Source organism: Acinonyx jubatus, chromosome X (assembly GCF_027475565.1).
Source record: "Acinonyx jubatus isolate Ajub_Pintada_27869175 chromosome X, VMU_Ajub_asm_v1.0, whole genome shotgun sequence".
NCBI classification, from domain to species: Eukaryota; Metazoa; Chordata; class Mammalia; order Carnivora; family Felidae; genus Acinonyx; species Acinonyx jubatus.
The window spans coordinates 13098867-13550958 of record NC_069389.1 but is presented as its reverse complement, the minus strand read 5'-3'; the positions used below and the strand labels follow the sequence as shown (position 1 = coordinate 13550958).

The 452092-nt window shown below is 41.8% G+C and overlaps 1 protein-coding gene, 1 non-coding gene and 2 pseudogenes across 14 annotated transcripts; 3 read left to right on the top strand and 1 right to left on the bottom strand.

Moving 5' to 3' along the window:
* Positions 1-27893: 27893 nt before the first annotated feature.
* REPS2 (RALBP1 associated Eps domain containing 2) lies at positions 27894-381217 on the bottom strand. Of its 13 annotated transcripts, XR_008290030.1 has the most exons (20): positions 380822-381217; positions 324923-325046; positions 313703-313851; positions 311150-311276; positions 304978-305075; positions 283728-283866; positions 276898-276961; positions 273907-274049; positions 268514-268608; positions 261933-262002; positions 260512-260565; positions 255393-255438; positions 251457-251593; positions 226380-226441; positions 224581-224673; positions 201714-201797; positions 200352-200497; positions 189953-190058; positions 31684-31854; positions 27894-29404 (listed from the first exon to the last, which is right to left on the bottom strand). XR_008290030.1 is itself a non-coding variant. In XM_053202117.1 (19 exons), exons 1-19 carry the CDS (start codon positions 381059-381061, stop codon positions 31810-31812), a joined length of 2022 nt encoding a protein of 673 aa, XP_053058092.1. In that variant the 5' UTR covers positions 381062-381217; the 3' UTR covers positions 30725-31809. The 13 variants fall into 13 exon arrangements, 12 of the variants coding, with proteins under 12 accessions (XP_053058092.1, XP_053058093.1, XP_026910517.1 ...); XM_053202117.1 differs by lacking the exon at positions 27894-29404 and having other exon boundaries at positions 30725-31854; XM_053202118.1 differs by lacking the exons at positions 27894-29404; positions 31684-31854 and adding an exon at positions 162080-163178.
* LOC113597736 (poly(rC)-binding protein 2-like) lies at positions 35002-36104 on the top strand (annotated as a pseudogene).
* TRNAK-CUU (transfer RNA lysine (anticodon CUU)) lies at positions 245319-245391 on the top strand. The gene has a single exon. It is a non-coding gene; the product is annotated as a tRNA-Lys (tRNA).
* Positions 302259-302587, top strand: LOC128311565 (ATP synthase subunit f, mitochondrial-like; annotated as a pseudogene).
* Positions 381218-452092: the final 70875 nt, after the last annotated feature.

Genomic DNA, 452092 nt, shown 5'->3' with positions numbered 1-452092 from the left:
CGCGTTCTGCTAGGTGGCCAAGCCACACACGCCTCCCTAAACAAACGGAGGCATAAAGAACAATGAGGGGTTTTAAAGGCATCCAGTTAGCAAGCCTGTGGCAAGTCTGCCCTGCCTCTCACTCCCCCTCACCCTGCGCTGCCCTATTAATAGCTTCGGGGGGCCAAGGGAGTGGGCCCAGATGAGCCCTGATGTAGGCAGTGAGTGGTGTGGGGCTGATACTTCTAAGGGGAGCTTCTGGACATTGTTGAGTTCCTGTCCCGGACCCCAGGGCCCCTGCCCACCACCAGAGGAGACTGAAGAAGAGGGGAGGAGGAGTCCTCCTCCAGGCCCAGGAGCGGGGAGGATTCCAGGGGGCAGTTAAGTTCAAGAACAAGCTAGGGATGTTGGTGTCTGCCCCAAAGTGGTCAGCATAGACCGAAGTCAAGATTTCAAAATGAATTCAAAGCACAGTTCAACCATGCGAAAAGGAGAACTCTCTTTGTAATCTCCTGGGCTCCTGGTCATGTCCTGGCAAAGCCATTTGGTTCAAAATTAAAAGCTTTGATTTTGGCTTTTGAGCTCCTTCCCTCTCAGTCCGCTGTAAGGTACGAATAAAATCGCCTCTAGAAAGGTGATTGTTATACATCAGTAACGCCACCTAAATAGACACTAGGTGTTAGCTTTGCAAGCACAGCTTTAAGGGGCACACCTGGGTGGCCCAGTCAATTAAGCCTCGGACTTCAGCTCAGGTCATGGTTTCCAGGTTCCTGAGTTTGAGCCCCGCATGGGGCTCTGCTGACAGCAGGAAGCCTGCTTTGGATGTCTGTCCCCCGTCTCTCTCTGCCCTCCTCTGCTTTCTCTTTCTCTCTCTCTCTCAAAAATAAACATTTTTTTTTTAAAAAAAGCACAGCTTTAAGACAACCCCCTGGCCTCACTGTACCCCTTCCCTATGTGGCTTACCACCCCCCAGCCGCCCCCACACACAGTCTTCAGTTTGGTTCCTAATGTATAGAACTGAAATACTGAAATCAATAAAAGCGTAGCAACCACATGTAATCATGATGAGATGTATGAATATTCTTTTTTATGTGTATTTATTTAGAGAGAGAGTGCCCACACAAGCGGGGGAGGGGCAGAGAGAGAGAGAGAGACAGAGACAGAGAGAGAGAATCGCAAGCAGGCTCCACGCTGTCAGTGCACAGCCCAACCCAGCGTTCAGTCTCATGAATCATGACATCATGACCTGAGCTGGAATCAACAGTCAGATGCTTAACCAACTGAGCCACCCAGGTGCCACCTATGAATGTACTTAATGCTGATGAGTTTTCCACAGGAGCTGTGCCTTTCTTATTCAAATCCCCAATTGCACCATTTTACTCTGACCTTTCCCACAAAAACCCTGATGAAATCAGGGCTGGTATTGGCAGCCAGACTGGTATCGGCATAAGACTATTTATGTGTGCGTTCACCTCTCTTGATCATGCGCCCCCCCCCCCCCATGCGTACATCTTACCACCATGAGCTTATAGCCAAAATGGAACGGAAAGGCAGCATTTGAAAATGACCCCATGGCCTGTTCCCCGGCAGTCACACTCATGCGGCTCAAAGGCCAGGACGATTTCCCCACAGACGCTAATGTTCAGCCAGCATAGACCTAGCACCATGGTAAAATGAATGAAATCCCCCGTCCACGTCACGATGCCCCACAGTTCTGCCCCTGCCCGCTGCAGCCCGGTAGGAACCAGGGCCAATAGTCAGGTTCCTCTAGAGCCTCGCAAGCAACAAAGCAGATTCCTGAGAGGTTCTTCACCAAAAATGTCTGTTCTGTTTCAAATATCCCAGCCCTGATGCTGCACCATCATTATTTATACTTGAAAAATATTTCTTTTGTCCAGGAAATTCCAGGAGATACATGAGCTTGTTAGCATAATCATGTAATTATAGTGACTGGAGTCTCCCTTCTTCCACCCAATTGCACCTATTCCGCACCTAATCATTTTAATTCACTCCTAAAAGCCCTGCCACTAAGTAAAAAGCTGTTAAATAAAAAGCGTTTTCATTAATTTTATTGGGAAAAATTACGAGCATTCCATCCCAACCTGTTACCCAAACCACTTCACAGATAGAAAAATGTGTCAGGTTTACATAAGGAAAAAGCAACAACTTGAAAGTAAATGAACACGGTTTGTCCTTAAAATGTAATGTTCAAATTTCTTACCATGGAGGTGCGCTGTACTTGCCGAAGGACGAAGAGCGGACTCACGAGTGGGCAGCTAATGGCTGGAGGAGGAGGGAAAGGTTGCCATTTGCACCGTATGACTCCCCAGTAGTTCCCCGGGAAACTATTGGGGAGTCATGTGGTTCACATTCAAGCAGAAACCTTTTTGGAGCTCATGGCTATCCTATACTGGAACTGCACCCACAAATAAAGTTATGGCACAGAAAAACAACTGTAAGGCAAGATAAAAGCGAAAGATGAGAGAGGCACGAAACATGTGGGAAGGAGGCATCCGCAGAGTCAACAGAAGGGCTGCGGAAGACTTTGCTGGCTCCTCTCTTGCCTGCGCCAGGAGGCCACCATTCCACGATCCCCAGGAGGTCCTCCCAAGTTTTATGTTAGCTTCTGATCTCTGACACTGACCAACTCCGTGACTCCTCTGGCTTTCCTGGTTCCCGGGAGGAAGCCAGCAGCCCGTGGGGTCAGCCCCCTTGTCCGAAGGAGCACGCATTCTCCCAGAGCTATGGTTCACAGCAGAAACACTGTGTCCAAAGCCTTCAGGGCTTCGTTTTTGAAACCCAAAAGCCCAAGTTCTTCTGGTTCAAGAACCTTAAATTTGGCTTTGTGTACCTATGTCCCCAGGAAACGCCAGGGGGAGGAATTCATTAATATATAAAAATATGAAGCCATAAGCACAGGGACATTAATATTGACAACTATCGTGTGTATCGTTTTTAGAGGGGAGACCGCATGGCCCTACTGAAGGTTGTCCTTTGTTTCAGTTTGTGCTTTTCTTCCTCAGGAATCCTCATTTAGTCCATCAGGTATGAAGGGCAAGGGTTTCTGTCTGTATTTTACTGACAGGGAAACATGGGCAGGAAAAAAAATGATGCTATTAAGTGGTGTTTCCAAAATGCCAAAGACTATGAATCCAAAGACTGTTGGAACCAGCTTTTTTATCTTCCCTGCAAAGAACTGTTGATTATTCACATTGTTTCCAATGGGAGAAATGTTGAGTTCTTTCTTATCTTCAAGACCCGTAGCCTCACATTTTACAACTGAATATAATTTTAAACATGCCAAATCTGGATCTAGTCAGAACTCCAAATACATCAAAATAACGACAGAGTTAAAGCAGATGGTGATAGCAAACAAGAAAGTTTCATTCACTGATTCTTTCTTCTGGTTATGCAACAAACATTTACTGGAAGCTCTATTTACTGAGTGCAAACATCTATTGGGTGCTCAGACCTCTGTTGGCTGTCAGGGATATAAAAGGAAAGAAGACATAAACATCGCTCTCAAGGGGTGGAGTAAATAGACTTGTAAACAAATAATGGTAGTACAAGGCCAGCAAGCTATAAGAATTAAGGGCAAGTCAGAATCCCAGAGCGATTAACACCGTCTGGGGGGCACACAGGGATTCTAAAAGCAACGCTAGCTTCAGTGCAGGTTCTTACAGCTTAGGGAAGGAAAAACTAAAGCTGAGACCAAGCGTGAGCACACGGTTGAAAGGAAAACAGTGGCCAGAATTAAGAACCCCTCCAGCCAGCTGCAAGAGGAGATGTGCTTTTGACTAGAATCATCAAACGGCCCTTCCAACAAGTCTTTTTTAAAAATCCTAGAAACCAGTTGGTAGGAGAAAGAATGTGGAAATTGTGTTGTTTCTTTAAAGCTGATTTGTAATTTTTCACTCTTTGGCAGGGCTGAGTTTACAAAGAGGAAGTCGATTTTTAATATATTTACTGTAAAGGAAAGTCTTCAGTTGGGTAAAATGAAGCACGTCTCTAGAGCACGTGGCGCTAATAAAGCCAAACAGCCACTCCCCAAGGGCTCATAAGCTCCCCCCACCAGCACCTCCCCTTTTGTCGAACTGTTCAGAATTGGCTTTCCAAGCTCCCTTCTGCGAGGACGAGGACGAAAACACCCAGTGCTGGCCTTGACCCAGAGGAAGTGCTTTTGACTGTGGTGGTCCTGAAATAAATCAGCTCTTTTTGAGAGGAACTTGAGGGAGTGCCATCTACAGTTCGCATTATCAGTCTGGGACTGAGTCCTTGTGAACAGCAGTGGAGGCAAACTGCAAACTTTATCAAGATTGTAGTGCTCATTAAGGAAGTGAAATTGAGCCAGATTTGAAGGAAAGCGCTGTAGTAATTACAGAGTTATGAAGATTTAAAAGCTATGCGCCTGGGCACGCAGAGCACAACGTGTTTCCTTTGGGTTCAGAGACACCGCAATTACAGGGCTTAAGGGGAGCAAAGCACCGAAATAGAACTCCCCATTAGTTTGATGAATCACTGATGTAAGTGCAGGCACCGGAAGCGGCTGTGGCTCAGCCTGATTTCTGTCCCTTCCTCAGCTCCCCTTTTTCCCCTCTACTTCCTTTAACCAGACGAGGGGTTCGGGGAAGAACACAAACCTTGGATGAATGCTAAGAAATTGGGTACAAGGAAGTTAACACTTTCTGAAGCTCGAGGTGCCTGGGTGGCTCAGTCGGTTGAGCATCGGACTCTGGATTTGGGCTCGGGTCAGGATCTTGCAGTTCGTGAGATTGAGCCTCGCGTCCATCCGTGGGTCTTGGTCTCTGCACTGACAGCAGGAGCCTGCTTGGGATACTCTCTTGCCCTCTCTGCCCCTCCCCCACTCTCTCTCAAAATAAATAAACATTAAAAAAAAAAAACTTCCTGAGGTCCCAATAGTTCATTTTTGCTTTTGTTTCCCTTGCCTCCACAGACATGTCAAGTAAAAAGTTGCTGTGGCCAAGGTCAAAGAGATTGCTGCCTGTTTTCTCCCGTAGGATTTTGATGGTTTCCTGTGTCGCATTTAGGTCTTTCATCCTTCTGCACAGCAAAGGAAACAATCAACAAAACTAAAAGGCAACCGACAGAATAGGAGAAGGTATTTGCAAATAACATATTGTATAAAGGGTAGGTATCCAAAATCTATAAAGAACTTACTGAAATCAACACCCAAAAAACAAATAATCCAGTGAAGAAATGGGCAAAAGACATGAACAGACACTTTTCCAAAGAAGCCATCCAGATGGCAAACACACACATGGAAAAATGCTCAACATCACTCATCATCAGGGAAATACAAATCAAAAAAACCACAATGAGATACCACCTCACAACAGTCAGGATGGCTAACATTAACAACTTAAGAAACAACAGATGTTGGTGAGGATGCAGAGAAAGGGGAACCCTTTTGCACCATTGGTGGGAATGCAAACTGATGCAGACACTCTGGAAAACAGTATGGAGGTTCCTCAAAAAATTAAAAATAGAACGACCCTACGACCCAGCAATTGCACTACTAGGAATTTATCCAAAGGATACAAAAATTCGAAGGGGCACATGCATCCCAATGTTTATAGCAGTGCTGTCAACAATAGCCAAATTATGGAAAGAGCCCAAATGTCCATCAACTGATGAATGGATAAAGAAGATGTGGTACACACACACAATGGAATACTACTCGGCGATGAAAAAGAATGAAACTTTGCCATTTGCAACAACATGGAAGGAAATGGAGGATATTACGTTAAGTGAAATAAGTCAGTCAGAGAAAGACAGATATAATATGATTTCACTCATGTGGAACATGAGAAACACAACAGATGAACACAGGGGAAGGGAAGGAAAAATAAGATCAAAACAGAGAGGGAGGCAAACCATAAGAGACTCTTAAATACAGAGAACAAACTGAGGGTTGCTGGAGGAGAAGTGGGTGGGGGGATGGGCTAAATGGGTGAAGGGCTTTAAGGAGGGCACTTGTCGGGATGAGCACTGGGTGTCATATGTAAGAGATGAATCACTGGGTTCTACTCCTAAAGCCAAGACTATACTGTATGTTAAGTAAGTTGAATATAAAAAAATAAAAGTAAAAAAAAAATTTCTGAAGCTTAATGATTTCCCTACGTTGATGTGGGCTTTGCCAAGAGTTGTATAATAGTGTGTTCTTTCTTCTTCCTGGGCTGTTAAATGGTAATAGTACAATGACATGTTAGTAAATCTAATAAGAAAACCAGAGAATAAAGTATTTTACGTGGGTGTAGAACAAGTTAGCAACCCCACAGGAAGCTCACTGAGATAATAATATATGATATTGCATAAGACACACTAGATCAAACAAACAAAAAATAATAATATCTAGCTAATTAGCAAGAGTGGGTGAAAGCCTGGTTCTTTGTAAGGAACGGTTAGACTCTTCTGATCAACCTAGCAAATTTACTTGCAGAAATGCTGTCTTGCCCTGGAAAATGCTGCCGGTGGTGTGAGGTAAGTATTTCAGGGTCAGGTTATTTGACTCTGTGCCTCCACATCAATACGATGAAAAAGTACAGCCCATTTTTTTATGAATGGGGAACACAAAGGCACGAAGAGGTCAACACGCTAATCCAAACCCAGCATGACCACTCAGAGAAACAACTCTAAATGAAAATCCAGAGCTCATGGCTCGAAGGCACTTTACTGGACAGGCCAGCCTTTAAATTGTGCACCGAGGGGACACTTGGTGGGAAAGGTGATTTTGTCAGCGGGAGATTTTTAAATAAAATACGTTACCAAAATTTACTTGGTGACCCTTCTCATATCTGCGCATGAACTACAGGCCTCCTGGGATCAAACGTGAGACAACCGACCAGCCATGCCTCTTAAATTATTTTTTTTCGGAGGTGTTTTCTTTCTCCGCCTCAACTGTAAAGATCCAGGAATAACAGCCCAGTGCACAAAGTAGACATTTTTATTTCTCATCCTGTCTCGACGGCCTCATAATGGTTCAATAAGAGTCTGGAAATAATGAAAGCTTCTCCATGGAGAAACACAAGACTCACCGTAAGGAACGATGGCACTAGGAGTCTCCTACGGTAACAGCAACACGAGCAGAAACATTCCAGGAGTCTGAGTTTTCTACTTAAGAGAAAAGAATTTTAAAAGTGACCGTCCCACACACTCACTAGTGTACAGATCAAATATCAAGCTACTAAGACGAAAATAAACCCTTGTCCAAGAATTCTTTCAACAGAAAGTGGTAGGGGCGTCTGGGTAGCTCAGTTGGTTAAGCGCCGGACTCTTGGTTTGGGCTCAGGTGGTGGACCTGAGTCCCATCTCCACGGCGGGCTCTGCACTCACAGCGCTCATAGGGCGGAACCTGCTTGGGAATCTCTCTCTCCCTCTCCCTCTCTCTCTCTTTGCCCCTTCCCAGATCACACGCTGTCTCTCTCTCTCAAAATAAATAAATAAACTTTAAAAGAAAAAAAGTGGTAAGCAAGTGCCTGGATTACAGGCTCATTTGTATTTATTTTGAAACATGTTTCAAGGATTTCCTACTGACTTTGGGGAGAACTTCACCCCCAGTTGCTAGGAAAGTCATAATAAAAGGCTGGGGAAAGCGAAAAGGGGGGGGAGAAAAGATTGGAGTTTTTCAAATTATTTTCCATTTTTATTTTATTTTGCCTTTATTTGCCCTTGAGAGAGGGCATTCATTTTTAACCACCCGTGGGGCTTGTGCAGTTTTGCTACAGTGGCAGCAACTGTCATTTGCTTCCCCACTACCCCTTTCTTCTTTGCTAACAGAATTGCAACTTCGTTTCAGATGGCATTGACACCAGCCAATCTGCTCACCATCCTAGATTCCCTCCCATTCAGGCTTGGCCCGATGACGCAGTTCTGGATAAAGGCATCTATGTGGACATCTGCTAGAGATTTCTAGGAATGTGGGGTTTTTTCCCCCCCAATACAGGTGCTGGCCTTCCTGATTCTTCTTCCTCCCTCTCCTTCCGCCCTGGAGAATGGACTCGGGGCTGAGATAGAAGGGCTGTCCTGTGACTGTCACATACACGAGAATGAAAGCCTCATGCATAGGGGTAATGCTTTGGGGGTAATGCCCTTGGGGTACAAATGATAGCTCAGAGTGCTGCCCAGACCCGGACTCCCTCCCCTTCCAAATTTCTTATACTGTGAGAAAAATAACTCCCTATTTGGGTCAGCTAGTACATACATGTGGTCGGAGGCTCTTCTGACTTACAGGGGTGCCAATTCCTTACAAAGCAATGCTCCAAAATTCAGAATCCCAGGTTCTGGATCCTCCTCATTCATTCATTCCATAGAGCTTATTCAACAAAAACCTACTATGTGCCTATGACTGTTCTAGGAACCAAGGAACCATCTGTGAATTAAACAGGACAAAGCAAAGACCTGCCCTCATGGGGCTTCCTTTGCAGTTAAACATTATTAAGTGATCATAATTCCATAACAGACAGTGTATATATTCATGAGATGGTTCTAGTGGGTCTACATACTTCAAATAAGACGAAGAAATGACATCTGTAGTAGATGATGTCGATTCCCTTCCAGATGCTTCACCTGGCTGGGCCGCTGAGCCCTGCCCTGCTGGGAATGCTGACTGCTCTGGATTTCACTGGAGCCACCTGGGAGCTGAAGTCCCCCCAGAAGCACAGCCCATAGCCAGTGACTCAGTGGAACAGTGTGGAACGCACTCTGTGCTCATATTCACACTCCAGAACTCCCCAGGGGATCAGGCCGAGAGGCTGCCTTCTCCTGAATCCACATGTTTGCTTAGCTCCTTCCCTGGCCCACCCTTCTTCCCCCACACTTCACAGGCTCCTCCTGAGAGCTCCCCCTCACCAACTCATCTGCGGCGAACACGCCCCACCTTACGTTCTGCTAATGGGAACCTGACCCAAGGCACTGTCTGCCTCAGTTTTTTCCAATTAGTAAAGAACATAAATTTTGCATTTCCCCCCTTTGAACTAACCATCCGAACACTTCCTCGTTTGAATTAAAGTCCGTAGAAATTAGAGGCGCTGCTCATAACTCAACACTGTTCGTCACGCAACGAAGTATAGCTAGTCACCATGTTGGTTCCATAAAAGCAAAAAAAAAAAGAGGAACGATCATCTCCTTTAGATCAGTATTCAACTGATCCAAATAGTACGCACACATCAGAATATTAGTGGTACCTGAAAAAGTAATGCAAAAGTGAAAGTATCATGATGATTATCTCCATTCTGCATTTGCATTTTGGGGGGGAAATAGAGTATCCGTAGTGTGAATAGTTATACTCCTACCTAACAGCACCAAAACTTTCCTCCTATAGCATGTCTTACTCCATGCTATGGACAGGGGAGCTTAAACAACAGACATTCATTGCGTACAGTTCTGGAGGCTGGGAGTCTGAGACCAGGGCGCCGGCATGGTGGGGTTCTGGTGAAAGCCCTCTGGCTGATAGGCTGCCTTCTTGCATAGGGTGGAGAGAGGAAGAGGCCTTCCTCTGCTTGGAAAGACACTAATCCCATCCTGGGGTCTCACCCTCATGACCTCATCTGGCCCTAATCACCTCCCAAAGGCCCCACCTCCAAATACCACTGCAGGTTATTTTTTAAAACCCCAAGATATGTCACATACAAAAAGCACAAAATGAAAGAATTATTAACACCGTGTCATGAAAATAGTTTTTGTTTCTTTTGACGCCTGAACATAAATATACATTCAGTCTGTGACCACATACAATACCTGAATTTAAAATCAATTTGTTGACATACTCTAATTTTTCTCACATAAGCAATTTAAAGTCAACAAAATGCATCATTTGTTAAGTACAAAAATATCAAAATGTGTCTTTACAGATTGTGAATAGTAGTAAAATTGGATTAAAATGAGTTTTTTAGTATAACTTTAATTACTTGTGAATCCAAAATTAAACAGTATTTGCTTAAAATCAGGTTCTTTTTTATCATTCACTATATAAAAAATGATCAAATGATCTTTTTAACATTTTATGGGATTGAAAAGATGGCATGCCACTTTCAAAGGGATTCAAGTGTCCATAAAATAGAAATGCCGAGATAGTTGATTTCTGGAGTCACATATGATCTGAATGACTATGATTCTCATGTCGCTAGCTAGACCGGGAGCTCTGGCACATTGGGGAGCTTTATCTATCTTTCGTTATATTGGTAGGTAGCTGGATAACAGTCCCTACATTTTTTTTAAGTTTATTTATTTTTGAGAGAGAGAGCACGAGTGGGGGAGGTGCAGAGAGAAAGGGGGACAGAGGAACCGAAGCAGGCTCTGCGCTGACAGCAGAGAGCCTGATGAGGGACTCAAACCCATGAACTGTGAGATCCTGACCTGAGCTGAAGTTGGAAGGTCAACCAACTGAGCCCCCCAGGTGCCCCCAGCCCTTACAGATTTAAAAGCAAGACATTGCCCCACTCTGCCCCACTCTTTCATTGCCCAGCTCTAAGGCGACTTCTTCACTGGTATCCCGCAGCCCACGGGGACTCCCTGTGCCCCAGAACCTGTCTTGTTATAGTTTCGTGTTTCTAAACAAGAAGTACTGGGCTTAATCGAGGGAAAAATGTATGCTAGGATGTGAAATGAACCAGATAATACAAGTGTCTGGACTCTAGAAACCCTGAACTGAGTTTATAGGTCCTCCACTCCTAGAGATCTTTTAGAACGTCTCCAAACTCAGCATCTTGGTGTTAAATATTCAAATACCTAGAGGGAAGGAACTGAACTAAATGATCCTTTCAATTCTAAGCTTCCATGTTTCCAACCACTGGTATTCAACATAAATCCAAGCTGAGCTCTTGCATGCCAATTTGTTGTTTTCAATTTTAAAACACGTGAAATGCATATTGTAGACTATGTCCACACCACAAGTGCAAAGCAGTGCATACGATGAAGATAACAAAGGAGAACTGTGTGACCTGGAAGATAAGAAAAGATGCTCAGACTGAGTTTCCACCTGGAGCAAGTCGTCAGCTCTACAATAACTGCTTTGGTTTTTCCCACCAAAACCAGACGATCCCATCTCATTAAATCCATGAAATCCGTGTGACCTTTCTTCCTTCTCAGTCTTGCTCTCCCATATATGCCAAACTGAGTGGCTAAAACCTAGAACTAACTGACAGGTCTGCCCATGCATGCATCTTCATAGCTCGCAAAATCCCCTGGGCCAATTCCTTGTACACAGAAGGATCAACCATGTAAAAATAGTATTTTACTTAGACATGATATTGAGTTATAACATGTAACTACTTTTTTATATTCTTTTTTAAAACGTAAATCCAAGTTAGTTAACATATAGTGTAATAATGATTTCAGGAATAGAATGTAGTGATGCATCACTTACATATAACCCCCAGGGCTCATCCCAACAAGTGTCCTCCATAATGCCCCTCACCCCTTTAGCCCATCCCCCCACGCAAACCCTGCCAGTGACCCTCAGTTTGTTCTCTGTATTTAAGAGTCTCTTATGGTTTGTCTCCCTCTCTGTTTTTATATTATTTTTGCTTCCCTTCCTTTATGTTCATCTGTTTTGTATCTTAAATTCCACATATGAGTGAAATCAGATGATATTTGTCTTTCTCCGATTTATTTCACTTAGCCTAATACACTCTAGTTCCATCCATGTTGTTGCAAATGACAATATTTCATTCTTTCTCATCGCCGAGTAATAATCCACTGTATGTGTGTGTGTGTGTGTGTGTGTGCGCACACACACACACACACACACACACACACACATCTTCTTTATTCATTCATCAGTCAATGGACATTTGGGCTCTTTCCGTACTCTGGCTGTTGTTGAGAGTGCTGCTATAAACATTAGGGTGCATGTGCCCCTTTGAATCAGTGCTCCTGTATCCTTTGGATAAATACCTAGTAGTGCAATTGCAACACCTAACTACTTTATAAGAGCCCTTTATATATCAATGTTGGCATCTACTTCTTTTGTATGTTACAAATAGAAAAAAGAAAATCCAGTTCTGTGCTATTGAATTGTGGCTTACTTTGCTGTTTCCTCAGAGTATAAGAAATCCTGTGGGAATTTAAGAAGTTGTCACTGTAAAGCCATTCGACTTGCATGAAGCTGGCCCTCCGTGGTCAGGACAGCACCAAAGCGGGGAGCCTGGGGCCCAGAGTTGGGATCCCTGAGCACGGCACTCTCGCCCAGTGATTTCCCTAGGCATTTTCCCACTTCTCTTTTAAGTCATAATTCCCAGCTTCACATGTGGCAGTTCTGAAAACAAGCCTCAACCAAAGGGCTTAGCAATTCTGGGATGAAATGAACCACCAAGCACTGCTGCATCCAGCATGATGTTTTTCTGGGGGAAAAATTACTCCTATGGCCTTTTCTCCAACGCTGTCGAAAATGGTTTCCTTGGCAAACACTCCAGAGGCTTGTCCATTTTAAATGACACAAACAAAGAATCCTCCCCAAGTCCCTGGAGTTACACTCTTCTGCAGCTCCTCGGTAACTAGTCTCAGATACGTTCCCAGTACATATTTTCTTCCATGCCTCCACCCACCTCACAAAACCATTTCTCTGCCTTCAGGGTTCACTTCTGGTGATGAACACATGCCGGTTCTTCCCACGGTACAGTCCCCGCCCAACACAGTGATGTGCCCCTTCTCTCACAAACTACCACTATTTCTGGACGTGTGAATTGAATGTTCAATTTGCTCAGTAAGGCTTCTGATTTTTCTCAAAGCTTTTCCATTAGATGTAGTATGAGAAGTATTGGATTACTTTGGTCCTACCTCATGATTTAATATGGTTCCCAACCTTGGGTGCATGCTGGAGTCACCTGGAAAGCTTTTAAAAATATTGATACTCTGATCCCCACCACCAACCCCCACCAAAAAGTTCCAATTTAATTGGTTTAGGGTACAGCTTGGGCATCAGGATTTTTTAAAAACTTCTCGGGGGTTCCTAACACACAGCCAAGGTTAAGAATCAACTGGAGCAAGGAGGCTTGATTTAAATGCTGACACTAAGTAGCTATACGGCCTTGAGCAAAAAAACCATTTATCCGACGGGTACTCCCTGAGAGCTTGCTGTATGCAAGACAGCACTAGGAGCCTAACCTCTCTAGCATCCAAGATAAGCAAATTGGACTCAACAATTTGCTCACTCCTTCGGCAAATAAGTATTGCGTGCCTATTACCTGCCAGGCACTGTGTGAGGCACAAGTCATGTGGCAGTCAACGAGATGGAGAAAATCCTGCCCTCCCAGAGCTGATAGTTCAGTTGCAGGAGGCACAACCATATATACAAATAGTAAAAAGGTGAAGAACAATGTCAGGTAAAGGACGGCACGGATGATGAGAGGGACCGGCAGCCAATGTGGAGGAAGCGGTGGGGATGGTGGATAAGGGGGCAACGTACAGAAGTGGATGGATTCCAGAAAAAGTCAGGGAGATAACATCTCAAAGACTTGACAGTGGATGTGATATGGGGTGGGGGGAGAGAGAGAAGGAAGAAGGCCCATTCCTAGATTGCAGGACTGATGAGCCATTCGCTGGGGCAAAAAAAACGTGTGAAAAGAATGTCAGCCAACCCAGGGAGGTGTGAGGCTCTAGAAGTCAGGTATATGACACAGGGGCAATGGACTCACCCCCTCCCCAGACAGAGACCAGAGCAGAGGAGGAAGGAATCTTAGCTAAGAAATGCAATGGCTCTCCCGGGCGGTTACTTCAACACCTGAACTGGGTCTTTGGGTAGCTAAAGGAGAGGCCACTAAAGAGCCTGTTGCCATAGGCCCAAAGCAGACCAACTCGAAAGGGAAAGCTGAGCGGGAGAACCAATTGTGATTGTAAATCATTCGAGGTACCAAGTCCACAGTGAAGGAGGGACCTTGCAAACCGTGGAGGCACTTAGGGAAATAGTTCTCCTCCTTCTGGGTGGAGACTATGCTTCTTTGAGAATTCATACCTGTCCTTGGGAGATCTAGTAAGTGTGGTGTGTGTGTGTGTGCGCGCGCACGCGCGCGCGTGTGCACATGTGTGCAGGGAAGAGAGAGAGAGAGAGAGAGAGAGACTGAGAAAGATCCACAGCTACGATTGGAAAATCTGACAACCTCGGCGGGCAGATCTCGAGAGACAGTGGACAGGACACGACCCATGGGAGACCGCAGAGGTACTTGTCCGCTCATGCGCACTCGGGGAAACGTCCTGCTGGGGGCAAACGGATGTATCCTGGAGTGAGAACAGCTCTAGCGGATGAACACTTTAAAAAGGGAGAGGCAGAGGTGGAAGAAGGGGGAGATTCCACAGAGCGGAGAAGACTTGAGGGCAGGGGACAAGGTCAGGAACTGGAGTGTGCTTCTAAGAGTCCCCACATACCCACCCCCCAGCACCGTGAACACTTAAACTCCTCAGGGGTCCTGAGGTTCCACACTCCTCTCTTCACTTGTGGTTTTCCCCCCTTTCATGCTCCTCAAACTTTAGCGCAGACCCACATAACAGTCTGGCTGTGTTAGGGAGGAAAGTGAGAGCAGGGACTCCCAGTTACCCTTGAAAGCTCCCTGAGGTCTTTCCAGAGGAGACAGGAACCTACAGAGGGGAAGGCCCCCTCTCAAGTTCCCCACCTCCACCCACAATGAAGTTTGTAACACCCCCTGGCGGAGGCGGGAGTAACACACGCCTCAGAGAAGCAGAGTGGTGCAGGTGGACAAGTTGAGAACAGACTGGGGTTCGATACCCGAATACCATGGGGAAGCAACCCTTAAGAGCGAGATGGAAACTTCCATTTGATTCACAGAGGCAAAACACCAGGCGCGGTGCCTGGTTCAGAGTTGGCACTCAGTAATTGGCAGCCATTACCATGATTATGATGATTATGATTATTGAGATTCAGTTTCTATAGATATCCCGTGGCCTTAAAGGATCTGAGAATGGTTCACAGAGTAAGAAGCCCCATAGGCTCCCAACAAGTAGACTGTAACGTGACGGGGCTGGAGGGCGTAGTCAATAGTCCAGCTCCAGGTCAACCCTTAGCCTTCCTTCCCAGCAAGGGTACGTTGGCCAGCTGATACTCATGTGCAGTATGTTTAGACCAGAAGACTGAGGGTTTCCGGGGGGGCTGTGCTTCTTGCTTCAAAAAAGTTCATCCCTCTCTCACCGTAGCTCCTTTCGTGCTGCTTCCCAAAGGGCCACCAGTTGTTTTGAAAGGCCCATGATGAGGAGGCCAAAAGACCATGCAGGAGGTGAGAAAAAAATCAGAGCAAAGTAGGCTTAAGGGGTGGGGTGGGAGTGGAGAAGACAGAAAGACAGGGCCAGTCAGGGTCCCAACAGGAAACAGATGGCACATTCAAATGAGGATGATTCCAAGAGGGTTCTTTTAAAAAGGGACTGATTACACGATGGCAGCGTGTGAGAAAATGCAGGCACTGGGGGCAGCCGCCCCTAGGTCTGCCTACGGGGATGAGGGGAGAGAGAGGTTATTGGAAAAAGAGAGTCATGCAGGCTTCCTTGAAAGAAGCCAGGGGACAGTCATCCCAGAGAGGGAACTGAGCAGAATAAACACCTGGAACTCACTGTCCTCCAATCCTCTGATCTACTTCCAGAACTCTGCACACTTTAGACCCAACTGGAAGCCTGTAGATAAGGGAACCCTGTTGACATAATCCACAGAGATCAAGCACCCAGGCCACAGAGCAGGCTGGAGAACAGTGGAGAAGGGCAAATAGAAGATACCAGGCACAGCAGGGGCGCCTGGGTGACTCAGTCGGTAGAGCGTCTGACTTCGGCTCAGGTCATGATCTCAGCTCGTGAGTTCGAGCCCCGCGTTGGGCTCTTTGCTGACAGCTCAGAGCCTGGAGCCTGCTTCGGATTCTGTGTCTCCCTCTCTCTCTGCCCCTAACCCACTCGCATTCTGTCTCTGTCTCTCTCAAAAAAATAAATAAATAAACATTAAAAAAATAAACAAGAAGATACCAGGCACAGAAGAGGAGAGACAGCTCAGGATCAGAAGTGGTGTTTTTGTTTTTGTTTGTTTTCCAGAACGTCAGACCACAGACCCATCGGCAGCAGGATAGGCTGAGTGTCATTATCCCAGAAATGATGATGGGTTTATATTCACCCACCTAACTAAAGACAAGGCTCCATTTGGAAACAGTCACGTCCAGGAGGAGGAGTAGGAAGAGAAAATCTCAGCAAAGAGATCGCTTTCCCTGTGGCTGCTAACAGGACGACAGGGCACTAGAAAAGGCATCATGAGTGGACAGGTGCCAGGGGTAGGAGTGTCTGGGGAGAGCAGAGGGGCTCATAAAGGAAACCACAGATTTGGCAGAGAATAGCACGCAGAGAAGAGAGAGTAGCAAGTGACTATACAAAGTGTAGTTGGGGGTCCTTAACAAAGAGCTTTGGCCCAGAAAGCTGGGGCGAGGTTGGGTGCAGGGAATGGCACCCAGTTGAGATATCACATGGCTCACAGTCCAAGATTCTATTTCCTTCTCTCTTTCGTCCTCCTGGAAGTCCTACAGATTTTTCCCTAACACCATGTGCGTGTGTGTGCGTGTGTGTGTTTTCACTTGTCACTAAATGATCAGCATTCAATGAAATGCTTCTATTTTGGGGGCATTACCATCTCTAAAACAAGACACAGAAAAGCGGAGGGAGGCGGCTAGGGGCTGCATTTAATCTTCTCTAATATCTCAGTGGGAAGGAAACTGGGGAATGAAAACATAGTCATTTAGAAAATGGTTGATGAGTCACTGATTGGCACCGGGTGGAGAAAAGGAGAAGTCATTATACATTCAGAGTGTGCCTGGTCTTTAAAAATAGGCTCCTTACTCTGCCGGAGGGGGCGTCTGGGCTTTAGAGACAGAGAGGGTGGCCGAGGGCAAGGGCCGGGCTGGGACAGAAACTGCCCAGGGCAGGCAGGGCCCTCCTGCCAGCTGCGCCTCAGCCCTTGCAAAGCCTCCAGCTTCAAGACGCAGAGAGACGGCGTAACACCTCCTTGTTCCTCCTGTACCTCTCTCTTGCGGCCTTCATGATACTTGTGGGGAAACTTCAGCTTCAGGGGAACCAGGCCAAATAGAAGAGACAGCACTTTTTGTGACCATAATTTTGCCAACAGACCCAACACTCCATCACCCGCAGAGCTCCTTTCCCAGGCCCGGGATGACCCAGCTCTCTCTTGCTCTCCCTGCTTTTGACCACTTCGTTGTTTATTAGTTGTTCTGCATTTTAGTTTGCTGGGAGTGGGGGGATTCGAATCTGTCAAATTAGAACATGGTGAAATGTTTGCTGGAGGAGGGAAATTAAAGTCTTGGGTAAGCAGAGGTTTGGAGATGGCCTGGGAATTTTCTTTTTGCATGTGTTATAGGAAAACAAAACAAAACAAAATAAAAACGCTGCCTGCTAAGGGCTTTGCCTTTGCCTGATAGTTCTTGGGCCTTGACGTGCAGAACTGGGCCCCTGGTGAGGCGCTGGGCCAAAAAGAGCTTGACTGCTTTACAGCGAGAAGGGCAGAGACAAAAAATAGATCTAGAAGGTAAAGGATGGCAAAGGCCAGGTCAGGCTGAGTTGGAGAGAAAGCCTAGGGACTTCCTGAGAGCCAGCGGAAAAAAGAAGGGCAAGTGTTGGACTGCGAGGACACGGGGTTTGTGGGAAAGGGCGTGCTGAGAGGAACTTGGTTGTGTGTTATGAATGGCTTTGCTTCTTTACATTTTGTTGATTCTACAGGAAAAATCTGAATAGCTGCTCAATTATTTTGGGTTGCTGGAGTGGTGTTTCTTCTGAACGCAGCACTGGGCCAAGACGGACCACGGGGTGGCCCAGACTTATGCGGGTTCTGAGCACAGAGGACATCTCACCCGTGCGTGTGCACGTGCCCCCCCACCCCCACGTACAACTTTTAAACTGTTCGCACAACGTTCTCACATTGTGTTTTGCCTTGCCACTTGCTTCGTGAGTTGTCCTTGCTCACCCTGGGATCAATTTACCTACCCCTAAGTAGGGACAAAAGAGAAACGTCTGATGCTGGATCTAGTTTCAGAAAAGTAGGCAGATCTGCGAGACCCAAATTTATCTCAGCTTGGAATTCTAGCCTGAACATGCAACTTTGAGTATACTGAATCTTCCCACTTTCAGCCTCCATGTTCTTCAAGAAACTACCGAGGTGGCTGGAGGTAAAAGAGAGACTCGGGGGCCTGCGGACTGTTGAGGAGTGTTCCCATTTTGCTGAGAGCCTGTAATTAGTTAACTATCATACAACGTTGTTTTAAACATCATTGTACGCACAACATACACTTTCACCCTTACGTATTCAGTCTTTATCAGAATAAATAACTTGCACTGTAACTTTACGTGCTCGTTTTATAGTCCACCAACATGCTGAGAAGGACTTTAAGGCACGCTTTTTGTCCAACCAAGATGCAACTCTTCTAGAAAAGAAAAAAAAGTAAAGCAGTATACTTAAAGAATCATACATCATAGTCCAGCAGGATTCATTCCAGGGTTGTAAGGTCTCAGTAGATGGCTGAGAGGCAACTGATAACACATAATGCCCATTCCCGATAAGAATTCGTAGTTACCTAAGAATATAAGGACCCTTCCTTAACAAGATAAAGAATATCTCTCATTAGCCAACAGTCAGCACCATGCTTAATACTACCAAACAAACAACAATAGAGCTTGCAGCATTTCCACTGAAGTAAAGAAGAAACGAGAATTCCTGATCTCACCGCCCTTGTTCCATTCTTGTTCAACACTGCCCTGTAGGCTCCAGTCACTATGATAAGATGTTAAATAGCAGTCAGTCGAAACACTTATCAACACTCCCGGATGATTTACTCGTTTGCTTGGAGAAACCAAAAGAATCTAATGAAAAACCAATGGGCCAAATAATCAAATTCATTAAGGTGGGCCAGTTAGAAAACAAACACACAAAACCCATTTATATCCTTTTCTACAAATTAGCAATCGGGTTAGAAAACATAGTGGGGGAAGATGGCATTTTTAATAGTAACGTGTTTTTTGTTTCAGTAGGGATGGGAGTGTTTCACTGCGTGTTCACCTGTGACTCCCAGCAACAGAGATGGCCACTTTATTCATGAAGTGCTGAACTGAGACCAAGCTTCTGGTATATTCTAGAGAAAACTCTAGCCCTTCCAACTCATGGTTTCGTGGATATCACTGCTTAGGATGAGACTTAAGAAGTCTCTTTCTTAAAGTAAATAAATGTATTTCAGGTAAGAAAGCGGGGGCGGGGTACTTGAAGGGGGGAAATGGGAAGCTGCTCACAGAGGCTGAGCACTGGGTCGGCTCCATTTGCCTGACCCCACCCCACCCAGCCACTCTCTCTGCTCTCCCTCCCCAGACGGGGGTGGGGGCTGGTCTTCCTGGCTCACCTGGGGCGGGGGGGGGGGGGGGCTTGCAGCTGGCTGGGCGCAGCCAATGAGGAGCCCCAGCAGGAATTGGGGGGTGGGAGGAGCAATGAGGAGCCCCAGCAGGAGTTGGGGGGTGGGAGGCGAGTGAGGCTGGGGTACTTGCTGGTGTCCTGCTTCCTCTCCTGCACAGCTTCCTCTAAATAGCTCCCCCGTTCTGCCCATGCTCCCTTCTCTTGCCCCCTTTCAGGCCTGGCATGCTAACAGCCCCCCACAATTGCTGACCTTGGGGCCTGCACCACACCTCAGCTGGCTTCCTTGAACTTTGCCCACACTTTTGTGGCAGATCCCTGTACTAAACTTCCCTTAAAATGATCCTGACCAATCCGGTGATATGTGGGAGACTCAAGCCCGGGAAGCCCCCCCCGCCCTGTGCTATTAAGGCATCACAACAACCTTTTCCGAGGAGTGTCATCATCCCCGTGTGACACGGGAGAAAAGCGCGGCTGACGGGGTCAGGGCAGCTCAGCCCGCGTCACCCACTGTCAAACACGTGCGGTGGGCCACCACCGGGGGCCCGCCGCCAGGACACTTCGCCTCGCAGCCTCTGAAGCCGTGTCCCACCTTGCCGGCCCGTCACCTCTGTGCAGTTTCCCCAAGTGCAATACAACAGTAACTCTGGACCGCTGTGATCTAACTGCTCTGGGTTCTCTGCGTCAGTCCCCATGCTCCAGAAGGAGTGGTTGGCTATGCAGACCTGCATCTAAAATCTCTGTCGATCTTCGGGCTGCCACAGAACGGACACTGCTGTTGCCAGCTGTGTCCCGGTTGAGGTGACAAAAATAAAGCATAATTGGCCCACACCCACCGAAGAATGGCAGACTCCTGAGGCGGTTCCAGCCCTTCCCAACCCAACACAAGGTCTCGTGAGATTTCAGCCAACTAACAAGGATTCACGTGGTTCCCCAGCCTTTCGCAGAGTTTCAAGGATTCATAAACGACACTAAACTTTATAAAATCGTTTTTCTGGGGGAGGATGAGGACTTACACTTTACTCTTTTTAAAAATTTTTTTTAATATGAAATTTCTTGTCAAATTGGTTTCCATACAACACCCAGGGCTCATCCCAACAGGTGCCCTCCTCAATGCCCATCACCCACCCTCCCCTCCCTCCCACCCCCCATCAACCCTCAGTTTGTTCTCAGTTTTTAAGAGTCTCTTATGTTTTGGCTCCCTCCCTCTCTAACCTTTTTTTTTTTCCTTCCCCTCCCCCATGGTCTTCTGTTAAGTTTCTCAGGATCCACATAAGAGTGAAAACATATGGTATCTGTCTTTCTCTGTATGACTTATTTCACTTAGCATCACACTCTCCAGTTCCATCCATGTTGCTACAAAGGGCCATATTTCATTCTCTCTCATTGCCACGTAATATTCCATTGTGTATATAAACCACAATTTCTTTATCCATTCATCAGTTGATGGACATTTAGCTCTTTCCATAATTTGGCTATTGTTGAGAGTGCTGCTATAAACATTGGGGTACAAGTGCCCCTATGCATCAGCACTCCTCATTTTACTCTTTAGGTAGATGGAAGAGATAAAACATTTTAGAAACTGGGGCTCCTGTGTGGCTCAGTCGGTTGAGCGTCTGACTTCGGCTCATGTCATGATCTCACGGTTCATGGGTTCAAGCCCCGCATCAGGCTCTGTGCTGACAGCTCGGAGCCTGGAGCCTGCTTCAGATTCTGTGTCTCCCTCTCTCTCTGCCCCTCCCTCATGCGTACGCTGTCTCTCTCTCCCTCAAGAATAAATAAACATTAAAAAATGAAAAAAAAATTTTAAATACTTTGATGCAGCTCATGTAACTTTTTCCTGAGGAAAATCCAAGCGGTCTTACTCTTCATTTACTGTTTCCTTTTTTGCTTTCTTTGTGAGAGGACATCTTTTTTTTTTTATAGATTCCAATATTTAATTGTTTTTTAAATAAAAATGATCTTTTCAGTATTTAATAACAGTGAAATAAATTCAAATCCTCAGATGGTCCTTGGAAGGAAGTGTGGCCTTCTGGGTAAGAGCTTAAACTTGGGCATCAGCAGCCCTAAGACGGACTCCCCAGCTGTGTTACCTTAGGCAAGTTTCTTAACCTCTCTGTGTCTCAGGTTCCTCAGGTGTAGAATGAGACTAACGGTATTTGCTTCATAGGGTTACTGGGGGAAGTATATAATCCAGTTCATGTAAAACTTTAAACACGGTGCTTAACACACAGTCAACACTCAATAATTGACAATTACTATTAGTACCGTGTTGAAGCTTCTCTGATAGGCACTGAGGAGGGTCAAAGAGGAAAGAATCTCTACATACGAATGGATTATAATTTTATAGAGAAAAGTGAGCATCAGCAACTATACTGCAAGGCAGGGCTAATGGATGGTCTAATAGAAACATGGAGTGTGACGGCAGTACAGAGGGGGAGAGATTACTTCCAGCTTGGCATTCGAGGGACGGATGCATGACCAAGTGCCATCTGCACTGACCCTAAAGATGGCTGGGCCTGTGAACGTTGCATTAAAGGGAAGGGAAGGCTAGGCAGAGGGAACAATGGGGACAAAGGCCCATGGGAGAGGGGACCAATGTCATGCTCAGGGGACACTGAATGCTGGCGCTCAACTGCAGCATCATACGCATTAAGGATGGGGGGAGCCCGAGACACTGGGGCTGTGGACAGAGACCGGATGGACAGGAGGAGACAGGGGAAGACAGGGGGCACGTGAGCATGTAGGAAACTAAAGCCCAGAAGGGAAGGAGAGCTCTGGGCGTCCTACTCCCGACCTTCTGTTCGTTGGGCCAGGAGAACTCTGCATTCAGTTTGTCCATTTAGGAATGGGGGCACCGGACCAGATAATCGCCAAGATCCTTTCCATAGGAACCACTGTGAGATACACCCTTTATGATTGGGGAACTCACCAGCTAGCCAAACTCACGAGGGTTTGTTTTCACGTTCCTATTTTCCTTCCTCCGCTCTTTCTTACCTTCTGGCTCTTTTTTCTGTTTGACTGATCTTCCAGATAGCTCAACACATGTCAGCCTGTCAACATATGGCATACTTTGCAAACAGACAAACAGTGGCACATATGCAACCATATATTCCTGGCATGCAAATGCCCCAGCTTGGCTCCGTCAGCCTCAGCAGAAAGCATTTGGTAAGTCTCTCTCAAAAATTCCAGAATGCCGAGCCGTCCGTGGATCCTCTGACAAGTGGTTAAAATATGTTGTTCCATGTCTTCTTTGGTGCAAAAGCCAGAACACTCTCCCCGCCCTCTCAGTCCAGAGGCATTTAACACCAAAGGCTCTGTCCTCCTTCTCAACTATTTGGGGATGTTCTGACCAGAGGTCAAACTGCCCATTAAAGTTCTTTTGTTTTTCCATTTGGCGGTGATTCATGATCTCTCTGCACCAGTGGATGAGCCCTACTAGGGGACGGATGGGCTGTACTCTAAGACTCTTGGGTCTTTTTGTCCACTTAAAAAGAAAACTAAGATTGTGTGGCAGACTCTGTGAATGCCCCACCCCCACCCTTCAACACTCAGCACTTTGCCGGGCACGCAGGGCTCAACACCTGAACCTGCAGTGCTCTGAGGGCTCTCTCTGCTCACGCACACCGCAGGCCCATGGTGCTCCCGCACTTCCTCTCCCCCCACATCCCCCAACCGATGACAGATGAGAAATGACGGATAAACCCTCTCCCCCTGCAGTGGGATCATTCTGAAGCAGTAGATCGCAGAGTTGCCTCTGAGAAACTGGCTTGATGGTGTATTTTCCTCGCTTTTGCTCTCCCTCCCCCTCCCGCACCCCCACCTGTGTTTCCTGGAATTACCACATAATCAAAGTGCTCGCATTTGAATCTCTGTGTCAGGGCCTTCTTCCGAGGGTACCCAAATTAAGACAGTCTGTAGTTCTTGTTTGGAAAAAAGGTGATCAACGACAACACAGGATCTCCTCAACCTTGGACTTTTGACTGTGGCCCACAAGGCAATCTGCAGTTTAAAAATGCTCTTGAATCGGGGTGCCTGGGTGGCTCAGTCGGTTAAGTGTCTGACTTGGGCTCAGGTCATTATCTCACGGTTCGTGGGTTCGAGCCCTGCGTCAGGCTCTGTGCTGACAGCTCAGAGCCTGGAGCCTGTTTCAGATTCTGTGTCTCTCTCTCTCTCTGCCCCTCCCCTGTTCACGCTCTGTCTCTGTCTCAAACATAAATAAACATTTAAAAAATTATTTAAAATGCTCCTGAATGCCAATGACAGCAGCAGCTGATACCAAGCTTTTGGAAGTATATGCCCAAAGTCTAACTGGTCACGTGATCTGGTCAGAATTTGTCCCAGCAGCTAAGTGGAATCGTCCTGCCCTGACCATGTGAAAATAAGGGTGAAAGAGAAAGTGAGAAAGTTCCATTCTGACACTTTTGGGGCTCCTGTGTGGCTTCTTGCCTCCTCCCCCTTAAGATCATATTTTGTTCCTTTTCCCTGTAAAGATTAAAATGTACACAAGCAATAAGGCAGAGGAAGACAGCAGTGGAAGAAGAAAGTGAACACGACCGGCCGGTTGTTCTAATACTCGTTGGACGTTCAATGTGTACTAAACCTGAGTTAACATTTAACCGCTAAAAACTCAGGAGTCAAAAGTCATTTAACAAAGATAACTCCAGACAGAAGGTTTAAAAGTATCTCAATACTATCGCCCTTCAACAAGCTACTGCAAATTTTTCAGGGGAATCCCAGTGGCAAAATTTGATCTGTTCTAAGCTGAATATGGAGAGGAAGAAAACAAGAGTTTGAGATGAGAGAGAGGCCCATTACATCTCAACCCCTGATCCACTCAGTAAGCCCCAGGCCAGGGCTGTCCAACAGAACTTTCTGTGATGATGGAATGTTCTAGAGCTATGCTGTCCAATATGGTAGCCACTAGCCACATGTAGCTATTGAGTAGTCAGAATGTGGGTACTGCATTCAATTTGTATTATGGCTATTTAAAGAATTCATTTCTTGGGGCACCTGGGTGGCTCGGTCAGTTGAGCGTCTGACTTCGGCTCAGGTCATGATCTCACGGCCTGTGAGTTTGAGCCCCACGTCGGGCTCTGTGCTGACAGCTAGGAGCCTGGAGCCTGCTTCGGATTCTGTGTCTCCTTCTCTCTCTGCCCCTCCCCAGCTCGAACTCTGTCTCTGTCTCTCTCAAAAATAAATGGATATTTTTTTTAAATTAAAAAAAAGAATTTAAGAATTCATCTATTGCATTATTATATATATTGTACAATATGGTTATAACTTGTATTATAATTATAATAATGGCTACTCCAGTTCCAGCTGTTTCCCACCATCCCCTTCTCTTTCCTCTCCTCAGTGAAGCCTTGGCTTGAGCTCATTTTTCTGTCTTTGACCCAAATGGTCAAAACCAATTGGTTTTCTGTTCTTGCCCTCCAGACCTGCTCATTGTCCACCCTCTCCCAGACTTCGGGAACTACTGAGGGGGTTGCCCTCATGAGGGAAGTATAACAGAGTCGTCCACCTCCATGTAAACTCCTCTTTAACCCCTTTCTCCTGACTCAACCTGGGAGGCAGGGACACCAAGGAAAATATTTTAAATCGCCAACATAGTACCTCCTTCCCTTCCCTTCCCTTCCCTTAGAAACAAATGTCTATTTATTTCTTTTGAGAGATAGGCAGAGAGAGAATCCCAAGCAGGCTTCAGGCTGCCAGCACAGAGCCCCAACGCAGGGCTCAAACTCATGAACCGTGAGATCATGACCTGAGCCAAAATCAAGAATCAGACACTTAACCGACTGAGCCGCCCAGGTGCCCCAGTACTTCCTTCCCTTCATACCTAGGCTTGCTCTGAATTTGTGGAGAGACCCTTACAAATTACGCCTTGTGGAACAGTGAGGCAGATGCTGTCTGATGTCTGCACATATCCCCTTAGAGCCCTTCACCACCATCACACACACCTGTCACTGCCCCACCACACCCAGATGGCACCTGTATCTCTTCGTTAGAGGACAATCCACAGGCTGCCAGAACCCAGTCTGTCCATGCAAGGAGATCCAGAAGTGCCTAGAACTCTCTGCTGCAGTGAGCCTTGATCGACTGATTATCATGGGGATGGGGGTGTCTATAAATACTCCAGCTCCCTTGTGCCCTCATGAGGACCTACACTATCCCCAGAGCAGGACTGAGACTAAGCCGTCCTCTTGGAGACTTGGTTTGACGCATCATCCTGCTTGCTTCTTCCACCTCCACTTGCATTTCCGTATTGGTTTTTATGAACCCTCATCTCAAAGTCTTTTTGAAATAAGAAAAACAGCCCCCAAAATTCACGAAAGCTTTTTTTTTTTTTGTAATCTCATTTTTTTAAAAAAAAGCTTGCTTGGGGGATGGGTTAGATAGGTGATGGGGATTAGGGAGGGCACCTTTTGTGATGAGCACCAGGTGTTGTATGTAAGTGTTGAATCACTAAATTGTACACCTGAAACTAATATTACCAGTAGGTAGAAATGTTTTCCAATCAAACACTAAAAGAAATTTTTGAGATTAGCAGAAGAGATCAGTGTTATCTGACGAAAACTCGTGAAAGTGTCATCTGTCCAACAGATATGTTTGTAAAGGTCCTCAATCCAGACACTTCAATCAGTAGCTCAGCATCAGGATCTCAAAATATAAAAGGAAAGAGAAGGACGCTTTTAGATTCAACAAATATTTGTTACGGGTGTATAAAACAATTCACCAAAGGGCTATTTTATGACCTAGTTTCTTTATTAACTAGTAACGTATGGAACATGGAACGTCTTGTTTTCAGTCCCCAGCAGCTGCCCAAACCTGAATGTATCGTATCCAACAGATCACAGCCATCCGGGAGTTCTATTAATAGCAAGATAATTTTCAAATCCACTGTACCGAGTAGTGTTTTGTTTTTCGGTTAGGCATATAATACATTCCATATCACGTCTGGTGAGTTGTGTTTTGAGGTTGCATTTTTAAAAATAAATCAGGCTTGTTTTAAATTAGGGAAACAATAAATCCATCATTGTTTGGTATTTTGGCTTGGGATATTGTGGTACCATGGCTAATATCTAGGTTTGTGGAGCCTAAATTAAAACACACTCGTCTCTTTTATGTTCTTGTACTGTGTTTCTTGGTGTTTATCAGGAATCACAGAAGTGTAAGAAAGAAAATAGCTCTCTGGCAAGGAAGCAAGTTGCAATGATTCCATAAAGCTTATTATCTAATATGGATTCTGGACTATTTGGGGGGCATCTCAAATGAGGAGGAGGACCTTCAGAGAGTATGAAAACATTTCCCCCCAGTTCTCTCTCTCCCCCCGCGTCTCTCTCCCCACCCCCTGTGTGTGTGTGTGTGTGTGTGTGTGTGTGGTTTAAAAGTCTTTTCCAGGGGCGCCTGGGTGGCTCAGTCGGTTGAGCGTCCGACTTCGGCTCAGGTCATGATCTCATAGTCTGTGAGTTCGAGTCCCACATCGGGCTCTGTGCTGATGGCTCAGAGCCTGGAGCCTGCTTTGGATTCTGTGTCTCCCTCTCTCTCTGCCCCTCCCCTGCTCATGCTCTGTCTCTCTCTGTCTCAAAAATAAATAAAAACAGTAAGAAAAAAAATTAAAAAAAATAAGTCTTTTCCTACCACAGGGTCATAAACCTACTGTGGTGGTTAATTTTCTTTGTTAACTCAGCTAGGCTGTTGTGCTCAGTTGTCTGACCAAACATCAGTCTAGACGTTGCTGTGAAGGTTTTTTTATAGGTGTGATTAGCATTTACATCAGTAGACTTTGCTAAAGCAGATTACCATCCATAGTGTATGTGGACCTCATCCAATTAGTTGGAGGCCTTAAGAGAAAAGATTGAGGTCCCCAGAAGAGGAAAGAATTTTGCTACCAGACTGCCTTCAGACTCAAGGTATCAACTTCTTGCTAGAATTTCCAGCCTGTCAGCCTGCCCTTGAGATTGAGGACTTTCTAGCCCCTGCAGTCAGATGAGGAAATTCCTTAAAATCAATCTCTCTCTCTCTCTGTCTCTCTCTCTCTCTTCCCATGTGTATGTGTGTGTATGTGTACGTGTATATATATTGGTTTGTTTCTTTAGAGAACTCTAATACAGAAATCAGATATTCTCCTACGTGGTCTTCTAAAAGTTAAGTTTGAGATTTCACAACTTTTTAACGCAGCTGGAACTGATTTTGTAGATATCTTCTTAATTTATTATTTCTTCAGTCAATTTCATGTGCTTTGAGAAGAAGAGATACATGTGCATACTGACTGGTCCTCCTGGACTGTAAGTTTGTGTATCGCTTTAAAAGCATCAACATCTAGCTCTCACTGTAGAAATTCTGATTCAATAGGTCTGAGTTGGGGTCTAAACACATATATTTTCTTAACACAGGCCATTCTGAAGGTCTATATAGAAGAAAATAAAGATGAATATTTTTATATCCTTTAGATAGGGAACATCTGAGAATGCTATTAGAGACAAAGCCCATCAAGAAAAATGCTTGAGCCATTTGACCATATCAAGTATTTTTAACTGTATAAAATTACCAGTTATAAGTATAAAATTATCAGTTATAAAACGGACAAATTCTAAGGCTCTAATGTATAACATCATGACTACGGTTGATAACACTGCATTGTATAATTAAAATTGGCTGAGAGTAGAGCTTAAGTGTTTTCACCAAAAAAAAAAAAAAAAGGAAATATGTGGGGTGACGAATGTGTTAATTGATTCGATCAGCTGAATCCTTTCACAATGTACACGTGTATCAAGTCGTCATGGGGTACACTTAAAATAGATGACACTTATTTGCCAGTTCAACCTCAATCAGACTGGAAGAAATTCATACAGGAAAGTGCATCCATAAGATTTGTGAACACCTGGACAGCAAGCAATGCCGTAAAGAAAGTTAAAAGTAGAAAGACAGAGAAAAATGTACAACATGTATGAAAATAATTAATATCCAGGGGCGCCTGGGTGGCTCAGTCAGTTAAGTGTCTGACTCGTGACTTTGGCTCAGGTCATGATCTCACGGTTCATGGGTTCGAGCCCCGGCTCGGGCTCCATGCTGACAGTGGGGAACCTGCTTGCGATTCTCTGTCTCCCTCTCTCTCTGCCTCTCCCCTGCTCGCATGCTATCTCTCAAATAAACAAACAAAAATAAACCCCAGTTAATATCCATATGTAAAAAGCTCTTGTAAGTACTGCAGTAGTAAGAGAATCGGCCAGAATGATTAAGAAGCTAAGTCACAGGATCTAGCTGTCTGGATTTGATTCTTGGCCGCATCACTTACAAACAAGATCCTGGTGGGCACACTACTGAATCTCCGCCTCCATTTTCACACTTCTAAAACAGGTAGAATAATGAGTTTATATGGCCATGGTGGATATTAAAATAGGTAATGCCTATTAAGGGATTAGAAAAGGGACACGCTGTAAGGCATCAGTAAATATTAGCTTTCTTTTTTGTTGTTGTTTATTTATTTCGAGAAAGACAGAGGGAGCGCGAGCGAGGGAGGGGCAGAGAGAGGGAGAGAGAGAATCCCAAGCAGCCCGATAAGGGGCTCTATCCTACCACCTTGAGATCATTACCTGACCTGAAATCAAGAGTCAGATGCCTAACCAACTGAGGCACCCAGGCACCCCAAATATTAGCTTTCTAATGAGAAGAAGAATCCCTGCCCCCCAAAATGGGCAGAGGACATAAACAGGCAATTCAGTAAAAGCAACAATAACAACCCAATACAAGCGGCGTTGGACCATAAAACAGTGCCCGCACTTACGGTTAGTAAAACACAAAAACAAGATGGTATTATTTTCGTTGTTATCATGGATCAGATTTGCAAAGACTGAAAAGAAAGACAGCACCTTCGGGTGGAGAGGGTGATGGAAAACAGATTCCACACGTTTCTCCGTGGCAGACATTTAGTATGCTTGTACTGGTCAATAAGATATCCCAGCACCACCAACTCTGAGTACTACTCACTCCCAGCTGCTTGGCCTTCTGTCCTGTAACCTGGACCTCTCAATCCAACAATTAAAGGGTTACTTTGTGGACTCTGCTCTATACTGAGGTCAGTATCCATTCTTTTTTTTTAAAAAAAAAATTATTTCTTTATTTTTGAGAGAGGAAGAGAGAGCCCACAAGCATGGGAGGAGCAGAGAGGGAGAGGATCCTAAGCAGGCTCTAAGCTGTCAGCACGGGGCCCAATGTGGGGTTTAAATTCACAAACTGTGAGATCAGGACCTGAGCTGAAACCAACAGTTGGATGCTTAACTGACTGAGCCACCCAGGTGCCCCAGTTAGTATCCAATCTATTGCTGAGTATTTTGAATATCATCTCTGGAGAGAATCTTTCTGGAGGGTATTCTCCCAATATGTCAGAAGTTGAAATCTATATGCCAAGGAAGTAATGAGAAAATTATATAAAAGTCTACATATTCAGAAGTTTATTGCAAAATTGGAAACACCCTAAAAGTCCTACAAGACACTTTATTTAAATTTGTCATGGTAAACCCATACACTGTAATATTATGTACATCTTAAAATGAGGACATTAAAATGCCCCAGTATAGAGGCGCCTGGGTGGCTCAGTCAGTTAAGCGTCGGACTTCAGCTCAGGTCATGATCTCGCAGTTTATGAGTTTGAGCCCAGCGTCATTCGAGCCCCACTTCGGGCTCTGTGCTGCCAGCTCGGAGCCTGGAGAGTGCTTCAGATTCCATGTCCCTCTCTCTCTGCCCCACCCTCTCTCTCTCTCTCTCTCTCTCTCTCAAAAATAAACAAACATTAAAAATATTTTTAAATAAAAAAAGAGAAGTCACGTGTATCAACCTCCAATGGCCCCTCACCATTTTCAAGATAACCTCTCATCTTAGCCCAGAGATTCCTCAGCATCTGATCTGTGCCTGCCTCCCTAGCTTTTTGCCCTACCTCCCTCCTGCAGTGCCCTGCACTGTAGCCTATCGAACGTGGGTCTTTTCTCCTCCCTATAATGCTGCTTCCTGCCTCCATGCCCTCACTGATTTCGGCTCAGGCCATGACCTCACGGTTTGTGGAATCGAGCCCCGCACTGGGCTCTGTACGGACAGCACGGAGCCTACTTGGGATTCTCTCTCTCCCTCTCTCTTTCTGCCCCTCCCCTGCTTGTGCTCTCTCTCTCTCTTAAAATAAATAAACTTTAAAATAAAATAAAATGCCCCAGAATGTAATTAATGGGAAAAAACACAAGGTGAAAACACCCTGTTTGCTATCATCACTTTAAAAAATATATAGAAATCATTAAGAGATATGATCACTTTTGTTTGGCCGTGTATTTTTCATGTAAAAAGGGGCTACGTATATGTATACATGCATACACATGTATATTTTATGTATACATAATTTTTAACAGTATTTATTTGCAACGAATTACAAAAAAACAGCACAAATTATTGCTATCTCCGTATGCTTGTACCTTTGTATTGTGACCTTGGCTCTCCTCAGATCAAACAGCGAAATCTATCCTTGACCCCTTACATCTGTGCTTAGCCATGTCACTGGTTTGGCCAGTGGGGCTTTGGCAGGTGTGTGATTTCAGCAGACGCATGGAAACTGCTTGCGCTTCGGTGCTTTGTCTCTTGGTGCTATGCTGGGAACCCTGAGACCACCGTGTGAACAGGTGACCAACCTGTTCTCTGGCAAGTGAACAGCCTGCTGGGAAGTTCATGTGGAGGAAAACTGAGGTGTCCTGGTCAACATCTGCCAGCTGCCAGCTGTGAAGGAGGCCATGGTCGGCCGCCCGACCCAGCCAAGCCTCCAGGACACAGCAGATACACTGAACCCAAGCTGCCAGACCCAGCGTTATGAAGTAATGATTATTGCTTCGAGCTGCTAAATTCTGGATCGTTCGGTGTATTGTCTCAGGACAGTAGAATGTGGATACTTCAAAGTTTAAAAGCAATTTTGTATAACTCTTCATTTTTTAAACTTTTACAAAGAATATGCATTACTTTTAAAACCAGAAAAACATTGTTTTTTACTTAAAAAAATGTTTAAAAACCTGAAAATCTCTACTGGATTTAAGCTGTTTAGCACACAAGAATCCACTTGCAAAGAATACTATTATCATTTCCTTTTTCCAGCTGAAGAAATCAAGGCCGAGAAAGGTTTAACAACTTGTCCAAGGTCACACAGCTAGTAAAATGGCAGCTCTGGGGTTGATCCCAAGCAGTCTGCTTCCTGAGTCTGTGCCTTTAATTGGCCTAAGACAGAGACAATACTATATGTAAATGTAAAAGGTCATTTCTCAAGGATTTGGTACCTGAAAGTTATAGCTGTGAGATATCCAGGATGCTCCCTGGTCTCTCTTGGGTTCCGTAACTTCATATGACTTCATCAAGCAATAAAACTTCGGGGTGGATATGGTAGAGAAGATGTGCTAGGACTCCTACTGCTCCATTTTGCTGCTCGTTATCAGCTCCCTTACGGAGATCTGTTGGGGAGGTGGAGGGTGTTAAACTTTAAGAGGGTGGCTGTAAAGGTCAAATGATATGATTCTTGTCAAGAAATTGGCAAGATCTGCTACTCTCTATCGTCATCATCACATCATCATGTCAACTTCTAAACAAAAAGCTTAGAAGAAAAACTATGACCTGATCAAATTCCAAACAATCTGTAGACTTCAGCATCCTCCAAAGCAAAAAGTAGGACATCTTAACCATGGATGACAAAACTGAGAGCCTAAAATTCTTAGTGACAATCCTTTCTTCTGGTGTTGATAGTATAAAATCAATCCTTAAGTGGTCAAATGGAATCAAGATTGGTATTCCCATCTGGAGTCACCTGATGATCCTTGCCATCTGCTGAGAGAAATTGCCTCCAAATACTGTTAGGACTTGAAGATAGGAGTCCCTTGGCACCTCAACATGGCCGTAGCCATAGACTGTCAGTGCCTGAAAACAACAGAAAGCAGGCCTGGGACTGTTCTGCCTTTTCATTACTGCCTCCCACAGCCATTATTACCCAACATCACAGGCTTTTGCTCTTCCAAAAGACAGAGTTAATCCGTCCAGTTTTAGATAATAATTCGAAGCCTGCAACAGTTACATTGTAAACAAGACAGAGTCGTGTTGAAAAAAAAACAGGGAACAGATTTTGTTAAATAAAAACAAATGGAATTAAAAGAAAGGTCACCGTTTTTGTATTTCTGTAACAAATGCAATCTAACAATAATCCATATCTGCTGGAATCCCTGGGGGTTTTTTTTAGGTTATAATTAAATTTCTCCTTGAATAATCATCTTGCACACTTTCCCTAGAGGAAACTGTTTACATTTCATCATATCTTTGAAAATGTAATGGATCTCTATTTTAATCAGCCTTTCCTATTTGGATCATTCCTTGAAAATGATCCAAACTCATGAACAGGTTTGTTTTCAAAAATACAACTCAGCAGTGATTTTGACTGATATCGGGGTGCCAGAAGTCAGCGTGGTTTTAGAGATAGTTTCGATAATGAACGGCCATGATGACAGAAGTGCTTTTGGCAGATTGATGCAGTAATGGCTCCTGATTTGTCCAATGTCTCTATATCCATACCCTCGTGTAGTCTCCTTCTACACTGACTCTAGATTTGGCCATGTGATGTGTTTGACCAGTAGGATAATCACGAATGTGCTACAAGCAAAGATCTGAAAAGCACTTGCGCGTTGGGGCTGTCCCTTTTTTGCTATTCTTAGGACTCTCATTAGAGCTGCCACGTGAAGAAGCCCCTCCAGGACTGCCTGATGGACGATGAGAGAAATCCATGGCTGGAACTCAAATGGCTGCCTCAGTTAACCACCAGCTCATATCCCAGCTGATCCAGCAGTGGCCCGCAGACACGAGTGACACCAGTTAAGGCCAGCAGAAGACTCCTCCATCTGAGCCCAGCCCAAATTTCCAGACCACAGAATCCTGATCGTCGTTTTATTTAAGCCACTATCGGGGATGGTGATACAATGAAAGCTGACGGACCTAGTGTCCCAGTGAGAGCGGAGTTACAGCACCAGCATTAGGGCAGATGTGGGATCCCATGAGGATGATTTTGCTTATAAACAGCCGATTGACATAAACATAAAACAAGTAAGCAAGTACGGGTTGTCCCATCCACCCACAGAAAATTATCAATGTAATGACTAAGAAAACTGGAAGACACATGGCAGAAAGTACGGGTATGGGTAAAAGCTGACCCCTCACTATTCAGTATTTGGGATCAATGGACCAAACACCTGAAATTATAAAGATCTTAATAATATTGAGGGGCTCCAGTTCAGCACAGCTTAAAACTTCATTTGCTTGCTACTTTGCATCTTATGCTTTCCATAAACCTCCTGAAGTCCTTGGTTGGACCAAGTCAACAGGTGCATAAAACTGGGACTTGCTGTATGTCTTTCTCCATCTACTTTTCCTAAGTATATACTCTGTAAAATGTCCACTAAGAAAAGGGTTCCACGGTCACGTACACCACTGCATTGATTCCTCTTGGAATGTCACAGTGTATCCTGGCATATTAAAGACCTGTTCATCCTTATTTATCTCAGGGCTGCAATGTATTTGGCCATGGAATCCTTTTTGTGAGTAACATACTAAAATCTCATCAACCAATGTTTCTCAGAGCATACTTGGAGAAAGCTTTTTCTTCAACCTTCTTAAAACTAAGTACAACACATGGAAAAGGACATGAAGTGCAAACATGTAGCATAATGAATTATTTGTAGACTAAACACTCCTGTAACTACCACCCAGGTCAAGAAATAGAATATCGCCAACCTCTCCGTTAGACTGCTGTGTACTCCTGGCCCATTACAAATTCCTCTCTCTGTTTCCATGACTTTTTCCTACTGACTTTATGGTAATGACTTCCTTGCAGTGTTCTACTGTTTTGCCACCTAAGTGTGCACACCTAAACTATACACTTGTTTACTCTGTTTTTGAAAGCTAAATAAATGGAATTATACAGTATGCATTGGAGGGGCATAGGGTATAAGTGTCTTCAACTTCAACACATAATGTTTACCTCTTTCCCAAATCAAGGGCACCAACTGATACTCCTACCAGCAGCGTATGAGAGTTCCAGTTGTTCCACATCCTAAATTATACTTGCTAATGTCAGAGGTTTTCATTTTTGCCAATCTATTTGATGCATATTGGTGATTTTAATTTGCATTTCTTTGATTGGTAATAAGGTTGAGCACATTTTATGTTTACCGGTCATTTGGATATCTTCTTTTGTGCAGCCCATGTCCAAGCCTTTTGCTCTTTTCTCTACTGGGTTTCTATTTCCTTCTTAATTTATAGGAGTTCTTTACTCTAGATAAAAGTCCTTTGTTGGATATAGAAGTTAGGAGTTGCTAATATCTTCTCTTGCTCTATGGTTTGCTTTTTCTCTTTCTTAATGGGGTCTTTTGTTGAACAAAATTTCTTCATTCAAATGTAATCAAATGTATCACTTGTTTTCCTTTCATGCTTAGGGTTTGGTTGTCTCCTTCCTTGGAGTCTTTTCTTTAGTCACTGGCCCTGGGGAAAGCCCCAAACTGAAGGCCCAATGAGAAAAAGGGGAGTGAGTGGGAAGGGGAAGGGCAGAAAGTGGCGGGGGGGGGGGGGGGGAACACTACGACCTGGCAGGAAGGTGACAGGGGCCCTGCAGGTGGTGAGAGGCTATGATTGAAAGTGGATTCAATGTCACATTCACCATCCGGCTCTTCATGCATGTAAAAGAAGTTGGCAGTATTTTCAGAAAGAAAGGAGAATCAGTCAGGATTTGTGGGGAGCATGGTGCATATGTCAACATCTCAGAAGAGAATCGTGCTGATAATGACCAGTTTGGCTGGACCCTCTAAAGCTACCTTTAAATCCTTACCTATGATGATTGACAAACTGAAAGAGGACATCAGCACAATAGCACAGCTGCTCACACAACAGTGTGTGGTCACCCTGATGCGGGTCACTCTGAACCTGATGGTCCCTGCTACCAGTGTGGCTCTCTCATCAGGAAAGGCAGTTTCAGGGTCAAGGAAATACAACGAGGGAGTGCAGAGACTCGGGTCTGGCGACAGGCGATATGCTTCCCAACTCAGCTATTACAGCTGCTGGCATTTGGCAATCCATCACTGAGTGTGTCAAACAGACCTGTCTGCTCACAATGGAGCCACCCCAACCCTGAAGGTCATCCAACTCTCTGGCCATCCTTGCAGGTGATCGGGAAGGGCAAAACACAGGCAGCAATCGTGTGAGCTTTTCTCACATGTGCCCATCCACGTGCCTCAACCCCGATCTGAGGGGACTCCCTCTAGAGGCCTATACTCTTCAAAGGACAGCACGCCATCCCACAGCCACACTGACCACACTGCCCCTGTTGGCAAAGCACCAGACTCGTTTTCCCATGATGCATGGCAACCGTGGATTCAGTGACATTGAGTCCACTCTCCAGAGGTGAAAGGCTATCCGGCAGGTTTGGATGCATCTACTAAGACTACCCATGAACTCCCCATTCCAAGCATTTTAATTGACTGCATAATGGGGTGTCGGGGCGCTAAAATCAGTAAGTATACCAGATGTCTTGGGTGTAGATCAAAATTGCAAGCCCAGAAAAAGGATCTACCCACGGGCAGGCTACCCCACTGAGTCTGCTGCCAGCATTAGCCTGCTTCAGGATCTAACTGCCAGGCGCACCTCAGAGCTGGGTAGCATGGGAAGCAGTTAAAACAATGCAGATTCGCCTGTTCTCTTTCTTGGCTGTTCACCCCGCTTGATCCATCTGGGTAGTTTCTGAACAGTCAGCAATTTAGGTTTTTAAACAGTCTGTACATTTTCAGTTTCTCTGCACTTTACCATAAACTTGTGATTTTTAAATTATTTTAATTCCTTTCTCCATTCAGCTGTTAGAGCTTAGTTCCATATTTAGTTTTATAAGCTTCTCTGTGTTTTGTTTTATTTGGGGTTTTTTGGTCATGAATGGTTTTTTTGTTTGTTTGTTTGTTTGTTTGTTTGCCATAGTAGAGCACAAGAGTAGAATGTTAATATAATTCCGTCTAATCTATAATGTCAGAATTAAAAAAAAATAGTTAAAAAGTGGACTGGAAAAAAAATTAGCCAGATAAGATTTTCCTCATATTTATCTTTACCATTGTTTCGTAATCACACAGAGCTAGGAACCCTGATACATTCTTGCTCTGGGTGTCTGTCTGTTTTATTCTCCCATGACAAAAGCTATGAGGACAAGAACATTCCATTCTACTGGTAGAGGCTGTGAACAATCGACTGCAGGTCAAAGAACTGACATTTACTGGTCTGCTACTATATGCCAGGCACTGTGTTGTTCTGTTGATATAGTTAATTTTCTCAACAATTGTGGAGGGTGATACTTTTATCCCTCTTTTGTAAGTGGGGAAACTGAGGCTCACTGAAGCAAAATAAAATGAGCAAGGTCCCACAAGGCAATCAGCCAGTCCATGGCCAAGGTGGGATCTGAACTTAAGATTGAATGTAACCCCGAAGTTCAAGGCTTTCTCACTGCAACATGATGCCATCTGGTCAGAGCAGGGCACTTGGCAAAGTTGCTCTGTGAAAGGGAATTACAAAGTGTTGCCTTCCCTTCAGGATCATCGGTAGGAAAAAAAATCTTTCTATTCACTTTCTGTCTTCGTGTGGGTTACCCTAGAAGCAGAACCTAAGAGAGGGAATTTTGAGTACTAGTCATTCATTTCTTTGGGTGGCGATTGGAGGAAACAGCAGTGGGGGAAGTGAGACGGGAAAGGAAGGCAGCCAATAAAGGAGACCTTATCGAACAGAACACTGGGGGTCACCGGAGTGCGGTTCTGCTGGGGAACCCCCGGAGCCCATTGTTACCCCATACCCCAGAGTTACCCCAGCTCAGGGGTGCTCTAATAGAGGGGAGAAGCAGCTGGGTATTTATCCACCAAGTCACATCCATCATTAGATGAGGACAGCTGTGAAGGGATTAGCCCTCCAGGACTTCGGGCTTGCCCTGAGGGTGGGCCCCGGATGCTCCTCGGGCTAGAAAGATTCCCAGTGGCACTGGCAGAGCTTTGCAGGTGTTTGCAGTTAAGAGCCTTTAGCATAGAGGTGGATACCAAGGGGACGTGGCAGAAAACCAATACTGTCTGCTACACCCTCTACAAATAAAAGCCAACAAAAAACCCCAGAAATCAACATGAGCTCTGGTAAAAGAGAAGGCTATAGAAAAGCTTAAAATCCCTCCGGAGAGCTATGCAATGTAATATTCCTGAGACGTTCGCCCTGGCACCTCCAAATCTAATTTGCCACAGTAAGGAAGTGACACCCCCACGCTACAGTTTAATAATTTAGCTATTATTCGAGAGCGATCCTATTAACAGTCCATTCATTTTCTCCACAGCAGTTCAGTCCTTGAAATTCACCCACTGTGTCTCGTGACTATTAGCGATACTTTGGGTAGTATTATTTATGAGCGTGTACAAAAAAAGATTTGACAGAGATTTCAACGTGCAACCTGATAGGAAGACCAGATTTCCAAGTGTGACTAGGAATGGCCTGGGCTGGGTTTCGTCTCAGACCTCTGAGAGCTGGACTTTTCTCTCCAGCTTTCCCAGTCACCATGGGGGGGGGGGGGAGGGTGGATAGTGGTGGTGGTATTTAGAGGTTTTAAATACCCGCTAAATAAAGGGGCTTTCTCATGCAAATTAACCCACTTCCTCCCTTTCAGAGACTAGCACTTTCCACAGCTTTAAAAATAGAAGAAAATGTAATCAAAGGAGGAGGGTCGCCTCCTGAAGGAAGCAACAACCAAAGTTACCTCCTAGTATAGAAGGCCGTGATGCTGGCCGCACGCAGCAAGGGCAAACATTCAAAAGAAAAACACGACAAAATCGAAATAATTTTCCGTTTCTGGCTCAGGTCCTCAATCCACAAGTAGTTTTACACTAAGAAGAGAAGTAAAATAAGGCTAAGTAGTTATCAAAGCAGTCACTGCTTTGCAGGATGTTGATGGTGGGGGAGGCCGTGGAAGGGGGCAGGGGCCGTACGGGGAATCTCTACTTTGGATTCAAGTTTGCAGTGAACCCAAAAGTGCTCTGAAAATCAAGTCTCAAATTAGATATATACATTTTATAATGCTTTCTATTTTTTAAACCTTTGCCTAAAAGTTGTTACGAGGAGATAGGGCAAATATAAGACCTTCATATTCCAGACAAGAAAAGTACAGCTTTGAGTAGTTCAAGTTCAACTAACAAGTGGAAGAGCCTTCTGATTTTACGTTCAGGTTGCACAGAACACAGGTCAGTCTCTTGTGGCATGAAGTCCTAGGGAAGCTGAGGAAGAAAGTGAAGAGAAATTTTCCTGTTTGGCACATTTTGTCCCTGATAGAAATAGGAGTGGACTTTACATAATTCTGGCCAACAAAGTGTGTCTCAGAATGAGGCCGTGTGTGTGTGTGTGTGTGTGTGTGTGTGTGTGTCTAACTTCTCCCAGAATTCATGCGTGTTGAGCTGGTTGTACCTTGAGAGGCCCTCCTTCTATTCCACCCCCACCCCTCCTACAAACCTGCCTTCACTGGCTTCCCAGGGGCACAGGGGTCTACAAGCACGCCCCATGCAGAGTGGGACCAAGGCTCAAGGGTGGAGTCCAGCACTGTCAGTGTGCCAACTTCAGAACCTCTCTGGTAACCCTTTCCCTCTGCCTGAGAAATCCCCTTTCCCACCTTTACCCCTGCCTGACGAATCTTCCTCTTTAGAGCCTCAATCTAAAGATTACTTCTCCCAGAAATGCTTTCTCTGACCCTCAGTATAAATGAGGTTTCTCCCATTATTCTTTTCCCTAGGTCTTGTTTTTTCTTCAGAGAGCTCATCGAAACGTGTGAATGTTTAGACATTTGCCAACCTGTTTCATCACCAGAGTTCCTCTCCGTAGACCATAAGGTTCATGAGAACTGAAACATCATTTACCACCAATAACGCAGTATTCAGCACAGGCCCCGACATGGAGATGTGTAGAATGAGTGAATGCATGAATGAGTGAATTAGATGAATAAAATGAATGACACTAGTTACCCCTTCTTACCTCACAGAGCAGCCTTCTCTGCCTCCGACCAGACTATGAATATCAAGATACCAAAGGTATAGGAAAGGATTAGGGGATCAGGGAAGGTTTTACAGATGGTTCTAAGGACTTGGGCTTATATTCTGAGTAATATGGGAAGCCACTGAAGGCTTTGACACGTCTTTTATATACAGTCTTCTACTTCACCTAGCACTCCCTCCCATCCCTAATGACTCCTAGAAGGCACTCAAGAAATTTGTTGAATGGATATATGAGTGCATGAATGGATGAATGAATGAATGAATGAAAATATTATCCCTATCCCTAAAGAACTTAACGAGCATTGTGATAAGATACAATTCATATTTATGGAATTATCGGAGAAGTCCAGGAATGGGAGGGGGTATAGGACACATGCCAGACTTCAATCAAATATTTCATGAAAGAAAAAGCAACATTTTACGAAAGAAACTTGATCATCACTTTTATATATTTTGAATTGGTTCGTTGTCTGCCTAGTCTCCACTATTTCAATTATAAACAGCTTCAGAGCAGTGCCCAAGTGATTCAGATCCCTGGGGGCCTAGTACAGAGCCCAAGGGCATGAAGTGTGCCAAAAATACTCTTCCGGTTCTCATGATGCTTCAGCGGGGTGGATTAATTTGTAATGCAGTGCATTTCACACACCAGCCCTCCAGCTAGACCCTGGGTAATCCCTCTTGGGGAGCTACCAAATGTGGTTCTCGTCATCTTGTGCAGCCAGGAGACAGCTCTGAAGATTATGGTCTTTCTCTTGGTTGTCCTAACCCTCCAGTCCTCCTTGGTGATGGGGGTGGGAGCAAAGGTTGTTGGTCAGGAAAGATTGGCTTTTCTGTTTAAAAACCAGGGGTGGTGCTCTGGGGTTGTGGGAGAAGCAATGAACTTGTTTCTAGATTCAGCTCACTATCTATGTGTCTATAGACCCCTCATTTCATCTTTCTGTGCCTCATTGTTTCTCATTCATAAAATTAGAGGGCATAGGGTAGATAAGAGAATTCCTAAGATCCTTTCCTGTTCTTCTAGGACTCTAATTCCTGGTGTGACATGAGAAAATGATTCCTTAAATGGCCACAAGCCATCTTCTAGCTTCCAGAACATTCCATATATTTGCTGTATCTCTGGACCATTCCCAGAGAGTTCAGATTTTGCTCATCCAAGAGGCTCTCTTATTTCCGAAATGCCAGACCCTGATCAGTTTAGTAACTGAAGCTTATTTTTATTTTTTGGCATTGGATTTCTGACATCTGGAACAACTTCCTGTCAGATCCCAGAAGGTTCCCTCCCAGAGTATCTTCAACAGCAGCAAACAATTTACACCCACCCAGGACCCATCATGCCTAAGATGTCTTAGGGCATCTTATTGCAATTAGGAGAAAATGAAACCAGGAGCTCAGTCTGATGAAAACTGAGGTTGGAAACTAGCACTAAAATAGAAATCATTAACGCACGTGAAACATAGCTCAGAGTGCCAATTCATGGGAGGGAGTGTGTTTGGGAGGGCAAGGAGAGAGTGCCAGTAGTCACGTCTGCAGTCCTGTGGAATCGGACAGACTCGAGAACAACATTAAGCATCTACTTGTTGGTTAATGTGCCAGAGATTCTGATGAGCTGATAAAGCAGGAGAAGTTATTGAAAGGCTCCTGGGACAGTGCCCTTAAACATCGTTACCATATTGAGCTAGGAGCTGACTATTTTAGGTTGCATTTACCCAGATGCAGACTCTGAGAAAAGGAGAGAAGCGTAGCAGTTTACTTAGGAGGTGATTCCAGAAAGCATTGTAGGGGAATGGGGAAGTGAGATAGGGAAGGGAAGGAAGCCGATAAAGGGGGTATTACTGAGCAGGGTACCACTGTGGGTGCTGAGGCTCGATCCTGCTGGGGACCTCTGGGAAACTGGGTAGAACTTGGCCTAGAGTATGCCACCTGATGGGCACGGAAACTGAGGTGTTTACCTTCTGACTCTCATCTGTGACTGGCAGAGGGTTGTTCCTGGAGGCACTGTTGGCCTCCCCTCCTGCAGGTTGATCGAGACCCCCTAGAAGAGCTGAGATGCCTTCAGTGCTAGAATAGTAAGCGCTGAGAGGATGTGAGTGCCACGCTGATTGTGCCTGCTACGCTAACCTTGCCTGTGGTTCACATCGCTGGGTAGTCAATTCACAATGCATCAGGTGTGGAGGGGGGATATCACAGCGCCTTTGAGAATGAGTGCACCTTACCAATTTTTGGCTTAGCCTCCTCATTTTCCAGATAAGAAAACCAAGGTTTAGAATAGCACTGTCTAAAAATATATAAGGCAAACCACATAAGTAATTTTTAAAATTTTAGTAGCACAATAGAAAAGTAAAATGAAACAGGTGAAACTGATTTTAATAGCATATTTTGTTTAATCCAATATATTCAAACTATTGTATTTTTTCTTCTTTGTTCAAACTATTGTATTTTTAATGTGGAATCAACATAAAATTATCACTGTGATATTTTGCATTTTTTTGTCCCATGGCTTTGAAATTTTTACTTATAGTATATACCACTCTGGCTACATTTTAAGTGCTCAGTACTTGTGGCTAGTGTCTACCATATTGGACAGCACAAATTCAGAGCATTTCTATCACTACAGAAAGTTCTAGTGGACGGTGCTGGTTTAATTAGTTTGTGTCATTTGCCCCAAGTTAGACAGCTTGTGGGTAGGAGAGGTAGTTGACAAGAAGCCAGAAGAGATTGCTAGGCTCTCTGGGTAGGCTGGAATTCTGAGTTTTAAATCTTCCAAAAACTAGGAGGAGGAAAGGAGTTTTTCACGAGGCCACAAGCTATTTAGTTCCAAGATTAACTTGGCTGGTTGCTCAACCTCCTAGATAAAGAAGACCCTGCTCAGGCAGCCCTTCTGAGGGAAAGGGCCAGGTCTCTCTTGTTCATTACTTCATCCCCAGACCAGGACTTAGCCCCTAGGAGGTCCTCAAGACAGCTCTGTTCAATGTTGATTAGAAGCATCCTTTGGGGGGCAGCACCTGGGTGGCTCAGCCAGTTAAACAACTGACTCTTGATTTTGGCTCAGGTCATGATCTCATAGTCGTGAGATGGAGCCCTGTGTTGTGCTCTACGCTGGGCATGGAGTCTGCTTAAGGTTCTCTCTCTCCCCTCTGCTCCTTCTCTGCTTGAGCATGTGCTCTCTTTCCGCCCCCCCCCCTTCTCTCCCCAAAAAGGCATTCTTTGGGTGGCTGTCATAGAGTTATCAGCACGTGACGGCTGAGGACCAGCTGTGAGGTAACCATGAGCACCATTACCATTTTGGAAGTTACCTGGGTGAAGAAGTCATGAGCAAACAAGTAAAGGGGAAGTTGGACCAAGGAACCTAAAAGAGAATCAGGTATCTTCCCACTTACCAATCCTCATTTGACATGCCATTCTACAAAGAGAAACAGAGGCACAGAGTAGTGGAGAAAATTTTCCAGCAAGACCACTGTAAGTGCCTGGAGTGAACTGCTTTGACATTGGGCCCAACACACACATTTAACAAGAGGCTATTTGACCAGGGTTTTATTCCCACAATAAATCTTATCATTTTCTGCTTCTTAGACTGCCTGTCTTCTCTTCTCTGCATTACACTAACAGCTCCCTTTCCTAGCAGCAGTGGTAATAAATGGTGTGCTCACAATGTAGAAGTTAGGGTTTCAAGGTGAAGCCTTTGGAAGTGAGTCCTTTGTAATTTCATTTATGGCCATGCCATATTTTATGGCGCAACTCACTAACTCTGTGGGTGGCTTTGTGTGTGTTCCAGAGAAAGCGAGAGTGTGAAGCATCCCCACCCTCCAATCCTCACACACCCCTCCCAGTGGAATTTGGAAGTTAAAGCACTTCCCAGGTTTTTAAAGGGAGATTTTAACCTCTCCTGGTATTCTTACAGAGATGCTTGCTATCCAGCCAGCCATGACAAGAAATGTTGGAGATGTGGCTGCTTCGGGAAGCTTTTTCTAATCCCTTCAGCCCACCATGAGGCCCTTTCCCTAGCAATCCTACAGCACTAATTATCAAGCCAGACCTCTGCCTTCTGTCCACAATTAGACAGCCATTTCTCTCAAGAGTGGCAACAAGGGAAGAGAGGTTACTTTTCTGTCTCCCTCCCTTCTCCACACAAGCAACCCAAACTCACTGGAGTACTGGTAATTGGTTGATTTACTAATGAATGATTGGTAACCTCTCTCTTTAGTGTACAAAAGAAATTCGATTAGTATGGGCTTTTTAGGAGGCAAACAATGCAACATGATTGGTCCATATCCTCCAAGAAGAGGCCAAGAATCCTGCAACCAAGGAGGAAGAAACTCAATATATATGTTTGGGGTCTAGATCAGTTTCAAGTTCTCTCTAAAGCCAAAGCATAGCCTGACTTTGCACATAGACTCTCCCATCTCTCTCTCTCTCTCTCTCTCTCTCTCTCTCTCTCTCACACACACACACACACACACACACACACACACACACTGAAAAATCCTTCGGGACTTCTTGAGGATACAGTCAATATATTCTTTATCTGGTACATAGTGGATGCTCAATAAATATTTGTTAAATTAAATCAGTGAAGGTGTCACCATAATTTTGCTTATCTTGGGGAGGCTACATGATAAAGTGAGAGAAGCATGGGCAACAGACCTGAGTTTAAACCGTGCCTCCACTTCAAGCTATCTGAATGGCCTTGGGCAAATGCCTTAAAGTCTCAGAGTCTTAATTTCCTCATCTGTAAAATGGAAATAATAATATCCACCTCCTAGAGTTGTTTTGACAATTATATGAGATGTTCTCAATCAAACTTCCAGGTATGTGATAGGCATATGGGAAACATCAGCTATTTTCCCCTCTGTGTTTAATGTTCTTGCTTACTGGGCCAACTCCCGGGCACCCTCTAAGGCTTGCCCTGTACATAACAGACCAAGAAGACTTGATCGTTCCTCCTGCCCTGCTTTCCTTGTATCTCTTCAGGCAGCTATGACTGCACGTCTTGCCCCATATTGCAATTATTTGGGACATTGCTCTCTATCCTTGAGGTCAAGGCCAACCTTCCACCATTTTGTATCCTCACTGCTTAGCCTACTGCCTGGCATGTAGGAGGCACTCAGTAAAAACTTTCTTTTGTGTAGGAAAAGAGATTATGAAGGATACATAGCAAAATGTAACTGTGGTTATCAATGGTTGGTGAAATTACGGGTGGTTTTCTTCTTTTGGAGGGGCCCATCTATATTTTTAAAATGTTTTTCCCCTACAATAGTCATGTTTTATTTGAGTAACAAAATGATTCAGTAAAAATAAATGTATGCTCAATGAGAATATGGATAAATGGATGGATGGATGGATGGATGGATGGATGGATGGATAGGCAGATGGAAGGATAGATGTATTCAATAAATTTAGATAGCTTCCATTCCTCTAGATTCTTACTATCTGGGTTGAGGCTGAGTTTGCTGCAGAGTGAGTAAAGGTATTTCCAGTCCCCATGAGCCTACTCCCTATTTCCTGACAAATGGCTTTGAAGTTCTACTCCTGTTCAAACTCACATTTGCTGAATGCCCACTTCAGGAAGGAAAACTTACCCCAACTTCCACCTCAGTCTATGCCAGGACTCAGCAAACTTTATATAAAAATCCAGGTAATAAATATGTTAGCCTTCAGAGGCCATACAGTATCTGTTCACAGTTTCTCAATTCTACTCTTATAGCATGAAACCAGTCATCGATAATACATAAGTGAATGAACATGGCTGTGTTCTAATCAATCCTTATTCACAAAAATGTGGCAGTCCAAGGGCCATACAGTTTGCCGATCTCTGGCCTACCACTTTGCCAATGTTGTTCCCCTTCCCTGAAGACCCCTTTTCCTTGCCTGCCTATTAGATTCTATTCATCCTTTATCTTTCAAGAAGAACATTACTGCTTATCATCTCTGTGTTAGCATGCTGTTATTCCACTGTAGTTACATGTATAGTAGTAGATGCTAGAACCATTTGCTGAGAAGCTTTCTACTTTCGGGGAGATTTTTGAAAGGGGTATGTGCTGGAATTATGCTCAAAAAGAACTGGAATGGGAGACTGTAAATAATAAATATTCATCATAATAGTACACCGGGCGTGACCCTTATAATGATGTGCTCAGCCTAGTGATACCCACCTTAGAAGAAAAAGACATACCAAAAAAACAAAAACCAAAAACCAAAGTTAGGCAGCTCTAAAATGACCCAATGGCCAGCAACAGAGGAGCCGGGTACTGTTACTCAGTGTCTCATTCCTTAAGAAGTGTTTTTACTCTATTTCTAAAATCTAAAAGAAAAATAATGGAAATTTCTGTTGGGGAGTTTAAGATCCAAGTACAAAGGAGCTTTTCAGTGTCTCTGGACAAGCTGGGGATGATAAATCTAATGCCGCCACTGGAGATGTTGAAATTTCCCTTCTAAATTAGCCACCATATAGCAGTCTGCGCGGAACTCTGGCTTCAGCTTCCGGCGCTCATTTTTCTCTGCTCTCCTGAATGCTGAGCCTGTGCTCTTGGCCACGATGGGCTAAGGTTTATGCTTAGGATCACGTGGCAGCCCCAGCAGCTCCCTGCAAATGGGACTGAGTAGTCCATAAATGGTCCTTGTTTGGTGGCAAAATGCTTGGCTCCCTCTCCCTAAAAAGGAAATTATAAAGAAAACGTACAGAACAGTCGCCATGCCACCGATAACACAATTTCCTGGCTTTCAGACCACTTGCTGACAGAGCAGACCCTCGGAGAGCAGAGATGCAAAGCCTGTTGATTCACACTCGGGGCTTTTCTGACACTTGACGAGCCGGTACTTGCTGCAGCGGCAGGAGCTCTGTGAGCACAGGCACCATCTGGCCCCAGAGCCCCTGGAACTAAATGAAGGGAATACAGCTTTGACCTGGGGCTTTGAAACACGCCTCCTATGGCTTCCTTTGGAATTCTAGACTTAACGACTTCTCCTTTCCTTCCCCTCAAGCCATTCCAACCATACCCTATCTTTCTAAACAGAGCTGGTGTAGTCAGCCATTGACTCGGTCCCTCATTTACTCATTCATTCGGGAAGCCCACATCTATGGAGCATTTCACAAATGCCAATACTTCAAGACGCAGCACTGTAGAAGTCAGACACGGTCCCTATCCTCCCAGAAATTACAGTCAATTAAACAAGACAGACATTAAACATTTTCAATTAATTGTGAGGAAGGTTATGTGGGGGACGGTACAGTGCTATGGGTAAGATGACCATGGAATTTGCCATCCAAACCCGGATGCTTTTGAGAGTAAAAGAAGGTACTATTAATAACTATTCCCAAACAGCAGGTTAAGCTAGGATTGTCCCAGGCCAGCTGGGTCATGTGGTTCCTCTAGCTTTGGTGATGGAGCAAGGGACCTCAGATTTAGGTTTACTTCCCCCCTCTCCCTTTTTTGCTCTGTTCTACTTTCCCCTGCTCTCCTCCCACTATTGCCCCTTTATAAGGTAACAGGACTAGGTGGCATGAGTGACAGAGCCCATCAACCACAGTGCTCTCAATCTAGCACTTAGCAGTGTTGCCGGGCATTGATCTGTCATCATTTCCTCCTACTCCAGGTTACCTTGATAAGAGCCTTCACCGAACAGAAGCTCTAAATCTTGACTCCTGCCTTTGATTCCAGCCCCCTTCCCATAGTTCAAGAATGTAGCCAGGCCTCTGATTGTTATTTCGCAAAAATCACAGGGCTGACCTGTGATTGCATATTCTTTAGCAATATTAGGAGTAGGCTGGCTTTGTTTTTCTGGAAGCTCCTTCTACAGGGATGATGAGCTTCCCAAAGCCCAAAGCTCAGTGGTACAGTGGTCACCCTGAGGACATCTTACCAACAACCTATCATCTTGTTCCTCCCCTAATCTGAGCTATTGAAGAGTTGTCTTTTCATTATCAAGGACGGACCAACAAAACTGTATCATTAATGATAGGCTTGGGGCGTGTGGCAGATGCTAGTGTAGCTCTGTCGCACAGCCCCTAGGACCACTTCTGAGTTCACCTACAGCCACAGTGGATACTTCCCAGCAGGCTGGTAGCTTCTCACCACAAATACAAACCCTCTGCCTAAGCCCCTCCTTGAGCTTGTTCAACTCATACAAGGCAATCCTTAACCAAAGAGGGACAGGAGACAATGAATGGGTGGGTGATCAGGTTCTAAGATGGTTCCAATGATCCTTGCTTCCTGGTATTCATGCTCTTGTATAGTCCTCTCCCACAGTGAATATGGCTGATGTTTGTAACTAATACAGTATAGTGGAAATGATAGGACATGACTTTGCAGGCTATATCATAAAAGGCATTGTTGCTTCCATCCTGCTCTCCTTTGGATCACTTGCTCTGTGGGAAGCCAGCTGCCATGGTGTGAGGACACTCAAGTAGCCTTATGGAGAGTGCCATTTGGGGAGGAACTGAGGTCTCTTGCCAACAGCCAGCACTGAGTTGTCAGCCAAGTGATGGAGTCATCTTAGAAGTGAAACCTCCAGCCCCAGTTAAGTCCTTAGATGACTGCAGCCTAGCCAATATCTTCACTGCAACCTTAGGAGACACCCCAAGCTGACCACCCAGCTAAGCCAACCTCAAATTCCTAATCCTTCAAACTGTGAGAGATAATAAATGTTAATCATCGCTCTAAATGGGTAAGTTTAGGGTAACTTGTTACACAGTGTTAGATAACTAATATGGTGGATAAATGCACCAGCTTCCTCAGAAACATATTCTGCATGGTTCCTCTAAGCAATCCCCAGTGGGATTGAGCCCCAGTTGTCCACAGGGGTAATCTTCTCACTGTGTGCTTTTTCTTTTCTTTTGTATTTCCCCTTCTGTATCTCATTCTCACCACTCCCTCACTTCTGCTTCTTGTGATCATCTCCCAAGTCCTTGCCTTGGCATCTGCTTGGCATCTGAGGGAACACAGGCCAAATAGGGCATCTTGTTCAGATGCATGGATCAACTTTTCAAAGGAAGACTAGCTTTTGTAAACATTTTTATGTCTTTAGAAAACTCCAATCCTAAGTCTTTATCAAAAATAGCTTTACCATATATTGTATGATTCCACTGATATGAAATGTCCAGGATAGGCAAATCTATAGAGACAGAATGTAGATTAGTGGATACCTTGGACTGAGGGTGGGAGTGGGTACTGACTGCAAATGGACATGAGGGACCTTTTGGCCGTGATAGAAATTTCCTGAAATTGGATCATAATGATAGCTGCATAATTCTATAAACTTACTGAAAATCATTGAATTATTCACTTTAAGCAGGTAACATTTATAGTATATAAATCATGCTTCAATAAAGCTGTTTTTTAGAAAAGAAAACTGATGTTCATAGCTATGATGCATAGAAATGAGAGAAAAAGAAAGAAGTAAGACAGAGGAAAATGTGAAGGAAAGGATCCCTACCAACAGTCACATTCGATCCCTAAAAACTAGATTTGCTACAGTCTCTTCCAAAATAAAACCAACATATTTGATACAGAACACATAATAATTAGGCCAACTATGCTTACTCAAATATGGAAAACTAATATTAAAGACAGAATTTCCTGCAAGCTTTGTCTAACCAAAGAAGACTCCCCCAGAAATGCTACTTCTGTAGTTTTAGGAACCAATACCCATGTCTGATATATAAGGACCACTCCTAGGGAACTTGTCTTGGGACGGCCATCAGCAACAACCAACCCTTGTGGGATGTGAGGTATGGTGTGGGAGGTTGTGAGCTTCTGGCATCTCAACACCATGAAAAAAAGGAGGAAAGCACCAATGGTTATCCGTTTCCTTACAGTGAGAACTTAGGTGCACACACATGTCTTCCTTCATCCTTGCTGGGGCTGCCAAAGAGAAGCAATATTCCCAGGAAAAGAAGTGGTATGACCCATTCTAGGTACCTCCTTCCCTCAGATTGGTCAGGTTTCTACCTGGCCAACATCCAAGTTCAGGAGTCTGGCACAGGAGAGGGATGAGAGGGAAAGGAAGAATGATCACTGACTCGTCTACATGTTTATTTATAGAGTTTCGAGTTTCTACACAGCATCCAAGAAAAGGCCTTCCCTGGATTATACTGATTTCAGAGTATGCTGGGAACATCTATAATTGATATGGGGGACACACATACAGGCACACACAGGCACTAACACACATATGCATACACACACACACACACACACACACACACACACACATGCATACCAGCTACTTGATTGCATCAGTCAACTTTTGCTATATAACAAACCATCCCAAAGCTTAGTGGCTCAAAACAAACATCATTTATTTAGATCACGATTCTGAGGTTTGTACAGGTAGTTGTTTTGGTCTGAGCTCAGAATTCTAATGTGCCTACAGCCAGTGAGCTATGTAGAGGCTGGGTGTCAGGATGGCCACACTCAGGTGTCTATTATTAGCAAGCTATTGGCTGGTGCAATGGGCACAACTACATGTCTCTCTTCATCCAGCAGGCAATCATGGGTCTCAGGGTCCCAGGACCCGCAAAAGAACGAGCCCCAGTACACAAGCATGTTTCAAGTCTCCGTTTGCTTCATGTTTGCTAATGTTCCATTGGACAAAGCAGGTTACATGGCTAGACTAGACTCTAGGGGTGAAGAAACAGATTCCACCTCTTGATGGGAAGATCTGCGATGCCACAGGCAGGGGAAGTATCTAGGACCATCATTCATATAATCTACCACACCTGTTCGTTTTGTTTTTAAAAATTCTCTTCTCATTTGAGATCTGCACGTTGTCATTCTTCTCACTTGCTGGAGAATGTGTTTTGTTCAACAGCTGTTCTAGCAGCTAGAAAATATAATTTATTTTGAGATGAACTATTTTGCTCTGAGATTAATTAAACTCTAGCTCTTTCTCTCGAACAGAAAATTCTCTGTTGCTCTAATCAGCTATTGGCTGCCATGTAGATACCCTCAGAGTCTGGTTACAAGCTAAATATAGGATGCCATTCTAGGGAACCTGTTGACAGTGTGGATTTGGCTCACAAGTCACGGTGGGCCTGAAGTAAAGGAAAATGGCAGTGTCAAAGTCATGAAGAAGGAGTGGGGAGAGGGAGTAAGAAAGTGAGAGGAGAGAAAAACGCTCAGTTAATAAAACTGGCCTTGGTGTCACTGTGGAGGAACACCCAAGCACATATCACTCAATACCTCAGGAGGAATTTGTAGCCTGCAGACCTAGGTGTATCTTTTTAAGGGTGATTCAAGGGCATGTGGGGTAAAGTTTGACTAATCACAGTGGAGGGAAAATGCTCTGTGTTCAATTACATACTGTCATAGCCAGTCAACACTGTTCGGGTCTGTGAAGGATGAGGGGAAAGAAAAGATTGTTGGGTAATGGAGGTAGGTGGAGAGGGGTACATCTGGATTGGAAGGACTTTCCAGGAAAAGAGATTTGAGACTTCAGTTTCAGCTCCCCACTGTGAGATAAACATGCAGGGGCAAGAACAGAGCCCTTCAGCCCACTTCCCTCCTGCTTTAATCAGCTCCTGAAACAAACACAATCAGCTCTAGCTTAACTTGGAATCAGGAAAGGGATCAAAAACTAGTAAATAACCCTCCTGCCCAAAGCCCATCAGACCATGGTACAAGCATGCACACACACAGGGTAGATGCAGGATAGGCCAGAGTAGGAAAAACTCTCATTGAGGCCTGAAGAATATTGCTCTTCCCTCAAAGTAAGTAGCCCCGTGGGTGGGTGGGGGGGGGGGGTGTGTGTCTGAGGGCTTGCTCTTGGGGACAAACCCTGCCAGCTGCACATTAAAATCCACTTTCCCCTTCTTACTGGTCACACAGCTTGAGTGTATTTCCCAGACTCCCTTGTAACGAGGCTCGGTCATGTGATTGAATTTTGGCCTGTAGGATGTAAGAGGAAGTGACGTAAGCCACTTCCATAACCAGGATTTAAGATAGTAGACCTGTCTCCTCCATGTTATCCTTCTCCTCACCACCTGGAGCCCATCACAATCTAGTTACAACCATACAGATAACAACCATACCTAGGGGATGGTGCAGCTATGCAATAAAAACAACCTGGGTTTCTGATGGACTGTGGAGCAGAGCTGCCTCAGGAATCTGAACCCTGTACCTTTGAATCATTACCTGAAAGACAAAGAAACTTCTTGGTTCTGTAGGCTACTGTGTGTGAGTCTCTTTGTTACAGCAATTTAGCCTTTTACCCTAATACTTGCATTCATTCAACCTAAATGTTGTAGGTCCCCTTTGGAGATTCTCCTGTGTCTTGAGGTCACCATGAGGCCAGCCTTAAACACAAATAAATTTTAAAAAATCAAAATATATATCCAACTCTAAAAAGGCTGTAGAATGATGGATGCTTTTCCTGAAATTTTCTTTGGGAGAAGGTACAGAGGAGGTGTTGATATTGCACATGCCTCAGTAAAACTGCTTCAGAATGTCTTTTTTCTCCCCAAAGTTTATTCCCTATGGCAATTATCATCCTTCATGTGTATGTTTCTCATTCTTTGTCTTGCTCTTATGCTCTACATACACACACACACACACACACACACACACACGCATGCATTCCTCCTCTTGGGCCCCTCTCCCACTTCTGCTCTTTGCTCTGCCTCTGTAGCCTCCTCCTTCTTCTAGTCTTGTCTCTCTTGGTTCCCCACTTTGTAGCCGTAACAGCCATCCAGTTCATAAAAAACAAAAGATAATCCTTATCATCCTTATTAGGAGCCAGGAAGATCAGTGAAATAGTAACTATTCTAACTCTAATTGAGCATCTACTATGAGCTCACAAGACAGACACAGAATCATCTGGAAGGAATCCTAAAGAGCAACCAATGAGAAAAACCAAAGCTCAGAAAATCACTTGCCTGGAAATTATTAGTGGAAGAACTAAGACTACACTCCTGTCTCTTAGCCACTCATGCTCAACTTCTAGTCCCATGCTCTTTCCTGATGCTACCCTCACTCCTTGCTCTGAAACTTAGAGGAAAGTATCTTTGGCACCTCCACAGAATGCTTGCTGGAACTTCTGTACACTAGACCCACCAGAGGGGGAGAAAGGCAGGCCAGTCAGAAGGCTGGGGAACCTGAGCCCTTCATAGAGGCAACCAGAGCAAAAGCTTCACACCTACTCTGGTGATCTACCAATTTCACTCCTACGTATTTACTCAAGAGAAATGAAAATACATGCACATAAGAGTACCTGTGCATAAATGCTCGTGGAAGCTAGATTCATAATAGATAAAAACAGGAAATAACGCAAATATCCAACATGGTGAGAACTGATGAATAAATTATGGTATAGTCATACCATGAAATGTGACCCAGCAATAAAAAAAGGAATGAACTGCTGATATACACAACAACATGGATAATCTGAAAAGCATTATATTGAGTGAAAGAATAAGACATAAAAGAGTACATACTGAGTAACTTTATTTTTGTGAAGTTCTAGAACAAGTTTGACTAATATACGATGATAGAAATAGCAATGATTGTGTCTGGTGGGGGGATGGTGACTGACTGCAAAGGGGCACAAGGGAACATTCTGGGGTGATTGAAATGCTCTATATCTCGATTTATAAGGTCAGGGTTGGGTGCATACATTTGCCAAGCTCATTGAATAGTACGTTGAAGAACTGTGTATTTAATTATATATAAATTATACCACACACACACACACACACACACACACACACACAGTATTGGGAGGAAAAAGACTATCACAAGAAAAATGTATCCATTAAACTTGCAGCTTTTGTTTCTTGCCACATAATGTTACAAAGCAAATCTCTCCTCAGTACCATTATCTCTTGGCTCCATCTATTCTTCACTTTCGTTGCATCCTTGATAATCATATCAAAAGCTCTCCCTATATCCATCAAAACCATCATGCCAAATGTGTGGGATGCAAACATACAGCCTCAGCCTGGGGCCAAGCCTAAATGACCACCCTAGGCTCCTCCTTGGGTTCTGTACCTTCCGGTCAGGCTGTGAATGAAAAACACAAGGGCAGGGAGGTGACAGAAGCTCTTTACCACATTTTAGAGCTCAATCTCACTGGGGAACTCTGGGAGATAGTATGGAACAATCCCACCCAAGTGATGAGGAAGCTGGGGAATTTACACACCAACTCCTGTCAGTCACTGGTTGAAGGTGTTAATATGCCAGAACATCTGGTCTACTCTGTGCACAGGCAGGCTGGGATCTGGCAGCTAGAGAAAGCCCTCAGGCAAAGAAATGTGTAAGTTGGCAGCTGGAAGTCAGAAAGATATGTATAGAAGTGGTTACGCCTGAAGGGTTAAGGGTGGTGCATTACAACTGTCTGCTACAAGACCTAAACATACAGGACCAAGTATTGTTCCCTGATTGGGTCTGGTGTCTTAATTCAGGCCCCCTGTACTGGCTAGCTTTTGCTGTATAACAAACTACCCCGAACCATAGTGGCTAAAAAAAAAAAAATATTTTATTTAGCCCACAGTTCTGTGGGTTGACCAGATAATTCTTCTGATTTGGGTCAGCTCAGCTGATCTCTGCTCAGCTCTCTCATATGACTGTAGACATGAGTTAAATGAATGGTTGTTTTAAGCCACTAAATTTTGGGATGGTTACATGGTAAAAGCTAACTCATATGCAGGGTAAAGGAGTGAAGTTAGATTAGGTTATCAGTTAAAGCCTCACTGAGAAGGGGACATTTAATCTGAGACTTAAAAGATGTCAGGAAGATGATGATACTAAGAGCAGGGTAGGGCATTCAAGGCACAGAGAACAGCAAATGCAAAGGTCATGACAGGAAAGAGCTTGGTGTTTTGAGGGAACTGAAAGAAGATGAAGAAATGAGCTAGGACTTAAGATGGGAGAGAGAGAGAGAGAAAGAGAGAGAGAGAGAGAGAAGGGGAGAGAGGAGGGGGAGGGGAGAAGAGGGATGGAGGAAGATTGAAGGGCACAGGGAAAAATCTATGCATCCTCTGACTCATAAGAGGAAAGGAGCCATAAGAATACATTCTTTATTAGTTACCTTCATTAATAGAATCTTACTCAAAAATATATTCTGAATATGCAGCATTTTTATTATGTATATTATTCATAGAGAATATGCTAATACAAATTATTCATATTCTTTATACAGTCTTCTCCTGATTTTCACTCTCCCCTTTCTCTTCTCCCCAGGTTCAGCTACAGGAAGAGAAAGCTGTGGCAGAGGCAAATGGAACAGTCCTTAACATGAAGACAAAATGAAAACCCATTGTCTAAACAAAGAGTTCACAAAAGCAAGACAGTGGTGTGAGTTGGCCATTCAGCAAATTGGACATTTGGCAAACTGGATTCCTGAAAATTGGCTTCCAGCTTTGCAACCCTGAAAACCTCCAGCTCTTCCCTCTTTGTGCTTTAGTCTTCTCAGAAAATAGACTGGATGAAGCCTAAGTCCCTTCCAGCTCTAGTGTAATGAGGTTTTATGGGACCCATGAGTTCCATGGGGTTGTGTGTGGGTGTGCATATGAGTAAGTAGAAATTAATTAATCTCAGATGCCTGACAAGTATCAAATAGAAAGGGAGTGAGGGACCTTTGAGGTTGAAGAAGGAAAGAGAAGGGGGCGGGGGAGGCATTCACTAGGTCGTCTTGAATTGCACCAGATTTTAGTTCAACAATAAACTAGTCCTCTAATTTCAAAGTCTAATGCTTGGGCACGAATGTGTTATAACAGGAGAATGGATGTGGAAATAGACCAGAATTGAAAGCCTTGTCTCAACAATCAATTAAATTCACCAGGCAAATTCCCAAATAAGCCTTGTTTAGTTTTGTTTTCTTCAATGAAGGAAGGAGACTATACCATATCTGGCATGGAAGCAGACTTCCAACCAAAAAAAAGGGGGCAAATGTGGAAGGAAAATTAAAAAATACATCATGTTTCATGTACTGATAAGGAGACCAAGGACATAGACCTTGATACTGCTATTAACTGTGTAACATGGAGAAAATCACATCATCCTTCTGTGCCACAGTTTCCTCTTAGGAAGACATGACTAGATCACAGATGATAAAAAAACTTAGCATGTATGATACCATCATCTCTGTCCTGGCCAGCAAGAGATATCAATAATCAGTCATAGCAATCTTTCCAATAATATCTAGAGATGTTCCCAGAATCCACTCAACACAGTGCTTCCAAGAACCACTAACACATTAACAGCATTGGCTCTCAAAGTTAAACCTATCTACTTTTCTGAACTAGTCCACTGGTTCCCAACCTGTGGGCTACAGACTCCTGGGAGGCTGTGAGGTTACTGAAAAGTGTCTGTTAAGGCATATGTTTACCAAGCCAAATCTATAGTTTTAGTAAAGTGCTATCTTATCAGTATATTCATTCCCAAAAGAGACTGGGACTATCTGGCCATGGGCATTTCAAACTCTTCTTCTGCTCTGGCATTTTCTATTCTGAGGCTGATTTTCTTTCTATCTTATACCCACTTCCCCTCTATTTCCTTCCCCCTACCTGAGGTTTTCTAACACTAACATGAACTCTGGTAAGGAAGGAATTTTCCAATCCTCTCAGATAAGAGAAAGAACCAGGCAGCAGAGGTCAGCAGATGAGTCACAATAATCATCATTGCTTTCTCCTTGAGATGGGCTGTGACCAACTTGAGGGTCATCTGCCCAAACTGGTTCTGGACTTCACCCTTTTATTTCAGGTCATAAGGCCAGGGTCTTCCTTTCCATATCATTTCCCAGACTTTCCTAAATGTTTAATATCATCTCAGACTCAAGTTTCGTTTCTCCTTGAGTATTTTAGGGTAGAAAGCTAAGACCCAAGGCAGTATGGAGTACAAGCTTGGGCTTGTACTCCATACTGCCTTGTAACTCACTTGTGCTTGTAACTCACTCACTTACTAGTTAAATGGCCTTTAGTAGTTTTCTTCATCTATTTAAGTCTCAGTTCCCTCATCTGTAAAGTGAGATAGTTGTGGTGATTAAATAAGACAATGTACACAAATTGCCTAGCAAAGAGCCTGCCACATAGGTGTTCAATAAATGATAATAATGATGATAATAGATAAGTTTATTGGATGCTTACTATAATGTCAGGTACTCTATTAAGCATGTTACAGACAACCCATTTAACCAAACATATTTCCTTTTTGTTATAGGTTGCAAAAATGGCCATGATTCTTTGCAGCTTCTATATCTCCACTCTTTGATTCTGGGTATAGGCCAATATAATGTAACAGAAAACACATTATGTGAGTCCTGAGATTGGGCCTCAATAGACTCTGCAGGCTTCTCCTCTTGCTCTACTGGAGGGTGAGAGACAAATGGAGCAAAGACATGCTTTCCCAGCTAAAGCCACCCTAGACCAACCAGTCCCCAGCCAACACAGCAGCTGGCCATATTTGCATGAGTGAGCCCAGTCAGGTGATCAGCTGAGCCTTAGATCAGCACAACTGCCTAGCTGATCCTATCCCAAGTTGCGGCCCCACAGAACTGTGAACTAAATACAGTATTGTTGTTTTAAACCACTATGTTTTGTGATGGCGTGTAATGCAGCAATAAGTGATACACTTTTCTTCTTGAGTATACACCTAGAGACTATATTTCCCATACCCCCTTGCTCCTAGATTGGCCACGTGACTAGTTCTTCCCAATTAAGTGTGAGTGAAAAGTGGCGTGCATCACTTTCACGACAAAGTGGTTTAGGAGCTAGTATACCTTTGTACTGTTTCCTCCTCTGTTGACTGGATGCAGGGGTTCTAGCAGAGGGCTTCAAGGTGTTAGGAGATGTTAAGCCAGAATATGGAAAGAACCTGGGTCCCTGAATCACCACCACATGGAGGACAGCCACACACCAAAGAAGAACATCCATTTGGACTCCATGATCAAGTGATAAACTTCAATTGTGTTAAACCACTGAAGTATGAAGGTGTCTCTGTGGTAGTTAGCAGTAGCTTAACTAGCACACAGGGATTATATAATTAAATTATTCCCATTTTCCAATGAATAAACTGAGGTAAAAAGAAATTAAGGTAGTAAGGGTTGGAATATGAACCCAGGCTGTCTGATTCATAGCAACTCCACATCTTATCTCCCCAAGGTAGTTGTAATAGTCATTATTGTTAATATTCCTGGAGGTTTTAATCTATCTGAATGATGAGTTACTTTGCAGAGACACAACAGTGCAAGCCTTTGCCATTTCTTGCCCTTCTCTCATTCCCCAAACTGCATAGGCTTTGAGGTTGGTGTGGAGGGAAGAATTTATATCATTGTTTCCATCTCTTCAGACTCTGGCTGCCCAGCCTGTCTGTCACAGAGAATGGCCTGAAGGGTTTGCACCTCTAGGACTTCTCACTAATGAGGAAGCTGCCTTCCTCTAGAGCTTTCTGCAGAGCTCTGGGTCCACCACAGGCTGCACACTCTTCTGCAATTCAGCCTTCTCCCTTGGTTCCCCATGCGTCTCACCTTGTTTATACCATAGCCTCTCCTTAGTATCACAAGGGTCAGTGAAGTGGAGGGGACAAAGAAATGTCTGTTCCTTGCACGTTCATTCAACAACTACTGAACACCTATTATGTGCCATGTACTGTGCTGGGCACCAGGAATACGATGATGGGGAAAACTGACAGAATCCCTGCCATCACCAAGCTTCTATCTGAGGGAAAAAGGAAAAGGAGTAGTTAGCATGTTGACAGAGGTGTGAATCTGCTTAGATGTAAATGAATATCCCTAACAGAAGAGTGATGGTGTATATGGTGATTATTTTGCCAACATCTAGGGTGGCAGTTCTTCAATTTAGCTTGTATGAGAATCATCCAGAGAGCTTAAAAAGCACACTACAGCCAAAGTATGGAAAGAGCCCAAATGTCCATCGATGGATGAATAAAGAACATGTGGTATACATATATACAATGGAGTATTACTCAGCAATCAAAAAGAATGAAATCTTGCCATTTGCAACTACATGGATGGAACTGGAGGGTATTATGCTAAGTGAAATGAGTCAGTCAGAGAAAGACAAAAATTATATGACTTCACTCATATGAGGACTTTAAGAGACAAAACAGATTAACATAAGGGAAAGGAAACAAAAATAATATAAAAACAAGGAGGGGGACAAAACAGAAGAGACTCACAAATATGGAGAACAAACAGGGTTACTGGAGGGGTTGTGGGAGGGGGGGATGGGTAAGGGGCTAAATGGGTAAGGGGCACTAAGGAATCTACTCCTGAGATCATTGTTGCACTATATGCTAACTGACTTGGATATAAATTTTTTAAAAATAAAAGAAAAAAAATAAAAATAATAATTTTTTTAAAAACACACTATAGGTCCTTGTCCTCAGAGGTTTTGATCTGGAAGATCAGGAGTATGGATTCAGGAATCTGCATTTAATTTTTTTTAATGTTTATTTTTGAGAGAGAGACAGAGTATAAGCAGGGGGGGGGCAGAGAGAGAGAGAGAGAGAGAGAGAGAGAGAGAGAGAGAGAGAGAGACAGAATCTGAAGCAGGCTCCAGGCTTTCAGCTCTCAGCATAGAGCCCAACTCAGGGCTCAAACTCACAAACCAGGAGATTATGACCTGAGCTGAAGTTGGACACTCAACCAACTGAGCTGCCCCAGGAATCTGCATTTTTAACAAACCCACTGGGAGATTCTAATTCAGATGGTATTTAAAAAAAATTTTTTTTAATGTTTATTTATTTATTTTTGAGAGAGAGATAGTGAGCAGGGGAACAGCAGAGCGAGACGGAGACAGAGAATCCCAAGCAGGCTCCACGCTATCAGCATGGAGCCTGATACAGGGCTTGAACTCACGAACCTGGAGATCATGACCTAAGCTGAAATCAAGAGTCAGATGCTTAATCAACTGAGCTACTCAGGCACCCCCAGATGGTCCTTTGAAAAACTCTACTCAATGGTAAGGTGTGGCATTCCCATAGAACTTCATATATGTGGTACCAGAACTCAGGGGCAGATCTAGGCAAGGCCTCTGAAGCCAAAGGCTGGGGGCACTGGGGAGCAACATGATGGTGCATCGAACCACTAGCAAGTCAGCACCACAGAATGCCCAGAAGAACAGGGAACAAAGAATCCAATTAAATCCATTGAGTCCCCATGAAAAGACAGAGAGAAAGGGCAACTGTCATCACTAAAGTGACAAATAACATGCTGAATGTGAGTACTTTGCCTGAATTAAGTTAGCAGAAGGCTTTCAGGGAAGCAGCTTGTGGGAACATATTAAAATAGCACAAGAGACTGAAGCACTTTATGGGAAACTCAGATTTTTCTTACCTTAAATCAAATATTCATTGAAAGGAAGAATTCATACCCAAAACAAGCAGCACTGAATTGTTTCAAGAAGAGGCGCCAGTTACAGCTGTGTCCCTAGCCAAGGCCCTGCTAGGTAAGCAGATCAACTGTCTTCTAGTAAGAGATTCGGTTCCTGAGGACACAACAAGGACACGTGGGTAGAAATTACAGGAAGGCACAGTTCAGCTTGCTGTGAGGAAGAACTTTTGAATAAGTTAAAAACGGAATAGGCTGCCTTTTGAAGCTGTAAACTGTTATTTGAAGAATTCAAGCCAAGCCTAGATGTACTGCTGTGTATTTACCAAGCTCTCTTTGTATCTAGTGATACAAAGACCAAGATTAAGACACAGTCCTTGGCCGCCATGAACTCATACTCTAGTGGGGGAGGCAGACAAATAAGCCCACAATTGTACCATGCATGGTACAATGACAGCATGACTCTAGGATACCTGAGTACTGCAAAAGCCTAAGGGAGGAGGTGGTGGCTCAGATGGAAAGGTCGGGGAAGGCCTCCTAGAGGACGTGACATGAGATTTGAATACTAAGCCACTCAAAGAAGAAAGAATGGCATTCCGGGCAGATGGAACAGCATATGTGAGGGCATGGAGGCAGGAAGCAGCATTATAGGGAGGAGAAAAGACCGACGTTCGATAGGCTACAGTGCAGGGTACTGCAGGAGGCGGTAGGGCAAAAAGCGAGGGAGGCAGGCACAGATCAGATGCTGAGGAATCTCTGGGCTAAGATGAGAGGTTATCTTGAAAATGGTGAGGGGCCATTGGAAGTTGATACACATGACTTCTCTTTTTTTATTTAAAAATATTTTTAATGTTTATTTATTTTTGAGAGGGAGAGAGAGAGAGTGGAGGTGAGGCAGAGAGAGAGGGAGACATGGAATCTGAAGCAGGCTCCAGGCTCTGAGCTGTCAATACAGAGCCCGAAGCGGGGCTTGAATGACACTGGGCTTCAACTCATAAACTGCAAGATCACGACCTGAGCTAAAGTCCAACACTTAAGCGACTGAGCCATCCAGGAGCCCTGACGCACATGACTTCTAAAGCCCTTTTCAATCAAAAATTCTTTGAGTCTAGACAACTATTTGTTTCTTCTAAGGTTACTTTATAAATTGGTAACGTATATAAAAGCGATGCAGTTTTAGTCACAAACATTTATAGGATCTTGGTATGTGAATGATGTGGTATTTTAAGTCAGCAGAGAAAGAAGACACTGTTAATAAATAGTGTTGGGACAACTGGCTAGCCATAAGGCAAAGGATCAATTTAGATATATACATCCATCCGTCATGCACAAGCATAAACTACAAATGGATCAGTGATCTAAATGTAAAAGAAAAAAAGATGAAACCATAGAGTGCTAGGAGAAAACATAAGCACATTCCTCTATAATGTGGGTGTGGAGAGGCTTTTTAACGATGCTTTAAAATCCAGAGGCAATAAAAGAAAAGTTTGACAAACGACTACTTAAAAATAAACTTTGCATAATCAAAAACACTACGAACAAAGTCAAAAGACAACTGATAAATGGAGAGAACAATTCTCAAATATACCACAGAAAACACATTAATATTCCTAATATATAAATAACTCTTAAAAATGGAAGGACAAGGGCTTGGGGGGAAAGGTAGAATAAAGAGTTATTGCTTTATGGTTACAGACTTTCTATTTGGGGTGATGGAAAAGTCCTGGAAATAGTGGTGATGGTCATACAACACTGTGGATGTACTTAATGCCACTGACGTATACACTTAAAAACTGATAAAACATCAAGTGTTATATATTTATATTTATATTTATATTTATATTTATATTTATATTTATATTTATATTTATATTTGTATTTCAAGCATCCAACTTCTGCTCAGGTCATGATCTTGCGGTCCGTGGGTTTAAGCCCCGCGTTGGGCTCTGTGCTGACAGCGACAGCTCAGAGCCTGGAGCTTGCTTCGGATTCTGTGTCTCCTTCTCTCTCTGCTCCTCCCCCAATCACTCTCTGTCTCTCTCAAAAACAAACATTTAAAAAAATTGTTTAAATGGACCTTAAACATAAGAAATATCATTCATAATTAGAGAAATACAAAAATAAAGCAACATTAAGATATCATCTCTCACCTACCTGACTGGTAAAACTGTAAAAGTATGACAACAAAGTGCGTTGGCAAGGCTGTGAGGAAACAGGCAGTCTCATGCATTCTTGGTGGGAATGTAAACTAGTACAACCCTTCTGGAGGGAAGTTTAACAATATGTACAGAATGATATATGCAAGTTATCTTTTGACCCACCATTATCTGTTCTAGGAAATGTATACAACACAATTATACATATGCACAAGATTATTTATTGTGGCAACACTTATAATTGTAAAATACCAGAAACAAACTAAATGCTGACAATGGAAGAGTGATGGAATAAATAAATGAAGCATCAACACAATGGAGTAGTATATGCAACTGTAAAGAACCAATGAGGAGGATATCTATGAACTGATAGGGAGTGAGTTTGAAGACATCACGCCAAGTGGAAAAAAAACAGTGCAAAAGATGACCCATATTATGCTCCCCTTCATGTGAGAAAGAAGGGAATATAAGAAAATATACATGTATCTGCTCAGTTGTACAAAAGGAATATAGAAAGGATAAACTAGAAACTGAGGAGAGTGGGTAACTATAGGAGATGAGTGGGAATGGAGTGGAAATAATGGGGGAATGAGAACAGGGTAGTAGAGACGAGTGGGAAGTGACATTTTCATAAGTATACATGTTTGTCTACTTCTGGATTTTGGAACTGTGTGAATGCTTCGATTACCCTAAAAAAAATTACTGATTCAAACCAGGATATGAAGAGAGCTCAGGATAATAAATAATTGATAACAAATGAGTCTAACTGTATTACAAGTGGACAGTATAACCACACTGAAGGGAAAATAACTAACCTAATTTGTTGAACAAGAGTTTGTACACCGAAAGGTTAGAGATATAAAGAACTGTATATTGTTCTCTAGTTAGTAAATTGTTTTTCACAGGAGTTTAGTTTAGCAATTCTGAAACTACTTTATGTGTGTACTAGGACTGAGCAAATACATAAATTTATCATGGATAATGAGAACCAGGATTCTCACTGTTGGGGAATGGGATTGCAAATAAGGAAAAGAGGAAGGCTAATATGAACCCTGTAGTGTTGGACTGTAGGAAGTATCAATATGAATTTATGGTTTTTATTTTTTATTTTTAAATTTTTATTTAAATTCTAGTTAGTTAGCATATAGTTTAGTATTGCTTTCAGGAGTAGAATTCAGTGATTCATCACTTACATACAACACCCAGTGCTCATCACAAGTGCCCTCCTTAATGCCCGTCACCCATCTAGCCCATCCCCCACCCACCAAATTCATGGTTTTTAAACATATGTGCACACAGAGAGGTACAGATATAAATACAGGTGTGTGCTATCATTTGTGAGCATACATGTATATATTCCCTAGCTCTGTTCACTGAGAGGACCAGGAGCAATGCCACTCTGGTAGCAATAAGCATACCCAGCACCCACATCTTGATTTCTAGCTACTTTCCTCCAATAAAAGGAACCAGGGCTCCTTAGAGAAATGGTGACTTCCAGTTCAGGACTGGTAAAAGAAAATATAAGATAAGACTGGCACATCCTGTGGAGACAGAAAGGAAGCAATCAAAAAATGATGGGGCATGTTGAAAGGACACAGAACCAACACAAAGGAGCCCCCCATGGTCAAATCTGGGGCAATTTTAACAATACAATAATGATAGTAATGGATTATAACCCACAGGAAAAAAATGTCTGTATAGACATACCACTTCGCAGAAAGCGTTTTTTTACAAATTGAAAGTTTGCGGCAACCCTGTGTCAAGCAAGTCTATTGACGCCATTTTTCCAATAGCATTTGCTCACTTCACATCCGTGTCACATTTTGGTAATTCACACAATATTTCAAAGTTTTTCATTATTATTGTGTTTGTTATGGTGATCTACAATCGGTGATTACAACTCACCGAAAGCTCAGATGATGGTTAGTGTGTCTTAGCAATAGAGTATTTTTTAATTAAGGTATGTATGTACATTGTTTTTTTAGACATAATGCTATTGCATATTTACGAGACTAAGTATAGTGTACACATAACTTTTCTATGTACTGGGAAAGCCAAAAATTCATTTGACTTGCTGTGCTGTGATAACCGCTTTATCGCAGTGCTCTGGAAACAAACCGGCAATATCTCTGATGTCAAAGAAATGATGGAAATTGAAAAACAACGTTTAGCAAAAACCATGGTGATAGTTATTGGAAGCAAGAACCATTGATGGATGCTTTTATGGACTGAATTATGTAGCCCCCCACCACCAAATTCATATGTTAAAGCCTTCCCCCCACATGACTGTATTTGGATGTGTTGGGAAACTAAGTAAAGGTCTGCAGCATAAGATGGCCGACGAGACTAAAACTCTAGTTCCTAGCTTAGAGACCCCTCTTCTGGGTTCTTCTTCCCGCCCTGCTTGCCCTGTGCACCAAATTACTACTAATGAGGAATGCGGAAGTAAGACTATAAATTGCCTCCCATGCTTGCGCTCGGGGCTCAGATCTTTGGAGAAACGGTCTCCTCTGAGCCTGCCGGTGTTAAATAAATCTCCAATCCACCAAGATCGCCGAGTGCCGCTTGGTTTTCCCGCCAGCGTTCCAGCCTGGTTCAGTTAACAGATGAGGCCTTTGAGGAAGTACCACTGCACAAAACTTGGAGTATCACACATTAGGTAAGCTGACAGCCTTCTGTGTGTCCCACTCTCCCCGTTCAGTGCTTCTATAATCCTGTTGAGCAGTGGTTGATTTCTGATACCTCTGTCTTTCCACCAGACCATGGGCCCCTCAAAGGTAGGAATGTCTTGTTCATCTGTGTATCCCCAATTCCAGGACCACAGTAAACACTCAAGGTTTTTTTTTGTTTTTTTGTTTTTTTTGTTTTTTAACTGGATAGAATTGGCACTAAAAAGGAGTAAATTAGCATGTCATCTGTTGCCGGCTCCCATCTAGAGAAAGTTCTTTGGCTTTGTTTCTAGTTCAATGTAGTGGATGCCATGTTGTGCCTCCTCAGTCCTACCTTCAGAATAAAGTAGTCCTCCCCCCCGGCCTACTGGCAGCCAAGTGCTCTCCACTTGATGGGAAAGAGCTACCTCAGCAAAGGTGTGCCCCTTTACTGGGGGCACCCATGTCTAATGACTGTTCGGTGCAGAGGCCCGCGTCCTAACCCCAGACAATCTGCCAGGCAATCCCAGCTCCAGAGCTCCCCACAGGATCAACGGAGGCCTTTGTTGGGACCACACTGTAGCTCAAATTATGCCCTGCTTAATCTTGCTACTCCCTCCTCTTTCACAGGTGTTGATCCTAAGAGCACCCCTAATAAATTCTGCAAACGACTCTTTCAGTCTGCTTCCCAGGGGCATGGCGGCCAGCACTCTCTAACCTAGGGTGTATGTGTGCCGTTCTCACGCCGGAGCTTTAATACAGTGAATGCCTGTTGGAGCCCAGATTGACTTCCAAGCTGAATTTTCACAGAAGAGGCCTGGAGGCTTAGGAGACAGGACCACCGTCTCACTCACAAGACACCACTCTGTTCCCCTGCCCCCCTCCCCTTCCTTCCTACTCCTCTACAAATGCCTATACATCCCTACTCAGAGATCCTGTTACGATGCAAACAGACAAAAATTCGCTCTTTGGGCCCAAAGTAACTGTAAACTGAACACCGTTTAGTTGAAACTGAATCCCTTTATAGGAAGTGTCTGCTTCCAATATCTTTTAACAACTGAGCACATCCCAAGTTCAGATCCCAGCCTCCCTGCCGAGAAGCTGTCCTGCCTCCCATGGCAAAACCCTCAGCTCAGCAGAGGCACCCCTGGCACAGACCAGCTGCTCTCCCAGCTTCGTGTACAGAGTTGCCACAGCTCGGCTTTTCCCCACCTGGAACCCCTCGCAGCTGGGGCTGGCTTTTGGATTCCTATGAAGGCAATGGCTCCCACTGTCCTTCAGCAGAGCTCAGCCTGGAGCTTTCCCAGACTCGACGAGTCCCAAGCCAACCAGAGATGAGACTCATTTAGAGGAATAAGAAAATGATGGGAACAATCAAACACAGATTGACCTGACTGGTTTTGAGCTGACAGCGAGTCACATAAGTCCCTTCATTTCTGCCCTGGAGCTAGCTGCCATCTTGTTGCATCAGATGCCCACAGCAGATGCTGAACCTCAGTCACACAATTATCTGGACATTGCTGTGCAAATGTCTCTTTATTGGCAATAGAGGCCTTTTCATCTATTTTCCCTCTGCCTGTGAAACATTCTGTCATGCCCACAAAAAAGAAAGGCATCTCAGGAGGCTCTAACATTCCTCTTTCAACCATCCCCCTACCCAGCAATACAGTTTTTTCTTTGTATTTGATAGAATCAAAATCAGATGCGCTGCCATCAGGATATGATAAACTGTACTCTTGGTGTTTCATCATAATAGTAGGTTTGGGACTAAAGCCAAACAGTGGCAATCTCTTCCCTTCAGAGAAAAATTGCTTTCAAGAGTTAAATAAAATTCTCCTTCACACCATCCTCAACAGATCCTTCTGTTGGTACCCATAGTACAATATTTTATGAGAAAGACCTTTTTTGCAAAGTCTCTTGAATATTTCCGTATTTCAAATCAATACCTTTGATGCCTCTGACAAACATAAATAAATAAAGCTGAGGCTTTAGCAAATCATTTCAGAGTCACAGGCCAGATAAAATGAAGGTGAAATCAGGCTTTAAAGAGGAACGTTTAAAAAAAAAAAAAAGTAGAGGTCGAAGAAAGACTACACTGCCTTGCTCTGTAAGCAGAGAGAATTGATCTGAAGTGGAGATTTGATGGACTTTAATCTTACCCCTGGTATTTGGGGGCCTTCCAGCACCCACACATTTTTGTCAGGCAGTGTTTACAAAGAACTAGAGAAGCAGCAACATTTCAGAAAAAGATTTTGTTTCAGGACGGAAAAGAGTAATCATGAAGTCACGTGGTCTATTATTATGCAACAAGGAGTAATGGACTTGTAAGTAAGTGGTGAAACAAATGACTTAGGAAACAACCTTTTTTCCCTCCAAGAGGATAAGAGGAAAAAGCGCTAGAGGCAATTTCAGCGCTATTCAGGAGGTGAAATTCTTGAGGTTTGATCATTTCTGCAGACGGGGTAGCACTTCTAAAGTTGTAGTAAATATTGATTGTATCATTTCTATAGATTTTCTCTGGGGCTCTTAAGAGAATTAATTTTCCCAGACTGAGGTTTTTCCATTGCAGCTAGGAGAAAATGACCATTTCTTCTGCTTCCCATACTGCGATTAGTTTATTGAGAGCTGTGTGCAATCAGTATTACTGTCAATCATCATCATCAAATGGAGATAATGGTGATAGTGATGGTGATGACGGGGAGGAGAGTGATGAGGAGAACAGTAGCAGACATGGCATGATAATGGAGGTGGTGATGGTGGTCATGCTGTTGGTAGTGCTGGGTGGTACATGACAGAGGAAGTGATGGTGCCAGTGGTGATCATGGTGATGTGGCAGAGGTGATGATGCTGTAAGAGTGATGGTGACAGTGATGAGGTGGTAGAGATTGTGGTGATGCTGATGCTAATGGTGACGGGGTATAGGTGGTGACAGCAATGGGAGTATGATGGCAGTGGTGACAATGGCGGTGGTGGTGATGGTGACAGAGATTATGATGGTAACAGTGCTGATGATACTTGTAGTCATAATGATACGGTCAATATAGTGATAAAGCCACTATATCTGCAACAGTGTTGCAGAGATTATGTCCCTATTGAGAGGCTGCAGGGGCCCCTGGGTGGCTTCATCAGTTAAGTATCCAACTCCTGATCTTGGCTCAAGTCTTGATCTCAGGGTCATAAGAGTAAGCCCTACGTTGGGCTCCACGCTGGGAGTGAGTCCGACTAGAAAAAAAGAAAGAAAGAAAGAGAGAGAGACTGTAAAATTCTACTACAATTCATTTCTTTTTTACCAGAATTTATTTTTTTAAACAATTTTTTTAACGTTTATTCATTTTTGAGAGAGAGGGACAGAATGTGAGTGGGGGAGGGGCAGAGAGAGAGGGAGACACAGAACCCAAAGCAGGCTCCAGGCTCTGAGTTTCGAGCTGTCAGCACAGAGCCCGATGCAGGGCATGAACCTACAAACTGCAAGATCACGACTTGAGCCCAAGTCAGACACTTAACCGACTGAGCCACCTAGGCGCCCCAACTACAATTCATTTCTGAACTTCCTTAAATGAGTCTACACAACAGTAGGGGAACTTATTTATTCTGTCATTCAAAAAGTATTTACTCAGCATCCACTATGTTCTAGGCACTGTTCAAGGTACTGATGATATAGCAGTCAATGAAACACACAAAACTCTGTACTCTAAAAGAGCAGCCATTTTAGCCAATGAGACAAAGTAGACAAGTAAAATATGTCATTATGTAGGGTGATGATAAGCCCTAAACACAAAAGGCATAGGAGATGAAACAGGGAGTGTAAGCAGGGGTGGGGTGTGGGTGTGTGTATGTGATAGTTTGGGCGACTATTCAGCAAATACCCTTTCTTCCCCCTCCCCTCACCCACTGTGAGCAGAGTATACTTCACTAATTCGTTAAGGTTGAGTTTGGTCACGTGATTTCCTTTGACCGAAAGAATGTTCGTGCAGTGTGATGCAAGCAGAGATCTCAAATTGCTTATGTTGTTTGGGCTCGGCTCTTGTGCCCTGATGACAGATCATGAGAAAAGCGTGCCCTGGGTGGCCACTGACCCTTCACCCTGGGCCTCAACACAAGCACACATAGAGCAGACCTGAACTCAGCCTGCAGCCTAAAGCAAAGCTGCCAAGTCAAGCCCGTCCTAGAGCAATCCGGTCTCAGCCAAACCCGTGAGTATGGAAGCAAATGCTTGTTGCAAGCCACTGAGTTTGCGCATGGTTCATTATGCAGCCTAATAATGGCAATAGCCAACTAACACAGAGTAGGTACAATTTTCCCTCATTGGGAAGACGGCATCTGAGAGAAGAGCTGAAGGAGGTGAAGCAACAGGTCACAATGCAGGTAACTCATGACAAATCATTCCAGGCAGAGGGAACAGCAAGTATAAAAGCTCTGAGGCAGAACAGAAATGGCCTGTTCAAGCAAGGAGGCCAATACGTCTGCAACAGAGAAAGAGATGGGAAGAATAATAGAAGATGAAGTTATTGAAGTAATTGGAGTGTGGGGCTGTACTAGGAATACTAGGAAGCCATCAGAGGGTTTTGAGCAAAAAGAGTGACACAATTTAACTTGTGGTTTGAGAAGATCAATGTGGTTTCAGTGTGGGTGAACAGTAAGCTGTAGGGGATAAGAGCAAAAGCAAGGAAGGCAACTGCTAAAGCACCAGAGAGAGATGATGGGGGTTGGGGGGGGTGACTTCCTGTCTCAGACCATCTCCATGGGATGGCCCAGACTCCTTATCATCCCATCCCAGTAGCTACGGAAACTGAGGCCACTGGGGGTTGGCGTCAGTGTTCGTTACCAGTAAAAGAGCCAACATGAAAGCTCCCACTCATACGTCTCCAAACAGTTGCCCAGCACAGCAAGCGTCGCCACTCCATCCCTCTATTGTCTGGGGGGTTCTCAGCGATTCAGGAAAGGAGGATCTTTTCAGAACAGCTCAGGCAGACACAAATGCAGCCTGACAGTCCAGCCACAGTCTCTTGTGTGTGTGGGTCCTCCACTTTGTCTCAGTTGGCAACACAGCTTTTATTCCAAGTCTCAGACGAAGAGCTTGCTTGCATCCTGGGGGCCCGGGCCGCTCTTAATTTTTCATGGTGGCACCTAACAGGTTAGAGTGCCTATGTCCTAAAGCCCTTGCTCTCTTAGGCCCTGTTGGAAATGACTTTGCCTGGCTCAGGCGCTCTAATAATTTGCCGCCTCCCCCATGGTACCACATTGTCCTTAACCAACTGCTTCTCTGTTTGGCCTGGACCTCTGTGGAGTAATCAAAAAGAGAGACTTAGTCCAGCATTTTTCCAACTCTGAGGGGGACATTACTCTTTTCTTCAAGTTTATCTGATTATATGGGAAGGTAGCTAAAGGTATGTGTGTGTGCAGCTGTGTGTATATAAGTGTGCTAGGAGGGGATACTGCTCAGAAAATTTATTTAAATGTTGTATTTGATTACTTTTATCTGAATATTATTAGTTTTTTAAACTTTTGTCCCCTGCCTTTTTTCCCCTGGCTCAAGTTCAACCAGGCACAGACTACGTTTTAGAAGAGAAAATAATTTTTTTTTCCAAATCAAAAGATAGTCTAAGATAAATGTATCTATCTGTAAGAATAGTAAAAAAGATTAGCAAATTAAACCAAACTGGCCCCAGTCCTCTCTTATTTTGTCAAGTGACCTCTAAGTAAAAAGGGAGAAGTTGGTGAAAAATTATGAGTTGTCAAAATACTTTGTTTCCTTTTAGCAAATCATCAGGTTTAGAGAAATACTCTGTCCTGACCTTCTGTGGCCATGTATGTGGGTCCATTTGGTTGGACTTGGTGTTGCCCTCCCTCAGAACTTTTGGCTGCAGGTTACCATGACCACAAACTCCACCCCAGTGAAGGAAGAGGGAGGAGGTTTTCAACAAGGAAACAATGCCAGGCAGAAGTGTTCTTTAGCTTTTGGGAAGGAAAGCTAACTCCATCTAGAATCTAAGCAGATGCTTGGTGTAAGGGTCACAAGATCACCATCCAGCATCACAGCTGGAAGAGGCCTGGAGGGGAGACTCTGGGAGCCCACCCCATTTTAGTTAGCCATCCCATTTTACAGATGAGGAAACTGAGTCTCAGTGTTGGAGGTTGCCAGATCTGATCCACAGTACTGTTTTGGAAGGGGGACGTGGACTTCCTAATGCAGTTCAGTTGCAAACATAAATGGCTGATCAGAAATGTAGAAAAACTGCTCACTGAGAAATTAAACTACCGTAAAAGGCTGCTATGGGGTGTCAAACTGGTCTTGTGTTCACAGTGTGTGAGGATTGGATTAAATATTGAAGCAGGGCCACTGCTCTAGTTGGATTCCCTTCAAGGACTGTATTTGAGGATGAACCAAAAGTGTAAAGCTGGCTGAAGAGGAAACCGCAGTCGGGTGGTGCCTATCAGCTGATGGCAGTCTGCATGCACTAATAATTCCTCCCTGACTCATAGCTCTCCCAGCCTGACTTCCAGGCTAGGCTGTGGACTTCCTACCTTTATGCTTTCTTACCTTCCCTCCAGCTGTATTTGTCTAGCTAGGTGGCCTTCAATTAACTGCTGTCATTGTAACTGACCCTGAGAGTTTCATGTATTCTCTCATTCTAATCACTTAGCAAAATGAGTCTCAGGGAGAGACAAGTTCAGTGATTTGCCCAAGGTTACGTTATCTTGGAAGTAACAGAATCAGGTCTCTGGGACAACGAGTCCACTGCTTTCTCCACCAACCAGACCCTGCCCCCGTCAGCAAAATGTTACACATTGCTAATTGGATGGCACAACTTAACACTAGAACTGGTTAACAAGTAGAAATACCACAAAAATGCACAGGTGAGGGCAGTCTGTAAGACAAGTGAGGGAAATAATTTGCAAAAGCTAGGAGAGAGATCAAGCCATCAACTAAAGGAAAAAATGAAAAACGACTTGATTTTCTGGAAAGGCAGTCAACAAAAGGAGACCACTGAGTGGGGCCCCCATCTCAGCTTCTGTTAGATCATGAATCTACGATGGTAAAGCAGAGTCAAATACTGGAACAAGTACAGAATTTGGTAAAGGAATGACTTCACTTATAAAAGGCAAGACAAAACAAAATGCATGAATTTGAAATGGGACTCTTCTATGAAAAACATTAAACCCAACGTCATATGAATCTGAGCAAGAGAAAAAAACTCTGATTAGCTAAGCAAACGGCGGAGTTAACTAGTAAGCTATCAAGGGCTTAACACAATCAGTAAGAATCTGGAGGAGAAGGCTTGGGACAACCAGTAGGACCCAAGGGTGCCACTAAAGTGGCAGAAACCACAGCCAAAGCCCAATTGCTGGGCACAGCACTCTCCTCAAGTTTCTGCTACTGCTGCTATATAGCGGATTCTGAACTTGCCCTTCGTCTTTGTGCCCCTTGTTTAAGATTGAGTCTCCCAAGAGCAAGAGTGTAATCGACTATCTAACCCTTGGCTATTCCAGGCGCAGAAAGAAGGGGAAACTGGACCCTTTTGCGTTCCATAGTGGGAACATCAGCAGGAGGCTGCAATGGCTGTTGCCCTTCTACTAAGAGCATGCACAATGGGGACGTATTAATTAAGGCAACATTAATTGTGGTAACAACCCCAAGGTTTAATGGCTTAACACAATCGAAGTGTATTCCTCGGGCATGTAACTGACCAACACAGATATTCTCAGTTGACAGTCAGCCTTCCACAGGAATGTTCACAATTCAGGCTCCTTCCTTATTGTGACTCCACCCTCCTCTTGGACCTTGGAGTCCTTCCCATTCAGCTGGAGTATGGACAAAGAAAATAAAGGTACAACCACTGCTTAAGCTTCCTGACCCAGGCATGATGTACATCACAACTGCTCCTGTTTCACTGGCAAGAACCAGCCTTGTAGCCTCAACTACATGTAAGGAACCATGGGAAATGTAGTTCCTGGTGGGGAGATGCTTCCAATCAATGATTCTACACTCTGCAAGAGACAGTCCACATTTTCTATGAACGAAACATTGTTTTGGGTATGGGAGACCTCCTACATAGAGAGATGGGGACCAACAGGGTTAAGTGGGTAAGATATGTGATAGCCAAAAGTCAACATAAGTCTGTTACAAAATGTGTTTCCAGATACTTGTAAGGAAACCTCCATTTTAATTTTAATGAAGTTGGCTGCACCTTCTTCACCAGAGTTTATAACTTTCAAGGCCAAATATTACCCCGAGAGGCCCACTTGCTGCCTGGTCTAGAATTTCCCTCTGGCGTCCCTGATGACAAGACAGCATTCAACCTGTATTCCCAAACTCCTTACGGGTAGTGTATCAACTAGGATGTTTTAAGCTAGACATAATAAAAACCCCAACTCAAGGTGAAATCCAGAGGTAAAGGAGCCATCAGCAGTTCAATGGATAGCTTCTTTCCATCTCTTTGCTCTGTAATCTTCAGTGGTGATCTCACCTTATGGCTGGTTCTCATGGCCACAAGACGAGTGCCATTGAGCATGTAGACTAATGAGTCCTGATGCATGTCCAGCAGGAGAGAGGGAAAATCTCTTCCCCAACCATATAACACAAGAGCTTCCTTTAACTCTGATTGGACCAGCTCAGGGTATGTACCAACCTCTGGACCACCAAGAGCTACTAAGAGAATGCCATGTGCTAAATGGCTTGGACTAACGAAGATCCATCCCAGGGGCTGGGGCTGGGGTCCCTCTCCCATAATCACATGGAGATAATACTTCAACAAAATTGGGGTTCTGTAATCAAAAGCAGGGGAGGAGAGGAAGAAGAATTGATATGAGTGGTCAATGAATAGCCTCCACTAAAGATGGAGAAAAGTCTTTAACCTGATAAGAAAGGCCCTTCCACTTTGATGCAGTGCTAATTATTAAAAAGTTCTTTATATTGAGCGCAAACCCTGCTCCTAGCTTTGCTGTCCAGAACTCCACAGCAGAAGTCTAAAATTTCCCTTTCAAAACTTTCAAGATAGATATTATATATTCTTACTCCATGCGAAAATTTTATTTAGGCTGAACCCCCTTGCTTTTATCCTCCTCAATATATCATTTCCCACCTCCTCATCACTCCTGTCTTTCATTTATATACAGGGTAATGTCCAGGAAAGAACAGCAATACTGTACCTTCCTTTGTTCTTCCTATAATCCCTCTATTATTGTAGCCAATGACTAAATATTTAATTAAGGTAATGAAAGCTTTTATAACAGATAAACCCAAATATAATATTGCCTTTGCATAATAAAGGTTTATTTCTCACTCACACATAGTCCCAATTGACAGGTGGCTCTCCTCCAGGCAGTGGTGACCCATGCCTCTTCCATCTAGCAGTTCTGCTATATTCAACACACAGCTTCCAAAGTCACCCTTTCTGCCTCTGTCTATCAAGCTAGAAGGGGAGAGAATATGAAAGATCATGTGTGGGCCAAGCTGGAAATGGCATCTCACATTCCGTTGGCTAGGACTCAGTCACATGGCCACACCTACCAAGGGAAGCTAGAAAGTGTAGTCCAACTATTTTCTGCCACAGATATTTAGCCATTGAGAGCCTGCCTCCCACTGATGGTTCTTGCTGAGCTTGCTGTTGCCCAAACACCACCAGATTTTATCTTAATGAGTTACTGCTAAGATAGTCTCATTGTCCTATAATCATAGACTTCATCTTTTGAACGTAGGGGTAGGGCTCCTCATTGTTCCCACTCACCATCCATCTGGGCCTCTCATTCTGCTTGCTATTTCTAACACTCTCCTCATTTTTAGGAAGTTATCTTTGGGTACTTTACAACTAAAACCTACCTGGAGAAGAACAATTTTTAACTGAGTGCCATCAAGTTTGTATAAGTCAAGCAATGGTGCTGACTTGTTTCAAGGATATCAAGGGCCCCAGGGAGTTACTAATTAATACCTCCAGTGAAAATCACATGTTAACACTGTCACTTGCGATATCCTTTTTGCCACTGTGGGGTTCTTGTGGGTTTTTTTTCCCCCTGAATTTTCAAGTAGATTTCCAGATCCTCTGTTGGTTCATTCTTCTGTGACTTAAGTGCCACGTGAAAAAGAGGATAAATTGTATGGCTGGCTCTGCTCTGCAATGCTGGGAATTTTGAAAATGAACTTGAAGTCTATGTTGCTTTCATTGTTTTTTGAGGCTTTGTGGGCCACAGCATTTGCTCTGTGTATCTATTTCCAACCCATAATGCAAGACATGTAATTAGTGGTGCCTCCGCCTCTCCTTGCAAGCTCAATCAGGCAGAGCCCATCCAAATGTATTCCATAGACTCCCCTTCCACAGCAAACCAAGGCAGATGTTTCTTGCTCCAAAACACCATTTTCAAACAACTCTCCAGCCAAAAAATTTGTCATTGGGATGTCACTAAATGGTATTTGCTCTGAAGCACCTCACATTAATTCATAGGGTTATTAAATACTGGACATGGGGTTGTGTGTGGCTAGAATTCTGTTACAATAAAACTTCAAAGGAGTGGGTACCACATAGGTTAAAAAAAATATATATCTTAAAAGACCCTTTCTGAAAAGCCAGTATGTGATTCAACTTCATGATGATACAGTTTGTTTTAGACCTGGAAGAAAGCCATAGATTCATTCATTCATTTATTCACTGGTTCATTCATTCATTCATTCATTTATTCATTCAAAGATTACTAAGAATCTACTGTGTGCCAGGCACTAGAGCATGTGATAGAGATAGAGATGAATCCCTGGCCAGAGAAGCTTCCAGACCAGTAGGGAAGACAGACATATATCAGCAATATGATATTATAATAGATTTATAGAAAATTCAGTGGAAAGATAATAGACTGGAATGAGGCCACACAGATCATCAAATGCAGTCTTTTCTGGGCCTTTTAGAATCAGTATGCCCCAATATCCCTCTTTATATAAAAACAAAAATCTCTAGGCCCATCCCTCAGGAAACTACAATATCACCTCTCACTCTCAGGAGATGGGAATCTTTTAGGAACATGGAGTTGTCTTCTGTGGATCTTGGCCATCCTGGATTTCTTCCTACTTTCCTTTTTTGTAGTTTTATTTTTTAAAGACTCAATATTTTCTAAATATTAAAATTCTGTTAGGGGTTCTTGGGTGGCTCAGTCAGTTGAACATCCAACTCTTGATTTTGGCTCAGGTCATGAGCCCAGGGTTATGGGATTGCACCCCAGGTCAAGCTCTGCACTGAGCATGGAACCTGCTTAAGATTCTCTCTGTCTGTCTGTCTGTCTGTCTCTCTCTCTCTCTCTCCTTCTGCCTCTCTCCCCTGCTCGCTCTGCCTCTCTAAAATTAAAAAAAAAAAATCGTATTTTAAAAACTCCTCCCTTCTCTCCTCCCCCCATCCACCACCTCAGTTAGCTCATCTAATCCAAGCCCCACACCCTCCCTCATTTTGAAGATGAAGACGAGGTCCATAGAGGGGAAGACCAAAGCTTGGGGACCCTGGTGCCTCCAGTGTTGCTTGGGGTTGATGATGATGTGGGATGATGAAAGAAACAGCAGGACTGGTTTAAAAAACAGTATAGTCTTTGCTTCTCAAAATGTGATTTGTGGACCAGGAGCATCAACATCATCTAGGAACTTGTTAAAAATGCAGAATCTCAGGCACCACCCAAGACCTATGCAGGATCAGAATCTGCATATTAACAAGACTCCCAGGTAATGTGTACATACACTAAAGTCTGATCCTAATATGCAGGATCAGAATCTGCATATTAACAAGACTCCCAGGTAATGTGTACATACACTAAAGTCTGAGAAGCACTGCTGTAGCAGTCTTTGCTGATGCCCCCATGCCGTCTACCCACCTGAGTTCATCTCGTCTACCCACCTGAGTTCATCAACAGATATGGTAGACAGTTTCTAACATGCCAATAGCTTCTTACTTCAAATGCCTGCGCTTTAACTCCTTGTAAGCATGGTGGAGTTAATGTCCCAGGGTAAACCCTTGACCAATGAAAGATTGAAGCCAGTGGATAAATGCCCTATTCTCCCCATCTTTTAACCAGGGAGTTAATTCATCCTTAGCTGGTATGGTTTGCCTAATGATACAAATATCTCATCAAAAAGAATACCAAATAATTCTGAAAGATTTTGTCCCAAAGCTGACTAGAGGATCATGCTGACTCTTATCAAGATCTACTTTGCTCGGGTGATTGTTTGGTTTTTCCCTGGCTCCTCGCCATTCTTCCACCTCCTAGTCATCTCCCATGACTTAGGATTACCCCAGGCATGGGAAAATAGCACCCAGTAATTTCTTGCAAACAGACTCCACCTTCTTCTCTCATACAGGTTCCCCATGTTGCTTTGGGAATTCATCCGATAATCTCTACCTTTCAAAGCCTTGAATCAGACACCAATCTGACTGAGGCTGGAATTTCAGGGACTGCTTTCTTTATTTGGACTGGGTTTTAATCATAGGCTTGCCCTTCTCATGTCACACCGACCTTAGTCCCTCGGGGTCTCTAACTTACTTATTTTACTTACTCTTAGAGGCACGCCTTCCATGGATGATGAATGTTGATTTTCTGCCACCTAGTGGAGGAATTGGAATGGCAGGGATGGAGCCTAAAGTCTGAAAAGAAGGGATCAGTAATTTAACACCCTCCATGTTCTTATTGAACGTTTATTATGTACAGATCACTCTATACATACGAGCTCATTTATTTAAAAAATTTTTTAATTAAGTAGGCTCCATGCCCAACATAGGGCTCGAACTCACAACCCTGAGATCAAGAGTCGCATGCTCCACTGACTGAGCCAGCCAGGTGCTCCACATTAATTTTTTTATATTTACAATTATATTTTTGTAGTTTCAAGTGTTTATTTAAATTTGAGTTCGTTGACATATAGTGTGATATTAGTTTCAGCAGTGGAGTTTAGTGATTCATCACTTACATACAACACCCAGTGCCACAGGAGCTCATTTAATCTTCATAACGACCCTATGATGAAGATGTGATCCTAATTTCACAGCCTTAAGAAAACTAAGCAACTTGGCAATAGTGACACAGGGAAAGCACAAACCAAATAAATGACCTCATTAATGAATGGGTTACAGCTCTGGGCAATTGAGGCTCAACTGTGCTGGGGATCCTTTGATAAATTATGTGGAACATGCCTCAGAATCATCCCACTAGAAGATGGAGAGGTTGCAGTATTTATATTGACTCCTATTCCTCATTGGTTGGGGCTTCCCCCAGAGATGTCAACTCACCCCCAATACAATGTGGGAGAGAGTACTCCACAGGAAAGAAATGGAGATTCAGGCCCTTGAGGTGGGAAGCTGCTAGCATGCTGGAAACTTAGAAAGTGGTAGAATAAGATTCTAGTTCAGGCATGTCTGACTCTAAAACCTGTCTCTTTTAGATACTCTAAAACCATCTCCTAACCTGTCCATCATACTGTCTCAATAGCTCAGCCATGTATGAAGTATATCACATGTCAAGTTCTTGCCTGGAAAGTTCTTCCATGTAGTCAGAGCTCTAGGCAATAATGGTCAGTCAGACCTTGAGTTCTCATTATCAGTTCTGGTTTAGGCTGTAACATGAAGCCAGTGTCCATGTTTTCTATGGATCCCCTGACTCACTGTGGATGATTATGATCTTTGATCTTCTTCATTTCACCATGCTCACAGGCAGGTATGTTGCATCAGCTTCTCAGGCTTTAGCCTGGAAAGGGCTGATGATTACAAATCCTTTTATTTATGTATTTGTTTTTTATTATTTTTTATTTTTTAAAATTTACATCCAAATTAGTTAGCATATAGTGCAACAATGATTTCAGGAGTGCTTTTAAAGCAACCAGCTGCCACCTAGGGCAGGCTGTGGACATGTGGTGCAGCAGCCCCACAGTCTTTGGCTTTACCTAGGCCCTCCAGTGTTTGCACTAGCATCATGTTCAAAATTACTAAGATACAAATTGTTACTAGGGAAAGAACATGGGCTTTCACCAGACAGACCCAGATTCCAATCTGAGCTGTGCTATTTAACAGCTGAAAAAACTTGAGAAGATCACTTGACCTGCCTAAGTCTGTTACCTCATCTATCAATTGTGGCTCATAATACCTACAACCCTGAGGGTTGTTGTAGTGATTGGACAAGATAATGTGTATAAATCAGACCATGGTACTAGGCTTTGGGTGCAACTAGTTTACTTGGGAGGTGCAGACAAGACTGGTAGGGAAGTAGGAGAAGTGAAGCAGGAAAGGGAGGACAGCCAATAAAGGGTGCATTGTTAAGCTGGCTGTCATAGTCGGCAACTGGAACCTCATCCTGCAGGAAAAGTCTGGGAAAGTGTAAAGCCCTCAGCTCAGAATTATCCCAAGCAAAGGCTGAGGGAACTGGGATATTTATATAGCAACTCCTGAGAGTCATTAGTTGAGGGTTACTCCAGGAGGGTGTTAATTCCCCTATCTTTCCACAGTCATGGGGGCAGGAGGGGGCAGGAGTGAGTGCTTGGGCATGTACATGCAGACACTGGCAGTTGAAAATAGGCCAGAGCATCCTGAAAGGACCGTGGACCTTAAGCAGGGCATCACAGCATCTGCTCTAAGTAGCCAGCCCATGCTAGGCACAGAGGATCTGCTCCATATGTGGGCCCACTCTCTTGCCCCTTCACCATCACCACTCCCCTTCAAAGTCTCTCTTCTGCCATTTTGCTGAATACAACATGTGAGACACTTGCCATTCTCCTCCTCTCTAACATGTTCTTATTTAATCGTTATGCTTCATGCTAAATCTCTTTTCTGCATTGCATTCACCCTTCCTCCCAGCCTATATTACTACCGTCTTCTACAAACTGTCTCTTGCTCAATCCCCTCATGTTTGAGCCATTATTCTTGGTTTCCCCTTTCTGGCAACCATCACCTTCTTTCCCAAATGTTCTGTAGACAATCTTTGTGATATCTCAGAAGTCCTTTCTTCTATGACTTATGTTAGCAAAAGCATTTACTTCTCTCTTGCTCCATAAAAGGAGCAAAGTTACCCTTTCAAAATGAGTATTAAGGGAAAGAGCACTGCAGAAGGCATTGTGTATTGCCCAGCCAAAGGCCATTTGATTCTCATCTTCTTCTTCTTACTAAGAATACACCGATTTTTTTCTTTTTATCATTCAAGAAGAAGCCATGTCTTTCAGAGGAGGCCAAAACCAAAGAAGACATTTTTTTGGTCTAAGCCAATCAGGGCACTAGCCTTACCCTTGTAAGTGACCAGTTCAGACATTGTCAGGTTAGGTGCTGGCCAATGAGACCTAGGGAATGCCTGATACAGGTCTCTGGGAAGGTTGGACTTGCTCATACAAAGGGATCTTTCTTGCTCCTGCTTCAGGCTATTGTCCCCTGTATGTAACACCCAAAATTGCCACAATCCTCTTAGAACCACGAGGGAAATACAAGAGAGTATTATAGAAGTGAAAGAGAGCCACCATGTCATTGAACCACTGGCTCCACCAACACTAGAGCAAACCTATTTCATTGTTTAAGCCCATTTTAGTTGGGTCATATGTTACTTGAATCCAAAAGCATCCTGAAATGATATGATAAAGTCTTTAGACTTTACAACTTGGTTTTTAGAAAATCATTATAAGAGAATGATTTTAACACAGAGATGATCTGTTCACAAATGTTCTTAATGGTCCATATATTTTTGCTGGACTTGGCCACATTTTCTAACATAGTGCCATTATGTATGTAATGTCTATAAGAACCAACCTGAACAGACAGAGTAGCACATCTAAATGAGTCTATCTGGCCTTTAATTAATGCAACTCTTGAAAAGTCAGGTGGAAATTGATTTTTTCCTACAATAAAGAGCAAGCTAACTAAATTGAATAATGTTTTGGGAAGCATTCTGGATAAACCCAAGGTAGTGGTAACTTGCAAATCACTTTAAACAATATTTCCTTTGAATAAACAAGTCCATGGCAAATCCTTTTGGGTTCAGAGGGGTTATTTTATAAAAGTATATATTCTCCCTGTGATGAAAGGCTCCTTAACTTGGGGTTTGACTTCAGGAAATATGTGAATCCCATGAAATCATAAGCAATATTCTGTGTCTATGTGTAAATGTGAATTTCTCTGAGGAGAAGATTTAAAGCTTCCATTGGCTTCTGAAAGGAGTTTGTAACTACCCTCCTACCTCCAAAAAAAGGAGTTAAGAGCCACTGCTAATGTAGGTGTTTTCAAAGTCTGGATTTTCTTAAAGAAGCATATGCTTATATTTGAAGGCAACCTGACAAAGGGCTAACATAATATTTTGAGGAACCAGTGTTCATATCTAGTTTGTGAATTCTCAGATGTCACACCAGATGTCCTTATTTTTGTGAGGGCCCTTAAGCCCTTTGGGGAAAAATATGCGAAGAGAACTTTGGATATAGTTGCCATGCTCTACACTCTAAGAAGATATGGTGATTGCTATAGTAATGACGTCTGATTTTTTTGACACATCTCTGAATCCAGCTCTTGGGTAGTCACCTCCCATCCTGACTCTAAGGGATGGCCATGTGACTTTCCTTGGCCCAAGGAACAATAGTGATTGTGACAGAAGCAAAGACTTGAAAAATATTCAAAATTGGGGATTTCTACCTTTTACTATTACTGGAGTCCCTGCCACCACTTCCATATGAAGAAGCCTGGGCTAACCTGATGAATCATGACAAACATATGATCGAGTTGCCCACCTCATCCCAGCCTATAGATAGTCAATCCTCAGAAGCAGAACCATGGATATGGGTGGCAGCTGACTGCAGGCCCATAAGTGAGTCCTACTGAGAGAGCAGTAGAACCATCTAGCTGAGCCCAGCCCAAACTACCAACCCTGTAAGATAAGTAAATAGCTGATTGTTTTAAGCCACTAAGTTTGGAGATGTTTTGTTAAGCAGCAAAAGCTAACTGATACAGGAGGGAAGGGAATACCCGTTCTTCCCAAGCAGCAGCATCGGTTGTAGAGCTGCAGACCACAGGCAGGTCTCTGAGGCAGTGGTTAGTAGGCCAGTCTGAGCAGGATGAGGGGCCAGTGAGCAGAGAGGAATCAGGATCCCTACACGGGGTCTTCACTCACTCTGGCCTAGCTGGAATTATCTGGGCCCTAGAAAGAAGAGACCTACTGGGATCCTTCCTTCAACCACCATATCTCCCACCAAAGGAGGGCCTGTAAGTTGGAAGTTAGTAAAAAGTGTTTAAGGGTTATTCAGGCCCTTGTTTTTTTCCCAGACTTGGCATGACCTGACAAAATGAGAGTTATAGGAGATAAAGGAGGAGATAAGAACATCAGGAATTGAGTGTCAGAGAAGGAAAAAGGGAATAAAAAATGAATGAAAGAGAAAAATATAAGAAAAACAAAGAGAAAGTAGAGATGTCAACTATCCCCCAGACCTGATTATTAAGAGCCAGAAGGAAAATCATTATATCATCATTATTTTTAGGTGTTTGTGTGTCCAACAAGCCATTTAATCTTCCTAATTATCATGGGAAACTGAGGCTCGTATAGGTTATGTGAGTTGCTCTACGATTACAGTGACCCTAAGTGCCAGAACTGGGACTTGAGCCAGTACTCGCCCCACTAAGAAAAGAAGTCTTGATGTGGAAATAATAATAGACAACACTTTTGGGTGCGTACTGTGTCCACACACTATTCTAAGTACTTTACCTGGTTAACTAGTTTGACACACTCAGAACAGCTAGGCACCATGATGATCATCATCCCCATTTCACAGAAAAAGAGGCTAAGCAACTTGCCCAAGATTACTTAGCTAGAAAGTGGTGATGCAAGGAACCCACATAGTTGGGCTCCAGACCCCGCACTTGTAGCAACTACACTGTAATACCTATCAGAATGCTTCCAGATTCCAACCCCATTGCTGCTGCTGACACTCTCAGGGCTCCCAAGTAGAACAGGGATGGGCTCAAGGTACCCAGACAGGCCTCAGATGAGGACTGATCACAGTGTAGGGATCTATGAAGGCAGAAAACTTCACAAGGAGCTCAAATGAAACCTCCTGCACTTTAGATAGAAGCAAGAAGTCCAGGGACAAGGCCTGGCTGCCTTATGCTCTTCCCAGAGCCAAGCACACCTCTGGGGTACAAACGAGTGGAGCATGGAATCTAAAGCACAGCTGAGTGCACTGAACTGCATAGGAAAGAGCCAGGAATGGCTTCTTCTCATTTTGAAGTCTGGGCCTTTGGAAGCTCGAAAGAGACTCTGCTGGGAGCTTTTTGAAGAAATAATAAGGGCTTGCATGGGGGAAAATAAGGGCATAGAGACAATATTGGAAAGACAGGCAGAGGGGAAGAGAGCCATAAAAGAGGAGGTGCTCGCCAGGGGTGTTTCTATATTACTGACTGCATAGCTCGTAAACTTATTTTAAGTCCATTGGGATCCACAGGTGTATCCCAGGTGTACCCAACATGAGTCTGGTTCAGAACTTGATTCCCTAGAAGTCTCTTGCTATTTAGATCTTAGACAATAATCCCAGAAGAAGAAAGGGTGGGAGATTTTTGAAAGTAAAGTTTCATTCAAGAATCTGTTTAGTTTTTGAAGTTCCTCTAAAAGAAAATCAATCGCCTAGGACTCCCAATCTCCACTAGCATTACTCTTTTCTGACTTCTTCTTGGTCACTAATACATCTAAGGCACTGCAGGGCAAGACACATCAGCAGTAAGTTTATCATGGAGACTTGTTTTTAAAAATAAAAATAAAAGAAGAAAGAAAAGGCTTTGGTGATGATGGCAATGCTCATTTTTGTGGTATGGATCCAACTGGAATGAGATCATGGCTTCGGCAACCTGGGAAATCTTTCTCTTTTTCTGCTGGAAATCTCTGGATCTCTGGACTTCAGGGAGTTTCAGCATCAAACCATCTGCCCCCATTCCAAACATAACAGAAGAAAAGGAATGTGAAGTCCTTGATTTCTCTCCTCTGTGGTTTGAAGTGTTTCTAGGGAGAGTGTTAACACTCTTGAGAACCCTAAGGTGTGTATTTAAATTTCTGAGATGGAAGTTAAAGGTAAGGAATGAACACAAGGTTTCCAAAGGGAGAATTCCAGAAGAAGTAACCATGGAAACCGTTCCAAGGTCTTCAGAGTAGTGTCACATTGAGCCGAGAGACAGCAAGCCCCATTAGTGGGAAACGAAACCCTAAAGCAGAGAAGCTGAGCAAAGGAGTGAAATGAATTGAAAATGAATGAAGCAATTTTTAATAACCAGGTGAATCAGACTCAGTAAGCAGTGAAAATCAAGGTAGCAGAAATCATCTGCTTCTTTAAAAGAAAGATGAAAACAGAGGTATGCTTTTAGAGCACTTCTTCCTGTGGGCTGTATTCCAATCGTATGCATAACCCTAGGCTTTTCAAGCGTACTGGTGCCAGATTTCAAGACTTTATTCATTCTCATACATTTATTCATCAGTTCACTCTTTCATTCAACAGCTGTTATAAGATATCTGATGCCACATTTATTCACCCATTCATGCAATATTTATTGGGTACCTACTATGTGCCAGATACTCTACTAGGTACTAAGGATATTATAGTAAACAAGACAGATATATTACCTGTCTTTACAGAGCTTACCATCTAGCTTACACTGTGCTCAGCAATATGAAGGATTCAGAGAAGCAGAAAAACTGAGTTTGCTAACCTCAAGGAACCCACAATTTCCTTAGGAGAAAAAAAATACAAGCATAGTAAGAATTAAATATTTATACAAGAGCTAGATCAGAATTCCAGGCAAGAATACAAGCAATGTCACAGGCAATATATTTCCATTTTCCCGTTTCATCACTGCCCAAGTTCATTCCTAACCTTGCCTCCAGTTATTTAATACATTGTGAAGTTCCTTTATGAGAGGAATCCTTAAAGAGATGAATATCTTTTTTTTAATGCTTCAAGTTTTTATTTAAATTCTAGTTAGTTAACATATAGTGTAATATTGATTTCGGGAGTAGAATTTAGTGATTCATCACTTACATATAACACTCAGTTCTCATCACAGAAGCCCTCCTTAATATTGATCACCCATTTAGCCTATCCCCTGCCCACCTCCCCTCCAGCAGTCCTCGGTTTGTTCTCCATTGTTAAGAGTCTCTTATGGTTTGCCTCTCTCTCTCTCTCTCTCTCTCTCTCTCTCATTTTTTCCTTCCTCTATGTTCATCTGTTTTGTTTCTTAAATTCTGCATATGAGTGAAATCATATGGTATTTGTCTTTTTCTGACTGACTTATTTTGCTTAGCATAATACACTCTAGCTCCATCCATGTCGTGGCAAATGGTAAGATATCATTCTTTTTCATGGCTGAGCAATATTCCATTGTATATGTATACACCACATCTTCTTTATCAATTCATTAGTCGACAGACACTTGGGCTCTTTTCATAGTTTGGCTATTGTTGATAATGCTGCTACAAATATCAGGGTGCATGTGCCCCTTCAAATCAGTATTTTTGTATCCTTTGAGTAAATACCTAGTAGAGAAATTGCTGGGTCATAGTTATATTTTTAACTTTTTGAGGAACCTCCATACTATTTTCTACAGTGGCTGCACCAGTTTTCATTCCCACCAACAGTGTAAGAGGGTTCCCCTTTCTCCACATCCTTACCAACATCTGTTGTTTCCTTTGTTGTTAATTTTAGCCATCTGACAGGTGTGAGGTAGTATCTCATCATAGTTTTGATTTGTATTTTGGTGATGATGAGTGATGCTGAGCATCTTTTCATGTAGATGTCTTCTTTGGAAAAATGCCTATTCATGTCTTCTGCCCATTTCTTAACTGGATTATTTGTTTTTTGGGTATTGAGTTCGGTAACTTCTTTACAGATTTTGGATACTAACCCTTCATCAGATATGTCATTTGCAAATATCTTCTCCCATTCTGTAGGCTGCCTTTTAGTTTTGTTCAATGTTACCTTCATGTTACAAACATTTTTATCTCAATGAAGTCCCAATAGTTCATGTTTGCTTGCCTCCAGAGATGCATCTAATAAGAAGTTGCTACAGCTTATGTCAGAGTGTGCTGCCTGTGTTCTCTTACAGGATTTTAATGGTTTCCTATGTCATATTTACGTCTTTCATTCATTTTGAATTTATTTTTGTGTATGGTGTAAGAAAGTGGTCTGGTTTCATTCTTCTGCATGTTGCTGTCCAGATTTCCCAACACCATTTGTTGAAGAGACTGTCTTTCTTCCATTGAATATTCTTGCCTCCTTTGTCATAGATTAGTTGACCATGTAGTTGTGGGTCCATTTCTGTGTTTCCTATTCTGTTCTATTGATCTATGTGTCTGTTTTTGTGCCAGTACCATACTGTCTTGATGACCACAACTTTGTAATATAGCTTGAGGTCCAGAATTGTGATGTCTCCAGCTTTTCTTTTTTTTTTTTTTTTTCAAGATTTCTTTGGCTATTTGGGGTCTTTTGTGGCTCCATACAAATTTTAGAACTGTTTGTTCTAGATCTGTGAAAGATGTTGGTGGTATTTTGGTAGGGATTGCATTAAATGTGTAGATTACTTTGGGTAGTATAGACATTTTAACAATATTTGTTCTTCCAATCCATGAGCACAGAATGTTTTTCCATTTATTTGTATCCTCTTCAATTTCTTTAATAAGTATTTTATAGTTTTCAGAGTACAGATCTTTTGCCTCTTTGGTTAGGTTTATTCCTAGGTATCTTATGGTTTTTGGTGCAATTGTAAATGAGATCGATTCCTTGATTTCTCTTTCTGCTGCTTCATTATTGGGGTACAGAAATGAAACAGATTTTTGTATGCTGATTTTATATCCTGTGACTTTACTGAATTTGTGTATCAGTTCTAGCAATTTTTTGGTGGAGTCTTTCAGGTTTTCTACATAGAATATCATGTCATCTGTGAATAGTGAGAGTTTGATTCTTTGCTGATTTGGATGCCTCTTATTTCTTTTTGTTGTCTGATTGCTGAGCCTAGGGCTTCCATTACCATGTTAAATAACAATGGTGAGAGTGGACATACCTGTTTTGTTCCTGACCATTCAAGAAAAACTCTTAGTTCTTCCCCACTGAGGATGACTTTAGCTGTGGGTCTTTTGTATATGGCCTTTATGATGTTGAGGTATGTTCCCTTTATCCCTACTTTTTTGAGGCTTTTTATCAAGAATCAATGCTGTACTTTGTCAAATGCTTTTTCTGCATCTATTGAGAGGATCATATGGCTCTTATCCTTTATTTTATTAATGTGGTATATCACATTGATTGATTGGAGAATATTGAACCACTCTTGCAGCCCAGGAATAAATCCCACTTGATCATAGTGAATAATTTTTTTAATGTACTGTTGGATTTGTTTTACTAGTATCTTGTTGAGAGTTTTTGCATCCATCTTCATCAGGGATACTGTCCTGTAGTTCTCCTTTTTAGTGGAGTCTTTGTCTGCTTTTGGAATCAAGGTAATGCTGGCCTCATGGAATGAGTTTGGAAGTTTTCCTTCCATTTATATTTTTTGGAACAGTTTGAGAAAAATGGGCATTAGCTCTTCTTTAAATGTTTGGTAGAATTCCCCTTGGGAAGCCATCTGGCCCTGGACTTTTGTTTGTTGGGAGATTTTTTATTATTGATTTAATTTCTTTGCTGGTTATCTGTTCAAATGTTCTATTTCTTTCTGTTTCAGTTTTGGTAGTTTATATGTTTCCAGAAATTTATCCATTTCTTCCAGATTGTCCAATTTGGTAGCATATAATTTTTCATAATATTCTCTTATAATTGTTTATATTTCTGTGGTGTTCATTTCAATCTCTTCTCTCTCACTTATGATTTTATTTATTTGGGTCCTGTTTCTTTTCTTTTTGATAAGTCTGGCTAGGGGTTTATCAATTTTATTAATTCTTTCAAAGAACCAGCTTCTAGTTTCATTGATCTGTTCTGCTGGGTTTTTTTGTTTATTTCTACATCATTTATTTCTGCTCTAATCTTTAATATTTCTCTTCTTCTGCTAGCTTTAGGCTTCATTTGCTGTTTTTTTTCTAGCTCCTTTAGGTATAAGGTTAGGTTGTGTATTTGAAATTTTTCTTGCTTCTTCAGGTAAGCCTGTATTGCTATATACTTCCAAAGAGGTGAATATCTTGAAGTAAGTCCACCCAATGTCTGTCTACATTTCATTTATCCCTTAATCTATATCTCCAAAGACAATTTGATATAGAGGTGACCTTACCAATTCACCTGATAGAGTTGTAGGGTGAGAAGAAATAGATTTTGAGTATAGCTACTTTGAAGGCACCATAAATGGCTGGTCTGCTTTGAAACATGGCTCTGAACCAGCTCTCAGCCTTTAGGGACAACTGAAGGAGGCTTCCCTCTACCTTTGGGGTTGGGCCAGTACCCGACAACTCTGCAGAATTCAGAACAAAACCTTATATTCCTGCCTTCTAGAAGATGAGAAAAACATGTGAGTCTTATGAGAAGAAAAAAAAAAAAAAGAATATCAGTATCAACCTTGACCACAGATCTTGCACTGGTGACCACGTGAAAATGGGGCAGAGTCAGTGCAGGTGGAAGGGAGCCCTGTCCTCCTTCCTCTCATCTGGCACCTGGCATGGTCCCCTCCCCTTTTTGAATGACACAAGATGACTCATTCCAGTTGGGAAGACCACTGTGCTTATTCCAAGAAAGTGATCACTGTGTTGCAGAAGACAAACTTTCTTGAATCTTTGGCTATATAATTATCAAGATGAACTGTTGGGGAAAGTTATGTGATAGGTGAGGGAGATTATTTGGGGAAAGAATATTCCCATGGATGTGTTTCTATTTTGTCACTACTTTAGTTATAACTGGTAGAGAAAGAGAACTTAGTGAACAAAACAAAACTATGTTCCTGGCCTATCGTGGGTCCAAGGATGGCTAAACTTGAGGAAAATCGGAGTGGGTGGTGGTGGGTTCCAAAAGCCTATGGCAAGGCTGGTTGATGGACTGTTTTCAGGCAAAACTGTGGCAGTCTTGATGAAGAAAGAATGCAGACTCTGATTCATTTCTATTTCCTTAAATTTCTCAATGAATCAAAATCATTTTCACTTCATTGAGTTTTGATGGTAATTGGGTGATGAGCTACTCATTTGTCAGAATTTTCTAATTAGAACAGAAAAAAAAAGAGTTTTCAACATTTTCTGTCTTGTTTGCCTTCCTCTAAGGCAGAGGTGATAAATTTATGTAGTTGGCTATCCTCATCATGGTTTTTGTTTTTATTTTATTTGGTAGAGCCAGGGCAGGGAATGGAACTCAAGTTCTGACCCAGGCTCACAACTTTATACTTGGCCTGATTCTTACCACTCCAAAACTTAACAGCTTAAAACAACAATAACTTATTAGCTTATGATTCTGTGGGTGAGCAGTTTGGCCTGGGATTATCTGGACAGTTCTTCTAGTGGTCTGACCTGGACTTATGCATACAGCTGCAGTTAGATAGAGGACTGACAAGAGCCTATTCAGTCTACGGTGGCCTCACTTCGATGTCTGATGGTTGGGGCTGGCTGTTGGTTGGGACAATGTGTGTAATTGGGCCACACATCTTCAGCAGGCCAGCTGAAGTTTATTCACATAATAGGGTTCTCAGGGTTCCAGGAACAGCAAGAGAGGATAAGTCCAGTGCAGAAGCATGTCTTAGATCACTGTTTCCATCATGATTTCTAATACCCCACTGGTTAAAGCAAGTCACATGGTCAAACCCAGATTCAAGGGATGGAGAAGTAGATTCCATATCATGATGGGAATTCTTACAAAGTCACATTGTAAAAGGGAGTGCATGCTAAGAGGACAGGAGTTATTGTGGCCACTTTTGTAAATAGTCTACCATACCCCTGTTGCCATTTGAGATAGCAGCCCATGCAAAGAGTCTATTGCATCTGGCGGGCAGCATTACAGGCTTGGTTGAACTCCATGTTTCATGTTTTTCCTGTGGTAAAATGAAATGGCTTTGAGGAAGCAAAGGAAAAGATGTGAAGTTTAAAGTTGCCAAAGGGTATTGTTTCAATTACATTACCATATCTCTACAAGAACAAAATCACACACATATGTATATTTGATATATGTGTATATACACACACAAATTATGTATATACATATATATACTATGTTCTTTTGGTAACTATGCATGCTAGTACAGAGTCTGAGCATCTTTTTTTTTTGTAAAAGCAATGTTGATTACGTTTAGTCAAATAAATAAATAGTCCCAATCTTGACTTACTCATTTGATAGAAATAGAAAATTTTCATACCAATTTGTAAACGGATCTATATAATCTCTTACAAAATACACACACACAATCATTGTATTTTCAAGCTAAACAATAAGTATTTTGAAGTGATAAGATTTTCTTTCACTTTCTTAGTTTTATGACAATTGTTGATCCACTCCTGTCATTTTGTATAAGGAGCATATTCTGGAGATTACAAAAATAGTGATGTGGGTAGGAGAGGTATTGTATAATTTATCCAGGTAGGAAAACTATATATGGTATATATATTTAAAACATATTTAACCTAGAAGGACATAATAAGGTAATGGTTGAATATATATTTCAACTGCTTAATCAATTTTATCATGGCAAGCAAACAAAGGAATTATAAAGACCCTATATCAATGAGGGTTTGGTATGGAAATCAGAAACTAGGTATTCAAAGAAGAAAAGGATGTAATTCTGAAAATTAGATGCTTAAAAAACCATTGGAGGGGTTTGGGAATGAAGGTCAGGAAAAGCTGCCCCTAGCTTTTAAGAAATGAAGAACTGAAGGGAAGGAAAAATAAGATAAACACAGAGAAGAAGACAAACCATAAAAGACTCACAAATACAGAGAACAAACTGAGGGTTGCTGGAGGGGAGCAGGATTAGGGGGATGGGCCAGATGGGTGATGGGTATTAAGGAGGGCACTTGTTGGAATGAGCACTGGGTGTTACATGTAAGTGATAAATCACTGGGTTCTACTCCTGAAACCAATACTACACTATATGTTAACTTTCTTGAATTTAAATAAATACATTTTAAATTTTTAAAAATTTAAAAAAAAAGAAGTGAGGAACTTGCTAGAACTGTAGGAAGCTGCCATTAATTGTCTCAGCTGCCTGCCTCACTGAATGGGGTACTGTACAAGTGAATGCCTCAAAGCTGCTGAAAAACCTCACATCTACTGTCTGGCAAAGCCCACACACCTTCCTGCTGCTGTCTTAATGGCCTCTGCTTCTCTTCTACTTTTCAAATCTTGCAAAGAAGCCTCTTATCAGGACTCTATCCTGGAAGCTGGCTGGCAAGAGATTCTAGGAGATGTAGCTTCTAGGCTTCTAACCCCTCAGTAGAGGGGAGATCATAAAAAGAAATGGGGATGATCCTTGTCAAAATTAAACCATTCAGCATAGACCCCCAACTCCATTTAACCTTATGGCATCTACTATTCTTAAGACTGTGGCCCCATGTCATACAAATATGTTTTAACAAAATGCCACCAATCTATACATACTAGTTTTGTGATCTCTTTTCCTAACTTGAATTTACTGACATATCCATACAACTGTCAAACTATAAACTGTTGATTTTGTGGCAATAATACATTTCTTTTGTTTAATATATTTAAGTACCCTTAAACTCTTGTATAAGCAGATTTGTAATATTTTTTCTTCTGTTATTAAAAAATAGCTACTTTACACAAAAGCTATTTTTTCCTTTTTGCATTCATTTCTTAAGTGTTATTCACCAAATGAATTAATGAGTCAAAATGTATAATCAGTTCCTCAAAAAATATTGCCTTGTTAAACTAATGTAGAATAGTAAATTGTACTAACAAACATTATGCAGCGTAATCTTATACCATATGGCATTAATCAATCTGTTACTAGCTTTTGTTTTCTTCTGGGTATATAAGGGATTAAAAAGTACAGATTCACACTAAGACATCTGGCTTCAAAACAATTTAAATCACAAAGAAACATATATATTTTTGCTTTCTCGCTATTCTTCCCTGACTTTTACAACCCCACTCTCGGAATTTCTGGCTAATCCCTTGAAAAAAGTCCACCTGCCAAACTTTTGATTGCTCCTATCTTTCCATAATTTATCCAGTGTAACCCCATGTTGAACTTTCTATCACAGAATGCGGAGGGTCTCTGGACAGTAGGCCACTTCTCAGGGGTCCTAAGAGGCCCTGGGTGTCATCCCTCACTCAAAAATGGTGTTTTGTCTGAATGTGGGCAAGCCCTCCCTGCTCCAGGACTTCTCAGGGGAGTGATTAGGTCACGACCACATCTCAGCTTCTACATGGAGCTCTCTCTCTTTCAACCCTTGACATCTTCAACCACTCTGCTTGACTGCCCTCCCCTAGCTCCTCAGAAGGTCAAGGCTGTAGCCATGATTCAAAGCTATACTCGAAGGCCACCTCCTCTAAGAGGCCTCTGATTTCCCCAATAAAAGAGATCTCACTAAAGAACTGCCATGCCACATTTCTACTAGTTTTTACATAACTTTAATTTTTTTCTCATGTGTGAAGTGATCTGTGCTCATTGCAGAAAAGTTGAGAAATATGGAAAAGATTAAAGAAAAATATCACTCAATCCCACAACACAGAGAGATAATCATTGTTAACATTTTCCTGTGTTATCCTGTTAGCCTTTCTGATGAGTTTTTAAAAGAAACATAATCGAGAACATACCATGGATCCAGTCTTTTTTTTTAACATTTTATCATGAGCATATTTCCATGTTGTTAATTTTTTGATGTCTCATTTCAACAGGAACATAAATTTCATTGTGCAGATGTACTATAATTAACTAATTCTCAGTTGTTTAATATCTGGGTTGTTTCCAATTTTATGCTATTATACATAATGCTACAATAAACATCCCTAATAATAAATCTTTGTCTACATGTTTGACTATTTCTTTCAGATAGGTTTCTAGAAGTGGGAGTATTGTAGTGAATTTAACAATGCTTTTATTTCAGAATTAGACAAAATTAAGGATCCTCTCCCAAGAACAATGCAATCAAACACATAACCACACTTTTGCATACACTTTAAGGAAATTTACCTGAAGCTCATGTGTGGATTTCCTAGGGGGCCAGGGATCCCTAGGTTAAATATATTTGAATGATTAGTTCACAGACATGAAAAAATTTAAGGATACTGCTAAATATTCCTAATTATTCTACAGAAACAACTTCTGTCCTACTTTTATGGTATAGATACCACTTTATACCTTTTGCCATTGTTATTTATGTCTCATCACTTCTACTAGACCATAAGCTCTTTGAGGGAAGGGTCATGTCTGGTTTGTCTGTGAATTTTCTGCAGGGCCAAGAAGAGCGCATAACTCACAATAGATGCTCGGTAAAGGCTCATTGAATCAACAACTCAATTTCAAAGTCAGCAAGTCCAAGGAAAAGAAAGTTCCAAGTTTGATCATCTGGAAAGTGATTTGGAGTATGCTTCATACTCATGATGAATGCCATCAGGAGATGGTCACTGGGGGCTTCACCAAGCCTGATAAGCAGAATGTACATGCCATTTTGAGTAGCTAGAGGGACAATGCCACAGACAGATCTTCAGATTTCAAGACAAGTGTCAAATGCTCCTTTTTCTGTGGACAGTGGTTATTGTCTGTCTCGGAGATACTGAGGACTCTGCACAAGCAACTGGCCATCAGTTGCTTGCCAGTGAAGTATTTTTAAGAACACAATGACCTATTAACTCTTTGATTAAAATTATATATAAGTCATATTACCAACCTCAGTTACCTCTTTGCATAATGCACATTTTCTAGGGAACTCAAAAGGGAATAGATATCTTGTGGCAGACACGCTTAGTGGCCTATCCAATAGCCACCCCCTTCTCTAGGAGAAGATACTCACTCTAATTTAGTTTGGGTTGGCAATGTGCCCAGGCTTAGAGGGTGAGTATGATAAATGAGAAACCAGTTGAGACAGTTCCATTCCCCCTTTCCAGGTACAGACTTAACTCACATGATGATTGCTCAGTTAATGACTTTTTGTCATAATGGCTCTTGAAAAGTTGTACCACTTTTTGAACAATGACTCCTTTTTCCCCCAATACATTGACTTTTTCACCACCAAAACATCCTAAACAAATATACTATGAGAGGCGATATGACATCATTTCAGTTTCAGGCTAAGTCACACTCACCAATTTTACTCATCATACATTTACTTGTCGGAGCACATCATATGGAACACATTTGAATTGACCATCATGTTGAATGAGCCCAAAATGTTCTGCTTTGCACATGGACACCAAGTGTAGATGAAGAGGTATCATCTACATCTCTGTAGCCTTTGTGTGTGTGCAATTTTACACGTTTCAAAACACTCTTATGTTTATCTTTTATTTTGTACTAAAGTTTACTTTCTAAGCTATAACTTTATATTTAAATGCAGTTAGAGTACAAAATAACCTTGAACCCCCTTCCCAAAGTTGGAAAGCTGATGAAACAAGTGGTGTAGACAAAAAAATTTACCTTCCAAAGAATGACTCCCTGACCCTCTCTGCCACCATTCTTATTGAGTCTACTTTTTCTATGTTACATTTTGTGTACAAACTATATTTATTTACTTGCAAATTGTTCTTAATTTCCTGTGAAACTTTTTTTCATTTTTTACTTGATATATTTTCTTATCTGGGAAAATTATTTGGGTATCTGGAATTGGGATAGAACATATTGCAAATTCTCCCATTAAAATTAGTGGAATTTTAAAAAAATCAACAGCTTTCCATTTTAGTGGCAGGGCTTTCAAGAATGAATTAAAGTCGTTCAGTGGGGTACTGGGGTACTCACTTCTCAACCCACCTTGTAGCTAGGTATAGAAATGAGAGTAATTCCGGCCAAAGAGAGGTAAAGTCTCCTAGGAAAGATTCTTCTCCCCATTACAAGAACACTTTTCTCCATTCCTTGTCTTCCTACCCTGAATTTTAAGGTATTTTAAAGAGTGGCTCAGACAGGGCAATGGCAGCCTTCAATTTGAGGGAGAAAACAGAGAATCACACAATACCAACCCAGTACCTGACCTGGTAGAGTTGAAGAAACAATCCTAGAACCATTCACTGAAGACATTTGTGTGTAAAGCTGACTTTACTAAAAGTCTGAGTTTATACTGCAACAAGGCCAAACAACCTAAAATTGACTATCAGACATTTTCATCTTTATAAAATATTTAGGGTACCCCTCCATGTTCTTTAGCCTTGCTGCTTGTCTTCTAAAACACCTTGCTTACCTGGTTTGGGGATTATCATCTCAAGGTCTCCCTGAAAATCCTATTCCCTCAATGTTATGCAAAGTCTTTTAGCACTCTACACCTGTACTCAGGTGGGCAGCCGCTGCTGCACATCGTTATTGTAGATTTTGTTACAAAATGGGCCAAATACTCCACTGACAGAGGTTTTGAACTATCTATCCTTGCCTCCTCCCTCACTCCATAGTCCCTCTCATGAAGAGAGCAGAGACTTAGTTCTTCATTGCTGTGAAATACGCTACCACTTTAGAAGGCAGAGGTGGACACAATCGGTTTGGGACTTAAATGATAATTTTTTTTCAGTTTCAAAATATTAGGGCTGGGAAAGGCACCATGCCTGGGTATTTAAAAAGAGCATAGAATTGGAACTTGGAAGACCAACATTTCAATCTAACTGAGCTCTACTATTTATAAGCATCTCGGGGTCTCAATGGCCTTAAACGCAAAAACATGGGGGAAGGACACATTAAAGAATATCTGAGGTCCCATCCTCCATTAGCAGTTTCTAGATGAGGAATCTGGGGCCTCAGAAGCCAGGTGACATAATAATTGAACTTACCATGTGTGATCAGGCGCCTTTTAATTTTTACTTCTGAGGCTTGATTTATCAAGGTTAATTGTATATTTGATATTTGTTCAGATGTTCTACTTCCTCCAACTGCAGGCAGAAGAAGGAAATGAAAGGTTATGAAATAAAACTGAGTGAACAGATAAAGTTACACATGTGGGAAAAGTATGTACAGAGCTGTTCATTGTGGCTTTGTTTGTAATAGCAAGAGAGTGGAAACAACATAAATGTCTATCACTAGAAGATTGTTCTTACCAAATTATGCCATATTCCTAATATAGAATACTAGGCAACATTAAAAAGAATGAGACAGATATTCATGTACTGATATGAAAGGTGCTCCAAGATAGATAGACAGACATACAGACATCTATGTCTTTGCCTATGTATATTGCATATACACACACAAACACACAGCACATATGACAGCAAGCAAGCAGGGGGAGTGTTATGGTGATCAATAATGTGTATACTATGCTGCCATTAATTTAAAAGATTCATATATTTTCTTGGCTATAGAGTGTTTCTGAAAGGATATACAAAAAAATGGGATGGAAAATAAGAATCTGGGGGATAAAGATAGGAAGAAAACTTATACTTTATTGTCCTTTTTTGCATCTTTCAAACTTTGTATTATGTGTATGCAGCATTGTCTGTTAAAATATGTTAAATCAATTTTTTAAAGATTAAAAAATCATTTAAAGAGAACTACAGAGTTAAGTGAGATGTGGGCATTATTGGTGGGTTTCAATTGTCCACACTTCCCCTACCCTAAACTGGTAATAGTCCTCTATGTCCTACTTGGGCCTAGAGAAGATTCTGTGACCTAAAGCTGTGATGATGAGTGAAATACTGCTTTGGAATCCTGCCTGAGTCTCACCCTTGCTGCGGATGCTCATCAGACCTTGGGTGCTGACTTTTTTTAGCTCATTAGGGAAGAGCCTGTGTTCCCTCCTTGGGACCAGCAGCCATTATTGCACAATTGCTCCAGGACATCTCTGACTCTTCCTGGCTTAAGTGAGAAGTAGCCTTGGATTTATGGTAGCAAGGGCATGGGTACTGGAGTCAGACAGACTTTGGCTGGATCACCAGATCTACCTCATAATAGTCAAATGTTAACTTATGTTCCCTAAGCCTCTAGTTCCTTGTCTACATGACAAGGTGATGGCTACTTCTTCACAAGGTTGCTGTGAGACATTAATGACATTAGCAACATGCATGGTTGGGGCCAAATAAACATTCATTCCTCTTCTCCCTACCTGTTCACTTGCTTCACTGTCACCCATTCATCATTACTCCTCTGTTTTCAGAGTAGTATCCAAGTTGGTGTTTCCTGAACAGGTTTTCTAGAACAGTGGTTTTCCACCAGAAGCATCTGTGCCTCTAGGGGACATTTGGCAGTGTCTGGAGACATTTTGTTGTCACAATGGGAGGAGGGCTGCCACTGGCATCTGTGAGTTAAGACCAGAAATGCTGCTCAACATCCTTCAAGGCACAGGACAACAAGAATTATCTAGTCCAAGATGCCAATAGTACTGAAGTGGAGAAACCCTGTTTTAAAGGTTTTTATAAAGCTCAAAGGCAGCATATTTGTATAAATTGGCAGGATACTGCATTTGAGAAAATAATTTGATTTCAGAGTAGCCCATAAATAAATTCAACCAGTAAAATTTCAGCAGTTTCCACCATTGTTTGTGTTCGAGAACATGTGTCTACCTTTAAGCAAAGGGGAATGGAAACTGGAGGGAAATAATTACTACACCTTTTACTCTAGGAACTTGAGAAACTTGCCTATGCCCTTTAAGACTAAAAACTACAGTAGCTTTGTATATTGCTATATAGCAAACAACCCAAAATGTAGTAACCTATGACAACAACCAGTAAATAGTTTATATTCTGCTGGAAAGTTTTCTGATTTACACGAGACTCTGTTGATCTTACTTAGCTCAGAGCAGAAAAACCACTCAAATGGGCCTAGTCCAAATTGCTTACCTGCAGAATCATTGTAGGTTCCTGTTTTGGAATCTGCTAAGTTTTAGATTTGTTTGTTATGCAGTTGAAGCTAACTGATACAATGAGTTTTGGGGCTTTTAAGTCAGTTTGGGGCTTTTGGCTATAGTGCTGCTATAAACATTCTTGTATACAACTTGCACATATGTGCATCAGCTCCATTGAGTGTAGGAGTGAAAATGGTAAATACATAAACATTATTATTTTTTTTAAAGGGGTGCCTGGGTGGCTCAGTCAGTTAATCATCCGACTTTGGTTCAGGTCATGATCTTGCAGTTCAAGAGTTTGAGCCCCATGTCGGGCTCTGTGCTGGCAGCTCGGAGCCTGGAGACTGCTTGGGATTCTGAGACTTCCTCTCTCTTTGCCCCTCCCCCGCTCATGCTCTGTCTCTCTGTCTCTCAAAAATAAATAAACGTTAAAAATTTTTTTTAAAAAAACAGGAGTGAAAATGCTGGTATATTTCCTTCACTCTTAAAGTACCAAATTATTCATGCACGTGTGCGCACACACGCACACCCACACACACAGAGCTTCATTTTCTTTTCATAACATTTCTTTGTTGCCTTCTGCTGCAGCAACTGCCATGAGCCCATTTTTTCAAAAAGAAAAGGCAATTGGCAGGAAGGTAGTTCACGATGATTTTCCAAGCCAGGCTGGGAGCTCAAACTCCTGGTGCCCTACCTCCATCTCTCCCAAAGTGAAAATACCTTCTTTAATTAAAAAAAATACTTTTCATTTTGTCCACCCAAAGAACTGTTCCTAAACATTTTGCACACAAGAAGAAAATTACCAAGGGCACACAATAGGAAAATAATCTCTCAGGTATGTGAGAACATAAGAGCTACTGTGGTTTACAAAAAGCACACTTCAATGAATAGGACAGTTTTGTTTGCTTATGAATCAGGACCTTGAGGCAATACATGGGTAAGAACTGGTAATTACTGTGGACAAGATGAATATATGTTAGGAAGAAATGCATGGGTTGCTCATGTAACCAATCAACAGATATTTATTGAGTGCCAACTGTGTATAGAGGGCTGCACTTCTTGTAATTCCTTTGGACCTTGAGGAAGAAAAGAGGAGGGCCATGAGCTCAGTCTGGTGTTATAGATACCCAAAATTCAGAAACTGGTCACACCCAGTTCAGGTTTCTGTGATTTCACCTTGGTTAAGTTATTTTCTTCTAGTGTAACTCTGTTTCTTCATCTCAAGAACAGAAATATATATATATATATATATATATATATATATATATATATATATGAGCTTAGGCAGTCCTACACTTTTGAGGAATTTACTGGATAATGTCATTAAATTCAATTGACATTTTCCATTCTCCTCTGACTTGACTTCATAAAAGATTTAATCATTGTGAGCCACTCACTATTTATTAAAATCTTCACTTCTCTTGGCTTCATGAAACAAAACCTTGCTGTTCTTCTTCCTACTTTTCTTAGTTTTCTATCTCTGGAGTAGGTTTATTCTCTTCTACCAAGCTATTAGATTGTGGAGATCCTCAATACCTGGCCCTTGACCATTTCCCCTTCACAATCTTCCTAAAACAAGCTTATCTAAACCTGTACCTCAGACATTTACATAATAATGGATCATGAACTTCTTCTCTATCCTAGAGCTTCCCTCTGAGCTCCAGACCTCTACCTCCTCATGGATGTCTCAAGGGCACCCCAAACCAAGCAATCCAAACCAAATTCATAAGTGTCCAAAACAAACCTAGTTCTTGTTTATTATATATTCCCTATCTTGATGAATTACACCATCACCATCCAGGGGATGCAGAACTGAAGCCAATTAGTTATTCTTAGCATCCTTCACTCCTCCTTCTGCTGAAGCCTCATGACCAAGTATTACCAAGTTCTGTTGAGTTTCCTCCTATATACCTCTCCCATCCTTCCACTTCTCTCCATTTGCAGCTAGTACAAACTGTTATCATTGTTCACCTCAGTTACTAGCCCCTCCAGTCCATTCTCCATACTATGCAGCAGAATTATCTTTTCAGTGTCAGGGTGCCTGGTGGCTCAGTCGTTAAGCATCTGACTTTGGCTGAGGTCATGATCTCACAGTTCATGAGTTCGAGTCCCAGATTGAGTGAGCTTGAGCCCTGCTTCGGGTGAGCACGAGCTCCACTTCAGGTAAAACATGAGCCCTGGGTAAGCCCTGCTTCTCTCTCTCTCTTTCTCTCTCTCTCCCCACCCCTCATGGGAGTCTCTCTCTCTCTCTTCCCCCTCCCCTGCCCCTTACTCACTTGTGCTCTCTCTCTCTGTGTCAAAAAAATTTATCTTTTTAGTATAAATATGAGCCTGTCAACTTCTCTGCTGAAATCCTATCAATGTTTTCCCATGGCTTCAGGGCTCAAGGCAAAATTATTTCACATGGCCTAAAAGGTCCTATATAGTCCCTGTCTATCTCTCCAGTCTCCTCATGGCCCACCCTCTCTGTAGCTTCTAGGCTCCAGCCACACTGACTTGATTTCAGTACCTTTTATTTGAAATGCTCTGTCCAATCCCAGCGCTTTTGCACATGTTGTTCCTCTCACCTAGAATACTCCTGTGGTAGACAGGGTATCAATCCTCCAAAGATGTTCATGTCCTATCTCCAGAATCCATGAATATGTTACCTTATATGGCAAAAGGGACCTTGTAGATGTAATTAAGCTAAGTATTTTCAGATGGGGAGAACATTCTGGATTATTGGGGTGAGCTCAATGTAATCACAAGTGGCCTTATAAAAGAAAGAGGTAGGCGGAAAAGTCAGAATCAGAGAAGGGGATACAATGATGACAATAGAGGTCATAGAGGAGAGAGATTGGAAGATACTATGCTGTTGGCTTTGGAGATGAAGGAAGGGGCCAAAGGCCAAGGAACGTAATGTAGGTAGCCTCTAGAAGGTGGAAAAGACAAGAAAATGGACTTTCCCCTAAAGCCTCCAGAAGGAATGCAGTCTAGCTGAAAGCTTATTTTTAGAACTTCTGACCTCCAAAGCCATAGATAATAGATTTGTGTTGTCTTAAGCCACTAAGTTTGTGGTAATGTGTTCTAGCATCCATAGGAAATTGATATTCCTCTCCTCTTCATCTAATTGATTCCTACTTTCCATCAGATCTTAGCTCCTCAGGGAAACCTCAACATTCTGACTAAATCAGATCTACCTAATGTAGGCCCTTCTAGATTGAGTACATCTTCTTTTCAGCTTTTCTTGCACTTGTGAGACTACTGATTACTCCTGCTAAAGGCTCCATGAGGGTAGGTACCGTGTCAATTTTTGCCCATCTAGTTTATCTAGCACCTAGCACAGTGCCTGGCATATAATACCCTTAATAAATGTTTGTTCAAAGAAATATAATAAAGCTCTAAGATAGTCGTCATAAAATGAGCTTCCCAGAAATGAACAGAAGTGACAGTACTGGATATTAGGAACAGGTATCAAAATCTTTCAGAACCAGTTTACAACAAACTCTCCCTGGGAAAGCTTTCAAGTATACCTTTATTTATTATGAAAATGGAGGTATTCTTATTGAAACTGTGGCTATCACACCATCCTTCAGACAAAATTTTGGCACAAGTTAACATAAATAATCACACTGTAAGGTCCTTTACAATTTACAAATGAATATCACATATATATTTTACTTAATCCTCAAAGCTATCCTATGAGGTAGATTCAACTGAATGTCTTACATAGTTTTATACAAGAAAACTGATGATGCTCATAGAAATTAAGTGACTTGCCCAACAAACCGCAACACCCAAGAAACAAAGGTAGGTCTCAAGCCCAGCCCTTTTGCCTCTAAATGATTCCCATTGCATTATGCCCTACACTATGTCCCAGCGGATTTAGCAGGTTTCTTCATTCCAGTGTTGAGCACACTATTGGGGGTTACTGTTCATCTCTGTTAAGTAGCTCTTAACTAAACTGGCTAAAGCCATTCTGCATTAAGGGTATTGTGGGTAATTTTGTAATGCCCCAAATCTACTTTTCATAGAATCAAAACAACTGCTTGGACTTGGTGCCTTGGAAGAACAGAGATTATGAAGGAGATGAAGGAATTCAACTGTATGGTTATGAGAATTTGTGGCTGAGGAGGAGAGAGACAAAATTGCTAGAAGAAGGAAAGTCAAAGTACAGACAGTAGAACGTTGGAAAGGTTATTGACATGATATGGAAACCCCCAAGAATCAAGATGAGAGCAATATTAGAGTGAAATTTTAGAGGAGAGAGAGAAAATGACACAGGGTTGGCTGATGACTGTAACCAGGAAGAGTGGTGGGTGGTAGAGTCAGAAGACTTGACATTCAAATATGGGTATAGGGTGGTATGAGTGAGGAACAAGAGAGAATGATGTGGGAAACTAGAACTAAATAGCAAGGAGGGGCGCTTAGGTGGCTCAGTCAGTTGGGTGCCTGACTTCGGCTCAGGACAGGATCTCACCATCCATGAGTTCGAGCCCTGCATCGGGCTTTGTGCTGACAGCTCAGAGCCTGGAGCCTGTTTCAGATTCTGTGTCTCCCTCTCTCTCTGCCCCTGCCCTGCTCACGCTCTGTCTCTTTCTCTCTCAAAAGTAAATAAACATTAAAAAAAAACTTTATATATATAAAAAAGAAAGAAATAGCAAGGAAAAGTACCTATCCCACCTTCCAGGTTAGGGATATGAGGAATACGGGAGAGAATATAGTCACCATCTGAGAAGGTGGCAGGAAAAGCTGTGTCCTCAAGGGAAAGTCAGGTTCCATATAGAGCAAGAAGGTAAAAGAAATATTCAGAGAAGAGATTTACAATAGATGGAATTTTGTTGATGACCGAACAAGAAGTCCAGAGGACGCAGTAGAAAAGTTTAAGGAATTGGGAAAAGATAGACCAAAATGTCAGGAAGGGGTGTGTGTAAGCTTGTCTCCAAGGATTCCCCAACTCCTGCCTTCCGTGCATGCTCATCAAGATGTAGAGAGCCTATTTATCCTCCCCCTGAATCAGTGCTGCCCCTTGACCAAGAGTACTTTCTTTGGACTACTTACTCCCTTCTGGGACTCAGTTACCATTCTGTGAGAAGTCCAAGCCATATGGAGAGGATACACGGAAGGCAACCAAAGAACTCTGGTCAACTGTCCACTGGAATTTTCTTCCAAAAGCCTGCATTAACTGCCAGCCATATCAGCAAGCCATGTTGGATATTCTAGTCCGGTCAAGCCCCTTGATAACTGCTGCCCCAGCTGACATCATGAGCAAAAGAACAATCCAGGTTAGTCTGTTCAACCCATTGAATCATGTGAAATAATAAAATGGTTGGTGTTTTAAGCTATTAAGTTTTTGAGTGGTTTGGTTACAGCAGATGACTGAGACAGGAATCCAGAGACTAGGGTAAGTAAGTGAGGGATGGCCAAGGAACTTTGAGTTTCTTTTATGACTGACATCATCAGGGATAAAGGCTTAATGAGTTAAACTTCTTTTTTCCACATTGTAAAAATGGAATTGCCTCCAGAAGTGTGCCTTCTCCCTACAGTCTCTGCAGTGAGTCATTACAATAATGACTTCTTTTCTGCTTTCGGACACAATCTCTGCCACTGAGACATGTATGTATGCAAGATCCAGAGCTCCAAACAGATCTGAAGAGGAAATCTCCAGATGAATTATGGTTTCAGGCTGAATCTTAAAATTTGTTTCTACTTAGGAGGTACCTTCATCTAAAACCATCACCCAGACCCCTGGGAATTAGGACTCTGCCTCTGAAGGGACAGTGGGTGGTTTTCAGGTTAATTGAAAGAAGCTTGAAGATGCAAATGAACTGAGTAACCATGACAACAAAGAAGGGAAGAAAACAAAACAAGCCAATTATGTCTATGCAAATTCCTTCCTGAAGCATCAAGGTGAGAGGGAACATGGCTGTCAGCAATAATTCCTAATGGCTGATGGCCAATGCAGAATGAGTTAGGACTGGAGACACCTGTGGGGCAGCTGTGGTAGGGGAGGAACAGAAGTCACTGCTATATGCTCAGGTTACAATGGTGACATGTTTGTGGGTAGTGTGTGTATGTGCGTGTGTATGTGTTTTAGTGTTTACTAAGTACCTATACGCCAATGACTTTCAGATAAGGTACATTATATTTTACTTAATTATCTTAATTAATTATTATTCAGGCATTCCTAGACTTTTGCTCTAAAAGCATATAAGCCCTTAGGTCATCAAAGGCCAACTGGCATAGGGTACAGCAGTCCTTCTCCAACTGTAATATGCAGATGAATCACCTGGGCATCTTGTTAAAATGCAGATTCTGAGTCAGTAGATCTGGGGTCCGCCCAGGATTCTGCATTTCTAACAAGCTACTCCAAGAACCACACCTCAAGAAGTGAAGGAGGAAGGTTAAGAGTGTGGGTTCTGCATCCAGACCAGCTAGCTTCAAATCCTAGCTCTGTATATTAGCTATGTGACCTCTGACCAGCTACCTGGCCTTTCAGTACCTCTTTTCTTGTAACATGGGGATGATAAAGATAGCAAAGAATAGTGTCTACCACTAGAGGTTCTTGGGTGACCTAAACGAGTTTATGCATTTGAAATGTTTAAGCAGTGACTGGAATATAGTAAACACTCAATAAATATTAACTATTGTAATCCTCTTATGTCTTACCCACTAATTGAACATTTCCTATATACTGGGAACAATGTACTGTATGCTTTACCTTGACCATAGATATTAATTCTCACACCCTGTGAGGAAATTGGTCCCAGTAGACAAAGAAAAACAAAAGTTTAGTGAGGTCATGGAGCTAGTGGAAGCAGAATCTGAAGCCCGGCTGTCTTATTTCAGAACCCACAACATCTATGCTGTGAGTGTCATGAGGGAAGAAACTATATTCATGACTATACCTCAGGGAGCTAGTACAAAACCAGTATGCACTAGGTGCTCAAAAATATTTGATGAATGAAGAACCTAATAGACATTTTGCCCTGAATTTAGAGACAACTGAACTAAAGAATTTTAAAACATGTCCAGTTACACCATAAATGGGAGAGTTGTCATTGAAACTCAGACCCCTTATATATAAAGGCAATGGACTATTCTCATCACAGAAATACTTTTGACTTTATCTACTGGGAGACACAAAAGTGGGCAAAGTAGACAAGCCAAACGGTGAGCAAGCACTTAAAAACTATCCAAATCAACCAGGACTGCTTCACTTGTTTTGAGTATAAGTAATCAATGGAAAGCTAAAATTAATGCATTTCTTCATATGAAACTGCCAGAGTTTCTTCCCTCTGTTGGAGCCTATAAAGGGTATAAAAATCATTAACCCAGGCTTCCTTGCTCTTTCAGTGAATGGGTTAAGGGAAGCTCCCTTAATGGTATTATATAATTTTTAGAGGGTACCTGAGTTTGGGTTCTCCTGAGAGTTCGGTGCAAGTAGTTCACTTGGGAGATTTGGGGAACATGAATAGGAGAGTGGAAAAGTGATTCGGAGAAGGGAAGGCATCCAGTACGGAGTACATTATCAAGCCATCTATCTGCAATAGATAATTGGAAATTAATCCCATAAGGCAGCTCTGGGGAATGGTGTAAAACACAGGTCTCAGATTTACTCCATAGGAGGGGAAAGGGAGCTGAGGCACTCATACCCCTACAGCCAAGAGACATCAGTTGAAGGCTGTTCTCAGGGGTGTTAATTCCTTGGCACTACAAGCCTGCCACATATGGGAGCATAGCGGCCCCACTGTCCAAGAAACAACCATCAGGCACAGAGATGTAGATGCTGCCATTTGGAAGTCAGTGGGAACACTCTGAAATGGTAGAGTTCAAGAGATATGTACAGGAAACCAACAGAGTCTGCTAAAGAGGAGCTCCTTTTGCTCCTTCCCACTACAGCAGCTCATAAAGAGGGGAATTACATAGGGAAAAAGTTACCAACCCCAACTGGGGTTGTTGGGGAAAGGTAGGTCCTACACATTATAGGCTAGACACCGCATAGTCATTTCCAAAAAGGGGGGTGCAGGAGACAATGGATCACATCGATCGGGTAGAGTGCTGATAAGCAGCCCATGTCTGTGCCTTTTAAACTCTGAATTCATTTAAATGGATTCTTGAATTTGGTTGTGGTAAAGGGAAAAAGAGGATCAGTGCTTGGGGGTTGGAGGATGGAAGAGAAAACTCAGAGGCGGCGTCCTGTGTATGTTATTAGATTTGTTCTTAATCCCAGAAGGAAAGAATACATATATTTTCTGAAATATCAGTGTTTTCCAGAATCAGTGAGGTCATGGAAACCGTAATCTTTGCCATGTGCTCTCACAGCCACAGTTATGCTAATTAAACCAGGGGGCTCTGGTGAACATGGTGAAATCAGACTTGAGCCTATGGGCTAGAGGGGGATGGGAAAGCATGTGGCGCCTTCAGCAGTTGCTTTTGAGTTCAGGGCTTAAGTATGAGGCCAAGTGACCCCTGACCTTCCTTTTATTTTCCTGGCACCTGAGCCTTGGAAGCTGCTCATACTCCAAAGTGTGGAGTAGCAGTCAGCAAGACATACCATCGCTATTAATCTGATCTGTCATCACCAATGCCAGGGGGGAAATAATTTCAGGATGTTTTTTAATGTTTATTTATTGAGGGGGGAGGAGAAAGAGAGACTGCATACGTGAGCAGGGGAGGGGCAGAGAGAAAAGGAGAGAGAGAACCCCAAGCAGGTTCTGCACTGACAGCACAGAGCCTGATGTGAGATCGTGACCTGAGCCAAGATCAAGAGTCGGGTGCTTAACCAATTGAACCACTCAGGCGCCCCTCTAGGATAGTTTTAAAAGTGGATTTGGGGTTTAGGGGGCTTCAGATGTTGTTGCTTATTTTATTCAGTTTCTTCAATAAAGGGGCTCTGATGTTACTGTGGAATTCCAGTAATGTGGATGGCAAAAAGCCACAACAGGTATTCACTAGCATTTGGAGCTCTACTTCTAAAGGTGGAGTTAGAATGTCAAATATGCTTTCAAATCGTCAAAGACATTTAAAAGAGCCTAGGGAAGGTAGATTTGTTCTGTGTGTCTGTGCAAGTCTGTCTCTTTCTTTCCGTCCCCTCTCCTTCCTGCCATTCCTTGTTCTCCATATAGAAAATGTCTTTAAACCATAGAATGAGTCTATGTATATTTGCATAACAGCATTCCTCTATATAAAAATAAATCCTGAATAGATTGCTCCATTGTATATATGTGTTGGTATACATGTCACATACACAGATTGATTTTTCCAAGAACAAATGTCTTAATGTTTCTTTTCCTTGAGAAAAATGACCAACTGCCAGATTCTCAAATTCCATGTGGAACTTTGCAATAACAGAGAAAATATATGTAAAAAGCCGCAAAGAAATGAGATATATTAAGGAGTCAGATTTTTGTTTCAAATAGCCCTGAATCTCCAAAGACTTCACCAGTCAAGTAGAAGGCTATTTTTGGAATGATTTTGTCCTGTGCAGCAGGTGATTAAGTAAACAAGGCTCATTCTTTCCCTGAAGCATAGTGGCTATAGCCACAGGATTGCTACAGAACTGTGGAAAAACACAGCTTTCAAAACAGACTGCCCTGAGTTCAAATCCAAACCTTCCTACTAAGTTGGGAAAGTTTCTAAACCTCTAGGAATCTGTTTCCTTATCTAGAAGATGGGGCTCTTCACACATACATCGCAGGGTTATGGTGAAGATTAGCTATATTGTATGTGAAAGCACTTGGCACAAAGTACGTGTCAGGAACTGCAAAAGGTCTAAGATTTTACCATCCTTACTAACTAACAAGCTAGCCTGTCACAGTTTTATGGATGCTGGCAGAAGACACAAGACTCCTGGCAGAGATGAAGGGCAGTTTCTTACAGCAGTAATAGTAGCCAGATTATCAGCATTTTTTGCATCAATTTCCCAAGCCGCAATTCTCACAGGAGGATGTGAAGAGGGCCATGTGAGACCTGCATAAGCAAGTGGGTTTTATTATAGGAGAAGAACCGTGGCAGGTTGGATGGGGAGTGGTGGATCAAGGGGATGGAGGGGAGAGTGGGCCCTGAGACACACAAAAGAATACTCTTTTTGGAAGAGGCTGGAAAATGGGAAGAATGTGGAATAAGACCCTGGTAAAATGACAGGGTGAAGAAGAAATGGGGTCAAGGGTGTCCAATGGCTTCTAATCTTCTACTGAGAAAGGGAACGGATCTGTGAAGCAGATGATATTTTCTAAAAATGGCCTTAATGATATTTCCAGTTCCATATGCTTTTCCAGATCCTTCCTGCTCTCCCATCGAGGGGTGGAGTCTATTTTCCCTCCCCTTGAACCTGGGTGGGCCTTTGTAACTGCCTCAACGAACAGAATGCAGAAGTGATGTGTGACTTCCAAGACCAGATTAGAAAAGGCGATATATCTTCCACCTGGCTCTTTCTTGGAATGCTCTTCCTTGAAACTGAGCCACCGTACTGTGAGGAAGCCCAGGCTACACAGAGAGGTCATGTACGGGACTTTTGGCCAACAATCCCAGCTACGGTCCCAGGCATGTTTAGTGGACAAGGCTGCAGATGATTCTAGGCCCCAGCTGTCAAGTCACCATCAGCCTCTGAGGCCCCACTGTTTCCGCTGTGCCCTGTCCAAACTCCTGAACCACAGAATCCATGAGCATAATAAGTGGTCGTTTTATGTCACTAAGTTTTGGGGTGATTTGTTATGCATCAAGGGACGACCACTACAATCAGGCTGGGGAGTGGGAAAGCCTTCTGAAATAGACACTCTAAGAAGATACTCTCTAAAGACGACATCTTTCAGAGAGAAATGAAAGGCTTTTGGTGGAGAGGAGCCTACCTGAGGAACGTGAATTACAGCTTTGTGGAGGCAACAGGCTCAGTGTGTCAACATCCTTGAGCCAAGCAGGAGATGAATGTGTCAGGCAAGCAGAGCAAAAGAAGGCCCCACCTCCTCAGCATCTCCAACTCATTATTCCAGCTTTTGCCACAACTCCTTTGTCCATTCTTCTTTGGATAAGTTATACTTTTTAAAAAGTATACCAGGGTGCATATTTACAACTTACACACTGGGATGTACAGAAATACAACTTTCTTTCCTTCTTGCTCTTGAGCTCCTGTCTTCATTGAGGATACTAATTATATACATCTCAGTTTCTTCTGGCTTTAATTGCTTCTTTCAGAAAGTTACACAGTTTTTCAGAGTTCTGCCTCCCTATGGACGACTATTCCTCCTCTTTTTTCCCCAATATGGTGACTAGGTACATTTTTGTGGTTGAGGTAAGATGGCCTCATCCTCCTGCTGTTCTCTGGGGGTGGCTTGACCCACCGGGCTGCTTGGTATCCTGCCCTGGTGTCTACTGAGGAGTGGCTGGTCTTTTGGTCATTGTGGCCCTTGCCATCACCTCCATTTCAAGGTCCCCAAATTCAGCAAGTTTCCCTCAGGCTTTCTCGAGTGCATCTGCCCTCTCAGTGCTTCCATGCCCAAGTCAGGGGCCCAGGAACTCTTACAAGACTATGAGGCTGCTCTTCCTTCACTTCTCCCTTATCGAGGAGGATGAAACACAATGCTACCATGGGTTTCCCTGAGATGTTCATACTAATTCAGGATGTTCCTGATGAGGTGGCCCCTTACCCTGGTGTTTTCAGATTCTTCCAAGCCAATGTGGATGTTTCTACCAGACCTTACTCCTGCCCCCATGCCCTATTTGGAGAGTGGGAAGGATGGGGAGATAAGGTGACATTTGCTTCTTCTTTTCTGTGACCATCTTGCCCTCCTAGAACTGGGAGAGCATTCCCTCTCCTGTGAGGGAGCATCCCTCACCTGCACTGTGTCCTCATCCTTCCCTCTCTATGGCATTTCCATGGTCAACCTTCCGAGCTTTGGTTTCTGTCTTATAAAAGCCCAATTTTGGGAATCCGGAGAAAAATCCTTTTCTTTCCCTTGTTAGTCGGGCTTTGAAGACTAGTGTCCCAGTAAGGGTTTTTAAAAATCCAGTTGCAATTTAAAGCTAAGCAATGATTAATTTGTCCTGTGCTGTATCTACCTCCTCCCAGGACAGCAGGCCTAAATCTTATGGCATAATCTTAATGAAAAAAGAACAGCAAGTAGTTCTTTTTTCTTTTTTTTAGTAAAAACTACCTGCAAAAGAGGAAAAACATATTTGGACAATATTTTAAAACATTATCCTAATATCTAAGTTGAAAAACAGTCATCAGAAGTTGTGGCTTCCATTTTTAATTGTATCTACTCTAAGAAAATAAAAATTGGTTTGCCAATAATTAAAATATCAAGTTACTTTTATTGCATTTTGCATAAATCTGAATTCAAGCTAATTATCATTATGCCGTGGGGGATTTTGAAGCTAGGGAGAGAAATTTTTAAATATTAACTCAAATACACAATATACAACATTATAAAAATGTTTTCCCAGGATAGTATAAGCAAGATCATAAATTTAGAATTAGAAGACGAAATTCTCATCATCAATCATCATCTGATGGATCTAGAACACCCACCAAAAGTCACATTTGTGTTAATGATAATTTGATTTCCCAACATGTACTTGCCCTTACAATTTTAGGCTGATTTTTTTAAAACTTGGAACACATATTTGGGAAAAGACGAGCTTTGTGTGTAGGTGAGATTAGACTGGGCAGGAAGTTCTGTTGCTCTATTTGAACAGAGCCAGAAAAGGTCTCATCCCTAACTATCTTCCTCAACCAGGTGCCAAGGTGCTGAACAATTTACCATGACCGAGTTATTGTTCTAGCTTACGAATTACCCCAAGCAGTGATTCCCTTTTAAAGTCCTTTCGTTAGCTTCACCAAATATTTAATAACTATATACAAGTCACTATACAATGGCTCAAAGATGACTTGGGTGGTGGGGTGGGCAGAGTTGAAGGAGAAACAGTAAATTAATTAACTAATCAAGTCAGCAACACATTGGTGTGACTTGGTTTTTCCTTTCTTTGGGAAGTAGGCTTAATGAGAGCCTTGGGTATATGAAGAGAGACCAGAAAGAAGAGAAATAGAAGATGGAAGTTGGGGGAGGGTAGAGAAGCTGCTAGAAACTATCATATTTCCTTGATTTCAGTTGTAATTTCTCCCCCTCCACGCACACACACACTCACACACATTGGAATATTTCTCAAGTCAGGACCTATTCTGCAATCTATAAATAGATTTAATGAGGCAGTGTCTTTCTTTTTTTTCCCTAAGTTATTAAATTGAGCTTATTATTAAATAGTGCTTCTTGTAATCCAATGTAATATTTACAGATGGGTAGTATTTTTAATTGAAATTTGTACTGAGATCATCGTAGATTTACATGAAGTTGTAAGATATAATACAGAGATATCCTGTCAACTCTTTATCAAGTTTCCCCCCATGGTAACATTTTACAGAACTATAATACTACATATCACAACCAGGACATTTATATTGATACAATCCACAGAATTTAATTAGATTTCTCCAGTTTTGTGTGTGTGTGTGTGTGTGTGTGTGTGTGTGTGTGTGTAGTTCTAAGAAATTTTATCTCATGTGTAGGTTTGTGTATCCACCAACACAGTCAAGATACTGAACAGTTTCATTACCACAAAACTCCTTTATGATGCCCTGTTATAACCACACCCACGTTTCTCTCACCTCTCCATGCCATCCCTAACCCCTAGCAACCACTAATTTGTTCGCTATTTCTAAAATGTTGTCATTTCAAAAATGTTATATAACTGGAATCATAATGATGTAGTCTTTTAGAATATTTTTTCTCTCAGCACAGCACTCTGCAGACTCATCTAAGTTCTGTATGTAGCAGTAGTTCCTTCCTTTCCATTGCTGAGTAGTTTTCCATGGTCTGTATGCACCATGGTTTGTCTCACCATTCACCTGTTCAAGGACAGAGCTGTTGCCAGTTTTTGGCTATTAGATCAATAATATTTTACTGCACACCAACTGTATATGTTAGGCGCTTTTGTATCTATTGTCCCAACTAATCTTTACCCAAAAAGTCCTGTGAGCTAAGTATTAGTATCTGTGTTTTAATTGAGGTTCCATGATGCCAATTAACATGCCACGGTCACACAATTCTTAAGTGGCACAGTCCACATTCATGCTGAGATCGTCAACTCCCAAGCCCATAAGTGCCATTTGCTAGTTAATTTAATGGGTTTTCCCTTGGGCTAGCACAGGTATGGGGACTAGGTTGGCCAAAACAGGTCTAGAGAGCACTTAGGGCTCTTTACACACATGCCCAGGTTTTTCCATTATTTTCCCACCATAACTCAGGACTGGCCTGAGGAACTGGGCAGTAAGATTTGTCTTTTAGAGGTACCTGTGCTTAGAGGATGGTCAAATGAAAAGGTGAAGGTGAGATTTGGTTTCTCCCCCTCTTGATAAACATTCAATTGTTTCTTCGGCTCTTTTCCCACTTTCTCTTCCAATTGACAAACCTATCAAGGGAGTGGTAGTTAAACTGACACATTGTCATTCTGAAAACAAATGACTATAAATACCATGCCAAATCATATAGTTCCAGAAAAAGGTTCAGAGCAGCCCATCTTCCCAGGGGAGGGACACATTCTTCCTGTCATGACTCAAGCACAATCTCCTGAAGGAATGACTATGCCTGTCAATATTGAGCCAGCTCTCTGAGGGGACAGCCTTCAAGAAAATAGGCACATAGATGCTATCCCCCTTCTGGGCTTCAATGCTAGGACAATTCCTAAGCCCCCTCTCCTAATGAAAGTGTTTCTCCTACCAGCCCCTCACCTATAGGTGCCAGTTTACCTCCACACCCCTGAACCAATCAAAAACTCTAAACCTGTGGCAACAGTTTCAATCAGAAATTGTAGCAACAGTAAGGGAGCACATGTACATTTCAAAGAGAAATTGAAACCACAGTGAGATACCACCACACACCCACCACAATGGCTAACACTAAAAACATTGACAATACCAAGTGCTGACAAGGTGCTGAGCAACAAGGGCTCTCATACATGGCTGATAGGAACACAAAATGGTATAACCACTTTGGGAAACTGTTTGGCAATGTCTACTAAAGCTAAAATATGCACCTCCTATCACTCAGCAATCCATTCCTAGGCGTAAACTCAAGAAAATGAATGATTGTGTCCACCAAAAGACATGTACGAAAATGTTCATAGCAGATTTATTCATGATAGTCCCAAACTGTGAAAACCCAAATGTTTGTCAATGAATAATTGTTGAATATTCAATAGAATGCTAATCAGCAAAAAATGACAGATGTGTGTATGTATATATATGTATATATATATATATGTGTATGTGTGTGTATATGTGTATACACACACACACACACACACATACATGAATGAACCTTACAGAAGCTGAACTCAAGAGTACAGACTGAGTGATACTATTTATATGAAGTTCAAGAATGGGCAAAATTAAGCTATGGTGATAGAAGTCAGGATAGTGGTTACCTCTGGAGGGAATGCGAGATGGTTACTGACTGAAAAGGGGGATGAGGAACCACCTAGGGTGCGGGAAATGGTCTATGTCTTGATCTCGCTTGTGGTTACTTGAGTATATACATAGGTAGACATACATGGAGCAAAACAATGAAGATTTATACACTTTATGCCCTTTACTATATAAATGTTATACCAAAAATATAAAAGTTAAATACAAGGTAGAGTTGCTCCCCCATGGACTTCATGGAACACTGGACCAGGCCCCTCTTCTTTCCTGTCCTCCTCCTCCTCCTCATTTATGGATCTGTGGACACCAGGATGTATGACAGAGCCGGTTGACTGCTCCACCCAATGGATTATTTGGGGAGCCAAACTGATACAATAGTAGGCATAATTAGTGGGAAACCAGATTCTCATCTGACTGGCACTGCAGTCTGAGGCAGGCTTGGCGCTTCATGCTAAAATGCCTCCAGAGAGTTTCCCTGTCTCCTGTTAACAAAAGGGTGACTCAGGCTGGGGCAGAGATGAAGGAATTATATGAGCATGGATGATTTCCACTCCCTTGGAAACCTGACTTCGGGAGACAGAAACACACACACATACACACACACACGCACGCACGCACATCTGACAGGCACTGATTGCCGAGGGATTTAAATACTCAAAATGAGAGAGACTTAAGAAAAATTAGTAGGGTGTGCCAAACTTGACTTCTAATTTGTACCTAGTAAAATTCCCTCTTTGTGGTATACATTTGTATAACCTAAAAGAAATGCATACAGTTGTGCAACCACCGACTACTATTAAGACACAGAATAGTTCAATCACACCAAAACTTTCCCGTGACATGCTCCTTGGTAATCAACCCCCTCGTCCTACTCACCCCTGGTAACTGCCGATTTGTGCTGCATCCCTATAGTTCCTATAGTTTTACCCTTCCCATAATGTCACGTAAGTGGAATCACACCGTATGTAGTCCATTGGGTCTAACTTCTTTCACTTAGCAGGATGCCTTTGAGAACCTTCCATGTTGTTGCATGTATCAGTCATTCATTCCATTTTCTTGCTGAGTAGAATTCCACAGGATGGATGTAGCACTTTGTTTAAACCATTCACCAGTTGAAGGGCATTTGGGTTATTCCTAGTTTCTGACAACTACGAATAAATCTGATAAGCACATTCATGTATAGGTTTTTGTGTGAACATATGTGTTCATTTCTCGGGCAAAAACCTATAAGTGGGATTGCTAGTAAGTGCAGGTTTAACTTTATAAGACACCGACAAATTGTTTTCCAAAGTGCTTGTATGATTTTGCTTTTCCATTAGCAATGTATGAGTTCCAAATGAGAGGCACCTCAGTTCCGACTGAGGGTGGCTCAGTCAGTTAAGTATCCAACTCCTGATTTCAGTTCAGGTCATGATCTCACAGTTCATGGGATCGAGCCCCACATCTGCACTGTCAGCGCAGAACCTGCTTGAGAGTCTCTCTCTCTCCCTCTCTTTCTGCCCCTACCCTGCTTGCACACATGCTCTCTGGCTTGCTCTATCAAAATAAATAAATAAACAAACATTTTTAAAGAAAGAGTTCCAATTGTTCCACATCCTTGCCAACATTTGGTATTTTTCCTCCTAAAAAGTTTTAGCCATTGTAATAAATGTGAAGAAGTATCACATTGTTTTAACTTGCATTTCCCTAATCAAGGTGAACACTTTGCCATCCACATGTCTTCTTTGGTGATATACCTGTTCAAGTCTTTTGCCCATTTTTTAAAGGGGATGTTTGCTTTCCCATTGCTGAATTTAGACGGTTCTTCATACATTCTGGATACAAGTACTTTGTCAGAAACGTGACCTGCAAATATCTTCTCTAGAGATCTCTGGCTTGTCTTTTCATTCTCAAGAGTGTCCTTCTAGGAGCAGAGGTTTTTATTGTGGTAAAGTCTAATTTACTGATTTTTTTCTTTTATGGATCATACTTTTCATGTCGTATCTAAGAACTCTTTGGGTCACAAAGATTCCTCCTATGTTTTCCTAGCTTTATAATTTTATTTTTATGTTATATATGTTGCATATATATTATGTTATTATATATACTTATATATATGTTATTTATGTGTGATATATATATGTATATATATATCATATATATATATATATATATCATATATATATATGATCCATCTTGAGTTATTTTTTATATAAGTTGTGCAGTTGAGCAGAGGTTCATCTTTTTGCATATGGATGTCCAATTGTTCTAGTACCATTTATAGAAAAGACTATTCTTTCTTGGTTGAATGGCCTTTGCAACTTTGATGAAAATCAATATTTGAGTGGGTTAATTTCTGGGCTCTATTTTGTTCCATCTGTCTATGTTTCTGTCCTTTCACCAATACTACACTGTCTTGATTAACGTGGCTTTATAGTAAATCTTGAAATCACAGTGCGAGTCCACTGAATTTGTTCTTTTTCAAAATTATTTTGTTTATTCCAATGCATTTGTTTTTCTATGTAAATTTTAGTATCAGCTTATCAATATCTGTCCCCAAAAATCATGCTGGGATTTTTAGTAGGATTGTATTGAGTCTATAGATGAACTTCATGAGAATTCACATCTAAACAATATTGAGTTTTCCAATCCATGAACATGATATTCCTTATTTATTTAGATCTTCTTTGATTTGTTTCTTAAGTGTGTTGTAGTTTTCAGCATACAGATCCTGCACTTAATTTGTTATACTTACACCTAAATGTTTCTCTTTTTTGGGTGCTGATGTAAACGGTACTGTTTTTAAATTTTGAATTCCAAATGTTTATTGTTAATATGTAGAAATACAATAAATTATTGTATATCTGTCTTGTATCCTGTGACCTTGCTAAACTTACTTATGAGTTCTAGAACCTATTTTTGTAGATTCTTTGTGATTTTCTACATAGACAATGATGTCTTCTGTAAATAGAAAGTTTATTTCTTCCTTTCCAATCTGGAAGGCTTTTACCTATGTATTTTAAGGTCAATCCTATCCCTGGTTAAAATTTTCCCTTAAAAAGCCAAACCCTAAAGCTCTTAAGATGTTATCCATCTCTCATATTGCACACTGATAACTAAAACAGGACCAACTAAACTACAACAGTCAGGATACGTTAGGTTTTGCTGTAGTAACAAATAACCCTAATATCTTATCAACAAATATCTCTTACAACACAGTTATAAAATCTTGCTCATAGTTTATGCCCATTATTGGTTGACAGAAGGACTCTGCCCTTTGTGGCCTACCAGAAACCCAGGCAGATAGACCAGGCACTGTCTTAAATGTTGCCTGTGACTGTGCCAGAACAAAGAAGAATTCAGACAATTTTTCACAGCAGATTCATTGGTCGGCCCAGCAGTGACTCACATACATTATGCTCACAATCGTTGTACAGAACAAGTCACATATCACTGCTCCACCAGGAGGGGGCTAAGAAATGCAATTCTACCATATGCTTGGAAGTGGAGGGCCAGAAATATTTGGTGAAGAGCACTGATGACTGTTAAGGCACACACACACACACACGCACACACACACAAGGAAGATAAGACATAAAAATCATTCAAATGTGAGGCACCTGGGTGGCTCAGTTGGTTAAGTGTCCAACTCTTGGTTTCAGCTCAGGTCATGATCTCACGGTTCGTGGGTTCAAGCCCCAAGTCAGGCTATTTATTGATAGTGTGGGGCCTGCTTGGGATTCTCTCTCTCCCTCTCTCTCTCTGCCCCTCTCCCCAGCTTGCACTCTCTCATTCTCTCTCTCTCAAAGTAGATAAATAAACCTAAAAAAAATCATTCAAATGCAAGCTAGAAAGTGGTATGTGCCTTTAAAGAGGCATAGGAAAGGTGCAATTGGAGTTAAGAGAAGGTTTCTCTTGTATGAGTTCAGGGGAGGCTCCTGGCAACAGGAGATGTTGTAGATTTGAAACCAATCTTTGAACGATGTTAGAAATTGGAAGTTCAATACATTTATATTTCACAACATAATGTAGTAGTTAAGAGCAGGGGTTGGGGAGCCAGATTGCCTGGGTTCAAGTCAGATCTGCCTAATACTAGCTGTGTGACCTTGGGCAAGCCACTTAACTTCTCTGTGTCTAAGTTTCCTTATCTATAAAGTGAGGCTACTAATAGTACCTGCTTCATCAAGTGTTGAGAGGATTAAATGAGTTAATATTCATAAAACTATAGAAATAATGCCTGGCACATACGTGTTATAAATGGTAAGTGCACACATGCCCCCCCCCAACATCCCTGTCTTCAACCAATTTTAAATCCTTGAAATTTAAATTTTTATTTTTTATTTTTTTTTAGAGAGAGAGTGTGCGTGCAAATGGGGGAGGAGAAAAGGGGGGAAGAAAGAGAGAGAGAGAGAGAGAGAGAGAGAGAGAGAGAGAGAGAGAGAGAGAATCTTAAGCAGGCTCCACAGTCAGCACAGAGCCCAATGCGGGGCTTGATCCCATGACCCTGGGATCATGACCTGAGCCAAAATCGAGAGTGGGATGCTAAACTGACTAGAGCCACCCAGGTGCCCCAAGTTCTTGTGATTTTTCAATGCCAAGACTGGATAAGAAAAGAAAAGAAATTGGAAAATTCGTTTTCTGCAGTGAAATTTACCCTGATCCCAGCGAGCAAGTGCTGCATACCGACAAAGCCATCCAGCCACCGTGTGTGTGACCTTGAAGCACTGAGCGGGGCTCCTCTTTTCACTTTACAACCAGAAACTCACATCAGATGTCTTAGCTACAGGTCAGCAGTTTTCCTTCCCTGTCAAAAGCCCTACTAGGTGAGCCTTTCTTATATTTTCCCCTCTGACTTTGAAGACTTAAACTCTGTTTAGGAAAGTCTTTTCAGCAAGCTATGTCAAAATAAACCTCCACTCATCACCTGCCTGGGGATGTGCTACGAGGACTAAGCACAACACAGGACAGATAGACATGCCACAAAAAGGGGTTTGCTCAGAGACACTCTTCCAGGAAAAGGATAGAACCAGCACTCAAGAGACCACATCTGTTTGAAGATGAGCAAATAAAGAACTGTTCCTACTGTAAATGGGAAAATAATCAATCTCTTGAGGAGAGTGAGAATGAAAACGTCCATTGGTTTAGCTTGTTTGAATGAATAAAGCTCTTTCAAGTATTTCCCCACGTTTGGTTCTCACAACCCATCTACAGGGAGGGCAGAGGGGGTGTTTAGTCCTCTCACTCCGCAGATGAGAAAACGGAAGCTCAGAAAGGTGCAGTGACTTGCCAGTGATGTTGCAGCTGGTAAGTAATGGAGAAGAAACTTGAACTCAGAGCTCCTTGTCACAGTCACCTTGAAGTCTGTTTGCAAAACCTGTTTGCAAAAAGGTGGGAGGCATCCTGCTAGTGGGGTGCAAATGATGTAATTTTATATACAATAAATTTATGAGCAAAATGTAAAACAGAACAAACTAGTAATTTGCAGCATCCCTTTTCAAGAAATTTGATTTTCTTCAAAGATTAGTCCATTTAAAGAAAATCTTAAGTCATGAGCAATGCAGATGGCATGTGGACGTGGCAAAAATTGTGAAGACGACGTGCAAAGGACTGAAGGCTGGAACGTCTGCTGTAAGAACACTGACTTGGGCATGGCCAGGCTCTGTCACTAATGGGCTATGTGACCTTGTACTAGCCATGACCTCCCTGAGCTTTAGTCCTATCCTATGCACAATGAGAGGGTTAGTTGCAGTCATTCCTGGAGCCTCTCCAGCTGGAATCTTCTAAGATAGAAGCTGGTGTTATGTCCAAGATGTGTATAGGGCTGGGTTTCTTTGGCCCTCTTCTTTAGTCAGCTTTCATTTGCCTCAAATAAAGCTGACAGGAGGCTGCAGGATCCAGACCACATTCCTCTGTGTCAGCTGCTCCAGATCTTTTCTCAGGAGCTTTTAAGGAGGGCCCCTTCAGCAGCCTGGATTCTCCTTGGCTATGTGCCCTGGGCCCCATAGCCTGCTTAAGAGGAGAGACCTTGACAAAGGAAGCAGGAAGGAAGTGGTTTCCACAGAGCCATCCTCCAACAGTGAAGGAGGGCAAGGGAAGACTTGTAAGCGTTCCAGCAGGGTGGGGATCTAGGGCAGCTGGAGGAATGGAATTTGTAACAGGCCCAACCTGAATGGCATCAGGGTCAGTGGCAAGGGTCTTTGGAAAGAGCCAGGATTCCCATTGAACGTGCCTTGAAGGTACTTGCGGGTGGGTGGCAGTTCTCCTACCATTGAACCAGATCAGCACCCAAAGCAAGAAAGTACAGGAGGGTCACCATCAGCTCATGAAATTATGAGGAAACCCATGGCCACCCGACCTGCTTTGTGACCTTGGGCAAGAACTTAATCTCCCTGTGCCTCAGTTTCCCTATCTGTGAAACAGACATAATAACAAGGACTATTTCCTAAGGTTATGATGGGGATTAAGTAAAATAATATATGTGAAGCGTGGTATGTGGTAAAAATAAACGTTCACATTCATGTTTACTATTAATAATCTTATACTGGGCCAGAATAGTGTTCTAGCTTGGAATTAGACAAACATGAATAGAAATCCTGGCTTGCCCATGAAGTAGTCCTATGACTTTGGGCTTTCGTTTTCACTGATAAAATGGTGATACTAATAGCACTCACCACAAGAGAAGGTTATTGTAAAGATTCAACTGCAGGATAGCAAAAAGCATTTAGTAGAATGCCTGCACACATCTGAATTGTTCGCTAAATTATACTCATGACAGGCACAGAGCTGCGCCCCCCCTCCCCCCGCCGAGTCCTCCCCTGAGGAAAACCTCATGGCCCCAGCTGTGGGGAACTGCTGCCAGCTGACAGGGCCACTGTCAGCGCCTTCAGGGCCTGTGTGTCCCTGGTAAGTTCTCTGAAGGCAGGAGTCCACTTCTCTGACGTCCCCAAAATATTCAGCACAGCACTGCAAATATGGTAGGTCAGCTCTAAATACTTACTGATGGGCCAATATGATGACTTCCTTCTGAAACACAGAATATATCTCAATGGAGTCCACTTGGAAACATCTCAGGTGACAGCGAGGAAACTCTGCATTGCCCAAGCCGAGTCCACGGCAAAGATGAGGCTGCCCTTGCCAGCATCCCTCGCCCACTTACCACGGGTCTTTTTCTTTAAGATGGGATACAGAGCCTGGCTTTGGGGGGATCCAATTTAGTTCTTGTCAAAAGCCCTCCACTCTCTCCCCAGGCCTGGCTGGGAGGGAGGCCACTAGCTTCATGCTGACCTCGTTCCCAGTCAGCACTGCCTGTGAAAATGCGGTCTTGGCAGATGTGCCCTTTCGAGAAGATTTTTATCTTACAGAACTTGACAGATTTTCAGCCTCACTCTTTAATTTGAAGTTTCTCATGTTACCCCCTCCCCTCCCGTCGTTCCAGCTCGGGTAATTTTTCTCTAAAGCGACAGTTTCTCAGTTGGTGGTTACATTCCAGAGTGGGTTAATATGAAAGGCAGAATTGCCACATCTTGAATAACTTAATATGGGATTGACCAGAATGTAGCAAGTCCTGGGCTTTTGAGCAGTAGTTTCCAAAAACCAGTCCATGGAGCAGGGCCAAGGTCCCACTCCCACCCAGCTACAAGCCAATGGGCATGTGTTGCAATACAATAAAGGCCACCATACTTTGCAGCTCCTCTCATCAAGAGGTGGAGTCTATTTCCACACCCCTTGAATCTGGGCTAGCATTGTGACTTGCTTGTTTGGCCGGTGGAATGCAACAGAAGTAACAGTGTGTCGATTCCTAGTTTAGACTGCGAGAGGCCTTGACACTTTTGCTCTGAAGCTCTTGGAAAGCCACAACTGCCATGTGAACAAGCCTGGGCTAAGCTTCTAGAGGAGAGAACATGAGGAGACAGGCCCCAGTGCCCCAGCCTTCCCAAGAAAAGCCATAATGAACCAGCCAGTCCCGCTGAGCCATCAGCCGGTAGCAGATACATGAGCAGGCCCAGCTCAAATCAGCCAAGCCTGGCCCAAGCACAAGAATGGCCCAGCTGAGCTTAGACCATATTGGCATCGTACAAAATCATGAGTAATTAAATAAGGGATGATTTACGTCGCTGAGCTTCAGGGTAGTCTCTTCTATAATAAAATGGATATAGGGGGAAACTAATACAGGGGGAGACAGAAAGTAAAGAAAAAAGCAAATAACAGACCACGATAATACAAATCATGACATGTACAATAAAGGAAACAAACACGGTGAGGCAATGGAGGACTTTGGGTGACAAATGTGGAAAAGATAGTCAAGGGAAGACCTCTCTAAAGAGGTGACCTTTTTGCTGAGACTCAAATGAGGGGAAAGAACCTGCTGAGTGAAGACCTGAAGCACAGGAAATTGCAATTCAAAGCCTCCAAGGTGTGTTTTCAAGAAACGTAAGGAAAACCAGCATGGCTGGAGCCTGGTGAGAGAGGGAGAATGTGGCCAGAGGTAGTCAGAGAAGTGGGCCAAGTTCCTCAAGAAACCACTGGAGGGGTTTAAAAAGAAGAGTTACAACATCTGATTTCCCTCTTTTAAAGGTCACCCTGGCTGCAGTGTGGAGGACAGATAGTAAGGTGCCAAGACTGAAAGCAGGAAGCATGCGTGGTCAGGGGGCTGCTGCAAAACCCAGGTGAGAGAAGACGCTGGCTTAACCTAGGGAGGTATCGGTAGTGGTCATGACAAGGGGTCATATTCTGGAACTATTTTGGAGGGAAAGCTTCCTGACGGCACATAAACTGGCTTAAAACCAAAGTTTGTTATTTGACCCATATGTCTAATAAAGTTTAGGTCATATTGCTTTGCTTTTCATATGCTTATTCCAAAATTTTTATTGAGGAGTTTTTAATAAGTGTATAATTTACTCATATTTTATACCAGCTTTTATTGCTAATTATTAATAGGTACAGAAGGTTTTCCTCATACTTAAAAAGGTGGATAAAACATAAATCCAACATCTGGTCATACACAGAATAGAGTATTTGGTTCCTAACTCATATACTCCTAATTTTGTGAAAAGGATTAAAATTTTTCTATTCAGAAATCATTTTGAACATTTTTAATCAGAATCCCCTCTTGTAGTCCCCCAGGATGTCAACATTTGCTTATAAACCATTTACTGAAAATATTTTTCTTAGAATATTTTTCTTATAAGTTAATTTGGAAACATTTGTTTGCTTAACAATTACTGAGAAATAGTGCAGTTTGGTGATTAAAATCATGTACTCTGGAGCCAGTATGCCAGGTTCAAATTCCAACTCTGCCATTTATTACTTGTGTGATCTTTGGCTTGTTTTTTTAAAAATGAGGTGGTAATAGTACTTCCCATACGGTGATGTTTTGATGATTAAATTACTTAATACATGGAAAGTGCTTAGAAGAGACCCTGGTACGTAGTAGGTGCTCAGCGTTAATATTTAACATTAAATGCCTTTAGGAGTCTAGTCACTGGACTACATATCTTTGTTAGTGTGACTATTTGAAAGGTGCAGAATAACATTTCACTTAAAAGTTAACAAAAACATCTTTCAGATGTTCACTAATGCTGCATTTCCTTCCTAATTTTCTATCTCCATCAGTTCTGACTACATGTTGTCCTCTAATGGCTGGTCCTCATGCTCACTATACCCTTGGCCAGCACCAGCCTTATCAACTGTGGATTATGTATGTAAGAAAAAATACGTCAACAGCACACTACATGGTGACTACACCAGACACTGTTGTGGGAAGTTGCCTGCTGCTCCAAAAGAAGTGATGGTCAAGCTGTTCATGAGTTTGCAGTTAGAGGGGGATGGGGGTTGAGGTCATCTTATAGGCTAATTCAGTCAAATGCCTAGTGCCTGGGCTGGGAAGGCTCAAATAGCTGGGGGCTGAACAGCTGGGGCTCTCAGGCATCTCTGTCTCTGCATGGTCTCTCTCTGTGGCATCTGTAACATGGCAGCCACAGGGTAACAAGACTTCTTACACAGTGGCTCAGGATTCCAACAGTGCCCGTGAGGGGAGGGGTGGGGAGGGGGGGTAAGAGAGAGAGAGAGAGAGAAAGAGAGAGCAAGAGCCAGGCAGAAGCTGTACTTCCTCTTATGACCTAGCCTTGGAAGTCACACATTAGTCACAACTAATATTGTAGTCTGTGAGTCGAGGCTGTCAAAAAGGGATGAATGCCCACTGATGTCCAAGGGGGAAGCAAAATAGACTCCACCTCTTGACGGGGGGTGGGCGTGGGGTGGCAAGGTTCTGGAAGAGCATGTGGGACTGGAATTATTATAGTCATTTTTGGAAATATGCTCTGCCACAGATGGAAAGAGCATCAGTCAAAGCATGACTTGTGCTGGCCAAAGAGATGATACCCACAAGGAACAAAAAGCCATAGGTCCACCTGAGATGGCTAAATGTGTAGCTTTACCTGAATGGCCCTACCTGTATCAGGTTAAGAGAGAGAGCAACGATGGGGATCAGGGGAAGGGGAAGAAGGAAACTCATGTTTCTTGAGCACCAATGATACCCTGAATCTTTTACACATTGGCAACTGTCAATCAACAACCATTCAGCTCATGATTCTGTGGGATGGCAATCTGAATTGCATTCACCTGGCCAGTTCGTTTTTTTGAGTTTTTTTTGTTTTTGTTTTTTTTGCTCTATGCTTGCTTGTGCATCATCATCAGCCAGCTGCTAGGTCAGCTGGAGGCTGGTCGACAGTCAGCTGAAGCACCTTTGCTCTTCCCATTATGGTCCCTCATCCTCTAGCAGACTAGCCCAGGCTTGTCCACACAGTGGAAAGTCCTACAGCAGCCAGCCCCATTACGCAGGCACTTTTGAAGTCTCTTCCATGTCACAATTGCTGTTGTCCCATTGATCCAATCAAGTCACATGGCCAGACAAGATCCACAAACACTGCAAGAGTGTAGACACAGGGAAGGGGGACATTTGTGGCCATTTTTACACCTTACCACAGCATGAGATGTAAAATTTTGTTCACCAACTTCTCCACAACAATTTCTCACAGAAAAGAGTCATAGTGACAGAAGTCTCTATTGGAGATTCCTTATGCTTCACCCTAGGCAAGCAAGGAAGGACCAGGAGCAAACAGTCTTTAGGACTTCTAGTCACACTAGAACAGTCCCATGTGGTCCATGAGCCAGGACCACATCCAGCCTGGAAGGAAGGCAGCACACTTTGAGACAAGGAAGAATTGAATGGGAGAAGAGCAAGGAAGGAGAAAGCCCCTTCCAGAAGATGTCAGTCTAGCACCGTTGCTCCCATTCATCATTTACCACCTATCCCTGAAGAGAGTTCTCATTCAACCTCAATATATACGTATTGTCATCAGCAAAAAAAAGTAAAAGCAACTAAGTTCTGCTTTTTGTTCTATATTTGTCTTCTTTTTACTTTTTTGTTTTGACAGTCTAGAGCGGGGGACTGGAAGAACTGGGCCAGGAAAGCTACCTACCACATAATGGACAAGGTTACATAGTCAGACAAAGCCCCCAAGGTAAGTGTGTTATTGTGTAACATAAGGCCATGAGTGCATTTTAGAATATTAAATTATTTTTAAAAATTGTCCTTGGGTCTTTGGCCTTCTTTATTTCTTCCACTTAGATGCCTCACTTATTTACCCAGAACATAAACTATGGCCTTCCTCTGTGGCTACAACTCTTTGGCAGGGGTGGAGGGGCCTTAGTGTTTAACTAAACCACAAATAATTTGTCTCCAAAGAATAATCCCATCCCTACCTTCCATGCTCCTACCCTACCCCCACCCTACCCACACAGCTTGGTGGTTAACCCCTTAATGAAGTTCCAAAATGTCTGTTCCTCCTTCATTCAGGAGGACCAGGCCTGTAGAACTAAGACCAGACCCTGACAGTAGACACATTCATGGCCAAGCTCTCAGGCAACTTCTCCTGAGTCTTCAGAGTCATATGAGCTATAGGTAGGACACTACTTGATCCCAGGTGCTCTTACTTGTTTCCCAATTCACAGGCCTGGCGGCACAGGAATAATGCCTCCCCCAAAGGTGTTATATTCATTTTCTAGGGCTGTGAAGAAAAATTTGTTCCAGCTTCTGATGGTTTTCCAGCAATCTTTGGTGTTCCTTGACTTATAGATGCATCACCCCGATCTCTGCCTTCATGTTCGCATGGAACTCTCCATGTGTGTGTGCATGTCGCTGTGTCCAAATATCCCCTTTTGATAAGGACATAGTCATATCAGATTACTGCCCACCATAATGACCTCATCTTAATTTGATCATCCGTGAAGACCCTATTTCCAAATAAGGTCAAATTCACAGGCACTGGGGGTTAAGACTTCAAAACCTTTTGGGGAGTTACAATTCAACCCATAACAGATGTCTACACAGTAATCCCTGGAACCTGTCAATATCTTGCCTTACATGGCAAAAGGGACTTTGCAGATGTGATTAAGGTTACTCAAGGGACTTTGAGATAGATTATCCTGGATTATCCAAGTGAGCCCAATGTAATCACAAGTCCTTAAAAGTGGAAAAGCTTTTCCCACTATAGAGGGATATGTGAGGATAAAAGAGTGCTCAGAGAGATTCAACACTGAGGATGACATTAGGGGGCCACAAGCCAAGGAATGTGGTGGCCTCCAGAAGCTGAAAAAGGCAAGGAAGTGGATTATTTCCTAGAGCTTTCAGAAAAGAATGCAGCCCTGGGGCGCCTGGGTGGCTCAATCGGTTAAGTGCCAACTCTTCGTTTCAGTTCAGGACATGATCTCACGGTTCATGAGTTCGAGCCCTGGGTCAGGCTCTGTGCTGACGGTACGGAGCCGGCTTGGGATTATATCTCTCTCCCTTTCTCTCTGCCCTCCCATGCTTGCTTTCTCTCTCTCTCTCTTTCTCTCTGTCAAAATAAACTTTACAAATATTTAAAAACTAAGAAAAGAATGCAGCCCTGCTAACACCTTGATTTCAGGGAAAGGAGACTCATGTCAGACTTCTGGCCTATAAAACTATAAGATACTAAAATTGTACTATTTAAGCCCCCAAGTTTGTGGTAACTTTTCAAGCAGGGACAGAAAAGAAATAAGCTGAGATTAAGCCTAACCAGATCTTACATCCTGTTCCCTGGAAGCAGAGCCTGAGACAGGGATTTTGTGCAAGTGATTTACTGGGGGAGCAGGATAGGGCAGGAGGAGAAAGCTAAGCAAGGATGGGATCTTTACTGGAGACTAGCTTCCACTTGATCCTGTGGGAGGCTCTGAAGTATAAATAGCACAACATTAATCAAATTTCTGCAAGGCTTTTATACCTCCATGCTAGTCAGTGATTGATCAAGAACTATAGGGGTTAGGGTGAGGTGGAAGTGAGCAGGGGAGGAGCAGAGCTTGCAGAGACAGGAACAGCTATGAGTCATCAGCCCATACTCACACTGGCTGGGAAATGGAGACCCTACACATAACCTAGGGCAGAGCCATCTAAATCTAATCTTAGGACCTTCAGGAGCCTCATGCATATTCCACAAGGACAATATTGGTTCACAATTTTAGGGTGCATTTTCCCTCTGCCTCCTGAAGGACATGACTTTGCCATGGTCAGTCCAAGGCATCTATTTGCTGGAAGATGGAGTGGGGCAGTGGGGGAGGAGATGGAGATTTTGCTGCAGAGGGCGTGAAGACAGAAAGACCAAAGTAATATTTGGCTTTTAAGATTCAAAACTGAAATATGCAGCAGGCAAGGGCCTTATAAGCCAAGAGATTGTCTTCAGGAAGGATTTTCCAGAATCCTTTGTTCTCTTCTTATAGCCAATTAGCAAATGGAAGACTCTGGTTTTTACTGTAGTGAAAGCAGAGAGATCTTTGTCTGCCATGAAGGCATAACTGGAGTCAGGAAAAAGGAAATATGACAAAGGGGAATAAAAGAAGCCCACCCCTTTTCCAGGCAAAGAACTTGTGAAAAGTACGAGTGTGAGGTAAGGAAGCGGTCACAGGGGTGTGTCCTGAGCTCCCATTTCTGGAATGTGCAGTAGCCACACTGAGAGATAAGAGGGCCTCGGACAAACCTGAAACAGTCACCTTACAGTCAACTGCATGGCACAGTGGGATCAACTACGGGTGTCCCTGATCTTTGCAAGCTGCCTTCGGTCCCTGTAGGGTGTAACACCTAGGTTAAGAGCCAGAGGTCCCACCACAAGACCGCTGTAGCAGGACAATTTCACCCTGCAGTGGGCTGCACAGAGGCCTCAACAAGTACCCAGGGGTCTGCAGTCAGCAGGAGCCTAGGGGAGGCCTGGTCATCCTGGGAGGCCCTAGGCCTTGCCCACACCAAAAGAATAGTCAGATCCCAAGTTGCACTGGCAAGAAGACATCAGCCTGGGGTCCAGAAGAGGCTAAGGAGCTTGCCTTAAGTCCCTCTCCTCATGGAGTAGGGAAAGTGCTTTCTCACCAAATGAGTGTCTGAATGTCTCCTGATAGGCCCATTTATAGCATCACAGATGACTACACTGAAGCCAAATTGGCATTTCATTTAATTTTATCCCACTAACAACCAGGTAGGGCCTCAGTAGACTCATTAAAGATCAAATAAAAATAATCTGGAGGAACGGGGACACCTTGGCTCAGTTGGTTAAGCATCTCTTGATTTTGGCTCAGATCATGATCTCACGGTTCATGAGATCGAGCCCCGTGTTGGGCTCTGCACTGACAGTGTGGAGCCTGCTTGGGATCTCTCTCTCTCTCTCTCTCTCTCTCTCTCTCTCTCTCTCTGCCCCTCTCCCACCAAAATAAATAAACATTTTTTAAATAAAAATTTTTTATACACCCCATGTGCAGGTGAGTTTAATTCTGCCATGTGTACAATGAAGAGGCTTAGCCAAATGATTAACTTTAGAATTATGATTTTAGATCTGATACAGCAGGAGGTCACCAGAGCCGAGGACAGTCTGAGACAGCCCCAAAGGAGAAGAGGACTGCCCTCCTTCTCCACCACAGGGAGGCAGCCCCCAGGGAAAACAAGCCCTCATGCCCGGTCCCTGCCCCAGCTGTGGGACTTGGCTCAGAGTGCCGAGCTAAAGGCCCTCACTTCCATGCTGCACCCTCATACCTGGGTCTGCCAGTACTCTCTGCTCCTCTCCCACCCTGACACATCAGGGGCTTTGGACTTTCCAGGGCTCATTAGTGCCTCTGTCATCAGAGAGAGGGCATAGGAGAGGAAACTGGCCTCTTCTGGCAATGCTCAAGAAAGGCTTGGTGGAGAGAAGGGGAAGAATCCTGCTAGGTTACCATGAGGTTTGGAGATGCCTGGTGAGTTCTACTGGCCCACTCAGAGCCACACTGAACTCAGCATTCTCAGAACATGCTAGCTCTTTCTGCATGACCATGGCTTCACTTGTTTTTGCTTTCATGTCAGCTCTTTTTCTTCAAGCACATGGTTTCTCCTTCAAGCCCCACTCCAGTGGAACCTCCTCAAGGAAGAAATTCCTGCTGACTCCAGGAAGATATGGCACCCTCCGCTGGGCTACATCATGTCCTTGCTGCCAATACAGAAGGAATGCAGTAACTTTGGAGTGCTTGTGCCTTACCTGTTCGACTAAACTTCCCAAACTTGGGTGCAGCCTCAGTCTCAACCCTGCATCCCCAGGGCCTGGCACAATGAAGACACTGAACATTCCCACAAGACTTTTGTCCCTTTTTCAGTCATGGTTCTAGCTTCATGCCCTTGATCTCTTCCTCTGGTAACTCTTCAGATATCTCATGTGATTCACTCATTCAGCAAATATTTACTAAATACCTACCATATGCCCCGACATTGAGTTGAACACTAGAGCTTGGACAAATATAAGACATGGGCTCTGACCTCAAGGAGCTCAGCCTATTGATTAAGACAGACAGGTGAACAAATCATTGTAAAATAATGTGGTTCCAGCAACAACATTGCACGCAAGGCATTACAGGAGTGCTAAGAAGGGACACTGCAAGGCTTAGGTCCAAGAGGCTAATGGTAGGTCCAAGAGGCCAATGGTTCTGCACATGGGTTGGGTGGAGAGGAGTGCCACAGAGAGGGTTGCCAGCTTAGACACCGTCCATGTGAATGACACATGCGCACACACGCGCACACAGATTCCCACCCCCAGGGCGCCAGCTAAGCTTAAAACAGACTGTGACATGTCAGATCTGAAATCCCAGTCCTTTTCCCAGTGAAAAAAAATGGGAATTAAGTTACAGTTTTCTTTGAAAGTTCTTCTAATGGCCCGGCTCCACATTCCAAGCCATGGTCCTCCTCTGCATTCAGCTTATGTAGTGGTGGCCACTGCCCTATACAGAGAGGAGATTTGGAAGCCCCACACCTAAAACACAGCATCTCCTCTACCCAGGCTATCCCTTGGAGTTATGGGGTCCAAGCCAAACTCACTTTGAGCTCTTGAGATAAAGTTGATATTAAGGGCTCTTCCAAAATGAAAGAGAAGACTCCGACTGGGTGCAAAGTCGGGGACCGTCAATAATCCATTCAGACCCCTTCATAACCATTCCCCATTGTGACATGTGGTGTCTGGTGGGCTTTCCTGCCCAACCACCAGCACTTGCATCTCTGTTGGTGGCCTGCCCTAGGCTGTTGGAGCCCGCTGTGTTGTTGGGCATGGACCATGAGTTGGCCCAGGGACAGCACATTGGTGACATACCGATAGGGAAAGGGTGTGAACACCCTCCTGTCCTTTGTGCAGACACAAATCCCAGAGCACCACTGCAGGGCTGAGCTAGTCACCTTCTGCGGGCTTTGCTGAGCCTCTTTCCCTCCCCAGCCCACTTTCCACTCCCATCCTGGTCTTTAATACAGCACTGTCCCATGAAGCCTCAGGCAATATGCTTCCAGGGAAGGCAGCCTCATGATGGGGGGTGGGGGGTGGAGGGGATGGGTTGTGCTCCCCCACTGGCTTGACTTAGGTGAGCCTTAGGATCTTTGTTCACCACCTGGTGACAGGCACCTGGGCCCCTTCTCTAGGCTACAAGCCACAGTGTGACAAGACCTGTCTCACCTCAGTAAGTGCCCTGTTTCTCCATAATCTGGGCAAGGCACTGGGAGCCCACCAAACCTTCTGGACCAAGGACTTCTCTGATAAAATGTTAAGAGGTCTCCTACAAGCCATTGAAAGTAGCTTCCTACGTAAACTTTGCTTGGTTTAGCCCAAGCTAACACTTCTGCAAAGTGTCATGAAGAAGGCACACAGGTTTGAGTCCTAACCACTCATCCGGGGTTATAATGGGGAAGACTATGGGAGCACTTTCACCTGGAAAGGGAAGAAAACAAAAGAATTCTCACTTGACATTGACTGAGTTTTCCTTGCCAGTTTGTTCTGAAGGAAATTCTGTTCTAACCGTCCTTGACCACAAAAGATCATGAAAATACTAAGGGAACATTTTTAGGCTTAATGTAGCGCCTCTAAATCATGTATCTTGGCAGCACAGATCCTGCTGACTCGGGATGTCAGAATTGGCAGGTGTGAAAAATCCCTACCGTCCATCACTGTAAAACTCATCTTCTCCCTGGGGTCTGAAGCTAGCAGAGCTGAGGAAAAAGAAAACACATCAAGCAGGAGACACTGCAGGAAAAACAGCCAGGGCTTTCAGATTCAGAGACAGCGACATTCATCATCATTAGCCAAATGAAGAGTTAAGCCAAAGGCCGGCAACCCCTTCATTACTGGCTCCCCCCTCTGAAGGGCTGGCAGAAGGTGGGCCAGATAGTTTTTGAGAGGCCCATGGTTTGTGGCACTTGGGCGTGAGGTGGCCTCATCAAGACCTTCAACAAAGGCATGGCCAGATACGGCTCTGATCTAGGTGCTCTGGACAGAAATTTGATAAAAGGTACATGTCAATCAGAGGACAGTTGACATGAAGGACAAGATGAGGTTCTGGAGACGGCATGGGTAGGATCAAGCGGGAGAGGCTTCAGGAATGAAGAGACTTCAGGGGCGTCTATAGCTGTGGTGAGGACTGCTATATATTCACTAAAATGCATTTCCTGTCTTCACTGGCACACAGCTAGATACATTTCTCAGCCTCCCTTGCATTAGCCATTGGCATGTGATGCAGTTCTGGCTAATGGAATGCGGACAGAAATGTGGTGTACTTGCCCTCACTTGAGCCATAGAACCTCCTACAGGATACCCCCCACTCCCTTCCCCTACCTGCCTTCCAGAAGCAGAGGATGTAATGGATGACACTGAAGCCCTAGAGGAGAACAGAGGCACAGTTGGAAGGAATCTGGGCCCCTACATGACTGCATAAAGCAAAAGCCCCAGTCCCACATGGTCAGCCAGACTTTGTGTGTGGAAGAAGTAAATGTGTATTGTGTGAAGCCCCTGAGATTTAGGGCTTCATCTGTTATAGCAGCTAATATTACCTAAATTCATTCAGCAGGGAAGCTGAACCATGACAAAAGCAACCTTCAGTGTTTCACAACTGAGCCAAGAATGGACACTGCAGACAATAATCCTAATGAGAAACAAACCAACAAAAAACTAGTTACCTGGATCAAAGCTTTCCTTTCCCAGTTTGAGAAGCAGTGTACAAAGAACAGGTGCTATGCAGGCTGACAGGCCAAGAAGTGAATTCTAGCTTTGTCCCTGGCTAGTCATGGGATCTCACAAGGAAGCTTCTCCTCTAAGGCTCAATTGCCTCACCTTTAAAACAGAGATAGCCGGGGCACCTGGGTGGCTCAGTCAGGTAAGTGTCCGACTTCAGCTCAGGTCATGATCTTGCAGTTCTTGAGTTTGAGCCCCACGTCGGGCTCTGTGTTGACAGCTCAGAGCCTGGAGCCTGCTTCAGATTCTGTATCTCCCTCTCTCTTTGCCCCTCCCCCATTCACACTCTGTCTCTCTCTCAAAAATAAACATTAAAAATTAAAAAAAGAAAATAGAGATAGCCATGTCCAATTTCTGTGGTCGTCATAATGTTCAGACTCAATGAGATTACCTATCTAGTGTCCACACAATGCCTGATGCATAGCAGGCCCACATTAAATATGAGTTTTCCATTTTCTTCCTTGTCTTCCTCCAGAAACTTCTCCACACTGCCATTTTTCCCCCATAATCACTGGATAGTGTCCGACCTCAGAAAAATGGCAGACACATATACGTCTCACAATTTATCAGGTGCAGGAGAAAGACAGGAGCTGGTGCTGGCCTTCTCTGTCACACTGGGGCAACTTGACCAAGGCTTTCATTCCAGTGATTGATCATGTTCATTTTGAGCTACATTTGGCTGCTCAGAAAAATTCGTCCCCAGCCCTCACAGTGAGCTGGAAGGCTGGCCTGGCCCCAAAGATACCTCAGCAAATCTGCTACCCAGCTCCAGTGGCGGGCAGCCAGGCGTCTGGTCCCTCAGCCTCAGTCGTGCAGCTGTGACTGACAGGCAGCGGGGAGCTGAAGCTCTGATGTGAAGATCTGCTTTGGCTTCTAGAAAAATAGCAACAGCAGCAGCAGGCTCCACTGGAAAGCAGCCCCTGCCAGCACGGCTGATGCTGACACCCCACCGCCCAGGGACCCACACCGGAGGGTAAAACAGCAGGTAATTGATGGCTTCCCAAACTAACTTAGCAGACTGAGTTGACTCTGGAGTTTAAGACAGAGGTTTGATTCCAGCCAGACCCTAGTGGGCCATTTCCTGACAGCTCAGAGCAGAAAGCAAGAACTGAATGTTGCTTCCTCAGCTATATACAGAAATAATCCCTTGCAAGTGTGGGAGGCTCTAGCAGTGGGCCTCAGATCTGGCTGCGCACAGGAATCACTTGGCAGCTTAAAAATTCCTGATGCCGAGGCCATGACCCAGGCCAACGCCATCAGAATTTCTGGGGCTGGGACCCAGGCATCTGGGGGTTTGAAAGCTTCCCCCAGGTGATTCCACCATGCAGTCAAGGGTGAGAATCCCCGGGCTACAGATTCCAAGCACTCACCCTGACATTAGCTGCCGTGATGTAGGACTGTTGGCTGCATTGGAGAGAGAAGTTCCCCCAAGTCCTACGTTTGATAAGTGAAGGAGCTAGGATGTGGCCCCAGCCTTTTGGTATTTAATTCAGTAATCTCTCCTTAACCCTTCTGGCCTCATCTTCCTCTTCTGTAAAATGAGAATCCCATTAACCTACCTCACAGGTTGTTGTAAGGATGAAACAACTCAATTTTATTGTTTAATTTATCTTGCTTAATATCTACACATGGCCTTCCAGTGTGCCCAGCACCCTTCAAGCACTTTACCAATAGTAACTCAGCTTAGTTCACTAAAATAGCCTCCTGTACGCTCCTACGCCACTGGGGGGAATTGCTCTGGGGAGTGATTTAACAACATGAGCAATTGCCTTTAAAACGTGTGAACTTTTTGACCCAGCAAAATCTTAAAAGTCATGAAAGGAAATAATTAAGGGTGCATGAAAAAATTTAACCACAAGGGTGATCACTGCAGTTTTTATAATGACAAAAAATGGAAACACTAATTTTCAAATATAAGGGATTCATTAAATAAATCAGCAAAAAGCTGAACCAGCATGGCTCGGTTTTAAATGGTGTGTGGCACACCCTTCCATGTTATCTGACTCTAATTCCATGGGAGCTATTTTACAATTTTGCAAACTGTATAACTGACAGCAATGTAGTTTCTCTTCTCTTGCTTAGGTACGTGCAAATCCTATCCTGCCCTGTCCTGTAGAAGTTCAAGGGACTGCCCTCCCCCACTGCGGAAGAGACTAGTTTTGCCTCCATTTGTACATTCATTTCAACATTCTTGATCTATAAATGTGTCCATTCTTTGGATTTTCTTTTGAACTGGTTATATATACCATCTGCTTGGTTTCCTCATTTTTACTGAGTTAAATAAAATCTTTAACAAGTGTAAAATGAAATGGAATAAATAAATGGTATGTGGCAAACATCCTAGGGTGGTCCGCACCTGGCATAATCCCCTCCCCTTGAGTGTGGGCAGGACCCACAACTTGCTTCTAACCAATGGAATATGGCAAAGGTGATGAGATGTCATGGTTACATTATAATGTAGATATAAATAGGTATAGACAGGTATCAGCATAGATACAATACTTATCTTGCTAGTGCACACTAGAAAGACTCACTTGCTGGCTTTGAACAGCTGCCATATTGAAAACTGCCTATGGAGAGAGCCACATGGCAGGGGATTGCTGGTGGCCTCTAAAACCCAAGGGCAGCCTCTAGCCAACAACAAGGAAGAAGCTGAGCCCTTAGACACACAGCTTCAAGAGAATGAATTTAACCAATGACCTAAATGAGCTCAAATGTGGACCCTTCCCTAGTCAAGCCTCCGGTTGAGAAAGCGGCCTGGCCTACATCATGTTTGTAGCCTCATGAGACCTTGAGCAAAGGCTCTAGCTAAGCCAGGCCTGGACTCTTGATGAGTGGAAACTGTGAGAAAATAAATGGTGTTGTTTTAAGTTACTGGATATGTGGTAATTTGTTACACTGAAATAGAAACTAATAGAGGTATTGTGGAAGAATATTCTTTTACATGAAAGAAATCAACAAAATATTATTCAATTACAAGCTCAGAATATAAAGCAATATGATCCAACACCCCCCCTCACACACACACACACAATCTAGAAAGTTAATAATATAGAACTTGAGATGATTTGTATTTCTTCTTTTTGATTCTCTGTACCTTCCAAAATTAGTTGCATTTTTAGTATAATATTAGAAAATGTTGAAATAAAAATACTGAATAAAATATTCAAGTATTAACAGTGGTTCTGTAAGGGTGGCGAAATTATGGTTGAATTTTATATTCCAGAATTCAGAAAATTATTTTAATTTTTCTACTTTGAAGAGCTGACACTGACTGGTGTAATTAAACAGAATAAATAAATAACTCCCAATTATTCTTTCAATTACAGAAGAAAAATCCCACCTTCATTGCTCCCAGACTTAAGTAGGAGGGAAAAACCATCCATGTATGGTCTGTCAGCCACACAGAGATACAGGATAACACAGAGTTAATAGCACAGACTCTAGTGTCATATGACCTGGATTCTGAGTCTGCCTACCTGATTGTATTTTCTGGGCAAATTATTTAGTCTCATCTAAAAATGGAATAATAACTACTACCCCAGAGGGTAAGGATATCATGGGGATTCAATAAGATAGTTTATATAATTTATTTTTAAATGACCCTGGTATATGATAGGTGCTCAATAAATGTTGGTTAGTGTTATCATCATCATCATCATCATCATCATCATCATCATCATCATCCAACTTCCTATTGCAGGAGTGGCCATTATTTCAGGCCCAATGTTGTTCTTAGGCTCATTAAAAGAAGTGCTAAAGAGGGGTGCCTGGTTGGCTCAGTCAGTTGAGTGTCTGACTTTGGCTCAGGTCATGATCTCATGGTTTGTGGGTTCAAGCCCCGTGTTGGGCTCTGTGCTGTCAGCATGGAACCTACAGCCTGCTTTGGATTCTGTGTCTGTCTGTCCACCTCCCTCTCTCTTTCTCTCAAAAATAAACATTAAAAATTAAAAAAAAACAAGTACAAAAGAAAAACATAAGAATTATAATTATGGCATATTAATTCAGATATTTAAATGAATATCACATGCCTTGAAAGACCTAAAGTGGATGCTGTGGGATGCTGAAGACACAATTTGCCCACTTCAATGCTAGAAAGAGGTTCTTCAGTATAATTAGCACTATGTTTCCGCTGGGGTGACATGAGGTGGTTGGAACTGGCCCTTTAAGAATCTGAGTCAAGCTGGTTTGAGGTTTATTACGTGCTATAATAAACTGGTTCGTTATGGTATGAGGTGAGCCAGGTCTAGGTCAAAACTCTCTCAACATTCCAGGGGCCTCTGGGCACTGGGTGGGAGGTGGAAGCACTCCAAGGCCACCGTGAAGCACAGCTGAAGAGTTACAGCTGCCCTTGGGATGGTGTCAAAATCTGGGCTTGGTAGGGGCAGGCCAGGCCAAGGAGACTTGACAAACAGGCTGGAGCAGGAGAGAGGCCAACATCAGGGGACCTGTAGGCTGGGTGTCTGATGATGTGGCCACAGGCAGTAGGCAAATGGCCAGCCAGACAGGCAGATGGAGTCAGGGATGTTCTACAAACTTTTCATTGCCTGGGACAGACCTGGCCTTGGGAGTCTGGCAGAGAGTATTTGGTGGAGGCTAGGCCAAGCCACCGATGGCACAAGGGAGCCAAGCTACTGGTAGAAGTGCTACAGCTATAAGATGTTAAGGATGGCTTGTTGTCCTAAGAAGCAATTCTAAGGAATGTCTCTCTTAGAAGCATGCGGCTCCAAAACACTTCCAGACACAGGCATGGAATTGCTCCATGATGAGCAGGGTAAAAAATGAAATCCATCTAAATCTTCCCCAAGAAAACTCCTAAAGGAAACTCACATTTCCTCAGGAGGACCTGTCTCCAGGTCCTCACAAACACCAAGCAGCAAAATAATGGTATCCATTTTGTTTAGATTAGGAGCTCATCAGTGCAAGGTGAGGAAGGAGCAATGTATCCCCAGACTCAGAGAAGGGACAGTGGCTCTCTGGTGGGTCAGGCTTTACTATGAATATGATTATGATTATGGTCCCTTAAAAGAACCTTCAGACGTATTTATTTTTAAGTAACTGGTGTTTTAAGATTCCAATCCCAAAATGTCAAGACCAGTTTCCTAATTCACAACTAAACAGGTGGAAAGCAATTTAGACTTAAATATTAGACTGTCTACAATTTAACTAGTTTCCCCCCCTGGAAGGAAGATGTCTAGCTTGAAGGGACTGTCTACTTTGGTGCTTTCCTTTTTGCTTTCATGGCCAAGGCCATATCCATACCATTGTCTCCTGAGAGCCAGAAAACTGCAGGAGCAGATTTACCCTGCAATTGGATGCTAAAGCCAGCATACCCAAATCACTACTTTGAGGGGTACAATACCCCACTCAAAAGCCTATGAAGGTTGCTTACGTTTAGTCAGCGTGGGTAATATCAGATGCTGTAACAAACAACCTGAAAATCTCAATGACTTAACATGATAAATGTTTCTTTCTTGCTCATGCAAAATCTACTCCGCTGAATGGTTCTTCCCTAAAGGGAGAGTCAGGAATCTAGTTGGTATCAATCATGAGGTTCTACCTTCCTGTGTGTTCAAGGCTGAGCTGGTATCATCCAGCTACCCAGTGGGGCACAGGGAGAGCATGGGGATCATATACTTACTACCTAGCTATCTCAGCCTAGAGGTTACACAAACCCCTACCACTCACATCCCATTGGAGAGAACGAGTCATGTGCAAGGAGAGCTGGGAAAACATAGTCTGTGGCTGGGCAGGCAGCTCCCAGCAACAGTTCTAAACTACAGAATGGGAAACCCAAATATTTGGTGGTCAGCCAACCATCTATTCCAACAGAATCTCCTCACCCACTGAATTACTTCCAGACTTGTTAGTATGGTATTCGAAACCTATCCCAACTTAGCCCCCCCAATTCAAGTCATGAAGGACATCTTCTAACCAACCAGGATGACTCAGTTTCCCCCCAGATATATCAATTAGCTTTGGTTGCATAGCAACCCATTCCAAAAGTTAGCAGCTTAAAACAATAACCATTTACTTCACTCATAATTCTTCAGACTGGCAATTTGGGCTGAGCCCAACTGACAGATTCTTCTCTTCCAGCTCTGCTCACTCACGTGTCTGTGGTGAGCTGGTGAATTGGCTAGCGGCTTTGAGTCTAGAGGGTACTTCAGCTAGGACAGGTTGCCTTTTCTTCACGTGGTCTCTCATCCTCCACTAGGGCTACTCCTGGCTTGTAAACCTAGCAGTGGCAGGCTTATGAGAATGAGAGCACAATTGGCAGAGCCACTTGAGGCCCAAGTTCAGAACTCACTCACTTCTGCAACATTTTAATAGACAAAGCCAGTCACAAGGCCAGTTCAGATTGAAGGGGTAGAGAATAGATTCCACCTCCTTGATAGGAGGAGGCTTAAAACTACTACACCAGGTATGTCCTGTGCTCTCCATGCCCTCCTCACAGTGTGCCATCTACCTAAAACTTCTCCCTTCTCCTTGTCTTTGTCTGTGAACAACTCCAGTTCAAATGCATCCTATTCCACAATGGCTTCTGCCTTAGTTTAGGTTCTCCCCAAAACAGAGCCTGAGACAAGGACTTAGGTACAGGTATTGAGTGAAAAATTAAAAAGAGTAAAGCAGAGGGGCACCTGGGTGGCTCAGTCAGTTAAGCATCCAACTCTTGATTTTGGCTCAAGTCATGATCTCATGGTTCATGGGATTGAGGCCCATGTCAGTCTCTGTGCTGAAAGCACGGAGCTTACTTGGGATTCTCTCTCTCTCTTCCTCTCTCTCTGCCCCTCCCCTGCTTGTTCTCACTCTCTCTAAATAAATAAACTTTAAAAAGTAGTAAAGCAGAGATAGAGGAAAAGGCCAAAATAGAGGTGCTTTACTAAGATCACTGCTGTGGGCAATAAGAGATTAATTCCACAGGGATCCCCAAGAAGCTATGGGATGAGTCTCAGAAGTGACCATTCTTCAAAGAAGAACAGCTGGGAGCCTTTCTCCACCAGCTCCCATTTTTTATTGGTTGAAGTTTACTCCAAAGGACAATATCTTCCCCACACTTTCAGGCTGCTCTTGCATATGGACCAAGACAGCTCTCACCGCATCAGAGGAAAGCCCTGAGGTAGAAAGATCCATGTGCAGGTTTGAAGTGGGATGCTGTCAGCATGACCCTGAGCTCCTCTGGAATTCTCCTCTACAGCTGTGTCTGAAATCAGAGACCAGGGAATGTTTTCTGAGGTGCCAAAAATGTTAGATATAATTTCCCTGATGTCTTGTTGGAGAGGCATTCTCCCTCCTCAGGGATCTTGTGCTCTGAAGTTTCCATCAATCCTACAGCACTTATTACACATTGTTTTTAACTGCAGACATTTATATATATGTGCATAATCTCCCCTGCTGGGCTACAAGCTACTGGAGGACAGCAGCCACATCAGATAGAACTTTTTAGACCCCTAAGGAGGGATGGGGAAATGGGGGAAATAGGTGATGAGGATTGAGGAGGGCCCTTATGATGAGCATGGGTGCTGTATGTAAGTGCTGAATCACTACACTGTATACCTGAAACTAATGTTACACTGTATGTTAACTGGAATTTCAATAAAAACTCTTTTTAGAAAAGTAAATACGTCTAGGGGTGGCCTGGGTGGCTCAGTCAGTTGGGCATCGACTCTTGATTTTGGCTTAGGTCATGATCTCATGATTTGTGGGATTTAGCCCGGCTCCACTGTGAGCTTGGAACCTGCTTGGGATTCTTTCTCTCTCCCTCTTCTTCTGCTCCTTCCCCACTCATTCTCTGTAAACAAACAAACAAATAAATAAGCAAAGATTTAAGAAGTAAGTATGTCTAAGGCCATGCCAGGGAGTAATCTGGGGGGCACAATGGCTATGCCAGGAAGACCAATGGAGATGTTGTATTAGTGTGGCTGCCATAATGGAGACCTAGCTGAAGAAGGAGATAATGCAATAAGAAGCAGGTGTCACATTCACCAAATGGGTTAATATTTTTATAATATATTACTGATCACAAATATGATACATGTGCATTATAAAAGAGTTAGAAGATGCAAAAAAGAACAAAGAATAGAGTTCATAATCCTACCACCCAAATGTAACTACTGGAAACACTCTGGCATAGTTCCTTCTTTCCTTCTTCATACACATTTATGTTACACGGTTGAAGTCATACTGGATATTGATTCCTAGTTTATTTAGCATAAGAGCTAGAAGAGACAGAGAAAATTGAGACCAACTTCTTCACTATATAAACAAGAAATGGAAAGCCCAAAGAAATCAAGGGATATATGAAGCCCCCAGAGCTGAGACCAGAATGGAGGTCTCCCAATCCCAATCCAGTGATATTTCCATGATATTATGCTGCCTCTATTTACCTCTTCTTCCTTCCTATATAATTATCAATACACACAAGAAACATGTTTGTGGCTTAAGATTTTCCAAATCAGTATGTGCACTTAAAACTGTATGTCTCTGTATGTATACCCTGCTGTGGAAAGAGGTAATGTTGACCAACAGAGCCACCCTGAGAGTTAAAGGAGATAACATACATGAGAAAGCACCCAGCATGCAGCAGGGACTCCGTAAGTGCGACTGGGGTGTCCATGTGGCTGGGGCATGCAGAGAGAGGCAGAGCAGAAATCTCAGCTCTGTTTTTTCCACATGGCCCCAAGAATAAGCTCACAAGGTTCTGTTGCCCATGCTGGAATATAAAATAAACTTCTCAGCCAGGAAGGTGGTTCTGCCAGGTCTCCTCTGTGTCTGGGTGGATTCGTTTTTCTATAAACTTTATGGTCCTCTGCAAAGAATGACGACAAGGGCTGCAGATGTTGCAGGCTCCTGCGAGCAGATGTTCATGACTGTAAAATCTCAGGGAAATTATACCTCAGCCTTTTAAGTCAATGAGCTAAAACCCAACATAACATTCTGGGCTCATTTATTCTTTTCTCCCCTTACAGCAGGCTGTGGATTAGTAGCAACAAAACAAATGCATTTCCTGGGCAGTAGCCCATGGTCACTGGAGTCACAGATAAGCTCAAACCTCTCTGTGTCTTAGCCACTATGATTATCTTTCTTCTGGGCTTAACTGACAACACAAAACCTCTGGTATCAGAGGAGAAATATATTCAGGGACTCTGTGGGTGGCAAAGAAAGCAACACCTCCCCCACCCACCCCCACCTCTGGAAGCGACTTCCAACCCCTCCATTGCCACCAGCACCCATGCCAGGGTGAGAGAATTGGGGTGTCAGAACAGAGCTTTGGAATTATTTAACCTTCTTCCTGTGCTGGAACCCAGTGCAATATCACAAACAATTATGTACAATAATCAGGAAGGCTTGAAGGAGTTTTTGTAAACAGAGCATTAGAAGAAGTCACAGTTTGTTTGCTTGCTTTCTGTCTTTCAGTAAATGCAAGAGCATTTCTTTTGTTCGCGTATACCTCAGTATCTAAACACACTTTTGTGGGGAGGGATCAGGTTTCTTCTGTGAAGCTATGCATCATTTTTCTTCAAGAATAAGGACAGGGCATAACATTCTCACCACTATGAGCAAACAAGCACACACGCTGTTGTTCTCTTTCTTCCTCTCCACCAGTGTCTCCTCCCTTCTTACCACCCCCTCCTCCCAATCGTGGAAGTCAATGAGTGATGAATAACAATCTCCCGAGCATGATGTTTCAAGATTAGGCCAGAGCATTGCAAGAAGCAGACTCCAAGCAACTTTCAAAAGCAGAGTCTGTTCAAAAACATACTCTGCTCTTCCCTCAGACAACTAAACAGGGTACAGACTGGCTCACAACCAGAATCTCTGCAGATAGGAATATGGAGAGAGTGACGTGCCTTGAAACAGAATTGTGGGGCGAATCACATGAAAGTATCAGACTCACTTTAAATGCCCAAGAGGAGAACAAGATTCCCAGGTGCTGAGAACAATTTCTAACAAGCAAACAAATAGGCACTTCATTGCTGAGCCTATCCCAAGCAACACAGCCAGGGTCCAATCTGGTTCGGTTGGTGGCAGTGGGCAAAAGTCCAGGTTCCCTTAGTTTATCCAAACTGGTTTGTCCATTTCTTGCTTTAATGTACAGAGTTTGTTTTTAAAAGTCATTGCCAACAGCTTTTCTCACAGTCTAACTGACTCATCAAATATGTATCTGGTGAAGTAAACTAGGGCTGTTTATTAAGTTTGGTGGTCAGAAGTTGTAGATGTCCCCATCTGATAATTTCTACTTTCTCTATGAAAATGATTACAAGTTTATTTCCTATAAATTCGGTACAGGGGTTGTGTGAGGGAGTGAGCGAGTGAGCGAGTGGGTGTCTGTGTTGGTAGAGGGTGGTATGGAAGAAAATGGAGGAAAATGAAAATGGGAGGAACAGAGCTATGGACACAGAGAATGATCATATAACAGTGTTGACGCCTCAGATAACTTGGACAATCTAACTTTGTATGTACCATTGTATGATGGTTTTTCCCATAAGCCTACGTATAGACTGACCTAGTCTGAGGATTAGAGTGACCCAGAGGTAGGGTTTTGTCAGGTAAGTGCAACTAAAGGCTAAGGAAGGCCGTGGAATTAAGGATATTTTCAAGAATGCAAAGAGTACCTGGAGGGAAGATGAGAGAGAATAATACCTGGAGCTCACGTGAGGCAAGATATATAGTAGCTGTTCCCACAAACCAGCATGGAAAGCCTTGTAATTCACGGGGCATCAGGTGGAGTACTCAGAAGCATTTTGCCTCAATCACGGGAAATAATGAGCCCAAACGAAATGCTGCCTTGGTCCTGCCTAGTAAGTCTCAGAAGCAAGACCCAAAAGAATCAAACTGCTTCTAAGTAATTGAACCACATCACAGGAAAATGAAAACTATTTACAGACATGCAAAAATATCCAACACCCAACAAGGTAAAATTCACAATGTGTGGAATCCAATTTAAAAAATACCAAGAAAGCAAAGAAGCAGGAAAATCAATCAATTGAAACTGACCTAGAATGGCAGAAATGATTGAATTAGTAGGCAAAGTCACTAAAATAGTTATTATAACTATTCCATATGTTCTAGAAGCTTAGAGGAAAGAGCACAAGTTAACTAGAGACAGAAATGATAAAAATATGGTAAATTATAGTTCTTTAAAGCATGTGTAAAGGCTGAAAGCACAATACAGAACACCATATGATGGAGTTCTCAATATCTGTTGACATAAGACAACTATAGCATGAAGGGGGGAGGGTAAAGATATCTATATGGCAGTAAGGTTGTTACATTTTCATCGAAGTAGGAAAATGTTGATTCTAACTAGACTGTGAAAAGTTAAGGATGCATTTTGCAATTCCTAAAGCAACTACTAAAAGATAATCAACTGTTTAAAACACACAACAGAACTGGCCCAAAAGGGAATCCTACTTTTTGTGCAATAAAAAAGTTAATAAACCATCAGAAAACCGCCACCTCCACAATTACTGCTCTAGGACAGGGGGTCAACAAACTATGGCCCATTGGCCAAATTCTTCTAAATAAAGTTTTACTGGAAAGCAGCCATGTTCATTGATTTATGTATCACCTATGCCTGTTTTCATGCCACAATGGCAAAGCTGAGTACTTGCAACACAGACCACAGGGCACGCAAAGCCAAAAATATGTACTATCTGGCCTTTTACATCAAAAGTTTGTTGAGTCCATCTCAAGTACTATACGGCCTCAGCCTACGCCATACCAAAAAAATGAAAGCCCTATGATTTGCCCCTCAACACATATTAAGTTAGAGCTTCATGCAGGGACCACTGTAACTGCTGCTAGAGAAACAGAACTCTAACTGCATACGCCATGAGAAGCATCACATCCACCTCATTTCTACTTCGCAAGTCTCTCAGGAAGGTATCTTCAGGGCAAAACCTGGGACACATACAGAATCCAAGCTGTCAGAGAAATTAGCAAATGAATTTAGCTTTCCAGTCCCCAGCATGAAGTAAGGCATGCTATAGAGTGTTGGAATGGAACTCAGTGGGCCAATTTGTACTATCTGCCAAGCCATCCACCTTAACGGTCATTCCAAACAAGAAATCCATGATCGAGCCAACAGGATGGCGACCAGGAAGAGGTATGAGGAGAACAGAAGGCACTTTATTTTATTATTTAATTTTTGAGATTTAATTCACATACCATAAAATTCACCATTTTAAAATACTTGATTTAGTGGTTTTTAGTACGTTCAAAAAGTTGTGCAACCACCACTACTAATTCCAGAACATTCACCACCCCCAAAGAGCCCACACCCATTAGCAGTCACTCCCTATTCACCCCCTCCTCCCAGCCTCTGGCAACAGTTAGTCTGCTTTCTGTCTCTATGCATTTGCCTACTGAGTACTTTTCACATAAATAGACTCATGTGGCATTTTGTGCTTGACTTCTTTTACTTAGCACAATGTTGCAAGGTTCATCCATGTTGTAGCATGTGTCAATGCTTCATTCCTTTCTTGGATATGTGTGGATACACCATATTTTATTTATCCATAAATCAGCTGCTGGATAGCTGGGGTAGTTCCACTTTTTGGTTTCATAAATAATGCTGTTATGAATATTGGTGTGGACATGTATTTTCAATTCCCTTGGGTAAATGGGTAGGGGTAGAATTGCTAGGTCACATAGTAACTCAATGTTTAACTTTTCCAGGAACTGCCAAATTGTTTTCTAAAGCAGCTGCACCATTTTACAATCTTAACAGCATTGTAGGAGAGTCCCAATTTCTCCACATCATTGCCAAAACTTGTTATCTTCTGTTTTTTTAAATATTATCATCCTAATGTATATGAAGTGGTATGTTATGGTTACGACTTGCATTTCCCTAATGACTAATGGATGGTGTCAAGCATTTTTTCACGTGCTTGTTGACCATTGGTGTATCTTCTTTAAAGAAAAATCTATTCAAAGACTTCACCAATTTGAAAAATTCGGTTATTTGATTTTTATTGTTGAGTTGTAAGAGTTCTTTACATATTCTGGATACTAGTCAGTTATCAGATTTTTGATTTTTGAATATTTTGTCCAATTCTCTGACTTGTCTTTTCATTTTCTTGATAGCATCCTTTGAAGTACCAACATTTTTAGTTTGAGGAAGTCCAATTTATCTATTTTTTCTTTCACCATTTGTGTTTTTGCTGTCATAGTTAAAAAAAAACCATTGCTTGATTCAAGGATATGAAGATCTATGTGTATGCTTTCTTCTAAGATTTTTATATTTTTAGCTTTTGCATTTATGTCTTTGGTCCATTTTTAAGTTAAATTTTGCTTATGATGTGAGGTAGTGGTCCAACTTCATTTTTTTGCATATGGATATCTAGTTCCAGCACCACTTACTGGAAAGACTATTCATGCCTTATCAAATTGTCTTGGTATCCTTGTAGAAAATCAATGGGCCATAAATGTAAGGCTTTGTTTCTGGAATCTCAGTTCTAGTCCACTGATTTATATGTCTATTCTCATGCCTGTACCACGTTGTCTTGATTACTATTGCTTTGTGGGAAGTTTGAAATTGAAAAGTGTGAATCTTCCAATTTTGTTTTTCTTTTCCAACATTGTTTCAGCTCCATTCTGGGTATTTTGAGTTTCCATCTGAATTTTAGGAAAAGCTTATGAACTTATGCAAAAAAAGGCAGAATTTTTATACGGGTTGCATTGAATCTGTAGAGCAATATGAGGAGTATTGTCACTTGAACAGTATTAAGTCTTTCAACCCATAAACATGAGATACCTTTCCATTTATTTAGGTCTTCTTTAATTTCTTCCAATGATATTTTGTAGTTTTCAGGGTGTAGGTCTTATACATCTTTGGTTCAGTTAATGCTAAGCATTTTATGCTTTATGTTTCTTTTCTAAATGGAATTGTTTTTTTATTTAAAACAATTTTTTAATGTTTCTTCATTTTTGGGAGAGAGAGAGGCAGAGCACAAAAAGGGGAGGGGCAGAGAGAGGAGACACAGAATCTGAAGCAGGCTCCAGGCTCTGAGCTATCAGCGCAGAGCCCAATGCAGGGCTTGAACCCATAAGCTGTGAGATCATGACCTGAGCTGAAGTCAGATGCTCAACCAACTGAGCCACCCAGGTGCCCCAAATGGAATTGTTTTATAATTTCATTTTCAAAGTGTTCATTTCTAGTGTATAGAAATACAATTGATTTTTTAATATTGATCTCATGTTTTGCAACCTTACTGAACTTGTTGGTTAGCTCTATTTTTCTCTCCCTCCCTCCCCCTTCCTTCTCCGCACTGTGTGTGTGTGTGTGCGTGTGCGTGTGCGTGTGTGTGAGAGAGAGAGAGTTTATTGTTTAGGATTATCTATACACAATATCATGTCATCTGCAAATAGAGCTCATTTTTACTTTTTCCTTTTCAATCTGGATACATTTTATTTTGTTTACTTGCCTGACTGCCCTGGCTAGAACATCCAGTTAAATGTTTAAATGAAGACATCCTTGTCTTATTCCTGTTCTTGGGGAGAAAGCTTTCAGTCCTAAGTATGATATTAGCTGTGGGGTTTTCATAGATGCCCTTTACTAAGTTAAGGAAGTTCCCTTCTGTTCCTAGCTTGTTGAATGTTTTTATCATGAAAAGATGCTGGATTTTGTCAGACGCTTTTTCTTTGTCTATTGAGGTGATCACGGGGTTTTTGTCCTTTATTAATATGATGTATTACATTGATTTTCACACATTGAAACAATCTTGTATACATTAAATAAACATCACTTGGGGATAGTTATAATCCTGTTTATATGTGGATTTGGTTTGCCAGTGTTTTGGTGAGGATTTACGCATCTATAATCATAATGGATATCGGTCTGTAGTTTTCTTTCGCTGTAACGTCTTTGTCTGGTTTTGGTATCAGGGTAATGCTGGCCACATGGAATGAGTTGAGAAGTATTCCCTCCTCGCTATTTTTTGGAAGAATTTCTGATGGCTTGGTGTTAATTCTTCCTTAAACATTCGGTAGAATTCACCAGTGAGGTCACCTGGTCCTGAGATTTACTTTGTGAAAAGTTTTTTGATTACTGATTCAATCAATGTCTTTACTGATATTCAGATTTTCTGTTTCTACTTGAGTCAGATTCAGTACTTGTGTCTTTCTGTGAATTTGTCCTTATCTAGGTTACCTGATTTGTTGACATAAAATTGTTCATATTATTCCCTTTTAATCACTGCCATTTCTATAAAGTCAGTAGTAGCGTCCTCATGTACATTAATCACCTTATTGAGTCTTCTCCTTTTTCTTGTTCAGTCTAGTTGTAGGTTAGTCAATTTTGTTGCTCTTTTCAAAGACCCAGCTATTGGTTCCACTCATACTTCTCGGTTGTTTCTATGTTCTATTTCATTAATTCCATTCTAATCTTTGTCATTTCCTTGTTGCTGCTTGCTTTGGGTTTCTGCTTGCTTTTTCTGGTTTCTTAAGGTAGAAAATTATTGATTTGAGATATTTCTTCTTTGAAATTATTAGCATAACCACTCTAACTCTTTTGGTTACATTTGCATGGTATCTCTATCCTTTTACTTTCAAGCTATTTGTGTATTTGAATCTAAGATGTCTCTTGTAGACAGCACATTGTGGATTTTTTAAATATCTATTATCCCAATCTCTGCCCTTTGTCTGACACATTTATATTTAATAATATAGGATCTACACCTCCAATTTTGCTATTTATTTTCTATCTGAATTGCCACTTTTATTTCTATATTCCTCCATTACTGCCTTCCTTTGTGTTAAATAGATATATTTAACGTACTATTTTAATTCCTTTATTATATTTTTGAGTTATTTTCTTAGTGATTACCCTGGGAATTATAATTAAAATGTTAATTTATAACAAACTGGCTTGGATTAATACCAACTTAACTTCAACAGTATATAAAAACTTTGCTCCTATATAGCTTCCTGGATTGCCATAAGCTTTTGGCTAATTTCCAGAGTTCTGAAAAAATTGATTCTGACCATTTTTGCTAGTATTCTTACAGTTTTTACATAGGAAAGGATTTTTGGAGGTCCTTGCTCCAATGTCCCCAGTGACATACACCCAGGCAGCTCACTTTTAAAGAGTGCCTACAACCTTAGGAAGGAGTGAGATAGAGTAGCTAAAGGTATAAAAGTAAAGATGGCTGTTGTAGGTATATAGCTGTGGAAGACTGCATTTTGTTTCCAATATCCACCCCTCTCACTATCCATGCACTCAGTCTGCCCTGTGACTTTGCAGCACTTCCATCTAGAGGTTTGGTATATTTCTCCAATCCACTGATGATGTTGCTTAGCTATATAGCTTTCTTTGGCCAAGTGGAATGTGGACAAAAATGAGGGTGCCAGTTCTGAGCTTAGATCACAAAGAAGTCGATGTTTCCACTCAGTCTTTTTGTGCCTCTGCCATCACCATGAGAACATGTGCAGCTAGTTTGCTGGTCCAAGAAACAAAAGAGACATAGGAAGCCAACCTGGACTCAACCTAGAGCTTGGAGCCAAGTTCAGCCAAGCTTGGTCTATATCATCCAAATGTCAGCCAATCCACAGGTGTGTGAACAAGAACAAATGATTTAAGCCAGTGAATTTGAAGCTACTCTATTATATATCCCTGTTGTGGCAAAAGCTAGCTGATACATGTTGTTTTGATCAGACCCCTGTAGGACCTGGACCTCAAACATATCTACTAGTTTTTTGTGCCAGTACCACTTTCCTTCTCTCCCTCTTAACAAGTGGAAGAGTTTGCTCTACCTTCTCTGGGCTAAGGAGCTACTTTAGATTTGTGTCAGTTATGAAATGAATATCTGGTATGAAAGTCAACAACTACATTAGATCATGCACACTCAAAACAGCCTCTATCTTTTAGGGAAACAGCCAGCAGATCAGACAACAGAAACTCAAGGTCAAAAATTACCAGGTCTTTTTTTCAAAAGAGAAATGATCAATTCTTCCCTCTCAGAGGGGAACAGTTTGCAGTATGGAAAGCAGTAATGGAAACTCCAGTTTTCATTCCAAGGATTGTCCTCCAGAAAACTAGTCATTTTCTTCAGAGCAGTTTAAGATCACATGCTCTGACTAGATTACATCATTTGTGGGGGAAAAAATGTCTCTGCCTCAGTATCTTTCTGGTGAAAATTTGTTCAACTGCCTATAGCCTCTAGGCCCTGAAAAATGGTAGAGTATGAGGAAGATATATGGGGAAATGGGTGTAAAGGTACTTGGTAAACTTTACAGGTGTTTTTTAAAGTGTTGGCAATTTTTCTGTTGGCTACTCTATCTTGCTCAATTAAATTTTTAGTCTTTAATAGGTAAACTCTAGCTTACTGATAATGTTAATCATGGATGATCATTTCTTAATCATTAGAATAATGTTAAAGAATGAAGTAAGTGGGGGCACCTGGGTGGCTCAGTCAGTTAAGCATCTGACATCAGCTCAGGTCATGATCTTACAGCTTGTGAGTTCGGGCCCATGTCGGGCTCTGTGCTGACAACTCAGAGCCTGCAGCCTGCTTTGGATTCTGTGTCTCCCTCTCTCTCTGCCCCTCCCCTCAAAAATAAATAAACATTAAAAAAAGAATGAAGTATAGAAGAATCATAGGAAAGAGTGCATTCTGTGAGTTGGTAACTTAATGTGCACGTATGAACATTCATACATTAGCATTAATCCCAGCAGTTCACTGATGCCTCTGCCCTCAATCTTAAGACATGTTTTATTTATGTAACTCCCTTAAAGAGGGGCTTATGTACATCAAGGAGGCATTGGAGTTTTTTAAGGAAAGAGAAACACATTTCCTTGAGAACGAAAGAGTGAACCAAGTACAACTGTTTGCTTGGGGACTGGCAATCTATGGCAGATTTACAACTTACATGAGCCTATGACAGCCACTGTTGTTTGCCTATCCCAACTCCCATCATAGTCTTCTTTTTAGTAACAGAATCTCAATTTTATTTACTATAACCATGGTCTTGCTTAAAGCTTACATTTCTACAGCCTCTCTTGCAATCAGATATATCCAAATGACTAAGTATTGGCCAATGAAATGTAAAAGGATATATGCATGGCTAATAGGAAGTCTCTTTAAAAGAACAGCATTTCCCTTAATTACTTCTTTATTGTTCCTACTGCCTGAATATGAATGTGATGACTGGAGATCCAAGCCACCATATTGGACCATAAGGTGACCTAAAAAAAGGAAGCCACATGCTAAGAATTATAAAACAGCATGATCTTCACCAGGATTCCTGTGACAACATGAAGCCACTATGCTAGCCCTAGCCTATTACTTCCTGGCCTATTACCTTCTTTTACCTGAGAGGAAAATAAAATTCATTTCCTTAAAGCCAGGTTTATTGTATAATATAAACTTCACCCTTTTCACGTGCACAGTTCGATGAGTTTTGACAAATTTATACAGTCATGTAACCACCATCACATTCAAGATGTGGAACACTTCCATCCCACCTGAAAAAGTTCCCTCATGTTCCTTTGCATTTAATCCCTTCCCCCATCTCTAGCCGTGAGTGATCACTGATTTGATTTCTGTCCAAATAATTTACCTTATCCAGAATGTCACATAATTGGAATCATACAATATGTAGCCTCTTGTGTTTGGCTTTTATCACTTAACATAATGCTTTTGAGATTCACCCATGTCATTGCACATGTCAGTAGTTCATGCCTTTTTGTGGCTCAGTTTTTACAATTTGTTTATTCTTCATTTACCACCTGATGGGTATTTGGAGTGTCTCCAGTGTTGGTAATTATAAATAAAGCTACACTATTTGTGTACAAGTCCTTGTATGGACATAGTTCATTTCTCCTGAGTAGTATTGATGGGTGGTATGATAAGTTTAGTATTATGATTCTGCTAAATCCATTTTTACCCAGAAGCAATGTATAGGAGTTCCAACTGTTCTGCATTCTTGTCAGCACTTGATGATGTCAGAAATTTTCATTTTACGCATTCTAATCGGTGTGCAATGGTATCTCATTGCAGTTTTAATTTGCATTTCTCTAGTGATTAATAATGTTGAGCATCTTTTCATGTGTTTATATGTCATCTGTATCTCTTTGTGAAGTTTATGTTAAAATCTTTTGCCCATGTTTTAGTTAATTGTCTTCTTAGTTTTGAGTTGTATTTAAGATAGAAGTCCTTCATGAGATATGGGCTTTGTAAACATTTTCTCCTAAAGTGCAGTTTGCCATTTTCTCAACAGTGTCTTTAAAAAAACAGAAGTGTTTGATTTTGATGAAGTTCAATTTAGCATATTTTTCTTCTATGATTTGTGCATTTTGTGTCCTATTTAAGAATACACTGCCTACCCCCAAGGATTTTTTCTTATGTTTCCTTCTAGAATTTTTATAGTTGTAATGCTTAAATGTGAATTCGTGATATATTTCAAATTTATTTTTTATGTGTTACAAGGTAAAGGTTAAAGTTCACTTTTATGCATACGGTTATCCAGTTGTTCTAGCAACATTTATTGAAAGACTATCCTCCTTCCACATTGAATTACCACGGCACTATTGTTAAAAATTAATTGACCATATATACACACAATGGACTATTTCTGGACACTATATTTTGTTCTGCTGATGAGGTCTATCTTTATGCCAATGCCATGCTGTCTTGATTACTGTAGCTTTACAGTAAGTCTTCTTCTAAGCGGATAATGAGAGTCCTCAAACTTTGACCTTTTTGTTTTCCAAACTGTCTTGGCTATTTTGGTTTCCTTAATTTTCCACGTAAATTTTAGAGTCAGCCTGTCAGTTTCTACAAATAAGAATTACAGGATTTTGACTAGGATTGCTTTGAGAAGCACAGTAATTTGAGAAGCATTGACAACCTAAGAATTTTGATCCTTCTGATTCATGAACATGGTATATAAAGAGAAAAATAAAACTTGATCTCACTTAAGACACTGTTACTTAGAGTTTGTTGTTGCATTCAGCCAAGCTTAATATTAATCAATAAAGAGACATTCACAACTTGTTATGTTGTACATCAGACACTCAAAAGAAACAGAGGTACTAACAAAGAAAAAAGGAGGGTCACCTGGGTGGCTCAGTCGGTTAAGCATCCGACTTCAGCTCAGGTCATGATCTCGTGGTCTCTGAGTTTGGGCCACACGTCAGGCTCTATGCTGACAGCTCAGAGCCTGGAGCCTGCTTCAGATTCTGTGTCTCCCTCTCTCTCTGCCCATCCCCTGCTTGTGCTCTCTCTCAAAAATAAACAAACACTAAAAAAAAGAAAAAAGAAAAAAGAAGTCAAAAGGACACTGGAGTCAACCTGAAAGAGGTTCAAATTGCCAAAAATGAGTCAATTTGAACAACAAAATAAATACTGATTGTACTGGATCATAGCCCAAAGAATAAAATAAATATCCATGAGTTCAAACTGATATAAATCACTGAATGGGGAAGAAACAAATATTCCTTATACAAGAATTTCAATTAATGTGTAGAATGAGAAAAATAGAAGATCACCCTTAGAATACCACAGCAATAATTACTACAGGTAAGAGTCACTGATGTGTACGAACATGTCAAATTCTTTAAATTTTACACTTTTTATACGTGCAGTTTGTTATATGTCAATTGTACCTCAATAATACTACAAAATTAACTGATCCCATTCACAATTGCACCAAGAATCATAAAATACCTAGGAATAAACCTAACCAAAAATGTAAAAGATATGTATGCTGAAAACTATAGAAAGCTTATGAAGGAAATTGAAGAAGATATAAAGAAATGGAAAAACATTCCGTGCTCATGGCTTGGAAGAATAAATATTGTTAAAATGTCAATACTACCCAAAGCAATCTACACATTCAATGCAATCCCAATCAAAATTGCACCAGCATTCTTCTCAAGGCTAGAACAAGCAATCCTAAACTTTGTATGGAACCACAAAAGATCCTGAATAGCCAAAGTAATACTGAAGAAGAAAACCAAAGCGGGAGGCATCACAATCCCAGACTTTAGCCTCTACTACAAAGCTGTAATCATCAAGACAGTATGGTACTGGCACAAAAACAGAAACATAGACCAATGGAATAGAATAGAGAACCCAGAATGGGACCCACAAATGTATGGCCAACTAATCTTTGACAAAGCAGGAAAGAATATCCAATGGAAAAAAGACAGTCTCTTTAACAAATGGTGCTGGGAGAACTGGACAGCAACATGCAGAAGAATGAAACTAGACCACTTTCTTACCCCATACACAAAAATAAACTCAAATGGATGAAGGACCTGAATGTGAGACAAGAAACCATCAAAACCCTACAGGAGAAAGCAGGAAAAAACCTCTCTGACCTCAGCCGCAGCAATTTCTTACTCGACACATCTCCATAGGCAAGGGAATTAAAAGCAAAAATGAACTATTGGGACCTCATCAAGATTAAAAGCTTCTGCACTGCAAAGGAAACAATCAACAAAACTAAAAGGCAACCAACGGAATGGGAAAAGATATTTGCAAATGACATATCGGATAAAGGGCTAGTATCCAAAATCTATACAGAACTCACCAAACTCCACACCCAAAAAACAAACAATCCAGTGAAGAAATGGGCAGAAGACATGAATAGACACTTCTCTAAAGAAGACATCCAGATGGCCAACAGACACATGAAAAGATGCTCAATGTCACTCCTCATTAGGGAAATACAAATCAAAACCACACTAAGATACCACCTCACACCGGTCAGAGTGGCTAAAATGAACAAATCAGGAGACTTTAGATGCTGGCAGGGATGTGGAGAAATGGGAACCCTCTTGCACTGTTGGTGGGGATGCAAACTGGTGCAGCCGCTCTGGAAAACAGTGTGGAGGTTCCTCCAAAAATTAAAAATAGATGACCCAGCAATAGCACTGCTAGCAATTTACCCAAGGGATACAGGAGTACTGATGCATAGGGGCACTTGTATCCCAATGTTTATAGCAGCACTTTCAACAATAGCCAAATTATGGAAAGAGCCTAAACGTCCATCAACTGATGAATGGATAAAGAAGATGTGGTTTATATACACAATGGAATACTACTTGACAATGAGAAAGAATGAAATGTGGCCTTTTGTAGCAATATGGATGGAACTGGAGAGTGTTATGCTAAGTGAAGTAAGTCAGGCAGAGAAAGACAGATACCATATATTTTCACTCATATGTGGATCCTGAGAAATTTAACAGAAGACCAGGGGGGGAGGGGAAGGAGGCAAACCATAAGAGACTCTTAAATACTGAGAACAAACTGAGTGTTGATGGGGGGTGGGGGAGAGGGGAAAGTGGGTGATGGGCATTGAGGAGGGAACCTGTTGGGATGAGCACTGGGTATTGTATGGAAACCAATTTGACAATAAATTATATTAAAAAATAAAATAAAATAAATAAAATAGTTAATTGTATTAAAAATAGAACTACCCTATGACCCAGCAATTGCACTATTAGATATTTATCCAAGGGATACAGGTATGCTGTTTCAAAGGGGCACATGCACTCCAATGTTTATAGCAGCACTATAGACAATAGCTAAAGTAGGGAAAGAGCCCAAATGTCCATCAATGGATGAATGAATAAAGAAGATGTGGTATACACACACACACACACACACACACACACACACACACACACACAATGGAGTATTACTCAGCAATCAAAAAGAATGAAATATTGCCATTCACAACTATGTGGATGGAACTAGAGGGTATTATGCTAAGCGAAATTAGCCAGTCAGAGGAAGACAAGTATCATATGACTTTACTCATATGAGGAATTTAAGATACAAAAGGGAGGGGAATCAAAAATAATATAAAAACAGGAAGGGGGACAAAACATAAAAGACTCTTAATATAGAGAACAAATAGAGGGTTACTGGAGGGGTTATAGGAGAGGGGATGGGCTAAATGGGTAAGGGGCATTAAGGAATCTACTCCTGAAATCACTGTTGCAGTAAATGCTAACTTGTATGTAAATTAAAAAATAAATTATTAATAAAAAAATAAGATGTGGTTTATATACACAATGGAATACTACGTGGCAATGAGAAAGAATGAAATCTGGCCTTTTGTAGCAACATGGATGGAACTGGAGAGTGTTATGCTAAGTGAAATAAGTCAGGCAGAGAAAGACAGATACCATATGTTTCACTCTTATGTGGATCCTGAGAAACTTAACAGAAGACCTCCCTCTGCCCCTTTCCCCCTGCTCTTTCTCTCAAATAAAACTACTTGCTATTGAACTTTTATCTCAGGATTGGCTTCTGGGGGAACCCAAACTAAGACAAATATGTAGTGGGCACCTTTAGTGAATACATGAGCATCTCTAAGAAAAATTACTAGGAAACATACTCCCCTTGAACAGAAAAACTACCGAGAATTTCAGGAACTTAAAACTTTTTTTTTCAGCCTATGAATATGCTTTAGAATTACTGTCTATAGGGGCGCCTGGGTGGCGCAGTCGGTTAAGCGTCCGACTTCAGCCAGGTCATGATCTCGCGGTCCGTGAGTTCGAGCCCCGCGTCAGGCTCTGGGCTGATGGCTCAGAGGCTGGAGCCTGTTTCCGATTCTGTGTCTCCCTCTCTCTCTGCCCCTCCCCCATTCATGCTCTGTCTCTCTCTGTCCCAAAAATAAATAAACGTTGAAAAAAAAAAGAATTACTGTCTATAAAACCAGTGCAATTAAAAATAAGCAATAATGTATGCAGCTGACTTAGAGTTGATATGCTTCTCACCATTTGTAATGAATAACTCACACAATCTTGACCATCACCTAGTTTATTCCCAGGCTAACAGTATATATTTGTCTATTTGTCAACTGTTCAGCAACTCTTCACTACTGGGGTTTTTGTTTTTTCTATCCCTTAGATGTTTGTCTTCATAAGATATCTCAGAAGGAAAGAGGAAGGCAAGCTCGTGACACAACGATTCAGCTTTATAAAGCAATTGTTTATCCTAATGAGAGGGGGTGATGATCTCAAGGCTTGAACACAATGGGTTAACAATGCACAATTGGAAATAGCAGCAGCTGACATAGTTACTTATCATCTCTGAGGAGAGAGTATTGGTAATTGTGATGAATTGCAAAAACTGCCCCAACTCTTTACTTTTCTATGTATCTGCACTCACTCTGCCATGTAACTTTGCAGTGCTGTGCTATGCCTACAGGTTCATCTATGTGGCTTACTTTTAGACAACAGGATATAGGAGAATATGACACAAGTAGAGATTTGAAAAGAGCTTCCATGGTTGGACTGGTTCACTCTTGCTTTCTGTCATCACCATGAGAACATGCTCAGGATGGCCTGCTGGTGGATGAGAGACATGTGGATCAGAGCCGAGTTGCCTCACTCATTTCAACCAAGGCCATCTTGGACCGGCTGAAAGTCAGCTAATTGCCAGAACTGTGAAGAACCCAGGTAAGACCAGATATACTGCCCAGTTGAGCTATCACCAACCCACAGACACATTAGTTAAGTTTATACATATTTTGAGCCACTGAGTTTTGCAGTGGCTTGTTACATAGCATTTTGATGGAGATAAACAATACATGTTTGACACATTACAAGCCACATTCTTTCCATCCTTTTGCTCACCATCCTTAGCATTTGGGTTTGTCCTCAGGCTTCTCTCTTCCTGATCACAAGGTGGCTGAAGCAATTCCAACCTTCACATTAATACAAGTTGACACATTACAAAACCACAACATCTTGGCACTCATTGGAACAAGGGAAAACTTAGATAGAAATCAAGAGCGATTGAGGAGTATAACTTTTCTTGGGGCAATAGGGTCCAAAATCACATAAAAATGGATAAATTCACCAAGTCATCAGAATACTCATGAATATCTAGGTAAGTGATGGATTCTAAAACACCTATATCAGAGACTGCAAACTGGTGACCCACCATCCATATCCAGTCTGGAGATGTGTTCCTATGGAATGGTGAAAGCACAATTTCTTGTCTTCTTTTCAGTTGGAAAGAATAAGTGAGTCCTATATATTAGAAAGCTTACCTCTACTTGCTTCTTCTTTCTCTTCTACCAATTGGATGTAGAATCTAAAAGTAAATCCTAGGGTCAGGAAAACATGACTCTGTATTAGGGTTTAGTCAGAGAAACAGAACCACTAGGAATTATGTAGAATAATAATTTGTCACAGGGATTTGACCTTAAGCAATTACGGGAACAGGTAAAACATCTTCAGCCTGGTTGTTTCTTCTGCATTTGGTCGAGAGCCTGTAGTGAGGTAGGCATGAACAGGGCAACCAGAACCTGCGAGGAACAAGCTGTATTTGCTTGGGCCTTTCCGCATCTCCAAGCTTCCAGTCTTGCTGCTCTAGGTGACCTGCAGAAGAAGTTGGTGCTCTTGCCATGAAGCCACACTGACACCTGGACTAGGATTTGGAGAAGATAAAGGAAGAGATCTTATAATAACTGAAACTGAAAACCTGGCTGCTGCCGCAGAAAAAAGGTGCACCAGCAGATCCATGAAAATGTGCACAAGATGTAACACAGCCGAACCTACACTGACCTCCTGAGAGCAAACATGGCTACTGCTTCACTTCCGCCTTCCAACTATCCTGCAAATTTCTCCTGGGCTAACTCTAACTAGAAACATACAGGGAGGGGAACTCTAGGATCTGTAGTACCTGCTTAGCCAAGTTGGCACATGACAAAGCCACAACATCTTGGCACTTATTTGAACAAGTGAAAACTTAAATGGAAATCAAAAAGCCAGTTATCATATCCTAAGTTTTAAATTTCCGGATAAAAACTAGAGAGAGAAGAGCCATGCGGTTCATGCTGTGTGTCTCAGTTAGGAAGCTTCTTACTCTGAGTAAGACTGGTTTAAATGCAGGCAGATTTCCTGCCTTATATAATAAGTTAAAAGGTAGTGTGGTTTAAGAAAAGGTTAACTAATGGCTCCATGACACCATCGAAGATCCACATTCTTTCCATCTTTTGGCTCACCATCCTCAGCAGGTTGGGTTTGTCCTCAGGCTTCTCTCTTCCTGGTCACAAGGTGGCTGAAGCAATTCCAACCATCACATTCCCACATGCTAGCGTCCAAAAGTGTCTATTTTTGATGTGTGGGGTAACTTTTTCCATTAGTCTCCCTAGCAGAACTCTCTTCACATCCCATTGGCCAGAATTGGTTATATGTCTACCCTAAACCAATTAATGGCAGGGGAAAAAGGATTACAAAAATTTATCTTCCTAGGCTATGATTATGTCCATACAACTTTTTCTCTTAGTTATTTGCTTATGACATATGCTCCAAGGTACAATTATGAGGTCAAAAGGCATAATAATACTCATTTTTTAATGTTTATTTTTGAGAGAGAGAGACAGAGACAGAGAGAGGGAGGGAAGAGGAGGTGGGGCAGAGAGATGGGACCAAGGATCTGAAGCAGGCTCTGTGCTGACAGCAGAGAGCCCAATGCCAAGCTCGAACTCATGAACCGTGAGATCATGACCTCAAATGTTAGTTTCCTGTTGCTACCATAAGACATAATCACACATGTAGTGGTTTGAAACAACTTAACTCTATTACCTTACACTTCAGTATGTCAGAAGTCTGGGTACAGCATGGTTCAATTGAGTTCTCTGCTTAGAGTTTCTCTAAAATAAAATCAAGGTGTAGGTAGAGCTGTATTCCTTTCTGGAGGCTCTGGGGATGTATCTGTTTCCACATACAGTCAAGTTGTTGGCATCATTCAGTTATTTGTGACAGTAACACTGAGGTCCTTGTTTCCTTGTTGGTTGTCGTCTAGAAGCCTCTCTTTATGGCCGGCTGCAAGTCCTTCTCATGCTTCACATCTCTGTCTTCCTCTTCTCCTTTTAAGGATTTATGTGATCACATTGGGCCTATTAGATAATCCAGAATAATCTCCCTCTTTTAGAGTCAACTGATTAGCAACCATACATCTGCAAAACCCTCTTTGCCACTCTAACACAACATGACCACACGTGTAACACCAGAACACCAGAGGGTGAAAATGGTAGGGTGCCAAATTCTTAGCACCAAATTCTTAGCACAATCCACCCTCTGGTGGCCCCCATGGTCCCCATCCATTGCACATGGCCTCCAAGTTCAGTTTTCTACTAAGTCTCTTTATGGTATTTAAGCTTTCTCTAAGGTAATTAGGATTTCTCTAGAAATTGCCCTTAATCTTTCTGAGCCCTGACCAACAGTCTTTAATACCCATATTTCTACTAACAGTCTATTCAAGACAATCTAGGTTCTTTTCTATCATGCTGCCATGTCCTAGGAAAGTTACTTCACTTCTCAGGGTTACAAACTTCTTCATTTGCACAAATAATTCTAGTTTCACACTTGGGGAGAATACGCCACAGAATGATCTTAATCATCTAAGTGGCTTTGGATTTTAGCCATCAGCAGGCTCCACAAGAAGGTCATCAAACTGTCTGGTGTTCCCATTTCAGCCAGCTCAAGGAAGGAGGGGGCATTAGGTCAAGTTGTTTGCCTGTCTTGAAATCAGCTGGTGGTCTCTGAGACAGGGACACCTGTGTCTCCTGCTTACCAATGCTGGACACAATGCCAAGGCCTGACACCAACCAACCATCAATTTTTAGATTAACAAACACATGCCTAGCACTTAGCTTACTAGGCACTGTTCTAAGTTCTTTATATGAACATGCAAACACTATTATTGGTAAGTTAGGGATGAGGAAGTGAGGCAGAGAGAAGCAAGTAACTTGCTGAAGACCACATAGCTGTTAAAGGATGGAGTCAGCATCTGAACACAGGCAGGCAAATTCCAGATCTCATACTTTTATGCTATACTGCTGGAGTGCCGTCCTCCAGGCTGCCTCTTCTTTCTCATCCCAACAGTGGGGTTAGAAGATGTGACAAGAGGAAATTCTGCCCCTACCCCCACCCCACTGTCTCTACCAGACCATCAGGGAATTAAGAAATAGAGGTGCTTGGGTAAAGAAGAAAAGGAAGTGACCAAAACCAGAGTTAGGGAAGGAGATAGAAAGTAAGGAAGTTGGACATTAATGAGCTCACAATGTTACAGGTTTAAGCCTACGTCTCCATTTCTTGTGCCTCATGGCAGCTTGAAGCTGACTTCCAGAAGTGCTGAGCAATTCCAGTCAGAGAGCAGACTGAACACACAATGGGAGTCAATTTTAAAACTTGATTAAATTATACTTTAAGCTATTTTAATTACTGGGTCTGCCAGAGGGAGAAAAGTGCTATTTAAAACCTAAAATCACAATAAGCAGCCATGCTGCCATCCAAGAGAAAAATCTCTATTATTCAGAAATCTATGTCTACATTGTTTCTTCCCCTCACAGAGGCTGGCAAGAAAAAAATGAGAAAATAGAGAAATGTTAAAGCTTCTATCATTCTTCTGTGCTGTGAAAGGTGAGGTTGCAAACTGGCAGTGTGTAGGCCCAAGCTGGCTCACAGACATGTTTTGTTTGGCCTGCATAATGTTAGCCCGCACAGTGGGGTTTTCCCCCTCAGTGTTTTAAATTGAAAATAGTTGCCAACATATTAAAAAATAGGCAAGAACCCTTTGACAGATGTATTGCAAGTAAGTTCTACTGTGCTGCAGTCTGCCAAAACTCTCTTAGTTGTGAATTTTGATAAACAGAAGTTCCTAATTTTAATGAAATCCAACTTATCAATCTTTTCCTTTGTGGTTCTCTGTATGCACCATTTACAAAAAAATCTTTATGAAATTCATGAAGATATTATCCTATGCTTTATTCTAGAAGACTTCTTGTTTTACCTTTCACATTTAGATCTACGACCCATACTGAATTAATGTTTGTGCATGGTAGGGATCCAGGTTCATTTTTTTCCATGTGGATATCTAACTGCTCTAGCACCATTTATTGAAAAGACCATCTTTTTCCCCCACCAAATGATGGCAACATATTTATTGTAAATCAAGGGATTATATATGTGTGGATGTGTTTCTGGGATCCCTATTCTGTACTGTGGACCGTTTCTCCAACATTTGCAAGAATACCACACTCTTAATTACTGCGGCTTTATAGCAAGTCTTGAAATCTAGTAGTGTAAGCCCTCCAACTCTGTTCTTCTTCAAGATTATCTTGACTATTCATTGGGGCGAACACTTAACATTGGTGCATGTACATTACGCCTCAATGAAAAAGTAATGCAAAACAGACCTTCTGAGGGGTGAGGGAGAGGAGACACTGGGCTTCTCAAGCAATCAGTAATCTAGCAACACAGGAGCCTGACAATAATCTACACGTGCCCTTGTAGATGGAGTAAGGTCCAATTGGTCACAGTCCCTGCCTACTGGTCCCTACCACTGAGACGGATGGGCCAGCACACTTCTCATCTTCCTCCCAACTCACTTCACTAATTTACACTGCTGCCCGGAACCTGGAGGGATTTAACTTAACGGATTTAACTTTACATCAACAGAGCCTGTTGATGTAGATCTGACCGTTTGAAGGGGTGTCCCTGGCAGTGATGGGGTGAAGGCTACATTGCTCTCAATAATTGAGGAGAAAATGAAGGAAGCCTGAGGGGCTCCTCCATGGTCACTACTTTGAGGGCCAGAGCAGTCTTTGTGGTGGGACTCGTGCTATGCATTGTAGGATGGTTAGCAGCATCCCTGTCTTCTCACCAGATGCCCTCCCAAGTTGTGACAACCAAAAGTGTTTCTAGACATGGCCGGATGTTCCCTGGGGTCAGAGGCAGAATTGCACCCAGTTGAGACCTACGGGATCAGACTTCGAGTAGAAACAGGAAGGGGAGAAAAGAGATCTGTAGTGGGGGTCTGGGCAAGTTAGAACAGAAATACTGGCAGGACCCCCACAGCTCCCACCTTCCCTCCACTAGCAGAAGCAGAACACATCTACAGAGACAGAGAGGGGAACACTAAGAGAGGGGACCGTGCAGCACAGGGCTGTGAACAGGTCAGCCACATCACAAACCGCAAGGGGCATCTTTCACATAGAACACAATGTGAACAATGTCCCCTGGAAGTGCGAGCTGTGGAGGCCCTGGACATAAACTACACTCTATACATTCTGCCCCTTTCCCACTCCACCCCACCTTCCAAACACATACACACAAATGCCTCGTGTAAGTGGTATCTTGCAGGGAAATAATGGCCCATCTATCAAACTAATTCCTAGGAAATGTATCAGGGCCAGAAGTGACTAGGACAAAAGCATCAGTTCCTCTACCATTACCTCTGCATCTCAAAATCTCCAGAAAGACTGAGATGCAGGTTCTTGCCACACATGGGTTGAGGTTCAGGCCAATTTAATTTACATTTCAAAGGTCCTACATCACAATTCTCTGTATCTGTATTTAATTTGCTTCACTTTCCTTTGTTCCATTCCCCAAGCATTATCTTTCTTCCCCTTGGCTTTCCTTCAGCCTTGTAGCTTTGAGTAAGTCTAATCCAGGGTGGAGGCGTGCACTCTGTTCCATGTGTATCTCGGGCAGGAGTGGTCTGCCCCAGGTCCAAGAAAATGGGGTGCATTCTCTACAGAAAGTTTAAAGAAAACAATAATAAAATAGACTACAAGTCAGTCTTTTATTTTCACCAATGTGCCAGTGATTCTAATATTTAGACACTGGTTAAAGATAAAAAATATTCTGTTGGTCAACGTTCAAAACAATTACTGTGGTTAGTATTGTTTTATACACACACACACACACACGATTGAAAGACAAATGCAATGAGAAGATCACTTAGATACCTTCCAACACCAATGTCTGCACTTCCCAAACACCTATTTGAAAACCGATATGGCAGTACTCTTTGAAGTTGGAGTTTGCCGCAGAGATGCTATACTTCGGTGTATTTCTCCCCCAGACTCAGGGATTTTCAGAATTATTAAACAAATTCAAATGAGAACTCATGTCCAAAGGAATCGGTATTTTGGCTTCATTTCCAAATTCTCCATTTCTGCATTTTGATGTGCCTTCTTGCCAAAACAAGAAAGAAAAAAAAGAAAAGAAAAAGAAAAAAAAAGAGCCTGTACCTCTCGGTCATCTCAGAGGCTGTTATCTCCCCCAAAAAGAAAGAACTGAGGATGGAAAAAGTCTTGTGTCATGCAAAGAACTCCTGCCTAGCAGGGTTTAGTCCCCAGAGTTCTGGGCTTTGGCCCTTTATCCAAACACGTGCCAGAAGACGTGTAACACATCAAACTAACAGGTTTGGTTCATGTCAGAAACACTAGTTTACAATCTTCCAGTGAAGCATTTCCTTTCTAGGGGGTAGAAAAAACTGGAAGAACACAAATCACTCCTTAAGTATTAGTGAAGTGACTTCATGCCTTTGTGCTTAAATCTTGAAAGAGGCTGCAATTTCAGGATGCTTTATGCCTTCTCATGATGTGCAAGGCCTTCCCATCCAGCCCTGTGGCCAACTCTTGCCACTTCCTCCTCCCCTCCGTGCTCCACGGGCTCCTCCATCCAGAGGAGAATCTTCGGCAGTTCCCAGAAGACACCATATTCTTACCCAGCCTTGCCTTAACGTACACAGGTCTGCTCCCTCTGCCTGGAACACCCTCTTTTTCTTAGTTAATGCCCATCCCTCTTTTAAGACTCTTCTGTGAAGCCCTCTCCTGGCTCCCCACAGTCTGAATTAGATGCCCCCTCCCACCAACATACTGCGGGTTCTCAGAGCAACCTGGCCTTGTGTCTTCTCGTGCATCATGTGCTCACCACAACTTTTTCCTTCTGAGCGGACAGTTAGACCACATTTCCCAGTCTCCATTGCAGCTAACTGTTGTCATCTGAGCTCTGGGAAATGAAGTATGAAGAGAAGTGATGCATACCATTTCTGTGAAGAGAAATTGTATCCTCTCTACAGTGTCTTTTTTTTCTCCACACACTGGCTAAAAGGAGAAAACTCTTTAGCCCTATAGGAAGACCAAAGTGCATGTGAAAGGAGTCTGGGTCCCTGCATAACCACAGAGAAAAGGATGCAACTAAAAACATCCACTCTGCACTGTAAGGGGAGAAATACACTTCCACTGTGTCAAGCCACTCAACTCCTGGGGTTGTTATAGCAGTCAGCCTACCCTCGTACTTCTTAGTAACTGTCCCACACTGCACTACAATTCCTTTGTCAGTGTCTATGAGCTCCTTGAGGGAAGGGATCCTGTACTGTTGGTCTCACTTCCAGCTCCCAACATAGTCCTTGATACCCAGCAAGTATCCGTGGGGAGAAGGTCAGGAGAGGGAACAAACTCATGACTGGATGCTGTAGCACAGAAGAAAGTCTGCCCTGGGAACATTTTGATCCTTTGCTGTCAATTAACTGAGACCGGGATGAATCCACGTTGTCTCTCTGCACCACTTTCTTCAGCTGTAAAATGAAGTTAGCTATACCAGGAGTTCAATTTTAGTGAGCATCAGTATCACATGGAGGGCTTGTTAACACAAACACTGCCAGGCTCACACCCAGAGTCCCTGATTCAATTGTTCTCCAGTGTAAGTTCCCTAAAGATGAGGATATCGCCAGTCCGGGGACCACATTTTGGGAACCACTTGCCTAGATGATCTCAGATGTCTTTTATCTCTAAAGTGAGGGACACAGTGACTTTCACCAGTGCTTGGAAAAGGCCAGGGTCAGGTGACCTCCAGTGTCCAAGCTTACGAGCCAAATCATGGATGATTTTTTTGCAGAGTGTTTTTGGTATTTAGAACTCATAGATTAGAAATATCCCATGTGTAGCCCACCATTTGCATTCACAAAGCAGAATAAAACTCCCAGCTGATAGGACAATGGTAGACTCCTAAAATTATTCAAATTTTATTTCATTTCATTATTTTGAGAGACAGTGCACGTGCACACAAACAGGGGAGGGGCAGAGAGAGAGGGGGAGAGAGAGAATCTCCAGAAGGCACCATGCTGTCAGCACAGAGCCCAGCTTGGGGCTTGATCTCTCAATCCAGGAAATCATGACCTGAGCTTTAATCGAGTCAGGCACTTAACCAACCGAGCCACCCAGGTGCCCCAAATGATTCAAATCCTGAAGGTAAGAAACTGCAACTGGGATCAGCCAGATTACTGGGTCGGGCTTTCAAGCCCACTCTCCTTGACCTCTCCCCCACTTCACCCCTACTCTAGCTAAGGATAGGATGCTGGGAACATTTTCGAACAAAAAGAATACTGACAGGATGAAGCAAATAACCTGGACCCCACATTAAGCCAAGTTTTCAATGCAGGAGATCTTTAAAATGCACTGTGAGTTAGGCAAGATAGCCCATGATCACCCAGTGTTCACCGTGTCCAGATATTTAAGGACCTAGCTCAGATCACCAGGAGGTAAAAATAATCAAATCTCAGACTTGATTGGGAAGACCTCCAACTCTTTTCCCACAGCACTTCCATTAAATGCACAAAACCAAATGCAGGCCACAATACATCGACACCAAGACTCCATAAAAACACTTAGTTATCGTACATTTATTTTTAACATAGCACCCCAGTTTCACATCATGTACATTTTCCAAAGTTGGAGATTTTTAACCTACTATGTTCTTCACAGACTTTCCAACAAGTGTGAAAAAGAGGCAGTAAGGTTAGTTTGAGTCTAGAAGTCACAATCCAAATATAGGTTACCCTATATTTATTTATGCTTAAGACCAATATACTTTATGTTCCCAAGGCCTAGCAAATGAACAAAACTCTGGCTAAGTAAATTGCTAACACAACTTGTTAGCACATTATCATGAGGAGACAGAAGGCATCAAATATATATATACTCTGCTGTTACTCATTTTACTGTTCAATGTACCTGCAGTGACAAAATACACACTCTTACTCTCGAGGTTAAAATAGACCATCAGCTCATTCTCTCTCCCGGCCCACTGTCATGAAGACTAACACGGCTCTTCCTGTCTCTGGCTTTCTGGAACATATCTGTGCTGAAGACAAACAGAATGGCAGAATGCCGAAGAAAAGGGAACGCCCAGTTCCCAAGATGGGTACAGTTGAAGCCCTCACACAAGCTGCCTTAAAACAAAATGAAAACAACACAACTCGGCTGATCCAGTCACCATGCGATGGGGCTCTTGCATCAGCTGCACCATTCCGAGGGCAGAGCTCCAGAGCTCTGGGAAGGCCCTTTAGGGTCCAGTCCTGTCAGGCAACAGAGTACTGGAGTAGGCCGGAACTGGCCCCTGAATTTCCCTAGTGTCAAACTTGCCCTCGAATTCCAATTCAAGCCCTCTTAAAAGTCCCCGTTCTCTGGTCTCCAGAGTCATGAGCCCATTTTCTCCAGCTTCCCACAGCCGTGAACTTAGCTTAGAGCAAGACAGGAAAACTCACAAAACACAAAAACACTTTCCCATTATTAAGAACAGAGTAGGTTTCTGTAAGTAGAACAAGTCCTCTCAACCGAAACCCCGCGATGCCTTTTAGAAAAGTTTCTTTCGTCATCATGTATGTCGGCAAATGCAGAAAATAACTATATAAGCCTAACAGGAGCCATGTGCCTGGGATGTCTTGCTCGCAGTAACACACTGGCTGTTCCAGGGAGCACTTGTAAGGCAATCTCTGAAGGCCGATCTTGGAGGAGGGCAGCAGCCCCCGGACTGACTATGCGCGGCTTTTGAAGTCCGGTCCCCCATGTCTGTTCTTTTGCTCTTGGAGGGGTCGCAAAACTAGATGCATTTCTCATTGCAAACAAGCAAAGCAGGGTGGCTCATAGAGCAAGACTCACATGCACACTGCCGCCCATGGCCGAGCCGCTGGTACTGGCGAGCAGTAGCCCTTAGCCTGTGCCTAAAGACAAGATGCCGCCTCGGAATTCCAAAAACCCAAATCCCCACCCCTTACTAGGGAACATGAACCACATCAAGTCATGATGCAAAAAAAGAACATAATAAAACACCCATAGCTAACGTGTAAATTCAAAAGATCCTTGGAAATCGAAGTTTTAAAAGAGTACACTTAAAAGGGAGTAAGCCGGTTGGAAAGGGAAACCAAAGTCACCTCTGCTTTACTTAACGAGAGGAGAAAAAGACCTTTCAACTGATACTACATTCTGTTCACCTTCATAATGTTCAAACCACAACCTACTAAGCCCTACTTGTCAATAATATGGGAAGATCTGGTCGCTCTGATATTTGAAATTCTTTTTTTTCATACTTTTAAAATCACATTCCTTTGGTGATGTCTAGTCAGGAGGTGTGACTGAAGTTTGTTTTGAACAAATGTTTTTAGCTGTTAGGTGTTATACTGTAACTGAGACCTTTCCAACTACTGCTTAGGAGAAGACTTTTGTAAATGCCTGTCTTAATTGCAAGAAAAACATCCGTTCCAGGTTATTTTCTTATTGATCTTCTGAGTGCACATCTCTTATTACCATGGTTGTGAGATCGTTTAAGAAACAAATTATCATTTATAAACAGACTATAGAATCAAGTCACATATGAAGAGTGCTTTATGATAGTTCAGACATTGGTAGGAAATCAGAGGACAATTCGTGTTTTTTACTACTCCCCCTAAAATATGCTGAAATCGAACATTTGCAACCCACATAACTGAAGATACAGCGAAGAAAACTGTAACTTACTACATATTGAATTCATTTCAATCGCAGTAGTCTATTTTAAAAACAAACTCCCATAAGGAATACAGGAATGGAATCCATTCAAAGCAACAGCTGTCAAAAGTTCTGCCAAGAAACTCAGAGTAATTTATTGCATCATGAAAGGTGAGGTGTTCAGAAGAACAAATAGTTCAATCATACTCTTTCCCTTCAAATTTCATTTTTTGCTTCAATCTAAGGGGAATATCTAGATCTAAAACTCACTGAAACGTGTTTTCATACTTTAAAACTTACTAAGTAAATAAAATTCAACATGGTAAATAGAAGAAACCCTTCTAATCTATTTTTAGTATTGCTAGAGGCTGGAGGACTTGACTTAGAATCCCTAAGATCAGCTGGCATCCCAGCTCTGCCACTAGTTACCTCCTTCTATGGATTCTCAGGCTAGAAAGTGTGGCTTCCCCAAGAGCAAACTGCAGGAGACGGGTCCAAGTCCTCTCCGCTCGGACATCCCATTCTCCAATGAGAGTAAAATGGGCTTCCAGCCAAGATGTCTCCTCTCCCGATCAGGCCCGAAGCCCCTCTCTAATATTTATAAAGCGGTTAGATCTGTCCAACTAAAGCGAATGCAAGTATCTGCCTTGATCACAACATGCACTTCCATTCCAGATATCCACCTTCTGCTTTGGCTTCATATCTAATGGACAGGGAGGAGGCAAAAGCAGTAGGCCACATGCAAGGCACATGAGGGTACCTGGAAGCCTGCTGTCAATTCCTGCTGCGCTTCCCGCTTTGGGGCACCAGGACCCTATGGAGGAGGACCACTCAACAAGCAGCTTATTAAACCTCCACGGAAGGGGGTCAACACCGACCTTCTGTCCATTGAATTCTGCCCAACGAGCAGGTCCATTTTGGGAGTGGTTTTATAGAAGAGGGCTAACGGTGACTTCACCAACTCAGCCTTCCTACAAGTCACATTAAGGGCTCACAGGAACATTAACAGGAGTTATAGTCCTACATTAAAAGTGCACATCCTAAGAAAACAGAGGAACAGAAGATGAGCACTAGTCGGGTAATCATAATAGTGTGTACTTGTTTTCTCTTTTAAAATCCACTTCTGAGCAACTAATAAACTGTGGTCACTGTTAAGTGCAGTCAAGAAAGCTGGGCACAGACATTACTGATGTGGGCTTTAACGCGGCGCTCATCTTAAAATACGGGTGACGCTATGTGACTCATGGGGCTTTAACTGTCCAACGCGAGTTTGTTCCTTTAATGAAAACCAAGCCAAGTAAACAAAACCCGAACATCCTAATTTGTCTCACTGCGGCATGGACTGATTGGGGAAAAACATCTCAATATTTCTTAAATGTAGAATAGTGACTAACATTCTTTCATTTGTGTGCCTGCTCAATGGCTATGCGGCGCTACCTCGAGTGAGTGTGTATGTCCTGGAAGATTATGAGATGAAGTGCCAATGTCAGTCTTTCCTGGGTGGAACATAACAAACGGTAATCATGCTGTCAAATGTGTGCAACGAGGACACTTGATAAAATTCCTTACAGCCCCCAGGTCTCAGAACATGGGAAAGGAGGTTATCTAAAAAATTTGCACCGCCCATTTATAATCTTAGGAAGGGTTTTAAATGACTCCAAACCCCTCCCCGAGGGGCAGAAAAGGCAACCAAAAGGGAAGGAAAGGGAGAACAGAGAAACAGTTCAACTTTTTGATTTTCAAAATCAAATCGATTCCAAATCATCCTTTAATACACACAGAATAGAACCACCAACTTATTTTTCTTCGGGAAAACATCATCTGTTTGAGCCTTTCTCTTCTGTTATTAAGCTATTGATAAAGCTGGCAAGTAAAATAAGGAAGCATTAAATAAACACCCACTTATTCTAAGAGCCGTCAACCTACTGAAACCGGAGGCTTGATCCCACATACCGCAAACCCATCCTAAAGCACTTCAGAAAGGACCGTAGGCACACCCCACCCGTCTACTCTAAGAATGGGTAAATTAGTAAAATGCACAAGAGACGGTATTTCTTATAATCAGTCTCTCAAAGTGATGTTAAAGCAGGCATGCCCTGACCCCTGTGAGGGTCGATCGATTCCCACTTTGAACTTGAGCTTTCAGGGGGAGCAGGTGATCAAAGTTTCTACAGCATGCTGGCTTCTGCAATTTGAGCTCATGGTTTTACATCACACACGCTGGAGTCAGCTGGGCTCCGCTGGGCTGTACATAAACCAATCACTTCCCCAGGGTGCACTTCACACAGAACGAACAGTTGTACCCCCAGAGTGAAGATGGGGTTTCTTTCATTATTTCTTTGTACTCAATACAATCACAATTCAGGTTAAAATAACAGGGACAGAAATAACTCCCAGAGTTGTTGGAGTGCTAGTAACAACCAGTTCCCCTTATTCCCCAGGTTGAATACCTGGGTTCAAGCAACAAATATTTATCAGTCCAAACAATCTCTTCAGCCTTTTGCATCGGACAGGCGGTTTCCAAATACATGCATTTACAGGTATGTTATCCCATGCAGGATAAAAGTAGAGATCTGGCAACTATTTGTTCAATTTAAGCGGGTGAGGCAGTTAAAAAAGCAGATTGCTCTTGCACAAAAATTTACATGAAAGGACTGAGTTCTGTGAGCTGATGGCCTGGCTGGGCCAAGTTAAATAGATCACTGACAAAACTTCCACTTTACAGAGGTGCAAAGACCCAATAAATCTCTGCCATCCAACGGAAAACAATAGTTATGTATTATTTATAGCTAGATATAATGTCAAAATGGCACTAAGAAGCAGTTTTGGCATATGGTGGCAGAGGGCACAGCGCCAGTCTAAATCTGATGCTCTTGTTTTAGTTTTTGTTTTTATTATCATCATGCCAAAGACTATCCAGTTGGAATCCCAATTATTCAGGAAACCAACCTACTGTATTTGATATACATACAAAAATAAAACAAGCATCCTGAAGGTACTAGGTTATGAGGTTTTATACAAATCATAAATTCTTTAAATAAATAATGCTCTAACTTGTTTTCATTTGCTAGAAGATTGGTTTTTGGTAAGGAGAAACATCTAACAACTTGAGGAAGTATTTAAGAATGTGAGATAAATTCCACTGATAATTACAATTTCAAGTGTGGTAACTGGTTGTATTTTTTCCACCAGAGTAAAAGGTACAAGTGAACTACAAGAGAAAAGGAAATATGGATTATATTCTGCCGCTCACAGCTTTTCACACAGTCTTGGACATCTATGACAAGTAGTTGGGTTGAAACATTCAAAGGAAAGATCTTGGCAGAAAAAGTCGCCCACTGTTACTTGAATCTTGGGGATTACAACACAGTGACTGGACGAAGTTGTTCCAATTGGTTTTCCAATGCAATCCGTTCTTGATGAACCTCCTGATTTGTACAAAACAGAGAGAAGAAAACAAAAAGCAAAGGGGTCATTTCCTGGGTTCATCCCTACTTCATCAGATATTAAACAGAAACTCATAAGTGGACCCCAAAACACTGAAGTCCCACATGACTCAAGGACAAGTAGACTGTAAGGCATCATATTTAAAGCTGGTGATCAGACCAAGGCGGCTTCACAATTTGTCATCTCTCAACTCCCTTCTGAAGATGAGGAAGTGAAATTGACTGACACCACCCCCGCCTTAATCTCACCAGCAGTTTTAATAGGATTAATGACTGGCAGAAGATGATGTTAAAAATCAACAGACAGACTGGGAGAGAGCAGAAAAGCAAAAGCAGACTGCTACTACTGAGAGGGAAGCCAGCAGGACTCAATTTCTAGCTTCAATCTCTCGTTCCTAATCCAGCACCACACTCCACAGGTCTGACGGATGAGCAAATGCACTGACTATCTGCCAAAATCTCATCTTGGCTCCTGCACAAAATACAACTTAAGGTGTGACTGCATGGCTAATGGCAGGGAGAAAGAAAGAGAGGATCATCCATCTGCTATTTGGGAATTCAAACTTTCAGCCCTAAAACAGATTTATTGGCAGGAAGAGAGGGGGACGCGTAAAGGCATTCTTAAGTACAATCAGTCGAGATGGGAAAGACCTCTGTATAAAGGCTCAATTCTGAGATGCCCCAGAAGAACCAACATATTAACAGTCCAAACAGAACTCAACAAGCGTTTGTTCACCCTCCCCTCCTACCCAGCCATCCAACAGTTCTTTGAGTATCTATCTACTATGGGTCAGATTCTGCTCTAGGTAGGATAGTACCAGCAAAGAACAAGACAGATCAGACCAATGCCCTCACAGGGCTTGCACTCAAATGGCTAGAGAAAGACAATAAAGAACAAGATACCTTCAAAAGGAAAGAAATAAGATGACGTAATAGAGGAATCTGGAAGAAAGGTGGAGTGGGTGGTCAGGAAAGGCTTCACAGAGGTGACGCTATCTGACCAGAGACTTGAATGAACTGAGGGGTGAGCCATATGAAGACATGGGGGAAGGATCCTTAGGGAGACAAAATGGCAACTATAAAGGCCCCAAAGTGGGGCGGGACAAGCTTGCTGTGTTTGGTAACAGAAGGGCCTGTGTGACCAGAGGAGAGGGAGCAAGGAAGGCACTGGCAGGAGCTGTAGTCTGAGAGCTAGGCAGAGACCTTGTGGACAGAGTAAAGAGCGTGGACATCATTCACAGTACAGGGGGATAGCACTGTGGGTTTTGAACCAGGGAATGCATGTGGCTTAACTTAGAATTCAAAATATTCACTCCGGCTACTGTGTAGATAGTGGATTGGACAGCAGGGCAAAAGCACAGGCAGGGAGTAGTTGCAAGGTTACTGCATGGACCGAGGTGAGAAATGAAATGGCTTTGATCAGGGTAGCAGCCATAAAGATGGGGAAAACTGGATGAATTCTGGATACATTTTGAATTTAGAACTGATAGGACTTGCTGATAATGTAGGAAAGAAGGAAGGGGATTTGGGATTGAGCAAGTGGGTAGCTAGTAGTGGTATTAATTGAGAACAAGATTAGATGAGAAATCAGCATTTCAAAGGGAAGGTTGGGAAGGAAGCGTCTGACATGTGTACTGGATGTATTAAGAGAGAATGGTGAGTAAGCAGTTGTGATAGTACGTCCAGGGACCAGAGGTAAGAGAAGGAGAGCTGGAGACATAAATTTAGGATCACCAGCCTATGGATAATCTTCAAAGCCTTGAGACTGTATAATACCATCTAGCAAAAGAATACAGACAGGTTGAAGGTAAAGATGCAACTGAACACACATACCACACTCATTCCCTACTGGAACCCCACCAAGACAATAAAAAGAAGTTTTTGAAGTCACAGACGCACAAGAACAAGTGATACAAATAAAATTTGTAAGCTGGAAGGCCAACAGATGACTTAGCAAATCCAAGAAAAATAAATGTGGTCATTCCACGGCTGCATGGTGGGGTCCTTCCATAAGGTGACCCAAACACCCCTCTGTTCAAGGGATTCTGCATCTGTAAACTGAGTCAGTCCAGAATGGACTGAGAGGCTGGGACTAAAGCTCCATTTTGATGGTTCTTCAGATTTCTGTTCACTAGGACTGGTACGTTTCCACTCCTACAAATCAAGAACAGAAAACTGAAATGCAAGCTAAGCATAGGCACAAAACAAGAAGCAACCTGATTTTACAAAGAAGAATCCCTGAAAGACTCAAACTGGCAGCACCAGATTCCTGCGTAGGTGCAAGTGACCGCCTATGTAAGTGCTGGTTCCAAGTCTGCTTCGCAAACAGTTAGCTCCCTACAGCATTCCAGCTACCAGGCCACAACCTTAAGATTTATTTCTTGCAAAGGGACAACATAAGCCCTCTTGACTAGCAGTACAAAGACCCAGTTGAGGACAAGATACTGGACTGGAACTAGGGAGAATAAATGAATGAATATCCAGGATACAGAGACCCAGAGCCCTCTCTCTCCAATGAACCAAGTCTTTCCCTCCATGTAAGAGACCAAAAAAAGTCTCTTCTCTGGAAACTCCAATCAGATTAAACAGAAAGAGCCAATGATACTGCCTTAGGAGGCTCCCCAACTATGCAGCCCAACTAGACTGAAGACTGAAGCTCAAAGTTGACAAGCCTCACAACATGCTATGTGTTTCCAGTGAGCATTTTCATCCTCCTCCTAAATATAAGCAAAGGACCATCAGATACTGAAGGAAAGCATCTAATGAGAAATAGCTAATAAAACAGAAAAGCAAGTATTCAGGAAGAAGAAAACTACTACCATTAATAGAAGATATTACAATAATGAAATGAAAATAGGATACCTTTATTTTTTTTTTTTTACATTTATTTTTGAGAGACAGAGTGAAAGCAGAGGAGGGGCAGAGAGAGAGGGAGACACAGAACCCAAAGCAGGCTCCAGGCTCTGAGCTGTTGGCACAGAGCCCGGTGCAGGGCTTGAACCCACGAACCCCACGACCTGTGAGATCATAACCAGAGTAAAGTCGGACGCTTAACCAAGTGAGCCACCCAGGTGCCCCAAGAATAGGATACCTTTAAAGAGACAATCAGAGTACAAAAACTGAACTCTTGTTATTAAACAACAGACTGAATATTTAAAATTAAGTAAGTTTCCAGAAATGGACAAAGAGACAAAAATAAAGAACAGAAAGAAAACAGATGAGAAAATATGAGAAAATTAGAGGACCAAGCTAAGAGTTCCAATGTCTGAAAAATACCAGCAAGCGAGAAGAGAGAAAACGGACAGGGGAGTGGGATGAAAACACATGGAGGAAATGTGCAACAATAACAAAAACCAAGAAAACTCCCAGAACTGAAGAATATGGGTTTCCAGATCAAAAGGGCTTACCGAGTACAGAGAACAAGTAGACAAAAATCATCTACACTTTCAAAGCAAACTAAGAGGAGAGAAAAACAGCAAATAAAACACAAAACAAAAACAAGGTCACATACAAAGATTCATAAAACAGAGTGAAGTCTGACATTTTAAAAAATTATTTTTTATTACATGGTAAAAGTGACTTTTTTAGTGTACAGTTCTATAAATTTCAACACATGTATGTATTAGTGTAACTACCACCACAAACAGGGTACGTTACAGTTGCAACCAGAAAGCTCCCTGGTACTACTCCCTTATCGATAAACCCTCACCTTCATGCACAACCCCTGGCAACTACCAGTCTGTTTCCCAGAACCTATGGTTTTGTCTTTTCAAGAATGTCAAATACAAGGGAACAAGCAGTGTATAACCTTGACACTGGCTTGTCTCACTCAGCATAATGTCTGAGCTTCACCCAACTTGTGGTGTGTGTCACTACTTTTTAATGCTGAGTACTACTTCGTTGTATGAATGTACCACACTTGATGCATTCATCCTTTGAAGTACATCTGGGCTGTTTCCAGGTTTGGGCCATCACATAAAACTGTTACGAACATTCGTGTACAGATTTTTGAGTGAACACAAGTTTTCAGTTCATTAAGGTGGATACCCAAGAGTAGAACTGTTGGGTCACATGGTCAGTGTATATATAACTTCATAAGAAACCTCCAAGGGTGCCTGGGTGGCTCAGTCGGTTAAGCATCTAACTTGGCTTGAGTCATGATCTCGCGGTTCATGGTTCGTGAGCTCGAGCCCTATATCAGGCTCTGCACTGACAGCTCAGAGTCTGGAGCTTGCTTTGAATTCTGTGTCTCCCTCTCTCTCTGCCCCTCCCCCACTTGTTCACTCACTCTCAAAAATAAAAAAAACATAAAAAAAAAAAAAAGAAAAAGAAACTTCCAAATGATTTTTCAGAGTAGGGTACCATTTTGCATTCCCACCAGTGCATGAGAGTCCCAGTTGCCAGCACTTGGTATTGTCATGATTTTCTGTTTTAGCGATTCTAATATGTGTGTAGTGGTATGTGATCATGGTTTCAATTAGCGTTTCCCTACAGCTAATGACACTGAGTATCTTCTCATACGTTTATCTGCTATCCTTATATCCTCTTTGGTGAAGAGTCTGTTCAAGTCCTTTGCCCATTTTTAAGTTGAGTTTTTGTAGTTTTGAGAGCTGTTATTGAGTTTGGAGTTCTTTTGATAATCTGGATACAACTCCTTTGTCAAGCATGTGGGTTGCAAATATTTTATCCCAGTCTGTAGCTTGTCTCTTAACTCTCCTGACAGTCTTTAAGGCAGAGCACAAGTTTTTAATTTTGATGAAGTACAATTTATTAATATTTTTCTGTTCTAGATTATGTTTTTGGCATCATTTCTAATACCAGGTCATGAAGATTTTTCCCTATGTTTTCTTCCAAAAAATTTTATGTCTTTATGTTTTATGTTTCCATCCATAACCTACTTCATGTTCATCTTTGTAGAAGAACTGAAGTTTCGATCAAGGTTCGTTTTTTTCCCCAAAGGGAAAGGACCCATTGTTAGAAGACAACTGTTGAAAAGACTATCCCCTTTCTTAATGAATTGATTTTGCACCTTTGTCAAAGATTGAATGGCTATATTCATGTAGTCTACTTTATGACCCTCTAACCTGCTCCACTGATCTATGCATCAATCCCTCCACCAAGGCCATACTGTCTTGATTACCAAAGCCTGATACTAAAGTGATTCCCGGGGCATATGTGTGGCTCAGTCAGTTAAACATCCAACTTCAGCTCAGGTCATGATCTCATGGTTTGTGGGATCGAGCTCTATGTTGGGCTCTGCATTGACAGCAGAGAGCCCGCTTCAGATCCTCTGTCTCCCTCTCTCTCCCAAAAATACAAAACATTAACAACAAGTGATTCGTCCAACTTTGCTCTTCTTTTCCAAATTTGTTTCAGCTATTCCAGTTTCTTGCTCCTTACATACAAAGTATAGGATTAGCTGATCTACACCTACAAAAAGTCCTGCTGACATTTTGATTGGCATTGTAGTGAATCTATAGATCACTTAGGAGGAAAGTGACAGCACTACTCTGTTAAGTCTTCCAATCCACAAAAAGCAAATGTGTCTCTCCATTTATTTAGGTCTTGGCACTTTATAGTTTTCAGTATTCAGATCCTATGTGTTTTTGATGAATTTGTACCTAAGTATTTCCTTTAGAGGAGGGGGGGGGCAAGGTATTGTGAATGGTAGGGTTTTTCACATTTCTGTTGCCAATTATTTATTGCTTAAGAATATGATTGGTTTGTGTATGCTGACCTCGCATTCTGTAACCTTAAGAAACTCAATGAGACAATGAAAATTTAAAAACCAATTCAGTTTGCAATAGTGTCACAAAATATTGGGAATAAATTTCACAAAACACATGTAATACCTGTACACTCAGAACTGCTAAGAAAAGTTTACAAGACGTAAATAATTAGAAAGATGTACTCTACCAGCAGATTGGCAGACTCAACACTGGATTTTGATCCTCCTTAAACTGATCTATATATTCAAACAAGTCTAATCATAATCCTAGCAGGCTATTTTGTAGCAAATGACATGCTGATTCTAAAACTTATATGAAACAAAGGGTCCAGAATATCCACAGGAATCTTGAAAAAGAAGAACAGGCTAAAAAAATACATGCTACCTGATTTTCTTACTCTAAAGCAACAGTGATCAAGATTGTGTGGTACTAGTATAAGAATCAACAAATAGATTAATGCAACAGAATAAGAACCTAGAAATAAATCTGTATTTATATGGTTATTAGACTTTTAACAAGGGAACCAAAGTAATCCACGGAGGAAAAGAAAAGCTTTTCAACAAATGGTGCTAGATTAGATACTGACATGGGGAAAAATAAGCCTTGACCCTAATCACAAACTATACACAAAACGTAATTCAAGGTATATAATAGACATTGGTGCAACCGCTAGGGAAAACACTATGAAAGTTTATCAAAAAATGCCAAAACTACCAGGAGTGACATCAGCATCATGGCTGTAAAGACATGTCCCCCTTGCAACAACAATTTGGCACTCATTTATGGCAAAGTGTCTTTGTGGGAACTGTGGGACCCAGCACCGTACACTAAGAGATCCAGGAGGAGTCTCACCCAGCCACGCATTGGGTAATAGGCACACATGTTTGTCTGCTTGGTCCCAGCTCTGGACCCTGAGCTGGCCCATGAGCCAGCTCTAACCCCTCTTAGCCACAGTCTGGGAGTCTCTGGAAAACTGTTTTAGACAATCACCCACAGATGACAGAGCCTTTGTAGAAGTCTAATTTTCCAGCAGGTAAGTTCTAGAACAATGTTGGAGGAAAAAAAGAGTTTGGATGCACTGGAAAGAAGGAACTGTTAGATTTTACTCACATCACCCTCCTCCATAAGGCAGCACAGTTTGGGGCCAAGAGAGATCTTCTCAGCCCATGATTTCTCCCTTGGGGGAAATAGGTGTGTGAGTACACACCCAGTTTCCCCAGCTATGTGGAACACTGCCAAAGAGGCTCAATTCTCTCTTGCCCCATTCAGAGTACTGAATTGTGAACAACATGACTGGGAGATGGAAAGTAGCTGGGAGAATGGCAGATAGGACCCTCAAAAGGCACTAAAGGAAACACGGATCCTACAAAATGTGTTGTGGGACTCCATCAAGAAGCCCACCCATGAGTCTCTGGGGATCCTCCAACTGCCCATATGGTACTTCCCAGCACACCTCTAGCCTTACTGACACACATACCCCTATCCTATAGCCAGACCCCTGTTCACACTCCCTAGGCAGCAAACTCTGGCAGGTGGCTAGCGAGCACATACAGAAAGGCTGTGCTGGCCCAAATCTGTGGGTCAGGGAGAGACCACAAAATTGAGCTTTAGCGCCACCTTTGAGAAAACAAAAGAGAGGCTGCTAGCACTTGACCTGGTGTTTTGTAGGATCAGGAGGAGACGGCATACAAGCTTAATAATTCTGCCACAAGAGGGAGCAAGAAATGTCAGGCAGATACATCCATAAAGGTCTAAGAAAGCCTCAGAATCCCTAGCAGGACTGATGAAACATAATTCTTTCCTGAAGGCAGTTCATAAAGACTGGAAGAAGGGACTGCTACTTCAAATATGAATACAGCAATGCAAAATTTCAAGGAACATGAAAAATCGAGGAAACCTGACACCACCAAAATATTGCAGCAATTTCCAGGAACCAATCCCAAAGACATGGAGATGTGTGGTTTACCTGATAAAGAATTTAAAATAGCTGTTTTAAGAAAACTCAGTGAGCTACAAGGAAACACAAAAAGACAAAATCAGGAAAACTACATTATACAAACAAAAGGAGAAGTTTAACAAAGAGAAATCATAAAAAAAGAACCAAACAGGAATTCTGGAGCTGAAGAATGAATGAAATGAAAATTGCAATAGAGAGTAAAAACATCAGAATGGATCAAACAGAAAAAAGACTCTATGAGACTGAAGACAGAAACTTTAAAATTGTACAGTCAGAAGAGGAAAAAAAAAAGAATCAACAAGAGTGAAGAAAGCAAACATTATAGGGTACCATCAAAAGAAATAACTTATGATTTGCTAGACTTCCAGAAGTTGAAAAGAGATGGGGACAGAAAGCTTACTTAAATAAATAAAGGCTGAGAACTTCCCCAAACTGGGGAGAGATATGGATCCAAGTTCACAAAGCTCATAGATCACCAGACTCAAAGAGATCCTCTTCAAGACTCATTATGATAAAACTATCAAATATCAAAGAAAGACCATCTTAAAAGCAGCAAAAAATAAGAAGTCTGTAACTTACAAGTGAACCCACAAAAGGCTATCTCAGCAAGCACCTTACAGACAGGCCAGGCCAGAGTGGGATGAAAAGGTGCTGAAAGGAAAAAACTGCCAACCAAGAATACTCTATTTGGCAAAGTAATCCTTCAGAAATGAAGAAGAATTCAACACTTTCCCAGAAAAACAAAAGCTAAATGTGTTCATCAACACTAGACCAGTGTTGCCAAGAAAGGTAGAAAGGAGTCCTTCAAGCTGAAACGAAAGAATGCTAATCAGCAACATGAAAACATAAAAAAATTAAACATACTGGTAAAGATAAGAATAAAACTGGTAAGATTCAGAATATTCTAATGCTGTAATATGAAGGGGTTAACCACTTAACTCTATTACAAGGTAAAAGGACAAAAGAATTAAAAATATCTGTAGCTACTTACAAATCAATGTGATACATCATACATTAACAAGAGGAAGGATAAAAACCATATGATTTTCTCAATAGATGCAAAAAACAGATTTGACAAAGGACAACATCCATTCTTGATAAAAACTCCCAACAAAGTGGGTTTAGAGGGAACATACCTCAAAATAATAAAGGCGATATATGAAAAACCCACAGCTAACATCATACACAATGGTGACAAACTGAAAGCATTACCTCTAAGATCAGGAACAAGACAAGGATGTCTTACTCTAGCCACTTTTATTCAACATAGTACTGGAAGTCTTAGCTGCATCACTCAGACAAAAAGAAATAAAAGGCATCCAAAGTGGTAAAAATGAAGCAAAACCGCCACTATTTGCAGATAAGTATACTATACATAGAAGACCCTAAAGACAACACCAAAAAAATGTTAGAATAAATGAATTCAGCAAAGTTTCAGAATACAAAATTGATATACAGAAATCTCTTGCATTTCTAAATATTAACAATGAGGTAGCAGAAAGAAAAATTAAGAAAACAACCCCACTGACATTTGCATAAGAATAAAATACCTAGGAATGAAATTAGCCGAAGAGGTGAAAAACCTATACTCTGAAAACTATAAGACACTGATGAAAGAAATTGAAGATGACAAAAATAAATGGAGGGATATTCCATGCTCATGGATTGGGTGAACAAATATTGCTAAAATGTCCAAACTACCCAAAGCAATCTACAGATTCAATGCAATCTCTATCAAAATACCAACAGCATTAAAAAAAAATTTTTTTAACGTTTATTTATTTTTGAGAGAGAGAGACAGCGTGAGCAGGGGAGGGGCAAAGAAAGAGGAAGACATAGAATTTGAAGCAAGTTCCAGGCTTTGAGCTGTCAGTACACAGCCTGATGCGGGGTTCAAATTCACAAACAGCAAGATTATGACCTGAGCTGAAGCTGGACACTTAACTGACTAAGCCACCCAGGCGCCCCCCAACAGCATTTTTCAAAGAACTAAAACAAATAATCCAAAATTCACATGGAATCACAGAAGATCTTGAATAACAAAAGCAAACTTGAGAAAGAAGAACAAAGCCGGGGGTATCACAATCCCAGATTTCAAGATACACTACAAAACTGTAGTAATCAAAACAGTATGGTACAGGCACAAAAGCAGACACCTAGATCAATGACCAGAATAGAGAGCCCCAAAATAAACGCATGCTTATACAGTCAATTAATTTATGACAAAGGAGGCAAGAATATCCAATGGGAAAACGTCTCTTCAATAAATGGTGTTGGGAAAACGGGACAGCAACATGCCAAAGAATGAAACTGGACCACTTTCTTACACTATACACAAAAATAAATAAAAAATGTACTAAGATCTCAATGTGGGACCTGAAACCATAAAATTCCTCAAAGAAAACATAGGCAGTAATCTCTTAGATATTAGCCTTAGCAACATTTATGGATATATCTCTGCAGACAAGGGAAACAAAAGCAAAAATAAACTATTAGGACTATATCAAAATAAAAAGCTTTTGCACAGCAAAGAAAACCATCAACAAGACAAAAAGGCAACCTACTGAGTAAGAGAGGATCTTTGCAAATGATTTATCTGATGAGGGGTTAATATTCAAAATATATAAAGAACTTATACAACTCAATGCCAAACAAAACAAAATCCAATCCAATTAAAAAAATGGACAGAGGACCTAAATAGACTTTTTTTTTTAAAAAAAGACATACAAATGACCATCAGACACATTAAAAGATGTTCAACACCACTAATCATCTGAGAAAGGCAAATCAAAACCACAATGAGATATCACCTTACACCTGTCAGAATGACTACAATCAAAAAGAAAAAACAAGTGTTGCCAAAGACGTGAAGAAAAAGGAACACTCACGCACTGTTAGTGAGAATGTAAACTGGTGCAGCCACTATGCAAAACAATATGAAGGTTCCTCAAAAAATGTAAAATTGTAAGTCAGAGAGAGACAAATACAGTTATGATTTTACTCTTATGTGGAATTTAAGAAATAAAATACATGAATATAGGGGAAGGGAAGAAAAATAAAGTAAGACAAAAACAGAAAGGCAAACCATAAGAGACTCTTAAATATAGAGAACTGAAGGTTGCTAGAGGGGAAATGGGTGGAGGGATGGGCTAAATGGGTAATGGGCCTTAAGGAAGGCACTTGTTAGGATGAGCACTGGGGGCTGTATGTAAGTGATGAAGCACTGGGTTCTACTCCTGAAACCAATATGACACTGTATGTTAACTAACTTGAATTTAAAATGAATGAATTAGGGGTGCCTGGGTGGCTCAGTCGGTTGAGCGACCAACTTCAGCTCAGGTCATGACCTCATGGTTTTTGAGTTCGAGCCCCGCGTCAGGTTCTGTGCTGACAGCTCGGAGTCTGGAGCCTGCTTCGGATTCTGTGTCTCCTCTCTCTGCCCCTCCCCCGCTTGTGCTCTGTCTCTATCTCAGAAATAAATAAACATTAATTAATTAAAATGAATAAGAAATAGAACTACCATACAATCCAGTAATTCCAATATTCAATATTTACCCAAAGTAAATAAAAAACACTAATTTGAAAAGTTATATATGCACCCCTAAGTTTACTGCAGCATTATTTACAATAGCCAAGATATAGAAGCAACTCAAGTGTCCATTGACAGATGAATGGATAAAGATGTAAGATACACACACACACACACACACACACACACACACACACACACACACACACACAGAGGAATATTACACAGTCATAAAAAATGAATGAAGTCCTGCCATTTGCAACATGGATGGACCTAGAGGGTATAATGCTAAGTGAAATAAGTCAGATAGAGAATGACAAATACCATATGATACTACTTATATGTGAAATCTAAAAAATAAAACAAATGAACAAACGAAAAAACAGATCCTTAAATACACAGAATAAACTGGTGGTTGCCAGAGAGGAGGTGAGTAGAAGGATGGGCAAAATAGGTGAAATGGGTTAAGAGGTACAAAATTCCAGTTATAAAATAAATAAGTCATGGAGATGAAAAGTACAGCATAAGCAATACAGTCAATAATACTACAATAGCACTGTATGGGGCCAGATGGTGACTACACTTGTGGTGGTGAGTGCTGAGTAATATATAGAATTGTAAAATCACTATGCTATACACCTGAAACTAATATAACATTGTATGTCAGTTATACTTCAACAATAAAAAAAATAAAAAGCAGGGCACCTGGGTGGCTCAGTCAGTTGGGCGACCGACTTTGGCTCAGGTCATGATCTCGCAGTCTGTGAGTTTGAGCCCCGCGTCGGGCTCTGTGCTGACAGCTCAGAGCCTGGAGCCTGTTTCAGATTCTGTGTCTCCGTCTCTCTCTGACCCTCCCCCATTCATGCTTTCTCTCTGTCTCAAAAGTAAATAAACATTAAAAAAAAATAAAAAAATAAAAAAAATAAAAAGCAAATCAGTATCTTATGGGGAAGCAGAGTGCCAAAGGTGCTGGAGACTTGGTGTTACTCCTCCTCTGCTCTGTCCTGTGGTAACTAACTGACCGGGGGCCAGTCACACAGATTTCAAGGGCCTTTCTATGCCCATCTGTCAAAGGAGGGTGTCCAGGCTCCCTTAAAGCTCTGAAATTCTGATTTAGAATGCTAAAAATCAGGACCTAAGACATTAATAGCCACAACTTTAGAGAGACTAGCATCCAGTTAATACTTTAAGAAAATAAAGTGAGATAGTAACTTTTAACAGGAACCACAGGAAGAGTATCTCTATAATTAAGGCAATAAAAAAACTTTTTTTACAAAAAAGCTACAGCTACAATAATTTGCTAATGGATACACAATATAAAAAGAAGTTGTGACATCAAAAATGCAAATGGGGAGAGTAAAAGGGTGGAGTCTTTATATGCAAAGTTAAGTTGTTATCAGCATAAAACAGACTGTTATAGCTGTGAGACGTTTTATATAAGCCTCACAGTCATTGCAAAGCGAAAACTTATAGTAAATTCACAAAGATAAATAGAAGACAATCCAAGCATACCAATGGAGAAAAATCATCAATTCACAAAAGAAGGCAGTAAGTGAGGAAAAAGGAACTAGGAAACAGCCAGAAAAAAAATAAGATGGCATTAGTAAGTCCTTACCTATCAATAATTACTTTTAATGTAAATGAATTAAATCCTCCAATCAAAAGGTATAAAGTGGCTAAAAAACAAACCCAACTATATGTTATCTACAAGAGACTCACTTCAGCTTTATGGTCACACACAAGGCTCAAAGTGAAGGGATGAGAAAGGGTAATTCATGCAAATGAAAAACCCAGAGAGCAGGGTGGCTATACTTAAATCAGACAAAGCAGACTTTAAACCAAAAACCATAACAAGAGGCAAAGAAGGTCATTATTTAATGTTTAGGGGTTAATTCATCAAGAAAATATAACAATCGTAAATACATATGTACCCAACATCAGAGCACCTAAATATATTAAGCAAATAACAGATCTGAAGGGAGAAATCGATGCATATATCATCCAGACAGAAAATCAATAAGGAAATGTTGAACTTGAGCTATACTTTAGACCAAATGGACCTAACAGACATATAAAGAACATTCTATCCAGCAGCAGCAGCAACAGAATACATATTCTTTTCAAGTGCCACTCTCCAGGATAGATCATGATAGGTCACAAAACAAGTCCTAGAAAACTTAAAAAGATTGAAATCATACCAAGTATTGTTTCTGATCACAATGTTATGAAACTAGAAATCAATTAACAGGAAGAAAGCTGGAAAATTCATAAATATGTGGAAATTAACACTCCTGAATAACCAACAGGTCAAAGAAGAAATCAAAAGTTATCCTGAAACAAATGAAAATGGAAATACAACATACCAAAAGAAATGACCAACAGATACATAAAAAGATGCCCAACATCAGCAATCACCAAGGAAATGTAAATCAAAACCACAATAGGAGATCCCCTCACACCTGTCAAAATGACTATTATCAAAAAGGTAAGAGAGGGGCGCCTGGGTGGCTCAGTCAGTTAAGCGGCCGACGTCAGCTCAGGTCACGATCTCGCGGTCCGTGAGTTCGAGCCCCGCGTCAGGCTCTGGGCTGATGGCTCAGAGCCTGGAGCCTCTTCCGATTCTGTGTCTCCCTCTCTCTCTGCCCCTCCCCCATTCATGCTCTGTCTCTCTCTGTCTCAAAAATAAATAAAACGTAAAAAAAAATTTTTTTAAAAAAGGTAAGAGATAAGTTTTGGCAAAAATGTGGAGAAAAGGGAATCCTTGTGCACTGTTGGTAGGACTGTAAATTGGCCACCATGGAATAAACAGTATGGAGGTTCCTCAATATTAAAAGAACCATCATCTGATCCAGCAATCCCACTTCTGGGTATCCAAATGAAAAAAAAAATCAGGATTTCTAAGGGGTATCTGCATGTTCACCACAGCATTATTTACAATAGGCAAGATATGGGAACATTAGGGTCTGTCTACAAATGAATGGATAAAGATGCAGTACATACATACAGTGGAGTCTTACTCAGCCATAAGAAAGAAGGAAACCCTACCCTTTGTGACAGAGATGGACCCTGTGGGCACTACACCAGGGGAAATAAGTCAGACAGAGAAAGGTAAATATTGTATGATATCACCTGTGTGTGGAATGTAAAAGCCAAATTCATAGAAACAGAAAATAGAATGGCAGTTGCCAGGGACTTGGGGGAAATGGAGAGATGTTGATCAAGGGTGCAAACTTCCAATTGTAAGATGAGTAAGTTCTAGGGATCTAATGTACACATGATGACTACAATTAACATACTGTATTACATACCTGAAAGTTGCCAAGAGAGTAAATCTTAAATGTTCTCACCACAGAAAAGAACTAATAATTATGTGAGGTGATAAAGGCATTAATTAAGGATACCATGATAATCATATTTCAATATGTCAATGTATCAAATCAACATGTTGTATACCTTAAAACTACACAGTGGTATATGTCAATTATACCTCAATAAAGCTGAAAAAAAACAGAACTACCATATGATCCAGCTTCTGGGTATATATCCAAAGGAGTTAAAATCAGTACCTTGAAGACACATCTGTACTCTCATGCTCACGGTAGCATTATTCACAGTAGCCAAGACATGGAAGGAACCTAAATGTCTACCAATGGACAAATGGATAAAGAAAATGTATATATGTACAATGGAATATTACTGAGCCTTAAAAAAGAAAGAAATTCAGCCGTTTGCAACAACATAGATAAACCCGCAGGACATTATGGTAAGGGAAATAAGCCAGACACAGAAGGGCAAATGCTAACTGACACCATTCATATGAGCAATCTATAATAGTCAGACTCCGAAAAGGAGAGTGCAGAATGGTGGTGGTCAGGGACTGGGGGAAATGCAGAGACACTATTCAAAGGGTACAAAGTTTCAGTCATACAGGATGAGTAAAGCCTAGAGATCTATACAGCATAGTGCCTACAATTAATTATACTGTAGTGTATAATTAAAAATTTGCTAAGAGGGTAGATCTTACGTTAAACATTCTTATCATATACACAAAATAATAAGAGAGAAAGAGAGAGAGAGGAGGGAACTTGTAGAGGTGATGGATAGTTTTATGGCATAAATTGTAGTGATGGGTCCATGGATATATAATTATCTCCAAACTGTATGTATCATGTTGCATACACTAAATATTCACAGCTTTTGGTGTGTCAATCATACCTCAGTAGTTTAAATAATTATCTTAAGACCTAAAAGTAAAAACTAAAACAATAAAGCCTTTAAGAGAAAACATAAGAGACTAGATTCATTGTTTAGATGTAGGCAGTTTCCTTATATAGGAAAAAAATAACCAAAAAAATGATAAATGCGACTTCATGGAAATTAAAAACTTCTGTTCATGAAAAAATACAGTTAAGAAAATGAATAAGCAAAACAAAGACTGCAAGAAAACATTTATAAAACAGGTATCTGACAAAGGACTAGTAGTAACCAAGATAATATAAAAAGCATCTGCCTAGGGGCGCCTGGGTGGCGCCTGGGTGCCTGGGCGCCTGGTTGAGTGTCCAACTGTGGCTCAGGTCATAATCTCGCAGTTTGTGAGTTCGAGGCCTGCAGTGGGCTCTGCGCTGATGGCGCAGAGCCTGCTTCGGATCATCTGTCTCCCTCTCTCTCTGCCCCTCCCCCTCTTCTTCTCTCCCTCTCTCTCTCTCTCAAAAATAAACATTAAAAAAAATCTACCTACAACTCCACAAAAACAATTTTTAAAATGGGCAAATACAGTACAACCTTGGGTTGCAAGCAACTTGTTCTGCGAGTGTTCCTCAAAACGAGCAAACATTTCTAATAAATTTTAACTTGATAAATGAGCGATGTCTTGCAATACAACTAGTATGTGACGTCCAATGTCACATGATCAGAACTGAGCCAATGGTTCTTCTCTCTCTCTCTGGCTAGCTTGGTGTGGATTGTGGATGATCATCTCCCATGCTTGGATGCTCAGATGTTCTGTCTTAGGACACAGTGTTCGGCAGAAATCAATGATTTTTCAGAACGCTGGAAGGAGCCCACAACTGGCACTAGTGTATTTTTTGTCGCTTCAAAGCACCCATGGCCAGTCCTTTGCTTTTCCAGACAAGAGTAAGCTTAGGAATGCTCTGCTTCATTCTAGGTCAGGCTGCCTGCAGATACAGACCCTTTCCTCTGCTGCCTTCCTGTCAATTACATTAACTACAGTCTATGACAAGAGTTGATTAATACTGTACTGTAGTCAACATCTGTTAGTAATAGTAAAAGTCATCCTACTCAATAACCCTCCTCTCTCTGGTCTCCCTCACACCAGCCATGAAGGTTTTCAAAGGTAAGTGAAGGTTAACTTCTTTATTTTTCTTTATATTTTGTATTTTATTTATTATTTTGTATTATATTACAGTATTGCCATCATTTTTATATGAATACTTTTGTGTTGTGGAATAAATCATCTGAGTTTTCATTATTTCTTATGGGGAAATGTGCTCTGATATATAAGTGCTTTGGATCACAAGCATGTTTCCAGAACGAATTATGCTCACAAACCAAGGTTTTACTGTATTTTGAAAAGACACTTTATAAAATAAAATACATGAAAGGTAAATATAATTGCAATAAAAAAAGTGCTCGGCAAAATTATGCATCAAGGAGACACAAAATAAAAACTACATAACCACAGGATCAACTAAAATTAAAAGAACAACACTGGGGCACCTGGGTGGCTCAGTTTGTTGAGAGTCCAACTCTGGATTTGAGCTCAGGTCATGATCCCAGGGTTGTGGGATCAAGCCCCGCATTGGGCTCAGCACTGAGTATTGAGCCTACTTAAGATTCTCTCCCTCTCCCTCTGCCCCCTCCCCCACTCGTGCTCGCTCGCTCTCTAAAAAGAAAAAGACCGCCACCAAATGTCAGCAAGGATGTGGAACAACAGGAACTCTCATGCTCTACATGGGACGAGTACAAAATACTTAAACCACTGTGGGAAAAGCTCTATTAGTTTCTAATAAAACTAATCACATACACGTACCACATTTACCTACTAATCCAAATCTTGGGGATTTCCTCGAGAGAAATGAGAATATATTTCCACACAAAGACTCACTCCAGAGTGTCGTTTTCTTCAAAATAGCCAAAAACTGGAAACAGCTCAGGTGTCCATTAACAGGATAACTCATTAATAACTGATAACCAAATTGTGACACCATCACTGAATGGAATACTATCCATCAGTAAAAAGGAACGGACAAGCAATATAAATCAATCTCAAAAATGTAATACTAAGTGAAATAAGCTTTACACAAAAGTACACATTGGAGGACACCATTTATATAAAGTTACAGAATAAGCAACACTATGGCATCACAAAGTAAGAACTGTGTGAGTGGCAGGAATTGACTGGGAAGGAGCATGAGGCAGCCCCCTGGGGTAATGATAATGTTCTAAATCTCGATAGGGGTTTGGGTTCCTTAAGTAAATGCATTTGTAAAAAACTGAGCAAATACACATTTAAGATTCCTGCATTCATTTCATGGAAAACTTACATCATCAGAAAAACCTGTAAAAATACTGAATTCTAGTTAACGATATGCATGTTGCAAGCTAGGGGATGCAAACAGATGTCTGCAATATACTTAAAAATACGTTAAAAACAGGGGCATCTGGGTGGCTCAGTCAGTTAGGTGTCCGGCTCTTGATCGGCTCAGGTCATGATCTCATGGTTTGTGAGACTGAGCCCCACGTGGGGCTATGCAGAACCTCTCTCCCTCCCTCCTTCTCTGCCCCTCCCCTCCTCGTGCTCGCTCTCTCTCAAAATAAATAAACATTTAAAAAATGTTAGACATAAGATAGACTGAGGGACAGAGGCATAGATACATGATAAAACAAGTATACTAAAATGTTAAAAAGAGGTGGCTATGAAAGTATTTACCATAGGATTCTTCCAACTTTCCTGTAAGCTTGAAAATGTTCATAATAAAATACTGGGGCAAAGGGAAGAATAATACAACAGAAATCAAAGAAGGAAGAAATAGCAGAGAATGCTAAGGAAGAAACACCAAGAAGGAAAGGAATAGAAGGAACATGAGAAAAGTATTAAACCCCAAAACCAGTGAGAAAAGCAATGCCAGAGAAGGCAATAGTCCATTGTGTAGAATTCTTCTGAAAATTCAAGTAGTACTGAAACAGCCCATTGGATTTGGTCATAGGAGGGGTGTGAATGGAGGAGAGTGAAGCCACACTGAAGCGGAGAGAGAGAAAGCTGTTGGTGAGGAAGGAGAGTAAGAAGAAACCTAGCTGGGAAGGAGACCAGGGAGCTGGGGCTGCAGCTGGAGAAGGATGCGAGAAGACCAAGGACAATACTGGTGCGTGTGGATGTGGATGGCAACGACGCAGTAGAGAATCAGGGAACGTAGGAGGTAGAACCGTGTCCCCCAAAACGATATGCTTCAGTCCTAACCCCCAGCACCTGTAAATGTGACCTTATAGGACCTTTGTGGATGTGATTTAATTAAAATGAGGTTATGCTAAATTAGAGAAGGCCCTAATTCAAGGACTGGTGTCCCTATAAGAAGAGGACACAGTAAGAGGAGGAATTTGGACACAGATCCAGAGACAACGCCATGTGGCAGTGGAAACAGATATTGGAGTGATACATCTAGAAGCCAAGGAATGCCCAGGATTGCCAGCAACTACCAGAAGCTGGGAAGCAAGAAGGATTCTCCCCTAGAGCCTGCAGATAGAGCATGGCCCTGCTGACACCTGGACTTCAGACTTCGAGCCTCCAGAGTTGTGAGAAGCGATTTCTGTGACTTTAAGCCACCGAGTTTGTAGTACTTCGTTACGACGGTGCTGGGAAACTAACACAGGAGAGATGAAGGGAAAAGAGCAAGCGGTGATAAGGACAGGGATCACCTTGAGAAGGTGCCATGGAACCACTTCCAAAGTGCTCAGGGGAGGGGTTGGGCCTTTGATAGTTATCAGGGCCACCCTCTTCGGCCTAAAGAAGTATAGAATCATTCAGGGGGGATCTAAACGATCAAGGGTTTATCCAGAAGCTTTGGACAGAGAAGAATGCTTCAGACAGCCTTTGTAATAGATTTTCTGTCCGTTTGATGAACACACGATATGCAGCCTGCACATTCAAGTGACTAGTCTTCCTCTAAACATACGAGAATCAACCCATGAAACTTAAGTGCAGCGATTCTCTGCCTTCCAAAAGAAGTTTGAGAACAAAGATGAAAGTCTTACCAACAGGAACAGAAGCCAGTGCGCGGCCAAGGGGCGAAACAAAACCACCACACAGAAAGCTTGGTGATCCACATTCGGGAAGCCCCTTACCTTGAGCTGCTGCTGGAGTTCACTGTTCAACCGGGCCAGCACCGCGTTTGCCTCTTTATTTTTGCGGATAGCAGTTTGAATAGCCTTCTTCTGTTTGGAAGACTGTCTATAAAAAAGCACAAACAGTTCAGTGAACTAGAACCCAGAGGTCCAGACCCTTGTGGGTCCAAACACTCGGATTCATGGGAAGTGCTAAACGAACAAGGGACCAATGTCACAGGGCTCCAAAAATAAAATCATACATTCACAGACAGGCAGCAGGCAGGTGCATACCAAATGAAACAAATTTGTCAGGATCAATTATTTACACCTGAAGTAATTCCCATTTTATAACTTGAAGAAAAGCCGTGAATTGGACCTTTTCAAACCTTGCATTCCATTTATTCCCAGACAATTTAATAAGTATTTCTTCCTGACAAACCACATTAACTAGAATGCCCTTTTTGTGTAAGCATTAATGGCATTTAAAAGACCTGCAGGTGGCCCCTGTGGACAAGTCTGAAGGAAATGAATAGAAGAACATTCTCTTTAGCAAAAATCCTACATTAACTTAGCCAGCCTGTATAACTCTCCTTCATTTCTTCATTGTTAGGCATAAACGCTTGAGTGTATGTGAGTATGCTCACATGTGTGCGTTCACCAGCACACATCTGTGGCACGGAGGAAAACAGAAATGTTTTAATACCAGTATCCCCAAATTAAGTCAATAGTAAATTCACAGAGCAGGTATAACTAGGGTGACCACATGTTCCACTTTGCCCATTACAGTCTCTGCTTACACTGCTTGCCTGGCCCTAATTATTCTCAGAACCCTCTTTCTCTTTCAAAGCTGTCTACAGTTGGGATGATAAATCAATGTGACTGCATAACCTATAGCCCTATATCCCACTGCAAAAAACACTGAATTCTCAGAGGAAAAAAAAAACCCAGACATATTTGTAATCAGTGAGAGGTGGGTTCTAGGTGAGAGCAACTCAGCCAGAGTCGCTGGCTGTGGAGACAGCGACCACTGTGGAGATCTGATTAATATTCGCTGAGAATGTACACTATGGTACCCACTCTGCTACCATCTGCAGAAGGCATACTCCCTTCCCCAACAAGTTTAAAGATGAATTTTTTTCCATCCATAAATAGGCATGGAAGAGGCTTTAAATTCTACGTTTAGAAAGATAAGGATTGACCTTCCGGTTTCAGGACAACATAGAGTAGACACACTTCTCTCTACCCACCAAGTACAGTTAAAATCCTGGACATGATATATAAAACAAACATAAGATTACTTGAAAAAGGGGCACCTGGGTGGCTCAGTCAGTTAACCGTCTGACTCTTGATTTTGGCTCAGGTCATGATCTCACAGTTGTGAGATTGAACCCCACGTTGGGCTCTGCACTGACCACGCAGAGCCTACTTGGGATTCTCTCTCTCTCCCTCTCCCTCTGCCCCTCCTTCTCTCTCCCTCTCTTTCTACTCCTCCCTCTCCCCTCCCCCTCTCCTCCCCCTCTCCCTCAAAATAAATAAACTTAAAAAAAAAAAAAAAGGTTACTCCAAAAAGTGAAGAAGGCAAACCAGCTAGGGAACTTGGTACCCAGGGAAATACATAGCAGTGAATTCCCTGAGTTTTCTTTTTTGCTTCATATATTCCAGACTAGATAGTGCAGAAGTCAGAAATCCATAAATGCCAATAAGGGCAGACATAAAAAAGCACCTTCCACCAAGCCCAAACGCTGCTCTCTCTAGTGAAATGACTTGGAAGGGGGCAGCCTAGCAAGACATAAATTAGGCAAAGTATCTCTCCTGGACATAGATGCAAAATCTTTTAATAAAATATTAACAAATTGAATTTATCAATATATTTAAATACTATACGCCATGACCAAGAGAGTTTTATTCCAGAGATGCAAGACTGATTTAATATTCAAAAGTCAATCAGTATAATCCACCATCCTGACAGTTGAAAGAAAAAACTCACATAATTGTATCAACCGATATAGAAAAAGCACCGGTTAAAACTCAATACCCATTTCATGATAAAAACTCTCAGAAAACTGTGAATAGAGGCCAAACTGCTCAACTTGATGAAGAATTTCTACAAAAAAAAGCCACAGCTAACATCATACATAATGAAAAACTGAATGCTTTCCCCCTAAGATGAAGAACAAAGCAAGGATTTCTACTCTCATTATTATTTTCAACACAGTGCTAGAAGTCCTAGCTAGCACAATAATTCAAGAAAAAGAAATAAAAGGCACACATATTGGAAAGAATGAAACTGTCACTATCTGCCGATGACATGATGACCTATATAGAAAATTCCACGGAATCTATAAAAAAAAATTCTCAGAACTATTATTTCAGCAAGAATAGAAGTGAGTTTGGAGGACAGAAGATTAACATACAAAAATCAATAAGAGTTTTGATACAGTAACAATGAATACTTGGGGGAAAATACAGTATCACTTACAAAGATTCAAACAGAAATTCTTAGATATATCAAAACAGATACAAGATTTACATACTGACTTTATTCCACTGGATATTCTTTCCTGCTTTATCAAAGTCTAGTTGGCCATATGTTTGTGGGTCCATTTCTGGGTTCTCTATTCTGTTCCATTGATCCGAGTGTCAGTTTTTGTGCCATTACCATACTGTCTTGATGTTTACAGCTTTGGAATACAGCTTGAAGTCCGGGATTGTGATGTCTCCTGCTTTGGTTTTCTTTTTCAAGATTGCTTTGGCTAGTCTGGGTCTTTTCTGGTTCCATACAGATTTTAGGATTGTTTGTTCTAGCTCTGTGAAGAATGCTGGTGTTATTTTGATAAGTATTGCATTGAATATGTAGATTGCTTTGGGTAGTAGTAACATTTTAACAATATTTGTTCTTCCTATCCAGGAGCATGGATCTTGCCATTCGCAACTACGTGGATGGAACTAGAGGGTATTATTGCTAAGCAAAATTGGTCACAGAAAGACAAATATCATAGGACTTCACTCATATGAGGACTTCAAGATACAAAACAGATGAACATAAGGGAAGGGAAGCAAAAATCATATAAAAACAGGGAGGGGGACAAAACCTAAGAGACTCTTATGTCCAACCAAACATGGAGAACAAACAGAGGGTTATTGGAGGGGTTGTGGGAGGGGGGATGGGCTAAAATGGGTAAGGGGCATTAAGAAATATACTCCTGAAATCATTATGGGTCTATTTGCTAACTTGGATGTAAATTAGATAAATAAATAAAATGGTAAAAAAAAAAAAGATTTACATGCTGAAAACTATGCAACACTAATGAAAAATTAGAATCAAAATAAATAGAGAAATATTTATCATGTTCATGGATTGGATGACTCAACATAGTAAAGATACCAACTCTCCCCGGGTTGATACAAAGGTTAACATAATTCCTACTGAAATCTCAGCAAGATTTTTGTAGATCAATACAAAATTACTCTAAAACTTACATGGAAGGTCAGAGGAATCAGAATAGCTAAAACAATTCTAAAAGATCCTAATAAAGTGGGAGAAATAGACATTTTATTATAGAGCTATAGTAATCAAGTAAATAAGTAATGAAGACAGGAATCAGTACTGTGTGGTATTGGCAAGAGGAAAAGACACATAGATCAGCCAAACAGAACAGAGAACCCAGAAACAGATTCACATTGGTACAACTTAGTTTTGACAGATGTGCAAATGTAAGTCAATGGAGCAAGAATAGTCTTTTCAACCGAGAGGGCTGAAGCAGATCAACATCCACAAGCCAAAAAAAAAAAGGGAAAAGAACCCTGACCTAATGGATCCAGCAAGTTAAATGTAAAGTGTAAAATTACAAAACTTTTAGAAGAAAAGACACGAGAAAATCTTTAGGACCTAGGGCTTGGTGAAGAGTTTTAGATGCGACAAAAAAAGCACGATCCATACAAGAAAAAAAAATCAATAAGCTGGACTTCTTCGAAATTTTAAGAGCTTTCACACTACAAAAGACTGTTAAAGAGGATGAAATGACAAGCTACAGACTGAGAGAAAATATATTCAAAACACGTATCTGACCATTTATATGTATTTAAAACACATAAGGAACTCTCAAATCTCAACAACAAAAAACAATTCAATTAGAAAACGGGCAAAGGACTTCAAGAGACGTTACCAAAGAGGATATATGATGGCAAATACACACATGAAAAGATGCTCGACATCACTAGCCATTAGGGAAATGCAAATTAAGACCACAATAGGATAGAACTACACACCTATTTGAACAGCTAAAGTAAAAAAAATAGTGACAATACCAAATGCTGGTGAGGATGTGGACACACTGCACCTGCTATACATTGCCGGTGGAAATGTAAAATGGTAGAGCCATTTTGGAAAACGGCATGGCAGGTTCTTTAAAAACTAAACATATACTCAACACACAACCCAGCAGTCACATTCTTGGACATTTATACCAGAGAAATCAAAAGTTATGTACACATGAGAACCTGTACACAAGATGCTCATAGTAGCTTTATTTACAATTCTGAACAACTAGACACAACCAAAACGTCTCTCGACAGGCAAATGGCTCAACAGACTGTAGTACATCCATACCACAGAATACAGCTTAGCAGTGTGGACTGAGATACATAACTTGGATGTCAAGGGACTGTGCCAAGTGAAAAAAAGCCAAACTCACAAGGTCACATGCTGTGCGATTCTATTTATATAATATTCTCAAAATGATAAAACTATAGATAGGGGAAACAGATCAATCGTTGCCAGGGGTAAGGAATGGTGAGGAGGACGGGGTAGGTCTGACTTCTGTACCTTGATTACAGTGGTGGTTACAAGATTCTACACATGGGATTAAATGACACAGAACTACACATACACTATCCCAATGCCAGTTTCCTGGTTTTGATATTGTACTACAGTTTGGTAAAATGTTATCCATTAGGAGAAACTAGGCAAAAGAACACAGGACTGGGGCACCTGGATGGCTCAGTCGGTTAAGCATCTGAGCTTGGCTCAGGTCATGATCTCGTGGTTTGAGAGTTTGAGCCCCGCATCGGGCTTGCTGCTGTCAGCACAGAGCCTACTTCGGATCCTCTGTCCCTCTCTCTCTGCCCCTCACCTACTTGCATGTGCGTTCACTCTGTCTCGCTCTCTCAAAAATAAAACATTAAAAAAAAAAGATACACGGGACTGCTCTGTACAGTTTTTGTAATTTCTTGTGAATCTGTAATTATTTCAAAATAAAAAGTTTAAAAAAAGATGTTGATCAGAACTTGATGTCCCTCTTTAAACTACCACATTATGTGTGCTCAGTTCCTAACAGTTTCCTCCTTCTTTGGGAACTGTCTCCATCTCCTCCCACCTCCTCCACTGGGATGGGCCCCTGGCAGGCAGTCATATTTGTCTTAAGAAAACCTTCACCTCTATTTTGACCCTTGAGTGGATGCTGGCCCATGCTGAGCTGACCAAATTCTCCCTCCAAAGGATCTGGGTTATGGCTAATAGTTCAGTTCAGCCTGGGCCCAGCACAGAGAGAAAGTAATCTCTGGAGTTGTAGGTGCTTGAGGAGTCTTCACAGATAAAAATGTCAAAAACACCCTAAGAAAATTGAGAGGAATGAGAAGGCACCCCAAAGGGTTTGCAATCTTCTCTTCCAACCCACTCCTAATCCCGCCGCGGATTTCTATGAGTCACCCCTATATTCTTATAATAAAGAGAATGGTTTTGCTACCTCAAGTTGCTTTTTATCATTTGCTACAAAGGAGGCCTAAATAACACCAAGATAGGATCAAGCCCAGAATACCTATGAAGAGGTCAGCAAAGCATTTAACTTGCCTCATCCTCTTAAGAGTTGCTTCTGCAGTTTGTCTCTTCAGGTTCTTGTAATATTTTCACTCACTGTTCCAGGCCAGGCTCTACCTGGCCTGGTTTCCACGGAGGAAAATGAAGGAGTAACAGTTAAGCAGACATTTACTTTGTCTGGTTCTACTGTGTGTCATGCTATCTATCAATTAAGAACTGCAGCACTGTGAGGCACCGTCCACTCAAGGTTTTGCGGCCGACTATCCTCCAAAACCTATTCCTGTGCCCTCTTGTTTGCAGTAGCCAGCCTATCATCTGCAGTTGAATGAGGTACACGCCATCCAACCAAAAAACTCTATTTCCCTGTCTCTACTGCAGGTAGGTAAGGCTATATGTCTAACTCTGGGCCAAAGGGATCAGAGAGAAGTGATGTGTGCCACTTCTGAGTCATGTCCTTAAAAGTAATCTGTTTTCTCTCCATTTTTCCTTTCTCCTCTCTGGGGCCCAGAATATGAACATGCTGGTGAGCCATCTGCAACCACAGGGATAAAGGGAACCCCCATGGGGATCTAGAACAAGAACACAGGAAGGCACCTGGGTTCCTGGGCATAGCTACTCTATGCTTCGACTACTCACCATCTCAGATTTTTACACAGGAAAGAAGGCAATTTCTACGTTAGCTGAGTGGCTGTTACCTGGGTTTCAATCAAACAGCTGAATAAATATTTGAAAGAATATAAACTAGGGTCTCTTGATGAGAAAAATCTTCTTAGCCTCCAACCTGAGCCCTGATTTCTCCCAAGGAATTATGAGTACAGCTTCTAAGAAATGAAGTTGTATTGCCTTTTCTCTACTTGGAAATGGTAGATTTCATTAGGGATGCCACTCATCAGCCCCACAGACATTCCTGTGCTGCCAAATATGAAGCAGGAAGAAAAACAGAATCCCAGCCACATTGAGAGCGTCATGCAGGCAAGCAGACACTGCCACACTGGCTGCTGGGTATGCCCTGGGGTGGTCCAGGACGCTGTGGCCGCTGGCACAGTTTCAGTCATAGTACTGTTACACAACATCCTCTCTCTCCAAACTGTTCAAACAATTCTATTTTCCCAAAGTTCATCTTTACTAGATAGGCGAGATGTGAGGCAAAACCAAGTAAACCAAAGTATTTCTTTAAAAAACCCATTTTTGTCCTTAGGAGCAGCTCATTAATGATGACACAATACAAGAGGTGTTTACTAGTTATAACCTGGACTCAGCAGCTTGCGTGGAGACAATATTTTATTTTTCTTTTGCCCTAAATGGAGTAGACGATGATATCTGAAGAAGAATTTGTTTCTTACAATAGGTCAGTGCTGATGCTGATTTCCCAAAGAGCTGATGTCCACTTTCCAACTAGTCTTTTTTTTTTTTTTTTTAGCCTTTCTTAACCAGGGTTCTGTTAGGTAATTAAGAAAATGATTTGTGACTCTTTTCTCATTTTTCCCCAAACAATACATAGTAAAGACCACTCCAGATGCATGAGAGAGATTAATTTCCTACAGACAAGAGATGTCTAAGCACATGAGAATTTAATTCTTTCCCCAAAAAACCATGGGTAAATAAGAACTATACATCATGTTTCTGGCTGTCTCTCTCTCCAGGGCTTAAAAAATTATGAATGCTGGGGTGCTTGGGTGGCTCAGTCGGTTAAGTGTCAGACTCTTGGTTTCGGCTCAGGTCATGATCTTGTGGTTCATGAGTTCATTGGCTGTGTGCATTGTGAGTGCGTTGGGCTCTGCGTGGACAGTGTGGAACCTGCTTGGGACTCTGCTCCTCCTCTGCTCGCTGTCTCTCAAAATAAATAAATTAAAACAATTTTTTTAATAAAAATAAAATAAATTATGAATGCTAAGTTGCTTCTTATCACTCCAAAATAAACTGGTCTAGGAACTAAAACAAGCTGTATGAAATTCATCCCTGCCATTTACAGCACTATTTGTGTTGCTGGTGGCCAGGAGACTCTCTCAGCCTGACACCACATGGTCATCTAACTAGTGAGAGAGTATCACAATGAGGGACAGTCACTAAACAGGTAGATAAAAGAAAAAAGGATCTCCTTTCAACAAATGGTACGGGAACAACAGGATATCCACATGCAAAAGAATGAAGCTGGGGCCCTTCCTCACACTATACACAAACATGAACTCAAAATTAACCATGGATTTCGATGTAAGAGCTAAAACTATAAAATCTGTAGAAGCAAACACAGGAAAAAATCTTTATGAACTTGGGTTAGGCAATGCCTCCTAGCTATGACACTAAAAGCACAAGTAACAAAAGAAAGAAAAATAGATAAACTGGATGTCATCAATATTACAAACTTCTGCACTGCAAAGGACACCTTGAAGAAAGTGAAAAGACAACCTACAGAATGGGAAAGAATATTTGCAAGTCATACATCTGACAAGGGACTTGTATCCAGAATAGGCCAAGAACCCATTACTCAGAATAAAAAAAAAAATCTGAGCAAAAAAGGGCAAAGGATCTGAGTAGACATTTCACTGAAGAAGATACACAAATGGCCAATAAATATATGAAAAGATGTTCAACCTCATTAGGCAAGAGGGAAATGCAAATCAAAAGCACAATAAGATACCCCTTCACACCCACTACGATGGCTGTAAAAATTAAAAAAAAAAAAAAAAAGAAACAGATAACAACAAGTGTTGGAAGAAACTGGAGAAACTGGAACTCTCGTTTGTTACCCGCCAAACTGTAAAATGCTGCAGTCACAGTGGAAAACAGTTTGGCAGGTCCTCAAAATACTAAATATAGAGCTGCCATATGACCCAGAAATTCCACTCCTAAGTACATACTGCAGACAAATGAAAACGTAAGACCACACAAAAAACTTGTACACAAAGAGTGTACCAGTGATGTTCTTTCTAGCTTCAAAGTGGCAACAACCCACATGTCCATCAAGTGAGAAACGGATAAATACAACGGGGTCTATCCATATAACGGAACATTACTGAGCAATAAAAAAAGAAGTACCCATTTGTGCCACAACACAGACAAACCTTGGACACGCAATGGTAACTGGGAAAAAAGCCAGCCACAAAAGACCACATGTTGCATGATTCCATTTACATGACATGGCCAGAACAGGCAAATTTATAACAAAAAAAAAAAAAAAAAAAGAAAGTAGATTAGTGGTTGCCTGGGACGCAGGATGGGGAATGGAAAGTGACTGCTAACAGGAATGGAATTTCTTTGGGGGGCAATGAAAATGTTCTAAAATTAGATTGCGGCAACAGCTGCACAACTCTGTGGATATACTGAACACCACCGAACTGTACATGGAAAAGGGTGAATTGTATGCTATGTGAATTATACCTCAATAAAGCTGTTTAAAAAAACAGACGAAGGAAAGAAAATGAAAAAGATCTCTGCGTGAGCCCCACCAGCCACTGTCTGTGCGCTCTGGTAGATGTAGCGGCCACCCCTGACCGGCGGTAATGTGAAACAGAGACTAAAGTGGAAAGCTGGGGGAGCACTCGGAAGCGAGTTTAGCCATCTCTGTCCCTGACGGGGATCCGTCCCCTAGGCCTGAGGGTGACAGGAAGATGGTCGAGACTGTCAGCGGCCAGTAAGGACAAAATACACTTCCTTTATGCACTGACACCGTTAGGAAATGATCCATTTGGAAAAACAGACACAGACACCATCCTGTGAAGAATAGTGCCACACAAATTCAGAACGGGGTTTGGGCTCCAAAGGCAAGTTGCACCTCCAGAGTCTATTGCTTCTCCTTCCACAACAGTGGAAATGGGAGAAGCCCAAAGCAGCCCCTGGGATCTGCGAGGCCTCGAGAGCAGTGTCAGGGCACATCTTGGGCACTGACATTAGTGCCCAGTCGAGCTCACTTGCAAAGTCATGCACAGCAGCAGGTTTCTGCCCTCAACACCTCGCTCGATTTCACTAGAGGGAAACTGAGGCAAGTGACAGCCTTCCTTAAAGCCAAAGCCTTCTGGAGAAAAATGGTTTGTCCAAGAGCACTGTTCTCTCGGCTCCCGGCCATGTCCACAGGTGTGCCCCCCTCCCTCCAATGTCTGTTACAGCCAGTCATATGGGCATTTTGGATGCTCCACATGCAACCATTCTGTGCCGAGACGAGTGAAAACAGGCAATTTTCATGGGGACTGAGAAGAAATCACAAGCCATATCTACTGAAAGCTGGGTCTAAGGGTCATGAAGCTAACCATTCGCCCTGGGGCAACAGACGACAGGTCAAGAGGGAAGACTGGCATCTCTATCACTGTCTTCCTCCTCGGAAAACGTGGGCCCCCATAAGAAGAGGGGTGGGAAGGAGACAAAGAGGAGGGAAGGAAGGAATCAAACCAAAATGCTACAGCTTTGTACTCGCTCGCCCCTTGGGGTGGTGGTCTCTTTCTAGGGGACTGGCAGGCTGTAATAGTACCACAGAGATGACTAAGATAAAATACAACCATAAAATCACACTCTTCTATGGCCATGAATATAAATGTAAACATATTTACATTTACACATGCGTGAAGATTTAAAAGGTAGTCTCCAACCTCACTGATCTGATGGACTTACTTTTGGACTGCCGCGTGGGGTTTCACAGTCGCTGCCGATGCTGGCCCACCAACAGCGGTAGAAGTGTCTTGGTTTTCTGTAGCTGGGTTTTCAGGTCGGAATTTCCTTCGGATGGGCTTTGATGGAGGCTGAGAATACGGTATGTCCTGCGGATTAAATACAAAACAATAAAACCCAAAAGTTAAAAACCGAAATGCTCCCCCATTATGCCAAAGCCCCATGTTCCTCTAGGTCAGGCGTGTGCTCTGTTCCAACTCCACACCCGAGGATAAAAGGCAAATTCATGGCTTGGCAAGAACTGGAGGGACACAGGCATCAGGTTCCACCCTCCCTCTCTTCCTTTTCTGAACGCTGTGTGCATCTCACACCACGAGGCCTTTTCTAACTGAAGCCAAAGCTCACTCTTGCCTCACTTTGGGGCTTGTGGGAATATGTTAGACGTTTTGAAGTTTGTGATGGTCTCAGTCATCTGCTCCTCATTCTTCCATTCCCAATTCCTACATGAAGTCAAGCTCAAGGGCCACAATGTCGTCTTCTAAATTTTTTAATGTTTATTCATTTTTTTGAGAGACAGAGACAGAGCACAAGTGGGGGAGGGGCAGAGAGCTAGAGGGAGACACAGAATCCGAAGCAGGATCCAGGCTCTCAGCACAGAGCCCAACACAGGGCTCGAACCAGCGAACCGTGAGATCATGACCTGAGCTGAAGTCAATGCTTAACCGACTCAGCCACCCAGGTGCCCCAGCAAGAGCCACAATGTCTTCTGGGAGGAGACAGCCAGCCTGCTTCCTGGGAGGCCCCTCCTCACCCATGCTCCTGAGCCCAAGGCCAGTGTTCTGACCAGAGAAGGGTCTGAGAAAAATGGGACCAGTAAGAAGAGGATGAGGTGAACAGAGAACACAACGAGTGAGTGGTGCCTACTGAGCAAAATGACCTGGGACTCAGAGACATGAAGGAAGGGGATGAGGCTAAAGTGAAGACACCAGGACTCAAAAGGGCACCATGGCACACAAAGAGCAGACTGCCCTCCCTCAGAGGCACTCCCAGAGGCTCAGCAGCACGCAGGGTTCTGCTAAAGGCACCTGGCCCTCCCCACCATACCGCCTGAACTTGCCAAAAGCAAGGCCGCCATATTTAACTGGGGTGTTGAAGAGGGAAGTGCAAACTGTCAGTGGCATCAAGGTCAGGCCCAAGAATCATCAGCACCCTAATCTTCACAAAGAACCCACATTCTAGGAAACCCGAATCATTAACATTCACCTCAGGACACAAAAACCATGAAAGTGATTTGCAAACAAAGACAAGAAGCCCAGGGGAGGGGCTCATAATGCCATGACAGTAGCACCTTCCCCTTGGCCTTACCTTCTTTGCTGGACTGCTCTCTGCAGCTTGGGAGGGGGCTCTGTTCAGCTGGGGGTGTATTTCAGCCTCAGGCGCTTGCTCAGACTGTAGCAAAATATCACACAGAAGATAAAAATGCAGAAACGTAACTACCTAAATATATAATGAAGAAAACTTAGAAAAAGTCGCTAAGTGGAAGTTGATTTAGACCAACTTACAGCCAAGCATGGTCAGGTGTTCAGATCCTTGAGAAAAAGTTCCCTACACCCTGTCATTCCCTCCCATGCTCCCTTCCAGCATTGTTCAATCTTAAGAAAAGAAGTCACGGTTATGTCTGTAACTGGACATACATATTGCAAAACACTAATGCCTTATAAGTGCAAACAAAAAAACATTAGGATTATCAGAAAAAAAGGCACTGGGAAAGGAGTCAAAATTTTAACCCAAGTACTAACAAAAACAATAACCATAATAATAATAAAAAAACACTTTAAAAATATTTTTTAAATATATTAAATTCCTAAGAAAAACAGATAGGACTCTTTACCTTTAAAAAGGTAGGGATGGGAGAGCATGATGAAAGGAGTCAACAGAAGGGTTGAGGCCACGGAGTGGTATGGAATCAATGAATAAATGCACCAAGATTGGCAAGTAATGCTCCCAAAGCCCGTCAAGGCACAGCAGGTACCAGAGAGCCAAGCAGCAGAGCACAGGAAGACGAGGCACCACTGCTGCGCCCCCATCTCCAGGAGGCTTGCTACATTCAGCTGCTCTTAGTCGGCAATGCAAAGTGTTAACGTGCTGAGAAAAACCCTCCATGTAAATGAACTAACGGGACTTCGTGATGGTGACAACAGTCCTCTACCCACAAATTAAAATGCATTACAGGAACACACGCTGCAGCACAACCATCAGCCTTAGTGTGTCCAGTCTGTCCCTAACCCGGCCTTCTGCAACCTCTTGCATGGCTTCTTCCTTCCTCTGCGTCCACCGAAACAGACAAGGGCACCAATGCTTCCCCATTTATCAGATTCTTCCTGCCTCTTCCAGTTTTGTCACAGGCCTTCTGCCCAACACAGCACCCTTGACTGTCTTTTTAAAACTCCCATCCCTGGCATCTGAAGAACCGCAAAGTCCTACGGATCATCATTATCTTTCTTTCCTGTTTTGATTCCTCTCATCCCTCAGCTGTAGGATTTCTCAAGGCTCCGTCTTTGGTTCTCCCACCCTATACCTCCCACTGCCATTCATTCTTTCCCAGAGTAATCCCATCCGCTCCCACATTTGCACGGCCCTAGCCAGAAACCTCGGTTCCCAACCACCTCTGCACCTCTTTCAAACCCACTATGCAGGCTTTTGGTGCCTGATTTCTCGTTCCAAGTTTTGCTTATAGCCTTCTCCTTTCCATCAAGGATAACTGTATTGTTGTTGTCGATAGATATCTGAAACACCAAACACTGTGTCACACGGTTCTCCGGGTGTTCCGCAGGGATGAAAGCATTTCCTCATCACAGCCCTAGGAAGCAGTCATTCCCCCCATCTTATTACTGAAGAAACTGATGATCAAGAAGTTGAGGAACTCACCCAAGATCACACAAACAGCCGAGTCTGAACCCAGGCCTCAGGTTCCGACGCCGGGCATGTGACGACTATGCAATACGGCCTCAGGTACTCTCGGGCCTGACTGGTAAGTCATTCAAGAAATATGTATTGAACAGCTACTGCAGGCAAGTCTTGTGCTAGAGCTGGTATTCAAGATAAATGATACCCAGACCTTTCTTACAAGGAGCTTGAAGTCTAATGGAAAAGGCACAGAAACGACTGGGCAAGCATGCTTCAGTGGAATTCCAGACTATGGTGAGGAAGTATGGGGGCTCCGGGCACACCCAGGCCTTGCGGGTCAACAAAGACTTGGGTGAGACCTGAGTCTCAGGGTGCTGCCAGCTACTGGGGCAGTGCACGGGGATGGTAAGAAAAGAGGCTCCGGAACCCAGAACACCAGCTTAGCATGCCACAAGAACACCAGAGGCCTGTCCCCAAGACAGGAACTGTGAGAGAAGCAGGTGTAAGGCAAGCTCATTTTTAGCCATACCGGGTTTAAAACACCCAGGCAACATCTGAGCGAAGCTATCCGGGAGCCATTCCTTGTCGGGAGCATGGGGATTCCAAGCGTTCACCCGCCTTCCTTGGGTTCTGACAAATAATGTCCTACTTCAACATCCGCGGGCCCGATGTCAGCTTCATTAAGGGGTGAGTGAGGGCCCAATAACCTCCCAAATGCAGGGCTTCCCGTGACCTGTGCAGAAGAACACAACTTGGACCTGAGGTCCCTTCTTGCCCTCCACCCGCAGATCTATTGCTTGGAACGTGAATGTCCTGGCCTCAAGCGTACGCACACAAGCCCCTGCAGGAGCGCAGGTACGCATTGGTACGTCCTTCCAGGGAAAAGGAGCCAGAGACCAGTCTCCTCACCTTTCAACTGCTCAGGTCCCCTCCATTATCAGGCAAAGGAGTGCTCGCCCTAATGCTCCCTTTCCTGGGGAGATGAGCAGTCTCCCTCTTGTAGTAACATTGAGGGAAATGATAAATCGAACCCTCTTTTCAACAAAAATAAGGATTCTGAGCACAGCAAAAGGAGTAGAATGTCACTGTCACTGCCTCCACACTCTCTTAAACATCTCTAAAAACAGGAATGTTGTGGGAGTTGGGAAGGATGAAAGAACAGTTTTAAGCGTCTGACAATTTTTTCCATTCACGGGTTTACCTTCTGAAATTGTATACAAAGACTAGGTCTTCTAGCTCTACCACAGGGAACAAACCACTCCAGGGCGTCACGTCGGGCACAATCTAACCACCAATCTCCTTGGGAGGAACACCAAGAGGGCCCGTCACCACTCCATGACTGATTCTAAATGGGTCCATCTATTGAACATTCAGGGGAGTGAAATCTTGTGAGGAGCCTGGAACACGGGGATCAAGAAAGTCCTGGAAAGGCAGAGGTTCGCCAGAGCCAGAAATTATCCCAGGAAAAGAGACGAGGAAAGAAAACAAGCTTTGTGATAAAAACAAACAAACAAAAACAAAGATGGGATTTAGAGGTACAAAAGCCCCTCTTCACAATAAACAATTTCACTTGCATTCAAGAAACTAGGGTAAGGCTTAGCAGCTGGAAAGCAGAACAAACCTGGAAGATTTCGTTGCTATTTCTTCAGACATTTCTAAGGTAACAACTTGGAGAGAATGATAACCCATGAAAACAGGGGGACCTCAGCAGCTCCCCTTTTCCTGCACATATTGAAGAAAGTAGGGAACAACTCTATCAATATGGAAAATAGGCCCTTGTCTGAAAGTTTTGAAGGTCTGAACTGAAATCCAATGCCTGAATCTTGTAAAAGAGACAAGTATTTGGATTACAATTACTAGTACAAATGGCAGTCCTTCCCTCACGGTTCACTGTGTAACACGTACCCAGCCAGGATGTGGCAAGGCAGGAAAATGTACTTTTAGCCAAGAGCTCACTGAAACTCAAGCTTAGGTTCCTTTTAAAAATATATATCTCATATTTTAATTTTGATACTGCCCTATCCACAAATGAGACATATATTTTCATTCTCATCTTGCAATGAAAAGCCTGTTTAAGTCACGTGCACTTGGAAGGTACTGCCACTCAGGACACGGAGATCTGTTCTGGGGCTTTGCCCATTCCTACGGCTGATAGGACAATATAGACCCTGCTCAGCTGGCCCACCAGAAATGGACACAGGGCCAGGAAGGCTAAGCATTGTCCACCAGAAGTAGCGTTTGTTTAGCTATTTAATTACACAGATATTTATTTTGTATACATCATGTATCACTTTCCAAATAACACTCATGTTCTACTTCTAGGGAACTAGACCTGAGACACCAGGCAAACTGCTCCCAGAATAGGAGAGTTAAAGCCTTCTGATGTGCTCCTCCTTGGTTTCTCTCTCAGATCACTTGTTCTGGAAAAAGTCAGCCGCCATGTTGTGAGAACACTCAAGCAGTCTTAACAAGGGGCCCATGTAGCAAGGAATTAAGGCCTCCCACCGACAGCCATGTGGGAGAGCCATCTTTGAGATAGATCTTCCAGCCCCAGTCGAGCCTTCAGTTAACTGCAGTCCTGCCTGACATCTTGACTGCAGCCTAATGAGACCCCATAAGCCAGAACCACCAGATTAGTTTCTCCTTAATCTCTAACCCACAGAAACTATGAGACAATAAATGTCACCTGTTTTAGGCTCCAAAAACACCCATTCTCGTAAGTCTGAAATATGGAGTCTAGTAGGGCGGAATAAGGGTGAACAGTAGAGAAGAAGGAGAGCACTACAGCTGGAGAACAACAGTGCAGTGGATCACACGTGGTCTTAGAGATCACTGTCCCAGATGGTCTAGTAGCTACTCAGCACCATTCCCCCACTTGCGTCGTCTTCCCTATGTTGCAGGGGTAGAAGCCTGGGAACAATATTTATAAAATCCCCTTTCAATAATGCTCCTTGTTGACTCTGAGAGTCACTCACGTTAAACCAAGACGGTGAAAGAAAAGAAGCTGTATTACTGCTCCTCTGGCAGTGGTGGAAAGAAAAGCATGGGGCTCAGCCGCAGGAAGATCTTGTAGTGGCCTCAGGCATTTCCCCACAAACCGTTACTTAGATGCTGCGGGCAGCCTGAGCATCTCCAGCTGTTTCCTTTAGTTCCTGCAAAGTCTTAAGGTTCAGAAAATTCTGGCCAACCTGACTGGTGGCCTTCCCTCATCTTTGCTCCTCTAGCAATCTAATTCTTTAAGTATCTAATTCCTTGAATGAAATCTCTTCCAGGGTGACATACCTAGAATGGTTTCTGTTTTCCCCACCAGATCTTGGCTGATACATCCATGTTGAGGATTTGGAGCTTATCCAGAGAGCCATAGGTGGAAGGGGGCATGGAAAGATTTTAAGTAGGGAAGTGATGAGACTAGATTTGCATTTTAGAAAGATTACTCTGAATCCAGTGAGTAAAATGGATTAAAAGGAACCCATCTTGGGGCAATTCACTTAAAAGCCCAAAAATGAAAACAAGACAAGAGATGACGGTCACTTAAAGCAATCTGGTGGGAGTGGGGATAGGCAGATTTGAGAGCTATTTAGCTTGAGACTGAATACATCCTTGGTGACTGATGGAATGTGATAAGTCAAAGAACAATGACACATGGGAGCCAGATTTTGGTCTTCAACAGTGGATAACGGTTGAGAGAAAATAGTTTAAAGCGAGGAAAAGATAGATGGCAGCATAAAAGCTGAATAAAATTAAGCAGATTCATCACAAGCAGTGCTAGAACAACCCACCTATATCTTAAGGCAGTATCTCTCAAATAGGGGTTCCAGGGAACACCAGTTCTATCAGTTGCCTGGACGGGGATAGGAAAAGTTTTTCTGTAAGGAGCAAGGTAATAAATATTTTCAGTTGTACAGGCCATTTGGTCTCTGTGTCTCCAATGCAAAAGCAGCTAAAGACACCACAATGAACGGGTGGGACCGTGTTCCAATAAACTTTACAAAAACACGTGGGTGGGATACATTTAGCCTGTGGGCCAGTCTGTCAGCCCCTGGCAGAGAGGAAAAAGAATCTACAAAAAAGTTTAGGGAACACTGCACAGTCTCTCTCCCTCCTAGAAATTCACAGAGCACACTGCACATCACACACACTCTGAGATCCCATGAGGTGAAGGAAGCCACTGCCTTGGCTTACTTAACCCAGCAGTTCCCAAACTTATTGGGCTTCGACTTCTTATTCTCATGTAACTCCTATTAACATCCAGCGGAACTAACGTTCTGTGGAACACACCTTGGGAAACAATGACCTACAGGTTGGGTTTTAGAGAACAAAGGAAAACTATTCCATTTGACCTCAAGGCCAAAAGCCACATTCCACACCTAATCCTTTGAGAGGGGCATTCTGCCCCGCCGTGGTGTGGTGGTCGTCTTCGTTGTGGTCAGCAGGTCTAGCTCTGGGGCATTTCTGCGAGGCTCCCTTCCCCAGGAGTGGAGAGGCAGGGTGAGGATGGGGTTGCTGCCTGGCAAGAAAGGCCCACCTTCATTTCTCCCTTCCTCCCGCCTTCCTTGCAACAGCAGCTCTGGCTGCTGCCAACTCCTCTGTAGCAATTAATTTACTGGGCTTCCTTTAAAAGCTCCTGGACACAAACACAACAAAACCACTCCTTATAAGAGCTAAAGCAGATGAACACAACACTGATAAATTACCGGTTTGTTTAAAGTAGCTTAAAACAACATGTCCCAGATTCCTGTCTGGACCGGGCAGGCTAGCATTGCGAAGGTCCTACAGCTCCCATCTGAGTCCACGTGCTGACTCCACCTCCTACCTGGGCCGCTGCAAAAACTGTGCTGGGTCTTTTTCTAGCCTTCAGTTTTTTCTCAGTCCAGTGTACCCCACACACACTGAGGAACTAATTTTGTGAAACACCTTCTCTCATCAAAACACTTTCCTAAAAGCCTTTCAATTGGTCTGTAAGGCCTATGGCATAGCACCACAGGCCTTAGGGACACTCGGCCAGTTAAAAGACCCTCCATCATCCGGCTCCAATTTACCTCTGCATCATAACTGCATTAGTTTGCCCATATGGAACCAGCTCCAGGCACGTAAGTATTACCTGAATCTTCAAACACACCAGAAATTTCTTCCCAACTCAATTCTGTTTGTTCTAGACCTTCTATGCCCAGTGGTTCCCAAATGTAGCTGCACAGGAGAATTACTGGGGAATTTTTATAAATTACAGACTTTTAGATACTACTCCAGACTTCCCTGATTAGAATCTCCTAGGGGTGGAGCACTAGAAATTTCTATTTTAACAAGCTCCCTGGGTAATTTTTATGTAGCCAGCCCAGACCAACTGGGGACCATCGATGGCCCAAACTCTTCATATAAGTCTCCAAGGTCCTAGTGTGAAAAAGGCCACAGGTGCTGCCCCAAAAACGAACTAGGCTAAAGTGTTTTCTTGTCCATTTACCATGAAGGAAATAGGGCTGTCTGCCATATGATTTCATAAATAAATAATGAAAGGTGGGCAAAATCTTCAGCAATAAGATTTTTACTTACTGCAAATTTGCAGAGTGCCTGGCTGGCTCACTTTGTGGAACATGCAACTCTTGATCTCAGGGTTGTGAGTTTGAACCCCACGTTGGGTGTAGAGATAACTTTAAAAGAATAAAATCATAAATAAATGTCAAATTTGCAACAAAACAAAATCGGGGGAAGGGGGAGAAAGGGAATTAGAGAAAGGTGATCAAGAGGCACAAACTTCCAGGTCTAAGAGAAGTAAGAGGGATGTGTTGCACAGCATGGTGACCACAGCTAATGCTGCTGTACGATGTATAGGAAGTTATTAAGAGAGTAAATCCTGAGAGTTCTCATTATAAGGAGAAAACTTCTTCCTTTCTTTTCTTTGTTTTTATTTTATCTATATGAGAAGATGGATGTTAGCTGAACCTATTGTGGTAATCTTTCACAATATATGTTTATCAAACCATCACGCTGTACATCTTAAGCTTAACAGTGATATTACTTCTCAATAAAACTGAGAAAACAAATCAAATCTTTTTAAAAAGTAGTCTAATTGCAGAACTTGTCGCTAAGGTGGGGGTAATTGGTGAAGTTATTTTATAAGCTTTGTAATATTCATGCTACTGACAGATTAGAAAAAGAAACTCAAATTTCATTTATTCCCCAAGAATCCAGGCAGTTTCCAAGACTGGGAATCACAAAGGCAGCAGCTAAGTTCTAGGCAGATAAGCAGACGATTGTGCCATGGCCTCTAGGGAATCCCCAGCATCCCACTGGTATTCATTCGGTGCCTACCTTTCACCGGACCTCCATCTCTGCTAGGTAAGGGCACATTAGAAAAGCCACGTGGTCACACCCAGAAATAGAAGATGCAGAACCAGTGGCCAGGAGCACACTGGCCACAGCAAACCCCGTCATTCCACAATCAGTTTCAGAGAGAGGGTCCAAAAAACTGAATTTCTCTGCAAGAATGATTACTAAAATCCACGACCCCAGCCACCTATGAGAGACAGAAATGGGGCTGATGCATACGCATGTGGAAGGCAGGATCTGTGCTTTGCTTCACTATCCTTCTCCCAATGCCTAAGCAGAGTGGCAGCACACAGCAGGTCCTCGGATCAATGTGTGGAATGAGCTAGTAATGAACTCAACACTGTTTTGTGTTCCACTGGACAAGTCAAGAATTCATCCTACAGTAACTGGAGCCATGGAGCACATCGGTTACAGGGCAGAGGCTTTGGAATCGATCCAGGGTTTGCACTTGCTGGGTATATAACCCCCCGGGCACGTACTTAACCTCTCTGAGCCACAGTTTCTTCATCTGCACTAGGGGATAATCCACCTAACTCCTAGCATTTGTAAGATTAAGCAAAATAGCTGTCTAGAGTGCTAAGCACAGTAACATAATAACTGCTCAGTAATGGCAGCTACTATCATAATTAAGAGTAAATATACAATTGGTTTCCCACTCAAAGATTCCGCAACCTGCAAATAGCAGCCAATTCAACATAAAGGACTCTTACTCTCTTGCCAAAAGATGAAAACTTATACTGAGAAAGTGCTGACTCCGGTTTAGATTATACACAGATCCCATAGAGCAGGCTACCCACAATCCAAATTTGTGCCACTGGATGTTGCTGCTACCAATAGTGAAGGGAAGACGCTTTTAAAAATAAAAGCCTTTACAGGTTTCATGGCTGCTTCAGCACAGACATCTCGGGCAGCTTACACTGAACATCTCTGGTGGCCCCTAGAGCTGGCCAACCCAACACCAGGGACACACCCAGGTGAACACTGACAGAGGAGCTCAGGGACAACTGCTCTAGAAGTGGATAATCAGTAACTAGAATGGGCAACCAGTCCCTGGATACAGCAGTCACACAGCACAGTCTCTTGGGAATTTTTGGAGTCCACTGGATTACAGACAACGCCATAAAACACACTTATTGTTAGAACTAAAGGACCATGGGTGCTTTATTTTGGTCTAAAAGACAAATACCTTGACTACGCCTGGGGTTTTGGTCTTCTATTTCCAATTTCTAGTAATAGAACAGAAATCTGAGTCAAGTCTGAGCCTCACTCCCTATTCATCACACTCCTAAAGCCATATATGACAATGCGATCTGCAGAGTTGACAACACAGACCACATAAGTAAGGTGATCTACACGACAGGGTTGTCTTGAGATTCATGTTTCCCAATGACTAAGGGTGAAAAAAGATGCCATATGCATACCTCTTGCCATACTAAACAGACGCTTACTTAAACGGGCAGCACCACCATCACAATTCAAAGGCGTCTAGATAGTAGGCCTTTAGAAATTCCTTTTGCTGGTTCCCCAGCCCTGACATAATAGGTCCGGGAAACAATACAAAAAGCATATAAAAATTTCAAAGTGCCTCAAAGCCCTAGCCTCACTTGATATTTTACCACACTTAAAATTTTGAATACCACTCCCAGTTCCACTGTTCTGTATTAGTAATCGAGTGTGTGAACCACTTCTCTTCTAACTAGTGATAGCTCATAGTTAGATTGTGATTAATGTCCTCTTTTGGGTTGACATAGCTCTTCCTGCATGAGCTATGTCCATCAGAAGAAGGTGGCTTTTAAAAATTTCAATTAGAAACAGTTGGCGGGAGAGGGAACTATAAAAATTATGTAAGAGTTAGGAGCCAGTCATAAAATAAACTCAGTATTGATGAGAATGTAGGAACTGGAACAGGCACACTGTTGATAGAGCATAAATCAGTACAAACACTTTATAAAACTGTTCAGCAGTACCCACGAAGGCTGAACATAGGCCTAACCTATGACCCAGCAATTCTACTGTAGGCATACATCCAAGAGAAATGAAAACATACATCCACTCAAAAACTTGTACGTGAATGTGCACAGGAGCATTATTCATAAGTGCCAAAATCTGAACACTACCCAAATGTCCATCAACAGTAGAAAATAGTGATACCTTTGCACACATAATGGAATACTATACAGCAGTGATCTAAAATTACACACAACAATATGAATGAATCACACATCTTTTAAGCCCAAAGAAGACTGACACAAGAGTATATACTGCATGGTTCCACTTATATAAGGTAAAAAATAGGTAAAACTGATCTATGCTGTTAGAAGTCAGAATAGCGGTAACCCTACAAAGGAATAGTAACTGGAAAAATAGCCTAAGATAGGCTTTCTGGGGTCCTAGTAATATTTTGTTTCTTGATTTGAATGCTGATTATACACATGTGTTCAGCTTGTGAAAATTCATTCAGTTGCACACTCAATGGGCACTTTTCAATATGCATGTTATACTTCAATAAAAAAGTTAAAAAATAAATCCAGTAGAGCCAATTTCCTATAATGTCCTTAAAGTGCCACCTAGTGGCACAAGTTAAATGTAAACAAGAGGGAAGCGTCATCTCTAGTGACTTCAAAAATATTGTCCCATTCCTAACAGCACATTTTACGACTGGGCTGAAACAGTGCCCTAGACTAAAAACAAACAAACAAACAAACAAACAAACAAACAAACAGCTCTTGTCTGGCGCAGAGAATCCCTAATACAAGGATTCAGCAGCAAGTGACGCTGTCGACTACGCAGCACGCCGGTACCAGCGAGCTGATGACACACGTCACCTCCCAACCCCACCTGTGATCAGTCACAGTGGGAGTATTTACAACACAGACTGTGGAGTAGAGATTTTTCTTTTTTTCAGAGAGAAGGCTTACCAACACATCAGGAGGTGATACCTACAGAACTTGCTGAACAGAACAGGGTATTCAGGAAGAGATGGGGAAAAAAAGAAACTCTTTCCCCTGTTTCTCCTGGACAGGCTCTTTCCTTCCCTCTTTCTCACCTTAAAGGCACACCCTTACTCTGGTTTCTTCTAGTGAGGCCTGAGAAACATAAAGTTATGAAAGCCTACCCATAGCAAGTCTTTGAAGCTGCCAGATGAATAAAGAATATTTTCTCCAGGTTTTGCTAGTAAACTCTGAAAGATGGAGCATCTTGGTCGATAAAGGTCCTCATGGCAAAGCTGCAAACTATAAATATAGGCATCATGACCCTTGAGTTAGGAGATAGTGGGTTAAAAGGCTTATGAGGACCTGTCTTTGCATCGATTCTTCTCCTTCATGTTTCCATGATTTACAGAAAAAGGCAATGATCTAGATTTGGCCTACAGGGTATAGTCTGCTAGCCCCTGACCTAGGCAGAGGGCCAGCCCATGAAAGGTCACAGAAGTGGGCAAGAATGCCATTCTACTATAAGTGGTTTTGTAAGCCAGTTTAGCACTCATTCTGTGCTAAGGACTGGCCACTAACTTCTGGTTACCCTGAGCCTGTTTCTCCGTTTGCCAACTAGAACCTGCTTCTGTTTTGCTGGGCCTGGAGTGATAATAATCGTAACGGCTACTTGTCAACGAGACCTGACTATATGCCAGGCACCACTCTGAGTGCTTCACGGATACGACCTCATTTAATCATTTTAACAACCCTATGAAAGCAGACACTACCACTGTCTCCACTTTACACATGATGAAACTGAGACAGAGAGACTCAATAACTTGCCCAAAGATACACAGCCAGTAAGACACAGAGATAAGATTTGAACCCGAGCCCATGTTCTTAACTACTCTGTCTACTGGCTCCCTGGGCCTGACTCCTAGTTGTCTTCTGCTGTCCTTTCCCATTAACACCATAGCACATCTGGACACCCTTCCATCCTGCCCCACTTCCACACCCTCTCCTTCCCTGACACACAGCACAGAGGAATGCTTCTTGGTTTTTGTCACTGTGTGGTAAGGAGGACAGAGAAAAGAAATAAGGATTCCATTGTTTAGGAACCTAGAAACCAACCATAACTGACCCCCAGGGGAAAACTGGGCTAGCTTGTTAGTTCAAGGAAATATGGCACTCAGCTATCGCTTGACAATACAGCATGAGAAAATGGATTTAAATGGATACATATACCCACCAGGAGAGACCATAAAACGGATGGTGTTAGGCATGACTGCCTTCAAAAGGTGAGGAAAGATGAAGGAGTTACAGGATAAGAAGCCTATCGCAATTTTTGTGTCGTCATAGTACTCGGCAAAGCATGGGCCTACTGTAAGCATATTCCATCAACACCTGACGAACTGACTAGATGAACTCATGGCATCTCCAGAGGAATGATGCCAGCAAAGAAAGCTTTACACAACAATACCATGAGCACAATACAGTAAAAGGGGGGGGGGGGCTAAGAAAGGACACAAGCTCCTAGAGGTGTGGTAAAGCTAATTCGGTAAGAGGGTTCATAATATAAAGTGTATCCCTGATAAAGATAACTGTCAACTCAATTGTTAAGAAGAGACAGGTTAAGGGGCGCCTGACTGGTTCAGTTGGAAAAGCGTGCAACTCTTGGTCTGGGGTTGTGAGTTCTAGCCCCATGTTGGGTGCAGAGATTACTAAAAGAAAGAAAGAAACTTTAAACAACAACAAAAAAAGAAAAGATAGGTTAAGAAAATAATTCTGAGATACGGTTGGATAGTATAGCACAGTAGGAGGAACTGGTACACTGAGGCAAGACAGCCAGGGTTAGAATCACCGCATTAATTCCTACTTGCTGTGCATACCTTGAGGAAATCCTCAAGTTCTGCACACCTCGGTTTACTTATCTGCAAAACGAGAACAGCAACAGACCCCATCACACATGGCTGTTATGAAGATTAAGTGAGTGAATATTTGTCGAACACTTAAAAGAGCATCTGACATATAGCCACTATATATAATTATTCATTATGCAGAAGTTCTGCCTTTTTGTTTCCTTTTAAAAAGCAGAATAAGCTACACTTGGCCTTTTGCTACCCCAAAAATAGCCCACTGACCAAAGTGTGAAGGCTATTTTGGCCAAGATAAATGTAAGTCTGCACTAATAAAGGCACTTCAGCATTTTCACTGAGTGTATGGAAATACTTCATGTTTAGAAAATTATTCGAGGGTGCCTGGATGGCTCAGGTGGTTAAGCATCCAACATCGGCTCAGGTCATGATCTCACGGTTTGTGGGTTCCAGCCCCGCATCGGCTCTGTGCTGACAGCTCAGAGCCTGGAGCCTGCTTCGGATTCTGTGTCTCCCTCTCTCTCTGCCCCTCCCCCGCTTGTGCTTTGTCTCTGTCTCAAAAATAAAATAAAATCATTTTGTAAAAAACTTAAAAAAAAGAAAATTATTCGTGGGCATGGAGAGTGGAGACTCTCACTAACTTTTGCTTAGCAAATCTATAGTTAATTTTTGTGATGTGCAATGAGTGATTTTTCTCTCTCTCTAAACATTTATCATTAAATTTCTAGTACGTCCTCAGAAACCCTTCCCAGCTCCACTCTTCACAATAGCTACCTAGCTCTGTCACTCACTAGCTGTGAGGCTCCAAGGAACTCGCTTTCACTTTCTGAATCTCAACTTCTTATGCTGTAAAATTATATGCAAGGACAGATGTGAGTGCATGAGCATAAAAAGTGTTAAAATTAAAAAAGACTTAGGGGCGCCTGGGTGGCTCAGTCGGTTGAGCATCCGACTTCAGGTCAGGTCATGATCTCACAGTTTGTGAGTTCAAGCCCCGTGCCAGGCTCTCAGAGCCTGAAGCCTGCTTCAGATTCTGTGTCTCCCTCTCTCTCTGCTCCTCCCCCGCTCATGCTCTTTCTCTGTCTCTAAAAAAAATAAATAAATGTTTTAAAAAAAAAAGACTCAGACACACTCAGAAGCAAGGTCAAGATCCCTGTGGGGCCAAATCACAAAGCAGTTGGCCAGGCTGAGGGTTCGGAAGCAGGTAGAGGCAACTGAGAGCTCACAGGTATTTAAATGTCCTCTATGAGGCAAAGGACTGGCGCCAAGTTCATTTCCTGAAGCCAGAGGCTAAGGTGGCGCTTTGCTACCTGTAAAGCTGCAAAACCAGGATGAAGTCTGCGAAGGTGCTCCGTACTGCCTACTTAGGAAAGGGAGCGGAAGCACATATAGCATCGCAGCCTGGTCTCAGGCTAAGCCACCGCCTGGTGCCATCTGCACCATCTCTGACATCTGCACCAGACGCAAGTGCTGAACATCGAGTATAAGAACTGGCCTTACACTGGAGGCCCACGAGTGCAGGACCACGGGGTGTGGTTGGCCAATGAACTGCTGGACGGAGAGGAGCTCCAAGAACTGAGAATGAAATTTAAATTTAAACTCCAATTCAAAATAAGACTGCTAAACAAATTTCCAAAAGCATGAAGAAAAAACTCAATAGTAAGAAGAAGAGCCGAAAGAGAGAGAGAGAGAGAGAGAGAGAGAGAGAGAGAGAGAGAGAGGAAGGAGGAAAGGGAGGGGATGAATTTGCCTCTTGACAAAAAAGAAAACAAATCAAGTAGAAAATAACTTCAAAATAATTATGCTTAAATCCTCTCCCAGTTAAAAGTAGAAAATGCATCCTTAAAAAAAACAGACAAGTATGGAACAGAAATTGGGAGAAGTGAAACAAGAACAGATTGATATAAACAAGAATGGACTATAAAACTTGGAATCATACACAGTTACACAAAAGAATGATTAATTTGGAAGATGAAGGTTTCATCCAGGGCCTAGAGGGATCATGACATAAAAAGATAAAAGAGCCATTACTAGAAATAAAAGGTGTATTGACAGACAAAGAAACCTAGCTAACCGGACTTCAAGAAGAAAACAGAGTAAGCATAGAATCATAACCTGCAGAGATATGACTAAGAATATTCCAAATTTGAATACATGGCTTTCCAGATGGAAAATGCACACAAAGAGTCACCTGGAATAAATAAATTTAAATCTATGCTTAGACACATCACAGTGAAATTAACACAGAACATTGAAAATAAAGTTTTAAAAGCCATCCTAGAGAAAAAACAGTCAATCCAAAGGAAACAATAGATTAACAGAATTCTCAGCAGCAACAATAAACACCAAAAAAGGAGGAGGTAATACATTCAAAACACTGAAGGAAAATGAACTTCAACCTGGAATTCTGCACAATGCAAAATTATCATTTAAGAGAAAGGGCAATTAGAGTATACTCTCCAGAGAACATGGATTAAAAAAAACTAGAAGGTGGGGGGAAAAAAGAAAAAGAAAAAAACTACTACAAGCTAGATTTCAGCAAACAGTTTATTTGAAGCTCACAACTATATGATTATGCAGTATTACATGTCTTAAAAGTTCTGACAGCATGGTGTGTAAAAGTAGCTTCCAAGAGTCATTTGATTCTGATAAAGCTTTGAGTGACTTCTTCAAATTCTAGTTGTCCTTTAAGAGTGTTTTTCCCTTTTTCCTAAACCTCAATTGAAAGAGAAACTCTTTAAAAGAAAACCTACATAATTTTCCCACCAAAAACAGCTATCTAAACTATTACCAATTACTTAGCAGTTTACCTCCACATGCTTAGCAGTAAACACTTGACATTTTAAGTTTATTTATTTTGAGACAGCAAGCGAACGCGAATACATGTGAGCGGGGGTGGGGGCAGAGAGAGAGAGAGAGAGAGAGAGAGAGAGAGAGCGCGCGCGCGCGCGAGCGAGCAAGCGAGAGAGAATCCCAAGCAGGCTCTGCACTGCCAGCACAGAGGCTCGAACTCACGAACCATGACATCATGCATGACCTGAGCCAAAATCAAGGGTCAGACGCTCAACTGACTGAACCACCCAGGCACCCCAATACCTGACAGTTTAGAGTGAAATGTCTGGAGACCTTCACAGACACCCTAATTCACACATTTACCACTCATGTAGAGTCTCTCCCAAAAGAGAGAATGTATTTCTATAAACAAGTTATCATAAGGTGAGATAGGTAAATTATAAATGAATTACTTAAGTGACCCCTTTAGACCCTCAATAAGAGTAGAGATTCACTGAGGAGTTAAAAACCTCAAAAGCCCACTGGGAAGAGAACACGGACCAGTAACGCTGAGAAAAGAATTCAAAATCCAACCATGGCAAAAGTGATCCAGAGGTGTTCCAGCTTACCCTGAGAAGGCAGAACACCTTATTATCAAAGGTCCACTAAATATTTTTATGTGGTACAGTCAGGAAACATTTCTGTATTCAGCTGCTGTCCCTCTTACCCAGTATTTTCCGTGTAATCACTTTAATAGATGTATAATATCCTATTAAGCAGATATATAACCCTTAACCAGAGGCGTCTTCTTGAACATTTATGTTGTCTGTATTGGTTTTTATTTTTATTAATACTAAAATAAATGTTATCATAGAACTTTTCCTTTCTTTTGAACTAGTTAACAGGATAAATGCTGATGGCATTTGTTGATAGCTGGCAAAACGATGCATGCTCTTTTAAACAGGGGGATTTATCCTTAATCTTTCCTCCACTATCACAATGTGAGTACTTCATTGTTATTTCTCTTCTCCTTGAACTTATCACTATGGCAGTTTCCTTTGCCTTTCTAATTTCTCATTCAATGCCAACTGTTTTGATAATAGCTTTCAAATTCCCTTTAATAAATCCCTATTAAGAGGACCTGCAGAACTCTCGAGGTTCCATCAACAGAGGCTGGTTTAAACCACAACTGTGTCTTCATGTTACACCATCCTGGAGCTCTGGCTGGCAATTTGAGTAATCTATAAACCAATCCTACAACTAGGGAACATACAGCAAAATGTACTGTGCCAAAGTTAATACAGGGGAAAAAAACACCTTACGCAAAACAGAGTCATTCTATGGGAATATTCAACCTTGAAAAATTCAAAACAACACTACCTACAGCGAGAGATAAATTTATGAGAATCTGATTTTAATTTCAAAGAAAGCCTTTTATTTTTAACTAGAGGCCACAAAAAACCAATTTCGAGTTTCAATGATGTTGCTATTGTTTTCCTTTCTCTATTTCATTCATCTCAACTCTCCTCTTCATCATTTCCTTCCTTCTGCCATCTTTGGGTTTAGCTTGCTCTCCTTTTTCTCATTTCTTGTAAAGTTACCTTATTGATTTTCGATCCCTCTTTTTAATGTAAGTGGTTATAGCTATAAATCTCCTCCAGGGTACTATTAGTACTATTATTCCTGCATCTCAGGTTTTGGCAGGTTTTCCTTTTCATTCATCTCAAGGTGTTTTCTAATTTCACTTACAATTTCTTCTTTAACCCACTGGTTTTTTAAGAGCATGTTGCCTAATTTCTACATGTTAGTGAATCTTCCAGTGTTACTTCTGTTACTGAGTTCTAGTTTCATTCCACCATGGTCACTTACTATGATTTCACTCTCCTTAAAATTATTGAGACTTGTTTTGTGGCCTAACATATGGTCTATCCTGGAGAATGTTCCATGTGCACTTGAGGAAAATGTGTACTGTGCTGTTGTTGGGTGGAGCGTTCTATAGATAGATGTCTGTTAGGTCTAGTTGACTTACAGCATTATTCAAATCTTCTATTTCCTTTTTTAAATTTTTTTTTAACATTTATTTTTTGAGAGAGACAGACAGACAAAGCATGAGCAGGGGAGGGTCAGAGAGCGAGGGAGACACAGAATCTGAAGCAGGCTCCAGGCTCTGAGCTGTCAGCACAGAGCCTGACACGGGGATTGAACCCGCCAACTGTGACATCATGACCTGAGCCGAAGTCAGACGCTTAACCGACTGTGCCACGCAGGTGCTCCTCAAGTCCTCTATTTCCGTACTGGTCTTCCATCTAGTTGTTCTATCCATTATTAGAAGTGAGATTGTACAGAACTATGTGTAACTCCCTTTAATTCTGTTGGGTTTTGCTTTGTATATTTGAGGGGCTCTGTCATTAGGTGTGTATATTCTTCTAAATTTTTTGCCATCTTAATGGAGTGACCCTTTTTTATCAATACGTAATGTCCTTCTAGGTCTCATAACAGTTTTTTATCTTTAAGTCTATTTAGTCTGAAGTGACTACAGCCACCCGGGCTCTCTTTTGGTTACTATTTGCATGAAGTATCTTTTTCCATTCTTCCATTTTCAACCTATGTGTATCACTGGATCTAAATGAAGTCTCTGGTAGACAGCATATAGATGAATTATTTTTTAAATCCATCTCCTTCTGCCTTTTATTTGGAGATTTTTATCCATTTAAAGTAATTACTAATAAGGAAAGATTTACTTTTGCCATTTGCTGTTTGTTTTCTATGTCTTACACCTGTTTGGTCCTTCAGTTCCTCCATCACTTCCCTTTTTATGATTAACTGATTTTTTTTCTAGTATACCATTTTTATTACCTTCTCACTTTCATACTTTTTTATATGTTTTAGGTTTTTTTTCCTAAGGATTAATGTCTTAACTTTATAACAATCAAGTTTGAATTAATAGCAACTTAGTGTCAAAAGTATACTAACACTCTACTCCTTTATAGCCCTGCTGCCCCTTATATTATTATTGTCACAAATTATATCTTTATATATGTGGGCCCATTGACATAGATCTGTAATTATTTTTTTAAGCACTTTTCTTTTAACTCCTAAGGAAAAAAGACAAGCTACAAATCAACACTACTGGGTTTTCTATTCACCAATGTAGCTACCTTCACCATTCTTCATTTCTTTTTATGGCTTCGAGGTACTGTCTAGTGTCCTTTCATTTCAGCCTGGAGGACTCTTCAGTATTCATTATAGGGCAGGTCTACTAGTCACAAACTCCTCGAGTTTTTGCCTATCTGGGAATGTCTGTCTATAATGACATTGTCTGGGGAGTGGGGGTTATAAAGTGCTTCCCCAGGCCACCTGATGCCATCAGATCAGGGTTAGGAGACCCCTTTGGTCTCTGCTGAAACCACGTTTGCCAGCTAGAAAAGTATCAACCCAGGCTGTCTGCCGAGGGACAAGAGACCAAACCCCGAGATCGGTCTCTGATGACACCAGAGGGAGGGGCACCCATGGTGTCTGGCTGGGGTAGGGCAGGTATTGTCAAAAAGGTTTCTATCTAGCTTGGCTACCCCTTTCCCAGTCCTTTGACTAGACAGTAGACTTTTCTCAAGGCTTTGTTTTCTTTTGGTCTACACTTGTTGGCAATTCCAGGCTAAAGGCTTCTCTAGTACCCAGTGCAGGACACATGGGAGATTTTTTTCTTTAACTCAGGCAACTCACACCACCATGCCATTCCTCAAGTCCTAAGGCCCTCAACCAGTCCACTTTCCTGTTTACATCTTTCAAAGTCCTCTGTTTATTACGTCCAGGGCCTTCCATTGTATTCAGCAGTGTGGGCAAGCAGGGAGAAATTAGTCTAAACTATCTTGTCCTCAATTGCGTTTTATGATGTTTCGACTATATTTGCAACAAAATTTTTCTTGGACAAAGGAATACAACCAGAATCTAAGACCTTAAGAATGAGAAGGATCTATCTACTTTAATCTTCACATTTTACAGAAGAGGCAATGGTAGGTCTGTGAGACGAATGTGCTTACTCCCACAAGGCTACCGAGCTACAGAGTAGTCAGGCAAAGAATAAGACCACAGACATATTCATGCAGTGTTCTACAGCTTTCACTATGTCCTTCCATCATCACAGATGAAGAGAAATCCTGGGCCTAGATCTTTTCTTAATTACAGAAATACTCATTAACATACTCTGATTTTCACCTCATCTGCAGCGTGCACCCTAAGACAGAACAGAGTAACACTCTGAAAGAAAGTGAAAGTGGCATCTTAGGTGATAGGCTTGTAAATTCAGAATAATTACTAAGTTTCTAATACATGAATACATAGAAAAATACCTCTTGACATATACTAAACTTCTATATTGATGAGTAAAAATGATGGTGCTGTAATCTTTGAAAGCTCACAAATATGCTTTATCTAAATAGCCAATATATTAAGGTGATTCGATGACTAACGTACATTGTATGAGATCATGTGCATGTATTATAGCAAAAGATCTTGTGATATTTGATGCATGCCCACTGAGTTTTAACTTGATAAAGAAAAAAGCCATGAGGGGTGCCTGGGTGGCTCAGTCAGTTAAGTGTCCAACTCTTGGTTTCGGTTCAGGTCATGATCTCATGGTTTGTGAGTTTGATTCCCGCATCCAGCTCCGCGCTGACAGTGCAGAGCCTGGTTGGGATATTCTTATCTCTCTCTCTCTCTCTCTCTCTCTCTCTCTCTCTCTCTCTCTCTCTCTCTCCCCCTCTCTCTTTGCCCCTCCCCTGCTCATTCTCATTTTGCTCTCTCTCTCTCTTTCTCTCTATCTCAAAATAAATAAACTTCAAAGAAAAAAAGAACTCAGGGAATACCAGCAACAAATCCCCTAGATTCTCAACTTCTTCCTTGAACATTCCTTCTCTTGCCTTAATTCGGTGTTTCTCAATCCTGGCTGCACTTCAGAACCATGTGGGGAGCTTCTTAAAACTCCCAATGCCTGAGCCTCCTCCCTGGGGGTGGGACCCAGACATCAGTAGGTTTAAAGCTCACCCAGATGATTTCACTGTGCATAAGGGTGAGTACCCCTGGACTGACACCCTATGTTCTCCCTTCAGGGACTGCTCCCCCAAGAGAACTCTCTTGTCAGGGGGCCCTTCTTCTCCCCCAGCTCTGGTACCACCGGGACTCAAGTGGGCAGGCCGCTGGTCCTCATTCCCACCTCTAAACACTAAATCTCTCTCCCCCAAAATCTAGCTTTCTACATTTCAGACAGTTCCTCAAACAAATGGGGATCTCTTGCATGCGTGTTTCCTTGCAATTGCTTTTTCTCTACAGTAATAGTCTGCATCCTTCGGCCATCAGAAATGCAAAGTTCTCATTTAAAACTCACTTCACTGGTCATCTCAGCCCTTCCACGAAGCCCTCTCAGTCTAAGCTTAAGAGTATTGATCAAATGCTTCCTCCACAGTGCATCCATTCTGCAGTGCTATTTTAGCATTCATTACATAGCCAACGAGAAGCACCTGCCGTTGTAAGAAATTCGTAGTATAAATAGGAAAATTGTGAGCACGTTAGTCTACAAAGAGCCCCAATTCATCAAATGTGGTGCTAATATAAAACTGGAAAGATTACCCCATGTACCAAAAAACCTCTTTTCTTTAGAAAGATTACTGCCATAAGAAATGTAGCATGGCATCAATACTATGAAACAGATTTAATTATTGGAGTACCAATCAGGCCCTTAGCAGAGAAGCAACCTACAGGACAAGCCACACCGCAGATGGCATTTTATTCAGTTTCTATGCAAAGCATGAGGTACCAAGTTTAACTCTCATTTTAACGCTGCTCCATATGAAACAGTTCACTCTAATTGCTGTTTAGTCATTTATGTTATGAATCAGTCTTTTAAAAAATTAATAAATAAATGTGTCACCTCCTCTGAGCAGAGCCAAAATACCATGCCCTGTCTCTAGCCCGTCCCCAGGAAAACACAGAACACAAACCATTTGATTCTTTATATAGTCACATGGTCCCTCTTGATCTTACCTATAGTACGAAAAATAAAAAGATCTGTTTCTTTGAATTTATTCCTTTTCTTAACTCCAGAGCCCCATTTGTATAACTTAATCCACATGTTCATATCATAATGGTGCTTAGTAGAAATAGGAGCCAGCGAAACTGCATTTTATGCTAAAAACCTATACCTTCTCCCTCTCACTTGACAAAAGATACACTTTTAGTGTATGTAGAAATGATCTATATATACCTTTGTGGGCACAGTTGCAAACATACAAGCGCTTTTCTCTTACATACTTAAAACCTCAAAGGGCATCACTGGCCACGAAGTTTTTTTAACAGTGTTCCTTTTTAGGGAACAGAATGTTTTCATGTTTATTATAATCTAGTCTTGCCCATTTATCAAGTTAAATAATATGAAATTTTTAAATCAAAACCTTTCTATCTTACAAAATCTCTTCTCAGAGCTACCAATAAATAAAAGATTTAAAATATAACCAAGCTTCCTTGTTTTCTCCCCTAGGTACTACAGTTTAAGCCTCATAAAAATGAGTCTGTAGTTAAGTACTGTATATATATTTTTTCCCAAAGTCAAGCCAATTGTCCATATATAACAAGGAACACTCAAAAAATGTGTTTAACAGAGCAAAAGACGAATTCGGAGCGCTTAAGATTTGCTGTGATAAAGCTTGCTGCGAAGTGGTAAAAATGACCTCATGAGAGAGCAAAGCCAAGAAGGAACAGAAAAGCAAATAAGAAAACACAACAAAGTGAAAACATGACAATCTGAAACCCGAAGCTAATGTGTAGTCAACTTTATTTTGCATTTTCAATTCCTCTAGGGAAAACTATTCACCTAAGTATAAAAATTTAACTTCAATCACATAATATAGAGAGGAGGTGACAGATTAAAGAGGTTTGGAAATGTTCTTACCACTACTCTAAGGCTGGTGTATAATGTTTCCTAACAACCAAGCCCTCAGGATATTGATAAGTATTTTATAAATAAAGAGGTGAATGGTCACAATCACTAGGAAATCGCAAGCTTTACCAAATTTGACCAGGTTTCTTTACTGTAGAATTTCAAACCCTTCAATGAGCCCATTCACACCGCGAACCTCCCTAAGCGGGTACCGAGGCCACAGCCTGCAAATCTGTCTTACCACAGAGCCCTATGAACGTCTCCCAGAAGACTACTTTATCACAAGCAGTTCAGGAAAGACTAGAATATACAGGTGCCCCATCCAAGTGGTTAGGGGACTCTCTCCCAGGGCCATTAGGAATTTGACACTGCACAAAGACTAAATACTATCATGTGTTCAGTACCCAGGATTTCCTCTGTTGAATGTGTGTGTCCCACTTACAGAGGAGGACAGGGGGAGAGCAGGGGGAGGTCAGTAGCGAAGGGATTTTCTGCCTGCATTTCTTACACACCTGTTTCTGCAGTCTGAAATCTCCATAGTTAGGCAGCTGAGTTGGAGGCCTGCGCTGAGCACTGCGCTTACTGTTTACCCTGAGATGGGAAATCTGGTAGACAAAGAAGCAGTCTCGTTCATTAACAGTGACTTGAGAATTCCCAGCCCCCCATCAGATCCTCAGTCACTAAGCCCCAAGGCAGGCAGGAAGCCCACTCAAGCAGGTCAGACGAGGTCCGCTGATAGCAGCAACACATTTCACAACCGGGAAATAACTGCTGTCACATGTGCGGTAGAAGATAAGGAGGTTGGTCACAAAAGCCCTTTCAGACAGGTCTTCCACGCATTCATCCAGGCGGCTCCCAAGCCCCAGTTTGAAACCAGCAGCTGGTGGGTAACCGCCTCCAGAATGCCCACTCTTCTGTTTTGACAAAGTCCCGGTTTGCTATTGGTGCCAATCAGGAGCTTGATCTCATCTATGTCCTCCACAGGAAGACGGGGTGAAGGCCTTACCTGCCAATGCAACAGATCACCGTCTTACTGTATACATACACATCGGCTTCAAGGATGGGGAGGACAGGGATGTTTAGGAGATGGACTCTGACCGGGATGCTGACTCTACCTATTCACTAGCTATGTCACCTTAGCTGACTTGCTTGACCCCTGTATGTTTCAATTTCCTCATCTATATAAAAATAAAGCATATTAGCACCTACTTCATAGGAGTTTTGTGAAGATTAAATAATGTGCTGAAAGCACTTAGCACAATAGGTGCTCGATAAACAGAACTAATAATTTAAATGAGCAGAAATTATAAGCAGGGAAAAGCTCGGAATGGAACTAAAGCTTGCTATTAGATATAAATGAGTATTTGTTGGCTGATTAATCAACAGGTCTTAGAGCCAATCCTGGAGCGTTGGAAAGGGGGTTCTCATTCGTTTCTATGTGAGTCAGGAAGAACGGGGCTTTTTATTACCCTTCAGACTGAGGCAGGAAAGCAGGACCTCACTGTATTTGCACCTCAAGGTTGAGTGGATGCTAAAGATGATCTAATTCTCTAAAAGAAGGACAAGCAAATGTTAAAAGTGGCTTCAGAGACTCAGCGAATCCTAAGATGTGGCATACGGAAAGATATGCTCTGGGCAGCATTTTCTGCCGAAAGTTAGAGAGGGCCTTTAAAGGCACAAAGTTTCTTCAGCAGCAGTTAACAAAAGGAAGGACCCGTAGTGCCCTTTACCGCATTCCGCAGATTTGCTGCTTCCTTCTCATTTCCAATTCTACGAGCAGTGTTGATGAATAAGGCCATAGCAGCACATAAAAATAAGGCAGAATGAATTCACAGGCAAAACAGATTTTGGTGACACACTCTCCCAACTCCTGATGTTTCAGCTTATTATTCCAAAGGAAGATACCAACCTAACGAAAGCACTGTAGGCTCAAACCACAGCTCTAACACCATGGTGATGGCCATTTATTTTTAGTTTATGCAGAATTCACAAAGCTCCTAAAACATGATGAAAATATACACACCCAGACTGTACATACTATACAGAAACACCATGTCCCCCACCCCCAAAGCCAAAGGTGAACCAATACACATTTGTTTGGTTGCCTATTGAGGGAACTTCCACTTTTCTACATGAGGTTGAGGGACTGGCTAGGTAAGAAGAAATTCAACCGCTCTCTCCTTTGTCCAGATGTCATCTTGGGAATGTGACCAGCCAGTTCTGTGGCTATCAACCCTTGCAAAGGAAGCACAGTGATAGGACCACTTCCCTAGTACCGAACAGTTCACAGAAATCAACTTCTGTCTCCTACCTGTGATGGACAAGGTCTTGGAGGGAGCGCAGGCGGCGGAGGTAACAATCCTGACTTAGTAGCTGAAAAGAAAAACACATACTGTTAAGAATTCCCAAACACAAAACAAATACCCCTCCACTTCTTAACCAGGAATAGCAATTGCAGTTAACATGTTTAAGTTATTAAAATCCATCTGAAGGCTTAATTTAAAAAAAAAGCACATGCTATTTCTAATCCCTTTTTCATCTGGATCCTACCTTCTCCAAATCCAATTATTTATATAGGCTGTTGTGATTAAGACCATATAAAACAGTAAGGAAAAGACACCTTTTGATCAAAGCACTGGAACCCATCACGGGAAAGGCGGTCAATCCCTCATTATTCTGATGTTAATTATTTAGTTTCAAATCATCTAGGCCCTTAGGTTTCTCTAACATGTCTCCCTCTCTCCCGGCCATTACACTGCTCATTAGCTCAGCAAGGAGGCTACAGAAACGAAGGGAGCCAGAGTTTCCGTGACGCAGCTCTACTGCCCTGTAAGCAAGTAGGTCTGACAGCAGCAGGGGACGCTGGAAGAGACGGACTAAAATGATGTTTACAGACCGTTCAAAGATCTCAATTGCCTTTTCTCTCCCTGATCCTTATTAGCAGAAATAAGAAAATCTGTTTCTAAAATAATCTGGCCCCATTTGAAGGATGAAGGGAAGTTTCAGTCTAATTTTTTTTTTATTTTGTGAGATCTAGAGAAAATTTGAGTTAAGCCAAGAATGTCTGAATTATAACTTAACAATGAAAATAAACATCTGCTAGTGAATTATAAATCAAGTCCAAAATCACACACAAGAAATAACTTTATTATCACACACTGGCAAGTTAAACCATATTCTTTACAAACTCCTTTAAAAAGCACACTGTGCTCTATATAACCGTACACAGCTTATTGGCAATTCTATAATATGTGTGCTAATATTTGGACAATTTTCTGTGGCTTAAAAATAAATCATAGCAATGTGCCAAGAACATAAAAGTTTTTGTAAATCACTTTTGATCTGACCTAGCTAGACCAGACATGCCCAAAGATGGAGTTTGGGGCTTTCCACAAAGGTAACTTAAGAGTAATTTCACAGAGATTTGCATTCTGAGCCAGGGCAGAGATATGGTACAACCATGTGGGTCCATCAATGACCTCTCTCAATCTGTCTCTCATTAAAATTTATGAAACACATCAGCGGGTCACAACTCCAGTGGTGGTAAGACCTTGGACAGTCTTCAATAACAAAGCGTGTAGCAGCAGAAAAACAAAAGCCTTAGGAATTATCCATCTCAGGGTCCCAACTCTAAAGGTCCTCAGGATTGGGCCTTTAAATTACCGATTTCTTTTAAAACAAAACTTGAAAAATCTACACGTGCTTTTAAAGGAAAAGCCTTGCACCAGAACAAACTGTGTGTTAAAAATCACCCTTTATTAACAAAAGAGGCCTAAGAATTGATAAGCCGCTTAATTAAACTTCTGCTTCCAGCCAAGAGGGAGTAACAAAGACCAGATTTATCCTCCCATTTGAAACAGCCAAAAACAAACACGTTTTTTATATGAAACAACAGTTTTCAACACTAGAACAAAACACAGAAAACGACAGTTTTCAAGACACTAGGAAACCAAGCAACAAAAGACAGTGATCCCTGAGAGGCAGGAAACCAAGCAGGTGAGTTGTGGGTCTCACTGTTCCCGCTTAGTGTACTCGGATACAGGACCTACACATCATATTCGGGTCTGATGCATTTCATTTGTGCTATTTTTTAATTAAAAAAACAAATGCCCTATCTTTATAAAAGATGGTATGAGGGTGTTTCTGCATATACTTTTGGATAAAATCGTATCACCTACAAACATGAACAGTAATTCAGTTGCCTCTTTTCAGTACCTTTACCTATTTTGTGTTTTTTATCTTACCTGGCAAGAACATCTACTATAAAGTTGACTTGTAATGATCATATGGGCATTCTTACCTTCTTTGATCTCAAAGGTAAGGCTGTCACTATTTCACCATTAGTATGGTACTTTCCGTAGGTTTCTTGTAGAAATGCTATAACCAATTATGAAAATTCCCACCTGTTGAGATTTTTTTATAATTTGTTGATGATTTTTAACCAAAGTTGTATCTCCATCCACTGAGATGATGGTATGATTTTTCCCCCGATAATTAGTTAATATGATAAATTACATTATACATGTTTAAATGTGAAAGCACCCTTGCCAGCCTACAATAATCCCAACTTGGTCAGGTTTTTAGATCTGCTAGATTTAGTTGGCTAATATTGTGCTTAGGATTTTTGCCAACCATATTCATAAATGAGACTGTGATCAGTAAGTCTCCTTTCTCATGTAGTTGTCTGTCAGGCCTGATTCAGCCAGAAAATGTTCCCCATGTGTGCTCGGGAACAGGCTGTGTAAGATCGAAGATTGTTTTTGTTGCTAATGTTGAATGGCAGGTACAACTTGCCAGCAGAACTATCTGGGCCTGAAGTTTTGTTTGAAACAAGATTTTTAATGATTTCATTTCTTTAATTGTTACAGGATTATTCAGAATTTCTAATTCTTAAGTCAGTTTTGAGAAATTTTATTTTTCTAGACATTTATTGTCTAAAGGCTCATATTTATTGCTATAAAGGAACTCCTATGCCCTCCTCTACTCATCTTAATCTCCGTGCACCTAACTTTTGTTTTTGATTCCTCATACTATTTGTATCATCACTCTACTTTCCCTTCACCGAGCTCACTTGACATTTGACCATTTTATTACTCTTTAAAAAAAAAAAAAAAAACTTGGGGCACCTGGGTGGCTCAGTCGGTTAAGCGTCTGACTTTGGCTCAGGTCATGATCTCGCAGTTTGTGAGTTCGAGCCCCGCGTGGGGCTCTGTGCTGACAGCTCAGAGCCTGGAGCCTGCTTCAGATTCTGTGTCTCCCTCTCCCTCTGCCCCTCCCCTGCTCACGCTCTGTCTCTCAATAGTAAATAAACGTTAAAAAAAAAAAAAAAAAAAACTTTCCTGAGCCTCTGTATTGCCTGCCTCCTTTGTTTCATTAATGTCTGTTCATCTTGCATTTTCTTTCTTTAGGCTTATCCTATTGTTCTTTTTCTAGCGTAAAAACAGTTGCCAAGCTCAATTTCCAGTGTTTCTTCTTTTCTAACATAAGCATTTAGCGTTACAAATTTTCTTCCAAGAATCACAGGTTTTTGATATGTTCTCAGTTTTACAACTTTCCTAATTTCCATTACAATCTCTTTTATGATAGTACCTTCCGTTTGAAATTCATCCTTTAGAATTTCTTTCATTGAGCGTCTGTTAGTAGCAAGCTTACTCCGTTTGTGGGACTGAAAGTCTTTATTTCACCCTCATTCTTAAGAGATTATTTCCCTGGGTCTAGATTCTAGATGGACAGCTACTTTCTCGCAGCACATTAAAAATAACATTTCGCGGTCTTCTGGCCTCCATTGCTGCTGCCGAGGAGTCAGGTGTCCATAGAATCGTTTTTTGCTAAGTAGTCAGTCTTCTCTGTTTGCGGTGCTCTGCAGTACTGAACCTGACGCTGAGTCTGCCTAGTTCTTCATCTTCTTTCTCTTTCAACACCTACTGAGCTTCACTGGAATTTCTAAACCATGTGGCATCCCGTTCATTCTGGGAAACTCTGAGTGATTCTTCAAATACTGTCTTTCTGCCAGTTTCTCTACCTCTCCTTCTGGAGCTCTTTGTCTAAACTGTGCTGTGTTCTGGATAATTTTCTAATATCTACTGTTCCATTGACCAATTCCCTCTTCAGCTGCGCTTAATGTCCTGTTAATCCTGTCTTTAGGTTTATTTCAATGACTGTTTCATTTCTAGTTCTATTTGATCTTTTTTCAAAGGCCTTTTTTTCATTTTTATAATTTCTTGGCTATGTACTCATTTTCTCCATTTCCTTTTTTCCCCAAATTATTAAACATATTTATGTAACAGTGTGTGTCTGATAATCCCACAATCTGAGGCCCTTGTATTTACTACTATTTTGCTGCTCCTGCTATCTATCTCTCCTACTGGTCTATTTCCTAGAGTGCTTGGCAACCTTTGACTCTAAATGCATATCCCTTGAAACTTTACCTGAAGAAATACTTCGGGCTCTGTGTGGAAAGTGGGTTCCTTCTCTACTATGTCTGCCAGAACCAGAAACTTGAAGACACTTACCAACTTGGGATCACTTTAAACTATAATCTTGGCCTGATACTGTGTAAGATTCCTAGTTTCTTTACTATCCTGAAATTTATTAAATGCCCCATAGTAAGACTTTTGAGTATAGATAGTAGCTTGAATATGTGCAACTAATCTCACTCTTACCTCATTAACAGTGAAAAGAACTGTTTAAACTTTCTTGTTTAAATTTGAAACTAGGAAAAGAGATGAGTGGCTGATGCCTAAATCAGCAGTAGAGAAAGCAGAGACTAATCAGTTTGTACCACACAAGCCCCTCAGTTCTCAAGAATCAGTGACATCAAACTCCTCGGGAAGTAGGGGTAAAATGAAGAAAGCAATAAAAAATAAACAAAATTAACTAACAGTGAATCCTACTTCCTACCCTTTAGAAAGGCATACCTTCACAATACCCTTGAAGATCAGGTTCCAGCTATACCTCATGCAGCTTTTGGCTTCAGCATCCCTGCTCCTGTGGTCCCCTCTACCTGTAGTATCCATGCCCTACCCCTACTTCACCTTAATAGCTCAGAATATACTAAGTATCCAACAAATATCTATTTGAACTAATCTAAGAACTACAGGACCATGATCCATCAGAGCAGTTAGACCCTAAGATATTTCTCCCACATTCTGCATATTTGCAGCATGTTTTCCACTCCAGCAAAAGGCTAGAAATATTTTTCTTCTCCAGGGAGGACACCTGGCCGAGATGAAGGCATGAGGCCATACTGAAAACAGGGGGATCTAATAAATATATGAATTCTGGATGCTGAGACTTCCAACCCAATTCCTCTCTGCTCTCAAACTTCTGTATCCAGAGACTGAAAGAAGTGCTCCAGAGAACTAGACCAGCCAAGAAGGAAGATCTAGATACCAACATTCAGAGATCTCCAACAAGTCATATCATTCTACCATGAAACCCAAAGGTGGCAAGTCCTATCCATTTACCCGTATAGTCCAATGAGCTTTTTTACCACCTTTATTTTGTCTTTAAGTTTATTTATTTTGAGAGAGAGGGAGAAAGAGAGAATCCCAAGCAGGCTCCACACTGGCAGTGCAGAGCCCGATGTGGGGTTCGATCCCACAAATTGTGAGATTGTGACCTGGGCCAAAACCAAGTGTCAGACACTTAACCAACTGAGCCACCCAGACACCCCTACCCCTTTTCTTAAATAGAAACAGATGATGAAGTATTATCAGATAGCTGCAGAAAATTTCTAATCTAAGAGCAGTAAGAATAGAAAAAGTTAATCTAAAGAGACAGAGTAGATCTATATTAGGAGAAAAAATATAATGTATATTAGTATCATCATAACAATCATTCAGTTTATTCCAGAAATATTTAAACATTTACTGTGTGTCAGGCATTGTTCGGAGTGCTGGGAAAACATCAGTGGGAAAAAAAAAAACAGGAAAAAAGGCCTACCCTCATGAATCTTTATTCTACTGAGAAGACAGATAATGGGGTGGAAGTAAGGAATGAAATTTCTAAGAGTCATTAGGGAAATCCTCAGTAAAAGGCAAGAGAGATTATTTGCAAAGACGAAATACTCAGATGCTATTGAAAAAAAAAAACCAGTCAAATAATTAAAAAGAGCACCTGGAAATTAAAAACGTGAGAGGAGAAATGGAAAGCTTAATAGAAAGGTTCAAAGATAATATAAGGATATCTTAAAGAAAGTAGGATAACATCCAAATAAAAGTTCCACAAAAAGAGAGTAAATAGCTGGCACAAAAAGAGACACTCAGATCAATGGAACAGAATAGAGAACCCAGAAATGGACCCACAAACGTATGGCCAACTAATCTTTGACAAAGCAAGAAAGAATATCCAATGGAATAAAGACAGTCTCTTCAGCAAGTCGTGCTGGGAAAACTGGAGAGCGACACGCAGAAGAATGAACCTGGACCACTTTCTTACACCATATACAAAAATAAACTCAAAATGGATGAAAGACCTAAAGGTAAGACAGGAAGCCATCAAAATTCTCAAGGAGAAAGCAGGCAAAATCCTCTTTGATCTTGGCCGCAGCAACTTCTTACTCAAGACGTCTCTGGAGGCAAGGGAAACAAAAGCAAAAATGAACTACTGGGACCGCATCAAAATGAAAAGCTTCTGCACAGTGAAGGAAACCATCAGCAAAACTAAAAGGCAACTGACAGAATGGGACAAGATATTTGCAAATGACATCTCAGATAAAGGGTTAGTATCCAAAATCTACAAAGAACTTATCAAACTCAACACCCAAAAAACAAACAATCCAGTGAAGAAATGGGCCAAAGACATGAATAGACACTTCTCCAAAGAAGACATCCAGATGGCCAACCAACACAGGAAAAAAGGCTCAACATCACTCATCATCAGGGAAATACAAATCAAAACCACATTGATACCACCTTACACCTGTCAGAATGGCTAACATTAACAACTCAGGCAACAACAGATGTTGGCAAGGATGAGGAGAAGAGAATCTCTTTTGCATTGCTGGTGGGAATGCAAACTGGTGTAGCCACTCTGGAGAACAGTATGGAGGTTCCTCAAAAAATTAAAAATAGAACTACCCTACGACCCAGGAATTGCACTACTAGGTATTTGTCCAAGGGATACAGGTGTGCTGTTTCAAAGGGACACATGCACCCCCATGTTTATAGCAGCACTATCCACAATAGCCAAAGTATGGAAAGAGCTCAAATGTCCATCGATGGATGAACAGATAAAGAAGTTGTGGTATGTATGTATACATATACATATATATATATATATATATATATATATATATATATATGTATACACACATACATATATATACACAATGGAGTATTACTTGGCAATCAAAAGGAATGAAACCTTGCCATTTGCAACTATGTGGATGGAACTAGAGGGCATTATGCGAAACAAAATTAGTCAAAGACAAGTATCATATGACTTCACTCATATGAGAACTTTAAGACACAGAACAGATGAACATAAGGGAAGGGAAGCAAAAATAATATAAAAACAGGGAGGGGGACAAAACATAAGAGACAGATATGGAGAATAAACAGAGGGTTACTGGGGGGGTTGTGGGAGGGGGGATGGGCTAAACGGGTAAGGGGCATTAAGGAATCTACTCCTGAAATCATTGTTGCACCATATGCTAACTAATTTGGATGTAAATTTAAAAAATAAAATTAAAAGAGAGAGAGAGAGAGAGTAAATAGCAGGAAAAAAAATCACCTAGTCCAAGAAAACTTCCCAGAAATGAAGAATACGAGTTTCTAAATTAAAAGAGCCCAGAGTGCCCAGGACAACGGAAGAAAACAGACCCAGGGCAAAGCACATCGATATGAAATTTCAAAATAAAAGATTCTACAAGTTTCCTGCAGGGGGTGGAAGAGGAGGGGAGGCCGCATCCAAAGGATCAAGAGTCCAAAAGGTTTTAGACTTTTAAGATACCACTGGAAGCTAGAATTCATTGGAACAATGCCATGAAAATTCTGAAGAAAACTGATTTCCAACTGATGGCTTTCCCCAAAAGAGCAGCCTGCATGATGGTTCAAGTAAAGGTATTTTTAGACATTCAGGGTCTCATATTGAGCTCCATGCACCCTTTCCAAGAAACTACTCAAGGATGTGTTCTACCAAAGCAAGAGAGTAAACCAAGAAAGAGCAAAAGATGAGAACAGGATAAAAGAGATCCAACATGGGAGAAAGAAGAAAATCCTTGGATGACACAGATGGGGGATGCCATGATGAAAACTAAGTATGAGGCACAGAAGACAATCACTCTACATTTCTTCAAACAGATGAAACTAATACCTGTGTCAGAATTTCATAAAAGGAACTTTAGAAAATTGAGAGAGTCTGCAGTTGATTCAGGGCCAAGTACATTGAAAAGAAACAAGTTGATTATTCACTCCAAAGCCAACAAAAATCTGTCCAAGTAAGAAAAGTCAGTAATTTACTATATGGCTTACATAGTCATAATACTACCCTAAATACTACTGATCTAACCAAAATTCTAATATAACTGTACTGGGAGGGTGAAAGAGGAGAAAGATGCTAGAAAGGGAAGGCAGTAGATGATGACTAAAACTGAAAAGTCAACAAGAGGTTATACAAATATGTTATTTTGCAGTGTGAATACCAAAAGAATATAAAAAAAACTCTGTAGCAGAGTATATTCTCTCAAGTCTTGAGGTTCATCAATAGCCTTGGAAGTACTTCCCAGACTTCAGTGTGTCCCCTCAATTCAGCACGGAGCCCTGGGCCTTCCCTTCCACCATATCAGGATACCAGCTGAGATTATTCACTTTTCCAGCTTTTTCCCTCTCTTTCCAGAAGTCATGTCCACTGACCCTCGGTCAAGAGAAGGTGAAACTAAGAGCACCCACTCACTTTACTTCACTCCAGATTTGGAGTATCAATAAGAAATCTCAAGATTTGCCTACTTGCACACACAACTTCTAGAAGGAAGCAGGCAGAGTCAAGAGTGCGCCCAAAGCCTCGGGTTTCCCCTTAGCTGCCACTCTTTCAAAAAAAAAAAAAAAAAAAAAAAAAAGGCATGAGCTCCTGCATCTTTGCCTATTTGGTTCCTGCTGAAAAATCTCTTCTTCGTGTTTATGACCGTGTTCATTTCCTTTAACAATAAGTGATATTAATCTAGGTTCATTCTACCAATTTTAAATCCAGTTCATCTTTTTATCTCCCACAGCACATAAACACACTGCCTTGTGCATATTAAGTATTCACATGGTGCATGAATAACTGAAATTGAGTTTAGTAAAATAATCTCCTCTGATAATAGTTTCAGTCCATTCATGACCTTAAATTGGATTCAAGTATTTTATCCAGCATGCCCTAATCAATTTTAAAGAGAGAAAATGTATACCTTCATGCAAAGTGAAACTGAAAAAATACTTTGGCTGAGTAATCTAGCATACACATGCAAAAGATGACAACGTACCTGTTAAGAGTAACACCTGCTTGCCCGGAAGGGAAGAGAAGGAAAGAAGAGGGGAGGAGAACACTTTTGATGCATACATTAAAAGCTACCATCCTCGTGAAGCAACTGCAGGTTTATTCCTAAATTCTCACAGTTAACAGGTCGAACACCAGGTATCAGCAAGGCTCTGTCAAATCAAAAATTTTTTATAAGTTGGGGGGTGCCTGGGTGGCTCCGTCGGTTAAGCGTCCAACTCTTGATTTGGACTCTGGTCATGATCTCGCAGTCGTGGGATTGAGACCCACACCAGGCTCTGCACTGGGCATGGAGCCTGCTTAAGATTTTCTCTCTCCTTCTCCCTCTGCCCCTCTCCAGCTTGTGTGTGCTCTCTCCATCTCCCCCCAAAAAATAATTTTTGCATGTGTAATCAGAAAAAAAAAATGATACCCAAATCCTGAAAACAAGATTTAAAAGTTCATAAAAGAAACTGCTATTTAATCCTAAACTCAAAAAACACAGTAATCATTTCTGGTGTTCATTAATTTATTGAAAGATGTGCATTTTCTAACACTGATCTGCTGAATCTCAGGTTTCTAGTGTCTTCATCCCAAACTCTAACCTCTAAAATTCATCCTTTTATTATGCTAAGAAATTTCCAGACAGGGGCACCTGGGTGGCTCAGGTGGTTAAGTGTCTGACTTTGGCTCAGGTCACAATCTTGCGGTTCGTGAGTTCAAGACCCACTTGGCACTCTGCGCTGATGGCTCAGAGCCTGGAGCCTGCTTCGGATTCTGTGTCTCCCTCTCTCTCTGCCCTCCCCTGCTCACGCTCTGTGTCTCTCTCTTAAAAAGAAAAAAAGAAAAAGAAATTTCCAGACAAAATATTATTCATATATGTTACTATCTATATACTAATTTCCTTCAGATTTTTACAAAGCCCCAAATCAATGACTTAATGAAAATGTGTTCCAAATTACTAAGTGGAAATAAAGCAGATGTGGCGTTGGATAGCTGCAAGGGACAGAAAGTCAATTCTTCAGGGGAGTGAAACTTGGAATAACTTCAGCTGTGAAAAGGCCTCCCATCCCCCCAAACTAGGAATATTTTATGAAGAAAATAAAAGCATTCAAATGCCAAAGGAAAAGAAAACACTTAAAGGATGGAAAATGTTGAAAGGAGTCTACCAGTGGGACCAACACTTTTAAGTATCAATCAAGTAGAGTTAGCCATAAGCAAAGCTTCAAGGATTTCATCAGGAAGGACCATTCCTCTTCTTGGAATCCATTAAAATGGCTATTTCTTTGTAATAGACAATGTACTTCCTTTCCTTTCTAATCATAAAAGCATGTGTGAGTCTATGCCTATCTCCTAATCACCCAGTTACACACAGTGATGGGTTCGTAGGTCACACACACCTATGAGTATGACCAAATATTTGCCAGGAGTACTCTTCCAACAAAATAGCTGCCTCGATCCACTGACAAGGCCCCATTTCCCCCTAAACACACAAGCTTATTAAATTCTCTATTCAACACAATTATCTTTCACCAATTCAAAGACAGGAATTTACACATGACTTGGAACTGTTCAACAGGGAAAATATTAATGACTGAGTTGGTTAAAAAGTAATGAGGTCAAATTCAATTCTTCCACTTTGCGGATGAGAAAATTAAGGACAGAGAAGTAAAAGGACATCATGAAGGCTACTATGATGCAGTAATCAGTATCACATTTTGAACCCATAGGATAGGTAATGGTAAAGAGCACAAAGGTCACTGGGATAGGGGATAAACAGCTGGACAAATGTTACTGTATATCCAGGGAATAAGCACGTCAGAAAGTTGTAAAGAAAAGTACCGCAACTTCAAGGAACTAAAAGGATGCTTCTGAATATGCAATATACCACAAACTCAGATAAATGTTAGACACGATCTAAAAATGTGTCACTGTAGCAAATATTTAGCCTCCTGAGTCATGTGATTACCTCTACACAAGACTACATATGACTCCCTTGCTTTAAAAAATATTCAGGGGCACCTGGGTGGGTGAGTCGGTTGAGTGTCTGACTCAGGATTTCAGCTCGGGTCATAACGCACGGTTAGTGGGATCGATCCCCACACTGGGCTCTGGGCTGAGCTTGGAGCCTGCTTGAGATGCTCTCTCCCTCTCCTTTTGCCCCTCCCCCACTTTCACATGCACGCACATGCTCTAAAATAAAAAATATTCAGTGGAATACTGTCATAAGGACATACAGATCAATAAAGAGAATGCAGAGCCCACAAACAAACCCTTATATTTACAGTCAAATGATTTTAAACAAAGGAGCCAAGGCAATAGGGAGAGATTTTCAGCAAATAGTGCTGGATATCTGCGTACGAACAAATGAACTTCTACCCTTACCTCATATTACATACAAAAATTAAATCAAAATGAATCAGAGATAGAAGCGCTAACACTGTAACATTTTTAGGAAGGATGAGTAGAAATGCTTCAAGACCTGGGGTGAGGCAAAGATTCCTTAGATATAGGACACCAAAAGCATAATCTAAACAGGACAAAATTGATAAACTGTACTTTACTGAAATGTACAACATTTTTGCTTCAAAATATACCATTAAGAAAATGCAAAGACAAGTCACAAAATGAGAAAATGTATTTGCAAATCACGTATCTAATAAATGGCTTGTATGCAGAATATACAAAGAACTCCAGAATACAGAATTCAACAAGAAGAAGACAAACACCCAATTTAAAAATGGATAAATGATTTTAGCAGACATTTCACCAAAGAAGATATAGGAATCATTAGTAAGCACATGGAAAGATGCTCAACATCATTAGTCATCAGGGAAAAAGAAATCAAGAAATCAAAACCACAAAATGAAATACCACTTCCCATCTACTGAGATAGCTATAATTTTAAAAAATAGTAAGGTATTGGTAAAAATGTGAAGAAACAATAACTCTCATACACCGGCTGGTGGAAATGTAAAATGGTATGGCCACTTTAAAAAATAGTTTAGCAGTTTCTTAAATTCACCATACACCAAGTAATTCCACTTGTAGGTACTATGCCAAGAGAAATGAAAACATATGTTCCCACAAAGACTTGCATGCAAGTGTTCATGGCAGCCTTATTCATAAAAGGTAAAAAGTATAAACTCAAATGTCCATCAAACTGAAGAATGGATAGACAAAATGTGGTATATCCATACAACGGAAAACTGTTCCACAATAAAAAAAATGAAATACTGATACATGCTACAACTTCGATGAACCTCAAAAACATCATACAAAATACAGAAAGCTAGACACAAAAGACCCCATAGTGTTATGATTTTATTTATATGAAATGTCCAGAAAAGGCAAGTCTATGGAAACTGGAGGTAGATTACTGGTTATCTGGGGCTGGGCATGGGTATTGACTGTAAACATGCATGACGAATATTACTGGGGTGCTGAAAAGATTCTAAAACTGGAGTATAGTAACATCACAATTTGATAAATTTACTGGAAATCATGGAGCTGTACACTGTAAAACAGATGAACTTTATGGTCTGAAAATTACATCTCAATAGTTCTTTTAAAGCTAAGGGTGGGGGAAAAAAAGTATAATTAATCATATGGGAGAGAGAACATAAACAAAATGGGCCATAGTTGACCACTGTTGAGGCCAGGGATTCAGTACACTATTCCTTTCCTTTTTAAAAAATTTTTTTAACGTTTTATTTATTTTTGAGACAGAGAGAGACAGAGCATGAACGGGGGAGGGGCAGAGAGAGAGGGAGACACAGAATCGGAAGCAGGCTCCAGGCTCTGAGCCATCAGCCTAGAGCCCGACACAGGGCTCGAACTCACAGACCACGAGATCGTGACCTGAGCTGAAGTCAGGCACTTAACCGACTGAGCCACCCAGGCTCCCCTTCCTTTCTTTTTTTATATATATTTAAAGTTGTTAGGATGCCTGGGTGGTTCTGTTGGTTAAGGTCAGACTCTTGCTTTCAGCTTAGGTCATGATCTGAGAAATCATGTGATATTGGGCCCCATGTTGGATTCTGTGCTGAGAGTGCAGAGCCTGCTTGGGATTCTCTCTCTCCCTCTCTGCCCTTCACCCCCACCCCCACCACCACACACATGCTCTCTCTCTCAAATAAATTTTAAAAAATAAAGTTGTTGATACTATATATGAGATATAAGATCTCCAAGTATTTATGAAGGCAAAACTTTTCTTTCCTGTCTAGCTAAAGAACCTCAGGAAATTGGCCGAACACTGTAAATCACATAAAAGAAAACACAGGAAAATACTATTAGTTTCTTGGCATATAGTGGGCACCATATCTATTCTTCAATGTATCTCTTAACTTTAGGTGTATTATTACCTATAGAAAAATAATAAGGTGTGCTACCCAAATTAAATTAATATAGACTGCTTTCTCTGACACCAAATCTGCTACAACAAAGACCTGAACAGAGAGAATTCTGATGAAGAACAAAGCAATTACATTTCTGGATCTCAGCATCACTGCCTATAGTATGTGAGAGTTGGCCAAGATAACATTTAAGTTCTCTTTGAGCATTGACACTTTCTGATTCCAGAATTTGCTTGCCAGTTTTTTCCAGTAACTCCTTCTTACACCATGGGATATGTGATACAGGTTAACTAGGTCCCAGATGAAAACACAGGCAGAGTTACGCAACAAAAACGCATGAGAATTAACTAAGCGGTAAAGTTCAAGTTTCATTTCTTGTACTACATTTACATAAATGCATTTCTCCTAATCATGTTACTATGAAACTCCTTAGGTTGGTTCAAAACACTAGCTGTGCGTGTGTATGTTTGTGTTGGAAGGAAGGCAGGCAACCTAGGAAAAGACTCTATTACCTTGGTACAGTCTCTTTTCCACCAAGAATTTTTTAAAAATATGACATTTAAGTCTGAAACATTTCAAAATGAGTTTGTGATGACAACTATTCCATACCAAAGTTTCTCAATCACTCCACCTTTTGCAACCTGGATTAATCCTACCACTGCAATGAACTGTTTTAAGACTTCCTAAAAACACAGTTGGCGAACTCCTCCCCTAGTTTCTATTCTTTCTGGTCAGTCAGCAAATGTTAGACTTCCGTTCTCCACTTATTCCTAAAATACCCTCCCCCCCAAGCATTCCCAGCCAAGGTGCTTGACCCTTACTGAATTCATGTATTGTCATGGCTTTAGGTCCAGCTGTTAAGACAAAGGAATTTGGTGTTTACATAGAAAGACATGAAAAGTTTTGAGCAGGGAGGTGACAAGAGAGTTGAGCATAAGAAAATTAACCCTTGGGGCGCCTGGGTGGCTCAGTCAGTTAAAAGCATCCAGCTCTCTGTTTCGGCTCAGGTCATGATCTTGCAGTTTCATGAGTTTGAGCCCCGCGTTGGGCTCTGCGTTGACAGCTCTGAGCCTGGAGCCTGCTTCAGATTCTATGTCTCCCTCTCTCTGCCCCTCCCCTACTCGTGCTCTGTCTCTCTCAAAACTGAATAAATTTTAAAAATAAAATAAAATAAAAAAACTGCCCAGACTCAATGCCCTTCTCACATACAACTCTAATAGTGATTGGCAGAATGTAGGGCCATCTCCATATTCTTCTTAGAATTCTCCAGAGTACCTAGTACACAGTAAGTGTTCAGTGAACATTGGTTAAATGAGAAGACATTTTTGCTGGTCACCCTTACTGCAATCTATTTCAGCTTTCATATAACTCTTGAAACCAAAATGCATATAAGGAATTTAGTGATACACTGAGAACTGTGTTGGTTTATGGTATTCTTCAGTTCAAAAGTTTCGTAACAGTCATAAGCAAAAGGTCTATCAACAGGTACATGGGTAAATACGGCCCAAATCAATAAAGGTAAAAGAAATAGAGTATCACCATTTTGCAACTACCAAAGAAATAATGGATCTCAACAGTAGTTTGCTGGAAACAGCTCATACCAGCTTCTGAGAGCCAACTCAGTACACCTGTTCCAACCCCACATTTAGTGACACATCAGCAAGAATGAAATTGGCTGTGGCAGGAGTGTTTATACCATAAAAATTGGCAGACAGCCAGTTAAACATTGACCAACGCACCACTGGATAAAGGCAATGAAGCTCAATACCTGATAAAACGATTATATGAAAGGCTGTGGGGGATCTCGATGATAATGGATGAACCAGGCTAAAACTTCATGAACCCACTGATAAACCAAACATCACAAAAACCTAGGCATTAGACATCAGAGGCCTCCTACTGTGATGCAGTAGAAAATACACAGCATCACCAGTAATGATTCTTGCCAAAACTAGAATGTGATTCTAATCAAGCCTGGATCCACCTACCAGTTTGTAAGAAATACAAAAGACAGAAGGACAACAAGCCAAATATAGAATGTGGAATGTCTACAGGGTAGATGATTTTCTTACAGATGAATAAATACCAACTGGCGGTGGGGGGGGAGGAACAGATTGTAGGAAGCTCCTATCGATTAAAAGAGACTTAATAGTCAAAACAAACACAGTGTGCATTGTAGCCCTTGTTTGAATACTAATTTACAAGTCACTACAAAAACACATACTTGAGACAATTCAGAAAATCTGAACATTGGCTAGATATTAGATATTAAGGGGTTATTCTTAATTTTGTTACATGATAAAGATTTAGTGATTTTTTTTTGAAAAAGGCCTTATCCATTAGAGATACATATAATGTATATATGAAAGTATACAATATCTGGCACTTGATCTGGGGATGGGGATTTTCTACTTTTACATAAATTTGAAGTTTTCCTTAATACAGTTTTTAACAGAGTAACCAGTATACAGAATATATACAAAAGAATGACAAAATTACCAGTACTGACAGGGATATATCTCCAAGAAATAATGACTTGCCTAAAAGCGTTGGGGAAACATGTACAATGTGATACCAATTATTTTAATGACAAAAAACATTAAATTGATATTATGAGTGGACTAGAAAATGTCAGAGGGATAGCGGGCTTGGTGGAGATGAGGTTAAGGAACAGATCTGTCTGCACTGTACACAGAACAAAAAATTTGTCTATTACTCAAATGAGTTTTATTAACATTTTAACGTATATTTATTTTTGAGAGACAGACGGCAGGCAGGGGAGGGGCAGAGAGCGAGGAAGACACAAAATCTGAAGCAGGCTCCAGGCTCTGAACTGTCAGCCCAGAGCCCGATGCGGAGCTTGAACCCACAGACCACGAAATCATGACCTGAGCCGAAGCCGGACACTTAACTGACTGAGCCACACAGGCGCCTCAATAAGCATTTTAAAAATAAAGGTCATACCTTTATCTGCATCCTCCAGGTATTCTAGTCCTGTTCTTTCCCACAGTCCCTTGTTCAAGCACTCAGCCAGCCAGGGAAAGCTGTAAAACCAGAGGGTCGATAGAAAAGAGAATGCATCCTGCCTAATTGCAGCACTAGCTGCCCCCTCACCTTGGCAAGCCTTTGTAAACCCTCTACAGGCACAAATCACAGCACTATGCTAGTAGAGAAACTTTCACATAACTATTGGAAAAGAAAAAAAAACCTATACATAGCGGAAGGAATAGGAAACAGGAAAAAGAAGGACCAAGTGACACTATACTGCAGCCAACACCTTTTACCTATCAACTACTGAGAAGTGCAAAAGGAAACCTTAATGCTGTCACTACAAATTCTTTCTTTTTAAGTTTACTTATTTGGGGGGGGGGGGCAAGAGAAAGACAGGGAGAGAATCCCAAGCAGGCTCCATGCCACCAGCACAGAGCCCAATGGAGGGCTCGAACTCATGAACCATGAGAGCTCGAACTCACGAACCAGGAGATCATGACCTGAACCAAAATCAAGAGTTGGATGCTTAACCAAATGAGCCACCCAGGTGCCCCTGTCACTACAAACTCTGAGTGTTACTTCTAATTTTTTTTAATGTTTTATTTATTTTTGAAAGAAGAGAGAGAGAGAGAGAGAGAGAGAGAGAGAGAGAGTGTCCCACCAGTGGAGGAGGGGGAGAGGCAGAGAGAGAGGAAGCAACAGAATACAAAGCAGGCTCCAGGCTCTGCACTGTCAGCACAGAGCCTGACGCGGGGCTCGAACCCATGGACCATGAGATAATGACCTGAGCCAAAGTCAGATGCTTCACTGACTGAGCCAGTCAGAGAAAAAGTATACAATTGTATGCAAGCAGCCAGTTAATGATTCTTTAAATGTTTTCCAAACACTAAAAGGGATTTCCTCCATGATTTGTGGTAGCTGCAGGATTGCTTAAGCAGTTAAAAGTCCAATAATGAGTATGCTGCCAAACTCATCATCTAAGTCAAGGATGTGTCCAGACAACTAAGAGACCAGTTAACAAGGTTACAAGATAGATCAATATATAAAAACCCATTATATTTTGGGGTACGTAAGTGGCTCGGTCAGTTAAGCATCCGACTTAGGCTCAGGTCATGATCTCACGGTTTGTAAGTTCAAGCCCCACATTGAGCTCCACACTGGGCTTCACGCTGACAGTATGGAGTCTGCTTGGGATTCTCACTCTCTCCTGTTCTCTCCCTGCCCCTTCACCACCTGCACATGCTCTCTCTCTCTCAAAATAAATAAACTTAAAAAAATTATATTTCTATACACCAGCAATGAAGACTGAAAAAATGAAATTAAGAAAACAATTCCCTTTAAACTAACATCAAAATAAACAAAATACTTAACAATAAATTTTTTAAGTGTGAAACTTATATGTGAAAACTACAAAATACTGTTGAAAGAAATTAAAGACTTACATAAATGGAAATATATCCTGTGCTCATGAACTGTAAGACTTAATACTGTTAAGATGGAAAACATCATGTTGTAGACCATAAATGTGTACAATTTTTGTCAATTACTCTCATTATAAAGTTGGGGGAAAATATTGTTGAGACAGCAATACTAACCAAACTGATCTACAGAGTCAATGCAATCCCTACCAGATGCCCAGCTGCCTTTAATATAAATTGACAACCTGATCATAAATTTCATATGGAAATGCAAGGAACCCAGAATAACCAAAGCAATCTTGAAAAAGAATAAAGCAGGCAGATTCACATGTCCCAATTGCAAAACTTACTACAATTCTGCAACAATCAAGACAGTATGGTGCTAGCTTAATGGAATAGAATTGAGAATCCAGAAATAAACCTTTATGGTCATGGTCAGTTGATTTTTCAACAAGGGTGCCAGGAAAATTAAACAGGTAATTAATAGTTTTCTCAACAAATGGTACTGGAACAACTGGGTAGCCACATGCAAAAAAACAAAAAACAAAAAACAAAAAACAAAATTTGAACCCCTGCCTCACACCACATACAAAAAATCAACTCAAAATTGATCAGAGACCTAAATGTAAAAGTGAAAAATATCAAACTCTTAGAAGAAATGAGTATTTGTGACCTTGAATTGAGCAATGATTTCTAAGATATGATACCAAAAGCACAAATGACAAAAGAAAAAATAAACTGGACTTCATCAAAATTAAAAGTTTCTGCACTTCAAAGGATACCATCAAAAGGTTGAAAGGACAACCCACAAACTGAGAAAATATTTGTAAATCATATATCTGAAAAGGGACTTGTATCCAGAATATATAAAGAACCCTTACAAACTCAACAATAAGAAGACAAACAGCCCAATTTAAAAATGCGCAAAGATTTGGAAGAGACATTTCCCTAAAACTGGCGCAAATATGGCCAACAAGCACACGAAACGATGTTCATCATTAGTCATTAGAAAAATGCAAATAAAGGGGTGCCTGGCTGGCTCAGTCGGTAGAGCATCTGACTCTTGATCTTGTGATCATGGGTTCAAGCCCCATGTTGGGTATAGAGACTACTTTAAAATAATAATAGTAAAAAAAAATGGAAATCAAAACCATGATAAGATAAAACTTCATGATGGCTAAAATAAAAACGACAGGCAATAACAAGAGCTTCAAGAATAAACTGCGGTCCTCACAGATTGCTAGTGAGATGGTAAACTGGTGCAACTACTTCGGTAGTTCCTTGAGATGTCCAACTTACAGTTACCGTACAACCCAGAAAGTTCACTCCCATGGATATCCATGAACTGATAAATGAATAAAATGTGCCATATTCATAGAATATAATATTATTCATCCATAAAAGGAATGAAGTTCTCCTACATGCTACAACATGGATGAACCTCGCAACCATTATATTCAATGAAAGAAGCCAGTTACAAAAGACCATATATTGTGTGATGCCACTAATATGGAATGTCCAGAACAGGCAAATTCATACAAACGGAAAGTATGTTACAGGATGCCAAAAGCTGGGGGAAGAGGAAAGGGGAATGAAAAGGGGCTGCTAGTGAGCATGGGCTTTCTTTTTAGAGTGAGGAAAATGTTCTAAAACTGGATAATGCTGGTGGTTGCACAACAGTGTAAATCTACTACAAGCCACTGAATTGTATACTTTAAAAAGGGAGAATCTGAGGGGTGCCTGGGTGGCTCAGTCGGTTAAGCACTGGACTTTGGCTCAGGTCATGATCTCACTGTTCGTGAATTTGAGCCCTGCGTCGGGCTCTGTGCTGACAGCCCAGAGCCTGTAGCCTGCTTTGGATTCTGTGTCTTCCTCTTTCTCTGCCCCTCCCCTGCTCGCGCGCTGTCTCTGCCTCTCTCTCAAAATAAAAAATATTAAAAAAAAAACTTTTTTAAAAAGGCGAATTTTATAGTGTGTGGATTTTATCTCAATAAAGCTTTGATTAAAAAAAATTGTCCAGACTGCCAAACTGAACCATTAAGCTGGATGTGTACTGCAGACCCAAAAGTTTGGGGGTGGGGCAGGAATCCCATAATCCTACTAGATTTTAAAAGAGAACCAAGTAGCACTCACATGAATGATACAATAAGGAAATCTATAAGGTCAAAGCCGTCTGTGTGAGCAAATTCATCCTTTGGAGAACTTGAACGGTTAAGTTGGTAAGACATATTGTATCTCTTCTTCCCAAGGTGTTTACCTATTTCTCAAGTTGCAGAAAAATGCATTTGTTTGTAGGAAACCCCAGACAGACTCTTCTCAGATTGCCAACTAAAAACTACACCCCCATTCCAAGGTAAGAGAGAGCCGTTATCACACTTTGCCCATCCGTAGATCTCACAATGGAGGCTAGAGGAAGTCCTCTAAAACTATTCCTCACTATTGGAAAGGCACTCAAAAGGAATCTGAAGAACCTATCAGAACCTTAAAGAATGTCCTAAAATGCTTCTGTTATTTCAGGTGCATTCTAGGAAGTGGCAACAGATTGGTCATAAAAATACCCTGGATAGAGAATAGTAGGCAAGTTTGAGACAGGTAAACTCAGCCAGGAAGGACATTTCTGGTGCTCTCAGGTACCATCTGGTCATTGCGACTACGGAGTGAAAAGTAAAATTTTTAAAATATCGGGGTGCCTAGGTGGCTCAGTTAGTTGAGTGTCCAACTTCAGCTCAGATCATGATCTTACGGTTCAGTTCATGAGTTTAAGCCCTGCATCGGGGCTTGTTGCTGTCAGTGCAGAGCCTGCTTTGGATCCTCTATCCCCCTCTCTCTGTGTGCCTCCTCCACTCATAACGCTCTCTCAAAAATAAATAAAACATTAAAAATAATAATATCTATATATGAGGCAAAATTTAAAAGATACAAGTGCAGAGGGGCACGTAGGTGGCTCAGTCAGTTAAGCATCCAACTCTTGATCTTGGCTCAGGTCACGATCTCACAGTTCTTTTTTTTTTTTTTTTTAATCTTTTTTTTCAACGTTTATTTATTTTTGGGACAGAGAGAGACAGAGCATGAACGGGGGAGGGGCAGAGAGAGAGGGAGACACAGAATCGGAAACAGGCTCCAGCCTCTGAGCCATCAGCCCAGACTCTGACGCGGGGCTCGAACTCACGGACCGCGAGATCGTGACCTGGCTGAAGTCGGACGCTTAACTGACTGAGCCACCCAGGCGCCCCACGATCTCACAGTTCTTGAGTTCAAGCCCCACATCAGGCTCTGTGCTGATATCGTGAAGCCTGGTTGGGATTCTGTCTCTCCTTCCTTCTGCCCCTCCCCCACTTCTTCTCGCTTGCGCGCGCGCGCTCTCTCTCTCTCTCTCTCTCTCTCTCTCTCTCACTTAAAAACCAAGATACGGGGCGCCTGGGTGGCGCAGTCGGTTAAGCGTCCGACTTCAGCCAGGTCACGATCTCGCGGTCCGTGAGTTCGAGCTCCGCGTCGGGCTCTGGGCTGATGGCTCAGAGCCTGGAGCCTGTTTCCGATTCTGTGTCTCCCTCTCTCTCTGCCCCTCCCCCGTTCATGCTCTGTCTCTCTCTGTCCCCCAAAAAATAAATAAACGTTGAAAAAAAAATTAAAAAAAAAAAAACAACCAAGATACAAGTGGGTATTCAATGAAAAGTGAGTTTCTCTCTCACTTCTGTTCTCAGTCATCCTATTCTCTTCCCCAGAGGCAACCACTGTTACCACTTTTCTAAGTATCCTTCCGGAAACTGTCTACACATTTAAAAAGAACATACATATTCTGCACTGTGCCTTCTTCACTTAGATAGGTCTCCACTTAGTACACACACCTTATTCTTTTTAACTGCTTCGTAAGTATTCATAATATGGATGTACTATAACTTCCTAGCCCCGGAATGGATTTTTATTATCAGGATGTCTAAAGCAGAGAGAAAACATTAGCAACCCATGGGTAGTATCTACCCATGGATGTGTTTTGTTCAGCCATCACAATGGTTTGAACACGTGGATCTCAATGTATTTGACCATACGGGATGTGGTGGAAAGAGCTGTCCACCAACATCCACTCTCCTCTTTTATAGTAAGAGGGACGTCAACGGGAAATGGCTACCCTACCAGGAGCTACACTGCCCAGCTGCCTGCAGCCAGCTATCTCCACGGGACTAGCTTTCCCCAGTTAAAAGTTGAGTGGAAGTGATGAAGGTTTCTGGTCTGCAGCTTTAAAGGGATGGCTATGTTTCCTCCACACAGTCCCTGCCCCTCCTGCCAGGCTGACTGACGCCCAATGACTGGAAGAGGGCCTCTCCGTGGCCTGAAGGGGGTTCACCAGCACCGTCCTCTGGTTGCAAGCTTTAGGCATGGCTTTGGAGCAGGTCACTGTTGAGAGTGGAATGAGGGTAGTGGAACAAAAGATAACCCTGTTATGAAAAATATTTGCTTTATGAAAACAACTGTTTCGATGAGGAACAGGAGGTTAGGTTCTAAAAAGTACTACCTTCGCAGTGTGGTTTTTCTTACAGGAATTTCAGTAATAAAATGTTTTGTGGCTATAAGCATAGAACTATAAAATCTAAACATCACTGAACAAGCCCCAGGTTTGACTACATCTAGGTTTTGTACACTTGCATCACCACAGAGACTTTCTTACACGTTTTTATTTTCTCTCAAACACAGCAGCTGTTCAAGCCTTGAGAGGATGGCTCCGCAACCTGGATCAGCTATTACAAAGGTGATCTGATCTCTCTTTTACACACGGCATTCGTGTCATACCAACGCCTGCCTATGAAAGCATACACCTTTAGGTCTAATACCAGCACCTACCTATCTAGAGCCCTGGGAGAATCTAGACTCCTGTGAATATAAATTGAGACTGTTTTACAGGTATCAAAGTAAAGCCAATTGCCCCTGACTGCCAAGTGGCCTCCTTCATTTTTATAGATTTACATTCTATACCAGCCCTTTGCGGGGCACCTGGCTGGCTCAGTCGGTAGAGCATGCGACTCTTGATCTCCAGGTTGTGAGTGCGAACCCGATGTTGGGTGTAGAGATTACTTTAAAAAAATAAAATATTCAAATCAGCCCTTTGTTAATCTTCCCCATATCATGTTACCTATCTGCATAAATGTGAAGGCATTAATGCCACCCTCTTCTAAGCTCTTCCCTTAAATCCCACCCAAATCCGACACCGAGTCGGTGGGCTCTCCTCCCTTTGGTAGCTACAGTCTTTTATTCTATATCCTTCTCCTCCCTTTATATAAACATCAGCCCTCCTATGTAACAACCACCTCATCACTTTCTTCACTTCCCTCTTTCATTCCTGCTTCTTGGCATCATCTCTCCATCCTGTTTCTTCTCCACACAGTCAGTCCACCATAGGCCACTCTGACTCAGCAATCTAGCCTCACTTCCCCTGTTTTTCACAATCCTGTGTTTCTACCACAGCAGGCAACTGGGGCTCGGTCCCTCTGTGAGCCCACCAAGGAACTATCCCACGGGAGATCAAGGGAGTCAGGGGACTTTATCCTCAGACTCCCTTTCCTCAATGATCTTCTGTGCAAATGAGTGCGTATGGATCAAACATGCTGCTATTAGGGTCATGTTTATCATCTCACCAAAACCCTACAACTCCGCGGACAGTTGGCCCTATTTTACAGATTAAAAATCTGAAATGCAGAAAGATTAAGCCACTTGCTGAAAATTAAACAGTTAATAAGCAGCTGAGCTGGACTCCAAATCCAGCCTCGTCTCTTCCATTCTATGATGCAATGTCGGAAGAGCCACAGCACATCCATTCCCCAGCACGGTCGGCACTCGTGGGCTTGCACAGCCAGAGAGATGCTTGCACGCTTCCAGCCTCTCCTCCCAAGGAAAACGTATTAAGATAGCTGCCCAGATTGTTTTAATCTTCTTGCATGCATAGGAAAACCTTCTAGGTCATAATCCACCAGCCATGTGAAATTTTTATAGCATCATCATCCGTGGCTACTCCCACCTCAAATACCAGTTACTATGAAATTATGCCAGAATTTGGATCAAAGTATGGGGGAAAATGCAAGGCAAATTTTTATCTGATGAACTCATGGCAGAGAATCAAATTTCATAGAGAGTTCCAGACTCTAGTATATTAAAAAACAATCTGTAACTTTACTGTGAGGAGACTACTTTATTAGAACAACTAAAACATGCTGAGCTCTGCTGGGACACAGGGGTCATGCTAATGTGTGAGCCAAAGAGAGTCTTTTCTTGCTTTAGTAGAAAATATAATAATCTGCAAATCACTAGCATCTGAGGCTGGCTTGATTTAAAATGCACACAGATATAGAAAAAGTTCCAGGAAATCACTGTATTTATAGCTTGCCTACATTAGTCAGCGGAACGGCCCTCGCTGCTCCCAAAATAACACTTGGGAAGGCGCTGCATCCTAGCACCTTCACTAAAGCCAAGGCATGGTTCTCATCTGCTGCTCTGTAAGTTCCCTAGGAGGACCTCTCCCCCTTCCCAGGGAGCCAGGCAAGCAGACAGGGCCCTCCAACCTCCCTCACCACCCGCCCAGCTGTACAGTGGCTGCCTCAAGGAAGTCCCAGCCCCAGAAGGCCCCCAGCAGGCTACCTAGAGGAGCCCTGGCCTTAATCCCCTCCACCAACCAGCTAGCCATCAGTCAGATTTAGAAAGCAGAGCCCCCTTAGCATTAAACCCTCCAGGACACAGGATCTTCACCACACGGGTAAGACACAGGAGAAGATTCTGGCCGGGTGTTGATCACCAAGATCTTTCACAAAAGAACCGCGTAAGCGTTGGGGAAGTAACAGACAGTAATCCCATATATAAATTACCACAATGCAGCAGAGAACAAGACCCCAGCCATGCACACTCAGTGGGCTATGTGGGGTTAAAGTATTTTAATCCTCTTGGTACAGAATTTCTTAATTCCTGGTCCATAGCAAGTGTGGGCAAGGCTGCAGACACATGGGAGATCTATCTGCCTAGAACTGCTTTCCCTCCCAGGAATACCATAGCAACTCGAAGACCTTCCCAGGATGGGAAACGGCCAGGTCTGCTCGTCCCGTGAACTCACAAAGGCCTCTGTGGCAGACACACATCCACGGACTCCCACAGGAAAAGGAAAGACAGGGGTGCAGAGGGGCACTTCACCTGGCACACTGGGCTGGAAGACTTTATTCAGATCCAAGGAGGAGGCTCTGGAGTGGGTTTTCTGTGGCCGCGGTGGCGGGGTGGGAGGGTCCTCGCCCCTTTTCATGGCCTCTTCTATGGAGGTGCTAGAGTAAGATCTGCAGCAAAATAAGGAGAGGTCGGAAGGGAGACAGCAAAGCTTTAGTCTCTGAAGTAGGGTTGGAATGGAAACACCCACTACAAAGGACTGACCAGTTCCCATCTCGAAGCAACAATGAATTCTACTGTCCCTTGGGTGCCAGTATCTGCAGTAACTGCCCACACCCAACCCGTGAATCAGAAACTTTTTAACCTCTTTGTTCATATTATATCTTAGACCTAAATTTACCCAAAGAAAAGCTAAATTCAAACCAGTTTCTACTGGTACTGTTAATAAGAATAACATGTAAACCTTCTGCTTAGGTACTTCCATATTGTAACAGAAGGGCTTCATGGGTTAACAGACTGCAGAAGTTTCCTCCTGTTTACATGCAAACGTGATGACAGGCACATATGGAAGTGGGACAGATAACCTGAGAGTAAGTATCCGATGCTCAGGGGAATATGCCACAAGTGAAATTCAGGAAAGGAAAACACACATCAGTCAGATGGAGGGGTCGAGGCTGTCTCAGCATGAGAAAGACCAGTTTGGGGGTCAAATTTTCAAAGCAAAAGCATCCTCTTAACCTTCTCCCTCCCTCGGTAACAAGTCAGTAGCTAACTAACTAGGCAACTTCTGAGACTGTAACTCCAATAATGACATTTAAAGAAATAGGAAATAAATAACTTCCAAAGGTCACATAGCTAGAAAGTTACATAGGTTCGATTCAAACTCCAATCTCTTTCTAAATTCCATTTTTAAAATATTCTGATACTGCCTATGAGCCAGGAAAGAAATCTTTTGGTAGTAGCGGCTAAACTACTTAGAGACGTAATTATTTTCTAAATTAATTCAACTCAGTCTATTGCTTAGAAATAGCTTTGTGGATGAGTTCCCAATATGATTTTCTAAAAAGCGGATGTGTATATCCGTTCTGCTCAGCTTCTCGGCTAAGTTCATGTCAAAGAAGAAAATGACCTTTGAGTCAGAGATAGGTTCTAGGGACAAATTAACCTCAGGAAACTGCTATCAGTATTTAGCTATTAGAGAGGCATTTATAAAATCAGAATCTATCTATTACTATTAAGCAATTTCAATTCTTGGTAAAGCTGGTTTGGGCATAACAAGATTTTACCTTCCTGAATCATTCCCTCAAGGGTTTCCTTGTGGTGGCTGAAGAGTTTTGTTTGTCAAGCAAGATTGCAATCTTTAATAAAGCCACCATAATGGCATGTGACGTGCTCTGGGGTGGTCCCTGTAAAATAAGTGGCATGACAGGCAAGGCAAAGGCATGTAGGAACCAGCACGAAGAACGCTCTAGTACTTTCAACCAGAGTCAGAGGAAATTGATAAGAAAGAACATTTTCAAATGGGAACACTTGATTTGAAAAGGAAATGGGAGACTCCTGCTAGAAATTAAAAGAACTTTCAAGCATTTGACTTCGGCTCAGGTCATGATCTCACAGTTCTTGAGTTCAAGCCCCACATCAGGCTCTGTGCAGACAGCTTAGAGCCTGGAGCCTGCTTCGGTTTTTGTGTCTCCCTCTCTCTCTGCCCCACCCCTGCTCATACTCTGTGTCTCTCAAAAAATGTTAAAAAAAAATAAAAAGATTTAGGGGCGCCTGGATGGCTCAGTCGATTGGGCGACTGACTTCACTCAGGTCGTTATCTCACAGATTGTGAGTTCGAGCCCCATGTCGGGCTCTGTGCTAACAGCTCAGAGCCTGGAGTCTGCATCATATTCTGTGTCTCCCTCTCTCTCTGCCCCTCTTCCGCTCACGTTCTGTCTTTCTCCTTCAAAAATAAACATTAAAAAAAAATTAAAGAAAAATAAAGAACTTTCTACGCCAGACAGAGCTTTAGTGACATTTTTCAGTCAAGAAAGAAAAAATAATATGTGTGCGTGTGTACACTAACACATATATATAGTTAGGCACACCATCCCGTCCCACATACCTCATTCCATTTTATTCCCATATGTAACCTGTATACTTGTATTTCCATATGGAAAGTTAACTGAGTATCAAATAAGTGATACTGGAAAACTAGGACCACAACCAATTTCAATATAAATGTGCAGGGAATCAACACAATAATGAATATAAGTAATGTCAGAATGGGGATCTTCCCTCTTCCCCTCACATTTCTACAAAGTTTTATTATTCTAAAAAGGAAAATAAAAATAATTTGACTCTCTCGGTCTCAGTAAAGACCCAGTGGGTTGTAGTGAAAATAAAAAGGTCCAAATTAGACCAGGAGACCAATCCTTAAAAGAACATACAAAATTTGGCCATAGAGGGGTGCCTGGGTGGCTCAGTCGGTTGAGCATCCGACTTCGGCTCAGGTCATGATCTCGCAGTTGGTGGGTTCAATCCCAGTGTCGGGCTCTGTGCTGACAGCTCAGAGCCTGGAGCCTGCTTCGGATTCTGTGTCTCCCTCTCTCTCTGCCCTCCCCCACTCACTCTGTCTCTCTCTCTCTCTCTCTCAAAAATAGATAAACATTAAAAAATAAAATAAAATAAAATAAATAAAATTTGGCAGAGATATTAATAATAGAATATGTGACTATGAAGTTTTGTACTTTCACTCGCTTTGAGAAAAAGAGGAAGTCAACAGAAGAAAAATGTGAGGCTCAAATTACAGTTAATATAGCACACCTAAGCAGCTTCCTGCAAGTCAAAGGTTTTTCCTACTATGAGGTCAGATAAATGTTACTATTCCTCCATCCTAAAGTCAGTACAGACTAATTTGCAAAAGAGCCATTCATCCTTAAAAAAAAAAAAAAACAACAACAACGAAGGATGAGTAAACGTGGCAGCCATAGAGAAAAACGGTGACTGTATCTTTTCTTCTGGCCAAAATAATTCCTGTATCTATTGTTTCAAAAAACATGACTATAGGTATCTGTACCTTCTATAAACAAGAAAACAAATCCCCAATATAGAAAATCCAGATATACAAGTTAGACTAAGGGGTAACTCTCAGATTTACACAAAGACGAGATTTCCTTAAATGTCGGTATTTCAAGCATATAAAGTATCAGATTTAATTTCACTTTTTCAGGGACGTGTCTAAGTAGCCAAAGGAAGAAAAAAGTCACTAAGAGCCAAAGCAAACATTGGAAGCCACAAACGTACTGTCCTATCTTCCACTGTATTCCTACCACTGAAAAGTGCTCCCAATACCATCTCCCCTCTCTGATGTTCTATTCATGTTCATGTATTTCTCCTCCATCTGCCATTCTGATGTCCAATGCCAACCACAACTCTGCCTTCCTGGCTCTCCCTCTTCTACCAATCTAAAAACTGTGACTCCAAAAAGAGGCTCTAAGATAGGATAAAACAGACCATAAGCACCGCTTACCCAAAGCTTCAAGCCTCATTTTAAAATGACTGTGAGCATTTGTTTTTCCTACTCTAGATTTTATCCCTCAGGTGTCTGTTTGGTGTCGACCTTGTCACGACAGTAAATTTCAGGGCTAGTCACCTCCTAACCACTTTTCCTTCTCTGCAAAGCCACTGCCCTCTATTCCTTATCATCCTGCAACAAGGGGGCCACGGCACACAAGCCACTTCTTGTCAGCCGACCAGCCAGCAGCAGCCACCACCTTCTACCACTAAGAGACACAGAAATTAAGAGTCTCCCAGCAGCACTGCAAGCTCCGATCAGGCCCCTCGTGACAAAGGAACCCACCCATTGTCTAAGCTGCCAATCTAAAGGAAAAGGAGATCGTGGGTTGGGCTTTGGGTTGTGGGACTTTATTTCTAGTCAAAGAAAGGGTACGAAGGGCATTAAAGCAGAAATTAAACAAACACTACCTGGATCTTGGTCTTGCTTTGAGGCTGTTGGAATCCTTAGAAGTGGCTGAAACAAAGACCGGTTGTTGTTTACTTGGCTTTCATTTCTGCGGTTGAACAGGTTTATAAGCAATACCCGGGCTAGTAGAGAACATATATCTCAACAGGTAAATATGAGGTGCAGGCATCCCTGTGGAGAACTTAACCGCCTCCACATCTTCATTATTTTCTCATTTCATTTCTAAAGCTAAAGGCACAGTTCAAAGGAAAGAAAATCCAACATTTTTCTTCCTTCTGTCAGAGCACTAAGGAGCTACTCTCAAATCTACGCTGATGAATAAATTCCAATCTAAAAAGACAACCCTCTCATGGGGTTATCTACTTATATGAGGGGTTCTGACGTGTGGTTTCCTTGGTCTATCATGATAGCTTAGTAACTGATTTTGAACCAGGCTCCCCTGAAGGCTAGGAAGAACTCTATCAGGTTACATATTTTAAGAATTTCTTAAGATACACTACCAGAGTAGCATGACCACAAGAACTCAAAGCTCCCACAAGCTAAGTTGAAATGAGCAACACAGCTTTTCCTACAAGAAAATATTCTTGTGTCCTATGTCCCTGTGACCAAATCACACAGACGATAGTATGGAATGAAATCATTAAGATATTTTACCAACCATATGAGACTTTTCCTTATCAAATTTAAATCATTAACAACTTGCTCACTATCAACACCCATGGACCCTAACTCTCCCATCACAAGTTGTTGGGAATAATTAGAAACATTTACAAAAACATTGATCCTTTTTTATATTTTCAGTACCCTACGGAAGACAACTTTAGAAACCACCAGTTATGCTAAGGTTTTGCAAACACTGCAAATCTTTCATCATAAAATCTCATAAAAATTCATAGAAAAAGTGCTACTAACTAGGAACAAGGAGAATATCATTTGTGTATTGTTTGCAGAAGTTCTTCCAGAGAGAAAATGTCTCAATGCATCATCCCACCTTTTTTTACATTGCTCTAAAGATAAAAACCCTCCTTGGTATGAAGGAGCCTAGATTTATGATGGTCGTTAAAATCTATGAGTTAGATAAGCAGGAGAGAAAGAGGAGTTAAAAATGTTAACAAGGCACAAAGCAAAGAAGCAATATGTATTCCCTTAGATATGGTCAGCTGTAGAAAAGACACATTTCTCTCTAAACAAGCATTGTGGCTTGTTGTAGCGAGAACACAGTCATGTTTCAACTTCAACCCATCAAAATGCTCTCGGAGCTCTGGAAAGCACTGGACGCCCGAGGAGTATGAGCCCTGTCTTGCCCATTATCACGCACCCCCACCCACAGGTACGTGGAAAACTACCTCTTCCCACCCCACAAACTCCAGGCAGCGGAGGAAAGCGGCCCAAGGGGAGCTGCTCCTGCAGCCAAGCAGGCCGCCTTGGGGCTGAGTGGACAGTGCGAGCAGACTCACCACAAATCCGGGGGCCGTCCTCCGGGCAGGCTGCCCACAGCTGGCTCTGACCCCTCTTCTCCCTCAGGCTACACTACTTTCCAGAAATAGTGTGGGCCCGGGGACACCTGGGCAGCTCAGTCGCTTAAGCATCTGACTCCTGATTTAACCCTAGGTCATGATCAAGCCCTGCTGTCAGTGCAGAGCCTGCTCGGGATTCTCTCTCTCCCTCTCTCTCTCTTCCCCTCGTCTGCTAGCTCTCTCTCTCAAAAATAAACAAATAAACATTAAAAAAAGAGAAATATGTGGGTTGGGAAAGTCTTAGTCATTTTAAAATAAAAGTCTGGTTCCCCAAACCAGACTGTAGTGACCGTTAAATTCCTTTGTCAAGTGCCATTATCTCTTTCTCCTAGGTAAGAACGGGTGTGGAAGAGTGAACCCTGCTGGTGAGAGATAGACACACAGACAGATGGGGTGAGGGGTATGGATAAGCAGTGGGGACGAGGACAGGAGTCCTGAGGCCTACGTGTTCCTCCTGGACACAATACCAACTGTTGCGTCTCTGAACCTCAGTCTCCTCACCTACAGAATGAAGAAAATAAAAATGTAGCCCCTTTCTCCTGGGGAGAGAGAAGGCAAAGGCACTTGGAAAACAATCTATTTTTGAACTGTAAAATATTACTGTTGTAGACTGCTAGTTTTTCAAGCTGAGAAATCTGGATTCTAAATGTAGTTCCCTCTAGGACAGCAAAGGAGGTGCAGGTGGGAACAGGTAATGAAAGGAGAAAATTGCTCTACCCCATAAGGCCATGGGGTGAGAGCTAGTAAACGGGGAAGCTGCTAGAATCACTAACAGCTGTCTGAAGACTACAGTGTGGGGACAAACAGGCCTAATCCGCTCAGCATAGCCTAGAGACATCAAGAAAAAGATCACCATTGTGCAGCTTGCTCCGAGGAATGAGGCTGCAGTATGTTAGCTAAGAAATCTACTTTCAGCCATGAAGAGGATAAGGGCATATTAAAAAACCACATGACAAGGGATACCCCCCTTCCCTGACAGGAGTCCTACCACAACATCCTCCTCCTCACCATTACTATTATCATTATTATCAACACTACCAGCCACTGTGGAAGAACAGGGCAGGGAGAGACTTCTCCTGCCACCTGCAACAATCTACCACAGGCAGGGCTTGGTGAGTCCCCACAGGTTTCAGATCACAAAAAGCTGGAGAACACCATTCCGGTTCAGTCGTCCATCAGCTTCCAAGCTCCTGAAGGCCAGACTGAGCATTTGGGGCATGTGAGCATCCGCAAAAATGGCAAGGTCGTGTTGTACTGGAACCCAGGCCAAAGCCAGCAGGTAGGCCACAGCTTCTCATTTAGCTAGGAAGAGGGAAGAAGGACAACTTCCCAGAACATTGCAGGCATGTCATCGTTCCAGAAGATTGAAAGAGGATAAAAAGGCAAGCCTCAAGTTTAATTCTCTAAAAAGCAGCAACTCAACTGAGGTGAACTGCCCGTGTGGCATGGACAACCACCACCTTGAAATTCTACAGCGTCTCGCACTGGAAATTCAAACATTCCCCAGGAAAGGGGGTATTAAATACGTTTCAGATGAGGGATTCCCTCATATCCACTCCAGATAGGGCAGCAGTGGGAAAAATGAATCAGAATCCACATAGCATGTTCCTAGGCAGAATGTGAAACAAATTCAGATGTACTTCACGCACTGTCGCACACCCTGATAGGATTTGTCTGGCGACTCCGTGCCCCATTCAATAAAGAAATCTTAAAAATGACATCTACAGCTCAGGCTCCAGAGAACACATGATGCTCATGGAAAAAATAGGAAGTTATGAGCCTCAAAGACTGTTGGAAAAGCACCAATTTAACTCTCCAAAATCAAATAGCTTTTATTAATACCGTCAACACGAAGTTTACAAAACCTGAGGTACATCCACTCTGGCTCCAGAAATTAAAGCTGGAAAGAACCTACCTCATGCATTTGTCCTAAAATGGGTTTAGAGGGCAAGCGTAAAGTGTAACTCTCTAACAGGCCAGCCATCCATTTGTCTTTACACAAACTGAGCATTTCTCTTTCTGATGAAAGAACCCAAATCAGTTTCAAAAGCCCAAACTAGGCTTGAGAATTCCTACCACTTTGGGAGTCATGGTTGATCTATAAACTCAGTTTTCTATTTCTTATTTTTTTTTGATGTTTTATTTTATTTTTGAGAGAGAGAGAGAAGGTGAGTGGGAGGGGGGGCAGAGAGCAAGGGAGAGACAGAATCCGGAGCAGGCTCCAGGCTCTGAGCTGTCAGCACAGAGCCCGATGCGGGGCTTGAACCCACAAACCGTGAGATCATGACGTGAGCCAAAGTCAGATGCTTAACTGACTCAGCCACCCAGGCGCCCCAACAATTTTCTATTTCTTAATATCATCTTCTAGAGGCAAAGGTTCCAAAAATAGGCTACACACCGGAACTGCCTGGCAGACAATCTAAAAACACAGATTCTTAGACCTCTTCACTAAAATCAATCATATATTCTCATTTGTATTCATTCTCACTCTCTCCCCTCCTCCTCCTCTCTCCCCCTACTCCCTTCTCTCCCTCCATCCCTCTTTTTATTAATTTGTTAAATATTTATTATTTTTGAGAGAGAGACAGAGTACGAGTGGGGGAGAGGCAGAGAGAGAGGGAGACAAAGAATCCGAAGCAGGCTCCAGGCTCTGAGCTGTCAGCACAAAGCCCAATGTGGGGCTCAAACTCACAAACTGTGAGATCATGACCTGAGCTGAAGTTGGACACCCAACCAACTGAGCCACCCAGGCGCCCCTATCCCTCTCTCTTTTAAACCTCAAATGAACTTGGTGTCTGGGGAAAACTGTACTATAGCATAAGCCTCAATGTTCTATCGACTCCTTTGTTCCAACTTTAAACAAATAAGCTTGGGATGATAGCTAACTAACCCAAACAAACATGATTTACTTATTAAATATTATGAGAGAGAACAATAAGAATGCAGCAACCTCTTTCATGTCCTCGTAACCGGAGTTCCAAATAGTAACGCCCTCCCTAGCCAGTTTGTTTTTAACTAGGTTCATCTTAGTTCAGTGATGGCTCCCATCAAGAGAGCTGAGGACACAGGCCTGGCCATCTCCCTGGTTCACAGACACAGTGCTGACTCTCCAAGAACGTGGGCAAACACACCTTTTCTTTTTCTCCTTGGAATCTCCTCCCTGTAGAAGCACATTTACTTACTTGCCTTCCTGGTGGTGAATTTTCATGAAAACATTGGAGATTTCTGCTTTGGAAATGGAGAAGTTCAACTGTGGGCCTCCACTTGATCTACCCCATTAGCTCCTTACTCCACAGAAACCACAATGGCTTACTGAAATCTTCTCAACTCCAAGTCTTTACAATTTTACAGTAAAAGTAACAATGAGACTCTAACTTCAAACTGAGTGCTCCTATTGGTGAAACCTAAATTCAGAACTTAAAAATAAAAAACCACCCTCTTTTCAGGTATAAAAAGCAACCTAAAGGTTTCATTACAATAAAACCCAAGGCAAATATTTAGAGAGAAACATACACAACCATCAATTTTCTACTCACTGCCACTGTTAGGTTTTTTAAATTAGAAAATAATTACACAAAAATGTATTAAAAGTGTTTTCTCCTACCTGGATCCTCAGACACGTCCCTTGGTAAGGCTTCATCCGCAGTACTTTTCAAACCTAGATGTGTTTTGTTTTTAAGGAACAAGAGAAAGGAGGAGAAAACAAAACTGTAAAATTTTATTTCTTAGGCACATTATATTAAAGCAAAGAATCCCTAGTCATCACTTATGAAAATGGTGTAACAAACCTCTGTAAGTTGCTACAGCACCCAAACAATAGAGACCCCTTGAAGTAGGGAAATAGGTTCTCATCCCACAAAGAACATAGCCGAATTACCAACTTTCAACCGAGTGCGCCTCTAGTGGCTAGGAGGAGTATTACCAGGAAGTGCCAGAAATCTCCTCCTTTCATTCTTGACATCCAGACCAATGACATCAGAATCTCTCCGGGAGTGAGATGCGGGCTTTAGTGCTTTCAGACCCGTCATTCCAACGCACAATCAAGGCTAAGACCCGCTAGGAAAGAACGTGATCAGAGTACACACTGCTGCAAAAAATGTCTAGTTCTGCCTGCCTCTCCTGAGCAAAGATTTAAATAGAGAGCAAGCGATCATTGCTTCCTAATGGAAAACTTACTTTTCATGTTTAACTCCTGTACAAGGTTGCATCGGTGGCAGGTCTCGACAACAAAACTTGAAATAGCTTCACTGATTTTTAGTCCCTTCTGATAAGCCTCTCATTCATGGGTAGTAAATCAGTATCAGCTAATAAAAGGAATACTAGCCTGAGACTCAAAAAATCTTTATTCTTACCTCCACTCTTTTTATTATTAAGCATATGACTCCTACTGCCTGAATTTCAGTTTACTCATCTCTAAATTTTAGGTGATAAAACATACTAGCCTCTGTTCGGCTTTGTGAGAACTGAGTAAGGCAGTAAATGAGGAAGGACCTGGTAGATTATAAAGCATTATATGGAGTGGTGGGAGTGGGGAGAGGTCCTCCTGTTCTAAATATTCCCAGGCCAACTCATCTCTGTGCTTAACGGTAGCGCTAACATGGAAAACTGAGCCGCGCTGCTTCTCACTCGCCCGGTAAGACAGACAAATTACCGCTGGCTTCCCGACACAGCTTCACATCCACAAAGTAACAGAAGATAAATCCAAAGGACAGAAGCTCTCTCCAGAAAGATAACTTCCTCAAGGATTAGACCTGTATACAAATGTGCATTTGTACTGATGTTCTGGGATCACCTCTGCCAACCCAAGATGTTACGCTCTCAATTCTTTCAGCTCCCAGTCATTTCCTAATCAGTATGACCAAATTCCAAGTAAAGGGTCAGGACAGGCGAGTAAGGGGCCAATGAGTTGAGGGGCTTTGGAAGTTCCTGTTACCACATGCTCCCGAAGTCAGCCATTCCAAGAGAAGTGGATGAAGAAACACAGGTAGAACGTCCCTGAAGGAAGAAAACTCATTCTTTTCATACCTTGTTTGTCATCACTAGTCACATCTTGAGTTGGGACAGGAAAGTCAGCCATGTCTTTAACAGATAGCTTCTTGGAAAAGAAAAGAAAATACGTTATACAAGTTGAAATGGAAATTACATTATGTGTACATATGATGAAATTGCTTTAAAAGCTACATATCTTGCCAATATTTTGGCTTCAGTAAACCCTGACATTTAATACTTTTTTATTTTGGGGGGTTCCTAGGGAGGTATAAGTTAATTTGTATTGAAGGTTTACATGTGGGGCGCCTGGCTGGCTCAGTCAGTAGAGCCCATGACTCTTGATCTCAGGGTTTTGAGTTTGAGCCCCACCCTGGGTGAAGAGATTTTTTTTTTAATTTTTTAAAGAAATTTACATGTGCAGAGGAAAAAAATTATTCAGATTTAGGCAGATGTATAGACTGCACATTAAATCTGAACCCGGTTTGGGATTCAGCCAGAGAACTGTGTAGCATTTGCCCATTCTGTCCAAAAACAAACCTGCACTTTCTGTACTGTTTCACAAGCAGAGTTCTGACAAGTAGCCCTATAATGTGGGTATCTGCCAAAATCTGTTATGCAGAGAGTGTTCAATAGCCTGATTCAAACAGCCTCCTTGTCAAGGAACAAGGTAATTTTATTGATGACCAGAACAAAATTTTCTCCTAACTCACCTAGGGGAAGTCTTCAGTAATACTAATGAGATAGAATACCCAAATTGATCAAGTACTGATTCCTTTAAATTTTTGTTTAAAATCTACTTGCTATGAATTTATTTCTTACAAAGTCTAAATATGCACTCTGTGACCTTAGATAAGATTACAGAATAATATTTATTAGTATTTACTATATATAAACAAATTCTGGAAAGATACATAAAAATCGAAGGGTGACTCAGTAGATGGGGAACAGAATGGGAGGAAGACTTGTCACTATCTGCCTTTTGATATTCTTTTTATTTTAAACATATTCAGAAAAATCAAATAAAACTTATAGGAAGCAGAGTAAATCTTGGAGCAATCTGGAATCCTTCTGGAGTGCTCCAGAAGGTTCACTGGTTTGCCTTTCAGAATCTGAACAACCCCAGTGAGATAAGCAATACTTGTGTTTTTCAACTGCTTTAAAGAATGCAGTTCAGTGCTGCTTGGCGGTAACCTGATCCAGGATTTAACAATCCTCAGGCAGGTCATTCTTGGCATTACCATGAAGCCTCCAGATAGAATTTCCTATTCAAAGTCTACTATCTCCAACAGAACAGAGAATGTATCTTAACAGTGCCTTTCTTTCTTCTCCCACCTGGATTATAAACTAGATACCTAGGTAGAAGAAAATGATTTAGGAGTAGAACATATAAAAAGTTCTCCAAAACAACCACCTTTGAAAGAAATTTTTAAAGCCTAAAGAAGTGGAAAGACATCCCATGCTCACAGGTCAGAAGACTCGATATTGTTAAGATGGCAATACTCCCCAAATTCATCTACAGATTCAGTGCAATCCTTCTTCGCTTTTTTGCAGAATTTGAACAGCTTGTCCTAAATTTCATACAGAAATGCAGGGGACCCAAAAGAGCAAAAATATTCTTTAAAAGGAAGAACAACAAAAGAAGAAAACTGAAAGACTGAGACTTCTCAATTTCCAAACTTAACACAAAGTTACAGTCATCAAGACAGTGTGGTACTAGCATTACGACATCCATGTAGATCAATGGAACAGAACTGAGAATCCATAAATAAACCCTCACATTTGTCAACTGATTTTCAACAAAGGTACAAAACAATTGGGGGCGCGGGAGTTGTCTTTTTAATAAGTGATGCGAAAAGAATATACAAAAGAATGAAGGTGGACCTCTTCCTCACGGCATATGCAATAATGAACTCGGACTGGATCACGAACCTGAATGTGAGACCTATAACTATACAACTCCTGGAAGGCCACATATAGGACTAAGTCTTTGTGAGCTTCTGCTAGGCAGTGGTTTCTTAGCTAGGACACCAAAAGCACAAGCAACAAAAGAAAAAAACAAACAAACTGGACCTCATTAAAATAAAAAACACTTGTGTTGCAGAGGACACGCTCAAGAAAGGAAAAAAAACAAAGAAATACTACCTCACACCTGTCAGAATAGCTAACATTAACAACTCAGGAAAACAACCGATGTTGGTGAGGACGCAGAAAAAGGCAAACCCTTTTGCACTGCTGGTGGGAAGACACACGGGTAGGTGTAACCACTCTGGAAAACAGGATGAAGGTTCCTCAAAAAATTATAAATAGAACTACCCTACCACCCATCAATTGCACTACTAAGCATTTATCCAAAGGATACAAAAATGCTGATTCGAAGGGGCACATGCACCCCAATGTTTAAAGCAGCGCTTTCAACAGCCAAAGTATGGAAAGAGCCCAAATGTCCATTGACAGATGAATGGATAAAGAAGATGTGGTTTATATATACAATGGAATACTACTCAGCAATGAAAAAGAATGGAATCTTGCCATTTGCAACAACGTGGATGGAACTAGAGGGTATTATGCTAAGTGAAATAAGTCAGGCAGAGAAAAACAAGTATCATAGGACTTCACTCATCTGTGGAATTTGAGAAACAAAATAGATGACCATAGGGGAAGGGAAGGAAAAATAAGATAAAAACAGAGAGGGAGGCAAACCATAAAAGACTCTAAAATACAGAGAACAAACTAAAGGTTGCTGGAGGGGTGGGGGTGTGTTAAATGAATGAAGGCACTGTTGGGATGAGAGCACTGGGTGTCGTAGGTAAGAGATGAATCACTGGGTTCTACTCCTGAAACCAATACTACACTATATGTTAACTAACTTGAATTTTAAAAAAAAAGAAAGAAAGAACAACCAAAGACAGAAAATACTTGCCAATTATGTATCTAATAAGGGACCTACATTCAGAATGTACAAACACAACTCAATAATAACCAAATTTATAAACGGACAAAGGATCTGAATAGACATTTCACCAAGGAAGATATACAAATAACTAATAAGCACAAGAAAAGATGCTCAGCATCAGTAGTCATCAGGAAATTTAAATCAAAAGCACGAAAAATCAATACCACTTCACTCCCACTAAGGTGGCAAAAATAAAAAAGGCAATAAAAAGCGTTAGCAGGGACATAGAGCAATAGGACGCCTCACACATTACTGGTAGATGAATGTAAAATGCCGTAGGTGCTTGGGAAAGCATTTTGGCAGTATCTCAAAAAGTTGAACACAAGTTACAATAGGACACACAGTTCCACTCCTAGGTAAGCACCCAAGGGAACTCCAAACATCACGTTCACACAAAAATCGGTCCATGAATGTTCACAGTAGCATTTTTTCCTCACAGCCCCAAGGTGGAAACAAGCCAAACGTCCATGAGCTGAAGAATGGACAAACGTGGCAGATCCACACGATGGACTACTACTCAGCAATGAAAAGGAATGAAGCGCTGATACACGCTACGACATGAACTTTAAAGCATACTACAGGAGGGGCGCCTGGGTGGCTCGGTCGGTTAAGCGTCCGACTTCGGTTCAGGTCATGATCTCACGGTGAGTTCGAGCCCCGCGTCGGGCTCTGTGCTGATAGCTCAGAGCCTGGAGCCTGTTTCGGATTCTGTGTCTCCCTCTCTCTCTGCTCCTCCCCTGTTCATGCTCTCTCTCTGTCTCAAAAATAAATTAAAAAAAACTTAAAAAAAAAATAATAAAAAAATAAAACATACTACAGGAAAGAAGGCAGTCCCAGAAAAACCAGATATTGTATGACTCTATATGAAATGTCCACAACAGGCAAACTCAGAGACAGAAAAGAGATTACTCATTACCAAAGGCTGGGGGGAGGAGGGAATAGTGAGTGACTGCTAATGAGTATGGGCTTTCTTTTCTGAGGTGATGAAAAATGTTCTAAAATTAGACTGTACTGATGGCTGCACAACTCTGTTAATACAGTAAAAACCATCGGATTGTACAGTTTAGATAAGTATATTATGTGAATTGTATTTTAGTAAAGCTGCTTAGAAGAGAAAAATCCAGTAATCTAAGAAGCACTGCTATGGGGTGCCTGGGTGGCTCAGGCGATTAAGCGTCCAACTTTCACTCAGGTCATCATCTTGCAGTCCATGGGTTCGAAGCCCACGTCGGGCTCCGTGCTGACAGTCTGGAGGCTGCTTGAGATTCTGCCTCTCCCTCTCTCTCTCTCTGCCCCTCCCCCTCACACTTTTTCTCTCTCTCAAAAATAAAAAAAAATTAATAATAATAAAATAAAACTTTAAGAAGCATGCTAAGGAGGACTTTATCTGAAATTTATCTTTAATTCCTGAAGGAAACGAGTACATGGTTACAGCTCTGCTGTCTGGAGATCTGATCTGTACTACTGAGCAAACTTCTCACGACCCGAATCAGTTACGGCTTTCTCCATGGCACCAACACCTGTATGGACCCATTCCTCACAGGGCTAGTCCCAAGAGCTATTTAAATCCCACGCATGCATTCATGAGAGATTAAAAAAAACTGGTAGAAAGAACAATGAATGAAATAGAAGAAACTGGAATATTTAATCATTAGCTACTTATATTTGACGTATACTTCTTGAATGGCCAAAGCATCCATTAACCTCATTACTTTGGCCATGAATTCTGTATATTACATCATTATCTAAAAGCACTCCACTCTGGAATATAATGATTTTGTTGGGAAAGAGTTTTTGTTGTTGTTTTGCTCTCGTTTGGACAGGGCAAAGCAAAGACTTTTTAATCACCCCCACCCCCACCAAAAGAGCCAGTTAAAGTATAGAAAAGTATGTAACATAAAACTAGCTGCACATCACGTCCATAAAGTTGAACATCAAAAATGTCATCAAGGACATCAGAGTGTGTGTTTGAAAGCATCTGCATTTATAGACTTCACAGCTAACTGTATATTTGCTCCTTTCCTTTTAGAAAGATGATAAATGACTACGTGGGGGAAAGCAACACGAGCCAGTAATTAATTTCTCTAAAACACAGCATTATTTCTGTTGGAAGGGCAGAGACCACCTGAGTGCATTCTAGAAATAATAAGAGCTTATGACATTTTTTAATAAAACACCTAACGACCTCATAAGTTTACACAAGCAGGGGGACCCATAGCCAACAAACAAAAGCAAGGCAACTACACAAGCCTCCGGACACTGCCAGCAGCCCCCGAGTTCACAGAGGCCGTGAAAAGTGGCTAACTAGTCTACTTGCTTCTCCGTCATATGCATTCTGCAAAATAAGAAATGTAAAAAGCTAAAACTCTTCAAATGCACATCTATCACTCCTGATACCACTTTATACCTTTTTCCCTCAGGTAGAGATCTGTTGAGGAAAGTAACAGAGGCCATGACTTGAATAAAGAGTAGCAGAGAGGCCAAGAGAGGTGTTATCAGAGGAAGCACTGCAGAAGCAGGCCAGTTCCCTCACAGAGGAGCAGAGGATGCCAATGCAGCACAGACTATATGCCTGAGAGCCCCACGGAAAGGAAGAAATAATCACACACAGTTGCAAGAAATTAAACAAATGGTCCTGCATCCTGCCTCTGACTTCCATCATCTTGCAACAGTTTTAACCGGGGTCTGAGGACGATAGCAGCCTATGAATAAACCTCCATTTATTACACATTTCCAGAGTTGTTTTTTTTTTAGGATGGGAACAGATGTCATAAGCTGTCATCACAGCAATCATAATGGCGATGATGATGATGAAGACTGTGCTGATATTAACAATAACTACGATGACTCCTACTTATTGATGCATACCTAAGGACCACTATGCATGTGGCTAGGCCCCAACAACATCAAGGCCCAACATTGTAGGAATTCTACAGGTTTCTCTTGAGATAATCCAAACCAGTCTTCATTTGGTCTAAACGCTAAAAACTCTGAGGGAGAAGGTAGCTTTAAATGTGACTTGGGGTCCTTTTACACAGTTCTCAAACTTCCTCTCAAAACTGTTCTGGTCCGTTAGATCTTGTTCATACTCAACTATTAAAAATACAACTTCACAATGTTTACTTCAAAATTAAAGCTTGGGGGTGGTGGGGGGTGCCTGGGTGACTCAGTCAGTTAAGCGTCCGACTTCAGCTCAGGTCATGATTTCATGGTTCGTGGGTTCGAGCCCCATGTCGGGCTCTGTGCTGACAGCTCAGAGCCTGGACCCTGCTTTGGATTCTGTGCCTCCCTCTCTCTCTGCTCCTCCCCCACTCACTCACGCTCTCTTTCTCAAAAATGAATAAACATCAAAATTAAAGCTTGGTTAAAATAAACAACTTGGCTCGCATTCTTCTGGCTTAGTTTTTCTATACCTAAATTTCATCCCTAGAAGGTCAAGAGATTACTTTGCTTATTTCACTAAATCTAGTTCTAGGGAGAAAAGAAAACAAATAATTATAAGCTATATCTGGTGTCTAGATTTGAAAGGTTGAGCCTCAACGTAAGTACACAGCATGATGAGAAAATGTTATGAAAGTGGATTTTCAGGAGTTTATAAAGAATATACGCTTATAGATTTAATTCCACACACACCCTTATTTATTAACATATGAGGACCTTTTACCTCCATCCGATTCAAGTCACGGGGTTGTTGGTTTGCAGGCATTGACTCAGAATAAGAATCAAATAATGCACACTCCCGCTTGGGCTTAGGAAAAGCTAAGAAAAAACAAAAAGAATACATAAGAACATATACTATATTCATAGCAGGCATTGTTTCTTATCAGCTTTTCCGTGCCTGTTAAATATTACAATAAATCAGCCAGCACTGACATACTAGTTATGACACTAATCACGAGGAGGTAGTATTTTAAGTTCCTTACATATACAACATACTATTTCTGCCTCCCCATTTTACATGTGATGCATCTGAGGAGCAGGGAAGCTAAGCAACTTACTCAAGGTCATATAGCTGGTAAATGGAAGAGCAGGAACTTGAACTGCCGGCAGTCCTGCTGGAAGGTACATGCTTTTAGCATTTACGTTGTAACATAGTAGTGACCCTCGCTATCACAATACTGAAGTTTTAACTATGCTACCAGCACAATTTTTAAATGGCACCAACTATGGGGAGAGTCTTAATGCTATAAACATTAACTATGGAAATACTTCATTTTAGCTATTGTTGTTGGAAATAGACAAGATCTTGCAATGACAGGTGCCCCAGAAGACTTTCTAAAATATCTATTTCTTTTGTTTAGCAGAATAACAAAAATAAGAGCACAAGTTCTTGCTGAGTTACAAGGAAAGAAGAATCACATTATGGGCTTCTTCGAACACAGAACAGTGACAGAGGCTGTTAGGTTAGCTGGAGAGCTGAGTGGATCGTGCTACTTGGTAAACTGATACTTAACACACCAATTCTGGGAAGCAGATTCTGTTTCACCACTTTGTCACCAAGTAATTAGGAAGGAAATGTCTCAACCAGAAAATTGGTCAATATCCCAAGGAGGAAAAGAAGATCATGGCAGACAATGGCCAGAAGCTACAAATTTGTCAAGACCAGCTGTTAAGAAATCAAAATTTTAATGCTGTGTTTAAAAAATTTTTTGAATCAAACATCAAAATGGATTGACATTGTTTTTAATCCTTTCTCACCCTCCCACCTCCACCAGCGTCTGAAATGCCAACTTCCCTCTGTAGTAAAGTACTGGCCATGACTAACAGCTACTCAACTTGTACAGTTGAGTACAAGCACCTTAAATTGTTCATTTTCTTACTCTGGTTTGAATTTCACTGATATCAGGTAGGGCAAACCGTGGGCCCTGGCGATTTGTCTGACTAAACTAGGGGGTCTCATTTCCTTGGTAAAAACTCAGCAAAACAACTTTCCAAGTACCATTCTGCTATCTGGCCACAAGAGCAGGTTTAACCAAGATGAGATTTCTGTTTCTAGCTTACCAATCAGTGATGTGTGTAGAATTACACAACTAAAGCTTTATCATGAGCGGGTCTTGCTACGTAAAAAGGTAACGCTTTCAAAAACTACAAATGCCATCATTAACTACTAAATCTCTTTCTAGCCTGTCCCTATCTCTCCAACTCCACTTGTCACCTCCCTAGTGACAGGCCCTGGGGTCCTGACTGGACTGCTCCAGTAACCTGGTCTTTCAGTTTGCACCCTTGCTCCTCAAAACCTGCTCTCCAGTCAGCAACCAGCACGATCATTTCCAACAGCAAATCTGATTGGGGCACTTCCCTGCTTAAAACCCATCAGCGTCATTGCCAGTGATTTGTTCCCTACCTGCCCCTTCAGCCTCATCCTCAGCCCCTCCAGGCCCGGCTCCTTGCACTCCAGCCACTGTGGCCTCAAGTCTCCATGCCTCCGACGCCCCAAGCTGCCTCTCAGGGCCTCTGCAGTAGATCTGCTGTCCCCTCTGCCCACAGCCTACTCTTCCCCCTCCTTCACCTACACAGCCCTTAGCTCACCCTTCACATGTCAGCTCAAATATTTAAGGAAGCCTTCCCTGAGGTGACGCACCCTCTTGCTGCAGCTGAACTTCCCCTTCATAGCACCTACCACTGCCTCCAATTTACAAGTACGTGAGTTTGTTTAACATCCATCCTCTAACTGCCAGCAAGTTCCATGACAGTAGGAACACTCTTCTGAACGCAGCATTCTGACCACAAAGAATAACACAGTGCCTCTCACATAATTATTTTTAACAAACTCTATAGTAAAAATCTATACCAGAATCCACCCAGTCACCCAGACAGGAAAATATCAAAAGGCCCACGGGTAAGCTATCAAATAACCAACTTTTCCTTCCAACGGTGCCCTTTCATTTTCACTGTTAGGGAAAAACTCAGACACAACAGTTTGTTTCATTATTTTACTGAAAACAAGCTTGTGTAATTATAAATGCATGATGGTATCAACCAAATTTATACTCTTCACCAACCTTGTTGAAAACTGGATTACATTTTTGTAAAAGACTGAATGTAGGCTAATCAGAAAAAAAGTTGGAACAGGAACTAAGCTTTTAAAAAAGCCAGGTGGGATGGGGCCCCTGGGTGGCTCAGTCGGTTGGGCGGCCAGCTACAGCTCAGGTCATGATCCTGCGGTCTGTGAGTTCGAGCCCCACGTCGAGCTCTGTGTTGACAGCTCAGAGCCTGGAGTTTACTTCAGATTCTGTGTCTCCCTCTCTCTCTGCCCCTTCCCTGCTTGCTGTCTGTTTCTCTCTCTCTCTCTCAAAAATAATAAACATTAAAAAGAAACAGGTGGGATACCATAAAAATGAACCCCCAAAATGAACAGAATCCCTCATATTTTGCAAAGTCTAAAAGCACAGAGAAAACCTAGACAGTTCTGGCCATTTTCTTGAGCTGTATATAAAGATAAGCATGAGTGATAAAGCATTAAAAAGTTAACTGCTAAAACCCTCAGGGTTTGCCTAAAATATACCATCACTGAGCCTGATGAGGCTTTAAGAGATCTCTCAGGTTTTTTGTTAGAACTATATAATTATTATTTATGATTAATCCCACAAGCCCTGGAAATGATGTGAAGTCTTTGTTTAATTAAAGGGTATGTCATGGGTTCCTCAGTTGTTGCTGTATAAATACGTGTTGACAGCCTCCACCAAAGACCAGGAACAAACAAGGGGCTTCATTCCAAACGAAAGGAAGGTGCCTCTTGACTGGCACTCTATTTTACAGACTCCACCCCCCCCCACTCCATAAGCAAGACAAAAGCAGTCATTTGCAGCAATAAAGGAATCAAAATGCTACTTGACTTCCATTAACACACTTTTTGCTCAGGGCTTTCAGATTTTTTTAATTTTTATTAGTGATTCCCACCAACAGGGCAGGAGGGTTCCCGTTTTTTTCACATCCTCACCAGCACCTGTTGTTTGCTGAGTTGTTAATTTTAGCCACTCGGGGGAGAGGGGAAAATGGGAGATGGGCATGGAGGAGGGCACTTGCTGGGATGAGCACTGGCTGTGGTATGTAAGCGATGAGTCACGGGAATCTACCCCTGAAACCAAGAGCACACTCTATACACTGTATGTTACCCAACTTGACAATTAATTAATTAATTAATTAAAGGTGGGCCAAACAATAAAATAAAATAAAATAAAATAAAATAAAATAAAATAAAATAAAATAAAATAAAATAAAATAATTTTTGTACCTGGGGGGTAGGGGGGGCAAGGTAAAAAAATTTTTTTATTAGTGACTTTTGAAACAGTCTGTGAAATACTTGGATATCTACAAAGTGACTTGTCAAACAAGGAGTCCCGACACCTGGCATAGGTTCCATGGCCAGAGGGCATCACAACAATACAACAGCATTAATCAAGACCCAAAAACAGAAAGCTAAGTGTGGGCATGGGAGAGAAAGCTACCCAGGACTCTCCCCAGGGCTGACAATAGGCAACAGTGATGTATTAAATATAACTAAATAGCCCTGGAGCAGACCTTGGCCCTCTGGTTAGCTGTTCACATTAGAGGGAGACAAAGTCCCATGTGGCCCTGCTCCCAGGAGAAGGGGCTCCTGGATGACCCTGTACTGACTTGGTTATGAAACCTGTGCAGTTGCCAAGATTGTTAGTGCTTCTTTGCCTCAATCCAAAAGAAACAAAGAGAAAAAGGAAAAGAGAGAGAGGGAGAGACACCGAAGAGGAAATGGAGCAGTGTGTCACGGTGCCCAACTGCAAACTAGTTCCTGGGGACCCATGAGGGTCTCCCCCAGCCTGGAAGGAAGGGTATACGGCCTGCTGCGGTCAGAAAGCAGCTGCTATTAGCAAAGTCTAAGCTCTTAAATGAGTAGTAGTCTCTACTCTTTGAACGCTCCCGTGCATACATTTTATGAGGCATTTGGGAAAGATCCCAGAATAATGGGTCACTCTTCCCCCACATGTTTACCTGCCATTGGCACCAGCCACATACTTGCTCTCTTCCCTTTGGTTGGGCCTTGGCCCCCTCACTACCAAATACAGAAAATGACAAACTTTTTATTTAAAAGTCAGAGAACCCAAGACTGACTTAGATTAGTCATTGGCCACTTTGAATATAGTGTTGTTATGAGGGGACAAGACATGATAATCTAGGGCCTTTACTAGATCTAACCACAAAATTTACACTCTATTAATGACTAATCACAGTTTCTTTAGACATTGCTCCTTCCTGCCAATAATCATCCATGACTAGCTCTCATGTTTTTAAGAGACCTTCCCTAAAGAAAGGTTACTGACAGTACCAGTTGTTTCTGGACCCTTTCAATGGAAGCTATACTTCTCTGAGTAACAGAAATTATATCATTGCCCACTGCCTTTGAAAAGGGCAAGAGACAATTTTCCAGTCTTCCAAAAGAATGGATAAAAATGTTAGACTCACCATGACTCTTTCTTATCAAAAGGGTTTGGGGGTAATAGCTTTATTAAGGAGAAAGACAAAGAGCTCTATTCCAACCTTGTGGTGTGCTGGGATTTTCTATCTTTATCTGATTGCAGCTACATGGGTATATACAGATGTAAAACTTCATCAAGAGTACATTGAGATTACGGCACTCGGCACATTTCATGGCATGTAATTTTTAACTTCTTCATTAGGTATAAGAGTTCTATTCCATTGCCCCAAGCCACTTGGGGACACTGGGGTGTACCTAAAGATGCCAAATCAGAACTTGGCTCTACAGGAAGATGTTCCTGTTCATTTTGTATCAGCTGAGAGGTTTAGTACTTGCCTACTCGGTAATTTTCACAAAAGGGTAAGGGACTGATTCAAATCCATCCAGAGAGCACCAGAATAGGAGTAACAGATAACTCACACTTTACCCACATCATCCCTATTACTCATATTATAAGTTGTGAGAGTCTAATATCAGTTAAAGGACAGTTACTTTAGATACAAAGGACTCTGCAAAGTACCTGGATACCACCTTAAGGCACAAAAGGTTCTTATAACGTCTGGATGGAAAATGCCCAAGGTTTAGGATTTATGATGAGGCCTTACCTGCTTGCAGGTACTCTGTCTGCAGAGTCGGAGGCAGGCCCTCTGGCAGCGGGTAGCCGTTTTTCCGGGCCACAATGAGATGAAACGCAGCACAGAACTCAGGCAGGGTCAGGGCTCCATCACAGTCAGCATCACTCAGTTCCCTAAATACAACATGTCACAAGTACCTAACACGGGGCTTAGAGGAAAAGTTACTCAGCCTCGTACACGCAAACACAACTCCCAAGGTCGCTGGGGGTGGCCCTGCAAAGTCCCCAAACTCCTATGAAATCTCAGGGGGCACTTGGGAGGACAAATGCTGATCAAGAGCGCTGGCACCAGTGGCCCTTTGTAAACAAGACTTTACACTCCTTGGGTTCTGTGGGAGGTCTGTTTTACAACACCGAGCACATGAGACAAGACACTAGAGCACGAAAAGGAAAATAAGGCCAGTTGGTTGAGAGTCGTTCGATAACCGGGCGGCATGAAGAGCTCCAGACCCGGTGCCCACAGTAGTCGAAGGAAGGGCTGACCTCGGCCTGTGTCGTTGTCCCAGACGTTATACACATACCTGGGCCCACAAATAAGCACTTGGGTTTCCAGCTTTAAGGAAAAACCTTAAAGTTTTTAAGTCACATAAATGTTGTACCAAAAAATTTGCTTGAGAATTCCCTCCTGGGAAAATACAAGTAAGTTCAATAAACACTGGTTAAATTAGGTTTTCAGATAAAACTAGCAACTTGGGAAGGCTGGAAGCAGATAAGACAGCAAGGCAGAAAGGAAGAGTCTTGAAAAGGCTTATCTTTGCTTCATTGTTTCCCACTGAAAGGCACAGAGCTATTTACTCAGCCCAAAACAAACCCATTTGCCAAAGTAAGACACCATAAGCTCAACTAGTCTCGTAGATGTACAGAGATGCCATATTTGTGCTGGGACAAGTAAAGAGATAGGATATAAACCTGCGCTGGCAAGGTGTCACTATTCCAAAGAAGTACAGAAGGTAAGCTCCCTAACTTTCCTTTGGACCATTCACAGCCTCCTCCCCTCAAATATTTAGAATGAGCCAGCCCTGAAGGAGCAGCCCCCCCCCCCCCCCCCCGCCCCGGGTGAGAAGTCAGGGAACTGTTTCAAACGCTGGGTGGAGAGAATACCGTTCAGCTTTTGCAGATATGTCTCAACAAAAAGATAGGAGGCCTCATGCCAATAATGTTAAAACTGGGAATTCTGCCAAAAACAGAGTGTATTCTTTTCAAAATGATAATTTCTTTTTTTCCCCTAGCTTTAAAATCTAATATAAGGCTTGTCGTAAAAAAGAAAAATTATGCTAGAATATACCGCTGAAGAACCTAAATCCAGCTCAGGATCCCAGATACATTGGCATGCACAAATGTTATTGCAATAGTTTTCCAATAAAACGCACAAAACATGACAGGCAATTTTAAGTCCTACCACGATTTCTATAAATCCTCATGAAAAAAGTCTTACATAAATATTCCAGTGTTTTAATTATATATCTACAGCAGCACGGTCTCCCACCCAGGCTTGAGGAAGAAGAGCCCACACACAGCTGGGAGTTTAGACAGGCAGCAAGCGTTTTCGTCCACACAAACCCGCCATCTGGACCGTCCCCACACGGCCCTTCTGGAGCCCGGCCGCGGCCTGCGTGGCAGCAAGGTACAGGGCACACCACAGCCGCACATCTGAATGGGGGCCCAGCTGATACACACCAGCCAAATTTGTGAAGCTCGGAGGCAGCTAGAAGAGCCATATTTGACTTAATTCCAAAACATTTGTGGGCCTTCTGTTCACCTGGCCTCATAAGATATCATTAAGAATAGCTTTTCGAGATCCTCTGGTTACTTGCATCATATTGAACAGAAACATCCAGAAATACAATTCACGAGACGGAAATGCTCATGGGCCCACACAATTGTTTAGACAGGAAAGGCATCTAGAGGAGGATAATAATTGGGAAATTCATTTTTAAATAACAGCTAATAGTTACAATGCAGACTATGTGCCAGACACTGATCATTATGCTTCTCATACAAGTTAATCTTCACAGCAACAAAAATCTTAAGTTCCATTCACTCTCTAAGTCTGTTGAAAAAAAAATGCAAGGATAAAGAAGACGTGGTATATAAATGATGGAATATTACTCGGCAATCGAAAAGAATGAAATCTTGCCATTTGCAACAACGTGGATGGAATTAGAGTGTGTTATGCTAAGCGAAACTAGTCAGAGAAAGACAAATATCCTATGACTTCACTCATATGTGGAATTTAAGTTACAAAACAGATGCACATAAGGAAAAGGAAGCAAAAATAATATAAAAGCAGGGAGGGGGACAAAACAGAAGAGACTCTAAAATACAGAGAACTGAGGGTTGCTGGAAGGGTTCTGGATGGGGGGATGGGCTAAATGGGCAAGAGGCATTAGGGAGGGTACCTGTTGGGATGAGTAGTGGGTGTTATGCATAGGGGATGAATCACTGGGTTCTACTCCTGAAATTATTACTGCACTACGTGCTAACTAACTTGGATGTAAATTAAAATAAATAAATAAGTAAGTAAATAAATAGGAATGGGAATTGGTGAAACACCCCAAGGGAAGATGCTCTTTAAAATAAATTCATTTAGGGGCGCCTGGGTGGCTCAGTCGGTTGAGCGTCCGACTTCAGCTCAGGTCACGATCTCGCGGTCCGTGAGTTCGAGCCCCGCGTCGAGCTCTGGGCTGACAGCTCGGAGCCTGGAGCCTGGAGCCTGCTTCGGATTCTGTGTCTCCCTCTCTCTCTGCCCCTCCCCCGTTCATGCTCTGTCTCTCTCTGTCTCAAAAATAAATAAACGTTAAAAAAAATTTTTTTTAATAAAATAAATTCATTTAAAAAATAAATACATAAAAATAAAAAATAAAAAACATTCAAAAGATAAGACTTTCCAAATGCAAAAGTAGAAACTAAGGGATGGGTATGTAATGACAGTATGATACTATATGGCATTAATTGTACTTACCATATGTAGGAGAGTTCTGGAATGGAAAGCTTTGATTTGGTGAAGAAGTTCTTGGCCACAGAACCTGCCAAGAAAGCCACTGTTTAAATAAATCATTAATTACTCATCTAGAGCAGCTTTTATAGTTACATGTAAATGAATCACCATTGTTTCATTCAGCAATTCCTACCATATAACAACAAACATAACACTTATTCATCAAAGCAACTATAAATCATATGACTAAAAACAACATATTAACAGCTTTTAAAAGAACATATAAATTAGGGGCGCCCTGGTCGCTCAGTTTGTTAAGTGTCCGGCCCTCGATTTCAGCTCAGGTCAGAATCTCACAGTTCATGAGATGGAGCCCTGTGTCGGTCTCTGCACTGACAGCGCAAAGCCTGCTTGGGATACTTCCTCTCTCTCTTTCTCTCCTCTCCTCTCCTCTCTCTCCCCCCTCCACCCTCCCTCTCAAAATAAATAAACTTAAAAAAAATAAAACAGAGCAAAAAGAAGAAAATTAACACCATTAATCTCATCACACAAAGATAAAACAGACATTTTGGTAAAGACTTTGGTGAGATTTAAGATCTCTTGGTGGCTCTTTGAGAAACTTCCAGGAACCTCTTGCTACTTTCTTTATTCATCACAAATTTACCAGTATCAGTTGAAATCGGGTAATTCCATTTTACATGTTACACTGCTCCAGGTCCCAACTGCACTTAATGTTAGACGCATCCTTATTGAGACAGAAATTTTTATGGCTAGACCCACCCTTATTGAGACAGAAATTTTTATGGTTTCAGCTCTCAGACCAGTTTCAAAATTCAAAGGCCTCAATTCTAACACAAAGAACAGTTAAATCAAAGCCTCAAGCTCTAAGCCGATAAAGTCAAAAGTCCTTGGCAATCTCAAGGCTTCTAATTGGCCTTAAAACAATGGATTATAATGTATCCTAAAGCAGACTTATTTTCCTTTGATAGATTATTATGGATCAAAGGCAAAGTGCCCTACTAACCAATGAGCTTTCTCCCCAAAAGCATCCTGGAAATAATGCTGACATAGGATTGTTGGCCATCGACGTAGCCACCTTGTGTCAAACATTTGCAAGAAATGTCTTGAAAGCCTATTTACCAGCTATTTTATAGATATAAAGACATTCTCCCCTCAACTCAGTCTTCTTTTTCCCCCTTAATATCCTTTCTTCAAATCACACTAGGTCCAAACCCAAACAAGAGACTTGGCCTGGTCTTCAGACAGTACAGAGGGTGTTCTGCCATGGTGTCCCGAAGAGATTAGGTAGGGCCCACTGGGAAGCTGACAGCTAACAAGTTCAGTTGTACCCTGGCTGCCGCCTGCCAGAGGAGGAAACTGATGAGAGCCCACGTGCTCCCTTCTTTTGGTGCTAAGAGAAGTTCCATCAGTGAACCAGAACCCTCACCCCAGCCCCACTCCCAGCCAACTTAGAAACCCCAAGCCAGCTTCCTTTCCTTGCCCTTTCCAGCCATTTTCAGACCTGCTGTGAAGCCTGATATGGCGCAAAAGAGAGAGAGGTGAGTCTTTAAAAAGCTGTCAGCAACCAAACATCAAAATGTGGATTCAGACTTTTTACTGCAAGGAGTCTCTAAGCCCAGTTAAAACACACACACACACACACACACACACACACACACACACACAGCTATATATAGCATTGATATATCAGTGATAAAATGTTAACATACTGAATAGATATAGACCTTTAAAAAATAAAGACCAATAACACAATGTAAAAACAGGTAGAGCTATGACAGTTCACAGAAATAGAATCTAATTGGCCATTTTTTTTTTTAAAGTAAACTCTACCCCAAGATGGGGCTTGAACTCACGGCCCCAAGATCAAGTCACACACTCTACCAACTAAGCCAGCCAAGCATCCCAATTGACTCTTAACCATATTTTTAAAAATTCAATATTCTTCATAAGAGTTCTATAAATTTGAACCAAACACAGGATTTCTTGTCTATCAAATGGAGGGAAAATACAAAAGTAGGTAAACATGTTGTGATAACAAGACTGTGGGAAAACGAGCATCTTTTACGATGCTGGTGCGATGACAACATGGCACAAGCCTAATGAAGGAGTGTTTTCCAATGTCTAGTAAAATCACACTACCCAAAGATACACTGACAAAAATAACAAAAATGAAGAAAGACATGTGCAGAGGGCTATTCACAATGGAAATATGTATCATAGCAAAAGACTACAAATAATCCCAAAAGAGGACCAGTTAAAAAAATGATTGCATATCACACAATCTAATAGTACACGACTATAAAAGGGGATGGGAAATATCTCTACATGCAACTATGGAATAATCAGCAGGACATAGGGTTAAGTGGAACAAGCAAGGTGGAGAGAAGTACAAATACTATGCTATCATTTATCTAACAAAAGATGAGAGATAAGAATATACACATACACATACATATATGAATTTGCTTTTACTCTTAAAAACAGATAAACCATTAAAAAGGGAGCAAGAAAGGAAGAGAGGGGATAGGAACAGAAGCTAGACTTTGTTCGTCATTTTTGTAGATTCAAATTCAGAACTGTGTAAAAATTTTATGTAAGTATAAAACTAAATTTCAAAAAGCACGATCCCTAAAAACTGAAATCAAAACAATTAAAACTGGGGGCATCTGGGTGGCTCAGTTGGTTAAACATCCAACTTCAGCTCAGGTCATGATCTCGTGGCTCCTGAGTTGGAGCCCCATGGCGGGCTCTGTGCTGACAGCTCAGAGCCTGGAGCCTATTTCAGATTCTGTGTCTCCCTCTCTCTCTGCCCCTCCCCTGCTCGCTCTCTCTCTCTCTCTCTCTCTCTCTCTCTCTCAAAAATAAACATTAAAAAGCATTTTTTTAACAATTAAAACTGAAAAGAACAAAGTTGGAGAACTCCCACTTCCTAATTTCCAAACCTACTACAATACTCAAGACAGTGTGGTATTGGCTTTAGACTAGACAGTGGAAATCAGTGGAAAAATATTAACATCCAGAAACAAACCCTCACATTCATGGTAAACTAAATTTTGACTAGGATGCTAAAATAATTAAATCATGGGAAGAATCTTCCAACCCCCCCCCCAAAAAAAATGGTGCCAGGACAACTGGATATCAACATGCAAAAGAATTTGAATTGAATTGAAATTTGAATACCTACCTCATATCATACACAAAAACACAAAAACTAACTCAAAATGGATCAAAGACCTAAAGATAAGAGATAAAACTCTAATATAACAGAGATATATAAACTCTCTAATATGAGATAAAACTCTAACAATACACCTTCTTAGAAGAAATATAAATTTTCATGACCTTGGATTAGGCAACGATCTCTTAGTTATGGCACCAAAAGCACAATCAACAACAACAAAAAATAGATAAGCTGGACATCAACAGAATTAAAAACGTATGTGCTTCAAAAGACACCACTAGGAAAATAAAAAGCCAAGCCATTGATTGGGAAAAAATATTTCCAAATCAAGTCTGATAAGGAACATGTATCGAGAATACAGGCATACCCCATTTTATTATGCTTCATTTTACTGCACTTGGCAAATACTGCATTTTTTACAAATTGAAGGTTTGTGGCATCCTTGTGTTGAGCAAGTCTATTGGTACCATTTTTCCAAAAGCCTTTGCTCGCTTCGGGTCTCTATCACATTTTGGTAATTCTTGCAATATTTCAAATTTTTGCATTATTATATTTGTTATGGTGATCCGTGATCAGTGATTACAACTCACAGAAAGCTCACAAGATGGTTAGCATATTACAGCAATAAATTATTTTTAATTAAAATATGTATATTGGGTTTTTTTTAGATAACATGCTATTGCACACTTAACAGACTACAGTATAGCGTAAATATAACTTTTATATGCACTGGGAAACCAAAAAATTTATTTGACTTGCTTTATTGCAATATCCACTTTACGGCAGTGGTCTGGAACCAAACCCTCAATATTTCCGAGGTATACCTATATGGAGGAACTCTTACCGTTCAGTATTTATTTAAAATGGCAAAGGATGTGAATAGACATTTCCCCCAAACAAGATCTACAAAGGGCCAATAAGAACATGAAAAGATGTTCAATGTCACTATTCATCTGGGAAATACTAATCATAACCACAAAGAGATACTACTTCGCATCCACTAGTGAGACAGGAGGGAGGAAGACAAGTTGACCAAAGCAAAGCCATTGTGGTTTTAGGCTGACCCTTAACCTAAAAGTCAGCAGGTAATAAAGAGAGTCACAAGATCTGACTCGTGGGAGACCATAAGACCCTACTCCCTCTGGCAGTAAAAGCCACAAAGGCGAGACATTCCTAAAATTGCTCCCTGTGGGTCATTTCACAACTGTAAGACAATGGAAAAACTAACCACTCAGTGTAAATGATAAACCCAAAGCTAAAGAGTAAGCCCCTTCTTATATAGTCAACTAATTTAAAAACACATAAAACACTTTCTTAGATGCAAAGGCGGGGGGGGGGGGGGGGGGGTCCTCTTCCTCACCTGAGAGAAGAGACAGCTATTTTGTCTGTGAAGTAGCTCCTTTCTTACTTCTATACTTAATAAATTTGTATCTCTTTCTCTAAACAGCCCGCTCCTGAACTCTTTCTCGCCCAAAGCCAAGAGACCCTCATGGCAAGGGGCCTGAGGCCCTCCCTCTTGGAGTCTCAGCCCATCTGGTATGACTAGGATGGCTGTAATCAAAAGACAAACAATAAGTGTCGGTGAGGATGTGGAGTAACCGGAACCCTCACATGCTGCTGGTGGCAACGCAAAACGATGCAGGCACCGAGCAACACAGTCTGACTGGTCTTCCGATGATTAAACACAAAGTTACCATATGGTCCAGCAATTCCACCCCGGGCTATACATTTAACAGAAATCAAAACATACATGCACACACCAAAAAAGTGCACACGAATGTTCACAGCAGCATTATTCTTAATCGCCAAGAAGTGGAAACAACCCAAATCAAATGCCCGTCAACTGATGAATAAATAAAATGTAGTATATCTACACAGTGGAAATTATTCAGCCATAAACAGCAGTGAAGTTCAATGAAGTTCTAGCACACAGTACAACCCGGATAAACCTTAAAAATATTATGCTAAGTGAAAGAAGTCACACACAAAAGACCACACATTATACGATTTCATTTATAGGAAAAGCCCAAAATAGCCAAAACTATAGAGAGAAAAAGTAGTTTAGTCATTATGGAGGGCTGGGAGGGAGAGAAGGAGTGGGGAATAATTGCTAATAAGCAGGTGGTTTGTTGGGAGGTAATGAAAGCGTTCTAAATTTAGATTGTGAATATATTCTGTAAACACTAAAACCACTGAACTGTACACTTCACAGGAGTGAATTTTATGGTATGCTAATCTCAATAAAGTTGATTTTTAAAAGAGGCATCACCTAGCTGCAATATATGAACCCCTCTGACCTCGAACAAATTCAACTATTTTTAAGGCACTGGTGAGACAACCAGGGAAACAAAGACTTGGGGACATTAAGGAAACATGTTTCGCATTTTTTTTAATGTGTGCCCATGAATTGCAGTTATGTTTTTAAAAGAGGTCTTTCTTATCATTCAAGATACATCCTGAAACATTTTCAAATGAAACGATCTGGTAATGGCTTCAAACTCATCTGCGCTGACAGAGTATATATAGACAAAACAAAATCACTGGTGCTGTGTAATAGGTACATAGGGATTCGTTATACTAGCCACTCTAGCTGTATCCGTACTTGAAATTCTGCAAAATAAAAAGGTTAAAAGAAAATAAAAACACTCCTAAGAGCTACCATCTGTATTTGTCTAATTATTGGCATACATTGTGAAGAAAGTCACTTAAGCAGCGGGTAAGGTCAGCAAATGGTCAATGTGGGTTTCTGCTTATTTTTTTTTTTAAGCCATGTTGTCAACATTAATTTGCTCTATCTACAATATTGTGCTTTCAATAAAGCTTTTACCAACCAATCAGAAATGGTGTCTGAATTTGTACAAGTATATTTCAATTACACACCTTATTTCTCGAGAGAAAATTAGTCTTAGTCCACATTCAGTATGTCAGGTTACAATTATGGAGGGCATACTGTTATTCTTCAAAATTGAACTATAAAAAAAAGTTTTATGAATTTTTCTTCCAGGCTCTACTATTTCACTGTTTGTTTAGTCTTCAGCCCAGTAAAACATAGGCACACAGGAATTAAACCAATTTGTCTCAGTTTGAATTTTACAGGAGAAATCAATGGGAATACATATTTTGAAGACAACCCAGAAGAACAGACATGTGGACATAAAACTGCTGGCCAATTTTCCTCCTGTATTTTAATTTCTCTCAGAAAATCCCGAGGTAAAAGACTTGAGCCAAAGGAAACAAGCATGAATTTGGACTTCTAAAGCGTACGTGACATAAAGAGACTTGTGACGCTAACTCTTTAGAAGGCCATGCTACATCTTGGCTCTAATATGAAGAAGCAATTAAAGGTGTCACCTTGGTGCCACAGTCTATCATTTCAAGAAGTGCCCCAGCTAATAAGGCACAGGTCTAAACCAGGTTCCCCCAAATTCCATTTAACCTCTTCGAAACAGAAACGTAATTTTCTAAATGTCATTGCCAAGTATTTTTCTGCATGGCTTATAGTTGATAAGAAATTCAATCTTAGAGGAAAACAAACTGGAATCACAAAAGGCTGTCACATTCGTTTTGTGCGGACTCTTTCTCAAGATGTGTACTGTTATGTGTGTGAGACAATGATCTGGGACCCAGGTCTTCACCCATCAGACTCCATTACCTGAAATGAAGGAGCTCGGGTCAGGCTGAAGGGATCGGAACTGATTGACATAGTACTCGCGCTGTTCTTCTGTTATCCTCCAGGGTTCATCTGGGTAATTACTGTTGTTATCCTGCGGTTCTCTCTCCACGGAAAAGGACTTTATAAAAAATAAATATGCAAATGCTCAGAGAATTTGTCTTTAGCGAGATGAAGTAGAAATATTAAACGTCAGTAAAAGTTACGCGTTATACTTATTTTTTCCTCAAGAGAATAAACACCTTGTAACTAGGACGTAACGAGAACATAAACTTCTGAGGGGCAGACAGCATGCTTTATACGTTTCTTTGTATACCTCAAAGTTGTTAACAGGACTGAGCATGAAATACTGAGTACTTGGTGAGGGACAAAAGTTTTTCCAATGTGATGAAGAGAGAGTAAAAAGGACGATCATTCTTTTCTTTTCAATTTTTTTTAATGTTTTATTTATTTTTTGACAGCGAGAGACAGAGTGTGAGTGGGGGTGGGGCAGAGAGAGAGGGAGACACAGGATCTGAAGCAGGCTCCAGGCTCTGAGCTGTCAGCACAGAGCCCGATGTGGGGCTCGAACCCACGAGCTGTGAGATCATGACCTGAGCCGAATGAAGTCTGACGCTTAACCGACGAGCCACCCAGGTGCCCCAAAAGGATGATCATTCTTACCTTCAAATATTCACCACATTTTTACCCTTTCAGATTAGCTGAGTAGACAGCAAAATAATCTAGATTCCTTTTAAACCATTTTTAAAAATCTACAAAAGCTATAACCACGTCATCTTTTTTCTGAGGCATTCCCGGTGTATAAATCTGGGAATCCAAAGTTCCAATTCCAATGCCACCTCCGCAGGTCCTACTCGAGTGGCAAGTGAGGATCACAGAACCTCTCGTTCTGCATTTGTGAACTGGGAATAATGCTCCGAAACGGATCTAGGTAGAGAACAACCGCTCCTGACCACAGCAAACAGGATGACACAACCAGGGGTGCATCCGACCTGCCACTAGGGGGCATGCAAGGCAAATTTGAGGATTTAAGGATACAGACAACCGGAAAAGTAGTTCAGGAGAACACAAGACTATAAGAGGCAATGAGGAAAGAAGCACAAGTGGTTCCATCCCTCCCATCCACCCTAAGGCTAAGGAGCTACTTGCCAAGGGCCACCTCCATGGAACCAAGAGGTGAACACAAGCAACGTGAGCCTTAAGGACAAAAGCAGACTAGGAAAGAAGAGATATTACTGCCAATAAAGCCGCCTGCTTCTGAACACACTATCAAGAAATTAAACATTAGGAGAGCATTCTACTCACTATCCCTAGAAAAGACATCCAACCATCTCTGCACCCTTCCTCCCACCCCAACACACACACCCCCCACCCCAGCAAGTAATTCTTCCCAGGGACACCCAGCTCTCCTCTCCTCTGGGGCCTCTCAGAGAGGAAATGAGATTATAAAATGTTGAGCTGTGATATAACCTTGAGATGTCATCTTTAAAGTTTTCATTTAACAGGTGAATTTCCACTAAATGTAAATCAAACCATTTTTAAATGCCCCCCGAAGCCACTGATCATTAGTTAATACCTTAAATTCATAGAATGCTTTCGAATTTACCAAGGACTATACACACCTATCTCATCTGAGCATCTCAAAACCTCTGAAAGGTAGACATAGCAGGTATTATTATCCTTTTGCCAGATGAAGGAATGAAGACTCAAAGAACTCAAGGGATGAGCACATATCCTTCATTATTTTCCATCAGCATCAATGCATTACTGCAGTCAGCAAGTAACTGCCCTCCACTTTATCTATTGTTCAAAATCAGCCTACTCTGTATCAGGACTTTTCTAAATTGGGCTGCTTCCAAATTGTTTTCAGAAACCCCTAACATCCCGGTAATAATACAAATAAAGCAAGAAAGGCCACAATTCAGTCTAAGCACCCAGTGGACCACACAATTTTCCAAAACACTCCCACCAAATTCAAGTGCTCCACACTAGCACTTTCTGAACATGCCCATATGACCAGGTTCCAGGGGCAAAACCCAAGGTAGAGGGCATTGGCATGCAACGGATTGGGTTCCTGGCCAAATTACAATGTGTAGAGCTCCCGGGAATGCTGCCCTTCTGGGTAGCACTGAAAGAAACAGCTGGAGTAAAGGTATCTATCTAAAAAGCTGGGCACGGACCAGACACAAGAACAGATGTTTACGAGTGAACAATTAAGTGGACAGAGATGGTTCATGAACCCGGCAGGACACGGTTGGAGAGCTCTACCCACTGCCACCCTGCAAAGGAAGGCACAGAAATCTCTGTGCTGGGTGTTGGCCGCTGCATTCCTTGATTCTGACACAGAAGCTACTATTTCCCTACCATACACTCCTTTCCGCCTGGAACTGAAGCTGCCGTATCCAGTTGTTGTTATGTGAGCCCACGTTTGTTCTTTCTCCAATCCCAGGACCACCTGCTCACTCTATTTCCTCTCCCACATTAACTCACTCCTGACTGGCATCAGTAGCCTCTTAGCAGGTGTCAAGTCTATTCTGCCAGCAGGAAGCAGGAACAGACAGGAGAAGTGATGATTCCTCTGCTCAAAAGCATACAGAGACGACTTGTTGCCTAATTTAAAAAATGTACCTCCTCCACGCAGCCTTCAGGGTCCTTACAATTCCTCCTCCTCCTCGCTCACTCTCAGCAGGCATCTGCTCACTCTTCGTAGGTCAGATGTGTACCTTCTTCCCAGCCCATCCTTTCTCTGATCTCAGCCTATTATCCCCAGCCTCTGAGCCTATTACTCAAGTCCCAGTGCCCCCAAGGGCCCGCCAATGTACCTGCCAGGCCCACAGCTACTGCAGACGGCACTGCCCATCCCCCAGCTCTGACACAAAGGCGGGCCTGGCGGTTATGTGTGTACCATGACACCCAGCTCACACCTGCTCTTGCCCAACTGAGTCCAAGGAAGCAGGGGTGGGCACACAGTTTCTGGCCTCTGGGATGCTGTTGCATAGAAAGCTCTACTCTAGCAAGGAAAACTTCAGCTGTATGCTCATTACTGGGGGTGTGGATAAGAAATATGAAGATCAACAAGCACAGAAAGCAGACCCTGAGCAGATACAGACAGGCCATGAGGCACAGTGACAGCCAGAACCAGCAGAAGCAGAACCCGTGAGGTAGAGAAGTACGAAAAAGAAAAGGAGGGGAGGATGGCGGTTGGTAGCCAAAAGATAAGCGGATAGTGAAGAAAACTCAAGGAGACTAGGGCAAGTCCTGTTAATGGCAAAACAAGCACAAATAACCAAGAACTCCCACTCCTCTGGACCAGGGGGCCACTCCCTGTCTCTCATTTCTTAGATTCGTGAGAACTCCGACCCTCCTCCATTTCAAGAAAACTTAAGCTGGCAAGGAGAGTTCCTGCTCCCTCAAACCAAGAAGGCCTCACAACAAAGAGAGAGGGCATATGAACACTGTATAACCCGTGCAGAACACAGTGTGGCCCTCCTCCTGGCTTGCACTAAATGTGTTCACCTACCCCATTCTCTTTCCCCTTGCTTCCCACTGCATGGTTTTAACTGATTTAATAAACCAAGTAATTAGCCATCTTTAAAAATATGAATTCTTGTAAGTGCCACACAGTGTGAACATTTCAAGTGCTCTTGAATATCATCACTCGGGTTTCAACCTGGAGGACCACAACCGTATCATGTACTCCTTTATTCTATGTACAGTCATTAGCAGGTACATCACAGATACCAAAGAGCAGTGTGAGATCCACTGACTGATGCACTCTAGTAAGTTCAGGTGTATGTCTTATATTAAAAGAGGTGCAGAAATACTACTCTGTGCTGTGCTTAATGAAAGAAAACCTAGGAGTCTATTTCATACTTAAAGTTTCAGATCTATCAAAAGAAGTCCATGTCTATCTTCCTGTAGTTCGTCCATGGTCTCTGATCTCTATGGGGAGTTCTCACGTTCCATATCCATTAAGTGAGTGTTTCAGGGCCAGGTGACGGTATATGGAAGGGGTAGATGACATTCCACATATTCTTAGGCTGAAACAGTCTAAAAGAAAGCTGATCTACAAGAAGCAAAATGATTTGAACTTTGCTGCAGGAGGTGATCTACTCATTCATTCATTCAACAGATACCTGCTGATCATTAAGTATATTTCAGACACTAGAGATTCTGGCTACCCTGTTGGGCCAACAGATTCTTTTTTTTTCAAGGAAGGCTAGAGTTTAACCAGGGAGAAAGACAAACAGGCAATCTCAAAAACAGTGAAGGGTAGTCTAGAACTTTTCTACTCCAAGTACAGTCTCCAGACCACCCACATCAACATCACCTGAGGACTTACTAGAAACAGAGAACCTTGGGCTCTACCCTACATCTGGTGAATCATAAAGTTCCAGAGTAGGACCCAGGAATCTGTGGTGTAACAAGCCCTCTAGATGATATGAAGCACACTCAAGTTTGAGAAGCCAGGCCATAGAACAAGCAGGGCAAGACAAACAAAAGGAATAGCATTTGTCAAAACTCCAAAAAATGAGAGAAGATGGCCATCTTCTGAAATTAGCTCAGTGGGCTACATGTAGAGAGAAAAGATTGCTGGTACAAAGTGGATGTTAGTGGAGTTGCCTCAAGGTGCTCCAGACAGCAAGCAAGGCCCAGATCATGAAGGCCCAGGTTGAGAGGTACAGACTGTATCTAGAAGGCAATAGGAAGCCACAGATAAGTATTAAACAGGACAATGAAATAATCAGATGTCAGTTACAGAAAGATCACTTCAGTGAGGAGAATGGAAGGGGAAACACTAAAGGCAGGAAGACAAGTTAAGGCCACATGAGCAACCCTGGCCAGAGGTCAAGATGGGCCAGAGTTAGGGAGAGGATGAGAGGAGTCAGGGAGGAAAAAGCCATACGGCCATGACCAGAGGAAGGCCCACTCCAGCAGTGAGATGGCAGCTAAGGACCCCTCTGTCAGCGGCTCGAGGGCCATCTTGCTGCAGGACCCAGATATCTGCACGCAACATCTCCAAACGAACCCACAAGTCAAGTGAAACAGTGGGCACAACTTGACAAAGGTCTGAGAAGTCAGCCACCTAAGAGAGAATGTCGAACTGCAAAGGCTGGAAGAATGGAGAAATGGGGGTGGATAAGCTAAGGAGGCTCGGGCTCCCAAGCAGAAGCCAGAACCAGGCAAAGCTCCACTCATGCACGCACCCTAGGAGGCCTCTCCCAGTTCAACTCCAGCGATTCTGTTGGCTGGGTGGAGATATTTGCGAGTTGGTGCCAATTTTGAGCTCTGCCAGCGTTTTTAAGAAAAAATAAAAGGAGAGAGAAACCTTCCACATCTGTCTGCTTAAGCCACATACATATGGTCCATTATGCAGTTTCTCTAGACACAGGAGAATTAGATTTGCTTGTATTTAAAACATTCAAACCCTTAGTTTCGTTTCAAGTGAAATGCAAATATTTGGCACTACAAGTTATTATCTCCGGGGAAAACAGGCTGTTTATAATGAAAGAGACTTCAAAAGACTCATTAAAAAGTAATACTATTAATAAAATCCCAAAAGGTGACATTTACCCCTGAAGTATCTTAAAAATCAAGCACAGTTGAATAACATGAATTGCAAGGAGGCATTACAGGGAGAATTTACAAAGGGCGTGTATATTGTTTCAACCACAGAACATTTCTGTTTAGAATATAATCTCACCCTGGAGGCATCCTGTAAGTGCTGCCCAAGAGTCCAGCCATTTTTCACCTGAGGATGCAATGATCTCATGCCAGTGTCCTTCTGGTACCTCGGTAAACAAACCATCTGGAGTAGCAAAAGCTCATACAAAGCCCACAGTGAATATGTGAGAACACCTCACCTACTGACAATATTTTGGAAAGAAGATGGCCATAGTGCAACCACTGATCAAAACACGATTTCATGAGCAAAGATGTGAGAAGACTCAATCACTCAATCACCCCTAACGAGAAACCATGGTTAACAGGCTGGTGAGACCAGACGATAGCCCGAGTGAATACTGATCTGCCTAAGGAAAGATCACGGCCACTGATCAGCCACGGGGCTGAGGCAAAAGAAGAGTCATAGAGGCAAATGACAGCCACGCTGATAGGTGGGATCATGGCAGCTGTCCTCCGATCATTTACACCACACGAGGCCTGGTACAGAAGTACCAGTGAGTGGCTGTGGTTGCCCACCCCACAATGACATGTTCTACCACACCCCCTGCAGTGAGCTGCAGCCACATGACTGAGTTGTAGCCAATGCAATGTGAGCACCAGTGACCTGCGCCATTTCCACATACGGTTAGCACCCTGTGGCACTCTATGCTAGTCCACAAGGGCCGCTGCATGGGGGATGGCACAGCGAAAGGACAGAAGGAGCACTGCTGCCTGAATCACCATGGGGAAGAAAGCTGCCTACCAATCTGTTAGAGGAGTGAGAAATACACCGACGCACTGAAATCATTAAAATGTGGGGCATATTTGCATAGCAGCTGTTAGTCGAACTATCCTTCAAGCAAGGCCCAGAGAAAAGGCAGGCCTGCCCCATCTCAGTGGCACAGCCATTCCTGCAGTGACAATGGAAGGATGAGGCTTTGTTTTGTAATCTGACCACCTAAAGACAGGAGACAATTCTGAGCCCACACAACTTTATAACTTGTCCCCGCAGATGACCTATAGGGACAGCCAGAGTGTGGATGCAGCCATCTTTCTATGTCTGGTTAATAGGAATTTATCTTTTGTGGGTTTGAAGGAGGCTCCCAGGGAAGATGTACAGAGTAAAAAGAAGAGAGAGGTAGGGTAAAGCTGTGGGAAAACTATTAAATGAGGAACAAAGTAAAGGAGATGGAACTCAACAATTTTGTTTCGAACATTCAGCCGGTTCCCCTGTATGATACCCTACAATCCTATTTATATTCTGTCTCCCACCCCGCTCTCACTATAATAAAAGGTCGATGAGGGTGGGAAAATTGGTCTATTCTGATCACCGCTATATCGCCAGCACCTAGAAAAGTACCTATGCTCAATAAATGTCTATTCAATGAGTGAACAAGTAACTGGACAAATGGTCAATTCCAATCCAGAGACAGAAAGGTTAACCTGAGCTCTCTCTCCTATGATGATGAGAGCCGAACTTTATATGCATTTACCAAATAATGTCGCCTAACAGTGTAAAGGCTGGGCCCTCTTCCTGACCTATGAAATGAGAAGGAAAAAATTCTCTTTTTTTCTTTTTCTTTTGAGATAGTTATAGATTCACAGGAAGTTGCAATAAATAACTTCTGGTTCTGCCTATGGAGACGTTAGTTAAAATTAAATCCTAACAGAGCAATTTAACCTTATCAGTTTCTTCATGGAAATAAATCCATAAAGATGCAAAACTCGCTCAGGGATCTAATTTCAACAGCTTAGGAGGTTGATTGCTAAAGTGTAGGAATCTGAATCTAATGAGCAACACAGAGTTGCTGCTTATTAAGATAAACTAAATTTTAAAAGTAATCACCATAGACATAGTGCTTTGCTAATTAGGTGCCAGGCATTATAAGCATCCAATACATGTGACCTGTTTTCATCTTCACAAAACCCTGTGAAGTGGATTCTGTTATTTCCATATTGCAGAACAGGAAACTGAGGATTAGGGAAGGGAAGTGACTTACCAAGATCACACATATATATTAAAATGGTAAAGCCAGAACATGAGCAGAGTTGTCTGTACTCTTTCTTAATCAGCAAGCCCTATGGCTCTCCCTGTCTTATCCATCTATCCTGTAACATTACCATTTCCTTTTAAGAAACACCCTTACGGGGGGCGCTGGGTGGCTCGGTCGGTTGAGCATCCAACCTCAGTTCAGGTCAAGATCTCACAGTTCATGAGTTCAAGCCCCACATCGGGCTCCCTGCTGTCAGTGTGGAGCCTGCTTCAGATCCTGTCTCCCTCTCTCTCTGCCCCTCCCCCACTAGTACTCACTCACTCTCTCTCAAAAATAATAAACATTTTAAAAATCAACCTCACTACTCTGAAAACTATAAAACACTGACAAAAGAAATTCAAGATGATGCAAAGAAATGGAAAAATATTCCATGTTCATGGGAAGAACAAATACTGCTAAAATGTCTATACTACCCAAAGCAACCTACAGATTTAATGCAATCCCTATCGAAATGCCAACAGCATTTTCTGCAGAGCTACAAAAAAACAATCCTAAAATTTGTATGGAGCCACAAAGACCCTGACTAGTCAAAGCAATCTTGAAAAAGAAAACTGGAGGTATCATAATTCCAGACTTCAAGTTATATTACAAAGCAGGAATAAGTAAAACAGTATGGTAATAACATAAACATAGACAAATGATCAATGGAATAGAATAGAAAATCCAGAAATAAACCCATAATTAGATGGTCAATTAGTCTTTTACAAAGGAGGAAAGAATATACAATGGGAAAAAGACAGACAGTCTCCTCAACAAATGGTGTTGAAAAAACCGGACAGCTACATGCAAAAGAATGAAACTCAACCATTTTCTTTCACCATACACAAAAACAAACTCAAAATGGATTCAAGACTTAAAACGTGAGACCTGAAACCACAAAAATCCTAGAACAGAACACGGGCAGTAACTTCTCTGACAGCAGCCACAGTAGTATTTTTCTAGACAGGTCTCCTGAGGCAAGGGAAATAAAAGCAAAAGTAAACTACCATGACTACATCAAAATAAAAAGTTTCTGCACAGCAAAGGAAACCATCAACAAAACCAAAAGGCAACCTACAGAATGGGAGAAAATATTTGCAAATGATATATCCAATGAGGGGTTAATGTTCAAAATATATAAAGAACTTCTACAACTCAAAACCCAAAGAACAAATAACCCAATTAAAAAATGGGCAGAAGACATGAATAGAAAAGACATTTCTCCAAAGAAGACATCCAGATGGCCAACAGACACATGATAAGATGCTCAACATCACTCATCATCTGGGAAATACAAATCAAAACCACAATGAGATATCACCTCACACCTGTCAGAATGACTAAAATCAAGAAGACAAAAAACAAGAGTTGGAGAGGATGTGGAGAAAAAAGGAACCCTCCTGCACTGTTGGTGAGAATGCAAACTAGCACAGTCACTGTGGAAAACAGTATGGAGGTTCCTCAAAAAAATTAAAAATACAACTACCCTACAACCAAGAAATCACACTACTGGGTATTTACCCCCCAAAATACAAAAACACTGATTCAAAATGATACATGCACCCCTATGTTTATCGCAGTGTTACTGATAATAGCCAAATTATCAAAGCAGCCTGAGTGTCCGTCGATACGTGAATGGGAAAAGACGTGTTGTGTGTGTGTGTGTGTGTGTGTGTATGTGTGTACATATGTGTGTATGCAAACAATGGAATACTGCTCAGCCATAAAAAGGAATGAGGGGCACCTGTGCGGCTCAGTCAGTTAAGCATCCAACTTCGGCTCAGGTCATGATCTCATGGTTCGTGGGTTCAAGCCCTGCATTGGGCTCTGTGCTGACAGCTGAGAGCCTGGAGCCTGCTTCAGATTCTCTGTCTTCCTCTCTCTCTGCCCCTCTCCTGCTTGCACTCTCTCAAAAATGAATAAACGTAAAAAAAAATTTTTAAAGGAATGAAATCTTGCCATTTACAACAACATGGATAGAGCTAAAGAGTATAATGAAAAACAAATTAAGTCAGTCAGAGAAAAACAAACACCATGTAATCTCACTCATATGTGGAATTTCTAGATTTTTTTTAACGTTTATTTATTTTAAGAGAGTGCAAGCGGGGGAGGGACAGAGAATCCCAAGCAGGCTCCATACAGCGTAGAGCCCGATGCAGGTCTCGAACCCATGAACTGTGAGATCATGACCTGAGCTAAAACCAAGAGTTGTACACTTGACCAACAGAGCCACCCAGGCGTGCTCACATGTGGAATTTAAGAAACAAAACAAACAAGCAAAGGAAAACAAAAATAAAGACAAACCAAGAAACAGAGTCTTAACTATAGAGAACTAACTGATGGTTACCAGAGAGAAGGTGGGTATAGGTGTGAGTGAAATAGGTGATGGGAATTAAAGAGTATACTCACCATGAGGAAAAAAATAAAATAAAGGAACACGCTCCCTGCAATGCCAAAAATCAATGCAGCAATTCTGCAGACTGAGGATCTGAGCATGGGATATGAATATCCTATACTTACATGTCCCTCCCATTATCTAGTTTAGTTGTAGATTTTGGCCCATAAGCTATTAATTATACAGAGAGAGCACCGTCTTATTTCTGACATGCCTATAAGCATCTGGCATGTTTTCACATCAGGAAAGAATCCTGTAGATAGCCATACAATACAGGTATTCAATCATTTATTTCACTGTGATTTTAGTATGTGGCACTAACACTATTTTTGATTAACCTAAGAAATGCTTATGAATAATCACGGTCTCCAATTCTTCCATCAGGAGCCAAGATCTGCTGTTCCAGAAGGCCATTTTTCCTTGGGATTTTGCTCTCTGGAGAAGGCCAGCAGAAAGTGAAAAATCAGCAGTAGGAGGACACTTTGACAAGGCTGCGGACTTCAGTACCAGTGCATTAACGTGCCCAGCCCAATCCTTGCCAGTTAGGTCAAGGACACCTACCTCCTCCACTATGTCCTCCCTTAATACTCAAGGCAGTCTGAGGTCAGATGGGAAACAGATGTCCCAAGATCTAGGGCTCAATTCAAGGACTGCTTTAGACAATGAGGCTACAGATTGGAGGTGCAAAAAGAGTGCAGATTCTGGAGGAAGAAAGACTTGGGCTCAAATCTGGGATGGTCACTTACTCACCATGAGACGTGGGCCACTTAATTTCTGAACCGTCAGCTCCCCACCTAAAAGATAGTGGCATGGCTCACAGGGCTCCGCCTACCCACCAGCCTCATCTCCCTCCCACTCCAGGCTCTGGCCACACTGGCCTTCTTTCTTCCAGGTCTTGGACTGTGTCTCCTCGGTGGGCTGTGTACATGGTGGACGGGCTCACTCAATGCCCACACCATCTCCTCTTAGCAAAGCTATGCACTGCAGACGCTGGCTAGGTAAAAGTACATTATCCAAATACCTTTGCTGTTAGAATTACAGATGGGACTTAGGTTCCACTAAACACGCCCATGGAAGGCTAATTCAAAACAAGTCACATGGTCAAACAGGCAGGGAACAAAGCATTCACTTGGCGGGCCTGGGTCAGACTCAGCGTGGAGCTGCAGCTAAAAGCTATGGCAGCAACTGCCCAGGTCTGCAGCTTCCTGACGGTGAGAAAGGCAAAGCTCCCTCAGCCGTCCAGCCATCCAGTCCTGCTGTGCAGTTTGAGGAATTGTTCCTGCATGCTCAGAACAGAGTCGGAATCTTCAGCCCTTCCAAAGATCTGGTAGGCTTTCCACTCCCTTATTAGAAACCCCGATTTGCCTAAGCTAGCCAGAGTAGACTCTGCTGTCCACAAGGAAGAAACGCACGACCTTAGCCTAGAGGCTTCCCACTCAGCCAGGAGCCCCTCTCCACACCTCCTGGCACCATCCTCCCTTAGCCTGGTTACCTCCTTGTCACCCTTCACAGCTCAGCTCAAGCAGCACTTCTTTGGGGAAGCCTTCCCTCACTTCCTAGCCCTAGCTGGATTTCTCCGTCACATGCCAGGAAGTCCTCCCTTGCCTCTAGGCAATGCCCATTATACCTGCAGTGGCAGGACCATTTGATTCACATCCATCTGCCCTGCTTGACTGCAAGTCCCCTGAGAGCAGGGACCATGTTTGTAGTCTGCGGGGTACCCCTGGCATGGTGCCTGACCCACATAAGCCACTTAGTATTACTGAGTGGACGAGTACAGGACATAATCTTGCAAGTAGTCTACCTTGCAAGACTGTTGGGAGAACTGGAATGACACACACAAGGGAAGGGGCCAGCACGTCTTCACGACCAAATAAACACTCGGTTTGGTAGAGACACTCATTGGGATAGGCAACTAGGGGAACGACACCAGCTGCTCACCTGAGATTGGGGGAACAGCAAAGGGCCCAGGGGCAGAAATGGTGCCACTGTAAATGAGCCTTCTGTATTTACACCCTAGTATATACTAACTGAGATGAAGGGGTCCTGGAGAATATGCCAGAAACAAACACCCCTCTCCTTTCCAGCTTTAAAAGCTACTATCTGGGACCAGGAGTTCAATTGGGTGTTTACATCTGAGAGGGTAAATCAGAGGTGCTCCTGTCTACCAAATCAATGTGGGCCCTAGCTACTACCAGGAAAGTTCTGGATACCATGATGCCCATATCTGCGGGGAAAAGCAATGCTGACCCCACAAATAAAATGTGCTCATTTACTTTCATCTAGTCTAGCTGACCTGTTGAGCACTATATGGAAACTAAAATTCTCATGGGTACCAGGTCTATCATTTTTACCCTCTGTCCACCCTGTCTCCAAGCACGACTTCTGCAAGGCCTTAAGGCAGCACCCCCAATGAATCCTAGTATTTACTGAATTTTCCTTTTCCCATAAACATCCTTCAGTTTCAATGTCACATGCCCTGTTCTCATATCCTGGAATCACCTCTTTCAATGATCCAGTATCTATCTCTTTACTATTCTCATCTTGTAACACAAAACATTTTTCATGTAGAAGTGCCTCCCAGCAAAGAAACCGAGCAACTACTATCACTTTAATTGTTAAGAAGCATAGGTAGATGGCGAGCACCTGAAGAATATAATAAGAGACAGCTAAAAAAAAAATTTAGGCTAAAAAAAGTAAATTTCAGTATCAATTGAAATTAAAGGTTTAAAAAATAAGGCCTAGAAAATCTGAAAAAGAATTAGAAGTGGGTGAAGGAAATAAGAAGGAAGGAGGCTTGATGATATGAAAAACAGGACCTCTTTGTGATAATAGCGACTAATCGGGTATCTAGGGGGTCCTAGGGAGACTCAGTGAAGTAGAACACATCAAACTTTTTCACCCCTTGGGACATGGCAAATCTCCAGCTAGGGTTTGAAATCAAATGTGGAATGTGTCTGATAAAACAAGATGTCAAGAATAAGGCACTTACATTCCTATAAAATTTATCAAACCAGTTCTTCCTGTTATACAGAAAGGCAAACACACATACACTCTTTCCCACCCTCTTCCTCCTCCTCCCTCTCTTCCCTCAAGCCTTTCTATTTCAGCCAGAGGAAGAGAATTTAGCCAATTTAGCAATGGCAAGAGGTCAACACACGCACAATATATTACCATTCAACATCCCGAACAACAGAAGATTTTCCTAGCCTAATGTTTACCCATAAACTAAGTAATTCTACTTTCTGCCCTAAAGATTATAAACAAGAAACTCCTGTTGCTGGAGGGCCTAAGGTGCTCTAGAACCAAGAGAAGCTGGGGTCCCCAACCTCCTACGAGGGCCTTCGGTGCCCAGACCTCCCCTCAACCACGCAAGAAGCAATTTTCCACACACACTGCAGCCTCTCACTCGCCCAAAGGAAGACACCAGCTTCTGGTTTCAGACTGGTAGGAATGACAAACCAGTAAAGAACACACCGATAACTCAAAAAAGGGGCATACGATATGAAGCAATTCACTGAAAAGGAAACACAAATGACTCATAAACGTAAGATACTCCACTTCACTAATAAAGAGAAATGTTAATTACAAGTACAGTGAGATCTCATTTTTTACCCATTTTTCACCAGACTGGCAAAGATGCATCAGATTTTTAGCACACTGTGTTAGCATGGGTATGGGAAAATAAACATTTTTGTATATTGGTGGTAAATGTGTGAATTGGTAGTCTCCAATTTGAAAATCTCTATAAAAAATAAAAATGTGTAGACATTTCACTCAATTATTCCATTTCTAAGAACTGGCCCTATGTATTGCAAACATGTATTGCAAGTCTGACTGCAAGTTCCAGATGTTGATCAGAAGGAGCTGATCGTGGCTCAGTCAGTTAAGCGTCCACCTTTGGCTCCGGTCATGATCTCATGGTTTGTGAGTTCAAGCACCACATCGTGCTCTGTGCTGACAGCTTGGAGCCTGGAGCCTGGAGCCTGGAGCCTGCTTCAGATTCTGTGTCTCCCTCTCTCTCTGCTCCTACCCCACTCGTGCTCTGACTCTCTCTCTCTCAAGAATAAAATTTTTTTTTAATTTAAAAAAAAATAAGGAGCTGATCCATAAATGATTTATGGAAGACGCACACTATACAATACTATGCATTTAAAAAAACCAAAAAGGAGTACTTTGTGTACTGCTATAGAATGCTACTAAAGCTCATCGCTAAGTAAAACATGCAAGTGCATAACAGATGTATATTGTATGCTACCATACATGTAAGAAGGTGCAACTCCGTGTTTTGTGCCTGTTATATATAATTACATAAGAACACCTATATTCACTTGCATATGCATAAAATCATCCTAGAATGATACAAAAGAAATTTGTCATATTCGCTGCCTCTGGGATAGGGAACTGGATGGCCAGTGGAGGGGACGGGAGGGACACTTTTCACTCTACACCCTTTTGTATCTTTTTAATTTTTGATATATTTTTTTTTAACTTTTAATTGCCCTGAAGAACAAGGGTATTTGAAAGCTCACAACCCATGATCCAAAACAAAACCAAAACCAGTGTGGTGTTTTCCGTATAACCTGCAACAAGCAAGTAGCACCGTAGCGTGCTTTCGCCGCAGCCCAGGGAAGAGGGTGGCTGCTCAGCTCTAGCCACTTGGGAGAACAGCCGCGTGGCTCTCTTCAGTGGCTCGTCAGCCCACTGGTTTGACTGCAAGATGCGGAGAAGAAAAAACGGCAAGAACTAAACGTGGAGTGGCATTATGCTGAAGTACACACAGGGGCACTTTGCAGGGGACAGAGTCACAGCTCTCAGATAAGGGGAGAGGGGGAAGATTCCAAATTAAGGAAGGAAAAAAAATGGCCCAGGCTCCACTAAAACAAAGCAAAACAACATAAAAACCAACCCCCCACCAGGCCAAATGACCCTGAAAGAGCCCCCCACGGCCCGACCTGTCACGTAGACCACTTCCCCGGGACAAGCACCAGGTAAGAAAACCAGAGCGGCTGAGACAGTACTGCGTGAGGCCCACTTGCTGACCTGCTTCTTTCTTCTCACACTCAGAGCACCGACGTGCTCGTGACTTGCCTCTACGCCACCTCATTCAATCCCATCCCAATCTTGCAGCCACAGCCTCTACTCCTCGTCACCCCCACCCCCAGCGTCCTAGTCCCAACCATCCATAAAATACCCTTGACACCACAGAAAGTCCTCCCACTGCAGGGACAGTCTCCCAGAAAGTCTAGCTCTGCCTGTTCTCATCCAAACTCCTACAGTGAACAACTCACTCGCAGTGGCTACCAATTGTCTTCTGACTTCTGCCAACACTGCTCCAACAGAGCCTCGGGGTGTTCATTTCTTTCAGCATCCTTTACACACTTCTTTTCCACTTACAACCATTCCGAATAGACGCGAGGAGCAGAGAGAATCTGCTTCTGGACATAAGTACCTACAATTAAGTCCATAGCAGGATGGGGAGGGCATGGCAAGAAACTGAAATTGAGCGAGAATGAGGGGGGTAAAGGAGACAACTAAGTTCAATAAACGTTTTTCAACTCACAGACTTTTAGATTAAAACGATGGCTGCTTAGCAAGGTCTGACAATGTCTGCCTACTCATTAGAAAACTTCCACCACAAATAAAGCCAAAACCTCTAAGTGAAATGGCAGGGTGATAAAGTTCTCTAAATTCTATCACTATTTTGTCTTTGAAGTAATAAAGACAAGTGAGCATTGAGAATTTACCCCAGAAGACTGTTATATTCACCCCTTCAAAAAGAGAATAAAATATTACAGCATGCATATTTAGGTGCAAAAAGTGAATATGTTTTGATTTAAAATAAAAGATAAAATTTTTTCTAGTGAGATCTGCCTGGAAGTATATTTGATCTACCAAACCTGTATTCCCAAAGTCAGGTAAAAATATATTGCATATATTTAATATATATGTAAATATATACACATACAAATACACATATACATGAATACCTATATTTATTTATGTGTGCCTAAAATATTCCTGGAATGACACAAAAGAAAAGCTGTCTCTGGAATGTGAAACCAACAAAGACTGAAGGCCCATCCCTCTGGCTGAGCTTCACAGATAAAGGAGATGAGTAATGAGCTATTTTTTAAGAATGAAAAAATGGAAACTTCACATGTACAAGAAATATTAGAAAATTCTCAAACTTAATGTTATCAATGGAAAAAAAAAGTATACATGAATGAAGGCAAAGGAGAAAACAAAGAAGGCAAAAGACAAGATGAAGAGTAAGGTTCCCACACAAAGGACACTGGCTATTAGGGAAACAACAGTAGCTCCCTTGTGGCCAGGGTGTGGAGGGAGAGAAGTGAACTACTGTGGCTGAAAAGGTAACAAGTAGGTGTGAACAGCAGGGCCCTGAGGGCCATGTTCAGAAGTAGGTGGTATGCAGAGAACAGTGGGCAGGTCTCAACCAAGGGAGTAGGGTGATCAGATATGTATTTTTAAGACTATTTTTATATGCAGTAAGCATAATGGATTTGAAGAGGCAAGAGTGGAAGCAAGGAAAAAGAGTTACAGGCTGACAGAACAGATTCAGTGACAGAGGAGGACGGCCTGAACCAAGGAGGTGCAGGGAAATGGACAGGTAAGAGAGGCATTTAGAAAGTGAAATGGCCAGGACCTGGTAACTAAGTGGGCAGGAGGGCAAGAGGTGAGTCAAAGACAGCGACCAGCATTCTGGCCTGTGCTGACAGATGGATAGAGACAGGAACGGAAGGGTGAAAGCTGGTTCTGTGGGAAAGACAGTGGGACATCTGAGTGAAGACATCTGGCAGATGGAGATATGTGGTCATAAGCTTCCATATGGCTAAAGAGGAACAGAGTAAGAAGCGCACCCAGGCATCACCAACATGTGAGGTGCTGGTGGAAGAAGAAGAATGGAAAAAGAAGATTAGTAAGAGGTAGTCACAGAAGCAGGAAGAAAACCAGGAGAAGATGGCATCATGGACACCAAACGATGAGAGCATATCAAGACAGTGGTTAATGTCAAAAGCTGCCAAGGGGTCAATGGAGCAAGAACTTAACCCAAAGCAGTTTCTGGCAACCACGGCAAAAACAGACGCAGTGGAGTACAGTGGGAGCAAAAGGGGCAATTCTAAATCCTACACCAGCAAATTACAAATGACTACAGTCTAGCTGCTTAGGAAACTTTGTGAAAAGTAAACCACAAAATGACCTATAAACACATAATAGATGAATCAGGAAAGAAGACTTAGTATTTCTTTACAAATCACTGTCAACCCTCCACAGATATAGAATAAGCTCAGTCTGAAATTTCAAGGGGAAAAACATCTCACCCTGAACAAAAAAAAAAAAAAAAAAAAAACAACGAACTCATAAAGTATTAAGCAAAAAAACCTATTCATTCCAATATTTGGGTGCTGAATTTGGCATAAGCATCTCTAAAATGCCAAGCTCATGAGCTGCAACAGCACTGGCCCAGAGTCCCTAAAAATCTCCCCCAGTACCCATAGGCCACCTCCCATCCTATCATGAGGAAGGATTCGAATACAAGGCGACAGAGGAAGCTAGAAGAAAGCAAGGTTGCCATCAGCACATTAACATGGCAATGTGAGGGGAATGAGTTATCCCAGTCTCAGCTGGCACCAGGCCCAATCCATATTAATCCCCTACCACCAAAACCCTTCTCTTCAGATCCCCTCATCAACAAGACTAATTCAGGTTGGCAATTTTCTTTCTGGGACGTAGAGTCTAGCCAAACTAAGTTGACAGCCATGAGGAAGAAACCTAGGAACAAAAGCAACAAAAACACATCAGCCATGAAAACCACAAACTGTGCTGTCTGGAGGAAGGCCCCTTGTTCTCATCTTAAACAGAAGGCAATGCTTCAAACAGGAGGGGGTGGGGCAGGGGCGGGGCTTCCACTGATGCCAAACAAACATTAAGAGAGTCAGATTGTCGCAGATTATTACAATGGACTGTTAAATCCATTCCAAGTCATTCATGTTATAGAAAAGAGAAGGAACTTACCCAAAGTCACACAGAGTTTGGCCAGTCCTGCACGAGAACCCATCTGGTTTCTTCCAGACGATACCTTAAGTCCTTCTAATGGCCAACTACTGGCAAATACTGATGTTCAGCCCTGGCTCTCCCCAAAGCTCCAGAGCCATTATCTCCTACCATCTCTTTGACACCTCCTCTTGACTCTCTCAAAAGCTCAAATCCCAGCATCTAACACTGAGCTCATGATCTTTCCCCAGAACTCTCAAGGCCAGTTTTTCATCCAGGGCTTCTTAGCTTACCAGATGATATCACTATCCATCTGGTTCCTGAGCCAGACTAAGAAATCACGTCCTGTGTTTGAACTCCAACCCTATCACTTCCTAACTGTGACTTTGGGCAGATTACGTAAGGTCTTTAAATCTCAGGTTTTAGCATCGGAAACATGGGATGACATAGCAGACACCCAGGACTCCAGGATGGCGTCATCCATACCTGTGAAGGAGAAGCAGCTCATGGATGTCAACTTAGGAGAGCTGCCAAGCTGGATACTGATGCAGGATTTCACCCCCTGAAGGCACTGCTGGAGCGTTTCAAGAGATTACTACCAGTGTTACAAGTATGTCAATGTGAAGAAAGGGGCCATCGCTGGGATTCCTATGGTGCTGGCAGCTTATGTGCTTTTCAACTACTGTCACTGTTACAAGGAACTCCAACATGAGCAGCTAGGCAAGTACCACTGAAGAGAGGCAAGTACCACTGAAGAGGGCCCAGTATCGAGGCACATTCTGCATTCCTGACCATGGCCTTTGCCTGGTACCCTTGACTCCTTTCATACTCTAATTGAGAATTAAAGAGGACTGGTACATGGGAAAAAAGGGGATAACAGGAATCACTTCATAAGGCAGCTGTGAGCACTGAAGGGGATGTGGATAAAATGCTAAGCACTAGCAAAGAATGTTGTACACACAGTTCCCTCTATATTCTTGCCTACTCCCCCATTCTCATCCCCTGACCTGGTTAACACCTACAAATCCTTCCCATTTCAACTCAAATGTGGCTTCCCACTAAAAGCCTTCCTTGATTGCCCCCTACCTGCTACGGGTAGGACATAACTGCACCCCCACACTGTTTTTCAGCCTCAAAGCAGTGTAATTTCCATTCACAACACATATTATAATGACTTATTTACTTTGCAATGGTTTGATTATTGGCCACCTCCTCCAACTGCCTAGAAGCTCTATGAGGGCAGGGACTGGGACTGTTCCACCTCCATAGGTATATAGTAAACATCAGTTGAACGAAGAAGCATGTCTATTAGCAGGAAACGTGGACCCAGAGATTAGAAGTCACAGGACACCAATCCAAATAAGAACACATGGCATCCCCCCTGCCAGGCGACTAGGTAGAAAGGAACTCGTGATCCCTATCTGACCACTGCAAAGGCCATGATTTCCTGCTTGTGTGAGCATCATTCTAACAGTTCAGGATTAGGACTCCACAGCACTAGGATAAACTCCACACAGACATGCACAGCACATCCTGTAGAACCTTTTAGATGAATCCCAGTCCCTCCAATGCCTTTCTTATTGTAAACCATCATTCCGCAGCAGATGTGATTCTTATATTTAAAGACACATATTGTTGTACTACAGGACCTCTAAACACAACCAACTACTGCATCTGGGGCCCAGCTAAAGAAACAGCTCTTTGTTCCAGCTTGGAGGTGAAAGTGAGGTCTTCTGGACATAGGAGAGAATGGCACGTTAGCCCTACAACATGGTACCAGTAAGGGATTTTCAAGGATAGTTCTTACTACACCCAATGCTTATTTATGTAGCAAGTTCGGAACATAGCCTCCCTATAGTATGGAACTCTAATGTAAAGTATTTTAAGCGTAGATTTTTGACACTGGGTCAAGGCCTGGTTTCAAATTCTGGTTCTTCCACTTACTGGCTATGAATAAAACTTTAGACCCATTACCTAACCTCTCTCAGGCACAGTTAACTCACCCACACTGATAGATATAACAGTACCTAGATCTTATAGTTGTAGGAAGCATTAAATATAAATACACAGCATATGGCTAAATTATTATCCTTAGGAAAGTTCTTTGTACAAAGACTACCACCTTAGAAGATAAAGTTTTGTCCATAACACAGTTCTAGGCCTAACAGAGTACCCATTCCCAGAGGGTATTCAGTGAACACCACAATCTTCCTTCGAAGGTCCTTAGTAATCCTTCTTCCTAAGTTGAACACTGACAAACCACCCAAAAGTAAACCCAGTTTTTTCGTAATTCCTCTCATGCAGACACATACACCAACATGCACACACCCTTTTTTTGAGAAAAGGACCTACCCAGCACAGGACTCAGAGATACGGCACAAGATAACAGTTGCAGATACAAAAAAACAAATGAGTTCTTTATCCAAAAGAAAACACTAGAGAAAGGGAAGCTGAAATTTTCTAAGCCAGGAGAAACTGAGACATCACTTGTGTTTCTGTCAGAATACTGCTATCTATTACATATAAGAAACAGTAGTTGCTGCCACACATAAAATAACTGTTCTCCAAAAGGCATGGACTAGGCACTGAGAGAGAATGCCTAAGAACTACCCCTGCCTTCCAAAAGCCTGCAATGTAATTGGAGGCACAAAACAAAGGGCAACAGCTAAGTACGCACCAAATGAATAATAATAAAGAATAAGGCTGTTTTGGGGGGGAAAAATGCACTCCTGAGGGAGGTGCCTAAAGACTAAGTAGATACAGGTGGCAGGGCATTTTGACATACAAAAGACCAAGAACCAGCTTGGATTCATCTAGAGACACCGAGAAAGTATAGAAACACACGTTACAAAAAAGATCTAGGAAAATAGGGGTGCCTGGCTGGCCCGGTCAGTAAAGCAGGTGACTCTTGATCTTGGAGTCGTGAGCTCAAGCCCCACGTTGGGGGTAGAGTTTACTTTAAAAAAAAAAAAAGATTAACGAAAATATACAAGCAACAGAACAAGAAGTCCAATACTTGCCCAAGGGGGCAGTTTTATATCTTCCTTGTAGAAAAAAAAAAAGGCAGCCCATCAAAAAGCCATGTCCCCAAAGTCTGCCACTGGCACAACCCCACATCACTTACCCGAATAAGGGAAGCCTGATGGCGAGGGGGTTTGGTTCCTGGGGCCCCCGATGAGGGTCCTTCAGGCTGGACAAGGGGCTGTCTAGCTTCATAAGGAGCTGAAAAAGCAGGAGGAAAAGTCAGCACAGCACAAAAAGATTCCACCCAAAAATTATGATGTCACACTCAAACTGAGACTGTCTGTTCTTCAGGGAAGAATCAGCAAAGGAATTAGAGTTTATGTACATAGGGCCACCTTGTACAAACAAACCTGGGTGCAATCGAAAGCCATTTAACTGATTCATAAAAAGACAGGAAAAGATTTGCATCATGTTGAGATTAGGAATAAATCTGAAGGGTGTAATGGTAAGAACATAAATTGGAATAGAAAGCAATAACAATAGTCAGAGAAGTGCCATATTATAAATGCTCAAATTCTAAGTATCTGGTAAATTCTATATATACCTGCCGGTTTAAAAGTCTTGCGTTCGTCACCCATCTTCCAAAGAAACAAGAAAATAAGTATGCATTTTGAACACTAAGAATCAATGTTACTATTTATTTTTCAAAAATAAATGGCACAGTCTTCTTTTCCTTATTGGAAAGGATGTAAAATCAAGTAGAGAAAAATACAAAAAGGAATGAATGTATTTTATATTTATTATTTTATCTTTCAATAACCAAACTAAAAATAATTTTGGTGACTTTAAGAAAAGTTTTTAAGCCACAAAAACAAAAGCGTTTTTTCACTTTATTTCCCAAATATTTTATAATGACTTTGCCAATATGGTAGGAAAACAGTTAAACATAACCAGGTAGTATTCAGCTCCAACAGAAAAGAGAACTCATCACCCAAGATGAAGCCATTTTTGATTAACATTTCTGGTTGACAATTGGAGTTTTTGGAAGTATATCAAGAAGTAAAATGCTCGCTTCCTCTAGCTTCCTTATAAATAAGGTCTGGTAGAGGGTGCGGGGCAGCCTGTCACAGCACCACCCAGGGCAGACTCTGATCACCTGAAAATAAAGGAGGTGTAAGAACAGTACATCAGGAACAGCAAACCACTCTTGGGCTCACATCTGCTTTTTATATTTCCTCCAAGGGACTGGAACACAACATTATAACACAGTTAAAATACATTAAAACATCAAAAATCATTACCTGGCAAAGTATTGAGTAGATTTTCAGACCCTGCTAAGAATAAATAAGAATATAAAAAAACTGCAAAAGACACAAACCCAGGAATACATAATCCAAATGTTAAAAAAGAAGTCTCAGCCGGTAGGCAGGTGTCCTTCGAAGAAGGATTTTTAAGATCACTCCATTTTGACAGAACACTGAATATAACTATTAATGCCAGAAGGTTTGAACACAGTAAACTGCACCATGGTTGGGGTACTAGCGGTCATGAGCCTCCCCTGGGCAGCTGACCCTCCGTGCCTCTGGCTCCCCTCAAAGGAAGGGAGCTTCTACTACACAGGAGGAGCACATATGCGAGGAGGCCACCTGCCCCATGGCTCCAGCCCCTCACCTACAAGGGCCTTCCCTTGGAAGAGATAGACATATCTCATCAGTAAGGCTTGAACAGACTCAGCCACATGGGGCATCATTTTTGGAAAGGCCTGGCCTCAACGGCAGATCTTCTCTTCCTACTCCTATGGGAAGACTAGGATGGCCGTGCCTGCCCGTGACTGGAGAGGTGAGTGTACGAAGCCCATGTGGTCACAAATCTAAAACATGTGCTTCGATCAGCTCTGTCAGTATCAGAACTGATCATCAGACCATCATCAGTCTGACTCTGGTCCCATCCTCAGGTGGATCTCAACTCAGAAAGAGTTACTTACTGCCTCTACTCTCCTTCCTCCCAAATAAAACCTGGCAAATGCAACTCAATGCAAAAGAAATAATTCTCAGATCCCCTTACAAGAGGTTTCATAAGGAACTAGAAGTTATCATCTTTCTCCAAAGGGAAGAACCCTAAAGATTTCATCACTCTGAGATTCAGTGTCAAACCAGAACGGGGATCACTAGCAAATGCACAGTAAAGACTCTACATCTGCCATCAACCCAATGAATGATATCCAGAAGGTGAATTTCAAGAACACTTAAGGGCGTCAAAAACCAAACAGGTACCTGATCCTAAAAATACAAAGAAAATACTAGGCAACAGTTGAGCACCTACAATGTGCCAGGACCCGTGTTAGGCACAGAGGTTTATATAACATTCCTCATTTGATCCACAGGGCAAACCTCTGAGGCAGACATTCTTCCACTTTACAGATAAGAAAAACCGAAACTCATTAAAGCGAAATACCCATAGTCACACAAGCTAGAAATGCAGGCCCACCAAGTCTACCTTTAGACCCAGGAGACTGACATCACAGCCCATGCTCTTCAGAGAGTACATTCCTAGAATCAATACATCAGAGTAAGATGTGTAAGAAAAAGCAGAATGGATATCTTGATACAGAGATAAGACATTAGGTATCAGAAGAAACAGGTAAGATTTGCAGTAGTTGCCTCTGGAGATCAGAAATAAGTTGAGTGGGAAGGAGAAAAGTTGTTTTCACTACAGGCATTTAAATATTTTTTAACTATATGGTTGTATTACTGTGATTTCAACAGTTTTTAAATATGGGTAGCAGTATCTGCCTCCAAGGGTTGTGCTAAGAAGAAAATAACACACATCAAGATCTCTGCACGATGCCTGGCACACAAGTCTCACCCACGGGACATGAGCTACAGCTACATCCAGCAGAGGTTAGAATAGCAGGAGCCAGGAGAGAAGTTGAAGAGGGGCTCTGAATCAGACTGGTCTGGAGACACTCAGTCTGATTTAAAACACACTCACAAACATTCCCCACTAGCCAGGAATCATGGCAGAATCTTAGACAGGGAAATGACCCCAGAAAAATGTATTCCTAGAAAATTATTCCACCGGCAAAACTCCTTTCTGAAAAGGCATAAATTAAGAATAATTCTAGAATGCTGAGCACCAGAGTCACTGCGATTTAACAGGTTTTAGATATGCCACTGTGTAGATCAAAAGGAAAACAGAGTACAGAAACAGGAAAGGGAATCCTGGGTTTGTCAGATGGGTTGATGACATGGTGAAGACAACAGAGAGTTAAAAAAAACAGATGGAAAAGAACATGAAGGCCTTAAGAAAAACTGAGTTCTGAAAACATGGGAAGAAAGAGAATGAAGACATGTGGGATTCTCTTACTTCCTGACCTGAGGATATAGGACAGAAAAGGAAGCAAATAGGCCAAGAAAATCCTCTGGGGGAGAATCTACAGACATTATACAAATAGGAGTGAACAAGCTGTGAAGTGAATATTATCAATTAGAAGCAAAAATCACAAGATTGAACCAAGTTGCAGATAGAAAAACTCTCCCTTCCTTTGACTTAGACAGATGGAGAAGTCTAAATGGTAGTACCTGTAAATGTTTTATTTCTGAATGACCTTGTTCACAACTACAGGGACCTAACAGACTCCTAATCGATGGCTAGAGCCAAAAAACTCAAACTCTTTGAGAAACAGGCAACTGACTGTTCACTCAGACTCCTCTCTATGGGTGTGCTGTGCAAAGAAGAACCTTCTGAAATGGTAGCTCGTCAAGTTTAAGGTTCATGATATAGGAGAAAAACCAGCAAGGGGTAACTTAGAAAACAATGTTCCAAGAATAAAAGAGTGACCACAAGGAAATGTCTTCATCATATCTGATATAATGTCTACAGTTAAAAAAACACTGAAGAAAAGGAAACCACTGAGAGTACCAAATGCTGGCAAGGAACACTGAACTCTCATACATCGCCAGTGGGTATATACAGCCACTCTATAAAACTCTTTGGCAGTTTCTTACACCCCTTCCCTAAGGTACAGAAATTCTACTCCTAGGTGCCAGGGAAATGACAATATATGTCACAAAAAGATTCACAAACAAATGTTCGTTGGATCCTTACTCATGACAGCCAAACACTGGAAATAAACCAAATGTCCATCAACAGGAGAATGGATCATCAAATTGTGGTACATTCACACAATGAAACACAACTGAGTAATAAAAAAAAGCAAACTACTGAGACACACAACAATAAGGATGAACCTCAACCACAATGCCAAGGGAAAGACAGCAGACACATAAGAGGAGTTGTTCAATATGATTCCATTTATATTAAGTTCTAAAAGAGGCAAAACTAATCTAAGGTGATAAAAATCAAAACAGTCCTCACATTGGAGGCCAGGGAGTGACTGGAAAGGGGCATCTGTAGGGTGATTGAAATGTATGTTTGTTTGTTTGTTTGTTTGTTTTTTAGAGAAAGTGCACACAGAAGTCAGGGAGAGGGTCGGAGGGAGACAGAAAATCTTAAGCAGCCTCCACACTCAGCACAGGACCCAATGTGGGGCTCAGTCCCAAGACCCTGGGATCATGACCTGAGCCAAAATCAAGAGTCGGGACGCTCAACTGACTGAGCCACCCAGGCGCCCCGGAAATGTTCTATTCTTGATCAAAGTGGTGGCTACATGGATGCATCCATTTGTCAAAACTCAACTTGGGAGATTTTTAAATATGTGCATTTTATCATTTAGAAAAAATAAGTAAGAATGAAGGCATGGACAACCTTGACATAGGCTGCTAAGAGTCAAGGAAGACGGAGAGAAGCAGGTTGTTTCCTTGCCAACCTGGAAGCCCAATTGGAATGAGGAAAGAATGGGGCAAGAAGTAGAGACAGTGAATACAGACAAGTTTTTAAAGGAATAGCCAAATAGATATAGATAGATAGATAGATAGATAGATAGACAGATATAGATTATAGATATAGATATAGCGAAGAACCTGGTAATAGGCTGACTCAGTAGAACAAAAAATGACTCACGTGTGAATTAAAAACCAAAAAACAGGCACCACGCTGGGCATAAAACTCCAATGTCCAAGCCCAAATAACATTAAGAATCAAAAAAAGAGCTCCGCTTCTAAAACTAGGGAAATCAGGCAGGAGAGGCTAAAAGCAAAGTGAAGAATTCTCAACCCTATTTTGTTTCAGACTCCAATGGGACATTCGAGTTTAAGGAGAGTGATTTTCTGTTACTATCCCTTAACAGCATCATCTTGCATTTGCATAAGACTTAATTTCCAATCAGACTTCATGTTTCCGCTAATCCTCACCACACCCCAATAGAATAGTGTTACCCCATTTTAAAAGAGGAGAAGAAATCACGGTTCAGAGCAGTTCAGTGTCTTGCCCAAGGTCACATAGCTAGTCACATAAACCCACACCTTCTGATTCCCATCAAAAAATTTTTTCATTATGCCACACCGGCTCCCCTCTACAATATTACAGCCTCTCTATAGCCTAGCACACATTTTTATCTGTGTCCCTCTAGGACTCACCACTATTTTCAACGCAGCAAAACCCTGCAGAAACTGGGTCATTTTCAAACACAGCCCACAAAATACAAGAGGAGGGTGATGAATAACCGATTCTAGAATACCTTGAATTGGTCCTATCTTAAAGTACGAGCCAGAGCCCCAGGAGGACAAGGCACTGCCGTGAGTGCACGCAGCCTTAAGCACTGCAGGCTAGGCAGCCAACTCGGAACGACTAACGTACCTTACCGCTAATGCGGCCAGCACGGCGTTAAGTGTGAGCAAGCAGGTGACCCCACAACTGGGCACACCACATGCTCTCAGCAAAATGCTTCCCCTACCATTTCCCTTATTCTTCTCAAACGCAAGAGCGAGATATTTTCATTTATGTGATCTGTCTTTAAAGGTTGAATCAACTCTTTTGCTTTTGCAGAGTTATATTTTTAAGTAGTTTCAGAAAAGCCGTTGTTATATAAACATGTTTGGAATGTCTGCTGAAAGGAACAATTCCAAGACAATATAAACCTTCGACATGCGATGTTCCCAGGTAATGAAATCTATATACGAAGGATTAAATCATCTAAATCAATTACAAGTCGAAACTGGTTTGTTTCAGATAGGACACAAGGCACCACTAGGATACATTTCATTTTATTTTTTTAAAAAGCCTTGCTTGAGAGTACAAAATTAAATTGAGCCATGTTTCCAAAGACAGGGGTAATTAAGTCAGGAGATTCAGCAGCTGGTGGCGTTGCTGCCTGAGAGATTAAGGAGTCTCTAGGACACTGCCTGGGACAGCTGGACAAGATCGCCTCTTACCTGGATGCATCTGCTCCGTGTTGCTCCGCAGTTTGCCGTAGGCATGGCTCAAGGGCACCCTCTGGTAATGAGGCGGGGAAGAAGGAGGGGAGGCGAGGGGTGACATCGTGGGAGACTGTGTTTCCTGCTTCAAAGGAACCAGAGCAGAGTTCAGAGGCAGTCACTTGAGAAGCCTGGTGCTTTGAACGGCAGTTACGAAGTATAATGCAACTCTACCGCCGGTGAGACGGCTGATTTCACAAATGGGAGGAAATGTTTTCTCAAAAACACGGCTTGGTTAAAACGCAGTGTCTGAGGATTCAAGTCTCCCAGAGAACAAAGTCTCGCCAGCACTCAGTTGCCTAAATTACTAAAACTAGCATGAAATGCTTTCCGTTATTCCACTAGTATTTTCCTTTGGAAAATGGAAGACAATGATCACATGAAATAGCATTCACACTCCCCAAATGTGATCTCTTCGTGGATAAATTCAATTTTCATGTGTTTATAATAAAGGCTCCTATTTCCTGGATTTACACTTACCAAGTCTTCCAGCAAATGTGGGTATTAAAAATACACACTTAAAATGCTTAATGCTAAATGTTGCTGGGGCTTACTGTACCAGAGTAAAATGCCAGCTTTTTCTTTTTCACACTAGGGGATAATGAAACAATTCATCATGGGCAAACCACTCCTAAACAGGAGGATGGAGGCTTAATAAGCTACAGTTCAAATCTCAGTTAAAATGTGAATTTTATGTAAGAGTCAGGCAAAGCAAACAACCTTACTCTGCTACTGGGTTTCCTCCTTTTCAATGCTACCAATACGCTGGTAACTTTGGAGTACCCAAGTAACAAGGAAACAGTACTTTTAATCAACATGCAGACTATATAGGTAGTCTTAGTCTAAAAAAAAGGCAATCTGAGTTACTGATCAAATACTCTTCTTCAAGAAAAAGAAAAGAATATTTGAAGTGTGACCTCACACCAACAGATGGGATGGGCAGAGTACAAACCTACCCTCAGGTGAAAGGATGTGTCCTCAATCACGCAGCCAGGGATGGGCCTAGAAAGTCCCCAGAGTATCAACCATCTTGGGACAGCAGACCCTCATTCCTCTCCAAATGCTGGTAGGAAAACATGCCAGAGTACTGACTGAAGCTTCCTATACCCCTTTACATATATATCCCTAAAGAACTCATTTAAAATGTATCAGAATTATGACATCCACATTACACTGAGTTATTTAACAAGACATGCTATACTTCACTTGGCTATAAATATAAAACTTCTGCAGCAACACCTCATATATCCGGCATTATCATGGTGAGCCATATAGTTTTTCAACTTAATCCTTTGTTACACAATGCATTTAAAAAACGTTTTGACTCATCTTCCTAAAATATGACAAATTTCTTGGTCTTATAGAAGATACTATATTCAATGTAATTTGACTTTTCTGCATGATTCAGTATCTTTATTAGAAGTATGAGCTGTACCTTGGTGCCCCCAGGGTTCACTAATGCATAAATAAGACTATTTACCTCTTTCTTGATAGGCATACTTTTCTGAAATTTTATACTTTCATCTCTACCAACCACCACCTAACTATTGCAATTAGTGCTCTAATTTTTAAAGCCTCTCCTCCCTACTCTTGTCCCTAACCTGCTAAATGTGAAATGGCAGCATTCCCCAAGTTGGCATCCCAAACAAGCCCCACAAGGAAGGATTCTCTGGTGAAACAAGTTTAGTAAACACAAATCTCCATGTCTCTTCACAGCGGGACTTGTCAGGGCCTTGAATTTGCTAATGAGCACTTATGAGTCTCCAAGCCTCAGAATGTAGTCTTTCACCCAAGGATATGAAGCAGCACTCTCCAAATATATTTAACCACAGAAACCTTTTCTCCAAACTTTTTTTGTGAAGACAGGATCTATTAAAAAGTCCTAGGGGTGCCTGGCTGGCTCAGTCACTAGAGCATGTGACTTGATCTGAGGGTCTTGAGTTAAAGTCCCACCACGTTGGACTTAGACTTTACTTTAAAAAAAAAATCCTAGAAGTTCCATTTCAAAGAACCCATTTACAAATACTGATTAGAGAAATCAAATAAGTGTATTAAATCATACCCTTGGGGCACCCAGGTGGCTCAGTCAGTTAAGCCTCTGACTTCGGCTCAGGTCATGATCTCACAGTTCAAGAGTTCGAGCCCCGTACTGGGCTGTGCTGACAGCTCAGAGCCTGGAGCCTGCTTCGGATTCTGTGTCTCCCTCTCTCTCTGCCCTTCCCCCACTCACACTCTGACTCTCTCAAAAATAAACAAACACTTAAAAATAAAAAATAAAAATCAGTGGCCTCACTCTGGACACAATCTACATTCAAGTAAGCTCTAAAGGGCGAATGGGTGGCTATACTTCAGCTTTTTCTTGCTACAAGGAAACTTCACTGGCTTCCTTCCAAGGCTATAATTGTATCCCAGATGGTGAGATTTGCTAGAAGCCTGACAGTAGATATGAAGCACGGCTATGTGAGGTTTCACTGTCAGAATCAAGTGGACACCCCTGATCAGACTGTTTACCTGTTTATCCTCATCGTCCATTCTTTTGAAGGTATTTTTTTCTGTGATTAAATATGGAATCTGAACCTTAGTTCCATGCAGTTCAGTCGGGTTCCCAAATCGGATCTCAGCATCGGTCTTTGACATCAGAAAGCGAGGCAGCGGCACTTCTTTAGGACCAGAATCAGAGAAGCTCAAGTGAGACTTTTTTAAAACTGTGAAAAGCGGAACTCAATGGCCAAAAGATGAATCACTTTTGAGGAAAAATTCCAGAGCACTAAATATAGATTAAATTTTTATTTTGACACAGTGAAGACTCCTATAATAATGTCATCATAGAAAAATGCTTCAGTTTTACCAAGCAATTCTGGCTTAACATTTTTAAATGCTGTCAAGTCATCACGGAACATATTCAGGTTTTGGACTGATCTCCTACCTCAGCCTTTAGTCCGGCACCAGCTAAAAGGCTCTGATACTGTATGAACACGATATGTGGCAAATGAAACAGGCAAAACCCATATAACACACATTATATGCCAGATACTATATTAACATCTGCAAATATTACGTCATTCAATCCTCACAACTCAAGACTATCATTAGCCTTCCTTTTATTTTTTTTTAATTTTTTAATGTTTGCTTATTTTTAAGAGAGAGTCAGAGCGTGCATGAGGACAGGGCAGAGAGAGAGGGAGACACAGAATCTGAAGCAGACTCCAGGCTCTGAGCTGTCAGCGCAAAGCCTGACACGGTGCTCGAACTCATGGACCACAGGATCATGACCTGACCCAAAGTCAGACACTTAACTGACTGAGCCACTGAGGCGCCCCCTGGGTGACAGTTTTTCACCCTATGTAATTCCTTAAGGAATTTTCACGCTCGATCTTCAATTGTCTTTTCATAATGGAATAAGGAAAATACTTTAAGTTACAGCGATCAGTCCGTTCAGCCAGATTCTACTGTCAAGACCTTTAGCCACACTCACAATGCTACAAAGAGTTCAAACCCAACAGTCTGGAATATTTACTTATCTTTCAAATATCTGATAAAACTATTCTGAAACAGAAATGATGCTTTGGCACACTTCTAGTTCTCAGTGCGGCAAATCACACACAATCACACAACACAAAGGACTCCAAAAATGGGGATAATATTATGGATTATGCATAATGATTTGCATCTGTATCCATTGTTCAGGATAATACTCATCACTGTGCCTCCGCACTTCCATCAGCGCCCCATTCCAAACACAGCTGCACTTCCAATGACTGATGCTGTGCTAAAGCCCGAAAACATCTTAGCAACACAACCAAGTATCCCAGCTCCCCAGGCAAAGAAGGCCCCTGGTTCTCTAATATCCACATTGTGTTTATTTTTAGTTGCTATGTCCACATTTGATTCAAAGAAGTAGGCAATATGACAAATCCCTGCATGATCAATCAGCCAAAAGGCCCAAGAGACATAAATAGAATAAGCAATCTGGAAAATTAAACCAGGACTCTCCTCTAAAAAGAGGATGGCCACCATTTTTAACATTTTAACGTTTCCCAACCTCGGCAGCTCTCCAGTACTCAAGGCAGGAATGGACTTTAAAAGAAAAAAGGCAAAAGCAGAGAAAACATAGATTCTTAGTAAGTCAAATATAAGCTAATCCCATGGTTCTCTTCTCAGGAAGGGATTTCTTTCAGTTCGGTCTGCAAAAGGGATCTGAAAAGAGGGAACAAGCTCACATAAAATAATCTGCACCCTGATTGCCCATGAGAGGAGGAATTACTTCCAAACACTACTTGAGGGAGAAGAGAAGGAAAAGCCCACATGTGTAAACCCCCCGACCAGTGTTTCACTGGTGTTCAACAGATAATTCCAGGAACGAGAGAATACAAACACGAGATGATGAGTATCAACTATTATACAAGGACTCCCAGATACCCTTTAGGACCCTGTCACTTCACACACTGTCCTCCTTCCCTGGCTATGGCATTTCTCCAGAACTATTCACCTGGCAAAGATCCTCTCTCCTCCAAACAGCCACCAAACAGCAAAACACAAAATACAGCTGAATTTCTCCTGTACTTTCTTCGCTTATGTGGTTTTAAACAACCCTCACTTAACAGATTGTCACCATACATAATAATCATCATATCACTGAAAATCTTAATGAAGGTGCTATCTCCCTTACACTGCTCCAAGCTTTCAAAAACTGCAAAGTAAAACTGTAGTCTGTAAATAAATATTCAGTCTAAATGCTTTCTAGTCATATGGACACCATATTTAATAGTGAAACTTTATTTGAAAGCTAATCAATAAAGTACCTGCTATCCCGTGATTTATGTCAAGTAATCACAAGAGAAGAGCCGTTTGTAGTAGTAGTTGGTTAGAATCTTTTCTCCCAAATGGAATTCAATTAACACAAGGAAATAAATAAAGAGTTCAAATTAAAGGTTTATAGGGGCCAAGGAGACAATGAGTGCAGCCACCCAAGGCAGTAATTTGTTTCATAATGCTACCTTAGGTTGTAGTCTTTGAACACAGAAACACTTTGTATATTAAATGACTCTTTCCCTTCCACAAAGAAAACTATGCTTCCAAAGATATGACCCTCTAAAAAGTAGGGGAAAATCCTTTCATTTTCCATGTCTGATGGAGACAGGAATGTAAGAAATACTTCCATTTCCTCAATTAGAAGAAATGTGAACATAAAAAAGAAAACATAAATCCAATAGCAAATGGTAAATGGCACTGCGGAGAGGTGGGACTGAGCATAGAACTCTGTCCTGTCTAAAATGGTGGCGGCTGTTTACTCTCCTTCAATACCATCCACTAGATATAACGCCGGCCACATCACTGTAAATTGTATAGTAACTAAAAGTTTTTTAAGTGAAGAAACCAGTCACAAATACTGTATGATTTCACTTATTTGAGGGATCGGCAGACAAACGTATAGAGACAGAAAGTAGAATGGGGGTTGCCTGTGACTGGGGAGAGGGGGAATGCAGAGCTGTTTAACAGGTATGAAGTTTCTTATTTCTATTACTTTATTTATTTGTTTATGTATTTATGTATGTATTTATTCAGACCAAGAGCACACAGGGGAGGGGCAGAAAGAGACCAAGAGAGAGAATCCCAAGCAGGCTCTGCACTGTCAGCACAGAGCCCAATGCAGGGCTCAATCTTACGAACCTTGAGATCATGACCTGAGCCAAAATCAAGAGTCTGACGTTTAACTGACTGGGTCACCCAGGCACTCCATGGAGTTTCATACTTCTAAGATGAAAAGAGTTCTGGAGATGGATGGTGGAGATGGTTGCACAATAATATGAATGTACTGAACCGTACAATTAAAAAATGGTTAAGGCATGGATGGCACTTGGCTGGTTCCGTCAGTAAAACACGCAACTCGTGATCTCAGGGTCAGGAGTTAGAGCCCCACAATGGGCACAGAGATTACTTTAAAAGAATAGTTAAGGGGCACCTGGGTGGCTAAGTTGGTTAAGCGTCAGATTTCAGCTCAGGTCATGATCTCACAGTTGATGGGTTCGAGCCCCGCATAGGGCTCTGTGCTGATAGCTCAGAGCCTGGAGCCTGCTTGGGATTATGTGTCTCCCTCGCTCTCTGCCCCTCCTCCGCTCGCACTCTCTCTCTGTCTCTCAAAAATAAATAAAAATGTTAAACAAATTTTTAAAAATAAATAAATACTAGTTAAGATAAAAATAAACTTTATGGTAAACTTTATATCATGTATATGTTATCAAAATTTTTCAAAACTTTTTCAAATAAAAAAGGAAATGGGTAAAATTAATTTTAATAATTATTTGAACCCAATATTATCATTACAATATATAATCAAGATAAAAAACATTAATGACTTCTTCCTTGCCAATTTGTATGCCTTTTCTTTTTGTTGTCTAATTGCTGAAATAGTTTACATTCTTTTTTTCAGACTAAGTTTTTTTTCAAACTCCCAGGTGTATTTTACCTGCACTGCACACCTTGATTCAGACGCACCACATTTCAAGTGCTCAGAAGCCACACTAGTATGGCTACTGGCAATGCTACTGGAACAGCTCAGTTCCAGTTGACAGGTGTCATGAAGGAATGTGGCCAGAAACCTGGATTTTACTAAGAAATACCACACAATGTTAAATGTTAACACAACCAATTCATTTCTTTTGACTACCTTCGCCATTACAGAACTCCACATAATGGAATCATTCAGTAATAATCCTTGAGACTTAGATTCCTTCACAACATTTTGTAAGAATCATCCAATGTAATGTATGTAGACAGAGCTTATTCTTTTTCATTGCTATGGAGTAATCCATTTTTATGAACATATTGAAATTTTTAAAATCCATCTAGGCTGTTTCCAGTTTCGGGCCATTATGAATATAAATGTTACATTCTTATAAATGGCTTTTGATGAACATGAATTCATTTATCTTGGGGATAAACCTATGAGTTGTATATTCCATAAGTTAAGAATGGGTTTTACATTTTTTAATGAAAAACATCAAAAGAAAAATAGGGTGCCTGGGTGGCTCAGTCGGTTAAGCGTCCGACTTCGGCTCAGGTCACGATGTCACAGTTTGTGAGTTCAAACCCTACATCAGGCTCACTGTTGATGGTGCAGAGCCTGCTTGGTATTCTCTCCCTCTCCCTGTCTGTGTCCCTTCTGTGTGTGTGCTCTCTCTCCCTCTCAAGATAAATAAATAAACTTAAAAAAAAAAAGAAAAGAAAAATAGCTTGTGATGTGAAAATTGTATGAAATTCAAATTTGTGTCCATAAATAAAGGTTTATTGGAACACAGCCATTCTTGTTTGTTTACATAGTGTCCATATCCGCTTTCGTAGTTCAAGGGCAGAGTCTGTAGTGAATATAATCAAGATAATCAAGTTGCAGCAAAGGCCATATGATTCACAGAGTCTAAAATATCCACCACCTAGCCCTTTACAGGAGAAGTTTGATCCTAGTCTTACACAATGCCTACAGTTAAAGTAAAATGTAGTCTTACTAAAATAATAAAGTTTCATTTAATGGAAAAATACTTTACACTGCTTGCATATTTAAATTTTAAATAATTGCTATTAAATTAAAATTTTAATTTCTCAGTCAACACTAACCAGATTTCAAGTGCTCAACAGCCAGCCAAATGTGGCTAACAAGTACTATATTAACACAGTTTCGACGCTTTTCCAAAATTTTAACATTACCTGATTTTATGCTCGCAACAACCCTGTAAGGCAGGTACTATTGGGACACCCCTTCCCCAGGTGAGCCACGTGAAACTCAAAGAGGTTAGGAGGGCACCACTTTGTATGAGGGCACAAAAAGAAAAAGTGATGGTCCAACCATTCAAAATCCAGCAGTCTACTGCTGTGACCCACACTCAGCCACTAGGCTCTACTGTCATGCTAAAAATCAAAACGTTCTTTCTATTGCAGGTTTGAACACTCAACATAAAACTGCACCATTTCGGAGCTGGAAAATGGTCTAGAGAAAACCTGCTGGAAAATCCACATCTCACAGGTGGAGAACTAAGCCCAGGAACGTCTCAGACATGCAGCAATATGGTGACAGGACCATGAGCATAACACTCCTGCCTGCAGGGGCTCCCTCCTCTTGTAATTTTTGGAGGGGTCATGGCGAATCAATTACATTTACTCATTATCAATGTCATCAAAGGGCATTTAATCAAAACAACCATCGTAGAATTGAGTACATTTCATTTTATAAGTAACTCACTCTTTTGTCCTAATTCTTTCTCCTTTCCCTACAGACTGTGCCAGACTGCCACTAGATCAATGACCAGTCTGGGGAACACAGCCTAGAGGCTATGTGAGCCACATTATTGCACTATTAGCATTCGGAGACTCCCAGAGGGGCTGTAGAAAGAAATCACGGGGTCTGTCATCTTGGTTAAGGAAAAAAATTCCATCTTTATTCTCCCTACCCTAACCGAAAATTTGCATTTCTTTCAATTATGAATGTAGGCAACAAAGCGCTGTAGTATCATTAGCAGCACCTGTAACTTTGCCACCCACCGAAATCAGGTATTTATATATCACATTACACTTGTTGTAGACATCTTCAAGTACTGTTTATGCCGCTCACTACTTTGAAAGTATGGTAGTTATTTAGGTCACTCTTAGGTCTCTTATTTAATACATTAATGAAGTAGTATGGATATTGCTATATAACATTCTTAAGTATCTTAGTTTTAATTTCAATATAATTGGTTTCCTTTGGACTCCTACATCTTTGTATGTATTTAGAACATTATTCCAAGAAGGAGTGTCAGGCTGCCAAAGGAGCCCATGACACAAAAGAGGTTACAAAACCTCCTCTAAAAAGCCCTACCTATACCTTCTCTCAGTCCTCACACCCCCCACGGCCAGTCCTCAGAAAGAAGGAAGGGACAGTTCCCAGGGCAAGTGTCCACCATGTGGTTTCCTCATCAGGAATTCTCCAATGGTCCTCAATTTCACCCCCTGCTTCTCTCCTCCTAAATTATCCTAAGGTTTCACCCTTTGTTTAACCGGCAAAATAGGGTGAGGCTAGAGAGATGCCTAGCGCCAACATTTAAGGAGGTGCTCACTCTCAGGGTCGTGTAAATGCAGAATCAGCACTTGTATGGCCCAGAGTGTGACTTTCCCCTTAAAGTTATGTGCCCTGGGTGCCCCTGGCCTCACTCCAACTCAGGTCCCGATATAACCAAAACTATAAACACAGTTTAAGCAAAGCTCTTGAAAATGCTCTACTCGGTTTTCATTAGAACGTGCTCTCAACCCCAGCTCCACATAAGAATCACATGGGGGAGCTCTTAAAAATCCCCACGTTCAGGCTGCACTCCGGGGCTAATGAAATGAGAATTTCTGGAAGTGGCCCCAGGCACCTGTATTTTTTAGTTTGCACTTAAAGCTCTCCAGCAATTCTCAAGGGCAAACAAGGCTGGGAACCACGGCCTGAGAAAGAGGACTTCTTTAGAAATCCCTTAGGAGTTCTGGGTGAACCTGAAATCCAAATGTTTGAGATTAAAAAGTGACAGATGATTAACACTCGGTCCTCATTCATCAGCATTCATCTCTTCACTCATTCAACAAACATGCCTTGAGTGTCCACAGTGGTACACAGAGCAGGGGCTACCAGATCCTCCTCCCTTCCCTTTAGGTAAGCTTGCAGACTAGTGAGGAAGACAGAAATTAGACAAACCTATAAAGGAGTATTTACAAACTGATGAAAGTGCCATAAAGGAGCAGATGCTGAAAGTAAAGTAGGGAGGGGACAGTCACACAGAAGCATCATCTAACAGGATTAACCCATCCAAAGATTACCTAACTCCCTAGGGACATGTACTTTTGTTTTGACTTACTGTTTACTCTTCATTAGGCATCTTACAACACTGAAAGGATGGATATTAACTCATAGAAAACTGTTAGCTAACTAACCTTGTCTAATAGCAATGCAGGTGAATTTCATCCCAGGAGAGAATCTAATAGCCAAGTCACAGTTTTATTGCTCTATAGGGCATTCATCAATTTTATATGTAATTTAGCAATCTTATTCCAGCATTCTTTCCTTCCAGGACTATAAATACTTCTGACTCTCCTGTATTTTCCTGAGCCAGTTTTACTCTATGCTGGTTCCTTCATTAAAGAATTAATTTGACAGAACCTACTCTAGACAGGATGGTGGGGACAGTGCACAAATCCCGAAGGATGAAGAAGAAGAGCGAGCCATGGAAAAGAGAGGGGGAAAGAAACAGACTGTGGGGAATCCAAAACCTCAAGATAACATGGTCTTTCTTGCAGCGGGAAAGAGATGGCCCAGAAACGGCTAGAAGGCCAGTGAGGCTGGGGGCAAGATGGAGAACACAAGGCGGGGCAGGTTTAAGATGAGGACGGAGAAGGAGGCAGAGACCAGATCACTCAGGGCCCTACAGATCAGTGTAGTGACTGAATTTAGTACGTACAATAAGCCAACCAGGGGAGGATTTCAAGGAGGAGGACAAAATGATCTGATGGATATTGTGATATTGCCTACTGCCATATAGGCAAAGAGGCTGGAATAGAGAAGAGAGGAGGCCAAGAAATCAATGACAAAACCACTGTGGTATCCAGGTGAGTGGCTGAAGGTGGCCCAGTCTAGTAGGATAGAGAGATGGAGGGAGAAGGCAATAAGACTGGAGCCACACTGCCAGGACTGCTGACAGATTACACTGTGGACCGAGGCAAAGGGTGGAATCAAGGATGACTTCTAGGCTCCTGGCTTGAGCAACTGTAGATGGTGGTGGCATTGACCAAAATGGGCAAGGCTACGGGTTAGAGGTTAACACACACATACACACAGACTCATGTAATTCATGAAGTAAGAACGGACTCACAACTCCCTGAGTGTCATGAGGCTACTACAGCCTTTCCGATCAGGTTCTCACAGAGCATCCTCTTTGGCCTTCAAGGTTTGTGTCATCAAACATTAAGCGAATGGATTTCAAGCAACAACTTGGAAAATTCTAAGTGGCAGCTCAAAGTTTGGCCTAATCTTGCCCTCATTCTTACTTAACATATGCTGACTGTAAATAACATTTATTTAATAAATCTTTAAGTGAAGGAAGAAAATTCAAAATTAACTGAGTATAAACTGTCAGAGGCAAAAGGCAGCATCAGGATTTATAAGGTACAACTGAGAAAGCCTTACACTTAAGAAAAAGCGTTAATCCTTGACACATGTGATCATTTAGACACTCCTTCCCCCCCTCTCTCCTCCTAGGAAATTAAGCTGTAGAGGTAGGCACAAATCCCGTAAAAGACCAGTCTAACTTAAACAATAAAAGTGTCAGAAATTTATTCTTGTATACAAAAAGCAGCTTTAGCTTTTCCAGCAGATAAAAGTTGGAAGACACAACAATAAAGCTTAATGACCATTTACAGTGGAATGGAAATTTTCAGTGTCTACCACAAGTCCAAATACAATGTGATGTGGCTCTAATCATAGCAAGTGACTTATAGCAGTGACTGCTCAGCCTTGTAGTCATAAATACCAAACTTGCCACTGAAATAACACTCCATCAAAAAACCTATTTTGGGGTGCCTGGGTGGCTCAATCAGTTGAGCATCCAGCTCTTGATTTCAGCTCAGGTCATGATCCCAGGGTTGTAGGATCGAAGTCCAAGCTGGGCTCCATGCTGTGTAGAGCCTGCTAAAGATTCCCTCTGCCCCTCTCCCCACTCTCTCAAAAAAAATAAATGAGTAATGAATAAATAAAACAATTTTTTAAATCTATTTTAAGAAACCAAATTATGTAATACCAAGGGATGCCTTTTGGGGTCAGATTTTTTCCCCACTCAGAAAATACTCTGTGATTCCAGATTATAATCAGCACCTTAATAAAGAGAATAATCAAGAAGAGGCTACTATGCACAGTAATGAAGAGCACGGCAACTGGAGACTGAGATTCTGGCTCCAAACTCTACTAACCTGCAGTCTTTAGGCAAATTACTCAAGGCCCCCTAAACTTCAACTTCAATAATCATCTGTAAGATGAGGGTAAAAAGAGTGCCGCAGTAGAGACTTCCAGTGTTCATCCACAGAAAGTTCTCTCCTTGCGGGTACAGGGGACAACTGCATGCCCCCCCCCCCGCCCCCGCCCCCGCCCCAGTCTACCCTGCAGTTCAGTGGATCCACGTGACAAGTTCTGGCCAATGCACTGTGAGCAGCAGTAACATGAGTCACATCCAGGACAAAGCATTTAATTGCTAGGGTGAGAAACTATTTCTCTGTTGCTTACGGGGCGGGGGGGGGGGGGGGGGGGGGGGGGCACAAGATCAAGCAGCCAGGATCACAGAGGCACCACATGGAGGGCAGCTGCCCTAGAGGGTCACCATGACCCACTGCAAAGCAGGAAGCAAACCTTCATTTTGTTAAGGCACGGGGATTCCAGCGGAATTGGTTTCACAGTTTCTCGTACAGAATGTAAACTAACACAAACACCTAATTTAGTGGGATGCTGGGAGGACGAAATGAGATGGTACCTGGCATGCACTAAACCTTTAAGAAAGATTAGCAGGATGATTGTGACTCTCTGATGGTTAGCGCAAAAGGACTTTGTTTCCCATAGTCAAGCCATCAGAATCTTCTCAGAGTTGTTCTACAAGGTTCCCGAACTCACTTTTACGTTTACAAGGCTTCACAGGACACATGTGGACAGTGGAGTGGTTTTTATCTCAAAATGAGGAAAAGGCAAAAGTTCCTGCATATGTGAGCATATGGAAGTAACTTGTATCAGAGGACATCAGCATAACCCTGGAATAATCACCTTCTTCATAGGTACTTGTAAACCCAATAATGAGACAGTATAAATGATGCTAAGAGTCTGGGGCTTTGCTTTTTGTTTAAGTTGTGGAGAGTACTCAAACACTCAGTGGGTTGGGGGCAAGGATGGCAAGATAAGAAAATTTCAAACCAAAACTTTGAGAAGCTAAGTTCATTCTGCCAAAATTTTGGTAGCTCCATAGTACTTAATAATGATTAGAACGGTTATTTAGGAATTGGGGGATTAAAGGATGATGATATATGGGGCGCCTAGGCGGCTCAATCTGTTGGGCGTCTGACTTCGGCTCAGGTCATGATCTTGTGGTTCATGGGTTTCAGCCCTGTGTCAGGCTCTGTGCTGACAGCTCGGAAACTTGGAGCCTGCTTTGGATTCTGTGTCTCCCTCTCTCTCTGCCCCTCTCCTGCTCATGCTCTGTCTCTCTCAAAAATAAACAAACATTTAAAAAAAATTTTTTTAAAGGATGATCATATACGATATGACTGGCAGGGACAGGAAAGAAAAAAGGGACAGCTCCATTCATACTCTCCCAGGTATTTGTGCCCTTGTCCCTAAAAGAACTTCAAATGACACTGCATATTCCTCAAGAGGAAAATTAAACTAAATGTTACTATTTTGCCACAGGCTCTAGAATTCCTGTCCTCATCTCTTTCTGCTAAAGAACAAAATCTATTTCAGCTTTAATTCAGTTAAAAGGAATGCATCTCAGGTCACTCTCTTATTTTTTTCCTAAAGAAACAAAAAGAAAGTAAGACACCCACTACATTTTCTTACTTCATTTAACAGACACCTTGTTAGAAGCAAGGAGAAATTCCATAAATGCTTATACAACAGGCCTTAAGCCCACTAAAAATGGTTCTCATAAACAAGACACCTGTTGTGGACAATCAAATGTAAAAATGGGAGATACTTACCACATTTAATACTCTCTATCCGTACAGGAAGGCCAGACTGTGCTGCAGCAATCAATTTTAAGGCAATGTAAAACTGTGTTGGACCAAAATAACCAACCCGCTTTGCACCACACAGTTCTGTGATCTGAAAACAGACAAGAAAAACCAGGCTGAAAACCCCATTTCATAACAGGAAAATGAGACAAGATATATTATGAAATCCCAAGGATTTCACAGCATAGCTAACCAAAAACTCCCTGGAGAACCTATGTGTACACACTGGCTGGGGGGGGGGGGGGGGGGGTCCTACAGTTCACAGGAAGATTTTCAGTTCGGATCATTAAATTCTACCTACTCATGATATTTCAGGACTCAGTGATTATTCCTCCTCTTTCAAAGAGAAAAAGAAAGGTAACAAAGGATGGCTGTTACTGTTCTTACAAAAGAGAGTGACTTGTTTCCGGGGGCAGGTACTAATGTCCAAAGTCTAGAAGAGCACTGGGGTGAAAAGAGAACACGTTAGTCATTACCACTACTTGTGGATTATCCCAGCTGATCAAAACTAAAAGTGAATTAATTATTCTTAAAGTTTTCAGGCAACAGGATTTCCTAAGCATTAAAATTACAATCAAGAGTGCTCAGAAAAACAAAAGAGAGGGGGCTATGAGCACAAATATCTTCAAGATCCTGCAATCTTTAATTTGCAGACCTTAAACTAACACATACCCTATTTGGTAGTTTAAAGATAACAAATATTCAGTAACTTTTTAAAGTTATTTCAAAGTAATAGATACTGAAAAACTCAAATAATAGTAAGTGGGGTGAAGATCTAAAAAGCACCCCCCACTTCCTATGGTCCAGAGGAAACCATTATATTCTTTTGGAAATGTTCTATGCATATATGTATATGTACATATGTACGTATATATGTATACATGTATACATGTATACATATACATACGTATATGTGTATACATGCATATACATATATACGTACATATGTATACATACATATATGTACATGTATGTATACATATATACGTATGTATATATGTACATATGTATATAAATGTTTGTATATATAGCACACACCTGTGTTTTTCCTCTTGTGTATCCAATACTTGATACAAACAGAATACCACATACTATTAGCAACTTGTTTTTCATTTAGCATTATCCCTTGAAAATCTTTTCTATCAGCACAGTTAAAATCACATCCTTCTTTTAACAACTACATGATATTCTGCTATAAATATACACCGTGGTTTCTCTTTTTAGTTAGTCCTTATGGATGAGCTTTTAGATTTCCAAACTATAAACAGCCACTAATTAATCTTAAGAAAATTCCTATGAAAATTCAACTCGGATGTCAGCAAAAAATGGGGGTTATAAGGACTTCCAAAAATTCTTTCTTCCATCAAAGCAGTGAGAAAACCGACGAAGAAAATGGACAGAACTCTGGAAATTAACCAAAGGCTTGCAGTTAGCCAGGGAGCATTTATTCAAGAAAAGCTGCTGGATTTCAGGAAGAACACTGAGCGTTGTGGTATTTAACTGGCCTTACACCCATGCCCCCGCCCCAACTGCGGGCATTTGCACTGTGGTTGCAGGCAACCCAAGCCTGAAGTCACAGCGAGACAGCCTAGCAGCCACAGCAGGGGACAGGACAGGGCTGGGCTTCTTGAACGTACAGATTAGTGTTTTTCTTTCTCTCTCTTGGTCTTCCCTCCTTCTGATACTTCTAGTATTTCTCACAGCAGGTGGTCTACCTCTCCTAGCCCTAGACTAAGGAACTGGGGTTGGGGGAACAGAATCCTATCTTCTTGGCTGGACCCACCAGGAACAGAGCTTTCAGAGGAGAGGTGGGAAGCGGGTCGTGGCTCAAATACTGCAGATTCACTGTTCTCACCAAGATTTAGCAAATTTTCTTCAATGTTTCTCCATTTGCTGTATGTCCTCAGATCCATTTCCAAAGACTTCAAATGATTTTTTTTTAATTTTTTTTGTTACCAGCTAAAAGGTTGTTCCACTAGAGAGAGGGTCTGCTGTGCTTCCCCGGCTGCCATTCCAAAAGTCTCAATCCCCCCCCAACCCCACCCCCACTCATTCTTAAATGGTAAAGCAATAGGATGTTATGGTAAGGAGAACAGCCCTTGGAGTAAATGAGTTGGTTGTGAATCCTGGCCTGAGGACCTAATTAGCTATTTGCATAACCTAAAGCAAACTACTTAACTCTCACGCCTCGATATCCCCATAAGTGTAGTAAGTGTAAAGAGAAATAATGTGCTTACCTCATGAGAACTAAATTGGCAGTGCTGACAATAGTGTCCAATCAATCACAACTGTCTGATTTATGCATCTACTTGTCGTATTTTGTTCCCAGTCCGGCTGCATATTAGAATAACCTGAGGAGCTTTTGAAAAATACAGATAGCTAGGCCCTAGCCCCCCAAAGATTCGGCTTTACCTGGTCATTGGTGTGGCCCAGGCATGGGTATTTTTGCAAAGCTCTCAAGGTAATTCTAATGTGCAGCCAAGTTTGAGAATCACAGCTCTTTGAGTGCTCTCATTCTCTCTCCACGCTTCAGTTACCACCGAAACGATCACCAAATCACGTTCTCCAAACCTAACACCCCTCGCACTTTCCAAAACCCTAACACGGATACCCAATGCCATCTCAGACATACCATAAATAAGCCGCGCTCCTTTGCCCCTCTCCACTTATCCTGGCATCTGCTAACTAATCTTCTGGCAGCCCTCACCTCAGTTGCTGACGTCAGCTATTCCAAATCCTAATTCAGAAACTTCTATTCAGTTGTAACCATATCCAGTTGACCCTACCACCAACCCATGTCCCTAACCAACGCTATCTTCTCCTCTGCCACAGCCTTAACCCTTCCCAGTGTCCCATCTGGCTCTCGTGACAGATTTTTTTTAAATAGAATTCACAGACTTAACCATACAGGGACAGATTTAACTTTTTTCTAAATTTATCCCATTAGTTGGTGTTCTCGCAACAAAAGGAGCAGGCACTAATACGGAGAGAGGTGAAGAACCTGAGTGTGACTTTCAGGAAAAAGTTGAGTTTTCCTCAAGTGAACAAGTAGACATCATTACTAATTATCAGAATTTGTTTGTAGAAATATTGCTCTTTGAAACTTAAACTTTTTTGTACTACTTTGTATATTTAGCTTTTTACTGAAATATAATATTCATATAGAAAAGCATAACAGACATACAGAAAAGCATACCAATCCTAAGTGTATAGAGTATGGGGAGAGCAGCTTTCACAAATGGAACACAACTATGTAACTAGCACCCAGAATCAAGAAATAAAACATCACAAGCCTTGTAGAAGGCCCCCTTTGCGGCTCCTTTCAACTGCCACACACATGCCATTTTCCTAACTTCTAAATCCACAGATTATATAAAGTTCAGAAAAAGGCAAGACTAAATAGTCAAAGAGTATGTACCCTCGTGTCTGGCTTCTTTGTTCAATGTTGTTTGTGACAGTCTTCCAAGTGGTTGAGTGAAATTACGGTTCAGTCATTTTAGTTGCTATTCAACACTTGTGTAGATTATATCACAAATTATTGATCCTTCTGCCACTGGACATCTGGATGGCTTCCACTTTGGGTGCATTCTGAATCATGCTGCTATAATATTCTTGCACATATCTTGTCAAGACATGTAGACTGGAATACATTGCTGTGAAATACATTTCTCTATAGGTTTCTAAGAGTGGTAATTGCTGGCTTACCAGATATGTGTTATGTTCAGCATTAGCAGGTATGGCCACACTGCTTCACGTCCTAGCCAACACGTGGTCTTTTTAGGCTTTTTCATTTTCACCATTCTAATGGGAGTGTAGTAGTATCTCGTTGTAGTTTTACTTTGCATTTTTTCTGAGAACTAGGAAGTTTATTATCACCTTTTTGTGGGATCATAGGTATTATGGTTCAGATACCAATTTCAAAATGTGGAGGGGGAGGTATCCCACACAGCACCAAGGAATTCTCCAAACACCCCCTGGGTGTCCTACAATTCAACTCAACTCTGACACGATTACCCAGAGTCAGCATCAGATTCCACAGATTAAGGGCTCAGTCCTATAAGACTACCCCTCGCTCCCCACCCCCCGCCCCCACCACCCACTTCAGACACTGAGTCGAAAGCCCAGGTTGTTACCAACTGGCTATTAATCAGATTCCCATGACCCCCTCCTCAGATTCAGTTAATTTGCTGAAGCAGTTCACCGAACTCAAAGAAACATTTTACTCAGTAGATTAACAGTTTATTATAAAAAGGATATAACCCAGAAACAGCCAAACAGAAGAAATGAATAGGGCAAGGCATGGGGAGGGTGCAGAGCTCCTATGATCCCTTGGAGCACTCCACTTTCCCCAAATCCCCCTGTGCTCACCAACCCAGAAAGTCTCCGAAGCCTGTCCTTTTCCAGTTTTTATGAAGGCTTCATTATATAAGCATGGGTGATTAAATCACTGACCACTGCAGATGGATTCAACCTCCAGCCCCCTCCCCACCTGGAGGTTTGTTGGGGGCAGGTATCAAAAGTTCCAAACCTCTAATCACAATGCTGACTCCCTAGGCGTCCACCCCCACCTTGGTTGCCTAAGGGCTTTCCCCAAAGTCACCTCATTAACATATCAAAAGACACGTTTACTATTCCAATCACAGGAAATTCCAAGGGTTTTAGGAGCTCTGCCTGGAACTGGGTTGAACACCAAATATATATTTGTTACTGTAAATCACAACATTACAACAAGCCCTGTGCATGTGACTCTCTACTAACATCAATGAAACAGGAAGATGTGTGTCTTGTTTGTCAGTTCATTCTCTGCCATATTGTCTATGCTTAATAAATAGAAGTGGAATAAGTAAGTTTTCTGGCCCATACCCCCCTCAGTTCATCTTCCAATTCTGCCGAGTCTTCCACAGTGTGTGCATATTCCCCCTTCTGCCAGCTGACAATACTGTTCTCATGCTGTAGGACCCATCAGCCTGGAATTCCACCCTCGTCAGGATAATATTCTATCTCCTCAGGGGCATTAAAGTCCCTTCACAACCTGGCCCTGAGCCATATCTCTAGTTTCCTCTCTGAACACAACGAATGGATGGATGGATGGATGCGCATGCACACACACACACTCTGTAGCTGCATTCCATTCCTCCCACTGTCACTGACAGATCTTGTACTTTTACGTCTCGGTATCTATGCACACAGTGCAGAAGGTGGTAAACTAAACAGCCTTAAAGCCAAAGTTGGCTTCCAACACAGAAAACTAATTAGTTTTATGACTTTGGGCAAATTCCCGAAATCTAATTTCCTCATATGTAAAACAGAGATATTGCCTCCCTCATAGGACTATTGTGAAGAAAAAAATGAAATAGTGTACTAAATGAACCTAATACAATGCTTAACCATATTCAATAACTGTTGGGTCCCATCCCTTTTACATGAAACGGGAACTTTTTTTAATGTTTATTTTTCAGAGAGAGAGCACGCACGTGCGAGTGAGAGCGTGAGCAAGAGAGAGAGTGCGCAGGGAGCCCAATGCAGGGTTCAAACCCACAAACCGTGAGATGGGGACCTGAGCCAAAATCAAGAGTCAGCCCTTGGGCACCTGGGTGGCTCAGTCAGTTAAGCATCTGACTTTGGCTCAGGTCATGATCTCACGCTCTGTGAGTGTGAGCCCCACCCCGCATTGGGCTCTGTGCTGAGAGCTCAGAGTTGGATTCTGTGTCTCCCTCTCTCTCTGTTCCTTCCCAGCTCACTTGCTCTAGCCCTACCTGCCTCCCTCTCTCTCAAAAATAACATTAAAAAAATTAAAAAAAAAAAAAAGAGCACTTATCTGGCTGAGCCATCCAGCCACTGCACTGCCTCCATTCTTAAATGCCACTTCTCTGTAGCTCCTTCCCAAATCCCCAGGTATAGTTTATTTTCTCTGCATATTCTGACTCTTCATCTATAAATGCCCATCACATGATATACTGTCTTGGATTTGCTTCCAAATAAAAGGGGGGATTGGAGTAAGTAGAGCATATGGGTACAACAAGAAAGCCCCAAAGATGACAGCTGTTGAAGTTGGGTGATGGGTTCATGGGGGTTCATTCTCCTACTCGGTACTTAATGTGTATGTTTGAAATCCTCCACATTCAAGCTTTTTCATGTCCATTTCAGCACTTATCATATTATAATTATCTGTTTCTCTCTGCCTCCCATTAAAATGTCTTCTCTCCAAAGGCAAGGGGTAACTTCCATTCAGCTCCTAGCACAAGGATAGGCATCCAAGATTCGGTCAAAAATTTCTCAATCAAGTGAATGAACCAAACGTCACAAATAAAAAGTAACTGAGTTGTACATCTCTTACTGTGAATAAATAAATTACACATCTTCAGGTACAGGCTTGTCTACACATGGGAAAAAACACCAACATCATCAATGTAGGTTCCAGCATCAATATAACTACCTTGCAGTATAATCCCTAAGAAATTATAATTCCTGACAGGTGAACAATTTAACAACTACTATTTCTGTCAGCATTAATTTATTATCAAGTTAACCTTCAGTTATTCCTTTGCCATAACTAATACACAGAATTGAAAAGCACTTAACTAAAGGTAAATAAAACTGCTGGTAAACCTCCATATGGTCCTTTGAGAGCAACACCCAAAATCTGACATTAGTCAACTGCTTTATTTGCCTTGGAAAATGTCCTTTGGTCTCATGTACCATTAGAATCACTGCTTTGTAACAAACGTGGAATATACAGACATAAGTGAGGTAAGCCCATCGAGGTCACTTTTCTTGCTCTTTGTACACCAACCCTCATGTCAAGAACTTTCTAAAATATTCAAGCCACAAGAAGATAAAGTAATTATAAGCCTTTGAAACTTATGTATAGACCCTTGTAAGCCTGAGACCTCTCAATTCAAAAAGGAGGTTAATTTTGTAAGTTTTGTTTGTCAAGGTTCAAGATGTTCTCAGTCTAAATTAAATTCTACGTGAAAGCTCTAAATTGTGGGTAGAAACATTTTAACACAAACTGAAGGAAATAAGGCGGTGCTTTATCCCTGATACTCAATTAGCAGGAGATATTTTATATAATTGCTCCTCCAAACAGTCCAAGTTGCCAAGCACTTCTCAAAATAAAGAAAAAATACAAAGATTCCACTCTTCTTTTTAAGTCTAAACTCCAAATCCGTAACACTCTCGGCTGGATCCATCTCAGTTTACACGTTGTGCAAGTTTGTGACACAGAACAAGAACCTATGGACTAGTATTTGTTTTCTCAGGTGGAAGGCCAAAGATGGGGGGGGAGGGGGGGAAGGAACGGATGAAATCAACTTCCTTACAGCTTACAGATGTACACTAAACTGTGGGGGTGCTGGATACAAATCAGAGAAATACACCATTTGGGAGGAACCTGGACAAAGTTCTGGAAGAAGATTGAAGGCCACTAAAATAGCTTACCTCCTACCTAATTCTGAAAGATTAAGTGACTGTGCTGAGTAATCAGTCCACACATGTTCCAGTTTGCCTGAAATAATACTTTCTTTCCTAGTTGAAATGTAATAAATTTTCAGAACTGTTCAAAGGTTGGAATAAGCTTCTCTCTTTCAAGTATTTTTAAAGACTTAAAAACCTTAGAAAGATTTAGAATTGTAAAAAGCCTTGTTGGGAGGGGTTGAAAGAATTCTGCAAAAGCACCAGTGGACACTTATTTTCTATTCTTTCTCTGCTGTAGCTGCCAAGTTCAAATTCTTTGCTCACACACCAACTACTTCAAGTCCTTCCCCTAGACTATGCAATTTCACACACCATCCTCCACACTCCCTCTATCATCTTATCAAAACAAGATCACCCCCCTTCTCAAAGGGACTTCCAGGGTTCCCCGCTTCTTTTCCTGTAAAACCATACTGCTGAGCATGGCTTTTGAGGCCTTCCCATCTGACCCAAACTACCTTTCCAACAACCCCATGTCTTTCTCCTCCCCACCCTGCATCTAAAGCTTCAGCCACTCCAGACACCAACCAGTCTCTCAACACATAAGAGCCATTCAGGCCTCTGGGCACCTGCTGTGCCCCCTGCCTGGACGCTGGAGGTCTCCCCCACTTCATTACCCACAAGGCTCATTCTTCAGAGCACCTCAGGACCAACCGTATATTTGCAACCTTAATTCCATATGGCATGTTTTCTGCATTCCCATAACCCTTTTCACTAGCTTCTACCACATCACTAGTCTTGCAATATACCAAAATCTGTATTTTGGTCACTGTGTCCACTGTACCCCAATTCCTTCCCCTGCCTCCCAACTGCCCAGCACAAGGCAACAGTGTATCTTTATCATTTGTACCCCCAGACTCATACTTTACAATGCTTGCTATTTCTCACTTGCTCAATGAATGTTTGCTAAATTCATTCATTTTCACAGCCTATAGTAGCAGAATTGCTCTTCTTTTTCTCATCTCATAATTACTTTTACAAGTGACTGCTAAATTGGCTTTAGTCATCTCACACCATATAGCCATAAGAGTTCCTGCAGGAATATAAGAGGATATTAACTTGTCTGTGCTCAGGTAGGAAGGACTGGTTAGGATTAAAGCACAAGGAAAGGCCTCCACCAGGCTTTATCCTGGCCCTCAGAGCCCAGAACATGTCAGTAATGCTCCAGCCACTAGGTGCTCCATTGAACCACACTGCAGGCTTCTTCCTCCAAGCCTCCTGCTACTCACCATGTGCCCAGGGGATGTCAGCCCACATGTCACCCTCAAAAACAGAAATCCTGACAACTAGGGGTGCCTGGGTGGCTCAGTTGGTTAGGCCTCCACTCTTAATTTCAGCTCAGGTCATGATCTCATGGTTCATGAGATCGAGCCCTCATCGGGCTCTGTGCTGACAGTGGGGAGCCTGTTTGGGATTCTCTCTCCCTCTGTCTCGGATCCTTCCCCGTTTGCATGCGTGTGCTTTCTCTCTCTCTCTCTCTCCCTCCCTCTCTCAAAATAAAAAAATAAACATTTTTAAAGAAATATAGAGGACTATTTGAAGGACATGCTTTCAAGTTGTACCAGCTGAAGAGGCAGGTCAATTATCCTGAGTTTTCCTTTCCTGTCCATTTACGCATTGGAAAAATCAAGAGGGACTTTCAGTGCAGAGGGACCTGGGTGAGCTGCCCAAGAAAATATGAACCCCCATATTTAATTACTCAACATCGGTACCATAGTACATGCTAAGGCAAACTACCACACTGTTAAAGAGAGGACATTCAGTGCTTAGGCATAATTTCAGACAGAAGAGCCCACTAATACCTGAAAGTAGCTAATAGTTTAAAATGTCCTGGGCATCTCCCCATTAAAAGCACTGTGCTCAGTGCCATGCTAGGAAGCAAGCAGCACTGAACAAAAATAACTTATTCTTTTCTCTCTCTCTCATTCCCTCCCTCCCCCACCCCTACTTTATTATTCACCTCCCCAAAACAGAGATATTCTCCTACACCATCCCACCATCATCACCATACCTCAGGAAATCAACATTATCCCACAGCATATGGACCATACTCACATTCCCTCAGCTGTCCTATAAAATGGCCTATAGAACTGAACTTTCTCTTTTATAACCAAGACTTACTGTTCTTGCATCACGTTTTTATATTATCTCTCCTTAATCTTTCCCTAATCTAGCACAATCCCCCTCGGTTACTCATGATACTGAATCCTTTCAAGAGTTCACAATGTTCCTGCAGAACGTTCCACATTGTATATTTGTCTGTTTCCTTGTTATAATATTCACATCAAACATTCCTGGCAAGACCACCACATAGGTGATACTGTGATACAGTAAGAGGTACACATCAGTGAGGAGCACGTCATGTCAGAACATCCCACCAATGATGGCCAAGCTTGGCCATTTGGTTAAGGTGGTGACAACCAGATCTCTCCATTGCAAAAACATGCTTTCACATAATACTTTCAGACTAAGTGAATATTCTATCCCTTGACAAACGCTTCTGAATCCATTAAATACTAAGTCTAAGTAAGTCTAGCTAACTTACATCAATGTCTACAGAACTGGAATCCTAATTCAAAATCCCAACACAACATGGGGAGGATATGTAGTCCGTGTGGTTTGTGTCATTACCTCCAGTTTATGCACAAATAAACACCACAACTTAAGTGAGATGTTCAAGGTCACAAGTTCAGAGCCAATACTCAAACCTACACATACATGCATCCAAAGCTCATGGTCTTCCCATTACATCAGGGGTTGGAAAACTAATGTGCACAAGCCAAATCTGGACCATTGCCTGGTTTTGTATGGCTCATGAGCTGAGAATGGTTTTTACAGATGAACATTTGCAATCAATTTGATGATCAGAAAACACTAACTTTGGGGGTGCCTGGGTTGCTCAGTTGGATGTTCGGCTCAGGCCATAATCTCACAGTTTGAGTTCAACCCCTGCATCAGGCTTTCTGCTGTTGGCGCAGAGCCCACTTCGGATACTCTGCCTCCCTCTCTGCCCCTCCCCTGCTTGCTCTCTCTCAAAAATAAACAAACATTAAAAAAAAAAAAAAAAGGAAACACTAACTTTGAATCTCATCAGGTAAAAGGTTATCCCCAAAACAAGAATCCCATGCCTCTTACTAGGAGACCTGTATTACCAAAGAAATTTTGTGGTGGGTTATTGTATTTTTAATTTTGTCAATAAAAAGTTTGTGGAAGTTTGTTTTGTCTCTTGTTATATAAATAAGTACCTCAATAAGGTCCTCAATTTTGTCCCTTGGCCTACGAAGCCTAAAATATTTCCTACTAGGCCCTTTACAGTAGGGTTACCAATGCCTGCATATCAACACACTGCCTCCCTGAGCCATACTTTATATCCTTGCAGAAACCCTCAATAGCCATGCAGAAAAAGGGCATTTTCTTTAAATAACCAGCTACACTAAGTAAATGCCAGTTTAAAGATTGAACACTTCCATTACAAAAGAACACACATGTATTACGCCCCATTTTCTACCCATTTATATACATTTGTTTAAAATTTTCAGGAGCTTTTAAATAAGGGCTTCCTAAATCACTAAATACTTCCACGGCAACTGACTGGAGCACCTGGGCGCCAGCTTTCAGTTATAACAAAACCTATGCAATAACTAACACCCCAAAGTTAAGAGTCTGCCCTTTTTTTCAGCTTTGAGGTAAAACCAACAAAAGAGTCATATATTTAAAGTATACAATGTGATTCTTCAATATACATACACACTGTGCAAAGATTCCCCCAGAGATCATTAACACACTCATCACATGTTTACTTTTATGCGTGAGAACACTTAAGTTCTACTCTCTCAGCAAATTTCCATTATACCATACAGCATTATGAACTATCGTCACCATGTTTTACATCAGATCCTCAGACCTCATTCATCTTATAACTGAAAATGTTTACCATTTTACCACCCTCTCCCCCTTACCTCCACCCCCTACCTGCCCCAGGCCCTGACAACCACCATTCTATTCTGTTTCTAGGAGTTCAACATCCCCCACCGCCTCCCCACTCCAGCTTCCACATTTAAGTGATACCATGTAGTATTTGTCTCTCTCTGTCTGGATTATTTCATTCCTTTGCTTTTTATTTTTAAAGGGTAAAGGTATTATAAATCTTAATAACCATTCTTTAAAAAATGTCCTTTATGCAGGGACACCTGGGTGGCTCGGTTGGTTGAGCATCCAGCTTCAGCTCAGATCATGATCTCATGGTCTGTGGGTTGAAGCTCCATGCCAGGGTCCACACTGACAGTACAGGGCCTGCTTGGGATTCTCTCTCTGCCCCTCCCCCATTCACACTCTCTCTAAAAAATAAAGAAACATTTAAAAAACTGTCCTTCTGCATTTGTGAACACATAATGATCCAAGTCCTCTAACATGGAAGCTCCTCCCAAGTTGCAAATCAATTTTGGAAGCTACATCATTGTTCAGATTCCCCAAAATGTCATTTAATTTAGGGCTAGAGAATCTATAATAAACTGTACACTGAATCCAGCCCAGATGCTAAAAACAGGCTATACTGGCAGAGGTGTGGCCCAGGCCTGGTGTGCCAGCATTCTTGGCCCAAGGCCCCAAATTCACCCCAGTAGTGGGGAAGACCCAACCTGCCACTCTCAGATGAAATCTGCACAGGGAAAAGACTCTGGGCAAAAAAATCAGGAACTTGTACATTGCTTGTGGAAACACAGGCTCGTATAACATCCAGAGACCATTTGGCAATATGCATAAGAATTATAATCAACTTTTTCATCTAGGAATTCTACTTCTGAATTTATATTCCATTTTACACAAGCAAAATGACTTATGTACAAGGTCATTCAATACATATTGTCTAAGATACAGATTGGAAAACACACACCTGGAGGTCCCTCATCTAAAATATTAATCAGGGATACCAGGGTGGCTCGTCGGCTAAGCGTCCAACTTCAGCTCGGGTCATGATCTCACAGTTTGTGGGTTCGAGCCCCACATCAGGCTCTGTGCTGACAGCTCAGAGCCTGGAGCCTGCTTCGAATTCTGTGTCTCCCTCTCACTCTGCCCCTCCCCCATTCACACTCTGTCTCTCACTCTCATAAAATTAATAAAACATTTAAAAAAATTAAAAATAAAATATTAACCAACTATGGTTCAACCACACAACAGAATTCTAGGCAACTCTAATAGATATCTGTCCTATCTGTGATTACCCATCATCCTTTGAAAACTTTTCTCTATTTGGAGAAATTTCTCCTATTACAAGTCTCACCTCCCAACTTGAAAGCTGAGGATTGCAAACATCCGACCAAGTCTCCACTGATCAGACATATGCACACATGACTACACTTTAGAAGTGAGAGATGTAAGGGAAGAGAGGCTGCTCAGAGCACCCGCCCTGCAGGTGGGGAGGTGCGGTAAAGGCAAAGCTGGTTCCTGGCTCAGGACAACAATGGAAGCACTTGCAGTGGACTCAAGTCCCTGCTCTCTGCTGCTTCGCAGGCAGGAGGCCGGGCAGCTTCCACTTAGTACTAGTGAGATGCGTGTCTTGGGGCTGTTTCTGGAAAGTCAGATGCTGGCCTGTTCCTCCAGCCCTCCAAACAATTCTAAGTTACCTAAAATCCTAATCCCTCTTTGGCTTAACTATCTAAGTGGATTCAGCTGTCTGCCACCCCCACCCCTCCCCCCACCACACACACACAAAACACGAACTAAAAAAAGAATGAGGAAGCTCCTTATATACTGACATGGAAAGATCATCAGGTTAAACTGTTGAAACAAAAAAAGCAAGGTGCACAATAGTGGGTATAGTAGATTATTTTTTAAGGGGGTTGACTGTGGATGCATTTACTTACATATTTATACACTACCTCTGGAAGTTGAAGCTAACAAACTTGGCTGCCAGCTGCCCTCAAGGGAAGGGAAGAGAATGGGTTGGCCAAGGCACAGAGACAGGGAAGAGTTTGCTGTATTTCCTATTATACTTTTTGAATTTTGAATCATGTACATTATCCACTTAAAATGAATTTAGAAAAGTCGTGAGGAGTAAGAGACAAAGCCTAACCCTATGTCAGCAGATTATAGACATACCCCAAAACCATTCCCCTCCCACCTGCTCTAAATGTAATTCCAAACCACAGTACCCAGCCAGACAAAGCAGCAATGGTCCTCACTCACTGAGCCCAGATTTAACACCCAAAAACAGTACTCTCTCCTCTAAGTTGCCAATATAGAACAATGCAGCAGCTTGCTTTACAGAAACGAGTTATCTTTGCCAAAGGGAGCTCTAACAGGGTGACGCAGGGGAGGGCACCTGACCTCCCATGGTCTCAAGTCTCATCTACTGGAATGAAGCAGTTGACTACATAGGACATAAGGCTTTTTCTAGACGCAAAAATTCTATAAAAAGGAACTCTAGGGGTGCCTGGGTGGCTTAGTCGGTTAAGCGCCTGACTTCGGCTCAGGTCATGATCTCGCGGTTCATGAGTTCAAGGCCCGCGTCAGGCCTGGAGCCTGCTTCAGATTCTGTCTCCATCTCTCTCTGCCCCTTAGCTACTCGGGCTCTGTCTCTCTCAAAAATAAATAAACATTTAAAAAAAATTTTTTTAAAAGGAACTCTATGGGTAAAAGCTAAAACTATAGTTAGAACCTTCCCCCCTGGTGTTTACCACTTGTACTTTGTATTACAGTTCTCAGTATACCTGCTACATCCCCCCTACAATGCCCAAGTCTCTTAAGGGTAAGTCCAGAATGTTTAAAATCATCCTTGCATTCCCCACAGCATCCATCCCATTGATTTCCCACTAAGAAGGCTTATGGAATAAATTAAATACATCTACTGAGTTTTAACTCTTCACTGCACTGAGAGATCCCCTACAAATGTTGTTTTGTACCACTGACTTGTGCCTTATATGAATACATCAACCTATTCAGAATTTTTTTTCAGATTTAAAGGACCACATATACCACCTGATCCCAGGATACCAAGCACCTCAGGCGAGTTCAGGTAAATCATTGTGTAATCACCTGATTCCAAGCAAACAAAGCCAAAGAGAAACAGATACAACATATCCTCCCAGAACTTTGCATTTACTCAGTTTCTTGTTTGTTTTTGCAGAAAAGGGATCACTTTTGAATTAAAACGAAAAACTATGTTGAGTCACACATGAAACTAAAATGGTTCTTAAAGACAAGAACTAAAGAAATTCTACACTCAAGCTACCTGCTTTGGCTTTTGCACAATGGATTGGCATTTATCAGTTGAACAAAGTGATTCAACAGATTTTATCAGGCACTGAGACTGTCTTTTGGAATGAGCAAAGATTATAGGTAGTGATGACATTTGATGACAATGATTTATCATGACTTTTGTAAACAAGGCCTTCTTTGGCAAGCCAGTGCCACAGCTTTTCAAGCTGTCCAACTGGCTGCACATGTGCAGGCACATATCTCAGGGTCAGGAATTCCTCAGGGTTGACACCTGCCCGGGGACAAAATGGGATCTAACACTTCAAGGGAAGCAGAAGGGAGGAGCACCAGGAGAGTGAACCACCCAGGTACAAAGGAAGCATCCTGTCAACCCCAAGAAGACAGTCACTAGGATGTAGGAGAAAAGTATAGGGAAAAAGAACGATAGAATCGACAGTAAGAACACTTACTGAGGGCTGATTGTGTGCCAGGCATTGACTTAAATGCCAGGAATCAATGAAATGAAGGAAACACGCGTGCACGCGTGCTCTTGACATTAGAACCAAACTAAAACGAAAAAGTGGCTCACATTAGAAAAGAAAATTCATTTTAGGATTCTGGCCCCAGTTTCTAGGCTCTGCATATCACAGAATTTTGTACAGCTACGGGCAGCAAAATCTCAGGTGAACACACATGCAACGCCAAGATTATATAAAGCTTTTACTGGTTCTGGCAATTCTGACTTACCTCAGCAGCCAAAGGATTCGCTTTTCAATTTGTTTATTGACATTTTTAGTGCTTTTCAAACATAAAATTACAGGTTGGGGTTAGCTGGTATTTTTGTAAGTTTGTTCATTTTAGTTCATTCGATAGATCTTTTATTTTATACCACTCATGCATGCACAGGCACACATATACTCACTCATACACACATTTCCTTTCCAAAGAAACTAGTGCCTTAATGAGAGAGACAGAGCAAGCCAGGACACCTCATGTAAGTGGAGCATCCGTGTATTATACACAAATCCTTGAAATGCTTTGGGAGGGAATGAACGAATGGAAGTTCAGTCTCAGATCACATTAGAGTTCTTGCTCTCCAACCTAAACCCAGACAGATCGGAACCCTCCAGCACAGAGTTAAACTCATACCAGAAATAGCACTTTCTGGGGGCACCTGGGTGCCTCAGTCAGTTAAGCATCTGACTCTTGATCTCAGCTCAGGTCTTAATCTCAGGATCATGAGTACAAGCCCCACGTTGGGCTCCATGCTGGGCATAGAGCCTACTTAAAAAAAAGAAAATAAGAAAGAAATAGCACTTTTTGATGGGGTAATCAATCTGACTTCATTAATTGGGTTTCTTTGTCAAACTCCTAGTAAAGACCCTATCCAACAGTACAACAAATGCTCCTCTCCCCTCCCTGACATTCTGGCAGCCTCCCTGTGAGAAAGCCGGCCCCTCTCAAATCAGCCTATACTACAGGGCACTGAAACTGAGGCTGGCGTCCTCCCTGTTCATGACTGTTCTCCCCACAGCAAGGCCTCATGACAACCAGCACACTAAGTCCCACAGCTTCATCACAGCAAATGCAAGTGGATTCTTCGGCCCAATGAGCCAGAACCCAGCCCCAACTCCACTCTGCTACTGGTCCTACCGTGACCTAATGGACACATTATATTGACGAGACTAACCTCTTTCCATGACCAAATCCCTTTTTTTGCCCCAGCAATAAACGTCCATCCTCTTTCCCCTCTAGCTTAGCAAACACCCATCATTTAAGGGCTGGCCTTGCTCTCAACTGTCTGTCCTTGTCCTGCACCTTACCCTCAGGTACCCCCTGACAGTTCCCTGATACCCAAATCCCCAAACTTTCCCTGATTTTAGGTCTTTGGTCACTGAGCTGTGCCCCCCAGGAGGGACATCCCTAGGACCCAGGTGTATCTCCTATCTTGTACCTTGAATCACCTGTAGACACTGTTCCATCAGCCCGAATAGACTTTGCATTGCCTGATCTTATACAAACCACCATCCCTCCTAAACTGGCACCCCCACCACAATGGATGAGCTGAGGTCTAGGTCCTGATTTCTTCCAAGACAATCTACCCCAAGAACAGTTCACTCTCACAAGCCATGCCTAGAGATCTGACAACTTAGACATATCTGACACAGAACAGTCCCTACACTCAAAAGGTTTATACTCTGTTATGGACTGAAAGTTTGTGCCCCCTCCCAAGGTGAAACCCTACCCATCAAAGGGATGGTATTAGGAGATAGGGCCTTTGGGGGGTTATTAGGATTAGATGAAATCATGAGGGTGGAGACCCCATGAATGGGATTTGTACCCTTATAGAATCACAAGACAGCTTGCTTCACTCTCTGCCATGTGAGGACACAGTAAGAAGCCAGCTGACTGCAACCCAGAAGAGGGCCTTCACCAGAACCTGACCATGCTGGCACCCTGATATTGGACTTCCAGCCTTTAAAACTGCCAGAAATAAATTTCTGTCATTTATAAGCCACTCGGTTTATGGTATTTTGTTACAGCAGCCTGAGCTAAGATATGATCTGATTGGGGTGTGTGTATACAAGAAGTTTGAAAAAAAGGATCCACATTTCTCAAGCACCTACTACATAGTCTCCAAGCATGACACTTTTCTATGTATTATTTTTAATACTTAAACTAATCCTACATAAATGGTTTTGCAGATAGGCACTTCAAGATTCACAATGGTTATTAGAGAAATTCTGAAAAATGAGAAATAACCCGAATTGAAAGATCTTGCTGCCCAACAACTCATATTACAAATGTCACATAACTGAATTCACTGCACAAACAGGCAACCCCTTTATGTTCACTAAGATACCACTAAGATACCGTTCATTCATTCATCCTGTTAGGTGGCACTCTGTGGCAGTCAATGCAGTCTCTCTGGGCCTACCAACTGAAAGACACACACTGTACCTTGACAACCAGAGATACATGCAAATTAGGGCCCACTTATCTTGTGGCCTTCCAAATGGCCATGGGCACACATCTGTGAGAAAGGGAGCAGGTGTAAAGGGTAAAGGCTCAGATTATTGTTTTCCACAAAACCTGTTTTCCACAAAGGAACAGATCACAAAGCTGATTTCATCATAACTGGGCTATAATTGAGTTAACCAGAGGACAGAATAGAAACCAATGCACATTTTGCCATTTTTCTTTCCGCTGCCCAACATCACAACACCTTGCCAATGTTTATAAAATTTTCTACCTGCCTTCAGCTAAATAAGTTAAAAATGTCGGATACTCACTTTCCTGATTTCTTCTCAATCAGGGAATGGGCACAAGACCTAAGCTTGGCTAGACACACCACAGGGCATTTGAATCAGTAACGAGTATGCAGAGGGGCAGAAAGAGTAGATCACTTGTTTTCTGAAAACAGCAGCAACACCAGTTTCCAGAGGCGACAGAGGTGGCAAGCTCCACACCTCGGGTCCAGTCCAGGCAATGTGAAGTGTACCTGGAGGCATCCAATACTCAGTAGCTACAGTTCCAGCATCTTCACCAGACCAAATCTGTGGCATGATGCAGCTGTAGTTCTGCCAGTGCTGCCCCCTGTGCGCTTTTCAAGCCTTTCCCCCATCTTTTCTTAGGAAAATACTGAGCTACCTAATAAACCCTTTAATGCGTAAGTTACCCACAGGTAATTTCTGTTACTAACACGAGTATGTTACTACGAGTCCTGGGTGTCATAGAGAACAGATCAAAGGTGAGCCTTGATTGGCCCAGAGCACCCGAACTCAGCTCTATCTATTATCTATTGCTGCATAACAAACCACCCCAAAATTTTAGTCCTTAAAACATTTATTTCTAGTTCATAATTTGGGGGCCAACAATTTGGGCTGAGCTCAGCTAGGCAGTTATATTGATGTGGACCAGACTCTGCTGATGTCAGGTGGGGCTCACTTAGGCTTCCACAGTCAGCTATCAGGTTGAGTGGGTGCCTCCGCTCTCCTCCCCAGAGCCTCTCATCCTCCAGCAGGTATGCCTGGGCTCTTCCACAAGGTGGCAGAAAGAACTCCCAAGCAGCAAGAACTGAAGGTGAAATGCTTCTTCAGAGCAAGGCTCCAAATTTGCACAAGGTTCCCTTCTGCATTCTATGGTTAAAGCAAGTCACAAGGCCAACCAAGACTCTAAGGATGGAGACACAGACTCCACATCTTGATTTTTAAAAAAAATGCACAGTCCTGGGGGACTTTACAATCTACCGTACCTGACTGATAAACAGCACAATGGGGAAGCTGTCACAACAGTGATAACTCTAGGGGTTTCCATTTATTACAACTGCTTATATCCAGAATCTGTGCTCTCACTACCATTTCCATCAACCCACCACCAATGCCAGCCACTGAACCAACAATAGCTAACTAGAAGCAATAAACACAGAGTGCTGAGTCTGCCAACTCCACAGCCTGTAAACAATTGTGTAGAGGGCAGTCCTCTTGGGTCTCTCATACTGTAGGGCATGCTTAAGATCATGAACTGAAGTCCTCTGGCATCAGACACCAGCTCTCTGGCTTTGGACCTTTCCTTCTACGAACCTGGCTTTCCTCCCCCAAAGCTCAAAATTAGCATTTTCTGCGTATGAACAAATGGGTAGTTTGATCACTTCAAGCAGATGAGTTAAAATACCCCTATATTACAGAAAAACTTACTATAACTTCAAGAGAATCTAAAAAAGCTCTGCTCTGAATTTATTAGGATTTTGAAGAGGTTTAACCATATCCTCTTAAGTTGGCAAGAGCCACTTAAATTGGCAGACCCCACAAATGGAAACTCGATGTCTCCCTGACAACTGTTGAACTGAGACAGGAAAGGCTCCTATGAGAAGTCTCCATGGAAACCACCCAGTCCTTGCATCTACCATTTACCTTATTCTTTGGCTGGCATTCAAGCACATCAAATTAGCAATAAAAACGTAAGGAAGTTGGAAGGGCCTGGAGCAATGAAGACTGTCTATGTTTGGTACAGTGAGATTTTCCAGGAAAATGAAAGCCATCAGTCCAAATGTCTCAGGACTCAGATTAAGAAGCCTCTGCATGCCCAACCCATTTTTTTAAATACTCTAAGAAGTTTTGAAACACAGTGTACTGGTTTCCCTAGGGCTGCCGTGACACAGTACCACAAGCTACATAGCTTAAAACAACAAAAAGTCATCATCTCACAGTTCTGGGGGCCAGAAGTCCAAAATTAAGGTATCGACAAGGTTACTTCCTTCGGAGAGCTCTAAGGGAAGATCCGTTCCGTGCCTCTCTCCTAACACCTGGTAGCCCCAAGAGTTCCTTGGCCTGTAAATGCATCACTCCAGTCTTCATCTTCCCATGGCGTTCTCCTTGTGTGGCTTAGGAGCCCACCCTGTTCCAGTATGATTTCGTCTTAACTTGACTGCATCTGCAAAGACCTATTTCCAAATAAGGCCACATTCCAAGGTACCGGGGGGGGGGGGGGGGGGGTTAGGACCTCAACCTATCTTTTTGCAGGGACACAAATCAACCCATAACATATAGCTTTTGTATAAAGTATTTGATTTTATTAACAAGTGCTTGTTAAAGCAAACTGACAGTTCCATTTAATTTATGGCTCAATCAAAATAGATGGTTCATACTTGGTCACACTGCCGCACCTAGCTACTGAAATCTGAGCAAATGCAACCTTTACTCTGAACAGTCATGTGCCCAGCTCAAAACTGGAGTTTCTACTGCAGAAGAGAAGAAGGGAATGACTATCAGTGGACAAACAGAACTCTCCATCACATAGCGAAAGAGCAAAAAAAAAATCATTCAGGAAAAACTAATCTAGTGTCCAGATATTCTGGCCCTTAGGTAAGAACACACTGCAAAAATGAGATCATAAAAGTTAACGGTGCTTGGAAATGACCTTGAAACTGAAATGGAGAAACTAGTATGTGTCTAAAAGAAAACCAGAGACAAAAGGCACACAAAGGGCATACAGAAAATAGATTCCTAAATTAGAAGCACTTGAGGAGAAAAGTCAATCATACACCTACATACAGGGACTCACATGGACCTATTTCAGAACAAAATTGGGTCAGAACTGTAGAACACCACCAAATACAAAAGTGCTACATTATTTATTATTTCTGATTCTTCTGACTCTGATCTTTGTAGATCCTACTGTATTTTTTTCTTCAATGCTTTTTTAAAAATTAAACTATTTTGAGGTAATTGTAGATTCACACGCAGTTGTAAGAAATGATACAGAGAGGGGTGCCTGGGTGGCTCAGTCCATTAAGCATCTGACTCCAGCTCAGGTGATGATCTCCCGGTTCGTGGGTTTGAGCCCCGTAACAGGCTCTGTGCTGACAGCGTGGAGCCTGCTTGGGATCCTCTCTCTCTCTGCCCCTTCCCTGCTCGCAGTCTCTCTAAATAAATAAACTTAAAAGATAAAAATAAAAAATAAATAGAATCGCATAGTATGTAGCCATTTGGAATTGGCTTTTTTTCACTCAGCATAATTCTCTAGACATCCAAGTTGTTGCATCCACAGTTCATTCTCTTTTATTGCTCAGTATTCCACAGTATGGGTGTAGCAGTATGTTTAACCATTTCCTCATTGAAGGACACCTGTGTCATTTCCAGTTATGGGCTATTAAGAATAAAGCTGCTATAAACATTTGTGAATAGCTTTTGGGGTAAACATAAATCTTCATTTCTCTGGGATAAATGCCCACGAATGCAATTACTGGGTCATCTGGTAGAGTGTTAAGAAACTGCCAAACTGTTTTCCAGAGGGGCTATATCACTGTACATTCTCATCAGCAAGCTATGAATGATCTCGTTTCTCAACAGCCTCATCAGCATTTGGTGATGTCACTATTTTTTATTTTAGCCATTTTGCTAGGTATGCAGTGATAGCTTATAGTGGCTTTCATTTGCATTTCCTTAACAGCTAATGATGTTGAACATCTTGTCATGTGTTTGTCATCTGTATATCTATCCTTTTCAGTGAAATGTCCCTTCATGTCTTCTGCCCATTTTCTAACTGGACTGTTTGGTTTCTTACTGTTTGAGTTTTGAGAGTTCTTTATATATTATAGATAGTCCTTTGTCAGATATGTGATATGCAAATATTTTCTCCACTCTGTAGCTTGTCTCTAAACAAAGTCTTTCTCAGAGTAAAAATTGTTAATTTTGATGAAATCTAATTCATCATTTTTTTCCTTTCATGGATCATACCTTTGGTGTCAAGTCTAAAAACTCTTTGTCTAGCCCTACGTCTTGAACACTTTCTATGGGTTTTTTTTATTTATACTTTTATGTTTTATACTTAAGTTTGTGATCCATTTTGTGTGTGTATGTGTGTGTGTGTGTGTGTGTGTACACACACACACACACACACACGTATGATGAGAAAAGGGATAAGTGGAGTTAAAGGTCCTTCCATTGTCCAGAAGAAAGATAAAGATTAATGGTAATTTTTATCAAAGCATCCCCTAAGCACCTCCTCTCAGACTGAGGAAGTAGAAAAACCTCCATCTCCCCTCATTTCATTGCTTTTCAATCAAATCAAAGTAAAATCACTTACCCACTAGTATCACTGGGCAGCAAGATGCTACATGTCTGTAATAAATCCCTCCTTAAAATATCTCTAAGAGTACTCGCCGGTGCCAAACCGTCCATTTCCATGCTTTCACTGCCAGGATGACAACCATCCTGGTGTGCCTCAGGCTGAGGGGGTTCCCAGGATGTGGGACTTCCAGTGCTAAAACTGAGAAAGTCCAGGCCGGTCACCCTACTTCCAGCTCCAATGGCCCATACTCATGAAACGGACTGAGTGGGGCATGAGTAGCTCTTCTCTTTTCCATTCACTTTTAGCGAACAGGTCACCAAGTGAAACTCATTAAAATCAAGCACACAGGCTTACCTACAGATGCCATCTTTTAAATGCTCTTCAGATGAGGTTTTTGAAAGCACATGAACTCCTTGGCTCCTCAAAGGTACAGCATATCAAGAAGTTAGCTGAAACAGAACTCATGGATATTTTATCAGGCTCTGTTTCTGTTTTCTCACTTTCTAGACCCCAGTGTCCTACTAAAGAATACCAGTATGCAGCAGAGAAACAAAATCTATTTTAATCTAAGAGAATTGGGAAACTTCCAAAGAGCACTGACCTGAAAAATCTTGACACAGCAGAGGAAATCGATTTTCTACCAAAGCCATGCAGAGGATTAGACTCAGATTTAGGCCAATAAAAGATTTACATTCCTTCCAAGTCCCACTATAACATGATGCACAGATGAAAATATGCTCATGAGCTGACACAGCTAACACACATCACAAAGTCCAAAGTAGAAGTCAGCTCTTAAGATGCGAATCCCAAAGGTAAAAACACACACTATAGAAGTTGCATAAAATCTTCTGATGAACTGTAACATAGTCTTTCAAATGAATTTTCATAATTACTTGGGGTTTTTTAATGTTTATTTTTGGGGGGACGTGCATATGCGCAAGCAGGGGAGGACCAGAGACAGAGGAAGAGAGAGGATCCCAAGCAGGCTCTGCACTGTTAACGGAGAGCCTGATGAGGGGCTCAAACTTACAAACCAAACCGTGAGATCATGACCTGAGCAGAGGTCGGACGCTGAACTGACTGAGCCACCCGGGTGTCCCTGAATTTCCATAATTAGTTTTTATTCTCATCTTGGCCGGTTTCCAAAATGATTGCCCACAAAACTTCAGGATCGAAAAACAGCACCAGCCATTCATTTACGATAATCAAAAAATTTTTTAAATTGATAATAGGTATCTTAAAATTACAAAAACCTCTAGCTTCCCACCTTTCAAATATTAGACAACTCCACCTGCATGCAGCACACATGCAGACTTGACGCGATGCCTCATTTTTATTATAACCTGTATAAGTAATGGGAAGATCTCCCCTACACAGCTACACTTAGAACCAAGAGTAGTGCTGGTGACCAGCTTGACCTTGATTGACCTGAGCACCTGCACTGGGCAGTGTAACACAAGATGGCAGTTCTGCCCATCAGGTGACCACCTATTCTGGTTACAGTGAAAATTAAAATTAAAGCTGCCTTTCACAGTGCTCTTCACTTTTGCAAATTTTCTTCAAATCCTTAATTTTTTTCAATCTTCCTATGTCTAAGAAAGAAAATGTGACACATAGGATGTCAAGTCAATAGATAAAGTCGAGGAAAGCTATCGCTGTGTAAATGAAGCATGACATCGGGACAGCAGGCGTCAAGATCAAAAGGGACCGAGCCAGCCTCCGTGCAGAATTGGTCACATCCAACTGAACACAATTTCGAAAGAAAAAGGAAAATACTTAAAGGAAGCGAAAAGCTCTAAACCAATGCAATCAACAGTGGTTAAAAGTGATGGGCTGATTCCTGAGGTGGAAACGTTTTTGATTTCATGGTTGCATGATTAGACACAGTAAATCCATATACCTCTGCTCCCAGTCAAAGCCGATCTTTTATTCCCCAAAGCTCAAACCAAATGAAATAAACAATAGTTAAACTGCTTGAGGACTCATTAATATCCTCAAGTTTCAGGAAAACCTATTTCAACCTTAGAGATGATAGAAAAACTCAGTTCTGAACTTTTTTCAACAAATCCCCTTTCCAAGAGCTACTAGAATTGATGGACACCAAACGTTAACTGGAAGGGGTTAGATACATGAAGGAGGAAAGGTTCCTGTAAGAAGTCTCCATGGAAACCACCCAGTCCTTGCATCTACAGTCTAGCTGATATTTTGACTGTCATTCAAGCACACCAAATCAGCAATAAAAACATAAGGAAGTTGGAAAGGCTTTGGAAATGAAGAATTCAGTGTTTGGTACAGGGAGATTTTCCAGGGAAAAAAGAAAGCACCAGCAGTCTGAACATCTCAGGACTCAAGAGGCCACTGCTAGTTTAGCCCATTAAAAAAAGAATCCCCCAGAGGAGTGCACTTGTCATTATGAGCACCGAGTGATGTATAGAATTGCTGAATCACTATCCTGTACACCTGAAACTAACTGTACACCGTATGTTAACTGGAATTACAATAAAAACTTTAAAAAATTCCACAAATGAAGTATTTGCAGCATAGGTTTTATAGTAAATATTTTGCCCATTCACTAAGTATTTATAAAAGTAAAATTTATATCTCCACTTAATTTGGGTCTTTTAAAGTTTGAAATTCTGGTTTGGAATTTTAAAATACGAAAAGGAAATACAACTCATAATTTTGCGACTATGGGAAATAAGGATCCTACACATGTAGTAACCAGCCTCCCAGATGGCCTTCCAGTGACCACCATGCCCTAGTATTCATGATTCCCTTGTGTAGCCCTCACCCACATTATTTCAGGCCTCTCTGTGTGACAGACAGATGCCACTGAATGTGGCGGAAGTGATGATATGGGACCTCTGAGTCAAGGACAAAAAAGATACCGTGACTTCTTAAAACAAAGGCGGTGGCAGGGCACCTGGCTGGCTCCATCAGTAGAGCATGTGACTCCTGATCTCAGAATTGTAGGTTCAAGTCCCACGTTGGGCATAGAGCTTACTTTAAAAAAAAAAAAAAAAAAAAAAAAAAAAAAAAAAGATACTGTGATTTCTGTCTTGCTGTTTCTCTCCAATTCCTCACTCTGGGAAGGTCATCTTCTAGGTCATGAAGACACTCAAGCAGCCCCAAGGAGAGGCACAGGTGAGAAACTGAGGCCCTCTGCCAATAGCCATCACAGAAGATCTTCCATCTCTAATCAGGCCTTCGGATGATGGAGGTCTGGATGACAACTTGACTGCAACCTCAGAAGTGGATCATGAGCCAGAATCACAAGCTTAACTTCTGGATTCCTGAATCTCACAAACTGAGATAATAAATGTTTGTTGTTTTAAAGTGCTAAATTTGTAGGTGATTTATTACACAGCAATAGAAAGCTCATACGACACAAATTGTTATCAGGCATTGCCTTTCTTTCCGTCGAAACCAATGCTACAGAGGTGGTATAGGATTGTGTAAGGGACAGGGCTCTGCAGGCATAAGTATCTGGGTCAAATCCCAGGGATTTAACCACGACTATCTAGTGAATGCAGCCCATCATAGACCGGAAAACCTTTTCTTCTTAAACTTTTGTCATGGTAATATCTTATCCCCTGAAGACAAATTCTCAAATAAAAGTCAAAGTCGCCTGCAAAGTACTTTGCAGGACACAAACAAGAGCCAACAGAAAAGAATTCCCTTTTGACCTTTAATTTTTTTTTTTTTTTAAAGATTTTCGAAGAACGACACTTAACTAGGAAACTACTTTATCAAATTGTGGTCAGAATATTAAGGTATGATAACTCTTCTAATCTGCACTCTATTAGCAAAGAGGTTCTGTATTTTTTATGCCACGGACTCTTTGGCAGACTGGTGAAGCCTTATGGATCCCTTTTAGGAATGATATTTTAAATGCAAAAAACACAGGATTACAAGGGAAGCCAATTATATTGAAGTAGTTATTAAAATACTGCACTAATTTGTGATATAAAAATACATATGCTCCTTTATTATGGCATTAAGTATCAAGAATGAGCCGAAATTCTAGTAACTGGCAAAATTTTGAAGGAATGATTAGCATAAATGATATTGCAAGGTATTTGCAACAGCTGTGATGCATTATGAGGCTGACTGACGACACAGTCACAGATGGGCCTGATAGCACCATGATTTGTTGCCCACATTAATTGATGAAAATGCTAAATATCCATTATATATTAGTCAAAATAAAGATGCACTTTTATTCTTCATTCAAGGTCAAGGTCCCTTTGAATTCTATTCACAGTTCCCTCGGAGATCTAAGAATCCGTGTTTAAAAATGAGTAATAACCTAAGATGTGAATCCTTCCCAGAGGGAAGCAAATTTTAAGATGTATGCAGACACCATTTAGAATGTTTTCTTTATGAACTACATAGACACAAAGGGTTGTAATTTTTGTGATTTTTTTATGCTGCCAATACCTTGTACGCAGCACATAAAAAGCAAATATTAATAGATAAATAACATCTACATCTGGAATAAAAGAAGTAACCCATGTTCACTTTTATCCTGGACATTCTCTTGACAGAAATCCTGTTGTTAGACTTGGCTGACTGCCTAGAATTTTACTTGGACTAGCCCTTCACCATGAGAGAGAAAGCAAATTTTATACTTCCCTCAGATTTATCCTCCGCCTACCTCCTACACTTTTTGAGACTGTTCTCAGATTTCTTAATCAATATTGAAGCAAGTAAAATCTCCTGTGGCTATGAATTTTGGCACGCTTAATGGTATCCATGGAAACGTCCTAATTGAAAACATTCAGTTCCCATTGGATCATCTCATCCCATGAAGCATTTAAGAGAATTTAAATCCTCCCACATATTTGACACCCCATAAAGAGTCTTACAGTGCTAGGTAATACACGTATGATAAGGGGGGAAACCTGTAATCTGAGCATACAAAATAATTCTAGGGACTTGCTTAGGGGCACTCAAAACTCTGACTAGGATGTGTTTGTATTAGCAAATTTAGCATTTTGTCTGTAATATAAACAGCACTCTGAAGTTAGGCAAAGATTATCAGAAATTTCCTTTTTTATCGCTTTAAAAACTGATCATTTAGGGGCGCCCAGCTGGCTCGGTTGGTAGAGCACCAACTCCTGATCTCCAGGTCGTGAGTTTAAGCCCCACGTTGGGTGTAGAGATTACTGAAGAAAAAACTGACCTTTTTTTTTTTTAATTTATTTTAAGAGAGAGCGAGCAAGCAAGCAGGGCAGTGGCAGAGAGAAAGGGAGATAGAATTCCAAGCAGGCTCCACACCGTCAGTGCAGAGCCCGATGTGGGGCTGGAACCCACAAACTGTGCGATCATGACCTGAGACAAAATTGAGAGTCAGATGCTTAACCAACTGAGCCACCCAGGTACCCCAAAAAACTGACCTTTTATTAACTTAAGCAATAGAAGATAAAGTGGTAGAAGCTGGGAGGCCACTTGGATTCTCACCTTTCCTCATAATTCAGTCTCACATCTTACTAAGTGGCCCACAATTTCGAGTTAGAATCAACATCGTTCTTCCTATTTTAAAGGTCCAGTGCTACAAATAAGTAGTACAGGATCATAAAAAGATCCAGCTCGATTATGCTCTTGCCCAAGGCACATCTGTTTTGTGTTAAAATCAGTACTAGGGTAAAGAGGGTAGAGAATTCAATGCTGCCATTAAGAAAAGCTATTTTATCTTTTCATACCTCTTCCTCCTTATGTGTAAAATGGAGGTGAGGAGGTCGTGCCCCTCTTGTACCAAAAGCTTAGGAGGATTCCTGCAATTGAACGCAAGCCTTACTTACCCTCACCAATTGTACATCCCGGTGACACTGCTCCTTCTAATGCTCTGGTGCTCACTCAGCATGAGTGGCTCAAGAAAAAAAAGAAAACACAAAGGCACAGAGAGAGCATGGATACCAGCCAAGGCTGACAGAGTTTCAATAACCTGGGATTAGAAAAACTGTACAAATATATTTATTATCAAGATGTTTCAACTTGTTATTATTATCAGCTTACTTTTATGGAGTAAAAGGTCTTCTGTGCTCACACCAGATGGCCAGGAGAATGTTAGGAAATCATTTCCAAAGGATGTGCTCAGTAATCCAAAACAAGCCAAAAGATGAACCTCCTGCTATTTGGACAATCCAACATCCACACAAAGAGCAGAGGAAATAAAGTGTTCCTTCTTTCATTCAAGTTTCTACCTTGATTGGGTTATAAATATGACAAAATAAAATAATATCACAATCCCAAGTATGTTTGCCAGTATCTTTTTCTCTTTAAGTGTATTTATTTATTGAGAGAGAGAGAGAGCGCGCGCGCACAAATGCGAGCAGGGGAGGCACAGAGAGAGGGGGAGACAGAGAATCCCAAGCAGGCTCCATGTTGTCAGCACAGAGCCCAACTCGGGCAGGGCTCAATCTCATGAACTGTGAGATCACGACCTGAGCTCAATCAAGAGCCACCCAGGTGCCCCATGTTTGCCAATATCTAACTGAATTTAAAACAGAGGCTTTCGGGGCGCCTGGGTGGCTCAGTCGGTTAAGCGTCCGACTTCGGCTCAGGTCATGATCTCACAGTTCGTGGGTTCAAGCCCCACGTTGGGCTCTGGGCTGACAGCTCAGAGTCTGGGCCCCGCTTCGGATTCTGTGTCTCCCTCTGTCTGCCACTCCACTGCCTGCACTGTCTCTTGCATCGTCTCAAAAATAAACAAACATTTAAAAAAAAATTTTACATAAAATAAAACAGAGGCTTTCATTTTATCACCAGCCTGTAAGAAGTGCAACTACCCAGAGACCACCATGATGTGAGAAGCCTAAATCATGTGGAGAGGGCCTGGAGGATGAGATACCACATGGAAAGATAGGGCCACAGACATGGAGGAACCTTTCCGAAGAGTAAAGAGGCAATCTTGGAAGTGAAACCTGTAGTACCAGCCACCCAACCAATGGCATCTACAGCCCAGTTGAGACCTTCTGAAATCCCTGACCAACAAAACTCTGAGAATGGTTTCTGTAAGCCACCAAGTTCTGGGGTTGGTTTTCAGGCAGCAATATAGAACCAGACAGTCCATCAATCCCCTCTTGGAATGAGCTTTGGTACTGCCAGACAAGTAACAGTGAGGTGGCCTGATCATTCTTCACACAGGAGTAGAAAATGAGTGAGGGTCCTTCCAGCTGGCGCAGACCTCAGAGGCACTCATCCTTAATCCTCAGGCAGAAGTATCTACAGCAGGGCACCTGGGTGGCTCAGTTGGTTAAGCGCCCGTTGGTTAACTCTCCGTTTCGGCTCAAGTCATGATCTCGTGGTTTCATGGGTTCTAGGCCCACATCAGGCTGTGCGCTGATGTTGCGGAGCCTGCCTGGGATTCTCTCCACCCCCCTCTGCCCCTCCCTTATTCACACTGTCTCTCTCTCAAAATAAATAAATAAACTTTAAAAAAATTTTTTTTAAGTTATCTATACCAAGAGGGGCGCCTGGGTGGCACAGTCCACTAAGCGTCTGACTCCTGATCTCAGCTCAGGTCATAATCTCATGGGTTCGTGAGAATGAGCCCTGCATCAGATTCTGCATTGACAGTGCGGAGCCTGATTGGGATTTTCTCTCTCCCTCTCTCTACCCCTCCCCTTATCTCTCTCTCAAAATAAATAAACTTAAAAAAAAAAGTCATCTACAGCAAGAATAGGACTGCCTGACTTCTGCCCAATTCATCCCAATAGGAATCATTAAGGCCATAGGGGCTCTAATGGTGAGGGGATACCTCATTCAATTTAAGATCTCCCATGAGCAGGAAGCTGAGGCAGGACTCTAAAGGAAGTGCTGACTCTTCAGAAAAATGACCACTTGCCTCTAGGAATCCTCCCCAACTGTGTGAACCACAGAGAAATCCAGTAAACGTTTGCAGGTACCTAATAATGAGTTATGGAATTTATCAATATGCTAATCTCTCAAGATCAAGACACAGGCTAGTCCTGGAGTCTCTCTTACATCTACAGCCTACACAATCCCAGGAATCTAACAGTCTCAAGGCCTTGTCAAATTTGTCAAGGAAATGAAACAGACACCCAACACCCAGCAAAAGAATAGGTGGGTCATTTGGCAATATTATTAAATGAGTATTTTTAAATCTATAGCTGTTTCTTCAGTTCCAGCAAACTAGGACATGTGGCCATGCTATCTATATTCTACAGTGCTATTAAAATTAGTTATAATAAGGGGAGCCTGGGTGGCTCAGTCGGTTAAGTGTCTGACTTTGGCTCAGGTCATGATCTCACAGATGGTGAGTTCAAGTCCCATGTCCGGCTCTGTGCTACCAGCCCAGAGCTTGGAGTCCACTTCAGGTTCTCTGTATCCCTCTCTCTCTGCCCCTCCCCCACTCATGCTCTGCCCCATGTCTGTGTCTCTGTCTCTCTCAAAAATAAACAAACACTAAAAAAAAATTAGTTATAGGGGTGCCTGGGTGGCTCAGTCGGTTAAGTGTCTGACTTCAGCTCAGGTCATGATCTCACAGTTCATGGGTTCAAGCCCCACATCGGGCTCTGTGCTGACAGCTCAGTGCCCGGAGCCTGATTCAGATTTTGTGTCTCCTTCTCTCTGCCCCTCCCCCACTCATGCTCTGTCTCTCTCAAAAATAAACATTAAACAAAATTTTTTTAGTTAGTGATAATAAATATTCCCAACACAGAATAATGACTGAGAATGACTCCTCAAAGAACACTGACGAATGTTACTAAGAATAAGGAGCCCCCTTTATTCTGCAAAGCATTTTACAGTTTCGTCCCAAAGCAGCCTTTGGAGTGAAGTTAGTTTTTTTATGTTCACTTTACAGACCAGAAAAAAAGACGCATGAAGACTGCAGTGAGAAAAAGTGCCTTTATGAACCCTGGGCCTCTAACACTGCTAGAATGTATCCCAAACTCAATGGATCTATACCTATCAAACCATGTACAAAAGCATAGATGATCAACTGGTAGATGGCCAAGATAGAAAACATAGGATGCGATTTAAACTCTGGTCTGCTATACTACAGGAATAATCTCACCTCTCCTTGCCCTTATCCAATCCAAAATACTTCAACCCTGGAGGTAAAAATTACCAAACCAATAATTATTTGTCAACTTTCAGAATAAAACTGCTCCCCTTATCAGGATTTAGAGTTACTATATATTAACTCATGCCAAAACACAGAAATTGCCCTATATTACATGGCAAATAATATTTTTATCATAGTCTTGATATGGGAGCAAAAGTTGAGTGATCTTATTCCAGATATAACAGAAAGCTGCTGTTTATACTAATTATTGTGATGACATATAAAATGAGGTTACCAGGAGCTAAGGGAGGGTGGAAATGGATAATTATTGTTTAGCAGGTACAGAGTTTCTGTTTGGGATGATGAAAAAGTTCTGGAAATGGAGAGTGGTGATGGTTGTACAACATTGCAAATGTACTTAATGCCAATGAATAGTACATTTAAAAATGGTTAAAATGGGGGGCGCCTGGGTGGCTCAGTCGGTTAAGCGTCCAGCTTTGGCTCAGGTCATGATCTCGCAGTCCGTGAGTTCGAGCCCCGCATCAGGCTCTGTGCTGACAGCTCAGAGCCTGGAGCCTGTTTCAGATTCTGTGACTCCCTCTCTCTGACCCTTCTCCATTCATGCTCTGTCTCTCTCTGTCTCAAAAATAAATAAACGTTAAAAAAATAAAAAATTAAAAATTTAAAAAATTTAAAAAAAAATTTTTTAAATGGTTAAAATGGTAAATTTTATGTGTTTCACTACAATAAAAAAAATTTTAAGGAAAAAAAATTGCCTGCATGAGGAACTATTCTGGATCAAAGGAGACTAAACAGTCATGAATGGGTAAATCATGCATTAACATTTCAATGGTAGAAGATGACTCAAGAAAAAGAAGTTAAAAACTTGGTTTCATGTTATGTACACATCAACCTGAATGGTTTCGAAAGCCTTTTCAGTCATAACATTTCAATCTAAACACTGTTGTAAGAGGCTTCCTGGTATTGATCACTCTGATATTTCATATCTAAAAAACACTTCAAACTTAGACAATACTTAACCAAATGATAAAAATTTAAATTACCAATGAGGGACAATGAGACATCACATGCCTCCTAATGCCTTCATTACCTGAGAAGGACCCACTGTTTATGCAGGATCCCAACAAATATACATAACCTTAATCTAAACATGAGTTGGTTAGTGGCTACCAGCTAAACCCAAATTTGGTGCATTCTACAAAATAGTGTCATGAAATGTCATTTTACAAAATGTGAACGTCACAGAAGACAAAGAAAAGGCTTGCAGGAACTATTCCAGATCAAAGGAGACCAAAGAGTCATGACGAATAAATTCAATACATGATGCTGGGGGGGATCCTGATTCAGGAAAAGACAAAAAGATTCCATGAAGAACTTACTGGGGACAAGTGAGGACACTGGAATACAGACTGCAGAATAAAGTGCTATACTGATATTAAACTTACTGAATTTGAATAATTGTATGTGCTTATGTTCAGTTTTTAAATTTTATACACCAGCGGATGGGGCACCTGGGTGGCTCAGTCAGTTAAGTGCCCAACTTCACTCAGGTTGTGGTCTCACAGTTCGTGAGTTCGAGCCCCACGTTAGGCTCTGTGCTGACAGCTCAGAGCCTGGAGCCTGCTTCGGATTCTTTGTCTCCCTCTCTCTGCCCCTCACCTGCTCACTTTTTCTCTCTCTCAAAAATAAATGCTACAAAAAAACTTTTAATAAATAAATTTGACACATCAGTGGAAAACTATTAGTAACATTATCTTCACTAGATACTGTAAGTCTAAAAAGAGAGAACTGTTCATAAATGCTGTAATCTAGTTACCGAAAGTGTTTCTCACAGGAGTATGAGATAGCAATTCTGCAACTACTTTATATGTATACTAGAATTAAACAGGTAAATATTCAAGTTTAAACTATGAAAGCATATAAGAGCATGATATATGAAACTTCATCTCAAATGACTTCATACAGGTAGATGATAAATAAATGCATGAATGGATGGATAATAAAATACATAAACATACATGGAGGGAGAGAAAGAAAATAAGGCAAATGTGGCAAATGTTAAGTAAATCCAGGTAAAGGTTTTATAGGATTTCTTGGTACTAGTCTCACAACTTGTCTATCAGTTTGAAATTACTTCAAAATAAAAAGTTTAACCTGGGTCCTTGAATTATTACATGACAGAAAACCACCTACACAACCAGAAATGCCCACACTGGGAAGGAAAACTTCTGTTGTGTTAAGCCTCTGAAAGTTGGGGTACACAACTGCTGGTGTTACACTAATACAACAGGGCTTAATGTTAACTGATCTTTGTTTCTTTGAGGGCTCAGCTATATTTTACTTAATCAAATGTTTATCACAAATATTCTAGGAAATGATATGAAATGGATATCATACACCAATGAATACTAAAAATTAACAGGCAAAAATTTGAGGAGAAATAGGATATTCATATAGTCTCAAACCATCTTCCCCAAGATACTTTAGCTATGAGGGATACCCGGCAGACAGTAACATAAGGGACCAAAGTAAATATCACCATTAATAAGACCTATCTGGCACAAAAACAGACACTCAGATCAATGGAACAGAATAGAGAACGCAGAAATGGACGCACAAATGAATGGCAACTAATCTTTGACAAAGCAGGAAAGAATATCCAATGGAATAAAGACAGTCACTTCAGCAAGTGGTGCTGGGAAAACTGAACAGCGACATGCAGAAGAATGAACCTGGACCACTTTATTACACCATACACAAAAATAAACTCAAAATGTTTGAAAGACCTAAATGTAAGACAGGAAGCCATCAAAATCCTCTAGGAGAAAGCAGACAAAAACCTCTTTAATCTTGGCCACAGCAGCTTCTTAACTCAACACGTCTCTGGAGGCAAGGGAAACAAAAGCAAAAATGAACTACTGGGACCTCATCAAAATAAAAAGCTTCTGCACAACGAAGGAAACAATCAGCAAAACTAAAAGGCAACTGACGGAATGGGAGAAGATATTTGCAAACAACATATCAGATAAGGGGTTAATATCCAAAATCTATAAAGAATTTATCAAACTCAACACCCAAAAAACAAATAATCCAGTGAAGAAATAGGCAAAAGACATGAATAGACACTTCTCCAAAGAAGACATCCAGATGGCCAACAGACACATGAAAAGATGCTCAACGTCACTCCTCATGAGGGAAATACAAATCAAAACCACACTCAGATATCACCTCATACCTGTCAGAATGACTAACATTAACAACTCAGGCAACAACAGATGTTGGCAAAGATGCAAAGAAAGAGGATCTCTTTTGCACTGCTGGTGGGAAGGCAAACTGGTGAGCCACTCTAGAAAACAGTATGGATGGAGCGCCTGGGTGGCTCAGTCAGTTAAGTGGCCGACTTCGGCTCGGGTCATGATCTCTCAGTCCGTGAGTTCAAGCCCCGCGTCGGGCTCTGTGCTGACAGCTCAGAGCCTGGAGCCTGTTTCAGATTCTGTGTCTCCCTCTCTCTGACCCTCCCCTGTTCATGTTCTGTCTCTCCCTGTCTCAAAAATAAATAAAATGTTTAAAAAATTAAAAAAAAAATAAAATAAAAAACAGTATGGAGGGTCCTCAAAAAATTAAAAATAGAACTACCGTATGACCCAGCAATTGCATTACTAGGTATTTATCCAAGGGATACAGATGTGCTGTTTTGAAGGGGCACATGCACCCCCATGTTTATAGCAGCACTATCCACAATAGCCAAAGTATGGAAAGAGCCCAAATGTCCATCAATGGATGAATGGATAAAGAAGATGTGGTATATATGTATGTATATATATATGTGTGTGTGTATATATATATATATGATGCAGTATTACTAAGCAATCAAAAGGAATGAAATCTTGCCATTTGCAACTACGTGGATGGAACTAAAGGGTATTATGTTAAGCAAAATTAGTCAGAGAAAGACAAATATCATATGACTTCACTCACATGAGGACTTTAAGAAATAGAACAGATGAACACAAGGGAAGGGAAGCAAAAATAATGTAAAAACAGGGACGGGGACAAAACATAGAAGACTCTTAAATATAGAGAACAAACAGAGGGTTTCTGGAAGGGTTGTGGGAGGGGGGATGGGCTAAACGGGTAAGGGGCATTAAGGAATCTACTCCTGAACTCATTATTGCACTATATGCTAACTAACTTGGATGTAAGTTTTAAAAAATAATAAAAAAAGATCTATCAACATTATGAACTCCATGATAGAATGCAATGAAAAGGATGAATTATTGTTTTTCTAGCAATCCTGCCAAAAATGCACAACTTTATTCCAATCATAAGAAAACATCAAACAAACCCAAATTAAAAACTATTCTACAAAATAGCTGATCAATACTCTTCAAAAGTGTCATGAAAGATTAAAAAGATTAGACAAGGCTAAGGAGAAATAATTAAACACAATATAGGATACTGAATAGTGTCCTAGAACAGAAATAGACCAGTGGAAAAATGATGAAATTTCAATAAGGTCTGTAGTGCAGTTAATAATAATGTAACGATGTTAATTTCCTGTTCTTGATCATTGTACTGATTACGTAAGATGTTAACATTTAGGTAGCAAGGTAAGGAATATAAGGGAACTCTTCTATTTTTGCAACTTTCTAAAAGTCATTTTCTGTAAGCTTATCTCTTGAGTGATTGAATGAATATTCCTACTAGATTGAACATACATGTTAAATTCCATTCCTACTCAAAATTCCACTAGAACAATAATACGGGGTTGTTGTTTTTTAAGTCTTAAACCTACAAAAATGAGAGAAAGGGAAAAAACAAAATTACAGTGGCTAGAAAACAGATGGACATATAGTGATAGAAGGAAGTGGAAACAAAGGAGGTCATTTCATACAACAGACTCTGGGAAAGGACCCAACTCCCTCTGAGATGTAAATAAAGCTAGAAGCAGGAAGATAACAGCATTTCAAACCTAAGACACCATTATTTAGGTAGTACTAAGAAAACACAGCCAAATAAGATAGGACACAATAGTATTACCACTTAGTGTTTATCTTAGAGCTCTTTTACACTTAGATTTTCATTTATCACTCACATATACATAGAAAGGTAAATAAGCAAAACTAGTTGTTCAAGGTTTTCCTAAAACTTCATATTCAGAATTGAACTTCTGTCAATCATTTTGACTAAGAGTGGTCACTGTCCATATTTTTCCATAATGCTGTCCTCTGTGCTATCAACGCCATTTGGCGATGGAGCATTTCTTTTAAAAAATACACAAAAAGAAACCGGAACCATTAGTACTCAGCTTTGAATTTTGTAAAGCTAGACTATTTTTGACTACTATTTTCAATTTGCTGCTAAACACTGAGGGAGCATCCAATTACCAACTCTTTCACGACCTCCACCTTCCATCCATTTGGATCCGAAGAGTTAAGAGTGTGTCACTCTGCACTCCGGTATTTTTTCCCTAGCCACTAACACCCAGTCTGACAGCTTTGATGCAGTGTAAGACACCATTAATTGTGAGATGTTCTAAGTACAGGAGGGGGGAATATGTGCCTCAAAAATAAATAAAACAAATCAAGACAGTGTTGTACTAACACAATGACAGAAATGCAGATCAATGGAATAGAATGAGTAGTCCAAACACAATCCCTTATATTTATGTTCAACTGATTTTGGACAAGGGTTCCAAAACCATTCAATGGGGGGGAAAATGATGTTACAACAACTCTGCAACAAATGATACAAAGACAACTGGATATCCATATACAAAAGAATGGAGCTGAACCCCTACCTCACACCAAATACAAGAATTAACTCAAAGTGGATCAAAGACCTAAATATAAAAGGTTAACTATAAAACTCTTAGAACATAGGAGTAAATCTTTGTGATCTTAGATTAGGCAATGGTTTCTTAAATATGACCCCAAAAACATAAATGATTAAAGCAAAAAGTAAATAGATTACCTCATCAAAATAAAAAAAAAAAATCTATGCTTCAAAGGACACCATCAAGAAAGTGAAAAGACAACCCACAGAATGAGAGAAAAATTTTGCCAAGTCATTTATGTGATAGGGGACTTGTATAGAAAGTACTACTACAATTCAATATTTTATAAAGCCAAATAACCTAATTTAAAAATGGGCAAAGGATCTAAATCGACATTTCCCTAAAGAATTATAAAGGGCAAATAAGTACATGATAGCATCAACATCATTAGTCACCAGGGGAATACAAATTAAAACCACCATAAGATACCATTTCTTACCCACTAGGATGGCTATAATTGAAAAGACAGACACTAACAAATGTTGGTGAGGATGTGGAGAAATTGGAATTCTCATATATTGCTGGTGGGAATGTAGAACGATGAAGAAGCTTTGGAAGAGTCTGGTAGTTCCTCAAAGGAACCAAGAGAAATAAAAGCATACATCCACATAAAAACTTGTACACAAATGTTCACAGCAGCATTATTCATAATAAACAAAACGTAGAAACAACCCATATGTCCACCAACTAATGAATGGATTAATGAAATGTGGTATATACACACAACCAAATATTATTGAGCCAGTAAAAGTACTGATACATGCTACAACATGAACACTGAAAACATTATGCTAAAAAAGCTAGTCACAGGGGGCGCCTGGGTGGCTCAGTAGGTTAAGCGGCCGACTTCGGCTCAGGTCATGATTTCACGGTCCGTGAGTTCGAGCCCCGTGTCGGGCTGTGTGCTGACAGCCCAAAACCTGTGAGCCTGTTTCAGATTCTGTGTCTCCCTCTCTCTGACCCTCCCCCGTTCATGCTCTGTCTCTCTCTGTCTCAAAAATAAATAAATGTTAAAAAAAATTAAAAAAAAAAAAAGCTAGTCACAGATGACCACATATTGTACCATTCCATTTATGTGAAATGTTCAGAACAGACAAAACCATACAGATAGAAAGTGGAGTTGTGGTTGCCTAGGGATAGGAGGACTGTAGCTGACTACTATTGGGTACCCTGTCTGGGGTTTCTTTTTGGGGTGATAAAAATATTCTGGAAATTTACAGTGAATACACTAAAAACTGAATTGTATACGTTAACTGGTAAGTTGTATAGTATGTGAATTATATCTCAATAAAGCCATTAATTTTAAAAGTGAGAAAACAAGAGACAAAAGAGAAAACAAATTTAAAAAAATATAACTGCATGAGTGTTCCAAAGCTGATTATGTTAAGTATATCAAAATCCAACAGGATGTATGTAGAAAATGAAATCTTTATCGTATGTAGGATTTATTAAACTAGTGCAATCAGTTCAGGTGGCTTAGTTAGGATTATTAACGTATCAATGTTTATATGGTGGCTGAAAAGCCCAATAGTAGAAAGCAATATAGTTAAAAGTAAGTAGAAATGGGGGATTATAATTACTGACCTAGCAAAGAAAACACATTAACTAGTAAAGTGATAAAATCCATTAATCTCATTTGGGAAGGGTTAGGAGTATTTGTTATAATAAAAAACCAATATGGGTATAAAAAGAGCTGAAATCGAACATATGTGAGATATTCTATAGTACATGAAACTCGGCTTGTAAACACTGTAACATTTAGTAGAAAGGAGGAAAATATAATACCCAAAGAGAATTCAAATATATAAATTCAATCTGCTTTTATTACTCAGTACAATCTCCCATTCTAGATGTAGAATAATATACAGTAGGGGTTGGCAAACTTTGTAAACACTTTAGGTTCTATGGGCTATAAACAGTCTCCGTTTCAGCTATTCACCTTGGCCACTCTAGAGCAAAAGCACCCGAATATAATACAGAAACACACAAGTGTGGCTGTGTGCCAATAAAACTTTGTTTATGGAAGCTGAAATTTGAGTTTCAAATAATTTTCACATGTCATGAAATATTTTTTATTTTTGTCCAAACCATTTAAAAATGTAAAAACCATTCTTAGCTCATTGGCCATACCAAAAAACAAAATGAAAAAAAAAAAATAGATGACAGGACAGATTTGGCCCACAGACTATTTTGCCATCTCCTGATAGAAGAATGCTTTTCAGTATCAGAAACATTGTACAACAAACTGACAAAAAAGGAGCAACCAAGTCTTACACTGCACAACAATACCTACCAGAAACAAAAAGGCACACTAATAAGTATGCCTCATCTGGAAAAGAGTGACAAAAACCATTAAGAATATCTATGGTAATTAAGTTAATTACACACAAAAATTTCTAAGAATATAGCATTGGATGCCCAGAAAGCACTCCAAAACTATTTCCAATATTATTAGCAAAAAGATACTCATGCTGACTCAGAGAGAGAAGACAAAGGCAATGATTCCATTTCTGCAGTAGTACAACACAGATCAGAATTAACAGTGATTACATTTAGGTCTAAAATCCCTGCCATGGTATTTTCTCAAGAAAATCAAAAATTCTTAAGACTAAATTTTATTTCAGCACCAGGAAGCTGTTATTTACATGTAAGACAAGTTTCTAGAAGAGAAGTGAGAACGACAAAATATTTGAGACTTACTACTCTAAAAAACTACCCAAAGAAGGGGCGCCTGGGTGGCTCAGTCGGCTGAACGTCTAACTTTGGCTCAGGTCATGATCTCACAGTTGAAGAGTTTGAGCCCAACGTCGGGCTCTGTGCTGACAGCTCGGAGACCAAAGCCTGCTTCGGATTCTGTGTCTCCCTCTCTCTCTCTGCCCCTCCCCGCTCATGCTCGCTTGCTCTCTCTCTCTCAGAAACAAATAAACATTAAAAATTTTCAAAAAAAAATTACCCAAAGGATTCCTCAAAGGAAAAATTAAGACTAGGGTCAAGATTCCATCCTTGGCTACACGTGTGAGGCCAATGCTAAAGCCAGCACCATGAAATGACCTTTACCAAGGATATGTTCCATCTTAGAACCCACAAAAAAAGTCAGTATTCGATAAACAGCTCAGGGCTCATCTATTGCACCTGACCACTTGCTACTTCTCAGTTTCTAAGTACAAGGCACTTTAGCAGAACCATGTGTTCAGGAACTGGAGAATTCTACTACTTGCCCCCAACCCAATCCTCTGTCACACACCCTGCAGCACCAACAGAAAGAGAAGCCATTTACTGATTACCACGAGAAGTACCTGCAAACACTGTATTTACCTGACCTGCAAAGGAAAGCTTCTAAGTCACAAACAGAGCACCACTACCTGCCTTTTCCAGATAAAACTGCATTTTGAGACAGAAAAGCAAACCGATACTCATTTTGATTTCACAACCTTAAACAATGGAATGCTGACAAAGCACCCTGCTATACATTCACACAACCACCTGTCACCAACATCACCCTGAAATACAAAGGGCTATTTTTATGTAGTACACTACAGAGATAGATAATATCCCATTGCCATGGCAACAAGTTTTCCAGAAGATATGCTAGCCCATGAAGAATGCAAAAGAGAACAAAGCTATTTCTTTGCACTTGCCTTTACTTTGCATATATGAGGAAGATTCTAAGTTTTTTTTTAAGGCCTTGGTTTGCTCAATAGGGCCTTAGTAAGTCTGAGCAATGTACAAAGAAATCCTGAGTGGACACATATACACACATAGCTAAATCCCTACAGGAATCTTATCCTTCAGGGAAAGAAAAATGCCAAACTAATGCCAGGTCACATCTCCAAATGTTGTAATATACTTTCTACTCCCCTGAATTCATCTCTGGTCCTAGGGCAACCTTTCCCACCATGTGCAGCTACCTCTTAGCAGAATCTCCAAGAGGGTCACTCTGTTTCTGTATTTTTTCCCGGTGCCCTGAACAAGAACAAACACAGCAACCCATGGAAATGTCTCACTCTGATCAAAAAGCACACACATGCCCACATCCGATATCCAAATGCAAAGAGACAACCCTACAGTCTTCAAGGCTTCCCTAAAGAAGTGGAAAGCACCAGCTCAGACGGACCGGTCGCTCCTGTCCAGTCCCCTCTTGTCCCCGCTGGAAGTATGCACAACCAAGCCCAGCTTGGCACAAATGGACTTCCCTCACCTCCCCACACCAGCCATGCCCCATTCTCCCTAGGATCTAGGGCAGTCATTCCCAGTCCAGCTTGTAGCCCGTGCCGGCTTTTCCTCCATTTATCCCCCAGAGCCACAACCCTTCTTCATCCACCAGACCAGGAGGCTGGTCTCTATAAGCTTCAACACCAAGGCTTCCCTGCCTCTGGCTCCCACTTGGGCACTGTAGCACATCAGACAGCTGGAGACAGAGTTAGTTATTTGTCCCTCAGCCCACCAGCTGCACGCCCCCTCCCGCCCGGGGCCATAGTTCTGGCAATGGTTGCATTCTTCTGGACTACTGTTCCTTTAGAGGAACCACACCTTTCACAGCTCCAGCAATAACATTCCATTCCTTGGCCCCTTCTGATCTAGAGACAGCCATGGTTCCTGCTGCTGCTAACCTCTCCATGCCTCCACGTTCCTATATTCAGTAAAACCCTCTGAGCATCCCATTTCCTTCAGGGCCCTGAACAATACATAGCCTTACCCCAATTTCTGTTGGCTTCCTTGGCTTCAAAGTTTAATCAGACTTGACCCTAGACTGTGCCATGCTCTGCTTTACAATACTGAAGCTCCTTAGAAGTAAGTCCAAATCCCCTATTCACATCCATAGACTCACCCCTTTAAACAAGAATTCCAACATTTACACAGAATTGCTGTGAAAGCCATAGCCTCTCCATTGAGACATCATCAGGAAACCTCCCTTCTTTAATGTTTCTTTAGAGAGAACGTGCATGCACATGGGGGAGGAACAGAGAGAGAGGGAGAGAGAAAATCCTAAGCAGGCTCCTCACTGTCAGCACAGGGCCCGACTCAATTTCTCAAACCATGAGATCATGACCTGAGCTGAAATCAAGAGTCGGACGCTTAAGCGACTGAGCCACCCAGGCCCTCCTCCCTTTCTTTTTTAGTTTGTCTGTTCAATAAAGACTGAATTTCAACACAAATAATTATGAAAAGTATTACCAGAAGTCACTTATCTTTGTGATCATGGGCAAGTTACTGAATCTCTGCGCCTCTATTTTGTTTTCTTCAAACTGGGGGCTGATAATACCTATCTTGTGGCTTGCTTGTGAGAAACAAGATGAGCATTCTACAAGTTAAACAACAAGGTGAATTACATGGTAATCAGTAAATAAATGGTAGTGCCTACTATAATTATTATCACGTATCTACAACCAGAGTAAATTTTGCCCCAAGGGACATTTGTCACTATCTGGGAACATGTTTGGTTGTAACAACTAGGGGAAGGGCAGATACTGGCATCTACTGGGTAGAGACCAGGGATGTTGCTGGACATTCTATAATGCACAGGACAGCCCCCACAGCAAAGAATAATCTGGCCCAAAGTGTCAACAGTGCCAAAGTGGAGAAACCTTGATATAGAACAAAGAATAAAGTAAAAGAATCTAAGACATCCACATGTTAAATTTCATGCATTTTGCTTCCAGTGTCATCTCTCAGTAATAGGACTCTGAATTTACCAGAGTGCATAGGAAAGGAAAAGAATTAAAACATTTTAAGACAATTCTAAAGGAATCCTAAAAAAACAAAACAAAACAAAAAAACTCAAAAAGCAAGCACACCAAACATCTGCAGGGGCAAAAACCTGTTCATGTACAACATCATCTATTTTTCATAAGGCTGACCCTGAACTAAGGGATAAAAAAAGAAATTTTTGCATTACATATGTTCTTCTGAAGGCATCAGGGCAAACATTACACATTTAAGAAAGCCTGCTTTTAAAAAAAAACAATTCTTAATTGCTGGCATTGATGGGATTTTCTTCAATTAGTCAAGAAATTAACACAGGTGAAACATTTAATTACCCCCCGGAGGCTGAACAAAGTTATTTTTCTGTAAACCAAGAGCAAAGTGTTACAAATGAATTAAGTCAAAGCAAATGTTTACTACTAACCTAATATTAACAGCCTCTCCTGGTCCCGAATTAAATTATGAGGAAAGCCGAGTTTCTCCAGTCTGTTAAAATCACTTTTCCTCTCAGGTTCATGTTCTAGCCAGTCTCTGAAGTAGAGGTAATAGTGGTAAATAACACAGACTCAAAAGCCAGCTGCCATGTGCTTCACAGGGGCTCCCTGGAATGAAGTGGAGTTGAGTGGGCCAGATAGAAAGGTCAGGAGCAGCGAGAGCGGAGCAGGGACTGCAGGGTGAGGTCCTAGAGGAAGCAGCTGAGCATTCATTCTCTCTGGGCTTCCTTCCCCCTGGCAGGGCTGCCTGGAGGGGGAGGGACCACCGCAGCTTTATGGAATCTCATTCCAGACCCAAACTTGCCAGCAGTGCTGCTGCCATTCTGACTCTGGAAACAATGAACTATGAAGAACTGAAATTCCTAGTGCAGACACCTCGCAACTCTTCTGAGCAAGGCTTCTTAATCGTTTTTTATGCCCCTACCCTTGGGTGGTCTGCATGGACCTCTTCTCAGAATGCTTTTAAATGCATAAAGTTAAACACTTAAAATAGATAGGCTATAAAAGAAACATCCCGAAATTTAGCTATCAAAATATTAAAAAGCAAGCTTGTGGTAGTAATGCATGGGTTTAAATATGCATTACTACCTGTGATAACTGTAGTATGATAAAAAAAAAAAAGCCTATTTCTACAGGTGATGAAATCACAGGTACGGCTACGACTGTGGTTTGTTGCCTGCACACACAATAGAAGGAAATGCCTGGTTTCAGTTAGGGGTTGGTACAAATAAAAATGTATACCTTTCCACATCTAAATCCACAGACCCCTGAAATGGCCCCAGGCCTGCTTTCGTGTATTCCAGGCAGGAGTGGGCATGCAGGGCATTCATATGTGCTTTTCGGCTTTTTTTCCTGCCTCCTACTAGTTTAGAGGAAAAACAAATTGCCTAAAGACTAAAACTGACAATACATGACAAGGTAATATATTTGCCAGTTCTACTTGGCATAAGAAAATGAATTATGCATGTTTTTTAAAAAGATAAAGAAATTTTAAATGACTGGTTGGGCAAAAACATCCACATTTTCAGGCCCCCAAAAGCTGAACAGAGTAATTTTCTGCTTCAGAAAACTCTGGAAGGCAAGTGAGGTACAAAATTCCTAAGGTGACACATACCCCCAATAATTCTCACTTCCTGGTATCTATGCTTTTGAATTATCCTCTCCCCTTCAGTGTAGACAAAACCTGTGACTTGCTTCTAAACAAGAAACAAAAGTTGTCCACCAAAAGGCGATGAGGGATCACACTCCTCTAAGCCAACTAGAGAAAGAGACTCTCCTTAAAGAAGCCAACAGCCATATTAGGAATTGCCTGTGGAAAGAGTCATGTGGCAGGGAACTGCAGGCAGCCTCTGGTAGTTGAAAGCTTCAGTGCTAAAATCACAAGGAACTGAATTCTACTAACAACTACATGAGCTTGGAAGATGTCCCCGAGCTCCACAAAGGAATGCCACCCAGTCAATGCCTTCATTTCGGCATGTGAAATCCTGAGCTGAGGACCCAATTAAGCCATGTCAGGACTCCTGACCAAAAGAAACAATGAGATAATAAATATGTGTTGTTTTAAGGTGCAATTTAAATTTATGCAAAGTCATTATAGAGCAATAGATAATTAATGCAGTAACCAATAGAGAGGATGACCAACCATCCCAATTTGGCTGCGACAGTCCAGCTTTGAAAACAGAGAGTCCCATGCCCCAGGAAACCCCTCAGTCCTGAGCAACCCAAGCTGGTTAGTTGCTGCTACGATCTGAATGTGTGTCCCCCACAAAATACATATATTGAAATCCTAATGCCCAATGTGATGGTATTAGGAGGTAGGGCCTTTGGGAGGTGCTTAGCTCATAAGGGTAGAGCCCTCATGAATGGGATTTAATGACTTATCAAAGAGGCTCCAGAGAGATCCCTACCCCTTTCCACCATGCGAGGACACTGCAAGAAGGTGCCAGCCATGAACCAGGAAAGGGACCCCTCACCAGAAAGCAAACATGCTGGCACCTTGATCTTGGACTACCAGCCTCCAGAACTTTGGGCAACAAATTTCTGTGGTTTATAAATCACCCAATCCGTAGTATTTGTTTTGTTTTTTGCTTTTTTAAGATAAAGTCATATATATTATAATAGTGAATGACATATTGCAATCATACATGTTAGATGTTATTTCCCTCCCAGCAGTTTTGTTATATAGCAGGCAGAGAAAACAAAACTGATCAACTGGTAACAGAGCTTTAAGTGAACAAGGTCTTGGATCGGGCTATGTAAGCAATTCCATCTTCAGTTACAGATTTTTCATAGTTCTATAGTTTGTGTGATACTTGTTATAGCAGCGTAAATGGACTTAGTTGTCCACCAAAAGACCATGTACTCAAGAAGAGAATGATGTAGGGGCCCCTGGGGGGCTCAGTTGGTTAAGTGTCCAACTTCAGCTCAGGTCATGATCAGTTCATGAGTTAGAGCCCTGGATTGGGCTCTCTGCTGTCAGCACAGAGCCTGCTTCAGATTTTCCGCCCCCACCCCCTCTCTGCCCCTTCCCAGCTAGTGCTCTCTTTCTCAAAAATAAACAAACATTTAAAAAAAACTTAAAATCAAATCTTGAAAAAAAAGGAAAAAAAGAACAGAATGATATAAATATAAAACCCTAGATACTTGCCTTTACGAAACAATGAGAAATTTTGAAAAAAATCTGGAAAGGAGCCAAACCCTCTTTAAAAAGTTACTGACAATTAACGAAACAACTCAACATTTCCTGACAACCAATTTTCTATACCCTTAAAGTAGGACAGTCCCCAGTTATGCATGTGAAACTAGGCCAATATTCAAATCCATCTTACATTATTTTTTAAGTAATCTCTAACCCAACGCAAGGCTTGAACTCACAACCTCACCATCAAGAATCTCACGCTCCACCAACAGAACCAGCCCAGGCACCCCCATCTTGTATTTCTAGTCTTCACTTTGCTGCCTTTCCAATCTCCCTGTTGGTTTGTCCAATTATTCTAAATCAGTCTCAAACACGTTCTCTGCCACTAGCTCGATTGTATGGAACCATTATTCAGTCTTGCCATTTGACCAAAGACCACATATACCTTTTCTGCCCATATTAAACCTCTCCATGTTCCCTTCGCCTGACCACTCCCAGGTTCCTACTTTAAAGATAAACACTATGAGGGGTACCTGGGTGGCTCAGTTGGCTGAACATCCGTCCAACTCTTGATTTCAGCTCAGGTCATGATCTCACAGTTTATGAGTTCAAGCCCCGAGTCAGGCTCTGTGCAAACAGCACAGAGCCTGCTTGGGATTCTCTCTCTCTCTCTCTCTCTCTCTCTCTGCCCCTCCCCCACTCATGCACGCGCACGCACACACACACACTCAAAATAAACAAACGTTTTTTAAAAATAAAATAAAAAATGAGGCACCTGGGTGCCTAGATGGCTCAGTCAGTTGGGTGACCAACTCAGCTCAGATCATGATCTCACCGTTCATGAGTTCAAGGCCCACGTCTGGCCCTGTGCTGACAGCTCACACCCTGGAGCCCGCTTCAGAGTCTGTGTCTCCCTCTCTCTTGGTCCCTCCCCTGCTCGCTCGTGTTCTCTCTCTCTCTCAAAAATAAACATTAAAAACAATGGAGCCTGGGTGGCTCAGTCGGTTAAGCGTCTGACTTTGGCTCAGGTCATGATCTCATGACTCCTGAGTTCAAGCCCCGCGTCCGGTTCTGTGCTGACAGCTCAGAGCCTGGAGCCTGCTTCGGATTCTGTGTCTCCCTTTCTCTCTCTGTCCCTCCCCCAGTCACGCTCTGTCTCTCTCAAAAACAAACAAACATTAAAAAAAATTTAAGAATATCAGTGTGTAGAGGGACCTGGGTGGCTCAGTCGGTTAAGCGTCCAACTTCAGCTCAGGTCATGATCTCACAGTCTGTGAGTTCAAGCCCCTCATTGGGCTCTGTGCTGACAGCTCAGAGCCTGAATCCTGCTTCAGATTCTGTGTCTCCCTCTCTCTCTGCCCCTCCCCTGCTCATGCTCTGTCTCTGTCTCAAAAATAAATAAAAACATTTTTAAAAATTTTTTAAAAAAGAATATCAGTGTGTATTTCACTGCCTATAAAGAAGCTTTTAATATTTGTATGCATTTAGTACAGTCCCCAAGTCATGTGCCATTCTATAGAAATAAAAATGCCACCTATTTTCCTTAGGCATAAAGGCCTCTACAGCACCATAATGATGAGTCATTGCAAGAATAAGTAATGAAGATTTTTAAAAAGGACACATAAACGAACTAGAGCTATATGTGTCAACAAAGATGAATCCCAAAAACCTAACAATGAGAGGAAAAGCGAGTTGCAGAAGGTTACAGAGTACGATGCTCCTAATTTTAAGTTGAAAAGCCATACAAAACAATATATTGTTTTAGTGACATACACACACACTATACACACACATGATATATACACATATAATAAAAGTATTAACATTTTTTTCAAATCATGCACACCAAATTCAGGACAACAGTAACCTCTGGGGCTGGGAGGGAGGAGGATTGGACCAGAGAAGGAGGTCACAGGAAACCTTCACACTAAATGAACGGTTTTACGGGGCGCCTGGGTGGCGCAGTCGGTTAAGCGTCCGACTTCAGCCAGGTCACGATCTCGCGGTCCGTGAGTTTGAGCCCCGCATCAGGCTCTGGGCTGATGGCTCAGAGCCTGGAGCCTGTTTAGATTCTGTGTCTCCCTCTCTCTCTGCCCCTCCCCCGTTCATGCTCTGTCTCTCTCTGTCCCAAAAATAAATAAAAAACGTTAAAAAAAAAATTTTAAATGAACGGTTTTACTGATTTGTTGGGTAATCCTCTAAATTTTGCACTCTTCAAGTATTTTTTTAGAAAAGAGTCAACAAGCAACTATAATGCAAATGTCCCTCTTTTAACGAAACAATGGTTTGGCTCTGGAACTTCCTATATCTGCTGGCATTCTTTCTTTTTTACAAAAAAAGAATTACTATCTCAAACAGCATACATTCTTAGTTACTGTTTTAGTATTCTGGCCTCTATCCCCTTCCAGTGTATGTTACAAAGGGATATGATATAAAGATGCAAAAATAGAAAACTGCTTTATTAGCATTTTTAAAAAATAGTTCTAGCTAATAGTCTAACAATGGGGAAAAGTTCACAAGAATTTGTCTTTTACCCTACAGTTTTCCTTAATGATTAAACAGTTGCTTCAATGAATTACAAGACAACCTTTAAATACGACTTCTTCCCAAAGCTGAGTCCATGCCCAGGAATTTTAAAAAAATCCCCTACTTCTAACAGCTTTGTTTTACTTCTTTACCTCAATCAAAGCTGCTTAAATAACCAGACATTATTTATTGGCTTTTTTTTTCCAATGCAATGATTTCTCCTGGTATTACAGAATCAGCAGTGTTTTATGTCTAAGAGTTAACTATCAAGTCAGAGAAAGATAAATACCATATAATCTCATTTACATGTGGAATCTAAAACCAAGCAAACAAACCTGAATTCATAAATACAGAAGATGGGGGGAGGGGGTGGTGAAAGTGATCAAAAGGTACAAACTTCCAGTTATAAAATAAGTAAGTCATAGGGATGTAATGTACAAAATGGCGACTATAAATTATATGATATTGTATATTTGAAAGTTGCTAAGAGAGCATGTCATAAAAATTCTGATCACACACAAAAAAATTTATAACTATGTGTGGTGACAGATCTAGATTTACTGTGGTGATCATTTCACAAAATATAAAAATATCGAATCATATTGTATACCTGAAACTTGCATTTTTATATAATAGATATTTAATATATAATGTTACATGTTCATTATATCCCAATTTAAAAAACAGACTATTTCAAAACAAAAGAGTTAACTATCATTAAAATGAAAACAAATTATGACTACTTCAAATATGCATAGCATTCCCCGAGACTAACACATTATACTAACAGAAAGATATAAGCCTATATAGGGGTGCCTGGGTGGCTCAGTCAGTTGAGTGTCTGACTTCCAGCCCAGGTCATGATCTCACGGTTCATGGGTTCAAGCCCCTCATCAGGCTCTGTGTTGACAGCTCAGAGCCTGGACCCTGCTTTGGGTTCTGTGTCTCCCTCTCTGCCCCTCCCCTGCTCATACTCTGTCTCTGTCTCTCTCCCTCTCAAAAATACAGTAAACATTTAAAAATTGTTATAAATAAGTCTGTATAGTTTATTGAAGTCTATATATAGTTTATATAAGTTTATGTAAGTCTATATAGTTTATATAAGTCTATATAGTTTAAATTCATCAAATACAATACTTGCTAGTTAAGGTAGATATTTTATTTCTAGAGGTTATATTTCCTTTTTTCTTTCTTTTTTTTTTTTTTTTTTGAAAGAGAGAACATGTGCGAGTGGAGGAGAGGGGCAGAAGAACAGGGGGAGAGAGAATCACAAGCAGGCTCCATGCCCAGTGCAGAGTCCAATGCACAGAGCCCAAGGCAGGGCTTGATCTCAGGACCCCAAGATCACAACCTGAACTGAAATCAAGAGATGGACACTTAACTGACTAAACCACCCGGATGCCCCTCTTTTTTTTTTTTAGGTCAACTCTACACCCAATGTGGGGCTTGAACTCCTCACCCCTAGATCAAGTCACATGCTCTACCAACTGAGCCAGCCAAGTGCCCCTCTAAAGGTTATATTTTAAAATGTCTCATAATCAAATAAACTGAAGAATAAAAAACATTTACATTGGAATGTAAATTCCATGAAGACAGGGATTTGTGTTTGATTCATTGCTGTAACCTCAGAACCGAGAACTGTGAAGTTATGTGCAATCGATACTCAAATACATGTCAAACCTAAACCTGATTCCCACCACACTACCCTATACCTTCTAGTAAAATGCTGGCCTTTGAATACCAATAAAATACTTCCCAAGTGAGAAACCAATCACTCTAACATTTGTAGTTCTTTGTCTTAAAAACTGTTACTCAGATAGCCATATTTTCTTTTTCTAATTTTAAAGGGTTTTGTTCTAACATTTTTCAACTAGTACTGGAATCTGGCTTCTAAAATAAATCAGCACATGAATACAAATACTCTAAGGGCACCTGGGTGGCTCAGTCGGTTAAGCATCCGACTTCATCTCAGGTCATGATCTCGCCATTTGTGAGTTGGAGCCCTGCATCGGGCTCTGTGCTGACAGCTCAGAGCCTGGAGCCTGCTTCAGATTCTGTGTATCTCTCTCTGCCCCTCCCCCACTCATGCTCTGTCTTTGTCTCTCCTTCAAAAATAAATAAACATTTTTTAAAAAATTTAATAATACTCTAAAAGTAAAGACCAAAAGGTCTTTTTTAAAATGGGCTACTATAATGCATTAAAATATAATTCAAGATGGCAAATAAGCATATGACATGATGCTCAACATCAGGTCATTAGGGAATTGCAAATTAAAACAACAATGAGATATCACGGTATTCCTACGGTCAAAATCAAAACCATTGATATCATTAAATGCTGGTGAGAATGTGGAGCAACATGAACTCTCATTCATTGCTGGGAGGAATTGCAAAATGGTACAGCCATTTCAGAAGATGGTTTGGCAGGTTCCCAAAAAACTAAAGATACTCTTACTGTATGATCCAGCAATCACACTCCTTGGTAATTACCCAAAGGAATTCAAAACTTGAAGTCCACACAAAAACCTGCACACAGATATTTATAGCAAGTTGATCCATAACTGCCAAAACTTGAAAGCAACTAAGACATCTTCCAGTTGATGAATGGATAAACTGTGGTACATCCAGACAATGGAGTATTTATTCAGTACTAAAAAGAAATGAGCCATCAAGCTATGAAAAGACATGGAGGAATCTTAAATGCATATTATTAATGAAACAGTTCAATCTGAAAAAATTACATACTGTGTTTTTCCAACTATATGACATTCTGAAAAATGTAAAACTATGGAGACAGTAAAAGTACTAGTGGCTGCCTAGGGTTGGGCATAAAAGGAAGGGATGACTAGGCAGAGCAAAGAGGATTTTTAGGGCAGTGAAACTATTCTGTACACACTCATGTCATTATACATTTGTCCAAACCCATACTATGTTCAACACCACAAGTGAACCATAATGTAAACTATGGACTCTAGTTGATTATTGATATGTCAATGTAGGCTCACCAACTGTAACAAATGTACTACTCTGCAGGGGAGTATTCCTAATGGGGGAGGCAGTATGTATGTGTGGCCAGGGTGTATATGGAAACACTATGTACCTTTCCCTCAATTTTGCTATGAAACTAAAACTGTTCTAAAAAATTAAGTCTTAATAAATATATATTTTTAGTAATTTTTTTATGTTTATTTACTTTTGAGAGATAGAGAATACAAGTGGGGTAGGGGCAGAGAGAGAGAGGAAGACAGAGAATCCAAAGCAGGCCCCCATGCTGCCAGCACAAAATCCAACATGGGGCTCGAACCTGCAAACCATGAGATCATGACCTGAGCTGAAGTCAGATGCTCAACCGACTGAGTCACCCAGGCACCCCAATAAATATATATATACATATATATATATATATATTTTTTTTTTTAACACAGAATGTACAACACCCAGAGCAAACCTTAATGCAAACGATGGACTTTGGGCAATAATGGTATCTCAATGTCGATTGTAACAAACATACCAACTTGGTGAGGGATGTTGATAATGGGGGAGGCTGTGCACGTGTGCTAGAAGGTGATATATGGGAATTCTCTGTGCCTTCCCCACAATTTTGCTGTGAACCTAAAACTGCTCTGAAAAAAATTAATTTATAAATATATATGTATATATATTTCAACAGAAAAAAAATCCCTAAGATAACTCACTTCCATGACAAGTAACAGGTATAGTTTATTTTTACTTTACAAAATTAAGTATTTAAAAAAAAATTTAACACTTATTTTTGAGACACAGAGAGAGACAGAGTGTGAGCAGGGGAGGGGCAAAGAGAGGGGGAGATGCAGAATAGGAAACAGGCTCCAGGCTCTGAGCTATCAGCACAGAGCCCAACGTGGGGCTCAAACTCATGAACTGTGAGATCGTGACCTGAGCTGAAGTTGGACAATTAACCGACTAAGCCACCCAGGCGCCCAGTAAAAAATTAAGTATTTCTGAAAAACACTTACTCCGGGTAAGACTTACGCCCTGCCTGAAACATTATGGCAATTTTTTTAAATTTATTTATTTTGAGAGAAAGAAGGAAAAAAAAAAAAAAAACACTAGGCGGGCGGGGCACAGAGAGGGAGAGACAGAATCCCAAGCAGGCTTCGAGCCATCAGTGCAGAAACTGACATGGGGCTTGAACTCAGGAACCCATGAGATCATGACCTGAGATGAAATCAAGAGTCAGATGCTTAACCGCTTATCCAACTGAGCCACCCAGGCGCCCCTCATTATGGTAATCTTAATTGTATGCTTATTAAAAAAATAATAATCTGGCTGTTACCATAGAAACTACCAGGGATGGTATCGCCATGATTTGAGCAGTTATACCTGTTGGTCCACTTAATTCTGAACTTACAAGTTCCTGTTTAAGGGAAAGGCTAAAAACGTCCACATTTGTTTTAAAGAATGGCTAATACACTCATGGGGAAATGCAAATTGAGTTAAATGGAGCACACACGCGCGCACACACACATCAAGATATGACATGCCATGCCACACCACACCCCACCCCACCAAAATGGTTGGTAAAAATTAGGTGGCTACTGGCTGCTAGCTTTGTTTGAATCTCTCTGATTACATTTCCCTGTCCAGGATGCCTTTGATGTTAATTTTCACCTGTATGAAGAATACTGGATAATTGCAATTGTTAGGTTAATGGGGAAGATGTATTTTGTTTTGCTGAGCTGAATAAGAGAGCTTAAAGCTCTGAGAAATTTACTGCAAGAAAACTTCTAGGCCTCTCCCCCTTTGCCAATATCTGAAACAGTCTTCTGCAAGCAGAAGACATCAAGAATATAACCTCATGGGGTGCCTGGGTGGCTCAGTCAGATAAATATCTGACTTCAGCTTGGGTCATGATCTCACGGTTCGTGGGTTCAAGCCCCGCATGGGGCTCTGTGCTGACACTTCAGAGCCTGGAGACTGCTTGGGATTCTGCGCCTCCCTCCCTCTCTCTCTGTCCCTCGCCCGTTTGGCATTCATTAGATCTCTCTCTCAAGAATAAACATTAAAATTTTTTTTTAAAAAAAGAATATAACCTCGTTCATGCAAATGCACTGTGCCTTGGGTTCTTTCTAAATCATATATACCTCAAGGGAACATGGATTCTAACACCAGGAAAGCCCCCTCCCCAATTCCTTAGGAGCGGTAAACCAACGCATTCACATTTAACATGCCCACCTTCTTTTACCACATTCCATGTATTACTGACTACAAAATAAGCCTTAACAGATGCCCAGCTGTCATTTATTTGCTGTATGGACTCAATCACTTATTCCTTTTTCAGTTAAGAAGCTGTAACAGCATTTAATATATTTATATGCTTGGGAATATTCTGAGGGCCACAGGTAATGGCCATGGTTTGTGTTTTAATACACTTTTTGTCTACCTAGTTCAGCTCAACCATGGAATGGTAACTGCAAAACTTTCTGCATATCAATGACTTTTTTTAAGGTTTTTTGGTTTGTTTTTTTGAGACAGAGAGAGGGAGAGAGAGAATCCAAAGCAGACTCCATGCTGTCAGTCCGGAGCCTGACACGAGGCTCGAACTCACAGTAAGATCATGACCTGAGCCGAAACCAAGGGTCCAATACTTAACCAACTGAACCACCCAGGTGCCCCTAATCAAGAACTTCTTTAAGGCATAAACAGCCATGCTAAGTTCTATGAATACTAATTACATTTTCAGAAATCCCCTCTAAAAGGTCAAAGATTACAGAATGGCTAAAGTTATGCTCACAAACATATAGGCATATGTATGCTCCAGTAGTATAAAGCACAAAACAAACCTTACAAACACAGTGATATTGCAAGGGACCCATAAAACCCTCACTAATCCTGTGGAACTAGATTCTAAAATACCACTCCCCACTCTAAATATTCAATCAATGTTAACTTTCATACTAACTACTGCTTTTAAGAAAAGCTTCGTTTCCATGCACCCTAATGTTTATAGCAGCATTCTTTACAACAGCCAAGATACGGAAGCAGCCCAAGTGTCCCTCAATTGATGAATGGATAAAGAAGATGTGAGATACAGATATAACGTACTGTCATAAAAAGGAATGAAATCTTTCCATTTGAGAGTATAATGCTAAGTGAAATAAGTGAAAGAAAAATGCCATATGATTTCACTCATATGTGGAATTTAAGAAACAAAACAAATGAGCAAAGGGGAAAAGGAGAGAGAAATCAAGAAACAGACTCTAAATTATAGAAAACAAACAGAGGGGAGGGGGTTGGGGGATGGGGTGAAATAGGTGATGGGGATTAAGGAGTGCACTTGTCCTGATGAGCACAGGGTGATGTATGGAAGTGTTGAATTACTATATTGTACACATGAAACTAATTTAACGCTGTATGTTAACTACTGGAATTAAAAACTTTAAAAAAAAATTTTAAAAAGCTTCAATTCACGTTTGAGACTTGATATTAAGAATCTTACTGTGAAAACCTGGTGACATCAAAAGGTAATGCTTACCAAGTAGTCTTTCTCAAAGCACAAAATAAAGCATCTGCTGTGGACTATCCCCTCCTCCTTTTCCAGGTATAGAGCAGTCAAAAGGAGGTAGCTATGATACACATTACTTTCCAGTTCTATTTCAAGTCCAAGTAGTAAGATGGGAAACTACAGCTGTCCCCCATGGTGGACATCTGGGGTCCATCTCTAGCCCTAAACAGTAAGTTTGGCTTTGCCTTGACAAACGTCCTCTTGCAGCCCTTTGTCCCTGCTCTGCAACTTATTAAGGCTTTCCAGTTTAATACCAAAATTCAGAAATACGTTAGTAATTAAATACATATAGATGGGTATACGTTTACATGTATAGAGGGCCAACAACATTCAGTTCTGGGCCCCCTGCTCTACATACATACATACATACACACACACACACACACACACACACACACACACACACACACACACACACTTCAAGTTCAAATCCCAGCAAGGCACCCCGGGCGCCTACCCCTTTCCACTCACCCAGCAGAGGGAAAAGCAGGAACAGCGAGCAGAGGTTAAACCAAACACCAGCCAAAACAAACACCACTTCCAGAACAAGGCAAACTTTGGGTCTGGGCGGCTGCAGAGCCCCAGCAATGGCCGGGGGAGGGGAAGGAGTGTCAGTCTGTCTCAGAAGAAGACGGGGAGCGCACCCAGCACTCCTGAGCTGAGGAGGAGGCTGGTGTGTTCCCTGGGGGACAAGGGCGTCGCCACCATCCCCGACTTCGACCTGGCCGAGGCGTCCAGGTCCCTGGGCAGCCCCATCGCCCCACCCCGCCCCCTTGTCCCCACAGAAATGGTCCCCACAGACCGTCAGTGGCAAGAGGAGCGGGGACTTACCTGGTGCAACGTCTCGGCGGGCAGCTGTGACGCCCGGAACAGGTCGGCCACAGGGCCCGCGGCTGCGGTGGCCGCGCTGGGGACGGCTCTGGCGGCCTCAGGGGGCCCGGACCCGGGGCCCCCGACTGCGGCGCCGGCGGCGGCGCAACTCGCGAAGAGCTCGGAGTAGCACTGCTGCTCGCCCTCGCTCAGCAGCAGAGGCGGCCCAGAGCCGCAGCCCCCGCCCGCCGCCGCCTCCATGGGGCCTGGAAGGGGGTCCGGGGGAGCACCGTCACCGGCTAGGCAACCGCCGCCTTCGCCTCAGTCTCCGCCGCCTCGGTCTCGGCCTTGGCCGCCGTCGCAGCCGCCACCGCCCCCACGCCCCGCAGCTGCCGCGCTGCCGTTTCCTCCCGGCGCGCGCCGGCCCCGCCCCCGGACTTGAATGTTGTGCCTCCGCCGCGCGGCACATGGAGACAGGCGCGGGACGGACCAATCGTAGCCTGGGATCGCACCCCGGCCCCGCCCCCGCCGTCCGCCCCGCCCCGCGCCCCGCCAGGTAACTGACTCCGCGGGCCGCCCTCCTCGCAGCGGGTCACCTGCCCCGCCCGCACTCCCCAGGCCCGGAGGGCGGGGGCCAGTCCCTGGCGCGCCCACCCAGCCTGGGAGAGGTGCCTTTGGCTCTCCGCCCCGGCTGGGAAGGGAGACATCTAGACCCACCTGGAGTATGGCGCTTGTCAGGGGGCGGAGAAAACTGTGATTTCTCCCTAAAATGCTGGAGCAGGTGCGGCGCCCTTCGCAGAAAAGGGAGAAGGCATTAGAAATTAAGCTTCCCTTTTTTCATAGCAGCGGTGCTTGAGTCCTGAAAAGCTGGAGGACAGAGATCTCCATCCGAACTGGATCCCAGTGACTCCCCATGGTGTTCACGGTGATGAGGTTAGGCCACTTTCTCAGGCATGGCTCAAACCTGGAGTTGAGTCTTAAAAAGGAATAGCATCAGTTAGTGTTAAATACTAGAGCAATAAGAGTAAAAAGGGTCTTGGGAAGAATTGTATATATGTATATATATACACACAAATGTATATATATACATATACATAATATGCATATACTATATGCATATATTTTTGTATACATATGGATACATATATATGTATATGTATATGTGTATGTGTGTGTGTGTGTATATATATATATATATATATATATATATACATATAAAGCCGCACTGGGAAACACTAACCCAAAGAAAAAAAAAATGAGTCCAGGGTTAAGCACTAATAAAAAATATATTTTAGAATTTACTAAAGAGGTATATAAAACTTTCACCCCAAATAATTTTAATTAAAAACAAAAAACGAGGGGCGCCTGGGTGGCTCAGTCGGTTAAGCGTCCGACTTCGGCTCAGGTCATGATCTCGCGGTCTGTGAGTTCAAGCCCCGCGTCAGGCTCTGTGCTGACCGCTCAGAGCCTGGAGCCTGTTTCAGATTCTGTGTCTCCCTCTCTCTCTGCCCCTCCCCCATTCGTGCTCTGTCTCTCTCTGTCTCAAAAATAAATAAACGTTAAAAAACAAAAACAAAAACAAAAAACGATCTCAAGAGGGGTGCCTGAGTGACTCCGTCAGTTAAGCCTCTGACTTCCACTCAGGTAATGATCTCACCGGTCCGAGTTCAAGCCGCATTGGGCTCTCTGCTGTCAGTGCAGAGCCCGCTTTGGATCCTCTGTCCCCCACTCTTCTCTCTGCCCCTGCCCTGCTGATTTTCTCTCTCTCTCACTCTCTTTCTCTCTCTCTCTCAAAATAAATAAATAAACTTTAAAAAATACCGATCTCAAGAAATAGTACTCATGATAACAAATATACTTTGATATTTTGGTCGACTAAAATAAGGAGAAAGGACAGGAAGATGGGAAAAAATCAGCAGATGGCAAAGGGGGGAGAATACATAAGAAAAATTATGGGGGGCACCTGGCTGGCTCAGTTGGTAGAACATAGAACTTTTGTTGATCTTGGGGTCATGAGTCCAAGCCCCACGTTGGGAGTAGAGCTTACTTAAATAAATGGGTTTTTTAAATGAGAAGAAAAATTATATCAATTCATATGTGATTGCCAAAGTAAGATTTTCCTTTTGGAATCTAAAGAAATGAAATAGAGAAGAGGATCCACTCCAAAAGGAGGAAGTTCTTATCTCTTCACTAAGATTTCCTTATACCACATTTTGCTTTAGACCTGCCGGGAGATAATTAAGAGCAGCAAACTTGTGGACAAGGGTATAGAAAGGGTAGGTAAGTAAGGAGCAGCAAAGACTAATAATTTACATGGGGAATTTCCATTTCAAAATCTCACCACCACTATATTTTCCACAACCGTAATGTGAGGTATAATAATACCTGACATTCATATAGTGCAAAGCTACATTATCTCCTTTAAGCCTCACAGTAACTCTCTGAGGTAGGTTGGGAAAACATTTTCATCTTCATTTTGCAGATGAGAAAATGGATACAGAGATGGTGTGATTTACCACTGAATACTAGATTCGGAGCTGCTCTTCATTACTCAACTCAGTTGAATAAATTTGACAGATATTCATCAGCACCACAGATCCTGCAGAAATGCCTGGAAAGTCTTACATCTGTGCCTATCCATCAAACAACACTTACTGGTAGAACAGGAAGTGTTAACTGTATCCCTGCTGGAGTATTGTGAGTGATTAAAAAAAAAAAAATACAACATGTGTTCCTTTCAAGGAGTCTGCTGCTTCCCTGGAAAAGAGAAAAGTAACACAACAAATAAAAACAATAAAAGACAATATATAATTAAGTGCTAAATCGTGCACCACGTGCTAAGTGCCGTGAGAGTTTAGAGAAGAGAGAAAATAGAGGAGCCAGAGCCCAGCCAAGGAAGGTTTGATGAAGAGGGCGCCCAGAGGGATGTTGACAAATCGGTGGGACTGGGGAAGGCGAAAGGACGGACCAAGAGGGAGGCTCGCAGGAGAGGGAGGAGCCCCAGAGGATTGGCGCCCGGAAAGAGACGGGTGTTTGGGCCCACGGCTGGGTCGGCCAGCGGGGGGCAGCCGCTCTGGGGCTCCGGGATGCCCGTGGAAAGCTGCTCCACAGAGGACCAGAGGCACAGCCAGAAGTGACCCGACAGCAGTAACGTTTAAATCCAGGATGCGGGAGGGGGGAAATGGCATTTTTTAAATGTTTTGATATCTAAGGAATGCCAAGTACTGTACTTTATATCTGCAACAGATTTTTGAATAAAAGAAATAGTTATCAAACTTCAGAGTAAACACAGATAAGAAACACTCATATCCCTTAAAGGCTGACTGTAAACAAGGACGTTTTAGAAGAGGATTTCTTTACAGTTTGTTCAGTTCTAAACTTACTTGTTTGGGGTCCATCCTGGCTAGAAGAGCCAGAGTGATAATATAGTTGACCCTTAAAAAAGGCAGGCGCTAGGGGTTTCCACCCCTGCGCTGTTGAAAATCCATGTATAACTTTTGACTCTCCGGAAACTTAACTAATAGCCTACCGTGGACCAGAAGCCTGACTGAGAGCAAACACAGTTGATAAACATATATTTCCTATACGTATATGTATTGTATATTTGTATACATGTATATGTATATTTCACATATGTATATGAATTACATACCATATTCTTACAATAACCTAGAGAAAAGAAAGTGTTATTAAGAAAATGATGAGAATACATTTACAATACTGTACTGTATTTATGGGGGAAAAAAATCCACATACAAGTGGACCCTTGCAGTTCAAACCTGTGTTGTTCAAGGGTCAACTCTATATTCAGGAATAGCCAAGAGATAGTCTTTAAGTTTTGGTTTTTTCCTTTTAAATCCAGCATTGGTGCCGTGCATGCAGATGGCAACTGAACAAACTCAGAACGAGGTACTGGTTACCTGTAGGGAAGAGGTTTTGTGTGTGTGTTTTTAAGTAGGCTCCAGCCCAACCTGGGGCTTGAACCCAGGACCCTGAGATGGTGAGTCACATGATTTACTGACTGAGCCAGCCAGGTACCACTGTAGGGAAGAGTTTTCTAAAGCAGGGGTTGGAAAACTAGGACCAGATACTTGGTTTTGGATGTCTCACAAGCTAAGAATGGGTTGTACTTTTTTTTTTTTTATCTTAAGTAAACTCTATGCTATACATGGGGCTCAAACCCATGACCCCATGATCAAGAGTTGCTTGCTCTGGGCTTCTGGGTGGCTCAGTCAGTTAAACGTCTGACTTTGGCTCAGGTCTTGATCTCACGGTCTGTGAGTTCAAGCCCCGAGTCGGGCTCTGTGTTGACAGCTAGGAGCCTGAGGACTGCTTCGGATTCTGTGTCTCCCTCTCTCTCTCTGCCCCTCCCCAACTCGTGTGCTGTCTCTCAAAAATAAATAAACATTAAAAAAATTACAAAAAAAAAAAAAGAGTTGCCTGCTCTACCGACTGAGCCAGCCAGGAACCCCATGTTGTACATTTTTTAATGGTTGAAAAATAGTGCTTTCATAGGAGACTGTTAAAAACTGAGAACAAACTGAGGGTTGATGGGGGGTGGGAGGGAGGGGAGGGTGGGTGATGGGTATTGAAGAGGGCACCTTTTGGGATGAGCACTGGGTGTTGTATGGAAACCAATTTGACAATAAATTTCATATATTGAAAAAAAAAAGAAAAATAGTGCTTTCTATATACTGAATATTTCAGGACATGTGAAAATTATATGAAGTTCACATTTCGGTATTCATAAGCAAAGTTTTACTGGAACACAGCCAGGCCCATTCATTTACGTGTTGTCTATGGCTGTTTTCAAACTAAAATGGCAGAGTTGAGTCATTGCCTAAGGTCTCCGGACCTTTACAGGAAAAAATTGCTGATTCCTGTTTTAAAATATGGAAATGTAATATTTTCTTTTCTTTTCCTTTGTTTTTTGATTTTTGAGACCTGATATTTTCTTATACCTACAGCCAATTTACAGGTTACCTGGGCAGGGGAGAATATAGACTTCTAATTGGCTTCTCTGAACTTCAGAACTTTCATGAGTGATACTGAGCTTCTTGAGATTGTATTTCAAAGATTGTGAGCTTTAAAAATTGCTTAGTGAGGGAATGACCAATGTAAACACTAAATAGTCACTTGGATTGTTCCCCCCGCTGGAAGTGAAGAAAGGTCTTTGACAGTGTGAGAGGGAATCCTATTCCCCTGGCCGCATTTTTTCCTGAGAAAGTTTCCTCTCTACTCCCCAGGAGGGAGTATGATGAAGTAACCTTGGCGCTTTTCCCAGCTCCTCTCATTTACTCTTCTCTAAGGAAGAAGTGATGGAAGGGAGAAGAAATTGATCATTCCTGATTTGTAACAATGTCTCTCTCTGTTCCTGTCTCTCTGTCTTTATCTCCCTCTATCTCTCTGTTTCTCTCTTCCCCCACCCCCTCTCTCTCTGTCAACCTCTCTCCCCTCCACCAACACCCTTGAATTCTGTGGCCCTCAGAGAGGACTCCACTCTACCCCTGATTTCACACGGCCCCTATTTTGGGGCCACTCTCTTTTCCCACCTGCAGGACCTGATGGGCTTAAGACAGCAGTGTCCTTGCGGCTTCCCAGGTATAGGTCTGTTTTGTAAACTCTCTCAAAGGTGGAGAAGGATGGAGACAGGGCAAGTAAGAAGCCTGATTGTCACCACAAAACAGTCTGAATTTCCAATCCAATTCCAGCAACAGTAAAGCTGATGTGGGCCACATGGACCTCACCCAATTCATTCTACACTCCTAGAAACAGAGAGCAGTTGGGGGTACTCAGCCCCCTGTATGCTTTGCCATCTACTAATGACAATGAAATCTTGCAAGTTATTGTCTCCCACAAACCAGTTTTGAACATTTATGAAATTATATCCTATATCCACCCTTATGTGTATGTGGCAGGGGGCAGGGGGGTTGAAATGTGCCCTCTTCCTTCCTATACCAACTCGATCCTCTGAAGAAAAGCTTGACAAATTGAGAAGGTGGATGTTCTCAAGCAACAAACAGCCTGTTCTTAGTAGCCCTGTTAGCCTCTTAGGTAAGCAGTCTGCCTCTCTCCATGGTAGCCCTGAGAATGGCTGAACAGAAACACTAAAAAGCTTGCTGTGCGCTGAGCAAGTCCAATAATTATGTCAGACAAACTGCAGCCAATAGTTCTGACTACTTGTTAACAATAGCAAGCTGTCTAACCTTGAGAAGGCAGCTTCCTGCTTGGTTTCCCTGAACAGGATTTTGGATAATAATTATCCTAGCCATATATTTTTATGGTACTTTTTAAAATCACTCATAGTACTCAAACATACTGTCAGAACTTTCTTCTAGGCTTGAAGGAATAAGTAAAAAATCTTACTTTAGTTCTTCAGCACTTCGGTCATCACAGATTTGAGCAAGGATTATTACTGATGAGACTGATAGCATTCTGAAAATAAAATTTTCAGAAGCTATTCAGGTTTCTGAAAAATAGAGCGTTCATAAAATGAGTCTCGGCAGGCTAACTACTGAAACAAACAACCTGAAAAGTCTCGGTGGGTTAACATAATAATGATTTGTGTCTTGCTCCAGCCACAGTCCAACAAGGGTCTGTGCAGATGGTTCTCTTCATGTTCATTCAAGCACACTATCTAGAAAGTCCTCTACCCCATGCAACCTCTTAGTCTTCCACTAGATGCTCTGCATCTAGCAGTTACAAAAATAAAGAGAGAGCTCAACAGAGCTGGAAAGAGAGCATGGAAGATTGCTTGCACAGGGGTTTTATGGGCCAAGGCCAGAGGTATCCCATATCACTTCTCCCTGCTTTCCATTGGTTACAACTGAATCACGTGACTGCAGCAAACTGCAAGGGAGCCTGGGAAATGTAGTCAACATATATAGCCAGGAAGAAGAAATGTGTTTGGGGGACATCTACCCAGATTCTGACATAATAACATATAAAAATTTCAAACCTATTGTAGACACTATTGGTTCACTGCCAACATTCCCATCACCAGGCAATGCACCTATCAGGGAGTGTTGTCTGTTAATGGCTCACAGCTGCTCCCTTCTTTGGAAACTTCCCCTCTGCCAATCTGGAGCCACCTCAGGGAGGTTATACCTCCACACCCCCCACAGACCAACCCGTAGCCAATGGCTGAGTGGCAGAAGTATAAAAGGCCAGCCCTTTGCTCCAAGGTGAGACCACCTCTGTGGTACAAATTATGCTCCATAGTGCCTGTGGGATCAGACTGAAGCAAGTCTTCAGCTGAGACTGATTCCTTGCTTCCCTCCTTCTCCAGTCCCACTCTGCTTCCTTCACTGCCCTTCTCCTTAGAGCTGTCCCTCAATGAGGCACTTACACAAGAATCCCCATCTCAGTTTCTGCACCCAGAGAATCCAACCTGAGACAGTACTTTACATCAGAGAGTAATATGACTCACATCTCATGGGAAAAAGCATGTGCATCACAAGTTGATCTGTAAATATTTAAGTGCTCTCAGTGGAATATGTATAGTCTTATCCTCCATAAACAAAGACCACTTTTCCAGCACAGCAAACAGACTCCTTTTATGGTGAATATGGATTATGGCCTCATTCTTCTTTGTTGTTTCCTGACCTTTCTACTTTGACTAAGTTGATGTGACTACTGGATCATCTAGGATCTGAGTCTCAACATTGCAAGGCCAGAATGTGTTTATCACTTCATTGGAGGTATTGCATCCCATAGGTGAGAGTGGGTACATAAACCACAATTCCAGCTAACTGATTTACATCCATAGCGATATCTGTTCTGTGAAGCATAATTCCCCTTCTCTCTGGAGATAAATTTTAAATAAGAAAACGGTTTCTCAAATATAGAACCATAGAAATCAACAAAGGAAATAAAGACAATGAGCCTGAAACAAGCTTTCTCACAGTCAAAGATGTTTCCAAGTAGCATTTTGAGGACAAGGAGCACATCTTAATCATCTGGTGCTCAATAAATAATTGAATTCAATCAAGGGAGAAATCAGAATTACCCAGAAAGTACTAGAATTACGATGGAAAAGTATCCTTGTAAGATTTCCTCCATGAGAGGCTTCTGTTTCCTTTGCCACTAAATCCCCTCTTAGTTTAAACCTACTTTCGGGGCACCTGGGTGGCTCAGTCGGTTAAGTGGCCGACTTCGGCTCATGATCTTGCATTCGTGAGTTTAAGCGTCGCGTCGGGCTCTGTGCTGACAGCTCAGAGCCTGGAGCCTGTTTCAGATTCTGTGTCTCCCTCTCTCTCTCTCTGACCCTCCCCCGTTCACGTTCTGTCTCAAAAATAAATAAACGTTAAAATTTTTTTTAAAAAAAGAGCAAAATGTTTAAAAAAATAAAAAATAAAAAAAATAAACCTACTTCTTTTTTTATTTATTTAAATTTTAGTTTGAGGGTTGATGGGGGGTGGGAGGGAGGGGAGGGTGAGTGATGGGTATTGAGGAGGGCACCTTTGGAGATGAGCATTGGGTGTTGTATGGAAACCAGTTTGACAATAAATTTCATATTAAAAAAATAAATAAATAAAAATAAAAAGATAAATTTTAGTTAGTATACAGTGCAATATTGGTCTCGGAAATAGAATCCAGTGGTTCCTCACTTACATACAACACCCAGTGCTCATCACAAGCTCCATTCTTAGTACCCATCACCCATCTAGCCCATCTCCCACCCACCTCCCTCCATCAATTCTCAGTTTGTTCTCTATCGTTAAGTCTCTTGTGGTTTGTTTTCCTCTCCTCTCTTACCCCACTTCCCATGTGTTCATCTTTTTTCTTTTTTTTAATGCTTATTTATTTGAGAGAGAGAGAGAGAGAGAGAGAGAGAGCGCGAGCGCAGGTGGGGGAGGGGCACAGGGAGAGGGAGGCACAGAATTCCAAGCAGACTCCAAGCTCCAGTCTCTGAGCTGTCAGCACAGAGCCCGATGTGGGGCTCAAACCCACGAACTGCAAGATGACCTGAGCTGAAGTCAGATGCTTAACTGACTGAGCCATTCAGGCACCCCACATCTGTCTTGTTTCTTAAATTCCACATATGAGTGAAATTATATGCTATTTCTCTTTCTCTGATTGACTTATCTTATTCTAGCTCCATCCACATCATTGCAAATGGCAAGATTTCATTCTTTTTGAAGGTAAACCTAATTTCATAACATGATTTTATTCTCAACTTCATGTCTTATTTACATTTTAACTCATTTCTTTAGCTCTCTTCTCTATGAGTTCCAGTCAGCCACCAAAAACTTGTATTTTAGTTTAGCTATTTCCTGATGACTTCTGCATAAGTACCATAATCTCAATACTGGTTTCCAAAATAACAATGCAGATATGGTCGTGTCTTGGCAGTGTTCCTCTCTACATCTACTCTCATTGACAGATTATATCAGAATCTGGTGGAAAAGATGAGTTTTAAATGTAAGCAGCTGTCCAGACAGCATGATTTCAAGATGCTTAAGATATGAAATTGTATTAGCAATCTATTGCTGCATAATAGTAGCTTGACCAACAAACCTTTATTCCCTCACGATTTCTGCAGTTCAGGAATTCAGGAGTCACTTAAGTAAGTGGTTGTGGCTCAGAGTCTCTCAAGAGGTTGCAGCCAAGCTGTTGGCCAGGGCTGGACCATCTGAAGGCTGGACTGGAGCTGGAGGATCCATTTCCAAGATGGCACACTCACGTGGTTGTTGAGAGGAGGCCTCAGTTCCACCTTATGTGGGCCTTTCCCCAGGGCTGCTGAGTAGTTCAGACCATGGCAGCTGGATTCCCCCAGAGATAGGGATCCAGGACAGAGTACTTCTGCAAGTACAGTGTCGTGTACGACCCGGTCTTAGAAGTGACACACCACTTCTACCATTCTATTCGTTAGAAGCAAGTCACCAAGTCCAACTCACATTCCCAAGAAGAGGGCACGTGACCTCCAGCTCTTGAAAGGAATGTCAAAGAACTTGTGGACACATTTGACACCTACTACACGACTCTTCTTGGAACCGTTTTTAACTACTCTCTTGTTCTTCACACAGTCCCTCTCAAATTTGCAAAGCACTTTTTAATATGGTTTTGAGTCCAAATTGATATCAATCTATTTATAAGCTCACAATGAGAACAGACAGGATTTTTTTTTTAGTTAAAAAAAAATGTTTATTTATTCTGAGAGAATGAGAGAGCATGCAGGGAAGAGGCAGAGACAGAGAGAGGGAGAGAGAGAATCCCAAGCAGGCTCCACACTGGCAGCTCAGAGCCTGATATGGGGCTCAAACTCATGAACCATGGGATCATGACCTGAGTTGAAACCAAGAATTGGACGCTTAACTGACTGAGCCACCCAGGTGTCCTGAGAACAGATGGGATTTTTTTTAAATTTTTTTTTCAACGTTTATTTATTTTTGGGGGGACAGAGAGAGACAGAGCATGAACGGGGGAGGGGCAGAGAGAGGGAGACACAGAATCGGAAACAGCCTCCAGGCTCTGAGCCATCAGCCCAGAGCCTGACGCAGGGCTCGAACTCCCGGACCGCGAGATCGTGACCTGGCTGAAGTCGGATGCTTAACCGACTGCGCCACCCAGGCGCCCCAAGATGGGATTTTGTTTTAACTCATAGGCATCATTTTAGCTTATTAACGTTTTTTACAGTAATTTCAGAGTCACAGAAAACGGCAAAAATAGTACAAAGAATTCCTGTATACATCTCACTCAAATCACCCAAATGTTTCCACATTTGCTTTATCATTTCTCTCTCTATATATTTTTTCTTAATGATTTGAGAATTCATTGCAGGTAGAATTTCCCTTTACCCTTGAATAATTCAGTGTACATTTCCTATAAAACGAGGATATTTTCTTGTATGACCACTGTACAATTATCAAAATCAGAAAAGTAGCTATCATCTAATCTACAAACTTTATTCAAACGTCACCATTGTCCCACTGATGTCCTTTAGAGGAAAAAGGGAAAATTTTGTTTTTCCTCATCCGGGATCTAGTCCAGGATCACAAGTTGCATTTAACTGTTGTCATGTCTCTCTGTTCTCCTTTATTCTGGAGCAGTTCCTCAGTCTTTGTCTTTCGTGACCTTGACTTTCGTGAGCACTTCCACTTATTATCTCAGTTTGGGATCAGATAGTATTCAATTTCCTTACAAACCTGCATCTTCATTCCTATGTAAGCTTAGTGGATCTCTCTAAGAAGCGCATAAAAAGAAGCACTGCTAAATATTTGTAGTCTATCAAAGTCTTGTGAGTCAACTGATAATTTTGAGAACTAATAAAGGGAAAGAATCAAATACTGATCTCGCCTTCCCTACTGAGCTGCACCACTGAGGGACCAAAAAGCAGATAAGGTAGAATTACAAAAGAAAGTAAAGAATTAAAGTGTCAATATTTTGCAAACCCTAAGTAGTAAATAAGTTCAAACATTGATCATCAACCGCTACTAACATCCCAAAGAGTCTGACATTATGTGCTTCCAGCTAGACACACCCAACACAACCTGTGACATACATTTGCCAAGAAAGCAAAACTGAATTTCATCAGGTCTTTCTAATTCAGCACTGTCCAATAGAAACACTGTGCAATCCACTACGTATTTCAAATCTTCCAGTTGCCACATTAAGAGCAACTAAAAAGAAATAAGTGACATTAATATTACTAACATATTGGTTTAACCCAATATATCCCAAATGTCACCATGTCAACATGAAATCAGTATAAAAATTAGTAGCTTACATTCCTTTTTTTTGTAGTAAATCTTTGAAATCTGGTATGTAATTTATACTTATTGCACATCCCAGATTGGAATAGTGTTAAAGAAAATATTCAGACACTTGTTAAAGATGGTAAGGCAAACCTTACTCAAGAGGAGTTACTACAGTGAGGTTTTGCGATAAGGGAGAGAGATTGGGCTCAACTCTGAATGCAAGAAAGACAAATAGAGATTTATAGCCAAGGAGCAGAGTAAGGATCAGTGGATGGAAAATTACAAAGAGAAAATATCAAGGCTAGGGGGATTCTTGTAAGTTGGAGTCAACAGGATTCTTTTTTTTATTTATTTTTTTAATGTTTATTATTTTTTTAACGTTTATTTATTTTTGAGACAGAGAGAGACAGAGCATGAACAGGGGAGGGTCAGAGAGAGAGGGAGACACAGAATCTGAAACAGGCTCCAGGCTCTGAGCCATCAGCACAGAGCCTGACATGGGGCTTGAACTCACAAACCGCGAGATCATGACCTGAGCTGAAGTCGGACGCTTAACCGACTGAGCCACCCAGGCGCCCCAGTGTTTATTTTATTTTTGAGAGACAGAGAGAGAGACAGAGTGTGAGCAGGGGAGAGCAGAAAGAGAGGGAGACACAGAATCCAAAGCAGACTCCAGGCTCTGAGCTGTCAGCACAGAGCCCGATGTAGGGCTCGAACCCACAAACCTTGAGATCATGATCTGAACTGAAGTCAGATGCTTAACCGACTGAGCCACCCAGGCACCCCATGATTCAACAGGACTCTTGCTGAAGGTAGGCCAGGTGATAAGATTTTGAGGGTAGGGGATGAGAAATTTGATCAGACATCAAGAATGAGATATTTTCATGAAACCCACCCAACAAGATTCTTGCCAAAACAGGACTAAGCAGGCCAAGGACAAAGCCCAAAACCATAACCCAGTCAGAAAAAGGACTCAGAGGAGTCTGGCTCAAATTTGGTCAAGCAGAGAGTCCTTGTTACTAGTCATATCTCAAGTGCTCAATAACCATACATGGTCAGTAGCTACCATACTGGACAGTGCTGCTCTTGACAGAGCTGTCAATGTGCAGGAAACTCAGAAGACAGAGGAACATGTTAGATACCACCACAGAGAAGCAGGCAGCCAAAGCCAGAGCGTGGGATTCCCTACAAGACAGTTCAATATCTTCAGCAAATAAATTGGAAGGGTGGGAAGGAGACAGAGGAGGAATCTCTACATGAAAAGAGATTTAAGATGCATATATGGACCCTGATTCAAACAAACTAAAACAAACGTATGGCACTTATGATGCAAATGGAAATTTGACCCCAGGCTGGATATTCTGTGATAGTAAGTAATTATTATTTAATCTTTTCAGATGTGTTAAATAGTGTTGTGGTTTTGCTTAAAGAAAAAGAGTCCTTATCTTTTAAAGACACTGAACTGTTTATGGATGAAATTATATTGTGTGTCAGATTCACTTCAAAATTATAAGGGGTATCCATTTATATGAAATATCCAGAGTAAGCATATCCTTAGAGACTGAAAGTGGATTAGTGTTTACCAGGACTGGGAAGACAGGGGAATGGGGAGTGACTGCTTAATGGGTATGGGGTTTCCTTTAGGAGGGAATTAGGTAGTCGTGATGGTTGCACAAGATTATGAATTACTACATGCCACTTAACTCTACAATTTAAAATGGTGGGAATGATCAATTTCATGTTAGATGAATATTACCACAATAAAAGAAAGAAAACATTTGAAAGAAAAATAAAACTATAAAAAGGAGATTGTAGATGAAAGAATGAGTTAGAATTGATAATTGTTGAAAGTGGGTGATAGGTACATGGGGGTCACTTTATTATTCATTTTGTTTGTGTATGTCTAAATTTCCCATAATTAAAAAATTTAAAAACAAATTCTTTCAGCCATAAGGGAAATTTGAATATGGACTGAGTATTCAACAATGTTAAAAGATATTGTTTTTTTTTTAAGTGTGATAATGACATAATGGTATAGTGGTTATGGAAAAAAACACAACCCTATCATTGATGGATGCATTCTGTATTATCTACAGGTGAAATGACATGGTATCTTGAATTTGCACTAAAATACTCAGGCACAAAAGAAAACCATAGGAAGGGGTTAGTTTAAAACAAGAATTGGAAAATGTTAACTGAGCAATGGGTATGGAGGAAGGGGGATGATATCAATGTTTCTAATATTTTATGCTTGAAATTTTCCAAAACGAAAGATTTTAAAAGTATGTCAACCAGGAACATCTGATTGGCTCAGTTGGTAGAGCATGTGACTCTTGATCTTGGGGTCATGAGTTCAAGCCCCACGTTGGGTGTAGAGATTACTAAAAAAATAAAAATTGTTTTTTCATTTTATCTTACTTTTTATTTAAATTTTAGCTAGTTAATATACAGTGCAATATTGGTCTCAGGAGTATAATTCAGTGATTCATCTCTTACATACAACACCCGGTGCTCATCACAACAGGTGCCCTCCTTAATATGTACCATCCGTCTAGCCTATCTCCCACCCACCTCCCTCCATCAACCCTCAGTTGGCTCTCTATCCTTAAGAGTCTCTTATGCTTTATTTCCCTCTCTTTTCTTAACTGCCCCCCTTTTCCCATGTGTTCATAAGTTTTATTTCTTAAATTCCACATATGAGAAAAATTTTTAAATAAAAAATTGAAGATAATAAAATAAAAGTATGTTAATTCATATTAGCACCATTTAGCAGTCCCATTTTTCATTCCAATATGTAAGCTCTCACCTGGACTTCTGCCTGTATCTATCTAAGTGGTTTTGAACCTTAGCACTAAACAGAAATGTTAAACAAAATAATATTAGCTCATGCTTTTCTCTTTGAAAATAGTGAAATATCTGGCAACTGTTCAGATTTTTTTCTTGTTTTAGCATGTGATGGCATGAGGAAGTCAACACGTCTGGCCTATAATGCCTGCCTTCCTTCTGCCCTGGAGCATGGAAGGGTATGTTCAGTTTGAAGAGGATGTTCATTTCTCATGTGGCATATTATCTTCACAAGATTCCACTCCTTAACTCAAGTGGGAGCTGGGAACAGGAGCACCCACTAACAAGCTGGATTTTTTTAGCTTCGGAACCTCTTGGGGCAATATGTATTTGCAAACGGTTTCCATATTACTACACATGCCAACTCAGTAACTATGAAAATAACAACATTAAAAAAAAAAAGAGCTTATCACCTCCGTAATTATTTCCATGTTGGAACCAGAGTACTGTACTTGCATTGATAGAAAAAGGCTTTAATGCACAATGAGGCTTTAATCCATGACCTTGTGCAACAGAAAAATTGGAAACATTTTTGAGTTCATGAAATTCATTCTCAATTTTGACCTAAACCAGCTGTTTCATTTAATCCAACTGATATTTTTTTAAAAAACACACAACTATTCTTTCAGGAGCCAGATCCCACCTAGGAAAGCCTCAACCGAGTTCTGGTCTTCTAGGAAAACACTAACAGAGAACCTTTACAAGCTTGTTACATCCTCAGGGATGGTTCTTAACAACTGGCTTAAAGTACATATTGAGCCAAGCGTGTGAGAGTGTATCTAAACCATAGCATGACCCACTGGGATGATTATAATCAAAAAGAGAGACAATAACAAGTGTTGGTGAGGATGCAGAAACCAGAACCCTCATATACTGCTCATAAGGATGTAAAATGGAGCAGCCACTTTGGAAATAAGTCTGAGCTCCTCAAAAAATTCAACACAGAATTACCATAGGACCCAGCAATTCCACTCCTAGGTATATACCCAAGAGAAATGAAGACATACGTCATAAAACTTGTACACGAAGGTTTATAGCAACACGATTCACGGCATCAATAAACTGGAAACAACCCACCTATACCAACAAATGTGGTATAGGCACACAACTTCGACTCCACTCCAGTGTCTGGATTCAGTTCCGCGTGTCAAAGAATGAAGTACTGATACATGCTACAGCATGGATGAACCTGGAAAACGTTATGCTAAGTGAAAGAAGCCAGACACAAAGGCCACGTATTATATGATTCCATTTATGTGAAATGTCTAGAATGGGCAAATAGAGAGACAGGATGGTTGCCTAGGGCTGGGTGGGGCAAAGTTGCAGAGAAATGGGGAGTGACTGTTCGTGGGTATGGGTTTCTTTTTGGGACGATGAAAATGTTCTGGAATCAGTAACGATATCTGCCCAACCTTGTGAATATGCTAAAACCTGCTGAATTATACACTTTATTTTTTTCAATGTTTATTTATTATTATTGAGAGAGAGACAGAGTGTGAGCAGGGGAGGAGCAGAGAGAGAGGGAGACACAGAATCTGAAGCAGGCTCCAGGCTCTGAGCTGTCCACACAGAGCCCGACGTGGGGCTCAAACCCGCAACAGTGAGATCATGACCTGAGCCGAAGTCGGACGCTTAACCGACTGAGCCACTCAGGCGCCCCTGAATTATGCACTTTAAAAGGGTGAATTTTCTCTTATATGGATCCTGAGAAACTTAACAGGAACCCATAGGGGAGGGGAAGAAAAAAAAAAGAGAGGTTAGAGTGGGAGAGAGCCAAAGCATAAGAGACTCTTAAAAACTGAGAACAAACTAAGGGCTGATGGGGGGTGGGAGGGAGGGGAGGGTGGGTGACGGGTATTGAAGAGGGCATCTTTTGGGATGAGCACTGGGTGTTGTATGGAAACCAGTTTGACAATAAATTTCATATATTTAAAAAATAAATAAATAAAAGGGTGAATCTTATGGTATGTGAAATATGTCTCAATAAAAATGTGTTTGAAAATAATAGCATGTCACTATCGCCTCCCCATTATCAGCTCCTCACATACAATGAAGAACAGTGTGCACCGGGTAAGAGAACAATCTCGTTCCTCTCCTTTGCCTAAATCATGCTTGGAATTTAACCCCCACCCCATACCAATCCACACTGACTCAAACAGGCAACACTTCATGCTGGGAGCTGCCCCTCTTTTGCACTTCATTACATCATGCAGATTCCATGATCACCTTGGACGATGTCAATTAAAAGCAAATGGAAAGGGGCGTCTGGTGGCTCAGTCCGTTAAGCATCCGACTTCAGCTCAGGTCATGATCTTATGGTTCGTGAGTTCATCACGTGGGGCTCTGTGCTGACAGCTCAGAGCCTGGAGCCTGCTTCGGATTCTGTGTCTCCTTCTCTCTCTGTTCCTCCCCCGCTCACACTCTGTCTCTCTCTCACTCTCAAAGATAAATAAATATTTTAAAAAATTGAAATAAATAAAATAAGATAAAATAGAATAAAATAAAATAAAATAAAATAAAATAAAATAAAATAAAATAAAATAAAATAAAATAAAATAACAAATGGAAAGACTGAAGTGAGAGTGGTGGAGTTTAGTCTTCTCAAATGGTGCCCTTTCTAAATCTTGCCTCTCCCTGCCTCTGTTTTATGGAAGATCACAGTCCCCAACAGAAGTCTGTGGCTCTGGAGAGTAGGGCCATATGAGGCAGCTCCATTTGGGTGTCCAGTTGGAGAAGGCAAGTCTCTAGCCTTTTCCCAAGCTTCTGGGGACAGGCATTTCTCTTTCTCACCCTTGGGGGGGAAATAGTTTAATAACTCAGGCATGTCCCATGTGACACAGTGGGTATGTTTTGGATATGTTTCTGAAACTGTATAAACCAGATTTTCATAAGGATAAATGAAATTTAAATAAATTCGGGACAGGCTTGAAAAATAAATTTATGCATCATCTTATTAAATGACTATCTCTGGGGTGCCTGGGTACCTCAGTCAGTTAAGCATCTGACTTTTAATTTCGGCTCAAGTCATGATCTCAGGGTTAGTGAGTTCAAGCCCCGTGTCAGGCTCTGCTCTGAGCATGAAGCCTGCTTGGGATTCTTTGTCTCTCTCCCTTTGCCCTTCACGGCCCCCCGCCCCACACTGTCTCTCAAAATAAAGAAAGTTAAAAAAAAAATTTTCCCGTGATGAGATCTTCTAACATCTATTCTGTTTGCAACTTTCAAATATGCAATACAGGGGCGCCTGGGTGGCGCAGTCGGTTAAGCATCCGACTTCAGCCAGGTCACGATCTCGCGGTCTGTGAGTTCGAGCCCCGCGTCAGGCTCTGGGCTGATGGCTCAGAGCCTGGAGCCTGTTTCCGATTCTGTGTCTCCCTCTCTCTCTGCCCCTCCCCCGTTCATGCTCTGTCTCTCTCTGTCCCCCAAAAAATAAATAAACATTGAAAAAAAAATATGCAATAAAGTATTATTAACTGTAGTCACTATGCTACATATTACATCCCCACGACTTATTTATTTTATAACTGGAAGTTTGTACCTTTTGACCTCCTCCACCAATTTCACCCCTACTTCCTCCCTGCACCTCTGGCAACAACCACCAATCTGTTCTCTGTATCTACTTTTCTCTCTCTTTCTCTCTTTTTAGATTTTTCCACATATAAGTGAGATCATACACTATTTTCCCCTTTTTTAATTTAATTTTTTATTAAATATTTTAAGTTTATTTATTTATTTTGAGAGAGAGAGGCAGAGAGAAAATCCCAAGCGAGCTTCGTACTGTCAACACAGAGCCTGACTCAGGGCTTGAATTCACAAACCATGAGATCATGACCTGAGCTGAAATCAAGAGTGGGATGCTTAACCAGTTGAGCCAGTCAAGCTCCCCTCTCTCTTTTTTTAACTAAATGAAAATTCCCCCTCAAATTATTTTATATAAGAATGAGGCAGAGTAGGGGTGCCTAGGTGGATCAGTTGGTTAGGTGTGTGACTTTGAGCAGGGTATGATCTCGCAGTCCGTGAGTTCTAGCCCCACATCGGGTTCTGTGCTGATGGCTCAGAGCCTGGAGCCTGCTTGGGATTCTGTCTCCCTCTCTCTCTGCCCCTCCCCTGCTCACACACTGTCTTTCTCTCTCACACACAAGAACAAATAAAAACATTAAAAATTTTTAATAAAAAAAGAATGAGACCGAGTATAAATACGTAAAATAATAACTAAATTTTCAAAAATAACATCTTGCCTAAATTTCCATCAACAGATAAATGGGTAAAACAAAATGTAGCATATACATATAATGGAATATTATTCAGCCATAAAAAGGAAATGAATCCTGACATATGCTACAGTATAGGTAGGTCATCCACAAAATAAGTCAGACAGAGGTAAATACTGTATGACCTCACTTGTATGTGGGATCTAAAAACATCAAACTCATATAAACAGACTAGAATGGCGGTCACCAAGAGTTGATGGGAGGGTGAAATGGGGACTTGTTGATCAAAGGGTACAAACTTTCAGTTATAAGATCAATAAGTTCTAGGGATTTAATGTACAGCATGGTGACTATAGTTAACAATACTGTATTGTAGGCTTGAAAGTAGCTAAGAGAGTAGATCTGGAAAGTTCCAACCTGTGTACTGTTGATATTCTGGTAAATCAAACTGTTGATGCCAATGGTTCTCCCTCCTACTCTCGAGGGTTTCCTGTTCCAACCACCTTCCTGGTCATCCTCCCTCCAACAAGTATCCTCTGAGAAGTATTGGCTGAGTGTGATACTCAGATCATTGGTGATTCCTGGAATCCATAAAAGGGATTCACACACAGTTTAGGACTCTCAGAGAAAAAAAATTAAAACGATTGTGTACACATACATCTAATGAATTTGAATTTAAGATAAATTATGATTTTCACAGAAACTTCAATTATTACAACTTTAAGTTTGTGCATTCACCATAAACACTCAAGTGACCAGCTAACATTCATTTGCCAAGCTGCATTTGAATTTAGCTAATATAATTTTTATGTCATTTGCATATTATCACTTACATTTGTCCAATTTGCATTTTTTGTTATAACCACAGTGCTTCATCCCAATTTGTAAAAATGGATCAGTGGTCCACTGAAGCATGAGAGCAGTTAAGAAAAAGTTATCTAGGAGCACCTGGGTGGCTCAGTCAGTTAAGTGTCCGACTCTTGATCTTGGCTCAGGTCATGATCTCACAGTTCATGAGTTCGAGCCCCACATCAGTCTCTGCACTGGTGGTGCGGAGCCTACTTGGGATTCTCTCCATCTCCCTCTCTCTCTGCCCCTTCCCTGCTCTGTCTCTCTCTCTCTAAAAATAAATAAATACACTTTTAAAAAGCTGTCTAAATACTGCAGTGCAGAATAACTTCATAAATGCAAAAAGTGCACAGGAAATCAGTACGAACACAGAGCTGACTCTGTATTGCTGGAGCAGGAGAATCTGTGTAATGGGCAGACAAAAAAGAATCACAGTCATCATATGAAAATTAGATTTTGTCTCTAGATCCCTTTTGCCTGTTGTGAAACTGTCAAATAGTGACTGGAAGCCACCAAAGCCTTGAATACTTTTCATAAACAAAGCACAATGACCTCTCTGGGAAACCAACTGAGATTTTCCAGAATAAGCTAAAAATTAATGCTTTCCAGGATGCTAAAGGTTCAAGTTGTACTACTGCCAAGACGTTTGTAAATCCACTCACAAACCCAATGGAAATGTTATGCTGTGAAGGAAAATGGAATGGCCTATTGGCAAAATGCTCTGATCAAATGATGGTGTCGTACAGCCCCTAATATCAATGGCATTCTGTATAAACAAGCACTTACTATGGTGTTGATGTGAGCAGAGATTTCACCTTACAGCTACAGTACGTGTGCTCTCAGCATATGTAATGAGCATAGATGACTGGGAAGTGCGCAGTTTTTTGTTGTTCTTTCTGAACAGCCATGTTACGAAAGCAATTTTTCATTGAGGGCAGAATTCCTGTGGGAGCCAGTGCTGAGGTAGCACCAGCTCTGCAAGGTGCAACGCAGGGCTTTGCTAGGTGAGTCAGACTGGTGACAGGGGACAGAAAAATAGTTGAAACTGCCTCAAGACATAGAGCGTTTATATGGCTCACAGCCTAATTCAGGCAATCCCATCCATCACAAGGTGCTTGGCCTCCAGCCTTGCTCTCTGCCTACCGCTCTGTTAGCTTCATCTTCAGGGTCCACAGTGTCTCCCAGCTGCTCCCGCTGCACGTGATCTCGGGTTGAAGTGCAGCTTGACACTCTTCCAAGAGCCCCAACTAACATCTGCTTCAATCTCATTGGCTAAGTCTAACCGGATCACAAGCCCATTCACGAATCAGTGTCTTTGGCCAAAGGGGTGAACTGCTTTGACTGGTTGCACTTGAGTCACCATCCATTCCTGAAAATAGGGATGAATTCAACTGTCACCAAAGCACAGAGCCCACGATGCCAGAAAGGCTGGTCTTTCAAAAGAAAATCAGGGAATTATACCAAGCTAAGGTTGAAAGAAGGATGGGGGGGGGCGATAATAGATGTTAACCGTAGCATGTGAATAACATGAAATTTTTTTCATGCTCCTTATTCACTCAGGACAGCCGAATGTCAGCAATATGCTTCTTGATTCAGGATGGAAGTAATGTAACTAAACTGTCCCCACCCAGGACATGTGTTTTCAGTATGTGGGGAAACATAATAGACAGCATGTACAAGATGGCTTTTCCATACTGGAGCACATTTAATTTCGAGAAAAAGATGCCGATGTAAGCATAACACTCATAAAACCAGGGGAGACCATTTCTGCATATTCCAGTGCTTGCTGCTTTCCAAGGTGCAATTCAGTGATGCATTTAATACACTGGGTAGTCTGAGGTTATCACTTGAGATCCAACATACTGTGATTTCTAAAGTTTAGCATAAAATATTGAACTTTTTTGGGGCGCCTGGGTGGCTCAGTCGGTTAAGCGGCTGACTTCGGCTCAGGTCACGATCTCGCGGTCCGTGAGCTCGAGCCCCGCGTCGGGCTCTGTGCTGACAGCTCAGAGCCTGGAGCCTGTTTCAGATTCTGTGTCTCCCTCTCTCTGACCCTCCCCCATTCATGCTCTGTCTCTCTCTGTCTCAAAAATAAATAAACGTTAAAAATAAAAATAAAAAAAAATTGAACTTTTAAAAATCAGCCTCAATCATCAAGACTTTCACCCTCTCTCAACCTTTCATAAGTTTCTTCATTTGATGGAAAAAGAAATCACTGCTGTATCTGGGGGTATATTTTAGAATCAATGCACTTCTAGGCAAAGAAGGCAGATTGATCTCATACATGTATCTTGGATCCCTCTTGAAGCCCCACTAGAAAGGCTGAAAAGATATTTTATTTTATTTTATTTTAAATGTAATATAACATTTTATTTATTTATTTTTAATTTACATCCAACTTAGTTAGCATATAGTGCAACAATGATTTCAGGAGTAGATTCCTTAGTGACTCTTACCCGTTTAGCCCATCCCCCTTCCCACAACCCCTCCAGTAACCCTCTGTTTGTTCTCCATATGTAAGAGTCTCTTATGTTTTGTCCCCCTTCCTGTTTTTACATTATTTTTGCTCCCCTTCCCTTGTGTTCATCTGTTCTGTGTCTTAAAGTTCTCATATGAGTGAAGTCATATGGCATTTGTCTTTCTCTGACTAATTTTGCTTAGCATAATACCCTCCAGTTCCATCCACGTAGTTGCAAATGGCAAGATTTCATTCTTTTTGATTGCCGAGTAATATTCCATTGTGTATATATATATATATATATATATATATATATATATATACCACATCTTCTTTATCCATTCATCCATCGATGGGCATTTGGACTCTTTCCATACTTTGGCTATTGTTGATAGTGCTGCTATAAACATTGGGATGCATGTGGCCCTTCGAAACAGCACCCCTGTATCCCTTGGAGAAATACCTCATAGTGCAATTGCTGGGTCATACGGTAGTTCTATTTTCAATTTTTTGAGGAACCTCCGTACTGTGTTTCAGAGCGACTGCACCACCTTGCATTCCCACCAGCAGCGCAAAAGAGATCCTCTTTCTTCGCATCCTCGCCAATATCTGTTGTTGCCTGAATTGTTCATGTTAGCCATTCTGACAGGTATCAGGTGGTATCTCATTGTGGTTTTGATTTGTATTTCCCTGATGATGAGTGATGTTGAGCCTTGTTTCATGTGTTGGTTGGCCATCTGGATGTCTTCTTTGGAGAAGTGTCTATTCATGTCTTTTGCTCATTTCTTCACTGGATTATTTGTTTTTTGGGTGTTGAGTTTGATAAGTTCTTTGTAGATTTTGGATACTAACCCTTTATCTGAGATGTCATTTGCAAATATCTTCTCCCATTCTGCTGGTTGCCTTTTAGTTTTGCTGATTGTTTCCTTCGCTGTGCAGAAGCTTTTTATTTTGATGAGGTCCCAGTAGTTCATTTTTGCTTTTGTTTCCCTTGCCTCTGGAGGTAAGAAGTTGCTGCGGCTGAGGTCAAAGAGGTTTTTGCCTGTTTTCTCCTCGAGGATTTTGATGGCTTCCTGTCTTACCTTTAGGTCTTTCATCCAGTTTGAGTTTATTTTTGTGTATGGTGTAAGAAAGTGGTCCAGGTTCATTTTTCTGCATGTTGCTGTCCAGTTTTCCCAGCACACTTGCTGAAGAGACTGTCTTTATTTCATTGGATATTCTTTCCTGCTTTGTCAAAGATTAGTTGCCATATGTTTGTGGGTCCATTTCTGGATTCTCTATTCTGTTCCATTGATCTGAGTGTCTGTTCTCGGGCCAGTACCATACTGTCTTGATGATTACAGCTTTGTAATACAGCTTGAAGTCCAGGATTGTGATGCTTCCTGCTTTGGTTTTCTTTTCAAGATTGCTTTGTCTATTCGGGGTCTTTTCTTGTTCCATACAAATTTTACGATTGTTTATTCTGGCTCTGTGAAGAATGCTGGCATTATTTTGATAGGGATTGCATTGAATATGTAGATTGCTTTGGGTAATATTGACATTTTAACAATATTTGTTCTTCCTACTCAAGAGCATGGAATATTTTTCCATTTTTTTTGTGTGTGTCTTCTTTAATTTCTTTCATAAGCTTTCTATAGTTTTCAGTGTATAGATTTTTCCCCTCTTTGGTTAGATTTATTCCTAGGTATTTTATGGTTTGGGGTGTATAAATGGGATCGATTCCTTGATTTCTCTTTCTGTCGCTTCATTGTTACGGTATAGGAATGCAACCGATTTCTGTGCATTGATTTCTATATCCTGCAACTTTGCTGAATTCATGAATCAGTTCCAGCAGTTTTTCGGTGGAATGTTTTGGGTTTTCCATATAGAGTATCTTGTCATCTGTGAAGAGTGAAAGTTTGACCTCCTCCTGGCCGATCTGGATGCCTTTTATTTCTTTGTGTTGTCTGATTGTGAAAGGAAATTTTTTAAGGCACAAACTTGCAAGGAAACCAAAAGCCCTAGAGAAGAGACAACTGAAAAGATCTGACAACAAACTTTTTAAAAATTTATGTGGGGAGGTGCCTGGGTGGCTCAGTCAGTTGGGCATCTGACTTCAGCTCAGGTCACGATCTCACGGTTCGTGAGTTCGAGCCCTGTGTCGGGCTCTGTACTGACAGCTCAGAGCCTGGAGCCTGCTTTGGATTCTGTGTCTCCATCTCTCTCTGCCCCTCCCCTGCTCACACTCTGTCTCTCTTTCTCTCAAAAATAAATAAACATTAAAAAAAATTTTTTTAATTTATTGTTGGGGCACTGGGTGCCTCACTTGGTTGAGGGTCCAGCTTCAGCTCAGGTCATGATCTCTTGGTTTGTGAGTCTGAGCCCCACATCGGGCTCACTACTGTCAGTGCAGAGCCTGCTTCAAATCCTCTGTCCTCCTCTCTCTCTGCCCCTCCCCCCCCAAAATAAATAAGTAAACATTTTTTAACAGTTTAGTGTTGGGGCTCTTGGGTGGCTCAGTCGGTTAAGTGTCTGACTTGGGCTCAGGTCATCTCCCCATTTGTGAGTTTGAGCCCTGCATCAGGCTCACTGCTGTCAGTGTAGATCCTGTTTCAAATCCTCTGTCCTTCTCTCTCTCTGCCCCTCCCCTGTGCCCTCTCTCTCTCTTTCCTTCAGAAATGAATAAGTAAATATATTTAAAGGTTTATTGTTGAAGTGTAGTTGACTTTTTATTTTCATTTTTATTTAATTTAATTTAATTCTTTTACTTTTGAGAGAGAGAGTGGGAGCGGGAAAGAGGGGCAGAGGGGCAGAGGGAAGGAGAGAGAGAGAGACAAAGAGACAGAGAATCTTAAGCAGGCTCTACACTCAGCACAGAGCCTGACTTGGGGCTCAATCCCACAGCCCTGGGATCATGACCTGAGCTGAAATCAAAAGTCAGATGCTCAGCTGACTGAGCCGTCCAGGCGCCCTGAAGAATAGTTGATTTTTTTTAAACACCTTTATTACTGAAATGTAGTTAACATGACAACAAAATTCTGAAAGCTGTAAGGTGGATGGCCAAGTGGCATATGACATAATGAAGCAGAAAAGGCTAAGTGACTGCAAAGTGGGAAACCAGTAACAGGTAAGCAGGTGCATGTCACAGACCCCCCAGGAAAGCTCAGGAACCAGAAGAAGGCCTTCTGAAGGTGGGGTGCGGGGTGGAGCCAACAGCTGAGCGAGCGAAAATTCTTTTAAAGGAACAGCTAGATCCCAGATCTTCCCAAATACAGAATGAATGTGTGTGCATGTGGAATTTAAGAAACAAAATGCATGAGAAAGAGACAGACAGACAGACAGAGAGAAAGGCAAACCAAGAAACAGACTCTTAACTACACATAACAAAGTGATGGTTTCCAGAGGGGAGGTGGGTGGGTGGCGGATGGGGGAAATCGGTGATGGGAATTAAGGAGTGCACCTGTTGTGATGAGTGCTGGGTAACGTACAGAATTGCTGAATCACTATATTGTACGCTTGAAACTAATATTACACTGTTAACTAACTAGAATTAAAATAAAAACTTAAAAAAAGAAAGAATGAATGTGTGCAAAAAATTTACTTAATTTCTAATGAAGAGACCTGTGACATAGCAAAGCTTGTTCAAAGATCATTTGAGAAACTGAATATATACATATATATACATATATATGTATAACATACATATTATACATATGTATGTATAATATACATACTATACATATGTATATTATATGTATAATATATGTAATATGTATAATATATGTAATAATGTGTATATATACACTCAAGCAGGAAAAACATGCTGAAATAAGTTTATTTAGCAACAAAACTGCTAATTATCTATAGGACAATGAAACCATAACCTTTGGAGTTGTCATTTCTATTAGGAATCTCTAGTGAACAAAAATCTATAAGTTTCCATGTAAATTTACAGACTATGAACACTAATTAATACAAATTAGCGTGGCAAACAAGGGCACGTAGTCCCGGAGCAGGTTGGTTGGAGAGGGCTGCTGTATGACATTGAAAATGCAGTCATCTTTTTGCCTGGTTTATATGTTTTGGATCATTTTTCTTGATAAGAGAAATAAATATCTCTGAGAAGCCATAATTTGAATAATTACAAGCCTCCATATTATAATAGTAAAATAATTCTCACACGTAATTTTAACTTTTTCACTGTCCTAGCTCTTTCCCTAAGAACATCGGTTCTTTTTTTAAATAAAGTTTATTCGTTTATTTTGAGAGAGAGAGAGAGAGAGAGAGAAAGTAAGAAGGGGAGGGGCAGAGAGAGAGGGAGAGAGAGAATCCCAAGCAGGCTCTGTGCTGTTAGTGCAGAGCTCAATGCGGGGCTCGATCTCACGAACCATGAGATCTTGACCTGAGCCAAACACTTAACTGACTGAGCCCCTAGAACACTGTTTCTTAAAAGCAAATGTGTAAAACATAACCTAGGGTGTTTGTTTTTTAAAAAAAGGCAGATTCAGGCTCACCTGAGATTCTGACCATATTTTAAGAAAACTTGCCTTAGTACATAAATGTAATAGGTGGGCGGTCACAAGTGCAGATGTGTTTTGCCACTGGACGGGGTCAAGGAACTCAAACAAGACAAGCAGAATGCCTGTGAGGCTCACTGGATCCACCAACAATGACGCTCTAGACCTCTTCTCCACGTGTATCTCTAGGTCCTCAAAGTCCCACTACCTCTTTCTCGCTTCCTTTTCTCCTTCCGCAGTTCCTCGGCCTGCCCATCTCCTAAACCAGAGCAATCCTAATCCCATTCTCATAGGGGGTCATCTGTTTCTACCTCTTTTCTCTTTAGAAATCACTCTTTATGGGGACACCTGGGTCGCTCAGACGATTAAGCATCTGGCTTCTGCTCAGGTCATGATCAAGTTTGAGCCCCGTGTGGGGCCTTGCCCTGACACCAAGGAGCCTGCTTCAGATCCTCTGTCCCCTTCTCTCTCTGCCCCTCCCTGGCTCGTGCTCTTGTGAGCTCTCTCTCCGTCAAAAATAAACAAACATTAAAAAAAAGAAATCACTTTTTGGGAATAAACCTTATTCCCAACTCCTTTGAGGTTCTACACTCTGATTTACAAAAACCTTATCTTTCCTCAAAAACCCTGGCTCATGCAAATCAAAAGCATTGGTTTTTACCCTACGTCCAGTACCAGCTCTCCCAAAATACCATCAGAATAAACTGCTGAGCAAAACTGAGCTTACTGCTTATTGCAGAAGGGAGATCACCACCTGGACAGTCTTATAGCATCTCTGAAGGGCAAAGGCCAAGTAAGGGCATATTTATGAGGTTTTTTTGGCAGGTCTGGTTTAAGGCTTGTCTTTTGATCCAAGGGCTTGATTGGGGTTGAGTATGGATCAGATCGAGGTAATAACCTGACACAGAAGTTTAGGCTTGATGGACACAATGAGGTGCGGGTTTCAATCAAGTTTTAGAGAACAGTGAGGTGTTTGATGCTATCTGTTGAGGTGTTGAGGAGTCTGACATTCCATTAAATCAAAGCTTTCCAAACTAGATAATAGTTATTTAACACTTTTATCTTCCGAAGATAAAGAGTTTCCTGGGGTAGTTAAGTCCTGTTGATGAAAACATTGGAATAGTAAAGGCATATTAAGGTAGGTAGTAAACTGTGTGGGAATAGATTGCTTTCATTCTCAACCACAACCTCTGAAATGGGTTTCAGAGACTATTTTGGTGATTAAAAGCTAGACATTGTCTTTCTCTTTCCAGCTGTAAAAAGATCTTTAAAATCTTCAAGACAATGGCTGCCTCTGGTTTAATGTGGTAAGGTTCAGTTTTATAAAGTAACCCTAAAGCACATTAACATAACTCTAACTTTTCTCTTCCTACATAAATACGTTGAGGCCTCTTGAATTTTTAAAAACCAATCTCCCCGGATAACCTGGAGCCTCCCAGGGCATTCATCATTTTCTGTGATTCCCATTGTGTTGGGCTTGGGCGTCACACTCAGATCCCTGCTCCTGGCGGACAGGGAGGGAGGCCCCTTGTCACCTCTGTGTCCACAGTTCTGGGAACAGCTCCTGCACACGGGGGATGTGCACTTAGGCTGGGAGAACCACATTAGTAAACTGGACAAGAGAGAGCAAAAAACAAGCAAGCGCAAAAGCCCCAAACAAACAAAAGTAGTGCCGACCTCCAAAGTTTTTGAAATAGAGACCCACGGTCACTGTCGCTACTCTCCCTCCTCTATCCCTTCTGCCTCCCCTCCCCCCGCACTGCTTTTGCTGAAAAGATGGATGACATCGTAACTACTAACTCAGTGGTCATTTCTCATTCCTTATCTTGCTCGCTTCCCCCTAGAATTCCACCTAGAATTGAGAAGAAGTTACCAGAGAGACTGCGGCCGCTTGGAATTTAACACGTTCCCAGTTTCTCCTTCTCCAGCAGTTTCCACGGGTCTACGGTGATTTGACCGCAAACGCAAACACGGACCTATTGTCAAATCAAGGATGAAGGATACTCTTGTTGGTTCATTGCTAATTCCAAGAAGCCTGTACTAATAGAACCTTGCTTCAAGTTGCATTTGGAGACGTTCTTGTTTTGTCCTTTCCTCCCACTCTTCATTTCTTATACAGCAATACAAAGTGTATATAGACTTTGTCAAAGCTCCCACCGTATAAACCCACATAAGTGGGTTCATTAAACTTGTCGAGTAAGGGAGAGGTCCATGTTCACAAAGTTTCAGGGGCGACTTAAAAGAAGGAAGTTAGAGAAGCTACATGCATATGAGGCTTTGGAGGCTGAGCTCAGATGGTTCGAAAGCTGGTCTGGGCAAGGAATGAGGTGAGCATGTGTCAAAATCTGTAACCACACGAGTTGCTGGGCCTTGGAACACATGGGTTTGAATGGGCTGATGTTAAGACAGTTTGATCTTAAGCAGTTTTTGTTGCAAGTCTGTGGTTTGCCCTTTTGGAATAGACAGTTATGTTATCCATTATAGGACATGACGCTGTAACCATGTTCCAATATGACCTTGAAAGGACGTGCAGCCATCACTTTGTCCATTTCTAAGTTTTGCTTATTTTTTCCCTGACAAAAGTAAGAGCTATGCACTATCAGTCTGGGAGCAACGCAATAACGTGCAGAGATGGCTACCTGTAGATCCAACCCCACGCCATTGGTGGCACAGTTCTCCGTTGAGGATTTTCAAGCTGAGTCTAGGGTCTTAAAGAAAGAATACCATGATCTCTTGCAACATTATTTCAGGGGGCTTCCTGTTCTGTAGAAATTAGAAAATTAAAAACTACATTTTCTGGGTTTCCCTGAGACTAGAGTTTCAGATGTGCTTTGGATTCTGCCAATCATATGTCCTCAAGGCAGCAGGACATGAGGCATCTCTGTGCAGGCATGGATCATGGCCCCAGACCCAAAGCTCCTCTGGCTGTGCCCTTCTGGACCATGGCTGAACTTGTCATCCTTGGACTCCATGAGCCAAACCAAAACCATGCCATCAAATTCCCTTTGTTACTTAAGTGAATCGTACTTGAACTTCTGCTACTTGTAACCTTTCTCTAAAAGATATCCTGAGTGAGATACCTATTTGTATGTGAACTTTTGTATTCAGTTTTCGGCCCTCACCAAATCTACCCATAAATCCCAGATGAAAAGCACTGCTGTAAAGACCTTGTAATTTGTCATTTTACTCTGAGTGTGTCTACACAATACTGAAAATCTAGTAGAAAGCTTATAAAGTCCCTACCCATACACCTACAGTCAAGTGATCATGAATAATACCTTTGAAAGTTTCCGAAAAATATGAAGCCTTTTTCTCCTCCCTTGCTTTACCATACTACCTAAAATCCAATCTTTTTTCAATTAATTAATTTATGTGTTTATTCATTTTCATCCAAGTTAGTTAGCATATAGTGCAATAATGATTTTGGAGTAGATTCCTTAATGACCCTTACCCATTTAGCCCATCCCTCCCCACAACCCCTCCAGCTACCCTCTGCTTGTTCTCTGTATTTAAGAGTCTCTTGTGTTTTGTCACCCTCCCTGTTTTTATATTATGTTTGCTTCCCTTCCCTTATGTTCATCTGTTTTGTACCCTAAATTCCCCATATGAGTGAAATCATATGATATTTGTCTTTCTCGGACTAATTTTGCTTAGCATAATACCCTCTAGTTCCATCCACATAGTTGCAAATGGCAAGATTTCATTCTTTTTGATTGCTGAGTAATACTCCATTATATATATATATATATATATATATATATATATATATATATAGGGGCGCCTGGGTGGCGCAGTCGGTTAAGCGTCCGACTTCAGCCAGGTCACGATCTCGCGGTCCGTGAGTTCGAGCCCCACGTCAGGCTCTGGGCTGATGGCTCAGAGCCTGGAGCCTGTTTCCGATTCTGTGTCTCCCTCTCTCTCTGCCCCTTCCCCGTTCATGCTCTGTCTCTCTCTGTCCCAAAAATAAATAAACGTTGAAAAAAAAATTATATATATATATATATATATATATATATATATATCACATCTTCTTTATCCATTCATCCATCAGTGGACACTTTAAATCCACTCTTAAAAGTATATTTCTCAGTGTTAAACTATGACATGTTACTTATTTTTTTTTTCCTCAACAAATAGGTACTATATCCCTACTGTAGTGGGCCCTACAGTATATGAAGAAGACAGAAAAGATTCATGTCCCTAAGGAGGCATAAGTCAAGTAGGGGAGAAAGACAAGTAAGTAGGAGGGTCTCTGATGTGCCTCCTACTTGTTATTTATTAATAACAAATTAATTAAAGATTGTTATTTATTAATACTAAATAAGAAATTTATTTACAAAATGTTCAGTTTGGCATTGTTTTCTAAAGCTAAACATATACCATCCTGTGACCCAAAAATCCCACTGCTGGATAGAGCCCAGAAAAGTGGTGCATAAGACTACCAAAAGACTTATATAAGAATGTTTAAAGCAGCTTTATTCATAATAACCAAAAACTGGAAACAGCCAAAAACCCAGCAACTGGATGGTGGATAAATGAAGTATAGTCTATTCATACAAATAGAAAAACTACACGGCAACAACAACAAAAAAAAATGGGGCAAGTTCCTGTTACACTCAACTACATGGATGAATCTTGCAGGCCTAATGGTACGTGAAAAAGCCAGACACTAAAAAATACATACCATATGATTCTGTTTAAATGAAAGTCAAGAATGTATAACACTAACTGGTGGTGACAGAACTCAGTAGAGTGGTGCCTCTGGTTTGGGGAATGGTGTTGAGTGGGAAGAGGGCATGAGGGAACCTTCTAGGTCACTACAAATATTCTATATATTGATCTGAGTGATGTCTACATATGGATTTACATACGTCAACATTCGTTGATCCCTATACGTAAAATTAGTGCACGTTATGCCCTTCACTGTGGTTTTGGTTACCTATTGCCACATAATAAACCACCCCAACACTTCGTGGCTTCCAACAATGACAACCTTTTATTACCACACACAATGCTGTGGGTTGATCAGGAGGCTTCTCCTCGGGGGACTTCAGTCAGATAGTGGCCGAGGCTGGAGTCATCTGGAGGCTCCCCTGGGATCTGAGAAACTGGGGTGACTGGACCTCCACGTAGTCTCAGGATTTCTCCTCTTCACATGGCCTCTCCACAGGGTCTCTTCAGTAGGGTAGCCACATACAGCCACCATGGAGTATGGCACTCAGACCTCCCTTCAAGAGAGAACCTCTGTGAGGAGTAGTTAGCTAACAGCTTCTAGAGGTTATATATTCAATATCTACCACAACCTTCACATGGAGGCCTTGCGCTCCCTGGGCCTTTCCTAGCCAACGATTGAGTGCATTGGGGTACTGCACCTGGGCCCTTCCTGCCCACTGCAGAACATCTCTAATGCGTGATCTTTTCTCTGGGGCTCCCCCTCAGGCTAGGCAAGGATTTCTCAGAGCTGCCCCACTTTCCACCTGATCTTCCTGTTTCCCTTGCTCCTTTCCCAACTGTCAGACCTGAAGCACAATCTGAAAGCTTTCTCGGCCAACCCCTGCTCTCTCTCCCTTTTCTCCTTCACTAGCATTTCCCTAATTGCTTCTTGGAGGGTCTGAACTGAGAGGGCTCCCAAAAAGATATTCCAAGAGAAAGGAAGGAGAATCTGCCAGTGTTTCTAAAGCCCGGCCTAGAAATGGCCCAGGGCCACTTCTGCTATATTCTATTAGGGTTTTTTTTTTTTTAAGTTTATGTATTGAGAGAAAGAGAGAGAGACAGAGGCTCCATGGTGTCAGACACAGGGCTCAAACCCACAAACCATGAGATCATGACCTGAGCTGAAATCAGGAGTCAGATGCTTAACCGACTGAGGCACCCAGGCGCCCCTACCTTCCTATTGTTGAACTCAAGTCACAGACCAGTCAGATTCATTGTGGAAGGGGAATACCAGGGCTTGACTATTCAGATCATTTATGAAGACTGGCTACCACAACCGTGTATGTGTTATACCTCAATTTAAAAAAGCTTTTTAAAAAGTTTGTCATTTGGAGAGGCTTTGAGCTCTGGAGCTGGAGGCGGATTGTATACCAGGGAGACAGAGCATGAGGGAGAGAGACCTCTCGAGGATAGTGCCGCTGCCCATGTTTTGCTTCATATGTAGGCTTAACTGTGACCTAGATGTATTACATTAACAGGGGCCATTCATCTGTCACCTCAGCCTTGTATACCTCCTGGTGGTAGAGGCAAGACCCACTAAGCACTGGCTGATTTGGGCTGACTTCGCCTGGGAGCTCTTGTCACGAAATTTTTCAGTTTAATCATTATTTGAGTTTAATATAGACAGTCATCTGATCTAAGTAAGTCATTACATTGCATCACATCTGGCAGTAGAAAAGCCAAACACGCTATTGTGCTTCCTTTAAAAAAAGAGAGAGAGAGAAGAAGACTCAAAAAAGACAGCAATTTTTTTTCTTTCTTTTATTTGTATATATTGTATCTTACCAACAAATGCTTGTAGTCAAAGGACCAAGGAAAAGCTATGGAAGGAAATTAAAGTTGAGGAAAGAAGGGCAGGTTTTACTGAAAACACCAAAGTGAGATTGAAGTTAAAACCCAGGGTCATCAGGTTCAGATAAATAATCCATAGAGAGGAACCAATTTAGAGCTCCGGTTGGGTTGGTAAAGTACCAGCCTGAAAGAGAAACTTTTGCACTGTAGGTTGTCTGGACAGACATTTTCTTGAATGATGGTGGAGTGGGAAGGGCTTTCACTATTGACTGATTGATTGATTGATGTTTTAAGTAATCTCAACACCCAGGATGGGGCTTGAGCTCACAACCCCGAAATCAAGAGTCGCACACTCCTCCAACTGAGCCAGCCAGGCCACCCAGCTTTTATTTTTTAAATTAAAGTACATACAATTGACACTAACATGCATAGATCTTAAGTATACAGTTCAGTGGGTTCTCACAATTATATACCGGTGTGACCACCACCCTAATAAAGACATAAAATACATCCTTCATCCCAGAACGTTTTCTTGTGCCTGTTTCCAACCGATCCCCATTCAATCCCCAATCCCCTGCAACCACTTTCTGATTTTTAGTACTGTAGGTTAGTTTTGCTTGTTCTAGAATCTCATTTACGTGGAATCCAACAGAATGACTTCTTTCATTCAACATAATGTTTTTGAGATTCATCTGTATTGCTGTATGTGTCCTATTTATTTCCTTTTTATTACTCAGTAGCATTCCACTGCATAAGTATACCATTATGTCACAATCCATTTTCCTGCTGATGGATATCTCAGTTTCCAGTTTGGGGCTTCAATGAATAAAGGTGCTACAAACAACTTTAAAAAATTTGTTTTAATGTTTATTTATTTTTGAAAGAGAGAGAGAGAAAGTATGAGCAGGAGAGGGGCAGAGAGAGAGGGAGACACAGCATCGGAAGCAGGCTCCAGGCTCCGAGCTGTCAGCACAGAGCCCAGTGCAGGGCCCGAACCCACAAACCATGAGATCATGACTTGAGCTAAAGTCAGATGCTTAACCGACTAAGCCACCCAGGTGCCCCCAAAAACAACTTTTTGTATATCTGGCGGGGGGGGGGGGCGCAAATGTTTTCATGACTCATGAGAAAATACCTAAGAGTGGGATTCTTGGATCCTAGAGTAAATATGTATTTAACCTTATAAGAAACTGACAAAAAGTTCTCCAAAGTTGTACCATTTTATAGTCCTAACAGCAGTTCGAGAAGATTCCAATTGTTCCACATCCTTGCCAATAGTTGGTGTTATCAGTCTTTTTTATTTTAGTCAGCGTAGTGATATCTCAATTAGGTTTTAATTCCATTTCTGTAATGAATACTGATGTTGAGCACCCATTTGTGTGCTTATGGGACATCCTTATATCTTCTTTGGTGAAGTGTCTGTTTTTAATGCCTTCTGTCTGCCTTTTTTTTTTTTTACTGTCTGCTTTATCCCCTTTAAAGAAGCAGTTATCCAAGTTCAGTCTGAAAGAGACCTGTGATGAAACAGATCAATTCAAGAAGTACATTTAGCCACTATAGCTTTTTATACTGGTCCAGTTTCACTGCTAAAAAGCGAATACCTTTGCTCAAATAAATTGGTGTGACCTCTCCAAAGTAAAACGCTGACTCTAGTATTTTATTTCCAACTCTGAGGTGTATGTGTGTACTCTAAATAAACAGTTTCACCACAAGCAAGAGAACTGGAGGCTACGGTCTATTATAAATAAATTATGTTTTAAAAAACCAATCTATTTGCTTTAAATGAACTCTGGCCTTGGGGAACATTGCAAATCTTAAGCGTTTCTATTCCCACAAAATGAAGCTGAGGCAACAAGCATCTGTGTATAATCAATTGGTCTTAAAAGGCTTTAGAATGGTTGGCAGGAAGTAAAATGTAGGGTCTCATTAAAGGATGAAGAAGAAAACTTCATTTTCACCCACAAGAAAGTGTTTCAATAAAGAATCAGAATCTTACAGAAAGGAAGCCTTGGATTTCTGAGGCAGGTTTATTCCAGTGCATTTAACTTTAATGTTGGCTATCACGAGTAACACCAGATGTGTTTTTCTGCTGAAGGATGAATCAGCTTGAATGCTTGATTAGTCCATCTTTGTGGGTGAAGACTTATGTTTTTTAAGTTTATCTATTTTGAAAGAGAGAGCGCATGAGCCAGCAGGGGAAGGGCAGAGAGAGAATCCCAAGCAGGCTCTGCACCGTCACCACAGAGTCTGATGCGGGGCTCGATCTCACGAACCGTGAGATATGACCTGAGCCGAAACCGAGAGTCGGACGTTTAACCGACTGAGCCACCCAGGCTCCCCAGTAGGTGAAGACTTATTAATTGGTACTTTTATGTGCTGTAAGGAACTGACATTGCTGAATATAATCATAAACGTGATGGTAGGATGTGGTACATCAGTATCAGTCATATCTCATTCCGCTTAGAGTTGACCAACAAAGCTCTTTTTTTTTCCTGTATACCTATTGCATGATGCTTATATGACAACATTTGAAAGTGCTTTGATTTTTGTCTACTAGTCTTATATTCGATCTTGTCATTTTCTGTGCTCATGAGTACTGATACCAACTTGTTCCTGGCTTGCTTTATCTTGAGTAGCTTAGTCATTTTATACTGAGTCACCTAGACCAATGCTTCTCAAACCTTAACGTACATGGGAATCTTCTAGTGATCTTGTTCAAGCGCCGATTCTGATTCCGTAGGTCTGGGGTGGAGCCCAAGAGTCTGCATTTCTAATGAGCTCCTTTTCTGCTCGCCCAACTGATCTCACTTTAGTAGCAAGGGGCCACAAAATAATCACAACCTTGTCACTGTTCTGACTCACCTTCAAATGTAATTTACCATTACAAAATTTTAGCTACACAAACATCATATGATGGCACATGATGTACTTTGCCTACCAAATTGCCGTCATCTCTCATTCCCCCAACCTCAGACACGTTCTGTTTGTTAATCAACTCCCATTTTATTTGGGACAGTGAAACAACCTTGGTTATTCTACTCCCTTTGCTAAATATCCACTTTCTCAGGGTCCCTTGCAGCTAAAAGTGCCCACGTGACCCAACACTGACCAATGGGATGGAAAGGAAAAGTCTTCTAGAGGCTCCTGGGAAAGATTTTATTTTCCTGCTGAAAGAGACTGTGACACGAGGAAAGTCAGCTTCATCTCCTGATCTTGAAAGTAGGGAAACGCTTTTCCCCCCTCTCTAAATCAAATTGAAGTTCAACAGCCAAGCATTTTGCTGACACGGGCTATGTTCGTTTCCTAGGGCTGCAGATAACAAATTATCACAAACATGGTAGCTTCAAACAATAGGATTTATTCTCTCACAGCCTGGAGGCTAGAAGTCCAAAATCAATGCATTGCCAAGGTTGGCTTCTCTCTCCTAGCTTCTGGAGGCTACAGACAATCCTTGGCTTGAAGATGCATCACTCCACTCTCTGCCTCCAACCTCCTATGGCCTTCTGCTGTGTGTGTCTCTCAGTACATTTTCTCCTTTTCTGTCTTTTGTGAGGATACCTGTCAATGGATTTAGATCCCACCGCAATCCACAATCGTCTCATCTTGAGATCCTCACCTCAACCACATCTGCAAAGGCCCTTATTCCAAATAATGTCACATTCTGAAGTTCTAAGTAGACATATCTTTTGAGGGGACTCTATTCAACCCACTATACAGGCCTAATCTGCCTTTTGGAGGGAGACCCTCCTTTAGCTTAGGCTTCAACCCTGGGGCTTGGGAAATCCATAGTCATAATCCAAGCTTTTATGTCCCTACCAAAGCAGGGGATTCCTCTAGTGGATCCATTCATTCCTTGCCAGCTCAGATCTGGGGGTCCTTACAGTGACTCCTAAGGCACACCACGGTCCATCCTCGAGCACCCCTGTGGCCTCCCTGTCAGAGGAGGAAAACATCCCCACCACTGCCACCCTCACTCCTTGGTCTTCACAGCAGATCCAGCTAGGTAATTTGTGGGGCCCAGTGCAAAATGAAAATATAGGGACCCTTGTTCAAAAACCATGAAGAATTTCAAAAGAGTAACAGCAGGGCATTAAACCAAGCACAGGGCCCTGTGTGACCACATGGGTCACTCACACATAAAGCCAGCCCTGTTTCCTGGTCTCCAAGAAGCCAACTATACCTTTGGGTTTGGCCAAATCCATCAAAATTCTCCCTTCTATTCTCTGTCCCTCTGGGAAGATGAATGGAGCATAAAAGCTCTCACCTCCTTTTTGGGGCCTAGAGACTAGAGCTCAGAAAGCAAGTCCCAGCTGAATATAATAGACATAAGCAGAAGTGTTCTTCGTGGTCATCTTTCTGATGAGCCCACAGCATAACAAGAAGATAAGGTAGAATTCAGTACGCAAATTAATTTCTCAATAACTGCTCTGTTACGAAAGTGGCTAAAAAAAATAGCTATCTTTACATGTTCTGAAACTCCTGGAAAACATTAGGGCGGGTGTAGAAGTGAAAACCAAAGAAACAATATAATCAAACGGAACAAAAAACAACCAACCACCTACCCAAATATCACACCACCTGACCTTCTTAGTCCAATTACATGATTTTTTTTTTACAAGTTCTTAAACATTCTATGGAATAGGGAAGTTACTAACCAAATACTTCTGGTTTGTTTTAAAAACTGTCACCAAAGAAAATGTTAGCCTCACAAAGCCAACCACCAGCTGAAATGCAAAATGAAATGAAAACTCAGCCATTTAGGGTATTAAAAATGAAAAATATGACTGTTTCCTGGGTTCTCCATTTTCATTTCTTTCAGGAACACAAGTATGAAAAACATTGTGACTGTTAAAAATTTTTGAGATGATTGATTTTCTGGATTTAAGTGTTGTTATAACTTTTAATGGGTACCCACTTCAAAGGAAATCGACAAAATTTTCATTTTTCCACCTGAGTAATTATTTCTATATTGATTATGTCACGTCAAGCTGAGTTTTGTTTCTGTGAGGGCCCCAGAGCTATAATTTCTGTTTTTAGAGTAAGTGATAGCCGATTTTTCCCCACATAGTTTGCTATGAAGTTTTAAGAATTTCAAGTTTGTTGTTTTACAAAGTAAATAAAATAAAATATACACAATTTGAAAACACGTTTGAATTAGTGTCTTAATATGCACAATCCTGCAATTGAATAAAATTCAATGCAATAAAAGTAAGTTTTTATCCCATGAAAAATGCAAATGTAAATATTGATATGAAAAATAACTAATTCTATCTGTGATTACATTATCACTTGAGAAATATGTGTCAGTAGTAAATAAATATATACATATATGAAAAATGCTTGATTTTACTAGTTTCATTTATTTTTTTAATTTTTAATGTTTATTTATTTTGAGAGAGAGAGAGAGAGACAGAGTGCAAGTGGGGGAGGAGAAGAGAGAGAAGGAGACACAGAATCTGAAGCAGGATTGAGGCTCTGAGGTGTCAGCACAGAGCCCGACGAGGGACTTGAACTCACAAACCACAAGATCATGACCTGAGCTGAAGTCAGATGCTTAGCCAACTGAGCCACCCAGGTGCTCCTACTAGTGATTTTATTTTTAAGTTTATTTATTTATTTGAGAGAGTGGGGGAGGGGTACAGAGAGGGAGAGAGAGGGAGAATCTCAAGCAGGCTCCACACTATCAGCTTATCAGCACAGAGCCTGACAGGGGGCTCTAACCCACAAACTGTGAGATCATGACCGGAGCCAAAACCAAAAGTGGGATGCTTAACTGACTGAGCCACCCAAGCACCCCATTTTACTAATGATTTGATTTGATTTGATTTGATTTTAAGAGACAGACGGCGCAAGTGAGTGAGAGGCAGAGAGAAAGGGAGAGGGAGAATCCCACGAGGGGCAGGGAGGGGGGAGGAGAGAAAGAGAGAGAGAGAAGCAGGATTCACCCAGAGAGGGACTCATGTTTACCTGAAGCAGGACTTGAGCTCACCTGAAGCAGGGCTCAAACTCACAAACTGTGAGATCATGACCTGAGCCAAAGTCAGATGCTTAACTGACTGAGCCACCCAGGCTCCCTAGTGATTTTTAAATGTACATTTTTTTTTCTTTTTTTACCCTTTACTGACCTCTCCCTATTTCCTCCACCCCCTACACCCTGGCAACCACTTTTCTACTCTGTTTCTATGAATTTTTATTTTTTTTAATTTCACACGATACCATGTGGTGTCACTTTCTCTGGCTTATATCACTGAGCATAATGCCCTCAAGGTATATCTTGCTGTCATAAGTGGGCAGGATTTCCTTCTTTCTCATGGCTGAATAATATTTAATTGTGTGTATACACACCACACCACATCTTCTTTATCCATTCATCCACTACTGGACGCTTAGGTTGTTTCCATATCGTGGCTGTTGTGAATAATGCTGCAGTGAACATAGGAGTGCAGATATCTCCTCAATATCTTGTTTAAACAAGCATTTCCTTTGGATTTGTGCTCAGAAGTGGGATTGCCGATCATATGGTAGTCCTGCTTTTAACTTTAGAAGAAACTTTCATTCCGTTTTTCATTGTGGTTGCACCAATTTACATTCCCACCAGTCCATAAGAGTTCCCTTTTCTCCACACTCTCCCCAACACTTGTATTGTATTTAAATTTTTTTTCATTTTAAATGGTTTTCTTTATTTTTTGAGAGAGAGAAAGAGAGAGTAAGCGGGGGAGGGGCAGAGAGAGGGGGACAGAGGATCCAAAGCGCGCTCTGCACTGACAGGCAGACAGCAGTGAGCCCTATGTGGGACTCCAACTTACGAACCATGAGATCGTGACCTGAGCCAAAGTCGGCCACTCAACCAACTAAGCCACCCAGGCGCCCCTGTATTCTATTCTTAAATGAACACTTTTAAACATGTAAATATTTTACATTTAATTTTTTAATGTTATTTGAGAGAGAGAGAGCATGCGCATGCACATGTGTGTGCACACAAGCGGGGCTGGGGGGGGGGGTGGGTGGGGGCAGAGGAAGAGAGAGAGTCCTGACGCAGGGCTCAGTCCCACAACCCTGGGATCATGACCTGAGCCAAAATCAAGAGTTGGATGCTCAAACGAGTGAGCCACCCAGGTGCCCAGAAAAATTTTATATTTAAATATCGTATTAATATATTCAAATGTTATATCTATATTTTTTCTTTTTTTTTAAAGTAATTTCTATGCTCAACGGGGGGCTCGAGCTCATGACCCTGAGATCAAGAGTCGCATGCTATACCAACTAAGCCAGCCAGGTGCCCCTATATCTATATATTTTTTAAAAAATTTTTTAAGTTTATATTTTATTTATTTATTTATTTATTTATTTTAATGTTTATTTTTGAGAGAGAGAGAGAGAGAGAAAGGGCAAGCAGGGGAGGGGCAGAGAGAAAGGGAGACAGAATGTGAAGCGGGCTCTATGCTGAGCATAGAGCTGGACGTGGGACTTGAACCCATGAACTGTGAGATCATGACCTGAGCCGAAACCAAGAGTCAGACACTTAACTGACTGAGCCACCCAGGTGCCCCGCCATATCTATATATTTAAAAAGTATTTATATTATATATAAAATATAAATATTTTAAATATTTAAATAAATACTTTTATTCTTTATTTTAGGTTTTATCCTCTGTTTCTTTTTTTAATATAATTTATTGTCAAATTGGCTTCCATACTACACCCAGTGCTCACCCCAACAAATGCCCGCCTCAATGCCCGTCATCCACTTTCCCCTCTCCTCCACCCCCTATCAACCCTCAGTTTATTCTCTGTATTTAAGAGTCCCTTATGGTTCACTTGCCTCCCTCTCTGTTTTTTTTTTTAATTTTTTTAATGTTTTTATTTAGTTTTGAGACAGAGAGAGACAGAGCATGAGCATGGGAGGGTCAGAGAGAGAGGGAGACACAGAATTTGAAGCAGACTCCAGGCTCTGAGCTGTCAGCACAGAGCCCGATGAAGGGCTCGACCTCACGGACTGTGAGATCACGACCTGAGCTGAAGTCTGACGCTTAACCCACTGAGCCACCCAGGCGCCCCCTCCGTCTCTGTTTGTAACTATTTTTCCCCCTCCCCTTCCCCCATGGTCTTCTGTTAAGTTTCTCAAGATCCACATATGACTGAAAACATATGATACCTGTCTTTCCCTGACTTATTTCACTTAGCATAATACCTTCTAGTTCTCTCTCTCTCTCTCTCAAAATAGATAAATAAACTTTAAAAAAGAAAAGAATGGGGTGCCTGGGTGCCTCCGTCGGTTAAGCATCCGACTTCAGCTCAGGTCATGATCTCACAGTTTGTCGGTTTGAGCCCCTCGTTGGGCTCTGTGCTGACAGCTCAGAGCCCAGAGCCTGTTTCGGATTCTGTGTCTCCCACTCTCTCTGCCCCTCCCCCACTCACGCCCTGTTCTCTGTCTCTCAAAAAAATGAATAAACATTAAAAAATTTTTAATTAAAAAAATACTTTGAAATAAATATTTTAAAATAAGCAATCTCTTGTCTTTTTGATGATAGCTATTCTAACAGATGTGAGGTGATATCTCATTGTGGTTTTAATTTGCATTTCCCCGATGATTAGTGAAATTGAGTACCTTTTTATATATCTGTTGGCCATTTGTATATGTCCTAAATATGTACATTAAAACAATTTATCCAAACATTTGTCAATGAAGAAGAGTCTGTAAAGCAGCCAAAGCACTAATTTGAGGCCTTAGGGATTGTAATCCGAAGGACACAGAGGGTCTCCAAATCACTGAAAGCATGCTCTGAACTGTAAATGCAGAGTACAGGCTTCTAAAGGCAAAACACACAAGGTTACATAACACACATTTTAAAAGAATTATGACGGCAGAGTTTACACTATCTAATACATGATTGGCTATTTAGCTAACAGGTATTATATTATGTCTATTTCAGTCCCAAGTAGGAGGATGTGTTCCAGGAGTTGCGATTGGTAAAAGTCAAACGTTTATGGTGCTCCGAGAATTGAAACGAGAGGTGCATAGGCCCTACCTCCTCAATATCCTTTTGACCCTGTTTGAAATGACTCTTAGCAAAGCTTACTTCATTTTGAATCCTCTTTTATATTCCCCTCTTTTGATACAGATCTTTCTGATAGGAAAGCATTGATGATAATTTTTAAAACAATTTTTTAAAGTTTATTTATTTTGAGAGAGCACGTGGGGGGGGGGGGGAAGGGCAGAGAAACAGGGAGGGGCGGAGAGAAAGAATCCCAAGCCCCTTGTGACTCGGGGCAGGGAGGGCTCGAACTCAGGAACCATGAGCTCATGACCTGAGCCGAAATCAAGAGCCAGACGCTTCACCAACTGAACCACCCAGGTACTCGTAATGATAATTTTTATGATCATGCAGTTCCATTTTGTTACCGGAGTGGTTCAGGTCCATCAGGTCTCCCAGCAGAGGGGAGTGTCACAAGTGATCGATATTTGATATGCTCAGCAAGCTTACAAGCTTGCTAGGTAAGACTCTTACCCATATTGGAGTAACAAGGAGGTTTGAGGAAATAAGGTCTAGACGTCAGGTTCGCATTTCTTTTCAGCCAAAAAAGATAGATCTGATGAATGATCTTGAGGCTTTGAGCAGCCATCACTTAGACATTTTGAGTAGAAGTATAACAATGGGAAATACATAGCATGAGCAATGTGAAAATAGCAAATAGGGCACAAATTAAAATGATAATCCAGCTAAAGTATCAGAAAACTTAACATTAAACCCTCCTGGGGGTAAAGCTTGAATGTCCCTTTAAGGATTTGGCTAGTTTGAATCACTTTGTGGGTTTTAATTCTGCTTGTGAGGTGTTTATCCAAGCGGCAAGAGGTATTAGCTATGGCACAAATTCCTCTTTGGGCTGTAAGTAAATAATCTAAAGCAATCCTGTTGTCGAGGACCACCATAGCTAGGGAATCCGAAGACTTGGGGGAGCCCTGCTGGCTGTGGCAGTGGAGCAAGCAATTCTGTTTACAGTTTTGCTAAGATTTCTCATCATAACGTTTTTTTCGTTAAGTTTTTATTTAAATCCCAGTTAGTTAACATACAGGGTAATATTAGTTTCAGGTGTAGAATTCAGTGATTCATCACTTACATACAACACCCGGTGCTCATCACAACAAGCGCCCTCCTTAATCCCCATCACGTGTTTCCCCATCCCCCCCACCCCCCCTCCAGCAACCTTGTTTGTTCTCTATAGTTAAGAGTCTGTTTTATGGTTTGCCTCTCTCTTTTCTTTTTCCCCTATGTTCATCTGTCTTGTTTCTTAAATTCCACAAATGAGAGTAATCATATGGTATTTGTCTTTCTCTGACTTATTTCATTTAGTATAATACTCTCTAGCCCTATCCATGTTATTGTAAATGACAAGATTTCATTCTTTTTTATGTCTAACATTCCACTGTATGTATATATACTATATCTTGTTTATCCATTTATCTGTCGATGCACATTTGGGCTCTTTCCATAATTTGGCTATTGTTGATAATGCTGCTATAAACATTGGGGTGCATGTGTCCCTTCGAATCAGTATTTTTGTGTCCTTTGGGAAAATACCTAGGGGTTCAATTGCTGGATTGTAGGGTAGTTCTAGTTTTAACTTTTTGAGGAACCTCCATACTGTTTTCCAGAGTGGCTACACCAGTTTACATTCGCACTAACAACTTTTTTTTTTTTAAGTAAGCTCTAGGTCCAATGTGGGGCTTGAACTCATGGCCCCAAGATCAAGTGTTGCATGCTTTACTCACTGAGCCAGCCAGGCACCCCTCTCATCATAATTTCTAATTCTGCTGGGCCTAATCCAAGCCATGAACCTATGATACTAAAGTATAGGTTAAATTGATCTCCAGAATATCTGACAGGAAGGTCACAGCCTTGGCTGTGGCCACAGCACAGCCATTGTCTTCACACCCAGAAGGGTCCTCATCCAGGTAATCCTCTATTATTGTTTTAATGTTTATTTATTTTTGAGAGAGAGCAAGCAAGCACGAGCAGGCATGGGAGAGAGAGAGAGGGAGACACAGAGTCTGAAGTAGGCTCCAGTCTCTGAGCAGTCAGCACAGAGCCCAATGTGGGTCTTGAACTTGAACTCGTGAACCATGAGATCATGACCTGAGCCAGTCATTCACCCCAATCCCCTATTATTGATGAGGCTTTCTACTTTCTTAAGTGAGGTTTTGGGGGTAAAATGGCTATAACCATTTTAAGTATAGTAAAAGGGGATGTTAGATGTCCCAGAAAGCACGTGGCAAGGCCTATCCAACTCTCAAGACATTCATAAGCCCAGGACTAGTGATCATATCCACAAATGAAATATATCTCTCTGGTACACAGAAGACTCCAGACCTGTTATGAGGTTTTATGAATCCATTAATTGGGAGAGATGTGAGAATATACTGAAACCAGGTGTCAGTGAGGGGTAGCGTCCAGGGTTGAGAAGTGAGGTTCATTTGGCAGGCCCCTAGCAGCGTGGGAAGGCCGTGGCCACTCCACATGTCGGGTTTTGCCGGGAGGGTGGGGCAAATGGACTCACTCTTATTACTTTGGTTGCTTCGGGACCAGGAGGGGTGAGGATGAGGGGTAGGGAGGAAGAATGACATTGTAGGAGTGTTACAAACAGATTGGGAGTTTTGTGTGGTAGGGTTAGAACATTTGCAGGCCTTATTGTTAAAAACACAGTAAGAGTTCTCAATTTGGGGAGTGTTAGGAAAAAGCAGGGGATAGGACATTGGGGATTGTAGATTTGGACTCGCTAAGCTATAGGAGATGGTGCTTTACTATGGCTAAGAGTATAAGTGGGTATATTTGTAAAAGTGGAAATAGGAATGACTAGGGGGTCATTGTTTTTTGCAAAGTCTCCAATGGAAGAATGACGACAGGTCCAGCGGATAGGTTGCCAGATGAAGATAAGGATTGGGACAGCTGAACAATAATATTATCTTTCCAGGTAGGAGAGGAGATAGGGCAGGGACAAAGGCTGGTAGAATTACAAATTTCATAATGTTGAACATAGGTAAAGGCAGGGAGGGAACAACAATAGGTATAGAGGAACCTTTGAGATTATGGTTACCACTAACAAAGAAACCCTACTGAGTGTAAACGGCCAAAATTATAAGAATTCCTACCCAGGGAAACAGTGGTCCAAAGATCTCAGCAAGTTTAGGAATTACCATCAGATTTTGACAGTTAGGAAAGCATTATTGTACTAGCCTGGTCCTGACCCTTGGGAAGGCGGTCTACTCCAATCTTGTCTGCTTCTTCTTCTGGGATATAGTCAGTTTGAGGTCTCTGGTTGGTTTAGTAGTCAAACTGGATGTTGGAACCTTTTTTAAAGTGACAAACCGGGTGGCTCAGTTGGTTGAGCATCTGGCTCTTGATTTCAGCTCAGGTAATGATCCCAGGGTGGTGGGATCGAGCCTCATGTTGGGCTCTGTGCTGAGCATGGAGTCTGCTTAAGATTGTCTCTCTCCCTTTCTACCCCTCCCCTGTGCACATGTGCTCATACTTCGTCTCTCTCTCAAAAATAAATATTTTCAAAATAAGATTCTCTCTCTCCCTCTGCCTCTCTCCCCTGCTCATGCTCTCTCTCTAAAATTAATTAAAAAATGAGAAACATGAGCCCATGAACCTTCTAATTTAGTGGCACAAGGATTGGCTAGCAATACACGGTATGGTCCCTCTCCAGCAAGGCTGGAGGGAGTCTTTGTGGAGGTTTCTCCCAAGTTGAAGGCTGTAATGTTCAATGTTTTTGTCTCCCAGGAGCATACTGTAGACAGACTGTTCGACCAATTTCTCATTTCTTTGAAGGGCTTTACAGTAAAAGTCATCACATCACCTTTAAGTAAGCTGGGTTCATATGCCCCTTGAGGTTTTTTTCTGTTTTGTTTTCTTTAACAATTACTCATTTTTGAGAGACAGAGAGAGACCGAGCACGAGGAAAGGAGGGGAAGAGAGAGAGGGAGACACAGAATCCGAAGCAGGCTCCAGGCTCTGAGCTGTCAGCACAGAGCCCGACGCGGGGCTCGAACTCACAAACCACGATATCATGACCTGAGCCAAAGTCAGACGCTCAACCAACTGAGCCACCCGGGTACCCCGAGGTTGTTTTTTTTTAATGTTTATTTATTTTTGTGAGAGAGAGAGGGAGAGAGAGGATCCAAAGCAGGCTCTGCACTGACAGCAGCGAGCCCAATGCAAGGCTCAAACTCACGAACCATGAGGTCATGACCTGAGCTGAAGTCGGACACTTAACCGACTGAGCTGCCCAGGTGCTCCTTGTTGGTTTTTTTTTTTTTAACGCAGGCTCTGTGCCTAATGTGGGGCTTGAACTCATGACCCTGCAATCAAGGGTCACATGCTCTACCGACTGAGCCAGCCAGGTGCCCCTAATATGCCCATTGATTCAATCTCATTGGCATTTCAGTAATGGTTTCAAAGGGTGATGGTTTCTGTCTCGTATAGGGAATGGATCTAAGATTCAACAGCACTAAGGAAACAGCTTTTGGCCATGGCAGATGAAAGATTCCATGAGTTTTACAGATTGGATTTTTGTAATACCACCGGTTCGTTCCACAAGGACAGAGGATTGGGGGTGGTAGGTACAGGAAAATGTTGCAAAATTGAAGAAATGTGGCAAATGGCCTGTAATATTTGTTCTGTGAGATGAGTCCTTTGGTCATTGTGAAGTTCCGAGGGTGTTCCTCAATTTGGAATTATCTTCTCCAACGATATTTACCTACGGCTGAGACTGTACTATGACCAGGAAAGGCTTCTACCCAGTGAGAACACATACAAACTATTACTAAAACCTATTTGTATCTTTGCGATGGTGGTAGCTAGATAAAATCCAACTGCAGTATCTCAGAGGGCCCCGAGAAAGGGTAAGGAAAGACTGTCCTTTCATCACAGGGGACCTAAAGCCTGCTTTAGGCTTTACACAGTGACAGCGTACAATAGAGACATCTGGGGAGAGAGCGAGAGGATTTCGTAAGATGTTAATCTACTGGAGGATAGGTGCCAAGTATGATGAGAGCTCATTATAATAGAATTGGCAAGAGGGGTTGCTTGTTTTTGTGACATACATTTTAAAATGATGACTGAATTGCTTCTCGGCCTTTTGGCTAAGTGTAAAATGTATCAAGTGTAAAATGATGACCAACACCATTATATCAAGACACGTTGAGAGTTCCAGGAATTTCACACAATTTTTGGAACACTATATACCTATACAGATGTAATATAAACAAGGTTTACTATTATTTCTTATTTGGCAATGCTTCTCATGTGACTTAACATATCAGATAAGCCTAAGTAGTTTAACATATCCTTTGGAATGTTCCAGAGACCCTGTGGAAAAAAAGAATCCTAAAGCTTCTTCCAGATCAAAAAGATTTTATTTAGAATTTGGTTTGGGGAAGTTCGTAAAAACTATCAAAAAGTTTAGACACTGGCTAAATAGGATTACAGAAAATTATGAAATAATAGTTAATTATCCACTTAACCAAGGGGACAAAAGGATTTCAAGAACAGATATAGAGGATCATATAGCTGCAAAAGCCTTAGCTCTTTTTGAATAGAGAGGACTCCATTTTTCTAGGTAATCAAAGACCTGATAAAGCCACAACATAGAATCTTTGTTTCCCTGGAAAATTACATTAAAAGTAAAGAAATTTTATTTACAATTTCTTATTAAGAACCGACCAATAATTGAAGAAAATTTTGTTCTTCTAAGAGAAAAAAAAAAAATTCTAATTTGTACCAGTGTACTTTTGATATTAAAACTCATTTTTAAATAAATAAATTTTCACCTTAGCCAGCTTGATTACACATAAAATTCTTCTCCCAAGATTCCTTTTCTACAAACCTTCTACAACTTTCTATGTCCCTTTTAGTTTGTCCCTGTTCTCTTTCCCTTTCTGAAACAAACAGCTTTACTTTGGGACAAAATTACTTTCACTTCCCTCAACAAAGCGCATTTCATTTCCTCATACCTTTTTTTTTTAATTTTTTAAAGTCTATTTTTTTATTTTGAGAGACAGAGTGCGTGTGAGCAGGGGAGGGGCAGAGAGAGAAGGAGAGAGAGCATCCCAACCAGACTCCACGCTGTCAGAACAGAGCCTGATGCAGGGCTCGAACCCACAAACCATGAGATCATGACCTGAGCCAAAACCAAGAGTCTGATGCCTAATCGACTGAACCACCCAGGTGCCCCCTCATACCTTTTTTTAATGAAAAACACACACCCTACTTTCCATTTGGCCAATTTCTTTTATCCTTATTGTTTTTGGTAGTTTTATGTTCACATATACTAATTAGAATTTTTAACCCTTAGAATCCTAAATTCCTAGTGAAAACTAAGAAGGATTTGTGGCTGGGCGACTTTATCAATACATTTTATAATTTCTAGAAATATAGTCCCCCTTTATAGTAATTTTAATTTATTTCTTTGTGGCATAAAACCTGTTTATTAACAGACCTAAATTATTTTTTGTTTCTCTGTGAAAAAATTAAAAAGCCAACAGTAAATAAATTTCTGTTTAGGAATCAATGCCTCAGTATATTATCTTATTTAGGAATGATCTAGATAGCCAAAGAACATTCATTAACTAGTCTAACTTAGCATAAGTGTCTGGGTGTTTGGCTAAACTGACTTAGCAGGGTTCTTGCTAAAACTGGATTTTACAAGGAAGTGCCCAGATGGGCCTAAGAGAAGGTTCAGGAGTCCAACCAGAGTTTGGTCTAGCAAAGAATCTTTGTCACCATCACCACAAGATTGTTCTGGTTTACAGATGAGTACCCGCAGTCTTGGAGATTTTAAGAATCTTGCTCAAGATTTTTATGGATATTGGGGCACCTGGCTGGCTCAGTTGGAAGAGCATGCGACTGTTGATTTTGAGGTCATGAGTTTGAGCCCCATGTTGGGTTAGAGATTACATAAACAAGCTTAAAAAAAAATTTCTTGGAGTGCCTGGGTGGCTCAGTTGTTTGGGTGTCCATCTTCGGCTGAGGTCATGATCTTGCTGTCCGTGGGTTCGAGCCCCGCATCGGGCTCTGTGCTGACAGCTTGGAGCCCGGAGCCTGCTTTGGAATCTGTGTCTCCCTCTCTCTCTGTCCCTCCCCGCTCACACACTGTCTCTGTCTCTGTCTCTCTCTCTCAAAAATAAATAAACATTAAAAACATTTTAAAAAATGTCTTGGATATACAAACATTGGAGAAATGTAAATAGAATATCAATGCGGGGTGGTTGAGTTCTTTAGCTCATAGAACAAAATTCAGATGAAAAAGAAGTATAGTGAATACCTCATCACAAAATCTTTCTTGTATACTTCAAATACAACCACTTCTTACGTCTCTACTGCTGCCACCCCAGTCCAAGCAACAATCACGTTCACCTGGAGGGCCACAATATTCTGCTAACTAGTTCTCCTGATCCCACCCATGCTTCTCTACAGTCTGTGTCCCTCATGTCTCCTACATATTTCAGCAATCTTATGTGCCTTTTATTCATTTGGCAGACAAGGAAACTTGCATAGATAATTCTAGTTCACCTCATCTCACAACCCCTTGGTCCTCCCAACCCCCAACCAAGGGGGAAAAAAACCCGAAAGTGCATGAGCCTAAGTTGAACCATTCCCCACCAATAGGACTTGGGCCTTGCTCAGGCCTGGATGGGAGAGTCAGCCTGACCATTGTCTCAGCCACCTTCAAGAGTCCCACTCACTTTCTTTGCTCAATTCCCAGCCTGCCAGGTGGAGAAAAACACCCTTCATTTTGTTTTTTGTTCCATAAATCTTGAGTGTCTCCTTTTGGGACAGGTGCTGTCCTATTTACGAGAGACAGGATGGTGACATAAATGGTCCTTGTATTTTGGAGCTTACATTCTAATGAGGGATACTGACAAAGCAAGAAAATAAACAAGTAAAGAGAGAGTTCACACAGTGCAATAAGCACTAGGAAGAAAGTGTGTTGTGTTAGATTAGAAAATAATAGGGAGAAGGGGCACCTGGGTGGCTCAGTCAATTGAGTGTCTGACTTCGGCTCAGGTCATGATCTCACAGCTCGTGAGTTCGAGCCCCACGTGGGGCTCTGTGCTGACAGCTCGGAGCCTGGGGCCTGCTTCCGATTCTGTGTCTCCCTCTCTCTCTGCCCCTAACCCACTCGCATTCTGTCTCTGTCTTTCTCAAAAATAAATAAACATTAAAAAAATTAAAAAGAAAAAAAGAAAAGAATAGGGAGGGGGCCAACTTAGATGGAGTGGTTGGCAAAGATCTCCCTGGGAAAATGACGTATAAGCTGTGACTCAAAGGAAGAGAAGGAGGGGTGGGGTTGGTATATGGAGAGGCAGAAAGAGAACAGTAAGTTCAAAGGCCCTGAGGTAGAACAAAAAAATTTGGCAAGTTCAGTAAACTGAAAGAAGAACAGAATGTTCTTGGTATGCAGTGCGCATGAAATGTGTCTGAGAGGTAGTCAGGAATCCGATTACGTAAGGCCTTAGTGACTATGGTAATAAGTTTGTATTTTATTCAAGTTACAATGGGAAGGTATTCAAGAGTTAAGTAAGAAAGAGATATAGTCAAATATCTCTACATGGTGTGTGGGAAGTAAATTAGAATGGTTAAGGATGACAGTGGGAGACTGGGTAGGCGCTCTGGTCAGGTTTGTGATAATGGTTGGGACTAGGCTGGAAGCCATCAAGATGGAAAGGATTGAAGGGATCTGAAGATATATTTTGAAGGTAGAATCAAAGGAAATTGCTAGAAAAAATCCACTTTTATCAAATAGTAATAGACTCATTTGTTTCATTAATAATAAAAACCCATGAAATACCCCTAGGTCAAAATGACAGAAAAATATATGTAAAGTGTATTCTAGAAAGAAAAATTATATTGCTCTTTGTGATTTAAATTTAAAGAAATTTAAAAAATTTTTTTTAATTTTTTTTTAACGTTTTTATTTATTTTTGAGACAGAGAGAGACAGAGCATGAACGGGGAGGGGCAGAGAGAGAGGGAGACACAGAATCGGAAGCAGGCTCCAGGCTCTGAGCCATCAGCCCAGAGCCCGACGCGGGGCTCGAACTCACGGACCGCGAGATCGTGACCTGAGCTGAAGTCGGACGCTTAACCGACTGAGCCACCCAGGCGCCCCTAAAACAATTTTTTAATAAAGAAATTATTCTGAAGGGTTTAGACGAAATATGGTATAAAAATCTGTATGAACCCTTGTATAATTGTCATCAGATTTGGAAAGAGACATCATTCTAATTCCTCTGAAATGAGAAAAAAGTTATATTCAGGCACTTACAATTAGAAAACTGATGACTCACAAACAAAATCAGTCAAATGTTTGATCACTTCAAACATTTTTTCATTTAAAACATTTTTTAAGTAGACTCTACCCCCACTCCCCCCCCCAAAACGTGGGGCTCAAACTCACGGAGATCAAGAGTCCCATGCCCTACTGACTGAGCCAGCTATGCTCCTCCATTTAACACATTTTTAAAGAAATTGCTGATGGATTAGATGTAGAAGGAATCACAAATGACTTTAAAGTTTCTGGTTAGACAATCAGTTGGTTGGTACTGTTTAAAAAAAAGTTTATTTATTGGGGTGCCTGAGTGGCTCAGTCGGTTTAACGGCCAACTTTGGCTCAGGTCATGATCTCACGGTTCCTGAGTTTGAGCCCCACATGGGGCTCGCTGCTGTCAGCACAGAGCCTGCTTGCGATCTTCTGTCCCCCTCTCTTTCTTCCCTCCCCCTGCTTTCTCTCAAAAATAAATAAACATTAAAAAATTATATCTACAGGGGCGCCTGGGTGGCTCAGTCGGTTAAGCAGCAACTTTGGCTCAGGTCATGATCTCGCGTTTCGTGAGTTCGAGCCCCACATCGGGCTCTGTGCTGACATCTCAGAGCCTGGAGCCTGCTTCAGATTCTGTGTCTCCCTCTGTCTCTGCTCCTTCCCCACTTGTGTTCTGTCTCTCTCTGCTTCTCAAAAATAAAAAAAAAAAACATTAAAAAATTATATATCTACAAAAAAATGTTTATGTGTTTTGAGAGAGAGAGCAGGGGAAGGGCAGAAAGGGAGAAAGAGAATCCCAAGTAGGCTCTGCACTGTCAGCACAGAGCCTGGCATGAGGCTTGATCCCACGAACCATGAGATTGTGACCTGAGCTGAAATCAAGAGTCGGCTGCTTAACCGACTGAGGCACCCAGGTGCCAACCCCCCCCCCCAGTATTGACTTTTAATGAGATCAAGACAGCTGAACAGGACGTGAGGTAAAGGTTGTACACCAGGATTAAAAGTTCAGTTCTGGACATGGTAAGTTTCAGATGGGCTTAACCTTCTTGACTCTGGATAAGGTAAGCACAAGATGGTTCTCTGTGAAAATATACGTGACCTAAATTGGCACAACAACAAATTGGGAACCAATAAGAGGAGGGGGGAGAAGGAGGGAAATTTGTAAAAGACTTTCAGAAAATAAAATCGCCCAGAACTGTTGTGGTTCTTAAGAGTTTATCTGAAACTTTCAAATAAGACTATGAGGTAGGTACAGAATTATTGCTCTCCTATGTATGAGGAAACAAAAGGAATGGAAGCTTAAGAAAACTCATCCAAACCACACAGCTAATAAGGGGAAAGAGTTAGTATTATACAAATTGTAATAATTTATGGTAAATGTAGGAAAAGATTACCTTATTTCTCTATGACCTTGTATCAAACAGTAAGTTATTGTCCCCAGCTCCAAACCAATCCTTCTATATTCTGGCTGATGATGCCAGGCCTTGGGACTCTGTAAACCACACATCTGCCAGCGAGGGGAGTGAGAGAGAGAGAAAGAGAGACAGAGACAAAAACAGAGATAGAGACAGAGACAGAGACTGTAAGGCTGGAAAAGGAGGAAGAGACTCGCCCTCCCTATCTGCTCCCTACAGCTTGGCAGCCGGAGTTCCTTCCTACAGGAGCATCTGAATTCGCCTGGAAACTCTTCCAACATTTGCAGAACTAGCTTCATTGTTGCTGCCTCTCACTTCCAGAGATAACAGCCCCGGTTAGCAGCACCCCTCCCCTGAAGTCTGGGTCCCTGTCCCCTCCTCTAAGTTTCTAAGTTGTTTTTTAAAAATATTTTATTTATTTATTTATTTTAAGTAAACTCTACACCCAACATGGGGCTTGAACTCATGACCCTGAGATCAAGAGTCCCAGGCTCCACCAACTGAACCAGCCAGGCGCCCCTCTAAGTTTTAATAATTCCAACTTCTTCCTTTGTTCACTCAGCCATGACACCTTAGAGTGTCTTTGCCGTTTCATAGTTAACATTTATGTTAAATGTCTTTTTTTTCAAATTCTAACCTATTATTTATTTTAGAAAGGAAAATGGAATTATAGGATGTCCCTTTAACAGTGATTTTCCCAGGTTCTCTTAAAGCTAAAGAGATAATTACAAGTTTTCAAGAAAATGTATTGGATAAAAGCTTTTTTTTGCCCAACTGATTTAACACGACTCAGTTTGGATTCCAAAGGAGAGCCCTCTTCCAGAGACAGGTTTTTCCCTCCAGAACTTATTTATTTTGCATGAGTTCTTTGTACCCTTTGACCAACACCTCCCTGTGTCCCCCTCCTCCTAGCCCCTGGCAACGACCCTTTTGCTCTCTGCTTCTACATGTTTGGCTGTTTTAGATTGCACATATAAGTCAGACCATGCAGTCTTTTGTTTAAACAACCAGTGTGGTTTCTGTCTCCTAAATGACCCTGGTTGACACAGGCTTGAAAAACGAACATTACCAGCCAATGTCACTTATGAATACAGATGCTAAATCTTAAATAAGATTTTAGTAAACTCAGAAGGAAAAACGGTTAGAGGAACAGCCTGTGGGCGTGAAATGGATCATCCTGCTGATGCAGGCCTAATTGGCTAACCCGTTGATTTTGATACATTCTTATGGAGAACCACCTATAGGTAAGATGCCATCAGGAACAGCCCACAAGACTGGGAGAAAATGTTTGCAAATCATATGTCAGATGAAGAATTTGTATCTAGAATATATAAATAACTCCTACAACTCAGTAGTAAGAAGCGAAATAACCCAATTTAAAAACGGGCAGAGGATCTGAATAGACATTTCAGCAAAGAAGATAAATGAATGACCAATAAGCACATGAAAAGATGCTTAACTTCATTAGGGAAGTAGAAATTAAAACCACAGGGATATATCACTTCAACCCATAAAAATGGCTGTAATCAAAAAGACAGACAATAACAAGTGTTGGCAAGATTGCGGAGAAACTGGAACCCTCATAGAATCCTGGTGGGAGTGTAAAATGGTGCAGCTGCTTTGGAAAATAATATGGCAGTTGATTAAAACGTTAAACATAAATGTACCATATGACCCACCGATTCCATTCCTACGTGAATACCCAACAGAAATTAAAATATGTCTATACCAAGACTTGCATTTGACTATTCATAGCAGCATTTTTTTAAAGATTTTCTTTTTAAGTAATCCCTGCACCCAACATAGAGCTCAAACTCACAACCCCGAGATAGAATTGTACACTCTAATGACCGAACCAGCCAGGCACTCCTATTTACCAGTTTTTAAAATACTCATTTAATTTTCTAACATGCACTAAAGATGACCAACGAGTTTTTCAGTGTTATATTTTTTTCAAGTAATCATGATGAATCTATTAATTGATGAATGTATGATGTGTTTAGTTTCTATTCTTTTTTTAAGTTTATTTATCTTGAGAGGGAGAAAGAGAGTGGGGAAAGGAACAGAGAGAGAGGGAGAGGGAGAATCCCAAGCAGGCTCCAGGCTATCAGTGCAGAGCCCAATGAGGGGCTCAAACCCACGCACCATGAGATCATGACTTGAGCCGAAACCAAGAGTCTGAAAATGCTCAATGGACTGAGCCACCCAGGCACCCCTGGCTTCTATTCTTAATAGCTTTCAAGTTGATACATACGCATGTAAAATACAGAAAAGAAGAAAAAAGTCATCCATAATCATATGCACAGAGGCAACCACTTAACATTTTGATTCATTTCCTTCCAGTCTTTTTTCTATGCGTATGGTTTTATTGGGTGTGAACATACGAGATTCCAAATACTTTAGCATTTATTCAACACAAATATGAACACTGCCTCATGCCAGTAGCACTAGAGAAAGGGCTAAAGACCGGTTTCTGGCCTTCTAAGAGCTCAGCACAGTGGTCCTGTTGTCTTGACAACAGTACAGTCATTTTCCCATGAATCCTGTGATCCAGGAGTCTGCAGCCTAGCAAGGAAGAAAATATACAACTAACTATAATTCAAGGTAAAAACTATTCAGTGGCATGAAATGAAAATCATATGGGAGTTGAGAGGAAGGAGAGATGACTTCTACTGACCATGTCTCCTTCCCATGACACTGCCTTCCCAAGTGGAGCCACCTCTGCTCTGCGGCCGGCATCCCTTAAGATGTTACTATGATTATCCAGAAAAGAAACGAAGGACTCTAGATCAGTTCTTCCCCTTAGCCATATGTAAGATCACCTGTGGTGCTTTTAAAGCTCTTAGGGTGCACCACAAAACCAATTATGTCAAATTCTGAGCAGGGGAGAGACCCAAGCTTCAGCATTTTAAAAAAAAACTCCCAGGATGAGGGGTGCCTGGGTGGCTCAGTCCGTTGAGCATCCAACTCTTGATTTCAGCTCAGGTCATGAGCTCATAGTTTGTGGGTTTGAGTTCCACGTCGTCGGGTTCTGTGCTGGCAGCAAGGTGCCTGCTTGGGATTCTCTCTCCTTCTGCCCCTTACCCCCCTCCGCTGCCCTGCTTGCGTGCTCTCTCTCTCTCTCTCAAAATAAATAAATAAACATTTACAAAAAACTTCCCCAGATGATTCTCCAGATGCAAAGCCCTATGCCAAAGCCCTATGCCAAATTCCATGCAGCGCTGTAGAAAAATACAAAATACATACCTGTATATGAAGGCACTTTGCTCTTTAATAACAGGCTGCTGTTACATGAAGTTATTTTCCTTGTGCATTTCTGTCCATTCAAGCAATTAAAGAGAAATACTTTAGCCATCGGAATTCATAACTATGTGTACCTTATTAATTGCCCACTCTGACAGAACTAGTGGACTTAAGACACAAATGGGAACTGCAAGTTCAAAGCTATCAAAAAGTTAATGATTTATCCTTCCCCCTGTTGCAGAAAGATGACTCCTTGATTACACGTGTTTATTTTGAAAGCAATACCTGCTATAAAGGGGCGCCTCGGTGGTTCAGTCTGTTGAGCTTCCAACTTTAGCTCGGGTCATGATCTCAGGGTCTGTGAGTTCGAGCCCCGTGTCGGGCTCTGTGCTGACTGCTCAGAGCCTGGAGCCTGTTTCCGATTCTGTGTCTCCCTCTCTCTCTGACCCTCCCTCGTTCATGCTCTGTCTCTCTCTGTCTCAAAAATAAATAAACGTTAAAAAAAATTAAAAAAAAAAAAAAAAGAACGATTCCTGGGGCGACTGGGTGGCTCAGTCGGTTGAGCGTCTGACTTCGGCTCAGGTCATGATCTCACAGCTCCTGAGTTCGAGCCCCGCGTCGGGCTCTGGGCTGACAGCTCAGAGCCTGGAGCCTGCTTCCGATTCTGTGTCTCCCTCTCTCTCTGCCCCAACCCACTCACATTCTGTCTCTGTCTCTCTCAAAAATAAACATTAAAAAAACATTTTTTTTAAAAAGAACGATTCCTGTCTCCATTCCCTTCATCTAGAAGCCTAAAATTGTAGCCACCTTTTAAAAATGGTTTTATTGTGAAATAATTTCAAACTTACAGAAAAGTTGCAAAAACAGTACAAAGAAATCCCATATTCACCCCAATTGATCAATTGTTAACATTTTACCACATTTCCTTTATGATTGTCTCGATAGATAGATAGATAGATAGATAGTAGTAGATGGTAGATTGATGTAGATAGAAAACAAAATTTTTGACCCTTCGTAGAATAAATTTATCGTGTCCCTATTCCCCCTAAATACGTCAAAGTGTATTTCCCAATAATGAAAAACATTCTCTCATATAAGCACAGTTCAATCACAAGAATCGGGAAATTTACTATTGATACAATACTATTATCCAATCTACAGTTCAGATTCACATTTTCTCCACTGTCGCCATAATGTCCTTTCAAGCTCTTTTCTTCCAGTCTAGGACCCAATCCAGGAGTACTCTGCATGGCATTTAGCTGTCCTCTCTCTCTCCAGTCAGTTCCTCGGCCTCCTTTGCCTTTCGTGACATTGATAGTTGTAAAGAGGACAGGCCAGTTATGTTATGGAAGGTCCCTCAATCTAGGTTCGTCCGATGTTTTCACATGATCAGACAGAGTTTTGCATTTTGGGATGGGGATGCCACATAAAAGATCTCGTGTCCTCCTCGGGGTACGACACGGGGTCAGCTTGTCCCGTTACTGGTGAGGTTAACGTGGATCACCTGGAGAAGGCGGTGTCTCGTGTCTGCCAGGCTTCTCTGCTGTGAAGTTACTGATTTTCCCTTTCTAATGTCATTTTTGGGGACTTGCTGGGCCAGGACTAAGATGTGGTGAGTGAGGCACCTGAGGCACAAGACGCGAGGGGACACCCACTCTCAGAGGCATGTGAGCGTTAGCCCAGGCCCTGCTAGGGAGATACTATTCTCCCGTTTTGAAAACATCTTCTCACGTTAGCAATTCATCTGCCGTTTCTCCTCAGGTTCAGGAGGAAATCTTGCAATGTTAACGTTATTATATCATATTTGAAAATTAAAATTGAAGTCAAATTCTGACATCAAATTTAGTCTACACGAGAAGAGGAAGCAGGAAGCACAATCTAGGTGGGTGAGGATAAAAACACCAAAAGCCAAAGCAGGTGGGAAAGAGTATGCTGTTGCAAAATGTCACTGGTGCTCAGAGCGGTGAGCGTGACTCGGGATCCCTGTGCGGGCCTCCTAACTGGACACCTAAGTCCATCTCTGTCCCCTTTCAGCCCAACTCAATGCAGAAACTTGAAGCGCCATCCTGGCGATGGTCATGCTCTCCCACTGAAAGGCAAGGGCTCACCAGCCCGCCCCCGTCCACTTTTCTGACCTCTTCTCCCACCTGTGCCGGAGCTCGCTCGAGGTGCCGCTCTTTGCACGCTCCCTCCACTTGGCCTCAGGGACTTTGCGCTAGCTCCCTGGCCAGGGACACTGTGTCTCAGATAGCCACGTGGCTCCCTCCGTCCTGTCATCCAGATCTCTGCTCAACCTCCTGAGAGATGCCTTCTCTGACCACCCCCAGGGTCCCTCCCTGCTCACGCCCACTCCCTAGCTCCCTCCCCCACTTGACTCCTCTCCAGAGCACATGCAGCCACCTGACGCACAAACGTATTTCTCTGTTGTAGCTAGTTCAGCCCGCTGCAAGGTGAGCTCCATCAGGGGAGAGATTTTTGCCAGTGTTGCTCACTTCTGGATCCCCAGTGCCTAGAATATGCCTGGCATGGAAGAGCTCAGTGAATATGTGTGTGTGTGCGCGTGCGAGAGAGAGAGAGAGAGAGAGAGAGAGAGAGAGAGACACCGAGAGTGAGAAAGGAGATCCCAGAAGGCTGACGTGGGTTGGACCCTCTAACAGGATGTTTAGCGTGAAGCTAATGAAGCTTAAGGAAAGTTCCAGCAACGTGTTTACAGGACCCGGTGTTTACATTTGCAAAACCAAAATGCATGAGCTGAAATCAGTTAAAAACACGGTCTCCTTCCATTCCAGTGTCCCTCCTGTCACACTTCCTGTGATGGCTTTGTCCTGCCTCAATGTAGCTAAGCTGGAGCTATGTTCTCTTCCCTAGATGGTTCCACGTTCGCACTGGCCACTAGAGACATTTTGTGGGCGGCCGGTGTTAACTAGCAGTCACATTTTTGAAGGTCTGAAGGCCCAGGGTGCCAGGCACTGTGGCAGCTTGCATACAGTGTCACTGATCTGACGCCCACTTAGCTGGGCCTGGGCAGCGCTCAGGCCCACAGCTCCTTCTGTCGTCACCAGATGCCCTCCTACTTTCAGCTCTCTTTCCCACCTGCTGGTCCAGATGTCCTTATAGAAACTTCAGGTTCGACCACAGACACAGCGGCAGCCGCCTCCACAGCCCTGTCACCCGGCTCCCAGAGCTGCCAAAGATCTGACCCTATAACGTGTCCCTTACTGTATATCATCCATGGCAGTTCCCCTTCCTCCATGAACCCTGACTGATACACTTCCCATCATGGTTAGTGGCACTGGAGCGGCCACAGGCATTTGGGGGCCCAGCTAAGGGGAAGTTGAGTTGGAGACATATTTTGCTAGGATTTGGAGAGACGTACTTACGTGGTTTATAATTGCTTCCATGAATGGTTAGGTCATTGGTAGCCACCCCAAGTGGGAATGGCTCCCAGGATACTCCCATGGCCCACTGCAGAGGGCCCAGAGGGCATATGGTGATGTGATCGTCTTAGAGCACCTGGCACCAGAAGTACATGGGTACTGGAGAAGAAACAAGATTTAAAAAGTCCAGAGCCAGGGACATTTGGCTGGCTCAGTCGGGAGAGCATGTGACTCTTGCTCTCAGGGTTGTGAGTTCAAGCCCCATGTTAGGTATGGAGCCTACTTTAAAAAAAAGTTTAAAAAAAGATAAAATGTCCAGAGCCAGAAGCATGTCTGTGGAAAGTTCTTCCAATCATATCATGTGATTCTTTTTTTCAGATTTTTGTGATGTTTCTGGTATCTGTCGGCTTTTTAACATTTGTAATTTGCTATGATTTCTTCTCTCATTCCAAACAATTATTCACTTGTGTACCTGATGTTATACTATTACGTTTGTATTACTGTTCTTTAAGAGGGCCCCCAAACGACTTCATCTTCAGGATCCGTGAGACCTGGATCATCCCCTACTTTTATTTATATATGTAGCTGGAGTAGTTAGCTTTTATCCCAGAGGCAATCAGGAACCATCATAGGACTGTGGCAAAAGAATGGGATAACCAGATCTGTATCAAGCAGTGGTAGGCTGGAGCAGGGTCCTATTGGCCTATGAGAACTAACCATTAAATTTTCAGGATTTTAAAAAAAAATTTTTTTAATGTTTATTTATTTTTGACAGAGAGAGAGAGAGAGACAGAGCATGAGCAGGGGAGGGGCAGAGAGAGAGGGAGACACAGAATCCGAAACGGGCTCCAGGCTCTGAGCTGTCAGCACAGAGCCCGACGCTGGGCTCGAACTCACAGACCACAAGATCATGACCTGAGCTGAAGTCGGAAGCTCAACCGACCGAGCCACCCAGGCACCCCTAAATCTTCAGAATTTTTACAAAGCACTTGATGTCATATCAGTAGCTTAAAATCAGCAGCAGCTACTGTGGGTATATTTATGCCACAGGAATTGGCAAATGCTACAAATCGGGCCTTCCTCCACCCCCACCCACAGAGAGCTGGTTGTTAAACATACACCAACGCACCACTGGCACCAAGTGATCTCCTTGGTCGTGTATCTTCATGAGAAAATATACCTGTAATTAATTTACTCTCAAGTGTAGTTGATAGAGACAGGGGTTGGGGCAGAAGAAAGGAAAGAAGGCATCACAGAGGAGAAGTACTTAAGAGCTTTGAGTACCTAAAGAAGAAAAGAAAAAAAAAAACAAGAAGGATGGGACACCCTCGAGACAAACAAAACTGCACCCACCCCCAACTTCGCCTACGATTAATCCTGCTGATGGATTCTATGGGGTGTGGGTTATCACCGCAGCTGGAGTTTTGAGTGTGTGTGTTGCATGCCGTGTTTTAGCCACTTGGGGCAGCACTGATTTTGACTTATGCAATTTAATATTCTAAACTGGACTTAGAATCACATTAGAATGTCATTGTCTTCGCCTCTGGGAGGATTTCAAAATGTATACTCAAATAAATTTCAAGATAAATATTTTTACTGATACTCTAAAATTACGCAGACCATATTTCATCTAGTCTAACGTGTCATGATTATAAAACACACCACCATTTCGTATATATAACGAAGAAAAATTGCTGCCAACTATCAGTGAAGTGCCACTGACCATTAGATGAAACCTGGTGACAAAATGTAAGTCTCAGAATCAGTGAAATATGAAATAGCCCTTGGGGATCTCTTAGGCTAAAAGTGTTGTTTGAGAAATGAAGAAATCCTAGCCTTGGAAGGGCAAACTATCTACTTAAGGTTACATACAGGCCTAGTTAGTGACATAATTGGAGATGGAACCCAGTTATCCCTCTACCTAGGTCAGAGCTCATAGTGATAGTTTCCTGCATCAGAGACAGTGCTAGCCATTAGTCTGGAGGTCCCTTCCAACTCTGAGAAGATGACATGCAAAAACGTGCAAGTATAGAACAGAATGATAGCATTTTCTAAAACGGCTTCTGTATCAAGCATTGGTTCCTAGTATAGATTTCCAGTGTCTATAATAGTGCCTAGCTGATATATTGATTGACCCATTGCAGGCTCTCAAAAAATATTAGATGGGTATTTCTGGCTCGACGACTATCTCTGATGACTTTGGACCATGTACTTCATTTCTCTGGAGTCTGCTTCTTCCTTCATAAAATTGATATAGTAATATCCATCTCTTAGGTGCATAGTAAGGGTCAAGTGAGGTGGGTATATAAGTATGCCTGGCACAGTAGCTGGCCAGTGGTGGGAACATCTCAAGCTAGCGTTGTTAGGCCCAAAGTTATTTAAATGTCAGCACACAGGGGTGCCTGGCTGGCTTAGTCAGTAGAGCATGCACTCTTGATCTCGGGGTTGTAAGTTCGAGCCCCACGCTGGGTGTAGAGATTACCTTTAAAAAAAATAAAAATTTTAAATAAATAAAGTTTAAAAAAATATATCAACACTTAAAGCCACTCAGAAAAACCAATATTCCTATGGAGTCCAGTGCTATAGACTTGCGTGGTCCAATATGGTAGCCACCAGGCACATGTGACTATTTAAATGTGTAAATTAAAATGAAAAACTCATTTCCTCAGTCACATCAGCCACATTTCAAGGGTTCAATACCCCCGTGTGGCTAGTGGCTGATGCACGGGACAGCACAGATACAGAACATTTCCGTCACCGCAGAAAGTTCTGTCAGACTGTGCTGCTCTGCGCTAACAAGTGTATACAACACGGCACACGGTTTTTTTCTCAACCCAAGTCGGGATCGGCCCTAATTTTTTATACCGCACCTCACTTGATTAATGTATTTGCGCGCCCTCCTGTGGCTAGAGATGAAAACTAGTCTGTGTTTGAGGTGGAGCAGCACATTTGTAAAAGAGAGAGTTTGGAAAGCTTTGGTAATCTTGACCGCTACAAAGAAAAGGGGCGTAAAACAGCGCCTGCACTTTGAGATCTCTAGAGACTACTAAAGAAAATCTGTTCGAGAAGGTCTGATCGTGTAATAATATTGGTCTTAAATCTCAGTATTTCGTGAACACTTGTGATATGGACACTGTGTTGAAACAAAGGACAGTACTATAAAACCGTTTAAGAGTGAGGGGAGACAAGCAGGATTATTCCATGAATGATCCCAAGAACTCTGTACGCGGCAGCTGGCAAGTAACTGAAACCTAAGGTTCCTCCTGTGTGGATGGTGGGGGAGGTGCGGTGGGGAGGTTGGAGGCCTGGGGGTGCTAAACCGAGCCTCCTCGCTTCCCACTGGATGAAGGAGACTCCTGTTTCTGGGAGCCGGCAGGTGGTCCTTCCTGGCATTCCCTTATACAGCTGGCACCTGGGCTCAGCCTGCTTAGCGTCTGATCCCCAAAGTTTATTCCCCACCTCCTCATCGGCCCTGCCAGAGTGTTCTCACGCTTGCACAATCAAAAGGGAGAACCGAGGAGGCAGCCGTGGGGTAGGGCCTCTCCTGGAGCAGTGAGCCCCGCCCAAGCTCCCTCTCCACTGCCCGGGGTTCCAGCCTCACCACTGAATCTCCTGGTGTGGGGAAAAAAAAAAAAAAGCGCTAAATTCTTTATAGAGGTTTATTTTCTCTTTCCTTCTTCTTTTTAAATTTTTGAAAAGGTAATCTCTACACCCAAGGTAGGGCTCAAACTCACCACCCCAAGATCAAGGGTCACAGGCTCTACTGACTGAGCCAGCCAGGAACTCCAAGGTTTGTTTTTTTCTGAAGACAACATTAATGTATCATTTCCACCCAAAAAACAAAAACAAAAATCAGAGAGCTTCTGGGCTGGTGAACAGGAGGAAGTGCTGTGAGGGTTGCTCTCTGAGAGGGAGCATGGAAACCCAACGTCCCTTTCCCCATACCTTGCCCTACGCACCTCTTCCATCTGGTTGTTCCTGAGTGATATCCTTTCATAACAAAGCTGGAATCTATAACAGGTTTTTCCTATACTCAACTAACAGGTCCAGGTTATAGAAAAGCATGGAAAACTCTCTAATTCATTGTATGAGAACACTACAACCCTTAAATCCAATCTTGAAGAATATGCGGGGGGGGGGGGGGAGAGGGAAGAACCAAGGCACTAGATGAAAAGCTATAAATAAAATTATAGCAGATGAAATTGAATTTGACATTCATAGAATCATTCACCATGACTACGTGGGATTTAGCCCAGGAATGCAAATTTTTGTTGTTGTTTTTCAAATAATTTTATCATAATCATAAAATAAGTAAAACCTTATCGATTACACAAATCAGAAAATAGAGAGAAGTATAAAAAGAAAATACAGATCATCTGGAATCCTGTCACCCAAAGTGAATCACTTACCAATATAGCTAAACATAAGGTTGCGCTACACATTGTGGTATTTCTCCTTACACGCTAGTTTACATAGCTTTAACAGACACGCAGCAGGCCTTGCGCGTGCCAAAAAGCAGCTGCCTCCCGGGCTTGGGCCACGCAGTGAGGCGCCGCTTCCGGGTCCCTCCACTACACTGAGCATGCTCAGTGGAGAGCGTTGCGTTGAACCAGTGCAGAGTAACTTCAAGTCGAGGCAGCCGCTCCTGCAATTTAGCAGTTCCGTGAACACTACGCTTTGGTGCATTGTCTCTGAGGGCGAGTGCCAAGTCACATCCCTCCTAGTGCAGCTGCGACTCATCAGTCAGGGTTTTCACAAACAATGTTTTTGGAAACCAGGTACAAACCGACCCGCTAAAGTTCCACAATTACTCTGGCTCACTACATTCTAGGGAGGAAATACCCCAGTGTTGCTTTTGTTTTTTTCTTTTCCTAAAGTAGCTTTATTGAGATATCATTATTAGCACACCGTCCAATTCATTTAAAATGTACACCTGGGGGCACCTGGGGGGCTCAGTCGGTTAAGCCTCCCACTTGGACTCAGGTCATGATCTCACAGCTCTGTGGGTTCGATCCCCACATCGGGCTCTGTGCCGACAGCTCAGAGCCTGGAGCCTGCTTCGGATTCTGGGTCTTCCTCTTTCTGCCCCTCCCCCGCTCATGCTCTCTGTGTCTCTCTCTCCCTCTCCTTCTCCCCCCCCCTCAAAACTAAACATTAAAAAATTAAGATGTACAATTGACTGGGTTTTAGTATATTTACAGGTTTGTGCAACTATCGCCACAATCTAATTTTATTTCTTTATTCATTTATTTATTTTTAAATATTTTATTTTTCAGGTAATCTCTACATCCAACGTGGGCCTTGAACTTACAACCCCGAGATCAAGAGTCTCACGCTTCACCAACTGAGCCAGCCAGGTAATCTTAGAACATTTTTATCCTCCATAAAAGGAACACAGACCTATTAACACTCACTCCCCACTTCCTCCCAAACCTTTCAAATCTGGGCAGTCATTAACCTACTTTGTGTCTCTAATGGATTTGCCTATTCTAGACATTTCATATAAAGAGAAGCATACAGGGGCGCCTGGGTGGCTCAGTCAGTTAAGCATCCAACTTCGACTCAGGTCATGATCTCACATCTCTGTGGGTTCGATCCCCACATCAGGCTCTGTGCTGACAGCTCAGAGCCTGGAGCCTGCTTCGGATTCTGGGTCCCTCTCCCTCTCTCTCTCTCTCTCTCTCTCTCTCTCTCTCTCTGCCCCTCCCCCACTCACACTCTTTCTCTCCTTCAAAAACAAATAAACATTAAAAAAAATTTTAAATAAAGAGAAGCTTGCTTCTTTCACTTATCATAGTACTTTCAGGGTTCGTCCATGGTGTAAGACACAGAGAGCCTTCATTTGTTTTTACTGCCAAATAATACTCCATTGCATAGATACCACGTTTTATTTATCCATTCATCGATTGATGGGCATTTGGTTGTTTCCACTTTTTGGCTAATATGAACAAAGCCAGCCCTTCTTAGGGGTGTGAAGTGGCATCTTGTGGTTTTATTTCTGTTTTCCTCTTCACGTGCCTATTGGTGACAGAACATTCATACCCTTTTTGTTTCACCACAGTTTTCCACGATTGTCCATTTTTCATCAAACCTAGCATAAAAGTACTCGGGTTTAACTGCTTCTTCAGGTCTGTGTTTCCTTACAAAAGCATTTGTGTCACGTGAAACCTATATTAAATAAATTTGTATGCTTTTCTCTTGCTAATCTGTCTTTTGTTACAGGGGCCCTGGTAGAAAATTCAGAAGGGCAGAGGGAAATTTTTTTTTCTTCCCCTACATCAGCCATTTATGCATCTTTATTCGAGAAATGTCTATTGAGATCCTTTGCCCATTTTGAAAATTGGGTTTTCTCTTGTTATTGAGCTGTAAGGGTCCTTTGTATAGTCTGGATACATTTATCAGATATATGATTTCCAATTTTTTTTTTCACATTCCTTGGGTTGTCTTTCCCCTGTCGTTATGGTATCATTAGCACAGAAGTTTTTGATTTTGATGAAGTCCAGTTTATCTTTTGTCACTTGTACTTTTGGTATCATATCTAAGAAATTGCCTAAGTCAAGGCCACAAAGATGTAGTCCTATAATTTATTCTGAGAGTTCTGCAATGTGAGTCTTTCAACTTTGTTCACGATTGTTTTGGCTTTTCCAGTTCCCTTGGCCTTCCTTCCATCTGCATTTGAGGGTCAGCTTATCAATTTCTGCAAAGAAGTTTGCTAAGATTGGATAGGAATTGCACTTAATCTGGAGATCACTCATACCATTTTGTAACCTTTTTTTCCCTGTTAAATATATTGCAAGCATCTTTCCATTTCAATAATTACAGAGTCATGATATCTTTTTCTTATGTAATAATTCAACAAATATTTATTAAACAATTACAAGGCATAAAGTGGTCTGGTTGCTGGTTTATAGTGAGATGAACCAGGCACATATCCCGTCTGTGAAAAGGAGCTTTCTACCTAGAAAGGAAAATAAGACATGAACATAAATATCTTTATTCCAAGTATGAGGAAGAGAGAAAATGCTTCAAAAACAGTTAGTTACAGATATGTAGGAAGGAGGTAAAGCTTCCACAGAGATACAGACATTTGGTTAGACTAGGGTCTGTCAACCTTAGCACTACTGATATTTGGGGACTATTCTTTGCATCGGGGGCTGTCCTGTGCACTGTATGATGGGAATTAGCAGCCCTGGGCTGTACCCACTAGATGTCAGTAGCACTCCCCTCCCCCAGTCATGACCATCCAAAAATGTCTCTGGACGTTGCCAAATGTCCCTTGGGAGGCAAAACCGCCCCAGGTTGAGAACCACTGAGCTAGAACTTATATCATCTTTTTAATGGTGGTGTAGTACATCCACAGACAATCTACAATTTATACAACTGATACTTAATTTCGCGTTCTTGTTGTGTTCCATTGGCAAAGATGAAGTCAAGCTTTCGCTTTTTGCAGATGACATGATATTATACATGGAAAATCCGATAGACTCCACCAAAAGTCTGCTAGAACTGATACATGAATTCAGCAAAGTTGCAGGATACAAAATCAATGTACAGAAATCAGTTGCATTCTTATACACTAACAATGAAGCAACAGAAAGAAATAAAGAAACTGATCCCATTCACAATTGCACCAAGAAGCATAAAATACCTAGGAATAAATCTAACCAAAGATGTAAAAGATCTGTATGCTGAAAACTATAGAAAGCTTATGAAGGTAATTGAAGAAGATATAAAGAAATGGAAAGACATTCCCTGCTCATGGATTGGAAGAATAAATACTGTCAAAATGTCAATGCTACCCAAAGCTATCTACACATTCAATGCAATCCCAATCAAAATTGCACCAGCATTCTTCTCGAAACTAGAACAAGCAATTCTAAAATTCATATGGAACCACAAAAGGCCCCGAATAGCCAAAGTAATTTTGAAGAAGAAGACCAAAGCAGGAGGCATCACAATCCCAGACTTTAGCCTCTACTCCAAAGCTGTAATCATCAAGACAGCATGGTATTGGCACAAAAACAGACACATAGACCAATGGAATAGAATAGAAACCCCAGAACTAGACCCACAAACGTATGGCCAACTCATCTTTGACAAAGCAGGAAAGAACATCCAATGGAAAAAAGACAGTCTCTTTAACAAATGGTGCTGGGAGAACTGGACAGCAACATGCAGAAGGTTGAAACTAGACCACTTTCTCACACCATTCACAAAAATAAACTCAAAATGGATAAAGGACCTGAATGTGAGACAGGAAACCATCAAAACCTTAGAGGACAAAGCAGGAAAAGACCTCTCTGACCTCAGCCGTAGCAATCTCTTACTCGACACATCCCCAAAGGCAAGGGAATTAAAAGCAAAAATTAATTACTGGGACCTTATGAAGATAAAAACCTTCTGCACAGCAAAGGAAACAACCAACAAAACTAAAAGGCAACCGACGGAATGGGAAAAGATATTTGCAAATGACATATCGGACAAAGGGCTAGTCTCCAAAATCTATAAAGAGCTCACCAAACTCCACACCCGAAAAACAAATAACCCAGTGAAGAAATGGGCAGAAAACATGAATAGACACTTCTCTAAAGAAGACATCCGGATGGCCAACAGGCACATGAAAAGATGTTCAACGTCGCTCCTCATCAGGGAAATACAAATCAAAACCACACTCAGGTATCACCTCACGCCAGTCAGAGTGGCCAAAATGAACAAATCAGGAGACTATAGATGCTGGAGAGGATGTGGAGAAACGGGAACCCTCTTGCACTGTTGGTGGGAATGCAAATTGGTGCAGCCACTCTGGAAAGCAGTGTGGAGGTTCCTCAGAAAATTAAAAATAGACCTACCCTATGACCCAGCAATAGCACTGCTAGGAATTGACCCAAGGGATACAGGACTACTGATGCACAGGGGCACTTGTACCCCAATGTTTATAGCAGCACTCTCAACAATAGCCAAATTGTGGAAAGAGCCTAAATGTCCATCAACTGATGAATGGATAAAGAAATTGTGGTTTATATACACAATGGAGTACTACGTGGCAATGAGAAAGAATGAAATATAGCCCTTTGTAGGAATGTGGATGGAACTGGAGAGTGTTATGCTATGTGAAATAAACCATACAGAGAAAGACAGATACCATATGTTTTCACTCTTATGTGGATCCTGAGAAACTTAACAGAAACCCATGGAGGAGGGGAAGGAAAAAAAAAAAAAAAGAGAGAGAGGTTAGAGTGGGAGAGAGCCAAAGCATAAGAGACTCTTAAAAACTGAGAACAAACTGAGGGTTGATGGGGGGTGGGCGGGAGGGGAGGGTGGGTGATGGGTATTGAGGAGAGCACCTTTTGGGATGAGCACTGGGTGTTGTATGGAAACCAATTTGACAATAAATTTCATATATTGAAAAATAAAAAAAAATAAATAAATGGCAAAAAAAATAAATGAATAAACAGAAAATCTGAAAAAAAATAAAATTTAAAATAAATAAATAAATAAATAGTCACCAAAGGGCGCCTGCGTGACTCAGTCGGTTCAGCATCTGATTCTTGATTTCACCTCAGGTCATGATCCTGGGGTCCTGGAATCGAGCCCCATGTGGGGCTCCCTGCTGTGCATGGAGCCTGCTTTAGATTCTCTTCCTCTCTCTCTCTCTCTCCCTCTTCCCCACTTGCTCTCTCTCTCTACAATAAAAAAAAATCACCAAAAAGACTTGATAAAGGAAACCTCTGCGTGAGTCTCTTTGCCAGAACACGCACAGCAAGTGATGCTGGCTCCACTGATCTGTCAGTGCAATCGCTAGAACGATCCTCAAGTACACACTAGGAAGTGCAGGGGGTGGCGATCATTCATCACTACTTCGAAGGACCAAATTTCATTCTGAGATCTAGTCTAATTCCTCACTTCTGAGATGAGGAAACTGAGGCTTGCAGAGGATAACACTTTAATTAATAGACATTAGGTTTTTGAACAGTTTTAGGCTTATAGAACAATGAAGTCCAAGTTATCTGTTTTTTCTTTCGTGGATCATGCTTTTGGTGTTATATCTAAGAGGTCGTCACTAAGTCCAAAGTCACCTAGATTTTCTCCTATGTTGTCTTCTAGCATTTCCCCCCAAACTTTGTTGAGGCATCATCGACAAAATTTTAAACTATTTAAAGTGTACAGTGGGGTGATTCGATACATATACATTGTGGAAGGACTTCCCCACACCGAATTAACACGTTCATTACATATTTACCGTTTTAACTTTTTTGGTGAGAACATTTAAGTTCTACTCTCTTAGCAAATTTCAAATATACAATACAGTGTTATTAACCACGTTGTACATTAGATCCTCAGAACTCATTCATCTCATATCAGAAAGTTTGTACCCTTGACCAACTTCTCCCTATTTTGCCCACCCTCAGCTTATAGCAACTACTTTTCTACTCTCCGTTTCTATGATGTTAACTTTTTAATTTCTTTTTTAAATTTTTAAAAATTTTTATTAGAGTATTACTTTATTTATTTTGAGAGAGTGGTGGAAGGGCATAGAGAGAATCCCAAGCGGGCTCCACACTGTCAGCACAGATCCTGACATGGAGCTTGATCCCACGACCATGAGATCATGACCTGAATGGAAACCAAGAGTCAGACACTCAACTAAATAGGTGCAGTTTATTGTACATAAATTAAGCTAAAGCATACACCTTTATTAAGAGAAAGTCAATAAATATAAATGCTGGCTGGATATTGATATCAAGGAATAGCTACATTTTTTTTCGTATGTGAGAATGTATTGTTGTTATTTTGAAGTTTTTCAAAAAAGGAACTTGGAGTGCCTGGCTACGTGGCTGCCTCTGTCAGTAGAGCACACGCCTCTTGATCTTGGGGTCGTGAGTTCAAGCCCCACATTGGGCATAGAAATTACTTTTTAAAAATGTAAAACTTGGGGCACCTGGGTGGCTCAGTCGGTTAAGCATCCAACTTCAGCTCAGGTCATGATCTCATGGTTCACAAGTTCAAGCCCCACATCAGGCTCTGGGCTGACAGCTCAGAGCCTGGAGCCTGCTTTGGATTCTGTGTCTCCCTCTCTCTCTGCCCCTTCCCCACTTGTACTCTGTCTCTCTCTCATAAATAAAACATTAAAAAAAATGTAAAACCCCTATAACACAACATCCTTGGTAAAAAAAAAAAGAAAAGAAAAGAAAAAGGAACTCTTACTTTTTTTTTAAGGTTTATTTATTTTTGACAGAGAGAGAGAGAGAGAGAGAGAATAAGTGAGGGAGGGGCAGAGAGAGGGAGACATAGAACCCGAAGCAGGCTCCAGGCTCTGAGCTGTCAGCCCAGAGCCCAATGTGGGGCTCGAACTCACAGACCACGAGATCATGACCTGAGCTGAAGTCAGACGCTTAACCGACTGAGCCACCCAGGCGCCCCAGGAACTCTTACGTTTTAGAGATGCATAAAGAAATATTTACAGATGACATAATATGAGATGTGATATGTACAGCAAAATAATGAGGGATAGCAGGAGTGGATGGGGGTACAGACGAAACACCTTTGACCATGAGTGATAATTATCAAAGCTGGATGGTGTGCACATGGGGGTTCATTCAATTATTTTCTTTTGTATTTGTTTTCAGTTGTCCATAATTAAAAAGTTTTAAAAAATCACACACATAGGAACTATTGTCTTTACTTCAGTTAATAAATGGAACAAGACTGCAAGCATTGCTAAGGTTTTTTTATTGTTACTGCACACCATTTTTAATTTTAAGTTTTAATTAACAATTTTTATTTGTTTTGAAAAAGAGAGAGAGTGTGTGTGTGTGTGCACGTGCATGCAAGTGAGGGAGGGAAAGAGAGGGAAGGAGAGAGAGAATCCCAAGCAGGCT

Coding starts and splice junctions, on each gene's coding strand:
- REPS2 (XM_027054716.2), bottom strand. CDS start 381,061: ATGGAGGCGGCGGCGGGCGGGGGCTGCGGCTCTGGGCCGCCTCTGCTG. Junction 274,050..276,897: donor CCAGAACTCTCCTACATATG/GTAAGTACAATT, acceptor TGTTGTATTTAG/GGAACTGAGTGATGCTGACT. Junction 224,674..226,379: donor CAAGACCTTGTCCATCACAG/GTAGGAGACAGA, acceptor TTTGTCTACCAG/ATTTCCCATCTCAGGGTAAA.